This window comes from Marmota flaviventris, chromosome 6, assembly GCF_047511675.1.
Source record: "Marmota flaviventris isolate mMarFla1 chromosome 6, mMarFla1.hap1, whole genome shotgun sequence".
Taxonomy (NCBI): domain Eukaryota; kingdom Metazoa; phylum Chordata; class Mammalia; order Rodentia; family Sciuridae; genus Marmota; species Marmota flaviventris.
The window spans coordinates 149,583,339-150,160,054 of NC_092503.1; the positions used below are offsets into that span (position 1 = coordinate 149,583,339).

The following is a 576,716-nucleotide window of genomic DNA, read 5'->3' on the forward strand; positions in this document are numbered from 1 at the left end:
GCCTTAGGCTCGCACGGGCCCCGCCTGGTTTCCTGTATTTCCGTCCAGCCTCCCAAGGGTCTCTCCTTCTTTGGCATGTGAGAGGCCAGCACTTGGTGCACGCTGGACTTGAAACTGGAGTAATGAGAAGTCAAACCTCTCAAGGATTGGCCTTTACCCTTGGATAAGGCGGTAATGCGCCAAGTCCCCTCTCTAAGGGGATCCTCGGTAATAGCCTAGATGGTGCACAGGTGCACAATTTGGTGGTAGCAATGAGCAGGACTGTACGCCGAGCGGATTGGGAGACGCCCGCGGCCCCCTGGCCTCTCCACCCGGCTCTTGGCTCTTGGTGCGCGGCCAAGGAGTGCGGGGGCGTGGCCACCGGGCGCCGGGCGGGGCGAACCAGCGCGGCCGGGGGCGCGGGGCGGGCGCACTGAAGAGCCGGCTGGCGCGCGGGCCCGCGGGAGCCCGGGCCGCGGCACAGCAGCCCCTTGGCGGCCGTGCCACGCACGCGCCTCGCACCGCCCTTGCCCCTCGCAGGCCGTGGCACTGTCGCCACCTCCGCCGCAGGAAGGAGCCGGCCGCCCTGCCGCGCCAGCACCATGCCCCGCATAGATGCGGACCTCAAGCTCGACTTCAAGGATGTCCTGCTCCGACCTAAGCGGAGCAGCCTCAAGAGCCGATCCGAGGTGGGGTCCGTTTGAAACCTGACCCGGGGCTGAGAATTTGTTTTCTGGGTGCCGCGGGGGAGGTAGTGGAAGGGGTGGCTGCTTTTCTGTGTCGGAGGCTGGGTGCTGCCCACCTTTCCCCCGGGAAAGAGGAGGGCCAGTCGGCGCCCTGCCAGGACTTGGGCTGTCTGTAAGGACAGGGAGAAAGGGGCCCGGTTCGGGCCTAAAATTCTAAATCAGTCCGGTTGGATGGGCAAGGGGAAGTTTGCACTGAAACTGGACCACAGAGGAGCAAAGATCAAGTGGCCAATAGACCTAGAATGGGGGTAGGGAGGCGCACTCCCGGGGAAAAGGAAACGGTGGAGCCCGGTGGAAAGCCAGAGCAAAACAACCGCAGATCCTTGCGATTTTTGGCAGCGTCTCCGCGTGCCGGGAACTGCTGCTGCTGCTTGGTGGACTTTAACAGAGCCGAAAAGCCGGGAGCCCCCGGAAGCAAGTTCACGGTTGACTTTCCGAGTTAAGGTGGCCTTGCCGGGAGCGGAGCTTGGGGACCGGTTCTTGGTGGCGCCGCGCGGTTCTGGACAGCCCGTAGTCCTAGCCCAGCCCCAGCGAGAAGCAGAAAGCGCTTGGGCTGAGGGTGGTAGGGCGAACTGGAAGCCTGGAGCCTTTTGCTTGTTTTGCCTTAATGAGATCAAAGCTTACAGGAGCAGGTGGAGTCAGGCCTGGAAATAGCCAGGGACTGGGGAAAAGGGAGGTCAGACCCTGAAGGACAAAGTAGTTTGAGGGGAAGGCAGAGTCCACAGGAGTAGTTATGAGCCAGGGACCTTGACTTTGCCTGGTCTTCTGGGAGCTGAGAAACGGGAAACCACAGGGTCTGGAAGGCTGGGTCCCAAAGGGTAAAGTGGAGGACGCTGAGCCAGCGTGCCCAGCTTCGTTTCACCAGCTCCGCAAACAAGACCATAAATAAATCCCCTCGGAGAAGAAGAACTCCACTCCAGTGCCCAGGCCTGACTGCAGTGTCGGGTGCTGCCAGCTGAGGGCTTGTTGGGATCTGGACAGCCTCTCGCAGTTCACTTTCCCCAAGTGGCAGCATTGGCCAGCTGGAGCCAGGACAGGACAGGAAGAGGTGGGGGAGGACTGACGGACCCTTATCACCCCAGATTAGATGCCCCTGTGCCTGTCCTTCATCTTGTTCTTTTCAAAGGCACGAAAGAACTGGGCAAACTCTTGGAGCAAAAATAAAGTTTGGAAGACAGCCCTGGGCCTCTGGAAGTAGGAGCTGTAGGCAGTACCTGAGGTCAGACAAGATAAAAGTGGGCATTCTGGGCGGAGTAATGATTTAGCAACCTGCAGTATTCTTTAAGTATTCCAAATTAATTTTGAAGAGAAACTATTTCTAAGAAAAAATACCTTCAAAACAAGGATATATGTGTTCTCTGAACCAGAAAAACACTTTATGAAGGTAAAACATTTCCAAATTTACATAACGGAATGAATTCTTCCAGGGAACAATACAATATGGCATGCAACCCTTGGTTTTGTAATTTGGACTGATTGCTGCTATTAATATACAGTGGCACCTACAGTGAGAAGTCGGTGCCCTTCAGGACTGTTTTCCACGTTTCCAACTTTGTAGGAATTTGCCAGCTACCTGCCCGGAAGCTGCAGTTAACTGGTGTTGCCTTTCTGATTGGTTCTTCCATTGGTTTAGCTTCCCGGGGCAGGAGTTTGCTGCGTGGCTGGCCATTCCCCATGGTCTGACTTTACTTGCCTGAGTGGTGTTGAGGGATTCAATTAGGCCTTTCTAATTCCCTCTTAGTGGTTCTCAATTTGCTTGTTGATGCCTGAAGTTTCATGTGCCAGATACAAACTTTAATTGCACAATCAGAAGCTTACAATGTGTGCACCCTGGTGGAAGTAATACTGTATACAAACTCGAAACTAAATAGCAGATGAAGGATTTTGAGCAGAGAGCAGGTTTGAGTGGATCCCGGAGAGAAAACCTACCTGGTAACAGTATCTGGCTGGGAAAAGAGTATTTTGGCAGTTATCCAGTTTGATCACTGGGGCAGTTTTGCTAAGAACCAGGTCCCAAATGGATCATCAGGGAATGAGCAGGAAGCAGAGAGGGAACCTGATCTCCCCCATAGAAGTTCAGTGCTCCAGCCCAAGACTCACGATGATTTGGGGTCAGCTCTCAGAAGCAACAGGACAGGTAGAGGTGACACAGGTGGCCTTCATGTAGGTGCTACAGCTAGACAGTCATCTGTCGACCAGCCAGCTTTGGTTCAGAGGAAGAAAGTGCCACAGGTTTATGTGGGGACATTTTGGATAATCTTTTCAAAGAGGATGACTTTGTTAAGTCAAGACTTTGCCCTTTCCTGGTACACTGGGGAGTTCACATCCTGTGACTCCAGAGTATTTTCTTCCTGGGGACCCATTCCTGGCTTCGACATCAACCCTGGTCTTGGAGATCAGTAAGAAAAAAATTTAACAATCAAATGCAACCCTAACTTTGAAAGTGTGGCATTGAAGAGAGTTTGTACAGAAAATCACCCCTCTACCCTAAGGTGGAGAAAATACCACTGACATTCATTCTGCTTAAAACTCAGTGGTAAGTGTCACCAGCAGTCCAGTGAGAAGCACCTTCTGTTACTGGTTGGCTCAGGGCAATGAGAGCAAGGCCGAGTGGAGAGGCACTAGGTTGGGAGAGGGTTTTGGTCTAAGCTCTGACCCTATTACCTTTGTATTGGTTTCCTGGGGCTTTTGCATCAAAATACCACAATCTGGGTGACTAAACAAACAAAAATTTATTGTCTCCTGGTTTGGGAGGCTAGAGGTCCCAGGTCAAGGCAATCAAGGGCTCAGAGGGAGAGTGAATTCCGTCCTCTCACTTTCTTGTGTGTTTGACTGGCAGCTTTGGGCATTTCTTGGCATGCAAATACATCATGCCAACCTCTGCCCTCACCTCATCTCTACAATAAGTGTTGTGTGCCCAGGTTCAAATTTCCCTGTTTGTAAGAACATCAGTCATACTAGACTAGGGACCTCGCTAAGTTACCTCATTCTAACTTGACCAGTTGCAAAGACCCTTTCTCTGAGTCAGGTCACATATACAGGTACTGGAGGTTAGGACATCACCCTCTTTTTGGGGAGACACAATTTAGCTTGCAACATCCTCCATATAATTAGAAGGCTCCACGACTTGCTGTTAGTCACAAATGCCTCCGAATCACCTAGGGAGACACTCCCAACATATACACACTGTCTCCAACACAAAGGTTTTGATTTATGACGTTTAGGGTGACCTGGACATGTTCTCAGAAATCATCCTAAAAGGATTCTGCTGTGCACATGGTTGCTGCTGATACCCTTTCTATTTGTGGAACCTGTGCTGGCTGGTGATGTGGCAGCTGTGGGAGGGTCTCTGAGGCTTGAGGGCTCACATCCAGAGGACTGGGCTGGGATCACCAAGTACTGTCTTGCAAAAGGCTGGGGCCGAACCACACCATCACTCTTAGCCCTGAACTGTACCCTATTCTAGAAGACTAGAAGTGAAGGGAAACATTCATTATTTCATGTCTGTCAGGTCACTAGGCCTACAAAGATGAAAGGCAAGCTCCCTGTGCTCAGGTGAGACAGATAATGAACAGTCTAGATAATGAAAGAACAGCTTATCTCACTATCATCCCTAGATTTCGGAAAAGTGTCTCCTGCCCTGGTCCCTACTTGTCCTCTGATGACTCTCCTCACTGGGCAGGGCCTGTGGGCTCTGTGGTTTCTTCTGGGGCTAGGCTCCAAGTTCTCAGACTCCTGGGTATCCCTCCCCAAATGATATGAGCTCGTCCCAAGGCCTGCATGGGCCATCCCCTGCTAGGTGTGCTTTCCCAAGGACCAACTGCTTCAGGGGTGTGTCCCTCCCACCCAGAGTGGCTGAGTGACAATGTGTGCATGTGCACAAAACTTCACCTGCAGAGGTGTCTACACGTGCACATTAAGACTTGAGAAGGGACAGAGTTGTGGGCTGGATGCCCACTCTACTGTGACCTTCCTGGCCCATAGATGTCACTGATTGTGTCAGGGTAAGAGGATTGAGCATATTGTATGCAGCAAATTGTTAGCTTGACCCATGACATTGGATTATTTGGAATGTGATTTGTGGGTCTCTATTTGTACTTTTGAGCCCCCCAAAACAACTCAATAAAGTTGTATTTAGAGAGCAGTAGAAACATGTTTCTCAGGTGAAGGGGGGAATCTGTTATTTTCTGTTCCCTTTCAGATGGGGTTTACAGAGAGGGAATTTACAGGTGCTATATTTGGTACATGGGCCAGCTGTGGCAGATTAAGTGCCAAGTTTTGTTCCTGGGAGGCTGGAATATTTAAAGTATTTATCTCTTATCGAACAACTGGTCTGTTTTGGGTGTGTGTGTGTGTGTGTGTGTGTGTGTGTCTGGGTGAATAAGGCTGGGGAGATAATTTCATCACTCATTTTCAGAATGAAATATTATAAAGAGTCTGCCTTTAGGGGGTTCTAGAGATTGAACCTAGGGTCTATGCATGCCAAGCACTTCTGACCACCGAGTTACACCCCTAGCCCCAAGCATCTGCCTGACCGAGGACTAGAAGTGAAGGGAAACATTCATTGTCGAGGCCAGGGAACCTTCTCTGTGAAGTGCTGGTTGTTTTTTGTTTTGTTTTTGTACCGCTGACAGGTCTTGGTGTGAGAAAAAGCCATTGTGGTCTCAGCCGGATGCAGAGTATAACAGCTCTCCCCATGCCTCTTGGAGGAGTAGAAGAAGAATTTGAGGCCAAGGAATTCTGATTGTTTTAAGCCCCTGAGCCAAAGTGTTACAGAGCCATTAGCAGCACAGAAGGTTGCAGCTAATAGACTCGCTCAGTCATTTTGCAGGATGTCAATAAAACTTGCTTCACCGGTGTAGAACCAAGAGTCATCATGAAGGAAGTAGATAAAGGGACCCGACGCCGCATATGTTCCTGCAATTACAGAGTCTCATTTCCCCTTGTTGACTGTAGTTTAAAGCCAGTGTAATCATATTGATGACATCATTCACCCAGGAAGCCTTCTGGACACGGAGCCCTGGGTGGGAAGCAGGAGGAATGAAAAAACGGAAGCGTCTGAGATGTCCCGCAGGGTTTTCTGACTTGATTCTGCTTGCTGCTTGCGTGAAGTGAAACTTAAATCAGATGAAAAAGAATAAAAGGCTCTAGATAAACACTGGTAGGAAAGGATTATTGGTGGGGTTCTCAGGAAGCTGGAGTCACGTAGGTCTGAATTATTTTAGAAGCATAAGATTCATACTTGGGTCTCTCCTGCCAGTTTGCTCGGGCAAGCACCCACCTCCATTGTGATCCGAATCTCTCAGGGTCCAGCCATGGAAGCCAGAAATGTGGGCTATTTCAAGCAGGGAATTTAGTGCAGGTTCCTAATACAGCTGAGATGCCACATGGGATATTCAGGCACCCCAGAGATGGCAATGGTAAGAAGCTGTTCCTCCCCTAGGGTGAGAGTTGGCAGGAAAGATTGGCTCACTCTGAGAAAGTTGGAACCAGGAGCACCCGGGCCTGAAGGACGCCCAGCCATTCTGGAGAAGTTGCTGAAAAGGGATCTGGAAGAACCACCGGTGTCCCCCGTCTCCACCACTATCCTTTGTTTTTTCTGCAGGCTCCTCCACTGGCCAAACTTGGTCAGAAACAAACTCAGAATGGAACCCATAGTGGGTGACCTTTCTGTGATAAGAGCAGGCCCAGGACCTGCTTTGGGTCATAGATGTCATTGACTCCAGTAGCTTTGTATGAGTCCCTTGATTTGCACACTGCTGCTGCTAGCCCACCCTGCTAGCGGGCTCTCCTGGGTTCCTGACAGCTGATAGTCCTAAAAGCCCACAAGTCAGAGTGACAGTGGATTTGGAGGCCTCCCTCCAGCTGTTTGCAGGTCAAAGGAACAAGTGTTTATATGCATGGACATATGGTGGCAGTGAATGTCCCTCCAGCTCACTCAAAGATGCTCCTAATTACAAAACAGCTGTGGAGGTTGAGAGGCTAAGAGATTATTGGTTGGGAGTTCACTGCAGGGTAGATTTCGAGTGTGGTTCCAGGTGAAAGGTCAGCATTGCAGGGATTATCAAGGGAGGGAGGAAGGTCATCATTGGCAGGGGAGGGCGGAATGGATTTTCTCAGAAGCGGAGTGGTCCTTCTGGTGCTTGAAAGTTGGGAAAGGATATCATGTATGTGGATGCTTAGGGCCAGATGAGCAGGTGGAGAATAGAGGGCAGCAGTTGGGGAGGAGAGGCTGATAGAGGAGCGAAAACTTCTGATTTGGAGCTTCGGCTTTGTGGTAGCCTTCCCAGTGCCTTGTACTGGTGCTTGAGGGTGACCAGGCACCTTTTGAGCTTTTGCAGTTGGATACAACATGTTACTTGGATTCTTCAGGGATTCTCCTTTCTCCAGAACATCTGGAGTCAGAGCCCAAAGAGAATCCAGGGGCTGAGGGTCAGATGCTTCCTTTGTGTTCTTCTCACTTTCCCTGAGCACAGAAATGCTGCACCTCTCCTAAAGAGCACTCACTCGTCGCCCTCTTGGCCCACAGGTGGATCTCGAGCGTACCTTTACATTTCGAAACTCAAAGCAGACGTACAAAGGGATTCCCATCATTGTGGCCAACATGGACACCGTGGGGACATTTGAGATGGCAGTCGTGATGTCACAGGTGAGATGGAAGGTCCTCCCGCCTCTGCGGCTCACAGTATGGTGAGGTTGCTGGACTTGCATTCTTTGGGCTTGGAGTCTATCTACATCCACTTCTGTGAGAATGCCTGGGATAGACTTGGAAATTAGAGATTCACACATAAGTTAGAACATGATAAGTGTCATAGAAGAGGGACATTGCTTTTAAAGTTAGGACCGGGGGACGTGGTCTGCAGTCTAGGCTACATAATGATTAAGCACCACTGGATATAATGTGTCTTAATTATTCTTAATTCACAACTCCACAGTTCAGGTTTATGATGAGAAAACCTAGGCAGAGGGAGGGAGGAGGGGTAGCTTGCTTCGGGGCCTTTAGCCAGGCAGAAAGAGGCAGGACTTAATCCAAACTGACTCTAGAATCCAAGGGGTTTGCCTTTCACTCAAATGACAGCTCTCAGGAGAATCTCAGGGTTCCTTTTGGCCAACTACTCATCTAATTGCCAATATGGAGAATTGGTAGTTTCTTGGCCTTGGGAAAAATAAAGGAAATGCCGTTTGTAGGCAAGACTGGCTCTTGCATGGCTGTGTCTGGCATGCGGAGTCTCTCAGGGCCTTGGTGGGAGACATTTGCCGATATGTATGGGGTGATGTGTCTGTTTCTGTCCATCAAGCCTGCCAAGTGCAAGGGTAAATCCAATTAGTCGACAGAGCTTCTCACGGTGGGCAGCAAGTCTAGCAGCAGGAGGCGCCGGGGACTCATGATTAGGCAGTGATTAGAGTGAAAGGATTCTCAAACAAATTATGAGCTCAAAAAACAGAGCAGGGGGTTGTCCATCTGACTGTATGACCTGTTGTATCCTCTGTCAGTTCTCAGTCCCCAGGGAGCTTTGGGCCAGAGGCTAATAAATTAATTGCTACAAGGATGTGGCATTTTTTTCTCTCCATCTTTCCCTTCTCTGCTGTCATTAGTCACTGCTATTAATGAACGACCTATTAGTGTATAATATGGTTTGGATAAGTGGCCCCCAAAGACGTGCTTTACTAGATGATGTTGGAGCCTTTACAGGGGGTGGGAGGGGGCCCTAGGTGGAGGTCAGTATGTCCTTGGGGGCTTGCCTTAGAAGGGGATTGTGGGATGCAGCCTCTTCCTCATTCCCTTTTGCTCTCTGGCTTGTGATGAGGTAAGTGGTTTTGCTCCTACCATAAGGTGCTGCCTCACCACAGTTCCAAACAGTGGAGCCCATTGTTCGTGGACTGGAACCTCCAACACTGTGAACCCAAATAAACATTTTCTCCTTATAAGTTAACTGTCTCAAGTGTCTTCTCATAGCCACAGAAAGCTAACTAACATAGTGGAAAGATGAAGAGAATCAGGGAATAATAAATTTCTTGGTTAATTCATGTATCAAATTATTATTAGTCCATTAAAAACTTGCTGTGTCCTCCCCATTTTCAGCATGAAAGTTTCCCCATGAATGAGATCACGAAGCTAATAATTACTGTTCAAACTTATTCTGAGAAGGAAATGAAATAATGCCTGCCAAGCACTGGCACATGATAGTAAAGGCTGGGTCGAGAGGCAGAGATTTAGGGTTATACGGTTTGTGTAATTCCCTCCCTTAAGCATGTCAACTGTCCGATGGGTGTAGCTTTTAACAAGAAGCAGTTAGCAAAGAGTGAACACAAGAAAAAGCTGTTACTGGAGTCCCACATCAGAGGGCCTACTCTGAGGACCCCCCAAAATCAGGTCTGGCCACTCACCCCAAAAAACAAACATAAAAAGTCATGGTGAAAAGCAGGAAAGGAACTTTTCATCTCTATGGCCGTATTGAGAAAGCAAAATAGGTCCAGTGTCAGCCTGTCTAGGGGTGTTGACAGAGGCCTGAGGTTTAAGTGAGGAAGGGATCCGGGTAAGAGGGCAGTGTCATGGGGCAGTCTGGGAGAGCCTGAGGTCTGGTTGGTCATTCTTGGTTCTGGTTTTGGGAGGCCCTTATTGCTTGATGGGGGGCAGCCTCCACTCTGAAGGATGTTCATCCATCAGACCCGCAGTCCTGGAAGGAGGCACTTGGTTCTCATGAGACCATTGCTCCTGCTTGGGGTGGGGGTGGGGGGAGACTCATCTGGCTGATTCCCTGCAGAGCCTGCTGTTCCAGGAAGGCACAGGCAAATGGCTGGAGACATCTAGGTGCTGCTCCGGGGGAGAGGGCTCCTGTGGCTGCGCATCCTAATGTCATTGTCACCATCTTGTTTCCTAGCACTCCATGTTTACAGCGGTTCATAAGCATTACACCCTGGAAGAGTGGAAGGTTTTTGCCTCAAAGCACCCGGAATGTCTTCAGGTAAGACTCTGCTAGGGTTTGTCTCCAAGTACCTCTGGGAAGAGAGAGTTGTCAGAAGCCTGTGAATCAGCAGTCAGATGCACTGAGGTGGTGGTTCCCGGCTCTGTGTCACTCCAAGGGCTTGCTGATTCCACCTGCTCTGTGGCACCTTATGCCAGTACTAGGGTTTACCTGCTCTCCCTGGAGAGGTGAAGTGTCTTCTCACCAGCGCCCAGGGAGACCTGTGCTTCGGGCCAGGTGTTTCAGGGTAGACCCAGCCCGTGTAAAACCCTCTATTGCAGCAAGTCGTTTTGGAGTTCAGTGAGCAGTATGCCTGCTGGAACAGCTCTCATCAGATAAGAAGTGCCATTGAGGTCAGGGAAAAGTTGGAACCCTTGTATGGCGCTGGCAGGAACGCGAGACGCTTTGGAAAACGGTCTGGCAGATTCTCAAAAGGTGAAACCTAAGAGTTGCTGCAGGACCTGGCAGTTGTTTCTAGGTGTGGATCTAGCACATGTGAAGACACACACACACACACACAGAAACTTGTTGATGTGTTTTCATAGGAGCATTATTTCTAGTAGCTTCGAAGCAGAAAGAGCCCAAATATCCATCAGTAGCTGGAGGGGTAAACAAATTAGGATGTAGCCACGTGATAGCAGATGGTATTATTCAGCCACAAGAAGGAATAATGGGCTGGTTCATGTGGCCCTGTGGATGAAGCTTGAATGTTTTGCTAAGTCAAAAAGCCAGATGCAAAGTGATTCTGTTAGCATGAATTGTCCAGAATGGGAAATCTGTAAACATAAAATAGATTAGAGGAAGCGGGAGGCAAAGAGGGATGATGGTTAAGAAGTGTGGGAGTTTCTTTTAGGGAATCATGAAAATGTTTTAAAATTGGTTGCCATGAGGCTGGGGTTGCAGCTCAGTGGTGAGTACTTGCCTGGCATGTGTGAGGCCCTGGGTTCGATCCTCAGCACCACATAAAAATAATAAAATAATTGTGTTCATCTATAACTAAAAAAAATAAAGTAAAAAATAATTGGTTGTGGTGAACACACAACTCTGAGTTTGCCAAAAGTCACGGAATTGTGCAGTCTGGGTATGTCCCATCTCAGAAAAGTGTCCAGGAAAAAAAAAAAAAAAGATAATTTTAAAACAACAATAGAAATCCCTAGGGTAGCACTCCTGTCCTTCCTGAACCTACAGGTGGTTTGACTCAGATTCAGCAGGGAGGTCTCTTAGGGTGACAGTTCTCCCTCCCCACAGTCAGCTCATTTGTGATTTGGGATTTGTGATTTGAGGATTTGGGACATTAACTGCCTGGTGTGTGTGTGGGGGGTCTCTCTTTCTGCTGCTGCTCCCACCCTCCTTTAGTTAGGGGTGGGCTTCATTATTGAGAAGGTGGTTTTGGAGAGGAAATCATTTTGATCAACAGCAAGTCCTTCATTTTTTTGCTGAATTGTATTCAAATGAATTAGACCATTGTCCCTGGCTGTGTGTGGGGGACTGGTTCTAGGACCACTCCGCAGACACCAAACTTCTCGAATGCTCAAGTGCTTCCGTATATTTGCATATAAACTAGGCACATCCTCGTGCACACTTGAGATGAGACCAGATGTGCTCGGGCAGTGGCCGCAGACCTGCTTGCACCATTAACCCATCTCTAGATGGCATGCCTGATACAGTGCTCATGCTCTGTAGACAGTTGTTACCTGTATGTTTTCAGAGACTGGAGCCCTGGGCCAGAGGCTTGACTCCAGAGGTCCCAGCAAACCGAGCATGGTCACTTTCCCCAAAAAGCAAAACCAGAAAAGTAAAAGGGAGAGCAGGCAAAGCACTCCCCTCAACTGGGCCACCTTGGGAAGGCACAGTGAGACCCAGCATCTCAGCCTGGGGTCGGTGCTGCCTGCAGCTTCGGGTTTCATTAGGGAGGCGTGAGGTCTGCGCATGGGGTGGTCTCCATCCAGGTGTCAGGTTGATCCGTCTCTACTTCTGGTTCTGCAAGGTGGCTCCCAGGAAGGCCTTCCTTGTGGCTTGAGGGGCAATTTCCACTTGCCATTCAGGGTGTTTGTCCATCACACTGTGATCCTGAAGGGGGCAGTTTAGTTCCCATGAGGTGATTGTCCCTGCCTTCAGGGGAACAGTCCTATGGGGTGAGCTCTTGGAAGTTGTAGGACAATGAGAAGTTCTAGGTGCCACTCCAGGAGTTGGATGCTGTAGAGGCTGACAGTCAAATGTCCCTGAAACTCAGTCTTGGAGGGGGATGAGATAGGCCAGGTAAATGTGAGGCTAGGAAACCTCCTAGTACTGGTTTTTAGGTGAGCCCGGCCACAGTGATTAACATGTCTGTGCGCAGAGCTGGGCAGGGGCCTGACCGCGGGTCGAAGCTAATAAAGAGGACAGGTCACAAAAATGGAGGCAGAGTTGCCAAGCTTTGTCCTATTTCTGTTTCCCATAGGACATCTGCAGGCCCAAGTAAAGTCACTGCGGTTAGCAGAGGCAGCGTCTCTAAGTCCCTCTTCCAGGTTGAGTGTCCCCACTTTGTTCTTGCTGGAAAGTTCCTCCCTCTTACCTGTCGAGTTTCTGTGCCATGATATGTTTGTACGGGTGGCTCCACTGTTTATCGTTCCACACAGGAATCTTGAGAAAATGCAATGAAAGCCAAGGACAATATCTCCTGCATATTTAAGAATCTGTTTACTGGAAAGTTTTAGTGGCTGAGGCCCAGGTTTGAGGATATGTGCAATGCCAAGGTAGAAAAGATGATGATCGAAGTTGAGCTCATTTAGGGGCACAGCTCTCCTCTGTCTCCTGAGCAGACCCGCTGTGATTCGATCAGGTGGAACCTGCCAGGGATGCCTTTTTGTCCCCAGAGAAGCCACCTGGGAGGAGGCAGGGGGGTCTGCTGGGAATGCTCCTGCCCATGCCGACATTCTTGCTTCATCTTGGTACAGCACATGGCTGTGAGTTCGGGCAGTGGACAGAATGATCTGGAAAAGATGAGCAGCATCCTGGAAGCCGTGCCGCAGGTGAAGTTCATCTGCCTGGATGTGGCCAACGGCTATTCCGAACACTTTGTGGAGTTCGTGAAACTGGTCCGGGCCAGGTTTCCCGAGCACACCATCATGGTAAGTACAGTGGGATATTTCAAGGTGAGGAGGCAGAGGGATTCAGTGTGGGGGGGACCTGCGTTCTTGTCATAGCCTCTTATTAAAAGACTAGTTTGGAATCATTAGGAAAAGGAGAGGCAGCTGGGTGTGGTGGTGCACACCTATAATCCCAGCAACTCGAGAGGCTGAGCAGGAGGATCACAAGTTCAAGGCCAGCCTCAGTGACTTAGTGAGGCCCTGTCTCCAAATAAATACAAAGGGCTGAGGATGTGGGCAGTGGTAATATTGCCACCCCTCTGCACACCTCTGCCCCCAAGCCCCCATAAAGGAAAGGTAGCCACCTTGGAAGATCTGGAAACTCACTTTCCACTATAAAAATAAAACCCCACTTTCTTATTTTTGCTAAATATCATTCAGTGTTTCTTATCAGATGAGACCTTTGGAAAAGGGTCTTGCCACCTTCAGCAAAGAGCATGTGTTAAAGTAGGAAACACATAACAGGGTTTCAGCTCAGCAGGGTTGTGTCCTCTGCACTGCACCCCGACTCTGCCGTGAGCACTGGACTCCACAATGGGAACCTCGTGCAACAACTGTGGCCGGCCGATGGGCGTGTTGTTTCATCACATGGGACCCATTTCCTGACTGTCCCCATCACTAGCACCCTCACTAGTTAGAATGCGTATTTGTGACTTCTGGGAATGGTGGATTTGCAGAAAAAAGGAAGTTGAAATCTCTAGAGTTGGGCCTTTGGGAAAATCTGTGTCGTAGTTATTCTTCCTTGGTCTCAATTTCCGCAGTGATTACAGGTCGTCTGCTGGGTGTTTCACCTGCCTTCAGCTTTGTTGGGTTCAGAGCCTGATTTCTCCGCACATTTCATCAGGGCAAGGAAGTTGGGGGGCCCAAATTATTGGTTAATGGAGTTTAGTCTTCTGTGAAGGGACTTCTGAGGATCCTTAAGTCTTTTTATGCTCTTCCAGCTCACCAGGAGAAAGAGGTAAGAACTGAGCTGAGGCTGGCAGCTGGGCCAGGGAGGCGTGGGCAGGAAGTGGCAAAACTCTTCTTACCCTGTGTGACAGCACAGCTCACTTTTAAAATAGTGAAGTGGGTTCAATTCTGTGAAATAATGAGGAGTCTGCTTCTGAGACGGAACTCCTCAGCAGTCCTCTAGGTGAGGGGCCTGGAGAGTCTTTTGTTGTAAGATTTGGTCTTGGACCTGAGATCCTAGGACCTCCCCTGGGTGTCTCTTCATCGCAGCCTTTACGGTAGCCATGACCAACATCCTAAACCAGTAAGTCTGAGCTTCCTTGTCCAAAGTTTCCATGGGTCTGAGCAGCTCCAGCAGAGGCCTTGGGAAGGGGATCATGGGAGCTGCCAGTTGGTACAGGATTTGTGGGTAACCTCCTTGTGACTGGCACCTGAGGTCAGAACCGAGTTGAATGGTAGGGTGCCTGGTGGGACAGTTGCTTGGTGTGTGTGGGGGGGACGGTTCCCTGAAGTGTTCTCTACTGTGTCAAATATGAGGAGTAAGAAAAAGGTGCGTGTTTGTGTGTGGTTTTTTTTTTTTTTTTTTTTCTTTATAAGTACCTGCTGGTTTCAGGAGGTTCATGTCAATCTCCTGTCGTCTTTGTAAGATCTCTGCAAAGACAGAAAGGGTCATCCCACATGTACTACAGATCAGGAATCTTAAACTCTGATTTGTTCTTGGTTTTGAGAATTTTCAGAAAACACATCAACATAAGTCTGAAGGCCATGCCAGCTGCCCGTTGAGGTGTGCTGGACATGCCCCTGTCCTCCTTAACCTTCCCCAGGACAGTTCCCAGCCTCCTGGTCCCCAGGTCACACAGGTTGACCTCTGGGCTGGCAGTGGAAGGCATCGCTCCTGCCCCTGGTCGTGAGGTCCCACTGGGTTTCTGTGTCTACACCCCCCTGTGGTAGCTTTTTCCTGGGACATTTTAAAGAAGGAACTGGAAGTTGACTTCCAGAACAACAGGAGCCCCAGCCTTGCCTGGACCTGGTGGCCCGTAAACGGCATTCATTATGGAACTTCAGTTCTCTAAGCCCTGCCCAGGCTGGCCACAGACCCCACAGGTCTTTGTGGAGGAGGCCTCCTGTTTATTCCTTCCTGAGAGGAGGAGACGGGGCTGCTATTGACCGACTTGTCTGAGGCTCTGTGTCCACTCTGCTCCCTGGCCTCTCCTCTTAGTTGCTCTGGAGACGCAGGGATTCATTAGGACACGGGAAGCCACTCTCTCCATCTCCTGACATCAGGGCCCCAGGTTAGTTTTGAAGCACTAATCAGAAATTACACAGGTGATTTGGTAGCTCCTCTTTATGTCTTCAGTAACTTTATAAGTTGAAATATGAGATTCAGAAGAGCATATAAAACATGGAGGTTTAATAAATGATCATAAAATAAGCACACGTCAGCTCACCTGTACGCAGGAGCCCTTGACTTCCCGCCTCAAGTGAAACACCCATCTCGACTGTGGTCCTCTCTTCCTTCTTTGTGGTTTGCCACTTACTTCTGCAGTCCTAAATGACACTTAGATTTTGCCTGGTTTTGAAACTTAAGTGTTCATCTCTATATCTTTTGAATCTGCTTTTCCTCGATGGTGCATTTGAGATTTCCCAGGGTGTTTTCTCAGCTGCATAGTACTCCATGGTTTCTGGGGCTGAGCTTAATACTCTTGCCCAGCTGCCTCCCTTGCTCTTTTCCTGTCTCTATCCTTTGTAGCTGGTTTCAACACCATTAAAATTACTTATTGGCTCCCCTTAGTCCATTTGGGCCGCTGTGCCCTTATGACCTGGTCGCCTCTCAAAGGTGCCACTTCCCAATATGGGGACTAGGTGTCAAGAGATGAAGTTGAGGAGGACACAGACGTTCAGAGGCAGCACTTCTGCAGTCAGGGTAGGCACAGGAGCTGAGTGGCCTGGGGGCATTGTATGTGTCCAGATCTCTCTATTCCCTCGTGTGAGGGTGCTGGTGGCTGGAGGATGCTGGGGTCCCCCAGGGGATGCTGTTTGTAGGCAGAGCGGCATTTCCCAGCAGGTGCTTGTCAGCAGGGAGTCTACCCAGGGCATATGCTCTGAGGATCACCTCTGGCCGGGAGAGGCTGGGGATTGTGTTGAGAAGGGTGGGGAAGTGAGCCTCGCTTCTCTGCATGGTGGCTCCCCAGACCTCGCTCCTGCTGCTCCAAGAGCTGGCCTTGCTGAGAAGGGAGGTAGGTGACCGCTGCATAGTCCAGAGGGCCTGTGTGCCACCCTTCAGGGACAGAGACCAGGAGCAATGGGACCAGCAGGAAGGAGCGTGGCCAGGCGGGGCAGGGAAAGGGTACTGTGGCCAGTGCAGGGTCTGGGGTTGCTAAGGGGGTGGTGCAGGGTGGACGCAGAGTTCCCACAGCCCTCTGGGTGGCCTCCTACCTGGGGGCCTCTCCATCCAGCACCTGTTGGCTGGCCCTGGAGGTGTTCTGCTTGCCCTTGTTGGTTTCCTCAGCAATGGACAGGAACATTGGCAGAGGTAGGTGTTGGTTGCTGAGCCATTCTTCACCTCCGCTGACCCCTGAAATCTTTGAATCATTCAGAGGCCCCAGCACTCTTGCCCCTGGCTCTTGTGGTTTTGCGCACGTGATTTCCCTGCGGCTTTTGGAGGCACCGTGAGGACTGAGCGCGCATTCACATTCCCCAGGGTTTTGGAGCTGAAAAGTGCTGGGTGGGGTCCTGAGCGTTAATACAAGGCCCAGTAGAAGGCGAACTCAGGAGCACTCCGGCCAGAGCTGGCCACGCCTCTGTGTCATGACCTGGGATGGTCTCACTGCCCGGGTTTTTCTTGCCGTGCCCCTCAGGTGAGCCTTGCCAGAGGTGGGGACTTTTCAGCAGCATCTTTGGCAGAAAAGAGTCCCTGTGTAGGGGCTGGCTGTTGGGAGACTGTAGCAGTGTTAAGGCATGGGCCTGTGGCTTTCAGACAGGACAAAGAACCCCGTTTTCTTGGGTGCGTTCTAGGTACTGTGGGAAGCGGCAGTAACTGGATCAGGCACTTCTTTTGTATTTTCATTATTTGGGTTTGGGTTTGGTGGTGGTGCTGGGGATTGAACATGGGGCCTCACTCCTGCTAAGCTGGTGCTTCACCCCTGAGCCCCAGCCCAGCCCATGTCTATTTTAATACCACCTCTTAGAGTGGGCATGATGCCACTCACTTCTATTGATGTGAAACCTAGTCTCACAGAAGCCAGGGGTTCTGTGAAAGGTGGGCCTGGCTTTCAGGGCCAAGTGACCTGCGATCTTGCAGTTATGCCAGATCACAGCCAAACATGGAGGTACTGCTGTGGGCTCTGGGGAGGGCTTCAGTGCAGATGGCTTGTTGTGGCCTGGGAGACCTAAGGCCACTCCTGTTAGACCAGAGGCCGGCCCAGCCTCGGCATTTATACGCAGGAGCCTGGCTCAGTCAGCTGCCTTCTCTCTCCACCTATCATCATGAGACAGGGCTCAAGCCACATGCCCCACACCTCTACCCAGAGAGGGGGACACTTCCTTGCATGGACCCAGTGGCTTTGCCAGTCAGTGTGTTACAGCTGACAGCACCTCTCAGGCCGTGCTCCCTGGGTTTTCTGGGTTTGTTTTAATATATATATTTTTAGTTATAGATGGACACCATGCCTTTATTTTATTCATCTTTATGGGGTGCTGAGGATGGAACCCAGAGCCTCACACATGCAAGACAAGTGCTCCACCGCTGAGCACCAGGCCCAGCCCATGGGTTTTCTGTTTTCATTCTCTTTCTGGAACCCACTGAAAGCTACCAAGGGCCTCAGAGGTCCAGGGGGTGCGCGTCTCTGGGAAACACATAATCATCTCAGCTCTGTTTTCTCAAGGGTGGCGGTCACCTGGACTGCACAGGCAGCGAGAGCGGTGCTGTGCACAGGGTTGGGAGAGGGCCTGAGGCGGTCCTCACCCCCCTCACCTTGGGGGTGCCCTACTGCTACCTGTAGGCCCAATCCCCTCCCTTTTCTCATTCCCGTGGAAAGGACTTCTCTTGGCACAGGGCGAGCCAGTGCCCAGGGTGGACAATGATGAATTTGGGTGGTGGAAACTTCTGGAGATGAACAACGGCTGCGTTACAGTGTGAATGGATTTAATACTGGCCATATATTGAAAATGGTGAATGTGATCACAGATATCACTCACTCAAACCTCAAAAGTTGTGAGAAGAGTAACATACAGAAATCACTGTCACAGGGAGGGACTGACATTTACGGGGCATTGCTGGGTGCTGTGCTGAGAATCGGACAGGCTTCTTTGTGAACCTTGTAATAACCGCACGTGGGGACGCCGGGCCCCGTTTTATAGCAGGATCGACCGAGACTCAGAGTTGAAGGAACTTGCTCCAAACTACCCAGGAAAAGGGAGATCTGGTGTCCGACCCGGGGGTCTTTTTGGATTGTGTTTGCCATGGGTGGGGGTCTAAAGGGAAGCTGGAAAAATGGGAGCGAGCAGTTTTTGAGTTTTGTTTTTGCACCGAGGATTTTGGTCTCTTTGGGTCACTCGAACGAGATACCACGAACTGGTAGCTTATGGATGTCGTAAGTCTATTCCGCACAGTTCCGGAGGCCGATTTGTGCCTGGCAGGAGCCTGGTTGACAGGCGTGGTCTCGTCACTGTGTCTTCGTGTAGTGGAGGGGTGAGGACTCCTGGGCTCTCTTGTCTTGTATCTACCTGCATGGCTCCATCCCGGAAGGTCTTCCCCATAACCTGATGGCCCCCAAGGCCTTGCCTTCTAGCACCCCCACTTGGGGGGAGGGTTTCAACACGTGAAGTCTGGAGAGAGACAAACTCTCAGACCGCGGCAAGCCTTGTCACCCCGTGTCTTTCCCCTGGTCCTCACACATCTCTGACGCAGAGGAGTGGCTGCTCCATCCAGAGTGGGAGGGAGCCCGGGCACTGCCTGGCCTCCCCGGGCGAGGGGGACCTGGCAGAGCCCCTGTGCCTGCTGCGAGGAGCCCCACAGTGCATCTTCCGTCCTGGCTGCCAGGAGAGGAGCGGCCTGCCGTGCAGCTGCGGGCAGACCCCGGCACCCTGAGTGCTGACGGCCTGTGTCCGCCGTGCCAGGAAGTGTCCCTGCCAAGATAAGGCCAGCTCCTCAATCTCCCTGGCCAGCCCCTCCCCGCTCCGCTGCCTCACACCATGCCCAGACCAGAGGCCAGGGACGTCACCAGAGCCCAACTGCTGTGTCACCATTCTCATTTCTGCTCTGGTCTTGTCCTCTGTTCCCTGGTTTTGCTCTTCTTGATTTCAAATTTGAGTAGACGGCTTTGCCCGTCTGTCCGTACAACCCCCTGGTCCCCTCCTGGTCCCCGGTGTTCGACTGTTATGTTGTGGCTCACACTAGAGGCACTTCATGGTCACTTTGGGGTTTTCCACTTGGCCTCAGTGACTGTGTCCTGACCACAGAGCCACGTGGTGGCTGAGCAGAGGGGACGACACTGTGGAAGCTCTTGGTTACAGAACCAGGGCTGGCCTTCCTCACCTGGGTAAACTCACTGCCCTTACCTGGTGGGACCGGGTCCGTCTATTGTGAGCTGAGTTATTTTGTCTGAAGAAGGAAATAAAATGGTCTGCAGGTGGTACCCCAGGGGGGAAAACAAATCCACGTTGAAAACGCAATGGCGGCCGTTGGAGTTGCTTCCTGGAGGTGTTGTCCTAGTGAGTCACCCAGCGAGGAAGAACAGGAGCTGCACTCTTCTCAGACTCCTGAACACCAGAGTTCAGGCTTTTCCTTGTGCTACAGAAAACAGTTCAACCCCACCCCCAACTCCCCTTAAAAAAAAATATGTGCTTCTAGTATAAAATCCAGACAAGTTTAGAAGGAGAGAATTCATAGAATTCAGAATGTCTCTTCACCCAGGTGGTTGAGCACCTTGGTGTTTTGTTTTGTTTTTTTCATATACACGTACATCTAAAAAATATAAACAAAGTTGAGATCTTGCCTCCCCCTACACTATTTAAGCATTCCTCATGCCATCAAACTGTCTTTAAAAGCATCCCACGGGGCAGGGGTGTGACTCAGTGGGACAGCGCCTGCCTAGCATGAACAAGAGGCCCCGGATTGGATCTCCAGCTCTGTGCCCCAAAACAAAGAAGTCTCAACCATCACGTGAGTGGGCCACTAATTGTTGAACCGTTCCCATTTTGGGGACTGTATTTGCAGTTTTGCACTGTGACACATGATAGTCTTTACAGTTGAACCTCTGTCCTCATTGATGATTTCCTTGGGAGAGGATCTTAAAAGGAGAATTACTAGATCAAAAGATGTGTGCATCTTCCTGTTTCTTCTCTGTGGACAAATTGCTTTTAAGGAAAATTTGGACCCAAACAGACTTTCCTCCAGCAGATCTACTGATGCGTTGACTTGAGCATTCATGCTCACAACTGCCGAGGACCGACGTGAAAAGTAGGACCACGTCGGCATTTTCACTTTGATGATTAGCGGAGTTGAACATTTCCCCGGGTTTTGTTAGCCACTTTTTAAAAATTCCTATTAGTTCGTTCTCGTCCTTGGGTACTTGTGAGGTGTTAGCCTTTCTCCTCTTGTTATGTTGGGGACGGTGCCCCTTCGACGGGATAGTGTATTTTTCTCTGCCCGGTTGGTGTTGGTTGCTGGAGCTGTTGCATGTGTGCATTTCACTTCTACACGGGCAGCTTTTTGTTTTTTCTTTGACGTTTTGCAGGTACTCAAGGGTTCTTTGCAGCTGTCCTTCAACTCTGACCCCCTTCTAGTCCTCCTGTCACCCTCCGTTGTCAGCTGCTGTTTGTAGTTAAGTAGCTTTGTGCCCACCTCACCACCTTCTTCTAGCAACCTTTTCTAGGAAGTGCTAGTCACTTTGTCTAGGTTAAAAAATAAAATCCCCCCCCCCCCCGAGAATCAATTCAGTGAAGAGACCCTTCGGTGTCCGTGTGAGCAGAGGGGACAGGGATGCATTTTGTGAAATAGGCCTTTGTGCAGTCGTAAAAACTCAGCTGGGCATCTTGCCCAGGGTCCTGTGTGCCAGCTGAAGGATCCACAGGGCAAGGAGTTGTAATATAAAGGGCTATTTTTGTGCTCCCGGACTCCTGCAGCGAAAGAACTTGAACTGTTTCCAAACCAGATGCATCCTCCTGGTTGATAGATTCTGCTACTTCCTGGCTTGTGGGTTTATTCTGAGGGCCAAAGCTTCGTGCTCAGTAAACAGAGCACATGCCAATGCTATGTGATCCATAAGGACTGATCTGTCCTTCCATATCCAGAGGGGAACCCCAACCCTAGGGCAAGGACACTCAGGGAATTTCTCAACTATGAGAAGATGGGGAATTTTCCAGTCCTGGCTCTCTGGAGTTCATGGAGATTCTTCAGAGATTTGGCAAACTCTGAAGCATTGTCTCCCCTCCCCCCAGTCTCCCCACCTGGAACCCAGGACCTCATCCATGCAAGTCAAACTACTGAGCTTCAGTCCCAACTCTTTTTTTAAAGTTTATTTTGAGACAGGGTCTCACTCAGCTCAGGTTGGTCTCCGACTTGCGATCCTCCTGCCTCAGCCTCCAGAGTTGCTGGGATCATAGGCGTACACCTCTACACACGGCTTCTCTGAAGTATTCTAGGCACCACAATAAGAATTTCAGTCAGTTTGAATGTGTTTCGTGGCTTATTTTATGTGTTTGGAAGTTTTTGCTTTGTTTATTGCTGACGTGTTTAGAACATTCCTGACCCAGGCACCCTCCAGTCTCTTCTGGTTCTGAATGATCTAGTTCAGGCCCTCCTCCTGCATCAGTGATCCCTGGCCGCTTCTTCAGGAGTGGTTTCCAGGTAATGAAAGGAACCAAAGGAAGACCCTGGCTCCCCAGTTTCAGACTTAAACAGACTCAGGATCCGGGGCCAGTGTTTTCTTTTTCCTTTTGTCCCCCAGTGGCCTGGTGATCACGGGCCACCCCGTGCTCAGGTGTGGGGCTCCTCATTCACCTTCCCCCGGGAGTCCTCACTGTTGTGAGCTGTGTTCCTTCTGTCCCAGGCAGGGAACGTGGTGACAGGAGAGATGGTGGAGGAGCTCATTCTCTCGGGAGCAGATATCATTAAAGTGGGAGTTGGGCCAGGTAAGACCTTGAAGCCCCTGGAGGGTGTCTGTGGGGAGGAACGGGCCTGGGGCTTGGGGGCCCTGGGAATGACCAGATGGGAACACAGGAACAACTCACCCATGGGTTCAAAGCCCATCTCTTCTGGAAGCATCATTGAGCTTCCAGACAGAGCTCCTGAGAAGAGAGGTCCTTGAGTTCATTGTGACGCCTCCAGACGGCGTTGAGAGGAGCAGAGATGAAGTTGGAATATGGTGTCCTGGCTTCAGAGCATCCATGTGGAAGAGAAGATCGCAGAGTTCATTAACAAGCTGAGTGCTCTGAAGAGGAAGGGAGGACGGAGAGGACAGTTAATGGACAAGGATGGCTCATGAGTAGGAATGTTTGAACGTTGCAAATCGGCGTGTGGCTGTGAATCCACATTTGAACGTCACCTGTGACCAGGCACATGTCACGGTTGGCTCCTCACCTGGCAGCCGGCAGGCAAGATTTCGCCCATTTCCCCTTCAGGCCTTCTCTGCTAGGACCACCCGTTGGCATCTTGAACGGAGGAGAGAGGTGGAGGCCTTCGGTCCTTATGCTGGGTGGCGCCGTGGTTTCTTGGGTCCACTGGTGTCTGCCCTCCTGAGTGCCATACTGGAGGCTGAGTCCACTGCTGTGTTGGTGACGTCTTCCCTGTATGTCTGTATTAATCAGATGCTAACATTAGAGAGCAGGAGAGAAGACATACATTTTCATATTGGGACTACAAAAACAGCAAAGATGTTTAAAAGCACCTCCCACCCAAAAGACACCATGATAAAAGGAAGTGGACCATAAGCCAACGAGAGGAGTCTGTGGAGGGTACGGCTGGAGGCCAGGACCCCGGTGGGTTTTGACTTGGCCTGGTGCAGAGGGGAGTGTTCGAGGGACCAGGACATGGAGGAAAAGAGGAACAACAGCCCTGTGGACCCATAAAACACCCGGCCTTAGACCTCACAGGGAGGTCTTCAGTTTGACTATTCCAGTGTCTCAGAGTGTGGTTGCCGTCACGGGGGGCAGTCAACGCTCTGAGCAGGAGGAATGGTATCTCTGGTCTGCCATTATGCTGGCCCCAGAGCACCCCAGATGGACATCCAGGAGCAGCTGCCTGGGTGGCGGAGCAGTGGAGACGGGGACGTGGGTGACACACTCATTCCTGGCCTGTGCATCCTCTCAGTGGCTATTTATAGTGCCCTTATTATGTACCAGGCTCTCTTCTCAGCGTGGGATAGACGGCAGTGTGAATATCCACTGAGTTTACCACCCGGCAGAGGAAAAACAGATCCTCAACGCGCTTGCACAAATAATTATTTAAATGCTGCTGCTTGGAAGAAATCCTGCGGTGAACAAGTTCCCTGGGGCACTGACATTTAAGATGAAGCCTGAAGATGAGAAAGGCTTGCCTGGAGAGGGGGTGGTGCGGAGGGGGGTGTATAGAGAACAGCGGGTACAGAGAATCCCTAAGGGGGGGAGAAACTTGCCCCCTCCGTCAGAGGGACTGAGTCTGGGGTAAGTAGCAGCTAGAGATGAGGTGAGCCAGGAGGGTCGCAGGTGGATCTTGATCTAGCTGATCTGGGTACAGCGTGAAGGGGTGCTCACTTGTTGGGAGGGACATAGGGAAAGGACACCTGTTTCCCAGACCTGACAGAGATCACAGCCTGGACGGGGCTCGATGGTAGGAGAGGTGGGGGAGGAAGGTGGGCAGCAGAGCTGATGTAGGCACCAGACGGAAGCTGACTTAGGGTGGAGGCTGGTTGGGGACTCGGGGCAGTGCAGCTCAGGTGGGAGGTGGACGGCGAGATGGCAAGGGGTCTCATGGAGGCAGAGCTGAGGAGGAGTGAGGGGTACCACTGTCCTGGCCCCCCTTCCTCAGGGGTCCCCTGCAGGTCAGATCCAGGCCAAGCCATTTTTTCCTTGTGCCATCTGACCCAGGTCCCAACCTGCAAGGCGTGTGCTTTTATGTTTCTGTCACAGGTGCGCAGGGACTTCTGAGGCTTGGGGAGGTTAGGAGATTGACAGAGGTTTGGGGTTCAGGGTGCAGAGGCTGTGGGAGGACTCTGGGAAGTCCTTTGAGACAGGAAGGGGTAGGAGGGGGAGTGGACTGGGGGAGGTCGGTGCTCAGCCACACAGGGGAGATCGAGGGGAGGGCGACATCCTGGACATCGGTGGTGACAGTGACAAGGGCCACAGGGCCTGCATGGGCAGGTGGGGTGGTGCATGGCCACCTCTGTTGCACTGGTCAGTCAGCCCCTCCCTCCCAAGCATGCACCCCCTGCAGAGGACAGTCCACCGGTCACTGGGGCAGGGCAGCGGGAAGGTGAGGGGGCGCGTTTCGTTCATGTGCTCTCACGTGTAACGTCTCCTTGGGGTCCCCCCTTCCTCCGCAGGTTCCGTGTGCACCACCCGCACCAAGACCGGGGTGGGCTACCCGCAGCTGAGTGCAGTGATCGAGTGTGCGGACTCCGCCCACGGCCTCAAGGGGCACATCATCTCTGTGAGTCTCTGGCGAGGCTGGGGTTGGGGCTGAAGCCTGTTGGGACTGCAGGGAGGACCCTGACCCTGACCCTGAGGGAGCTGGCTGCCTTACGGGCCCTGTGGTTACATGAGTGACGTTCAGCAGAGACAGGCCTGGCTGCCCGCGTATTCTGCAGTGGCCACCAGCCTGCAGTCACTAAGGAGGTGGCGGGGGGGGGGGGGTGAGATGGGGATCTGCAGGCAGCCTGGAGGACGCAGGGGCGTGTGGTCCTTTGCTAGGGACGTTTTTTAACAAAGTGTCACAGACTCAAACAATGACATTTCATGTCTCCCAGTTCTAGAGGCCAGAAGTTCCCCAGATCAAGGTGTGGACTGAGCACTCAAAGCTCGGTCCTCATCCCGGATGCCCATTTAGTAATGAGGATGCAGTTTTGAGGAAGAGGAAAAAGAAGATTTGTTGCTTTGCAGCAAAGGAGAACCACAGGGTTCTGCTGTCCCAGAGGCTGTGCTTCTGCCCATCAGGGAGAACAGAGGGGCTGGGGATTGAACCCAGGGCCACTCGACCACTGAGCCACCTCCCCAGCCCTGTTTTGTACTTTATTTAGAGACAGGGTCTCACTGAGTTGCTTAGGGCCTTGCTTTTGCTGAGGTTGGCTTTGAACTCAGGATCCTCCTGCCTCAGACTCCCGAGCTGCTGGGAGCTGCTGGGATTCCAGGTGTGCACCTCTCTGAGTGCTTCATACCAGCTGTTCCCTGGTTGTGATTCACTTGTTAATTTGATCTTCTGGTGCCACCCCTGAAGTCTGCCTTACTGGATTCCTGTGGTGGCGGGTGCTCCAAGAGGATGGCTCTGCCTAGGTTGGGAATAAGATAATCCTGTTCTGCCCCCAGGTTAGGGAGGGGGGATAGAAAGCAGAAAAATGGGCCTGAGTGCAGAGCAGCATGGCTGTATTCAAGGCGCCAGGTGGACCACTGTTGACTGTCACTCCACGTCCTTGGCTATCCTTGGCTTCTGGCAGCCCAGCTCCGGTGTCCATGTGGCCTTTTCCCTGGGTGCCTCTGCCCATTCCTTCTTCTTATCAGGAGACTGATCCTTTTGGCCTAGGGACCACCCTGCTCCAAGATGACCTTGACTTCACTAACTGCTCTTCAGTGACCGGGTTCCCAAATAAGGTCACATTCTAGGGGTTAGGATGGCAACGTGACTCTTGAAGGGGACGCAGTTTGACTCCCAACAGGCTACAGCATGCATGGTGTGGGCTTCCGAGAGTGCGTGGTAGGAAGTGCCGAGGGCAGGCTTCAGATGAAGGGGAGGGGAGGGCACTGAGGAGTGTAGGGACTGACTGAAAGACCTCAAAGTCACTCCATCAGAGGAGGGAGCTGGAAGTGGGCAGGACAGGGGGGCAGGAGATGAGCTTCAGGGCCGCTGTGAATGCTGTGGCCTGTTAAGGATTGGGACTTCTCCCAAGGGCGCTGGGGAGCTATTGAAGAGGTCTGAGCAGGAGAGTGCCCAGTGGATCCATGTGTCTTGCAGAAACATCCAACGGGTTGCCTGGGAAGGATGGGAAAGGAACAAGCCGAGAAGAAGGGACAGTGTGCTTCAGGCAGGATTTGATGTGCCTTCCACTAGGGTGGTAGTGGGGCTTGGGAGCCCTCCGCAGAACCAAGGGATGTTCAGGGGAGAATTAAATAAGCCTTGGCAATGGAGCAGCCGCTTGGCAGCTGGTAGAGGAGGGGCCAGCTGCTCCTCAGGATAAGTACTGACGATTACACACACCTGAGTACACAAGGGAAGTGGTTGGGGTTGGTCTAGGGTTCACTTTGGAATGTAGGTTTCAAAGTGCTCAAGGGGCGTCAGGGAGGAGATCCATTAAGGGTTGGGTTCATGGTTGGAGACCCCATCTCAGCTGATCAGAGCCAATAGCTCCTACATCGCGGGAGCCCCGGAAGTGGAAGCATGTGGGAGTGAGAGGTGAAGCCCAAGGTTGCCCTCAGGAGCCTGGGCAGGGACTGAGGAGCAGACCCAGACCAGTGAGGTTGGACCACAGAGCCCCGGGGAGGGTGCCTCCGCAGGATGCTGCCAGTGGCCCCCCTGGGACAGGCGAGAGCAGACTTCAGTGCACATGTGGGAAGGAGGGAGTTGGGGACAGGCATGCAGTATTCCATCAGAAGCTTCTGGAGGGATGGTGCCCCTAAAGGTGGCTAAGGAATAAGTGTGATTTACAGCCTGCCTTTGACTCTCGGGTACCTCGTCCACCTTCACAAGTGACGACCATTCAGCCCCCTGCAGGTAGTTTTGTGAGATGAGATGCTCGGAGCAGGCCAGGGTGTGAGGTCTGGTGGGTGCCGACAGAGCTGTGGCTTTCACTCTTCAGGTGTTTGGCGTGTACTCAGGTGTGCGTGATCGTCTCTTGCTGTCTGTGGGGATTGGTCTCACCCCTGTGGAAGCCACAGCCCATGGATGCCCAAGTCCCTGTGTCGAATTGTGTAGTATTTGCATATAACCTTCACACACCCCACCATAGGCTATCAACCACCTCTGGATGACTGTAGTACCTGGTACAGGTAAATACAATATGAATAGTTGTATTGTTTAGGAACTAATGCCAAAAAAAGTCTGCACATTCAGTACAGATGCAGTTTTTTAAAAATATTTTTCATCTGGGTTTGGTGAAATCCAACAGTATGGAACTCACAGATATGGAAGGCAGGCTGTATATGTTATGTGCCTGTGCATACACATACATATCTTATAGATTGGAAGTGTGGTCTGTTTTTGGTGTTTCTATTACAGTGCTGACTTATGTCGAGTAAATTAAACCTTCAGACCTTTCACTTCTACTGTTGCAAGGCCAACCTCCCACATTAAATCATGGATAAGTGATTTTTTTCTTTTATTATTTATTTTACAGTAGAATGCATTTTTGACATATAGTACACAAACGGAGTACCACTTCTTATTCCTCTGGCTATACATGGTTCAGAGTTACTCCAGTAGTGTAATCATACATGTATGTAGGGTAATAATAATGTCTGTCTCTTTCTACTGTCTTTCCCATCCCCAGAACCCCACCCCCCCTCACTCCCCTCTACACAAACCAAAGTTCCTTCATTCTTCCCTTATCAGCTCACCCCATTATGGATCAGCATCCACTTATCAGAGAAAAAATTCAGCTTTTGTTTTTTTGAGGATTGGCTTATTTCACTTTGCATGATATTCTCTAGTCCCATCAATTTACCTGCAAATGCCATAATTTCATTCTTCTTTAAGGCTAACTAATACTCCATTGTGTATATGCACCACAGTTTCTTTGTCCATTCATCTGTTGAAGGGCACCTAGGTTGGTTCCACAGTTTAACTATTGTGAATTGAGCTGCTATGAACATTGATGTGGCTGCATTACTGTAGTATGCTGATTTTAGGTCCTTTGACTGTAGACCGAGGAGTGGGATAGCTGGGTCAAATGGTGGATCCATTCCAAGTTTTCTGAGGTATCTCCAAACTGCTTTCCATAGTGGTTGCCCCAATTTGCAGTCCCATGATAGGTGATTTTTTAAAAATGAGAAATTATGTGGTCATCTCTGTGGAAGGCTACCTCATTGATTTTGTCTTAGTCTCAGTGCTTGCTGAGGTCTAGGTCTGGCTTTTCATCCTGGTCTCAAGGTGGTATTACTCTGTCAGAACCCCTCTGTGCTTGGGTCTCATTTGAGACTTATCACAGCTCATGAACCCTGCCGGCCCCGCCTCATACCACGTGACTCTCAGCTAAGATGCACGCTAGGATCCAGGCCCTGGGCTCTCAGTGTAGTGTGGGTTGCCTGGGCTCCTTCTACTTCCTCATCCAGTTTCTTCATCTCTCCACCCATTCATCCAGTGAGTATTTATTGAGCACCTACTGGGTGCTAGAAACTAGAATAAATGACCAACATTTTATTGGTGAATACAGAGTTCTAAGGCTTTCCACTCATATTTTTCCCCAGGGAAGATATAGAACTCATTTATTGAACATCTGGTGTGGAAAAGATTGATGTAGACCCCAAGTCTACATCTGCTGAGTCAGGGCACTTGTCATGGAAGCCACCAAGCAGCACTCCCATGCTCCAGTCTGCCAGTGGGTCTCAGATGCTTGCTTCAGTGTCATCTGGGGCTGGCTGCATGAAGACCACCAGAGAACTTTTATAAGGACGTCGCCGGACCCCATCCCAGAGAATTAGGCTCTTTAGTCTTGGACCCCAGAGCCTCATGTGTTGTGAGTTGCAAGTCCCTATTATGTAATCATGCTCACCTTCAAGAGTCTTAATCAGAACCTGGGCCCCATGTCATGTATTCCTCGAATGACCACCATTTCCAAGAGTGGAAGTCCAGTGGATGAAGTCTGACGCTGAGCTTCTTCTGAGACACCACGATTAATGTCTTTCCGGAAACTTCAGGCTTGCTCAGTTCACAGGACAGCTTGAGCAGGTTGGGGTGGGGAGTCCTGCAGGCTCTGTGGGTACCCCAGCCGACTCCCGTGGAAATCACTTGAGCTTCTCTGCACAGCATGACCTAGTGGGTAACTTGCTTCAGTTCTGAGTGTGATGCCCAGACCAGCAGCGTTGGCATCAACTAACGGCTCGTCAGATTTCTTGGGTCCCCCTCTAGGCCTGACCTACTGAGTCAGGCAGTGAGGCCCAAGCATCTGTGTGAACAAGCCCTCTGGGTCATTCTGGTGTGTCCTGAGGTTTGGCTTACTTAGGGGAAACTTGGCCTTGCTGGCCGGATTCTAGGGCCAGCTTTCATGTGCTGATGTCAGTAGGGGGCGCTGATGGCCCAGGCCTGCGGGCCTCCTGCAGTGGGACGGTGACCCTTAGGAGCCTACCTGAGTGCTTCCAAGGTATTCATTTTTCCAGAATTGGTGGGAGAGTTCCTCGATGGGGTTAGGAGTGCAGTTTGTAGCCAGAAGACCAGGAGTGGACCCGGCACTGGCTCCCAGTTGCCACCAGCTGCACACAACCAGGCTCACAGCAGCTGCTGCTCCCACCTGCCTGCTATCACGCAGCCTCGCAGGATGGCTTCTCCCATTTGCCAAGAGTCTGGAACCTGCAGCGAACCCAGCAGATGTTTGGATCCTGTCACTGTGTCCAGTGTCCTTCCAGCTGTCTCCTTTCACACATTCATTGCTGAAAGAGCACATCTGTGCTGTTGCAGTTCCCAGGAAGCCCCACCAGAGGGGGCCAACAGGTGGGGCTGGAGCTGGGTTTCTATTTACTATGGCCGGCGTAGGCTTCAGGGGCCAGAGTGTGGGAAAATTCAAGACACGCCCATGCAGGCAAAGATTCAGGAATGAACAGTTCATTTCTTCTTGTCACACTGTGATTTAGAAAGACCTACTCAACGTCATTAAATCCTTTTTTAAGGCCTTGAAAAGTCCCCCCCAACATGCTCAATCTAGGAAAAGCTAGAAATGTAAATAAACGTTAAAAAATAAGGATCAGAACCCACCCCCCCAAAAAAAAAAAATATCAGAAATGCGGTCATAAGACAGCTGCTGGTTCTAATCTTATGTTTCCATTTTTATAGCTATGTGGCCTTAGGAAAGTCACTCAGTCTTTCTGAGTCTCATATTTGCCCTCACTTAGAAAATGCAGACTTCAGTTTCTGGGGATTGAACCCAGAAGTGCTGAACCACTGAGCCACATCCCCAGCCCGTCCTTCCTTCCTTCCTTCCTTTTTTTTTTTTTATATATATTTTGTGACAGAGTCTCACTAAGTTGCTTTAGAGCCTTGCTCAGTTGCTGAGTCTGGTCTTGAATTTGCAATCTTCCTGCCTCAGCCTCCCCAGCTGCTAGGATTATAGACACGCTCCACCATACCCAGCTTGCTCCCCCTTTTTAAAAACTCTCCAGCAGTTGCACCTCTGTGAAGGTAAATGTGTGTCTTAGATTTCAGAGGGTGCCCTTGCTGCCCCATTCCCTGGGAACATGAAAGGATGCTTTGCTTGGCAGAGGGGCACAGACTGCTTTGTCTTAAGGCTTCATGTCAAGATGGATTGCATGTGATTAACTGCAGACTGGCTCATTTGGGGGCATCTTATAGACGCATACACATAATGGGGGCAGGTGACGCCATAACCGGTTTCCTCTCTGTGGCACAGTATGCAGCCGAGTTGACTGTAGTCTTCTTGGCTCATCCTGGGAAGAGGGGCTGGTTTTTATGCTCCCAGTAATGCAGGACATCTGCATCAGGCCTCATCACTGACCACAGCTGGGGGTTTTCAGGAGCCCCAAGAGATACCCTGTTTCCGAGTCAGAATTTCCGAGACCTATTCTAATGGGAGCATGAGTTTATTTTGTTCATTTGAGGCTATGGTTTGAAACCAGGTGGGGCAGAGCTGGTTTTGAGAAAGCTCTAGAAAGTGAACTGACGGATGAATGGCAGGCAGGTTAAGGTTGTGCCTGTGGCCCTGGAAGCGGTGACAGGTGTCTGGAACCACAGCCCCTGCCTCCCAGGGAGGGCTGGGGCCGGACACCTTGAGTGCAGAGACTGCCTCTGAACTGGTGGTGCCTCTGTGCCCTGTGGCCCTCTGGGGTCAGGGAGGCTACACAGGGAAAAGAGTTGAGGGAAGAGTTGGTGGCACCCTCACACCTCCCTCCCATCAGGTCAGGACTGTGGGGCAGTGACACATGGAGTCGCACTCCAGCTCTCTGAGTGGCAGGCCTAATAAGCCATAGCAGAGCCAGAGTCCCCGAGGCCTGTGTCCTCAGAGCCAGATGCTCCTTGCAAAGTGGTCCATCCCAGTTCTTCATTGATCCTGGTGCCACACTCCTGCAGATTGTCACCCAGGGCAGCACCAAGTGGCCTGTGCTCTGTGTTCTTGGGAGCAGGTGGCCCCTCAGGGGCCTCGGTGTTTCTCCTAGCCCACCCTGACTTTGGACTGTGTCACTGGTGTGCTGTTTCTCCCCTCCTGCCTGGCTGGCTGCCGCTCCAGGGTACTGCTGTCCCCCTTCTCCTCCCCAGACTCACCCAGGCCACACCGGGAGGAGCAGGCAGCAGCCTGGGCCTTTGGGGTCTTCTTTGTTTGTAAGGAAACACAGTGAGCTCTGCTGCATGCTGGGGATTTTGTACCATGTGGTTGGGCTGGAGACAACCCCCAGAGCCCAAGGTAACCGTGTCCCTCTGGGACTAACCAGCCCCACACCTGTGCTCTGTTCGGGCAGAGTGGGTGTGGAGAGTGGATGTTGAATTTTCAGGTAACTGGGATTGGTACCGGAAGGACATGAGAGGCATGAGGTGGCTGCCGAGATAAAGGAACTAACTCCATGTTCTTTCCATAGCTCTTAAAATAATGCAGTCCTTGAACTAAGTAAATCTCGCCTCACACCAGGCACGGAGAGAACAGTGGCTCCTGACGGACAGTGATGGGGGCTGAAGGGGTGGCTGGGGTGCTACCTAAAGGGCTAGCCAGGGGCACCTGAGCCTGGGGGGGGGGAACGCATGGGTATTTGGCAGCTGGGGGAATGGGAGATGTGATTTTTTGGGGAGTCAGCTAGGCCAGAAAGCAACAGTTTGAGTTGTTGGTCCAGGTGCCTGGCTGAGCCCGGGGGTGTGAGCTCCTCATCATCCCGGGGAGGGGCCAGCTCCCACTGATACTCATGTCCTCTCCTGTTCTTTCCTCTGTGAAGGACGGAGGCTGCACCTGTCCAGGAGACGTCGCCAAAGCCTTTGGTAAGGATGGCCTGGTGGGGAGGAGGGAGGTGCTCCGTGCGGCAGGGGGGAACTGGGATGAGGAGGCCGAGGGGAAGTTCTGTGCCTGCCAGTGTTTCCGCTCCCTGCGTTCCTTTCCCAGTTGGCCTAAGTCCTGGCCCGGGTCTGGTTCTGGTCTGTGGCAGAGGAAGCCAGGTGCTCAGGAAATGCATCTGCAGTGACGTTCTGCAAGCCAGGAGTGAGTGACGCCTTGGGCTCTTGATTGAGAATACTCTGGGAACCTGGGCTCTTTTTCTTTTCTGTGGCGCTGAGGATGGAACCCACGTCAGGCACGCGCTCTACCACTGACCACACTCCAAGCCCCAGGCGTGCTCTCTTCACTCCACCTGAACTCCCTGGGAAGGGACAGTCCCAAGTGCACCTTCTCCCTGGAGGCCAAAGCGTCTGCTCCCCGCTAGGGGGCAGCAGTGTCCATTGCAATTGAAGGGATGATGCTGCAGGGCTCTGGCTGTGTCCTGGGTTTTTCCTGAGAAAGCTCTAAGAGGTTGAGCACCCTGAAAGGCAGTGAAACAGGGCCGCGGAGCCCTGTGCTGATGCTGACTACTTAATCTGTGCCAAATGCATTCAGAAGTCAGAGCTGACTGCACAGAGGGGTGGCTCCAACTCAAGTGGGAGCTGTGGGTACCAGCAGGAGGCAGAAGCAGGGCTCCCACACGGCCACTCCTTTCTGATGACAGCCCCCCCAAAATATATGTGTGTGTGTGTAAATCAGGAAAGGTCTTAGGAATTTGTTTTTTGGGCTACCTGGGATTGAACCCAGGATGTTTAACCACTGAGCCACATCTCCAACCTTTTTTAGAGACGGAGTCTGAGTTGTTCAGGGCCTCACTAAGTTGCTGAGGCTGGGTTGAACTTGCAGTCCTCCTGCTTCCGCCTCCCAAGCAGCTGGGATTACAGGTGTGCCCCACGGCACCTGGCTCTGTTTTGTTTTTTAAACAAAAACCCTACTAGCTTGTGACAACAAAGCAGGGTTTGTGGTCTTCATAGCAATTTTGTAGCAACCCAAAGAATGTCACAAAAGTAGAACTTAGTCCCTTTCTCATCACAGCTCTCAGCTGCAGGAGGACTATATAGAGCCCCGACCTCCTCCAGCAGCCGGCATATGGCCCCGAGGTGAATGACCAGGGCAGGGCAGACTGGGCCCTTCACCGACTATGGCCCCCAGGCCTTGCTGTAAGGATCACCAGCCAAGGACATTCTTAGTACCGATGGGCGTTCCATCTCGGGCTCCCTTCGCAGCCCGCCATGTGCTCTCTGCAGAGCCCGAGCTGCACAGACCTCGAGGTGACTGTTGGTCACAAAGGTGCCTTGTAGATACCAGCCCCAGCCCTTCGCCTCGCCCTCTGCTCAGTTCCTTCCCATGTCTTTCCCTCCCCCTTCCTTCCAGGAGCGTGGCTGCCTGTGCAGAAACTGTGTAGCCCGTGGAACTCCAGGGCCTCGCTGGGAACATGCTGGGTGGGAAAAGCTATCAGGGTTTAGAAAATAACTGGGGCCTGCTTCGAGCAGGGCTTCAAGTGGGTCTGCTGTGTTCCTTCCGTAGACTCCTGGGGTGAAGCCATCACGAGGTCTGGCCATACCCGTTACCCTCTGTCCTGTTGAAATCCTGGCAGGACTGGGGAGCCGGCCTTGGGGTTGGGGCCCTGGGGAGATCTGCACAACCACCTGCTGTGTAGACCATGTGTGTCTTGCTGGCTGAGTGCCAGGCCTAGGGCCAGCCCTGAGAGCAGGCCATTCTGTAATAATGCCAAGTGGGACTGAAACCATGCACCCTCCAGGGTCCTCTTAAATGACTCGATGGAAGATGGCAGGGCCACTTTTCAGGCTTGCTTTCTTTTCTCCTGCTGAGGGTTTTGCTTCCTTCTTCTTATTTAATACATCTGTACCCTGCTGTTGTCGTGTCCTGTTCTCAATGCGAACCTCAGTAGGACTTACTCCCAGGAGAAGTTGTACAGTTTACTATTTTAGTCCATTTCCTGTTACTGTAACAAAATACCCAAGGCTGAGTAGTTTATAAGGATAGGAGTTTATTTGGCTCATGGTTCCGGAGGCCTGGATGTCCAAGAATGTGCTTCTTGCTTTACAGGGAGCACCTTCTTGGTAATAGCAAGGGACATCACATGGTGAGAGCAAGTAAGCTGCTAGCTCAGGCCTCTCTTCTTGTAAAGCCATAGATATCATAAAGGGGACCCACCCTCATGACCTCATGTAATCCTAATGCCCTCCCTAAAGGTCCCACCTCTGAATACCTCAACAGATGAAATTGGAGCTTGTTGCCAACACATGAACTTTCGGGGGACACTGTCAAGCCCTGGCACTGAACATTTAATGAAGGGTCCTTTGCATAGTCACCCAGGAACAGGATGAGGAATGGAACTATTTTTATATCTTCCATGTGGTTCATTCTAACTTGTATTTTCTTGATAGCTAGTCATTTTGTGTCTCCCCTGTGCCACACACTGGGGTAAACAGAGCCAACCTCAATAGCTCCGTCTCCTCTGTGGCTGCCCCGGAAATTTCATGTCATTTGGTGACGCATGTGGCATATTATCAACTCGAAGGCTAATGCTCATCCAATAGAGGGACAGGTAGAGTTTTACGGACTCATGCAGGGGGTTTCTCTCCTCTATGCCCAGTCTTCAGTGGAGAGGTACAATCTGCTTTGAGGGCCGCTCCCCATCTCTAAGCACAGAAAACTTCAGGACACCAGGTGCCTGTTGGGGTCATTGTAGAGGAGTTACCTTATTGAGATTAGATGACATGCTTTCTAAGATGGTGCATGATTCTTGATGTCTATTTGCATCTAAGAGAACACCTTCTCTGTTTGGAAGGTGTCAGTCATTAATAACCATCAGTCATGTTCCAGTACATTGGCTACAAACCTTCTGCAGGCTCCGTTTGTTTCTCCCAGTGTCTGTGCCCCCGCAGGGCAGCAGGGGAGGTGGGGAGAAGGTGCACTGGGGAGGAACTTGGACCTCTCTAGAGTCAGGGCTGGGGCCGTAGCTCAGTGGCAGAGCGCTTGGTGAGCATGTGGCCAGTGCTAGGGGGCAGCCGGCTCTTTGCAGAGTTCACCCTCTCTGACCCCCCCCCCTTTCTTCCCCACCTCTGCGTGTAGGAGCTGGAGCAGATTTTGTCATGCTGGGAGGGATGTTCTCTGGCCACACCGAGTGTGCAGGGGAAGTGATCGAGAGGAACGGGCAGAAACTCAAGCTCTTCTACGGGATGAGTTCCGAGACGGCCATGAAGAAGCACGCGGGGGGCGTCGCCGAATACAGGTGGGTCCAGCCCTGGCGCCTCTGGCCAGGCCTCCTGCCTCGCCTCCTGGCCAGCAGATCTGTGTGGGGGGACTCTGGGCAGGGCCTAGAAGGCACCTCTAGCATTTATTTTTTTACAGAGCCCCAACTCCTATCCAGCTGGCATTTGCAGTGCAGAACAGAAGCACCTGAGGCCAGGCTGGATTTTGGGGGGCAAGGGTGAGCAGGGAGCAGCCTGGAGGGGAGGCTGCCTTGGCTTTCCAACAGTGCCTTCACTGTGCTGCTCGCGGCCATCGCTGCCGAGACCGGTTGAGGCTGCAGGAATGGGGCTGGCAGATCTCTGGCTGCCGGGGAGACGGGTGGGGGCCAGGCCGCACCTGAAGAATGCCACCACACTCAGCAGCTCTTGGGCGGGCACAGGCCCTTTGGCTGTGTCACCAGGCAGCCAGCTTGCTCTTGTCTGCTGATATTTTTAAACCCAGGACCCCCAAGGCCCCCTGGCCTTTCATCTCGCTTCCTTCTTAACTGTGCGTTAAGACCCCAACTGCCCAATAGACTGCCTCACCCTCCCACCTGACCCAGCCAGAGCCAGTGACAAGTGACGGGCCAGTGGTCTCGAGGCCTGGGGAGGCATCAGCTGCGAACAGGCGGACGGCCTTTCTCCAGGAAGCCCAGGCTTCGTTCCCTGCGGCCCATGTGGTGGGCAGGAGATTCAGATGCGTCCTGTAAGGTTCCGCCCAACTAGAGGTGGAACTGCGGAACTCCTCCAGGTTCTGGGGCCTGTTCTACCAGAGTTCTGTTCTTTGTAGGGTTCTGGTGGACTGACTTCAATCTCCTCCTCCCAAGCATTTTCCTCTTACGGGGCTGGGGACTCTGTTAGTAGGGGAAGGCAGGTGGGCCAAGAGGAGGAACAGGGGCCCCTAGCTTCTCATGGGAGCTGGGGGAGGAGGTGGCACAGTTGGGTCTCAGTGTGAACCTGGCCCTGCAGCCAAGAAGCTTACTGCTCAACCAGCAGCTGTGGCCACCAGCCTAGGCCTGTGCGGTGTCTGCCCTTTGCCCACATGAAGTGCAGCCGTGTGGCTGAGCAGTTGCAGCTGTTTTGGGGCCCCAGACACGCCATACGCCGTGGATAGGGAAGGCTAGCATTGGCTATGTGCAAGCCCAGGAGCCAGGAGAAAAACCTCCGCTTGGAATTTCAGCAGGGAGCACACATCACAGAAACACCAGGAAGAAGAGTGAAATCTTTGACAAGAAAGAAGGTGCTGAAGGAATTAAATCTTACCCCACAGGAAGCCTGAGTTCTGTAGTTGAACCTGCCTCCGTCCCTTTGCAGTCTGGGGACCACAATCTTGTCACGGAGTGATTCTGACTTTGATGTCGTATTTGATTATAGCACTGCTGTTAATGGACGCTTTGCTGTTCTTTCCCAGTTATTAACCATCCCATCCTCACACTGTCCCCAGGAGGCAGGGCACCTTCATTTTATAGATGAGCAGACCCCAGCATCAACCATGAATGACTTGTAAAATGTGACATTACCAGTTAGTATAGAGGCAGGAACGAGAATCTGAATAATTTCCAGCCAATTCTGAAAGGTCCGGGAAGTGTCTGAAGACAGGGGCAATCACTGCAGGGACGGGATTGCTGAGACCTGAACCACCCTCCTAGATCACGTGGGCTATCAGACTGGAGCTGTGGCATGGGTGACTCTGGTTTCCTGGTTTGGTGACCTAGGCCAGTCCCTAGGCCCGCCCTTCATCCAGCCCATGGTTTCGGTAGCTGGGTGTCACCCCAGGAGAGTCTGGCACGTTCGGCCAATAATCAAATATCCTTTGGAAATTCTGCATAACAAGTTTCTGATCAAGACATGCTGTTTCTCCAGGGAGAATATTTCTTCCATAATAACCACCATGGAAAGTTCTAGAATGCAGGTTAGAATCTGCCTGGCCTCAGAGGAGGGCCAGAGAAGGAGTGAGACTTCCTTCTCAAGATGCCCCTGCAAGGGTGGTGGACTGTTGTCACCATTCTGACTTGTGAAATCAAGCTGAGTTAGGTGGTGACCTCAGGAAGGCAGGGACAAGGGTTCTGGGACAGTTAGGTGTTGCTCACTGCTGGTGCCACTTGCCAGACTTGCTTCTGAATACTCCTCTGAAAACGTCAGCTGTGGGGGCCAAAGCTCTGAAGCCACCTCACTAGGCTGGTTCTTAGCTGGGACCCGCTGTGCCCTGGCAGTAGGTGTGCTGACTTGTAAGAGCACAGGGAGCTGAGCTGGTGGCTGGCTGCCCTGGAGACGGGCTGTCAGGCTGGGCTCTGGCATGGGTGGGGCTTTCCATGTGACCTAGGAGGGCCTGCCTTGTCCGTCTCCATCTCCTCTTCCTGGCTGTCCAACCATAGAGTTGGTGCTTGGTAGAGCAAAGCCCTGGGTTGGTGCAGGAGGCTGTTCCAAGAGGTAACCCGCCAGGTCTTTCCCCCGTGGGCATGTGGGCACTTGGTCATTTGGAAGCTGGTGCATATGGAGAGGTGGTGTTGGTTTCTGTGGGGCAGAGTGCAGGCTGCTGAGAACATCGCCAGGTGGAACCGGGGAGTCTGCAGTGCCAAGTGATGTCAACCAAGACTTCTTCCTGGTGCCCTTGTGGGGGAGGGCTGCATCCCCCTGGCAGTGCCATCCTGGTCTGCTTGGCAGTGATGCAGTGGGGGGCGGGGAGGGCTGCTGAAAGTGCTGCAGCTGGGAACAGTTCTGCATGGGCTTTCCAGGAAAAAGAAACGTCTCCTTTCTCTTCCAGAGCCTCTGAAGGCAAGACGGTGGAAGTGCCTTACAAAGGGGGTGTGGAAAACACTATTCTGGATATTCTTGGGGGACTGAGGTCGACCTGCACCTACGTGGGGGCCGCCAAACTCAAAGAGCTCAGCAGGAGAGCGACGTTCATCCGGGTGACCCAACAGCACAACACCGTGTTCGGTTAATGCAGAGATGGAGTGACATCCCACTGGAAAGGAAGCCCCCGTGCCACCTGCTTCTCCCACCTCTCCCGGCTTCTGGCTGCTCCGAATGGTGGTGTGCTGCGTCCTTCCTCCCCCTCCTGCCTGGAGGCTTTGGGGCTCTCCCTCATGCCTTGGGGCCCAGAAGCAGGGCACCGCTGGGCCAGCAGTCAGATCCCAGCTGCCCAGGGCGCACAGCCTTATTGTTCAATCCAATAACTTGCACCTTTTTTGGAAAAAAAAAATCATTTTAATACAATGCTGTTGAGACTTGATTGAGTGCTGGGGTTTGCATTTGCAGGAGCCACACGGGGGTCCTTGGAGATTTGGGGGCTGCCTACCCAGCCTAGTGAGTGGCACGCTTGGCTATGCCCATACCAGGTACCTTGGGAGGGCTGGGCAGAGCAGAGCTGGAGTCAGAGTAACCAGTACCCCACTCTCCAGCTCTTGGCTGCTGGAGAAGAACGTGAGGTCTGGTCCCCTGCCGGGGCTCACGGGCTTGGCGGTGTCTCGACACCTCCTTCATACTGGCCTTCCAAGGGGCATCTCTGGCTACCTGTTGGAGCTGCTGCCTGGCAGCTGGCCTGAACAGAGGTTTCTTCTTCCTTTTCTCCATCCTTTTTCCTCCCCATCTCAGTCCCAACTTGTCAGGCTGGACCTTCTCAAAGAGGTTATAAATTACTCTGCACATAACCTTTAACATCTGGTCCAGCTTCAAAGAGATGAGCGGGTGGAGTCTTGTTGGAAGAGCAACTGGCTCAGTAGCATCCTCAAAGGCATTGTTCTAAGATGAGAGACTGAGCCCTTCCCTTGCCGTAGCAATTAATACCCAAGGAGGAAGGACCACGTGGTTCTGCCATAGAGGGTTTGGCTGGCTGGTGACAGGGGTCTTGTCTGGACAGAAGGGCCCAGGGGCTCCTGAGGATCGGCAGTTTATACACTCCAGGATGTGACACTTGCTTGTGTTAATGAGGCAGGAGCAGAGTTTCTTTGAAAAGGCAACCACCTCCCTGAGGTCCCTGGAGTAGAGGCGCACTCTGTGCTGCTGAATAAGGATGAGCCCATCAAGCGTCCAAGGCCAGCCACACTGTCACACTGGGAGAATAGAGGCCCCGTTTGTTTTTCAAGGCACGTTTCCAACACCAGAGTAACTTACCCTCTCCCCACCCTGAAGTCCACAGAGCTGCTCTTTACCTGTGGAAACACGAGGGGCTCAGTTTGGGAGAATGTTTGAGGGTCAAGAGGATGTTTCCTGTTGAGCAAAAGGTGGGGCTCGATGGCCCCCCACTCTCCCTTCCCGCCTGTCTGGGTGAAGTGTCAGCCTCCGGCTGTCCCTGTGGGAGGAGCATTTCACACTCAAGTCCGGAACTTTGTTTTAATGAGACTCTTGCAAGATAAGGGAGAGAAGTGAAGAAAAGGAAATCCAAATCCACTAAAAGTTCCTGCCATAGTACAGGGACTTCCTCTAGGACTGTGACCCTCTCCAAACTCCTGCTATTGTGACCCAGTGTCTCCTTTCTCGAGTTCGGCTCTCAGAGTACACTGGTTCCCTGGAGCGGGATGGCCCCGATCCACGCTGCTTTACCATCCTGTGGAAAGACGTGTTCTTCATCCTCACAACCAAAGGCAGGGGCTTGCAATCCAGCTTCTAGGGAAGTAAAGACAGTCATTGCAAAGGGTCATATTGAAGGAGGCACCATAAAAAGAACTGGCATCCCATCCCCCTTAGCAAGTTCATCTCTGTTCCTGGAGGAGCCCCGCCACCTGAGCGCCCCAGAGACCAGGCATCCGTTAGGATGTGGATGGAGGCATAGTGTGCAGTACTGTGGCCACCTGGGGCACAGCCTGTGAGCCTGGCACTCACCTTGGGCTGGACCATGATTCAAATGGTTTCAGGGCCTGACCCATGGCAGCCCTTGAAGCTGTGCTTTGAACCCCTGGGGATATCACAGCCATCGGACTCCAGACCTCTGAGGACCCTTAGCAGCAAAGAAAAGTGAAGCAGGCAAGGTAGCGGTCAGCCAGCTCCAGCTGCCCGGACAGCGGCCCCACTGAAGGGCCGCCCGGCCTGGCCTCCGGCTCCCCCATCACCGCTCGCTCCATGCCAGTTCTTTCCCACTATGACAGTGTCAGGCCCTCGACTCAAGTCCTAAGAGGATAGCTGATGCCCCCCAGCAAACCCAGCAGAGGTGACAGAGGAAGGAGGGTCCCATTCCTCCCGGACCACACCAGGACTCCTGGGTTTCTCTCAAGTTCTCTTCTGCAACATGGAACCACAAGGCTGGACACCTGTCATAGCTGTGTCCACAGGTAGGGTGAGGACCCCTCCCCAATCCACCCCCCCCCCTGAAAGTCTCAGGTCCTTGAGAAACGACTTTAGGCCACATCCTCCCCAGACAACCCTGTGCAAACTTGAGACAGACACGGGGCAGCTCCTCGTACCCAGAGACCCCTCCCCACTGGGCTCCTCAACAATCATTGTGGAGCTGCAGGAAACACAGATGATCTTTCCACCTTTAGACCACTAACTGGGCTACAGCAAAACCGCAGAGAACATATTGATTATGCCATGCGAGCCCAGGAAGCTGCCAGATGTTTACCAACAAAACCTGTGAACAACAGGATTCAGACACAAGCAGGATCTGAACCAACCAGGACATCATGAGTGGATGCCAACCTCTTATCTCAGAACCTCATCTCAAGGGCCTCCTTCCCCAAAATGAGTAGGGAAACCAAGTCTCAGGCTACTCAGCAACACCTCCCCAACTCCGCCGGGGGGGAAGTCATGGGACACTTGGTGGCAGAAGGAAGAACTACCCACAGAAGGCAAAGACTCATTTGCAATTGGCACTGTTATTTTATTAGTACGAGTATACTGAAACAATAAACTTGTACTGGTATACAGACAATTTATTTAAAACAATTTTGTTCAAATTTTGAATCAAACATTGTTTTATTATAATAATGAAATAATTTCTACCTAGAAAACCTGCAAGCACCATCAAAGAAAGGGACCATAAAATTCAATAAACAGACTCGAGTGTATCCTACAAATAGACACACCACGATTAGAAAATAGAATATGAATTCTTCCATTTTTTTAATATTTGTTTTAAAAAAGCTAGTGCAAGTACAATATTTTACACTGGAATTACAGAGAGTATGCACGCATATGGAAAAAGTTCTCCTGTCACAATAAAAGCTCTTAACTATGTATGCACTTAAAATTTTCTTTTCAGTAAGGTGCAAAACATCATTCCTTCCCTAGTTCTTCTCCATACTGGCTGGCTCTTTCTGGTCATGCCCTCGACCCAAGTTTTGGTGTCTATTTTCCCTTGGCCTGTGGGAGGCATACAATTGGAAGTTTGGTGGGTACGAATCCAATGTTTAAACATCCAATGGTACTAATCTCAGAGATGGCTCTGGGGTCAGCACCCCACTGGCTAGAAATGAGGACTCTGTCTTATCCAAAGGCCACCGCAAACACAGGACTCTATGAAAACCTTTCTGTTGACACTAATTGGGTTTACAGTTGAGCAGTGCAGAGTGGGAGGAAGAATCCTGGCCACAAGAGCAATATTCACACACCTGGATGCACAGGTATCAAGTTTAAGATTCACTGACTCAATAATTTACCCCACTCCTGAGCCAGAGAATAACTTAGAGAGTAGGGGGTTTGTGTGAGAACCAGAGAAAAATCTATGCACCCACCCTCTCAGGGATCTTTAAAGACAACAGCTCTAAGCCAGTGTCACCTGGACCTGGTGTTCTGGAGGACACTATGTTTGTCATCTTGCTAAAAATTACTGTAAACAACTCTTCCCACGCAGGCCTTCAGATTGGCCACGGTTAAGGAGACAGGTCACCGACCATCCAAACAGCACACAGACAGACAAACTAAAGAGAAAGAAAATGTGGGTTGGTGAAGTCTCCAATTTATCTGCAGTGGAAGACTGGAGTCCTTTCAGATAAGAAAAGTTATGGGAATTCTTAGAGACTGTTACTGTAGAGATACCACCTATTGTCCAAATGCACTTAATTTTTAATACAGCTGAACCGTTTGTAATGCAAGCCGTGGGGACATGAGAAAGGGAAGCTGTGGGTCCCTCCCACCCTGTACATGTGAATGTCAGCTGTGCAGACAGTTGCACTGAATTATCAGGGACGGGCTGGGATTCTGAAATTTAAGAACTACAGCTGGGTACATTTAATATCCCCACAGCTGTCTAGCCTGATTTGGGGACAGAAACATGAATTCTGAGAAATCCCTCTACATTTGTTTTTGGCCTCTATTAAAGAAAAATCAAAATGAAACTAACAGTAAAATGAGGCATAAATATTAAAATTCATATTTTACCCTCCATTTAAATGTGTGTGTGTGTGTGTGTGTGTGTAAGGGGCAAGAAGGCTAACCTTTATATATATATATATATATATATTTTTTTTTTTTTTTGTCCTCAGAATGAGTCCTGTTTTATTGGTAGCTAGGATCCCTTTTAGAAACACTTCATGTTCAGGAATATATTCTTTGGGTTTATAGGAACAGGAAGTGCTGAACATGTCAAAAACATCATCTCTGAAGAGAAAGTAGTTGCAAGTGGCTTAAAAGAGTTTAGACTAAAAAGGGTGCTCTGAGAAGTACTTTCAGCCAGGAATGAACAGTATTCTCAAATAGCGGTATGCAGAGTTTCTCTCCCTTGGCCGAGGGCTATGTAACAAACACATCACAGGAAGCATAGGTGTCGTTTAAGAGCCTATGACGTAGTAATTCTTTCAGGCCACAACCATACAAATCTGATCATTTAGACATGACAAATTTCTATATACAAAAAAAAAAAGTCCAAACATGTAACTTTCAACCTTTCTCCGCTTTTTCTTCTCCGTTTTTACAAACAAGTATGAAACTCACTGTTTCAACAGATCACATCTTTCAAACACTGAATGAATCATCTCGACATTCATTTTTCTTTTGTGCAATTTTATTAAAAACATTACCTGTACTCCTCAAAGTGAGTGCTTAAATTTTTATTTTTCTTCAGCTTCTCAAATTAGGTGTACATTAAAGGAAAAAAAAAAATTCCCACAAGGTATAGTGCTACAAGAAAAGATCCTATCAGTAAGGTAACATATTTGAAGCGAGGTCATTTATGTAAAAGAAATCTCAGCTCCGGAGTAGAGGTGTGCAAGTTGTTTGGAGTTTCCTTATGAACAGAAATACAACACTGTCCGTGGAAAAGAGAGGAAACCAACCCATCACAATACACCATACGCATGTGCTTTATAAAAAGTATGTTCTCTGTATTTTTATTACTTGATGTGTTCTTAAATTCTCTATTTCAGAAATTCTGGGTTAAAAACACAAAATGTAGAAGCAACGGCCTCCACTCCACTTTAAAAACAACCAAAAAGTGTAATTCTCTTTCATTCACTGAAGAAACTGGATTGGGCCAGGGAGACCTCCGGCCCTGTTTTCACCTGGATTTATCGAGGGTGACTAGGAAATCGGAAATGCCAAGGGTTTCAGGAGAGACCGGGCCAGTTCGTTGAGCGGCTCGTGATTCAGGAAACAGTATCCATGACAACCAGCGCGGCTCAAGAAGCCCGGTTTTCTGTCCCCCGAGCTCTGCTTCCTCACCCATGTCTGAAATAGCATAGCATTAGTGTCTTCAAAAGCATCTCAGATTTTTTTTTTTTTTTTTGTTTCTCTCTATGAAAGAAATAGGTTTCCTTAGTAGTCACAGATGTTAAAAGGGTATTGTCAATTGTTTCCTTAAAAAAAACAAAAACAAAAAGTGAATCCAAAGCTACGACAACAAAAAATAAATTTTGGCAACTTATTTCAGTAAGGTTTCAAACTATGTGCAAAGAGTGGATTTTTATGAATACCAGGAGCCACTGTTCGTCTTGAACATGCAGCATTCTATTGCAGTCTATGCGGGATCTAAGGAGTGATCACACGATGCAGGAAACCCAAACGTTCCTGGAAGTTGCACAGCCCTACTCCAGAGCAGCAAAGTGCCGCTGCTGGACCTCAGTGTTCCACACACACCAGCCCCGTCCCTGAGTAAGAGGTGTGAAAGTTCCGCAGAGTTCCTTTAGGGGAGAGGGAGGGGGGGACCCGACACACTCACCGAACAGAAAACACACAGGGTCACAGTTCACTGAATGGGATCAGCCACCATCACTGCCACAGGGTGGGGGGGGGGAATCATATCATCCCAGACCAGACCAGGTGAACCGGGGAGAACAAAAACTTGACCGACGTCAAAAACCATCCCCAAAGTCCCAATGAAATGCAGTTTGTATTTCTACTTTTTTTTTTTTAAAGGTTTGAGGTAAGTGGTGGCCGTCTCTGTATCCCTCCCTCCCCCTCTGCCCGCCATGTGGCCCAGACAAACTGAAATAATTCCCAAGTTCAACATTCTAAAGGAACAGTCATTTTTATATATTGAGAAATTCCCTATAAAGAGAGGTTCTTGTTTGTTGGTTTCTTATTAATAGTATTATTATTATTTTTTTTTTCTTTTCGCCCTGACTAATTTCTTGGTGATTGTGTTCAGTTGTAAACGTAAAAGGCCTGCTGTTATTTAGTTTAAAAAAATGGAAAACGGGAAAGAAAGAGGAACGAAAGACGACGGCTGTTGGTAAATATTGCCAAGAGGACAGTACAGAGGCACGCGGCTGATCCTCGTACACTGACCGGCACCGAAGAGTTTCTACCCCTGTCATTGTTAGGTTTGCTACACAGAAGCGGTGACAGGCTGCTCCGGACTCGCCTGTCTGCAAACCAGAGGAGGCTCCTGTCTTCTGCGCGTTCTTCCTACTTGAAGAGGAGAGCTGCCACAAGAGCGCAGTGACCAGGTTGGCAGGTGGTCCCCTCCACAGCCACTGGCCGGCACGCTCGGATGGCATGCACGGTGCACCAAGGGCCACCACGCTTGCTGCCCACGCTCAGAGCCAGGGCTCCAGGTCTCAAGGACACAGACCCCCCAGGAGGGGCCCGCCTGTTGGCAGAAATGGCCATGGAAAATGGGCGATTCCAGCCTGCATGGCTCCAGGGTGCGTCTTGGACGTGATCTGCCTCCTTCCTCCATTCCATTCACTATTTCACGGGGTGATGGGGGGACTGAAGCTCTTCCCCCAGACCTCCTTGGCTGGCTCTCTGTGTGACATGGTGACAGACACGAGGGGCTCCTGCAGGCTCCCCGCCCGCCCAAGCACTCAGCACCCATAGCAGGGGGAAGGTGGGAGGGCTCCCCGTTCTGGTTCCTTCCCTCCAGCCCTTCTCTGGCCAGAATGGGGAAGATCCACCAACCGCACAGGGAAAAAAAAGCCAAAAGGAAATGCGCTTTAACTAGAAAGCACACAGGTCAGACTCTGTTGGCACAGAAAGTATTGCACATGCTAAGAGAGCAAGAGAATGCGATGGCAACCCAGGGGAGGACCACGGAATCGCGATGGTGCTCCTATTGCTTCGAACCAAATGTGTTTTTTCCCGTTTTAGTGTTGGTTGAGTGGATGCGGTCAGTTCCATTCGCAAAGCGGGCCGGAAGGTGGGGTGTGTTTTTCTGAGCCCACGTGAGCTGTTGTAAATAGTGGTATGAATGAGAACAAAGTCCATGGGGCAGCCCCGTGTTCCTCTCACCATTCAAGGTTAAAAAAAAAAAAAAAAGAAAACCCAAACCTAATAATTGCAAGTGCCCTGAGCAGAATATATGGAAGATTAAGCAAGTTCTCTGAACAGAAACGTTTAAGAAAAACAGCACTAACTAAGCAGGAGGACTGCGGAGAGCCCACCCAGCTTCGCTAGCATGCTGAGAGGGTAATGAAGTTCAAGACAAGTCAAGGAAGGAGTTTAGCTATTTCTAAACCTATTTAAATGTTTTTGGTACACCCCAGAAACTGGTTTATAAAAATCATTAGTCCTGCTGAGAGTTAAATGTAAATGAATACTAGACAGCTAACCTGTGGGTTGATGTTAGGATTTTTTTTTCTATTAAATTTGTGAAATGGAAGAAGTACTACTTTCACTGGAAAAAGAAAAATCTAATAAGTATTTGTTTAGCTGCAGCCATCCAAGTAAGAACATTGAAAAACTTCTCCCTACTTATAAAACATTTTGTTGTTGTTTTGTAAAGCACATTAGGATGCACTTGAAACCCACAAATGATGATTCAGATCTCTGGGAATGAAAGGTTTAAACTTTATGAAATACCCTTTCTGGGTTTGTACCAAACATTAAATCTTGATTTGATTTCAAATAGAAAAAAAAGTCATTCTGAAAATAACATTAATAACAATAATAAAGTAATTTTTTTTTAAAAAAAAAAACTTGCTCACATATATAAATGTCTTTATGGAAAACTCTCTCAACGAATCTGAAGAAAATTCTCAGAGTTGTCCTGCTAAGACCTGGCTTTTCATGACAGATGTGGTAGAAAGACCAAAATGAATTTTTTGAAAGGAACATAACCTTATAAAATGGCCTAGAGTTTAGGCAGGTTAGAAAGTAATTTTGCTACATTTATTTATGCTCGTTCTGTCCCCCAAACCTTTCCCACAATGTTATTGGATAAAAACTGCAGGAATATCACACAAATTATAAACTCAAGATGTGCAAATCGCAAGGTTCTTTAAAAGTTCATCTTAAAAACACTGGACAAAAATGAGTATTCTTTTCTCCATCCCTTCTCTCTCAGTTTCTCTGCCAAATCTGCATATGCCTTGAATTCCTTCTCCAACATCAAAGTGGCAAGTGCCTCCTGTCAGGTAGTACTTGGTGGTCATTTATGGTCACATACTAGTTCATAATTCACATTCATCCCTTTAAACCACATTGAAACTTTCAGTATCTTGCTCGTGAGCAACTCTGCAGAGTTGAAATGCAGTTACAGTGTTGGGGGGGAAAAAAAAGAAAAGAAAGAAAGCAACTTAGTTTTTTCCTTTTTTTTTTTTCTCTTCCCAAAGAGTTTTAAGTGAGATACAGTACTCATTAAATGACAGACCAAGATGCTTGGTAGTAAAGTGTGAACAGCATTTTAAGTGCTTAGAGATAGTAATATTTGCTCATCTTCCAAATCTCATTCCTCGTACCCCACTGGAATCTGAAAAAAGTGGCACCCGGGTTGTCCATAGTGATGAACTATAAACAGTACTAGAGTTAAAAGACAAAAGATTTTGCAAACTCAACTGGGAGAGCGTCGTTGCTCTCGCTGGAGGGCAGTTTGCAGCCACCTCTTGGGAGCTAAGTCAATGCAATAACCTGATTGGTTGTCCTAACACTGCTCAGAAACCAGCTCCCACCCACCCCGATGGAGCGACCTGAGCAGGGGCTTCCCTGCTCATGGTGACACCCTGGTGACATCACTGCACTTGTAAAGCAGAAATGAAATCCCACGTGTGGCAGTTGCTCTTTTAAAAACAAAATATATATATTTTTATATATATCAGTGCAGTCAGGCCCCATAGGGGGAAATATATATCTATATGATTAAAAGTTGCTTTTATTGTAAAATAGGTTGGAGAGAAAAATGTTCTTTGAAACTGTCAGCTTTCTATCTGCCATCTGATGTCTCCCTAAGATACCCTGAAGCTGGGTTCCTGATGATGATTTTGCACACAGGGAACCCCAGGAGGACACTGCTGGGGACCCCCATTCCCATGCTGACAGTGAGAGGCAGAGGGAGGCAGAGAAAAAGAGACGCCCACTCTCCACCGCCGCACCCGTGCACCCCTACAGGCGTGCACCCCCACAGGCACGCACCCTGCACCCTGGCAGGTCCCTTCCCGTGGAACTCTCTCTTGAAACGAGAGGGAATCGTGCCCATTGGATGCCTCCGTGCCGCTGGAGAAGGCGGACGCTGGTGAAGCCACATTCGTTTCCACCCAGGATGCCTGGAGCCTGGATTGTCACTGCTCTGACCCCCCCTCCACCCGCCTGCTCCCCGACAGACACTCTCAGACAAAGCAAATGCACCAGTCTCCCGTGACACACCTGCTGTAACTCTAGAATGACAAGGTTAGAACAGAAACCTAAAGTAAGAGGATAACATGTAAATACTGTGTTCTTAGCCTACAGTACAGTAATCTGGATACGGATGGTTAGGGAGAGACATTTCCTTCCCCAATCGGCCTCTACTTGCCCAGGTTAGACCGGCCCTCGATGCAGATCTTAACCTCCTGAGGGATGAGAGAGGGCTTGGGAAGAGTCAAAGGTGGCTCCTCTTCTGGCTTCTCCAGTTTGCGGGTCTCCGGAGCTGACCACCTCCTCTTCCTCGTGGCCGTGGGCTTGCTGGGTTCTATTTTGGTGAGGAAGGGCGCTGCAGGCAATCCTATTTTTTCTGGAAACTTCAGTTCACCATTCTCAGAGAGCATCTGGGCACTTCCCTGATTGATTCCATTCTCCTGCTCGGCATACCTGTGTCTACTGCCCGCCAGGCTGTCCGTCTTTGAGTGCTTCAGCAGGACGCTGGCAGGATCCACGGGCTGGCCCTTTTTAACAGAGCCGTTCTTCAGGTTCTTGAGGGTCAGCGAGATGCAGACATCCCCAACAGAGAGTTTGGAACACGGCAAATCAAAGAGCTGGCTGGTTCTCTCTGGGCAGCAGGATGACCAGCCCTGTCCAAACACAAAAAAAGGGTACTCTACCAAAACCTCAACGCTGACCTGCAGAGACAGGGAGAGACAGAGAGAGGGGAGAGGAAGGAATCATGAGAATGATTTGCCGTTTTGGTTAACACATGTGCACTCACAGGCTGAAAAGAAAAAAAAGACTTAGTTTATAAACGATCTTCTCCCCAGAAACACACTACAAATGAGCCTCCTGACCTTCCTTTCAACCCATAAAGATGCTAACTTACCCCATATAGATGCTGGGCAGAGGCCAGTGAGAGACATGTCCAGTGTAAAAAGTCCATTTGGCATTTGAAATGTTTTACTATAGGCTCTCCTCAAACAAGGCATCGACCCCCCGTGACAGAAAATACCCTATGTATGCCCCGAGATGAGCTGGGCTCTGGTAACTCAGGAGCCTGAGCTATAGGGTCCGGAACGTTACCAGCTCACTGGACACAGGTTACCAACATGTGCAACAGGGCCGCATACAGATCCGAGCGACTGCAGGCTCTGTGAAGAACGCACTGTGTTTATCACTGTACCCCAGCCCCTTGAAGGGGACTTTGCATGTGGCTGGAACAAAACAAATATTTACTGGGTAAATGAGTGTGTGCTCTAGAAATTTCAGAATTGTCAGTAAGGGCTTGAATGACTAGGGAAGGGTTTCCCAGGATCCGAAGGTTGGTCAGGGTTTGGAAGGACACCCAAGGGCACAGTCCATCCTTCAGTTCACGCCCTAGGCACCTAGACCAGACCAGTCTGTGTTGGTTTGAAAAGCAAATAACAGAAGCCCAGTATCCCATCCACAGCTGCCCCTTCTCTGTGCCATTGTGTCAGCCACCATGCTAAGGAGACCGCAGGAAGACAGTTCCAGTCCCAAAGGAGATCACAACCAAGTGGGCCCAAGAAACACATGATCAATAACTGCCAATCAGCGTGGTGGTGGTGGGGGGTGACAGAGCTCTGTAGAGTGTGGAGTCACTGAAAGGAGAAAGACACACACCAGTCTAGGAGAAGTGGCGCCTAAGGAAGTTTCACTGGATGAGAAGATGCTGGGCTGAGGTTTACAAAACAGTGAGGGTAGAGACGTGGCAGTGAAGAAGAGAGACCTTGGAGTAGGGCTCTGTGTACAAAGGACATAAGGGGTGTGCAGGGGACAGTGAACCATCCACAGTCTCACTGTTGTCACTGCGTTAGAATGAGATGCACTTCAGATTTTTAACAATTTAATTCTCCTGGGCATTTTATGTCTTCAACTTTATTTTCAAAAGGAGATAAAATGAAATAGTTTAAAAAGCAAATTTTCAATGGTCCTTATGGATGGAGAAGACTAGATAGATGGTTTGAATCAACCTTCCTGCTAAAGACAAAGTTTGGAAAAAAAAATTGCACGCACATGCACACACACACACAATAACCACCACCCCCCTCCAAAAGCCATTTTTTAAATATGGCACTGGACAGAAAATGAGAGTAAAGAATTACTGAGTCAGATCAAGAAATGCTGACAGCCCAGAACCCTGTTTGGGGGCCTGTTTTATACAGTGCAAGGCACAGCAGTTGTGAAACCAAGTGGGCTTCTGATAATCTCAAAAGAAGAGTGGCAGGGAAAGGACTTCAGAAGGGTACCTCAAGGAGAGGGCTCTTGGTAAACTCACTACTGGGTTGTGGCCACAGAGCATCACACCTTAGAAAGAATGATGACCAAGAAGCAGACAGGCCTTTCAAGTCCTAAAGCTCAGATCTGAATCATTTCGGTACCTAAAATTAGATTAAGGTCTTAGAAGATTATTTCTGCAAGTGATTTGACAAATTTTGTAAAAAGTAGGGGATGGGGGGCAGCAAGATCAGATAACATGAAAACCAATAAGGAGAGCAGACAATAAAAAAAATCAGACTCATAGGAGCTTCTGAAATAGAGTCATCAGATATAGACTTTAAAAATGACTATGCTTACAATATTTAAGATTAAAGGTGAGATTGAGGGTGGAGAATTAGAATCTATTTTTAAAAGATCCATGGACATTCTAGAATTCAAACAACACCCCCTCTCCTTAAGAATGCAATTCATTTTAAAATGAAATAGTCAGCTGAAGAGAAGATTAGGGAACTGGATTCTAGTAAGAGCTTTAGAAGAAACTATAGAGAATAAAACGGCTGGGGTTGTGGCTCAGCGGGGTAGAGTGCTCACCTAGCACATGCAAGGCCTTGGGTTTGATCCTCAGCATCACATAAAAAAATAAATAAATAAAATAAAGGCATTGTGTCCAACTAAAAAATAAATTAAAAAACCCACCTAGAATAAAATGCAGAGACAAAAAGATGGTTAATACAGAAAAGAGAGATTCGAGAAGGTCTAATAATAACTTGAATTCTAGGAGTAGGGGAGAGAAAGAATGGGACAGATGTAATACCTGAGATGATGATTAAGAATTTCCAGAAGCAAATGAGAAACAATAGGTCAAGGATTCAAGAAGGATTGACCTCAAAGAAAGAAAAATAAAAAGAAATCCTCACCTAGGTAGGCTGTCATTAAACTAAAGATACATCATCTCCAAAGTCTCCAGAACAAAATAAACGTTACTTCCAAATAAGCAACAATTAAACTCAGTTTATGTCTCAACAAAAATAATGTTATCCAGAAGACTACAAAATACCTTTAAAGTACTAAAGAAAAATTGCCAGTTAGAAATTCTACAAGGAGAGAACAAATCCTTCAAAAATCGAAGCAATATAAATACACTATTTTTTTTTTTTTTTGGCAAACTAAAATAATTCACTGCCAATGAGTCTATACTACAGAAAATACTAAAGAGTATTCTTTAGGTAGGAAAAAACCCTGAATCTGGATAAAAGTTTGTAGATTTGGGGAAGAATGAAGGACAAAGTAAATGGTAGGTGTGTGGGTAAATCAAAATGAATACAAACTTTCTATTGAATTTTATATACATGCATACACACAGAAACAAATAATTGAAATTTAAAAAACTCTCTTAAAAGTAGTCAATTTCCATATAATGTATATGGACTGTGGCTTTAGAAAAGTAGAACTTAATCTTCTTAATCTTCCTTGATAACTCAATCAAAGGTAGTTATAGATACATACACTATTTGTGTTTTTTTTTTTGTTTGTTTGTTTTTTAAGTGTGTGTGTGGCTCTGGGATAGAACCCTGGACCTTGTGCATGCTAAGCACAGGCTCTACCACTGAGTTATATCCTCCTAGATAAACTCTTTGAATGACAGGCTATTAGGTCTACAGCTGTGTTTCTAGAAGAGACAACTGTGGTGAATTTCCATGGAAGTCCTTCTACTATTAACAGGAGCCCATACACATGTGCATGTTATTTGGGAGGGAAATGCATTATTCTGGGCCCTTTTAATCTTGTAAAGATAGTTAAATTCTTTCTAATGTCTACACTTTGCCAAACAATCAGGGGACAAACTTTTTTTTAAAAAGTATTTTGTTTACTGCTCATAATTTATTAGTGAGATAGGTATTGTTATTCCAATTTTATTAATAGTTTCAGAGACATTAAATAACTTGCCTAATGTCATAGCTATTAGCTGATGGAATGGGATTTAATCCCGGTCCTTTGGCCCCCAAACCAACCTTCTTTTTCCTATGCCTCCTGACTTCTATACCCTGTAAATAAAGACATTTCAGAATACCAAAGGGATGACTTAACATTCTCATTACCCCCAACAGCAGTGAATCTGACTTGAAATAAGTAGAATTCAATGATGTGAGCTCACAGGCTTATAGCTACAATTCAAGTCATCCTATGTGTGTGTCTGACAAGGCTGATGTTCAGTTTCAAAACCACATTCATATTGCACATGTACACAAACTGGTTGATTAGCTCTTAACCAAAATGTCTGGTGGTCCCAAAATTTCAATTATCACATTACAGATACTCATCCTGCATTTGCATATGTACATGTGAAACACAGTTACCAGTTACAGTGTCAAAACTTTCCACTGAGTTCAAAGTGGGAAGATCATGCTGGAGGGGACTCCAAATATCCTCTCCCTAACTTCTTAGAGCCACTAATAACATAAGATGTGTAGAAGGAACAAAATCCTATTTCAAATGGGGATTATTTAGCTGCATTTCCAAAACAAAGTTCTCGGGTGTCAATGTCTCCTAATAATCTACTAGACTTACCGTCTGCTCACTTCTACCTAATGTCAGTTGGAGGCAATGGGATATTTTGATGCCAGAGGTCCTATTTCCAAACACGGATGCCTCTTTTTGGCCCTGCACCACTCACTATTGCTTCCTGGTTCTTGGACACACTGCCTCTTTGCTGGCAGACAACCTGACACCTACTGATGCGCAGGTCCTTAAGTGTGTACACCGGCTTATATTTGCTTCTTGGAGCAGCCAGTGCTCATTTTCTAACAATAACATCTACTGTAGACACACAGATAAATCTATATGTTTCACTTGTTACCAAAATATCTATAGACTTAGAGGAAATGTCTCCAGGGCCTTTACAACAGGCTCCATAATTGACTGGCTTAAAAGCTATGATATTGATGTGTATGTTTACCATGAAAGATATTATAATGTTTTGGGGGAATTTTAGAAGTTTTTCTTATTCCCTCCTCATCAAAACTCCAAAGACAGGCCTTAAAATTAAACTCTGCAGTGTGGCCCACAACTAGAACAGTCTACTGAAAAATTCATGAAGGAAACATAATAGGTGGGGGGAGGGAGCAATATTTGAAATGAATTCTAAAAGGAGTCGATATTAATGGAATTTATTTTAACCTTTGTCACGTTGAGCTTGTCTCTGGTCCCTTCTGCTTAAATTCTGGCTTTGCCTCCTGTGTTATCCTGGGAAAGATGTCAGAGGTTATCAGCAGATGAGTTCAGTGGGGTGTGTGCACATCAAGAGCAGAGCAGGATTATTCCAATGACTTGATCATCGAAGGCAGTTTGATTGGATGGCTCAGGAAAACACTGTTTTTCTCCTAGCTAGTCTGAACTATCTAAATAATGTGACTTTTTTTGTCTGAATCTTTGTGAATTGTAAAAAGTATTCCCCCCATCGTTGGTGAAAGTTTTAAAAAATCTGGTGGCACCTAGCTCAAATAAGAACTTACAACAAATCTTATTTTGTAATTAGTCTGTCATATAGACATAAGTATTTTCTTTTTTGGTACTGGGGATTCAACTCAGGAGCACTCAACCACTGAGGCACACCCCCAGCCCTATTTTGTATTTTATTTAGAGATGGGGTCTCACCGAGTTGCTTGGCACCTTGCTAAATTGCCTCAGCCTCCGGAGCCGCTGGGATTACAGGTGTGCGCCACTGTGCCTGGCTAGACATAAGCATTCTTAAAGCTTAATTGGCAGTCTGCTTTCAATGCCAGGGTATCTGGTGAGGTGGGGTGCTGGGAGCCATTAGCCAAGTAGGTATGACAATTTCCTTGCCAGCGTACCCCATGTTGCTGACATGTTGCAGTGACATTGAATGTAGGTGACCTTGCTCAAGGACCAAGGCAGATTAGGGTGTTCCCGGTTTTAAGATAATCGTGTTTAGGGCGTTCCCAGTTTAGGTTCCAGGTTTAAGGTTTAAGATTATTCCTGCTGGGAATAGGGCGTATCCTGCTGCCTGAGTTCCCCTTGAGTTCTCACGGGATTCAGACAGTATATTTTGGAGATAGAAGCCCAGTGGAGGTGGATTTGGGCAGAGAACGTGGATTTCCCCAGAACGTGATTGTAGACGGCTGGTGTGAGTTCGGGAATAAAGAGTTGCTGTTTGAATCTACAAGCTGTGTGGTGGCTCGTGATTGTGTGCCCAGCCAGACTGCGGCATTTGTGCCCAGCCAGACTGTGGCATTTGGCGTCCCGTGCGGGGAACTTCTGAAGCTTAGAGGTAAGTGAAATTTCTCGTCCCTGAGGAAGAGCAAAAGAATGGGTGACCATTTCAAAAAAAACCAGTGCGTTCTTGTTTTGATTTATCTTGTTTTTGTTTCAAGCTGCCTATCCCTAGAAATTTCTCAGGCAAACTGGAAAAAATGGTTGACTCAAGGTTTGAAGTTGTTCGCCTCCGAGCAAGAGAAATTGTTAGAGGAAGGAGGCACCCCAGTGAGACCAAGAACAATTTGGGCATATGTTGATACAATACAAAAATGTAGCCCATGGCTTTTTAAAGACGAGTTATTAAGTATATCAATGGGACCATCATGGTATCCTGTAGAAGGATTTTTCTTCAAGAAAGAGGTGGCTAGTTCTGTTTACTACAATTGTCTAAGATCTTGGTTTTTACAGACATCTGATTAATTTACAAAGGTAAAGTGTTAAAATATCAACCACTAAATATAAAATCAAGTACTCTTACTTATTAAGTTCCATAAGGTAATATATTTAAACATTATGTGTGTTTTCATAAATTGGTAAATGGAAAAATGTTTAATATTGCTTTGGTCTGTGTCTTTGCTAAAACAAGGTTACTAAGTGTTAAGATTCTATCATGTGTAATTTATATACAAAGAGTAGAAAAATTTTCAGTTGGGTTTCAATTATAGTATTATAGTATCATAAAAAACATGAAAGTCTTTCATCTTATTAAAGTGGAGTAATTTGTCTAAATCAGAAATTTTATAAGAGTTGTTTCAAAATGTGAATTTATAAAAAGGGTTAACGGTTAAAAAAGAGATAGAAAAAGATTCAAGATGTGGAAATATATTTTAATATGAAAGGTTAAAGGAGAAAGAAATGTTTCTAGATGAGATAATCTGTGTGGTAAAGTAAAAAGTTGTAAAATACCATTTAAAAAGATTTTGAGGAAACTAGACTTACTTTAAAAGCTTGAGAAAGGAAGAAAAAAGAAAAAGGTATTTGTACATGGCAGATTGAGACAAAGCTTCTCAATGGAGTTTAAAAAAAAAAAAAAAAAGCCTTTGGTTGAAGGGCAGCCATGTAAACTAACATTGAAGCGATTTAAACAAAATCTAAGCCTCGTTTAAAAGAGTGAAGTTGTAGGTGGTGAAAAAGTACATTTAAAAGTACAGTATAGATGATAATTAAAAGGCTTTAAAAGGTTAAATTGAAGGTGGTCGAGATACCTTCATGGCGGAAAAAAGATTGCTTTATTGCATGATTCGAAGCCTAGTTAATCTTAAAGGCATTACTTAAAAAAATGGGAAGATAATAGGATAAAAGATATTTAGATAAAGAAGATTAAAAATTTAAAGTGAAAAACTTTAAAGACAGAAGTACAGAAAGGTAAAAAAAGAGAGAAGATGTAGAAAGATAAAAAAGATATAGGAAGATAGAAAAGATGTAGGAAGACAATAATTTTAAACCCACAAAATAGGAAACAAGAAAACTAAGAGGAAAAAAAAGCAACTAAGGGTAAATATACAAACCTTAAAAAAAAAACAAAACTAAAAGAAATAAGATAGAAAATGGTTGAAAATGTCACATAAAGGTATTTCAGATAGAAAATGCAAAAGGCTAAGACAACTATTAGATACAGACATGTACTTATTAAAGCAAAAAAGAGGGAATTGGAAGGGGGTATATATCCCCCAAAGATAAACTTAAAATAACCCTTTTTACTCTAAACTTTTTAAATTTGGATTCATAAGGACTTAGTGCTGCGGAAAGACATATATATCCAAAAAATGTACATAAGCCTAAAGTACTTTGGAAAGATATTCTAACAGGACAATGGAAACGTCCTGACCCAGTGATTGTCTGGAGTCGGGGGTCTGTTTGTGTTTTTCCACAGGGAGAACAGCAGCCAATTTGGATTCCAGAGAGATTAATTAAAACAATTTCTACAGATCGAAAAGAAGATGATTTGACTCAAATCCATAACAGCTGATATCCAGAACTCCAGCTTGGCCATTCTTACATCTGCGACAGTGATTAACCAGGATGCTTTTTTCAATAGCTATTTTATTATTGCATTTTTCCACATCATAAGGTTCTATTTTTATTTTTTGAGCTCATACAAACCTAGGTTAATGTTTTTCTGATCAGTTTTATTTTTTGACTGTGAGTTTTTAAACATTGCAATGGAGATTTCACCCAGGTAAAGCTACAAGGCCTTTACTATTTTCTTATGTGTTGTACATTTGTGTACACTCGTGTTTTGTGTTGTATGTCTGTATGTGCGTATGTCCATATTTCTTATATGAGGAGCGCTCATGAAAAAATGGATCCGAATTATTATTTTTTTATTCACGTGATTTAAATGGTTTAATTTAAATTAGGTAAACAGCTGTTAAAGATTGTTTTTAAAGGTGGTTAACAGATCTGTTTGTTTACTAGTTTAAATTAGGTAAAAGGCTGTTAAGGATTGTTTTTAAAGTAGGTTAACAGATCTGTTTGTTTACTTTCACCTTTCCTTTTCATTATATTTAATAATTCTTTTCAGGATAATGTCTCTTTAGCATCATTGCCAGAATTCCTATCTCCATCCCAGTGCTGGTGAAAAACTCAACAAGTAATGCTCAATCAAAGAGTCAACTTACTTTGGGAGGAAACGGATTTTGGGAGGAAATGGACATATTGATAGATTCCTCTGCTTTGAACTGCTTGCAGAACTTGCCTGGACTATGTAACTATCGTTTGGTGCAGCGAATTGTGGTAATGCTGGCATATCTTTGCTGATGGTGTCACTAGTGATACAATTTTTATTTCCTTGCCAGCGCACCCCATGTTAATTGTGGTAGTGCTGACATATCTTTGCTGATGGTGTCACCAGTGATGCAATTTTTTCCCAAGGAGCCGTCAATTGGCTTGGTGTCGTGGCATTTCTGTATCCTCCTCCCTTCTGCTAGTGATGGTCTAAAATTTGGGGGCCAATGGCTTATGCTGGACCGGTAGTCAGTGACGGGTATGATCCAATTGCAGTGGTATCAACCTAAGACAGGAGGCTGACGCCTTAAGGTCAGTTTTCCGATGACGGGTAAGAACCATATGTTGAATTGGACAACCTACCAGGCACGGTCCATAAGCCACATTAACCTCACTCCCCCACTGGCACCAAGGCCAAATTTGGGGGCCAACAGAGGTGAGGCAAAAAACCTCACCCCCCCACTGGTGCATAGACCTATCCACAAGTATGGCTGTATGCTGGACCGGTAGTCAGTGACGGGTATGATTCAATTGCAGTGGTATCAACCTAAGACAGGAGGCTGACGCCTAAAGGTCAGTTTTCCGATGACGGGTAAGAACCATATGTTGAATTGGACAACCTACCAGGCACGGTCCTTAAGCCACATTGCTTGTTGTTTAATCAGAAGGGGGGAGATGCTGGGAGCCATTAGCCAAGTAGGTATGACAATTTCCTTGCCAGCGTACCCCATGTTGCTGACATGTTGCAGTGACATTGAATGTAGGTGACCTTGCTCAAGGACCAAGGCAGATTAGGGTGTTCCCGGTTTTAAGATAATCGTGTTTAGGGCGTTCCCAGTTTAGGCTCCAGGTTTAAGGTTTAAGATTATTCCTGCTGGGAATAGGGCGTATCCTGCTGCCTGAGTTCCCCTTGAGTTCTCACGGGATTCAGACAGTATATTTTGGAGATAGAAGCCCAGTGGAGGTGGATTTGGGCAGAGAACGTGGATTTCCCCAGAACGTGATTGTAGACGGCTGGTGTGAGTTCGGGAATAAAGAGTTGCTGTTTGAATCTACAAGCTGTGTGGTGGCTCGTGATTGTGTGCCCAGCCAGACTGCGGCATTTGTGCCCAGCCAGACTGTGGCAGTGGGGATCATTAACAGTTAATGAAGAAATCCCACTACTATTTAGGACACAATTTCTTACCTTCCATGAGGAGACAGATCTATACATGCAAAACAAGTAACTTCATAAGGCTGGGGAGGTAGCTCAGTGGCAGAGCATTTGCCTCGCATGTGTGAGGCTCTGGGTTCAATCCCCAGTACTGCAAAATACCCAGCAACTTCACAAGGGTGTACGTGGGTACTGGCTGTCATCTCATGAGGTCCACTTGGATGTCTACTCAGCAGTTCTACCTTGACCTGATGAAGTAGACCTCCCAACATGCCCTGGAGGGTTCTTCCCCATCTCCACTAATTTTTCAAATTGTTCAGTATCTTCTGCTCTATCATACCACATGCATCCAAATCACTGGCCAATCCTATCGGTTTCTCTTCCAAATACACCATTTGTCACGACCTACCGCCACTCTCCTGCTCAGGCCTGCGTAGGACTTGGTAAAAAAATTTCCAGAACAAGCCCGTCCTCACATGTTGTAGTAAACTGGTCTCTCCTTGCTGGTCCTTCAACTGCCAAGAAACATGCGCCTTCAAGTCCGTGCCCTCTTCCGGGGATCCTTTCGGCCCCCTAAGTCATTGCCCCCCCCCCCCCTTCTTCCCAGGTAGAGCTCCTTCCCTGGCCGCCCACATCATGGAACAACCTTCCCTCCAACCTTAGTTTCCTTATATTTTTCATGATACTTTATTTTTTCAATAGAACTTTTGATGCCTCGTGTTTGTACTTACTCACATGTCTGTTTCCCTCTTCCCCTAGATCCACTGTTCGATCCCCAGAATCAGGATACCATTCAAGTTTGCCTTCCGGATAGAAAATCACTGCAATGGCACAACTGGCCAGCAGAGGGCAATGTTGAGTCAACCAAGAGGCTCCCCCCGCCCCCCCCCCCCCCCCCCCGTCCGTTTTTTCTTCCCCTTTTTAAAAAAAACCAGCCAACACCCCAGCCTTAAGGCCCTCCCTAAGGAAAGGGCTAGTGCCCTCCAGAGGAACGGGAAGGACTGGCTCACCCTGGGTTGAGCCACAGCTGTCTGGCTTAGCGTTTCTCTGCCAGATGCTGCTGCACTCCTGATTTCACAAAATCAAACTCCAGTTACTTCCTGTCCACTCCAGCTCCTTCAGCTGATCATCATTAGTTCATTTTATGTTCTCATCAGGGTGCCAAACGTTTTCCAGGATGGCCTCTGATTAAACGCCAAGGAAAATAAATCAATGGGCTCAGAACCTATTAGGGGACCCCTGGCAGTCGCCACAGAGCATCTTTTCATTCCACAAATACATCCAAACACTTAAAAGTAATCTGCAAGATCAAACGTGAGCGGGTAGAGCCTTTGTCCTTTGTCAGCTCGAAACTCCCCCGCCTTTCGTCTCTGGACACCTTGTGGCTACCACCTCTCATTGTTAGGGGCAGATCTCCTGCCATCCAGCTCCACCCTTTCCCACCCTCCTGGCCCTGTTGGGACCCCTCACCACCGCTCTGAGACACCTGTCCCCCTTCTCCCCTCATCTGCTCCACTAAAATGACCACCTCTAGATAGAGAGGCTGACAATGATATATTCGACATCTTCCTGCCCTGGCTAATGACCGGCTTTTAAGATTGTTTTTAGTTCTTCTATGTGAAAGCTCAATATAATTCCCTTAACTACTTAGTCAATTACTGCATCTAAGCACTATATGCGTATGCACATATTTACGCTGTTTGGGTGTATATTTTACTTAGATGGGTGCTCTGTCTATATACACATATGTACATTTCACCAAAAACAGGATAAAGGAAAACAAGACGTCTGTTGTTTAGATGAGTCTCCTCTTCCTTCGCAAGAATCCCTGTTTTCACAACCGAGAAGGGCATCTGCTTTAAAAAACATTTTTTTTTTGCCACCATCCCAAACATACAAACTCTGCCTGGAGCTGGGAACAATGCAATATCTCAGATGCTGGGTTTAATGAATATGTTTTGCTTTTTTTGTGAAATTACTAGATTGGAAATCCTTAACTTTGTCTACAAGTGAGATTCTGGATCCTGTGTTACCTGTAGAGAGAAGCCAATGTGCTTTTCTTCTTGAACAGTTTGCATGACTCTGTTCTCAACATGAGGGAAACAGAAAAACCTCTTAGCGATGACTAGAGGGGAAAGCAAGAGACCATTTACTTCAATGTTTAAAAATCATTAATAAAATAGTCAAAACTCTTCAGTTCAGTGTAAGAATATCTGTGAGTATTCTATTTAAAACATTCCATCATGTTAACGCCGAGCCTGACTCAGCCTTCAATGGAGCATTGCAGGGTTGCTCAGGAAACCCACCCCCCTGCCCCCCCAGCACAGAGACGCCTCCAAACACAAGTTCCCAACTTCAAGCTGGGGTCTTCTCACACTGTTGCCTGGCTTGCAGAACTTTCCAGTGGGAAGATCCCGTTAAGAGGTTCAGTTCAGGGCTGGCCAGGAAGGACATTATCTACCCAGCAACCACGTCAGCTCTGGCATGGTGGCATGAGGCTCTGCATGGATTGCACATTCCTTCCTGCAAACACTCGTCTCTTAGGGTCTTAAACTGTGTGCCTTAAAGAATGGTGACAAAATACTCAGCCAAAAAAAGATGCACACTGTCTAAGTCACAAAAAGACAAAGAACCAGAAATGCATATTGCTAAGTGCAAGAAGCCAGTCCCAAAACACTGCATCCAAAAATGCTGCAGCCCTATGACACTCCAGAAAAAGGTAAAAAGATTGGTGGCTGCCAGGGGTTTGAGGCAAAGAGTCAGAAAGGGGGAGAACACTTAAAGCTTCGAGGGTTTTTAGGTTGGTGATACTACTCTGAATAATATCGTAACGCTGGCTACAAAATCACAGAATGCTCAACAGACACACCCTAGTCGAAACTGTGGGATTTAGTTAATGATAATGTATCGATACAGGTTCATCAATCGTAACAGACGTGCAGGATTTTAATAATAGAAGACACTGCATTGGGGGAACTCTACTTTCTGTGCAATGTTTCATACACCTAAAGCAGCTTAAAACAATAAAGTCTTAATTTTTTTAGAAAGCTATAAACCATAACGGTCTGTGGCCACATGCCTCAATAATACATAAAAGATCACCCATCTGGGGGCACTTATGTTACACAAAGATTAAAGAAGAGCATTTTTCTCCTTCCTTTTCCTTTTTCTGAGTTGGAATCTTGCTACATTGATTGCCCGGGCTGGTCTCAAACCCTTGGGCTCAAGGGATCCTCCTGCCTCAGCCTCCAGAGTAGCTGGGACTGTAGGTGCATGCCGATATGCCTAACGTGTGTGTGTGTGTGTGTGTGTGTGTGTGTGTGTGTGTGAGAGAGAGAGAGAGAGAGAGAGAGAGATTCTCTTTACAATATTAGAACTGATAGGACTTTTATGACCTTTTATGACTAAGATTGGGGCATAGGCCCAGCATTCAGGGCAGTGACCAAATATCTATTTTTTGATATATTAGGATTTGTTTCCGCCAAGCCCTGCATGATAAATGTTGGCAAGGAGGTTGCCTTGGCTGCTGAGAGAGGACTCTCTGGGCTTATTTGCTGCTCGCATGAGTGCCTTGCTATTTTTAGGCTGCAGCTAATCCATTCAATGCATAACGCTGCCACCATGACTCAGAGCCCCAGCAGTCAAACTAAAAAATAGTGGAATGAAAGCAAAGCCACCGGTAGACGTGGGGTAAGCACATCATTATAACACACTGCAGGAGCGGGCACACACGCCCACACCAGGACAGGCAGGGCAAGAAAATGGCACTGAATATTAAGCAGCCACCAAGGAGGCAAGGGAAGCAGTCACCCCGGCAGGATCCAGGAAGTGAGAGACAGCTCTAATGACACATGGAGCTCTGCGTTTAGGAAATCATCGGCCAAAGAGAAGTGTCAGCCCAGAGTGCTTTACAAATCAATTTTACTACAAGTCCATGGAGCAAATCCCGGGTACTCTTCAGAAAGCAGAACCCAGGGAGCATGAGACAGAGCGGGCAGGGTGTTCATAAGATGGAACTTTGTTTGCCGGCTGGGGCTGTCCTGGGCAGGGGCTCTCCCAGTGGGCACATGGCTAACAATCTCTGCAAAAATGGAACTGGCAAGCCCCTTATATCTGTGCAGTGCTCTTACGGATCCATCCCTGACATCCAAATCATGCTCAGGAAAGCACATCCTGTATGCTCATACAGGATGGCAGGCAGTCCTTCAGCAGGCCTGGCAGAAACGGGAATTCCAGGTCACCTTGGTCATGCATGGAAGGCACTAAGAGGATTCAGGCAGGGAAAAGTACCTTAAGGTATTTGCTGGCAAAGTTCAGACATCTTACTAGGCTTTCAGAGATTGTCTCTCCTTCCATGAACTCTATTCAGAGCACAAGGTTTTATATTTATTTCTCACAAGCAAAACTCTCTATTCAGGGCCAACAGTCCCTGAGTTGAAGCAGGAAAGGGAAACTCATGTTGTAGCGAGTCCCAGTGGAGACAGTTCTGCATATTTTCTCAGCAGCTAACTTGCTTCCTACCTAAGAACATGTTGTAGTGCCCTCGCGGATGCTACAGCCTGGGTGTCCCATCTGGGACTCGCCACAGACAGGTCCTCACATTTGGAGAATACTGAGCAGGTGATATTTGGGAGTGAGGCCCAAGGGAAGCAATCCGTTGTCCCATAGGGCTTTCAAGTATAACCAAGGGATGGCAGGTGGAGCAACTCTGTCCCACCTGTGGTGGCATGTGTCACCTGTCTCCCAGCTGATGGAGGCTCACTGAGTACACACAGTGACAAAGAACACCCGAAGCTCCTTTACTTCTTCCATAGCATCAGGCCAGAGGGACTGTAAACACAAAGATGCCTTGTCTGTGCATGGCAGTAGTGTGCTAGGTACGGTGAAGTCACAGGTACCAGCGACCGGTATGTGAAAACATGGTTCTCCTTTGCTGCCTTGTTAGAGCATCAGCCAGAGATGATGCCAGAGACAACTTTCCACCGGAGCAATTAGGAATTCAGTTCCTTAAAAGTAATAGCCAAGCTGGGCACGGTGGCACATGCCTGTAATCCCAGAGGCTCGAGAGGCTGAGGCAGGAGGATCGTGAGTTCAAAGCCAGCCTCAACAATTTGGAGAGGCCCTAAGTAACTCAGGGAGACGCTGTCTCCAAATAAAATATAAAAGAGGCCTGGGGATATGGCTCAGGGGTTAAGCACCCCTGGGATCAAGCCCCAGTACCAAAAAAAAAAAAAAATAATAGCCACTCGTCATGTGCCACTAGTCCTGGCCCCAAGAGATCATCTTAGTAAGGAATCACTTTCCTTTTGTAGAGATGAGAGCAGGTGCCGCTGGGAGAGGTGGAGCAGCAGGGTCCACACAAACCCCCCGCCTCGCTCCTGGTGCTCTGCCTGCCTCGCCACGCCACAAGCTCTCTCTGGGAAGGACCCTGGTTTTCAGAGCTGGGCATCTTTTCGACTTTCCATTAATGCTTGTGGCTTGGATCACAAAGCCACGTGTCCTGTAGAAAACAGCGTCTTCTTCCACAGCTTCCTGACATTCAATGTGCACATCTGCATTTCCCTGGGGGGGTGTGAGCCAAGTTGAGAAGACCTGGACATCCCTCAGGCCAGGGAGAAAAGCCCTTGGGGGAGATGCAGCCTGTAGCCCTGGGAAGCTCCAGGACGGGGGACATCAGTTCCCTGTCCCTTCCCTTCTCGCCTTTCTGTAACTCTGAAGCTGAACCTGCTCCTCGTGGCAAACACAGCTGGTGGAGTGTTTGAGCTCCGATGACGTCAGCCCGTCTCTGATAGGCTGCTGGAGAAGATGACACAGGGCTGGGCTGGCAGTGCCTGGGCCTTGCACTTTTTTTCCCAAGGCCTGAAGCCAAGCCTTCTCTTTAGCAGACCACAGTTCTCTTGCCTTGCTTTCCAGAATCCCTCTCTGGCATGTAGCATGGGGGCAGCATGGGGGCTGCCCTGCAGACTGTGGATGATCCCTGACAAGCCTACCTGCTGATTTGCACCTTGGCTGTCAGCAAAGAGACTCAGTGATCAGGTCATGGGAAAGAAAAGAAAGCAGAGCTTCGACTTTACATGGAAGGTAGCTTTGTTTTGTTTTGTTTTTTAAATTATAGAAGCATTAATTTTGCAAAGTTCTGAGCAGCAACTACAGATGGTTAGTGAGTTCTGAATAATTATGTCATTGTAAAACAATCTTGATATTTGGCTTTTTTTTTTTTTTTTTTTTTTTAAATCAGAACTTTTGAGAAATCTTTCTTGGGCTTCACCAAAGACTGTCAACCTACAGTGACATCTCAGCATAAAAAAGTATCTCAGGGCCCCTGGTCATTCATGAGCAGTTCTGAAAACATTATGGGAAATGATCTTTATTTGATCTTTTAAAGGTACTCTGAGCAATTCAAACTATTGGTTGGGATATTCAAAGAAAATAAAAAAACAAATCAATCTATCAGTTATTCTGTGGCCATTTTCATCTCACACCTGGAGTGGGCTCTGCCACATTTGAGTGTTTTTAAGTCCTTAGAGAACATATCCAGAGAGGGTGGGCCCCACAGCCAGGGAAGCACCCAGCTGAGGACAAGCCTGTGAACTTGGGCTTGAACCTGCTGCTCATATAAACAGTAGGCTGTGGAACAAATGCACCCTGGAAAGGGCAGAGTGAAGGAGCCCTTGGAAATTCACAGTTAATCACACCCCCAGTGTTTGACATGCCTTGGATTAGGCTGCACCTGACTTTACCACAAGCCCAGGAGGGCACCGGGGACAGTCCTGACTTCTCAGACTATATTAACGAACCCTTTTACTTTCTGATGCTTTGACATCTTAGGGTCTTGTTGGGAGGATCCATCTCTCCTAGGACTAGCTAATTCCTAGAGATGGAAAACAACTCACCTGAGAACGCACCTTTCTTAGGCATACCAATCAATGCAAAGCCCACACTCCCATCACTTCCTATGTCGGTTCAAGGCCCCTGTCTGCCTTCAATAGTCACCACAAGGCTGGCTCCCAGATAACCAGGACAGATCCTATGCCAGAATCCACCAAAATTATTCACACCAACCCACCCTAAGCCTGTTCACCCTGCCTCGCCCATGCCTTCCCATGGGAGTCACAATCAAGGCTCTTGACCATGTTCTCCCCTTGCTCTCTTTGCCTGGAGACACAGGTGCCTCTAGACAATCCCTGCCCCATCTCCATGGATGTGGTGTGTTCCCTTTCTTAGTTAGTATCTGGGAGTGCTAACAAAACGACATTTTCAACAAGTCATCTCCTGGTCTGCCAGCCTTGCCATACCTATATAATATTAAAATCTATATTGTAAAACCTGGATGCTGGAATGGTAGGCAGTGACTTTAGCCTTCAAGGTCCTCTTCCCCCAAAATCAGCCTGTCTTTTTTGATGATTATCACCAGAACCTGAGCCATTCAGTCTTTCTCAATCTGGGTTCCTCATTCCAATCACAGAAAAAACTGGAGTGGTAATTTTTTTTCTTCTTTTTAATTTAAAAATAGCTATTTTATACCTATCGAATCTTTTAAAATCAACTTTGATTTTTGAGATAAGTATAGATTCACATGAAATTCCAAAAACAATGCAGAGAGACCATATCCTCTTAGCCCAGTTTCCCTCAGCCGCAATGTCTCACATAACTGTAGTGTGAGATGGAGTGGCGATCTTCTTAATTGTCCCAAGGACAGCATATAACTAGTCCCATTCTAGATGCATGGAGATTAGTTTGTTACAAAAAGGACCTCTCATGGAAAATTAGGGCTTAAATTGTCTTAACACAGTGGGGATAGGCCAAGTCTAAGGTCTAGGAACTGGGGAGACCCCTTAATCCTGCTTCGCAGAAGCAATTCGGCTGGCGGGGTGATGCCGGCAGTGTGGCAGGGGTCCCTCTACCTGCGGAACCCCGGCGAGCCTTACCTGTGCTCGGTGCTCCCCGACGGCGAACTGTATCACCGCAACGCCTGGGCTGTGGCTCTCCTCGATGCGCTCCACCGTGCTGGAGTCGATCTTGAGGTCGTTGCTGATCTCTGCGCTCTGGATGAAGTCTTCCGTTTTCAAGTCCTCCACCTTCTTGAGCTCTCCGTTGGCCAACTGGATGATGGAGCCTTTCATGAAGTAGGGCGGCAGCGTGGGAGGCGCTGCGGCGGGCGAGGCCACCGACTGCACCACGGGCAGGTGGATCTGGGCCTGCACCATGGCTGGGTAGGCGGCCTGGGTGGCCAGGGCCTCGGGGTTGAAGTTCTCGTTCTTGGCCAGGGCGGTGGTGACGAACGTGTGAGGCACTGCAGCGAACTGGGGCGACGTCGTGACTATGGCAGAGGCTGCCCCAGACGCCTCCATGTCAGTGCTGCCCACGGGGATGAGCAGGGGCTGGGAGCCGGGGATCACCAGGTGCTGGGGCAGGCTGCCGGCGTAGGTGATTGCTTGCTGCTGGCCGCTCAGGTAGCCGATGACCGGGGGTTGAGTCCCCGCGTAGAAGGCGGTGGCTGGCAGCCCAACAGGGAGAGGCTCTGAAGCACTGTGCGTCGTCTGGATGACCGTGTGGGGTGACAGCGCGTAGGACCGGTGGCCGGGCTTCCCTAAGTGCAGGCCGCTTTTGTCGTTGAGGGTGGACGGGGAGGCCTCGCGGTGCGTGGCCTGCTGCACCTCCAGGTCAGCTGCGGGCGTGCTGCTGTTGGGCAGGACCATCACCGAGGCCCGGACCCCCGAGGGATCTCGACTGCTGTAGTCGGCAGGGCTCGGGTGGACCACCACGTGCCTGGACTCGTACGGGTGAGGGACGGCCTTGCTGCCCGCCTTGCCCAGGCCCAGCTCTGCCGAGGACGGAGCCCCGTACCGCCGACTCTTCTCCATCTCCCCGTTCAGGACCTCCTTGGCCTGCATGGCCTGCTGCAGCCTGCTGCTCTCGGCTTTCTTGGTGGACTCCCGGGGAACGAAGTGGCCGCCGGAGTCGGTGTACTGCACCACCACCTGCGAGGGGGGCCCCAGGGTGAGCGTGTGCGGGATCATCGTCTGATGCGGGTGGAGGTGGACGGGGATGGCCGAAGGAGAGGCCGCGCGCCCGCTGCTCTGCGGAGAGCTGGAAATGTGGACGTACTGGTTCTGCTGGGTGGGTGGGGGGGACCCCGGGGTGACGAGCCCCGGAGCCCGGCCGAGGTGCTGCGGAGGCGGCGGCGGCTCAACCTTGTGTCCCGGTGCCTGGCTCAGACTGCCCATGCTGGCCAGCAGGGTGGAATAGGCCTCCAGCTGGGAGCGCTGGGATGGAGTGGTGGCCCCCGCAGCGGAGGCCACTGCACTGGTGACAGGGTTGGCCGATGGGGAGATCAGCTGCGAAGGGATGAAGCCGGCATAGGGCCCGCTGTACTGGGAGGAGCCGATGAACTGGAAGGTGTGCGGAAGGTGGGCGTACTGAACTGGAGACACGGGAGTCCCTGACTGCGGGGGAGGGTACGCCGTGGGCAGCGTGGTGGCTGCGGGGACCGACCTGGGAGCGCTGGGTGGGGAGTAGTCCAGCCCGGTGGACAATGCTTTGTGTAAACCTATTCCCTGTTGTAAACCAAGCTCCACAGAAGTCCCTGTGGGCCCGTGCCTCCCGCCCCCATGGCCTCGGCCACCAGAGTTGCTGGGGAGCCATGCCACGCCCTCTGCCCGGTGGTTGTCGCTGGGCAGGGCGGTGGTGGCCTTGTCCTCGGAGGGCCGGCTGGTGGCGGGGATCTCGCGCTTCTTGGGAGGCAGGCATTCGTTGCTCCGCTCTTGGTTGGATTTCATTTTTCGCCGTCCCCCCTCCACGGTGACCGTTTCACTGTCTGGCTGGCTCTGATTTTAGTCTGATAAACGGAAAGTCACATTTGATTTCTGTAGGGGATCCAGGCTCTTCATGAGGAATCATCTCCCCCTGGGTACACTCGGCCAACAGCAGTTCCGGATTCTGAGAAGAGGAAGAGGGCAGCCAGGGGGGAAAAGGAGAGAGAGAGAGGAAGGGAGGGAGGGGAAGGAAGCAAAAATATCAGCCTTGGGAAAGAAACGTCCCAGCAAGATTAAGACTAAGCCCCTGGACTCCACATGAATTCCAAAAACCTGATCACAGGCTTGCAGCAGGTAAGACACTAGCCACGTTGGTCAGAATGTTCTAGATGAGGCCTGTTAACATACTGAGCTGGTAGAAACTTAAAAGCACATACTTTTTATGGAGTTAACAACTCCCCTAAGTCATTTTCAATACCCTCTTCTCCTCCCTTTTCTTCAAGGGCAGACAGACTATGCATTTCTTTCCCTGGGTGATACAGCAAATGAAGCCCATAGGAAGGACCCACCAGGTGGTCAGCTGGCCCCTGATCCCCCGCAGCCAGGTTCCGGGAAGAGCAGGTTAAAGTGCTGAGTGGTTTTTCCTGGTTATTTCTGAATTCTCACTTGCCAGCGCCAGTACTCTCAAGAATTCACCTGGCTCTAGGTCCAGACAGGATCTATGCCATCCCTAACATATACACCCACTGGCTCAGCAGAAGCAGCCCAAAATAGTTCTGTTCTCTATAACTTTCAAAAGAATTCCCTGTACAGCCACTCATGGTAACAGAAAGCCAAAAGAAATCTGTGAGGCAGGCAAAAAAATGCATTTGATTAGAGTTTCAAAAAAAAAAAACCAAATACAATAATAGGGCTGAGGCATTGAAAGTTTTCTTAATGAGGGTTACGTACTCGCTTCATCCTCGGTGCTCTCTCCCCTTCTAAGCCGTCTTTGAATTTTCTCCTCATGCCACCCCCTCCCTTTCTCCTTGGAAAGGGCAACTCACTAGTAACACGAGAAAGGAGACGTCTTTCCAACAAATCTGACTCCTATGTTCGAACCTGGCCACACAAACAGTGGCCCTGGAGTCTGTTCTTATTGACACATGTCTCAGTCTCTTGGTAACACTGGACTCCAGTTGCCACTACTGTGTGTATAAACCAGTGCCCACTTGGCCTGGTGCATCTTTGGAACCAATATGACACAATGACAAGGAGAAGGTGCCATGGGAGGCTGTAGAGGTAAGCAACAGCCTGTGCTGACATCCCAAGAGCTATGGAGCTGGACTTTGAGAAGCGCACGCCTTTGGGTTCTCCAGACCTTCTTTTCTATGATCAGATTTTTAAAAAATGCAACAAGGCCGCGACCTTCAGCTTTCAACCTTAGCCAGGCTGAAGCAACAGTGAGATCCCAACCTACTGCAGGCAGCACTCTTTCAGCCCCTCCGTACACCACCTGAACCCCCAATCTCTCCTGTCTGGTGTTCAATCCTCCACCCTAACTTGCAATTCTGGGGGGCAATGGTTTAATGACTCTTGCTGGTTGTGCTTCGATAGCAACAGACACCAAGATAAAATGACAAATGACATGACAGAAAGCTCCTCTCCTTGATGACTTTGAGCAATAGAGGAAGAAGGAATTTTAGGAACTTGATGTCACAACATCAAAGGCTATTTCACACGACAAGAGAGGCACTTAAAGACTACGCAACAAAAACTAAAAAGACTTGAAATATTAATGCTCAGGAAGTGAAGAACCATCCTGGCATCCAAGGAGTTTACCCTCCCAACCTGCAGATCCTAAATAACTTCATTCCGTACAGTCTCCCTTAGAAAGAGCACAGCATATAATCTATACCCAGTGCTTACAAATCAATTACGAGGACAGAATAAAATTAAACTATGAAAGTATCAAGAAAGTTGCCCCCTTGAAAAGTATTGATAATGACCTTTTAATAGTGACTCAAAGAGCCACTCTTAAGAAAGGGGACTGGATAAGCACACACAACCCCCCCCCTCCCTTTCTCATGTCTATTAGCAAAGAACACTCATTTCTGAGAACTACTCGGAGAACTGTTCTGGGCGCCCCCTGCTGGTTCCACAGGAGAACAGATCAAAAAAAAAAAAAAAAAAAAAAAACCCACAGGATTTCATTAGAAACGTTCATGCAAGAGTGATATGTCAGAATCTGAAATGAGAACATTTGCATACAGTAGGCCCAGCCAGTAAGGGAATAGGTTAATTAGCTCAAGGCAGCTCTGGGGAAGAAAAAACAGCAGCATAAAAGTCCTTTCAGAGCCAAGTAAAATGTCAAACACATTCAGGAAGAGGCCCATTAGCAATGGAAATGTAAAATGTCAGTACAAGGAATGCACAACGTACCAAACTAGAAAACCCCTCGAAAAGTACTTTTAAGAACCCAGATTTCATAAATTGGGGAAAGAATGCTGACTTGCTTCTCAGAAGCACAGGATTTTATATATATATGGGTTTTTTTTGTTTTTTTTTTTTTTTGAGAGGCTGGTTTCATGGGTCCTAAATGATAACTGGGCTGGACTTCTGCCAATGGACCATGAAGACATATCAGCTTTGACACACAAATTCAGATTTCTTCTTCTTAAACATTACCCATTAATAAACAGTATCTTTTCTAGAGATTGCCAATGATAAGTCAAGGATATATTTAAAAAGAAGTTAGAGTGACCCAGGTTGAACTATATAAATCTCAACTCATCTCCTCCTAAATTTATTAATCTAAAGTATTTTTCAAAAAAAGATACAGGGTCTCACTGATCTGGTCTGAAACTCCTGGGCTCAAGTGATCTTCCTGTCTCAGCCTCCCAAGTAGCTGGGACTACAAGTGTGCACCACCGGACCTGGCCTTCTCCTAAGTTTAGAACTGTTGGCCAGTGCAGCATTGAGGAGCAAGAGCTCTCTAATTCTAGGTTATGTGTCACTTCTCTGTGCACTCTGAGCTGTACTGTGTACATCTTCCGTTGAAAGGGAAACCTGAAGGTAGGAACTGGATCTTTCTGTATTTCCAACGAACCACCAGAGGGCGCCATAGTACACCACCACGGCATTACTGTATTGGGATGAAAGAAGAGGTAATTTATGAATGTGAAAAAGTAGAGTAGTGAGGGAGGGGGGAGGGGGGAGAGGGAAAGATGGTGGGGGGATGGGGAGTAGAGGAGAGGGAGAGAGAGAGAAAGAAAAAAGGAGAATGGGATGTTCACTTTAGGGTCTCTTTCTAGTAGCAGACAAAAGGCCTCTGAGTCCTGAACTCGCAGGGGTCCTGGAGCTAATCTCTGAGTGCACCTGCCAACAACAGGAACATTTCTTTGAAACATAGCCAGCGCCATGGACGCTAAGTTACCAAACCACATGCGAATCACACTGCTTAAACACCATCAGAAAAGGGAAAGCAGAAGGGAAATTAATAGATGAACCAAGACCAATTTATTTAGAGCTTACTACCTATGGTTTGCCTGGCAATCAGTGTTCTGAATACATTCATCTCAAGCACTTGTGGATTTTTAAATGTAGCTTCTACATTTATATTTATTTCATTATCAGTATTTTTAAATTTAGCCCGGTGCTTTTTTTCATTATCAGTACTTTTTAAATTTAGCTCGGTGGTAATTTGCCTTGCTAGTCAAAGTCTTATCCTCAGATCAGCAACACCAGCATCCTGGAGCTCTTTAGAAAGGCAAAAATTATGGCCCCAACCAGAACCTGCACGTTAACAAGATCTCCAGGAGATTCAGAGGGACAGTAAAAAGAAACTCAAGAGTACATTTTCTACTTCTTTTTTTTTTTTTTTTTTTTTTTGATACTGAACTCAGGAGCACTTGACCACTGAGTCACATTCCCAGCCCTATTTTGTATTTTATTTAGAGACAGGGTCTCACTGAGTTGCTTAGGGCCTCACTTTTGCTGAGGCTGGCTTTCAACTCTCGATCCTCCTGCCCCAGCCTTCCAAGCCACTGGGATGACAGGCATGCGCCATACATTTTGTAATTCTGAATTGTTAAGCAATTAAACACTGCTGTCCCCTTTTGAATGGAGCAGGCACAGGGGGCCACACTAGATGCCATGCGTACCCTGGGGCTGACGGAGCCTCCCAGGCTCTTGACCTTGGGATCATCAAACCCAACACAAGTCTACCTAATAACTGCCCCTTTTCTCCTGGTTCCTTAAAAAACTAGAGAGAGACGTGTTTTTCAAAGACTATGATGCATTTTATGGACTCAATCAACTCCAGGAAGAAAAATGGAATTGTTTAACAAGGAAAGCCCATACTTATATCTTTGCCATCATTCCAATTCAAAGATGTTTTCGCTTCTATCATGGATCCAGACGGAGAAGGGAAAGGAAAATGAGAAACTACTGTGCTACAGAAGTGAGGCCCTGTGCCCGCTGACTCCCAGCCTTGTAAACAACTGCTCAGAAGAGAAGAACCCCTAGGCTTTGATGCCTAAAGCCCCAACTAGGCACTCCACGGCTGCGGAATCCACAGAGTGGTCCTGCCTACGAACCCAACCCTGGGTTTCTCAGTTGAAGTGAACCCATGGCTGCTTGCAGGTCCATCCTTGCACAATTAGGAGGAAAAGCAGATGCCCTCATGCCTTCCTGATCTGGAAATCTGGACTCTGAAATGCTACAAAGTCTGCAGCTTTCGGAGGACTGTCAGGACGCCACCTGCAGAGAATTCCACACCTGACCTCACGTGACAGGCTGCAGTCGGAGTGCAGGTGCCACTAAAAATGTCATATAAAATGACCTTCAGGAGATGTGTGTAAGGTGTAGGTGAAACAAATTTCATGTTTCGACTTGGCTCCACCCCCAGGGTATTTCATTATATGTGTGCAAACATTCCAAAAAAAAATCCAGAACCTGGAAAACTTTTGGTCCCAAGCATTTTGGGTAAGGGATACTTGTACTGGAAAATGTGTATGACCCTTGAGAGGCAGAACACCTGAACATAATGCCAGAGGTCACCAGGACAGGGCAAGGGCTCTTGAAGTCCTAATTCACCAATCTCCTTCCAGTTTCATCATCTCACCAGAGGGGAAGATGTATGTAGCACCTTGGCAGAAGGCACCTCATTTTGGTTAATCATTGAAAATAAGCCCAACCCTGGCATCCTGGGAGTATCCAGGGTGGACAAAGGTAGGCTAGATGACAGCCATAATTAGACACCTTATGGTTGACTGGCAGAGCATGCCCCAAAGGAAGTGGATCACACATTCCTTCATCCAATGCTGGGTTTCTAGGAGGTACAGCGGACCTTAATTGTTTTATGTCAGCATGAAGCAAATGGCAGGCTACAACTCTATTTTTAGTTGTGTTCTATTCAACATTTTATTAGTGTTTTGGTTATCATATTTAGAGGTAACAGAAGGCTGGAAGGCATGCTTAATGTGTTGCGGTTAATATTCAAATATATCCTCAGAAGCTGGAAGCAATGGCACAGAACCAAGAAAATTAAGATTAATGAGAATACATACAAGTGCCTACTCTTGGTTTCAATAGCGCAATTAGTCTGGTAGTAGGGGTGGAGCGATCTGGTTTAGGGATGGTTCAAATGAAAAATCTCAGGAATTTTCTATTCCACAATACACTCAATAGCAACTAGCATTTTTGGCAGGATTCTTAAATGGCTGAAGTAATTATAAGTTTCATTTAAAAAACACATGTGCAGGGCGCAGAGGTTCATGCCTGTAATCCCAGAAGATGGGGAGGTTGAGACCACGGGTTCAAAGCCAGCCTTAGCAAAAGCAAGGTGCTAAGCAACTCAGTGAGACCCTGTCTCTAAATCAAATACAAAATAGAGCTGGGGAGGTGGCTCAGTGGTTGAGTACCCCCGAGTTCAATCCCTTGTATCAAGAAAAAAAAAAAAAGACAAAACACATAATGTTCAGAACTAATGAATAAACACTGCAACACTGTGATCATAGATGGCTCTGGTCACATCCTCACTAAACTGCTGACCATGGACACTGGACAATGGGGCGTGTCCAGGGTGGAGTGGCAGGTTGGTGAAGGGTCTGGAGGCAAAGCAGCCTGCTGACAGCTGAGACTGCAGGGAGTCTAAGTACAGAGAGCGTGGCACCATTAGAAAGAGTCAGAGCTGTTAAAAACGGGCAGGCTGCCCAGTGAGGCACGTCCCTGTGCCATGCGGAAGATGGGTATAGATTGTCGGGAGGAATGGGGGGTGTTTGAACGATTTATTCTACATTTTTTCCCCATTACAAATATTTTGAGACTCCATGGATTCCATCCTGTCTCCAGATGGCTTTCTTGGGAGAATGGCCTACTTTCACATTTTCTTCTGTGTCCTCAATGGAAATGGCTTATTGGTTTTATCTTCTGTGTCTGACCTGGAGCCTCCCTGGGCAAGCCCATGTCCAGGAGGGACACTGAAAGGGAGAAAGGTCCCATCCAGGTACACTTGGGGCCAGAAACCAGCGGGGGTGTGGATAGGAGGCTGCATGAGCTGGCACAGCAGGCTGTCTGCAAGCCTCCCCACAGCACGCTTGGTTTTCCACCCTGACTGTACCCCCGAGGTCTTGCTCACCCAAAATCACGGTAAGTGAGAAGAGAAAAAGCAAGAAAGGACATGCACCTTGGAATTCATGCTGGAGAACGGCCACCCAAGTGCCCAGGGACATAAAGAAGGGAGAAATACTGAATATATCTTCATTTCATCATTAATAGTAGCGGATTGATTGAGACGCCTCCCCCACCAAAGTCATGGCCACCTGGAACCTAGGAAGGTGACTTTAAAAGGGTCTTTGCAGATGTAACTAAGGATCTTGAGATGACATCATTCTGGATTATCCAGATGGGTCCTAAATTCAACCACAAGCCTCCTTAGAAGGGCAGAGAAAGATCTGAGTCACGCAGAAGAAATGTCCTTGTGAAGACAGAGGCAGGGACTGGAATTACGCAGTCCTGTCCCAAGCTAAGGACATCCAGAGCCATCAAACTGCAAGAGGCAAGGAAGGCATTTCCCCTGGAGCTCTTGGAGGGAACACAGCCTTGTCAACATCTTGGACTTCCAGAAGCATAAGAGAAAACAAGAGAATAAACTTCTGTTATCTTAACCCTCTGTAGCAGCTTGAAGAAATAAATACAAATGGCTTCTGTTAACTGATAAACTACTATATGGCCGTAACCCTCAACATGCCACTTACTCCTCTAGTTGGGGACACTGAGGCTTGTTCAAGGACAGAATCAGAGGTAGAACTAGCATGGGCCATTTTCTTGCCCTCCACAACACTGATGCAGGGACTACTAGTATGTGGGGGTGCACTATGGTAAGGACAGCTTAGTGGCAAATAATTTTGGGGGGGGGGTTAGAAAAGGAATGGAATTCATAAGTGGGAGAAAAATGTCCAAAGGAACTGTGTCATATAGAGACTAACTGAGAATCACACAGGCTGGGGGGACTCAGGAAGAGAGAACTGGCTCTTTGAATGTCCCAGGCAAGCAAATTGGGGACCCCAGGACCAGCCACCAAGCTCCATGCCACTCACCAAATTGCAATCCAAGTCTCAGCTGTGCAGGGGCCTGGAGGGGGCGCCTCCTGCACAGTGGGGAGCTGAGAACTGTGAGAGCCAAGCTCCTTCTAAACAGGCTCCCCTGCTCAAGTCTGTTCAAGTCTGCACCCCCCAGGCTCCCCACAGTGGGTGGCAGTGGTGCCCACCACGGGGACCTCACAGTGCAGGGAAGGTCTTGCTGGGCCAGTGCTACCAGCATCAGCTAGGAATTCAGCGGGTCAGGGCAAGGCAGGAGAAGAGACCTCACTGCCAACATTGTGGGCACGGTGAAGAGGGTTTTTTTTGGCCTGTATATTTGTAGAATTTTTTGGCAATGAAATTCAATGCAGTGATCAAAAATTTTAAATCCTTCCCAAATAACAGTCTTATTTGGACGCACACTGGCTCAGGGTCCCTTTGCCTCTGGGGCAGAGCTGTCCCTCTGGTCAAGGTCTTGAGGAAGAGGCTGGAGGGGATTCCTCGGGACACTTGCTGCACTGGCTGTGCGTGTCCACTGGACCCCTCTGCTGGGGAGGCTGAACGGCCTCCTCCCCCATCCCTACCTGGGGCTCTATGGTCTGCTGCTACCTCTCGGTGTAATGGGAGGTGGCCTTTATCAAGCTTGGGGCCAATTTTCCTGAGCTTCTGCCATTACTGTTCCCAGTCCACAAGAGGATGGCACTGGGGGTGTTCATAGTGGGTCTTGCCACCTTCAGCACAGGGGGACAGCTGTCCTGTGGGCAGAGTCCAATGCATGGCTTCAGGGCACTCCTACATGAATGCAGGAGGATCGGCTTGGGCCAGCAGGGAGGAGGGCGCGGCCCAGGGGCTGTGTGATCCTAGCTCACAGGGAGACGTGGCTGCAGCATCTGCGTCGCCAGTGTCCTCTGGCGGCCTGCCCACGGTGGAATTCCTGGAAAGGCTCAAGACAGAAAAATAACCATCTGGATCCAGACTGGTCCCAAGGGCACTGTCGAGCAGAGGTTGAGTTGGAGTTTGTAAGAAAAGCTGGAAATGCCCGTCTGTCAAGACCTCTGCTGGCTCCGCACATGAGCAAATAAATACCTCTGTGCTCTCAAGTCAAAAGAGCTTCCTGAGGGCACCCAAATGACGGCTCCTGCACCACTCTGGATGAAGACTGGGAACAGGTCCGGGGAGAGGGAGGGGCCCACCACTCCTGCACTTTGAGATCCTCACCTTGGTCCAGAGTAAACTGTTTAAGGACAGGGAAGGTGGCCCCTGTTGTGGCCTCAGCCCTCAGCCCACTGTGACAAGATGAGAACTGGCCACAGTGGCATAGTTGAAATCAGAGTTGGGAGGGTGGGGACCTGGCACTTTTGATATAAAGTCCTTATCCCTACAGTGACAAATTCATTGCAGAATTTATAAAGCCATTTCTTTCTAGCCAGTGGTACAGTTAGAATATCAATGTAAAATATAATATTATTACTACCATCTGCAACAAGGACCCACGTCTGGTGTGGTGTCGCACATCTGTAATCCCAGCAGCTCTGGAGGCTATGACAGGAGGATCACAAGTTCAAGGTCAGCCTCAGCAATTTAGCAAGGCCCTAAGCAGCTTAAAATAAATAAATAAATAAATACATAAATAAATGAATGAATGAATGAATGAATGGTGGGGGGAGAGAAAAGAAGAGAATGAACCTGCAGAGTTGTTCAAAGGGCAGGCTATGAACTTTATTGGGCTGGGGATGTAGCTCAGTGGTAGGTGCTTGCCTCATATGCATGATGCCCTGACACCACAAAAAGCAAACAAGGGTAGGCTATGGTGTTAGGTAGAGGGCAGGTTCAAATGCAGGCTTTACTGCGATCTACATATGTAATTGTTTCTCTTTTTCCTTTTAATATACTTTTTATTTTACTCAAAATTACATGTGCCCCAGTTTAAGGGGGCGAGTATTTCAACAATGCAGAATCTTGGAATTCACATCTCTGCCTATTAAATGGGGAAGAATTAACACATACAACATCTGGAAATACTGTGCACACTCAATAAACGGTGGCCAACGTCATTACATTCCACCAGTCCACCTCCCGGCTTCCTGGCCATCACCCACCCTTATCTGCTGCCCCTCTCTCCTAGTTCCATGACGACATCAACACACCACCTTCAAACCATCCATTTTCTCAAATCTCTGTGATTTATGAAAAAGAGAACAATGGATGTTTGAGAAATTATTTTCTTTCTTTCTTTGCCTCACAGACTGTATTTGTGACAGTGCCCAACACAGGTCCCCTTTCACACCATAAAGCATGAAAAGCAATTCCTCAAAGAAAATACTCAGAGAAGCCAGCGGCTCAGCTCCAACGCGGCTTATCTTGGAAAGGGTTAAGTGCCAGGCTCCGTGTTCCCCTCTGCCTACTTTTCTACAATACTGTTTAGATGAGTGATTCTCAAAAGGCCCAGTGGGGAGATGCAGACTCTCCTCTCCACGTCCACAGGGAAGGCTTCCAGCCCACTGCTCACACGCCTCCAGGCTTTCCCACACCCCCCAAAGCCAACCACCTGCACCAGCTCAAGGACCTTCTACTGGTCACTGGCGGGTGGCGTTTCTGAGACACTAAATGCACCAAGTTTACCAACAGAGATCCTGAAAAATCTCCCCCAGGTCAGAAACTGCCTTCTGGAATTGAGGCATCCAGCGAGTCGTTGAAAGGATTCACAGTCTCTGAAGCCTTCCGGTGAATCATAAACCAACATGCCACTCCTCCAGGGCCCTTGTCCCTTGGCTTCCCGTCCACTGTGGCTTCGTGGTCTCTGGCTGCTATGATCTGAATGTGTGTCCCAAAGTTCAAGTGCTGGAAATTTAACCCCCATGTGAAGGTGAGAAGCAGCACCTTCAGGAGGTGGTTAGGACATGGGGCTCCCCCGCATGAGTGGGTTCATGCTGCTACCCCAGGGGTGGGCTGGCCGTGGAGCACAAGCTGGCCCCATTCCCCTCTCCTGCAGGAGCATGCTGTCTGGCCGTTCCACCTCTGACTACGGAGGTGGCACAACAAGAAGTCCCTTTAGCTCCCACAGCCCCTCCATCTTGAACTTCCCGGCCTCCAGAACCGTGAGCCAAATGGTCTTCTATTGTTTTCAAATTACCTAGTCTCTATTTTGTTATAGCAGCACAGAATGGATTAAGACACTGTGACATTAAATAGCTTAGCCATCTTCTTCATTGCAAAGGCCACAAGACCTGCTGTGACCAGCCTTCTGCAGGCAGGAAAAGTCACCCATGTTCATTTTAACTGTAGCGATGCTTTACATACAATGGCCAGGGCATGCCCATCCTATTGTAAAGGCAAGAATCCCGAGGCTCAGAGTGTAAATCACTTGCCAAATATTACATGGTTAATGAATGGCAGAAATAAAATAAAAATCTTGGCTCCTCTCCAATAAAATCCTGGGTTTCAGTTGCTTGGCTTGTGCACTGGGATTGCAAATGTATTAGGGAAGAATTTACCCTGACCCAAACAGAGGTCTGGCCATTGTCCTCTGCTACAGGGAAGTGATTGCTAGGTCTCTTGACTCATAGACACGTTTCTTTGCCAGGGGGCTTTGGTCACTGGACCTCTAATGATGGGGGTTTGCATTACCAAAGCCATCAGTTCCAACTTCTGAGGAACAAAGGATTAATGGAATTTTCCTGATATCAGGGAGGGGCTAGGGCCTAAAGGTCAGTCATGAGGACAGAGGGCACTCAAGCTTCAAGAAAAATGCTGGAGTCAGAGGCAAGGGTGGGCACCCCATGGGCTATGTTCTGTGCACATGGCTACACATCATGGCGGGAGGGGGCAATGCTGTCCATAACTCCATCATTGAGTTTCTTAGTGAATTGCAGAGCTTGAGGGTGGTTTGGGGAATACCCTGAACTTGCGATGTTGTCAGAAATGAGAGGGGTCTTGTGGAACTGTCCCAACTTTGTAGTTTTCCCATGAACTCCTCCTTATAGCTGATGCTGATCATAAACTTACAAATATGTCAGACAATACAATAAACAGAATAAACAAGGTCCATGAGGTTCTGGGATAAGAATGCAGCATGAACCAAGGATTTCTCTACATCTGCGCACCCCCCCACACAGTGGCCAGTGAACAGGTACAAGAGCGGAACAGAAACAGTCAGGAGTTCACGTCACTCAGGGCAATGAGGCTGCGGCCAAGCCCCAGAGAAGCCGCTCTGTGCCAAGTGCTTAATGTGTAAGAAGTGCTGGGCGGATCAGTTTTCTGGGTACAGCACTCGAAGCATTGAAGCAATGAGGGCAACCCACCAGGGAACTTGCCACCACCTTCACAGTGGCGGTCCACTGAGCTTCAGGACCAACTACACTGGAAATCTGCCATGGTTACTGGACACTGAACCTCCCAGCAGGTCCAATGGAGGACACGGCTCCAACCCCCTTGGCTCTCCCAACCTTTGAGGACATTCTTCCCAGGAACACAGAGGAAGATGAGTATGTACTTGGGAAATTCCTGGTTTCGATAAATAAAGGGCACAGTTCTGGGCTGAGACAAGAAGCCCTGGAGCCTTATTATTAGGGCCACATGTTCCTCACCTGCAGAATGAGGAATCCAGGCCGGCTGCCCGTCAGACCCACTCAGACCAGCTGAGTCAGAATCCCTGGAGTTGGGGACCTCCACTGGTTGAGAAAAAATTCACCAGGGGATTCTGATGTGCAGTCAGAGGTGAGAATCCCGGCTGCTGGGGTGAACGATCTTGAACTGCCCTTTCAGCTCCCTCACTCCTGAGCAGCAGCCTCAGAGATTTAAAATCCAGCCTCCGATCCTTTCCCTTACCCCTGCCAACACAAAAATAGTGTTTTCACCGCCTTGAACTGCACTTTAAAAATGAATTACATGTCGGCACAGAGACACCAACTTCACACCCATTGGGGTGGCCACTGTGTTCCAAAAGCAGAAATGGAAAATAGCAAGCATCAGTGAGAATGTGAAGACATTGGAACCCTCGTGCACTGCTGAGGATTCAGGATGTCACCACTGTGGATAACCGTTTGGCATGGAATTACTGTGTGACCCAGCCATTCCACTTCTAGGTAATACCTTGAAGAATTGACAGTGGGGACTCAAATGACACTACATAGCACTGTGCAGCAGCATCATTCAAGACAGATGAAAGGCATAGCCACCCACGTGTCCATCAAGACAGGAGGAGATAAGCAAAGTGCGGTGCAATCATACACTGCAATTCAATTCCCTTTCCTTGCAAAGGTTGGAAATTCTGCTACAGGCTGCAACATAGATGGACATTGAAACATTATGCCGAGGAGTCCAAGATGGCAGACACAAAGCACATCACCATCTGATTCCACTTGGATGAGGTGCCTGGGCCAGTCCAATTCATAGAGTAGAGCAGAAGCAGCCAGGGGCTGGGGAGGAGGCTCTGGATGTTAATGGGTACACAGGCTCAGCTTGACATGCGGGATGAGTTTTGGAGAAGGATGGTTAGTGATGTTTGCACACCAACGACAAAATACCATATTGTACGAATGTCACTGAACTGTACACTTAAAAGTGGTTAAAATGATAAATTTTAGGGATGTATATTTTATCACAAAAATTAAATTCCATGTTGTGATTAAAAAAGTTTGAAAACAAATTGAATTTTTTTTTTTTTAATTTCACAGGACCTCGTTCCCGCTCAGTTCCATGAGGAACTCCCCAGATCCCTGGAAGACCTGCCAGATTTAGTCTCCAGCCCATGGCTGGACTTTGGGGATTTAAAACTGTATGATCTTTATGAAATTCACAAAGGGGACTGTGAGTCATCGAAGGTTAAGAAGTGATCCAGGAGCGGCGGCACATGACTGGAGGGTCACTTTGGCAACTCAGCGAGGCTCTAAGCAACTGAGTGAGACCCTTTCTCAAAATATAAAATAACAAGGGCTGGGAGTGTGGCTCAGTGGTCAAGCCCCCTGGGTTCAATCCCAGTACCAAGAGTAATAAAAAGGAAAAGCAGCATGAATTTAACGAAACCCCCAAACTTGATGGCCCTGTCTCCCTCTTCTTCCTTGATTCTATCAACAGGTGATGTCATATCCACCCTCCAAATCAGGACAGCAGATTGTGGCAAAGCCCACCTAGTGATACTTTTGGCTTTGGGGACCTTTGTCAAGCTACCCGACTCTGCCACCAGAACAGATGGGCGGTGCCTGCCCAGCCCTGGCCTCGCTCCTGCAGAGCCTTTGTTTTCCCTCCAGCCTATCAGGGCTCTTTCCATCCACTGCACCTGGGTGGCTACCCGTTTTCTTGGGTGGTACTTAAACTTGTGCATGCATCAGTTGTCTGGAGATTCCTGAGGCTGCTCCTGCTGCTGCCCTGGGGACCACCCTTAGAAGCCCGTTCTATCTATCCCTCGGGATGTCATTTACCTGAGGTTCTCCCCGTTGCCCCACACCCCATGCCCTTCCTGGCACTCTTCTTTATCTTCTTGTAACTGTGGCCTCTGCTACATTCTCAGGTCCCAGCTACTCCATGCCTGTGCCTAGGCCAGGTCCCCTGATGGCACTTCCTCCTAAAACTCACAACCAAGCTGTGGAAGCCACTCTGTCCTTGTTTCCATGTGTCCTCATAATACTGTCAACTCCCTGACTATGGGTCTCGACTGAAGGTCACATTTCCCTGGGACTCCAGGGGTGCTGTCCCTTCTTTCTGGGCACGCTGTTCTTATCCTGTATCCATCGTATTTTGTCTTCCTCAGAAGCTGGACTCAAAAAGCAAAGCGTTTGTGGATTGTTTTCTAGATTGTGAACGTGAGGATAGATGCTGATCAAACACTGAACTCGCAATAGAAGGACACAAAATACTGTGCATTTGCAAAGAATCTGCACGTGGAGATGCCATTTCTAACGCACTTGCACGGGACATTATTAACCCCCAGACTTCCTGTATCACCGTGTGAGGTGGCCCTGAAGATGTGTGCTACCAGGGAAGGTCTCTGAAAATTCACTTCCAGCCATCCAACACTCTTGCCCTCCATCCCAAGGAATTGCTTTTTAACCTTTGTAAATATATACTCCTTCCAGTAAATCCAAAGACAAAAGTTTTATTGAAACCAACCTAAGCCGAGTCCAGAAAGGACAGGGAGACCAGCCATAAAAGTCAACCAGGATAAGAATTCTCCCTGAAATAAATGTTTGTTTTAAAATTCGGGGTATGACTCATGCTCCATGAATGGATGGCTGAGTTCTGACCCTCAGAAGATGAATGGTTCATTTTGAAAAGCCTGTGAACGCAGAACCCACTTTCTACCTCCATTTATTTTGAAGCAAAACTATGCAGTGGAGTCCAGGATGCCCTGATTGTTTCCAGTCACCCCTAAGATGGGCAGTGGGATACTGCCCTACCTGCAGCTGCTTTCCGTTGGAAAACCAAGTCATGACCTCGGCCTCTCCCAGGGCTCACATGCTGCCCAGCATGAAGCTGGCGGAACAGGAAAGGCATTGAATGAGCCGCCAGCAGCCCTGTACCCTGCCTGCCAGGCTGCTCCTCTTCACCCTGGCTGAGCCTCAGGCTTAAGCAGGTCTTCATTCAACAACAACAAACCTACACTCTCCCTGGATGAACGGTAACAGTCTGAACCAGGCACACCGTCTGATCAACTGTATCCAGCAGGAGATGGCAGGCTGATTTATATTCTTTACATTTAAATTTAGGTCCTGGGAAGAAGGCAATCCCCACTATGAGATACTTCTTGGTCACACAATGAAAGGGAAGTTCTAATAAGCCAGTCAAACACCAGCTCTACCTCATCTCTGCATTTAAGACACTTAAATGCACTGGGTGCTCTGGAGCCTGCTGCCGCACATCCAGAAGGTGGCTGACTCTGGGGTCATGCAGGCTCTGGGGCAGGGCTTTGGCTTCCGGCATCTGGCAATTGATGACTTTAGGAAAAAGATATTCAACTTTCAAAGCTTTGATTTCCTCTCCAAGAAAACAGAGATCACAGGAAGTCCCAGCTCCTGGGGGGGGGGGCAGGGGGGTTATGGGAATTGTGTGGGACAGTGTCCAGCTCATAGGCAGTGGCATGGAAACCAAGGCTGCTTCTGGCATCTAACTACTGGTCTCCCCATTACTGTCATGGTGAGGGCAGAGGGCAGAGGGCAGGGTCTAAGTTGCATGAGTTGGAATCCTGGTGCCTTTACATACACCCATGCAAGTTAATGATTCTGTGCCTCAGTTTCCTGGTCTCTAAAGTGGGAATAACACCTGCACTAACCCAATAGGCTTGTAGTAAGTTCCCACATCCCTCGCACCAGTTAGCTCCAGTAAAGATACTGGATGAGACCCTCTCTAATTAGAAGGTTCTCTGCCTCACTCCCTTAATGAGTCCTCTCAAGTCTGGGCAGTTCAGAAAGTTTACTTTCTTCTTCCAATTGTCTTCTAGAAGATCCTCCATGTGAGTACACTGGTGTATTTTTTTTCCTCCTAAACTGGACTAAAGTTTTGTCTGCACAACAAATGATCAATTACATCTACAGTCAAAGATAAAATTTAAATGTGCTTATTTAAATTTGTTTGTTTCATTTGTTGTTTATTCATATGGTATAAATAGAGACTTTTGAACTTATTTAACACAAGAGGACACTGTATACTGCTTAGACACACTCATTACAAATTAAAGCAATCCCTTTCCTCTTTAGAGGAAACTGAATACCAATGACCTAACTCAAATCTCTACACCACCATAAAAAACACTAAAGATGGGCCAGCCATTTTATATATGGCTCTAATAACAAATGAAAGACATCAAATAATGCTGCTGTAAACATCAAATGGCTATGACCTAAATAGTCAATAAAATGTTTAATAGATAAGTGGAAAAGCAAAAAAGTATGTTAGTGCCTGTTCAGGAGGAGGTCAACTTTATTTCTAAGCACTGTGGCCGTGGAAGATACATGCCCTAGCGTTGTGTTACTACAACACAATACCCAGGACAGACTACTGTTGAAGAAGGGAGCTTCATTTCGCTCATAGCTTTGGAGGCTAGAAGTTCAAGATAATTAGGCAGCCCCATTGGTCAGGTGTGAGCCTTATGGCAATAGTGCCACCATGGTGGGAATGCCTATGGCAAGAAGGGATTCCATCCCAAGCAGGAAGCTGGAGGGATCCAGAGGTCAGCTCAGGCTTTTATAACACCTCATCCCAGGAGAGCAGCACTCCTGAGGGCAGGGCCCTCCAGGACCTAAGGTCCTCCCACTAGGCTCCACCTCTTAAAGGCCCACATCATTTCCCAAAAGCACGACCCTGGCAACAAACCTACAACACACAAGCCTGGGCTGCAGAACAGGGCAGCAGTTCACCTCTCTGGGCCTCAGGTTCCTCACTGGTAACACGTGAAGGACAATAACACATTTTTCAAGAAATCCCTGAGGTGGAATGAGAGGTCATCTACCAGAGAGCACGTCTAGCACAAAACAAATCCCAACATGTTCTCTCTCCAGGACTTCAGTCACAAGGCCCAGTTGCCTGTCAGGAATTCCCACTTGGATGCTTCAGTGTCCCCTAATCATCCCTCAGAACAGCACCCAGTCTGGTCCCTGTGTAGGCCAGCAGTCTGCCCCATTTCCCCAGGCCTACAGCCAGAGCGCTATTTTAAATTCTGCCCTATCACTTGAGTTTTTACGCCGATATTCCACTAGTCTGTTGGTCTTTCTTCAGAAAGTTTCAAACTATTGGAACAAGGTCTCCAGTCAGTTCCTTTTCTCCAGCTGGTGTAGCAAAGAATTTGGCTTTCCTCACGGTGAGGTCTGGCCTTTGCTCTCACTTTTGGAGTGATCCATGAGTATCTGATAGGAGTGTCTTTATTTGGGGAATGAGGGACCTTGAGTCACAGCAGGCTACTTAGCCCAAGCCTCAGTGTCATCAGGTTAAAATGGGATCACAGCAGCTACCCTGCAGGGTCAGGATGAAGCTCTAAGGTAATGTATATTAAGCACTTAGGACAGTAACTTAGCACAGAGCATGTATCCCACAGATGGTGGCTAAAAATGCTTCTCATATTCAGTAGGAATTATATAAATGTTCATTTCTTTTTCTTTTGTAATTATGGGAAGGTGAAGGAAATGGTCAGAATATTCCATAAGCATTCTGTCAACATTTTCAGGCTTCGTGTTTTGCTGCCAAGTATTTCCATTTTGGTTTTGCTAGTATTCTTTTGCTAAGAAACCATTTATTTTTACCCGATTGATTTTTTTTTAAGTCTTGCTTCATTCTTGAGTATGTAGGATCAATAATTTTTCCTTATAATGCGATCACAAGCGTGAGAAGGTAAATGAGGCTCTGTGCTTGGGCTCACCTCTGCTAGCATCCCCCAACTCCAGGAAGCAAGCTATAAGTAGGGTACCAGTTCAGGCTACTGTGTTCCTGGTATTTAACAGAGTTTATTTAGGACTGGGAAATGGGAGCTTGATTCCTATAGGGGATAATTTCTTAAAACAGGTTATTTTTTTTTTTCCTAAAATATAAGAAAGAGAAGGTTTCCATTAGACAAACATCTGGATGGTAAGTAGATAGAAGTACCCTTTCAAAATTGAGGTATTTTGTCTGTTACGCTCTCATCTTTTCATAAGGACGTGTTTCCCAAATCAGGGTCTTTCTCTCTTTGATTGTTTGCACCATCCACAGTTTGCCTCCATTTGGCTCTGGCTGGGCCATGGATGGTGGGTGGGTGATAAAGAGTAGCCATAAGGCAGGAACTGAATCAGCTGGTAACATTTCCAATGCAGATGATAAAACAAACCCGTACCAACCACATCCAGTAAAATACACAGCTCCCAATAACACAATGCTCTCAATGGGAGGTACCCCTGGGATCAGCCCAGGAGGCTTACACAAGCCTGGAAGGAGATGCTGAAGATGGGTGGATTTTCTCTATTTCACAGCTGAGCTGAAATTTTGCTCAAGGACAGCGTGGAAGATAATGTTTGAATTAAATCATGGATTTATAAGTTCTCTTACACTAAATGCCAGAATCACAGTCATGTAGTACCTCACAGGGCTGTGCTTTGGGGCCAACAAGTCTCTGGCTGGCTAGAGGTCTTTAAGGCATGGAATGGAACTGAACATAGCCAGGAGCACCCATGGGCCCTGTGCCCAACACAAGTGTGAGGGCGGTTACAGCCAGATGTAGGCAAGTCTAGTGTGGGCATCTAAGGAAATGATCCATGCCGATGGGGGTATCTCCAGGCAGATATCAAGTTCTAGACAGAAAGTGGCAGGAACGTGGAAGGAAAAACAGGATGGGGAACAGTGCTGGGTGGTTGGCGGCTTTAGAAGTCAGTAAAATTTTTATTAGAAGTGACTACAGATTGAGGATCCTTTATCCAAAATGTTGGGACCAGAAATATTTTGATTTTGGAATATGTACACATACATAATATGATATTATGGGGACTGGGGATGGGACCCAAGTCTAAAAGTGATATTCATTTAGGTTTCATACGTATCTTACATACATTGCCTGAAGGTCATCTTATATAATATTTTTAGTGTACCTGCATTTTGTCTGAGACCCATCACATGAAGGCAGCTAGGGGATTTTCTACTTATGGTGTTAAGTTAGCACTAGAAAGTTTCAAGAGTTTGCAGCATTTCAAATTTTGGATTTCCAGATTAGGGATGCTCAATTTGTATGAGCATGCTTGGCCATGAAGCTTGAAACAGTAAAAATATCTTTGTCTATAAAAATGAGTAATTGGAAACTATGATGATAAACTTTGTTCAAGATCACAACTGCACAACCAGAGATTGGAGTGATGATCTACTGGGTGGATTATTAGAAATACGTGTGACATTGTAAAGACACAACTTTCCTGTAGTCTTCCAAGATTCTCTAAGTGTGGGCTGGGACCCAGGAACCTATATTTCTAAAAACTCCTTTGGTAATTCTGATTGGCAGCTGCTGCTACACTAGACCTGTGCATCTTAACCTTGGCAGGATATTAGGGAGATTTTTAAAGATCCCCATTTTTAAATTGAATGAACTCACACAAATGAACTCAATCTCTGGGCAGGGAGTGGGCAGCTGTGGCTCAGAGTCACCATGGCAGACCTTAAGTTCCTACCATTCCTTGAGGGAGGAACCCATTCATGTGTACTCCCCTTCTTCCTGGAACTCAAGAGCAGGGTCTGGCTAGCCTCTCAGTAGGACTTCTACAATAAAGCCAGGTGCACTTGGTTTTAAAAGCCTAAAAAGTTCTGACTGTAGAAAAGCCCCAAAGAAATAGTCACCCCCTGCACCTTATTTACAGGAGATATGTTCTAAGATGTTCCATGGATACTTGAAACCATGGATAAGACCAAACCTTATATGCACATAGTGCCTTTTCCTAAACATATGTACCTATGGTAAAGTGTAGTTTATAAATCAGGGGCAGTAAAAGATTTACTGCTAATAACAGATCAATTATTATTATAAAAACACTGTAAAAAGTTATTTAAAATTTATGAATTATTTCTGGAGCTTTCCACATAATATTTCTAGACCATGGTCGACTGTGGGTAACTAAAACCACAGGAAGCAAAACCAAGGATTACTGCACCGGATTCCAGGCCGAGCTTCCAATGCACTGTGCTTCAAATTTTATTTGTGGCTCACAGAAAATTTGTATTTATTAAACCATGGTTTCCTAGAAAAGACAAGTTCATCTTTTCTTTTTCTTAACTTGTTTAGAGGATATTTAATTTCATATATATATATGATAAACTTGGTTTTTTGTTTTTGTTTTTTTTTTTTTTGAAAAAAAAAATATATCTCCCCGCCCCCAGGGGTCAAGTGACTCAGAGGCTGCATGTAAATCAAGAAGACCAAGAGGCATCTGATGTCCTGTGGGCTATTCCCTGAATTTCTGATGGGAGCAAATAGGAATCTCTATAGTACAGAGCAGAGGGGTGTCACTCAGTGGCCAGCTGCTGGGAGCACAGACATAGCTGGGCACTGGCCCCATCAGCCACATCACTGGGTCCCCTAGCACATTTGAAATTAGCGGACCCAAGTTTCCAGATCCTATAGCACAGACTTCTTTCCTTTTCCTTCCTCTCTGGGTGAAGAGGGATTTTTATTGTGAAGATATCTGGTATGTCTAGCAGAAATGTAACTCGGGAGCACTTGAAGGCCTTGGACTCAGAAGGAAGCTCCCCAGCCATTTCCCTTGGATGCCCCCACCAGTCTGGCCTCCGTTTGCAGAGGGCAGAACCCAGGCCACGATGCTCCCGGACTTGCACTGAAATCAGGGGTGCTCAGCAATGGCAATCCAAGTGCAGGAAGCTGCAGCCATAATTCACTGCTGCCTTTGTTTTCCTCAGTGCCGAGAACTCCTCCTCTAGTGACAGGTGACTCATCTGCCACTTTTCCAGCAGACTCTTCTAAGTTAAGACACACAAAAAGAGCAGTGTTGCCCCTGACAGACAAGCCCCCTCAGGGAGGAGAAGCCTCGCTGCTGGGGAGGGGAGACTCTTTCCCTCTGCATTCTCTTCTCCCGGCTAGGCCTAGCAGCTTGAGAGGCCCTCCCTTGCTGTCTCCTATGACCACCAACACCCCTGGCCCCAACCACCACCTCATAAAAACAGCAGAGGAAGGGCAGACTGTGGGCGTGCTGTTGACCTTGCTCTCCTCCACTGAGCTCTGAGCCTAGCAAATCAAGCAAAGCCCTAGAATTCCTATCTCAGGACACATAAGGCAACCTCCAAGAAGGGTTCTCTTCTCTTCTGTGCCCTGCCACAGTGTGCAAGATACGCCCCGTGCTCCTCACTCAAAAACCGACCAAGTAACTGCACAGATCATAGGTTTTTTTACTCCTTTCCAGTGCATTCTATGACTTAAAGGCTTACAGTAAAAGTTTTCTGACCTAATTTGGCCTGAAGTGGGGGAAGATTCCATTGCTTTCTCACACTGAGTTTCAAAGCACAGGAGAAAGGAGACAGGGCTGTACTTAATTCCGGGCATAATCTCTTTGCTGTTGGCAATGTTCTGGAAATAGTAACGTATTCTGCCCTTCCATGAATAAATTTTTCAGAATCCACAGTCAGGGCCCAAATAATTGTTAGTATTTTCCCCACAGAGTTTTTCAATTTTCCTTGGAAGAGAAGTCGATTAAATGGCAGTACCTCAGTTTCTCACGTTGCAAGCTGCCAAGGAAAATATAAACTGTCCAGAAACTAAAGAACCCTAAGGACAAGTGGGATGATACCAGGAAAACTGTTTGAAATTCTTTAGGGGAAAGCGTACAACTAACCCAGACCACCCAGCGTTATCTGATTTCTTTTTCTTTTTCTTTTTTTTTTTTTAATCCCAGCATACTGACCGCTTATAGAATTCTTTGGGACCAAATTTCTCTCCTAATGGTAGCTCTAAAATGGCAAGCCAATTTTCATATTAGGCATTTGTCCAACATTTTTGGCAAGATGAATCTTGAGCAGAGGTTTTTTTTTTTTTTTACTATTTATTTTTTAGCTGTAGTTGGTTGGACACAATACCTTTATTTTATTATTTTTATGTGCTGCTGAGGATGGAACCCAGGGTCTTGCACGTGCTAGGTGAGCACTCTACCGCTGAGCCACAACCCCAGCCCTTGAGCAAAGTTTTAAAAATAACAAAAGATTCTCAATGGTCTAGATTTGAACAGGGAACATGGGATAAAGCTGTATAGACAGATCTGTGGGGGATGGTAACACAAATGCAATATGGAACATGATATCTGGGTACCATCTTTTTTTTTTTTTTATCCTTTTTACCAGCATTCTTTGATGCTAGCTTCAGCCTAAGGCCAAGAAACCCAAATCTGTATGGAATTTATGCAAATCCTACATCTCTATTTATAGTTATTCCATTTATAAATTGCAGCTTATTTTATAGGTGGTGAAACAGGGGCCCAGAGAGATGATGGGTATCACCGAGGTATAAGCTTGGAAGCATCTTCGTTAAATGCATACTCCGGTCTAGAATTCCACCTACCTCTGAGTTCGCCAGGCTTTCCCGAGCTGAGGGAGGCTGCAGACGAATCCACCCTAGACTCAGGCAACAACGACGGTGAGCACAGAGGAGAGGTACAGAGAGGTGGCATGGCTTGGGGAACCACAGGATCGAGCTGGGTTAGGCTAAGGCCACTGGAGGGAAGATTTCTACACCACCAAGAGGACTTTGGATGACAGAGGAAAAGTAGTCAAGAAGGGGAAGAAAACAAAGACGTCGGCTCTGTTAAATACAGCAGGGAATCTGAGCAAGAACAGAACTAAGAATGGACACCAGAGTAGACCAGTGGTTCTCAATCTCTACTGGTCATCACAAGCGCTGCAGAGCTTGTGAAAGACTCTAGCCCAGCATCAGGGTTGATGACCACTGGCTTAAACTGTCTGGCCACAGATGGCTTCAAAGAGAGCAGTTCCACAGTCCTCATTTCAATGAGAGGAAACTGACGCAGTATGTGACATCTTAAATGTGTTTTCCAGCCCATTTTCTGATGTGTATCCATTTGCACTACTGATTATCTTACATTTACATATGTCGACGGGAAATAATGTGCTTGCATTACACGCTCAGCATCTGAAAACCTCATGCCTGGGATTATGCCTGGGGAGCCTCCCACATCAGCAAGCTAGTGTTTGAACAAACATATGAGCTTTGTGCAACGTCCCCGAGAGCCAGGGAACAGGAGTGTGTTGCAATTTTAGAGAATTAAACCTTTTGGAAAACACAGCACATCCTGTTTGCTTGCTCCTCAACTGCTTTTTAAGACCAGGGCTCATGTGAAAAGTCCTTTAGCCAATCTTGACTGCTCTGATGGCGAGGAAGGAAACCCTATAAGGTAAAGCAAGCTATCATTAGCACAGGCTGCCTTCCCTATCCACGGGTTGCGCATCCTCGGATTCAATCAACTATGGATTAAAAATACATTTTTTTTAAAAAAAATTGTGTCTCTACTGAGCATGGACGGGATCTTTTCTCATTATTCTCTAAATCATACAGTATGAAAACTGCTCACACGGTATTTACAAAGCCATCTAGAGATGATGTAAAGTATACGGGAAGATGTGCATGGGTTCTATGCAAAGACTATGCCATTTTTGTAAGGGGCTTGAATACCTTCAGATTCTGGTTATCTTTGTGGGGCTTTGGAACCAACTCCCCACGGATAACATGGTGTGAAAGCAATGTGATCCAGGAATCTTCTATTTGAGGTGATTCAGGAAAGCACACACACACCTGACTTCTAGCCCTGTCTCCATCAAACCCGAGTCCTCCTCTAAATTCAAAACTGGCATTCCAGGAGAGTCCCATCCATTTATGAAGGAAGAATAATAAGGGAAGAAGTGTGAAGGGGGCAAGTGAGACCTTGACCTATTCTGGAACAACTACTCCCAGGGATGCGGTGGCATGAGCAGCTTTTCAATGTTGTTGCACCTTTAAACATGCACCTCATCTATTTTAGTTAATGGAACGCTCAAGAGTTAACATTTCCAGGACCCAGTGGGAAGCAAGTAGCATAAAGTCAAAGACATGAAGCCCTGGAAAGGTCTGAATGATCTGAGGTGGATGACTTTATATAGGGATATTAAATTCACACCAACAGGGTAATAGTGATTATCATGAAATCAGGAGTTACAGGGGCAAAAAATGGAATAATGATAGAACTGAATGTTTCATTCCCATTCTGTTTTGAGGCAGGCTTCAGGAAGGATATTGTTCCATTTGGTATTCATTATTTTGGTTCGTGCACATGGCTAATTATTTCTACAGTATTACAGATCTTTTTAAAACAAACATGCTTTGCGCATATACACCCACCTTTTAAAATATGCCTTTTATCCCCCTTTCCAGGGCCTTGAGGAAATATCTGATGGATTGTCTCTGGGGCAGCATGCTGGGAGTAAATGTAGGTTATGTGCTAAAAATGTAACTTGCCCCCAAGACTTGTGTACACAAAGCAAAGGACATTGCAGCATTTCGGGTATAAACAAAATGTCTCTCATCTTAATGTGCAGATTCTTTTAATGTCCAGTAATAGATCTTAGTTCCATAGATTAAACTATCCTCTCTTGCCGACTCCTCCTCTGGTGTCCCCCCAGTTATTAGACTCATAACTCAGTGGTCTGGTTTGAATGTCTGATGTGAATCATTCCATTTGATTTTTCTGCAAGGCCAACCCTGTGTGAGGGTCTTGTGAGTCTAAAGGGCCAATGTTTCTGTGGTCTTGGGCAATATGCTACACGAAGACACACTGCATCATGATTGGATGAGTTTGGAAGACTTCCCGTCTTCCATACAGTGATCTAGGAAAGTCCCTGGGTCCCTTTGCTGGATCTGCCTGTAGATGGCCTTAGTGTGCTGGACAAGCCAGCCAGGACAGCCCCAGGGTGCCTCCTCACGCAGATGTTCCACACCTGGTGCCCCGTGTCACTCCTGAGGGCTGTTCCACACGAGGACAGAAATCCATGATCACAGGCACTATTTCTGCCTCCCCTGCAGCAATTGCTCGTGATGATGGACAAACAGGGCATTTGGTCCTCCCGAGAAGGTGGGAGACTGAAGGCCCAGCTCTGAGGATCTGCCTGTAAAAATCTAGAGCTTTCCACCCCCCAAACAAGAAGCTCATTCTACATTTGTAATTTTGAAAAAAGAGGCAGTTATCCATTTCAGATAGGGAGGGTCCAGAGAAGTCACCTGGTGCCTCGTGACAGCACCATCTTCATGCTGTCCCAGTGCCCTCCTGGACCCCACGCTCCCTCTCCCCTCCACCAGAATCCCTGCAAGGCCTTCCAGTCCCTGTCCTGTATCACCTGTCCCTCAGAAAGAAGCCAGGGAGCCACAGTAGTGTGGCTCGTCCTGCCAGTGGCCCCGTGGAGGTGCCGTGTTTGTTTTAAACACAACATGGAGTTGGTTAGAGAAACACTTTTGAAGCCTATGAGGTGAAGCTGGGCTTGAAGCTCATTTTCTTTTCGGAAGGCCATGTGGAAACCTTGCTCTTACACTATAGAAGGTTCTCTATTCATGTGGACATGAAAACTGGCACAGGCTTAAATTATAGCACTTAAGTAATTTTAATTTAATGGAATTACATTAATGTAATTTTCCATCTGCTCGTTTCCAAACCTTTATTGACTGCCTTTATTATGACTGATTACAAGTAACAGAATAAGAACTGATATCTATAAAGCTCTTACTGTGTGCCCCTTCTTCATATGAACAGCTCATGTGTATTAGTCAGCTTTGCATTACTGTAACATAATACCTGAGGTAATTGAAGGTTGATTTTGGCTCACAGTTATGGGCTTCCAGGCCATGGGTGCTTAGCCTCTTTGCTTTTGGGCGTGTGGGAAAGCATGTGGCAGAAGAAGCCTGCTCATCCGTGGCTGGATGTGAAAGAGAGAAAGGGCTGGGACCCTAATATTCCCTCAACACCTTCTAAGAGGTTCTCCCACTTCTGGTTAACACCAAGCTGAGGACAAAGCCTTCAACATATGCAGCATCACTTAATGTTAGCACTACTGTCATTGTTATTGTAGAATCTGATTAAATGAGATGATACACAGATACACAGCTTTGTAAGATATACACAGGTAGCTCCTCTGTAACTATCTCTTTCATCCCCATCCCTCCCCTACCTGCTTTTTGGATCATCTCACTCTGTTATCTCACCCTTTACACAGTTTTTCTATGCATGGTTCCTAGGCATGGGCTGGCTCTTCACAAGTTCAGGAATACAAGTAGAGACACACAGAAAGCAAGATCTCTGAATCTCTGGACTCTACGCCCTCGAGTGCAAGGACAAGGTCCCTTTCTTCCCAATCCTGAGGCCTTGGCACAGTACCTAGGGCACACTTGACAGTGTGTGCTAAACGTTTGCCCCAGGAATTGGCTCCAGGGTGTGCTAAGAGCATCTTGTGATAGGAGGGCCAAGCACTCAGGATCTGCTGACTGGGTTTTTCTGGTCACTCTTCTCCAGAAGGGCACAAAACAAAATCACAGATCGATCCAAGGTTCGGCAAAGAGTAAATAAAGTGTGAGGCGGAATTTGAGCTGTGGTCTAAGTAAACAAAGGCTGATGCTTTTTGACACAAATCGATCCCTTTGCCGTGGTCCAACCGCAGGGGAGAGCAGGGCTTTCTTTGAAGCACTGATGAGTCTCTTCGGGGAGTGCTGGAGTGGGCCAGTACTGCAGGGCTGTCCCACCCTCACCCTTTAGAGCCAGCTGGCTTCCGGTGTGTTCTGTTGTCACCCACTTCCCTCCTCTCATCCAGCCTCTCCCCAGTCTGGATTTGCTTGCTGGAATGACATGGGGTTAGAGGTGCGTCTGTAAGCCTTTCACTTCACCTGGGGGTAAACAGGACGCACCAGCTGGGGTGCTGAGATGAATACCTGACCCAGGATCACTTGCTACACACCACCGGGGCCAGGACCCTGGTGAAATCTTCTCCTCAAGTGACTCGGACATGACATCTTAACCTTAAACTGCCACCCGCTGGGAATCTCTTCGGGCATCCACAGTCAGTGGCTGGAGACACAATTCAGAGGCTAACACAAGGCCTCACGGCACCAGGGGCTGGCTTGCACCTGCTGAGCTCAGCATGCAGAAGTGTCAGGATCTTTGAGTTCATGGGCTGGTGTGAAAGAAAGGCAGCCCCAAAGGATGCCTGAAGACCCCAGGACATTCCAGATACAGGAAACAGTGGCCCTTGGGAAGACGATAAAACCAAAGTCAGAGCTCCCACCCACATCCCTGCATTTACAAAGAATAATCCCCAGGTTGAATTGCCTGAATCTGACCAAGTGTGGGGTGTGCTACTTTTTAATGGGTTTCGTGAAGAACGTCTAGATATTTTGCAGTTGTAAAACTAAGATGTGGTTTCCCTACTGCCAAGGACATCTCTCTCTCCCCCTTGCCAGGGACTCAGGGTTTTGTTTTTTAGCTCTATAGAGAGGTGTAGGCGTAAGCAGGAAATCCACACGCGTAGTTTGTTAAGTAGATTAAACCTTAGCAAACTAAAAAATAACTCATTCATTCCTATTATTCAACAAATGTCTCAGGTGCCATGCACATTATGGTCTCAGGGTATGAGGTATGACGTGCCCTTCTGTCTTGTCCCCTTCACCTGGGGGTCAGGCACAGAGTGCAGGTCCAGCCGGAACATGGTTGTACCTGTTTTCGCAGCACGAAGGGGCAAAGCTAGCAACATGCACAGACGGTGCAAAACACTGGGGCCAATTCAGGTGGGTCACCTGAATTGGCCCCAATGTTTTAAACTATCGTAGAGCAAGAACTACAATGGAACTTCTGGTTTTCAAAGGGTTTCCTCTTCCTTCTGCTTTAAACTATGGAAACATCTTAATGACGTCTGTGGATGGAGCATCTCCAGGCTTGGCCCCATTTCAGTGGGGGAAAAAAAAGTACAATATTACCAAATACTTCTTTTTTTTTTTTTTTTTTTGAGACAGGGCATCTCTGCTGCCCACGTCAGCCAGGAACACACGTGCTCAAGCGAACCTCCTGCCTCAGCTTCCCAAGGGGCTGGGATCCCAGGAAATTTCCACCAGGCTGGGGCTCTCATTTGCTTTACAATTTTAGTCATTTATAGCACAGACTACAAAGAACACATTCAGCGTTGCCAAGTGTTTACACACAGTGTGTGAGAAGACAATGGGAATCCATCTCTCCATCTGGGCCCAGAGGATCGGTAATGGCCCTGTGTTCAGCATGACCTTTTCCTTCTCTTCCCAGCTACAGGAACCCCCTGCTGCACTCTGCATCTGCAGAGAACTGCTCCATCTCCATCTGCATGTTACTCATACCTACCTCCACGCCTGCCTGGGATGGGTCTATTCAGAGCCTCCCAGGTGTAGGATCCCTAGGCTTACTAACATGAAAAACATTTTCTTTTGTGTTTATTTCTTTGTTCTCTTGTGTTTTCACTTTCTCTGACCTCTTCTCAGGGACCATATTTATTTTTGTGGCTAAATCTTGGTCAGACCAATAGCAATATTTAAAGAAACCGTCCCGAATGGCTACCTTTTATTACCTCAGAAGCCTTGCTGATAAATAGAAAAGGGACCTCAAAGACAACTTTTCGGGGCATGCCTGCCTGGGCAGCATGATGCCATCTCCCCCTTCCTGACCCTTGTCCTCCTAGAGGTTGGTCAGGTGTTGGGCAGCTTCCCAGGGATGCCACCAAAGCACACAGAATACCACACTAATTCAGAATGCACCTCCTGGCTAAGTCCTCGCTTCGCCATCCACCGTTGATTGCATCCACCAGCTGACCCCTTTGCTACCCTCAGGAGCAGAAATGAATTGAAAATGTAATAAAAGGGGCCTTTGGATTTTGGATTCTTGGATCAAGAATCTCAGAAACACTTAAAAATATATGTGCATAAAACAAAACAGTCTAAATCCTCCAGTCAACCCACATGCAACACATTCACAAACATCCCTCAGAGATTTTGGCCCACAATAGAAAAGTCTAGTTTCAATTAGCTACTAAAATGAGGAATTTAAAGAAATTAGTTTTTTTTTCCCTTTGTCATTCAAAAGAGGACCCCAAAGATTTGTGATTTTCTCCCTTCGGTATCCTGAGGGAACTTGACTCCCCTGCCTGTCCTAACAGAGCCATGAAGTACAATACAATCATGTTGCAGCTATTAGTAGTCTTTGTGATCTTGCGTAACCTTAACAGGTGTGTAACTGGTGCATCTATACTCGTACCATGGGGTGACCGTCAGGCTGACCGTGGGAGGGACAGGCCAGCTGTAAATGACGGAGTAACTGTGTTTCTATTCACTGCTCCCTGAGGCAAAGATTCTGTTTTTTGACATACACACAAAACCAGTCTGAGGATTCTAACCGAGGCCTGAACATCCAACCACAGGCCTAGACAACAAGCAGACTTGGTGGAGGCTAGAATCTGAGTACGTCGATTTGTTCAAACTCAGCATAAATCCAAGGTTGATTGCATAGAACAAACTTTCCCAGAAATACAGGATCTTGGCTTTTTGATCTCAAAAATCTGTGGATAATCCTTAATTTCCCTCATACACACTCTACTTTTTCTTGGAAGTAGAAACTTTGACTTTGATCTAGCTACAACTGAAAACCCTAAACATCTGTCCTCTCTTGCAGTCAGGTGTGCTGACACTAAATTCAGGCTGACTGAAAGCAAACAAAAATGTGGTATGTTACCTCTTTTAAGTATCCTTCAAAAGATGGCTAGGTCCTTCTTCCTATTTCCTTTCTGGGAAACTGATGTAAAGGCTGGCACTTAAGCAGCCACATTATAAAATGAGAAATACACCAAGAATAGCAGAATAAAAAGATTGCCAACCAGGTCCCCTGAGCTGCCACTACCATCCTGGTCTGCCTTTCAACCTCTTATGTTAAGGAAAATAAATGTCTATTTTAGCATTCATTCATTCAACACAGAAGTGAACCTACTCACAGACCTTAGAGGTCACCCACACTTCTTTTTACAGACAAGGACACTGATGATTAAAGGTCAACTTTGATAAATGTCTCCATCGGGGAAGCAGGGTTGGCAAATTAATTACACTTCTGTTTAATCTTCTGCTTCTAAAGATAGATGATGGAGGTTCTATTTTACATGCCTCTCAGTATCTGCTAAATGAATTTGGCTTTATATTTCACATGTCTGTGAATCTCTGAGCCTCTGAGGTCTTCAATTGGCACATCTAATCCCAAGTCACACATATTCGAGGAATCAGCTATTAGACAATAAAAAATGTAATGAATAGACTCGACAAAATTTTCTTTCCTGCTCCGTTCATTAGCTTCCACATGTCTTCAACGGCCTCTTAGTACAGAAATCTATAAAACTATATTAATTTTCACTGAGGCTTTAGAAAGTGCTAAGTGGAGATTTTCAAATTTGGGCAATGAGTCAGTATCTGGAATGTTAAAAGGTATCTTCGCTTCAGCATGTGTGCAAAATAATCAATAGGCTGTCACCATAAAACACCCGTAGGTGCTTTTACAGAATACTGAAGCACCCTTTGAGACTAATGGATATTATGAAACTGACAAAACTTACTATTAAATCTAATTAATGAGGACAAATAAATGAACTGCCTCTTTCTGGTGCCACATCTGCCCCCTCCCATGAATTCACTCCCACCAATCACTCCTGGTCCTTAGACATGGAGGAAACTGGCCTCCTCTATCCACAGTGCTAGGGTCTGGATCTGGACTGTCTGCAAGAGGCCATGGGTGGAAGCTTGGTCCCCAGCCAGAGGCTCTGCTGGTGTCAGGGAGCTCATCAGCTACGATGGGTGAGCAGGAAAGGGAGACTGAGAGCCACAGGGAGCCTTACCTGATAGACCCCTGGAAAATGGGGGCCTGGTATGTCAAGACCTCCCCCAGCCTTAATGAGGGATGCTCCCTTAAGAAAACTGTTGTTTCAAGATCAGGTCACACTTGGCTACGATCTACATACTGTGGGGTCGGGCTCCAAATTCCTCAATAGGACACCCATAGCACAAAAGTTAATAACTAGAATCAACAAATGGGACTTACTCAAACTAAAAAGTTTTTTCTCAGCAAAAGATACAATAAGAGAGGTAAATAGAGAGCCTACATCCTGGGAACAAATCTTTACTCCTCACACTTCAGATAGAGCCCTAATATCCAGAGTATACAAAGAACTCAAAAAATTAGACAATAAGAGAACAAACAACCCAATCAACAAATGGGCCAAGGACCTGAACAGACACTTCTCAGAGGAGGACATACAATCAATCAACAAGTACATGAAAAAATGCTCACCATCTCTAGCAGTCAGAGAAATGCAAATCAAAACCACCCTAAGATACCATCTCACTCCAGTTAGATTGGCAGCCATTATGAAGTCAAACAACAACAAGTGCTGGCGAGGATGTGGGGAAAAGGGTACACTTGTACATTGCTGGTGGGACTGCAAATTGGTGCAGCCAATTTGGAAAGCAGTATGGAGATTTCTTGGAAATCTGGGAATGGAACCACCATTTGACCCAGCTATTCCCCTTCTCGGTCTATTCCCTAAAGACCTAAAAAGAGCATGCTACAGGGACACTGCTACATCGATGTTCATAGCAGCACAATTCACAATAGCTAGACTGTGGAACCAACCTAGATGCCCTTCAATGGATGAATGGATAAAAAAAATGTGGCATTTATACACAATGGAGTATTACTCTGCATTAAAAAATGACAAAATCATAGAATTTACAGGGAAATGGATGGCATTAGAGCAGATTATGCTAAGTGAAGCTAGCCAATCCCTAAAAAACAAATGCCAAATGTCTTCTTTGATATAAAGAGAGTAACTAAGAACAGAGTAGGGTCGAAGAGCATGAGAAGAAGATTAACATTAAACAGGGATGAGAGGTGGGAGGGAAAGGGAGAGAGAAGGGAAAATGCATGGAAATGGAAGGAGACCCTCAGAGTTATACAAAAGTACATACAAGAGGAAGTGAGGGGAAGGGGAAAAATAATACAAGGGGGACAAACGAATGTCAGTAGAGGGGGCAGAGAGAGAAGAGGGGAGGGGAGGGGAGGGGAGGGGAGGGGGGATAGTAGAGGATAGGAAAGGCAGCAGAATACAACAGACACTAGTATGGCAATATGTAAATCAATGGATGTGTAACTGATGTGATTCTGCAATCTGTATATGGGGTAAAAATGGGAGCTCATAACCCACTTGAATCAAATTGTGAAATATGATATATCAAGAACTATGTAATGTTTTGAACAGTCAACAATAAAAAATTTAAAAAAAAAAAAAAAAAGATCAGGTCACACCCTACTGGGGACCTGCATCCTCCCTTATCACCCAAACTATGTAATGACCCCCAATCACTCCTGCATTCTAAACATCCAGGCCCTCACAAAGAAAGCTTGCTGAGGGCTAATAAGGAAAATGGGACTCAGTTGCCTTAAAAGCTTAGCTCCGTGAGCCCCACACCACGCTGTCTTGGAGGAGGTCCATGTCGCTCCTGTGCTGTCAAAAAGCAAAAGGTGGACCTGAATGGGACTCTGAAAACTTCCCTAGAACCTAGGTTAAACAGGAGGACAGGAGGGGTACACCACCCTTTTCCTCTCCGAGAGGATCCATTCTTTCCCTTGAGATGATCTCCTTTTTCCTTTTCCTTCTAATAAATTCACATCTGAAACTGAGTGACATATCTGAGATCTTTCTGGAGGGATGATCTCAAGAATTGGTGAGAAATGACTGTCATGGCCCCCTTAGGGCTTGAGCCCTATGACACTGGGAGGTGGTGGAACCCTTAGGGAGCGGGGTGTAGTTGGAGGAAGTTAGATCATTGAGGGGCATGCCTTGAAGGGGATATTGGGGCCCCAGCCCTTCTCCCTCTCTTTGCTTCCTGGCCACCATGAGGTGAGAAACTTTACTCCAACATGCGCTCCCCACCATGATGTTCTGTCTTGCCACAGGCCCAAAACCACAGAGCCAAGCAACCCTAGAAAGAAAATATTGAAAGTGTAAACCAAAATAAATCTTTCCTCTTTTAAAGTTGATTTTCTCAGGTAGTTTGACATAGTGATGGAACACCGACTAACACAGTATCTTGAAGTTACCTACGACATCTTCTAAAAACTAATGTTGCTTCCTAATGCTCAACGGGAAAATAATAAAGAAGAGAAGGGCAGCATGCAGTTTTCCCGGTTCCTTCCCCCTTAGTAATACCTCTTTCCACCTATAGGATAAACCCAATGTCCGACCCAAGATTCTTTCTCTCCCCCAGTTATGGAGCCAAAGTTTGGAAGGGCAATGGGCTCTCTGTCAAATACACAGGATGAGGTACAGAGCAACAGAGTCATAGCCTTACACTCTGTGGTCAGTTTTTAACCTATTTGGTGAATGTCCACAAACAGTGCTGACCTCTAGCTTTGCACACAGCCACTCCTTCACTCTTGGCTCCGGGTGAACACTTTGAGATGTTCAGAGATAGGCAAAACAGCCTACATCTTCAACAGTCCCTGCCCCCTCGGAAGTACCTCTGGTAATATCCCACACCTGCTTAATTGTAGTTTATACTTTAAAGAGAAACTTCCCTTCCATTTCATTCCACCAGGATTGAAGCTATGACTTGATATTTTCTGTCTTATAAATTAAAAATGAAAATGTGCTTATATTTGGAAATACTGGAAATTTAAACATAAAGCTGATCAAAATCCCAGAGAACATACCCCATAGCTGTTATAGTTAGATTTACTTCATTAATTTGTATTAATTTTTATTTGCTTTTATTTATACCACAGAAACCTGTCACATCTACTATTTATGTTTTATTTTCTGATTTTTAAAAGTATTTCTTAGTTGTAGATGGACACAATACCTTTATCATATTGTTTTTATGTGGTGCTAAGGATCAAAATTAGTGCCTCACATGTGCTAAGCCACAACAGTAGCACTTTATTTTCTGATTCTGATATATAAAATACAACTAATGCAAATATAAATGTGATATAAAATATATGTAAATATACATATTTTTAAAGTTCACATATGTAACTGCAAAATCATAATAATTTTGAATATGAAATTTTGCGTTCTAATTTCTTAACATTTATTATAATTAGATTTATAGGACAGCGAATCAACTGTTTTTAGGCTATTTAAAAGAAGAATAAAATAAAACAGTAAAGAATGTACACTCCAGTTTCTAACTGTCAATTCCGAAAGCATTTGGCAAGTGGGAAATGATTTTGGCATAAAAGTTGATGGAGCTCAATCAATCAGTTAGCAAAAGCTGATTGAATCTCAAACAGCTAAAATAGTAGCAGCCAGGGCTTGGGGTATGGTGCCCGGCCAGTCAGTGTCCTTGCTGCTGGGACTACATCCTTCAATTTCAGAAATTTGGAAATGTAAAAAACTTCAGAGAAGGCAAGCTGAATTTGCTTTTACACCAATTAGAAAGAATGGTTTATTGAAAAGCAAATGAATGGTGTGTACCATACTCTAAGAATAGCATTTAATTTACTTAAAGGAAGGAATGTTCTAATTGCTCTAAAAATACCCAATTAGAGGCAAATATTTTATTTAAAAACGAGTATCTGTTCAAATACCTATATGTATTAAATATGAGCACATTTATGAGATGCAAATGATGAAGTTACATTTCTTTTGTGCTTTTCTTTAACCAGACTGAACTTTCCCCAATGTGTGAAGAAGTGAAGATTTATTAACACCTTATGACCTTCTCAGATGTTAATATTTCTAATTAATACTAGTCCCACTTCAGCTGGCCAGGTAAGAAGACACACAATGGCAAAAGATTTATAGGAGGACAATTTGCTCTTTAAAAAAATAAAACCAATATTTGAGCTGAATTTTAATGTCTTAATTTAATCCCAATTGTCTAAGGAAACACAAAAATTTGCATATTTCTTTGACTTCTTTACCTATTGGGCCTTGTGATATTGTAAAATTTCTGTAATATAATTACTAACTGATTAAATCCAGGGTGGAGAAGAGTCAACAGGCCAGTTTGCTTATATAATATTGCTGATACATGTTTGTTGTTTTTTTTTTCCAAATCTATTATTTTTATTTTAAATAAAATTAGAAGGAACACTGAAAAAAAAAAAAAAAAAGGAAGTTGAGTATTTCAATGAACTGCAAAGTGACTGTTCCTGGGGAAAAAAAGGTTGGCATGATGCCTGTCCCCTCCCATGCCCCTGGCCTTGCTGGACCCAGAGCCAGGCCAATGGGAAGGAAGGAACAGTCTTATTAGAAGCAGCAGGAGATGGAGAAAGAAAATGAAAAAGAAGTTGAGACAGAACGGGAGAGGTGATCACAGGTGTGATAGGTAATGTAGCCAAGAAGAAATCACAAGCCGAGTTAATTTTCCAACACAGAAATGCAGCACGACTCCATTTTGTTCCACAGATGGACTCCTGTGCTAAAGGCTGGCAAGCACGGCCATTTGTGAAACGCTGGGGGCCCCTGCAGGCAATCAATCCACTTATTTATGGCAGCACTGGTAGCTCGGATGCTTTAAAACGTGGCCATGATAGGGGATGTCAGAACAGGAGCTTTGACGGGCAGATAGGGGACACTGTGGTGGGGTAGGGGAGGGTACACCAAGAGGCGCACGTGGCCGCGCACGTGGGGGCACGCAGGGCCGCGCACGTGGGGGCACGCAGGGCCGCGCACGTGGGGGCACGCAGGGCCGCGCACGTGGGGGCACGCAGGGCCGCGCACGTGGGGGCACGCAGGGCCGCGCACGTGGGGGCACGCAGGGCCGCGCACGTGGGGGCACGCAGGGCCGCGCACGTGGGGGCACGCAGGGCCGCGCACGTGGGGGCACGCAGGGCCGCGCACGTGGGGCTCAGCTACCTCACACTTCAGTGTTGATGGCGTGTCCTGGTCTGTGTTGCCCCAGTGCCTCTCTGTTCAAGGCCCATTCTATTCTTGGAAGTCTGCAATTAATGAATTGTATGTTTACATCTTTTAGGGCTTGACAAATAATTGAAAATTTCTTATTTGCCTTAGTTTCTTCATGCACATCCTTTTGCTTACGTAACTTCCCATCTGCTTCACAGAGAGGGTAATGTGTGGGGTCAACAGACAATTCATGGCAGTTACCACATGAGAGATGAACAGCAAATAGACCTTTTGATCCGTCCACCTCCAGTTCTTGGTAAGGGAATTGAGGCCACTCCAGGGGGCAGTTTGGCTGCTGTGTCTTTGTCAGATGACGGTGTCACACCCAGGTTTGACCTGCTTATACTCTCCTGCCACAATTTCAATTGTCAGTAACAACCTGGCTATAGCTCAACATGTTATATCAATCAATTGTTGAAAATAGGGTTACAGAAGGCCAGGGTGGAAACCTTGTGGTGATCCATTGTAATGACCTTCTAAAATGTAGCAGCCACTCAATAAGCAAATTTTTAGCACCTGTTAATGCTTAGAATTATATCAGACGCTTACTGGAGAGGCAGCAATAAAAAAAAAATACCTTGCCCCTGCTGAACAAGATCTTAGACCAGTTGGGGGGGGGATGTCTCACACATAACAAAACGAGGGAACAAGACCATATTCAGTTAAGTGCAAAATTGCAGAGTACGCTCAATTAGCAGGCTAGATGGTTTATTAGAAATAAAAGTGGCTTAACAACTTTTCTTACCATAAAACCATAGTTCAAGCCTGCTTAAACATCAAATCTGGTTTCCCACAACTGATTAACCTGAAAATGGTTTAGCACAACACTAATCCTTTAATTTAACAATCTATAAATGCCTTACATAACAAGTTCCACAGAGCCCTTGCTTGGATTCATAATGATGAACTGCATCTACCACACAATCCAATGTTCGTTTTAATGAGCACCTCTGGACCTTAATGAAATATCTCAGGTCCAAGTGAGCATCAATTAAAGAGCAAATGTCTCAGAAGGTATAAATGGTGGTGTCTCATCAATGGCAAGCACTCTGGGACCACAGTGGTGAGAGGACACCTGCCAGGCTGGGGAGATTTGCCTGGCAGGGATACCCTCCAGATCAGTGGCTCTCACCTCTGCCTGTCATGCAGCTCAGCTGGGGCTTAGCACGAAAGGAGAATATGCCAGCATGTAAATATTATGGGAATACTACCGAAGCAGCACCACTCAAAGAAGAGTAATAGATCTAAGTAACATATGATACCTGCGAGCCCAGTGATAGTTCTCCAACAACAAGAGGAGGGCATGGTCTTAACCCGAGTCCCTGAAAATGGCTCATTGTGCAGTGGTGCAAGACAGAACCAGCCTGACCCGCTTTGCAGCAGCGGCTAGCCCTGTTAACTTCCCTTCAGAAGAACCGGGCTCGCACTGGTGGAGAAGGGATGCGTGTACACACACATACTCTGCCACCATGGGGAACAGGAGGAGGAAGGCGAGGGCTGGGTAAGACAACACAGTCTCCCCTCACCCTGCAAACAGAATCTAAAGGTGCCCAGGCCCCAACAGCACAGTAGAGGAAGAGCAGATGGGAGGAGGAGGAACCAAAGCTCTGAGATTATCAGGAAGGAAATGGATTATTGCCCAGTCTTGACTTTGCCCATTTCCACGACTGTGCTGCCCTTTAAACAGAAAACTCTTCAAATCCAAGTAGTTAAACTTAGGGAACCATGGCCTCCTTGCTATTTGGAGTGCAAAGCAAACATCTTCAGAAAAATCTTCTCTGAGGAACCAGCTGTGAACTCTGCAATGGCTTATCACCCACGGATGCCACCACACATCCGGAGGCCACCAAATGTCCCTTTACACCAGATGACAAAAATCAGGAAATTAAAAAGGCTCTTCAGTCTTTTTTCTCTTCCCTGATGATCACAGTAGTTTCTGGATATTTGGAGAGAATATTCTGGAACCAGGAGAAAGCTGGGCAGTACCAACTCCTGGCCATTGGCAAATGTGAGCTGGGTCAATTCCATCTCACGATAATGCCTATGTCTTTGCATTTCCTGTTGCCTTCCTGTGAAATTAATTTAAGGGTTCTCTCTACCCTCAATTGGCTGTCCGCACCCACCAAAGTGGCTTTGAGAATCAGAATAGTCTGAGCTATTAGGTTTGGAAGATCTACTCCATATTAAAGAAAGGGCACAGCTCTGTATTGCCGTTTGCTATAATACGAGACAAGACTGAATGGGGAAAGGGTTGGGAGGGGAGCCTGATAGAAACTGACTGTGTTCAATCAGCTATAGATTTTCCAACAGGGCCTTCCTGCAGAAACTTGTGTCCTTGCATGCTACAACCCTGGCCCCTGGTGTTTCCCGCCCCACAGTACAGCTGCCTGCAGGAGCCACACAGTGCAGTAATAGCACACTTATTAGATTTTGTGCATGGTTACATAAGCCCACAAAAGAGGAAAATGTAAATGATTCAAGAAGATATTCTTCATGGGGTTCTCATGAAATCTTTAATATCTCAAAACCTAGGACGAACCCTCCTGGCAAGATACAATCAATTTTCATGCTTCATTAGGAAAAAAGTCCTTTCAGTAATGTTACAGAAATGGCTACAGGCCAAAGAGGAGAAAATTACACTCTGCACTGAGCCAAAACCCCACAGCACTTTGGACTAAATCTTTCTTAGGGCCAAGGGCATATCTGAAATGAGAAGAAACGCTTTTTTAGCATCTGTGGGGATTGCATCTGGACTGGTCTGTGTACCTGCAGAATCACGCCTAATCTGGCAGAACTTATTATCCATCAGTTTAGTGTTTTTATGAATTTGGATGGATGGTACCTTAAAGCAACAGTCACTCCCAAACATAGCAACGGTACAGGGGAAACAAATGACGTGGAGTGTGGAGACCAGAAGGTGCCAGAAGAGAGGAGGAGACTGCAGAGGGGCCACAGACACACTGAGCTTCTTATAGGCAACAGCAGATCATGTCAGCTCTACAGTTTCCTTTCAACTTTAAGACGACAGCTTTTCAAGGCATAGTTTCCCTTCTTAAGAACACAAAAAGGAGTGTCTGAAACACATAATTAACCTTTTTTTATGACATTTGAATAGTTGACAAACAGAATTCCCTTTAAAAATACATTGAATGTTGACTCCAATAATACTTTTTGGTCTCAACTCATCCTTAGAATTGTTCAGCATAAGAGCACTGTCACTTCGTGGTCATATTCATTCAAGGAAGTTTCTATAGAGACACACCTGTTGCCATTCTTGAAGGGTAAGGAGTGCCCAACATCTGCCGGGTCATAGCAATCTAGTTTCAGAACTATTTAATTAGTTTAGTAATTCATTGACATGAGTGCTTCCATCAATTTCCATTATCCTTAAGAATTCTACCAAAAAAGACCTGCAGATTTAATGGAATAAAATCAAAACAAAATGTATTTATCATCATTACCAACAAAGGGTAACAAAGCCTTATTTCTGCCTGCTATGGTCTGTAGGTTTGTTATCCCCTTCTGTGATGGTCTGGATGTGAGGTGTCCCCCCAAATCTCCTGTGTTAACACGGGAATATTCAGAGGTGAAATGGCTCTTCGATTAGCAGAGGTAAACCTCATCAGCCCAACCTAGTTTGAATGGACTGATGGGTGGTAACTCCAGGCAGGTGGGGTGTGGCTGGAGGAGGCGGGTCCCTGGGGCTTGCCCTGGAAGGATGCATCTGTCCTGTGGCCCCGTTCCGTTCCCTTTTTCTCTGCTTCCTGGATGTCATGAGAGAAGCCACTTCCCTCTGCCACACCCTTCAGCCATGATGTCCTGCCTCACCTTGGTCCCCCAAAATGGGCTCAGCTGCCTTTGGACTGAGACCTCTGAACAATGAGCTCCAAATACAATTTAGCTCCTCTTTCAGGTATTTTGGTCTCAGGGATAAAAAGGTGACTAAAATATGCTCCAAAGTTCTTGTGTTGGAATCCTAGTCCTCAAGGTGGCAGAGTTAGAAGGCAGGGTCTTCTGGGAGGAGATTATTTCACAGGGCAGAGCCCTCATGGATGTGCAGAGGCCCCCAGAGCATCCTCACCCCTCCACCATGCAAGGTCACCAGTAGGTGCCCTCTATGAACCAGGAAATGGGCCCTCACCAGACACCAGGTCTTCCAGTTCCTTGATCTTGGACCTCCATGAGAAATAATTTTCTATTGGTTATAAACTACCTGATCTGTAATATTTTGTTTTAGCATCCTGAATGGGTTAAGGCACTCTGAAGCCAAAAGTATGCATAAACTGAAGGAAGGTAAGTTTGAAACTGTTCCACTGGACTGACCAAGGCCATTCTCTAACAGGTCTGGAGAATAAGTCCGCTGGGCGGAGGGGGCACGTGGCCCCTACAGTTTTCACCCTTCCAGTGCAATTCCAGAGGGTAACCCAGGGTGCTGCTCTTCTGACTGGCCAACAGAAGGACCTGCTTTCCTGTGTCAAGAACATACAAAACTTGAGAAGAGCCTCCCCCTTTTTGCTCTCTGATTACTGAGCAGCTACCTAGGTCAGATCACAGGAGTCTCTTCTGGAGAGTGAGGGCTGAGCAGGGGCTCTGAGCATGGTTTCCAGGGACACCAAAGAGTCCCCATAGCATGATGGGGAAATGCTCCCATGGGGATGGCAAGCTTGAGGCCAGCCTGGGCAACTTAGTGAGACCAAAGACAAACGAATGAATGAATGAATACGTATTTAAAAGGGCTCAGGCAGCAGCTCGGTGGAAGAGCCTTTGTCTAGCACACTTGAGTGAGGCCCTGGCTTCCATCCCCAGGACAGTGAAAAAGCAACCCAGGAGAGGTGGCAGAGCAGAGATCCGAGAGCGCAGAGGACAAAAACCCTATCCGTATGCTGGTGTGTGCACATGAGTGTGCAGAGAGGGGTGTGTGGCCAGGAGCACTACAGCACAGAGATCAGGTGTGAACCGAGTCTTCAAAGAGCAGCAGCCACAGAAGACAGGACAGCTTTCTGCTAAGCATGAGAGGTGTGCAAAACAGCAGCAGCCCGAGAGCTCGCAGTATGTGCAGGGAATAGCGAGAGGCTGCCTGTGGCTCCATCAGTTGCTGCTGTGTTTGAACAACACCGTCATCGGACACTACAGCCTGCACGCAGGACCTGGGGAGCGACTGAACTCCATTTGGGAAGTTTAACCTCTAAGCACCTCCTACCTCCTTCATGATGGTGGAGCAATCTTGGGCGCTGCCAGCCCTCCACAGCAGCCATGGGGCTCCCTCTGTGCCTCTCATGCTACTCTGCACTCCTGTGAGTGGCTCAGCCACTTTTCTCCCTCTGCCTACCCAGGAAAACCTCATTCGTCAAACCTTGGGTCAAGTTCTAATTACTGTGCACATTGTGTTTGCCCACTCCTATCTAACACTCAGAACCCCAACTGCCCGTTCCACCCTGCAGGCCTGTCCTATTTAAGAGCTGCTTTCTATCCTCACAACAACAGAACTGAGGTTTATGTATCATCTTTTCATTCACAAAGCATTTCCCAACCATCGCTCCCTTCAATATTGCCCCTCATAATTTTTAAAGAGGACGCCCTTTTCAGGTCAGCAATGGAAGCTCAGATCAGTTAAGAGAAGTTCCCAAGACCACAGAGCATGTAACCTGTAAAGCTTGGATTGGAAGCCAATCTACTGAGTCATGAAATGGGCTCTTTCCATTATACCCCAGGAGCATCGTCCTCCCTAATTATTACGATGCCAATTATTTTGAAAAAGAAATGCAAGCTACATGGAACACTGACTTACCATGTCAATTCTGTCTTAGTGCCCTTCACGACATTTCATAATTGTGCTATGCAAGCACAGAGTAGGGGCTCCTTCATTCAGTCAGTCAACATCCACACACTGAATGCCAGGTAAGTGCCAGCTAGGCAGTGGGCTAGATACTGGGGAAACGGAGATGAGTCAAGTTCAGTGGAAACTTCACGTCTTTCTGGGAGAAAGGCGGCCATTATAATGCAGGGTATAAAAATATCCACAAGATGCTAGAAGCAAAGAGAAGGTTGCAAGTACAGAGGATGCCTCCCGATGGGCTGTCTTTGAATATATCTTCGAGATGAGTCTTGAGAGGATAAATTCAATAAAGAGGAAGGAAGTAAAAACAAGAAAGGAGGAATAAAATGGGGAAATCAGGTGAGCCTGCGTGGAGAGTGCATTTCTGCTTCATGAGGCATGAAGTATGTTCCAATTTGGATATGGGCAGCCCCAACACTCCTTGTCAGTGCAGGAACACTCAGAGGTAAAGTGATTGGATTAGGGGGGCTGTAAGCTCATCAGTCCATCCTAGCATGAGCAAATTGGGTGATGACTGTACGCAGGAGGAGGGGGTCCCTGGGCGTGTGCCCTGGAAGGGTTCATCTTCCAGAGGTCCTTTCCCCTTGCTTGCTCTGCTTCCTGGTTGCCATGAACACAGCAGCACTCCTCTACCACGTCTTTCCACCACGACGATCAGCCTCTCCTTGGGCCCAGAGCAATGGAGTCGCTCGACCATGGGCTGACCCTCTGAAACTGTGAGCTCAAAATAAACTCTCCCTTTTCTGTGTTGTTCTTGTCAGGTATTTTGGTCAAAACAACAAAAGTTGATTAACACAAAGAATTTCTGCTTCCTGTGGATGTGCATTGGTTTGGCTGTAGGATTTTCTTCAAAGGAGTTTCTCAAGACCCTGGGGCGGCCAGGCGCAGCGGCACACACCTATAATCCCAGCAGCTCGGGAGGCTGAGGCAGGCATATTGCAAGTTCAAAGCCAGCTTCAGCAACTTAGTGAGGCCCTAAGTAACTTAGCAAGACCCTGTTTCAAAACAAAAAAATTAAAAAGGGCTAGGGATGTGGCTCAAGAGTTGAGTGCACCTGTCTTCAATCCCTGCTACCAAAAATAAGATGCTGGGGTGGGCAAGTCTGTTACATGGTTCAGGATGCCAGCCAGGTATTCACTGCTGCCTCTTAAGCACCTGTGATCTGCCCAGATAGCACACAGCGTCGACGATACACCAGAAACAACATAACTGGCTCCCTCTTAGAGCCAGGAGAGGGGGCTGAACGCAGGATCCTTTAAGATCCGTGCCCAGGGAGCGGACTCCACTTGTCATCTGTTCAGAAATACTCGAGTGTCTTACACGCCACATGGACTCACAGCACGAATATTAAGTTTAATAGTCATTAAATATCACGATACTGCAGACACTTTGCCCTAGCTTCAGGCCCCTTCAGAGGCTTGGTGATTTAGGATCTAATATCCCTGTGGGACCCCATGTCTGGATTTCTGTTTGGGCTCATTTGGGGAGATAGTAAGGAGCTGACATCCACATGATGTTTTCAAAAGGCTTCTCTACCTGAAATGCCAGACACGCTTCAGATGTCAAACCTACTGTGGGGCCCGGGGGTGACGGATCCCTGTGAGCGTTCCTGGGTGGGTGGAGCAGGCTGTCTGGCTCATTGTCTTTCCCACACACACACATTCAAATGTTCACAGGCTCCTGGGCCATAAATAGCTCTTAAGGGAGTGTGAGATTACATCACATCCTCAGAGGGCCCGATACCTAAAATCAGTGCAGGCTTGATGCTTCCGTCTTCCAAAGGGCACGGCTGAAAGCACAGCTGTTAGACTCATTTTGACCCCCCCAGTCCCAAATGATCCCTTCTGGGGTATTGTTATGGGTTGAATGTGTCCCTCCAAATTTATGTGCTCATATGCTAACCCCTTGGACTGATGAATGGGACCCTATTTGGAAATAGGGTTGTTGCAGATATAATTAGTTAAGAAAAAGTCATCCTGGATCACCATGGGCCCCTAATCCTCTGTGGTTGGTGTCCTTGTGAAATGGAGAAATTAACTGGATGCAGTGGTGTATGCTTGTAATCCCAGCAACTTTGGAGGCTGAGGCAGGAGGATGGCGAGTTCAAAGCCAGCCTCAGCAAAAAAGCGAGGCGCTAAGCCACTCAATGATACCATGTCTCTAAATACAAAATAGGGCTGGGGTTGTGGCTCAGTGGTCAAGTGCCCCGAGTTCAATCCCTGGTACCAAAAAAAAAAAAAAAAAGTGGAGAAATTTGAACTCAGATGTGTCAACGTACATCATGTCAGCCGGAGCTGGGCTGCTACAAACCAAGGAACTACCAGGAGTTAGGAGAGAGGACTGCAAGAGACCCTTGCACAACAACCTCAGAGGAGGCCTGGCCCTGCAACACCTGGTCTCTCATTTCAGCTTCAGAATCGTAAGACACTAAGCTTCTGCGGTTTAAGTCACTGAGTTTGTGATATTTGATGTGGCAAACTTAGAGGCATGTAATGCCACTTTTGTGTGAAGGAATGGCTTCATTTAATGAAATTCAGTTACAATGCAATGATATTGTCATGGTTTCTGTCTTCAATGCTCCCTCCAAGCTCTTGTGTTGAAGGCTTGGTCCCCTGTGCAGACCGCAGTGTTCAGAGGTGGGTCCTTGGGAGGTGACTGAATCCTGAGGGATCTGACCTCACCAATCCACTTATGAATTCATAACTTAATGGGTTGGGGACATATGTTTTGTCATAAGAGCTGTCTCTGCTCTGTGGCCACCAGGAGGTGAGCAGCCTTGCCCCCACCCCATGTGCTCTCTGCCACTGTGCTCTACCTCACCACGGGCCCCGAATCGTGGCGCCAGGCCACCATGGACTCTGACACCACCAGCCAAAATCAATCTCCCCTCCTTGTAAGTCGATTTCCCCGGGTCACAGAGACAAAAAGCCGACTAACAGGTATCAACAGCACTCGGTTTCTCTTGGCATGTACTGTGCCCACTCAACCACACCACAGAACTCCCACGGCGAGGTCAAGACGGCATTGGGCAGCGAGCCGCACGGCTTCACTCCATCGGGTTCTTCCTGGTGAGCATGACCGCACGCTCAGGTATGTGACAACCTCCTGCCCACTTGAGAGGTCCACAGTGGACACCCAGAGTATGAAAATGTGGGACCTGAGGCCCACAGTCATTCTCCACGTGTCTGCACATGGAGATTTAAAACATGGGGTGACACAGAATGGAGGTTTCTCCAAAAACAGATCAAAACAACCCCAATTCAGGCTCCGCTAATTATTAGTAACTTGATCCAATAAGGAACTAAGAATCCCCTTGGAAGTTTTTGCATTTTTAAGAAACAGGATTAACTTAAAAAACACAATAATAATGTGAAGAGGTTAAGGTTACAGCAGGTTGAGAAGACTGAAACAATGTTTAAAAGTCAGGACTGTTTTTAGGCAGGTTTCTCATTTCCCTTGCTCTATGACAATGACAGTGCTGACTGGGTTTCACCATGCCCTGTGTATAAGTCGAGGCTGCTCTCCCATGATCCATGTGTCACGAGAAAAAACAGGAAGAGAAGTGTGCAGTTCTCAGTAAAAGGTTTCCGGGTGGGTGAGTGCAAGGAGGGGGCGGGCGGGTGTGCAGACATATCATCATAGAAGTGGCAGGGGTCTAAGGTCACATATGGTAATACACCAAGACTCCCCGAGTCCTTGTTCCTCCCTTCCCCCAGTGCCCACTTCACATGGGGCTTGCACCTCACCCTCTCCTCCACTGCAGGCCTCCACTCCCGCTGTTCCTCTCAGGTCCTTCCGCAGTGACCACCATATTTCTCTTGAAGGGCAATTTGGTCTAACTTCCGTTTAATAATTTACCTTTCTGACTTTCCAAAATAGCAGGCCAAACAAGCACAGAACTATCCTCCCCGAGGGAGCCGCAAATGTTTATGATTTGCTTTTTTCCATGGCCCATTCCCTATGAATGCAAACAGAGCCAGAAGGACTTGGACTTGGGAATACTTGATCATTCCAGCTTTCTTCTCCTTGAGACCTTTATGAGCAAACAGTCATATTTCCTTCCTTTTTCTTTTCAAATTACAATACTTAGTTTTTCACATAATGGGAGAGGCAGTAGTACACGGTGCTCCTGGAAAATGCTCCATATATTTCCTCCATTACTGATGATAATTAATGTTGGATTTGCACTCAAATAATTTACCACTTATTAAAACGTAATTCTTATTATACAAGTTGCCCACACACACTTTTCTGTTTATTGTCATTAGATCATTCTGCTAATAGCTTTGCCTAGACTATTTATTCCCTTAACATCTAAACACCAGGCACTAAGGTAGTAACCCGCAAAGATGGGTGCTGTTCTTCCTGCCAGATGGATGATGGATGATGGATGGCGACAGAATTTAGTCTGACATGGGGCACTCCTTTGGCTGGTGAAGTAACAGCCAGTAGCTATCACATATAGAACAAATTAACTTGCCATTGACAAAGTTATGAATGCAGTATTAGGTGGGGCACTTCACTTTAAAATCAGAAACTTTGGCCAATAAAAGAGTTATCCATTTAAAGAGAAAAATCTTGAACAACCTTTTTAGTCTGTGAATAGAAAAGTAGCAACGTGCGTTCCAGCCAGTAATGGCCAAATTGTCGTGCCAAGGTTACACGGGGTATGTGACTGTGTTCTCTCTGTGCCCATCTTAAATCCTATTTTGCACATCCAGGCAAGTCAAAGGTCCCAGGCACCTACTGCAATGTATTTAGTGACACTTTGATACCTCTTAAATGGCAGAATTCAAACCCTTCTGTTATCAGAAAGCTGCATCTCTGCCTCTTTCAATACACCTGCCCCTTTCTGACTGTCTCCATGTGGCCATCCTAGGCAAGGCTTTCAAAAACATTCTCCCTTTGATCATTCAGGACATGGACCAATGAAAAAATAGAGAATTGTGATTTAAAAACAGAACATGGGATGAGTCCTCAGAACATTCTCTAAAAATAATATTTGGCCTTCCTTGAAGTGGCATGACCATGAAATATGCCCTGGAACAAATGGCACAAATGACATGGAATATGGGCATGTGCATCTCTTCCCATCCATTCTGTTCAAGTCTGCTTTTTTCATTGCTGCAACCAAAAGACCTGAAAAGAACAATTTTAGAGGAGAAAAAGTTTACTCGGGGGCTCATGGTTTCAGAAATCTTAGTTCAAGGACAACCAGCTCCATTCCTTAGGGCTCCAGGTGAGGCTAAACATCACGGCAGAAGGAAGTGGCTCACATGATGATCAGGAAGCAGAGACACTCCACTCACCAGGTACAAAATATATACCCCAAAGCACACCCCCAGTGACCCACCTCTTCCAGCCACACCTACCTGCCTATAGCAATCACCTAATTAATGCTATCAGTGGATTAACACACTGATTAGGTTAAGGCTCTCATAACCCAATCATTTCACTTCTTAACTCTTTTGCATCATCTCACACATGAGCTATTGGGGGACACCTCCTATTCAGACCATAACACATTCCCACTTGTGTTCTGCCCACGATTTGCTCCAAAAGACATCATTCCATCAATCCTGTTCTCAGGTCAGTTTCCAGTGTGCAGAGACTGTCAAGAGAACAGAGTTAAAAACCCTACATGCCACAGTTCATGAGTGTGACAGACATCGTGGCCCAGTGAGACCTGGAGGAGAAAGTCCTGGTGGGCTTCTTGGAGGTGACAGTAAGGTGGAGTTCAGAAAAACACACAGGAACTGCTATGTAAAACCAGGGAGAGCCCAGCTGTAGAGAGAGGTGGGCACTTGTGCAAAGGCACATGCAGTCACAAAGGAATCTGCCACATTCAGGGAAGTACAAACACGGTGCGTGCCAGGAGGGGAGAAAAGAGGTGAGGAGTGCTCCTTCCACCCAAGACATCTCTTGAAGGTCATGGAGCATCTCTGAAGGGTGAAGCAAGACATCTGTATATTGAAAAGGCCACCCTGGTCACAGACTGGGGGACAGATAGGAAGGAACCAAATACTATAAGCAGAAAGAATCGTGCAATGCCTGTGGCTATCACATGGGAAGAGTCAGTATGCTGGCCACAGAAAGGCTGGGCTCATGGAGGAGCAGGGCTGGGCTGCACCATTTGCATGAAGACTGTAGAAGAAATACCATGAAACTCAGGACTGTCCTTTCTCACTGTGATTCTAGGACAAAGCTGAAAACCTCTGCCATGACACAGGGTCTCTCTGCAGCCCCCTGCACCCAGCAGGTACCAGATACAGGCTAGTTGATATGGCCACTTAGTGGCACAAAAACAACTTCTTCTATCTGAGAACACATTGACCTGTTCCGATTACAGGTTTGGCTCCACTCTGCCTCTGAGAAGGAAGAGAAACTTCTTGTAACTTATTCAAAGATCAAGTGCAAACATCTTTCTGATAAAGTGCTAATCTCACACACATTTTCTGTCCCAATTCAGGGCTGTGGGACATTTATCTGATTATCACCAGTCATTCCCCTGTCCTCTTCTTCACCCTTAAAACTATTTATCTCCAACAAGATGAAGAACTTCCAGGTGGAGACGGAGGCCTGGGCTCTGAAAGCACAATGGTGACCTTCTTACATAGCAGCACATTCTAGTCACCACGACAGTGGTCTGTATTCTGTGTTACTGGTTAGTGTGTGTGTGTGTGTGTGTGTGTGTGTGTGTGTGTTTGGCAAAGAAGCCACAATTTAGAATTTATGCAAAAGTAATTAAGCAAAGGTTGCTCCACCAGGTTTCCATTTATACTCCTTGTTGTTCTGCCCTTCCTGAGATGACATGCCACCTGCTAGGGACGCCATCTAGTCCTCTATATCCACGTCTCCACACTACACTTGGGGCTGCTATAGGGGTCGCTGGGAAGCGCCGGGATCAGAGGGGGCTGAGAACGTTTTAAGACACTTGCAAAGGTGCTAGACGGTCAGCAAAGCTCTGGGTTGAGAACGTAAACATTCCCACTCAGGGAATGTTTAAGTTCTCAACCCCAAACTTTTATACTAAAAGACCTAAGGAGACATTTATGATAAAATGACACAGTGGGGAGACTGTGCTCCCCTAGAGAGTGAAGAGAACCAATGTGAGGACTCCCTTGGCCATTCTGACCACTGCACCGGTCCACTGGGCTGGCACAGAGGACAGACTCCTGGTGAGGGAGACAGGCCTTTTTTTAAGAGTAGGATGGGGTCAGGCACAATGGCGCACGCCTGTAATCCCCAAAGCTCGGGAGGCCGAGGCAGGAGGGTGAGTTCAATGCGAGCCTCAGCAACAGTGAGGTGCTAAGAAACTCAGTGAGACCCTCTCTCTAAATAAAACACAAAATAGGGCTTAGGCTTAGGGTGTGGCTCAGAGGTTGACTGCCCCTGGGTTCAATCCCTGTCTCCCGCCCCCCCCTGCCAAAAAAAAAAAGTATGATGGGAACAAAAATAAAAGAAATGCATTTTAAGATTAAAAAATGCACAGAAAGCAATTAGTACAACTTAGATTGATAATCTAAATGCCTCTAAATATGATTTGAATACACTCCCTTATATCACTTGTACAGATAATCTGTTGGGCTACTCTGTATTTGAAGATGAGAACTATGCCTTAGTCATCATGTATGAGGTGTCTAATAGCAAATGTTTAATAAATGTTTGTTAAACAAATGCATCTGGAGCAGGGATAAAGCAAATCCCTGAATCACAGATTAGAAAGACTAAGAAATCTATGGCAGCCAGTTTGTATGGCACACATCTGTAACCCCAGTGACTGGGGAGGCTGAGGCAGGATGATTCCACGTTCAAGGCCAGCTTCAGCAACTTAGCAAGAACCTATTGCAAAATAAAAAAAATTGAAAGGGCTGGGGATGCAGCTCAGTGGAGAGTAGTTTAATACCAAGTTTAAAAAAAAAAAAAAAAAACAAACTAAAAAGAGCCAATGGTGGTCACGGACCGGGGCTCTAAACTAACCAGGAGAACTCTGCTTGGAGCATGAACATAAAGATGAAGCAGAAGCAAGGTCAAGCAGATCTTTCTCCCCACCTCATTAAGCTGCCACTGCTCTCTGTGGGACCATCAGAAAGCAGGGCTAGAGCCCCTGCGGCAGCACCACAGGAGCCTGTGTGCTGAGTAAAGCAGAGGAGGCTGAGGGACAGGAACCTCTTTCCTGTAGACTCAGGGAGTATGACCTCCCGACTGGCCACTGAGGTGGGGATGGTGTCCCGCTACTTAGGTTCAGAAGTCAAGTTCATGTAATGCTTGCCAGTCACTCTCAACCAAGGTGAGCATTACCCTCCCAGGGCCATCTTGAAAGGAGTGGGGCCACTCTGGATTGTTACAGTAACTTGGAAATACTTCTAGAGCGAGTGGTGGAGTCAGGCCAAGAGTGCCAATGGTGTCGTGTGTGAAGCACAACAGAGTGTGCAGAGCCTGCCTCATCAACAGAATGCTGCAAGTGTCAGGAAACACTTTCTAGAACAGATGGCACTGTCCTAGGTCCTCTTGTATTTAATCCTTTTCTGCATATAAAGCAGCTAATCAAGTTATCAGACATCCTGTCAAGAGTCTTCCGAGGATATCTGCAATAACTTAATAGCCAAAATTTATCGAGCACTCCCTGTACACCAGATCACATAATCCAATACAGAATTAAACCCCAGCCGCCATCATGACGAATTTAGTAGGCACCATCTTTAACTCTCACATGAGTAAACTCAGAGAGGAGAAAGCAACTTATCCAAGAAACCTGCTATTAAGTGGAAGAGCTCACTGAGATGTGAACCTGGGCTTCTCTGACCCCCAAGTCCATAGAGAGAATCATGAAATAATGATCCTGATTTTTATAATGGGCAACACCCAAAGCCAGGTATGCACAAGGAAGCATGAAGATCTCAAGGAGTTGGGGCAGAGCATGGACCGCCAGTGGAGCCCTCTAACCAAAGAGCCTGCAGACAAGGAGAAGGTGGCTGTAGGTCCCCGTGCAATGCTGTCTGCTGCAGACCTGGGGAGAATTCCATGAGCAGCAACAGTGGCGAGCTCGTGAAGTGTACTGACAGCCTCCTTGCCAGGATCTCTGCTACTAATAGAGAATGTTCCTGAGAATAGTGCTTCACATAAAGTTGCTGGAAACCCTCAAGTTGTGCATGGCAGTTCCGTTGTGTAGCAACAACCGTGTCTCCTTCCATAGATGTATGGACTCTCCCATCACCCAAAGGGACCAAAGGGTCCTGCTTTTAAAATATGGATGCCAGAGAAATTCTGCTATTTCAATTAGTTAGTTCGAGTTTCGTATACATCATTTAAAGAAAGTTAGTTGCACATCACCACTGGGAATCTCACAAGCAGTTTTTTTGTGAGCTTATTATAGACCATACAATAAAGGTTTCAGCAGGCTGAGACCCCCTAGAAGTCATGAATTTAACTATGGCCTAGCTAGTGGGATGCTGCATGACCTTCACTAATTCGCTTGAACATTCTACGGCTCTGTGAACCACTAAACTTCTATTTTGAGATTTGCTGTATTCCATGGGATCTATAGCTACTTTATAGGGCTTATTGCAAACTTGAGTGAAATAATTGCTGTATATTCAAGTCAGGTCTTGGATATACAATTGTAAAAAAAATGTATTAGCATCATGATTGTTTTTAACAAACAGAACTAGTGAATTTTTATCCTGATTTTATTCTTCCTGCCTGCCAGACCAATGGCACTCCATTGTCTTACTTACCACCCATAATCCTTTTCTTTTCCTGAGCACTGCATGCATACATTAAGAAGACAATAGCATCCTTTGGTAACAAATATGTGCCAAGTCTCCGCAGTGATGCTGTTCTAGAAGCAACTATGGAGAACTCTAAATAGCAGGCATTACATGCTGCATTTACTGTAGACCCATTTTCCAATTTCATTTGGCTCCCTTCTTCCTTGAGAGCCCCTAATTCTCTCGTCTCCATTAGGCTGCAAAACTCTTGAATGGATGAAGGGAGGCAGCAGTAGTCTCGGTTTCTGCACTGACTGGCAACCCTCTCACTATGAGAACACCACGGCAGACAATAAGCTAGCGAGTGACACACCTTCTGTGCGTTTTCCTTCTGGAGTGACAGAAAACAAAGAAGCCAAGAGAAGAGGGTCAATGGGAGGCATTAACTGAACATTCAGGAGTCCGATGACTCGCGTGGGCAGCGCATTACTGTTTCAAATGAGTGCCACTGGCCCACAGGGCTCACAGTTGGTGGTGTGTGCTGCACCTAACTGCTCAATCTGTTCCTTCCAAGAGCAGGTGTCACTTGTAGCAACATGACTAAACCAGGCTCGGTGCTAAAGAGACCTGTGTGTGCTCACCTTTTGCAAACCCTCTCATCGACTCACGGTGCAAAGCCATGTTCTTGCTGTTCGTTTGCCAAAAATAGATTTCCTTCCTGCAAGGCGTGCATACAGATTATTAATTTGCCTACTCCTCGTTTCACAGATAAGGGCGCTGAAGCTTGCTCCAGGCAATGAAGAACGTATGTGTCTGCCTAATGTGGGCTTCTCAGGCCTTAAATCAGCGGCTTAGCTCCCCACCTGCAGCTTAAGACCATTCTCATCTAGGGCTCTCATCATAAGATTTCACCCAGAGCCAAAACTCCTTTTATTTTTCAGAACTTCTGGCAACGGGAATACTTCTCAGAAGTCTGGTGTACTCATTTCTCTTTCTTCAATATCTGTCACCCTATCACCTTCCTAAGTGCTATAGTTTGGATGTGAGGTGTCCCCAAAAGCTCATGTGTGAGACAATGCAAGAAGGTTTAGAGGAGAAATAATTGGGGTATGAGAGCCCTAACCCAATCAGTGAATCAGTCCTCTGATAGGATTAGCTGGGTGGTAACTGAAGGTGGGTAGGATGTGGCTGTAGGCGGTGGGTCCCTGGAGGTGTGCCTTTGGGATATACATTTTGTACCTGGTAAGTCTCTCTCTCTCTCTCTGCTTTCTAATCATCACCTGAGCAGCTTCCCTCTGCCATACTGTTCTGCGTCATCTGGATCCTCAAGGAATGGAGCTGGCCGTCTATGGACTGAGACTCCTGAAACCGTGAGCCCCCAAATAAACATTTCGTCCTCTACAATGGTTCTTTCCAGACCTTTTAATCACAGCAACTAAACAGCTGACTAAAACACAAACAACCGCTATTCCCCTTTGTGCCCTCCTTGATCGTGGGACTCTACTGGGACCTCTGCTGGTAGTACACATGGAAATTGCTTTCTTCATGGACTGAGCTTTATGGATGCCTTAGGATTTCATGCCTTACCTCTCACTGCCCATCCATGAACTAGAGGCACTCTGGCCTTTTCCGTAGGTTAGAACTTGGATTTGTCTCTTGGTATCTGTTTTCAGTTTTGGTTTCTCTGCCTCCATTTCTACCTTTTTTATCTACAGCAGTAGCAGTGGTCATCCATTCATGAAAAGCAAGATGATATGGACTCAGGGAATGAGACACACACAGACACACACACACACACAAGCAAATACGATGATGAACTGGTGGGAGGTGCAGTAGACAGGAAGCAGAGAGGTGTGAATTTGGATCCTGACTGTCCCCCAAAGATTCACACGCTATGGACTTGGTCAACATCCTGTGGTTGTTGGGAGATGGTGAGACCTTTAGGAAATGGGGTCTAATGGAAGGAAGGTCGGTCACTGGGGCTTGCCCTTGAGGGTGTACCTTGGTGGGACCTTGGCCCCATCCTTCCCTGTGCTTACCAGTTTTCATGAGGCCAACAAGCCTCCTTAGCCACATTCTCCTACCATGATGCACTCTGACACCACAGGCCCAACACAACAAGGCCAAGCAACCTCTTACACCATGAGCCCAAATAAACCTTTCCTCTTTTTACATTGCTTTTTCTCGGGTAATTTTTCACAGTAATGAAAAACTAACCAACTCAAGAATAGATTCTAGGTCTAACCCTACTCCACAGCTGCATCCCAGATATAAAATGGTGCCAATAACAGATGTTCTGTCACTCACCTTCCATGAAGATTGAGCGGAATAAGGGATAACTGTCTCTCAAAAATAAAAGAACACCATCAGAATAAAGTTATCATAGTTATAGATTACTGCCTTTAGAAAGATGCTTCTGTGTGAATTACTGATGATGTATCAGTGGCCACAGCACTACTGCAATTGGGCAGAGTTCCTGGGAGTGACTGCCCATCAGAATTACCATTGTGCCTTTGAGGAAACACATATTCTGACCCATCCCCAATGTCCTATGGAACCTGAATTTTCTGGGTCAATGAATAGAAAATGGTATTTAAAAAAAAAATCTCCCAGAGGATTCCGATCAATTAAGTTTGGGAACTGCTTTAGAAAAATAATAAGTTTCTTAGGGCCGGGGTTGTGGTTCAATGGTGAAGCGCTTGCCTAGCATGCGTGAGGCACTGAGTTTGATCCCTGGCACACCACACAAAAATAAAAACAGATAAAGGTCTTGTGTCTCCCTACAACCAACATATATATATACCTAAAATAAGTTTCTCTTTTGCCTGAAAAATTAAAGGACAAGTATGATTCATAAATTTGTTACTTGTTCCCTCTACAGAAGACATCAGTTTCTCTGCTGGTTTTTAAACACCGACTCTGGAGTCTGACAACTTCACTGAGAGGGTTTAGAGGAAGCAAGCTGGCTTTGGAAGGCACTGGGAGGTTCTGAAAAGACAGAGCAACTCCACAGCTCTACTGTGGCCCCAGGCCTCTCCTCTTTCCTTCTCTGCCCTTCAGGCCCAGCTAGCTACAGAAGTCAGTGCCATTCGAGGCAGCCTGATGCTTCCTCCCTCTGCCTCCGGTGTCAAGCATGTCCTCTACCCAGCACTCCAGGAAGAGCCTCCTAGGATGAAAGCCCAGCCACCAGGTGACAGGGACCACTGACGACACGCAGCGACTCCAGCGGGGGAATTGGGAGGCACAGAAGCCGAGCTGGGGGCAGAAAACTCAAATCCCATAAAGAAAAAAGGAGATTCTTCCCCGAGGTGATCAAGAACATGCTGGAAGGATTGTTTGCTAGGTGGGCAGTAGAAGCAGCAGTAGCCAGCCACTAGCAAAAACCTTGTACCCGTCTTTCCCGATGGCTACTACGGGTTGTTCAATTTGGGGGAAATTCCAAAGTCACCATCAGAGACGTGTCACATAGGGAAGGCTCCTAAGAGCACCATGAGCCCATTCTCCCCAGATGAAGCCTGTGGATACAGAACAGGGCTGTCTTGCAAATCCTCGAGACCTGAGCAAAGCAGCCTCTGCGTATCAGCTAACTGCCAGTCATAACCTGCTGCTAAACAGCCTCACCTTCTCCCGTCTTCCTTAGACTCATGAATACCTCGTGTGCTATTCAAGGTCATTTTGTAATTACTGATTGGTCAGGATTTTTTTTTTTCCCCCCCAAACCAGTTTTGGTTTCTAAAATCACAAGTCGGTGGTTGTCAAAGCGTGGTCCTGGGGCCAGCCACATTGCCGTCAGTAGGAAGTGGGTTATGAAAACAGATGCTCAGGCCCTGCTCCAGACCTACTGAGGCCCCCTATTTGGGTGTGAAGGCCTCTGGGTGATGTCAATATGCTCCGAGTGTGAGTCACTATGGCAAAATATCACATGGTCCCCTTAACATAAACACACCAAAAAGAAACAAGTACTCCCCCCCCCACCAAAACCTTCAAAACTTTCAAAATCATTTTAACTGACTGCATTCATAAGTCAATGTTATTGTGTTTTGCTTCATGACTATTTTCTTAGAACTAGTAATAAGTCACCTGTTTCCCAAAACTACACAGCATATTATTTAGAAGTGATCTGAGAGCAAAATCATGGGGGGTTATTACATTTTTAGATGGATGACTTTACTACCATACTGTCTGCCTACAGATATGTCCACCAAATTCGTAATCTCTGACTAGAATATAAGAACTTATGACACTGGTATTTGAAGTCCTATTCAGTAAAGTAAACTGCACTGTTCTGTTTGCATATGTGACTGAATTATAAAATAGTCTCTCTTTTTTTTTAACAATTAATTTACAACAAAGTGTCATGCATTTTCAAGGTGGGATTCTAACACGGAGCCGTTCCTTTTTCCTATTCTTTGTTCCTGTCCCCCTTTCAAATTGCGCTAGGCCCACACATCATGGGTCTCTGTCCCTGGGTCTCTTCAGACACTTGCAATAAAGGCCGGATCATATCTAGGAGTAAGTTAACCATTCTAAACTACCCAGTGCCTTTGGCTTTTAGACCCTTTGAAGGTCTTGACTATAAAGGCTACTTTAAGAATTATTAATTTTTTTGTCTCTGTTTTTAAGTAGGCTTCTCAAATTCCCTAGTCACAATGTGGTTGACCAGATATCAGTCACCCCTCAGATGCCCTGTGATTATTAGAAGGGACCACAGGTCCCTGTAAGTCCTTTTTCCAAGCATCATGAATGGGCTAAAAATTCAATCCTTTGTTCTCCCACATCCATTCTGTCCTGGACTTTCAGGAGAGCTAAAATAAAAAATAGTCTTCTCTTCTTAGGAATATTTTCTAGAGTGTTCGCTTCATGACCAACAAAGAGAATAAAAGATTCAGTGAAATTCAGGTCTGTTTAGCTCCCCATGATCTTAAAAAGTTGAAATTTATTTCAAATACTCACACCAATAATTAGGCTCAAAAACTAGTATTCAATAATTACTTTGTCAGCCAAAGGGAAACACAGGGACGAAGGTGAAACCAAGAGTACGTGGGGCATCCAAAATCCCCAGAAAGGAAAATGCATTTATGACTGCATTTCTCATGCTGGTTCTTCAGAATGGTCATGAACTTGCTGATTCATGGGATGATTTTGTGCCTTTCAAGAGAAACAGCGGCATTCTGGAGCCAGCTTGTACTGCTCCGTGAGAACTGACTGTTAAATCCGCAAGCCAAATGGCCAACATACCCATTGTTAAATGTCGAATTATACAAATTTAAAATTAATGTTAAAAACTTGTCACTTCCTAATTGTTTGACTATTAGGCACCCAGGTCTTTTTGTACAGTGGGAATACAACACCATAGGCTACCTGTACGTCTTTCCAACCCCTGGTAACATCACAGATTATTTGGAACTGGTCACAGTGAGTGTATTCACATCATAGAAATCAGGAAATGCTATAAATCAGAACATCCACTATCCCTGAGCCAATAGCTAAACTTTGATCAGTACACTGCTGGGTCCATTCCAGCTTTTCTTAAGGAGAATAGCACTAGGGGAGAATGCGAGGGCGTCAAGCCCCTGTGACTACATGTGCAGGCACATCCATATCACCAAACCACATAGCACCAAATCCTGACTGCCTGGAGTTTCCACTTAATCTGCTGCTGATCTGCCATCTCCATTATCTGCTACTAAGATTAGTCTGACTCAGATGTAGTTGTGTGTGTTGGCAAGAACTCAGGCGAAAACAGCATCTTCAAAAAAAAAGTACCACTTGGCATTTGTAGAGTACCACATCCACAGACCTGATGGAGCATGTGATTGAGCTCCTGTGATCACCATTACCTTGAGATTCATTAGTCCCATCCAACAGATGGGGGCTGAAAAGGCAGGCGATCTATCCGAGGCCACATACCTACAGACTGCAGAACCAGGACTTAAACCCAGATGTCCAAGTCCGGAGTGCTTCAATAACTCCCGCCAGAGATTATTGCTTTTCATGCAGTCTGTTTTGAATTTAATTTGTGAATTATTTTCAAAAGATTAACATCTGGGTTCACTTATCTCCTTCCTTCAGTCAGTAGGCAACTTGGATGCACCTACATCTACATTTAGAGACCAACCTGCTCTCCCCTGCTTGCTCCCTTCCTGTCCAATGCAGAAATTGCCTCTACACTGGTGCGATGTGTTAGACAAATCAGACCCTAATACGCTTCCAGCAACTATAGGCACCTGGACAGGTTTAGGAAGTTTTTAAATTTTTCAAACCTAAGAGAAAGACCTAAGGTATGTAATTGACTTAGAAGTAACAGCTAGGTTCTTGCACTTAGCAGTGAAAACAGATATAGAGTGGGCCCTTCACATCCCTGGATCCCACGTGCGTAGATTCTGCTATCAGCAGATTCCAACCAACCACAGAATCGACTCCTTAGGATGATAAAATACTTGAAAAAAACAAAATCTGCACCTGTACTGAATATGTACGGACTTTCATTGTTCCCTAAACAATATGGTGCAGTAATAATTTACATTATATTAGGTATTTTAAGTTATCTAGAGATGATTTAAAGTACACAGGAGGATGTGCATAGGTTATATGCAAAAATCAGGCTACTTTACGAAAGGGATTGAGCATGAAAGGATTTTGGTATCTACAGGGGAAGGGGTCCTGGATCCAACCCAGCACACACATGCAGAGGGATGAAGGTAGGGGCGTGCATGTGTGTATGTGTGTATGTGTGTGTGTGTGTATGTGTGTATCTGTGTGCATGTAAGCATAGTTTTATACACACATAGTTCATGAGGGGGAAAACAAGCTATATACATACACACATATGCAAACTCGCACACACAAACACACACATTGCATGTCTGTCTAGTTTGTTTTCCCTCAAGAAATTATACAGCAAGAGAAAAACATCGCCCTTTATCAGATATGTACACATTTTACCCTTGCAATATGTCTACAATGATTTTATGACTAAATCCTGGGAAAAATGTGAAGAATGCTTGGCCAGATGCGCACTTTTCCAGTAAAAACACAACACTGCTTGTGAACTGTGGCACTTGGAGACGTCTTTTCAACATGAGGTACGTTTTTGTTCTAGCTCGAGACTAAATCCTGTTTGGATAGAAGTTTTCTTTGGCTGGAAGAGAAAGTTTAACCAACTGTAAGTTGTGGGCCCCCCAGGCCCTCTGGCGGGTGTCCATCAGGAGAGGACAAACGAAGTGCTATTCTGTGAAACAGGCCGCAGTCCCAAGACTGCAGCCAGGGTGCAAACCTGGAGGTGTTTTCTGAACACATGAAGCAGAAATAACTAACAACGGGCAGAAAGTAAACGTGCCATCCCCCTCTCGGGAGCTGCGAGACTGTCAACTGGCTGATCTTACAGTTGGAAAGATTTCTGGAGGCTCCGTAACCAAAGCTAAATATGGCACGGAAGGGACGTGCAGACATTCTTAGAGGTCACAAGTGAATTTCTAATACTGTTTCCCAAGATTATAGAGTACAGAGTTTCATTTCATCTCAGAATTGGGGTGAGTGTGCGGTGACAACTTAAAACCATGCTAGGTTCCTCCACCAACAATGTTCTTGGAAAGGAATCCTCCCTGCTGCGCCATTAAAACTGTATGAAATGTAAGTGATGCAAGTTCTGGTCAGAGCAAGGACACCTGAGAGCAATTAGGCTGTCATATCAACAGCAAACACACTCTCAGCATTTCTAAAGACCAATAGCGAAATGCATGGTACATTTTAAAGGCAGTTTTGCCTCACGGTTCTAGAAGACTCAAGGTTGAGGGGGCACTATGGGCATTCACTTACTCATCCTTCTAACCAATGGATTGCTAAACTGGGAGAAATGCCCTTCCCTAAGGGACACTTGGTAATGTCTGGACACATTCTGGGCTGTCACAACTTCAAGGTGTTACCAGCATCTAGTTGGTGGGTACAGATGAGGGATGTTGCTAAACACCCCACATTGCACAGAATGGTCCTCCCCATGCTCAAAAAAAGAGTTGAGTGCCTCCACATGTTGGTATGCCATTTCTGACATTCCCTGCTTTCAAGGGAGACAGCAATGGTTGGCTGCAGCAGAATATTCCCGTGACATTCTAGTTGTCTCCCAGGCTTCCTGGAGGACGTCCTCAACACCCTTCTCTTCCATGACCTACACACTGGCCTCGGAGCGGTCCCTCCCATCACAGGGAGCTCGTGAGTGATGCAGAACCCTGGGTCCCACCTCGACCAGCAGCATCAGAAGGTGCATGTCCCAGGAGCCCAGGCACTGTCAGGCTTCAGGAGCACTGGGCCACTCCCTTCCTTGGGTCCTCCTCCTCGGGTCTGTCCCCCCCTGCGTACTCTGCATTCACTCTTTGCACACTGCCCTCTCATTATGCAGATCCAGTACAAGACCTGTTCTCAAAACGTTCTGTCTCATGAAGGCTCTGTCCTTGTCCCAAAGGCAGCTCATCCCCACACCCCTGGCCAGGGCTCCACGGCTGCTTCCTCTTGTCTCCTCTCACCATATGGCCATGCCCAGACCACATCATCGTGTGCTTCTTCTATTGGTTGCTTCAAGGTACCAGTTTCCAAGCCCTTTTCCGTCTTTATGGACATCCTGGGAATCTGTGCCATGGCGTTCCTACCTGCCATCACCTCAACCCTGGGACTCTTCAGTGGCCATGGGGCTGGATGTCTCTCACGGGGATTCCTGGTTCCTTAACCTGCTTCACATCAGCACCAAGCAGCTTCTCCTGCTGCAGGGCCTTCATTCACTTGTCAATCATCTATGGCGGGTCCCTTTCAATGCCCGACTCTGTGCTCGAGACATTCAGAAGAATGCAGTATTATCCTTGTTCTCAAAGAGCTTAGTGTCTAGAAGAGGGAGGGGAGACTCTTTATTTTGGCAGTAGAAGGAACTTCAGGAATTAAGAGCCAGAGAAAGGCTCAAAGAAGGTCACGGTCTATTTTTTGGCCATTTTTGTTGGCCAGCAATCTAACCCAGTAGTTCCCACATGCTGCTCTGCAAACTGGGGCCCCCATCCATGGAAACAAAGAAAAATAAAGACAACATAGTAAGTCTGCCATAACATTAAATGTCTCCAATTTATTTTGAGAGTCTATTAATCTCACTTTGAGGATGGTAATTAAATGGCCTTTCCTTTTTCAGAGGATTGGAAAAGTTATTTTCAAGTGTCCTTACACTTGAAAGAGTGTAAAGAGTGTACACATATATGTCAGTTCCCCAATAATTTTATTTTTTTTTTTATTTTTAAAGTTGTCTTTGAAATGTGGTATTGGCTCTCCTAGTGTACGTAAGAGGAACCTGCATGGGACAGAGATGATCTGATTGTAATGGAGGCAAATTAGACTTTCTTTGAAGGCACTTTTGCCTGCTCCTCAAATAAGATAGGGATATCACCAACTGTTCTTAGTAAATATGAGGACCACTGGTCAACACCATGAGAGCCCTTAAGTGCACCCAAGCCACCCCTCAGGTACTGCTGTCAAAGAAATAAAATTTGAGAAACTGTCCATCCATACAGGGTTCATAAAGAGGTCTTCAGCCTCTTTTCTAGAGAAAATAGTGCTTAGGACCTTGGGGGCAGTGGCTGAAGTTTCAATGTGACAAGTCAAGGGGTTAACAGCCCTAGGGGGAAGAAAAGCCCTTGAAACCCATGCTATTTTTTTCTAGCATTTTTTTTTTTTTTGAGGTTTGCCTTCCCTTTGGAATGCTCCTGCCCCTTGGCTGGTGCAAATTTGGGGCTGCCTTGGAAAGAGAGGGCTCCTTCCCCCAGTAAGGCCCCATAGTGGGGGTTTAGGCAAGTCCTGCTCTTGGCCTCAGGAAGAGAGCTTACCCCAGGTGGGCTAGGCCTTGGGTTTATCTTTCTCCTTTCTCCTGTTAGGGTGTCTCCATGTTGGGGAGGTGGCGGGAGTGTGAGCGTGGGCCAGGGTGGCAGAGGAGGCTGTGTGTGGTGAAGACCTTAGTGTGGAAGGGCCCAAGGAGCCCCTTAGCTCAGCCTGGGTGCCTGGTTTCCTTGCTCTTTGCAGAGAGACTGTATTGGATCCTCTAGCTCACTGACCCCTGTCTCAATGGCTCCTTGTGGTTTCCCCCTGCTCCAACGTGTATCATGCCTGGTCTTTTTGGGTGGCCTCTGCACTCGGCAGTCCTGCAGGCTCCCATGTCACTATCCCCCAGAAGCACATTATCCACCTCTCACATTCCGCCTCTTCTGTCTCCAAAGCCCTGAAATGTCCAAAACAGAATCCAGCCTTATCTCGGCCTGTATGCAAATCCCAGTACTCCAGTGGCATGCCACTTGTAGAAAAAGAGAACAGAATTACCAGTAAAAATTTAAATGAAATCACAGAAACAAAAAGATAATTTACAAAAATGTCTTTAAAAGTCCAGGCGCTCAACATCCACATTTGTCTGTATCTACATATATGCTGGGCCCACGAACAGATACACTTTCCTTCTGAATAAACAAGTTCATTCTAGAAATCTGATTTTCTAACTCAAATTAAGATTTGAAAGATATTCCCCAAATCCTCTGGGAATCGAAGAAAAAAGGTCAATTTTGTACAGAAAGAAAAATTCTCTGCCGAAGCCCAAAGGTTGCTCAGGATATCTGAGCTCTATCTTCTCATAAAAGTGTTCGATGTGGGGGTAAAGAGGACCTGAAATTAACTGCTAAGGCAGCCCTCCAGACAATGTATCGGTTACCCAGGAAGCTACAGGTACTTCTGTGCACGGGGGCAACATTTCTCTTTACCACGCGTGTGAAACGTGTCATCATTCTTTGGACAGTGGCTACTTCCCCAAGTCAAGCAGGTGCTGAGGACGCTCCGGTACCCTGCCAAGAGTTTCACACTGAGCATGCCGGCAGCAATGGCACGTTTGCTTCTAGGGTACAGCATTGATATTGTCACCAAGTCCTGAAAAGGGGACCGTTCACTACACATGCAGCAAGTCAGATGGTCTAAAGTTTGAACAACAAAAATTATCTTGTGGATTTTGCCTCAACCGGGGAGGATGCCTCCCCTGGTGAGAATATTTTGAGTCTCACATTCAAGAGGAAAATAATCGATTCCACGGTCCAGTTCCCAACCTGAGTGGAACTGAGTATTTTCCCCTCTTTGGGGCCAACAGCTGTACCCCAGGAATCTCCGACTCTCTGCTCTCAGGCTGTAACGTATTCCCAAATCCCAGCTGACCCAAGTGGTTGAAGAAAGTTAGACTCTGCCACGTTGCCGGGTTTTCGCTCCTCACTCTAACACTTGCTGGTCACTGGATCCCCTGAGCCTCAGAATACAGCACACTCAATGGCACTGGTTGCTCCTTCTCTTCTCATTCACCCTGAAGCTGACTTTCACAAAGCAGAGAGGGTGTATGTCAGCCAGCACAATTATATGGTTTTTCTAACTTGTTTGAAAAAATTAAAGACAACTGGCTTATAGCAATTTTCTGGTTAACAAAACGCACACAGCCCATGAGCCAAGAACAACAGACAGGATGGAGAGTACATGAGACATTACTTATGAGCTCCTTCCCCTGCTCCCCCGCAGCGGATCAGGTCCTCAGGCCCGCGAGGCAGCACACCACCCAGGCTGCTTCCCTGCAAGGAGAATCGCTTCCTTGGCCTGGACGCTCTGGATCTGGTTTCTCGGCTTCCTGCTCTCACTGACATTAAGCAGGAGCATAGGTCAGGTCATTTGATGGCAGGACAGCCCTGCTGGGCTCCCGACTGTGGTCCCAGAGGGCAAGGCCATGTGGAAGACGCACCCTAGTGGTGCCAACCTTGACACTGTCTCTGTGCCCCCACACCAAAGGTTACCTTACAGGAAGGTTTCATAGACCCCAACAGACTTCCTCTGGCCACCCAAACGAGGGAGGTAGTTTTCATCCAATCCAAATTCAAACTTGTACAATTAAAAAAAAAAAAAACCTGTTTTTTTTTTTTAAAAACAACACTTTGGATTATATGTAGGCAGTCCTCAGCATCCAGGAAGGATGCTTTAAGGACCTACCCCCTGCCTCAGAAACCCAAATCCATAGATGCCCAAGACCCTTATATAAAATGGTATAGTATCTACACATAAACCACACTTCAAATCCTCATGTGAATGCTGTGTAAGTATTTTCCAAACTGATTTGTTCAGAGAATAATGAGAAAAAAGTCTGTCCATATTCAGAGAAGATGCGATTTAAAATAATTATATTTCAATAGGTGGTTTTGTTGAATTCATGGATGGGAGACCCATAGATACACAACCTTCAGATATGGAGGGTCAGAGTGTACCCATGCATCTACAGTGTGTATATACGTACTATAAATATATAAGTATTATGCACACAATGTATACAATGTGTACACACATATACAGCCAGGAAGATGGGACTTTGGCATAAACCAGAACTCTGTTAATTCCCAAAGGTAGCAGAACAAGTAGCTTTGGACCTGCACCACAGCATTCACCCAAGAACCATGTATAGGCCTTCAGTGCTGCCCTGTATGGCAGCAGGAAGAGGCGCGTCCCAGGACCTGGCTCCCCAGCAGAAATATACCAGGCTCCTTCCATTTCCCGAGCAGCAGGAGCTGTGGAGCACCCTGAGCTGAGTGATTTCCGAGCCACATTCACCATGCCATCTCTGCCACCCCCCAAACTCTCAGGTCCTAGAAGCAGTGCAGACTTTAGGAATGGCTGGTCCCTAGGATATAGTGCCACACATGACATTTCTGGGCTTCACGTACAGTTTTTGAAGCAAGTGTAAAGAAAATTACATACTCTTCTCCCTGCTGTGGCTAAAGGCATTTCTGTGATCATCTTTCAAAAAGCTTAAAATAACTATAGCAACCTAGAGACACTGGAGGGAGCTCTAAACACCCAGCACTAGGGAAAAAAAAATGCTGAAATGATTTACTCTAAAATGGAATAAAAGTTAACTGTTTGGGGGGATAATGTGGTGAATTCTGGCTTTTCCTGGTCAGTGTTTCATCTTTAATACTGATGCAGAACAGCAGATGATTAATGATATCAATGCAAGTGTGTGCATGTCGGGCGAGGGTGGGGGCAGATACACCATCCTTAAATTAAGACTCTAGTCATCTGCAGCTCCCCCATGACCTCATACAAGTATAGCCCTAGCCGGGCGCCCCATGGCACATGTCTGTAACCCCAGCAGCTCAGGAGGCTGAGGCAGGAGCATTGTGAGTTCAAAGCCAGCCTCAGCAACTTCGTGAGGCCCTAAGCAATTAATGGAGACCCTGTTTCTAAATAAAATATATAAAAAGGGCTGGGGATGCGGTTCAGTGGTTAAGTGCCCCTGGGTTCAATCCCTGGTACCTATCCCCTCCCCAACAACAAAAAAAAAGGTACAGCCTGGAAGCCTCTTCTTGCAGAGTTCTTTTAAGCAGAAGGATTTAAAGAGATAGAAACATACCCAAAGGAGGACAGACCTAAGCAAGTCTTGCTCAACTGGGCACCTTTTATTTGCATTTTCCACCTGAAGGTGCTTTGTCCTTTGGAAGGAATCTGCCCTTGCACCCCACCTCTCCTCCCCCAGCCCCCTGTGATAAGAGGGGACCCAGCTCACATCTGTTAACAAGTCCAGATTCTAACCAGGCACTAGCTCTGACCTGATGGCCTTTGAGAGATGGGTAAGGGGACATTTTGACACTACTAGGGATTCTGCCACCCTCCACCTCCTGCTCCCCTTTAAAGGACAAGGTCACTGGAGCAGCACAGACCCTTTAGGTTAGCATTCTCGTGTCATGTTCATGCCGTGTCCCCAGTCCCCAACCCGCACACACAGAAGCACTCTCCAAGCAGGCACTTCCTGTGGTCGGCCAGGGTTCCTTTTCCAGACTGTCCTTCTGCTCCAGGGGTCTGACTGAGAGGGAGGGGCTGCAGGTGCCGGCTGGCAAGAGTGTCCCCCTGACACCTCAAGCCTGAATTTGTATTAATAATCACATCCCTGGTCACCTGTTTCTAACCTATGAAACCTTCTTCTTTCATTCAGCAATATTCACTTAGCACCTAAAACCCTGAAGGCACCAAACATGACCTGGACGGTGTCCTGGTGTTTGGCAACATCTCAGAGACAAGCCTGCTTCGCGTGGCACTCTCAGAATGTCACATGATCTATCAACAAGTATCCACAGTTCAGTGTCTCGCCTTGTTCTGCAAAAGAGTCCGACACAAATGTTTAAGTGTTTTTTGATCAATGCTCCTCAGTATACACAGAAGACTATAGATCTGCTTTGGATTAATAACTACAGCGTGGGCACAAAAAATAGTGTAGGCAACTTTTGATGAGAGAGAGACATCACTACCTTATGAAGTGGTCCGCTCATGCCATATTAAGAAGTCCAAAATCCTAGCTGTGTGCTATAATCCACTGTTAGAGTCTGTAAACAAGTCTGGATGGTGCCTGGCAAAATGCCAGAGGGAGTGGTTTGAGAAGTAACAAAAGCGAGCCATTAAGTGTGGAGATTCCTGATTGGTTGACTGATGTATCTAGTTTATGCTAATTAGATAAGCTGTGTGGAATGTATAAATACTGCTCCTGTCCTGCAATAAACGGCTCCTACTCCTGCTGTATCAACGTACACAAGTTGTTCGTCACCCCCCGGTTATTTTGCCCAGCCAGCCGGGCTGCGGCAATCCACTACAGGGTGAGGGTTAGGAACGATTCTGTATTTAGTATTTTATCCTGGATCCCCTTTACTTAAGCTTTCCAGCCTGTCTCCCTTCAGTTCCACTCAATGGCTGCCCTCATGTCTACTATGAGGTCACATGCCTTGGTCATGGTCATGATCTATGCTATAATTCAAAATGCTCTCAGGGAGCCGGGCACAGAAAGAACACAGACCGGTGGTGCAGGAAGCCATCAAACAATCGGTGTGAAAGCACAAGGTTCATACAAACGCTGGTGCTGGGAGGAAAAAGACCTGGGAAATGAACTATTCAGGTGCTCTTTGGCAGGGAAGCCACCCCAGGTGTCTGGTGGCCGTGGTGTACCATGGCATCCTCCATGACAACACCTGTCCTCTATTCTTATCACGGATGACTGGCAGCACACGGACCTCTGGTCTTGGCTGATGTTAGTGTGTGTCATGTGCAAAGACCAGCTAATGTCCTTAATGGAACACTCAGGTGGTCAGTGTGCGGATGAAGAAATTAAATTTAATGGGAGGTGAAAGAAGAGTGGGGCAACGGGCACGGGTGCTGGACAGGGACTGGAAGGGGATCTGTGCTTCGGTGTTCATGGGGCTTTCACTCTGTCCCCCACTACTTCACAAATGACCATAACTGTCACATGGGAAGGAGCTTTTCCCATGGGTTGGTTTTCAGAATGGAAAGATGCCAACGTGTTTGGGATAGGTTCTCTTTTTTTGCTGACTCAGTTGGTTGTTCAACATGAGGGTATGGAACAACCTTTTTTTTTTTTTTAAAGAGAGAATTTTTTTAATATTTATTTTTTAGTTTTCGGCAGACACAACATCTTTGTTTGTATGTGGTGCTGAGGATCGAACCCGGGCCGCACGCATGCCAGGCGAGCGCGCTACCGCTTGAGCCACATCCCCAGCCCACAACCTATCTTCTTAACACCTGGTCTTCTTTCTGCTTCTTTTCTCTCCCTACAACTTTCCTTCAAACAAAAACAAAAGATGGAAAAAGCTCAACATTTGAAGGAATGAGGAGGTAAACAGAATTTTCTAGATACTTTCCTTCTTCATTCAACCAAAGAGAATACAAGATGTAAATGTTCTTTTCAGGAATCTGAAGTGAACTTTTATAACCTCTATTTTGATCGACTGACAGTCAACCAATAACAGTCCTCTCGAAGGTAGCGCGGAGCTCAGTGGCTCGACCCAACACGCGTTCTACATTCACGGCTGCGCTAGGATTTACGAGTCGCTGCCTCCTTAGAGTCTGTGACATGGAATCAGATTTGTAGAAGTTCACACAGAAGGGGGGGGGGAGATCATCTCTGAGGAAGCTTGGCTCAGAGATAAAGAGGTGCTGGAGTTAAAGAGGAAGCAGTGGTGACAGTTACCCGGCTCCCTTTTAAGGGGCCACACTGTGAACACCACTCTCATCCTAAAACCTCAACTGCAGAGTAGTAAACCAAGTGCATTATTAAAGTGCTTTTTAAAAAACCATCCTCCCCTAAGGCCAGGCCTTTATGACTCAAAATAACATGGAAGGAAGGGATGGAGTGGAATGTGGCTGTGGAACCAAGGCCTGGTGGACGCTGGACAGTGGAGGCTCTTCTCCCAGTGGCACACAGATCACTAGCCAAGGACCCTCTGTTGGCAAGTCTGCCCTAAGGAACATCAGCTCAGTTCCCAGCCTGGAGCTATCGGGCAGGTGGAAACTTCAAGAGGCGGGCCTATGGGGAGGAAGTGAGGTCATGGGTGTGCCCTTGACAGGACATTGGGACCCCTGGCTCCTCCCTTTCCCTCTCTTTTTTGCCTCCTGGCAACTGTGAGGTGAGCAGTTTGTTTCCCCTCCCCCCCATGTCCAAAGGCAATGGGGCCAATCGTGGGATAAAACCAAGAGCCAAAAAAAAAAAAAAAAAAAAACCTTCTTCTTTTCCTGTTGATTATCCCAGGTATTTTGTTAACAGTAACAGAAACCGACCAACACTTAGGCGTGGAAGAGTGCTGGTTGAAAACCATACTTCAGTAGAAGAAGCTGGAACACAGACATGACTGAAACGCCCCAGGGCACAATGCCGTGAGTGGAAGAGTTTGGCTTGAAACTCAGTCAATGCATCATTTCATGACAGGGATACTTTAGCAGAGTTGATCGCCTTGTGAACCTCATAGAGTGTAAGTACCCAAACCAAGCAGCTATGACATCACCACATACTCTTACGGGACCACTTCTTACAGGTGGCTCATGACTGACTGAAACACTGTCATTGCTACAGAATGTACTCTGCCTTCCCAGGCAGTGGCCTCCCCTGGGAGGACTCAGCAGAGCTAGCAGCCCATCTGGAAGGACAGAGCTGCACACATTTGGTGAGTCCCTGCATATCAGGTCTCACCTGGGCAAGTCTGAGTGGCCCGTGAGTTAGACAGGTACGGGTTTGATTGGCGTGGAGGCCCCTGTGATAGGCCTCATGGGAGAAAGAGAAACAGCTGCTGACCGGAAGCCTCCGAGGACTGCCACACAGTATCTGAAGTTCTGAATTCTTTAACCTTCTTCGCTTGCTGACCCTGAGCACAGGGGTCAAGGGCAACTGTCGGGGCTGCCAAATGTGGGACAGAGAAGTAGACAGGAATACCACCTGGGAATACCTACCAACCCAGCACCTTGGGAAGGGAGAGGAGGGTCACAAAGAACGGGAGCTGCTCAGAGAACCTGTGCACTCAGGGGTGGAGGGAACACATTTCCCTGTTGTACGTGGGGGGTAAAGGATCGGCCAGTCAGCAGCCCTCAGGTCATAACAGGACAGAAACAGAACTGATGTGACCTCCCAGAGTGGGCTTGGGAAATCCAAGTTACCGAGGGCCCCTTTCAAACCAGCCATGCTTCTTTAAACAGTGGCGTCACCATCGTAGGTCAGCCACCGAGTTTAGGGCACATATTTTGTCATTTAATTTTCATAATAATCCTATGGCTTTAAATCTTAAGGGAAATAAGGATAATGTGGTTAAATAGCTTGTTCAAATTCTCACAGTAGACAGCTGAAGCAGAACTTGAACCAAGCCATGTCAAATTCTAAAATCGTCTGCCCTGGCACTCAGAGTGACACACAGTTGGTGCTTAATAAATGCTAGTGCCAAATGAATAAACTGGCAAATACAACATACAGGTGTAGTCAATCAAATCATGCATGCGCTTAGCTTCACCCCTAACCTAAACTGGTTAACCATAACCCAATCACCTCATGTAGTAGAAACAATCATAATCAAACAATGACAGAAGATGGATATTTGCTGCTAAGAAGAAAAATACCCTGACTTGTTTGACATTTATTTTCCAAAACTAACTCTGCTTTGCACCGGCATTTACTAATCAGCACACGATGTTTACCCAGAAAAAGGTCACCATGCATCGCAGAATTACCTTTGTTTTTGTTCTCTTCATGCAAAGCACAGTAATAAAAAAAAATTAAAAAGCATGGGAGTTCTAGTTATAAGGACCTAGGTTTCAAATGCAAGACTGACTTGCAGTTCATGTGATTTAAAAAGCTGGTTTATACAGGTCTAAGGTTGTTTCGGGTGATTTTAAAAGCTCTCAAGAGAAAAATAAATTTCCCAGAGATGCAGAATCCAGGTTCCTCTTTGCTTCTCCACCTCACATACGGTGGTCCCTGGTTTTCAAGCAACTCTGTACTAGTTTTTAGAAGTCTCATGAAATTTTACGCCCCCTGCTGGCCTTTGGTGGGAGTTGTCTGGGCTGCCAAGCAGGATGCTGAATGAGAAGGAAAAGCAAGGATTTAATTTGCTCTAAAGCACGCCCTTGGTACTTAAAATGAACCCTTCAAGACTGGGCCTGAATGCTCTCTGGAAGTGAGTGGCGCCTGAAGGCAGGGTAAGGAGACATGGGTGCTAGCACTACCTCAGCCTCTGAATTTCTGTGACCCTGGGCAAGTTGCAGCCACTAGCCGCCTTCTGCACCCCTTATTATTGCCTCCAATTTTAAACTACTGTGAGTCTACCATGCATTTCATTGATGTATCATCCTGGAAGGAATTTATAATTTGGCTGATGACACAAGACCTACTACCACAAGCCAATTAGAGAACAAAACAGGTGCTGAAAAGTCCTTTCTGGAGGAGGAGAAGCGTCAGTTACCTTTGAAGATTTGACCTGATCTACAGAGGTGAGAAGCGGGACTTTCCTCTCCAGGGCTGGCACTGGGATTTCTGACCAACGCTTACCTCATTCCCTCCACCAGACTTTCTCTGGTGATTCAACCAGTGATTTGTCTAAACCTGTCCAAGGATGTTTTCTGATCTATCATTTCTTACTTTATACATAGTTAATACAGAAAAATCCAAATAGGTAAAATAGTTCAGTGATTTGCTTTAGTAAATTACTATTTTCTAAAGTTTTCATCATACTCTTCCTTTAAACTGTGAACCTCCAATGAACCAGGCATATTAGAATCACATAAATTCAGGTCATAAATAACGTCTGTGGAGCAAAGTGGAATCAAATGACGTTTATCAGCATTGCCGCTTTAGAATGAGAAAGGCCAATGCTAAAGAGGTAACACACTTGGAAAATAAAGGCTTAAAGGATGCTTGCTGAAGCTATTAGTCTGCCTTCTTGAAGAAACTGATAAATATTACTGTTGATTATGAATAATATAACTAATTTCCATGTCTTACTGACCCTTAGATGTGACCATCACTATTACTATTACCATGTTACTGAATTAAATCCAGCGATAGAGCTGTAATATATTAGTATGTACTGCATGGAAAAAGGTGGGCCCTATACACAGGTACTGCTCAGTGAGCTCTTCCCATCTTGGGCTTGATGATGCTGCAAACCAGACAGAGTTTCTCTACTGACACTGTAATGTGACTGCTGCTGGCTCAGTGTGGGGAGGGGACCCGAGTTTCCAGTCATTCAATGTCCTGTTGAGCTATAATCTCAGCTTTCCCAAGACTGCCTCAGGAGGAAGTAGTTTTTCTACCCCCTGAAGTCCCCAAGTCACTTGATTCATAAGATATGACACCATAATTTTTCCCTGTGTCTAGGCTGTCCACACGTATGTCTTATCTCCCTCAGAACACTGTCACTTCTTGAGGTTAACTTGAATGTTCCAACTCATTTCCTCATCTTTATCCCTACCTCGCCATCTCTACCCCTGTCTCGCTCAGGGAAGCCACTCAAGAAATATTTATTGAATACATGGAATATAGGTTTGCTAGGGCAAGGCAGGAAAAACGCTGTTGGATCTTGTGGACAAATTCGGAGATGGTATAAGATTAACTAGCAACCAGATTAATACAAATGTCGATTCCCTGAATTGTGAATGTGTATACGAGCCCTGCCAACAGTGGAGAAACAAAAAGCTTTCCCTTTGCTGTGCGTACCCCAAGCAGCCAGTCCCTAGTTTGCACCCCAAAGCTCAAACGTAAGAAATTCAGTTTGGAATAAGTGGGGTCTTCCCAGGGAGAGGCTATTAAGATGGATGCAGTGCTTTTGGCTGCCTCTGCTACATGTCTTCAGGGGTGACCACCAAACCACAACCTGTTCTGCTTTGTCTCAGAAGTTCATAAAGGCACGTAACTAGAAGGCTCCCTCCGCTAGGACTTATACTAAATATTTCCCTTTCCTGAAAAATAAAACAACAAACAAGAATCCACTAAGGAGCAAAACTACATCCAAATATCTACACAGTTCTAGCCACAAGAGCAGTCTCGGGCAGCTTCCAGGGTCTTCCACGTTGACCATGAAAGGAAACTGGACTTCAATGCCACAGACTTCATCAGTGCCACTCAAGGAACCAATGAAACCTCCTAGGACCCCCTCGCCCACAACCTAAGAAATCTGAAGGGTCCACAAAACCCAAATCCAATTCAGTACCATCACAATAAAAGCCCTTTACAGATAAAAAGCCTGATCTTGAGTTCTTTGTCTCCCCTTCCTCCTCCATCCCCTACAGAGTAGTAAATTTCCAATTCCCCAAAGGTCATAAGTTTGGCAATAAAACAAGGCAATCCCAAAGTGTGCACCTGGGGACAGAGCATGTCCTCTCAGTCATGTACGCCTGGGGCTACTGTCTCTCTCCAGAGCTGTAGGTGTCATCAAAGTGGATGAAGGTGGCAGTCGCAGGAACCCCACCCTCTGGGGAGGCTGGAAGAATGCATGCTAGGCAGATGCTCTAAGCTAAATACCTGCTACCAGGTGCTGGGAGGCCCTGAGCCACACATTCTGGCATCACGGTGCTGGCCCTGGGGACTGTCAGGGTAGGAAAGCTCCGTGGTCCTCCACTCTCAGGGTAATGGGGCTTCCGCCCATGACAGTGGGGAGTCGCCCCTACAGAGGCAGGAAGAGAAACAGCTCTTGCTGAGTACTTTTAAAAAAAAAATGTGCCAATCGTTATGTTGCGTGTTTTATATTTAATCTTCCTACCACCCTACAAAGCAGAAATGATTACTTCATTTAAAGGCAAATTGAAGCTCCAAAAAGACTTCTTGAAATGGCAGTAAGTACATTATGGATGCAGGATTCAAACCCAGACCTGTCTGGTTCTTACATGCATGTTCTTACCACATGCTGTAGTGCTTTCCAAAAGGAGATTTTTTTTTCCTTTTTTTGCGGAAGGCGTGGAGATAGGCACAAGTATAATTTGTCCATTTTCTAGAAGATGGAGTGCCAAAACCATGATATGTGTGTGTGTGTGTGTGTGTGTGTGTGCGCGCACGCGCGCGCGCATGCACCCATGCACCCATGCACTCACTGGGAATTGAATCAAAAGTTCAAGGCCAGGCAGGCAAGCACTCTACCACAGAGCCTGTCCCCAGTCCTTCTAGTTGTATTTTGACAAGGTCTTGCTAGATTGCTCAGGCTGACCCAGAACTTGTGCTCTTCAGGCTTCACTATTCCAGTTATTACTAGCATGGGACACCATGCGTGGTTCAGACCCGCCCTTTTTGTTATAGACTTGGGCTGTCACATACATCTTTTTGTGTGTCTGAGATACTGGGGATTGAACCCAGGGCTTCATGCATGCTAGGCAGATGCTCTAAGCTAAATCCCCAGTGCTTTTTAATTTCATCTTATATTGAAACAGAGTCTCACTAAGTTGTTGAGGCAGATCTCAAACTTGGCAATCCTCCAGCCTCAGCCTCCTAAGTAGCTGGGATTGTAGGCACGTACCACCATGCCCAGTTATAACAGACATCTTACTCTTAGTTTGACCCTCTGGTACAGTGGGTTCCTGTAACATGGAGCACAATTTCCAGAAGCCCATCTCACAGTGACCCTGCAGGTAGGAAATGTTCAATGATGGAGGAATGAAGGTGAATCAATGCGTGAAAGAACAGTATATGAATTGTGATAGTAAAAGCAAATGTGACTCCATTTTGTTTTATGACTTCATCCTGTAAAACAACCATGCCAAGGAGAAGGGTCATGACTGGGGCAAGATGTTCTTTTCCTTTTGCTATAGAAACCTTTAAGAACACGGAACTATCTCATGGGGCTTTGTTTCTGTAACTAGGGTAACGGGGCTCTGTTTCTGTAACTGGGGTGATTGGGCTACCTGTGATTGGTTAGGCTGCCCGCCACTTGACTGCACTCTCCCGCTTCTGTAACCTGGCTGGCTTGCATTGGCTGGACCCCCGAACATCCCTTTTGCAGTTTTCAGGCTTATAAGGAGCGCCCGTGCAATTGTTTGGGGTGGATCAGGGGAACAGCTTTATGTTCTGGTCAGTCGCCACCGGTGTGCTTCAATAAAGGCTTGATTCGATTATACGTGAGTGGTCTGGAAGTCAGTTTATGAAACCCCGGGACGAAGCTTTAGCTATAACAAATGAATGAAAGTTAAGACTGACATAACCCACACAGGCCCTGAACCAGCAATGTTGGCCTTTTTCTGTCACTATGATAAAGTATCTGAGGCAATTAATGAACTTATAAAGAGAGGTTTATTTTGGCTGAAGGACTTAGTCCAAGATCAAGTGGCCTCATTATTTTGGAAAACACATCATGGGGGGATCATGTGGTGGAGAAAGCCATTTACATCAAGAGCCAGGAAGCAGAGAGGAAGAGGATCACCCGTTGCCCTTAAAGGACACCCACACAATGACCTAAGGGCCTTTCCATGAGGCCCCACCTTCCAACAGTGCCATTCTGGGGACCAAGTCTTTAATACATGTGTAAACCACACTCCCACACTGGACTGGCAATGCCAGCCTTAAGAAAGGGTGCATGGTAAGGGCTGTGTTTGAACTATGTGACGTGGTGGTTGGGTGTTTGGAGAAAAAGCCTTCAGGTGTGGTGGTGGTCTGGCCTTCCCACCGCCAGCCGCCCACCAAACAATGCCGATTTCCACTAGCTCAGAACTGAACTAGAGCTAAAACTCCCTTTGGAAGGACCCAGTTTAGGGGACCAAATGCAGAAAAGGTGGTTATTTGGGCAAATCAAAGTTACTTTACATTCCTATAACATATTTCTGAAAAATTAAGCAGTCTCAGAGTGGGTTAGGAGAAATCATACATTGTTCCACTTTGAGTTTTGAAAATGAAACCCTGATTGTTTGCAGAAGAGATGCCTAATTTGGGAGAATCTCTTTCTCTAGCCTAAAGCAGCTAATTAAAAAGTGAGGAGGCAGCGATTATATACTTAGAGGCCTCCAACGGCCCCTTCCTCTTCCACAGCACGGGGCTCACACCAGCTCTCACATTAAGTGTCAGACGCTTGGTACTGAAATGGATTTCTGCCCTCCCCCCAGCACTCCCCGTGCAGGGACCCCAGTCCAGTCCCCACTTCCCACGCCCTAGCCTGGGCCATGAAGCAGCATTCCACTGACTGAACTACCCGAGAGCGAGGTCACTCTGCTCACCATCAAGACCGGCCCCATGCGTCTTGGCTTGGTCCCCGCAGCTAGACCGCCTGGCCCTCACTCTCTCCACTCAAAATTCATTTCCAGCCATTACAGGGAAGCTAAAGATAAAACAGCGTCTGCATAAGGAAACTCTAATCCCCAGAGCGTACCGCCCACGACACAAACGAACGCTAGACAGAAGATAACCAAACGTCTAGACTCATTCGAGCCCGTTCCTCGTAGTGCAAACTTGGACTCCAAGTTCATCAGCCAGGCAGCGTCCGGCAACTGGCCTAGACACACACGTGCACAACCGGATGGCTGCAGCCCCAAGAGCATGGGAATTCTGGCTTGGTCTGAGTTTACCTGTCCAAACCTGGGAATGCCTTCATAAGCTGATACCAGCATGCTGAATATATATATCTGAAGCATCTGAAAGAGAAGATGGCCCTTGCCCTTCCTTCTATTCAATATATTAGTGGACTGGAATATTTCCACCTGAGTCTATCCAGCTCTTTAAAATGAATAAGGCTGTACAATTTAAAGAACTCTGGATCTGGGTTCAGCACAATGGCCTCAAAGTATTGCTGAGTGCTTCTAGAGCACACGTCAGCCATAATTAGCCGAGTGTATACACTAGGCGCTCTTGTACCCACAGGTTCTGCATCTACAGGTTCAGCACTCTTGGAGTCACCCGATTCAAAAATATCCTGGGGGAAAAAAATTCCAGAACTTTCAAAAGACAAAGAAATACTTGAATTTGCTGCATACCAAGTACTATGCTGAATCCACAAAAATGAAGTGATGTGTAGACACTATTCTAGGTATTATAAGTAATTTAGAGAAGATTTAAATACATGGGAGAATGTGTGTAGTATATACACACAGTATATCCCTTCCTCACTGGAGTGCCACCAGATTTTGGTCTGAGGGTGGTCCTGCCCTGAGGGTACTGAGGAATGTCACATCTCAGACATCACACTGGGGCCCAGAACATCATTTCCTTTCATTTATATAACAATTCTCTGAGGTATCCATTTTCCTAGCTATGATGTCATACACATTACCTTATACCTTGGATCCTCCACGAGATGCAATAATTTTAAGACAAAAGGGGTTAAATAAAAAGATGGCCAGTTAATTAAATGTCAAGCAGTGATCTAAAGTTGATTATTTTAACATCTAGTCCTAGTTTACCCTGGGAAGATGGGAAACAGTGCTTCATCGATAACAGGAAACAAACAGCAGAGAGTCTTGCCCAGGTCTTGGGTCCCACTAGGCCAGTCTTGGGAAAGAGCTGAGACAGTACCTGTGGCAACTTTAATGTACCCTCTGCCTGCTTGGTGAGGACCCAGGAAATGCCATGCCATTCTCAAATCTCATCTGTTCTTCTATTATCTGGACACTTCTGCTCCAAGGATGGAGCAGAATATGGTTCTGAGAGACCCCTCCCCACCAATAATAAAATTGTCTCAAGGCAGGAAAATGGAGGAAAAATATATAATCTCTTTTTTTCTCTCCCTTCAAAGCAAGTGGGGAGAACTATCCAAGGGAAGGAGAAACTAGGCCAGTACTTAAGTAAACAACATAAACAGGATCATAAGAAAACTCATTTATTCACAATACATCTCTCGGCTTCCTTCACCAACCATCTGGCTCCAGGGTACCAATAACAAACGGTGGCTATCTAGTTTCTGTAAAGTGGTGCTTATGGATTGAAAAAAAATAAATTTAGTCAATAATGTATGTCCATCAGGACTTGAAGATAATACAACTCATTTTCTTAGAAGGACCCCATAATTTAGAATTCATATAAAATGACTTCATCCAAAAAAAGTCCAAATTAGAGAGGTTTTACTAGGTCAATAACACTGCAGAACATTCTAATTTCCCCCCTAGCCCTCTGACCTTTTATAGACAAAGCTTTTGCTATAACCATGAAGCATATGATAGGGCAGGCTACAAAATATAGAATAAAACATAAGATCAATAACATGGTTTATAGGGTTGTTATGGAATCTAATGAGAAAATGCAGGGAAAGCACTCACTATAGCACCTTGTGCATGTTAGCCTCCACAAATGTCAACTGGAATCACTGGCCCTCTTAGTACATCACCTCTGAATAGGAAGATGTTCCCTGCAGAAATCTCCAGGGCCTGTGCTCCCCTATTTTAAATAATTTCAGTACATCTGCTGACCCCTCTGGATCTCACCCCATTTCATTGCATGCTCTCTGTAGTTCCCATCTCTTCCTCCTTGTAGTCTAGCTATGCGTGCACACATCCTGATTCCTCTGGCAGACCTTAAGTTTCTGGAAAGCAGAAATTCTGTTTATTACTGCATGCCCAGTAGATGATGGCTGACAACTTGCATGATGTGGGCTTTTAATTTGTTGAATGAATAAATGGAAATACAAGGGAATAAATAAATAGGATGGAATAAATCCTGGGGCCCAACATGTGCCTATCTTACCAATGCATTGATCTCTGTTCTGTAGTGCTTGGGATCAAACTCAGGGCCTCCCACACACTATGCAAGCACTCCACCACTGAGTTATACCCCCACCCCCACTCCATAAAGCTTCAATCTCTTGTCAACTTTCCCTGAAATGAACAATCAATGTTCCTTTCACAAGTCCCAAATTAATTTTCTAAAATATACTTCAAAGAAAAAACTATTAAATGCTCATCTTGATTGAGTTGTTACTAATAAGTGAATGATCCATACTAGGGTCCCATTCACATAACACATGAATAGGTCATATAACATATCAATAGATAATTATAGATACCAGAGAGAACATTTCTGGGACTTTTTGAAGATTGTTGATCACAGAGGCCAGGCAAACACTCCAAATAATTATAAGCCACAGCTCTCAATGGAAGGCAGAAGAATTTTATTACATGTTTATTTCAACAGGTAGAGAAAGGGAGTCAATTTTTGCTTATGAGCTAATGTTTTATAGTGTATGAATATTACACCTGGCTATCAAACAATTGATGCCATTTAGTCTTGAAGGAGGAATCCAGGACTCTGTACCCCAAAAGACTAACCATAAATTACTAACGTCTCATACAGAAAGGATTTTGCTGTTCCATACAATGGTACTCTGTGCACCAACTAAATAAGTTAACCTGAACTACATGAGCAAGCATATGTTCAGTAGAACACTCTAGTTAAACTCTCTGCCATCCTTTGGCAGAGTGCATCCCTCTAGCCCAAACAAACCACACTGGTTCCCGGTGGCAGCCAGCAGGAGCAGGCCGGCCTGAGGAGGCAGACAAGGACCAGTTCTTGCTGCTGTCTGTGGAGCTTTGAAATGGTAAATCCTCATTATTTGGCCTAGTAGGCCATGATCCAAGGGGATTTTACTCTGGTGCAGAGACATTGGGACCATGGACAGCTCAACTGGGGGTGGGGGCGGCCAGGGGACAGACAGTAATTTTATACCCAACACATGTAACACACACCATTTTGGTGCTGTGGAGGAGTCAGCTCTCAAATATTCAGATGCAATGTCAATGCACTCTTTAAATGCTAGAAAGTCACACTCGAATGCAAGTATGTCAATCCATCCTCACTAAATGATCTGAGCGGAATGGAAATCACAAGCTCCAACCTTGTCTGTAATGTGAGCTGCTGTGCTATCTGCTACCTGTTACTCCTACAGTATGAAGGCAGCTTGAGACATGGTGGAAAGGCCCTCACTGTCTCTGCAGATCAAATGAACAGCCAGTCCTAAGATGACAACTTCCAAAGTAAATGCTGAAATGCATTTACTACCTGTATCACTCTGTTACTGCACAATAGAGTATTGGGAAGGTGGTCATAAAAGTTATGCTGGTATTTTGAGATTGCCTGTGCAAACTGCAGAGACTAACATCCACAATGACCATGTTACTTAGCCTAAGGGATAAAATTTAAAGCCCAACAATCCACATTTCCTTGTACTCTCTAAAGCTGCCTCTCATTTGTATTCACTGTGATGGGGCTTTACAGTCAGATTCGAAGTAATTATTAGAAAGTGAGAAAACAGGACTGTGGGGAGATAACTTTATACTCCAAGTTGTCACTAGACAGAATGACCTATAAAATAACTTTGGAGAACTATTACCTTATGACCGCACATATAAATTCTATTATCAACTTTCTATTTTGAAGATTTAAAAATTTAAATTGCTAAGAGAAAAGACTTGAGAATGTGCACACAAATCCATCTAGTTTTGTATAATTCCTGTGTTGTGTAGCTGATTTTAACCCCACCTGACCCCGATTTGCATGTGGCATATGCACATTTACTGGTTTATGGCATAACACACACTGCTGCTGGCTCTCAGTGTTCTTTTTCATTTGTACATGAATCCATAATGTGCTTGAAGCACATTGAGCAAAAGTACATTAGAACGAAGGGACAGTTTTGGATTTATCAGGTTCATGCAACTCAAGTTGCCAGGGTAGCATTTAAAAACAGTTGGCCTTCCTATTTGAGACTTTTATCTAATATCATGTGAGAAGGCACAAGTTCACATGCATCTGAGATTGAGAGCACTCAAAGTGAAACTAACCCCACATGTCAATCAGTGGCTTTGCTTTAATGGTAGCTAGGTCAGGAGTGGTGGTGCACACGGGTAAACCCAGTGACCTGGGAGGCTGAGGCAGGAGGATCTCAAATTCAAAGCCAGCCTCAGCTACTTAGTGAGGCCTTAAGCAACTTAGTGAGACCCTTTCTCAAAACAAAAAAATGCAAAAGGACCGGGGATGTGGTTCAGTGGTAAGGCGCCCCTTTGTTCAATCCCTAGTACAAACAAACAAAAAACCATTAGCAAGACACAGGAGAAAACAAAAAAGCAAAATCACTTACTGCACCAACCCTGTATTGTCTCCCACCCTGATAAACAATGACTGAACTCTGATAAACAATGACTGAACTATGGAACTTTTAGATAATTGGTTGCCATAGCTCCAGATGAGGAGGTAGAAAGCAATGTATCAGTGCTCAGCCTTTAGGGTTTGAGTCTTTCCTGCTGCTCTGGATGGGCATTTTTCAAAAATATTCTGAATGTAAAAGCTATAGATTGGACACTGGGCTGCCTCCGACTTCCTGAGGTCACATAGAGGCTCAAGAGTGATGGCAAAGATGAGTAGACAGGTGTGCATAGGGGAGTATGCACACATATGCACAAGGATAGGGTAAGCATATACACATATACAAACACTCGGAGGTGTGCACACACATACAGGGCATGAGCGCATATGTGTGCAGGGGTGACTGTGCTCTTAAATGTGCGCTGAGGCTTACATACATGCTAAAGGAGCATACATACAAACGCATGTACAGGCTTGGGGAAGCATGCAGAGGCATGGTGGTGTCATGTACACATGGGTGTGGGGCTGTTCCTGCATGCACACACACGCAGGGGCGGCTGAGCACGCACACGCACGTGTTCCTGCATACCAAGAGGGTAGTAATCAAGACAACTGCCGCTCTGACAAATGAAAATCAACCACAGTCAAGTCCCAAACTGATGATTTTCTGTGGAAATAAAAACGGAAAACAATGGTTGAGCCAAGCTTGACCTTCAAGCCCACTTCACGGCCACTGCACCCGGGCTGCCTCTCACATGCTAATCCCAGTTGCAGAGGAAGCCCTAAGTAGGATGTCCCCTTGGGAAGTGTATCAGGGTGGGCCTTTGCCTTTGTGTGCTGAAGAGGATGGCTAACCCAGGTTCCTTTTCATTCCCAGTCGGAGCAGAGCAGCCCTGGGTAACTGCCAACCCTTATCCTCGAGAAGGCCACACATTTTGAGCTCCTGGAGACAGTTGGGTCGACTCTGCACTGAGAAACATCAGACGCTCAAGTACTCTGGCGACACATTGCACAAATGCTCTTGCCAGCACAGAGTTTCATGGGCTCATGTGGGCGGGCAGGAGCTGCACAGTAAGCGTGGTATGTGACACTGTTTACCCCCAACATGGCCTGCTCTGTCTTCTCCATCTACCATGGGGCCACAACAGCACCCGTCTTCACTCCCCCCCCCTTTAACTTCTGAAACCTTAGCCTTCGGTGGACGGCCACTCCCGAGACACCTGGGATCCCTTCAAGCAAGCTCTGCGCCCTTGCACTTGGCAAGTTGGCCCTTTTTTGGAGTGACTTAGAGAGGGGTTCTGAGTCTCCTAACCATGGAAATGCAGGGACAGAAGTCCATTCTACCTCTGCAGTGAAGTAGTGACCATGGAAAGAGGTTCCACCAGGCGCCAAGCAACTGGAATCCACCCGAAAGGCCTAGGGGTGAATCCTGCCCTCCAGGACGGTCTCCCCAGGTGTGGAAAACTACCCAAAAGAGACCCAGCACCCAGGGGCTCTGCTGCTCAGACAGATGCGCCCTTCAGCTGTTATCTCTGCCGCCTGCATTCTTCTGACCTAGGCCAATGTGGTCTAATTTTAGTTCTTTCACATTTTCACAAGTGAGGGGAAATCAGGAATGTGAAAGGTTTACAACTGAAAACCATTTTCAGTAAGGTGCTTTAAAATATAGTATTATCATGAGATAATTGATTTTGAGTCAGGTAAAGGATTCTGGAGATGGAAGTAAAAAAAAAAATTAATCAATCAATCTATCCATCTAGGTACTGAACCCAGGGGCATTTAACCACTGAGCCACCTCTCCAGTCCCCCCTGCCTTTTTTAAATTTTGAGAGAGTCTTGCTAAGTTGCTGAGGCTGGCTTTGAACTTGTGATCCTGCTGCCTCAGCCTCCTGAGCCACTGGGATTACATGTGTGCACCACCACCCTTGGCCTAAAATTCATTATGAACAAAGGGATAGCCAGTGGGAGAGGGCTGGGTGGAGGGAAAAATCTTTCTAATCACAGGCCAATCTGAAAGTTGTATTTGACTAGTTAACAGACCAGTCTGAAAACCACAGTACTGCCTCTGATCTGTTACTGTCAAACTCTCAACTGTCAGTCTGGAAATTCTTGTCATTTTGCTTCAAGCTATTTTTCACAGCTTTGGTTTGCCCTGTCCTGTCTTTTACTAAGATCTCATCTATCAGCTCATTATTCTAAAGAGGCAAAGGATAGGAAGGGGCATCCTCTTTCCCCTTCAGCCACTCCTCTGTAGCAAAGTCTCCTTAATCACTCAGATGCTCTTCAATCAACCAACCAACCAATCTCCCGAAACTGAATCCTGTGGCATACCAATGACTCGACAACAAGGAATTCTAGTTTCCAACATCCTGGGTACCACAGGCTCAGAGATTCTAAAATGTGATATGTGACCAGCAACCATTTCCTCTATTTGTCAGAGACTTGGGGTTTGCAGTGCTCCCTTGGCACGTGAGGGAATCTGCAGCCACCTGCTGTAATGCTGGCTGCAGGGCTGCTCATCAGTGAGGTAGGGGTGGGTGGGTGTGTGGGTGGGTGTGTGTGTGTGTGTGTGTGGTGGGGGGGCATTTAGGGCGAGCAGGGCCTAACCTAGTCCACAAGTTTGCAAGGGTTGGCCTGGTAGGATGGGGCAGGAGAGGAGACAGGAGACATTCTAAGAGGGACAGAAGTTAAATCAGGAGGTTTCTGAGTAAGTAGAGAGCTTCTCAACTAGGCTGGCCTCTGGTGTCACGCACCTTCAGGCAAGTCCATTCAAGGACACTCAGTGACCATAACAAACAATAGTGTTTTTAGGAGTCCTTTCTGTTAACAGGGTGCATCTGAGCTGCTCGTGCCGATGGCTCTTTGTAAGACTCCATTATAGAAAGTCCTTGTGACTCCGCAAAGTACTTTTACATCCTTGGCCCCGCAGCATCCTGCAGGCAGTCCTGTGAGACAGGATGAGCAGGGGTGGCCACGCAGGGAGAAATAAAGACGCACAGAGGTTACGTGGTTTGTCTGAGGTTGACGGAAAGCAGGTGGCAGAGTGGGGCCTGGGACTCAGTCTTTTGGTTTTCAGGTTTTTTCTTGTCACTATTATTATGCTACCATGCATGACAAGTGGCATCAGAGCCAGGGGTTCGAACAAAGGGAGGAAGGCCTTGGACAGTTTGCGTGCTCATGTACAGAGTAGAGACCACGAGTGTAAGGGCTCAGCAACTTGAACCCTCCACACCTCTCACCTGGAGAATCATGGGGAAAGACAGATTTTCCTGGGGAAACCTCTTGGGAGCCTGATGTGGCCTCTGGTTGTCCTGGGCTGCATTGGCAAAACCTGGGCATTTTATAATTAGCATTTAATCGGCTTACTTCCAGGTTATGCCCAATATATACACTGCCAGGCACACCCAGAGCAGCCCTGCCCCATGACACAGCAGCCACATTACTGGAAGTAGACAAGAATCCTCCATCTTGTCCCCATCTACCCTCCCATTCAGAATGGTGGTGGAAAGGCGGCTTGAGGAGGCTTCTAGAAGATCTTGCTGGTCACAGCTTTGAAGAAGAAGAGGATCAGCTAGGACTTCTGAATGGATGAGGAATCAGGGTGAGGAGGAGGGAGAAGGGTTTGGGGGCAAAGGGAGTGCGAGTGTTCCATGAGTCTCTGGAGTCCCTGAGGTGAGCTGCTGTGCACCTTCAGGAGTCTCAACAGTGCTGGAAGCAGCCCCTGCTAGAGTCGCATCTCCTGATGCCCTTCCAACACCATCTGCTGGCTGAGGGTCTGAGCTGGTGACTTTACTACATCCTGCACCCAGGGCCTCTCATGGCTAACTTTGGATATCCCAGAAGACTTCCATAACATGCCCATAAACTCAGTCACATAAACTCAGTCAACTAAAGACAGAGTGATGTCCTAGCTCTTGCCATTCCCCATCTAAAGTGCCACCAAGTACTAGGTCTCCTAGTTCTTTTCTATTTTGAAGCATACAGGTGCTTGGTTTCAGAGTTCTATGGGATAGAGCAAAAGCAAAAGCAACAAATGCTCTCTCATTCAAGACCCCTCTATACCCCCCAAGTTCACATTCAGGGAAAGGGGTCCTACCTCATCTCATTGCACCAAGCTGTGGCTTGGTGTGGCTCACCCTGCACTTGCGCTCCTCAACCCAGATGCATTGGATTAAAATGCCACCTTGAGGGGCTGGGGCTGAGTGGTAGAGTGCTTGCCTAGCATGTGCAAGGCACTGGGTTTGATTCTCAGAATCAAATATAAATAAGTAAACAAAGGTCCATCAATAGCTAATGAATTTTTTTTTAAAAAAAATGCATAGAATTTGAACCACATCTTGCTCTGGAACACAGAAGTCCTAGTTATGAGTTTAGGGAGTCTAGGCTGCCTAGCACCAAACCACAGAAAACTACCATCTATTCCCCTGATCCTGCAGATTTTTTTGTACCTTTTTTTTTTTTCCAGCCTTAATGAGTTCACCCTGCTACCAACGCAGAAGTACACACCACTGAAACCATGTTATAGATATTAAGGCACATTTTGTTTTACTTTTTACTTTGTAACACAACTTTTTTGAGGACTCAATAATATATTTAACTTTATTTTCAAGGTCAGTTGCCCATCATGCTGTCCCTCTCGACCACAAGCATGGTGGTACCACTGGTCACCATTCTATCTCCTGTAACAGATGGTTCTATTCTGGCACAGACAGAAAGGGTGCACCGCATGGGCACAAGGACGTTAGGATCCAACTCCAAGTGAGCTGATATCAACCCCTGTCTGGGGCAAGCATATGGCACAAGGCAGAATGGAGTAGATCACAAGGAGGGCCTCTGTGGCACATTTGTCCTCAATCCTGCTGCAGACAGAGCCTGGAGTGAGCGCCAGGCCAGGCATTCTCCCACAGCTTCCCTCTGGGAGGGAGATCATTTGGGGAGGAGGGAAATCTGCAAATCTTTTGAGGACAGAAGGCAATATTGCTTTAAAGTTACAAGTAGGGAGCCATTTGGGGAGAAGGAAGTTGATTCTGTCATTCATTTTGACAGGGCTCCTTAGTGGGAAAGGAGGAGAAGGCTGAGGGGAGGGGCTTGTGGGGAGGCTGGGGGAGAGGACAGAAGGTTGAAGCCAGCCAGGCACAGGAGAACGAGAAATTGCAATCAGAGACCTTATGGAAGGGCTGCTGGGGAGCTACTCTGGCCAAGGAAAATGGTGATTGGACCAGTTTTCGGAGGGAAACAGACAGCTCTTGTGCAAGCAGATGGAGGACAAGTCTCTAGGAGGAGGTTGTGTTGTTCATGTGTGAAATGGTCTTAGCCAGAGAGTAAAAGTGCCAAGCCATGTATGTAAGCAGGAGCCACCTGGCCTGCGTGTGGTGGTGAGGCGTGTGCGTGGGGTGTGTGGTGTGGTGTGGGGTGGGGTGTGTGTGTGTGTGTGTGTGTGTGTGCGCGCGCGTGCGCGCGCACAGGCTGGGGAGACACTGGGAGCAAAACCAAGACTGAAAACTCGAGATCCATGAAACCCAGACCTAGGTTTCCCTACCTCCTAGATGCAATTTGTCTCCCAGACCCATAAAATTAAGAAACTAGAAAAAAATTAAGTATAAGGCAAGACGGAGCTAAAAGTGACACAAAGTCACCACTGACAGAGGACCAACCCAGAGGAAGCCATTCTAACCCCCACCCCTCAAGTCCTCTCCCTAGCATGTGGATTCTCCTGCACTGGATGTTACGGGGGAGGAATTCCTGTGGAAGGGCCTGTCCTGGAGAGGTGGCACTCCACAGGGCCACAGCTCTCCGCAGCACAGGGTGACAGCCATCTTCCCCGGAATTCTCAGGGCTCTTTTTACAGAAGGGCGAACTGGCGTTCTTGACCTTGGTGCTATGGTAATTTTTTGACAGGGGCTGAACTAGGCAGTGAGGAATGCTCTCCAGAGGCCAGGGAACCTCCCAGTCTAACAAGGAAAATCTCCAGAAACAGCCAGACACCCGGGGCGGGGGTCAAAATCAGAAGCACCGACATAAAGCCAGGTAGACTTACCAGAGGTTAGCTGGTGGCAACTGGGAAACTGCCCTCCAACTCCTTGCACAAAGGTCAACCACATGCACACACACGCCCACCGTCTCCCTCTCACTTGTGTATACACATGATTTCAGAAACCCTAAGAAAGGGGGTCCACATTTCTGAATTTTCATACTCTCATGCACAGGGTTTGTTGTAAACACATCGGAAGTTTGAGCAGAATGTCAAAGGCCCCCTCTCACAGTGATCTGCCATGACTCCAGTGTCTCAAAGGGCCGTCAGCCCTACAAGTCAGGATGGAAGCAGTCAGGCAGGATTGAACTCCCATTTCTCCATTCAGCTCCTGCGAAACAATACTGTGTACAGATGCGTGCCTTATAATTGGGCTCTGCTAACTGTTTGTCCCCAAAAGAGAAAGCAGATGCAGAAAGATGATTGAAGTGTATTCCACAGGGCTCTGAGGTTGTTTTCAAATACTCTGGTTCTGACACACTTGGAAAATTCCTTACAGATTTTCAATGACTCTAGGTCGATGAGGCTGTTTGTGTGGGGGGGCGGGGGGCACATTGCCGAGTTCTACATTATTTGACTCAAACAAATTTTTACATTGACAAATGCATGATACAGTCTTTAATGTTTACAGAGGGGCCTTTTCTATATGAATAATAAAGTTGCAAGGGATAAAAGCAGGAACAAGACATGGCTCTGTCTGGAACACCAGGACTATTAAATGGCTAATATTTCTTAAGTGCTTACATCATGGTAACATCTTTACATTAATTTAATACTCACAACTGCATGAGGTCATGATTATTCTTAAGCCAAGTGTGCAGATGAGAGCAGCAGACACAGAGGTCAAGGACTTGATCCCACTTCCAGTGCCTGTCATGGCAGAGGGAGATTTGCTCCTAAGTAAACTCCTTCCAGTTAACACTGGACCACTCAGGGCCACCCTGTCCTCTGCTCACACATTTGCACAATCAACTACAGCATCAGGCAAACTGTGCTGTAAGTCATGAAGAAATATCAGTAATAAGGCAATTGGGGAGTTCAAAGGAGAAAGTGGTTAGTGGCTCTGTGGTTGAAGGTTCCAGAAAAGAGGAGGAGTAAGCTGGCCCCTGAAAGATGGGGAGAATTCTGATAGGATGGGCCAGGTGGAAGAGAATGTGGGTCTGAATCACAGGGACTGCTGGAATTACAATGGAATTGGGTTTGACTAGAATGAGGGCATTCAACCCAGAGAGTAGGTGGAGGAGAGGCTAGGGGTGCTGGCAGAGGTCACCAGATGGGTCCCCAAAGTCCAGGTGTTGGAGATTTAATACCTAAGTTCATTTGTAAGTGGTATCTGGAGATGAACTTGGGGAAGTAATTAGGATCACATGAGGTCATGAGAGTAGAACCCCCAAGATGGCTCCAGTGGCTCTTTAGGAAGAGAGACCTGAGCTAGCCAACAGCTATCTGGCTTCACGATGCCTCCATCAGGTGACGATAAAGGTGCCCTTACCAGGTGCCAAGCAAAGGCTAGTGCCAGGCTCTTGGACTTCCTGGCCTCCAAAACCGTAAGCCAAATCAATTTCTGTTCTTTATCAATTAGCTGGTCTCAGGTGTTTTATTATAGCAACAGAAGCTGGCCCAGGATACCTGGCTACCTGTTGCTATACTTGTTCCAGGTGCTGAGGGCCAAGGACATTCTGAGGAGCCACACAGGCTGAGCTATGGTGTGGTCTCTGCCTAAGAACTTTGGATTTAAACTCTTTGCCCTACTGTTTCTTGCCCTTAAGGAGACATCCCTCAGTTCTTTCATATTTTCTTTACTTTATTGACTGTGGCGACCCTACACTTCTCACTGATACTGCAGAATATACAAAGAAATCAAAGTATTTAACAACATGTTTATAGCTCATTCAGCAAAGATAAATAAAATAAAAAATAAAAGCAAAGCTAGCTCTGGAATTTCTCTTATAACAGGTGTGGTGCTTCCACAGATTAGAACCTCCTTTGCTCTGCAGATGAACTGCACGCAGGCATTGGGCAGATGGAGAGATAGGCCACGCAGATCCTTTTCTCAAGAGCAACTGGGGAGAGTGTGGGACCTGGGGCCACACTCAGGTCTGTGAATTCCTAGCTGGAGGCCAATTCTAGCATTTCACAGTTTTGAGTACTCATACCTCCCAAGTTTGCCACGCAGACAAAATCACAACACGTCTCAGAACAAGTAAGACTAAATTTGCCTGGAGTGACGTTATTTTCTGTGATGGCTGTTGAGACTGAGAACAGCATTGAACATGAGAAAGGAAAAAAACTCCTGAAGCTTCCAGGTAAATCACCAGGACCCAACAGTCCCGGTCCTCCAGACCAAGTACTAGAGCAAAACAGATCAGGGGTGGGGAGGGGCACCTGTCCACTGGGACACTTCACGCTGCAAGTCACCAGATCTGCCACACTTCTGATTTGGTCTTGCAGATCTCAGCAACACTGGAATAAAGCTAGATGATCTGTTCAACAATCAAAAAGAAAGGAGGATGGGAAAAATAAAAAAGAAAGAAAAAGAAGGAAAACACGGGTCCTGACCACTGGCTCTCACAGCCCTGCCAGGGTGGCGCAGGAAGCTGACAGCTACTCTGTACTTAGCAAAGGTTCTGTATGTACACCATCTCCAGACGTGTTTTTGAAACAAGGGCTTTGCCTTTTACCACCAATAATTTTTCTTGTTGTATGTTGTTACTTACACAGATGTTCCATAATTTTTTGCATATGGCTCAGCCAAAGAAAGCTTTTCACTTCCATTTTTGGGAAAGTTGCAAGTGCCTGTGTAAGGGCGGGCACGTCTGGTCTTTACATCATTTCTATGGAGACGACAGGGCGGGATGGCCGGTGGGCAGGCGTCCCCGAGGGTGGACACGCACATGTGGAGTGACGGGATCCTCTGCCCCATGTTGCTCACCACATTTGATCTAGCTCCTTCCCGAGTCATTCCTATGAGATGGGGGAGTGGCGAGGACATCCGAGGTCGCTGGTATTTGCTGGGATAACACATTATCAGAAGGCTCTCTAAAGAGGGTTTGAATATTTACAGAAGAAAAAAAGAGGCAGGAGAAATGAGAACACAGTGAAGATTTTTTGGTTTCTGACTTGGCAGTCTTCACAACTGAAAGCAGCCCGGCCCTCTCCCGTTTCCACGACCTGCCCTGGGCCCTGAGCAGCATGCACATATACGGTATGAGCGCTCGGAGGAGGGCTGGTGGATGTCTGGGGAAGAGCGGGTGGGAGCACAGACACTGGAGGGGTGGAGAGATGAACTCCTGCTCGCTGGGCGTGTAGAATGGAGAAATACAACTGGCTGATGGGCACATGGAGGAAGGGCAAAGAAAAAATATACATCTCTTTTATTGCGATTTCACCAATTGAGAGAACATTCTGCTTGGGGGGAGATGTCTGCCAAGGACTTCTAATTCAGTTTGTTCCACCCGTTTTATTTTTAAAACCAAGTGCAGATTTTATTCCTGGAATGTTATGGGATTGGTGTGGGCAGAAACGGGCAAAATTTTTTTTTTTTCCAGAAGCGCTTTAAGTGACAACTTGGGAGAGACCCTTCAGAACTCTCCAAGTATAGGTCAGGGGTGAATTTCATCTCCTTTGCCTCCTGAAGGCTACCTTGATTTTACAAAGGGGAAGCTTGGTTATGATTTTGAAAGCGGGTGAAATAAGGATACCGCCCCTTAGTGATTCACTGCAAGCCAGGAAGTATGAGAATTTGCATATTCTCTCTGGCTTAATCACCACACGTACGTACCCTCATTTATGGGTAAGGAACTAAGCTAGGGGACACTGTTAGAGTGGAGTTCAAATTCCCATCTTGATGATATTAAAATTCTTAGCCGCCCTGCAACTAACTGGGCTTTCCAATGTGTGGAACCTCACACACTAATGATACAATTGATGAAACAAACATATAATTTAGCTATTGGGGCTACTATTATTCTAACGGGATGGGGCAGAGGTGAATTCCTTAGATTGCATTTCTTGTGTGAGACCTCGGAGCAGTCAAAGGTGGCCTGCAAAAGGGGACCAGTTCTGTGGGTTTGAGTTTCAGTGGTGGGCCCCAAGTTATCACGGGTGGCAGAATTGGTGCATATAATAATTGTTATAATAGATGTTACCTATGCACTATGATATTATACATCATAAAATATTATTATATATAAAATATTATATCTCAATCATGATTTTGATGCTGGGCATGCAACCCAAGACCTTGCACATGCTAGAAAGTGCTCCACCACCGAGTCATCCACCCAGCCCTCTGTATTTATTTAGAAATGCCACACTACATCTAAACTTGCTCCACCTACTTTGGCAACACTAAATATAAACAGACTGTCCCTCCTCCTCCTCCTCCTCTCCTCCCAAAGTGCTCACTTCAGAATTCGATTTCCTCTGTCACTATTTACTGCCTCGCTTTGCCCAGTGGTTCTGAGAAACCACATGGAAAATCACAATGTTACCCTTGTTAAATTGACCCTGCAGGGCTCTGCCGCCAGTCCGCACATCATCTCAAGAGGTAAAAAGGCAAGTCACCAGGCTCACGCTGAGAATGTCATCATGAAACCAACAAGGATATGCAAATCCATCTGCTCCACGGCTCATTTGCATAGAGTTTCATTGGTTTTGTAGAACCTCTACACTAAATGTCAATTTCCTTTTCTTTCCTAAAGCTTATTAGCTTCGTGTGATATTTACAGCTTGGAAATCAAACAGATTTAATAGTTAAAATGCTTAAATTGTAGAATTAAAAAGCACATGAGGAAGAGGAAAAAAAAGCAGCTCCAGTGTAGATCAGACATGTAGATTCACTTGTGCTGTTAAAATACGCCTTCCATGTTGGGAAGATGCGGAGAACCCGTGCACGTCTGAGCACACATAAGCAGCGCCGCAAAATTTGCTTAACCTATTTCTTTTATTTTTAATTTTTTTTTGCAACAATCTAGAAAGAGCAGAGAGATTTTCTTATGAGTGAGGAAGGGCTTGAACCTAGTCACTGGGTACACATTTTACTCACAATGAAATCTGAATGGAAGGCTGCCAACCCTTAGGCTGATATTGAAACATTCTGTGATTCTCTACACTTCACCCTCTCAGAAGTAATGTTTTAAGACACTTCTGGTATTTTCAGAGGCACCACACAGTTCTGTCTTTACCTCACAGTTCAGAGTGGATACACAGCAATAATATTTTGCTCAAAAGAAATGCAAAGAAAGTCCTTTACTGCGAAGCTCATTCATCTACAGAATCTATACAATAAACATATGATATGTCTTGTACCAAATCATTTCCCTTTGTGCATAGATTTTGGAACTGGGTAAGAAGAGCGAGTTTAAAGAAAAAATATTTAAATTATAAAATTTATATTTAAATTAAATATTTAAATGCATTCTTTTAATATTTTAACAAATTATTTAAAATATTAAGCATCTCGGTAGTAGACGATACCTTACAGACAACTTTATGGAAGTGCAGAAAGTTTACCATTTCATTCAGCTACTGTACAGAGCACCTACTGCTATTAAACATTAATTAAACAGCTGTGCCAGAGGTGACTGGTGATCCACACCTGCATGCTTCTTTGCTGGGAACTTCAGCACAATTAGTAGATGCACCAAATTTCACCTGGACTGCAGAGAACAGCTGCTCAATTAATTAGAGTTGTTGGCTTTAAGGAAAAAAGCAAAACTGAATGCTCTTAGGAGATTCTGGAGGTGGATTAAAAAACTGAAACCTTCTGCTACCAAGAGGGCATTCCCTCCAGGTGAGGCCCCTCCTTGCCACATGAGGAAGGGGTGAAGCTGGGGTAAAGCATCATTTGAAGGTTTTGAATACTGTTGGGGCCACAGGCACGGTTATGTTGGGACAGATTCCAGCTATACAGCTCATTTCTGCCAAACTCCATCCATCCTGTCTTAAATTCCTCTCTCTGTCTGTGAAGCGACCAGGGGGAAATGACCTGCATGAAGTGACACAAGGCAGAGCAAACATAGGAGAAGGGTCAAAGGCGACGGTGGTGCTGGAGCCAGCCTGGGCTCTCCTGAGGAGCTATTGCCAGAGTCCAGGTGAGCCACTCCCTAGCTCTGTGCCTTTGTTTCTCCAGCTGCTTCAAACAAGGGTCATCACATGACCTTGAACTTTAGAGAATTTTTGGGAAACTGAGCAGCTTACAAAAAGCACCCAGTAAACACGAACGCCAAACTATTATCTCATAATTCAATGTTCCCACATCAGACTGAGACAAGTGAAACCCCAAATTAATTGGAGACCATATGCTACGGGTTACATTTTCCAAAAGCCTTCAAAAATTGGCATTTATGATATTTGTGGGGTTCATCCTTTTCCATGTACAAAAAAACATGTGCACACATCAAAACAGACCCAGTGAAGTCGTGATGATCCAGAGGAAGACTATCCAAGATTCTTACTGTTTCTTTTCCTGCTGCCCATTTTTAGTCTCCCTGGCGATTCCTCCATGATCAGGGAGAGGGGCCGGCATGGGAATCAATCCATTCTTTTCTTCACTCTCACTTCAGTCATCCGTGCTACCTCAGCCTGCACCAGCATCGATTCCCGAGGTGGAGTCATCTTTGTACTCACAGGTGGGTGTGAATGTTTATGTGCATTACTGGGAAATGATGTATTTGCATAGACGACTTTCATCTCTTCCCCTTCTACAACTTTGCTTATTGAATGGAAATTTTTCTAAGGTCTGTTTATTTAGTTCTACATTTTATGGACCTTCCTTTAAAAATTAAGAATACTACATTTTAACCTTTCTTTGTTGGCTGGGGAGTCTTATCAATGACCATTCATTACAGGGCTGCACCACACAACTTTCTGTCTGCTTCTGAGTGATTTTTTTTATCCTCTCTCGTTCTTAGCCTGTCATCTGATACATCTCACTTATTTTTTTTCATTTGACAAAGCAAATGCTTGTGAAGTCCGTAATACACGCCAGGGCCCTGCTGCTGGGAGCTGAGAGGTTGAGTTAGGCGATCGGGCTGTCCCTGGCTCTCACACAGCTTGCACCCTACGTAGGTGAAACTTTGGGCACAGTCATCCCCTTTTATCCATGACCAGACCCTCAGTGGGTGCCTGAAACCATGGATAGGACCAAACCCTAATGTGCTTATATTTTGCTATACATACATACCTACGATAAATTTCAATTTATAAATTTGGCACAGTAAGAAATTAACAATAACTAATATAGAGTAATTGTAATATACTGCAACAAAAGTTATGTGAATGTGGTCTCTCTTGAGGGAGTCAAGACAAATGTCCATATTTTTGGATTGTGGTCAACCATGGGTAATGAAGACAGCAGAAGGCAAGCCATGGCTAGGGGTGCCTCCCGAGTTCTCTTTGGTTCCAGCCCCTAGAAGGGTAGGATTTCTGGTTTTTTTTCCCCCTAAATACATAAATTGCCTCTTCATGGAGCAGGATTTTGCCATAACAAATAAAGCTAGATGGCCGATGGTGTAAGACAAGCTTCTCTATTTTGAAATTCCCTGTCCCTTTAGCACTGCCTGGAGAGGAGGACACTATGTAACTGTAGTCACGCTACTAAGGACGCTAACTTCTCGCTAGACGAAGAGGTGGCCCCTTGGCCAAGGCCTCCTCAGAGGACCAGAGACTAATGTCTGACACCCGCAACGTGAGGGAGGGAAACGGATTCTGCTGAGAGCGAGCGAGCAGAAACAAAAGTTTTACGTTCTCCTTTTTACCATTACAGGTGTGACACAATAGGGCACAGACCCGAGCATGACACAGGTGGTGCCAGCTGCCGAGTCAGGTTTCATGGTTGTGAAGAGGAAAGTAAAGGTGATGTTCAGCTCGTCTCCCTGAAGACTGTCCATCTGAATTAGGAACGGGAAGTCCTTCCTGTGACTCCACTGAAAGATATCAGGACTGTGTCCTTGTTGGAGCACAGCCACGTGAAGATCCACTCATTGGCCTACATCGTATAGTTTATCCAAGACGAGTTTACACTTAAACACCCAGCAAGGGGGATCTCAGAAGAGCACTTATGAAATAGACTGAAATTTAATGATAGATCTTCTTGGGTAGGTGGACTATCAAGGCACTCATAAAATAACAGGGTTGAAAGAATAAAAAGGTGGGTGTTTTGGTACATGAGTCCCTTCAGCCTGGTACATGGAGGGTGCCCAGGTGGTACTGAATAAAGGGAACGGTCTGGAAGAGGAAGGACGAAGCAATTCAGCTGTCATTCTGGAGACTCTCTTGTAAGACTGCAAACAAGTCTAACATCATCATTAACAGACTTTAATACAGAAAGCTTCCAAGAGAGAAACTCCCAAGTCCCCCCTTTATGACCAAATTTCTCAGAGGCTCAGTGGATCTAAATTTAAACTCCACAGGAAACAGGACCCTTTGCCTCAAGGCACTAAAGGTAACACATTTCTATAAGAAGGCCGTCTGCTTAGCCTGTCTCCTTTGGTATCAAGGGTCTTGAATTCAAAAAGGATCAATAAAAAAAAAAAGCACAGAGTTCCTTTTGTGTGCCACTCGCTATTAACAAAGGAGAAAAATGTGTGATTGTCAATGAGAATTTGACAACTCATTTTAACTAATACCAGTTGAATTCCCAGAGCTAGAGACTGACCTGGGGTTGGGGGTGACAAGGGTGTGCAGGTAAGACTAGGGACACCGTTTGTTCAGACCATCAGAACACACACCAGAAAGACCAGGGGGCCTCACCTCAGGGCTACCATTTCCTCAGAGTCCACAGTCCTAACCCAGCCTAAGCTTGATCCACCCTGTGGCTTTTGATGAATTCTCAGCTGTTGGTTTCATACTGCATTAATGTAAGGACTTCATTTCCTACACATTCACTTGAAACGAGCAATTAAACTTTTCTTTGTTGTTTACTTGGGTTTTTTGTTGTTGTTTTTGGTTTTGGTTTTTTTTTTTTTTTTTTGAGATGGTGCCTAGGTTGCCCAGGCTGGTGTCAAAGTCCTGGGTTCGAGTCATCCTCTTGCCTCAGCCTCCAAGCGCGGGGGCTCCAGGAATGTACCATCAAGCGTGGCTCTTGCTACTGTTTAAAGAAGCAAGCAGTGGCTAGTGGTCCTACGCATTTTGTTTTGAAAGGTACTACTTTTCCTGTAATAAAATATTTACTAACAATATATGATCTATGTACATGTATGAAAACACCACAGTGAATCCTATCAGTGTGTACATCCACGAGATGGGGGTCCTATTAGAATAGGATGTAATCCATGCTTGTTTAATTATATCAGAGTGGAACCTACTGTCATCTGTAACTAAAAAGAATCAATACGTGTGTGAGTGTGTATGAGTGTGTATGTGTGTGTGTGAGTGTGTGTGTGTGTGTGTGTGATTGAAACCATTTTTTTTTTTTTAACATCTGGGAGTATTTTAGCTTGGAAGGATTAGAAGGATTGGATATTATTTCAGATAAACATCTTCCCCAACACTATTAAAAAATTGAAGTGGGAATTCAGGGACGATGATGGTGGCGGAGTCAAAGGTGCCGTGGTCTGTCAACCTCATGGAATCCTTGCCTCCTCCTTCCCTGTCCATAAGAATAACGGGGATGACAATAACAAAAAGAGAGAAATGAGAACCCTACAACCAAACACCCACGGACAACACCAGAACTCACAGGGTGGGGACAAAGGACCAGAGGGAAATGCCTTGGGTGGTGACCTAGTCTTTTGGGGCGCTCTCACAGAATGCCCGAGACTGGGTGACTTATAAAGAAGAGATTTATTTCTGACATTTCTGGAATCTGGGACCACTAGAGTCAAAGGCCTCATCCCTGAAGGTCCCTCCTTCCTCTCCAACCACAGCAAGTGGTTTGGAGCCAATCAACCTCCAAACCAATGAAACCAAGCCTCCTTCCACAAGGAGGCTCCCAGGAGGAATTCTAGAATCCAAGTGGAACGCGAAGGTGATAATGCGATCAAAGGGAGGGGAGGGTGAGCACTGGGGGGGGGGAGGCCGAGAAGAAAACATGGGCCTTGCTTTGCCATTCTGTGGGAGTGGGAGGGAAGGAGTTCCAGAGCTCGGAAGCTGGAGAGGATTTTCTGGCCGCCCCTTTGCCCCCGAAAATACAGGAAAACTCATTTCACTTCAGAATGAGTAACCAAACAGACTGTGGTCAAATGGAGGGCGCAGTTATTATGAGAAACACAATCAGCCCAGCTTTCTCACCACAGAGACAGGCCGCAGAGCGAGGGGAACTTTAAGACTTCAAAAGAGCCAAGAGAAAACAGAGGGTAGAAAGAAACACACCAGGATGGGGACACTCAGAAGAGCTGGGACTGAGAAAAGCCACATTTGGGTAGGGAAAGAGACGGGAGGGGGGCGGAGAACAGAATTTGAAGAAAACCAAACCCATTTTAGAAATGGAGACTAAAGAATGAAGGCAAGGGAATGTCTGTGACCAACATCACCCAAGGGGCACCGGAAAACGACGGGAGGGGAGTTTGAAATGTCCAAGAAAATGAAGAAAGAGAAATGTTCAAGACAAGTCTCAGAGAAGACGAGCAGAGGAAATTGAACATGATGTTGAACAGGAGCCTCCGCTGGGTGCGGTAGTGCACTCCCGAAATCCCAGCTCCTCAAGAGGCTGAGGCAGGAGGATCGCAAGCTTGAGGCCCACCTGGGAAACTGAGTGAGACCCCGTTTCTAAATAAATAAGGCAGGTGGTGTAGCTCATTGGAGAGGTCTCTTGCCTAGCATGTATGACGTCCTGGGTTCCCTAGTACCACCCCACCCCATCACACGCACAAAAAGAAACAACACAACAAAATCTTAACACCTTAACTCAAGCATACTTTATAGAAGTAATTTATATATATATATATATATTTGAAACTATATGTCAAACAGACACATCATACACCTAAAAAAAAAGTCATCTGGAAAAAAGAAAAAAATGAAGATCATTTGGGAGTCCAGTCACTTATGAGGGTCAATGACCAAGTCACTTATAAGGGACAGAAATTTAGAGTCATCAGACCTTTCGAGAGCCAGGTTTTCCATGAGAAGTCAACAGAGTGACTCCTAGGAAAGGTAACTAGACCCAGGATTTTATATCCAGCCAAACTGACCTTCAAGTCAAGGACAGTCTGTTATGGATTTGCAAGGCCCAGGGAAGATGGTCCCCAATAGCCTAGGGAGAGGGTCCAGGCCACCAGCACTTTAGGGAGGGCCTAACTGAAAGATGGGGGTGAGAAGTGAACACATAACCACGGTAGACCTAGGACTCAGAGATGAGTGTAACGGGGAGCAGTGCCGTCTGCAGGGGCCACACAGTCTGACGATGTACGGGGATGAACACTGAGGAGAGGGTGGGAATAAAGGACACCACCTTGAATCAGATGACGGAGAGAGGAGGAAAGGAGAGCATTTCTGGAACTTCAATACTGCCCAGCCAATAAACAATAGCCCAGGACAGATGGGGGTGCTCTGTAGTATGTTAAGGAAATAAAATACATGTATCATGTAGAGCAAAAAATACAGCAGCCTACCCAAATAACATCATTGCTTATACTGAAAAAAGGACATGCATAAAAATGGTTACACAAAGAGAAAGAAGAATGGATGAGGCAGGGTTAAAGAATTCAGTGACTTCCTTATTTCTTGGGTTTGATTTTAGGAATATGTATTTTTACAAAATTATTGAACAAGAATAATTTTTCAAAGCTTCCTCTAAAAGTCTCAAACTAAAATTTAAATGTAAACCCAGTACTGGGGGTTGTAGCTCAGTGGTAGCGCATGCATTTAGCAGGCGCTAGGCCCTGGGTTTGATACCCTCACCAAAAAAAAAAAAAAAAAAAAAAAAAAATTCTAGTTACTGTAATAAACAAAGAGAAACTAATATCTGAATTGCAATATATCTGTTTATCTTCAGCTCAGTGAACTAAAAAACAATACAAATCTAAATCTAAACAAATAACTTCAAAAGTTTTCAGTTAGTATAGGTTGGGTTTTTTGTTTTTTTTTTTTAATTTGGAAATTGTGAAGTGTGGATAAAGTAAATGAGTGAATTGTGCTGGTGTGACTGAGAAGTGCTATTTTCAGTTTCAGAGACAAGAAACACTGATAGAAGACAAACAAGGTAGAGAAAAATAAAGATCTCTCCATGAGTGTAAATTCAGGAGGCCTTTTATCTTAAAATACACACACACACACACACACACACACACCACTCTCATCTGCATCTGGAAAGACTAAGACACACTTCCGAGCTTTGCTGAGTTCACTGTGAAAATGCTGAGAAATGATGGCGACCCAGATGAAATGAGTCACCCCTGGCCAGCCTGTGGTCTCCAACACCACTTCTTGCTAAAAGCGATCTTGTCTCTTTGGTAAGGAGCAGATCTCGGTGCTGGGGCAGGAAATGCACAAGACGAGGTCTGGAGCAAGCAAGGGGGCTGTTGCAGACAGTCAGCATTCCACATCCAGGAACCCAGCCGAATAGGCTGCTAGGGCCAGAGTGGGGACCCTCTGAGCATCAGAAGGGCTAACTACTGTCAGGGATGGAAAGACATGAGATATGCTTCCACTCGAGTTCAGACATATTTTTAAAACATTCACTCAAGGATTCTAGGAGCCAGAGAACTGATAGGTTAAAGGGAAAGAATAAAAAATTTTCTCTACTCTTTGCACAGAACCGAATACATTGATGAAACAAATTGTAGTGTTCCTCCTCAAATAAATGATTCTTCCTAGTAAATGGATAAAGGATAATAGACGTACAGTATTACCATTTTGCAACCCCTAACAAATTTATGAATTCAGACAGAAATCTCACTGCACAAGGAAATATCCCCACTATCTCCTGAAGGAAATATACAACACAATACCAACTATGAGGTGGGTGGACAGGATGGGCAAAGTCTGCAATGCTTCCCAAATTCCCCAGCAATTTCCAAGAAATGCAGGGCCATGGGAGCAGCTAACCAACATCACATGGGTGCAATCGTTGAAATCCAGATGGTGGGAAATTCTACCAAATGAGCAAATTTCTCAACATAAAAAAAAAAAATGGCAGTATAAAAAAGATGGAGGTGGTTTGAATAGTGTAAGGAATAAGAGAGATCCTGATTCAAATAAACTATAGGAAAAAAATCCAACATAGAAAAAGTTATAAACCATAGGAAAATATGAACAGTGATAGAAGAATTGATGATACTAAGCAAGTATTGTTATTTTGGGTTTCTTTGGTGTGATGATGAGATTGTGGTTTTGTGTAAGAATCCAAATCATGTACTTTCATTCTAAAACACTTATAGGTACGCTGTTTGAAATTTGCTTCAAAATAATCTGGTTGCAGGGGGTGGATAAAAGAACCATGTTATTATTAGATGCTGGAAGGATAGGGGGTTCGTTTGACCATCTACTTGGATGTGTTTGGTATTTTCTGTAACAAAAAGCTAAAGTTCCTTTGAGAATTCAGCAGTATTTCTCAAACAGTTCCCTACAGCTGTCATTTGAGGTACTTATTAAAATTCATATTCCCCACGTCAGTCTACTTGGGGTTCTTAAAATTAAATGTCTGCCCAACCCAGACTTCTGAATCAGAATTCCTGGGAACAGAGCCGAAAACACCGCACTGTAAATATACTCTGCAGGTGGGTCTGTTCTACATTCGACTTAGTTTTATTTGCATGAAATAAATTATTCCCATTCTCAAAAGGTTTTAAGCAATCAAAGCTAAAATTTGTTTTTCCTGTGAGAAGAAAGCTAGAATAACCTAAAACATCCTGCGTGTGCTATAGCTTCATTTTGATAAAACAGATCCTGTAAGCATCACACATCTATGTGTGAATGGTCCTAAACTCGTGGGAGTAGGGGATCAGACCCTGTAAAACTTGCTAGGTACCTGCACCAGCCTCACGTTTCCTGGATGAAGGTACAGAAGTGTGCCTCTTATGTGGGAACCAAGCTCAGTCACAGAGAAGGTAAGCAAAATCTTAAACAAAGCATGATCCCAAGCCCTTCTATAACATCAGTGCAATAACTATTCCTAGAATTACAGGCACTTTTCCAAAGGAGGTCATCTTATCCCTAACAGAAACCCACTGCTGTCCTCGAGGATGCCAAGAGCCACTGTGAGCCTGTGCAATGACTCAGTTTCTCTGGTTTTAATATAACTTCCAGGATGAAGAACAGTCAAGAAACAGTCATCAACAGCAAAGGCGCTGATAAGGTACAGGGAACCGAGAGGAAGAAACCAGCGCTTAGTAATGAGCTTTACTAAGATTCTAGTTACAGTCTTAGAAGCTTTAAATAGGATTTCTAATTTAATCTTTATTGAAGCATGTAGCTTTTATACTTGTTTAAAAACCCCCCAGAAGATTTGGAGCATCTGCATTTTATTTTTAAATTGGATTTCTCACTATTAACTGTATTTTTTAAAAGCCCTTAATGTTCATATAGTAGGATATCACTTAATGGAGGAGTTGGGGTCTAAAGTTCCCATGTGATGCAGGGTATGGGGTGAATATTATCTTTGTAAGGTAAAATCAGATCCTAGCCAGGCATGGTGGCACATGTCTATAATCCCAGTGACTCAGGAGGCTGTGGCAGGAGGATCACAAGTTGAGTCCAGCCTCAGCAATTTAGTAAGGCTCTAAGCAACTTAGCGAGACCCTGTTCAAAAGATAAAAATAGCTGGGGATATGGCTCAGTGGTTAAGTGCCCCTGGGTTCAATCCCTAGTACAAAAAAAAAAAAAAAAAAAAGAAATCAGATCCTAATACTTTCCCACTCAAACCCTTCAGCAAATCCTACCACACACTTAAAGCAAAACCGAAGCCCGGGTTCTTGTCAAGGCTTGGGCCATGGATGTGACCCCATCTATTACTCCCACTCACCTCCCTCCTCTGCTGTCTGGCGTGCTGACCTCCAGGATCTTTCCCCATCCAGGCACAGCTCTGTTCCCACCTAGGATGCTTCTCTTCCAGTCAATCACAGAGAAACATACCCCCTTCAGCCAGGTCCCTGCTCAGAGACGCCCCTCCTGGCCACCTTATCTCAAAGAGCAATCCAGCCTCCCTTGCCCCCGACTCATCTTTAACGGAACACTGTCTTCAAAGCACGCCTCAGCCCCGTCAGGGCACCATCCGGGGAGACTTGGAGTGAACACCTAGCCTTCTCCACTAGGATGCAGCTGCCTGAAGGCAGGATTGGGTTCCTTGCTCCAACTCCAGCACCTAGAACGTCCTGGCACATAGAAAATACTCAAGCATTCGCTGAAAGAAAAGTGTTTCTGACATGGCCCACCAAGGTCAGTGGACAAGGTTTGGGTTCACACCACCCCATGCAATAATTAGCATAGACGTTGAAATTTGAAAGCCACTGAGCTGGACAAAGCCAGAGGAGGGAAGCCTACCCCAGATATTCACCAGGGTATCCAAGTCACAGAGCCTTCCATGGCCCTAGGGGACAGAAAGTCAAACGTTAGTACTTTTGCTTGCATGAAGGGTTATGGCTTGGATACGAAGTATCCCCCCCAAGCTCCTGGGTCAGTGCAGGAATATGCAGAGGTTCAGCGATTAGGTCAGGAGCACGGAAACCTGGTCTGTCCATCCTAGTTTGAATGGACATGACCATGGCTGGAGCAGGTGGGTCAGTGGGGGTGTGCTCTGGAAGGAGCATCCTTCCTGTAGCCCCTCCCCTTTTCTTTCTGCTTTTGGCGATCAGACTCACCATGCAAGAAGCAGCTCCAAACACTGAGCTGCTCACCCTGGGCCCACAGCCATGGAGTCCACTCCCCATGGACTCAACCTCTGAAACCAGGAGCCCCAAGAAACTTTCCCTCCCTTAGGGTGTTCTCGCAGGGTTATGTTGGTCACAGCAACAAAAAGCTAACACAAATGCTTATCTTAATTCCATTCAATAGTAAAATCTCTTTACTCTTCATTATTTTTTTGTGTGCTTTGTTGTGAAGATTAGTTGAGTTCTTCAGAAATTAGATTCAAGGTCATCTGTTACCGAAATGCTACCTTCTGCCCCAACACGGTGGACTACGGGTAGGCCGTACTGCCAGGTGGGCGTAGAACTCCACGTCTCCCCTGCCACCCAGGCTGCCCCTACTTGATGACCCTTCACTAGACAGGGCAACTATCTTGCCCTCTACTCATTGTCACCACATCACTTTAGGTCTCCACAGTGCACTCACTTGCTGTCGCACAGGTGAGCAGCCTGGTGTCACGTGGCTACATCAGACCACTTTCAATTACTGCCTAAGGCAGGCAGCCTCAGTTCCCGTCACCCATGGATATGGATAGTTAACAGCTTGATGTATGGCATAAAATGGAGTGACAAAATGGAAGGCCTTGCAGAGAACCGTCAAAGGTACCTTGCTCATGTAGCTGCACATCAGCAAAGAAATACAGAGTCCGTGATCAGACTCACCACACAGAATTTTTTCCTTCTGAAATTGAAGAGGAGGAGGAGGCGGGTCCTTAGACTTGAGTTTCTTTCTTTAAGGACACCCGTGAGCATCTCATTAATGTTATAATTTGAGAAGTGTTTTTGTCTCTAATGGAAGATTTAGACTAGAGGAAACTATCATTGGCTCCCCAAATTACAGGCTCACCAATTTAAAAACTGCAAATTCTTGCGTGTTGTTAATGATTTCGACTTTGAAGTAAGCCATTTCTACTCCTTTGTTTTAAGTGAGTAAGTTTTAAATGGATCAATTTAAGTGGGGGAAAAAAACCCCCTCAAAACTACAAGGTAACTATTTTTTAAAAAATAAGATACCTTATTATTATTTGCAACTTTTTATTGCAGGAAACCAGGATTTTTCTCAATGCTGTGCAAAAACATGAAAAAAGGAAATATGTATGTATGTATGAAACAAGACTACAGCTGTCACCCATAACACTGACCTCAAATTTATGTGCTCATCACAAAGCATCGTTGTTCTTGTTTAAGTTGTAAATGTTAGAAGTCAGAATTCTACACTGACATGTAACATCATGCTAACAAAGTTTTCCTTTATTAGTTTTATACATCAGCGTTTCATATAAGATTGTGTTTGAAAAAGGAGTTGATACTAAAAATCTGTAAACCACCATGCAAAGGCAGTGAATCACATTGACGTCTGTGGGTGCTCATTGCTGCGACCACATTATGTCTAAATACAGGAAAGCCAGAAACAAACTCAGTCCCTGAGAACTTTCCTTCACCTGACAGCAAATGTTTGGATACTACTGATGACTTCCTTAACCATCCCCACCACTCCACATTTGGGGGTCAGTGAGCAAAGGCTGGACCCTTCATTGAGGCGACACGTGCTCACAGAGGTGGATATGTTCTGGTGGCATGGAAGGATGGGGTAGAAACAGCTTCATCTGCAGTGATAGCACAGCCCCTCAGGGCAGAAAGGTGCTGTGGCAGAGAGGCCCGAGTTTATTATTCAGAGAGACTTAGTAGTAAACATGAGGGCTTTGGGCCTAACAGGTGACTCTAAGCTGACTCATGTCCATTCCTGGGAGCTTCTTTATCTGCAACAGGGAGACGCCAAGTTTGTTGAGATCCCTTAGTATCTCATTAAAAATGAGCAAACAAAACCCATAAAACTCACCTGGCACCATATTAAGTGCTCGATATGTAGCTTCTTTCCTTCTTGAGATTTTTGCAAGAAAAATGCCTACCAGGCTGCTCTAGCAATAGGGACCAAATTTCAATCTTGGGAATGGTTTTTCCAGGTGAGGGATACAGCCAGCCTCCTCCTGAGCATTCTCAGGACGACTTTCCAGAAATCCAGTCATTTGTCCCCATCCTCTGTGAGCCCCACTTTAGGTTCATCTGTGAACTCCTCTGACTCCAAAGGATCAAATGGTAAGAGAACAAGGGCAAAGAGAAAGGCGGATGCCTCCGAGGGTCAACCCAACGGACAGCAAAAAATGGTCCTGGGAATTAAAATCATGAATCCTTGGGCCCTCAAGAAATTTCCTTTCGTTTAAATTAAAGTCAATCTTTTTTAATCGTTAAATGGGGGCACCTTCTCTTCACATTGAAAAAGAAGGCATTTACCCTTCAGCTGTACAAATTATATAGGATTGAAAATAGTCTAGTTGAAGGAAACATGAAGTTTGTAATTAGAGTTCTCTTCTTTCCCCTTCCCAAGGCGAACAGGAACAAGCTGAGCTGCAACATGGTTGTTTAAAAGGTTAAAAGGTTGTCATCCCCACGTTCTATCTTTAGTCTCTTTGTCTAAGATGCCGATGCTATGTTTCCTCTGTGCCGTCCTCCTGGGCACGGTCTGTCTCTCAGCATCTCTGGGCAGTGCCTTTGGGGACCAGTGTCAGCCACTCCTGGATTCCCTTTCCCTTTCTCCAACTCGCCAGGTTGTAATGTGGCTCGTAAGCAGAATGGGTGTGAACTCCAGCAAGGAGCGGGGGATGCAGGCAGCAGTTAATTGTGGCCACAGAGAGAGGTTCTGGAACTCCACGGAAAAGCAGCAAGAGCCTGGTCAGTCAATTAAGCCCCAGTGTTAAGAGCAGGAGCCTCCGGAAGGCAGGGATCATGCTCCCTCCTCCTGGTGCAGGATGGGCGGCAGGCACTCAGTAAATACTCAGAGATGAGTCAGCAAATGCAGGGGTGAATAGATGATGCTGGATTACCAATACAGCTCAGAATCTGTAACTCCCGGTGAACCACCCCTTAGGAGAAAGTAAACCTTTCTGGGTTTTACAGAGAGCATATGATTAAATTTAGTTGGCAACATGAGGATATTTAGGAGTGCCCATTTTACGTCCCAAGGTTATATATGTATCAGAGGAGAAATTAAGCCCCTCTCCCTAAAAAAAAAAGGCTAGGGATGTAGCTCAGTGGTAGAACACTAGAACACTTGCCTAGCATGCATGAGTCCCTGGGTTTGAGCCCCAGCACCAGAAAAAAACAAAACAAAAAAAACCCAGCAGGATGTCGTTCTTAAAAACTCTTTTGGGAATTGAAACCAGAGCAGACCAAGCAACTTAACTTAATTCAAATGAAAGGCTCACAAAAGGGGACATTGCTGTTTTTCCTCTTTTTACAGGTCTGAGACTTTGGAGACAGTTCTCTCCCCCCAAAAAGGATGGTGTCAAATGTATTTAAAGATCTACAGAAACCTCCCTTTTCAGATCCCCCTTGTCCTCGTGGTCATCATTGTGGTCTCCTCTTGCTACACACACCAAGTGTTACAACAGGGGACAGGTTTACACTTTTGTGATTTCATCCTTCAAAAACGTTAGATGATTAATTCACATTAAAACTCCATTACTGATTCAGAAGTTCAAGGTTTAGAATTTAAAGATTCTGGCAGGACTTAGCCGGCTAAAAGCAGGCTTGAGCTATCTTAAAATAAGAGTTTAGGAATGTTGACCTCATTAAGGCATCCTTAAATTTAGTTATCACCATCCTTTGCAACCAAACCACCTGCTAATTGAAGCCATATAGTCTTTAAAGCCAATCTCTCGTGTTTGGTGTGGATGAAAGTCCTGGAGTGGTAAAGCCAGAAAACTCAAAATATCTAGGTTCAAATTCTGGTCATGGCACACAACACTTATGTAATCTTAAAAGGGCTTTGAATTTTTCTCAGCATCGGTTTCATTATTTATGAAGAGAGGGTAAAAAGAAATAATTGTCTAAGAATGGCTCTGAGGATGACATCAGTGTAAGGCAGTGAATTTTATAAATGGTACGCAAAACATACCACTTTTATCATCATTGTCATCTGTACTTAAAAATGATTTGAATGAGAAAAAATAAGAAAGCACCTACATGGATCCCCAACTTCATAACTGGCACTGTCCACAGACGGTGTGAATGTCACTTTTAGGTCACAACAACTCCATTGTCTACATATAAATTTATGCCTGATGTACAGCAATAAACGATTTCCAAGTCTGGAAAAACTGACGGGGGGTTAAGTAACATGCTCAATTTTATGTTTCAGGAATTAAGTCAATAAATATTTATTGAACACTTATTATGTGCCAGGGACATGCACTGTAGGCAGAGAACAGAGAGCTAAGCAGACATCTCGCTGTCAGACAGTTGACAATGAATGGGATTCTTTTGAATTTCAAATCACTTTCCCCATTCCACATTATGCCAGTGTGTTCCCTGGGCTGCTGTGTGGTCTAAGGCACATGTGACACAGAAAATAATACCTAGGCAGCACCACACCAGCATAAATGATCCAGTCCCCTGCAGGGTCTCCATAGCCTCAGGGGCCACCACTTCTCCAAGGCTGAGGCCATCAATACCTAGATGCATCTGCAATATACTGGTGTGGGAAGCTCTGCTTTATCTATGGAGTAGCTAACGATTCAGAAACTTCCCCAGATTCAGAAATCCATTTTCTTCCATGTTATTTACTATCGCATACATGGTAACGTGTGTAATTTGGATAGACCTTCCATCTCTTATGGCCATAAGTTCAGTGCTTTTAGCAGGTCAGCAAGAGGAGGTTAAACCAACCTTTGTAGTCAGCAGGTAAAAACTAAACAGGCATCATAAGTAACACATTAAAAATATGCTGTTTAATTATAAAATACCAGCAAAACTTAGCAATTAAAAGAAAAGGACCAAGTAACTTCTTAATTTTATAGAAGTTTCCTCTTTTTCCATGGTTTCACTTTCTGAGATTGCAGTTCCCAGGATTCAATCATGGTCCAAAAACACTGAGTGGCAATTCTAGATATAAAGAATCCGTGAGTTTTATGACTTTTTATAGCATCGTGTTGTAATTGGTCTCTGTTGCATTATTATTGTAGTTAATCTCCTACTATACCTAATGTATAAAACAACTTGATCGTAGGTGTGCGTGTATAGGAAGAGTGGATCCCAGGACTTGGGACTCTCCATGGTTCCCTGTCCCTTCTGGGCATCTTGGAACATGTCTCCCATGGAGAAGGGGGGCTGCAGACCACCAGGGCAGATTCAGAAATGGGTCCTAGAGTATTCAGAGGGCTTCTGACTGGAGAGTGGCAGGCAGAGGGAGTGGGAGAGGGTACCAGAGCCCACAGCCATGGGCGTGTGTGGCCACTGATGCGAAGAAGGTGCTCACTGAGCATACGGGGTATGGAGAACACTCTAGAAAACAGAGGGTTGCCAAGAAGGAGAACATCATCAGACCCACAAGGGGAACATCATCAGACCAAGTGGAAGGACCCACGGCGTGGAGCAAAGTACAGCAGCACCAAAAATGAACAGAACGTAAACACCTACTTCACCTCTGGAGGCATAGGATGGCCAATAAGCAGCTGGAACAGAGACCATGCATTGAAAGTCACCCAGGCACTGTCAGTTTAAAACAAGACAGTACTATACACCTATTGAAATGGCCTCAATCCAAAACACTGCCAACACCAAATGCTGGTGAAAGTGGGAGCAGCAGGAACTCTCTCATCACTAGCAGGATGAAGAGAAGAGCACAGCCATACTGGAGAACTCAGGCAGTTTACAACAAACCAAGCATACCCTTACCGCACGATCCAGAAACCATGCTCTTTGGGGAAATCTAATGTCTGCAAAAGATCCTGCACTTTACCCATAATTGCCAAAACCTGGTGAATGGGTATGTCCATACACTGGACACTCTGGTACATCCATACAATGGAATACTATTTAGCCCTAAAAAGAACTGAGCCATCAAGCCATGAAAATACATGGAGGAACCTTACGTGCACACTGCTTGCCACATGAAGGATGCCCGTCTGAAAATTTTGTACACTACAGATTCTAACTTTGTGACATTCTGGAAAAGAAAAATCTATGGAGTCAGTAAAAATATCAGGGGTTTAAGGATTGATAGGGAAGGACGAGTAGGCAGAGAGGTATTTTAGGGTGGTGAAACTATTCTGTATGATACAGTAATGGCAGACACAGGTCACTATAGTATTAACTTCCAAGTAAACTGTGGACTTCCGTTAACATAGCATATCAATATTAGTTCAGCAGTTGTAATAAATGTACCATGCAAGATGTTAACGAAAGGTGACGCTGAGAGTTAGGAGAATAGGGAGAATGGGGGAATTCTCTGTACTTCCCAGTAAATTTTTTTGTAAATTTAAAACCACTGTTAAAAAAAAAATAAAGTCCATTAATTAAAAACAAAAACTGCAAAGTTGTCAGCTGTTTGGGGTTCTGCCCCTCTCCCCCCCCCCCGTCCTGCCAGACATTGGTTAGAGCCACATGGACCTAATCAGGGTACACACCCTAAAGACGACTCCCAGCCAGGGTTGAAGGACAAGGCGGGGAATTGTTTTATGGGCCAAGCTCTGGGGGACACGGTGGTTCCCACAGGGACAAGGGCACAGCTGGGTGCTTTGGGAAGGTGCTCTGCCAAGCACAGTGTTGGAAAGACCAAGAGCACAAGGTGCAGCTTAAGGTAAACGCGGGTGTGTCAGAGAGAGGCCCTGGGGAGGGGTTCAAGATGCGAGGTCACTCCAGACCACGGAAGAATCCAGATGAGTGGAAGGGAAGTGTCCAAACCCTGCTGAGACACGGAGACAGGCAGGTCCCGGTCGTTGGCATTGAGAGTTGGTGAACAGAAGGCCCCAGGCGCGCTCTGGGGAAGTCCCATTCCAGGAAAGGACAGGGTGAACTAGGAAAGTCAGGAGCAGGGTCACTTCTCAAATGTCCCAAGTGTGAGGAGAGAACCTAAGAGGCCAACTGTCTATTAAAGAGGGTCCCTGGGTTTCTTCTCACCCGACCCTGTTCAGGACAGAGCAGGACGTCAGTACAATGGAGACCGGCAGAACAGAGAGGAAAGGCACGGGGGCCACAGGGTGGGTACAAGTGGCAAAGCCAAAGCGCCTCCACTCTTAACAGCCCAGCAGGGGAAAAGCCAGAAGCCACAGAAACATTTAGAGGCCTTTATTTATCAACATGGAAGGTGTTGACACACATTTTTATATGAGAACAGAGGGTTTAAGAAAGCATATGTTTGTAAGTTACATGAATTTGTGTATATGTACATGGAAAATATTCTGGAAGCCAGGTGCAGTGGCACATGCCTGTAATCCCAGTGGCTCGGGAGGCTGAGGCGGGAGGATCACGAGTTTGAAGTCAGCCTCAGCAACTTAGTGAAGCCCTGAGAAACTCAATGAGAACCTATCTCTAAATAAAATAATTTATAAAAGGGCTGGGGATGTGGCTCAGTGGTTAAGCACCCCTGGGTTCAATCCCTGGTACAAAAAAAAAAAAAAAAAGAGTCTGCTCTCATGTGCATGGTGGTGACATGATGGGTAACAATGACCTGGTGGATTGTTCCAATTTCTAGCTAGTATTTCCCCGTTTCCTTCTCCACATAAAAAACTAACTTATTTTTTCAATGAAATAATTAATGCTTCTTCCATCTCATAATCCAAGTTCCCACTAATGTTGAGGACAGACCTGGCCAGTGCCAGGGGGAGCCCATGCCTGCCTTGGATTAGCGTGGAACAGTCGCTCCCTGCAGAAATGGCTTCAGCAGCCACAGCCTGCTTCCTAATGGGGAAAAAAAGGAAGAGAAACTCATAAAATCTAAAGCCACAAAAAGTAATGGCAGGAGCAGGAAGAGACAGTGGCGAAATGCCCGCCTCGGGCAGGAGCAGCCGACCCCCTCGCGTGGCTGGCATCAGCTCGCTCCTTCCCTCGGGAGGAGGTTTCTTGATTAGTCTATTCTAAAAATGGTTATTTAAAAAAATGTTAGCTAAAAATATCATCAGAATGCACAGATATGCAGAAATACCCGTGATGCAGATTATTTATGAAGATAATGTAGCAGCATGACCAAGAATTAGCATGAATCATAGTTACTCTACAACTGAGATGTATTTTCCTTCAACAAACCAGAGAGAGGCCTGATCCAACCCCCACCGTCAGCTTTTAAGGTTTGGATCATTATTTATCCACTGTTGCTCTACATATAGAGGAGGAGGGTGAGGTGGTGGTCCTTGGGGGTGGGCAGGGGCAGTATTAGGAAAACAAATCCCAGAAGCAGCGTTTTAATGACTATCATCTTCCCTAAACTAACCATCTCACCTTGCAATCTGTTTCAGGAAGGTAACTTTAATCAAAAGCCATCTGTTTCTGAATCTTCCTTTCTATTGGCATAAATTCACTGTGGCTCTTTGTCCAGGCAGATGCTCAACAGCAAAACCCTACAGCGTTTAATGCTATTGCACTGAGGTAGGAGTATGAGAAAGACACAAAGAACAACTTGGAACAGGGAGCTTTAAAGTTGATCATCAGTTAACAACGCTCTCCAAACATTGGGCAGGGGGTGCAGCTGAACACCACCTAAAAAGATGAAGAGACTGTCCAGAGAGTCGCTTTGTTTCTGTTTTGTATAAAACACTGATGGGCTCTTAGTAAAGACAGCCTGTTTGCATCAAGTGACCAGTGAATGTTTTATAATATTTTTTACCTACAGGAATAACTGGTGATAACAATAATAAAAAAAAAATCAAATAATTTGTCTCCTATGAGCCTTAATAGCAACATCACTACGAATTCAGGTTAGAGCCTCAAGTACTAATTCAGTTTAGGACTGGTTTGTACTTTAGAAAGGGAAATGTTGTCAAATTGTTATCAGACCGACTGCTGTTTCCAGGGGCACCGCTGCGAGATTAGTGAACGGTCAGTCACCAACCCCAGTAAGCAAGTGATGCTGTCCCTGGGCTACTAGCTGCTAGTGCACACCGAGGTACACAGTCATAAATCAACACCAAGCAGGTTAACCAAGAGAGGCACATGTCACTCTGTTAACGACGTGTGAAGTAAATGCACACATCTATAAAATATCTGCGCCTGGTAACAGAAACACGGAGATTTAGAGGAACCTGAGTTTTCAATGCTGGGTTGAGAACGTTCATTGAATTGTCATCTTTCTTTTGAAAAGAACATAAACGGAGGTGGCTTTTTCTTCTCAATGGAAGCACCTGATGAACGTCTCACGGATGAACGGTTCGAGTTGTCTGCGTGCGGACTTTCATCAGAGCCTGAAAAACCCACACAAATGACAGCAGGGCCCTGCCCTTAAGAAGCTTCTGTTCCAGCAGCAGAAAAAAATATATGTGAATAAATTCAAAACAGTGTGATGTTCGAAATAAAAATTCAAGACTGTCAACGAGGGACAATCTTAACACGGAGCAAGCAGGGAAGGACCAGGAGCAGAGCCAGCCTGGAAGACAGGGTGCTAACAGCTGTGGCCTCTGTCCAGGGCGTATTTGCATTTTAATAGAAATCAAGCTGCTGCTTTGGGTTGCTGTAGGAGAACTGCTACCGTTAGCATTTCTCAGACATCAGGAAGAGGTTGGCAGGGAAGTTACTTCAAATAACACCTAGAGTCGCGACATTAAAAAGGGGTCAGATAAGTCAGGTGTATGACTCCTTCCAGCATCTGCACCTAGCAAAGACAAAAAAGAAAGCTGGCAGAGGGACCCAGGGAGAGATCTGCACACCCATGTTCACAGCAGTATTATTCAACATAACCCAAAGATGGATGCCACCCATATGGCCATTATAGACAAATGGACAAGCAAAATGTGGTCTATCCATACCATGGAATATTACTCAACCTTAAAAAGAAAGGCTATTCTGATATGTGCCGCAACACAGATGAGACTTGAGAACATTGCGCTAAGTGAAATAGGACAGTCACCTAAAAACAAGGACTGTGTGATCCCACTCCTGGGAGGTGTGTAGAATAGTCAAAATTACACAGGTAGGCAAAGTAGAAAGGAGGTCACCAGGGGCTGGCAAGGGCAGGAGGGGGAGGTGCTTCACAAGTCTCGATTGTTTTGCAGGAAGAACGGAGGTCTGCAGGTAGACAGATGAAGGGCAATCCGACATCACGAGTGCGACTAATATTCTAAGCTGTATGCTTAAAACAACAGACAGCCAGGTGCAGTGGCAGATGCCTGTTATCCCAGTGGCTCGGGAGGCTGAGGCAGAAAGATCCCGAGTTCAAAGCCACCCTCAGCAATTTAGTGAGGCCTCATCTCAAAATAAAATATAAAAGAAAAAGGGGGCTGGGATGTGGCTCGGTGGTTAAGCACCTATGCTCAATCCCTAGAACAAAACAAAAAAACCCACGATGGACATAAGTAAAATACACATAACAAAATTTATTGGGAACAAATTTGTCAAAATATAGTTGGTGAACTATGCCGTAACTTCAAAACTCAAGTCAAAGTTACTTGACTTGACACTATTTAGTTTTTTGACATGGAAAGTGACTATTCAGAAGCCAGATGGACAGCATGCCTTGATAGGATAGATAGGGACCTTGCCTAATATGTTGGAAGAAAGATCTCCCCCAGGACAACTGAAATTTTGTCACTTAAATTTCAATTCCATTCCCCCAGCTCTTGCAAAATGAAGCTAACCTTATTAATGTTAGGGTCTTTCCATAAGGCTATGTTTTTCTCCCTAGGCCAATCCAACACACATAGTGGTGTGGGGCATTTGTAAGAGAAAGATTCAAGCAGACAGGGAGAAGAGGGCGACTGGTCACTAGAGGGATGGGCGGGAATGGCTGAAATCAAACTGCCTGCTGTGAACTTCTCCCACCCCACAGATGACCTTTGATACAAGCCCTGCTCTGCTTTCTCATCCCAACACTCTCCCTTTTAACGATAAGACTCCTAGCCATTAAAACCAGTCACGACTCAAAGCTTGAAAAGGATTTTTATCAGAAGATGAACACGTTTCCCACTAAATAATTTCCAACCACGATGGTGTAATTTCATCACAGAAACAAATTTTGAATTTTCAGTTTCATGAGCTGAAATATGTGAATAATTTAAGACCGAGATGGAATAAATAAACATAGATGCCTTAGAGCTTAGCTCCGCACGTCTGAGTTTGCTGTAGTGAGTCAGTAGGTTGGAAGAAATCTAGACGCACCAAAGATGTAACATAGGACAGACGAATTGGATCAGAAGGGCTTTAATGTCCAGATAAACCATAGCCCACAACCATGACTTTTTGCCCATATCAGAGGGGACTGGACGGCCAGCTGACTGCAATACTGTGGTCACTGGAGCTGACCGCCTCCCTGTGGCTGGACAGTCTTTGGTAGAACACATCAGGGGTGTACGCTCAATGCAGAGATCACTCTTCCATGCTCCAAAGAGCCACACACGAGTGAGCAAAGGAGACAGACTGTGGTGTTAGAGCCAGGTAATTTGCACAAAAGGGTGAGACAGAGACCCTAATCTGAATGGGGCAGGCTATCTTCCTTTGGAAGGTACTCAGAGCACTAGACAGTGACTACTTCATCAGCCTCCATGCCGTCTGTCACACCCTAGGATATGGCTGTCCCAACCAAGGAGGTGATCAAACATAGCTGGGGGGGGGGGTGGAGAAAAAAGTCCCACTCTTCCAGACTTAAGTGTATTAAAGTTTCTAAAAGGGTCAACAACAGGAGGTAGTTCTGATCCAGACATGACTTTAGTTCTACAGCTGCGTCTCTTGGGGCTTCGTGTGGGTGCAGGGCTTCAGGGACCGGAGAGCGCAGGTGAGTAAGAGCAGCAGCCGGCAAGACTCGGGGAAGGGAGTCTTCTGCAGGTGGCAGAGTCCGGGCACCTGCGTCCCCACCCTGCTTCCTAAAATAAGAAAACTATTTTTCTCCTCTATACTCCACATACTCTAGAACAGACTGGCTCCATATTTAAAAAGTATTACTTCTGTTAATGCTTGATATGCCACGTCACATAAGGTCATGTGTCTGTTGTGGGTGAGGGAAGACATGGCATTAGGGACGTCTCTAATCACCTCTGATGCTGAGCTCATTCCTTCATCTGGGACTTGTTCCATACTCTCTTCTGGAAGCCAGACCAGATTGAGCTCAGCAAACCATATCTCCCTCGCAGTATAGAATGCAATGACTCAATGTTTATGCAAAGATCCGCTATTAAAGCAAATAAGCAGAATCAGGAATTCCAAAACACGCCGTGTTTTCATTTCCATCTCACATGAGTATGGAGCTCGCCAAATTTGGGCACTTGGAATTATGAGGTCCCCTACCGCACATTTCTTCATCAGGCCTCCACATAATTGTCTAACCAAAGCTCTGATAAAAAAATATCTAAAATGTTTCTCAGCATCAAACAAAGGTCTGTCAGCTCTGGCCATGCCCTGGAGTTTCCAAACCCTCTCCTGTCCTCCAGGATACACCCCATTCAATTAGCAGGGCCTGGTGACCACACTGTAGGCAGAGGGCTGAGCCACCAGCCCCAAACCTATAGAGCAGTTCCTCTGCCCAAGTTTAACAGACGCTCCCATCAGAGCCTGCAAGATGAAGAGCCGATACGGCCATGTGTGTCTCTCAAGGGAGTTTGGTTTTAGAAAAGGCTGTTCAAAGTCTAAGTGGAGAAGATGTGGGAATGCAAGCTCCTCAAGTGGCCCATCTGCCCCCAGAAGATTGTCTGGATTCTTAGCCTCCTTTCTTGTCTCCTTACCCTCTTAGACCTAGGGAAGGCGTTCTTCCAGACAAAGTGCAGGAATTGGATGCCCTCTCCAGCAACCTGTGCCAGCCTGTCTGGACTCTGTTGGGTTTGGTTTTTTTTTTTCCTAACTGGGGATTGAACTCGGGGACACTCGACCACTGAGCCACATTCCCAGTCCTATTTTGTATTTTATTTAGAGACAGGGTCTCACTGAGTTGCTTAGTACCTTGCTGTTGCCGAGGCTGGCTTTGAACTTATGATCCTCCTGCCTCAGCCTCCTGAGCCGCTGGGGTTACAGGCATGGGCCACTACACCTGGCCTTCTCCTTTTTTTTTAATTAAAAAAAAAAATCAGCAAGAAAACATGGCCAGTTATCATCTTCTTAATGCACATTTTGACACCCCTTCCTTTTTTCTCTCTCTAGAGACAGCCCTTGCCGCAGGTGATTTATAGCCCAGGGCTGAAAGTACCCTGATATTCCCACCAACATCATGCAGTTTCAGGCACAACAAACTGGTCCCCAGCTGAACTGGTGAAAACCACAGATCTCACTCTCGGTCACACTAATTTTGTGAATTGAAACTATTTTAGTTTTTTTCTTTTAAAGAGTGAGACTTTGAAAGGTCAAAATTGGAAGTTTATGGGTGAGCACCGGTCAGGGCCCCAGGGGACACCACCTGTTTTGAGGTCAAGAGGAAAGACACATTGGAAGGAGGAGGAGCCTCTTGCTGGTGACTCTGCCTATTTCCAAGGGGACTTTGTTTTCGAGAGTGGCCTTGAACCAGCCCTTGGCAGCACTGGTTAGAATCCACAACGCACAGGAGTCTGAGAGGATCCACGGGAAGGTAATGTCATGAACACGGACAGCCGTGGCCGAGCCCCCCCAACCTGCTCCAAGTTCTCCCCCAGATTCCAATAGGACAGGCTCATGACCTCACCTTCAAGTCTTCTACTGGACCTTTGAGGGCCTCTGACCTCTTATCTGGTCAGGCTGTTTGGAAAGCACTCAGCTCTGAACCGCCCCCCGGTCCTAGCATCTCTGTCTGCTCCTGGCCATCCCTGGGACATCTCTCTGGAAGCTTCCCTAAAAGGTCAAGGCTCACAAGTGCTGTTAGGCTTTTGCCTAACACATTTCTGTGTCACCACATTTCTGTGTCTTATTGGTCATGACAACACCCTGCTTAAAATCCTTCAGCAACTTCTCTCCTGTCTTGCAGATGGACTCCAAACTCCTCAGGAGAGCTGACTGAACGGACACTTGGTGACCCGCCCCTTCTCTTGACATTCATCCCAAGCTCTATTCCAGCCATCCTGAACTACTTCTAGTTTTTCAACGGGCCACGTCCTCTCCCCTCTGAGCTCTGCACAGGTTGTCCTTCACGTGACGGGACCTGGAGATTCCCCACCCCCTCGAATTAGGTCCATTAGGCAATTGGCTGTGGCCAAAGAGAAATCAGCAACTGTCTTGCAAGCAGAGAGCTGAAAAATCACTGTGCCCAGGGGTCTGCCCTACTTCGTGCTCTTGGGGGCCCTGAGACAACAGGGTGATGAAGCTCACACTGGCTGACCAGAGGGCAGGAGACGGTCAGCAGACAGTTACATAATCTTCCCAACAGAAGCTTCCCCATCTCTTGGGCCAACCATCCTTCCAACAGCTGTGAGTGAGGCCATCCTAGATTAGCCAGGCCCAGAGAAGCTGGCCCAGACCACAACAGCCCAGGTGACCCAAGGAATCCTAGGAAATCTGCTCATTGTTTTAAACTGCTAAACATTGGATTGGCTTGTTACACAGTATATGCTAACTGATACGAACTTCCGGTTTTCTACTTAGCACCGACTCATTCTTCAGGTCTGAGGACAAAGGCCGCCCTGATTCCAGAAGATGCCACACACTGGTTTGTATCCATGGCATCCTGTGGGTACCACTGGCAGAAGAGTGGCCGTGAGTAAAGGAGTTGTCTATCTTCCCATCTCTCTGCCCAGGGCTGGGAAGTTCCTTCAGCTGTTGTGGACGCCTGGCCTGCCACCCACGCTCTGTAAATATCTGCTCAAAGAAGACAGAAGGATGCAGATATCCATCTTTGGGATTTTCTTTATTCAACTTCAAAGAATCAGACCAGATACTTTTTACCTGTCTCCACCTAGACAGAGTAACTACCCAACATAGACTGTAATGCTTTTTTTTTTTTTTTTTTTGAGAGTGCAACTCATAGTAATAGCCCGTGGGAATCTCCCTATGCTTTTTATAGATGAGACCATATCTTCCAAATTCACTGTGCCTTTCAGTTTGACTAATATTTAAAAATTCACCTAAAATTCCAAGGTCCTCATCGTGCACATGTGGATATACTGAAACGCATCATCACCTTCGCTATCAGGATGGTTGCGTATGTTGAAGAAGCAGAAGGCCTCGACGCAGAACCACATTCACTGACAGCATAATGTCAATGACAGTTCCTGGAAGCCTATTACACAGGAAACGTCTCCACGGCCGACACCAGCCAGCTTCAACAGTTCGCTGCAGCAACACATCACGGTGCATTTTGTTTTTGAGGAATTTAGCATCATAACAGCATCCTAGCTGCCACAGCTACCAGGGAGCAATCTCTGGGATAAGTGCCCACATCTCACTTCATTCTCTCAACAATCTTTCAGGGCAGATTGTTCACCACTATTTTACAGATAAGGTAAATAAGGCTCAGAGAAGTTGGACAATTTTTCCAACAGCACACAGCTAATGAGCAGCAGGTCTAGAATTTTAATCTAGATGTTATTCCAAAAGCTGCTTATTTGGATTAATATCTTTACATCTGAGGCTGTAAAGTGGTGGGAAAATTATTTTCCTTTGTAAGACAAGGAAATAGAGCCAGAGAGGAAGAAAGTAGCTTGCTCTGCGTCTCATAGGGTAGGGTTGGGGAGAGAGCCTTGGTTTCCATTCTTAGCCCGGTGCCTGTGCTGTGGACAAAGCCCAAGGTGTCCCCATCTTCTGCTTAGTTGTTTTCTTTTATGGGTACCAGGGATTGAACTTGGGGGCACATGACCACTGAGTCACATCCCAGCTCTATATTGTATTTTATTTAGAGACAGGGTCTCACTGAGTTGCTCAGCACCTCATTTTTGTTGAGGTTGGCTTTGAACTTGTGATCCTCCTGCCTCAGCCTCCAGAGCCACTGGGATTTCAGGTGTGTGCCACCACGCCCAGCCTGCTTAGTTATTAATATTTTGATTCATCTCTCCCCCAGACATCTACAATGACTAACTCAGGGAGGAGAGGGAACAGGTTCCCTCTGCTGCAGGTGTGCTCCCAACTATTGGATATTGAGAAACCCAGATTGTGAAAAGCCTGAAGTTCATGAGACCTAACTGGGTGACCACCCACTCTACCCAATTTCCTTAAGGAGGAACCATAAAGCTAGGCACAGTGGTGAATGCCTTTAATCCCAGCAGTTCAGGAGGCTGAGGTCTCCTGAACTGGCCCCATTTCTGCTATTGGGGGTGGTGGTGGCGAGAATTGATCAAGTACATATAGGTGCTGCAGATGCTCAGAACATCCCGCTGCCCCCCCCCACCCCCACGGTGCCCCTCCACTCCATACCCCCAACCACAGTCACTTGCACGTGGCCAAGTCCGGTCATTCAGTGGGGAAAATAACAAATACTGAGACCACAAAACTTATTAATGAAGGGAAAGGCGATATGTATTCCACATCATCTGTGGGTCTCCAATGCTCTGGGGACTTCCCTGCCAAAGGTAATCCTTGTTCCTCATCTCTTGCAAAGATCCACTTTGGGTCTGTCTGTGAAAAACGCCTTGACATCTCCCCGCCAACACAGACGCATCCCCGTGGGGGAATGTCAGCTGGCTCCATTGCCTGGGGACTTCCACAAGGAAGTGGTTATGGGATAAACCCCCAGAGACATTCCATGTCACCTGACTGGACTGCCCCATTTTAGACTAGACCTAGACAGGGCCACCTAGGCTGGGGACATTAAGATGTATTCCTCAATACTTCTATGCTCTTTTGGATCTAAACCAAAAAAGTGGTGGAATTAGTCATTCATTGCCAATTCAGTGCCAATTCAGGGTGGCATCTGGGCAGAAGGAGAGCTTTTAAAAAGCAGCACAAGGTGAGCAGTGTTCGCTCCCATGCTGGGCGCAGGGATCGATGACAGAGCCCAGCAAGAGCGCTCTGGATACACCGGCTGCTTTCAGGTCAGACCTGGAGCCAGGAAGAGGAGCCAAGACCGGCTGCCAGGGCGCTCCCCTTCACCTGCCTTCTCCTGACCTCCGAGACCTCCCCAACGTCGACTCGCACCCCCAGCTCTGAATGCCAGTGGTGATAAGCCAGAACGTCAACCCGATTCACAAGAAAAACACGACAGCATCGAATGTTCTGAGAGCACCCAGCAGCCCGGCCAGGCGTCCCCACATCCCGCGGTGACCATCCCCTGGGGAATCTGTCATTCTCTGTGGGATGCTCTCTGGGCCAGACCAGGTGGCCCGTGATCCTCAGGGACAGCCTCTCCCTGGAGCCTGCCCAGATGAGGGAGATGGAAAATCCTCTTTGAGCAAGGAGACTGCCCTCTCCCCGTGACCCTCTCAAGGCCACCCACTGCCACTCCCTCATTCGCCTTTTGGGAAGTGCCAGCCGTCGGGTTGCTAGGACAACTGGCATCGCGGCTGAGGCCCAGAAATAGATCGTCAGCAGAGCTGGGAACCTGCATTGCAAACTCCAGTGACAGCAATGAGACACCAGTTGGCAGTGAATCTGTCCCTGAAAGGGAGTGACAGAGTAACGTTACCCAGGGGGTGGCTCTGATATAGTATCCTGGGCTAGATGTGGTGTTGGTCACAGAGAAGGGGCCACAAACTAGCTTAAGACAGAGGCTGAGTGACTATGAAATCACGTGAGCCCACAGATAAACTGTGTGTCCATTGGCTGCTGCTTATTAGTCTGGGAGGGGGAGGGAGCAGGTGAGGGGAGGGGGAGCTTTTCCATAAGCAGAACTGTGACAGCCAGAAACAGGTAGAGCAGCACCTGAGATTGCTAAAGGACAAAACATCCATTTGTACAAGCAATAGCTGCCCCCTTTCCACCAATGGCATCCTGCTCCTATATCCCCATTTCTTGGGGAACAAAGAAAAGGTGAAAGAGTCTGGAAAACTAGGGCCTGCCATGGTAGAACAATAATAATCTTGGCACCCGGTTCTCTCTGTGCTGCAGGGTAAGTTCACAACACTTACAACAGGCAGCAACTCACAGGAGCCCCAGGCATTAAGACAACCTAACCCAGTGCTGGATTTGAGCCCTGGAGAAATTTTTTTTTTTTTTTAAATTCTATGCAAGTTACAAAGGCTTAAGAAGAAAAGCAGCAAGATGAAATGGGAAGCCAACCTCGAAAGCGTTTTAGAAGTTCTTTCAGCAAGGGCATTTTTATTTCTAGATGTGCAAGGTAAGGGGTGCCGGTGTTGGAAACTGGCTGAGGTTTGGATGGAAATAGGTAATACCCACAGCCTAGTACCGGTGTTGGGGGTCCAGGAGCAGATCCTGTCAGCACCGCCAGCCAATCCCATCCCAGTGCCAGCCACTCCAGACTAGAAGGAAGACATTTCTTGAGAGCGTGTGTATAAACGTACTGGGAAAGAAGTGGAATTTAAGTGGAATTTAAGTAGAAATGAGTTAAGAGTCCAAACAGCATGAGCACAAGAATTTGCCCGAGTTTCCAAAATGAAAGATTCTGGAAACAGACTGCCATTTATGTCTCATTTACATTTCTGTTCTGGGCAATGCTACTGAAGTGAATTGTTTCAGGTAGGGAAAAAGAATGGTTTAGAAAAACTAGCTTTCGCCAAAATAGTTTTCAAACAGCTGCTACCTCACCTATAAAGTGTTTTGTACTTGTTAGAAATTACTTTTGCTAAATTATGTAATATACTCATTCAGGTGTCTGCAAAAGGTCAACGTAATCCTCAGGACTGAGGGAAGATGCATTAATTCTTTTAAGCAGAGACTCCACTGTGTAGCAATCTGTCACATGGTACCACTGGAAATTTAAAATAAATATAGGTTGAGGGAGTGACTGAGTGATATTTGGTATAAAAATTGATCATTTAAAAAAATTAAAAATCTGGATAGTTTGGCAGGGAGCATACTGGGGGTTGAACCAGGGACACTCAACCACTGAGCCACATCCCCAGCCCTATTTTTTTGTATTTTATTTAGAGACAGAGTCTCACTGAGTTGCTTAGTGCCTCACTGTTGCCGAGGTTGGCTTTGAGCTCATGATCCTCCTGTCTCAGCCTCCTGAGCCGCTGGGATTACAGGTGTGCACCACTGTGCCTGGCAAAAAAGTCTGGATAGTTTTTAAAAACACGAAATTTTCTATTTGTCTCTTTGCACTAGTCCTGAGAATTTATTTCCTGTGAGAACCAATGGGTTCCGTCTCTATGGCTAAACAATGTTTAGTTCCTATTTGTGCCTGATCTTTCCTGCGAAGTCAGCAGAGGAGGAACAAACAACTTTTAGAGGGATGATGAACCTTCCTGATGTGCTCTGGTGCACTAGATGCAAATGTCTGCCCTCGTGACCCTATGACACAGAACAGAGGCACCCGTGAGCTGACCCCAGCACAGGAATTAGCGGCCCTCTCCCTTGAGGGCTTCACACTTCCATTCCAGGAAGAACCACCACCCGCCACCCACCACCCGCCACCATTCCTGCCCTTCCTTCTTGGGAGGGTCCAGTTCCTGATGCTCCACTTGAGAAGTGCAGCCTTTTCATTAAAGGGTCCCAGTTTGGGCTTCAACTTTTACACATGAAGAAATAAAACAATCATAAATTAGGTCCAGGGGCACATGCCTGTCATCCCAGCTACTCAGGAGGCTGAGGCAGGAGGGTCACAAGGTCCAGGCCAGCTGGGCAACTTCACGAGACCCTGTGTCAAAATAAAAAATTAAAAAGGCTGGTGTAGCTCACTGGTAGAGGACCCCTCTTAGTTCGTTTCCTAGTACTGGAAAAAAAATCTGGTTTAATTCTCAGTGTCACAAAAATAAAATTAAAAAAAAAAAAAGAAAATGGAAACTAAAAAGCTGAGGATATCATTCAATGGTAGAGAATCACTAGGTTCAATCCCCAGTACCACACACACAAGTGCAAGAGGATAGAAAGTAATCCTAAAGAAAACAGAGCCCCTGTCCTACAAATCCCCATGTGTGTCTGTCAGTGGTAAAACCACAGAACTTCTGAAGGAAAGAAATTTCCGGTTCGAGGTCTCATGTACCCAGACACAGCAGCAGTCAAATCAAAGACAGTTTTCCGCCTGCGGAGTGGGTTGAAATCCCATCTCTGCAGGAGGCCCGATTTCTGAGCTCAGCAGGCTTTGAAATCATCCCTGAAAACCTGCCTCTGAGGAATCTCACCCGTCACCCCTGCAGTACTCCAGACCCCGCCGCAGGGCACAACCCCCTGCAGCGCTCCTAGGGTTCAACCCCGGGACAGGACACGCAGATGACCCGCCACTGTATCCCCAGTGGCATGGAGCATGCCAGGCACAGGGTCTTTAATAAACGTTACTTACTTACGAGGTGAACTCTAAACCTCAGGGGGACACAGGGACCGTGTGCTGAGAGCTACTCAGCTGCCCCAGGGTGCAGCTCATTTTTGTGCCCACAGAACACAAATGGGTCAGGAGTGCCACGAACTTTCCCTTCCACAACTTTTGGCCATTCTGAGCATTTTCCTTCTACTCCTGGGAGGCTGGGAGGCTGGGGAAGGGGAGGCGGAGGGGAAGGGTGGCCTGGGCTATTCTCCAGGCCGTCTCTGCCCGTCTCCCCAGGACCATCTGCCTCCTGCACACAGGGTCAATCATTCTGAAGTGTGGGTGGGGGATCCCCAAACACACAAAATTCCAGACACCTTTATGCTCACTGTCCTCAAAAGTAACGTGGGATTCTGCCTCACCGAGAAGACTTTGTCAATGTCCCCTCACACACCACCAGACTCGGGTGTCATTTGCACTTGAGTGCTATTTGCTCATCCCGAGTTGTGCCCTGGAGTGGACTGGCACGTCATCCTGACACTTTCTCTAGGGTCTCAGTTCCTGGGTCCATGCAGCACTTGGGGCTCAGCCCCACTTTAGGAATAAACGGGACTATAAACAGTGATGCACTGCTACCATCCTAAGGGACAGACGTGCCACTGTCCACAGAACACCAGGGCAGGCCGCACGCAAACAAGAGACCATGAACCACTCAAGTGGAAACGGGCAGGAAATACACCCAGTGCAGAGCTTTTAAAAAGGTACCAGAAAATCCCCAAACTCTATTGATAGTTCCATAAAACTTTTTTTCTTTTTTAAGCAAATGGCTTCCTCCCCCACATTTCCTTACACACATGACCGAAATTTAGCATCTAATTCACAGGAAAAGAAAGTAGACTGGCCTCTCCCTGCCTACCTCTATCCTTAAGCTGCTACCAGATTCAACTAGTGCTGCTCAGAAAGGGGTTTATGATCCTTTTCCTCATGGCTGGGGCTACCCAGGAGAAGCCTAGGGACACAATAACTCCATCCTTAGACAATCACGCAACAAATATTTACTGAAGGCAGAGCAGGTCCTCAGGGGCCAAAGACTTGCCAGGGAATTAAAAAAATAACAAAACCCCAAAACACACCCTTGCTTTTACAGAGCCTGCTAGTTCGGGAGACTGGTGACTCACATGGCTATATGATATGTAAAGTGCTTAAGAGGAAAAAAAGACCAGGCCAGAGGAAGGGGGAGGGCTGGGGTAAAGGCCACTTTACATAGGCCAGGAAGGTGACCTGAGAAGTCCTACTTCGGGAAACAGACTCTTAGGCAATAAACATAGACCACAGTCTCCTTGGTCATACACTAAATATACCAAAGGTAGAGGCCAATTTAGAAAAGTTATGTTCCAGAGTACCTCCTGGGCAGGGGAAGACTGGCAGCGGCAGAGCACCTGGCCAGCACATGTGAGGCCCTGGGTTCCATCCCTAGCGTGCACGCACATGCGCATACATACACACATGCACACATACATACACAAGTGGTTCAGTTTTCAAAATAACTAATGAGGGAAGATCCTCAATTGCAACAGCCTAAAGTAGATTCTTCAAAAGCTCTCAGGTGAATTCCTCTGAATGGTCATATGGTACCTGAGGGTCTTGTAGAAAGACTTTGATGGACATAGATCTAATAATATTTTATATATATATATATATATATATATATATATATATATATACACACACACACACACACACACACACATATATATACATATACACACACACACACACACATATATTTCTATAAGGCTGGCTGTAGTCAATACATTAACAGCAGTTGTAAATGAAGTTATTTTTTAGGAGTCACAGATGTCAACATGAGGGTGCAGGGTGCCTCAGAGACTGTCACTTTATGCAGATGGGGACAGGCCTCAGTTTCCTCATGTTGCCCAGCATAGAATGGGTCCCCGGGGCCACAGTGAGACCAAGGTTCTAAGCTAAACTACAGCGTCATGCGTGAAACCCAGGCGTTCCGACTCCAGTTCTCACGGCCACTCTCATATAAGACACAGCCTCTTGAGCTGGGTAATTAGGCAGAGTAAGGGTAATGCATGAGCCGTGGTGACCCGCAGGGACACCAGGATGGAGCCGCTCGTTGCAACAGCTGCTGTGAGAATGACACTCATATACCCATGCCCGGTCCACGTGTAAACACAGGTTCTTTGAAAATCACCTGCCTTCCCTATCATAAGTCCACTCCACGGCACAGGCCTCAGGGGACCTGGGACACCAAAACCAGTGTGAAACAGAAACAGTGTTGTAAAAATGGACCAAGATTTGCTAAGAAAACTGGGAACCTCCCTCTCAACACGAGCAATGCAGTTTTGAAGAGAAAGTCAAGTGTAAGGACTTAGAATTTTTTTCCTCTCTCTCAACACACTCCACTTGCAGAAGGATTTTAAAATGACCAAGTCGGCCATGTGGCATCCTAAAGTTTACACTTCAGAGCTTTAAAAACCTCAGTGTCTGAGGTCTGGCATGAATGCTTCATAGTAATGGTTTAAACACACATGCACACACACACACACACACACACACACACACACTATTTGAAACAAACTATCTTGACTATAGTAACTGCACTGCTCATTTAAATGGAGCCTGAGCAGGCTGGGGTGGTGCACGCCTGCAATTCCACTACTTGGGAGGCTGAGGCAGGAGGATCACAAGTTTGAGGCTAGAATGGGCAATTTAGCAAAACCCTGTCTCAAAATAAAAAAAATTAAGAGCTGGGGATGTAGCTCAGTGATAGAACATCCCTGAGTTCAATCCTCAGTATATATGTGTGAAATGGGTAGATCAATATATGAAAAACAGAACCTGAAACCTAGAGCACTATTCCACAAGATATTTGCTTTCCAGGAAAATGACACCTTTTAAATAAATAAATAAATAAATAAATCACCATTCTAACAATTACCTGATTGCAAAGAATTTCTGGTAAAACACCCTAACACCCCAATCCAATAGGAGTACAAATTATTTTTTGATAGGGATAGAAACCGTTGTAGAGAGAGATTTTTCTGGTAAGTAAAGAAGTTCTGCCCCTGATGGGGACTGCAGGCCAAGATGGTGGCTGCTAAATGAACAGGAGTACACAGCAACCTACAGACTCACAGAACACCACTGCTGGGGGGTTAGCGACTTCTTGCCCAAGGTCACTGATGGCAGGACGACCATCTGCCCCTTGGAACCAAGGTGATCATCTCGTGAAACAGACGTACACTAAAACTTCAGCATGTCGACTATGAGGCGTGGGGAAAATTTAGTAACCTCATTTTCATATTGCTATTTAACCCTGAGGAAATATGGATACATATACATATTTTAATACTAATATTTAAAAACCCATGAAATAAAAACATCTAGTGGGAACTTCTCAATGACCATACTTTTACTTCCTGATACGTGCTGCATCCAGCTCTTTTAGGCAACTGAACAATAGGTGATGAACTGAAAAGATATTCTGGTTACATTAAGAAATTAAAAACATATGCACATAATATTAAAAATACACAGATTACAAAAGTATGCATACAAACACACCAAAACCAAGTTGAAATTGGCCCTTCATCTTCTAAAATTTTAAGGTAATATAATTTCCTCTCTGTCAGGGTGTTCACTGACCATCCTGGGTTTCCTGCAGTGGTATTCTTTCCTGCTCAACACTCTGCTAAACATTTTTTTTTTTTTTTTAACAACACAGTCTCACAATGAGTTGAAATCTCCAAAAAGTAGCAACAAAGTAGCAAGTGAGCCCCTTGAAGTTCCTCCTGGGTCATCTCAGCATTACTTAATATTAAAACTTGTCATGAGCCATCAGCTGTCACACAGTACTTATTTACTAATCTCAAAATCTGAAACCCAGTAACTTGATGAAATCCAGGAAATCAACTAATTATGAATAAGAGAAGCACCCAACAGAACTGCTCATCTTTGCACACCTCAAGATGTTCAAAGCCAGAAGGAAAAGAAAAAAAAAAAAAAAAAAAAAAAACACCTCTTCAGGCCAAAACTTCATATGAAACCTAGAATTATGGTTGGTTGGAAATCCTGGTTGCTGCTAAGCCTCGGCCTATTCATCAACCTAAAAGAACTGCCATAACTCAGTCTAAGGAGGCGACTTTGATCCTATCTGGCTGTACCAGTAGGCAGGGCGTTCCCACAATGAAAGAATCATTGTATTCTACTTTTATTCTAGAAGGAGATAACGAGCAGAGCTGCACAGAAACCGAGAGAAAGGCAAGTTCACGACAAATACAAACAGAACCTCCTAAAAAAAAAAAAAAGTCAGCAAAGGAATTAATTGGATGATCACCTAGCCTCCTGCTAATACCCCTTCATCACCCTGGCTCAGCTGCAGCGGTGATTCACAAATCCTCCGCAGGCAGGCCCCTGCAGAGGCTGCTGTCCTTATTAACTTACAACATTCACTGCGCACTGTTCCCAGGGAGCCTTGGCCTGTTCTCCAGCATGGAGCCTCCCCAGGGAAGCTGGAGGTCTCCAAGCTCCGACGTGGTCTTCCTTGTGTTCACAGAGGGATGAGAGACACCTGGCATGGAACAGACCAAAGAGAAACAGGTAAATTCATCATCAAATCACACCTTATCTCAACAAATGAGGTTCGCTGATCCATTAGACTAAATGGGCATTCACCAACAACCCTTTTCCAGTATTCCTAAAATCAAAACCAAAAAAACCAGTATTTTTGTGCTTGCCCCAGGAGACACAAGAAGGCACAGCCATCTTTTTTTTTTTCCCTTCCCCACCCTGTTCCATAAAATTGGAGGCAATTTTGGGAGACTTCACACACAATCCTGCAATCCTGGATGAGATGCAAACTTGCAAAACGTCATCAAAATAAACCCCTTAGGGCTGGGGTGTAGCTCCGTGGTAGAGGGCTTGCCTAGATGCACAGGGAAGGCCCTGGGTTCCATCCCCAGCCCTGCAAAAATAACGACAATCAAAACCCCAAAATAAGTCACTTGATTTTGCTCTCTGCAAACGGGAGCGAGGACTATCCCCTTTTACCATTTCCATACCTCGTTGGGTTTGGGGGACGAACAATAAGATCACTTTCGCAAAGCACTCACAGTTCCTGAGGAGACGGGCTCGAAGGGAGTGCCAAGTGTTATTAGTGGTCACAAGCCTGTTACGGAGCTTGGAGCCAGACTGTAATAGCCAGCTCTGGCCAAGCACCAACAGTCAGCCCTCCCTGAAGCACCCAAATGTGCTGGGTGCCAGGCAGAAGAGAAAGGACAGGCATGGGACAGGAAGCTCAGGGGATGAGAGCATGGGGGGGCAGGGGGCGTGGGGCACACTTATTTGGTACAGACCACAGATTTGCAGTGTTTCACACACTGAATGTTTTCGGGGCTCTGAAATTTTCCAGTTGGCCGTCTGTCTGCCTTCCCACCCCTGCCCTAGGATGACAGTCACACACAGAGGTGGTACACCAAGGCCCGTCTGGAAAAGGAACTGTGCAAGGTTTGTGGCTTTTAATGAAAAGACCTATTCCTAGGCTAATCATGAATATATTTTCTGCACCTGGAGTCCTTGCCCCACCACCCCTCTTTGAGGCGGACTCAGGAACAGCTGCTCCCAGGCCAGTATCAAGCTATTTTGACTTATGTACCCTTGAGAAGCATAGTTGAGGGACAGGAATTTACATTAGTAGCTTCAGGGAGTGATGAAAAACACAGAATTTAAGTGTCACACTAGGATCTGTCTGCTTCTGTATAAATCACCCACAAGCACCAGTCAGGTTTTTCCTTTCAAAGTCATGAATGTGTATTGAACACAGGTGGGAGATGCCATTTAGCATCATGGGTACAAGAAGCCATATTTCCAGGAGGGGGAAAAAAAACAGATCATATACACAAAAGTGAATAATATCCAATCTTAAATTTGGAATTAGTAAAACATTGTCAAGTATATCTCAAAAAAAAAAAAAAAAGAAAATTTGGGACAGAAGGGTTGAAGCAGGGGTCAGCTGTTTGTATAATTAATCATCACTTTTCTAGTGAATCCAAATACCATGTTCTTGCTTATGAATTAACTCATTGGCTGGGCAAACTCTTACTAATAGTGCTATGATGTCTACCAGTTCTATGTTTGTCTGGGGAGCAATAATAATGAACAAAATAGATAAGGACCCTGCCCTTTGGGTCTCCTTGTGACAAGAGATACAGACCTTAAAGAGTTAAAGCATATAGTTTTTACAGTATGCATGAAATACGGAGAACAGGGTGGAGTGCGGTGGTGCACACCTGTGACCCCAGCAACTCGGGAGGCTGAGGCAGCAGATTGAAAGTGTGAGACCAGCTGGCAACTTAGGCCCTATTCCAAAATAAAAAGGGCTGGGGATATAGCTCAGGGGTAGAGTGTCCCTGGGTTCAATCACCTGTAGCATAAAAAACAAACAATGAAGGAAAAATAATCATGACTGACAATCTTAATGGGGCGCTTCGCTTTGGAAGAGGTGCCCAGGAAGCCTCTTAGAAAAGTAAGAGTAAAGCCGGGAAGTCAGATGGGTGGAAGGTGGCCAGATATCGAGTCTCCAGGTAGAGGAAACAGCCTGTGCATACTGGGTCTAACATGGAGATGTCGATTAGTTTGCTGTTCCACTTTGGGTGGGGGGTCATTTCAACTGGGTCTCTGTCAATAAGCAGAGCCGTCTTCAGTACCCTGAAGCAAGAGACAATCCTTCCTTCTGACTGCTGGGCCCTCAGACCAGCAAACACAGGCCATCTCTTCAGGGAAAACACCACTCAAGGCCTGAACTTGATCTGATGGGAAAGAAGAATCCTGTCCCCTAATACACCAAGTCACCCCATCACGCAGAAAGGAAGGGAGCTCTCCTGACACCTGCAGACCACAGCTTGTGGTAGAAAAGCCAATCAAACAGGGACTAAAAACATCACATGTCAACTTAGTGCCTTGCTTTAGGTTCCAAAGTTCTGGCTTCTCCTTGGCTATCAGGATATTTTTATTATTTCTCCCTTGCACTTAAATGGCATTTATACCCATCTGTAACAGTGTCTCTTGATTTAGTACCCCGATTATGTACCCAAGTGAGAAAGCAGCACGATGCAAAGAGAGAAAAAGCAATGGAAAGGCTGTGTTCGTCTGCAGGGTTTTCTTGTCTCTGCTCATTCCCCATCTGGCTCAAGTCCTCCACCAACGAAAAAAAAAAAAATCAGTAATTTGCATTCTTCATCCTACAAAACCGAGGCACCCCAGGCAGGCTCATTCACGTCCTCCCCGTGCATGGAGTCAGCCCGAAACAAATACTCCAAACCTTGAGTCTTTTTCCGTTTAAGCTGCCCAGGGTAAAGTGTAATTTCTCCTCCAAGTTTCTCATGCAAACAAAAATCTTAATACTCCTCCAAGCGCACCAAGTCTAAGAATTCACAGCTTCACTTTGACCTAGCTCGTCTCGACAAACCTTAGCAAACTCAGGAGAGAGCAAGAAAAGCTCTTCTTGCAGCCAAGTTGTCTGATACCTTGCCATCAGACCTGGGAGAGGATGCCAGGCTGACAGTTTCATCCTCGGTGAGGAGGAGGAATGACACAAAGCCAGCTTCTCCGTCCCTCGACTGCCCACGGCACTTACAGTCTCCACCGCATACTGTGACCCAAGGTCCTTTCAATTCAGCGCTCTGTCCTACTGTCTTTTTATACTCCACTGGATTTATTTAAGTCTTGAAGGCTCAAAAAGTTTATAAGCTCCTTGATGAGAGAAACCTCGCCATGCCCTTCTTTCACAAGCTAAGTGTCTGGTGGAAGAGCCTGAATTTAAATCATACCCTCCACACCTAAAGCCTGTTCCAGGACTTAACCCTTCCCGTGAAGGATCCCCTCCTCTATTGCCACAATCAAAGACCTTCTCATCTTCTTTGGTTTCCCGAGGACTCGGAATCCTCATGACACCTCTGGTCCAAATGAAAGCTCTCCACCAACTTGAAAACAACCCCATTGCAACGTCACGTACCTCTTCTCCGTACTTCCAACCCATTCCATTTTGTCATTAGTGGCTTCTGAACAGTTGCCCTCATCTTTCAAGGTTTCTATGCCCCCTGTGCTTCCTGTCATCAGGCATATATGTAGCCTGGATCTCTTGGCTTTTTCAAAGCCCGCTATTAGAGCAACCCCACCCCCCACGTGGAGGAGGGATGGGGGCCCCGGGGGCAATGTTCTCAAAATCAGTATCAGAAACAGCTGAAGTCCTGTTAAAACCGTGGACTATTGGGACCCATCCCTAGAATTTCTAATTCAAAGAGCCTGGGGTGAGGCCAGAGACCTAGCACTTCTAACAAGTTCCCAGGTGGGGCCGGAGCTGCTGATCCAGGACCACCCTTTGGGAAACACCTTCTAAGGGTCTCCATGTCAGCTGCCCAGCCGGACAGTGCCAGTGGATCTTTCGTATATATTTCATGATTGTAAAATGGTTCTATTGATAGAAATGATATCTGTTTATTCCAAAGAGGTGACAAGTGGCCAAAACACCCCCCCACCACCACCACCCACACACACTATAAATAAACACACAGAACCTGGAAAATGTCCTGTGATCCTTCCAACTGGACTTTTTATTCACTCTTCCCCTGCTGCTCCGGGTCCTGTTGGGGTCAACTCTGCTCTCCGTCTCCCCTTCTTTTTTCCTTTCTACTAGAGGCTTCTCAGCCCACATACACACACACTGAGTCACTGCTGTCCCTGAAAGACCTTCTCCATTCCCTGGTAGGTTCCCAAAGAGCTGTCACTTGTCTGCCACTCACCAGCAGGTGAAAGTGCAGTATAAATTCAATGTCCCTCCTATCGCTTTATTTATATATTTATAATTTTTATTTATTTTTTAAGCAAGCTACATTCTCTTTCAAAGGTCAACAGCGCAGCTTCCTGCTGTCTAAATGCGGGGAGTTTTCCTGAGTCCTCATCCTAACCAACTTCTTAGAATATTCCATACAGTTCACCCAAAGCTCCTTCCATTTTCTTTTTTTCTGCAGTTTTGCAGATTAGCATTTTCCCCTGAGAAGCATCTTTCTGAAATGACTGCTCCCCGTTTTCTTTGGTACTTGGGCTTGGATGGACGACCTCATCCCCAGCTCCAAAAATGAGCATGAGCACAGAGCCAGGTTTAGCCAATCAATGCACAGCATCCTTCTGGCCACAACATCTGGCTGTAGGAACAGGCCTGCCCCCGAGGCAGGCCAACCAGAGGCTTCTCTCCGAGGCTGGCACTTTCAGAACAGTGAGGAGGGGAGCAGGACACCTCTAAGCTCCTTTTCCTCCTGGTAAAGAAAACCAGCTTGAGAGTAAATCTCCACAAGAGAGCAAGGCTGGAGACAGAAAGTCAGAGTCCTGATGACAGCGAGCTCCATTACACCCAGTCATGCCAAACGTTAGGCTTATGCCTGGGAATTTTAGTTACGGTGTGATAGACAAGTTCTCAGGCAGTCCCCAAGACCATCCTGTCTCCTAAGACACACTCACATCTCCTCTCAGTTATTCAATAGGACACCAATCTAGGTGCTGTTGCTGGGAAGGGGTTTCGCAGAGAATCATTAAGATTCCAAAGCAATTGATCTTAAAAGACGGGAATGTGGCTTGGTGGGCCAGGTCTAATCGCTACCTGAGATGAGACTGAATGTGAGAGGCCATGCTGGGAGTTGGGTAAGCCACAGGGCAAGGAACTAAGGTGGATTCCAGAAGCTGAAATACAACCCCTAGCTCCAGCCAGTAGCAAAACCAGGCCTCTGTCCAGCAACTACAGATAATTGAATTCTACAAAGAACCACGTGAGCTCACAAAAGGCCCACGAGTTCCAGATGAGCATGCAGCCCAGACAACACTACGGTTTCAGGCCTACGAAACCCAGAACAGAGAAACCAACTAAGCTGAAACCGTGACATAATAAATGGGTGTCGTTTTAAGTCACTATTTATGTAGCAATGGAAACTTTATACGAACGTATTACGATACATTCCAATCTTTTTTTGTTTTGTTTGAATCACTTTAAGTTTCATCCGTCATTTGCAACCAAAATACACTAATGCTTTTAATTTCTCTTAGCTGCTGGCATTCCAGAGCACTTTACATCTGACTGCTGCCCCTCTTCCTCAGGCTTTTGCCCTAAGGTATGTATCTCCCCACGCCCCCTCCACCCCCCCAGCTACAGGCATGGCTCCCTTCTCTTTCTATACTGATTTCCTTCTACAGTATATAGTTCTTAAATCCGTATCCTGCATCTTGACATCTCCTCCAAAAGGCTGTTGGATTTACGCAGTGTAAATTCATTATGTGTGTTTCAAAACTTCCCATCTTTTTTCCATCAAAACCAGTTCCTTGTTAATTTCCAACTCCTGCTAATAGCATGGCTGTCTCCTCTTTCTCCCACAGTCCGTCAGCTGTCAAGTGCTATTAATTCTGCGCCCACTCTGTTCCCACGGCCGCCATGCTAGTTCCGACTCCATTCCCCTCACAGCAGCCTGCAAATTGGTCTTCCTGCCTTCAGTATTCTCTCTCCAAGCCATTTGAGTCATCCCTGTTGGTTTCAAACTTCCTAAAGTAGAGATTATATAATAACAACTGCTCCGTGTCCTCTCTTCATTGTTTCCTACGGCTCACTGGAAATCTTCCAAACTCCGTATCTGATGTTTGAGGCCTTTGGATCTGGCCCCAACATGCTGGTCCAACTGCATTTCCTCCTTCTCCCCTCGTGCAGGCTGAGCCAACCACACAGCCCTTCTCACTTCCTCTGAGAGCCCACATTTCTAAAATGTCACAATTCAAGCCATCCCTCCCAAGATGCTCGACTCCCACTTTCCCATGACTCTTTCCTAGGCTACCACTGCCTCTACCATGATGCTTCTTTTGCATGTGAATCCCCAGAGTTTTCATTCCTTTACCAAAGGGAGTTCATCATCTTGCTCCTTCTCTTGGAGGTAGGTGTCATCTCCCCATGCAAACTCTAGTAAATTCCATGAAGGCAGAATGTATGGCTGTCTTGTGTGGGTGAGTGGGCGTCTCCAAGTGCTTTTGCAACCGGTAACCCCCTGATCGATTCCTGGTTGTGGAATTTTACTTTTGCTTTGACATGTCCTTATTCCCCCCCCACCCCGCCCCGCCCCATGGTTATCAAATGTATGAATTCCCTTTTTGGTGACTTGAAGAAAAGTCATTACATAAGCCGATAAGGAACTTGCTCAGTCAATCAAGGAAATGTTCTGGAGGAGCCTCTTGCTCTAACTCAGGATGAAAGCTGACTCTGGGTATTTTCTTTCTGATGAAGAAAGGGAAGCAGCCTGGCTGAGGGAAACTGCAGAGTTCTGAAGGCTTCCTGGGGGGAGCACTCAGCCCAGCAGGGTGCAGGCTGCTGTCCCCCACCCTGCTCACAGAGGAACATCAGTGGTTGTGCCACTGGGCCAGAAGCTCTTCTGTCCTGGGAAAGACATTTTGCAGTGCAGAGAGTTCCGAGTCAAGTCAGATCTCAGGAAGAAATGGAGGGAGGTCAAGGGCAGGAGGAAGGCCAACACTAAGTGTCTTCTGAACAATCAGGTTTATTCACCAGCTCAGGTGCTCCCCATTCAATCAACAGCCAACAACCCAGGTGAATTATCCATGGTGGTCAAACTTCTTCCAAACTGGCAATTTGTGGATATCTAGGATATACTTGGGACACATTAACTGGTTTGTGTTCAGGAAATAAAAAACTACAATTAATATCTGCCCAAAGAACACATAATCACATAATCAGAGAGATAAATATGTTGAGAAAATTCCTATGATCAAACATTTTTTTAAACAAATTTTACTTCAGAAGTGAATAGCCTCATCTCTGTTATACCCCCAAATCATTCATTCATTCTTTTTTTTTTTTTTTTTTTGTGGTGCTGGGGATTGAACCCAGGGCCTTGTGCATGTGAGACAATGGAATATAACTCACCATTAAAAGAGAATAAAATCATGGCATTTGAAGGTAAATGGATGGAGTGGAGAATATCATGCAAAGTGAAGTTAGCCAATCCCCCAAAACCAAAGGCTGAATGTTCTCTCTGATAAGTGGATGCTGATCCATATTGGGGAGGGGGACTTGGGGAAAATGGAGGAACTTTGATGGGGCAAAGGGGAGGGAGGGGTGGGAAAGGGGGCATGGGGGCAGGAAACATGGTGGAATGAGACGGGCATCATCACCCTAGGTACATGTATGACTGCACATATGGTGCGATGCTACATTTTGTACAATCAGAGAAATGAAAAGTTGAGCTGCAGTTGTGTACAATGAATCAAAATGCATTCTGCTGTCCTATATACCCAAGTAAAATAAAGTTTAGAAAATTTTAATTCATGTTGATCCATGCCACAGCTTCCTATTATTAGCACTGCTTATTACATAAAGGTGAGGCTTTATCCACGCAGACCCACACTGTGCAGGTGTGCGTATCTGTATGCAGGGTCTGTCTCCTTATTGGTCTAGCTCAAGGTTTGCTATAAAACATGATTAAACACCCAGAGAGAAGCATATCTGCATATCAAGAATAACATGCAAGTTGCATAGACAGGTGTGGGATAGCTAACCTGCACTGAATACTTGACAGATGACGTCTCCGGGGAAGTATCTTAAGGACAAGAAGGACGTGCTGACAAGGGATTCCTGGCCTTGTTGGTTTAACTCTCCCTGGGCCCACAGGGATCGCTAAAACCCCACAGTGTGGCCCAGAAATTGAAGAAATCTGATCCAGAAGCCTGGGGACACACTGTAGCCACAGATACCCTTTCTGGTCGCCATGAATCATCACACACATCTGCGTGGAAAGGTCACCGTCAAGTGTGACGACTGCAGACATGCTTGGTAGAAATGGGGAAGACAGGACAGAGCCTGTGTTTCCAGCTTTGGTAATTTCTCAAGCGTTTCTAAGGCGTCGGCGGTGTAAGGTCTGTAAGGACTGGACTCCTTGCCCATGAGTGTCTTTCATTTTCTGCTCTCTTTTTGTGTTTGTTTTTTTTTTGTGTGTGTGTGTGTGTGTGTTTATTTTGTTTATTTATTTATTTTTTTTTACATAGCGAAAGTAGTAAGAATTTTATGAAAAAAGATACTGAAATATTTCCCTCTCATTCACTTTTTGCCCTAATGTTAGGAGTATTTTATTTGGCCCTGATGTCAGGAGTTACTATCGGGCCCGACTTCACCAAGTACCAACTAGGGAATCAGGAGAAAATGGCAAGAGAGAATCCACACAGGCCCCTCCCTCTGTGCTTTTGAACAGACATAAGTAATAATGTACCGAAGGCATGAAAAACACCACATTGGAACTACCCCGTGGAAGCCACAACTTCCTTCTTTCTATATAATATTACTGTGCAAGAGGCTGGCTGCGAGGAAGATCTCAAATCATGCTTTCAAAGTTACAGCACTGTCACCTGACGAAAGGTCATTCAAAGATTGGAAACTAACAAAATCCTTCTCTAAAACTAGAAATCATTGGTAGTTTTAACTATCCAACTTTTGCATAATGTTTTGGCCTTTAGGACTTTCCAGAACAATATTGTCACCTGTTTATAATCTTTTTTTTTTTTTTGTCTACCTGTTTTCTTAAAAGCCAACGTATCCACCATTCCATGCGTTAACCTCCTTGTCCATCCATTCTAGGTAGCTTCCTCCTGGCTTAAATATTACAGCTTTTCTGAGGTGATGCATACAAGACTATTGCCAGACAAAGGCACTATTCAAAACTTCTCTCCTTTTGGAGGGGGCTTAAGAAAATGAATCTAGCTTAAAACCAAGACCTCCATGGTGTCTGCTATGAAAACCAAGTAACAGGAATGCCACTTGGCATGAAATCTGGGGATTACCTGTTGAAACACCAAAGGCAGGTATTCTTTGATGTTGGTTATTTGGTGCCGGGTAAGTGTTAAGAAATGCAATTATCCTTTCTTTCTAGGAAGTGGAGTGGAAGATCTGATAGCACATTTAGAGCAAATATTTACTGTGTGGAGGTCTGGGGGGGCAGATAGGGGAGGGCCCTGCGTTGGAGGGGGTTGTGCCACTTGCTACAATGTTTTAAGCTCAAATAAAAAGAAAGATCAAGTCGAAGTTTCTGTGTATAGGACCCTGCAAGATGCAGCTTCAGTTTGTCTTCACAGTCCAGAAACTCAGTTAAAATATGTGATAATCACATTTTGTTAAAAAACCAAGGGATTTTTTTTTTTTTAATGCACCGGAGCATTCTACAGGTTTCCTACAATTCTTTGAAAAAAATGTGCATTAAACTCTTTAAAATAAGCAACATCTGTTTGCCACCCAGCTCTAGAGCACACATTCTCAATTTATAGCACACCCAGTTTGTATTAGGAAAAAGAACCATGGGGGTCTCCCTCCTCCACCTTCCGGATTTAGGGGCTTATCCTAAATCACTGCTAAGGGGATTCTCACATTTACAACTCCTAACACATCAAAAAGGGAGAAAATCTTTTGCTCCTTAATTGTTTTGTCGAATAAGCTCTCAAAAGTTCATTTTTGTTACCTTTTTCAGGCAAAATAAGAGGCCTTTTACAAAAATTCTATTGCTAAAACAATGGAATTCTCCCGGGAATGACTTCGTTATGGAAATTAAGTGACAGCTTCTTTTATCCAGCCAGGCAGAAAGTGTGCATTTATAAAAGGCGTTCAGAGCACTCAAGTGTTGTGTGTGGGAGGACAGAAAATGCTATTTTTAATTCAGATTGCAGCATTCCTCTCATGCAGGTCTTTCAGTATAATCATAATCATAATAAGACGGATCTAAAAAGAAAGAAAGAAAGAAAAAAGAGATTCCCATTCCTGCTGACCCCAGCAGAAAAAGAAAGGCGGAAAAAAAACAGAAGAAAGAGGAAAGTAGAAATCAGAAGAATGATGGATCCAGCTTCCTGCTGCCCTTCCACCACTCTGTGGCCTCCAAGATCCACCTTCATGGGGATCAGAGCTGACTACCCATTACCCAGAGTGCAAGGCGCTCCAACACTGCTAGTAACAGTGTTTAAGTCGTCTTCTGGCACCAGAACCTGTGACTTCCCTCCGTGTGCCCGAGTTGCCTGTGCCTGCTGGGACGTGGTGTGCAAGTCCTCCATCTGTTTCAAAGACTCAACATTCCTGGGTGATTGCGCCGTGGGGGAGCCCAATGGGTGGAAGAGCCACCCTGGAAACCCAGCATCTAGTTTCAATAACTGGAAAGCCCTCTGGTGAGTGGGAAGCTCCTGAGCTGGTGTTTGGGCAAACAGAACTTTCCAGATCAGGTGTGGAAATGGGTGAGAATGGAAGTGCTGGTAAGGAAGCGAGGACCAGTGTCGATGGCCCTGTGCAAAAGTTTGATATCGTAAGGAAAACAGTGGTGCACAAGGGAGGTGGAATTGCAAAGGGCAGCTGAGGCTGCAAGATGCTCTCGCTGTGGCTAAATGACTGACCTAAGGCCACACGTGTAGCATTAGAGAAGAGATGGAGAATCAGAGGTATTTTTGAAGTGGAGGTAAAATTCAGATGACACTTAGCCAGTTTTCCAGTGTACCACTCAGCCGCAATGCTGGGCAACCATCACCATTATCTAATTCCCCAAGGTCTGCATCATGCCCCCAAGAACGCCAAACCCACTCAACAGTCACTCTCTACTCCCTCTCCTCCCAGACCCTGGCGATGACCGATCTGCTCTCTGTTGCTATAGATTTGGTTATTCTCATACTCCATACAGACAGAATCATGCACCATCTGGATTCTGTAACTGGTTTCTTTCTTTTGGCATTATGTTTTCAAGGCTCACATACTGCTGCATGTCATGGCATCTCCTTCCTATTTTGGCTAAGTAATACTCCACTGTGTGTGCATGCCACGTGCTATTCCTCATTCATTAGTTGACAGACATTGGGTTGGTTCTACTTTTTGGCCATTATGAATAATGCTGCTATGAACATTCATATGCAGGTTTTTGTTTGGAAGCTGTGTTCAGTTCTTTTGGATCCATACCTAAGAGTGCAATGGCCGGATCACTGGCACTTCCACATTTAACCATTTGAGGAACTGCCAAACTGTTTTCCATGGTGGCTGTGTGACATCACATTCCCACCAACAAAGTGGGAATATTCCCATTTCTCCAAATCCTTGCCAGCCCTTGCTGCTTTCTATCCCTCCTTTCTCTTACGATGGCCGTTGTAATGGGTATGAGTCCACTCACTGTGGTTCTGAATTGCATTTCCCTAGACATTAATGACGTTGAGCATCTTTTCATGAACCTCTTGGCCATCTCTGTGTCTTCTTTGCAGAAATGTCTATTCAAGGCCTTTTGCCCATTGTTCAATTGAGTTTTTCATGTTTTTGTATTGAGTAGAAGTTCTTCATGTATTCTGAACCCTTTTCAGATACATGATTTGTAAATATTTTCTCCCATTTGGGGGGTTGTCTTCTGACTTCCTAAATAGTGTTTTTTGATTCATGTTTTTGGAAGTCCAATTTATCTATTTTTTTTCTTTTGCTGCTTATACTTCTGGTGTCCATATCTAAGAATCCATTGCCAAATCCAAGGTCATGAATATTACTCCAAAATTTTCTTCTAAGAGCTTTTATAATTTTAGGTCTTTCAGTTAGTTTATTGATATGTTTTAATTTTTTGCATGTGGTGTGAAGTAAGGGTCTAACTTTCTTCTTTTTTTTTTTTTTTTTTTTGGCGTTGGGGGTGGTGGTTACTGGGGATTGAACTCAGGCCTCATGAATGCTAGGCAAGCATTCTACCACTGAGCTACATTTCAGCCTGGGTCTAACTTTCTTTTTGCATATATACTGTGTTATCTTTTCCAGTTGCTCCAATATAATTTGTTGAGAAGAGATAAGAGAGATTTTGAATATGGAGTGATTTTAGTCCTTTCTCTTTAAAGAATGAACACATTAATTCTTTAAAATATTAATGAATACTTTAAATATTAATAAGCATGTGTATGTATATATAGGTGTGTACATAACAAATTAATTTCTATATATTTGTTATGTATACATGACAAATTAACTTCAACTAGTTAGCTTCTGGTTGTAGCATGACTGACTCTATTCAGCAAAGAGTAACTATCTAAAGGCTTTTTCCTTATCCCACATTTGGAAGATGTAGCAGGTTTTCAAGAACCATGACCCGTCAGAACCATAATCCTGAGCTTTTCACAGAAGCCAACCAACAGTTGGATGGTGCTGCTGTGAGGACTAACTGCCAGACACAGGAGCTTGAAATTACTGGATTTTCTATTCTTAAAGTTCCTTTTGCTTCCCTGTGTGTGTTCCCCTCTAATGAACTGCCCCTGTCCTCAGAATCCACAGACTTCTGCCTTCTTTATCAGCCGTGCACACACCCATTAATATTGGCTCGACTGAGAGGACTTAATTATCTCACTTATGATCAACAGAAATAATACGCTTTTAGTATGATGGTTAAGTCTCTGTTTAAGTGAGAAAGAATGAAATATTGGCTGTAGAGGCCCAGGTTTTGTCTGTTTAGCCAGAACAAGGACTGGAGATGTTCAAATTCCCCTAAAGCATCGGTTCTCAAACTTGGCTGCACACTGTGATTCCCTGGGGATCTTTATAAAATCCTGGTGCTTGGGTTCCACCCACAGAGATCCTCACTTAATTGGTCTGGGGTGCAGCCCAGGCAATGGGATTTTGGAAGCTCCCCAGAGGAGTTAATGTGCCTCCACGGCGTGGAGTTGCTGTCTTAATGTCAGTCATCAGAGGCTGTGGCTTCTCCCTTTCACAAAAGCATCACTTTCTTGTCACCTAACACCACTAGCAGGCAGTTAGAGATGTACATTCTTTGGCTTTTAAAAGTCTTATAATTTCAGATTAAAACCAACAAAACTTGCATTTCCTGTATCGCTTCTCATTTCACTTGCCCAACAGCCCTGTGAAACTAGGTTTATTATTCCCCCATGATAGATGAGGTAACAAACTCTGAGAGACTGATTAAGCAAGAGCACCAGATCACAAAACTTGAAACTGGCAGAAAACGGATTGAGTAAAACTCTTCCAACCCCAAAGCCTGTATCATTTCTGTGGTTTCTCTCCATAATTTCAAAAAGGTCAAACCTTCTCAGCAGGGTCATACAACTTGGTGCCAAGACCTACAAAGAGAGCAGCCACTCCCCATCTTCCAGGGGGCATCTTGTGGAATGGGGCCTAGGGGCAAACAGATGCTCCTCAGCTTATGGTGGGGTCATGTCCCTATACCACCACTGTCAAACAAGTACAAAAATATGTCAAAAAGCATCTAACGACCCCAACCCCTCCTAGCTCAGCAACGTGGCACACTGCAGAGTGGGGTGGATGAGGCTGTGCTCACAGCAGTACCCAGCATCGAGACGGAGGTGGAAGTGCATGCTGCTAGCCTAGGAGAAGATCTCAATTCACAGGGCCAGGGATGTTTCCTATGGAATGTGCAACACCATGGCGACATTGTGAAGTCCAAATATCCTACGTGGAACCTCCAATTTGGAGAACAGGTATATAGTCCTGGAAGAGAATAGTGGGCACCACCCTCGACATTTGCTTTTCTTTCTCTCTGGTGTGTGTGTGTGTGTGTGTGTGTGTGTGTGTGTGTGTCTGAGTGAACACAAGGGAAGTGGACTTTTAAGCATTTATCTGAATTTGGGAAAACAGGGCATGACTCCCGGAATGTACCTGCGTCAAGTTTTCAGAGACGGGCAGGAAGCAGTAACTCCTTCTAGTCTGTGATAAGACCAGCAGGAGGTCATAAGATATCTTTATTGTGGTATAAAATTAACAAATGCCAAGGACCCATTTATTTATGAATCACTCTGGTGCCTCGAGAGGATTACAAAAGCTCAATCAGCAGAAAATGGTATAAGATCAAAGGAAATGAAGCAAAAGTCCCCAATACTTGACTACTCAGGACTCGTAATAGAGAAGGCACCACTTCCACCAATACCATCCCGTCTGCCAAAGCAGAGGGCACACTTCTTTAAGCAACAGTAGAATAGAGTCAGAATTGACAAAAAAAAGTGCTGGGGTTGTGGCTCAGTGGTAGAGTGCTTGTCTAGCAAGTGTGAGGAACTGGGTTCAATTCTCAACACTGCATCCAAATAAATAAAATAAAGGTCCATTCACAACTAAAAAGTATATATATATATATAAAAAGAATTGACAAAACAAACCAGTAATGGTGGAGATGTCAGGAAGCAGAGTTAAGTTGCTTTTTCCTCTTTCAAACTGGCGAACTCAAATGTGTAGTTTTGCATATATATATATATATATATATATATATATATATATATATATATATATATGTACATGCATCTGTGTACACACACACACCACGCACACACGCACACACTCCAGGCTTCAGGGTAAAGCACCTCTCAGCTTGCCATTTTTCCTAGGTCTAACTTCTTTTTTTCTGCGACCAGAGAGGAAGGTGGTGATGTCATCACTTCCAGTTTTACTATACAGCAAAACCGTAAGAAGGCACAGTAGCCTCAGCAGCTGGCAGGAGATAAGGGTTTGCTGGAGGCTTCCCTAAGCCAGTGTCAGAAGTTGGTTAGATAAGAAAAGTTTTTGCAAGTGGGAGTTGTACCTGCTTGTCTCCTAACTGTAGTGAATCTGTCAACATTTTTTTTTTCTAGTATATCAAGACTTTACTCTTCAAAATCCTTCTTGGTGTGCTCTCAATTGCTATACTTTTAAGTTAACTGCTTCTCAAAGAGCTGTTTAAAACCTGACATCTTCAACCACATTTCAGGCTCAGAATATATCTAAATTTGCAAAGTCTCATTGGTTCTTACGAAAGTGCTACTTTAAAAAAATACACTTGACAGCCAATCTCTTGAAAATGATTTGTGCAGAAATTGTGTTCAAATTACTTCATATCAAGACATTTAAGAGAAAATGTGCTTTTCTTTGTAATAGGCTAAAAATAATGATACCCTTTATCTTCAACTGAACATGTACATATGTTGTCTAAGCTGTTGCATTTAAACAAATTGAAAAACAGTAGGGTTCTGGCTATAGTCCATACGGAAACAAAACTTGCACAGAATATCATTTCAAATATTAAGAAAGTACAATTAACTATTATTTTCTACAAAGTTTCAATCCTACATATAAGAATTGGAGTTGTCAACCAGGTCCAAGACATCAAATTATAAAAATTAAAGTCTCAAAAACAGGAAACTAAGAAAAAAGAAAAAATAGTATTGTGGTCCAATTCTACATAAGGAAAAAAAAGAATAAGAGGAAAGTTTTAATGATTTATATTTCTACAGATTTCTTTCAAGTTACTGGCCAATATGCTATTGAATTGACCTCTATGACAACAGCTTGCTAAAATATCCCTAATTGCTTAATATCCCTATCGCTAATTTTACATATCATATATGTATAATAATTCCAACTGAACCTTTCATTGAATGCTTATCTAGGTGAGATCCAGAGGTGGACAGAATGTGCTTATCTCTTTGAATGCAGAATATTGATATTTAATATATGCACTTGTCACCAACTCTTATAATTTTGGATGGTTCCTCATCACCAAAACAGTGATTTGCAATTTTTTTTTAAAGCTAGAACCCAGACTTTAAATAAAAATCTCATACAGAAATCAATTCCATCAAACCAGTAAACAGAAGCTATTTACACCAGCTAACCTGTTGGTTCCCCCACCTCCCCCACATCACGTCTAGCACTTCTGAGGGCAGCCCCGTGGCACTGGGGGCCGCTGAAAAATTCCAAGACTAGTGCAGAATGCAGTCTGACCTCCACAGATCTGAGGACTCTACATTCCTTAATGTGATGTATGGGACCTGCTTTGACTGGCTCCTTTATTTCACAAGCCTACAAGCTTACCACCCCAGCACAACCATGATACATCAGCAATAACAGAGTGCCAACTGTTCCTGGCACAGGCTGCTGCTCCCCAGGGCTTGGTCCACGCTGCCCCTCAACAGCAGTCCCTTTACACCTTCTCCCTGAGTGCCAAGACACAGTCCCCCTGCACAGATGGGTGCGGGCTTAGTTCCAATCTACATTCACATTTGCCCATCACATGGGGTGGTCATCATTGTTCCTAAGACTTTCACCTAAACTAACCTATGCCCCAGGACAGGGGGCATATTGTTTTTATGGCTGTATTCCAGGTTTTGGTACTTAGAATACTATCTGTAGCACAAAACAGGGGCTTCATGAATGTTTTCTGAATGAATGAAGATAGATGGATTGGCAGGTGATATGATTTACATATTTTCATTTAACCAGTGGAAATCCTTTATGTAAGCTGATATTACCTAATTTTAAAAAATTGTGGTAAAACACACGTAACAAAATTTATCATCTTACTCCTTGATAATTTTTTTTTTCCCAGACTGGATATTGAACCCAAGAGTGTTTTCCACTGAGTCTTATCCCAGCCTGTTCATTATTTGGAGACAGGGCCTCGCCAAGTTGCCAAGACTGGCCTTGAACTGTCATTTTCTAGTCTCTGCCTTCCGAGTTGCTGGGACCACAGGTGTGCACCACTGGGCTCACTCATGGGAATCACTTTTAAGTGTGCAGTTCAGTGGCACAAAACACATTCACACTGTTGTGCCACTATCACCGCAGCCATCTCCAGAACTCTTCATTTGTCCAAACAAAAACTCCTGAACATATGCACATACAATATTTTAAAAAAAATACATTCTTAATGAGGTAGTTTAATGATCTGGGGTGTGGATTCCCAGGTTCCTCACTCCCCCCCACCCACACACCTGCTGCATATTCCATACTTTTCACCCAAGAGCATGTTCTTCAGCGAGTGCTATGGTCAATGTGGTTGAGGCATGTGGTCAGTGGAACTCCTGCCTACTAGCTTAGCTACTGGCTAGTCATTTTGGTGGCTCATAATGAGTTTCCCGGATTATCTTTCTAAACCCCAATTGATTCCAATTCCCAGGGACCATTAGGGGTCAGCTCTCACTCCTGGGACTGCTTGGAAAGCAAAAAGGGCAGAGGCTGTATGTACAACGGTCCATCTATAATTCTGATAGAGCCCATATGTGATATCCATGTCATTTGATATTTTAACATTTCAGGCCCTGAAATGAGTTTTATATAGGATGAGTCCATAAATGAGTGGTGACAGTCCTTTTTTCTCCCTAGGAAATGAAACATAAACTCTATTGTGACATCATCAGAGGCCCAGAAACATCAGAGAGAGCTGGGACGTAGATCACATACGTACGGAAGAGTTTTTAACTTAAAATCTTTTCACCTAATGATCACATTTTCAATCTTAGAAGAATACAAAGCAAAGGAGGAAAAGGACCTGAAACAGTGGCAAGTGACTGGTGAAGAGAAAGAGGCAGGTGGCAGATGGGCTGAACCTCGGGCCTGGATCTGATGTAAACTGCTCCCCAAAACCTGTCTCCACTGTCCTCAGTCTCACATTCCCATGTGTAAAATTTGACATGATAAATGAAAATAAAGCCAGGTCGGACTACTCTCTTCCTTCCTGCACCAACATTTAACAGACTCTGATCTTCTTCTGAGGCCCAAGAATGCTCCCTGAGCAAGAGTCCAAACACCTGCTACTCGGCTTTGCTTGGCTGCTTCCAGCTCTGGGTAGGAAGAGCCCACCTCGTCCTGCGCTCAGCTCCTGGGCTTCCACTGTGCAGCCTCAGCTCTTGGTCCACCTTCTACCTGGGACCTTTACTAGCACTTTATGCTTCACAGCAGCTAATTACACCCTCCGAGGAACCTGGGCCTCCGAGCAAGGGGCCAAAGTCAGCCTAAGTCAATCTAAAGTTCTGGCTCCCAGCTCTGGCCAGCCACATCCCCAGACACCCATGAAGAAAAACCTCAGTTCTTACCCATAAGAGCCAACGTGTCAGTAGCCCAAACATCGACCTTCTTGACAGATCAGTCCTCTAGTCACATTTCAGATCCAACCCGCAGCACCATATGCCCAGGCTCACTTTTACCAAGAAATAAGTAAACAACCTGAAGTGTCCCCATGGAATGGGTGGGGAGTCCTGCTCTCAGCGGTGTTTTTGCATATTCTATCTTTAGGTCAGGTTGACAGGCCAAACCTTAAAGAGTTAAGAAGGGAAAGAAAGCACACAGGCTTTATTTGGGAAATTAGATGGGCACTGGAAGCCTCCTGAGACAAAAAGTTAGACATTTCCCCCTTGCAATTTGGAGAGGGGGGATTTGATAGCAACACAAGCCAGACGTGCTAAAAATGCAGACTCTGTCTCTAACAAAACTGTAATTTTGATGATTTACAAGTACCTAAATTTCCGGAAATACTAGACCTGACCCATGGACATCGTTAGGAGGTCCTATCCCAAAAACATGCTTGCAGGAACCAAGTTGAAAGAAACCAAATTAGGGTCTCAATCATATGATGATGAAGAAAATGAGCTACGAGGCTTCCAGTTCTTAAAACTGTAAGTAACTATCATGCTGCTTCACATGCCAGACTCAATAAGTTGTAAAAACCTCTACTTTCTCCTAAAAGCCTCCACAAACTCAAGGAATGGCAAACCAGGGTACCATGAGCAGCACATGGCCCTGTTTTCCCCAGAAGGAATAATCCTTGTTCAGAAATGATTCTTTTTTCGCTTCACCTGGAGGACAGCGCCTCTCCCACAGGCTGAGAGCATCATAGTTCTGGCTGGGACCTACGATAACTCGGCGTCAGGATTTCTCTCCACCGAGTTGCACAGGATTGGAAGATCAGTGGAGCCCTGGAGAGTGAGAACTATTTCTAGGGTGGCACAGAAGTCAGACCTGCTTGCTGGAACTTTGTTTTTAGTTGTTCACATGCTGTGACAGATCATTTGAGGGACACCCCCAGCAGGCACATCATTTTAAGTTCATCATTTCATTAAGCACTGGAACAAATGAAGAAAGAAATTTTAAAGGAAAGTGGTCATCTGGGGGTTCTAATGATTTAGCCCTAGCAGGATTTCATTAAATACTTTTGCATAAGCAAAGCTGATGACCCTTCTGACAGTCCCCTTTAAAAATTTCCTCAAAATAAGCCAGGCATGGCTGCTCAGGCCTGTGATCCCAGTGGCTCAGGAATCTGAGACAGGAGGATAGCAAGTTCAAAGTCAGCCTCAGCGAAAGTGAGGTACTAAGTAAGTCAGTGAGACCCTGTCTCTAAATCAAATAAAAAATAGGGCTGGGGATGTGGCTCAGTGATTGAGTGTCACTGAGTTCAATCCCTGGTATCCCCACCCCCCAAAAAATTTCCCCCAAATAAGACATCCTTATGTAGATCAGGCCACCAAACAATAGTTCAAAAATAGATGATTTGGGCTTTAGTTCTCTTTACTTTACATTTGATGGTAGCTAAGACATTAAATTCTCTAGAAAACATTTAGACCATGAGTTAAAAAATATTAATATCTTGTTCAGAAGAATTAGGAACATTGATGAATTAATGTTGGTAAATCACTTTGCAATTCCCAGGTCCAAGATGTGAAATGAACATTATCAGTCTCTATTTCAGTAATGGGACATTGAAGAACTATGGTCCATTGGGCCTAATTAGAACTCAAAAGCTCATAACTTTGGAGTAAGAGGAACCTTATTATTATGATGATGATGGTGATTTGGTTGTAGCAGTATTCCTTTTACCTAATTTTCTTATATGCTAAGTAAAGGGCATGTCCATGATTGTGGATAACATCATTCAACACCACACTGTAAACTGATACAGATGAAAATAGACCAAAGGTGGATGAACAGATGGATGGATGGATGGATGCATGCCTGGATGGCCGATGGATGGATGGACAAATGGCCAGCCAGAAACCAAATACACACACTCCTCCATGTGGACCCTGCAAGGCTATCAAGTCTACTTTTTCAGAACTCTGTCCTTCACACACAAAGACCACTGCAGAAACAGATCATCCTGCTTTGAGTCCTAGAATATAATGGATTTCAATTACTGAATCAAATTGGGTTAGGTATTTTTGACATGGATTTGTCTAATTTTTGAAGTAATGATATAATATTTGTTGCTCTTCTTACTTTTGTTGCCCAAACAGATAAACATATCTTCTATGATATAGTTTTAAGAAATTCTCTGGGCTGGGGTTGTGGCTCAGAGGTAGAGTGTACGCCTAGCATGTATGAGGCACTGGGTTCGATCCTCAGCACCACATAAAGGAAAATAGAGACATAACTAAATATATATATATTTGGGCTGGGGATATAGCTCAGTTGGTAGAGTGCTTGCCTCACATGCACAAGGCCCTGGGTTCAATCCCCAGTACCACCAAAAAGAAAAGAAAAAAGAAATTCTCTGTACTATAGAAAGGGATTAAAATTAATTAATTAATTAACAGATAAACAGATGGAGAAGAGGCATCACTCATATAGTATCAGAAGGTCAGAAGGAACCTTGAAAGGTTCCTTATGCCTAGGAGAGTCTGAATTTCAAACATGTCAGACAAGTATTTTTCTTACTAAAGATGCATGAGCTAAGGGCTTGGTCACTGCTTTTGTGCTTAAGAACTTTAACTTCATAGCTTTTAGTTTAGTTTAGTTTTTTTTTTTTTTTTTTTTTTTGGTGCTGGGGATTGAACCTTGTGCATGTGAGGCCAGCATTCTACCATCTCAGCTATATTCCCCAGACCCCTGCATAGCTTTTCCTTATACTTAAGTCTCTTATGGCAAGTTTATAATTGACTAGTGCATGCCTGAATAAAAGGTAAGGTAACAGAAGGAACTTTTTGTTCCCCCCAATGCAAGCTTCAGAAAAGGCTGTGTCTCCTTAATTTCTGAGTGTTTATAGAGTTTATCATATTATTTGTTGGTATCCTAAGTATTTTATTTTGATCAACAAAGTACTCCTTACAGAAGGTATATTATCTGAAGACTATCTTGATCAATGCTAATTTTGCATGTTTATAAAAGTCATCTGGTTGCACTTTTTTTAAAAAGAAGAAAACTAATTTACCTAATTGTATATATTATATAATATATAATATATATTAAAGTAGAAAAATATTTCTAAATTGATTTATATATGGTTTCAAACATGTATGTGAGATTATTTTAAGTAGCAAAATGCTTAATCTAAGTCTGCAATCATGTAAATGCTTACAGTCAGTTTGACACAAACACACAAACTCAAAAAGTGAAACTCCCCAAAGAACTCATTGAAAGGACGTGAGATGCCTCATATTTGAACCTGTGTGTCCCAGACCCAGGCTTCTTCTTGAACTGTAGACTGGAAGACTCAACTGCCTACCTGAAATACCCACCAAAAAAAATGTCCTCACCATCTTGTACCCACCAGGCCAGCTACTAGGATAAAAACAGAAAATAACAAGTGTTGTTGAGATGTGGAGAGGAGGGAGCCCTTCTGCATTCCTAGTGGAAATGTAAAAGGGTGCAGTCACCATGGATAAACAAGATGGTAGCCCCTCAGAAAATTAAAAATTAATACAACACTGGTGAAATTGGAGGACATTCCTCTCGTGTGAGGTGCCCAGAATTAGTCAAATTTATTGATACAGAATGTAGAACGGTGGTTGCCAGGGACAGGGGGGAGGGAAGAATGGTCAGTTATTGTTTAATGGGTGAGGAGTTTCAGTTTTGCAAGATGCAAACAGTCGGGACTGGATGCACAACAATATGAATGAACTTAATACTAAACTCCACACCTAAAAGCGGTTAAGATGACTTTTTTTTTTTTTTGGTGCATATTTTTACCTCTATTCAAAAAAATTCTGGTGTGCATCTTTGAAACTGAACAATCCCGACATCCTGTGACAGCACTGTCCTCCCCACCTCTGTATATGGAGCAATAGACTTGACAGCTCAAGCCAGGAACACGGGAATTACCCTGGTTATCACTTCTCTCTTCTTCATCCACGTCAAAAGTCTAACCGTAGAATAAGACTGTATCTGAAACCATCTGCTTCTCTCTGCTGTAAAATGCCACCATTCAAGTCCAAACCACTGGTCAAGCACATGTCTCCCCACTGGCTCCCTTGCTTTTCATGCCATCCTCCAGTGCCCCCCAGTCACCCAGTGTCATGTTTAGATGCTTTACATGATTGCCAAGGAACTTAGGAAAACACGGAGCCTCTTTGTTAAATTCATAGCTGGGCACTCTCTGCTGGTCCTCTGACTTACATCCCGCTCGTCTCCTCCCTCCGGCCACACAGGTTCAAGGGCTTGGAATGTACCAGGTGGTTCATTGGCCTTTGAACAGGCTGCTCCTCTGCCTGGCTGTTCTGTCCACCCCACCTGCTGTGCCCCTCCTCACACTCCATGCCATCTGCCAAGAGGGGCTTTCCTGGTCCCTTCTAAAGCTGACCCTCTCCTCTCTCTCCCTTTGTTTCTCATTACATTTGTCTGTTGATGTGTGGGTTTGCTGTCTCCTCCACTGGACTTCCCAAGCTCCACTTGGGCAATGACTTCTATGCTTGGGACAAATAACTTAAAAATCATCATGTTGGGTAGTAAAATGTGTCATGAAAATGGTGAAGCAGGATAAGGTGGCTGGTAATGCTACTGTCCATCCAATCAAAAGCAGAAAAGTGACCTGGATGAATATGCAAATGTCATTCCTCTTCTTCTCAAAAAGGTTCCACAGCTCATTCTAACTTCCCTACGTGTGGTAATTGTGCTAGCATGCCACCAGCCTTCCAGGACTGAAACCCTGATGTCCCCCTGGATGCCTTCCCATCGTTCTCTCTCCATATCATTTCATTCACTAATTTCCCCATTGCTAATATTAATCATGTCATCTGTCCTATTACTTCTCCATTTGGAATATGACGATACTCCCCACTCTAGTCTCTCGTATAAACACCTGCCAGATTAATCTTCTTAAACTGCAGTTTCAATCAACCTATTTTCTCTTCAAAAACTCTTGTTACTCATGCCTCAGTGCTTCCTGAATTAACTCCAGGGTTTCCATCCTAGACCATCTGAGGCCACAGAGCGCTCCTACTCATCTTCCCAATGCTATCTCCCAATTTTCTCCACCACAGGCAAAGGTGCAGCGCCTTTTTCCCTGAACATAGTTCTTGCTTTCCAGCATCTGTGCCGTTTATCTCATTGGCCCTCAGTGCACCTCCCCATCCCAAAGAGATGCAAACTAAAGCTCAATTCCAAAATCACCTTGTCTGTGGAAATAGTTTCCATTTTTGCAATCAGATGTGACCACCTCTATCTTTAACCCCTAAAATATGTTTTTACTGATTGTACATTTTATCATCTTCTGACTTATGCCATAATTATTTATATATCATTTCAGGCCCCTTTCTAGATCATCCAACTCTTGAGGACACAGAATGTGGTTTCTATCCTTGGCATCACCAAGTACCTAGTTACCCAAAGTGTGGTCCTTGGACCAGCAACATGTCAGGCCCTACTGCACTCCTGCAGAGTCAAAACCTGCATTTTAACAAGATCTCCATGGGATCCTATGTACTTGACCAAGCTCCTGGTAGCCTCTTATTGAACATGTGATTAGCTGAGTGATTGGAAAACAAGAGTATCAATGCTTTCACCATGTAAAACTATAATAAAGCTGTTTAAACAGAAGAATGTTAACTTCATCAACCTTCTGGATAAGGAAGACAAATGTTACCTTGGCCAACCATGTATTAGAGAAGGTTTTAATCTCTTTCTAAAGTTTATTTATGGGTGGGAATCAGCAGATGACCTGCTAACTATTGCCAATGGTACCATTCTCTGACCTTATGAATCAGTTGGCTGTGCAAATTTTACACTTAAGTCTTTTGTTGGGGCTGGGCTGCAGCTCAGTGATAGAACACTTGTCTAGCATGTGTGAGGCCCTGGGTTCCATCCTAAGCACCAAGAAATACAAAAACAAAAGTTTTCTCTCATATTTAGTAAATTTATACAAAAGGATTGATTCTCATCTGATGTGGCCAGAGCACTTCTTTCTTTGTAATAAAGGTTTGTATTCTTTCCTGTGGGGTAAGTAAATGTGGACTTGAGATGGACACACTTTATGGTAAAGCAGGTGTTTAACCAAGTTAGGGACCAGAAGTGGAAGTCATGGGAAGTGCTTCTCAAGAGCACCGTGATGGCCACTAGAGGGCGCTAAACTTGTGAATAACATGATCCTGACTTGACAATTGAAACAAGAGACACGTAGCAACTGCCTCAGTCCCCCACCCTCTTCATACATGGGCAGAGAGTTGTTTGGAATTCTACCTGAACTCTTTTGTATGCTAACACAGTGGACATTCTGGGGAACAGACCTGAGCTGCAGCGTATGGAGGATGGACACAGGACATCTCCTTCAGTGTTCCATGTCCACTGTTCGCATGTCTACAGCTTTCCACCATCCTCCAGCCACAGAAGTATGAAACTTCTGAGACCTTCTCTAGAATGCATGCTAAAGTTCACGGAAATTCAAACTGAGAAGGTGTGCACTACAAAAAGCATATTTCCCTCAGGAAGCAGGATAAACAGAAGTCAGGATGGGGAGAACCGAGGATAATGGCCTCTGGATTCCGAGCAGAATCAGCGGCAAGTGATTGATGGTCAATCCCTGGCCACCTCACCCCCTTAGCGGTTGCCTTGGCAACCAGGTGACTTGCCAGGTAGCTTGGTTTCTTTCTTTACCTAAGCTGATAATGGTGAGACTCTGACCTCGCTCCCCCCCTGCATTCTTCTTACCCAGCTCCCGAATCTTTGGACACACTCCTGGGTTTAATTACAGGCAGGACGCCCTGAGGCCGCCAGGTGCCAACTGGCAGCAGAACACACAGGGCCTCCCTCCCCTTAGCCTCCCTGAGAGGAGGAGATCAGTAGGACTGGAAACCAGTTCCTCAGAAGTTCTGCCACCAGGGCTGATGGGAAAGGTCTTACACATGGATTTTTGTGCCCAGCGCTCCTTCCTCAGAAAGCACCATTGGTTTGAGTGTCCGTAAAGAATTCTGGAAGAAGATGCAATCTTCTCTCACGTTACGGAGCTATGGAATCGATCATGATCGCAGAACCAGGGAACAGGTAAATGTGAAAACAGGCACATCGCCCGGGAGAAAGATGGTACATTTCAAATCACAGACAAACTCCTTGCCTTCTTTACTGTTCCTCCCAATTAGGAACCTGGAGTCCAAGGACGATGTCAGCGGGCTAGTTTTTCAAACACTAAATGAAAACGCCTGGCAGTTCCAAGTTCTAAACATTTAAAAGGCACTCTCTTTGAAGATCCAGACAATTTTAGAATGGAAGCCTTTTTTTTTTCCCTCTCCCTTCCAATATGTCAAAAAAGCAAAAAGAAATAGAAAGGGCTAAGCAAAGTAGATAGCTGGCCCTGTGATCTGCTTTCTCAAAGAGCTCTACCCACAGATTTTTCAAACACCAACAGCAATAAACAGTCATTCCTTCCCTCCTGCGAGTCAGGGTGAGAGCCAAAGCCAGCAACAGCAACAGTACAGCAGAATATGCAGGCGAAGGAAGACCAGGAGCATGGCTAAGACCCTCTCTCTGTCACCCCCACCACCTAACCAGAAGCAAGTGGTGCTTTCTAGGAATCTGTGCGTAGCTGTGATCACATGTTCTTCTTGCACTTTGGGGTTTCTTCTGACCAAATACTACGCAGCAATATGTGGTTGAGAGGCCCCTGGGACTCACCATTGAAACAGACAGCTTTGTAAGCAAAATATCTGCACGTGTGTGTTCTTTTAATGCAACCACATCTCAACGGCTCGGGGGTGTCTGGGGCACGCAGAAGCCCCTTCTATGCCAACACAACTAATCTCACCAGTGAATTTTTCAGCTCCTGAGTTGAGAAGACATATTAAATACCGGGAAACATGTTTATCATCGTTAAACGGCAAACATCCTTTCAAACAAAATCTGACAGGACAGAGACGACTGTTCATGCTAATGGAAAATGATCAAAAGCCTCAAGATTCTTTGGTTAGCTTACTCTGAAGCCTGTTCCTGCTTTAGTTGCTACACAAAGTACATCAAACGATATTGATGTAACTGGAGATTCGAAATGTTTAACGTCTCTAGCACCGGGAGAAACTACACTTGGATATAGAAAAGGGGGTACAGAACATTAAAAGTCGACTTCCACACCCCCTGTGCAATACAATACCTAACGACCTAAAAATAGCCTACCTGTTTAAAAATACACCTCCTCCAGAAAAGAGAGGGGCCTCCCATCATCTTGCTGTTTAAAAGGAAATCACATGCACAAATCAATCTAATGAATGGTACTGGTTTTAGGGCATGTGACAGAGACTGATATAACCAAGAAAGCCATACATCTTCCACTCCAAGAAGGGTGCATGCCTTGCTGGTTTTGAAGAAGGAACAGAGACTTCATGGAGAGCAGAAGCTCAGAATATCACTGAGGGTAGGAATGAGGGTCCAGCCAAGAAGGGCAGCCAGGGCACTGGAGGGTGCGAGATGGGACTCTCCTGTCCCACTTCCTGAACCTCTGCCCTCGTGCCCAGGGGTTCCTGCTTCACAGATCCACACAGACAGCAAAGAGAAGTGGCATGTAGGAGTTCAGCTCTCCCTCGTAGCATCTCCCAGCTCTACCTACATGCAGGGTACAGAGATTGGGGGCTGATGACTCTTTTATTCCAGAGAACCCAGAACTCATTCCGATCCCTTCAAGTTAAGGAGCCGCCTTGCCTGTGAGCTGCATCCAACTTTAACTTCTCTCCTTAGACTCTCTTCTGCCACTACAGACAGGCATCTATGAGGTCACACGACCAGCCCGCCCCAGAAAGCAAACTAGGAAAGCAGTGTGCTCTTCTTCTGTCCCATCAGATGGCATCTTTTCTTTCTCTCAAGTCAAAACTGCTTCCCTTTTGTCAAACCAAAAAGACCCTGTAAGGTGTGAAGTGGCCTCAGAGAACTAAGAAAAAATGAAAAAGGGGTCAACTGCCAAGAATTTTACCAACCAGCAAGAGAAGGCCACTCATTTCCAGAGCCATGGGGCATTGCTTCTGATGGGGGCGCCCCCGGGGATGGCAGTGAGCCCTCTTATCAGCAGCTGAACCCAGCAACCACACTCTGGCTCCACTTTCACGCCCACATTTAAACCATTTTATCTCCACTAGAGGGCCAGGACGGAGAGGAAGTTTCAGCCTGACAGTTTTGCTGCTATTTGAAGATTTGATCTTAAACGTTGGGAGGCAGAGAGCTTGAGGGAAAGACAGAGGAAGAGGTTGGGGTAAGGCACAGCTGCTCCAGAGAGGGGATTTCTGCCCCCCAAGGGTGTCCCCAGAATCTTCCAGAGAAATCTGAGGTCAGAATGATGCTGTTATTATTTCACAAAATACCACACAGCACCTCTCAACGGCCACACAGGCTCTGGAATCCAGTTACATCCCACTCCTTCTCTCCCTATGTTTCCTATATGTTAACAGTCACCCGTGTTGGTCAACTCCTGCTCAGAGGTATCTTCCACACCTGCCCCTTCAGGTAGTTTCAATACCTTATGGATCTCCTGATACCTGCAGCAGCCTCCTGGGCAGGGGCCCTGTCTTGTCTCTTCTACCTCACGGGTCAGGACACAGTTGTAAAGCTAATGTGCTAAGAATCTCCAGGGACTGCCAACCTCCATCCAGGACCCTCCTGACAGCACCACCCCATCCTCTTCAGACAGTGACGGGCAAAGCAGTTCATTGTTCCCTCTACCACCAGGAACAAACTCCACTTCCTAGTCTGAAGATGGGGGGGGGGGAACCTACCTCAGTTCCTCCTACATGCTCAGGAAGTTTCTCTGAGTGAGTGGGCAGAAGCATTTCCCCATACACCAAGCCAGCAATCGATTCTGCCCCAACACTGCTGGGCACCCTCTAATGTAACTCAGTTCCAACACAGTCAACCTAGAGAGAGCCTCGTCAGGTGGTAGTTAGCAATGAGAGTGGAATGCACAGCGAGGTGCAGTTTACTTTAAGTTACTTTTAAAGTTTTCTTTAACTTACTTTTAGAGTCTTCTTTAAACTACTTCCAGGGCAGATGAGTAAATAACTGGTGGCAGATAACCTGGGGGAAAACACTGGTACCCAGACTGAGCAGTGGAAATGAAAGGAGCGAATTGCCGGACTCACTGGGGAAATGCGTCAAGAAAGAAGGGACTAACTCTTGTCAGGGCCCATAAAGGCCAAGATAAAATTGGGAGCTGTGGTCCCAAGGGTCTCCTTCTCTCTCAGAAGGGGAGATTCTTTAGGAGCACAGGTGCAGTAAGGTCACCTGGAGTTTCATTATTAATTCACTAGAATGGTTTGCAGACCTTTATAAAGGTGACGCAGATGAAAAGGTGGCACAGGGTAAGGTCTTCCAGAGGGGACAGGGCTTCTCCAGGAGCACCAGCATTAGGGGAACTCCCTGTGTTTGTTCACCTCTCTAGAAGCTGATCTGAAGTCTGTCCTTTTGGGTTTTGATAGATGCTGAATTACGTAGGCATGAGCGATTCAGTAATGGCTACTGGTGGTCAACTCAACCTTCAGCCCTATACCATGCCTGGAGGTTGGTGAGTGGGGCCAGAGTCCTTACCTACTCATCCTGCCTGGTGATCAGCCCTCATCCTGAAGCTACCTAGGAGCTGCCAGCCACCACTCAGCTCATTAGCATACAACAGATGCATTGCTTTGGAGGTTCCAAAGGTTGCTTGCTGGGAACAGAAGACCAAATCTGTTTCATGAAATGCGTTTGTGGCTGAGACCATGGGTCCTCCTTGCACTCAGGTTTCTCTTCAGCAAATAACACACAGCAAGAGTTGGTTGGGAGGTCCTCAGTGCGTGGTCCGACACATGTGGCAGGATCCCCCACCTCTCTATTCAATATAGTGTCCCCCTTTCTCTCTATGGACTCCCCACTTATTCCACACCTCCAGCTGCAGTGCCTTGCTCAGCATACGCGTGGTCCCCTCTGGAATGCCCTCTCTGCTGATCTGGCGCTGGGTGTTGCCCACCCACCAGGTCCCCAGAAGGTGAGGCAGCAGGTGCAATTGTGAGTTGGCTTGATGCAGGAAGAACAGGCTGCAGTGAGGGATGGGAGCATGGGAGCATCCTGGACAGGGTCACCTTACCATTTTCCATCCACCATGGCTAAACGATGCTAGCTATGTTGTTATTTTTATTAATTCTCTTTTCATTTTAGTGAATATTTTCGAGCTGGGCCTCATTTTTCCAGGTCCAGGCTTCAGAGGCTGCCATGTACCTAGCTGCCATGACTCTCTCAGGGTGAGTGGCAGTGCACTCATGCATGGGCTTGCACAATCTTTCAGCCCACACCTATTCACTGAGCACCTACTGTGTGCTAGGATGCAGCACAGGGTAAGCTATATGAAAGGCTAGATGCAAGGCTTCGAACGCAGCGGGTGGCAAATGTCCCTTCCGGGCCAAAGCTTTGAAGCATTTGATTGCTGGTGCAATCTCCAGTTTTCCTTTCTTCCCCTGTGATCATGAAGGAGGCCTCTAGACGGCTGGATAAGAAGATCAAAGCCGCCTGCATCATGGAGTTATGCACACAGGACAAAAGTCCCGGAGAGACACTGCATTCACAGCAGACGAGGTATGAGAGAGAAATAAACTTCTATTTTGCTAAACCACTGTGAGTTGAGGGTTTATTATTTCTGCCACAAAAAAAAAAAAAAAAAAAAAAAACCTTATCCTATCCTGACTAACACAATAGCTTTCATTTTCTCTATTATCACTGTTAGGCGATGAATTGGTGTATAATAATACCTTATGATAGCTCTTATATTTCCTGCCCATTATTTCGTTTTTTTAATTTAAATTTTTATTTTTGGTGTTGTGGATTGAACCTAGAGGCACTTAATCACTGAACCACATCCCCAGCCTTTTTATTTTTTATTTAGAGACAGGGTCTCGCTAAGTCACTGAGGCTGGCTTTGAACTTGTGATCCTCCTGCCTTGGCCTCCCAAGTCACTGGGATTACAGATGTGCACCACTGCCCTTGGCCTATTTCTTTTAATTTCTTAATGTTACCTGCTTCTCCAAGACAGTAACCTTGACTTTGATTTTCCTCTTCAACTCTCCATCTCATTTCCTTCTTTCCTCTAAATTCTCCCCAAATTCAGTACTAAGCCTTGTTTGTAGTGACTGTTTAACTCACAGCTGATGAATTGATATTTTTCCCCTAGGAAATCATTTCCAACATATAGAGGTTTACTTATTTTCATAACCCAAACACTAATATGTAGGTATGGGTTTGAAGAATTCAACGCAACAGCTACAATCAGGATTAATCATAGGCCAGCTTTGGGATCATGTCTGTCTTATATATGTTGATCCCAATATCTTTGGGCCTATTTAATGTTTCGGTCTGTGCTGCTAGGGTTTTCATTCAATCATTTGCTCATTCACACAGTCAGTCTCTCAGAGAGTAAAAGCTAGGGCATCAAACCAGCGGTGAGACCACGGGCCACTTCATGTCTTTATGTCCCCAGTTCCCCTGCCTGTAAAATGAGAGTTCCAAATGTATCTTTCAGAGTCGTTGTGAGAATTACACAAATCAATATATAGAAGATACTAGAAAGGTATTTTAGATACGGAGATCCAGCGGGACTTGGCATGTTGTGACAAGAATCTAGCATTATTTCTTGAGCATCTACCATACGGCAGATATTAGAGAACCAAGAATGAAGAACAGGTGCTCAGTTCCCAAGGAGCTTATAGCTGAGCAAGGGTGACACGCGTGTAAACCAGTGAGTGAACTGAAGTGTTCCAGAGCCACAGAAGTAGACAGAATGTATAACTGCAGGCTGGGGCTGTAGCTCAGTGGCAGAGCGCTTGCGTAGCATGTGGGAGGCACGGGGCTTGATCCTCAGCGCCGCATAAAAATAAGCAAATAAAATAAAGGCATTCTGTCCACCTACAACTTCAAAAAAAAAAGAATATGCAATTTCATATACACATAAATCCACACCCACATCTACACACTCGCAAGAGCACACTCGTGTGCGCATGCAACTAATAGTAACTTGCGAGTGATACCAAGAAGTGCTCCTTGCACCTGGAGGTCGGCGAGAGCTGACGCCGTCTTACAATAGGTAGAGGTGCTTGCTTGCCAGGTGAGTCGGGGCACAAGAGAGGTCCAGGCAATTAAGGAGCCGAAGCTTCAAACAGCACTTATCCGTTTACTCATCCAACAAATATGTATCCAATGCCTCCTCTGCGCTTGGCACGGTTTTAAACACCTGGGTGCAGTGGTAAAGGAGAATGACGAGGCTTCCACTCCCCCTGAGCTCACCCTGTGATGAGGGAGATGAACACTTAGCCAGTAGGTGGACACATAAACCCAAGAACTATGAAGAAAACAGGGTGGGCAAGATGGCGAGAGCGAGCTGGAAGGTTCTGGTGGACGGGGCGCAGAGGGCAGAGACAGGGCAGGAACACCACTCTGCACCCCTGTCTTCTAAGGGGAAGGTTTTCCTCAACCCTCCTGCTTCTTGCAGGTGTGAAGTGGTTGGGGGCTAAAGCCCAAATGGCCCACGCCTCCCCTTGGTAGAGGTAAGTGACTCTACTGGGTAGAGTTACAAAGGACATGGCCTCCTTCTCCTTTCTTCTTCACACAGAGCCCAGGACTCGGAATTTTCCTGGATACCTGAGGCCTTGGGAGGTGGCTGGCTCCTTTGGCTCTCAACCTTGCTGTAGCTTGGACCAGTCACACAGGGACATCTTGGCTTCCACCTATCTGGTAATTTCTGCCTTATTTCTCAGTTGGTGCAGAACTTGGGAAGGGAGGAGAACTCTTTTAAGATAAAAGTTTTTATAAGATTAAAAACCTTTCCTTCCCCAACAGACCTCAAAACTAAATTAGGAATCACTATCCGAATCTATCAAACCTGTCACCTCAACGAAAACTCCTTCAAATCTCTTCCTTAATAGCTCCAAAGGCACTGCTAGACTGAGAGTCTGGCTCCCAAGGCAAAGTCACTAACAGCAAACACTGGGGTGGCGAGGGAAAAGGACCATCTCAGTCCAGCACAAAATTCGTCGGTGGTTCGTGGTCGGTGGCCACAAAGAGGAAGATGCGGAAATGTCAAGCTCAGATAGTCTTACCACGTGACTTTCTATCTACACGAGAAAAACATGCTAGAGAAAGAATTTCTTGAATCCATCTTTTCCACTTGCGTCACGATTTCCTTGGGAGATGGAGTGAGAATATGATGACATTATCGAGAACAGATATTATGGCGGGATTACTCTCCACGGGGCTCAGTTCTGAGCATGAGAGAAATTACAAAAAGATGCAAAAGAAGATATCAGGGTTCCTGATAGCCAAGGGCTTCCCCCTCCTCTACTTATTAAAGCTTCTCAGAGAGCAACATGGAACAGAAGAGGAAATACGGGACGAGAGTCCAGTGGATGGCCAAGATTTTTTCCAATGTTTCCAGAGTACAGAGGAAAACACATCTGCTGAAATAAGAGCACCTACAACGGTTTCACGAAGCACTTGGTGGATGGAAAGCACAGACACATGTTAAAGCTCCAAGCCCACACCAGCGGGAAACTGCAGTTAGCAACTCTATTTCTGGTAGAAACTCCTGGAAGAAAAGAAATGAGCACTGTGTTCCTCTGTGCAGCCCTTCTGTACCTGGCAGTATACCCTAGGTTAGTCTGTGTCCCGAGTCCCTTAAGCCTGCAGCCTGAGATGAGCACTCTGCCTCCTGGGTCAAGGCCCACCTTCCAGCCAGGAGCTGCTGACCACAGCACACAGGAAATGCTCTCCCTGCTAGGGGGACAGGCAAAGCACAGCCTCCCACCTACTTGTGATTGCAAAGGCAGGGAGAGCCTGCAGCACTCACACGGGCACTGCCTTCTCCCTCCTCAAGCTGCAAGCTGGCTGGAGACCGAGGGAAGTGTTAATAGCAGGGATAGATAGCAACGAAGACAAAGTGCACATTCCCTGAACTATCCCAGGCCCTGCGAGGGGAAAGGCAGAGGAGGAGAAGCTGGAAAATGAAAGGGTACCGGGGCTGTGCTCGTCCTGCTCAGGATACACGGGTTGCCACCGGCATTCTATTTCTTCTCACTGCACAGACATGTTGCTATGGAACCAATACATGCCATTGCCACTTGGCCTCTAGCAAATAAAACCGCAGCGTTGGCAAGGGCCTTCTGCTAGCTTCCCCTTAAAGGGATACCATTGATGGTGAGCACGGTTGGAGCTTAGAAACAAGAGCGGCATTGTTCCCAGGACACAGCCCCACGGCACACCAGGCAACAGAACCCAGTGACTCACATTTTACAAGGTATAGATGCAAGTGGGGACCAGCCTCTGAGCTTCTTTTTAGGGAAGAACAACTCAGGGCTTCAGTTCATGCTTAGTTTCCCCTTGTTTGGTAAAAAGCAAATGCTCTGTAATATTTTCAGTTATAGTTTGATCTGCCCGAGTATCAACAGCAAACTACTCATGACCCCAGTAAGATAGCAAAGCTGCCCCAAGTGGTCCCTGTGAGTCCCATAGGTCCTTCTCTTGTCCCCTCACCATGTCCGTGCTTCAGGCTACCCTCTACCCTTCATTCTTTACTAACAGAACAGTGTGACATGGGCGAGGAATGTGGCATTCCCCCTCTGTCTTCTGGCCCTGACCTTACCCGCCCCTCACTTCTTATTCATCTCTTGATTCTAGACAGCTGTCTAGGTTCTCCTGAGAGCAGCAGATCTCACTGTCCCCTCTTATGCTGTGCTCCACTCTAGGGATACATCTTTTGGGCTTTTCTTGGACAGAAGGGGAAATGGAAGCCCTCAAGTGTGCACTTCTAACAAAAGCCCATTCTTGTGGCTGCAGCATCTGAAACAGAAGAGATCAATATGAAGATGATAAGCAGGTGAACCCTCGGTGAGTCCCATGCTCTAAATCCATTCAGCACATTGGGACATTGGTGGAAACCAGGCTATCTCTGTATGTGGACAAGGAGACACATGAAGGTCCATAATTATGACTCCAGTTAGTGCAGAAGAAAGGCCCATGTTTGTAAAGGAAGTGATGAAGCCAACAAATGTGATGAAGTAATGGACATGGGCTCCTAACACCAGGTTTGGATCAATTCTTTGGTGAGATGAAATGTTTTGCAAATAGGTGCACATTGCACACCAACTTAAATGGCCAGATTCAGAGCCAGATCTGGCCCAGGATTCCTGGAAAGCATCTTTCCCAGATCCAACTGGAGAATCGCATCCTGACACTTCTCTCCATTTTACTGCATGCCTGGGCTCTTGTGTCAAAATCAACATGACTTTCTTTCTTTTCTTAAGGAAGAAACATTTATCATTGACTGAGGGCCAAATTTGTACCATGCTACAACAACCCCACTACCCATTATTCCGCAGCTATAGACAACCCCGAGTAGTGGTGCACAGGTCAGCAGCTGGCCCACACACACCTGCAGCTGTACCCTGGCTCTCAGCTCAGGACCATGTGGTGTTGCAAATGCGGTCCTGTGAAAAGGATGCAAAGGAAAGTATTCCCGCTCCGATGAGGTCTATAACAGACATGTTCTAGGTGCACTGACTCTGCCCTTCCCTCTTGGTAGTAGGGAGACAGGATTACCAGGAAGTCAAACAGTGAAACAGCACCACTCCTGTTATGGTTTAGATGTGAGGTGTCCCCCAAAAGCTCATGTGTGAGACAATGCAAGAAAGCACGGCAGCGAAATGATTGGGTTATGAGAGCCTTAGCCTCATCAGTGCGTTAGTCACTGATATGGATTGACTGGGTGATAAGCAGGTGAGCCCTCAGTGAGTCACCATGTTCTAAATTCCACTCAGCACATCAGGACATTGGTGGAAACCAGGCTAACAAGGAGACACAGGAAGGTCCATAATTATGACATAATTATAACTGTAGGCTACAGGTAGGGTGTGGCTGGAGGAGGTGGGTCACTGGGAGCATGCCCATGGGGTTTATAAGCTGTCCCTGGTGAACAGGGCTGTCTTGGCTTCCTGATGTCCATGTCCTGAGCTGCTGTCCTCTACCTACCCTTCCGCCATGATGTGCTGTCTCCCTCGGGCCCGAGCAATGGAGTCAGCCATCCATGGCCCGAGACCCCTGAAACTGTGAGCCCCCAATACACTTCTCCTCCTCCCCATTGTTCTTGTCAGATCTTTTGGTCCTTTGGTCACAGTGGACGAAAAGGTTGACTAAAACAACTCCTGACCTTTGCCTTAGGGCAACAGAACGTTATCGTTAGTTTATTGGTACTACATTAAGTGGAACTACCCATGTAAATCTATGTCCTCAGAAGGAAGCCGTGGATTCAACAACAGACTGAAGACCCTGCAGACTCGCAGCCTGAAGTCAACACCTCTCTCCTAGTCGGACTCGGCTACTGTCTGCAAAGCCATGAACAAGTGACTGGACGCTCTATGGCCCGCGGAGGCCTCTTCTGTACACAGGGCCTCTGCCAGATGACCCTGAGATCCCATCTACTTGCTCACGTCCTATTCTTTGTTACAGTATTTATGAGACAGCCCAGACCTCTGAACAAAATGGACAGTTCCCCCCCCCCCGCCCCCACTCATGGCCATATCTCTGCACCATTATGAAGGAGAGACCCTTCATCCCTGTGAGCCAGACAAGGTAACAGCAACCACATTAACTGATGACGCATCAGGGGCAAAGCATGGCGACAGCAAAACAAAGTTGCGTGTACAGGGGAAACCCCCCTTTCTAAGGGCCCCGTGATAAGAAGAGGTGAACAGAGTGTCCATCTCGGTTCCCAGTTGGAGAAAACTTCTGGAAAAGGAATGCTATCAAACACTTCTCCTTGGGGCCTGGCAGCATTGGGTAAAAATTTGATGTGAGTTAAAAAAAAAAAGACTATGGTCGACTTACAGGATCACTCACCCTATGGAAACAGCAGGTTGGTTTCTTTTCACCAAGGTATATTTTGGTCTAGTTTCTTTGGAAAACTGGAAGAGAAAAAAAGGATTTAAGACAATGACATTTAGTCCATTTGCTAAGTTGGTGCAAGCCAACAGACAGAGCGCAAGAAATTCTAGCACCCTGTGCTGTGGCACTCGCTGGGTGCACAGTGAACCTCTGGTGTATGTTTGCTTGGCTAACTGTGTCAATCTTAAAACAGAGCTTTAAATCAGTGGATGTGCCGAAAACAATCATGTGCATGATTCATTTACCACAGGGAGTGTGACCTTTATCCCAAGGAGTGCATTTTGTGGTGCCCGGGAAATAATCTTTTAGGGGGTCTCTTTTCAAATCTCTGGTCCTTGCGTGCTCACCAAGGGGCTGACTGAGGAGGTCTTAATAAAGAACCGGAGGACCCCACTTGTTACACTTTGTTCTTCCCCCAGTGGCATGCCCATAAGTCCACTCCCCATGACGGTCTGTAATTAGGATCCTGTGTGAAGGTGGAGTTGGCAGACAAGCACGGAGGTCACGTATCAGCCCAAATGACTTGCCCTGGGAGGCAGCCACGGTGTCTGGGAGACTGACTGGCCAAACCACGTCGGAAAGAACCGAGACATTGTTCATGTGAGATGGAGGAGGCTGAAAGACGGGCAGGTAAGGACTGAGACCAAAGGCTGTCCCAGCTACGCCACACGAGGGACTCGGCTCAAGCGTTAAGGTTGAAAGGTTTCCAGAGACTGCTGTAAAGACACCTCTGCAGGCTGGAGGGATGGGAGTGAGGTGAAGCTGCTCTGCTCCCGAGGTTCCCCTGTGACAGGATCCCACGGCCTCTGCGCCTGCTGTTCCCCCACCTGCCTTTTTCCCAAGAGGAAGAAGATGGCACAGCCATGAAGGTAACATGGAGCGTGTCCTCCTCAGGTGTCCCACTGGCCTGGAGGCTGAGTCTCAGACTCAGTTCCTCAGAACCTGAAAGACATGTCTCAAAGTCCCAGGGAGAAGTGCCAGTGTTCAGGCAACCCCCACGGTCCTGTTCTCCACTGGCCTGGGACAGACGAGGTCCACTAGGAAGAGGTGGCTCCCGCTCCTGAGAAGATGGGGGCTTAAATGTCCACTCACACCAGGGAGACTTTTCATCCGGGTGGCAGACAAGGGGTCCCCAAAAGAATGACCAAGGACCACAAAAGCTGAGTGCGGTCAGGCCCTGCATCAGCACCTCAGCCCTTCACCTGGCTGCGCAGTGCCCTGGACTCAAACTCTGAGTGCTTTCCGCGTATGCATGGGGGCAGGGATGACCCCGGGTTCAAAGATGGGCTTCGTTCTTACATCAGCGCTTGGCAGGTAGGAGAGGCTGACCACTGGGCACCATCGTGCACATCTGTAAAGATGGAGGAGACTCCAGAGAGTCTCATCACCTGATCATTCATCCACTGGGAGTGCCCACACTGTCCTCTCAGTCCTTCCAACCCCCACTCCTCAACTAAACAAGACGAGGGCAAGCAAAAGAAAATTGTTCCCTGATGAACAATTAGGAAATAAAGTTAGGAAAAACCCAAATAACCCAAATCAGCCAAAGTACTACTGACAACCTTGATAGACATTTTCACTTATGTGGCTCCAGGTTCTCCCCTATGACCAAGGACCCAGACGGACAGTGAACATAGACAGAAATAAATTTATTCACAATTTATTTATAACATACTATAAGAGTATTTATATTATTTTGTTGCCTAATAACTTTTTACCTGATGTGTTGAAACCATCTTTTAACCTAATGAATCTATCCACATCATAATCTTTAGGGACCACAAGAGTTTTACTATGAAAGAATGAACCAATAAATATTTATTGGTTGAGTTTACAGAATCTATAAAATACCCATATTTATGGGAAATGACTGCCCACTCCAGTAGCATGTTGTTCTCTTTTTTTCTACATTTTCTTCAAGATTAAAAAAAAAAAGGCAGATTGCCTATATATAATAAGTCTTAACAGCCAAAAATTGTTTTGGTTTGAGTGGGAGTACCTTAAAAGAATACAAGCCAACATATATAGCAAAGGGAGTAAAATTAAAAACACAGCACTCAGTGGGCATCCAAGATATTGAAAAGGGACAGGATTTAAAGATCAGAGATAACAGTAGACACCGGAAGCCCATGCCAAGTAGGAAATCTGAGGTCTCAAGCTGATCAAGCATTCCTGTTTCCACCCCATTCACGGAGGAGTTACTTGATGATACATACACAGAAGGGCAAGCTGAACATTCTAGAGTGGTCAGTGGCCCCAGACATTAAAAAAAAAAAAAAAAAAAAAAAAAAAAACTTCAAATAATGTGGTTTAAATTACCATACATAGAAGATATAAAAAGTTGGAATGTTTGTGAAATGTCAGTATTTCTAGGTGAATTTCCTTCTCAAAGAAAACAGTAGGTTGAGTATAGGCACAGGGGATGGGGTTTGCATGAGTCATGGAATGTCCATGCCCTCAGTTAAGAAAATAGGCTGCGACTCCAATGGTGATCAGTGGCATTTCAGGAAAGCCACCACTTTGGAGGGAGGCTGTGGGAGGGAGTGTGTCCCCACAGCTGTCAGAGGGACACAATTCCTCCTCCACCTACAGGCACAGTAAACCTTTCCTGGGGATCCCCACGCTGTTCCTGCCACAGGCAAGAGGGGGAGGGATGGCAGGGAACAGCAGCTGGAGCAAGCCAGGACACACAGAGGCAGCAGGAAATACCAAGTCAGATACCCACTGGGAAATCCCAGCGGCCACAAGGAGAGAACGTCTGATTTGTGAAGCCAGAAGCCCTAGGAAATGGCAGGTGACATGCTCCCTTACAACCAATGTTCCCTAGGGAAGGAAACTTGGTGTTTCTTCCCTGGCCCAGCTTATTGCAATTTTGAGGGGGAGCAACAATTTGTGGAGGGCTCATTTTGTTTGTTTTGACCACACAAAGAAGGATCAACTTTAGGAGAAAGGACAAAAGACCTTACATTCTAGCCCTGTACAGAGTCTGACAGAGCCTCTTTCTGGCAACTCACAACCAGAGACTCAGTCTATCATGGAATACGATCTGAGCTATGTTTCAACAAATCTCATTGGATCACACAATCCAGGAGCCAGAGAGATGTCTCTAGATCAAACAGGAAGCATAGAGGGATGGAGTTTTTGCTTTGCCAATTCTCTTGTGGTCGCTGCTTTCTCCAGGAGTAAGCAGCAGAGAGTCGGTCTATGTCGTGTGCTATACAGCATCCCTTTTATGCAGTCGAAGCTAAAGTGTACACACCCTTAAATTTGCTTTCAAAGACGCACATGGTATTCATAAGCTTTCAAGTTTGGCAAGGGACAGCCCATGACACTCCTGCAGGGCAAGCATACCCATGAAGAGCTGGAGTTTAGATTCTGACAGCTCCACCCAATTATGTGTCTCTGGTAAATACAGCATATCCAGGAAAATGGTGCTGACACTACCTGTCCCACAGTTATGTGTATTTTCAGATTACTGACTTTTGGAAATTTTCTCTTGACATCTGCTATCGTATGGATCTGGAAATGCCCCAAAGAGATGGTCTTAGGTTGAGCATGTGCCCTTGGAGGGGCCTATGGGACCCCAGCCCTTTCTTCTTTTGTTCCCTGGCCATGAGATGAGCACTTCTGCACCACCACGCACTCCTGCCAGGAAGGGCTGCCTTGCCATAGATTCCCAAAACCTAATGGGTAAAGAGATCATGGACTGGAAATTCCAAAATTGTGAGCCAGAATAAACCTTTTCTCTTTTCAAGTTAGTCGTTTCAGGTGTTTGTTACAGTGACGGCAACCTGACTGATGCACTATTGTTATATCCTCTTGATTAGGCTTCGGATCTCTTAATGACTACCCCTTACTGAGTGCTGATTTCTGCTGACAAATTTTTATCCATTATCTCCAATTCTAACAGAACCTCTGTAAAACAGATTCTATTAGCCCTATTGTATAGAGGGGGAAAATGTGGCTCAAGAAAAGTGCCCCATCCATGTCACATGAGCAGCAAGGGATTGGGGCCGTCAGGGTCATGGCCAAAGAGATGAGCTCCCCAGCAACATGCTCACGGGTTTCCGCTGCCAAGCCTCCAGGCATTCTGTAAAACACACAGAAAGCAAGCACCTGCTCTCACTCAATAGGCAGGTATTCCTTTCTCAGGTAATTTGGGGGACAGGGCGGAGCCAGTGGGGATTCTAGAACAACAGTCACCCACGGCTCTCAGGGGAGAGTCGGGGTTAGCTACCCAGCGGTTGCCAGGCAAGCACTCTCAGGCAGAACTGCAGCCCCAAAGTGCTGACGGTCGCAGCAACAGGAGATGCAGCCTTGGCACGAGGGTCTGACAATTACTTTGCAGCATTCTGATTATGAGCCACAAGCATGCAATCAGCGGCAGAGACGATCCCAAACCATCCCCATCAGCATTTCACTTCAGCTATCAAAGCGCGGAGGATTGAACACAATCTCATCTGACCTAAACGCAACGTTAATAACCCGAACACAAAGAATGGGCAGGAATGTAAATAGGCACCCGACCCCGAGCCTTACTGGGGGCCACGGGTTGTAACAGATGGATTCTATGTTGCTGAACTTTTTTCTTTTACTACCTTGGAGTAAGTAAATATTATTTATGTGTTTCTCATCTCATAGATGTGTCTACAGCACAAGGAATTTACAATCAGTTAAGAGATAAGCAAGCACACAAGCTCCCTAGACTGAGGTACACACATCTACAAGGAGCCCTTTCCATACTCCATGGCAAATTTTGTGGGTCCTCATCTCCCCTGCTAACTGGTGCCCCAGCATTGGTAGCATAGGTTTTATATGGTTTATCTCTACATTCAAGATATGCAGAAGCAGATGGATTTTCATGGGATCAGAAGAGGCAAGACCACTAAGGCTAAGTCCATGGCTAACCTCAAGCTGTCACCTGCCTGTCACAGGGCAATATCTGAATTCCCAAACTTGTCCAAAATTGAAAAAAGGATTGTAATTATATACCAGGAAATTGAGCAGAGATCTTCTCTGAGGGAATACAAGCATATAAAAATAAAAATAAGGAACAATTGGTCTCATATTGACGGAAGAAAATCACTTTCAAAGGGCTTTTGGTAGAGCTGTTTTTAACATTACAGCCTGTATTTTAAGTGGGAGAGAGAACTGTGGAAGCTTTTTTTTTTTTTTTTTTTCCAGGAAAGTAATTAAAAACCACTATAGGCTGTAAAACCAGCTCTGGAAGAGAAATGCATCATTATATTGCAGAAAAATGAAAAAAAAAATAATGAGAGTTCAACTTGCCTTCTCTGGTGGGGAATGGCTACAAAGTTAACACGTCCTATTGGCATACAAAGTTGGAGTTCAGCCGATATTTGAAAACAGTGTATCTTACAAATATCTGGGCGTGTTAGCTTTCTAAGTGATCAAGGGCAGTCAGTGCCAAGGCCACTTTAGACAGGGAGTCTTAAGCATGGTCCTTAAGTGTCTACAACAGCCATGGCTTGGGGAACCTGTTCCGTGAAGAGACAAGTAGCAAACGTTCTAGGTTTTGTGAGCCAGAGTTTCTTCCCCAGCGACTGAATCGGCCACTGCAGATCAGAAGCAGCTACAGGAGATGATATCCGTCCAACTGGTCATGGTGGTGTGCCAATAAATCTGCATTTACAAAAACACACAGGGATGGGATGGGGTCCACTGTCTAGAGTTGGTCAACCCCTGGTGGAGAAGATCTCACACCAGGGAGAAAAGATGGACTCTTAGCGTCCTCCCTTCCCCCAGTGGAGGTCACAGTTTTACTTAGTGAAAAGTCAGATGACAACATCACAGTATCCAACAGCAGCCCGCGGCTCAGCCCTGCGGCATCCACCAGTGAACTTTGCCTTTAATAAGCAGACATGGGGAACTCCTAAAATGCCAGGCAGAGGCTTCCTGAGCAGGGAGCCACTGTGTGTTCATCTCTGCATTACATCACACATGTGCAGAGGCAGCAGGCTGCCCCAGAGAGCTCCAGGTAAGTGCCCAGCAGCATCCTGAAGCAGGGTATCACCTAGGAGAGTAAGAACATGTCCAAGAACAAAGCACAGACAACCCAACTTACAAACTATGCAGTGGATTAGAATCAAGGTTTCTCCACCAAAGACTTATGAATGGCCAATGAGCACACAGAAAGATGCTCCATATCACTAGTCATCAGGCAAATGCAAATCGACACTCCCATGAGATACCACATCTGTTAGGTGGACTCATAAGAAACAAATAAAAAAACAAAAACAAGTGTTGTTGATGAGGATGTGGAGAAATTGGAACTTGTGTGCATTGTAGGTAGAAAGGCAAAATGGTACTCATGCTGTGGAAAATACCACAACAGTTCTTCAAAAAATTACACAATTACCAGATGATTTAGCAATTCCACTTCTGGATATATATCCTCAAAATCACTGCAAACAGGGACTTGAGTTATTTTAATGACACATTCACAGTAACCAAACCATGGAAGAAAGTGACCCTCAATAGAGGGATAAAAGAAATGTGATATATACATACAATGGAATATTACTCTTTCTGTCTTAAAGAAGGAAAGTCTAACACAGGCTACAACATGGATGGACCTCGGGCACATTTCTCTAAGTGAAATAAGCCAGTCAAAAATAGACAAATAGTGTATGAGCCCTCTGACATGAGGTACCCAGAATAGTCAGATTCATGGAAACAGAATGTGGAACGGGGTTGCCCAAGGCCAAGGGAAGCAGAGAATTGGAACTACCACTTAATGGGCATGGAGTCTCGATTTGTAAAGATGAAAAAAGTCCTGGAGATGGAGGTGCTGATGGTTCTGCTACCATGTCAATGTATTTAATGAACTTTATTTTCTCTCTTTTTGGTACTGGGAATTGAATCCAGAGGTACTTAATCACTGAGCCACATCCCCAGCCTTTTTTTTTTTTAATACTTAGAGACAGGGTCTTGCTGAGTTGCTTCAGGCCTTGCTAAATTGCTGAGGCTGAGGCTGGCTTTGAACTTTCGATCCTCCTGCTTCAGCTTCCCACTGGGGTTACAGGCATGTGCCACCCCTGAACTTTACTCTTGAAAGTGGTAAAAACAGAACTTTTATTTTATGTCCATTTGACCAAAAGGAGGAAGAGAAAAAAGTACCCCTGTGATCACTTTGCCTGGAGGGAAGATTTCCACCATTCAACAAGTTTCAAGTTCATCATTCCTGAGAGGATAGGTTTATGGGAGGCAGCTGGGGAACTGCACATTAGTTCAAATGTTCCAGAACATCAGCTGAAATCTGAGAGATTCCACATGTAGGAATTATGTGGACCAAAAAAAAAAAAAAAAAAAAGAGAGAGAGAGAGAATATGAAGCCTCCTACAATTCAGAGTGAATCCACCCATAGGATCTGTGATTGAGCCAGAATAGAAAAAGTACCCCTCAACCGTTCTCTTCTGAGTCTTACAATATCAGAGCTCCAGTTTGACAGTGGATTAGGAGGATAGTCAATGACAGGAATAAAAGTTAGGAAAAATCACTGTATCTGTGGAGGAACATAGGAAAAACCAAGCCAGGTAGAAGAAACCTCTGTTAAAGCCCAGCCATCTTTACTTCAGGAGTGCAGGGCAAACACATTTCCAGTTAGGGGTAGGAAGGACCCTCTTGTTCTCATGTGTGCGTGTCACCACTTTTAGTTGACTCCCTGGAAACATAAGCTTCTCTGAGTCTAGTTCCTTGTAACACTTAACACCACACACCATCACCAGAGGTGACCCCAGTGTCCCAGTTTGTGGCTGACTCTGGTATCACATCACAACAGTCATGCTGATACGACGGCAAGCAGAAGGGTGCTAACACGTGATTCCTCTGCTCGAGGAAACGGATACCATTTTCCTCCCATACTCTTGAAAGGACCAGAAATTCCTTCTAAGCCAGCCCACCTTAAGGAAGGAGGGAAGTCCTGCAGCCATGTGCACATGTCATGGTCAGTTACCTCCAGGTGACAATGGGTTTTCCCATGCTGACAAAACAAGGTGGGAGCCTGGGTCATCATCTAGTGATCTGGATTCTTGAGTCTCCAACTCGTGTGGCCTCATGGCAGGTCTTTAGGACATTGGGAACATGCCCTTGAAGAGGATTGTGGGATCCATGCCTTTTCCTCGCTCTCTTTGCTTCTGGCCAGGAGGTAAGTGGGCTTTGCTCCACCACATATCCCCACCATGATGTGCTGCACTGCTACAGGCCCAAAGCAACAGGGCCACTCGATCATGAACCTGAACTTCCAAAATGTAGCCAAGATAAACCTTTTCTCTTTTAAGTTGATTATCTCTGGTATTTTGTTACAGTAATGGAGAGCTGACTCCCATAGCCAGTGGTGTGCAGGGACATGTTTTGTAACAGCCAGAGATGAGAGAAGTGCACTGATTTATAGCACTTGCTGATTTTCATAGCATAAACTCTCCCACTATGGTCCATTTCAAGCTAGCAACATGATGCCAACCTGCTCCTAAAATTTCTGAAAATTTAAACAAATTGCTCATGAGAGCAGGTGTAAACAGGCTGCACAGCAATACTGACTGGAGCCCATCAAAGCCAGAAAACCCTATTTCATACTAAAATAAACTGGAGAAACTAAACTCCTTCATTATTCTGGCCCCTTCTTATCTACAGATAACTAAAGATACTTCTCCATCTCTCCTTCTAGATTCCTCATCTGCAATAAATTTTGTTAGGGCCAATCTCATTGTGAAGCCTTTCTCACGTGCCCGTTGGTCACCCTAGCCTCTACATGCCCTGAGTATCCTGAGCCCGTTGGTTACAGAGGGCAGGGCTGGCTCCAGGAGGACAGGGCACATCACCAGAGCTCGGAGCACAGCCCTGAGCCTGAGCTGGCCTGAGATGAGTGACCGGTCCAGTGTTCTGAGGGAGCTCACCCAGAACTTGGTTTCTACACCATTCCCAATAAAAGGAACCAGAGGTCCTTGGAGCAGTGGCAGAGTTCAGGATGGGAGTTAGAGAATATTCATGATCAGCAGGAGCAGCTTATAGTGCCAGAAGGTAAGGGAGGCTCAATAATCAGTACCCCACAGTCGTGGGCCACATAAAAGGGCATCAGAGAGAATGTTCCTGATATTCCTGAGAGAATTGCCCATGGCCAAAACAGGAACTGGGGCAACTCAATAAATAACAGTACTGAGTGCAGAATAAAGACTCAGGAGTTCATCCCAATGTCTGTTACTGACTGTATAAATATTGAAAAGGTCCCAAACCTTTGTAGAGAGATTCCCAGACCCCCATGCCAACGCTGCCTTCCCAGCTCCCAGTCCCTAAATGTGGGCTGTGCCCAGTGACTGGCCTCCTAGCACCAGTATAGCACTTTGCAGGAAAGGTGTGTGTGTGTGTGTGTGTGTGAACACATGTGAAAAGACGTGTTCACACACACAGATAAACTCCCTTTAACTCTGATGACTCTGACCGACACTACTCATCTGGGTGGTCAGCTCACCATCAAGGGGCAGGTCACACGGGCAGCCTGGATCCTTGATATGTGTGACATGATAAAAAAGGCAACTTAACAAGTTCAGGGGAACAGACACATCACTCTGTGGAACGGCTCTTGGTTTATGTTTTTCTAAGCATCAGAAAAACATCGGGGAAACCCAAATGGTAGGACATTCCCCAAAACAACTGATCTGTACTCAAAACTGTCAACATCACCAAACACATGCGTGAGAAACTGTCACATTCTAGAGAAGCCGAAGAAGACGTGACAAGTTAGTGTAACGTGGTCCCCTGGATGGGATCCCAGAATAGAAAAAGGACATCAAGTAAAACCTAAAAAAAAAATCTGAGCAAATATGGACTTTAGTTAATAAGTGTGAAATTTTCTGCCTGGTACTCAGGGAAGCAATTTGCATATATTATTTTGCTTAATCCCCACAATACTTTCAAACGGTTTCGTTCCTGTTTTACAGACAAGTACAATGAGGCAAGAAAATACATAACTACTTTGCCTAAGATAATGGGGTTTATAATTGGTGAATTCAAGTTGAAACTTATGTTGAATTGTTCTCAAGGCTTTAGTGGTGTTAACTCATCCTCAAAACCCTGCAAAGAGAACTGCTATTAACACTTTGCAGGAGAAGAAACTGAGGCACAGAGAAGCTGAAGGATTTACCCAGGGATGCACAGCTAGGGGTGGGGCCATGATTTGAGTTCAGAGCACCTGGCTGCAAAGGTCACAGGCGTCCCCTAAATTGTACTTTCCATTAAGCTAATCAGTAACAGCTAATATTTTTCTTTTCTCCTCTGCCAGTCATTTTCATATACTTTGAGGATTATAAAAAGTCTCTCATCTTAGTGGCTTCTGAGGTCATTGAGTTAGGGATAGGACCTGACTGGGAAGGGGCAGGAGGGGATTTTCTGAGCAATCTATCATAATGGATTAAAGTGTGTATAGTTTGTTGTACATAAATTTAACTAAGGACATAAGCTAAAAAACAAATACAGGTTGAATATTCCCCATCCAAAGTGTCTAGAATCCCGAAAGTTTCAGATTTCACATTTTTTTTCAGAGTTAGGAATATGTGTATACATAATGAGATATCTTGGGGATGAAACCCACATCTAAACCCAGATTTCATTTGTTTCCTATACACCTCATGCACAGAGACTAAAGCGCACCTGAATTTGACTGTGACCAGTCACATGGGCAGGTGGGGAATTTTCCACTTGTGGCTTCAGGCTGGTGCTCAAAAGTTTCTGATTTGGAGCATTTCAAATTTTGGATTAGACATATTCAAGCTCTTTATGGATTAATGGTACACATTAACTTGCCATGAAATGCATCAAATAAATAAGATAGACATAGGGCTAGATACACTTTTACTTATCCCAAAAATAGAGTAAAACATTAATTGTACAGTGTAGGTGGTGAGTCTGTGAGTGTTCCCTGTACAACTTTTTCAACTTCTTAGCATGTTTGAAATTTTTCATATTAAAAATGTCAGGGAGGGGCTGTGTGGGTCAGTGGCAGAGCGCTTGTCTAGCAAGTGTGAGGCACTGGGTTCGAAGCTCAACACCACATAAAAAAATAAATAAATAAAATATTGTGTCCATCTACAACTAAAAAAATATGTAAAAAATGTTTTTAAAATGTCAGGGAAAAGGTGTCTCATGATTAAGTTTGTAAGGTCATCACTGAAGGGTTTAAAGATTTATTTATTTGACCCAAATATATATGTAATTTATGGTTTTATTTATTTCATTTACAAATATATAGGCTCCTGATTCTTTCCTCTCAGCCTTTCACAACCCCCACCCCTATCCCAGGCAGAGAAATGAAAAAAAAAAAAAAAAGCATTTTGCCAATGTGTTGGGATTCAGATACTGAGTACAGACAGGAGGCCCGTGTTTATTAATCAGCAAACAGCCATATACCATATAGGATGTGAGCTCTAGACTCTGCATAGGGTTATATTCCACATGGAACCTCCAAACATTTTTGTGGCTTGGATGGATTTCAACACTTGTACTTACCACGATCAAAAACACATCACAGATGTGGCAGTCAATACACATCTAGTTGTCCAGAACATTTATGATACATCTATTTCTTGTATACTTCCCACGAACTTCGTGATTTACTCTACCTTCAGTTCTTACTTGGATCTAGCTATTTTAGGATTTATTTACTGAGAACACACAGTTCTTTTTTTTTTTTTTCCTTTGAGATAGGAGCTAATTCAGTCATTCAGGGCAAATATGCCTCTTCTGATTCAAATATCAGATTTTGTTATCACCTTTTATGTCTTTTATAAAAGTTAAAAATCTGTTCCAGAGCATTTGAAGTGTGCACCGTCCCTGGATTTAGATGCCTGACAAATTCATGAGCCCCATGTTCAACCCGTCTCCAGCCCTTTGCTGCTCTTCTGCCAGGCAGATCAATGGCCACACCAAGTGCCACCGGGTAAACATGTGCCTTCTGCCAACGGGATGCCACCAAGGACAAGAGCCACCTGGCTGACCCTCAGGGACAGGCTCCAGCGCACAAGGAGGTGGACACAAGACGGGATTCTCTCATCAACACGACCACAACACAAGCCAAAATCAGACTCCGGACTTTGGGGGAAAGAATCTCACATCTTGGGATTGACATATGGTGGTGTGGACTCTTACCAGGAAGTCTTGGCCCCACCACAGACAGCTGGAGGGCAGCTTGCCAGGTGACTCCATCTTGTGAAATTAAATTTCTCCTACCTGCCTGCTGGGGACAGGAATTCCCTTTGCCCTTAAGACCTTGGCTCCCCCACAACAGTGAGAGGCTATCACTGGAAAGGGCACCAACTCCAGAGCCAACACCTGGGTTCCGATGACCTTGGACACCTTAAATACCAGTCATGGTCATGAGAGTTAAAGGGTTAATCTACTAAAAAGCACACGATATAAATCATTTTTAAATATTTGCTATTGATTGACTTTATGGTTCTGGGGACTGAATGAGAGGTATGCTTCCCCCCAGTCTCTTTTTTGTCTGTCTGTTTGGTTTTTGGGTAGTGGGGATTTAAGCCAGCAGTGCTTAACTGCTGAGCCACATCCCTAGTCCTTTTTATGTTTTTTATTTTGAGACAGGGTTTCACTAAGTTGATTAGCACCTTGCTAAAGTTGCTGAGGCTGGCCTTGAACTTGCAATCCTCCTGCCCCAGCTTCCCAAGTCGGCTGGGATTATAGGCGTGTACCACCACACCTGGATTTCTCTCTCTTCGAGATAGGGACTTGCTAAATTATAAAGGCTAAGCTACAAACTTGTGATCCTCCTGCCTCAGCCTCCTGAGTAGCTGAGATGACACCCATGTGAGTATCTGCTATTATTGGCAGGCACCAAAACGGCTGATTGGTACCCAACATAACCATTCTAATTCCTTTCCCACACTGCCCTTCACCTGCCACCCACACAAAGTCTGTTCACTGGACTCCTACCTCTCCCAGTGTGGAGGAGGCCAGGCCAGGCCAGCAACAGCAGGGATGGTGACAGAGTTATGAAACTCATCCTCTACACTAAGGTGTCCTCGCAGATCAAATGCACAGCCAACTGTACATTCCACTTCTCCTTTCTAACAGGGGGGTTTGCATGCGGATTTTATCACCATTCTTATTTCCTCTCTTGCATTAGAAATCTTTTCATCTTCACTCTTCCCCACCTCACTGTTGAATTAAAAAAAAAAAAGGAGGAAAGAAAGAAAGCAAAATAGAAAGACAAACCAGAAGGCAGGCAGCTCAGTAGCTCTGAGGCCCGTGCATGTTGCTCTGAACTTCACACTGACAATATTATACACGGTCACGGCAGTTTCACGGAGAATTGGAATCTAATGAGAAAAGATAACAGAGGAGCACAGATCAAGGAACTCTTAAAAATCAGCCCCAAAGTCTCCCCAAGACCTGGGGGAGCCTCCAAGCTTATTCACATAGCCCGCCTGTCACCCAGGGGATGCAACTTGCCTGCAGTCATTTCTTTAAAACCATTAGTCACCCTCACGTTGATTTACCTCTGAACAAGGGCATTCTGTAGCCAGGGATCCACCTAGGTGGCTTTGTCATCTGATCGGCCTCAAGGTCATCAGCTCAGTAACGTGATGAGAATTACCTCACTCACCGGCTCTAGCTCAGTCTATCACGGATCAATAGGGGCCTCGGCAAGACATCAACAAAGCCTCCTCCAGGGAGCTCCCGGCACACATCAGAAACAAATTACACCCTTAAAGGCAGATGACACGTGGAAGACAGGATTCTTTCTGCTAAGCAAAGCCTTTGTTCAGTTCCAGAGGAGTGACGGGCCAACCTGGAAAAAGGGGGTTAGGAAAGAGGGAGACGGAGAACCCACGCAACAGAAACAGCTGCTCTCTGCATCCCTCGCATGTCTTGGGGACTCGCCTGGAAGTACAATGACAAGGGACTGCCATCCCAAAGCCAAGAAACAGGACCGCTGTTTAAGAACTTGCCCTGCAGCACTGATTTCACAACGCACGGGGGAAATGATCAGTAACAAGAAATGCACATTAGAGCAGGCTTACGCTGTCAATCACCACACTGATTCAGTCTTCCCAACCCTCCCGTGGCACAGGTGCAATTTTTAATGCCCACTGTACAGATGGGGACACTGAGGTTCAGCAAGGTGCCTGGAGTCACACCAGGGAGTAGTTGGAGTTGAGATTCAAACCCAAGAGCTGGGCTCTAGATTCATGATATGATCCTGTCCAATCATCAACAGCAACGAGGACACACCATGCTACATTCATGTAGTGTTTTGCAGTTTACCCAACATTTTCACAGGCTTTATCTGTCTTCTTGGAATAACCATTCCACATATTTACTCATGAATTCCTGTCCTGACAGAAGCCTCCATGGAGAGGTGTTCAACACATGTGCATGGAACCCAGGTATATGAATGGCTGACTCCAATTCACCCTCAAATCACTCTATGAGCCAGACTGGGAACATATGATGAAGCTTATTTGCAAATAAGGAAGATGAAGAACCAGGAAGTCACATGACGTGTCTAAGGTCATACTGCTTTGAATATGAGCTCTTCCACTTAATCAGAGTTTTTCAAAATTGTAAATTTTAGAGAAACAAAATCTTTTACATAACTTTTTTTCTTTTCCAAGTACTGGGGATTGAACTCAGGGGCACTTGACCACTGAGACACCTCCCCGGCCTTATTTTGATTTTATTAAGAGACAAGGTCTCACTGAGTTGCTCAGCACCTTGCTGTGGCTGAGGCTGGCTTTGAATTCACCTTCCTCCTGCCTCAACCTCCAGAGCTGCTGGGATTGATTACAGGTGTGCACCACACTGCACCTGGCTTTTACAGAGTTCAAGGAGCAGCTCCTCTGATTGAGAGACAGAGGGCAGCACACAGCCCTAGGGTTTGTGGGGGGAGCCCGTGGGGCTCTGAGAACTCAATTGGAGGCCTGCAACAGCCCCACACAATATCTCCAGGACACCAGACACAAAGCCAATGAGCGGGAGCAGAGCGGAGCCTCACCCAAAGTTGAAGGAAGGTAAGCTGCCCATGCATCTCTTTCTGTTTCTTTCTTTGGAGCTTTTCTGAGTTTTCTCCTTTTCCAGCCCTAAGGATTTTCCCTACTGATCCCTGGAAATGAGACAACCTCTGTGACCTCGGTTTTCATCATCAGCCGGGGCAGAAGTCAGATGTGCTCAGGGGCTTCCCATGCAGGTCCCTAGATCTGGGCAGCATTGGTTAACTCCGGTGCTCTACCAAGGAGCACCCTTCTGGATGGCAGCAACGCAGACAGAAAGCCCTGGGTGTCACAGAACATCAGAGTCGGGGGATCTCCCAGAGCCATCAGCCCAGCCTCCTTGTTTAAATCAGGAAACTGCGTCCCATTCACACGAAATGCCTGGCTCAAAGCTACACGGTGGCATGGGTGACGCTAAGGGTTTCTGACATCCTGCCTCTGAGCATCCAACACTCTAACAAGAGAAATGAGGATGTGAACTTCAAGAAAGAACCAGAGGACGACGTTCTGGGGATGTCAAACGATGCAAGACAGTGAAATGCTCAGGTTGTGACTGAATTCATATGTGCATCTATGTAAAGCCACCTCTTAAGACCCTCTGGGGGGAAAATCCGTCACCTGGAATTACTTGAAGGCTTGTCAAGTGCTTTAAGGGTGGAAAAGGCAAGGTGCAAGAGTGAGAGGCATTAAAAGAAGGGTAACCTTTTACCCACTGCCTGAGCTGCTCTCAGACAACCAGCAGGTGAACAGGGGAGTCACGAGAAGCGCCCGGACCTCAGTGGGGCTCTGCCTCTGCACACAGTCATTAGCATACATGATCTGCATGCACTCCAGATGAGACTGCATCCCACAGCCTATTTATTCATCCCTTAATATAAATCTAAATTGCTCTCTTCAAATAGCAGAGAGCACTGTGCTTCAGTAAGGGAAAGAGAAATGATCACGTTGAAAGACGTGCCGCATTTCCATCTCGTCTCCACCCTGTCACTCGGTCTTGACAGTCTTCACTCGCATGCCTCACTGAGCTTCACTGGCTCGTCCCAGGACTCAGAAATTGCGCGACTGTCTGCAGTTTCTCACCTCAGGCTCTCTCTAGAGGGACCCGTGGGAGCTGTTAACACCCACGACATCCACGGGAGCCACTCCTAAGTCCTGGTCCAGGTGAGCCCCAGTGTGAACACAGCTGCTGGATACAACTCTCAAGTACAAGAAAGCTACTAAAAATGCCACATTGTACATCTGACCTTCAAATTGTGAACCTGGGAAAGCACACTGGGAACTGGACATGTTCCTTTGCAAATAGCAAAGTCATAAATACAGGGTGTCCACAAATGGCCTTTGGGCATGATGGGACAGGAGACCAGAAGGTAAGGGAGAAGAGAAGGGCACAGAATGGGGTACTGGCCACATCTGCTCACCCTGCCTAAGCGAGTCACAGAACTGGTCAGGCCTCTCACACCACCACCCTGTTTCATAGGGGAGGCACCAGGTGGCCCAGAACCACTTTTCTTGATGAAAAATAACTTGTGGCACTTTCCTCCCAAGAAGGAAAACGGATATCATTACCTAGAGGCTTACAGACAAACGCGCTCTTTTGAATTCTTTTCATTGAGGCATGACAAGTTTTTTCCCCTCTTGGTATTCATTTTCATAATAGTAAAAATTTTAAATGAAAGTCCTTTATCAGGAAGTTCCCATGAGACTTCAGAGGAAAGCAAGATAAGAGAAAAAGAATGAATTACCTGTATACTCATCTCCTAAACGTGCCTCAAGTCAGGGTCTGCGTAACGAGCTTTATCTAGTAGTTCTGTTTCCACACGTTCTAACCATCACCGTTTCAGCTATTTTCTTTGAAAAAAATTAAAAAGTCCAAACATGGTCAGAACTTGGAGGAACGCAGATGTCTTCAAGGATCAATATCTCATGCTTTCAGAGCTTTGAGCTCAAGTTTAAGATGGGCACTTCAACATTAACTCCAACCTCTGGGTTTGGGGCTCGGAGCCAGTGGCTTTCCATCAAGTCACTAAAGATGCTGTTTGCAGTGGGACTTCTCCTGGAAATGCTGAAAGGCCTGGTCCCCTCTGTTATCTCTGACCCTAAGGACCCAACAGTCCCTTTCTACTACCAGTCTGAGATATTCACGATGACTAGGGCCACATTAAGATGTTAGAGGATGAGTTTAAAGATTCCAGTCCTGGAGGTGCCACCCTGAGCGAGTCACAGAACTGGTCAGGCCTCAGTTTCTAGGACAGCAAAGGAATGGCGTTACCGGGTGGCTCAGGCCCTTGCCCTCTCCCAGCTCCTTCCTTGCTCCTCGTCCTGCCCTTTACCAGCAGGGCCTGTGAGAGCGAGCGAGCATGAGGAAGCCTGTGCCTTTGACCCCTGAGGAATTTGACAACGGCCTTCCTTGCATTGTTCCCACAGTGACCAGAGCCAGCTGTCCAGGCCAGCTGGCCAAGTGGTGGCACAGGATCACACACAAGTGGACTCACACCCAGCTCCGGCCTCACCGCTCCCTGGACCTTCGTCTGCAGGTCAGCACATGAGGATGAGCCTGGGAGGCTTCCTAACTTACTTCTGGGGGCTTAAGATCTGGAGGGACAGCCAGGAGCATCCGGGACTCCCCTTCGTGAGCTAGAAGGTTCGAGAAGGCTGCAATTCCCTGAATCTGCGCACGGAGCTCTGGGGAGGTTCTCCCAAGCATGCAGGCTGTTAGGATACATGGACAGGAGAACAACTGAATCTGAATGGAGGCAGGATCAGGAGGCCGGTGAGCCAGGACTTGCACACCCAAGGCTCTGAGCAGCCAGCACAGGAGGGCTCCTCTCCCCTGCAGCTTGCCTCAGACAGCCTAATATGGGCGGAGCACTGGAAAGCACTGCCATTATTTTTAGCTTTTCTCAGGGAGGGAGGAGTTTCTGAAAGGACAAAATGGAAAGGAATGTAGGGCAAGGGTGCGTGTGGTTGGGGGTGGGGGGCGTGGAAGGAGGAGAGAAGATGAGGAAAAATGAAGACTTCAGGACCCACCAGCAGCTTCCGGCTCCTTTCCTGAGAGATGACCACAGCTGGACTTCCTGACTTAGAAAGCCACGCCAAGGCCTCCAGGTCCAGATACCTAGAGACAAAGGAGCCCTGGACGGAAGGAAATGACTTTTCTACGAGCTTGGTCGACGTGCACTCCACATGGTGGGATTTTCCAGTGTCCATCCTTGAAACACAGCAGGCAGGGCCTCACACAAAAGCCCTATTGCAAAAGAGTCTGGTCATTCCTGTTTGATTTGAATGCAGTCCTGGTTTTCATAGTCCTTAAAGAAACACTCTCTCTGGACTCAAGAGATCACGAACATTCCAGACGAATGGGGAATGAATGGATTCCTCCTCAATGACCTTCCTACATGAACACAGCCAGTGCAGATTTCCATCTAGCAGTCTCTGGGTAGAATGTCCTGTGGTCTCAGAACATAATGTTTTGAGGGAGGATTTCTTTTTTTGTTTTGTTTTCTTTTTTTTTTTTTTTTCCTTTTGGTAATAGATAGTAAAAAAAAAAAAAAAAAAGTTTCCTTAATGATCTAAAGAAGCCAAGCAAAGCATGTATTCTTCAACTCAGGGGCCTGGTAATGGCTGGAACCACAAGTTCAAATGCCATCTAGTCCATAAGCACCCTCATAAAATCACAAACCACTTCTCCACCAACCTATCTGCCTGTTGGCTTTTAAAGCAAGATTGCAAACCCTCCAAGCCAGCAGCCTTGTGGCGTGGTCGACACAGGCCCGGAGCTAACAGGAACACTAGCATCACTTTCCCAATTCCAAAATAGGACCGAGAGGAGTTTGCGTCGCAGGAGAAGAGTCGTCGTGTTTTGTTTAATGGAACTAAATCCGTGCCCATTTAAATTGTGAGCAGGTGGCACTGGGTAGCAAAGAAAGCCCTGAAAATATTCACATTGAGTGAATGCAGTTGTATGTATAATTAGCCGAGATTTATTTTAAAGTACTCTAATCTTTTGTACTCTTTTCTGCAACTCAAACTGGTAAGGAACAGAGAGCGGCTTTTGAATTTATTATGAAAGCACATCCATCGTATTATCTGTGAAGAAATAAAAAAAACGGGAAGGCGTTGGAAAGTCTCTAATAGTATATATATTAGGATCAGCCTGAAGGGAAGGGTGTGCTGTCTTTCAGAGGCATGAGCTTGCTGCTGCTGGTGAGCACTGTGTAAGCTAAACAATAGCGTCTGGGAGGGGAGGAGATGGGAGGAATCACACTACCCATCTAGAAGCATCCTTTTTTTTTTTTAATGGAAAATTTCAAACATGGGCTAAAGACTCACAAGAAAACACCAGGTAGTCACAGTTCAGCATCAACCATTATCAACCCATGGCTAGTCCTGGGTCTTCAGGCAACCCCTGGACTGTTGCTCAATCCCTGCACATTTTGGTATGAAGCCTGGGATTTTTAAGCTGCCTCATTGTCCTGAGGTTTGAGAAGGCAAATACACTGCTGGCAGACAGCGATGGAAACAGGGCTTTGACCCCTGGTCCTCTTACTTGGGGGCCAGTGTGTTCTCTGCTAAGCCCCATCTCTCTTGCCCTGACCACCTCTCTGTGTTTTGAGCTGAACCCTGAGTTGCAATATTAGAACAGAAATTTTCTGTTACATTGGTTGGAAATCAGGAAGTTTTGACTTTCAATCTCGGTTTTGTCTTTTTTTTTCCCCCTGAACTTTTATTGTCCCAACTTTGAAGTAGGGATATGAAATGGCCAACTCCAAGATACAACAACTTACGTCATAGTAGTTGTAAAAACCGTTGACTTTCAACTTCTAACGGTCACTTTTAATGTGTTTTCATGGAGTTTCGGAAAAGTTGTTAGAAGCCATAAAGCTTAGAAAATTAGATGCTTCTGTGGGGTGAGGTCTCCTACGTTAGTGGTTGGGGACACACGTGAGTATTACGTAACGGTTCCCTCAGAACATTTCCAGGATAAGTTTGTTTTTCACACATAAATTAGAATCAACTATTTTAACAGGCTGAAATGGAAGTTTCTATTCAAAAATATTTCATATAATATAAATTAACATTTCTCAAAGAGGAGGGAGACAGGCCCTTCCCGGGGGTGGGGGGGGGTGGGAAGCTCAGGCCTCGTCCACAGAAACCCAAGGAAGGTGAGAAGAAGGAACGTTCCCGTCAGTATTAGGGGCAAGGATGAGAGCTAGGGAATGAAGACACTTAAGAAGCCTCAGCCTCAATCAAACCCAACTGAACACGAGGCTGTACATGAACTTACCTTCAAAAGCCAAACCACATTGTCATTTTTAGTACACGCTGCCAACAGCAAGCCATGTGTAACCTCACCATAAACCCGCACCAAGGGCCAAGTGGCAGAGGCGCACTGGGTGTGGGGGAATGGCCTGCCCCTGTGCCAGTCTCTGGGGCTGCCTATCGAAGCACCACAAACAGACTGCGTGGCTTCGACAGCAGAAGGTCATCATTTTGCTGTTCTGGAGACTGGAAGTCCATGAGGAGGTGCTGGCAGGGCTGGTCCCCGCTGAGGACTGGGAGCAGAATCAGTTCCAGGCCTCTCCCCAGCCTCTGCTGAGTCCCTCTGCTGAGTCCCTCTGCTCATCTTTGATCCTCCTTGACCCATAGCAGCCTGATTCCAACCCTCGCATAGCTTCCTGGCTGCACCTCTAACTGTGTCCAAATTTCCCCTTTTATGAGGAGGTCAGTCACACTGGGTTGGAACCCACTCCAATGACCTCTTCTTAACTTGACCATCTGCAAAAACTCTATTTCCCAATAAGGTTCATTCACAGGTCCTAGGGGTTAGGACGCCAGTTTATTTTTAGGGGACACAATTTGATGCACAACATGACCTCATCCTCACCTAATTCAGGAATGGTCACCAGGGAGAGCAAAGCCAGCTCCCACGGAAGTATCTTCTGTCCCAGAAAATAAGGCACCACTGCCCTAGGTTGTCTACCACCGCACAGAGGGACACTCAAGAAGAGGCAGGACACACTTATGGACACGCCCTTGCAAACATCACTTGGCTCTCAAATGGTATCAGGGCCCATTTAGGCTGCTTCCCTCACGTACCTGCCCACGCTCAGCTTGGGCCACGTGTCCACATGCACCATAAGAGACAAGTCAAGGGTTCCTGCCCTCCACAGGCTTCTGCCAATTTTATGTCCACCTCCGCATACTCGGCAAGTCTTTGCTCTTCTTTCCTTTATCCCTCATCAATTTGGGGCAAGCGAAGAGACAGCTTGGAAAAGGGAATCAAACTGCATCTTGACCTATTTCTGCGGCTGGCGTCATCATCAGTACACGAGAGAAACCATGATGGTTATTGTGGAATACGCTCGTTGGAAGTTTCAAAAGTGCTTTTCAAGCATTAAAGTTGAAGAATATTCCGCCACCCTAATAGACAGCAACATCATTCTGGATCATTTATAGGAGGCAAAGAGCTCGTTAGTTAGGACCAAAGTATGAACCATCTCTTCAAGGTCTACATTTTTTTACAACACACTCTATGACACAATCTATATTAGATTATTAAGAATAGTTGAAAGTTTTTTCCTGACTATAACCAATATGATAGTAGTGATAAAGCCTTAAGTTCCACATTTAAAAAATATTTTTCAAAATGTCTTAGGTTTAGGTTTATTTATTCACATAAAAACCAGGTGCGTTATTCTTAGCCCCATTTTACAGATGATAAATGACAGCGGAGGTGATGCAACTTGTCTAAATAAACGAGTGAGGTGACAGTGGAGATAGCCTAAGAATCACTGCACCTTAATTCAAAACCCAGCGCTTTTCAGAGAGAATGATTCAACCAACCTCCGTGGTGATATGTAAGTAGAGATAGAAAGTCACATAATATGCATCTGCCACGGCTGGTGCAAAACGGAGCCCTCACCACGAGGGAGGCCAATCCAGATGGCCTGGAGCATCCTCTAGAACACACAGAGAGGGCTATTCCCACCAAGGGCCACAAGACTTGTGACTGGCGGAGTCAGAAAATATATTTTCTAGTTCATTCCAGGCCCCAACACTCCTTCCGGGCTTTCACATCCCACGTTCATGAAAGAAGACTTCTGGAAGGGAGTGGAATCTGAGCTAATTCTAGAAGAATACACAGCTTGAGAGGAGAGGGGTGACGAGCACGTGCACCCCAACGAGGTCAGAAGACTACCCTGATTGGAGGGGCGTGGGTGGGGGTGGCTGTGGGAAAGGAAGCGGCAGCCCAGTTACGGAGGGTGTCAAAGGCCTGGCTGAGTCATTTAACTTGATTCTTAAAAATCAAGTGATCCTCAAGGTCTGGGCAGGGAATGACCCTGTCACACGTGTTCTTTGTCTGCTGATCTGAGATCCACAAGTCCAGCTCTGACCTCCCTTTCCAAGATCGTCTGTTTTTCAGATGCCTGCTGGGCCTGTCGACACGGTCGCCCTGCTGCGCCACTTCCAACAGGGCATGGTACACCTCTCCAGTCCCTTCCAGATCTCATGGCCTGTGACTCAAGCAACAGTTACCAGTGTGAAAATCTGACATTTCTCTTGGGGAGACTAAAAATAAACAAGGAACTGAGAAGTCATGTTGAAGAGGGAGAGCCAAAAGAGCCATGTCTTTGAAAGAAACGAATTGATGTGAGTCATTTCTCTCTGGTTATGCCTGGGGTCTTCAGCCAACCAAGGCCTCTGTGCGTGTATGTAAGACACTGCACGTGCATGCGGTGGGGGTGGATCCTGAGGGTGCTGCTGAAGCATTCCCCAGGGAAACACGGTCTCAATGACGAGCCAGAATGGCTTTCCTGCCATCATAGCTGCTGCTCTGCACCTGGAGAGCCTAGCTCCGGAACACTTCCAGTGCAGAACAAGAATCCTCAGCTGCTAAACATGTTATGCCTTCCGTGCCTCTGGGCTCCCAATAGCTCAAGTTCGTCCCTCTGACCCACTCACCTGAACTCTAACAAGCATGACTGCTTCCCCTCCATGGGCTACACCGTGGGGCTACATATCTCATCCCAAAGACAGGAGAAGAAGAACCTCAAGATACCCTGCAGCAGCGGTAATGTGCTTTGCTATTAAACTTATTTGTCCTCTGTTTCTTCAAAAGGAAGCACATGGTGAAAATCCTTATGTTAGCAGAGGCAACAGAGCAGCACCCTGGGTGTGCTCAACAGGTAGGGAAACACCTCTTTCCTGGACATAGCTGCTGCTGTGGTTTGTTTGTGGTTTGTCCCTTCTGGGTTCATGTCCCCAGTGAAGGCCGTGGGACCTTTAAGAGAAGGGGCCTAGGGAGAGATGGTGAGATTGGCCTCTTCCTGCCCTCAGGCTTCCTGTCTTATGATGGGATCCCTCCCTCTTGCATGGGCTCCTGCCATCTGCAATAGGTACATAATCCAAAGGAGCCCTTGCCAGAATCAGTTGTTTGGACTTTCACATCTAAAACTGTGGGCAAAATGAACTTCTTTTCTTCATAAGTTCCCAGCTGTAGGTATTTTGTTATAGTAACAACAACAACAAAAGGGACCAAGATAGCTTGCAGCAGCAAAACGGTATATATAGGTGGTCACCCTTCCACTCCCTGAATTTTTAAAAGATAAACACTTTTTACAAAACTACCCCCATGCGCCCACTTCCAACATTCACCTTGGCTTTGACAAAACTGATCTCTGCCCCCATACAGCCTTCAATGGAGGAGCTGGGCTTGACTTTGTCGTATGGGAGGTGTCACCTTTTGTGAACCCTGGTTACCTGCTGGATGGTCAACGGCACTCTAAGCTCCCACATCTGTCCAAATTCCCCTTGGGCTCATACTGAATTCTAATCAAGAACGTGGCCTGGCTCCTCCGTCTACAGATGTGGCTGTTCTGTGAACTCCAGATGACAGGACATTAAATCATTACAACAACGGGGAGCCAAATGGCCTGGCCTCCTGAGGACCGTCGGCGGATGACAACGCGGATGTCATGACGTTCAGGTCCCTGCAGAGATACCATTCAGATTTCACTTTCTTTCAGCCCACGGACCTCTAGGATGAACAACTCTGGGCCACTCGTAGCACCAAGACACACAGTAAAGAGAAGGATGGTTTGGATCTGACAAGATGGTTGACAGCCAAGCATACGATCCTCACAGTGTATGACTCCAGGGCTATTTTGACGACTGACTGAAGTTTTATAAAGCTCCATTTTTTTCCTTCGAGGCTACAAACTCTCTTTCACAGCATTATTTCACCCCCCAGGTACAACCTTCTGCTGTTCTTGTTCAGGAAATCTGGATCTGCATGGCAGTCCTGCCCTGCTTCCCAGGTGACAGACTGGTGTCCCTTGGGAAGCTCCCACCACCATCTTTATGTCCCCCTCACCCTGCCGATCCCAATGCTCTGGAACTGGCCAGTCAAGCTCGATCTATTGGACACTAGTCACTGCGATGCAGCCCCTCGGGCGGAGGGACATTTCCATCTCGTCCACCTACTATCTTCAGTACCTAGCACACTCCTTGGCACACAGTAGGCTCTCAAAAGTATTAGTCCACAAATTGATTGAAAATAGAATGTCTGGTTCTGAATAACTGCTGTTCGCTCATCGGGTTCCCCACAGGACGACTGTCTCTTACCCCACGTGGCGCTCACTCAGACTGAAGACTCCAGGTGGCCCTTGGTGGCCGTGGCCTCAGCTGCTGCCGGTGGCCATCCTAACCAGGAATGAGTCGCCATTCCTATCCGAGGCAGTAAGCCTTCCCTGCTCCATGAGAAGCCAAAAGCTCTTACAACCTTTCTCCTTCCAGAGATCCAGGAGGTTTAAAAAAAAACCTTTAACAGGGAAAACTTTAAAGGGGAGCATGGGCAAAGCCACAGCAGGGCGTCAGGCCTGGGAAGAGCTGCCCCTCTGCCCACAGGCCATCTCTGGGGGCTGGGCATCCTCGGAAGCCTGTGTTGGTGATGTGAGAGGCTGGTACATTGTGAGGGAGAAGATTCTGTTCTAACAGATTTTGGAGGGAAACGATCAACTCCACATAAGAAAATTCTACTTAATGGTGACACGGGGGACTCGTGAAGATGGTCCTGGCCAAACGCCAGCTTCCATTCAAGTCGGTCAGCCTTCTCCCTGGGAATCGGCGATGCGCTCAGCTCTGCGCTGGGATTTGTGGAGAATGTGGAAGAGATCATCGCCCTGGTTCAGGCTCATCTCCCTACCAGTGCCTAAGCCCGTCCTGTAGACAGCACTGCTGCATTTCCAAAGTGTGAATGCCACCGTGCCCCCTGCGTGTGTAGCTTCTAGGGGCTCTCCGCCACAGTGACCAGAGTCTCACAGGACACCCAGGTCCGGCTCAATCCCATGCTGGGGAGTGCTCCTGGCCCCAGGACTGAAACTCCTCCTGACCAGGGACACTGCTGCATGTCATCCGTCACAGTTCCTAGGGTCTGACAGGCTCTTTCAAGCCTGCCCCTTCGAAAACGCTGCTCATCTCTGCTTCAAAGCAGGTTCCAAGAACATGCTCACTGACCATAACCTGTCTCACGCACCATCGCTCCGAGGTCCCCATGAGCACTCCCCGGTCCTCGGGGCTGAGGGGATGCTCCATTCCCACAACACTGTGCCACTCGTCCTTCCTTCCCTCTGCCCTGGCTTCCTCTGGTGCATCTCTGATCACTTACTTGCTCCCTAAGAGGCCCCCTGCTGGTATCAGGTGACTTGTGCATAACAACTTTCATAAATGTGTGTATGAAGATCATAAATCACAGGCATCACTTCCAGAGGAGAAACTCAGAAGTTCAGAATAGTTCATTCACTTGATCAAGGTCACACAGCCCAAGAGGCAGAGCCACCTTCTGGCTCCAACGTCCCTGCTTGTTCCTCCTCAACACACTACCCCACCACCCACTGCCATACATGGAACTCAACCCTAAAGAAAATTTGCCTGAGATACCATCCAGAGCTCAGGGACTCCTGAAATTTGGAAGTAATATTCAAGAAAGTTTTGAGACCAGCTGGAGGACCAGAGGTGTGGGTGTCTGACCTCAGCAGGGTGGCCATACCCGTGCGGTCTGTTGGCTTCCAGAGCTTTCTTCTCATTCTTGCCTGCCATTCAGATGACTGTTAGTGTGTCCCAAACCCGACCCATTAGTTCCTGTGATTTATGGAGTCAGCCGAAACTCCTTTTGTTCTCAGCTACAACGCACCAACTCTGTATGGTAGATGTTTCCAACAAGCATCAAAACCTCAATTGTTACTCTCTTTTGTTTTGTTTTCTAGTTCTGCTAATGCAAGGGACAGCCGGTCCTGGTAATGATTATTAGAGTAATGTCAGGTTGTGGGTTAGCACATAAAATACCTCTCCAGTTTAGCTTTCTTTGCAAGAGATCAAAACATTTTTTTTTTAATGGCAACATCAAAAAGAATCAACATGTAAACATGTTTCAATAGCCATTCTTTCTCCCTCCAGTGATTTCTCAATATTTGGAACTCTTTAATAGTCTCCTTTGCTTCCAACTGCTAGAATATTTTCACTATTTTTTCTTAGCTTTTTCTGAGACACTTTATCATATTTACTGACAATTAGTGTTTTGTGCTATTTTTGGAAATGATATTATAAAGGGAAAGGGCTACAAATATTTGGCTTATCGCATGGCTCTCGATTTGGGGAGAGGGTGGGGAGAGTGATGTATGTTTTTATCTCTTTTTTTCAATCTCATTCTCCTTCTTTCTTTTTTTCCTTTTACTTAATCTCTTGGTGCTACTTTTTCTTATAGTTACTTAGTCTTTTCACTTGATTGGCAAAAGAAAAATAGCAGAGATTAAAATGCAATTGCTGCCTGCTTCTTTTATAGCATGGACTTCCCACTCAGAAACTCCTGTCAATGCGGGAAGAAAAATCAGACTACTATTTTATCACTACAGGAGAACTGCATGGCAGGCTTTACCTCTCTGCAAATGATGCTGCCATACCCAGCAGTTCCCAAATGCTCTCCATGCATTATAAAGCACCATCAAAGCCACGTGGACATTCAACATGCTGAACCCCAAAGCAGCCTCACTGTTAATGGGGGAACATGAGAAGATTCCTTTAGAGTCGGGACCCACACAAAGATGTCTAGCATGAACACTCTTACTTAACACTGTTCTGGTGGAGTTAGCCAATTTAATTATGTAAGAGAAAGAAATAGGGACATAAAAATTGAAGAAAGAGGCAATAAAATTATCATTGCTCATTGGTACTCTGACTACAGATCTGTGCAAGTCCAGTTGGCCACTAATAGACACTTCCATGGGGTCATCAAACAAAATTATACACAAAAATCAAGAGCCTTCTTATGACAGCCACTAAGGAGACATCCCCACCTTTTTTTTTTTAAAATAGCAACAACAAAAACAAAATGAAATAAAATACTTAGCCATCAACTTAAGAAGAAATAGGTAAGACCTATGCCAAGAAAACGTCTACACTATTGATAGAGAAGATGTAAACCATTGTTCTATCCAAGGTCTCTCTTGCCCTTGAGAAGGAAGTCCAAATCAAAAGAATAACTCTTCCTAAATTATTCTGTAAACTTGATACAGTGCCAAAAAGTACCTTTAGGAAGGTAATTCTGAAGATCACATGAAAGAATTAAAAAGGACCGGGCAGCCATAACAATGATATAAAAAGAAATAAGGAAAGAACGGCACCGTAGACATCTAAAAATATTATCAAGTTCCAGAAAGTAAAACAGAACACATGCACACAGGAGTAGCTGGCAAGAGCCACAGAGCAGAAGTGGTTTCAAAAGTATACTGCTCTGCGGTACATGAGGATTCTGGCATGGCGTGTCAGGGGGAGAAAGGGGACCTTCAAACCCAGGAAGGCCATCGGGAAGAAATACAGTCAGAATGCTAGTTCATATCCTTCACTAAAATAATTTCCAGAGTGACCAAAGTAAAACACAAAGGTACAAGGAAGAGGGGCCGGGGACATAGCTGAGTGGCAATGTGGGCTGAGCATGCACAAGGCCCTGGGTTCAATCCCCAGCACCACAATAAATAAATAGATAGATAGATAAATAAATGAATAAATAAAAGTTTAAAATAGAAAAAGGAGCCTTGAAATCATCATATCAGGTGAAGCAGAATCATGGAAGACCACATATTGCTTGTTTCTGAATATTTATATGAAATATCCAGAACAGGTGAGCCCAGAGAGAAGGAAAGCAGAGAAGAGGAGAGGAAAGGTAGAAGATGGAGGAAATGGGAATGCCTAGTGGGTACAGGGTTTCCTCTTGGGTGATAAAATGTTGTGCAGTTAGACTGTGGTGATGCTCATACATCCCTGAATATACTTAAAAAAAAAAAAAACCACTAAACTGTACGCACTATAAGGATGAATTTATGGTTTGTAAATATATCTCAAAAAGTCTATTATTTAAATAGTATTAATAAAATATAAGACAATTTTAAAAATGTAATTATCGAGGAGAGAAGTACATCAAAAATTCAAAAGACCAAAAATAAATAAAAATGTCTGACAATATAATTTTTTTAAAGTCCTGCATAAAGGAAACAAAAATTCCAGTGGAAAAACATGTTTAAACCTAAGATAAAAGTACTAATTTTCTTGAGCTACTATGTGCTCCTAAAAGTCAACTGGGAGTAAAAACCAGAACCTGATAGAAAAATGTGTGATGAATATGAATAATACACATTTCTTAGAAGATCGGAATGGCTCTCAGGCATATGAAAATATATCCAACCATTGCTACAATCAAAGGAACCCTTAATAAAACTGCTAGAAGACAGTAGTTCTCACCTCGCACACTGGCAAAGATGGCAAGGTTTGATAACGTCTCTGCAGAGAACAGGCACAAGCAGCACTGGCTGTCTGGCAGTCCCGGAGCCAAACTGGAGGGCAACTTGGCACCGATTACCACCATTAAAACTGCACACTCCTGTGGATCCAACAACTCCCCTTCAGTGGTTTCCCCTCCGGAGATCCTTGCTGACACACAAAGTGCTATTTATAGTTAGTGATTCACTGAAGCATTATTCACAGTCGCAAATGATCAGAAATAACCAAAAAAAAAAAAAAAAAACATTAATGTGACACCAAATATGTTATGGCAAGATCATACTTTGGAATACTATTTAGATGCCCAAAAGAGCAAAAGTGTTCTCTATGTTCTGACAAGAAAGTTTTTTATGTTTTTATTTGTTTTAATTAGTTATACATGACAGTAGAATGCATGTATGCACTTTGATAGATCATACATAGATGGGATATAATTTCTCATTTTCTGAGTGTACATGTTAGAGAATCATATTGCTCATGTAGTCACATATATACATACAGCAATAATGTCTGTTTCACTCTACTATCTTTCCTATCCCCACATCCCCTCTCCTCCCCTCCCTTCACTTCCCTCTGCCTAATCTAAGGTTACTCTATTCTTCCCCAGTGCCCCCCAACCTTATTGTGAATTAGCATCCACATAGTAGAGAAAACTTTCAGCCTTTGGTTTTGAGGGATTGGCTTATTTCTCTTAGCATGATATTCTCCAACTCCATCCATTTACCTGCAAATGCCATAACTCCACTCTTCTTTAAAGCTTAGTAATAGTCCACTGTGTGTGTATATGTGTGTGTGTGTGTGTGTGTGTGTGTGTGTGTGTATATATATATATCATCATGTGTATATATATATATATATATCATATTTTCTTTATCCATTCATCTGCTGAAGGACACTTAGATTGGTTCCATAGTCCAGCTATTGTGAATTGAGCTGCTATAAACATTGATGTGGCTGTGTCACTATTTTTTGTTAAATATAACTATAAAATATCCCTAAACATACCCACAAGAAAATAATAAAGGTGCTTGCCTTTACATGAGATTTTGGGGGACTTAGGAACAGAAATAAGAGAATTTATTTTTCCTTGTAAGTCCCTTGTACTTTGTCCTTTAAGTGATTAAAAACTATATTCATGTTTTTAAAAGATTAAAAAGCAAAAAATAAAAACACAGCAAAGACCTTGAAATATGAATTAAGTATAGTATATGTTCTAATTTGGATAACTGTTATTTTTAATACATTTAAGGAAAAAAATAACAGATTTTCTTTAAGCCATCAAAATTGACCTCCCTAGAGACTGGATGCATAAACATCTCACACTGGGGGTTTTAGTAAGAACACCCCACCAAAGCACACACCCCTCCAACGTGGCCAGACGACCTTCAGGGAGCAGAATTAGCATGCAGTTCCATGTTGCTGAAGCATGGGCAATAATGAGCAAAGTCCGAAAGGTAGATTGTAACCAAATCACAACACTCCCTCAGCACCCAGAAACTACAAATGAATAAGAGAAGTGGGCATGAACACATAGGCAGAACCTGTTGGCTGTTTTTCTGATCTTTTGTTTGTTTCTATACATAACTATTCTTTTAGTGTCATTTTTTTAAAAATTGCAAATAGACTACATAATATGTATGTGTGAGAAAAAATGCAATTAAGGGAATCTCTTGAAATACTAAAAGTATAATAAAGAGCATATTATCAACATTTACACGATTCACGTTGAAATGATGACATCCTAAACCATATCCCTTTTGGAGGACAGATTTAACAATGAAATACTCCCTATCTTTCAGTACTCTGGTGCCAAACGTCCTCCTACCCTACAGGAAAATTAAATGTAGATCTAGTCATTAGCTTGATAAAAGATCTCCTTCCATTTGCTTTTACAACAAAGAATCACAATCAGGTCATAAGTAAATAGGCAAATTATTAATTACATAATTTGAGGTTCAGAACAAAAACTTGTAAAAATTAGTTTGCTAGACAGCGTAGTTATACACACACTCCAACCGAGTGTTGGATACTGTGGCCTTCTGTGAATGAGGCAGACCCTGTTTTTAAGGGTAAGTAGGAAAGTGCAATGGAAGACTTGGAGATGGAGGGAAAGGGGGAACAGTCGGGTGACAAGTTTGAAGAGATGGATGGTCAGCTGCACCGCGGGACAGAAAGCAGCTCAGAGTTCAGGAGTGACACTGCTCAGGAAGCTGCTGGTTTGGCCCACTCAGTGGCCAGTAGAGACACTGGGGAGGAAAGTTTGCAGGGCTTGGGTAACACTGGGCATTTAGCGCTCAAGACTTCAGTGGTAGGGACTATCTGGAGGGAGAGAAGCTAGATGACGTTTGCAAAGCATTTTGAGGTTAAATAAAGAATTGAGAAGTGGCAATGGTTTGAGGGTAACCAGATCAAAGGAAGGCATCCATTCTTTTTTAAAAGAATGGAGAGGAGCACACATTTATAGACTGAAGAAAAAATGTTGGGGTTGAGAGGAACAAAATGAAAAGTCAAGAGGGAGAGGGGAAGGTACCATGGCAACGGAGCTGCAGAGGAGGCTGCGCAGGGAAGGTCAAGAGCACCAGGCCCCTGGCCCCGCAGAGGGGAGGCATCCTGGCTCCTCGCAGGTCAGTGATCACAGGGTGGGACAAGTGTGGCGTCCAAGCCGCGGAGACAAGGGCAGTGGATGCAAGTATTGAGAGAAGAGGAGAGCGGAAGAGTTGCTCCTGGCTCCTCAAGATCTGCAGAAGGAAGGAGGCCTCCACTTCAGGGAGGTGCAGGTGAGGTGTTCGTTTTTGTTATTTTTGCTGCCTGCCTTCTTGCTCAGCTCTGGGGACGGAACCCTCTTGCCCATGACCTGCGCAGATGAGATGAACTGGGTTTAAAAGAGATGGCTTCAACATTAAACTAAAAAAGCAGCAAAAACATCACACAACACAGACATAAGTTTTTCAGATAGAGGGCGGGACGGTGCTGCGACCTTAAGGATCAGTTTCCACGCCGGAGAAAGCACTGGAAAAGAGAGTGTGAGCCCGGAATCCCTTTATTTTATAGTGGGGACATCAGAGGCAGGGATAAGGTTTCAAGGGCAGAGTCTTGCTTCCTGATGTCTCCTGGTCAGCAGATTGACTGACATCTTGTCAAGTCACACCCATCTCAGGTGCTGTGTGGGATCTTAGGCAGAGTGAGAGGGGGAGGCGATCACTCCCTGATAGCAAGCCTGCCATGCCAGGCCTATCCCCGCATTTGGCTACTATGTGCAATAGTCCACACACACAGCTTATGGACAGCTCGTAACTGAACCCAGATTCTTGCACAGGGCAGGCAAGTACTCTACCTCTGAGCTCTGCCCCCACCAAACCTGGGAAGTCTTGAAGAGGTTGGGAAAGTCTGAAATAAATCCCATGGGAAGTGTGGTCCTGAGTCTCCTAGAGAAGAAATAGAAGTGTTGGGAAGCAAAGAGGACCCATCTCTAACCAGAGAGCAAGGATTTGCATCAGGATCTCTGAGTGGCTGTGCACAGGGGTTGGAAGGATTGCAGGACACTGAACTACTAGGAAACACAGTAAAACTTAACAGCCGTGAGACAGCTGGTCAGGGGACAAGGTACCTGAAGGAGGCCAACAGCATCACCAAGGAGCAGAGCTCATGGAGAGGGTGACCAGCAGGCTCCCAGGAAGCCGACTTTGTATTTTATGACTAACTAGAGGGCAACAACTTGAAGGCTCCAAACACAAAGTCATGATAAGGAGGTGGAAACACTAATTTCCTTATTTAACCAGCACAGCTCATACATATATGTTGAAATATCACACGGTACCCTCTAAGTGTGTACAGTTGTTATGTATTAGTCAACTATCTCAAAAAAGTTTAAGGAGACAGAAATGTCACTACACTGATTTGAACGTCCCACCCTGCATCTACATACTGCATTATCACACTGTACTCCATCAACTTGTAGAATCATTAATGAAAAGAGGAAAATAGTGGGGAGCTGTGACCCAAAGAAGTAGAACTGCAGATTTCGAGACTGTAAGATCTGGGAAGGTCTGAGGGATGTTGGTTCCAGTTCACACACAGGCTCCAGGGTGTGGCTGTAATTTGGTGGCTGAGGTGAAGGAGAGATGAGCCCTCTGGTGAGGAAACCGAGCAATGGTTGGGCAGAGAGAAGTCAGTTAAACAGAGCACCGGTCAGCACCAGGGTTGCATGAGGCCCCCTCACTCAGAGCACCACATTCCAGCATCGTTTTTATCAAGAGGGAACACAGATGCCGGCCCCAAGACCAAGGACATGAAGAAGATGGACAGTCTCCATTAGGATGGAGTCTCCATCTCCTAGGATGGAGCATCTCTGCCCTGTGTTCCTGAGTTTTGGTGAGCAAATGGGGGGGGGGATCTCATGAGTAGGAAGAGAATTCTCCGAGAGGTGAACAGATGCGTGGCTTGAGGTAACAATACTGCAAGGGAGGCAAGGGGGAGGAATGTGGTCCAGATCCCAGCCCCTCCCGGCCAGTGACCTCAGGCTGCACCAGCCCCACTCAGCTTCAGCCACAGCATCTGCAGAGGGCTCGCTACGGCACACGCAATGGCTGATGGGAGTATCTGGTGCTCAGTAAAAGTTAGATGACATTGTCACTCTTCCACATTTTCAATTAAAATTTTTTTAAGGAGTGTGAGAAAGTCAAGAAGAAGGAAAAAAAAAAACGTCTTGAAGCAACAAATGTGTAAAATGGAAGGAGAAAGCATTTATGATTTTAATTTATAACTGCTTAAAAGTAGGCTATGCAGAGAAATGAAACTTGGACAGGAAATTTCCTAGTATGATAGTCGAAGAGTAGAAACAACTCAAATGTCTATCAGCTGATGAAGGGGTAGAGACAGAAGGTGGCGTGTGCCTGTGATGGAATCCTATTAATCACATCAAGGATTGAAGTACTGATCTGCCATAACGTGGATGAACCCTGGAAACCCTATGCCACCGTAATAGGATGTCAGTCACAAAAGTCCACATGGTGCGTGGTTCTTTTTATATGAAACGTCTAGAATAAGCAGATCTACCAAGAGGGGCGGCAGATTCGTAGTTGCCAGGAGCAGAAAGCAGAGGATCTGGAGAAAAATGAGAAGAGACTGCTAATGGACATAGGATCTCCTTTAGGGATGATGAAAACATTCTAAAATTCACTGGGACAGTCACACAATTCTGAAAAACACCGCCTTCAAAGGTTCTCAATGCTTCCTGCTTTCCATCCCCTGAGCCCAGAACATTCCTCTACCTGGGTGAGAGGTCTTGATGGTGAGTCTAAGAACTGTGGGATTCCAGCAGGCTCCTTTAGCCCTGAGTATCAGGAGACACAGTCCTTGTCCTCTTCAAACATTCTCAGGGGGACTCCCAGCCAGATCCCTTCTTTTCAGATGCTTCTTTGACTCTTAGCTACTTCAACCTGCTTCTTCATGACCGTAGCAGGTAAAATCTGATCTCTGACCTTCAGAGGCCAAAGCTCTAAAGTGGACAGGTCTCTCCTCCCTGGTTTAAAGTTTAGGAAAGCCCGTGAGGGGCAGCTCTGGGGAACTGGGAGGGCAGGATCCCCGAAAGCAAGGCTCCTCTAAGCTGCCCACCTAATGGGAAATGTCCTTGCCTTTGGGGAGCAAACTGGAAGGAGAGAGTATTGAAAGGTCATTCTCCACGCTCCACCGGATGTTTGATTTATCTGATCAACATGCCAATAACTGCTTAAAAAACAACCTCTAACATCATTACTGGTTCCAGGAAGTGGACCTTCTTCATAAAAATCAGCAGTGTTTTTAAGGGAACATTGACACTAACAATATCAACATGCCAATCCGGTCAATGCAAAAATAATTATAAACACAAGGATAGTAATAATGATTGTAATAATAATAATCCCAGTAGCAATAATTTCCACATGAACCAGAATATTGCTGTTAGCTGACCACACAAAACAAAACAACAAAACAAAAACCCGCCTTTGCTACCGAACATTCCAGGCATTAAATATGAAAACATTTCTCCAAGAATTTCCCGTAAAGAATCTTCATACACAGGGTTAATAAAGACTCCTTCAATGTTAGAGTCTCTTCATAAACGTTCAGCACCGAAGACCCAAAACAAATGATAAAACATCATGTTTTATCGTGGGCAAATGTGGGCAATGGAGTGTCGGCTATAAAATAATTATAAATTATGCAAAAAACTCCCACTGAGGCCAAGGAACTGTCAAGGAACCCCTGCGGGCAGTATCCACGAGAAGTGTCAACGTCATTTGGGGTGTATAATCTACAAATGCATCTGGGCACTACCAGAACTGAGATGGGTGTGACTCTGGACAGCAGAGGAAAGAAGGTCCTCTAAAATAAGAGGGGGGGGGGGGTTCATGACATTGGCAGTGAAGAATGGAATCCCATAAGACTGAAGGTGAACAACAGGAATAAAGCATTTATGTATTTAAGCCCTAGTGGGTCATAAAACAGGAATCCATTAAACTTAATGATTTATATTCCACTCTTAACATTCGTGATTTTGCACCCAGACACAGGGAATACAATGCTCTATTTTGTGCTATGATGGGGTTAAAAAATACAGACAGCAGCATGTTTTTTCATAGGGTCTTCAAAGGGTAGCTAATTAATGCTTTTTGCTGGCATTTACAATTCTGGATCCCCCAAACACGCCCTTGTGGCATCCAAGAAACTTCTAGCTACTTTCATAACGCAGGGTAGTTATGGGAAAATACAAGTTGTCTTTTATATTTTTGGCAGTTAATGCTCAGTAATCACCTAAGAGACTTTCATTATCATGCCTCCCTTTCACATAGTACTCTACAGCTCATAAAGTGCTTTTCTTTTTTTCACAGTCAGTAGAAGCTTTGTGGTTCAACTTCTGCAAGCCCCTTCCAAAGGCTTTTGTTAACGAATGAACATTAAACATAAAAGTGATTTGGAATCCATAAAGCCAATCTGGGGGGAAATGACGGCTGACGTGGGATGGTAGAAAGATCATGACACTGAAATTATTCTGAATAATTCTGAGAGCAAAAACAAACAACATCAAAACATACAGCAAAATTAGAAGAAAACATTTCTTGCATGGGCTGCAGTATTATTCGAAAAACAGAAAGGGAAAGACCATGAAACACAACTGCTCTCCACGAGGTTTTAACTGCATGGGCATCGGAGTTGGAATCTGCAGCTACAATTCAGAACAGCAGCTGACATCAATTTTCCCACTGTAGTACGGGTGCTTGTGTGAGGATGGGGAGGAACAAAGTATTCTTCTTAATATGGAGGCACCTCGTTGTGACAATCTCACTCTGACAAGCTTGCACGGTCCCTGGCATGCTATTTCTACCTCCACACAGAACCAGCACCAGCAACATTTGTGATCACATTGTCAGCTTCTCTGGCAACAAAGGGGGATTTTTACTTGTACATGGAGAGTGAGTTCCATGAATAGGAACATCTCCACCACCAGGGTTCCATGTTTTCACTTTATGATCTGAAGTGGGCAAGAGTATTTCTGCACACATATTACACACAGAGAGTGATTAGAAATAAACAAGGTTTGTAATCCACAATCTGGCTTCATGGACCAAACAACTGATTCATCAGATATGTGTAAAAGCAAACAGAAAATCCATGAATTATGTCTGTGTTGACAAACCATATCTTTTATGTTAACAAGCTATTTTGTGTTGACGTGTTAGTTTTTTTTTCCCTTCTATGTGTGGAACACACACACACACAACAATTAAAAACTTCAGAGTTCTTTAACCTTTACAAACCAACACAGTAATTATATGGCAAGATATCTGACGACAATACTAGAAAAGAATTCCCTCCCCCACTTCCTTTAAATAGTTCTGTTTTTCTACATTTTTTTTCTTTTGCCTGTGCAAAAGATGTTCTTAGCTGTGCATCCTACTAAAGATAAATTGGGAGATAAAATAAAATCACTATTCCGATTCATGAGAGTATTTGAAGCAGCTCCAAGGGAATGTTTCTCCAAACAGAAAGAGAGTATTAAATTTTAAGAGCAAGGCTATCATCAAAATGAAGGCAGAAAAAGTACACATAAGTCAACTTGACAAGCCATATTGATAAAGCACAGATAAACGTTATCTCTGGGTTACATGCCCAGGACAAGCCGTCCTCAAGTTATGAATGAGTTGTGCACAGAAAGTTCATTTGTAAATCAGTTATTTGGAACTCCAAACTCATTTTCTCAGAGGAACCATGTTATAAACAGTGTTTAGTTTTGCAGGAAAGCAAACAAGATCTATCGAACCTGCCACCTATAGCTCTCAAACAAGTTGTCGCAATGCTGGGCAGGTAAGAAAATGAGGAGTAGAAGGGTGAGAAGGTTTTTCCTTCTTACTCAGAAACTTCCAAAGTTTTCTCTGACACCTGCTTGCTTCTCTTCCTATGCTTCTCCCTCTGTCTAAACGTTTCATCTCAGTCCATAAAAAGGGCACCAAAATCGTGGTGTACAATTAACCTTCAACTCCTCTCCCAAACACTGCTTCCCGAGTACAGTCATCTAGCAATCAAAGATGATCAAGGGTTCGATACAGCAAAGGCTTGTTTCAGAGTTTCGACAGCAGGGAGAGTGGGGTGAGCATATATCCAAGCGCTGAGTGCAGAACTCAGGTGAAGAGACATCACAAATAATGAAGACTGGGATAATGTCAGGATTCCCTTGGGACAAGTAATGGTCAACAGGATCAGGACCCAGTTCTTGGAAAGTACAGTCAGAAAAAATAGAAGCAGGTTCCTGACCAAGGGGTATAGATAGAAGGCAGGTTCTCCATCCCAGCCCAGGATGATGGTGGTGTGGCTTCTGTCAGTGGCAGTATTTGGTAGGCTCTTGCCTTTTCATGTGAAGCCACTCAGGACTACTTGCTCTTCTGCCCCTGAAGATAACCTCAGGATCCAGATGGTTTGAGAGGCGAAGAGTCTTGATACATCAACCCAGTGGGTTCGGGCTGTGCCTAGGACATAGGTGTGATATGCAACCCATATTGGAGTCCTCAAGGCCAAAAGCAGGATGAAGGATGAGGTCAGGTCAGGAAGGATCCAGTCCTGGCAGAGGCTGGTGAGTTTCCAGCAAACCAGCTTCCCTGTGCGTCCTACGTGACATCAGGGCTGACACTTCCTAGTAAATCCAGTCAGCTATGTCCCTGAGACTCAGTTCTGCCAATTCCATTAACTAACCTCCATGAGACCATGAGACCTCTGTTCCCCTAACAGCTGGCCAGAGGCAGAGGATTTTCAGGTCTCCCAACAACCTAGGGAAGGATTTAGCTGTCACTGAAAGGGTCCTAGGTCTGGAAATCACTATTACCTAGATGCACCCACTGCCTGGTGGTAGAATACCCCTATTCAACTGTCACATGATCAAAAGGAAACTTTCACTGCCTTGCAGCCTGAGTGTTACTGCAGCTCAGAAACGGGGCCTCGTGTTCACCTACTCTGAAAAGCCCACTTGGCCTATTATCTCCAAACTACTGCCACATTTTACGGTCTTACTGCTTCTACTTTTTATAGATTTTTCTCCTTTTACTGTGGTTGACATATTTAACACTAGAAACCCCTCTCATTCTTTTTAATCTATTTGGAAACTAGAGAATTAGACGGCATTCATTAACCTTACTTTGAATGTCTTTCTGTGTCACTGGGATCTGGGGACCTCAGGGCCACACTTATGGAATAAAAACATGGGATTTCTTCATTGGTCAATTTTCTCCATCCTCAGTGGGCTTTTTTTTTTTTACCCCTATTTCCATATTGCAGAAGTAAATTAGAGTCACATAAATATGTGTTCTGGATAAGAAAACTAGGATCATATCATTTTGATGCTTAAATCCACACTAGTGACAACACTTGCAAGTTGGTTGACAGTAGCTTGCTGGTTCGTTCATCTACCATTCATCCCTTCCACTTACTTTTAACAGGAGAGGGAAAGAGAGACGCAAGAAGGAAAGAAGAGAGTGAAGGGGAGAAAGAAGAAACCATCTGTCACAACCTTCATTTCATTACTGACTTGTTACACAAGTACAATGAAAAAGCCCAATTCAGGCTTTAGCCTAATTTGTGATGTCTCTTCCCCTGTGTTCTGCACCCAGAGCTTGGGTATATCCTCACTCTGCTCTCCCTGAGGTCATGCCTGCTCTCAAAAACTCCTCACTCCCGCTATGACCATTTTCTCTCCTCTCTCATCGCATGCCTGCGTCTCCAGCAAAGTCCACTAGGTAAAACGATGAGTGTTTTCCATGCGGCATCCTGTGAAAAAATAGAACTGACCTCTCTGATGTCCACCAACCATCTCTTGGACAAATGATGGCCTGAGAGGTTTCTCTATTCTTATGGGGCTAGGTGGATGGGTACATCCTAAGGAATCTGCCTGTCTTTAACTGCCAATGTCTATGAGAACAAGTTCAAAAGGGTCCCCTGAGCTCAAGGTGTGATTTCGCTTCTGCCACCAAAATAACAGTAAGAATAATACCAACCACCCCAAAGCCAGACAAGATGCCCCCTGCAGTGGATGTACTGCACTCGCCAGGCGCTCTGAATCAGGAGGGAAAGTGGTGGGTAAGTATGGGTCTGTGGGAAGAAGAAAGTATTTTTATAGAGAACTTTTACATAGGACCACAGACTCCCATTACAATTTTGAAAAATGTTCCCTATGAAAAAAAATACCAAAGTCAATACATTAGTTCTAAAAAAAGTACATAAAAGAGTTTTTATCCTGCCAGTGTTGATGCAGGTGCTTCCACGGGAGGCCCATAAAGGAAGCCTCGGGGCCATTCCGTGGGGTTTGCTGCCATTGCCAATGTCCACTCCACAAAAGATGCGATTCCTTTTTACCGTCCACACAAAACATCAATTCACATTGTACTGCACAATGCTGTGTAACCCACGTTTTAAATGCACCATGGCCAATTCATCGTTCGTGGAAACTTCTCATCATTCAAAAGGTATTTGAAGTTTAAGTTCACATGTAGCCAAGGTTATGGTCAATGCTCCATTCCTGGGCAGAATCTGAACTTCTACAATTTCATATTTGATAATTATCAGGCAACTTCCTGATAATTAGAACATTTAACTAGAGAAGAGGTTAACTTTATATCCAGTTGTCTACTGTCCATAAAATGCTTATTTAGGTTAATGACTGATGGATACCAAAGAAGGTATAAGAACCCCCTTTTCAAGAAACTATAGTTCTAATGTTGGCCGAGAGAGGGATGGAGATCTTCAAAGACCTTCCAAACCTGACTCTGATTATTGTCACCTCTCCAAATGGATGCCTCTAAGTCTTCTAAGACAAACACACCCGCAGTCCGGGCCCTGCCTGGATAGCTGGGCTGCAAACCCATCTGTCCCAAGGGCAACTACAACTGATGGCACAACAGGGTAGAACAGCTGAAGGGGAGGTTTCCAACCTGTTTCAGAGATTCAAGAGAAATATTGTTAGATTTGAGCTCTATGTGGAAATCTGTAAAATAACTGATGAAAACAAGGGAATAAAAATCTATAGAAACCTTTCCTAAATAGAACCGAGGTAAGGACAAGCCCAAGAGAATAGGAGAATAACCAGCCCAACCGACCTGGAAGAGCATGATTGAGGGGTTTGCTCGACGGGAAATATTACGTAAAACAAGAGGAGAAGACCTGGCGCCTGACGATCAGGAGCTCGGTGCTTTAGCACGTGGACTGTTTCTTGTATTTCTTCTTCTACGCCATTCTCTTTATGGCACTTTAACTTCCTGTTTGGTACCTCTGGGACCCTGGGATGGCCATCTGGGCAAAGGTAAGGGAGGACTTGTGGGTTTTTCCAATGCATAATGGTGATTTCATGGGGTTTTAATCTTTGTTTTTGCTCTCTGTGTGTGTGAGCAGAGTCCGGGTAGACCTGACACCTTCATCAAGAGAACGGAAGCATCAACTTGAAAGATAATCTAACACTTCCAGGCTGCTGCTGGGAATCGAGCCGAGAAATGCCCTACTTCTTTTAATGTGGAGGGCAGGAGCTGTGGGTGGGCTTCACCTGACCACCCGTCTATCCATTCAGTCCAGCCCAACCCACGGGCTTCCCGATCCACACTGTGTGTGGCAGACACTGCGTGTACCCGCTTTTTCATTCTCCAGAATCCCCTGTAATACATTATTCTTCCATGTAGGCACTGAAAATATCAGCAGAAGAAATCATTTCCATTGCAGACACCAATGTCACCCGTCTCATAAGCATGACCCAGAAATCATCTTCTACTCCTCCCTCTTCATCTTCCAAATCCATCCGTCACTCCAATCTATGATTCTACTGCTTTAAATGCTTTGGAATGTGTCCTCTCCTCTTTCTTTCCTGCCTCCCTCCCCAAGGGAGTGGGCTCTAGTGATCACTAACTCCCAATTCAGCCACCCCAACTCTCTCCCAGCTCCAGCGGCCAGTGGCAGGCCCCAGGCAGCTGCGCCATGTCCACGGGGAGCCTGTGACTGCTGCGTTCTGTGCTGCTGAGACAGGATGTCCTATAGGTTAGTTGTGGCTTTCAGTATCTTCAACTTAATGATGCCCTTGTTGGGATGTAGTGGTACCCTAAGTCCAGGAGCATCTGTATACACCATCTCACTGGGTCCTTCGCTGAATGAGAATCTGTAGCACAGTGCCACCTGCTCAGACTCCTCTGCTGGGTCCTAGTGATCCTTCAGCCCTGCCTTCCCTAGAGTAGTCCCACCTGCTTTCCTGCTGACCCTCAGCGAAACACCTGCCTCAGCCCACTGGCCCCTGCAGTATGGCCCCTGCAGGTCATCTGCCCTTCCTCTTGCCTTGGTTACTACACCTGGAGTGACCCCTCAGTTGGCTCCACCTCCTCTCAGGGCCCGTCAGGGTTTGCTTCTGTAGGAACCTTGCCCTGATTACCTCTCAATACCCGCTTTGCCCACTGCTCCTAAAGTTGGCCACCCACCACAAACTCTCAGTCATATACTGTCGCAACTGCTTCTTATGCCGTGGTTGTTAGATCCTTGATGTTTTTAAAGATAACTTGGATTTACACTGAACTGCCAAATAATAGCTCCCCCTTCTCCCCTTCCCCCAGACTCCTCTTTGTTAGCATCCGACCTCACCCTCGGACAAAGAGCAAAATGAGAAAATCAGCCTCCGTCAAGATTGCTGACTCAACTACTGAATTTATTAGGATTTCCCCAGTGTTTCCACTCAACACGGTTTTGTTTCCTGTTGCAGGAGCCAACCATGGAGAATGTCACGGGGAATCTGTCGTCATGTTTCTTTTGTCTCCGCCAAATAGGGGACCCTCTCCAGTCCTTTCTGGTCTTTCAAGATGGCACTCTGGAAGAAGAATGGTTGGTTATTTTCTGAAATGTCCTCCCAGACGGGATGGTCTGGTATTTTCTCTTGGTTGGAATGAGAGTCTGCATTATGAGATGCCCTTGGTGTCAAGGGGACAGGCAATTTCAGTGTATGTCCCTGGTGATGTGAACTTAACCTGGTTCATCAGTGAAGCTGGGGTCAGCCAGGACTCTCTACTGCAGGGTCACGGTTTTCCTCTGTGTAGCTACTACATTATTTGGGGAGAGATGCTTCAAAGCTCTGCAAATATCCCATTTCTGCTAAACTTTTGCCCTGCAGTTCTCACCCACTGAATCCACTTGTGCCCCCAGAATTCCTCGACCAGAATTTACTTCCCTGTGGAATTACTACTGTAGAGTCTGGTGATGCATTTCCAGTTCCATTAATTGAAATTTTTCTGTAAGAAAGAGTTGTCCCCTTTCTCCCATTTAATCATTTACTTGATTTTTAAATTTAAAGCAGTATGGATTTTATGGATATTTACTTTATTCTTTGGGGTATCATGCAATATTTATTTCATTACTAGTTGTTCTAAGACTTAGCTAGATTTTATACCACTTCCGAGGAGAAGAGACTCATCTTATTTTTCTTTTTTTCTTTTTTTTTTTAACCAGGGATTGAACCCAGGGATGCTAAACCACTGTACCTTTTTAAAAATTATTATTATTTATTTAGAGGCAGGGTCTCGCTGAGTTGCTAAGTGCCTCACTAATCTGCTGAGGCTGGCTTTGAACTCGTTGGTGATCCTCCTGCCTCAGCCTCCCAGGTTGCTGGGATTACAGGTGCCTACCACCACATCTGGTTTGTCTTCTTTTTCTTGTTTGTTGTTCCTCGTATCCAAGACAACAACAGGCACACAGTGGGAGCTGGAGTCACTCCCCTATTTATTCAATAAAGAAATTACCTTTAGGACCTCGTCTTACGTGCTAGAATTATAACAACTGATAAAGCAATGCCTCCTCTCGGGTGGGAGCACCCTAGTCCGTGGATGTTCCTGGGTTGTGTACAAGTCTCTCTCTTCTCCAAGTATTCAGATAGTACTTTGGAGAAAAGGGAGTAGGATGTTAAGGTAAGAAAGACTTTCTTGAGACCAAACAGTAGTCCATGCCCCTCCTAACTGTACAAAATAAGTGGGCATACAAAACTCCTAGAAACAAAAATTCATTAATAAAATCCATACAATATTTAGAGACAAATACTATCCAGGCACAGGCAGCCCCCGCGTCTTATAAACCAACTCCTACAATCAAACCTGAAGGGCACACATTCTAGGAAGATTTACTGTCACAAACACAGACCCTTTATGTTGTGACTATGTGCTTCTCTAAGAAAATTGGAAACAGCTAAGATTAAAAAGACTCTGAGAAGCCACTTGTCTTAACCCAGTTTTTAAATCCAATTTCATATGTTTTATTTCTTCACAGGGAATAATGAAGAGGAAATAAGAAGCCTCATCAATCAAAGATGGCTCTCTCCATTTCTTGACTTAATTCAATTTTCTTGTACTGTTCCTACTGTATTTTCCAAACAAAGCTGTTCTTTTCTATAGTGATAGTTCAGCCCTGCTGTAGACCTCAGGAATAAGAAACAGACAATGGGGGCCCACTTTCTGCCACAAATTACACTCTGCAACCTTCTTGGTGAAAAGCAAGCAGAGACCGTGAAAACAGACTGTCTCCTCTCAAGAACTTCACACAATAAAGAATCTGTATTCAGACACTTATTGACACTTCAACCTGTTAATATTTAACTCCTACTATTGTTCCAAACCATGAATAAGCAAACCCTCTCCTGCGCACACACGTTACATCACACACTTTAATTATCATGGCAAACGCCAAAAGGAATTTTCCTCTCGCTGTTTTATATCACCCTTTCTAATTAATGTCAACGTGCCTTTTCCATGTTTGAGAGTACACAACACATGCACATATGTGTTGTGTCTGTGGGCGCCCACTCCCATGCACACACACTCACATGAATGCACTCACAAATATGCTCAGATGCATACAGATTCCTCTGTGGGTTAGCCTCCTTTTATAAATACCGCCCCTCCCATCCCTGGCATGCAGCGAGCACACACAAACTGCACATAATCCAGTTGATTTCCTTTCGTTAACTTTTCTAGGAGATTAAGAAGATAAAAAGCTAAGAAAAAAAAAAAGACGAGGAGACACTTTATGGAGTCTGTGATTAAGAGACAGAAGCTAATGAGACAGATGGGCGAATGCATAAAGGGAACTTGGGGGCACCAGCCCACATTTGGTAGAGGCTTCCCCTCCCCCCCCCAAGTCTCCATTCTTCAGCATCTTGCTTAGGCTCCTCTTGTTCCAGCCTCCAGGGAGCCCCTCTCTGCTCAGATCTCCCTAAATGAGGGCTATGAGATGAAGCAAGACAGCATTCCGTTTCTTTAATCTGTCATTGAAGATTTACTCACAAACAATATTTACTATAAAATTATGTAGTTAGTGCTCCACGGAGAGGGCACGGCTCTGTTACAGAGCTCGCCAGAAAATTTTCAGAAAAACTGTATAACATAGAAGAACTTATGGGCCAGAAAAATGAGGTGCAAAAAAAGAAAATAACTCATTGTATTTTTAAAATTTCTACACAATAGATTTTTCCACTACGTGAACTGTCACTTAAGTTATTCTGATAGGTGATCACTGTCCCTAAAAGCTTACTCCATGCTATGACAAATGGCAGCTACACAAAAGAATAATACAGGAGTCTTCAATTCACAAAACATTCTTCAATGCATTATCTCACTTGATTGTTGAAACATCACTGTGAGATACATATATAATTATTGCTATTTTATAGATCAGGAGAAAAAAAAACCCTCAGATTTTAAATGATTTCTCTAAGGTCACACTGCTAATCTAAAATTGCAGATCTGAAACTCAAAGCAAGAACTTCTGATACCAAATCTCTCTCTCTCTCTCTTTTTTTTATTTTACTCCATGAGTTTTATTTAATTTTTCTTGAATTCGTTTTTGGTTCCATTTTATAATAGTTAGCCTATATGAACTCTGCTTGTTATCTAAAGATTTTATGTGCTTCTAAATGAAACCAACTCTTTAATCCCTAAATTTCTTTCTAAAGTTCTCTTTTCTGGTGAAACTAAAAATGCTCATGCTGTTTTATCATCTGCTGCTTTTATTCCCAGGAATCTCCCTTTGAGAGATCTTTTGTCCTATTCTGGGATGATCTGATCATTTGTAACCATGTTCATAAATCTTCCCTTTGCTTTTTAAATTTTTTTTTTAATGTCGTGCACCAGTGGCTTGGTTCTTTGATTCTTTTCCGTTATTCAACACAACCTCCATATGCACTTATTCTAATGTTTATCACATCCATTACAGAATAGCTAAAAAAAAAAAACCTCGATTTATTCAACTGTAGTTATCTGCAAGGTACATTTCTGTTTTCTCTCTCTCTTTTTTTTTTTTTTTCTTTTTCTATGCTAGAGATGGAGCCCAGGCCCTTGCACAAGTTAGGCAAGCATCACCAGCTCCGAGATGCGTTCTTCAATCTTCCTTCCCTAACACTATGATCACCAGGATTCCTGAACTCAACAGAAGGGTTTCCCTCTTTGGTCTCTCAGCTCCTCCTTGCAGAGTCTGTCAAAAGGTGTTTTTCCACACTCCTTTCATTTTAGTTCAGTCTGATGTCAAAAATACTTAGCTAGGATATTGTTCGGTGCAATAGGAAGGGGTGACTTTAAAACAACCGATCCAGTTATGCGCCAACCAGGCTGATAACCTAGACCACGGGGAAGGAGAGAGAGGGAGAAGATCATGAGATGATCACTGAATGGGACATCGGGCAAGTACCCTCTTGCGGGTGTGTGCAGGAGATTCTGGACAAGGGTCACTCTCTCCAAGCAGCAGCATGGACCGGAGCTCGCGGGGCTCAAGTCCACAGTGTCTGAACAGGGGAGCGAGTCAGACTCCGGGGCGGATCGTCTTCCCTTCTTGTTGCCCAACTCCACTCTCCCTGCTGTTTTAATTGGATTATTTTGAAATCTGCTATTTCTGTCTCACTCCTTTTCCCCAAACTGTCATATAAGTGCTGCAGCTTGACTATTACACAGCTGCCAGATTTCACTCCAGAGATGGCTGTGTCTCGGTGCCAAGTGGAAAGATGATCCCTCCCCACCACCCGGAGACTAGTTTAAGGGGTTAAGCATCTGGAAGGGGGTTGCCTTTGTCCCTGAAAGAAGTCTTTTGCTTTGTTTTATGATTTTTTAAAAAAATAAAATCATCATCACTGGGAGAGCAGGTCATTAGTTCCACCTGAGCACGAAGGAGAACACAAACCAAAATGCCACTAAGTGCCTGTGCACCTCAACGCACAGGGAAAACAGAAACAGAGATTGTGGCTTGTCACAGATTCTTCTCTGCCGGGGCTTCCAAGCCTTCCAACATCAAGGATGGGAGATGGCAATTTTTAGAAGAGGCAGAAGCCTTGGAGAGCAGCCTGCTCCTGTTCCAGATGGGGAACTTGGAGGCACAGTGTCACGGAGCCCCTCATTCAAAGCCCTCCTGGTCCTCAAGGCCAAGGACATTCCACTTGAACTTGGGCTTCTCTGCAGACACACTCAGAGGATAATGTCTCTGCCAGGGAGGACGAATGCAGTCCAGCTTCTAAGGCACAGGATACCAAGCACTGCATTTCTCATTTGGTTGTATTTATTTGCTTTGGATACATAAGAGAATTAACACACACACACACACACACACACACGAACCTCAGAGTGCTGAGTGGAAGGAGAAAAGGACACAGTAGAAATAACAGCAGCCAGTGTTTACAGGGCATTAACCACATGCCAGGCCAGGCCAAGATCTGAGGGTTCCTAATTCCCATGGTGGACCGCCTGCCCCCCATTTTAAAGAAAAGAAAAATGAGGGATCCAGAAGGAAGAGCTATCCCTGAGGAAGAAACCAAGGGGACAGATTATAACTGCCAGGTCATAGAAATTATCTTCCCAAATTGGACAAAAACATCCAGTGAAAACCTAAATCAGTATCAATGATGTGCTTCTCATTGAAACTAAGGGCAGGAGGATCCTCCTCAACACTGCTAGGCAGATAATATGTGTTCTTGCTAATTCAAAAAGAAAGGGGGGAAAAAAGCCTCCCAAGATATTCTGTGTATTAGATCCAAATCTGACAACACAATGGTTGTTTCAATAATCAATGAATGGTTCCCTCTTTGAACAGGGACTAAATGAAACCCGTGCTATTGGGGTGATGGGTCTTGAGTTAGGGAGAAAATGGACCACAGGATCTTCATGTCCACAGCTCAATACTATAATAGCAAAGATCCCAGAACTTGGAACATGTGTTTAAATGTCTCAGTTCATTTTGTGAATGTTAAGGGAAAAAAAGAGAGTGATTTGAAAAGAACACTGTCATTCTGATGAAGGGGTATCAGAGTGATGTTTCACCTTCCTTTCATCCTGTTCACACTCTGAACAGTGCTGATTGCCAAGGGTAAAGAACAACTGAATACTGAGGCAGGAGGTGTCCATGGGGTTCTGCTCGAGGGTTCCAATATGGAGAGACAAAATGGTAGGCCTTGATAAGATCATTTCCTAATGTGTTTTACTCGATCAGATAACAAAACATTCTACTTTATCTCATGAAGGTTACTACGACTATGTGAATCTTCCACACTGACACCATAGATCATATTACTTATCAAACTTTTAAAGAATAAAATACCTCATAACGAAGGCCGGTGTATTATTTTAGAAATACGAATGTACTCCGAGATAGTTTAGAAGAGGTATGCCTACATCTAAAACCCTAGGCACTCTTCAGTCTTGGGCCCCACAATTTTCCTTTCATGATAGAAATATCATCAAGTGTCTTAAAATGCCTTCCCCCAAGTTAGCTGAGGATGAACGCTACCTCTAGATTGAAGAAATTATAGAGGAAAAGGAAAGAACATAGTTATGCTGAAAAAAATAGATTTAAGAGAGATCTCTTTAAAATGTTTAAAGGATCTCAAGATGGTTTTCTTAACCATCTTGAAAGAAAAGCGCACTCCAAATCCCTCAATGGGTAAAGGCTGCCCTATGTTCCAGAATGCACTGTGTGTGTGTGTGTGAGTGTGTGCACGTGTGCGCGCGCGTGCATACATGTTCGGCGGCAGGTGGGTTCAGGACTGGGATTCACAATTAAAATGAGCTTGTCAAAGAAAGGAAAAATTCTGGTTTTCCTATGGTAGATGTTTTAGCCCCAGAAGAGAGCAATTGACAGAGAAGAGAGAAAAAGGGCCCATCAAGGATAGGAAACCCAAACCAGAAATGTCGCATTTACCAAAGCCATGCAGAACCCAAAGCAGAGAAGAGAAGCCTCCGAGCAGATACTGTTATTAACTCATTATGTCCCCTTCGTCCCATTTAGGAACACCTAAAACACTTAAACTGAGAGCAGACAGACCACTTAGAGTAACTTTGAAATAAATATTTGTGTAGCGTTCTAGTCTTTTGATAAAAGTAATAGGTGACTGGTTAGTGATCATATTTATTAACATCATTAATGATAATAAATTATATTTAAAAAACCTCTAGATTATGATTTTCAACCAATTTCAATGCACCTGTGTTAATTACATTGAGATATTTGTAGAACTGAAAATTTGGAACTTAATGGGTTCAAAGACCACCACAAGCACCCAGAGATGGATGGAAGAAGGGAAGAACCCCAATCCCACAAACAATGCGGAGAGGAAAGGTACCAATTACTAAAGCAACCATGATGTGGACACTACAGAGAACATCTCCATCTGGAACCCTGAATCTCTTTAAAGTTGATTAAAATTAATTATCCTTGGGTACAAATGGTAGAACTAATTACATAATTAATCTTACTCTAAGGTAAGTTATAGTGGATAAAGTAAGAAAAGAGATATCATAAGAAAATAATGTAAATGCATTCTGGCCAAACCGTCACCTCAATTTATTTGGGAGATAGTTAAAGAAAGAAAGCACAGCAGTCCCCCATTATCTGCAACTTTGCTTCCTGTAGTTTCAGCTACACACAGTTAAATGAAATTTGAAAATATTAAATGGAAAATTCTAGAAATATGGATCCATAAGTTTTAAATTTATAACTTTAAATGCTTAAACAATTTATAAGCTTAAAAATTCCAGAATTAAAGGATTCATAAGCTCTGAGGAGCATGATGAAATCTCTTGCCATCTCACTCTTTCTCATCCAAGACATGAGTTATGCCTTCATCTAGTGTATCCACATTGTATATGCTACCTGCCCATTAGTCACTTAGTAGTCATCTTGATTACCAGACCCATTTTCATAGTATCAAAGTGTTTGTGTTCAGATCCTTATTTTATTCAGTAATAATACCAAAGCACATGTTTTATTATAATATATTGTTATAAATGTTATTGCTCTTAATCTTTTACTGTGCCTAATTTATAAATTAAATTTTACCATAGGCATACATGTATAGAAAGAATATTGTATGTATTCAGAACTAATTACATTTTCAGGTGTCCACCTTGGAACACATGCCCCCAGGTGAGGGGGGACTACTTTATTACCATATACTATGATACAGGCAGGTGACATCTGCTTTTCTGGCATGTTTGCATAGTCATGGAAAGTCAAACAGGTCCACGTCCCGTGTTCTCAGAGATATGCCTTGTCAATGTGATGAGGGATCCATGGCTGGACAGCATTTACTGGCCCCGCAGTTGTGTACTCAAGGGACATTTTCCAGTGGTTCCTCTCCCTGCCTTCTTCACTTCCCAATATGGCGCTGCTCTCAACAATCACAATCTCGCTGTCAGGCCCTGACCCTTCTCTGCGTCTTCTGCTCCATGCCTTCCACATCCACAGGTCTTTCTCCACGGGTTTCTCCAGTTTCTCATTTTAGATGAACCCCATGTTTCCTCTCAGAATGGGAGAATGGAGAAGCTCAGCTGCCTTGTTCACCCAAAGTATGTTTGATAGGTTTGATGGTATCTAAAGCCACTAGGCAGACCGTGTGTCTCCCTTACTCCCCTCTGAATCTCGCTGCCTACCTCTGCCGCAGACAAAGTGGCCCCTACACAAGTGCCGCAATCTGGCTGGGCACAAATCACCAGCCACTGAAGCAGGAACAAACTTTATTTCCGAACTCCCCACTAACGCCATGCAGGCGGCCTTCTCCCGGGACACACCACCCCAACCGGAAATCCCTCCTCCGGAAATCCCTCCTCCCGCACTTCCCCAACCAATGGGAACTCTCCGCGAATCCCCCAGGAGAACTCCAAATTAGCAAGCCAAGGCGGTCAGCAGGGGTCTAATATACAACTTAACATAACCATTATCATCTCAATGGCTTGCTGGCGTCACCTCTCAACCACTCCCGTCTGGCAAAAATGCCATGCGTCATTCTCAGCAAGAAGAATCTGCCATGTGAAGAATGCGACTGAGATCAAAATGTAAAGATGCTCTCTCCATTTCCCACACCCCGCAGTTATGCTTTAACCCTCTCTCAGCAACATCCCAGGGCACCCAAAAGTCCCCAGGAACCCCATGGAATTCAGTTCTCAGTAAAGATTTCTCCTGGCCTTGGTCTTGCAGAGGGCTCTTCTACATTGCTGAAACCACTGCTCACACAATATGCCCAAGTCTGCTGGTCCCCAGATCCGATGCCACAGCAGGGTGAGATCGCCCACCCAGCCTCCCTAGAGAAACTGATTCCGGTAAGGCTTTGAGAATCAACGCGTCTGTGTTTCTGCACAGCAGCCAGCAACCCCCAGCTAGAGAATCGTTTCTCCCTCTCTGTTTGAGTCTCTATTGATTCTGTAGTTGAAGAGGAAGCTAAGTGCTATCCAAATACCACATGCTCCATATGGCCCTGCGAATCCATGCTCCCCAGGCAGCACACCGCCTTCCTACCTACACTCGCGAGGTGCCTCATCCGTGTCTGGCAGAACACGAGGAACTTTTTTCCTGACCTATATTTGCTGACCAATTTGTTGTCTTCTTGCTTCCTGTATAACTTATTAATTGTGTCGAATTAATACATATGTGTGCATAAATACAAATTTATTTTCTTATTCATCCTCATAATCACTTAAAGGAGAACAATTTCTGAACCACTAAAGAGAATCCTTAAGCTAAAATGTCTGGGTTCAGGATTCAGATGATCCTCTTTAACTGAGAAATACCGAGATTTTCAAGTTAGAAAAACAATGAGGCCCGAATCAAGGCAGCATCTATATCTAGTTGCAGTCGAATGAGTGAAAGGCAATGGCTGAGGCCATTCAAGCCACCCCATATTCGTCCCCTTAGTGTCATATAATTCTTTGGCCCTTTTTCCTTCCACCTTTCATGTAGGATTCAGCCAAGGGGTTAAGGGACTCAGAACGCCTCAGTTTTCTTTTGTGTGCTTCAAAAATCATAAAGCATCCATTGCCCGAGAGCTGGAGGTCTTGGAATCTACCTTCTCTGTCATTTATTAGTGACATGGAGCTTACTTAGTAATGAAGGAAAGGATGAGCCACGTAGGGTAGGTCACATATGGTGCCGGAAGACTAGGCTCTCGCTAAGAGGCTCACAGGAGGCCAGGAGCCACCTGTCCCTGGGCACTTGCTGAACCACAGGGATGACACAGCCCTGGGGAGGGAGGTACTGCTCTCACGTGGGCTGATCCTAGGGAGTCCCTGGCCAGGGGACAGGGAAACGAGTGATTTCAGAACCCTGACCAAACATGAAACACTTTGATCAGGCAGTTTCGCCAGGACTGGGATTACTCTACTGATGTAAATCTACTTCACTCACAAGTACATTAAACATTTTCCTGGACGCCCAAAGAGGGTTAAAAGGAGGAGGAAGAAGGGAAGGATAACTTTACAAACCCAGGATTATACTTCAGTTAGTGTCATATTTTGCATTTGGTGATGACCATCTTGATCACTGACTCATATCATTAATGTTCTTTTGATTTAAGATTTTTAATGATTTTTAAACATGTCACGTGTATTTACTTGAAACAACACCCCATGAGATGGGGACTATTCTTATCTAAATTTTACAAATGTAGACTTGCCTAATATCACACATTGAGAAGAAAAGCAGAGCTAGAATTTGAGACCAGGCAGTCTGGACCTACAGCCCGAGACCTACTGGGATCTCCAGCCTCTGCATCCTCAAGGGCTGCCAAAGTTACATTTGGTCCCATCCCATAGTTGCATTTAGCCACATGCACGTACATACAAAATCCTACAAGTATTTTTTAACCAATGAGCACTATAACCTTGGATACACATTTATGAAGGCTTTTCAGTAAATATCTTTTGATTCCTTTTAAGAATTGAAAAAATTGGGCTGGGGATGTGGCTCAAGCGGTAGCGTGCTCGCCTGGCATGCGTGCAGCCCGGGTTCGATCCTCAGCACCACATACAAACAAAGATGTTGTGTCCGCTGAAAACTAAAAAATAAATATTAAAAAATTCTCTCTCTGTCTCTCTCTCCCTCTCTCTTTAAAAAAAAAAAAGAATTGAAAAAACTTTATATTCCACCAGAAAATTATTGCTATCCAGTGATTTCACAATTGTCTAAAAATACTTGGCCAAAAAAAGAACTTAAAATTCCCTGGGGTTCTTCCACTCCTTCTTGATTTAGTATTATTTCTCGAATGTCAAAATCTGGTAAGTTTCAAGTATGCTACTGTCTACAAGGGAAAGGTTCCTTAAAACAGTACAATTTACATATAAATGCCCTCCTACACAAACTTGCACATCTACACACATGCACACACACCCACACACACGGACACACAAGCATACCACTCCTCATGACTGGCAAACTGTTTTCATTTTTCGAATTCGCAGCATTGGAAAATTCTGTGAATACAGATATTCTCATCCATTTCCTCTGGAAATAGAAACGGTGCGATTTTATTGGAAAGTAATTTGGCAACAAGTATCAGAAGTCTTAAAACCTGAAAACTCTTCAATTCAGCAGTTTAGTGATCGGCAATTACCCTAAGGAAGTCATTAATAATAGGAACTAATACAGAGCCATGAGAGCATTTTTGGTAGTCTAAAAGCAAACAAAAATATATATGTACCTGTATGTATATGCATATGTATCTTTCTTTATATGTGTGTGTACATATATACACACATATAATATATATATATAAATATATACATATATATTTCTTTTTTATAAAAAAAGACTATATTCAACTAGAAGGGAGCAACTGGATGAATTTTATTTGTTCGATGTATATGACATAATTATAATACTTTAAAATATTTTCTATTTTGAAATACTATAAAATACTTTATAGAATCACAAAACATATTGCTATGAAAAGATGTTGGTTGTTAACAGGAACAAAGATTAGTTGACGGTCCACAGTGCACTATTCCCTCCCACCATCTGATGGTGCCTCTCGGGCTGAATTTATGAACGCTGCCTTCAGAATCATCCCTTTCTTAGCAGTATCTTGCCATCCTGCCTGACCAGCCATCTCAAAAATATGTAGAAATTGTTTTCTTTCCCACTAAGAAAGTAACCCTTCTATTTTGATAAGTCTCTTTTATCAAAGAGTCAACAGAGGGCGAGAACGTAGACATGCGGAAGTCTTTCTGGTGTGTGTGGCGACACTGCCACACCCATGGCTCTCTGGAGACCTGTGGCTCAGGCTGATGACACAGGGTGCTTACCTGCACTAGGTGCTTTCATCACAATGCAGGACCATGCGCCCCGGCTCCTCCCAGCAGATCTCTTCACACAGATTTTGCTTGAGTAGAAAAGGTGGCAGTAGAGACTCGAGGTAAGAGGCCTGGACCTGAAATCACATGCAACATTCTGGTTGAGTTAGAAGCTCCTGTGGCCACAGTCAGCATTAGCCAAAGTCACAGAAAAGAGCAACACCACGCTGTGTGATCGCCCCATCACACACACACACACACACACACACACACACACACTCAACACGTGCACACGGGTCCAATAAAACAAAACAACTCAGCAAGCAGAGGCACAACTATTCCCCTTCCCCAGGGTAGCAAGTTCTGGCCCAGGGTTGTTTCCTACCCCATCCCCCAACTTTAGGGACATCAGCAGCAAAATGATCCTGTTTCCCCCCTCCTCCCCATCCCACAATTCCAAGAGTTCAGAGAAATAAAGAGGGCCTAGTTATTCATACAGTGTCAGGAACAGGCTCAGATTCTTTCTAGCCCCAAAGTGAGGCCATTTTGGAACACGTGTTCACCACCACCTGGCCTTTCACTTTTTGCCTTTTACTTTAGAATCCCCAGTGCCTCCGCTGATAACCCTGGTAAGGACCGCCATCCGTGATAACCAGAGTCGTCACCAACGCTCACGAGACACTTCTGTGTTCCTGTGTATGCGAAGGGCCTTACACCCTGCAAGGGCTAGTCATGCTCCTACCTCTGCAGTCAACGGGAAAGCTAAGCCTGGGACAGCTCATGGAGGTCAAAGCCAGTGTGTAGGCCGGCGAGGTGCACAGAGCCCTCGCTCACAACTTCAGCACCATCCCATCTCTACACAACTGATCTCACTGTCCACATTTCTGTCCTTATTATAACAAAGTTCAATATCATACTATATCACTGCATTTTCCCCCCAAAGTTGATATGTCACCCAAGTCCTAATATCACTCTTTTTGGATGTGACTGTCTTTTGGTTTTGATTTTCAAGCTCAATTGAACTCAATATGTTTAGATTGCTATTGACAGTGAATGGAGTAATTTCAGCAAATGAAAAAAAAATGTCAAGCAATTCCAAATCTAGATGCCAAAAGATGAAATGAAATCCTAAAATCCAAGTCTTATCTGAGTGGTTAAGTTTCATTAGAAAGAAGACAGGTGATGAAATAAAAAGCCATCTGTGAAACCCTAAATAAAGATAAAAATAAAGGCAGGGATTTATAAATCCTGAGTTTAAAAATACCCCAACATGTTTACCTATTTACAAAGTTAACATACCACAGGTCTTAGATTCATCACAACATGAAACACAGGAGACTATCAAGGAATCAACAGAATCCTTTATGCGTCCTGCAATGGTTGGGATGCACCTTGTCCCACAAGGGATCCCATGTTAGAAGCTTGGCTCCCAGTGTGGCACCATTAAGAGGTAGTGAGACCTTGGTCACTGAGGTCACTGACCTGAAAGGGGATCAAGATTCTCCTGGGACCCTGAGTTGGTTCTTGAGAGAGGGCTGTCATTAAAAAAAAAAGCAAGACCAGCCCCTCCCTCTCTCTGGCTTCCTGTCTGGCCATGTGATCTCTCTCTCCCTCTCATCTGAGCTCCATCCTGGAGCCATCCGCCATGATGTGGCACAGCCAGGTGGGCCCTCACCAGGGTCAGGGCCATGCTGCCTGGACTTTCACACTCCAAAACTGTGAACTCAATAAGCCTTTTTTCCTCATAAAGAATCCAGCCTCACATATTTCATGATAGTAATTGAAACTGGACTAATACAGGTCCCACAATGAGTCCCCTTTTGCATTTGTGTGTAGAGGACTGCCCTCAGGGGCACTCAGCCACATTCCCAGGGTTGTTTAGCGCCTCCTGCCTGAAGCACCACCCCTGAGTCGGGCTTCCTATGGTGGCCCCCACGTCCTGTGCGGTCCAGCCTGTCCTACCTCTGGTCTCCCTACAGATTTTCTGCCTTACTGCAATTCATTAAAAGCACCTTGGTCTTGCAGGCCTCGGGGTCTTCTCAGGTGACTTCCTCCTGTCACCAACTGCCCTGTATTCTTTTCTCTGTGCGCAGTCAGCTGGGTCCTCTTCTCCCATCCCGCCCTCCCTCCTCCTTCCTGCGTCTGGGGTCACTCCCCCTTGCTATGCATCACCTTTGTAACTTCATATTCTACCTGATTCCTCCATTGACGCCTATTCCCATGAATCAGCGCCGTGCATGCTCCCGCTCACTCTCTGCTGCATTCAACACGAGGCTTTGCAGGGTGTGACTCTCCACAGAGTCTCCCGAATGAACAGAGGAAAAGAGGAAGGAGGGAAGGAAGAAGCTGGGGAAAGGAAGGGCGTCCCTATTCAGGATCATTTCATTAGAGTTCCCTGGATGAACGTGCTGAGGACCTTGCAGCGCACAGAGGACCTGCTCATTCCGTTGAGTGGCAGGTGAGGCTCCTTGTGATCCAACCCTGGCCAGCTGGGCCTCCTGCAGAGGCAGGGACACATCCCTGAACCATCCCCACTCCTCATGCCCGTCGTCTCCACATCCTGTCTCCTCCATCCCCTCCACACTCCTCTTCATTCACACACTTGCTCATTCCCCTACTCTCAGGGCTGGGAAAGAGCCCGGTTGCCTTCTGGGAAGCCAAGGCCTCTTCTCTGGGTTTCTACAAGACTTTGTACCTGTCGCTGTTACAGCGATTGTCACAGTTTCCTGTACTCCTCTTTTAAGCAGCTCCATCTCTCCCACTACCTGGGAAGTTCCTCCAAGGCAAGGGAGGCGCCCTGCATCACAGTGTCCCCAGAGGTGCCCACAGCAGCCAGGCATGTAAATTGTCACTAAGTCAGCATTTGTTGAGTGAACAAGAAGAGAAATGATCTACAGAGTCAGGTACCACTTAACCACAGGGAGAGGTTCTGAGACACCACCATGAGACGATTCCATCCTGTGAACGCCACGGAGCACACTCACATAAACCTGGATGGTCTAGCCTGGTACACACCTGGGCTCTGGGGTCTAGGCTATGGCTCCTAGGCTGCAAATCTGTACAGCATGTTACCGTACTGAAGGCTGTAGACAACTGTGACATAATGGCATTTGTGCAACTAAATATGTCTAAATATAGACAAGGTATATTATATATAATTTTACAGGACTCTCTGCATATGTGGCCGACTGCTGATCTAAACACCACTATGTGATGTGTATATATATCCTCACACTCATGTACTCACTTGTAATTGCACTGCTTGTAATCCCAGCTACCCAGGAGGCAGAGGGAGGATCTCAAGTTCAAGGCCAGCCTGGGCAACTTAGAAAGACCCTGTCTCAATATAAGACAAAAAGCGTTGATTGAAGATGTAGTTCAGTGCTCACCTAGCATGTGTGAGGTCCTGGGTTCAATTCCCAGTACCACAAAAAAATTATAAATGTCTCACCGTCTTACCACTAAATGTTTCCTTATTATGCAAAAATAAATTTTACTTGCCAATATTTTTGACAACTTAAATATATATATATATATATATATATATATATATATATATATATATATATATATATATTTAACATGTATAACTATGTATAGTTAATATGTATAACTATATATAGTTATAAAGATAATATATAGTTATATTTTTATAGAGTTAATAAAGACTTTACTGTTGTGAAGCATCATAGTTATAAATTCATCTGCAAATTGGGCATATTAATACATACTTCACAGCATAGACAGGAGAATTAAATAAGTTATATGAGTAAAGTATGTAGTGCAGAGTGTGTAGCATGCTGAAAGCACTTTATAAACATTATCTGTGTAATCATTATCATTATAGCCAGGGCAATCATGCTGAAATTATAATTCATGCTTCAAATTTATCAGTTTTATTTGCCAGCTTTTTTCCGCTAAAACATTAATTAGCATTAGCATCTCTGTACGGCCATAAAAACGGCTAGAGAGGCACTCAGCTAACCAAGGATAAAGGATGGTCTACTTCACTGCGGCCGAAGGACAAATTACTGTGTCCATAATGTGCAATATGTGTGTGAAGGGACAAAGGCATTGACAGAAAAGAAGTATTTCTGCACAAAAGTCATCTATAAAATCAAAGTGATAGAAATAATAAAGTTTGCCATTTAAGAGCTGTAAACATTTGCCTGTAATAATTACAAATATTTACTGTGAATTATTTCTTTTGCTAAAAAAGCAGGAGACATATGCATACATTTCTTTTAATTATTAGACAGCGTAATGTGACTTTATCAATAAATATTAAGAATTGGTCTCATGATTATCCATAAAATGTTTGAATTGATAGCAAACACATTCATTTGTGGTCTATTAGACACTACTCTGATTTAGAATTGCTGAAATTTAGTGAAATAGACTACTCAGAGAGAAAAAAGAAAAACAGGCAAGATCAGTTGGCAATAGTGTTTGGGGAAAACAAATAATGTAAGAGCGGATTGTTTGCAAATGCTACCAGTACATACAGTAGTTGAGAACAAGTGAGTGAGTCATCCTGTATTCTAGGAGGCAAAGTTACAATATTGCCCTGAATCGCTCTTTCGCTTGCAAACTGACCAAGTTTAAATGGAGTATAGTAAAGGATTCTATAAACCATGTGCTATTTGACATATAAGGTACTATCATTATTACACTTTGAGATGTCTGTGATAAATGATGACATCCAGAGTAAGCAAGGTGTTTGGGGGTTTTTTTGTTTGTTTGTTTTGTTTTGTTTTGTTTTGGTACCAGGGATTGAACCCAGGGGTTCTTAACCACATCCCTGGCCTTTTTTATATTTTATTTAGAGACAGGATCTCACCAAGTTGCTTAAAGCCTCGCTAAGTTGCCAAGGCTCGCCTTGAACTTGCGATCCTCTGGACTCAGCCTCCTGAGCCACTGGGATTCCAGGTGGGCACCACCACACTCAGTGCAAGTCAGGTTTCTGATTGGGGTTCGACTCCTTTTTCAGAGATACCAGAGTTATACCAGAAAATGTTATAAAAATGCTAAGTTTCTAACTTCTAATTTTACCAAAAGAATACTAAACTACTTTTAAACTAAATCATAATCCTCTTCACTGGTCACAACTATGAAACAGTTTCACAGAATGTAAACCTATTGCTTCTTTGCAACATAATTAAAGAAGGCAGAAGAGACAAAGTTAGCCCCTAACAGTCCTGCATGAGACAATTCTATTTGAACTCACTTGATTTCATTGTCATGATGCCTTTATGTGTGTCATAAAATCGGGTGACATTTTAGTAAGACAAGGCACAATTCTTTATGCAGGGCTCTCCATCCTTCTCACTTATTTGAGTGACTCTTCTTTTTGGATTCTGGTCAGGAGTCCCTTCCCTCCTGACAGGTTCCACGCACTGTATTTTCTTGATCGTGCCATAATCTCTCTCCCTCTCTAGAATGTGAGCTCCGGAGGGCCCTGACCAGGTCTCTGCATTTTTCCCCCCATCATTCTGCACAGCTCTTTGCACACGCTACGTTCTCAGTCAATATGTTTCCATCTGTCAGTGAACACGGTGCATCGATGCTTGGGAGACTGTGGCAAAAAGGCCACTAATTGCGATTTTAGAGCTAAAGGTTCAAGTGTAAAAAAAACATTTTTCCAGTTTTTTAGTGAAATGAAACTTAGCATTTTCACTTCTAGATGCATCAGCATTACATAAAAGATGTTGAAACTATTTTAGAAAACAGACAGGCAGCACATTTTCCTGTCTGAGAATTTGTCTGAAAATACCCGGTTCTGTAGGGGCCTCTGAGCGCTCTCAAGACAAAGGTTCAGTTGGGTAAGGATTCCACACACTCACTGCACGGAGAGCTAGAGCAAGATGCTGCCTGTGGACCCGAGCACGCCCCACCTGCTCCTATGCACACACTCAGGCCCGAGGCTCGCCCTCCCGCCAACACTGACCCCCTCATTACAGAGGACAATTAATTGCAGCGGAGAAGGCCAGGGCCCAGCAGGACCCCAGTCCTGCTTCCATTTCCCGCTTTTATTGTAATACTTCTTCCCACGTGGACCGAGTTCTCACACAGCTGCCTTGGATTTTTTCAAGATGGAACCCTTGAGCCTGTGACCACCTGCCTGGCTGCGTACCCATGACGTCATCACAAAGGTGCCAACACCTACCTCACTCCAAAGGACACAGGTCACTGAGAAAAAAACAGCAAGAAGCAGAAAGAACGAGGTTCTCATAATAAACCAACCCAGGAGGATGGTCCACATTCAGAAGTATCAGTGACTGCTGGGGCAATAAATGCAGGTTTTCCAAGAGGTCACCAAGCCTCGTTTTACAGATTTTCTTTCATCCGAGATTTTCTAGGCTTTGGGTGGGAAGAACTGTATCTCCCATTCTGTTTATCGAGGTCACTTGGCAGCCTCAATCTGTAAGCAGTCACCCAGCTCTCTGACGGATTTCACTGTGTGATGGCCAGATATTAAGGACTTGGAAAGGGGACTATGACACGTAACAGGTAGAGAACTGGAGCATGAAGGGGAGATTCCCATCTATGCTCTCACTTTCACAAGACCTGCACAGTACAAAATTGGATACCTGTCAAAGAATGCGGGCAGCATACATATAATCCACAAAGCATAAGACTGAAACTAATATCCTTAAGCCTATTATCCTTTTTAAGAACTATGCATTACTAAAATATCCCCCTGCTTCCTCTCCCAAGGTAACTGCTATCCTGAATTTTGCATTTACTGCTTCCTAAAATATATTAGTTCATTTTGCTTGATTTAAAACTTTACAAATAATTCTATCATATGTAGTCTCTTGTAACTAGTTCCCCCCTACACACACACACACACACACACAAACACACACACAATATAGTTCCTCAAATTGAACAATGTTATTTTAGGCGGCTATAGCTTGTTCATTTTTACTACTATATAATATTCCATTGTGTTTGGGATATTTTGTCCTAAATCTGTCTCTGTACTGTAGTGGTAACGTTTGCCCCAAAGCAGCCCCTGTACATAATGAACTGTACCCTAATTTGATGTGTAAATAAATTACAATTTAATCTAAGAGGTACAAACTCTTGTAACCAAGCAACTAAGTCTCAGCCAATCACAACAGTTGAGCTTTGGCCAATTGCAGGGTACCAAATGATCAGACCACTCCACGGGAGGCCAGTGCACTGCAGCCAATCGGGTGGTTTCTGTTGGTTGCTTCCTCTTCCCTGGCTATAAATGTAACCTGGATCTGTGTTGGAGCTGAGCATTCCAAACCATCTTTGTTCTGGAATGCTGCCCAGTTCTAGAACCTTTTTCTTGCTCAAGTACACTTTGTTAAATTTAACTCATCTCGGTTTTTCTTTTCACAGTTTCACAGTGTGAATATATATATTTCCCTCTATTGATGGACTTCAAAAAATTTTCAGCTTCCAGGGTTTTTTTTTCCTTCCCTGTTAGAAACATGCTGTGTCCATTAGAAAAAAATACACATAACCACAAGTTTCCCTGGGGTTCTGCTAGGAATGGGCATATGAATATTCACGGTTATACAACAGTGCTAAACCATTTTCCAAAATGACTTCATCCATCCACACTCCTATTGGCAGTGAACCCCATAATTTTTTAAAACTGATCAATCATTTTAGAATCAAGAAGACCTATTTGAGCTACATCTGGGGTTTTTATTTTATAGGCTAAAGTCATGTATTCCCATAAAGAAATAAACACTCTGTACCTCTCTCTCCCCTACTGGTGAGTTCATGCTTTGGTCTTCACTAAAAGTAACAAATGAATTAGTTCCAAAGACAGGGTTATTTTATCACCTTCAGATGTGACATTCATAATGACTTGGGTTGGACTGAGGGTAAATAATCGGAAGGCTCCACATGGTTTTATTTCTCAGTCATTCAATTCTTAAGGCGGCTATCGTAGGTGACAAAGAATGTCCCAGGACACAGGAGGTTCCCAAGAGCCCAAATGCCCACTTAGAACAAGAAGTCATGCACGATTTTGAAGCAACCCTGAACTATGGAAAATTGAGAGATTTCTTTGTTTCCTTTAATAGTAGCAAGAAACAGAACAGAGAGCTGAAACAGATGAGAGAAAGTCTCAGCTTTTATTTTAGAACCGCAGAATTAAGAACCTTTGTAATTAGCTTTCCAGGTCCAGGCTCAGTGGGACAGGCTGTCCCCTCTCCACCAGACCAAGCTCAGAGCCTAAGGTTCTTGGACCTCTGCTCCTGGCTTCAGGTGTGAGCTCCAGATCAGCACGCTCCTCCACATGTACCTTCAGACTTGGCCGGACCTGAGTGCAGAGCTGGCGAATAACGGGCCCGGGAGAAGCAGAAACGAAAACGAGAATGCAGAGCACCCACCCAACACAGCGCCCTAGCTGTGCACCCTAGCTGACGCGCAGGCTGCTCCGGCGTGGGCTGTTCTACCCTCTCTAACTAACACGTGCAGAGACCAGGACTGTGAACTGCACAGGTGTCGGGGCCATGCTGTCCTTTGGTCCTCTGGTCTCTTCTCTGGCATCAGCTCTACTGAAGGTGAAATGCTCGGCACCCTGTCTTCCGTTCCTTCTGCCTCCTGGTCTCTCCCTGACTGCTCAGCCTCACAGGTGGGGAATGGCTGGAAGGCAGGACGTGACGGGTAAAGGGACCCTGCAAGGCGTTTTCTGGCCCTTCAGACGTGGATGACAAACTGGACGTTGATAGGAAGTAAAATGGGCAAGTGGTGCCATCAGCAGCTGTGGAGTTGCCTATTTGAGATCTTTCGGTGACTTTCAGTGAAGTCACCTCTGATTACATTCTCACACTATTTTAATTAAACAGGGCCCTGTTTTAATCACACTTCTTAGGCTAGTGAGCTGGAACCCAGCCAGGCAGTGTGAAGGGAGCGCGCCTTTCCTCTTGGGCAGGAAGAAGGCTTTAAGACCTTCATTTATTTTCTATTAAAAGCGTGGCTTTAAAAGGCCACCCTAGATGGATATCTAGTGTCCGATGCAGGGCCGCCTGCACATACGATGGGGAAGGATGACCTCAGGTGAAGCTCTGGATTACCAGGCAGCTTTCGAGACAGGCAGAATTATTAAAATCACTGCATTTTAAAGGAGCCCTTTGTAACGCTGATATGTAAAGATCCGATTAAAATACAGTCATTTCCCACAACTACAGAAATCTTTTATTTAAAAATGACTTTGTATTCTGATGTGATGTTAAAAATGTGTCTGGCTTTTTATGCAGCGACTAGACTCTCTTTTCAGGAGAATTGTGGTATTTCATTCTAAGTGCTTAATGAGGGACTAATTAGGCCCCCTCCCTCCCCCTTTAAACTCCGGTGGGAAATGAGGTCAGAACACACTTCCTACCCAGAGCACCTCGCGGAGGTCGCATCCAACACCGCAGCAGTGTTTGTCAAAGGGGAGCCCCGTGCAAGGGCAGGACAGGTCCTTGAAGGAATCTTCAAGGGCTCTGTCGTCCACTGGCCGGCTCGCTGCACAAACAAGCCAGACATTTATTGTAGGATCTTGCAGAAGAGCTGTTGGAAGGAGCTGGACCACCCACCCACATATTCATCGTAGCCTCTTTCCTTCCCTTACCACCTCGGGGAAAGCCTGCCTGCCCCCTGATTGGCTGCCCGTGGCTATTGCACTCACCTGCAGGGTGCAGGACAGACAGCTCCCTGCTCCCACGCCCATCCCACTGAGTCCCAGCACCCAGACAGCAGCGCCACCACTCTGGGACGCCAGCCCGAAGCAGCTCAGTGGCAGCCTGAACTCCTGCGCCTTCCTACTAGATGCAAAGGTGCGCAAATTAGAGGTTATCAACACCTCCAGGGGAAGGAAGGAAATTCCTCTGGGCTTTGTAAGGGAACTTCTTCGTCAGCAGCAAGTGTCTCCAAGGCCTAAGACGTACTTACACGCTCACCCTTGCCCCTCAGCCCTGCCAAGCGTGTGCAGACCGCGCCTTTTTCTGTTCACAATTATGGCAGGGAGGCCCGTCCAGGAAAATGTTGCCTCACATGTTCAAAGAATGCCTCCTGGGTCCTCGACAAGCCACAGGGTGCTCTTTACGACTTCAGGGGAACCATATTCCTAATTGCTAAAGGCGGTGTTGAGAAAGGTTAGAAGGTTCCCAGAAGGGTTTAGCTTTAACTAGGAGCGCAGGCCCCTCTTTCTTTGGCCAGGGATGGTGACAAGTAGTGGCTGCTTTCTAAATGGGCTGAGAGCAGTCCTGGATTAAATAAAAGAAGCTGAGTTAACCTTGAAGAATGATGGTTCCTGCAGCTCTGGAGGCTGAGACAGGAGCATGTGAGTTCAAAGCCAGCCTAAGCAATTCAGAGAGACTCGAACTCTAAATAAAAAATAATAAGGGCTGAGAACATGGCTCAATGGTTAAGCAACCCTGGGTTCAATCCCAGAACAAAAAATTTTAAAAGAAAAAAAAAAAGTTTAATGCATGAAGGGAGCTTGTCACCCGCTATAGGAGCTGGTTATCAGTGTGGCATGGTTTTAACATGAGTTTCACAACTTGCTGTTACCAAAACCTCCCAATTAAATGTTTTGATTTTGTTTAAAGATTCTCTCTCTCTCTCTCTCTCTCTCTCTCTCTCTCTCTCTCTCTCTCTCTCTTTCTCTCTATCCTCTCAATTTCAGAACAATATGCTACTTTGGAAATGGAACATCCAGATATCCAACATAAGTATGTTTTTTGAGAAGAGGATTATTTATTGGCGTGATCCTCAAGTTCAACAGCTATCAAGTGAGACACTGACACCCGCCTCAGAAGGCTGGTACAAAGCTGAAGTTCAGTGACAGGCCACACCCGCAGCAGTCCGGTGGACAGTGGTCTTCCCTCCGTGTCTGCAGGGCAGACTGTGATCTGGCAGCAGGTGTCTGATCTGGCAGAGGAACAAAGAACACCTGAGCCCCACGGCACAGTCTGTCCCACACACGGTGGTGGTCAGCCCTGTCGCAGCACACACGGATGCTACAGGAGGATATTTATTTGCAGCGTTGACCTGTAAGACTAAAAACATAGAAAGTAGCCTCGACCAAGGAGCCACATGACCCTCCTCCCAGGCTCCCCTTGCTTGGTGTCCAGCTGGGGAGCTTGGGGTCCAGGTGCATCCACATAGCTGTACTACAGAGGCACTTGTGAGGGAGGGGAAGCAGGCAAAGGTCTCCCAGCCTGGCGACAGGTGGGCAAGCCGGCAGAAGCAATCAATGCTGCTTGTATCTTGCTGGTGCCCAGACAGAATGCAGTGACAGAGACCTTCATACCGCCTTACCAAGAACAGTCCTATAGGCAACCATGTGGCCAAAGACTGGAGTTCTTTTCTGCCGCACTAGCTCAGCTCCACTCATCTCACTCTGAAAAACTGACCATCACTGCCCCCCAAGGCACGAACCAAGCAATCTCATCACTCAGGCAAATGGGCCACAGACAGGGCCAAATATGGTAGGAGGGGAGAGGCCAACAGCAGGTGATGCAGAAATACATTTTTACACTAAGAAGACATAAGAAATCCAGAAGCCCCCTACTCAGAAAATAAACTCTGCAAAAATTCTTTCTGTCATTGCTGCCCATTAAAAACCAACTGAATGAAACATTACAACTGCTAGAAGAAACCATAGGGTCAGCACTCCATCATATAGGTGCTGGCACCCACTTCCTTAACAAGACCCCCAAAGCACAAGAAATAAAACCGAGAACCAATAAGTGCGATGCCATCGCATTAAAAAGCTTCTGCACAGCAAAGCCAATGATTAAGAGCATGAAGAGAGAACCTGCAGTACGGAAGAAAATCTTGGCCACTTAGTCCTCTTATAGGGGATTAATATCCAGATATCCAAGGAACTTAACACCAAAAAAAAAAAAAACCCAAATAAACCAATCTATAAATGGTCCCAAGAACTAAAGAGAAACTTCTCAAAAGAAGAAACACAAAAGGCCTATAAATATGTGAAAAAAAAATGTTCAACATCTCTTGCAATCAGGGAAATGCAAATGAGAACTACACTAAGATCTCATTTCACTCCAGTCAGGATGGCGATTATCAAGTGTGAACTACAGTACATACTGGCGAGGTTTCTGGAGGGGAAGGAACACTCTTACATTGTTGGTAGGACTGCAGATGAATGCGACCACTCTGGGATCCAGCAAGGAGATTCCTCAAAAAAAACGAGAAATGGAAATACTACATGACCCAGCTATCCCACTCCTGGGTATTTTCCCAAAAGATCGAAAACCAGAAGCTGGGGTTGCAGCTCAGTGGTAGAGCATTGCCTCATATACGTGAGGCACTGGGTTCCATCCTCAGCACCACATAAAAATAAATAAAATAAAGATACTGTGTCCATCTACAACTAAAAAAAAAGTTTTTAAAGATCTAAAATCAGCATATTACAACGACACAGCCACATCAATGTTTATAGCAGCACAATTCACAATAGCTAAATTATGGAATCAATCGAGATGCCCGTCAATAGAGGAATGGATTAAGAAATTGAGATATGCACACACACACACACACACACACAATGAAGTTCTACTCAGCCATACAGAAGAATGAAATTTGCCAGTAAATGAATGGAACTGGAGATTATCATGCTAAGTGAAATTAACCAAATTCAGAAACTCAAAGGTCGAATGTTTTCTCTCATATGTGGAAGCTAGAGTAAAATAAGGGAAAGTAGGATAACATAAAGAACCATTAAAATATAAATTAATAGATGAGCAAAAGGAAACCTAATAGAGTAGAGGAAGGAGAAAGGGAGAGGGGAGGGAAGACAGGAGGGGAAAAGGCGGGAAGACATGAACTGAACTTGCAAACCCACAGCCGTGTATGTGTGGGTTTGCCGGGATGAACCCAACCACGGTGAACAACTACAAAGCTCTAATAAATAAATAAATAAATAAATAAATAAATAAAAGCGTTCACTGTTTTAAAAAATAATAATAATAAAGAGCTGAATGAATGTGAAGAGGGCTATTTTTAAATAACAAATAGTAACTTCCATCACAACTACAGGGAAGATTATTTAGAAACAAGAACATGTCCAGATACCAGGTACCTGGAGCCCCAGTGATGGGCTGGACAGGTATTGGGCATAACTAGCCTGACAGCTTTTACTCACTTTTAGAAAACCTCAAAATGCAGAGCTGGGGAACAGAAACACACATCATATGTGGAAATCTTCAATGTGATAGTCTCGCTTCTTTTTTTATCAGCTGCAGTGCATGATCTATTTAAACAATGAAGATTATTTTCTATTTAAATAATCAAGATAATAGTCTTGGGATCATTCGTACTGATTATCTGTAATAAGTTTTAAAATTCTAGCTGACCTTCCCCACCCATCTCTCTGGTATACTTTTGGGGTATCCCTTTCTTTCTTGTTATGATGAGCTAGGAGCCCAAAGAATGCAGTACAATTTTAATACTTTAATAAAAGTATCATACAATGCCCCCCAATGCCAACGGAAATGATTTTGGAGTATGTACATCATTGATTACACACCATTAACACAGATAATTAAAAGCCAACTATATAATAACATTAAACAGCAAGCCCAACTTTCTGGAAATTTCTTCCTGGTATTAGCTATTCAGAAACACTGGATGTTGAACGCTAATCAAATTCATCTCCTCTTAAGAGCAGTGTATAATAAATGGGTAGCCTAAAAGGAATGCTTTGAACAGAATGCACTACTATTGTCTGATTATTCTAAATTTAAAACTCCAACAAAGGAAAGGATTATTCTTCCTGAGGTTCAAGATTCATGAGGATTTGGTAATGAAATTCCTTTAGGAGAGCAAATAAAAAAAAAATTGCTATCTACAAGCTGCCAGTGTTTTATGCCTGTGTAGTGTTTTAAAATCAAAGTCACTATTCATTCAACAACAAATGTTTGTTTGGAATAAATGAATGAAAGCAATAACCTCAAAATACTTTACAAGTTTAATCACCTATAAGTTTATGAATCAGGCAGTGACTTCAATCATCCCCAAGTGCACAGGTCACGGCGAGCTAAATGTCAATGCTCCCTGAGTGAGCCACAGCCAGGCCTGGAAACTGGAGTCATGTCCTTTGGTTCTTAGAAAATGACCCAGCTGTGACAGCCTGTTGCGGGTGGCAGCTGCCTTCCTGTGCACTCCCAAGATGATCTGGATCGCCTGAGGTCCAGGCCAGGTGAGGTAAGAGGCAGGAAGAACAACAAAGCCAGGCTTGTTCCTGACGTTACACAGGTAGTCAAAAGAGAAAAAAGAAAAACCCCTCCCATCCAAAGGCAGACCTTGAAAATGAAACCCTTGGTATTTACGGATGTTAACAGCTTTACTCTAATGAGGCACATGGAGCAAATTACTCACGCTAGAATCGCTGTTGCACCAATAACAAAAAAAAAAGGTGCCCGCAGGACACTGGGGAAGAGGCAGGCCGGGTGTAAGATGGGGGAGGGGGTGCTTTGAGTTTATTATTCCAATAACACAGTAACACCATCTTCCCCCCCCCCCGCCCCCGACCTTTGAACAGGATGCAAAATGAGAGCCAGGCAGACACTTAAAATCTATTTGTTTCAACCCGGAGGAGAAACACAAGAAGAAGATTTTTTACAAGTGGGATCTATTTGGCAAGTAGAAAATTCTCATGCATTTCAGGGTTTCAAATTGTAAATCTTACAATTTTCAAAATCCATGCCAAAGGACTCGAGGCTTTTGGTATTGCCTCCTACTAAGCTATGCCTGTGGGCTAAGTACCAGCAAAGCATCTGCCCCCTCCCACAGCTACTTCTCTGGTCCTTGTGGAGGGTTCAGAGGGCTGTCATCAGCAGACTCAGAGTTGGTGAAATTTATCCACAGGACCCTTCTGCTTTCTTCCCCTAAGGTGCTGCTCCCCTTAGGCCCCAGGGGGGTTGCTCCTTAATTCTCTGCACCCCTCGCCTGCCAACATTAAGACCAGTACATCATTTCAATACAAGTACACTTCACTCATTGTCCTCCCCCCAATCTGTACTTTAAATCTTTTATTTTATTTTGGTGCTGGGGATCAAACCCAGGGCCTTGTGCATGCAAGGCACGCACTCTGCCAACTGAGCTATATCCCCAGCCCAAAACCTTTTAATTTTTAAAACAAAAGAATCAAAAGATTTACTTTCCTTTAATTCTAGCACCAACCAGCAGCCAACATTCCAACCGGGGAAACAGGATAAGGAAACTAACTCTCCCTACTTTTAAAAGCTTATTTTGCTTCATGTCAAGGCCTGCCAGAAAGACAGAACAGCTTTGAAATCACAGCCTGGGTTCATATTCCACGATGACCACGGGCTGAGTACGTAACTGAGCCTCAGCTATGCATCTATCTATAAAATAGAAATGAGCCTAATGTGAAATAACATGACGTGAGCTTTGCAAGATAATGATCAAAGGCACACAGTAACATTAAAGACACTCTCAGAACACAGTGGTTTCTAAGTGGAGGGGGACAGGGTGGCCTCAAGGTGGACCAGGCCACCTCTGCTATGGGCCAGTGACCCAGAATCAAATCTCTGGGAACTGGCAGAGCCTGATGCTTAGCAGTGGCTGAGATCTTGCAGTCTTGGGTCCTGGAGCCAAGCGCCCCCTACAGGCAGGCCTGAGGTTAGCCCTTTCCCAGGATCCAGTCTTGCCTGAGAGCACATCCCTTCCCAATCCTCCCTGACCCATGCTCCAGGATGCCCCACTTCTGGGGATACAGCACCATTGTCCCTAGACCATCTCCCCTTCCCATACCCTCCATCCTGTCATACAGAAACCTCCAAGAGTCCTACAGCTAAATTTACACTGCCTTGACCCCCAGTGGTCAGAACCTCATAGAAAAGAAATTCCCCTAAGAAAAGACAAGTTTTACGATGAGCAGGTGACCAATATGGGGTGGAGGGGCACCACTCCCTCCGGGCCCATAAATGAAATCAGTTCCCCCAAAGCTAGTCTTGACTCAGGATTCATCCCAAGGTCTGAGATGAATTTTAAAAACCAAACATACTGGCCAGGGTTTCAAGAGGCAAGAGAGAGGCTCACGGAGGTAAATAAGGGAATCACCAGAGGAACAGAACCAGAAAGTTCCCCTGGGTCAGGCCGAAGGCAGGGGATGAGGCTCTGCAGGTGAAGTGGGGCACAGACAGTGCAGGAACTGCCAGACAAAGGTCAAGAGACTACCAGGTAGGGAAGGATGGGGCGGGGCACCTAGGGGCCAGTTCACCAAAGGCATTGCACAGACCTAGGAGGGGCCTCTATGTCCCCAGGGATGGCATGAGGGTCAGGGGCTAAATCCCATCAGTTCCTGGGACTCTATCAGGAATTTCCAAGTCTGCCTCAGGGGACATGATCTCCTCTGTGGGAGTGGGGACCTGGTGGGATGGGCCATGGAAGCTGATTGAACAGATGGAGGGTCTTTTTGTTTTCTCATGGGATATCACCTTGTAAGGGACCTTGAGACAGGTCTTTCCCCAGGTGTGAACACAGAGAGGGACAATGGTGGTAGATACCAGCACTTCTTAAGAAACCCAGATGAGGACTGGGGTGGCCCAGGCTCTGAGCTTATGCTTAGCATGTGCAAGGCCCTGGGTTCCATTTCCAGAATCATGAGTGCGAAACAATAAAGAAAGAGGTAACGGAGGAATAAAGAAAATTATGTGCACCTGAATGTGGAAAGGGGCAGAGAGGGAAGCCCAGCTGTTAGAGGTGGGACCTGGGACATGTATATATTACACGTGTGGATTACATTCCAGATGTGCATAATACATTACATATAATATGAGGAGAAAGTGTTTAAAAAAAACAGACAAGATACAAGCCTCGGGGGGGGGTGGGAGTCAAGGAGCAAGAAACAAAATGTATGTTATTTGTGTAAAAGTCAAACAAATTATAGCCAGTTACATGAAGTGCTCCCACTGAAGCTCAATTACCAGACAGCATGTCATCAACTAAGTGTATCATGAACTCTGTGTCCAAGTAAACTCATTTATGTAAGTTACAGTTTATGACAAGACTAAGTTCTGTCTGTATGTTCAGGCTTCCCGTTTTGTGATGCGTATCATTGAGGAACTTGGGAGCTAGACTGACCCTCAGGAGATTGCATACTCTAACCATTTCCTGTCACAGGTGTAGAAATCAAAAGGGTTGACTTTTCCATAGCCACAAAAAAAAAAAAAAATAGTTTATGCCAAGGCTGGACATCTAACAGAGAGCCCAGGATCCCTGTGTTGCTCCAGCACTATTTTGAAGGTACTGTGAGCTCACACAATCCCCTATCCCTCATTTTGCAAGAACATTTGCTCACAATTCAGAGTTTTTCAAAGAGAAGGTGAAATAGGCAAGATGCTGGGGAGAGGGGTACACTCAAGGATAGAGATGCTAGAGCTCTAGGTTAAGTACCTTTTGGAAAGGAAGGAAGGAAGGAATAGAATCGGTAGGATAATTAATGTGATACAGCTGAAAACCAAAAAATGTAGGTTAATCAGCCAAAGACCCCAGGATGAGCCCAGATATGGCTAGCTACATGGCCTGGGACAAGGTGTAGCAGTTTTTCAATCCCATGTTCCTTTAACCATAATAAATGGCCAGGTTGGTGATACTTATTCAAAGAGTTGTGGGATTAGATGAAGTTACATATGAAGAACACCCTGCACAGCACATAGTTGAGTCAATACCCAATATTTAAGCAAGACTGTCATTTCTTTACTCGTCTCCTTCCCCTGTGCCTCTAAGGAAGCCTCCCCTTGGAGTACACACGACGGGTTCCTGGATGGTGAAAGGTGCTTCCGGTTGCCACATGGGTAACATTGGAAAGCACATCCCGATGCATCATGGTTGTCTTCATGTCTGATTCCCTTGGAAAGTCTAAGTGGAACTTGTCAGAGCCAGGCCTGTTTCTACCTGAAGTGTCAACACACGAAAATGTGCCCATCTGCCACAGGCAACCATGGTCAATTGCTGGAAGCCATCTCCTGCTTTCCAGTGGAATAAGCTGGTAGAAGGCAAAGACATTTTAGGTCAAGGGTATTCTCAAACCACTCCTTCCTGGTCCCTAATGATGGCTCTTGGCTTATTTTTCATGGTCATCCACAAGACAGCCGCTCACAGCCTGTCCTTCTGGCCACCATGAGCCGGTCTGACATGCCCAAGGTCTCGCAGGAGAAAGAAGGGACCAGTGTGTAGACCGAGGCCCCTCAACTGTGATGAGCCAACAGGTTCCACATCTGTCTTCTGATCACACCTCCTCCTTAAGTATAATTAGTCAGTGAAAAGAAAAATGAAAGTCCTACAGGAAAGAAAAGATGAATTTCCATATCATGCAACAAACAGACCTCCTGCTGAAACCACTGTCCAGAATGACCTTCCAGCAGGAGCCACTAACTCTACCTGAAAGCCCAACATTAGTCCAGGTCTGTTCCACACAGGCCGATCAGTGGTGCCCTTGTTCTAGAAGCATCTGTGCCCTGGATGTTCCAGCAAGCAAGCAAATCAGCGCTCTCTCTCTCTCTCTCTCTCTCTCTCTCTCTCTCACACACACACACACACACACACACACACATGCACACACATTCTCTCTCTCTCTCTTTTCTGAATTCCCTTTGTTGACAGTAACTGCAGCTGGACAGGTGAGAAAGGAGAAAATATAAATAAATAAATAAAGCTCCTCTGGGTTCACTAAGCCCAGGACCTACCCTCTGCCTGTGCACACTTGACTTCTATTTTGTTGTTTCTGACCACATTGTGTTTGGATGTGAAGAGAACTGTTTTTTTTTTTTTCCCTTAACTTTTATTCAAAGACATGTGATACTATTGTTCTTTGTTTCCTTAAAATATGTTGGCGTTCTTGCTCTCCCTATAAAGAGAGGGCCTGCACAGATTGCTGAGGCTTCTAGGGTGAAGCAATTATCTGCTGAATAACCAGAACCCAGCTGCAAATGCCATCAGAAAAAGTGCAAAGGGTGAAGCGGGCATCACTTTGAATCATAAACATTATTGCAGGAGCAATGATTGGCGGCTGGCCGCGTGTTCTGTACCTAATTGGACCACACGGCACAACACTCCTGGGGACCATTACAGGGATACAGGTGTAGCTTACAGTATACAAAAGCTGTGCGTCTGACTATCTATGTGTAAACCAAACTTTCATAAGCTACATTATGTGCACAGTGCCCTGGGGGAGTTCATTATTTAAGAGAACTCTCCATTGGTGCTTTATAAATTTCTCTCTCTTCTTTAGGGAAAATCATTAATGTGCACATCAGTATAAAAATAATAAAAAGAGAGTGGGAAGTCTACCCCAAATCTAGAAAATAGAGGAAGGCATCAGGCACTTCTAACATGAAGACATTTTCTAGATAGGCCACAGAGAGCATTACATAAAGGGGTGAACCAGAAATGTGAATTGTGATTCTCCTCCTAGAAAAAGTGGTACTGCATTATGAAGAAAAACTTCCGACAGAGTACAGAGGGGAGGTCACAGCTTCAACCTGGAGGGGTGAGTGCTGCAGGTGAGGACAGGCTCGGGAGCAGGACAGTGTCTGGGCTCTAGATCACCCGCGTTCAGCAGGCACTGAACAGGAGAACCAAGTACAACTGCTGCCATGCCGTGGCTACGGGTGCAATGTGGGCAGTCTCTTTATGAAGCAGGGCTTTGACAGTGGGAGTCATTTATGGCTACATAGGGGGCTTGCAGAGAAGCTAGGGCCAGGGAGAAATTCAGGATTAGGGCATCTTCTCTTGAAAAATGGTTTCACCCACTGCCAAGCAGAAGCCAACCAGAGAAGAGCCCCTACAGAGAGTGCCTAAGGCTCCAGCTCCCTCCCAGTTTGTGGATCAGCAGGCATACACATCTGGCTTTGTGATTTTTAAGAACCAAGCCTACAACTTAAGACTGACAGAAGGAGTCCAATCTTTGCCTGGGCACACAGGGAGCGTCAGAGAACTAATTCCAGGCCAGGCAAACCCTCCTGTCACTCAATGATGAATGAACCCCCAAACAGGCAATGCTGGACAGTGAGGACTTGGTGTCAGGGCAACATAGAGAGTTCGAGAAACAAAGGAGGGAGATCATTTCAAAAGAGATACTCCTGAAAACAGAAATGAGCTTCAGACAAGATGTGATTAGTACTTTAAAGAAAAAGGAGAAGAAGAAAGTCAGAACTCAGAGATGAATGACAAGGAATGAAAATAAAAACAACCTGGCTACATTACAGAAAAACATTTGTATTTTTTTTCAATGATTAATTATCAAAAGTATAATTTAAAACTACATTAAAACCAATGGGGGGGGGGGAAGACAAACACCTAGAAAATCAAATCAGCAATGTAAAGAGTAAACTTAGAAAATGATACCCAAATGCAAAAGAAAAAATGAAAAAAGGTAAAATAATTAGCTAGATGACAATGGATATGGGGACAAATAGAAAGCCCACGTACGGACATGAGTGGTTCATGAAGTGATTGGAACACATACAAAGAAGGAAAACTATTAAAGATACAATGGAAGAAAACTTCTGAGCTGAAGAAATAACTGGACCCCACAACAAAAAGGAAAACAAAAAAAGCTCAATCTGTCCAAGAAAAAAATTAATAAAAATGGACATCCACATATATATACATATAAAAGTTAATCAATTAATGAAGGCAGCCGTCTATTTGCCTCCTGGGGAAACTTTTGAATTTTGAGGTCAAAGAAAGAAAATTATGAGTATCCACTGAGGAAGGGAAAAATCAATACACATCGAACCATATAAGTAAGAAGTAATTGAACATAGTTATAACTCAGGTTATCTAGATAATTCTTATAAGAAAAGTTATATAGTATTTTTAAAAAACCATTAACTCGATCAAAAATACCTATAGGTGTACATTTGCCTTTATAGAAAGAAGAATTCCAAAGGAGAATAAAAATGTGTGAATGTCCTCTCACACAGGGAGGAGGCATGGCCAATACACTTCCTGACCTTGGTTATTCAGAAACACAGGTCATTTTTCATCAAGCTAAAGAAGACAACTAGAAGATGAAACATAATGTATAATGCGACTAGTATTAAAGAATAAAACATCTGACACAAAACAGAAAATGAAGGAAATATCAAGGAATCATAAAAGCAAAAAGAATAAAAAGACGACAAGAACTAGAACAAGTACATCCACATTGAAGACAGGCATTAATTCTCTTTTAAGAAGTAAAAAAAAAAAAATCTCAGATAGAATCATAAATTAAGAATGACCTCATGCTACCTGCATGAAACCCATGAAAATAAAAAGGAAAAAAAATCAGGGCAAAGGAATATCAGGAAACTAAATGCACATTTGAAAGTGGCGAATACAAAGTTAATATAAAATCAGAATTAAATATCTAAAGCATTAAATGGGTGAACTTTTTAATGACAAGGATTACATTCCAAGGAAAGTTAAAAGTTCCAGGAAGGTATAGCATGGAAATATATAAAGGAAAATAAGTAAAGATTTACAGACATGAAATAGTCTTGTTAAAATCTACCCTACTGCTTTTAATACTTGAAAAGTAATCAGATGAAAATTGAATAAGAACCCAGAGAAGTAAGACAAAATAATAAATGTCACTGATCTGATGTCTAGAAAAACCAGATAACTAGACCATGCCATTTTCTGTACAGGGGCTCATTGAACATTAACAAGAACTAATCATGTATTGGAACATTAAGGAAATTTCACTATATCTCAGTATCCTGTGATTCCAATGCAAGAAAGCTTATTAATAAGCAGATGCATAAACAATTCAAATCAACTTGTGCATTTAAAAAATGTTCTTCTAAATAGGTGTAAGGTCTTAAAAGATAATGAATTATACAATTGCAGACTGAGATGATCAAGATAATGAGAACATTATCAAATGTAGGTAACCTGTTGTCAGGGACAAGTGCCTTAAATAGTTTCATCAAGAAAACTTTTAAAAGAAAAAAAATCAATTCAAGAAATTAGAAAAGGGGTAGGGGAGCAATGACACATGCCTGTAATCCCAGCTACTCAGCAGACTGAGGCAGGAGGTCCACAAGTTCAGGGACATGCTGGGCAACTTGGGAAAACAGAGATCCTGTCTCCAAATAATGTGGCTCAGTGGTACATCACTTGCCTAGCATGAATGAGGCCCAAGGTTCCACCCCCAGCACTCTAGGAAACACACACACACACACAATCAATCAATCAATCAATCAATCAATCAATATTAAAAAATAAAATAAACAGGAAATCACAAAAGGCAAGTAAATACAAAAATACTTACAAAAATAAATAGAAATTTTAAATTAAAAGGATTTCAAAAGGTAGTCCTTAAATACATACAAAATAAACTATATTTTCCTCTAGCTCACTGAGTGTTCCAAGGAACAAATAAACCAAATTAAAAATGAGAAATGAGATAAAAACTAGAAATGTTAAAGGTATTTTTGATTTTAAGGAATGTAATATTGATTGCATATTAACAAAATTTAAAATATAAAAATGGCAGGTTTTCTAGAAAAAAAACAAATGTTTTCATATCAATTTAGGAAGTAAAAACTCTGATCAGAAAACAAAAATACAAAAAAAAAATTTCAGAGGGAAGGGATTTCATAATGAAAAAAATCAAAGAAAAAAAAGACCAAAGTCCAATAATTTGGGGGTCAAGTAATTTCAAAGCCTCCAGAATTGCATCATTTCCATGACAATAAATTATATTATAAAATTCATATTATTATTTGATATAACAGAAAAATAATCACTCGCAAAGATGATGCAAAGACATTTTTAAAAGATTCTGTGGGAATGTATATTGAAAATTGGAATAGAATGTTTGCCACAATAAGACATTTACCATAAATCAATAGCCAATATCTTACTAAAAGTTAAAGAGTCAAAAGAGGGTTGAATCAAAAATTAAATTCAGGGGTGGGTGTGTGGTTCAGCACTAGAGCACTTGCCTAGCATGTGCACAGCCCTGGCTTTGATCCCCAGCACTACAAAAATAAAGAAGTGAAAAATAAATTCAGAAATAAAGTCAACTGCACCTGCTCTACCATTATCATTTGATACATCATTGGGGTGTAGAAGAAATAAAAGTAAAAACTGTTAAAATGTAGGAGAAAATATTATCATTATTAAAAATGCTACTATTGCCTATTGAGAATCTTTTGGGGAATTAGGTTAAAGGCTCCAGAATTTAATGAGATTAATAAAATGGCTAGTTATTAGAAGATACGTATGTATGCACACACTTAAAATATGCATATTAATAGTTCCCCTAAAACTCAGCAATAATTGGTGAAAAAATATAAGGGAAATAAACATTGAGTTCACAATTATAACCAACAGTGCAAAATCTCTAAGGAAAAATTAACAAGAACTGCTCAAATCCTGTAAGCACAAACCACACTTTACTGGAAGTGAGACGGTGTAAAGGGATCAAAAGTTGCAATTGTGTATTCAAAGGCTTCGATTCTCTCCAAATTGATAGGTGATCAATTACAATGGAAAATTATTTTGAAGAGATGCTTTTAAATCCAAACAAATTAGTCTTCCATTTCGTATACATGAAAGAATAAATGAATAGCTAAGAAATTTTGGAAAATGTAAATTACATGTGAAAATTTGACTGTGTTAAAAATCATTGAAACTGAAAAATCGAAACTTAAAGTAGAATATAAAGAATGTGAAGCTTAGGTATATACCCAACTTTATAAAAACAGTAGTATCTCCAATCAGAGGGGAAAGAGTATCAACGTAAAGATGTGAGAATAACTGATTAGACTTTTGGCAAAAGTACTGGACTCTCATATCTGAGATCAGATATCAAAATCAGTTCTAAATATAAACTAGGAAATAATAAAGATACTAAAAATTAGAGATAAATATTCATTTGAATGTAGTGAACAGAAGGCTTTTCTGGGTATAAAAGCAAAAAAAATCACTAATGTATTTGTCTATACAAACATTTTGAATATTTGTATGTCAAAGTCATCATGAAAAAAATTCAGAGGAAAATATCAAAGCAGGAAAAATATCTGTAACACCACTGACAGTTAATATTCTTAATACAAAATAAGTACATATAATTATGCATAAAAATATACCTAACAAAATAAGCAAACAGCATGAATAGATTATTTTTTTTAAAATGAAGAAACATAAGGGAAATAGCCAACCTCCCTCAAAACCACACCATAAAAGCAAATGAGAACAAGATATGATTTTTAAGTCAATAAATTGGCAAGGCTGGTGTTAGTTTCTGTTTCATAATCTCAGTGCTCCTCACTGTCCAGCAGGCAGACACACGGACGTTCTTCTCAGGGCCGGTGAGTACTCAAGTAGAGTAATTGAATAACGTGCATCAGGAGTCCTGGGGAGGCCCTCACTGTTCCAGCCAGGGGTTCCCATTCTAGAAATTTATCCAAAGGAAACAACCAGAGATATTCAAAGGAGACAGATAGATGGTCCGGGAAGTCCAGCAGGGCACTGCTAACATTAGTGACACATCTGGAGAATTCAATGCTGGATGAATTGATTGCTCGTGTAAATTATGTAAATCATAAAATAAGATCTTTGTGTATGAAAATTATAAGCATAAATATCCATAAGAGATGTAAAACTTTATGAGCCATAAGATCGTGCACTGTGGGCTGGGAACAGCAGGGCAATGTATTCCCAGCGTTCGGGTCACTGAGAAAAGGCAGTTCACGGACCCAGCCGTCAGCACCAGCCCAGCTGAAAAATCTACAGGATGCAAAAAAAAAAAGTGTTCAGGCTGTCTTGTGTGGTCTGCCCTTCGTTCCTTTTTGTATTCCCGGTTCTTCTAAATGAATATATACCACCTCTGTGACGAGAAAAGCAAGAAGCAACAGGTGGCCGAGGCTCCAGAGACTGCATACTTCCAAATCAGAGGTCTGTTACTTGAAGCTCTGCCACATGGGGTAAATTGCGTAACTTCTCTGAGCCTCAACTTGTTCATCTGCCAAATGGAGCCAATGTCAGTAACTATGTTGTGGGAAGGCTGTGGTGACTGAACTTGACAAAGGAGATAAAGCACTTGGTGCAGGGTCTAGATCATAATAAGAGCCCATTAAATCTGACCATTAATTTTTGCCCTGATCTTGTGATGGCGCTCTCTCTCTCTCTCTCTCTCTCTCTCTCTCTCTCTCTCTCTCTCTGGCTGTTCCTGGAAGAAGCTGGGGAACTACCTGAGGATTTCTAGTCTCCTCCTGGGTGTCAGTTTGGGGCAGCAGAAGATCCTCTGTCTCAGTGATCTAGGATCGAGAAGAAGCTACCAAGAGGGTCAAAGGGTCTGCAGTGGGAGGATTAAGTCCCCTCTTCCGGGAGGACTTACGTAAATGGCTGCATTAGTGATGTGCATACACATAGTAGTATTAGTTAGATCTCCTACAGTGACCCCTTCCACCAAACTTTCCTAGTAGAAGAAACTCGGGGCTTATTTCTTTGCTAGAGGAAAAGTAGAAGTCTCCAGAGGCTGTGGATGAAAGATGTGAGGTGCTGGGTCAGTCTCGCCCCTCCTCTGCACCATTCCCTGACCCCGCCACACACACACCCCCACAGAGGAAGATCCTTAGGCTCCTAGGAGTCCGAGAAGTGTGGGCGACAGTGAGCATGCAGACTCGATGAGATCCTCTGAGTTCCGTCAGTGGTCAATCCATGTCCAAAAGAAATGGCTTTGATAGAGACGCCAACAACCTAAGAGAAGGAGAGGCTTCATCCTCTATGGTTTAGATCCTATAGTACATTGGGGGCGGGAGGGGGGAGACACCACTGAGCTGTGAAAGGAGCCCTAAAGGGGGTTGGGACACCCAGTTCCAGGATGTGCACCCAGCCCACGGACCACGCCCAATGTGCTCCTGCAGTACTCTCAGTGACACAATGAGGCCTGCCTCGGCCCTGTCCAGACCTGAGGTTTTCTTTTAAAGGGTGGTGACCTCAGCTTCTACCATGAGTTTTATTTATTTTTTTTATTTTTAACTTCCAAGCTGGCTCTTGTATCCCAAAACAAACAAAAGAGAATTAACAAGAATAACTGCTTTATAAATGGACAAACGCTTTCCAGGCACCCAGGAGAGGTATTTTGCTTTCCCATTCCATGTTATTTCAGTCTACCTGGCACCGTACAAAGTGACAAATGAGCCAGGCGACAGGGTGGCACCTGTACAGAACCCAAGGTCATTAGATGCCATTAGAAGCAGCATGAGGCCACATGCATTTAGGAGATTACGCGCTCCGCGGGTTACCTGTGAATCCTTCCCATTGAAGCCTCAGCGGCGGCTCTCCCTGCCTGGCCACGGCCTCCCAGCCCAGACAATGGCACTAACCGGGTGTGGGTGTGAGCTGCCCAAGGCTCAAATGAACTAAATCTGAAACGTGGGCAAGTCCTTGCATTGCAAAGCAGAAACGTAATGATCTGTTAGACAGGGACATTCAAAGAGTGGAAGTCACGGCGATTTGATAGACGGTAAAGAAGGAAGGTGCAAACAAGCCACAAAACAAAGCCCACATCAGATGAGCAGCAGGTGAGAGGCAGCAAATTGGAGCAGGGAGGACAATGGGTTCCAGGGGGGGGCACACTGGCTGTGATGCCAGCTCCCACCCCTACCACCTGGGGGAACCTAGGCAACCACGCAACCCGCTGAGCCTCCATGTCTAAAAATCTGTAGAACTGTAACAGCGTTCTGTATCTCAAAGGGTTAATGGGCTAATTCAGCCTTTCAGTCACTTGATGCATCACTCTTGAGCTCCTGCGTGTGACAGCCCAGTTTCAAACACGGAAGACACACGAGGGAGGGGCGCAGGCACGGCCTCCACTCACGTGGACTGCAAACGACTCTCCAATTGGTGAGAGGGGAGAGATCAAGAAATGCAAGAGGAAAATCTAACCAGGTGAAGGGGACGAAAATTGATGGAGATGCTCTTCAGGAGTCATGCAAAGACCCTGAGGTTCCCGAGTCAGGAACACGCTTGCATTAAATGGGCTATTCATAAAGATCTTCTCTCAGAGCTCAGACAGGTAGGTGCTCCTGGCAACGACGGTGATGGCCGTGGTGGTCTCATCAAGTCAACTCCACAAGCCAAGAGAGTCACAGGCATGAGACAGGCACAGCCCACACCGACTGAAGCAACGAAGTGCCAAAATGAAAAGCGAATACAGGAAGGACCGACTAGGCTCTTGACTAATTTTCATTTATTAAAACTTGCAGCCCTATTTTTAGTTACAGCCTTCAATCTACCATCATTCAAGAAAAGCTTCTCTCCAAAAAGATTCTATTTCAGGAATGTAAATTTTTTAAAATCAAGATGTTCCGCTTGCATGATTTCTTTCTTACCTTAGCCACCTCGCGGTTGGCTTGGAGTCTGCCAGTAGTGTGTATGTAGCATCTTAAAGACTCACAATGTGGGGTACCTGGAAATTTCACCTGAGCATTGGAATGGCAGAAATAGCCAGTAGCTTTCACTTCCACATATATTCTTGGAAGAGAGGGATAAGGGTTTTAATCAATGTCCTTCTGGGCCTGCAGCCTTTTCCTAATTATCTCAAGGTGATGTTCTACTTTAGTTGTTTAGAATGTACACGATGGTAAAAATTGTAAAACAGAATCATTCCTACCCAGTTTTTTAGCTTAATATCAGGTTGTTGAAATTTGACTGCATTGTGCTACATAGTTTCGGAGCACTCAATTTCATAATTGTATAATAGTCGATTATTCGATTGCATCATGATTTGTTTATCAATTTGTTTATCACCACTTTCATGAACAGTCAGGTGGTGTGGGTTTAACTGTTTAAAGCATTATTAATATAAGTAAAGCTGTGGTGGACAGCCTACAAGATTCCTGGTACACACCGTCACAGTTTTCCCATGGAAATGCCGAGTTATAGCGCATGTCCACTCCTCCATACTGGACATGCCTGTTTTCCTAAGTGGTTGTACCAATGAGTGTTCTTGCCAGAAGTATATAAACACAAAAATGCCATTTTTCTAACTGAGATCTAAATGTTCTCTTTGCCACTGGGAATCCAGATCTCCAATAAGTCAAGGGACCACTTCCATCTACATTCCATTCAAAAATGGTCTTTGAAAAAAACCTGGCTTTAAGAAATTTCAGTTGTGCTGAACTTCTGACTCATGCACCTTATAACTAACTTTGAAAGCCAACAACGCCATCATGAGAACAACAAAAAATCCTTGCATATTGCTGGCTCCAGGAAGCAAAACGAAGATACTTTATTTAAACAAACATGCTAATGAAAACATTTTGGCTATCTGAATTAATCTGAATCAAACTAAGCACTATCTAGACATTCCCTCTAACCTTTTGTTCTCATTGATTTCATGGCATTTTTATAACTCGACTTGCCAGGCACGGAGAATGTGTGCATTTTTGAGAACAAAGCAAAAGGTATCAAATTTACTCTTTATTCAAAAATGTATCCATTGGAAATATAACAAAAGCCATTGAATTTTACAGTTTTTAAGTTACATCCCAATAAGGCAATTACTAAAAATAGAGCAGCTAAGTGAACTACGCCAGTCACAAAATGACAAATACCATTTGATTCACCTGATATGAGTAGTTAATGGCACAGAGACAGGAAGTGGAATGGTGGCTGCCAGGGATTGGGGGAAGGTAGAGTTCAGAGGGTTTTTTGTTGTTTTTTTTTTGTACTAGGGATTGAACTCAGGAGCACTCAACCACTGAGCCACATTCCCAGCCCTGTTTTGTTTTGCTTTGTTTTTTGTTTTGTTTTGTTTTTCTTAGAGACAGGGTCTCACTGAGTTGCTTAGCTCCTCACTTTTGCTGAGGCTGGCTTGGAACTCGCAATCCTCCTGCCTCAGCCTCCGGAACCACTGGGATTATAGGCAAGTGCCATCATGCCCGGCTTCAAGAGTTGTTACTTAGTGGGTAGGTTTTCAATTTTGCAAAATGCAAAGATTTCTGGAGATGGAGGTGAATGTACTCCATCCCACTGAACTGTACATTTAAAAATGCGTAAGATGGTAACATTTATGGTATTTGTGTTTTACCCAAAAGTAGAAGTAGCTGTACTTTGTTTCAGTATTAAGTCACGTTCAAGCAAACAGCCCTCTCTTCATAAGGTCACATAGATTTCTGCAGCATAGACCAAGCAGTGTACCACTTATTTTATTTTTATAAGCAGTACTGAATTTCAGGGCACAAATGCGATCACAGCATACTGTGGGTGAGAATATAAAAAGTCGTGAAAGTCTAAAGTTACTGCTCACACGGCAACCTTGACACAACGACTCTGCAAAAACAGGGCTTAAATTTAACAGAATATGCCACGATTCACAAAATGCTACTACCATATGCCCAAGGGGACTGAGTCACATTTGCCATTTCACTCTAACTCCTGAATTTTTTGACTTCTGTAGGTTTAGATTCTCATCACACTGTAGCCTCCACCTCTGCGTCTGCCAGGGATCACATAATGCATCTCTTATCATTTGACATTATCTCTACCATGAAATGCTTGTTTTTGAACAGCCTCGGGTTCAGAGGACATTTTTTAAAACGTTAAACAATAAAAACTGTCAACGAGTACTGGAAATGGAAACACAGCCCAGCCTCTCTGGTGACATCTTTATACCTGGAACAACACACCCACTCTCACGTCCATCAACCGCATCTCTCCCTCCTTATGGAGCTCACCTCAATTCACTTCTCTGTGCCTCTGGAAGGAAGGCAGCTGTGGCTGCAGCAGACGCGAAACAGCGAGTACTCCCTGCCCCGTGTGCCAGGGATGGCTGTCATGTACATGCAGCCATCCAGAGGAGGTCAGCCGGGGGACTGCATTTGCAGCGAGTGTCTCCACATTAACCTGTGCGTGCTCCTCCTTGCTGGGCTCCAAGAATCTTTGATGGTCCACGATGTGGGGAACACAGGCCACTCTGCAGGGACTTGGCCTTCGGGATGGCATACCTCATGTTCACAAGGCACTGAGTCGCCAGTGCCACGTGTGACTCATGGTGTTCCTGTTCAGAGGCTTATGATCTTTTCTGGACGGGCGAGGTGTTGACCACGCACAGAGAGCTAGTCAGGGTGGGCAATTTTTCCACCAGCACACCTAATTCAGCAAATATTTACTGAAGACCTACTAAACGTCAGGCATGAAGCCAGACACTGGGGACAAACATGTGACTTAGATAAGGTCCCAGGAGGGAAACAGACGGGGCTCTGTATAGTAACCATGTTATCAGGGAGTCATCAGAACACTACTAGATGGCAAAAATAGCAGATGTCCCCTCTCCAAAAATAATAATAATAATAATACACATAAGTAATCCAGTTACTGAGCGAGCATTCTGGCAATGAAAGAACCTATTTGGAATGAGCATAGTGTTATCTTCTGATGCTGTGCCTTCCGAACTCCAGTTACGGAGCATCCCAGATACATAAGTGTGGCACTATCCCCCGAGAGGCAAAGACCAGCTGTCATAACTCTAAGGAGCCCTTGTGAACATCTGGACACAGGCTGAGCGGCCCACCAAGATGGTCCTGCCACTCCCCTTCCACAGGGTCCTCATGAACCCCTTTTACAATACCTGCCTTCCCTGCGAGCCTGCGACCTACAACAGGCCAGAAATGAGAATCTCGGACGTTTCCCCAGTGCCTAGCACAGAGCCAGGCAGACAGTGAACTTGCTGGCTGCATTTCCAGCAAAATTAACAGCTGAAACCTTACTGAAAGAAGTGGTCACATACAGACTGGGTCACCAGTAACCATCCATAATCAATGAATCAAGTCACTTTACAGATATTGTTCTGAGCTGAATAGTGCCCCATCTCCAAATTCATATGTGGACAGCCTAATTCTCAGTCCCTCAGAATGTGACTGTACAGTCGTCCCCTTTGTATCTGCAGGGGGACTGGTTCCAACCCTGCCCCTGTAGACACTAAAATCTACAGATGTGCACCTCTTTGTTATGAAATGACAGAATTTGCATTTAACCCTCCTGTAGGCTTTACGTCATCTCCAGACTCCTTAGAATGCCTAACACAACGTAAGTGCTCTGTAGGCTGCTGTTGTGCCTATTGTTTGGAGAAGAATGGCGAGGAAAATGAAAGGCCTGTATGTACTGAGTGCAGATGCGCTCTTCCCAAAGGTTTTTGATCCTCAGAGGGTTGACTCTGCAGAATCTGAGATACGGAGGGCCGACCAGAGCTGGAATCAGACCCCAGCCACATGTCACTTGGTAGTGAGGATCCAACATGACTGGTGTCCTGACACAAAGAGGAGACTAGAACACAGACACCCAGGAAAGACCAGGTCAGGACCCAAGGAGAAGATGGCCTTCAAGCCCAGGAGAAAGACCTCAGAAGAAACCAATCCTGCCGATTCTCCATCTCAGACTTCTCACCTCCAGAATCCCAGGAAAACAGTTTTTTCCCATTGAAGCCCCTCCGTCTGTGGTACCTTGTTAGGGCAGCCCTAGCAAACTGACGCTGGCCGCAAGTCCTCACTAAGGACTGAGCTGGCCCCGTAATAAATGATCCTCTTAGAAAGACATGGCTGAGAGCACAAAGGGAGCCGTGTAGCCGTGAGGAGCCCATCTGTCTTCCGGTTCCAGTCTGAGCTCTTGGTCCAGCCATTTTTTACTTCTCTGGTTCTCTTTCCTCCTTTAAATATAAAAGTTTGGATCACAGCAGCTCCAAGTCTCAGGTAACCTAAAACTGCAATTTTTAAAAAATATTGTTTTAGTTGGAGATGGACACAATATCTTGTTTATTTATTTTTATGTGGTGCTGAGGATCGAACCCAGGGCCTCATGTGTCCAAGGCAAGTGCTCTGCCGCTGAGCCACAAGCCCGGCCCCTGGAACTGTATGATTTTATGCAGTGACCTCAGTGTGGCCTTGTAGTACATGACAGAGGTGACATGTGTGGCAGGGGAACTCTCTGCCTTTCCTTAACTACAGTCACTACAGGAGGCTCCGGAGTACTTCCCCTGCCTCTGCAGCCATCCCATGACATCCCCTACCGTCACATCAGGGACAGAGCCCTCCTCTACACATCTCCCACCACTGCACGCCTGCTGCCCCTCAGTTCCGCTGAACCACCCCAGCACGGGGAGAGGCCACCTGGTGGGCCCCAAGTCGAAGGCAGGAGAAGAACAAACAAGCACTATCTGAAGAATGGTTCTACCCTCTGTGTGATTCTAGCATCTTCCCAGAAAAGAGCAGTTTCTCCTGAGCCAAGACGTTAATGAGCCCTGCAAGTAGAAATCACCGCAACAGAACAACAGACACCTTAATTAATTTTTTTCTCCAGCAACATTAGTGCTAATGACTACAAGATCATCAATAGCAGCACAAGTAAAGATAAGGAAACAATTGCACACCCTTGGTGCAAACTCTATGCGCTATGCACTGGACGTCTACTTAGCATCCATGAGTGGGAACTGGCTCTTCCCATGGCTGGAAGCAACTTGCTATGATTTGTATCTGGACTGTCCCCCAAAGTCTGAGAGGAGTCTTGTTCCCCAGATGGTCCTTTTGAGAGGCTGTAGAACCTTTAAGAGGTATAGCCTGAGAGGGAGGTTTCCTGGTCATTGGGGATGTGTCCTAGAGGGAGACCCCAGCCCGGTCCTCTTCCCTCTTTTGTTCTCTGACCATGAGGTGAGCAGTTTTGCTCTGCCACAGTTCTGCCATGATGCGCTGCCTTACCACAGACCCAGAAGCAGTGGAGCCAAACAACCATGGATGAAAAACTCCAAAACTGTGAGCCCAAATAAACCTTCTCTCTTTATAACTTGATCATCTCAGGTTATTTGTTATAGTGATGGAAAGCTGATGAAAATATGACCCAAAATCCCAACATACTGTGGCCTTTGGTTTAGATTTTGTTATCCATAACCTAATGCTCAATTGTACCCTTCTCTAAAACCCATAGTCTTCTTTTTTTGCCCTTATCAGAATCTCTATTTCTTAGAAGCTGCCTCTAGTAGGTTTCCCTTACTGGCAATAAAAAGAGTACTAATGAGGCCAGGCGTGGGGATGTGCACCTGTAATCCAGTGGCTCGGGAGGCTGAGGCAGGAGGATTGTGAGTTCAAAGCCAGCCTCAGCAAAAGTGAGGTGCAAAGCAATTCAGTGAGACCGTCTCTAAACAAAAATACAAAATAGGGTTGGGGATGTGGCTCAGTGGCCGAGTGTCCCCACTCAGTAACTCCACCCACCAAAAAAGAGTACTAATGAGTAAAATCATACCTAAAAAGAGAAATGCAATAAATTCTTAAAAAAATAAAAACCTACATTTGCTTACTTATTGTTTTGCTCCATTATTACTATTACTATTATTATTATTGTTATTATCATAAATTTGTCAATATTGCCCACTTAAGAATCTCTACAACCTTTTCAAGGATAGAGCAGTTTAAAAAGACCCTGACCACTTATTAGATATCCTGAAGGCTAAGATGTGACTGTGTCTGCCATGTCCTTCCTGTCATCTAAGCCGTGTCTGTGTGGACAGAATCACGAGCTAGAAGTGGTCTTAGAATCCTCCCCCCAGGAGTCATCTCCTCAGGTGCCCCTCATGCACATTCGTCAAGCAGTTGGCACCTCTGTGCTTGGTGATGCTCCTGCTACAGGTCCAAGGTAAGCAGGAAAGATCCCCACCTGTGCACAAGGGGAACCAGTCCTGGAAGAGAACACAAGCCCTGTTGCTATGCTGTTGCGAGGTCCAACACAGAGTCAGCCCTACCACGTGATGCTGTATCTCACATCCCCACAGAGACTCAAGGGCCTGAGCGAGTGCACGCCCACGTGGCCCAAATGCGTGTACAGACAGGTGCTGAAGCACTTGGTGGGTTCATCAGCAAGGGGTCCATTGTGGAGAAGCCACGAGAAGCAACCACTCCTATGCCAATGGAGAGAGCAGTGCCCACCAGTTAGAGAGCCTGGTTCTCAAGTACCAGGCTGACCAGGGCGATATCCGCTCAGCGTGAATCTGCAGCCCACAAAACAGGCAACGACCTCTCCTCCCGGTGCCAACTCTGAAGTGATGCATTATTTAAAAAAGAGGTTCTTAGGGAGTAAACAAACATGTTAAGAACTCATAAAACCATAAACACTGGGATATGAAGGGAAGAGACGATGACACTTGTCAGAAGGTATTAAGAAGACATGACAATAAAAGGAATCTGCTCACAGAGAGAATGATTCCAAATACAAAATGGTCAGATTCATACTTAGAAGGGTGGCTATTAATAGAAATAATCTTAGAGAGGTTTCATTATGTAAATGGCTCATATGTCTGCCAGAAATGTACCCAGTAATAATTTGCATTTCTGCTGTAGCAGAAAACTCAAGGATGTCTCTCGCTGGATTAGGAGGGACTCTTTCATGGGTGTATCACAGCTTTTACAATCATGATCCCCAGGACCACCTATGCTCCTGGTGGGCGACAGGAACAGCTCATCAGGCACTTCTGTGTGTCAGGCACTGTGGTGGTCACTTTCCACCACTGGGGCTTGGAAGGATGACACTGAGAGAGCAGAGGCTTAGATCAACCTGCTCAGGTCTCACCCATCACAGGTGATGGAGGCAGGATTCAACTCATGTCTCTCTGACTCCAAGCCCCGCCCTTTCCCACTGCAGCATAGACATGGTGGGCCAAACCCTGTGGTGTCCTAAATACAATGCTTCAGGTGAATGGTGATCTTAGAAATGGTCTAGGAAAAATGGACACTTCCAGTCACCGCATTCACAAACTTCCCTATCTGCCTGCATTCAATGACACTCCTATTTGCCCCAAGTTCCTTGGACATTAGTGTCATACTCTGGTCAGCACTTGATATGGTGAAAGGTAGTAAAATCACACAGGCATCACAAGTTCACATCCTATAACCTTCAAACGTTAAATCATCCTAGTAGAGGTCCCATCTGTCCCAACTCCAACTGGAAGTCACACTGAACACTCCCTTCAGCTCTGAAGTCAATTGGGGACCCACTTTGCCACCTCTCCTCCAGGTCCTTGGTTTCATGACCCTTACTTCTAAAGGACTCCCCCTTCTTCAATTCTTCATGGTTGAAATTAGTGTTCTGAAATCCCCAAGTGAAGGCAAGACTGTCCCCTTAACCACAGGACCTCATTAGAATGTCTGATCCGTAATCATTTTGTCTCAGGTCCCCCACTTTATTTCCCAGTGGGGAAGGCACTGAGTCAGTCTGGCCACCGTAGGAGGTGACCTTGCACGTTCACTGATGGGTCACCCCACTCAGAGCCACCGTGAGGATCACGACGATAACGTAGGCAGTAACCTGATGAGATAGGTCTGTGCTAAGTAACTAGAATTTCCATGGGGTTGGTTGGCAAAAGGCAAATACTGAATCTTTGCGTTCCAGTGTTGTGAGTGCCATGACCCAGAACCACTCTTGCCCCTCGGGAGCCCTGCAATCCAGCACGTGGGACCGAGAGTGAAGGGCCTTGGTGGGGTGGGGGAGGGGCCAAGGGTTGCCCCCCGCCAGAGGTCCCCGCAGGTTCACAGGGCTCCAAAAGGCAGGAAGAGCTTTAAGAAGGCAAATGCCAAAAAACAAGAGTTACCATGCCAGCCCTGGAGTTTCACAAACACCAGCCTCTGCAGAAACTGGAAAAGGAGAAATTGCTAGACAAGGTGAAGCTTAAAGGAAAAGCACATTTTTGTTTAAATGTGAAAAACACTTAAATGTGTAAACACATTTAGTCCTTGCTTTTAGAATATGTTATTGATATGCATTTTGTTATTAATTTTTTTTTTTAAAGAAACAGGCTAACTTGTTTACTTCCTAAGATTCTCCTGGTGGGTGCACTGCCATGAAACTCTTCCAAACAAAGAGGTTATAGACAAAGTAATTCATTAGTTAATTAATTAATTAGACAAACAATCCAGCCATTGACAGGCCTGGAGAAATCACTCCCAACGCTTTGTGTTGTTGTTTTGCTTTTCTTTTCCAGTTTGGAAAGGAAAAGCCCTTGAAATGAACGGGATCGCATTACCCGCTCAATTTCCACATCTGACTCTTTCTCACCAAGCACCCCCAATTCCAGGTCTCCCCAGTTTGCTCCTAGTTCTAGACCATGGTCAAGTCATCTGCAGCCTGGGGCGCCCATGACTGTCTGCCAGCAGACCCTGCTGCCCCTCTTCCCCAGGCACCTGCCTCGCCAGAGTGCTGGGTGTGGCCGCGGGGCAAGCAGATGTAGGGAACAGGCGAACCCCCAAGCTGTCTGGGAGATTGGAGCAAAATATGTCCTGAGTAGCTTCAAGTGATGACAGACCTGAGACTCAGAGCTAATTAACAGGAAGTGGAGCCGAGGCGGCGACAGCTCCAAGCAAGGGTGCGAAGCTCGCGTCACTTGGTGAGGCAACCCAGGGAGCAGGCTCCGCGGGGCAGGACGTGGATGCCTGCGCCTCATTCGCTTTGCAGACTAACACATTTCTGTTAGAAATATGACTTTACACTCCGGTGAGATTTCATAAGGTGTTGACCTGCTACTAATTACAGCAACGCCGGCTCCGCAGCAGCTAACAAAACAGCCCCTCCTGCATTTCACTCTGGTCACCTGGTGCCGCAGCCAGAGGCGCACAGCAGAACACACCTAGGGGCCAGGAGCCGCTGGGCTTCTTTATGCTTAATCCTCGCAAGCGATTATCTCCTGCCTGAAGGGCTCTTTTGTCTTCTTCACACAGTTATGATTCTCTCTTATTACTAAACAGTTTAAACCACTTTCTCCCTTAATCCCATCCAAATTTACCAGTCCTGGCATCAGACAGATTTAGCACTTACCTGGTGCTCATGCGAATTTCTCCAAAGCAGAAAAGTTGATCCTCATGGGTAATCTTGGACAGATCACAGCTTTCTGGGCCTCAGTTTCCTCACTCATACAAGGGGTTAATGAGAAGCCTGTCTCATAGAGTTGACATGAGAACTGAACACTGTGTGTGTGTGTGTGTGTGTGTGTGTGTCATTCAGAGCAAACGAAGTGCTCAGCATGGTAGTTGGGTACACAGCAAGCACTCAGAAAATGCCTATTGCTTTCATTGCCATTGGTATTAATATTATTATCTCGTCACTTGTGTTTACATTTGCATTAGGCTCCGCCATGGGATTATTAAACTCTTGAGACGTGGGGCTATTCTTATACACTGCCCAGAAACTAAGGGTTTGACAGAGGTTCAATGGCGCTGACTAAACAACTAAGTAGCAACTTGGCAAGGGTTCAGACAGTGCGCACTGAAACTCTGCTGCTGATTGCTGATTACAAAAGCTCCCGTGTGCAGTATGAGACCAGGCAAGAGCAGAACACAACTGTATCTGATTCTTTAGGCAGAACAGTGACAAGATAAGTAAATATGTCTGAATCTGCAGAGAGATCATTTCAACGGGGCTTCAGAAGGAGAAAGAAAAATCTACTGTGCCTGGGGGCCTCCAGAAACATCTTGAAGATGAAATGAGAGGAAGGGTGAGCAGTAGGGGGTGGGAAGGTGGGAGAGCCAGCAAAGCCAAGTTCACAGTGCTGGGGAGGCATAGTCCACGCAAAGGAAATACAGCTCCTTGCAGGACATTTCCAAGGTCCGGTCAGTTTTCCCAGAGCTCTACTTTGCCTCTCCCATAAAAGTCCCTTGGCCACTGAGCCTGACACCTGAATTTACCCTGGGGGCATCTCCACCTTGTGTTCCTGACCACCATCTGCTTTACTGCCTGCCACAGGCTGTGTGTCCCTCTTCCTGTTTTCCTGTCCAACGTTAGTCTGATGTCCCTTGTTCCTCAGACGCACAGAATGTCATTGCTTACAGAAAACCTCCAAGGATTATCTAGAGTACTGTCTTCCTCTTGCAAGGGAGGAGACTGAGAGTCCAGAGATCAGTAACCTTCCCAAGGTCACAAAATCCCTGGCCCAGCAGGGAATGAAACCTAGACTGTGTGAGCACCCGCTTCCTTCCAAAGCAATCTAGCCTCCAATTCTGCACCACCCTGCCCGCCTCCCTTTCCTCCTGGCCCTTCATGTGGCTGCTAAGTCAATAAGTCAGTAAGGACAGGATGCCCGGTGGGACAAAATACATGGCCACTCTGCACTCTGCAGTCACCTACATCACGCACAGGGACCTTCTGCCCACACAAGGAAGGAACAAGCTCATCCTCCTTCCGTCTGTGACATCACACCTCCTTGGTTTATTGATTAACGTGGAATTTAAATGCTTCATCAATGGTATCAGGAATTAATTCCATAGACACTACCTGATTCCTTTTTGAAAATGAGTTATATTTTCCCCAGGGTCTTTTCTTCCCAGGTCATAACGATGCTGTTTGTGAGGGAGGCGCTATGGCTTTAACACCAGGTGCGTTTTAAAAAAAAATAACCTGAACTAAATTAGCTTTTACACCAAACAACAGACTAGGAACAATAAAGGAACTCTTTGACAAAGAAAGAAAGAGACCCATTTGGCACACTAAAAATCAACAGCTGTTCTCAAATCAGTTACTGGTAACAAGTGGGTTCTTAGCAGGGAAAATTACCTGAAAATAAGCATGTTGGGCTAGGAAAAAAAAAAAAGTCTCACAAAATAGCCATTAAGATAATTTTTCTTGAGGTGGCATGAGACAAGACAAGCTACATAGTTCATTCATTTTTACTAAACTCTTAAGTGAGTCGGATATACTCCAGGGAAATGGCAAGGCAGGTGGGGGGATTCCCAGGAATATGTGAATCACAACTGTGAGTCATCGGTTTGGAAAATTTAGGACACACTCACTATCAGTTAGGATATTATTATTTGCTAAACGTCCAAGATATACATTTCCTTGTATGCAATTTGCAGAGGGAAGTTGCACCCGACTCTTTCCTATCCTGTAGACTGGCCGTTTTGTGAAGTTTCAAGTACTAGTAGGAGAGAATTAATGTATTTGATTAACATGGGCCTAGGCACAGCTTATACACGTGCATCGTTCATAGTGGGTTCAGTCTACGGGTCCTCGGGCTTGATCTGGGTAGAGGAATGAGTTGGGGGAAATTAAAAAAAAAAACAATTCACAAAATTAGCAACAGAAAATTAGGCACAGGGTCTGAAGCTCTTCAGACAGCACCAGCTTCAAGATCAGCCTGCCTGGTCCATGATGTGTCCACAGTCCTGCATTGACGCCTGTACATGGCCAGACCTGGACATTTCATTCCTGTTTTCTTCACCAACAACATATTAGGAGCCCATTAGTACTCAGGTTAGCTGAGTTTAAATAGAAATCTTTACATATTATTTTTCAGATGAGCTGTGACAGGAATTCTAGGACGTGGCTTTATCACCTTGCCAGAAAAACCTGTGGGCCACTGTCATGAACTTGGAAGCCATGCGTAGTTTGTGGAAACCCATCTGCGGGTTCCTGAGAGAAGACCCCAGATCAGCACCACGGTGCAACTGAAGTCAGAGGCTGCAACGAAATGCAGAAGCAGCGGTGAGGGAACGGCACCCCGAAACCTGTCAAAGTGAAGGGACAGGCCCTCTCCAACAGGGCGTCCTGCGCCTGCACCCCATACAGTGAATCCCACGTGGGGAGAGTGCCCAGGACATCTTCACTGGGACTCCGGAAAGGAGAAGAAAGAAAAACTCCACGCACCTCAAATTCAAAACAATCCCTTCTATCTTCTGCCAGAAGAAAATGATGTGTGTTCAAGAAGATGGGAGAATCTGAGGCCTTAAGACTGTGAAAAGTCATGACTGACCCATTAGCGCTCAGGAAGTAGCTCAGACCTCCTGAGCTTGCTTTCTTGGGGGTTTTGGAGCTCTGGGTTCCTGTGAAGTGCCGTTTCAACCATCAGCAGCCCTTGCTATCATAGAAATCTGAAAATAACACATTCACTCTGACACGCCAACTCACTACTTTTAATTGTGACTCATTAAAGATGTAAATAGAAGAGGAATTATGTTCACCTCTACTACAGTTCTTTGGCTGTGGTAAAATTACAATCCTTCTGCTTCTGTGCAGAAGGGAAGACTTCTGCTTTGAATAACATCCCAAGTGCAGGGCTAGGATTCTCTCATTTTCCAACAATAGGCACTGCATGCCACCGCCTGTTGTTGGGCAGAAGCAGGTAGACAGAAGGATCAATTTTAAAACGAACAGGAAGAAGAGTAAATTTACATCATTCCAAAGATGGTATCTGCAAAATTCTGAAGTCTTCCTGGTGGGTGTTACAGAAATGAGAGGCTGCTGGAGGAAATTCTGCAAAAAAAATTCAGACCAAATTACGCCCAGAGAGGAACATGAAGGCTATCAGATGTAGTTTGATCTTTTGTTTGACAAATATTATTTTGTCTTGTTATTTTATGAACGAGGAAAAAAAAAACCGGTCTTCTCTTTATCTATATTCTAACAGAGTACAGTTTCTTAAATTAGAATGAGAATTATACCTTATCAGTAATTGTCAATACAATAAAGTATTGATGACCAACAATTACACATTTGAAATGCTGCATCAAAAACTAAGAACCAAATACAAAAAGACAAATATTCTGTGACTCTGAGCAATATATAAAATAGACAAACTCAGAGAGAAAGGGCTGGGAGGGAGGAATAAGGGGTTAATATCCAATGGGTACTGAGCTTCTCTTGGGGATGATGAGAAAGTTCTAGAAGTGGATAGTAGGTAATGGATGCACAACTATACGAATGTAAATAATGCCACTGAATTGCTCATACATCTATCATGAAATGTATACACACACAGGCATACAGTTGGCCCTCCGCATCCATAGGTTCTACGTCTACACCGTCCACCCACAGCAGATAGAACATATGGGAGAAAAATGTGCACCTGTACTGAAAAAAAATGTGCACATGTACCAAGTTTTTTTTTTTTTACCAGTATTCCCTAAACAATATGGATAACAACTATTTACGCAGGGTTGGCATTGTATTAGGCACTAGCCCTGAGCTAGAGGTGACATAAATCGGACACCATTTTATGTAAGGGACTTGAGATTGAAGGAATTACGATTTCCTTGGAGGGGTCCTGGAACCAATGTCCCACAGATACCAAGGGACAACTATATATACCCCAGTTTGACTTATAAATATATATTTTGAAGGTCTGTATTAAGGACATTTTCCAAATGGGGTGTCTGACTGCTGGGTCCCTGAGACTGAGTGCTTTTGGTTCATTGACCCTCCCAAAAGGATGAAAGCAATACCAGGCAAGGCCAGGGATGACACTAATGTGGCCATTCCCCATGTCCATACCTGCAGAGCTGGCACAGCTGCAGGTGAGCAAAGCCTCTGAAAATTGACACCAGCAAGGGGGCCAAATATTTCCCACTCCTGACTCACATGCAGTAAGTGGATTTGATAGTTTAGAGAATCTTACAGCAGATCAATGTCACAGGGCAGATTAACTACTCCAAAATTTGTCAAGTTAATAAATACAGATTTGGGAAGAATTTACATAATGCATGTCAGTGGCCTCCCTGGCCATGACCTTTGATAGCTGGAATTGAACTTCCCCTTTCATGAAATGTCATTCCAAATTCCAGGCAGCCCTTGGAAGCAAATGCTGTTTGGCTGTTGCTAGGTGCCTTTTAGTACTATAATAAACTTGGGCTCAATCCGAAGCGAAGTGCTTGCCTTAAACACCTAGGGCTCCTGCTTATGGACTCACTCTCCAATTCTGTTTACTGTGAAGGGCAAGTTCACTTTGCAGGCCCGCCCACCTCAGGATGCTGGGCTCCAAGGAGTGGCTAATGTGATGGGCTTCTCCAAATGGCCACCTGCCAGCAGAGTCATTTAGCAGAATGCTGGTCCTGGGGACAGCTGAAAATGATTTCTTTCCCATCAACCTCTGCACAGTAGATTAGGTCCTTGTGGGGCTTTAGTTTCCTTGAAAGCAACAGGGTGCTTGCTTAGCAAAGTGGACTTGAGTCAGCGGAAGGAACAACCCGCGGAGACTGGGAAACAGCAGTGCTTCAGTAGAGGTGTGGGGATGGCAGAGTACACGCTGGGGGCCAGATGTTCCTCTTCCTCCTCCTCCTCCTCCTCCTCCTCCTCCCCCTCCTCCTCTTCCTCCTCCTCCTCTTCCTCCTCCTCCTCCTCCTCCTCCTCCTCCTCCTCCTCCTCTTCCTCCTCCTCCTCCTCCTCTTCCTCCTCCTCCTCTTCCTCCTCCTCCTCCTCCTCCTCTTCTTCAGTGTTGGGGATGGAACCCATGACCTCATGCATGCTAGAAAATAACTCCACCACCAAGCCATGCCCCCAACCCAGAGGTCGGGGATGGAATCCTTGCTAGGTCATATTCATCAATCCCAATCATCTGTTCCATTATAATAACACAATTTAAAGGTAAAAGTTACACTTTAAGATGCCTTGTGAGGACAAAGGAGATGAAACAGGTAGAAGCTAAAAAGAATTTCTTAATAAATTAATTGGTTAATTTCCCTTTCAAAAAGGAAAATGTACAAGAGCGTTTCCAAAGTTATGTTGAAGAAGCTTTGAAATCTGACTCCACCGGGATTTATGAAGTATCCACCATGCCCACAGACCAGAGGATGGTCTTAGGAGAACCCAGAGGAGAGCAGAATGTATCTCTAACTCCAGGGAACTTACACCAAGCAGGGAAATCAATCACCCTTCCTGATCATAATCTTCTCCCATACCAAAACCTGTGCAGGCTTTCTACCATCTAAAAAAAAAAAAAATCCCAACCCTTGCTACAGAATTAACTCAATTGCTTTTCTGCAACATAGGGACAGCTATATTACAGAGGACTGTGATTGAGTAAATTTATGTAAGGTACCAGCTACAGAATCTGGTGCATAGAAGTCACTCAATTAATGGCTTGCATTAATCATTCTCATTTCAGTAGGCCCTGCATATCTGTGGGTTCTGTGTCTACAGTTTCCCTCAATCATGAATCAAAACATATTGGTAGACAGCCAGGTGTGGCGGTGCCCACCAATAATCCCAGAAACTCAGGAAGCTGAGGCAAGAAGATCGCAAGTTCAAAGCCAGCCTCAGCAACTTAGCAAGGTACCAAGCAACTTAGCGAGACCCTGTCTCAAATGAAAATAAAAAGGACTGAGGATGTGGCTCAGTGGCTAAATGCCTCTGGGTTCAATTCCTGGTACAAAAATGTGTGTGTGTGTGTGTGTGTGGTGTATAGACAGAGAAACTTGTCTGTTCTGAACATGAACACCATATTTTCTTGTCACCATACTCTTTAAAAAATGCAGTATATCAACTCTTTGCATTGTGTTACGTATTATAAGTAACCTAGAGACACTTAAGGTATACAGGAGGATACACAGATTAAATGCAAACAGGATGCACCTGCAGATTTTGGGGTCCAGGGGGAACTCGTGTTTCAGGAACCAAGTCACCCAGGATACAAAGGACAACTGCAATATTGAATCGACCTATCTTTCCTCCACATTTCTCATTATTCCACCTCCACTTTGCACAGGCCCCAAACTGGTCCACAGCTTTCTTCAAACACACCCTCCCCTCTCCCCTCTCCACGTGTCACAGCCTGCACCCTCCTATTTAGAAGGCCTTGCTTCTCTGTCCAGATGGACCCCGGCCACTCTTCAGGGTCCAGCTGTGCTCCAACAAGACCTGCGCCCTCCTTCATCTGACCACAGAGCTCCCTCTTCGTGTTCCTACAGCTCTGCTGGTCTTCGTCACTGAGCTCACTGACACGTTTCACCTTCCCTGACTGAGTATGAATTCATCAGCTGAGTTTAAGGAAGGCCCTAGGAATAAAACAAATGCTGGAAAATTTCTCCCAAGTAATGAACTGAACACCTTGAAAATGGTGTTGATGATAATGGCTCTCCTTGTTGGAAAGTCTTATGTGAACTAACTCAGGTACTTTCTCCAACTCTGGCAGGTACTGTCTTATTTTTTCCTGTTTCCAGGGTGGATAACCTGAGACCCAAGGAGGTTAAACAATTTGGTCGGCATTACACAGCTATTTGGTGGTAGATTTCTATTCAAACTCAGGAAGTTGGCCTCAGGAACCTTTGCTATTCCTGTAATCCCAGCAGCTCAGGAGGCTGAGGCAGGAGGATCCCGAGTTCAAAGCCAGCCTCAGCAAAAGCAAGGTGCTAAGCAACTCACTGAAACTCTCTGAATACAAAATAGGTCTGGGGATGTGGCTCAGTTGTTGGGTTCAATTCCCCAACTCCAACTCCCCCAAAAAATAACCCATGCTTTTAAACTTGACATTAAATTGCTGCCCAACAGCATAATGCCTGTTTTTTAAAAAATGTGTTTTTAAAAAAATCTGCACTGGTTATAATCAGGACTGTATTTTAAAACTTTGGGGATTGAATATACACATGGTAACTAAGTTAATAACAATGTATTACACACTTGAGTTACTACCAGACAATCTTAATTGTTCTCACTACCAACAATACAAAAAGCTAACTGTGAGGTGATGAATGTGTTAATTGATTGCAATAAACATTTCACAACACAAATATGCATGTGTGCATGCACGCCACCTTGTACACTTTAAGTATACACAATTTTATTTGTCCATTATACCTCAATAAAACTGAAAAATTTAAGTCTGGGATCCGTTATGGTACTGTGTTCTGTACATAGGCAATTGCAATTGGAAAAAGCAGCCTACTCGTTTTCCTAATCGAAGCTACTCTTGCTCATGAATCCCTTTATTTTATTGTTGTCATTATTATTTGGGTGCTGAGATGGAACTCAGGGCCTTGCACATACTGGGCATGGGCTACAACTGCTGCGCGCAGACACTTCTGCCTGTTCTAACCAACAAACACTCTCAGATAGGCTCCAGCCACAGCATCACCACACCAACTGTGGAGACAGTCTGCAGAGGGCACTTCAAGATAAGCACCTTCTATACTGGGAAACACTGAAGCTGTAATGAAAACTGCAGTATCTGTTTCCTTCCTGAGGTTTTGTCACTAGGCATTTAGGATGCTTCCGAGTACCATCTCTCATGAATGCAAGACGACATGCAGAGCCTCCTGGCGATGATCAGCAGTGGTAGCTGGACCAGCGTGCAGCCCACGGAGCAGGCACCAGGGAAAACTACAGGTAAACTGGAGTCTGCACTTTCACCTCAGCCTCGGCCACTGTGAGTTTCCCCACTCATCTACCAGCTGGAGGGGTGGACTTTTAATGGAACCCAAGGCTCAGGACAGGAAAGCAAGAAATTCCATTAAGGTTGTTCACTGTGCAAAACAGGCAAGGGTCAACTTATAGAGTGATGTGTTTTTTAAATCTTTCTAAGTCACAATCAATACATGTTGCTGACTAATGTCTTAAATTATCCAATGACTCTTCAACTTTTGTCAGGAGTTTATATGCAAAAAAAAAAAAAACCCTCAAGGTTGGGTAATGGTATCATGCAAAAAAAAAAAAAAAAAGTGGCAAATCTCAAACTAAAATTCTCTATTTCAACTTGCTGATGCAAATTAAAGAATGAATAGAAAAAAAAGTATGTTATATATGTACACATGTTTACATTGTATACTACAAATAATATATGCCATTAAACAACCTGCCCCTAATACCAAAATATTATCCGTTCTTATTTACAAGTGTGAGGATAATTTTTTTTAAAGGCGTTTTTGACATGTGATATTAGAAAACGTCCTATTCTTCCTTTTGAAAAGGAACCTTTGAAGAACCAAAATCAGTTTGGGAGAGGATTTTTCATTTATTTAAGCCAAGTTTTTTTCTTTCTTTTTTGGTATTTTAGCCAAATAGAATTCTTAGAAATGAAAAAATAGTAACAAGCATATTCCTAGAGCAGAATAGCCTTTCAGAATTGAAAATGTTACATCAATCCTTTAATGTTATCCAGTCTTGACTTTTTAAATTTCTCTTAGAAAAAAAAAACAACCCACGTCTTCACATAACATCGCCAGCCCTGCGTGTGTCATTAATTTGTATTTCTGATTTGATGTACATGATTACACATGACACAAAACAGCTGAAAAAAGCAATTTCTAGCAACTTCACAAATAGGGCTGCAAAGAAGCCAAAATACCTCCTTTTGATGTTAAAATTTTCTACCGCCCAAGATTTACTTGGATAGCTTAGTTTAAATGAGATGATGCTGTATCTAACTACCTTCATAAACACTGTTTCTCTGAAACAGTAATTAGTACTGAAGTTTTCTGGAAAAAAATAATTGAGTACCTTACCTTGAAAGGTATTAAGAAATTTACAGATTTCTTCTTACTTTCTGTAAATATTTATTAAGCCAGAATATGTGTGGGAATGGACTTAATATGTGAAATACAAGGTCTAAAATAAACCCAATCTCTGTCCTGGTAAACAATCCACAGAGATAGCTACATAAAAAAGCACTGCAGTAGCATACTGATAATACCAAAATGGGGGGAGTTCAATGAGGCCTCAGTGGATGGAGTTCCCAGGTTGAAATAAAAACATGGAGAAATTCACGGTCCTTAAATGACACAGTATGTTTGAAGTCCAGGTTTTACCTTATAGGGGATGGAAAGCTAACAAATCCTTTTAATTTTTCCTTTCACCTCATCATATGGCTTCATCACTACGGGAAATACCAAAGAAGTATTTTTTGGAAAAGTACAAGCCACTGTAATACTAAAAAAAAAACCCTTCATTTCTGTTTTACTTATTTCTAGTCTTTGTGGATGGGCATATGCTTCATCATGATTCTATAAACATTTTACATTTAACATTCTATGACAAACATTTTTCCATGCCTCCGTGTGCTACCAAGGGATTTTTTTTTTTCAATGTATGTGTGTATGTATGTATTTATTTATTTTAGTACTGGGGATTTAACCTTGGGGCAATTCACCACTGAAGCCAGGAAGGTTTCTAAGTGTGAGAGACTGAATCAGACGCTTTCTTTGAAAAGATAATTCTCGATATAGAAGAAGTGGACTGTTGGAAGAAAAGACGGAGGTCAAGAACATCCCTTGGGAAGTTGCAGCCATGGTCCAGGTTGGTGATGCTGAGGCCCCAAAAGCACAAGGGCAAGAGCACAGAAGAGCAGGCTGCCTGGGAGGGGCCAAGAGGAACAGCTCTGGCACATTCAAGGGATGAAGCCCGCCAAGAGGACAGTGTCCAGCCTCCAGGACCGCGCGGGTTGGTATCCTCATTCGGTAAACAAGGAGCCCATAAAGGGAAACAAGGTCATTTCAAGTTTAGGTTTGGATTCCCACTCCCCATCGGAGCCATCTGGGAGGAAGCTGGAAGTAACCGGGTTTGGACTCTGCAGAGGCAGTTAGTCAAGAGGGCAGGATCCGTGGAGAGCAGGGACCAGGACCACTCAAGGTCAGGAGGCCTCCAGGAGGAGCGTGCAGAGTAACAGCCCCAGGACACCGCTTCCCCTGTGGTCTCCCAGTGTGCCAATGTGGCAGTTTAATCCTCATTTCTTTTGCTGCACAGGAAAGACCTCCCTTCAAAGCCCTCAGACAGCCACTAAGGAAGAGGACCTACCAAGTAAATCAGCATTGGTTCCCATGGTGCCTGCTGTCAGAAATCCATTGCATTTCCTGACCGGGTGTGGTTTGACTCAGCTCCACCAAACCGCACTGCTTCTCTGAAGGACTCGTGCGATTATTAGCCTGTGATAGCATCAGCTAGAAGAGCGAGTTCTAACACATTGAACAGAAGGCATTTTGGGTACTGCTGTACAGAACATTGGCTTAGGTACACGGGGAACCAAACTAAGCCAGAGGACTGCAGGAGCTTTCTAGACACGGTCTGCCGTGCAGCTCCTGAGTGGCCTGGCTCCTTTCCTGCTTGCCTCTGCCCTCTTACAGCAGTGCCCTGGACTTAGGTGGCAGTTTGGAAATCCTGCAGATCTCAAGGCTACCTCCTGGAAAATGATGCATCATTTCTAACCAGACAAATGTTCTTGTAGAACCAATTTTTTCTCTTTTCCCACCCACAAGGAAATACGGTTTCTTATAAAAAAAAAAAAAAAATCCCATGCATCGCTATAGACCTCCAGATCAGAAATGCCAACATCTGGCATTTAGCTAAAATCCTGAACATTATATTTCTTTAATTTTTGTCCTTGATTATTCCTCCAACTGAGGCTTCAACAAAGGCTCAAAGACACTTCTGCAGACAACTATACATTTGTCTTCTGTAGCTGACAACCTGTGTGATTCCCTTCTGCCACAAAAACAACTACCAACCCCACCCACTAGAAAAAAGAAGCTACACAGGAAGAAAATCCCATGAGGGTCTCTGTGCGGCTAATATTAAAAGGCCCCAGTACTTAGCACTGCTTTTGGGAATACATGCTCTTTTTTCCCTTCACTTAACTGAGAATATGAGAAGAATCTACCCAAGTTATACCTTTCCACTTCCCAAACTCCTCAAGTCAAAACACCCTGGGGGGTGTAGCTCAGCGGTAGAGCGCTTGTGTAAAACGTGCAAAGCCCTGGGTTCATCCCCACCACCAAAAAAAAAAAAGAAACTGAATAGAGATCTGGGACAATGAACTTTGACACTGTGTTTGAACATGCCTTTTCACACAAACTAAACCCAGGATCAACACAATTTCTCCGAGTAAAACTGTAACTAAGTAATACTCAAAGAAAAAAAAAAAGAAGGTTGTAAAAAATGTTAATGCACTTGTCAGTTGTGATATTATGAAATATGAATTTGGTCTCTATCACCAGTTCCTGGCACACAACTCTTAAAACCCTTGGAATCGCCAAAGTGAGTTTTGAACGCTGGTTGACTGTCAGTTGACAGCTGGCTGTTCCCTCCATAACTTCAAGATAGGGGGTGGTCCCTGGAGAGACAAAGGCAGTAGGATTAGAAGGTTGGGGGCTTTATTCCATCCCCCACAGCCTCCTGGGAGGTGGAGGGGCTGAAGATTGAGCTGGTCAACAGTGACAAAAGATTTCATCATTTATGCCTACCTAATGGAGCCTCCATAAATACCCAAAAGAGTAGCTTGGAGAACTTTTGGAGAGCTGAACAAGAAAAGGGTCCCAAAGGGTAACCCTCCTGGAGAAGGTGCAGAACTCCATTCCTTGCCCTTCTCCCTCACCCTACACATCTCTTCGTCTGTTTATCTGTGTCCTTTATATATTCTTTATAATATTCTTCATAATGCATCAGCAAACGTATGTGAAGTGTTTCCCTGAATTCCATGAGCCGCTCTCAAATTAACTCAGAGCCAGGGAGGAGGTTGTAGGAACGCCAATATGTAAGTAGTCAGTCAGAATCACAAGCCAACAAGCTTGGGCTTGCAACTGGCATTGGAAGTGGAAGGCAGGGTTATAGGACTGAGCCCTGTACCTGGGGTACCTGACATGATCCCCAGGTGGACAGTGTCATAACTGGATGGAATTAGAGGATGCACATCTGGGGTCCAGAGGAGAATGGTTTGCTTTGCTTGGGGTGTGTGTGTGTGTGTGTGCTCACGTGTGTGTGCGTGTGTGTGCGCACGCATGTGTGTGTGTGTGTGTGTGTGTGTGTGCGCGTGCATGAGTTGGTAGAGGAGAATCCCCAAACATGTGCTTACAGAAGTGTTCTATGTTGTGAGATAGCAGCAGCAATTGAGTTTGTTTTTTTACTAGATCGACTCAGTCGGTTACTGTAGAGGGTGATATGTATCCTGATGACCTCCCTTGTTCCTTGAAAGGCTGGAGAGGCCTCTGAAGATCATTCTGTTTGGTTTTCCACTTGAACTTACTGTCAGATCCCCCTGGGATGAACCACCAGCAAGGGCATTTAGGAGTTGCACCAGAAGCAGCCCCACCCTGCAAATCTCTTCTGGGTCATCCAAGGCCAGGCTTGTCCTTGCAGAGACAGAAGGAGGAGGGACGAGGGGCTCCAGTCACCAGTGCGGTCTCTTAACATTGAATGCAAATCCTGAACCGATCACGCCTTTGTGGGCGCTTTGATGTGCTGTCCACTGCCGCTTAATTTCTTCCCCTCAACAACAGGATTGCTCTTCTGCCTCCAAAACTGACAACCTGCGAGTCCTCACAGCTGAAAGAAATGCCATTCAGAATAAGCGGCCAAGGGCGGCAGGTGTGGCTTTGGAGCCAAGCAAGAAGCTTCTAGTTTACCAGAGTGCTGTTCCCTTCCTCAGATCTTTCTGGCATCCTGTGGCTCCCGTCCAGCTCCCTAGAGAGATTTTCCACCTCTACCAGATCTGGTCACATGCTACTGTCATGATAAGGAACAGAGTCAGTGGTTGCAAAGTTTCTCAAAGAGCCCCTGACCTCTTGGAGAATGCTTTACACATTTCGACAAAACCAGGTTTCTAAAAGTTCAAAGAACATGCTGACTTCCCACCCCTAAAAGGTTAGGGAACCAAAGAGTAAATGCCACCCTCTTGGTTTGATGCTACTTAAATCAGCAAGCAATTATTTCCATGTGCCCAGCCCTGGACCCTTTGCTGTGGGTGAGGAGGGCCAAGAAGAAGATGCAGAATGAGCCTCAGTTGTCTCAAACCTCAGCTTGCAAGAGTTACTTGGGCTGAGTTTCTGGGTTCTCCATCCCCCAAAAGTGTGATTCACCAAATCTGGTGTAGCTGAGTCTGCAGCTTTTATGACCACATCCAGCTGCTTCAGATACAGGAGATCCTGACCCTAGATCCGCCACCCTCTTGAGAAACACTGGTCTGTGACCGGCTTCTTTTTCTGGAGCCATGTGCAGCCCAGACAAGGAGATGGCAAACCCCCCCAAAGCCAAGGTGTGACAAAGCTTTTTTGTACAATGCAGCTTCTAAACGTTATGGATGTGCCCAAAGAGGAATCAGTTAGCGAAGTGCTGAGGACTTGGGGGAGACCTGGGAATGAGAGCCGGGTTTCCTGGTGGCAGGACGTGGATGCAGAGAGCCCGAGCAATCGTGCTAACCCAACCTCCTGAATCACCATGAGAAGGTGGCCACAGTGTGCGGTGTAACTAGGGGTGAAGACCTGGCTGGGGAATCACCAGCCAACAGGTCCAACAGGGGCTTCATGTGACCATGATAGGAAGGGTGCTCTCACCAGGAGGCTCTTAAAACTGGCATTTCCAGATAACACTGCGTTTGCATTTTCACTCTACTGCATTCATGTGGTTTCTTGCACTTCATAATTTAACATTTGTAACGGGGGGGGGGGGGGGAAACGCTGTTACGAAACCCAAATAATGCACCACTCTGAGGCAGACAGCCAGCTGCTAACAAGAGTGACAGCTGAACATCACTGAAAGTGGTATTCACAGCTCCGCTTCTTGGTAAGAAAGAAAAATACTAAATTCCGTTCCATGTGAGAAATATTTGGGGCTCCCAGGGCGAAAGCACTGGCAGATAAGGATCAGTGACCTGTGGCAGCAAGCACAGAGGAGGAGGGGGTTAGGTCCTCTGTGGAAAAAGAAGAGACACTGATTCGAAAGGCGCCCATACGCAGATCTGTATTGGCATGGAGTCGTCGTGAAAGATGGTGTCACATTTTCTTTAAGGTTGCAAGGCAATACATTATTAACCACACGTTCTGCAAAGTCCTGCTTCACCGAAAGAATGACTCTCAAAATGGGTGCCAGGGGGGAGAAGGGACACCCCCCAGCTGCCACACTGGCTGGTACTGCATGCCTCCTGCAGATGCTGACTTGCCACAGGCCCTCGGGAAATACAGTTGGGCAAGAATCAAAGGATATAATTATTTAATTGATTACACTAGAGGGCACTGAATTTTAAATTTGCAAGATTTTGGAGCTCAATGAGACACAAACTAGCACTTTTACAGGTGAGTCATTCCGAGGCCAAGAGTGAGCTCCCCTGGGTCTCCAGGTTAGGTGAGGATAAACTGGACTTCCATTTGAGGACTCAGATGCCAAGAAGCATCGTGGATGAAGCTGATACAAGATCCTTGGAAGTCCACATTATTTGGGTGGATAGTTTGGAATTCTTTTAATCATTTACTTATAGTTTGGAGTATTTGAGCTTCAAACCCAGACCAATATTATCATTCAGGGGATCACATTTAGCAAGGAGTTCCTCAATAAACAGATAGTAGGAATGGGCCCTACAGCACAGCAGCAGGGCTACAGTTGGCAATAATTTATTATATATCTTATAAAGAACTAGAGAAGACAAAGAAATGATAAATGGTTAAGCAGATGGAAATGCTAATTACCTGATTTGATCATTACACGTATATACAAGTATTGAATTATCACTCTGCAGCCCATTAAAAAAACATTACTCAATAAGCATTTGTTGAACAAGACCTGGAAACTCCCAATGACTCCCACCTTGCCCATCCCAAAACTTGATTACAGGCTAACTTGATTCCACCATCAGATGGAATCTATTTCCTCTTTGGTGAAAGATTAGTCAATCCCTTATGCTCTCAGTTACAATAGAATATATGTAAGATGTAGCTGGTCTGTTGTTGTTGTTTGGATTTTTTTTATTTTTAATTTTTTGTCTTTTTTTTTTTAAACACAAATGTATTCTCCTCAGTTCATACATCAAGTGGATTTCAGAAACAAGCACACTAGATTTATTCGGTTGCTCTTGACTTTCAGTGACTAGAACAACATCATCTCAAATGGCTCATTACTGGGGTGCTACAGAGACAGCTAGGCCCTTGAAGAAGATGTCTTGCACACCAAAAAAACACAGCCAGGTGAAATTTAAAGCTAATAAACATCAAGCCCTCCTGACAACTCACCGAAAACCATGCGTGTTTCCAGATTCTTCGTGCAGACTGAAGCCCGCTCTGTCTTGCCCGTGATCCGCGGCAGCACTACTTTTGGGTCTTCCAGACAATTTCTTTCCTTATGCCCCAGGACGCTGCAATGAAACAAAACAAAACATGGAGTCAGAATGAAAATGCCACTTCAAGCAGTTAGTGGATAGTCAGGGGAAATCCCTGGCCTTTCTCAAATGTCTATCTCCTGACCTCAAACAGCATGCTAATGACCAGAACGAAGCTTTCGCACATCTTATCTACATACAGTGCCCTAAAATACTGGAGGTGGGGGTCAGGGAGGAAGAAGGAAGGAAAGCACAGCCCCACGCTGCGGGAGACGGTGCCTCCTCAAACGAGGAGCCCCACCAGCGGGAAAGGGCTGCCAAACTGCAGATCTACAGACTGAAGGAAGGAAATAAAGGATTCATGACGTTTAAATGATTTAAGGCGCTGATGTGTAGGTTTCAAGAGCAGAGTAGAGAAAGTTTTGTTTGAGGTGAAAATTCATCTGATTCTGCTCATCGGAGACTCAGACTGGCTGAGCAAATATTTTTAAAATAAAGGGCTGCCAGGATCCAATCAACAAGAGTATGAGACAGAGGACATTTCCATTTTGCACTACAAAGAGGTCACGGATGGGCTTCTCTTAGTCTGCCTCTTGATGAACTTGGGGAAGACCTTCTCCAGGCGGGAAATAGCTGCTCCCTGGCACACTGAGCGTGAAATGAAGGGTAAGATATGCATGCCTCCCGCCCCACTCAAGCAGCTGAGGAAGCCTACACATCAGATCCGCGGGCGACAGGGTCACTCTGAAAAGGTCCTTTCTGCTTTGGCAGCTTTCAAGGCTCACTGGTCACAGTCTGTGGTTCCAGTGTCTTCCAATGCTCAGTCAAATCCACCCTACTGTTTGTTTTTTGACAATGGCCATTTGAGAGGCTGGAAACAGTCTTCCAAAGATGCCTGTATCCCTTCTTAGCCTTTTATAAGCTCTTCCCCCATTTTCTTTTAAAAAGCCCAGTGGAAGGCTGTCACCCAGCGACCAGGATCTGGTGGCCACATTATACTTGTAACTCGGAACTCTGTAAAATGCTCCGAAGGTCCTGGGGCCATCACCATAGATCACATCAAGTGACCCACTTTACGAGGGAGGCTGTGCTGGCCTGTCTCACTAGGTTGCTGTGTGGACAACTGACTTTTCCAGAGCCTTCTGAAGCTCTTACTTTAGGGAACAGTCAATGATTCTTCCAAGGACTCTGGGGTAGTCATGTACCTCTGGTTAAATTGACGTGGACACTTAAATCTTTGGAGAAGACTGCCTCTGCCTCTTGGTTAATGTTTAAACAAGGGGATTAAGTTCAATGTCACAGAAATTTCAGTCTAGCTGGAGGAGCAACTGCCTGGAAATGGCAGAGTCTTTTTTTATTTTCCTGATGCTATCAATACTCACCGAAAGTGGGGTTGTGCGGATTTTATTAGTTTTCTGAACAGTTTTCATGAAGTGTAACTCAGCTCCCACTCAAATGTGTAACAGTAACATATTGATTCAGATCAACATAAGCCAGGAAGTTCAAAGTATGACAAACTGTCTTTAGCTTACCGGCTTGGTAAAAACAGAATTTGGAAGGAAGAGGAGGATTTTAGTAATAAGCTCATTGCAAGTTATTGGCTGGTATCAATCTTTTTTACTTTTTTAACTAAAAATAGCTTGTTGCATTCCATATGTGTCACCAACTTTCTATCTTGGGAGGGGTCTTTGCCATCTAATTAAACCTCTGCAAATGAATCTGATGGCCATCTAGCTCTTAAAATCACAGCAAGGTAAAAGGTACAAGGCTCTGGGTCAATCATTCAGGCTCATTTTGACTTAGTAGCCACGAAACCATATAACATGATATAATATGGCTTTAAAACAGAAAGTTCACCAGTAGCCAAATGCTTCTTTATGGTAGTCTCTTTTTCTGTTTTGTTTCTGCCCTCAAGAAAGAAATTCAATTCTGGATTACATTCCCATCACCTGTCTTGGAGTAAACTCTATCTGGGAGGCACAGAATTGTTCCATTGTTACCTCCAGGCTTTAATAGCCAGTGCAGGGCTTCTACTGTTCATAGAGAAGAAAAAGAAGGAGTCTTCCAAGTGACAATAATTTACATTTTTACTTATCTCTCTAGATACAGCATCAGAAGTGATTCATTTTGCGACTTACAGCAGACCCTCAATTACACATAACACAAGTAGGAGATGACTTATATCCAAAGAAAACCACTGAAAATTCTACACCCCCTCCTTTTAAGCAAGAATTTCAATATGGCAGCCCTAGGAGTGTGGCCCAGGGGTTGAGTGGGTGCTGATAGCATGTTTGGAGCTTGGGTTCAAACCCCAACAACCCCCACCCCAGGAATAAGATTTTTCTCTTCGGTGCTGGGAATTGGACCCAGAGCCTTGCACATGCTAGGCAAGCTGTCCACCACTGAGCGGCACGCCAGACCTATAAGAAAAGGACTTCCATATGCATCTTTCCTTCAGCAAACTCTACCAGTGCTGCTGCTGACCGGCACAACTGACTAAAGGGAGTGCATACTCATCGCCTCCCCATTCCTTCATGCCAGCTGATGATAGAGATGAGACCAGAAATCCAGAAAAGAGAAAAAGAAAGCCCAGGGTCTTGAACACCCAGAGAGAGGAGAGCTCATAGGAAAATTGGCCATATAAACAAGGATTTCATTCTGGAGGGTATCCTGACAGTGGTTTCAGATTCAATAAGCATTGAGGTGCTAATTTCCTAGACATTTATAAGCAGCAAATCAAAATACACCCAAATAAGCCAAAAACAGTAGCCCCAGGAGCTGCGAGATGTATTTTTCACTCTTACTTTGGCAGATAACTGAATTTTTCAACTTAGGTCACAGCCTCCTAAGTAGAATTAATTCCTAATTTATCAAATAAATGGACTTAAGGAAATATTTTTTATAATTAATTCCCAATTTATACTTCAAGTTGTTTTTACACATATCAGATATTTAAAAGCCAAATCAGATCTCTACAAACACAAACATTTTTTTATTTGCTCTGTATGCTAAATCCAACAATCTGATACAGATTTCATAGGAAAAGACAATCAGTTCATGGTAAAATATCCCCTCTTTGGGAAAGGGCATTCTACCCAGTAAATGCTGCTGGAAAAATCAGCTCTTCCTTTAAAACTAGATCCCTACTTTACACCATTTAGAAAATATATTCTAGATCTATAACTAAAAATACAAATATATTTATATACATACATCATAATATACATTTATATACACTTACTTATAATACATACATACAATATAATTCACTTGCATATATTACACATATATATTTTACACCATAAAATAAATTTGATAAGCATAAAAAGTCCTTGTAGGCAGGCTTTTTTCAAGATGTTGATGGTTACTTTAAAGCAAGAAGACACAGAGAATTATTTCGAATGGCGTGGTATCATGATCTGACTTATATTTTCAGGACCATTTGATCTGTGGTGTGAAGAATAGACTCTAAGTGGGCAAAGTCAAAAACAGAGCCAGGTGATGTACTGCAGAAATCCAAGTGAGAGACTCTGCCCACAGGCAAATATGGTGAACCTGGAGGTCAAGTCATTTTTGGAACTGGGGACTGGGGTGGTAGCTCAGTGGTAGAGCACTCACCTAGCATGTGTGAGGCATTGGGTTCGAGTCTCAGCACTGCATATAAGTAAATAAATTTTTTTAAAAAAATTTAAAGGTGGGAACCTAAAGGAAACTTGAAGACCAAGTCGACAAGCTGCCCAAGAGGAAGAAAGGAGCCAAGGAACCCTCCAGGCTCTGACTCCATCATGTCTAAGAACAGAGCTGCCACTCAGAAAGATGGAAAGGGCTGGAGAAGCAGGTGTCCAAGAGACAGGTGAATGGATAAATTTGGAACCTGTGGCCACAAATAGGTAGAGGATATAATGACAGCCCAAGTTTCCATCACAGGGAGCCTCCAGAGGGTCCCCAACCGTCCCACCTTGGTGTTATGTCTTTGTGAAGCCCTCTCCCATCGACAGTGGACTGAACTCACTTCAGTGGACGCACTTCCAGGGAAGAGTGGGTGAGACTAATGGAGCGCCACTTCCAGGACCGGGTGGCAAGAGGCCTGCGGGTTCCACCTTGGTGTTTCTCTCCTGAATCGCTTACCCAGGGAGGCCGACCACTAGGTTGCATGGGAGACCTGTGGAGGGGCCCGTGTGACCTGCAGCTGCAGCCTGTGACACCTGTGTGACTGAGCCTGGAAGCGCCCCGCCCAGGCTGCAGGCTCACAGCTTACTACCATGTCACATAAGGCTGGCAGCCAGAGACAGCCGGCTGAGGTGTGTGGCCGACTCCCACTCTCAGAAGCTGAGAGAGAATAAATATTTGCTGTTTCAAGCCACTAAGTTCTGGAGTGACTTGTTACATATCAGTAGATAACTAGTAGAGTTGCGAGGGGAAGGCCACTCTCAGGCAGCATTTGTGGTTGGAGAACTGAGTCACAAGCAAGTTAAACCACCTGCCCAGCACCACACACTTGCAGGGAGGTGGGGATCAGACTCAGCCACCCAACTCCAGAGCCTTGGCTCTTAGTCACCAGGGACCACCACTCCCCTGGGGAATGTCCCTCCAACTAGGATGTGTACATTAGAGCCTGTCTCTCCCCTGCAGAGAGCTGACATCACAGGTCACCCTAGCAGTGGACCATGTGCTCCTTCATATCAATACAGTTCACATATCAACACAGCTCTTCTACCCCGGACATCCAAACCCACCGTCATTCAGACTTAATTGCCAAAGGAGACAGAAAGGCAGCCTCTTGCTTTAGTTAGGATAACCTTACTCAGTCTGTTTAATCGGGTTAACTATTAGAAAATGTCCAACACAGTCGGAACATGCTCTACAGATTAAATGTCCTTCTTTGCATGCAAAAGTTATTCCTTAAACCACAGTATTATAGCCAGACATGGTGGTGCACACCTATAATCCCAGTGATTTCAGAGGCTGAGGCAGGGGGATTGCACGTTTGAGGCTAGTCTCAGCAACTTAGCAAGCCACTGTATAAGCAACAACAACAACAACACTGTAGTATTCTCCCCTTATCTGCAGGGGATACATTTCAAGAACTACAGTGTTTGCCCCAAACTGTGCATAGTCTTGGAGCCATATGTATACTTCACTTCTTCTTATACATATATACCTATGGTAAAGTTTAATTTATATGTACATATAACTTACATAGGTGTGTATATAAAAAATAATAAAGTAGAACAATTATAACAGTAGTCTAGAATAGAAGTTATTTAAGTTTGTGAATTATTTATTTTTGGAATGTTTGTTGACAGAGTAACTAAAACTGTGGGAAGCAAAGTCGTGGAGACGCAGGGACTACCATGCTCAATGGTAAGGAAAAGAACAAGACACTTAATAAGTTGGTCACAATAATTTGCATGTGGATTTTTCAGAATAATGAGGGGAAATCAACTGAGGGCTGGTGACAGAAAGTGGCTAAGACAGCAGATAATATTCAGTATTTCCGTAAGGAACTGGCAAGACCAAAATAACAAAAACACAGAAAAACAAACAAAAACCAAAGCCTTTGAATTATGTAAAACACAGTGACTCTTGTCCATTTAATTATTACAACAAGTTAACATGTTTCTGTTCTTTTTCTGACACAGACATGAGATGCAGAGAGTAGAAGCCATTATCTCTGCACTTCTGCCTCAACACAAATTTAGAATGGCATTTGTCACAAGGAAACTGGCACTGGTTAACGACAGTATTATTCTTATTACATTATTATTCTTATTCTTAGCACGGTCGTGTCCACGTGCAACAGCTGGGAACATGCTTTTGATCCACACTGGTGGAACTCAACTTGGGCATCCATGGGTCCTACACCTGGGATTCAACCAACCAAGGATCAAAAATATTCAGGGGAAAAACTGCACCTGTATTGAACATGTACATACTTTTTCCCCCCTGTCTTTGCTTCCTAAACAACCCAGTGTAACACTAAGTACAAAGGCTTTACATTGTCTTAGGTATCTGAGTAGCTCCATTTTATAAAACAGACTGAAGCATCTAAGATTTTAGTGTCCTCGGGGGTCCTGGAACCAATCCCCCACAGATACTGAGGAAAGAATGTACTTCTCTTATGTTTCAACTGTTAGCATCGTATCCACAGTCAGTGGAAACTAGGAAACTGGGGAAAAAAAAGAATCATGAAAAAAAAAATAACAAAACCTACAGCCATTTATAACCTTAGTTGCCAAAAGCAACTGTTTTATAGAAGCACGTGATGCATCACCAAATGTACTTCTGCTCATTTTAAAACACCAAACAGTGGTAGCAGCTCAACAAGCGGACTGCTACCACTTAACCTACAATTTGGACAATTCGTGTAAGGATGAAATTACTTTGTCTTATGACATAAGGAGCAGATGCTACTAATTAACACACAAAAATGTCTAAAACAGAGTTTTAAAAACATATGAGTTTGAAAACACAAGTAGAAACAGCTTCAAAGAGTATAAGCAAAACAGTATAATATGATGGTGCACCAGGGCTTCTTTTTTTTTTTTTAGCACAGGCAATCAAATAAATCAACTGGCAAACTTCCACGGGTCATCCTCTAAAGAAAGTATGGACTTACACAGGAAAGTACCTGATAAATCTTGCTTTATTTTTTAAAAATGGGGAGAAAGCATATGTCTGTAAACTAGCCAGAGCGCTCAGCGGGATGTCATATTCCACTGTGAAACATTATGCTACATAGAAAATAAAAGGAGGGTTTCAGGATGGGAATAAATTTGGGGAACATTCTTTGAGGGACTTTAATACATTCATATATACTGCAAATCTCTAAAAGGAGAGAAAGCAGGCATCTTGGCCCAAAATATATTTGACCACAGGACACTTTTTCCAGAAGGCCATCGATAGTTGTTGACCAGAAAAAAACCTTAATAGGGAATGCCTTAACTAGGGGTCCTCAAACTTTTATCTCAAGTCCTCTTTATACTCCTAAAACTAATTGGGCACCCCAAAGAGCTTTAAATTAGCTAGATTAAATTTAATAATATTTATTGCATGAGTCATTACAACTGAGAATTTTAAAACATTTGTAAATTTTTTGTTTGTGGGTGTGTGCGATGGGTATCAAGTCCAAGTCTCTCAGGCATGCTAAGCATATACTCTACCACTGAGTTCTACTCCCAGCCCCTGATAATACATTTAACCCCAAAATTAACATGTCCATTGAACGTTACATAAAATGATGTCTTTATGGAAAAATAACTATTTTTCAGAACAAAAAAATCGGTGAGAACAGTGACACTGGATGAAGTTTTGGCAAATATCTTTAACATCGGCCTTAACAGAAAACGGTTAAATTTTCACGTGTGCCTCTGAATTCACTTTACTGTGGTTATGTTGTTTGGTTGAAGAATGCAAAGAAAACCTGGCCTCCATTTTCATGAATTGTGGACACTCTTCTTGTGTATCAGACTCAAGGTGGAATTGATAACCTGGAAACTGAAACACACCAATAAATTCTTTGAAGTGTTTTATATGAAAATTCCTTGGTCTATCTTGTACTTTGAATGGATCTATGATCGTGCATGATTTTGCAACATAATTCACTAGTCATTTGGAAATAAGTAGTTTACTGAATTACATAGGTCTTCCCAAAATTAAAACATTTCATTATATGATGTCATCACACCTCATAGAGCCTCTGGAAAAAACTCAGCTTCATGACAATGAAGCAGATAAATAATGTCTGTCTTAGTATTACTATAAAAATAGTTGGGGTCTTGCAAGAGGGGGCAGGAGGAAAGCATCAGCCATGATAGGATCCCACCAGGTGATAATCTATGAGACATGCTCCTCTTTTCTCTAGCAAACGCTTTATCCCAACCTAGACCTTAACAATCCAGCAAGGATTTGTTGTATTGGAAAATAGTCAACTTCTTAAGTCCTCTGCAAGAGACTCAGAAAGAACTTTTCCAAGAGATCAATCCCTGAAGTAACATCGTAATTAGAAGCCCCTGCCTATTTATTAACAAGTTACCCAGAGAACTACTCAACAAAACCGAGTATTTTGGGGTGTCATGTACACATGCAATAATAGTCATAGCCAGGCCTCGAGCGTGACATCCTCAAAATATATTACATCCTTTTAGACTTACCAACTCTCCTAGGTGGTGGGCATTTTATTCCCACTTTTTGATAAGTTAAGAAATGAAGGCACTAAACAATGCAAAGTCAATGAGCTAGATAAAAAAGTGACAGATCAAGGACATGACACCAAGCATTCTCTCAGGCCTCACTGTTACATCCTTCTCAATTAATAGTTCCTAAACTTCAGTCGTCTGGAATCTTCCTCTGGCCGTTATTCCAAGACCCTGAACTATCTTCTTCATTTTCTTGTTTCAAAGAGAGGAGCTGCTTCATGAATCGGCCCAGAGCCCATCCTCAGATATGCAGAGAGCAGAAAGTTCCCTCACCTCCTCTGAGCAGACTGGTTATCCATGGAAAGAGCAATCTCGTTCAAAAGCCACGTGTGCCCGATGCTGTGAGGTTCAACCTTTTGCTTCTTAACAGGTCACTGGGCTAGAACACTGATAACGACGCTCGGTAAACACAACTCAAGGCACCCTCCCATTGCTCCCCTGGAAGGCATATTTATGAAACAAGACCAACAAAAATGCCAGTCACCCCTAAGGCACTACGGGAAGGCAGGAGGTGGCATTACCCTTTCCAAGTGTTTTTTTTTTTTTTTTTTTTGGTACCAGGGATTGAACTCAGGGGGACTCCACCACTGAGCCTCATCCGCAGCCCTATTTTGTATTTTATTTAGAAACAGAGTCTCACTGAGTTGCTAACCACCTCACTGTTGCTGAGGCTGGCTTTGAACTCATGATCCTCCTGTCTCAGCCTCCCCAGCCGCTGGGATTACAGGCATGAGTCACCGCACCCAGTGTTTCTACCGAGTTATACTCCCAGCCCCTTTGATGCCAGGCTGACTAAAACAGTGCTTTCTAACCTTTCGCTCTTCCATGCCTTGCCCATCATTTCTCTCATCTCAGACAGCTTTCCTTCTGCTAGCCCAGAGCCAATAAGACATACCAAGTACTTTCTAGATTATTCTTAATCATTGTTCAGTGCCAGGCTCCAGACATGGGTCCTTCCCGGACTACTCCATCTCTCCCCCACCTCCCTCACCCTATCCACACAGGCTCTCCTGCACACCCTCTGCCTGGGTGTTGTGTTGCCTCCTTTGTGAGAGTCCTGTGTCTCTCGATGGTTCTTAAGACCTTCCAGAGGATCCCTCACAGCACTTCACGCAGCAATGAACACAAAATGTCACGCAGGCTCCCGTCTTCCTCTAATTGGTTGAGGACAACAGAACATAGCGTGGGGGTGAGTGTGGCTCGGGTGGAGCACACGCTTACCATGTACAAGGCCCTGGGTTCCACCCCAGGGAAGGAGGAGGAAGAGGAGGAGGAGGAGGAAGAGGAGGAGGAGGAGAGGAACATATGCATGTTTTTTTTTATGTCGACTTTATTTTTATACATCTTTCCCTTCAGCCCTAATTAAGCACGATTAGCAGTGTAACTCATCCAGAGGCTTCAGATATTACTAAAGAGAAGCGCAGTCTCCATAGCACAGCCAAAGGCGTCTACGGAGAAGTTCCACGCGGGGCTGTTTCTGACATCCTCAGGGAGGGGACTTAGTTCTGTCCTAATGTGAACTGATGTGAGAAGAGAGAGGGACAGCTTATGAACTTGTGGCAACAAAGGATAGACTGGGGGTAGGCCCATCCATCTACTCTCATCACACCTCTGTGCGGGTTAAGGAGACCACTCTAAAGGCTCACGATCCCATGACCATCACCAACTCTAACTGGAATGGTGGATTCCATGTGGAAGCTCCTTCCCTGGATTGACACACTCATGCCAAATTTCTGCCTTCTTTTAAAACCTAACATCCTGAACTTACCCCCTGCCTTTTTTTTTTTTTTTTTTGCATACATCATTCTTGGTGGAAATTTTCAACCACCACAAAGGTGGGGGAAAGGGCGTGGCATACTTTTGACTTCTTAGTCATATTTCCTGAAGTTGCCATTTTAGTGTATTTAAAATATTTACTTATGGCAACATTTAAGTAATTATAGTTTGTGAAACACTCTTCTCTTTTTCCGTCTCCGTAGACCCCTCCGAGTGCTGTACCACAGAGAGTTTTCTGAATCACCGTCACCGATCTGCAGAGGGCTGATGTACTTATTTGGTGAAACACCAAACTCTTCCCATTGCTCTGGAAATCCAAAGGGAGCCATCTTAAGTCAGCAAAACTTAACTAAATTGCCTTCCACATTACACACTTGCTTCGGCTCGAGGCTTGCACTGTTTTGGTCAGCCTTGCATCAATGTGACCAAAATATCCAACAAGAATAACCTAGAGGAGGTCGGGTTTATTTGAGGCTCGTGGTTTCAGAGGTCTTAGCCCACAGAGGGCTGACTCCATTGCTTGGGGCCCGAGGTGAGGTAGAACATCATGGGGGGAAAGGACCAGAGGAGGAGAGTTGCTCTGCTCAAGGCAGTGTCAGGAAGCAGAGAATGAGGGAGAGACGGGGGAATCTGGGAGGGAGGGGCCATAGGGAAGATGTCCCCAGTGACCGCCTTCTCCAGCACGCCCCACCTGCCTACAGTCACCATGCAGTCCATTCAAACTAGGAAGGACTGGTTACCTGTGACTCTCCCAATCCAGTCATTTCACTTCTGAACATTTGTGCATTAACACAGGAACTAGGGGGAGACACCTTTTGTCTGAACCATAACACTGTCCCTCTGCCTCCCTTCATGTCTACAGCAATGCAATATGTCCCCACCCCATGCTTATTTCGAGCACCTGACACCCCAGGCCAGACCAGCCAAACCTAGGGTGCCACTGGTTATCATCCTTAACCAAAAAGGGGTCAGCTAAAATTAGTGAAGCAATGGCGGGGGTGAGATGGGTTCCTGGGTCTCAGTCCACTAGGTCTGCTCTTGGTATTGGGACATCGCTAGCTATCCAACTCTGGCAACACCAGGATCAACCTTCTCTCTATTCTGCCAGGTGAACCTGTACCTAAACCCACCAGTTCTACTTCCCAGCTCCACCACCCAGAGCTTGCCTCCTGTCTGCCTGCTGGCGCTCCTGGCTTGGCTTGCCCTCCCCCATGCCTCCCACCCAGAAGTCCAGCTGCTCACATGGTCTGCCAATCAGCTCTCCAGAATGCCCCAGAGTGGGTGCTGGAAAACACAGACACAATCCCTCATGAATTGTTTCCCCTCCTCTCTGGTGTCCTTTCCATGGTTTCAGTTACTCACACTCATCTGGGATCCTAAAAGATTGTGTGGAAAATTCCAGAAACAAACAATTCCAAAGGTTTGAATGGCATGCCGTTCTGGGCAGTGGGATGAGATCTCGTGCTGCCGCACTCCGTGCAAAGAGCAAGAGCAGAGACTCTGGCAATCTGGAAATGCCAGGGAGGAACCTGGAAGCAGCAAATGCGTGGAAGTTCTCAACTCCAGCAAGGAAAGAAAAGAAATCCTACACTGAGCTTGCTACGGTTCTACGGTACAGGGAGACAATCCTCAGAGACCATGCCTGCAGAACTTTGATTATAACATATTATTATAACTGTTCTATTTTACTGGTAGTTATTACTGGTAATATCTTATTGTGCTTGATTTTTTAAATTAAACTCTATCACAGGCATTGATGCCGATGGAAAAAAGCATAGGCTATATGGGATTTGGTATTACCCACAATTCCAGGCATCCCCTGGGGATCTCGGGCAGCATCCCCTGCAGATAAGGGGGCCTGCTGCATTCCCCAAACTGAAAACCACAGGTAGCAACGGTAGGCTATTTAACTGCCACTGACGAGGAAGGGATTATGTGAAAAGTCTGTTCATCAACTAGTTTTTGCTCTCTCTACCCCCTCCCTTCCTGTTGCCAATGGACAAGAAATAAGAGCTCTGGATAAAACAGACGAGAGTATAGGAAGAAAGGACCAAGAGCCAACATGCCATTCAGATTTCTTTTTTGGGTCAGTTTTTTATCTTTTTATTTTGGCACCTGAGATTGAACCACATTCCCAGCACTTTTTATTTTTTATTTTGAGACAGGGTCTCACTAAGTTGCTTAGGGCCTTGCTAAGTTGCTGAGGCCGGCCTTGAACTTGCGATACTCCTGCCTCGGGCTCCCAAGCTGCTGGGATTACAGGCATGTACCACCACACCCAGCTTGGGTCAGTTTTTTAAAAAACTCATTTTGACTTTTAATCATTACAAATGATCCTAGAAGCATGTCCTGCTAGGTGCTGCCAAGTGGTATTGATATATTTCATTACTTCTTGAAAGGCCACATATTTAAAACACTACTAAAAGTCAAGCTAAAGAAAATGAAATGATTTGGGATATCTCTGAGGCAGTTACAAAAACAGAAACAAATGTTATTTTTAAGCTCTGCCTCACTGTAAACTGACAAGATATGAATATGAATTTCATGGAGTAATGTGTAATAACTGCTTCTGCTCATCACAACCACATGCCAACAACTCAATTTTGTATTTCGTTTTGAAGTTACATGTGGAACATGTAATCTAGATTACAAACCATCCTCATTAAAGTAAATTTACTCTGGCTAATTTTTGATAGCATGACATCATTAAGATGAAAAAAAGCTTAGTGAATAACTATTTTCAAATTGGCTTCTATAAAATTTGCTGCTAAGTTATACCTTTCTGATGACACAGTGGTCTGCATGTCAGGTCACCAACTCACTTGGGAATACAGGCTTTGTAAATCTAGGCACTTGTCAGCAGTAAGAAGAATCCAGTATGGATCATGCCCTCGAGAAGTTCACACTGCATCCAGGAAGAGAATTTGTACACAAATGGCACAATTTCCTGGTAATGCAGTATAAGAGAGGTACTTCCAAAGCTGTGGAACTTCAGAAGAGGAAATCATGTTCTGAAGGAAAGAGTATCTAGAAAGTTCTATACAGAAAGGAGGCCCTAGGGACTAGGTGGATGGGAGTTCTGAACTCTTGAGTTTCTACTCCTAAAATGAAATCAATCCATTTGTTTCTAGAATTAACATTTATTGAGTAACTACTCTATTGTAAAATTCATAAATGGTATCACTAAGCTTCCAAACAAACCTGTAATGATAGCCTGGTTATAACTGATCAAAAAGGAAACCAGAGCATATATTAACATTCCCTAGAGTCATTAGTTCCTGCTGAACATTAGTAAGCACAAATCCTGTTTATATCAACATAAGAGTTAATCACATAGAGAAGATGGCACTCTTAATAAGAATACACAAGGGTCAACATCATTATATATTTGGAATATGAATATGGCTGAATATAAGTGATTGATATGTATATATATATTGATATATATATTACAATGCAAATAAAACAAGAAGGTCAAGAACTTAAGTATGTATTCATTTAACCTCTGACATCAGTATGACACAATGTGATTTCATTTTAAAACCAAACTATTAAAATGCAGCTTTGTTTTAAAATAATTATTCGCCTTTCTACAGCAACACGCTCAAATGTGCTTCAGGAACCTTCTGTGTTAGCTGCATGGCAGGAGGCTGCTCATGAAGAAGGAGCTCCCAGAGGCTGGGGGCGTGGCTCAGTGGTAGAGCAGGGGTTTAACCTGGGCAAAGCCTGAAAGCCTGGGATCAGGCCCCAGCCCCACCCCAAGCTGCGTACTCAGGCTCTTGGGGCCCAGAAATCTGGATGTTCAACCCGCAGCCCGTTCACCCCCAGAGAAGGACTCAGCTGCACCTTCAAGTTTTAAAGCCCCGGGTCTAGTGTTTCTCTCCACTTGGTTCCCTCTGGATTCTCTCTTTCCGAAATGGGTCTTCGCCAACTTGAACAATTACATTTCAACATCCTCCAAATGTTTTCTGCGTCACACTATGTTAACTAGAAAAAAAAAAAAATGCTGCGTCTCAAACACTGAAATGATTCCACGGGAAGGAAGCTGGTTTTCGATCCATTTTTATAGCCCTCCCCCTTTTCTACATCTAGCTCAAGACAGCACAAGGGGGCTCTGATGAGGGCCTAGGGTCTGCGGTGGGCAGACTCAGGTACCCCTAAAAGGTCCACATCTGAATCCCCAGAACCTACAAATGGCTTCCCTGGCAGGAGGGATTTCACAGACGTGACTGCACTCAAAGACCTTGCAATGGAGAGGTCATTCTGGAATATTCTGTAACCACGAGGGTGCTGAAAAGTGTCAGAGGGAGACTGACAATGGAGGACAGGCACCGAGGAAGAGGCCGTTGCTGGCTTCGAAGCTGGAAGAAGGGCCAGGAGCTAAGGAGTACAAGTGGCCTTCAGGAACCTGGGAAGGCAAGGACAGGGACCCTTCCCCAGAGCCCCAGAGCTCTGCTGGGACCTTGACTTCAGGTGCTGAGATCTCTGTTGGCTTCCTGACCTGCAGAACCAAGAGACGACGCGTTGTCCTATTTTAAGCCACCAAGTTTGTGATGCAGGTGCTTCGAAGAAAATAAGCTACTCAGGTCACCTGTAACACAAAGGCTATGACCCAGCAACCCACACACTACAAACAGGATATGGCCCAAACAGTTCGTTTTCAAGCCACTCCGCCACCTCTTCTGCATCTCCTTTCTATCCTGTTCTCCCTAAGGGGTCCTACAGTTTATCTTCCACCTTCCACCAAGGTTTATCATCTTGGAAATGAGAAAAAGGGGCAGGCTGACGGACGGGTTTCTCAACTTCAGCACTACTGACACTTGGAGGCAGATCATTCTTGGTTTTGGAGGACTGTCCTGGACACTGAAGGGGATTTTGCCACAGTTCTGGCCTCTGCTCATTAGAGGCCTCTCAGTTGTCTCAACCAAAAATTCCCCTGGGCTTTGCAAAATGTCCTGGGGGTGGGGGTGTACCACGGGCAAAATGGATCTGGCTGAGATCCACTGGTATAAGGCATCTACCAGTTCACTGGACAGTCTCTCCACCAGTCCCCTCCCACAGAAGGCTGAGTACCCCTTACCTGGAGTGCTTGGGACCACAAGAGTTTCAGACATCCAAGTTTTTCAGATTTTTGGAATATTTGTGCATAAATAACAAGATATTGTGGGTGGGGGGAGTGAAACCCAAGTCTAAAGACAAAACTCAAGTAGGTTTCATTCACACCTTTCACAGGTCATCACCTGAAGTTTGTTTTGCACAACCGTTTTAATAACTTTCTTCATGAAGCAAAGTTTTGTGGTGTGGAATTTTTCACCTGTGGAGGTATGTTGGTGCTCCAAAAGTGTCCAACTTGGGAGCATTACAGATATTTGGATGAGAGATGCTCAAAAAAAAAAAAAAAAAAAAAAAAAAAAAATATATATATATATATATATATATATATATATATATATATATATATACACACACAAATAAAAATACACACACACATTCTCTCTCTCCTCTCTCTCTCTCTCTCTCTCTCTCTCTCTAAGTTGCAGCTGGCCTCATGCAAATGAGTTTCCCAAGAATTCGTCTGTTTGGCATTTCAAAACAGCTCTAAGTCAGATGCAGACACAGCCATTTTTTACTGGCCCACTACACTTATTCCCAGCCACAGGCAACCATGACTGCTCCACAGTGGCCCTGGGACCACCCTGTCAAGGAGCCCAGAGGCCAGTGCCTGCTATGTGACTGTTATCCAGAGCCCTCTTCAGCTCTCTTGCAATTCCATTACCTGGATGTCGTTAATAAAAATCCTTGAGTCAGAAGGTTCAGTGCAGTGCAGACCAAGCAGCCCGATGACTGACTGGAAGCCTGGCTCTGGTGACAGAACAGATGTTTTGGAATCAGATCCTGAGAAATGGCCACTGTCCTGGAAATCAGCGTGGCTGAAGAAACAGATAATTTCCTCCACCAGTTCTCTCCAAGAAAATGACTTAAAGATGTTAAAAGATCCTGTTTGGGGTAGTTCTGAATTTTGCTCAGACTTTCAATTTCAATTTCAAAATGACAAAGCAGGAAAGCAGTCATATGGAAATGTTGCCTCCTGTTTTTACTGAAGTCTTCAACCAATGACAGTTTCCAAGGTGGGAGGCTAAGCTCGCAGGCGCACAGTGGGTCCAGCGGAAGGCTCCAGTCCCAAGGTGCTCTGCTGTCTCTGGATGGAGATGCTGGTGACCCTGCAGAATGTGCTTCCAGGAATGTTAGCATAGACATCCTGGCAACTCTGGAAACCAATGGCTTTCTAACAGAACTTCACTGTGACCTTTAGAGATTAACCCTCAGGCAACCACAGCCATATGAATCAGTGCTGAGACTCCAAGTGCATTTTCTCTCAAAGGCCCTTCTCCAATTGCACCCTAATTTCATAAAATCTGAAAAGAATACCACATGACTCTGAAGCACTAAGGGCCAAGGTCCCCAACCCAACAAGCTCATCAGGACTTCTCTCTTTCCTTCCTTCAGACATTCTACAATGACAATGAGAGAAGATGGAGCTTTTATGGAGTGATATTGACCTTATGGCAGTCAACATACAGTACTGAGGAGGAGGCTGAGGCGGGAGGATCATGAGGCTGAGGCCAGCTTCAGCAATTTAGTGGGGCTCTAAAGCAACTTCATGAGACCCTATCTCAAAATAAAAATAAAAAGGGCCAAGGATGTGGCTCAGTGGTAAAGTGCCCCTGGGTTCAATCTGTGGTACCAAAAATAAAAAAAAAAAAGAAAGAAACTTTTTCAGGGAGAGGTAGGGATGAATCTTATATATATTTAAAACTGGCACATAAGGCATTGCCAGGGAGAAGATGGTAAGGGAGAGAGTGGAGAGAAAGAAACAGGGGCATCATTACATGTCTACTACCTGCAAAAACACCTGCAAACTCAAGTGTTACATTCTGAATGACAGCGTCAAAGCAGTGACACCTTGAAGCCTGTGTCTCCAACCTGGCCTCATTCCTCACCAGAGTGATGTCCTGGCATTCTACAAGTAAGTGTGGGTGAGTCTACACTTTGGTGAGAATTTCTAAAAGATGTTTTACCAACTTTCATTGCCCCCTTTATACAACTGGTTACAAAGAGTCATGCAATGCCCCTAAATGCACTGACTAGAGGTTTAAAAGGGCTGAGGATGTGGCTTTGAATATCTTCTATCTACAACATTTCACCTGGACAGTTAGCTCAGGTATACAACATACCTGTAGAATACACATAAAACCATGTATTCAAATAATGTACTAAGTAGCACCTTACTTCAAAATCCATAACTGCCAGCATTTGAAAACCAACTCTTGCTGCTTTTCACACTAATTTTGTAAGCCCTTGTAGCTGACAGAGAAATTGAAACATTTTATTTCTTCATTTGCATTTGCCAGGTACCTATTTTATGCTAGGCCCAGAGGATTGCATGTGAATAAAATATGGTTCCTGCACTCTGCATCTAGAGGTAGGTAGAATAGATCGATAGGCGCATGCCTGGGCCATAAAAGAGGGAAACCATAGGAGAAGCAGAAAAGAGATTTTTTTTTCTATAAAAAGAACATACAATTGGGTTTCAAATCTCGTTTCCAAACTCAAAAAGTATATTTGTGGTCGTGGTGAGTCAATCTCGGTATGATTGTTCCTGGCTGGAAACGTCTCTCTACCAACTACAAAACTGGTCTCGTCTCTGGAATGTTCAGCTCGGAGAGGAAGTTCAACGCCAACAGCAATCACCGATTTCCTCCTGTCCCACAGATTAGACATATCTTCATGCTCATTTTCTCCCACATTCTCTGCATCCTCCACAATATTTTGTATCCTTTTAGATCTGAGTGTTTATCTCAATTTGCTATTTCATTTTCACTTCCTAGTTAACATTGAAAAAAAATATATAACAATGAATAATGTCTGAGTGGCCACAGTAAGCAAAGGACCACAGGAGATGTAAAAAAAGGAACAAGAGGTTGTCCTTGCCCTTCAAGGATCTTTCCAACCTTATCAGGGAGAAAAACGTGTAAACAACATGGTGTGAATCCAGGGGAATGCAGGGGAGGGCTGAGCCTGACAAGCCAGGAGCCCCAGCAGGCAGAGTGCTCTGAGCTGCACACAGGCCTCAATTATGTGTGCTGCGGGAGGGGCGTCTTCTAGTTTTACATTCCCCGCCCCAGAATGAGAGTTACTGAAAATCCCACCTGGATCAGCACACAGGGAGGCACCTAAAGCTCAGCCACTTTACAATTAATTAATTTAAATTATGTAAATACGACAGCAGAATGCCTTTTGATTCATTGTACGCAATTGCAACACAAATTTACGTTTCTCTGGTTGTACACAATGTAGTGTCACACCCTATGTGCAGTCATACATGTGCTTAGCGTAATGATGTCCATCTCATTCCACCATCTTTCCTGCCCCCATGCACCCTCCCTCCCCTCCTTCCCCTTTGCCCCATCAAAGTTCCTCCATTTTTCCTATGCCTCTCCCCTTCCCATTATGGATCAGCATCTACTTATCAGAGAGAACATTTGGCCTTTGGTTTGGAGGGATTGGTTTTCTTTGCTTTGCATGATATTCTCCAATTCCATCGATTTACCTGCAAAAATCTTGGCATGGAACCACCATTTTACCCAGCTATCCTACTCCTCGGTCTGTATCCAAATGACTTAAAATCAGCATACTGTAGTAACGCAGCCACATCAATGTACATAACAGCTCCATTCACAATAGCTAAACTGTGAAAGCAACCCAGATGCCCTTCAATAGATGAATGGATGAAGAAACTGTGGTATATATACACAATGGAATATTACTAAGCATTAAAAGAGAATAAAATCATGGCCACCTTATCCTTTAAAGCCAAATATGCCACTATGTTATATTTTTAATACACGGATGAAAGTGTATTTTTTCCACCCCGATTATTTTCTGTGTTCATCCTTAGGTCTGGGTTGATTTTTAGTAGTTTCTCCCACAAAGAATAGGAATGCAAAAACCTGTGTGCGCGAAGAGTTGTTTGCAAATCCTATGTATCTTACCCATTCCACTTGGGCCTCGTTTCACTCACAGCCATGAAGGGCTGATCCATTTGTGTTAGAGTCTGCCAAAGGCCACTCTTCTTTTGTGAGTCACATATGAACACTGGTCCTTTCAAGAAACTATCTCCTTTCAAGGCGGCTAAACGTTCACCTGCATTTGTTTTTCACTAGGTGACTAATTCTGAACGTAAGCAAAAGACCGTTGATCAGATTCAGATACAATTGTTCACAACTTTCTGTGACTGCTCTTAATTCATTCGGCTTATGTCGGTCACCACACCCTATTTTCTGTATTGACGGTGCACTTTAAATTGCCTGTGAAATTTTTTAAAATGATGAGGTTGTCTGAAAAGTGCAGGGTGCACTTGAATGAGATTGTTTCCTTGCAACTTTTTCAGTGGCTGTCTGCCTACGCAGACCTGCTGCTCCAGCCAAAGAGCTTTTCCTTCATTCAGGTGTGATCATTTCAGATGCAGCTCTTTGATCACTTAATGTTAATAGGAAACAAATTTTTTCATATTGAACTGAATTATTTTAATTTTGCCAGTCAGGAGTGGGAGAAGTCAAGTTGATGGATCCATACCATGGGTTCCAAAGCAAGTTGGTTTATAGTACTATGGCAGAGACACAAACAAAATGGGCACAATGCCAACATTTAAATTACTTTCAGGATTTTTGCTAACATTCTCATTTGTTCATAATCTCTTGGGCATCTAGTTTAATTTCTTTTGATTTCAAGAAAACATACATGTCTCTATCAATATTGAAGTCCTAACCAAATACTGAATATCTCTGGTTATTTAGGTGAATCTTATTTCAAATTCTGACTACAATGCCATACACTCTACTATGCCAATCATTTTCATTTTCATTTTCATTCTCTTTTATTGGTTTTTGAAGCCAAAATGCTACTTTCTTCTTTACAGATGGCTGGATGCACCGTGCTTACGGGGGAACCTGGCTGCTTTGGCGGGTGCACTTTCCCAGCTAAAAATGGGAAACCAAAGACAGAAAGTTGAGTGGAAGCCTGGGGTGGGAAATTCAGATAGATCTTTCTAGAACACTTTGAACACTTCTTATGAATTAATTTTTCTAAGAGATCTGAATTTTAACACACTAGTCATTTTCTGATTTGAACATAGGTAGGTACCACTGCTTTAATTTCATACACACAAAAAAAATGAGGATGTTATGCTACCAAAAGAAAAGGAGAAGAGGAAAGAAAAGGAAGGGAAGGAAGGTGGATGGATGGATGGATGGATGGATGGATGGATGGATGGATGGAAAGCAGGAAAAGAAAAGAGGAGAGAGAGGGGGAAACACTGAAGAGTCAGTTATTATGTGGGAGCTTAAGTTCAGAAGCTTGACAAAAGTCAAATACTGTCCAAATTAACTTGGAAAATTCCTTTGATTTGCTCATAAAATGCTGTAACATGATTCTGTGTACAGAGCTCTTTACAGCAACCCTCAGGTACAGTGAAGTCTGAGAACCACTAAGCTAGACTACTGGGAAGGACTCAGTGGGCGCCCACATGTAAATGTACCATTTCTCCATTAAGTGAAGCCCCGGAACCCCAGGGAAACAGGAGGATTCGATAAAGAATGGCAAAGTGCATCTGGCAAGGGTTTTTGTTGTTTGTTGCAGTTCCATGGTAACGAACGCTCAGCTTCTCTCTCTTTTTGATTTTTAAGTGCTAGGGCTTGAACCTGGGGCCTCATGCATGCCAGACAAGTGCTCTACCCTCAAGCTGTAACCCCCACCCCAACATTAAAGCTTCTTTAAAACATTAATTTACCAAATAATATAATTCAAGGATTATAGCACCCATCTTGAATTATAATGTTGTAGTGACTAAGAGTAACTTTTAAAATATTTCCTTTGAAAAAGAAAACATTTAAAAAGAAACATTTAATCTAGTTGCTGTATTATCTGTCTTAAAAAAAAAAAAAGTACAGCAAATAAACATCAAAAAATTTCCAAGGCCACCCTTTTCTTAGTTATCCTAGGTTTGGAATACTTTGCCCCTTGTCTCCCACATCCAATTTGGACAATAAATATCTGAATCTGTAAAATTTAAGGAAGTATGAGGAGGCCACCGCCCTGTTGGTGGCTCTGGATCCTGGCCTTTCCAGTGAGAGTGGACCACAACCGGACCAGGGGAGGGTCAGACTGCAGAGCTGCAGTCTGGGACGAGCTAGCTGATTACCTAGGAAGCACCCAATGCTTCCAGGGGCCCCCAAAACATCTGGCCCTGAACCTGTCCTTCTGCTCCTGCCTTTTGTTGGTTTCCCTCCCTAATCCATGAAGTTCTGGGTTCCAAAATAAATTCTTATCCATTGTTTGTTCAGCTTCTTCTGCTGAATCCTGCAAGCCTCTTGGAGGAATAAGAAACTAAGTAGCACAGACTTGACCATGAGCAGTTCATTCATCAGATCCTTCCAGGAAAGTAGGACCCAGAGCAGCTCCGGGGTTGGGCTGGAGGGGGGAAGGGAGGTGCCACCAGAGACAGGGAATGAGGGACAAGTTCCAAAACACTCGGAAAGCCGATGACCATCCTGCACTCCAGTGGTTTAAAACTTAAAGTGAAATGGCTGAAATGGATGGAGGCCATTCACCATTATTCATAAGGAAGCCTGTTGGCCATGCAATTCTTAAATAGCCAGACAGAAGCCTAAGTATTACCATGAATGTGGGACATGGAATGTGCCCAAGGACTTCCCCCCCTTTACTACTGAACCAGCGTGTGCCTAAAGAAACAATCCATGTCGTTAGTTTAGAAAGCACAACATTCCATCATTCGTCTTATTTTTAGGAATGGTTGGAGTTATTACACGAGCGAGAAGCTAGCTTCCAGAGATTGGGCGGTTTCATCAAAAAAATTAAATTATGGCTGAGCTGAGAGATGGACAATTGTGTCAAAGCGAAGTCTGTGTGGGAGGGCTGGAGAATTCAGGGGCGAGCTAACAAATTCCCAAGGAAAGGAGACATGACAGTGGGGACCCAGTTTCTCCTCACTGGACAGTGTGCCCCAGACACACAGGTCCGTTTCTGTTACGCTTCATCTCTCATCACATTCGGCCTCTGTGCCTCTCAGGTGGACACTGTGGAAGGATTGGTGCCACCGAGGATAAAACAAGAATCTGTGTCAATCAACAATACCTCTGAAGTCAGCCAGGCAGTCTGCCTCAGACTCCACTGAAATCCTATCCCCAAGAAACCAGGACGCAGGACCACAGCCTCGATGAAGCCTGCAGTATAGGGTGACGCCACAGCGTCACGTGAGGGCCACCTCTCCAAACGGTCACAGTCCGTATTTAGAGGAAAGGAAAGAAGTGGTAACATGCACATTAGGGAATACCAGGGAGGAGCCAATTAGGACGACAGCTTGGCTCTCCTGCCTCATGCATATGAAAAAGGGATTCGCCATCAATGAGCAAGAGCGCCCGGGATTTGTGGGAACACTAGCTTTGACACATCAAAGACGCTGCTGCACACCTCCGTCTTTTTTATTCCCATTAGCTCACCCTTGTCTGGATGAAAAGAGCTCAGTGAATCAATCGCTTCTGTTGAACTGTTTATGTATTTTTCAAGTCCTGATTAGACCATTAGTCACTGAGCATACTGCACAGTAAACTAGAGTAGCTGCAATTACGCAACGTCCCAAGAACATACAGAGAGCATTTACGGTGAGGCCATGGTGCCAGCAAAATGTGCAATGGAGATTATTTGTCAGCATTTTTAAGAACCCGTGCATTTAAATGCCAAGGGAAATATATGCAGACACAGACGTTGGTGGGGGAAGATGCACGATGAAAGTACCAGCATCTACTCCTCCAGATAGAGGACAGCCCCTGTAAAGGAAAGTTACCCTGTGCAACAAATAACGCCCCATGCTCCAGATGTCGCCTCTTGCCTTCACTGTAATTTCTGCAAGAGCCTTGATATGAGGCAGCAATCAAAGGTAAAGAGTCAGAACTGAAGTCTCACTCGGTCTTGGTTAGCAGCTGTTCTCTTCCAGAACGCCCCCATTCCTGTCCACATCTGCATCTGAGCACAGTCTGACATGAATAATTTCCCTTCTCCTTTCTGTTCTTCTCATTTTTCATCTCCCCGGACCAGAAAAACCATACAATTTGAGGATTTCCTATCCAAAATAGTAAAAAAAAAAATCAATAGAGGAAAAAAGAAAGGAAGGTGTGAACGCGGCATGGTTTCCTTCTTCAAGACCCTGAGACCTGGAGACCCGTTCACACACACTGTCCGTGACAAACCGATGACAGCCAAGCAGAGGTTTTTCCAAGAAACTTTGCAAGGAGTCAGCTTCTCAAAACCTCCCGGCAGGGAAATGAGAAATGAGGGACCACGAGGAAGGGATCAAAGTCTCCACAGTTACTGTCCAAGCAATAACATAAGCAAAAACCTCCTTACAAGTGCTTTATAGTATTTTTCATGGCACGAGTGTTGCTTTTCGGTCTGTTAATCCTCACTTCCTTACTTCTATTCATATGCTTGATATGTATTTATTTGTGGAGTTATATATTTTAGCTGAACTTGAAATGACAGTTATTTTTAAGAGGCTGCCAACATGGTCAGAGGAACCTCAGAAACCTGGCTCACAGTTGCTCTGGCACAAAAAGCCTTGACAGCCAAAACCAACCAGAAAGTTGATGAGATCCAGGTTTCCAAATAGTCATGAAAAGGGAGCTTTTGCTTTCTTCCATCTGGCCATTTCGAGAAAATAAAAAAAAGAAAGGATCCTTTGCCAAAGAGGACTTCTTTTGTAATACAACCAACCACTTCCTTCATGTATTCAGAGTGCAAACCCGAGTGGTCCGCGTGTCAGACTGGCTTAAAGCAAGATGCAGCTTTGCTCCCCTGGGGCTAGGACAAGGTTTGGAAGAGAGAGATGGTGCCCGGTGGACCGGCACACAGAGCCATCCCACACATCTGCTTTCTAAATGAACAGCCCTCAGCTTCTCCACTGACAGTCTTCCAAAACTAATTGTGGCTGTGCGGATAAAGAGGGCAGCTTCTCAGCTCTGGTGCCTGTCAGGTAATCTCAACTTCCCACCTCTGTTAACTACGCTGCGGGAACCTTTGGCACGGATCCTCCTTCATCATCCTAAGGCGGAGGTGTGCAGAAGAAAAGTTTCTTGTTTCTCATCAGAGAGCTGAAGACCTGGGTCCTTTGTCTTCTACATTGTGTAGATTACATTCAAGGGGTCTGAAGGTATCTCAGAGTGTTTTTGACAGATGCTTGGATTTAGGCTGGGCACAAACAAACCTTTCACACGAGTCCTTAAAGACAGACAGTGTTCTGTCTGAATTTCTGAACCCTATTCTAGTGCAAACATGCTTGGCAACCGGAGCCAGAGGGCTGACCAGAGTTTTCTTCTTGGCAAACAGCTCAGCTGCCACCATGGATATTACCACTTCAGGATCCCTGAGACTTTCCTGTCCTCTTCTGCTCTTGTCTCCTTTCCCCAGATGCTATCTGTGCCCAAGCTGCAGGGACGGAGGCTGTGCCTGTGAGTGCCAGGGAGCTGTCAGCACCTCCATGGTGGCATGGCACAGGGCTCAGGGTTCTCCTCCTAGCCCCTCCTCTGGTCTGGCAGGACAACAGAAAATGGCCACTTTTTCATCCTTTCCCTGGTGTTCAGAGACAGGCCCCAGGACTGACCGATCCAGCCAAGGACCACAGCGTGAAAGTGCAGGAACCTCTGTCATCCCCCACATCACAGGGACTGCCATGCTTACCTCCCTGGCTTCTTCAAAGGGGACCTAGGAGAGAGGAATGACATTTGGCGACTCTCATCCCTATTCCTCAGGAAAGACCTTAGACTTGTCTGACCTGGAGCAAGCAGCAGCCCTAGGAGATGATCAAACCCAAAAGTCTGCTCTCGTTTTAAACTTTTCCTCATCGGGTTTCTTATGGGATAACCCATTTCTCTCTGGATTGCTTCTTGCTGGTGAAGGACTACATTTTCTAGAGATTTCTTGAAACTTGAGAGCCAGAAGCGATCTTCAAGACTGTCTGATTCCGTGGGCCTGTGAAATGAAACTGCCAAACAGCCATCACAATGCAGGATGAGTATCCTTTATCCAAAATGCTTGACATGAAGAAGTGGTTTAGATTTTAATTTTTTTTTTTGAGATTTTGATATATTTGCACATACATAAGGAGATACCTTGTGTGGGAGACCCAAGTCTAAATATACAATTCATTTATGCTTCACATACACCTTATACACATAGCCCTAAGATCATTTTATACAACATTTTTAGTGCACTCATGTGTGGAGTGGTGTCATGTCAATGCTTCTGAAGTTTCAGATTTTGGTGCATTTCAGATTTCTGATTTTAGGGATGCTCAAGTTGTGCACATGCCAGTTCTCATCTCCACCCTGGCTAACACAGTAGAAGCCTGTTGGGAGACCAAGAGCCTCCAGGGGTTTCTGAAGTCACATTAGAAAACCACCAAGAGAACCCAAATTCCTCATTTTCCTAAGACCCAAAGAAGTTAGGCTGTTTACCAAAGGCTACCCAGCAGTTAATGGCAAGCCTGAAACTTCGACAGTTCTCAGTGCGTCAGACCAGGGACACTCTTTACCTAGACCATCTAACATTTGGTAAAACCCTAATCGTTTAGCCTCTGCTAATAGAGATAATATATTCTTAATGAATATATAACTTAATTTCCTTGAATGTATTATGTAACCTGTAAATTTTAAGGATCTTATTAGCAAGTTAAATGCCTCCTTTCTTAAATTAGGAGTGCTTTTTTTTTTTTTTAAGAATCAGTGATTCTTTATTAATTCACCTTAAGAGTCTAAAAGTGAAAGAGACATAATGGGACTCAAGTTAGAAGCTCATTGAATGACATTTTCCTTCAAAAATCCAAGGAAATGGTCAATGATATAACATATTTGTTAATTTCTACAACTAGTGCACATGCGCACACACAAATACCCCTAAACATCTGGTTGTTATGCTAGGCAAATCTGTACTCTATAAAGTTTTTCCAAGAATTGCACCCCATTTGATCACTGGTGCCTCGTATATGAATTAGCTTATAATGCATATATATTATATATGCATATATATGCAGCGTATATAGTAGCTTATAATGCAGACTGATAGTAAAGTAAGGAAACTGCAGCTTGCTAAACAAAATTACCCTGACTCTCCACCCCACTCCCACCCCCACCGCCGCCCCCGTTGTTCAGAATGAGTGGGAGGTGGGACAATGGGTTTTCCCTTTCTGGTGAGGAACAAGGGAATGACTAACTAGTGAGGGCACCTTAAGGGGTTCCCCCACCCACAGAACAGGAGGCACCTTGCACATTTTGAAAGAACACACGATATTGCTATAGCACCCATCACGCGCCCGCCCTCTCTCTCTCTCTCTCACAAACACACACACACACACACACACACACACACACACAACCACACACAATGTGCTTCTTATATAAAAATCCAGCAAGACTCCCTGTTGGAATCTGAACAGAATACTATCTACTATTTTTTCTAACCAACATGGCATATCAGGGAGCACTAGTAGATTAAATCTAATATATACAGCTAACATAAAATGTTTACAGGTAATAATAAAATAAGGTAAAAATCTACACTGTAAATAGGGAATAGAGGAACCAGTCCTTACTCAAATCTTTAAATGTAGAAGCTGAAACAGTCTCTTCAGTATTTCCAAGTTCTTAAAATACAATTTCAAAAAGTAAAGATATTTTATATTTTGATAAATTCTTTAAAAAACAGGAAGTATTGACTTTAGCTCTACCAGAATATTTATTTTTAAATCTCTGTTGTACAAACCAACTCTTAAAACTGGACTATTTCCAGGGACCAAATATTTTAATATGCGATTAATGTGACTGTATACATTTTAAAAACATATTCCTGATAATTAAGAGAATGTCTTACTTCAGAATTTCCTCCACTGAAATTTCTGAACTTTTGAAAACACTCCTCCATACATGGATGTAAATTCACAAATATACAAATTAAGAAAAACAACTACTCAATTGACATTGATTTTTAGTTTTTGATACTGTATCTTACAGGGCAGGATGGCACAGGCAATACCATTTTCAGTGATACTTTGTTACACTGATTATCTTTAATCATCAAAAACCATACAGTACAGTCTAAAACTTAGAAACCATCAGACTCTGAGACATACAATGTATCTCTCTGAGCTTTCAACTCCAATAGAGAAAGATACTGAGGTCACATCTGCAGAGTTTGAAAAGATAGCCATTTCAAATCTGGTCATGCACTGATTTAGTGAATTCTCCTAGCAGTAGATCTCCTAATTAAGACCAATAAAAAGGCATCCATGTTATATTCCAACCCACAACCAAAATTTCTGGTTGTGTAATTATTTACCTTGTGGGGTAAAACAAGCAATATACAGACTTCACAAGGATTATGGCTTTAAGAGAAATTGATTGAATAGGATTGAAGTCAGGGGTTCTATATCATCGAGTTATGTTACCAGCTCCATTATTATTATTATTATTATTATTATTATTATTATTATTATTTCTTTTGAGACATAGTCTGGCTAAGTCGCTGAGGCTGGCCCCAAACTTGCAATCCTCCTGCCTTATCCTCCTGAGTTGCTGGGATTACAGGAAAAAAAAGATATCTATACAGAAAGAATTACTTAGGACACATGGACTTCCCTGAAATAAAACTCTATGGCTGCTATAGCCACTCAATATTAGACTCCAGGCTAGAATCAGAAAAGATTAAATAATATATACATATGAGAAGCCAATTTTTCCACTAATAGTAAACAGGAAATCATGAGAGCAATTCAAGGCAAGGTGTTCGTTGTTGTTGTTATTGTTAAGTCCTCCCAAACTTAAATACAACCTCTCCAGATCTTTTTTGAAAACACAATATTTAAAGATACAATTGAAGTCAGTCAAGTAAATGAGAAACTTCCTATCTGACCCAGATTATGTTTCCAAGTCCCACAAACTTTCAGCATATTTACAAAATTATTTAACTTTGTAAAGTATTTCAATAAATAATGTCGTCTTTCAAAATGGACATGGGGCTGTAATTCCATCCAGTTTCTACGATGACACTACACACCTTGGGTGGAATTACAGTCTTAATGTGAACAATCAGAACTCACTACTCCCTATGCTGGGAGACTCTAAGATGAACTTAACCTCTAGAATAATAAGCACCAAGCCACTGGCATGTAATTACAACCAGGAAGCCCAGCTGTCTACCAGCTAACAGATGAGAAACGTTCAGTCAAATACCCCATCTCAACTTATCATGGCAAACTTGCTTAATATACCTGAAAAAGCTCCTCCTCTCCAAAATCTCCTACTTTTATGATTGAGAAAATGTCCACAAGGATCTATCTCATTGATATATTGATCAGGTGATCAGTTGTATGCTGCCAGTAAAGGTTTGAGATCTTCAAATACCCACCTACACGCATCTAAAACTTAACTCTGAAAAGTATATTCAAAATTAGGATAAAAAATCATGCTCAAGAGCCCTGTGAAATTACTGGCATTTCTTTTAATTCTTTAGGGCTAGTCTGACATTTATAGCATGAAACAAAGCAAGTTTGCTTGTGTGTATAAGAGGAAAAAAATAAAGATTTATCTAGAGAGATTAAATTCAAGGTTGTTATAGAAAAATGAACTCTGAAACAGTCTCAGAATTTCCCTGGGAAAACAAAAGACAATGACACTATGAATCAGCGTTTTTCTACAAGCAGCCTGAAATAAAAGCAGCAACACACACACACACACACACACACACACACACACACACACACCCCACAAATACCACAAGGAATGAAGACAAAAATGTGATACAAATTGAATCTATATAATTGTCTTTAGACCACACATGGCTTCCAAAATCTTATCATGCCTTTATCATACTTAACTTCATTTGGTACTTACAGAGGTCCCCAGAGCTCTGTAAGAGCATAACTGTTGCCCTAGCAACCAAGATCAAACACACACACACACACACTCACTCTCTCTCCCTCTTCCTGTCTCTGTGTGTGTGTGTGTCTCCCCACCATAAATCCTCACCAAATGAACTATCAGGCCTGGAGGAACCGTGCTTCCCCAGGGCCCCTCAACACCATCAAGTCTCTGCAGCACTCAAAGGTTCTGGGGCAAACCCAGGAAAACTGAGTTCTTCAGGAGACCTCGCGATGACCTCGCCACTGAGTTCCTCTGTAGCCAAGAGTTGAGAAGTGACTACTGACATGAGCTCTGTAGTTTATTTTCAAGCTGCAGGGATTGGGGTGTACCGTGTCATAGTGGTTACCTGAAGTGAAAATGAAGCAGACAGCAGGCAGAAATGACAACAGCAACGTTGGTGGCTCTCCATGACTGCTAGCCCTGGCCTCTGCCAGCTTTCCTTGAAACCTCCAGCTAAGCACACAGAAAAGGACTAATGCAATGTCTGTCTGGGGTCCATTTCTCCCTCTGATTTGAGAAAACACACAAAGTAAAGAAAGAAAGAATTCTTGAAATAGCTCTGAGGTCACAGAAAGAAAAAAAAATAGAGAGAGGGTCTAAAGCTCAACTCCAGAACCCAGCTGTACCACAATCCCAGCTGGATTAAACAGCGCAAGGCTCCCCAGCTGAGGGTCTCCGTCCCCATGGCGCCCGACTCCCCACCTCGGCCCTCTGCACAGAGCACCGACGACATTCAGGAATGGCTAAGCTGGCGCCTGCTGGCTCTGCAGGCTGGAGGATCTCCATGAGTTGTAACATCCTGTGGGTGGACTGTGGGCAGCCTGGCGCAGAGGAGCACGGCAAACCCAGAGTACAAGGGTAACAGCGGATAGAGGGGACTCTTCACGTGTCCCACTCACCACAGAACAGGCTGGTGATATCCAGTCTATTTTCTTCCTGCCTTTATTTTTTTTTAAGTGTGTCTATCTACAAAGCAATGCCATTCAAAAATCACCAATATACTCTTTTGCAAAATCAAGTTTAATATCTTGAGAGTCCCACGTCTGATATCCCTGCCAACCACTGAGAGCTGGTTAGACATCCCTGTCCTTTGTCCAGGTGGTTCCATAGGAAGGAAGAAGGGAGACAGATGTCCTTGGAGAGAAGTGTCTGTAAGTGTATGTATGTGTGTACTGCGTATTTTGTGTGTGTATGCATGTGCATATTGTGTATATGTATGTGCATTATGTGTGTGTTATCCGTGTGTTTATGTGTACATTGAATGTGTCCACGTGTGCACTGTGTGTGCATGTGTGTACTCCAATATACCACCTTTCCTACACATAGCTGGAATTTCCTATCTGGCATGTCCCACAGCAAGACAATACTTACTCTTTAGGACAGAGCTGGTGATTCAGCTGTGTGTATTTATGGGCTCTCATGTGACATCTTGATATATGTATGTACTATGAAATGATTATACCAGCTAATTAACTTATCCATCACCTACATACTTATTTTTTATAGTGAGAACATTTAAAGGTTATTTTCTTAGTAATTTTGAAACATAAGTACATTTTTATAAACCATGGTTAATAACAATGCTAATCACACTATGCAATAGATCTTGAAAACTTACTCCTTGTAACTGTAACTGTGTTCCTTTTGAACACAGTTGAAGATGGATTTTGTTGGCAATTTTTTTTTTGGGGGGAGGGTATACCAGGGATTGAACTCAGGGACACTTGGCCACTGAGCCACATCCCCAGCCCTATTTTGTATTTTATTTAGAGACAGGGTTTCACTGAGTTGCTTAGTGCCTCGCTTTTGCTGAGGCTGACTTTGAACTTGAGATCCTCCTGCCTCAGACTCCTGAGCCATGATTACAGACGTGTGCCAACAGGCCTAGCCTGACAATGAATATTTTTTGATAAATTCCTCATTTGTTTCTTTATTGGGAGCTTTTATCCACCATAGGAGAAGCAGATGAAATAAAGAAACAAACAAAAAAAATGGAACTTTTCAGGATTCCTAAGGGAACACTGAGGAATCCAGTGTTTGCATCTTTGGGTGCTGTTGTGCTCTGGGTGACTTCAGCAGGCAGGAGGGGTGACAGGAGCCGGACAGGCCCTTCAGCACTCAGCCACCAGCAGCTGGACTTCCTCTTTCTCTCCGGCCCAATGTTCTTCTTTCTCCACTTAGAAACTGAGCTCACGTGGGCTCTGAATTCCCATTACCAAGGGACTGACCTCAAGGGTCTCCCGAAGGCTGTACTGCTCCCCTGGTGTAGGTCCTCCTTCCTGGCAGGTGGCTGACCTCTTGGTGGGCTTAGAGCAACAGCAGACCCCAACACACTGATGTAGCAAACCAAGGCGAAAGGTAAATGGAAAATCTATTCCCAGGCTCACTGGAAAAATCATTTCCATTTATTGTGAAAATACACTCAAGTTTTCAGGAACATATGAATCACAGAGCTGTCGTGTTGGCAGGGACCTTAGAAAGTCACACTATTTCAACTTCTACTAATAATGAGAACCTGCAGCTAGGGGGGAGAGCGACAGCCAGGGGGCTCCTGACGGCATAAACCCAGCCAGTGCCGCCGGGGGCATGCCCTGACCACCCAGCGGGGGACATTCTCGGGCGGCCCCTTCAGAAGGGGCTGGTGCCCATCAAACCCAACTGCACCTCTGTCCCTGGACCACCTGAGCACATTTCAGGAAAGGCCTGGGACATGTGACTAAGTTCTGAAAACTGCGAATGAGACAGGGGAAAGGGGGAGAAAAGAGCGAGGTCAGAAGGGCGTCAATAGCCACATCTTGCAGGGCCTGTGCACATGCGTGGGACTTTCCTTCTATTTACATGTGGGTTTATTTTGTGGTGCCACACGTGCCAGGCAAAAGCTGCATCACTGAGCTCCACCCAGACCTCTACGTGGCACTTCAGTGTGCAGTGGAATAACGCAGTGGCACACGCAGTCTGTATGAACAGGATGGTTTTCTGATCAGATTTCATGCTGGTGTCACGGAAAAGTCCCTTTGGGACCAGGACCCTGGTCAGTGCCTATTCCTTTATCCCTCTATCACTCAGCAGCCAGTAGCAAAGCTCCCCGAGATCAGGAACTTTGTTTTACTCACTACTACATTCCCCAAATCTAAAAGAATACATGGAACAAACTAAGTTGTTTTTTCTTCTTCTTCTTCTTTTTTTTTTTTTTTTTTTTTTTTAGGAAGGGGGTACTGGAAATTGAACTCAGGCACACTCAACCACCGAGCCACATCCCCAGCCCTATTTTTGTATTTTATTTAGAGACAGGGTCTCACTGAGTTGATTAGCGCCTCACTGTTGCTGAGGCTGGCTTTGAACTCATGATCCTCCTGCCTCAGCCTCCCGTGCCACTGAGATTACAGGTGTGTACCACCACGCCTGGCCTAAATAGATTTTACTGAAAGACTAAATAACAACTCCTACAAGGAATGAAGAAGCAGTACATATAGTTTACAAGTAAATTTGCAGTGTTATGATTTTTCTATAAGGCAAAAAAGGAAAAAAATAATAATAATCCTAACTCAAAAGGTAGGGTTTTAGGAAGGTAATTAGATCACAAGGGTGAAGCCCTCATAAATGCGATTAGTGCCCATGTAAGTGTCCCCGGAGCACGGCTCCCCCCGCCCCGCCCGCCCCATGTAAGGACATAGTGAGAAGGTACTATCAATGAACCGCAGAGTGAGTCCTCACCAGACACCAGATGAGCCAGTGCCTTGATCTTAGACTGCCAGCCTACAGAACGGGGAGAAGTCAATTGCATTTTTAAAGCTACCCAGCAGCTTAACGGACTGAGACTGTATAGCCTCCAATGAGCTCTATGTAGTTTATGACTGTGGTTTATGACTGGTCTGTTTATATCCACTGAAATCAGCATTCCTCCTTGCACTTTTCAATTCAAACCTCTATTTTAGCACCTACGTAACAGTCACAAATTAATTTTATGGCTAATACTTTGGACGACTGCTTTGGGTTCTTAGATAATTCGCTAGCTGCCTAATGAAATAAATTTATAAGTTGAGTACAGGTAGGGATAATAATATTAACAAATGTAATTATGAGATTTTCCTATTTTAAAGATTCAAGAAAGATAATTACATCTAATTAATACAGGTACACTCATACAATAGGTACAAACGCCTAGCTGTTGAAAAAAAAAATTATTATGGTTTTGGCCATTGTAAATGCATAGTAAGAATAGCAATAATAATAATAATAATAGAAGCTACTTTAAAGGCCGAAGGTTATGGAAAAGCAGTGTGTTAGGTACTTCACATATGGCTCATCTTATGAGAACATTAGATGTTCTATATTTTCATTTTAGAGACGAGGACACTTAAGTTCAGGGGATAAGAAATGACCCTGACACCTCAACGTGGCAGATACGGGCTTGAAACCTCAGTCAGCATGACTGTGGGCCTCTCGGACAAGCAGAGAGCTTCACAGAAAGCCCACTATCTAGCAGCTCAGCTTCCACAGGGTGTACACTGAGTGGCCCTAAGCCCTGGGGCCTCTTGCGGGGGAGCACTGGCTTTGCATCCTGAGCACCTGGGCTTAGAGCCACACCCCATCACTCACCTCTTCTCCCTTCAGTGTCCTCGGGTCTAAAGATAAAATTGTGAAAGTACCCAAAGAATGGGTGACTGCCCAATCACAGGGCCACTGCAAGGATTAAACAAGTCCATTATGGATAAGGCACAGAGAACACAGTGGACATGAGTCAGTGCTGAGCATCCTTCAGAACACTGTAAGAACACTGAAATCACAGCCCAGTGGCTTTGCCATGTATACACCATGATTTCAGGACAAGTGACCCAAGCTTCCTAGGCTCTGTTTTCTTCATTTGCACAAATGGGACACCCACTGCCTTCCCCCTCCCCAGGACCATCATAAGAAACAAATAACAGGAGACTAGATATGTGGGGGGTACTTCCCAGACTAAAAAGTGCCAAGTACCACCATGAACATGTGAATTACCATCACCCACCCCCAGCCTTTGCAAACTACAGAGGTGACCTTGGCTCACTCTCTCCCACCTGAGACTTTAACCTTGGGCATCAGTCCCAGAGCCCTCACTGAACTCCCAGTAATAACAGAACCAATGTCTGGTCACCCAGGACTCTACCAAATGGAACTCCATTAACCACCTCCTCCTGCACACCCGCGGTGAGCAGGTAATTGATGCTCATCATGACCCTACGGCACTCCAAGACTCTCCAGTGCCTTCAGGGGAAGATTAAATTATGTTCAGTCTAGTTTATGGTGGAAAGCATTTAATTATACTCAGTCTTTGAAAAAGTGTGACCTAGGAAAAGCAGGGACTGAGTGACAGGCCAGAAGTCTTTCCTTACTGTCCCATCCTCGGTGACCTTTGTTAGTCAACAGTAAAAAATACAGCCCACCCTAGGGTAGGAGACCCAGGACTCCAACTCGCAAATTATACAAGTCATAGAATTCTGCCCAGTATAATCTTTAAAGACCACTAATAGGCAGAAATATTGAGAAAGCTGAAAGTCAGAAACATTGAAAAATTTAAACTGTGTAAAATCATATACGGTTCAAATACACTTTTGCTGATAATGAATTTAAAAATTTGATGAACATAAACACATCACACACTCTCTTATTATCAACACTTTAAAAGTATAAAAACAGAAGAGTAAGTTCATATTATGTCCTTCAGAGTGAAAAAGTTAGGCTTTGTTTATTAAGTAATTTCTGCTCCTTGTTTTAGAGAAAGTATGTATATGGTAGAGAGGAACATATTATATAAAATAAAAGGCTATCCTGTGTTAGGGTTGCCAAAGTACGGCTATTTATCCTTGTTTAAATTATTTCAGTGCTCTTGAATAATCTTTTTTCCAATTAAAAATCAGGAAAAAAAAATTTGAGTCCTAGATTTAGGAGAAAAAGGATCTCTATCATCAATTAGAATCTTCTCTTCAATTCCCAGCCACCCTCTGGAGAATTCCCAGCAAGAGGTCCTCGGCCCCCGCTTGAACATCTTGAGTGATGGAAGTTCCATCAGCAAATCCATCAGCTTTTCTGATTTCAGTTGGTCCTGATTGCTAGAACATTCTTCCCCAAGCAAAGTCTTCCTATGAGCCTCCCGTCTGCTCTTGGCTCTGCGTTGGGCTCTCTGGACCCCACATCAGTAAGGGATTTCATATCCCATTAAGCTCTGGGCTGGTCACATTCACCTGATTACATTACAACCTGCTTCTACCCACAGTTTTCACTGTTCTTCTAGAAAACACGACGACTGATCTTCATAACCACCTCCCACTGGCCGAAGGCGGGGCTGATGGCTGAATGAAGACTATAGTGGTCATGGTCCCAGGGCCGTGGTGGAGACGACGGAAACTAGGCTTTCTTGGGACCTACTATGATATATCTTCTTTCTGTGAGAAATATATTCTGAGTTTCAAAGGTCAGGCCTATTATAAACCACTGTCTCTACTTTGGGGGGAAAGTATTTTTCATAAAAATTAAGGTAGAATTTGTCACTGTCTTTTTCTCAGACTTATGAGCCAGGCAAGTGTTTGGGTGTGTGCATGATAATTCCCCAGCTCCTTCTCCCTCCAAGGAAGGAAGCAAAGGTGGCAGAGTGGAGCAAACCCACGCTGTCCAGATGACCACCTCTCCTCTGCTTCCTGGAATAACAGGAGCAGAGGAGCAATGCCACCGATTTCTCTAGGTTGCAGGCCTCTATCTCCCAGGCACCACTTAAGTACCACATAAGCCTGCGAGGCACGGGGATCAACTCCAGAGCCCTGGGCCCAGCCCGGGACTGAGATGGCTTCTCACCTGGGCTCCACCTAACAAATGGAGACCTTCCCTCCTACTGTGGTAAACACTGATTCGTTGTGCATGGTTTAATCAGAAAAGTGACTGTATTTATTTTCATTATCCTAACAATGCCCATTTGGGCTGCTAAATTTAAACATGTCGTGCATACTGACGGCCCTCACCCTCTCTATTCCCATCCTCCCCTCAGCCCCCACCACTCACAACAGGGCCATGATGCCTCAGGCCAAGTGGGCAGGTAAGGAGAGCAGGGATCCGAGCTGATGGACAGAACTCCGCCTCCCCACTGCATCTACTTGACGACGGAGCGAGCTCCCCTTCGGTTTACAGAGACAGGCGAATGTAAAAAGGGCTACAAGACGCGCAACCAAGGAAGAGTGGGCACAAGGAGGCCAAGAATCACGGGCTTCTGAAGCACCGTGACTCCTCCACGTCAGAGTCACTACTTCCTGGTGACAGCAGGTCACTCCGCTGGCTCCATTAGGGAGGTGGAAACTTTATACCACTCTGTACAATGGTTTCTGCCCCAAAAATGTTCAGTGATTTTTTTTTCCCTGTTAACCAGGTCAGCACTTGATGCATTTCAATATGAGAAAAGACGCTATCTGAAAGCAGCTGACCCCAAGAGTATTTGAAATTACATATTGAAATCTTTACTAGAGAAATATGGAAGTGAGACCAAATGTGAACCGGCGACGAGGAACTCTCAAGCACCGTGGTGTTTCATTCCCTTTTGTGGAGAGGGACAGATGAAAGCAAGACATTCCTGACTCTCTGACCCATTGGGCAGGGGTCCTGCTGTCATAGAGACCCCAACTTTGGGGGGTGGGGGGGGGCTGAGAGGATTCCTTTCCAAGAATGGGGAGTGAAAAGCGCTTCTGACCCTAGAAGCTAAGAGAAGACTGGGATGTGTTTCATACAGTGTTTTACCTCTTTTCTCTTTCTCTCTCTCTCTCTCTCTCTCTCTCTCTCTCTCTCTCTCTCTCTCACACACACTATGTCCTGGCTACAGGCACCCGAAGAATGGTAAGAGTTTTCAGGAAGTTCTGCTAAGACCTGCCCACTCTCTAAAACACCACACTCCCCCTAGAGCAGCCCTAGCACCACTACACTGAGATGGAGGCACCACAGTGGAGCAGGCAGCGTGGTGTTGGTGGGACCAGACACCCACCGGTGCATGCTTGGTGGCTTTCAGTGACACCCCAGGCATCACTTACGTCTTCTCTGAGCTGTGAATGGGTGACATTCCTGAGCACATGATTGACATTCTTACGGAGCATACTATCAAGTATTAAGGACTCAAAACTTCTAAGTACAAGGAAGTGCATCCTCACCAGCCTGTACTTTTAAAATATCTGTTCACTCTTTTGCCCTTGGACTTGTCTAAGCTCCTGGGGGCCTTCCCTCCCTTCAGATCCTGGTCATGGGGCTGCCACTTAGAACCCTTCTCAAAACAGCCCTCTTCCATTCCTTTTTTGTTTGTTAGTTTGTCTGTCTTTTGTCTAAACAGTTCTTCAGAGTTTTTCTTAGCATCTTTCTACTTAATTTCTATTTCGAGCTAAGGCTGATTTTTTTTTTTCCCTTTCACTGAAATTCTTTTTTTCTGTGTTTATTGTCCCCATGGTTTATTCCCTCCCCCCAAATCTCACAGAAAAGGGAAAACACTCTCTGGGTTCGCCCTCAAACATCTTCTCACTTGACGCTGTTCTCTCTAGCTAAAGGGCCAACCCAGCTTCCCAAAAGGACCAAGCATTTTCTTTCTTCCAAACAGCATAAACACTTCTTCCAACAAAGGCAAACACAGATTAAGCAACGTTAAATAAGTCTCTTTGCAACATCTAAATACAAATAAATAACCAAGTCTGGGTAACCCATATGTATATGGATACTGTTCTCACCCATAAATAGCCACACCACCCTCTGTCCCTTCCTAGGAAGAGACCCCACCCCCCATCCCCCCACCCTCACCCCCACCCCCCCACAAGGCCTGCCTCAAGCACAGGGAAGCCTCAACCAAGGAGCAGAGTGAGGTCCCTTCCTGGAGCTGCACTGAGATGCCCTTCTCCACATCTGTCACTCACAATGCTTCTCCAGGGCTGGGAGCACTGGGAGCTACTATGGGCCCACTCCACTCACCCCTTCCAGAGGCCCAGCAAGAGTCCATACCCCTGAGAAAACAGGACAGAAAAGAAAGAAAAAGAAAAAGAGTAGCAACTAGTTCCACCACTCGGTGGCTGACTTTTCATCTGCATTGCAAATCAGCAGTGCTGCCTATGCCGAAGCCCCCAGGAGTCTAAACACATCGCTCTGTCACTGGTGACTGCTGCTGAAGGACTCCACTGGCATGACCTTGCCAGCAGGAGGGGAGGTGGAGGGAATTCTCCTTGAGCTGCCCACACCAGCCACCCCCAACCCTCTGCTCTTACTCCCACTACCTGCCAGGTACTTCTTCCTGGTTCCAAGCTTACCCTGAACAGGACAGTGGACTTTTCTTCAACAAATAAGGCTTTTTGCCAAGTGGATTAAAATGCCCAAATAGTTGGGTGCCGTGGTACACGCCCGTAATCCCAGCGACTCAGGAGGCTGAGGCGGGAGGATTGCAAGTTCAAAGCCAGCCTCAGCAATTTAGCAAGGCCCTAAGCAACTCAGTGAGACCCTGTTTCAAAATAAATAAATAAAAAGGCCTGGGTATGTGGTTCAGTGGTAAAATGTCCCTGGGCTCAATCCTTGGTATAAAACAAAAACAAAAACAAAAAAGCACCCAGATAGCTATGGGAGCGCCACAATCAATAAACACGCTTCAACACAGGTATGTGTTGATGTGTGTGGGTGAACACATCCATATAGCTAAAGAGACACTTTCCATGTCCTATGGTAAAATTTAGGAAGTTTTTGTTCTTGAGGCATCAGAATGAGTAAACTGAAATACTAAACTGACAAGGCAAACTGATTTTTAAAATAATCTCAACAGTGAAAAGGTTGCTAATTGAAACTAAAAAAAAAAAAAATGTATCCAATGAAGAAAAAGCATTAAATCAGGAGTCTGGAAAGCTGGCTCTTAACATCAGCCATCAAACAAGCTGTGTGTTGTAGGGTTGGTCACTAGGCTTCCCTGTGCCCAGATTTCTCATCTGTAAAATTAGAATATTAGGATAGATTAAGGCCCTCTAAGCTATAAAATTCCTGACCATCCTTCTAATTAAAATAAAACAAATAAATTGTGTGCAATACTGCCTGCTTTTTCAGCCAAGATGATTTTTTTAAAAAAAAGAAGATCTTTAATATAACAAGAAAGCACGTTTTAAATTTTTATATTCAGAAAATAATTTTTAACATTTAACATGTAGATCACAAACTTTGTCCCAAAGTTAACAGCTGCTCTTTCCCTTCCAGAAAAAGTCCTGGTTTTTTTTGTTTTTTGTTGTTCGATGTTCAACTTGCCACTAGAGAAGAGATCTTCTGTGCTCGGAGGAGAAGTTCTTGTGTATTTGCTGATGTGTCGTGCTCCAGGGTTCAGCCACTCTACAGCAGAAATGAGCTTCTCTGTTACGATTAAACCTCATTTTGAAAACCAACAAATAACAGCTCAGGAAGAAGCCAGCACAACCTCGCTGTCCTCCTCTGAAACAGTTGAAAACTTCAGGCGCGTCCCAGCATCTGTGACCGCATCCACTCGGTGCTGTACACATCGAGTAACTCTCTCCCTGTCGTTTACTATTGAAATGACCGAAATAAAAACAGAAGAGGAGCAGGGCGCACAGGGAGCGCAGGCGCGGTAGGGAAGGAGGAACCACACTGCTGTGTCAAGTCAGAGGCAGATCCCCAGCCAGTTTCAGGGACAGCTAAAGTCAGGAGCTGCTGTACCCCACGTGCTCCTTCCTGGTTTTACCTTTGACTCATCAGGGAGGCCTGAACACTGTTTGTGGGTCATAGTAAAAGAGCTCAGCAGCACAATGTGACTCCCAGAGAGAAGGAAGCCAGACCACAGGGCAGGAGACAGCAGGGCAGATACAGGAGGGTGATAAGAAGAAAAAGAGGCGCTTGTTTCTAGCAGCACAGGACCGCCCCGGCTTCCTCAGACTTCTCCAAATGAAATGTCAAGACTCATGATTTGGAATAAGAATCACTTTGTCCCTTAGAAGAAAAACATTCAAAATTCAGTGCTAGTGATGGGCCACTGTCCTGAACCAAAGAGATTTCACCCCCCAAAAAAATATATGCATTTCCCTGTAGGAAACAACACGGTACAGAGTTTAAAAAAAAATAAAAATTCTTAATCCGCTCAGGATGAAACACACTACTTAAAATAACCGGAATGACACCTCGAATGATCTGCTGAATGAAAAGCAAAGCTATTCCGAGTCACAAAATAAACTATTATTAAGCCACAGAAGCTTCCTCTGTATTCTCACTCTCCTTTTCAATGACATTTTTATGAAACACATGTGGTAGGCAGTTCATGCTTTTCAAAAGCAGAAAGAAAAAAGAAAAAAAAAACCCTCAAATAATGCTTCCCTCACACCAAATTCTGGGGTCTTCCAGGGTTTGCCCCCCCCTATCGCTCCTTGCTGGTCACACTGGCACTTTGGGGGTTCTTTGGGGCATGATGCTCAAACCCTTGAAGAAGCTGCTGGCAGAGATTGGGGTGGTTTTCTGGGTCCAGGGTGCAGGAGAGACAAGAATGCACCCCTTGTCCCGCAAGGTTGTCCTGTTCCCCCTGAGGGCACCTCTGGCTGGGCTCTGGCCCCCTCCCTTTGTCCATTCCTACTTGTGGGTGACAGCAGCATTGAGGGAAGGATTGAGTTTAATAACCTGACCAGGAGGTCACAGAAGTCCTGGGAGCACAGCTAAATTCTGGCCTCTTCCAGAGCAGCCCCCACCTAGTCCTGCTCCTCTGACCGGCGCCGCAGTTGATGGCCCCGACACAAACAACATACCCCAGCCCCCCCGCAGGCCCTAGCATCCCAGCCACCACAGATCTCCAATGGTCAGGAGGAGTGGGAAAGGCTCTGTGATGGGAATTCAGGAGCTGGCAGAGGACAGGAGGGGACAGTGCAGAGGACAAGCTGTTTTTGAGGTTGGGAGTTTTCACCTCATTTCCAAGTAGAAAACCATCTTAAGGAGGAAAAGAACTTGGCCAGAACCTCAGCTTGGGAAAACGACTACCACCTTTCAACTTTGGTCTGACTACCATCAGCCAAGCCAACGGGTGGGGTGGGGGAGGGACAGAAACAGCAACACCCCGGCTATGGGGATGGCCAAACAGAGGCAAGGCTTGGTGGGAACGTCAGCCTCAGGGTCACAAGGGATGCGCTCCAGGAAGGCCACGTGTGTTGTGATTTTCTTGTTGAAAACAAATTCCTATTTGAAGAGGCCACTAAAAAAAAAAAAAAAAAAAAAAAAAAATCCAGACACAGAAACTACACAAAGAAAAAAAGATTATCCTAAAAATAAACCACGGATGAATTTTTTATAATGCATTTTGAAACTCACTACAGAGGGGCCCAGGGAGTGGGGCTCAGGAGATGGAGCGCCCGGACATTGGCCACTGTCCAGCCAAGCAGGCCCCGGTCCCTTTTGGCCATTGGTTCCTTCATCTAAAGGAGAGGAGGGTTAGGGTGGAATGACCCATCTATAAATTCCCCTTCAACTCTAAAACTGTCCGCATGACTCTTTGAATAGTATTTAACTAGGTTTGAACAAAATCATATAAACAGGATAAAAGACATAGAAACTAAGATCTTAATTGTAACACTGGCCATGCTGGGCTGTGGGGTCAAAAGTAATACTCCCTTTTCTTATTCAGTTTGGGAAACTGTACCTACGATGACCAGTCTACCTGTGGGGTGGAAATGGCAGCTGTTCAATGTTGTCAATGCCTTTTTAACGTCACTGAAATGCACTCTCAAAAATGGTTACGAATGGCAATTTACCACCATAAAAAAAAAAATCTATATAAAAGAGGGGAAAAAAACTGTCACGGAGAACACGCTGTACGAATGTTCTGGAGGTGGGCACTGAGTTAAAAATAAAAAACACGGAATTTACTTTTCATTTCCGATCTACTTTAATTTGGTCTCCAGAGTCCACTGATTAGAGTTTCCACATCGCCCGGGCCCAGGAGGAGTGGCGACGTGCTATTTCACCCCACAGTTCCTGAACCAGCCCTTACCTCTCTCTTCCCTTCCCCACAAAAACTGGCAGTCATTCTCCAGAGTCATCAAGTGCTACAAATCCCTCCTAAGAGCTGCGGTGCAGTGCTCCCTCTATGAATCGGTACAGATCAAAATCACAAATGCTTACCTGCCTAGGGACTGCAGTAATTTGAGGTGTTGCTTCTTTTTAAAGAATAAAAAGGAGATGCTCTGAGCTGATGAAAGGAAATGTCCTTTCAACACGTCTCCTCTCTAGCACTTGAAACTCTTACCCACAAGAGGTACTTCCCACACTCTGTGAGGCAATTTCTGCACTTTTTACTTTTCCTTTGAAGTCGCAATGCAATGCGATTCCACACCTGGGGTGAAATGATTCCTTACAGCAACGCTTCGGAGGACGCCCCAGTCAGGGGCTGCCTGAATGCGAGGCTGCACCCAAGGGTACTGTAATCCCCGCATCACGGCCAAGGTAATCAAATTTTTCTTGACAACCTTTACAAGAAATCTCAAAGCTACACACACACACACACACACACACACAGGCTTAGTCATATCCAAACTGCTGCACAAATATATACCTAAGAACTTCTCCGCCCTGCAATCGAAGCACTCCAGTGAACTCGATGAGGGGGAGGGAGACCGTGCAGAAAATCAAGAGAGTTCATCTCAGCCCTATTGGCAATTTGTAAGCCATCTAAACTCCCGGGCCTCACCTCTGTCATCTGGATATATAGAGACCAGGCACAGCAGTCCTAAGGTCCCTTCTAGCTGGCTCATTCTTGGTTCTGTGATAGATCATGGTGTGACTGTCTGCAAGCCATGATGCAGCCCAGACAGAGGCGGTGAGCCACGCTGAGATGAGGGAGTCAAGGGGAGGCAGGTCCCGGAGGTCAAGCATTGAAATCAGTGGCGCTGGGTTCCGATCTACCTATGGCAATTAATAATAGCCCTCCTGGTTTCCCACACTATCCTCTAAAGAAAGATATTCAAGGAGGCCAGGTCCTCAGTGAGCTAACTCAACAGGCATAGACCAAAACTGAGCCACAGAGCAGAGTAAAATCGAGTCACCGAAACAGCTGGCCTAATCCTTCCAGTGGACAAGAAAGCTGCAGTGGCCTCTCCTGAGATCCAGATGGCTCGGTAGAGGTACACACTGTCACCTGCCCCTGGAGGCCTGCTCGGTGCTCTCTGGGATCCCCACCACAGTGGCTAGTGCCAGCTGTCCAATCAGTTGACCAAGGCAGAAACCCTTCCCTCTCCTTCACTTCCAATGTGTAATTACTATGGAGTCCTCTAGATCCTTCCTGCTGACACCTCTCCAGTCTTTTTGATTCTGTCACTCCCAGTGCCACTGCAAGCTCTGAGAGCAAGGGCCCTGCCAGCACTGAAGCACGAGGCTGGCATGCAGCAGGTGCTCCGCGGCTGCTGAATACACAATCCTCTGTCACCTGGATTTCTAGAGCCATTTCCTCTCTGGTCTCCTGTCCAACACCTGGTCCCTTGTCCCACCAAATGCAAAGCACTAGAAAAATGAGATTTCAGAAACACACACCTCAATTTTCACACGTCTGTTTAAAATCCTTCCGTGGGTCCGCACTGAATGTCAGATAAAATCCAGTCACTTGGTTTGCCACAGGAGGGCCCGTAGGATCTGCCCCACTGCAGTGGTACCTGACCAGACTTGGTCCCTCAACCCGTTCATGTGCCACCCTGTACTTTTTAATGTCATTTTTGCACACAGTCTGGATGACTTTGCACATGCTCGTCTGAACTCCTCTTTCTGCAAAGCTTAGTTGGAAGGACATGCATTCTGAAAGGTTTTCCTGATGCCCCTCCTCCACGGTCAGTCTGATGGAGATGCCCCATCCCTGCGGTTCCATAACATGCTTGTGTCCTAAGAGAGAAACCAGTTGAATCAGTTGCTGTTCCTACTGCTAGAGATGACCAGATCCCGCCTGCACTTCATCCTCAGTCCTGAGAGCAGAATTTGGCATACACTAGATATTCAAGAGATCTCTGTTGAACTAATGAAGAACAAAGAAATGGATCAAAAGGATTATGAATTGTACTCAAGATTGAATAAACCTGTTAGTGCCAGAACTGAGGCAAGACCTGAGACCGCCTAAGTTCCTCCAATGGGTCCTCTTCCTCTAATCCAGGTTGTAAATGCCACTCCAGGTCCTCTTTCTTCTCAGCTGATGGCTTCTGCTGGCAGAGTGCCTATGGCCTCACTAACCTCTCCAGTCTCCATCCCCTTCCAGCCCTAGGCTCCTACATTCAATTCTCTGTCATCTAGATGTTCTACTCGTGACTGTAATTCAAGATGACAAGAAGTGAAACAATTAGGTCTTTTCTGCTCCACCCCCACCCCCACCCCCACCCCATCCAGTCACACACCTGGGATTCTTTCTCCCAGGCCCCCTACAGGTAGCATCCCCACCCCCAATCGGTCACCTGAAACAGAAATGTGGAAGTTAGTATCCAACTTCTCAAAATTACTGGTTCTATGCTATGTGTTTTTCATGTTTTATTTTATTTAGTCTTGCCAACAAAACCCTGAAGAGAAGTCATTTAACTGGGATTTGGACAGAAAGAGAATAGGTTAAAAAAGAAAGTTAAAAAAAAAAAAAAAGGGAAACCTATACGTTATATATCTGCTGTTCATGCTTAGTGCCGTCGATGTCCTTCTCTCAGACTCCTCAAATTCAAACGCCGAAGCTGGCTCATCATCCCATCAGTCCCTCGGCTCCTACTGCCACTGTTTCTACTCGGACCTTCCTAAAGCCACCTGTAATCTGGCAACAGACCCCTAGATGGTCTCTCTGTCTCCAGTGTCACCCCAACCAAGCCTGGCTTCCACGCTGCCTGAAGAATGAACTTTATAAAAGTACAAGTCGCATCCAATTCCCAAACAAGGCGGGGAAGACTCACTGCTGGAGGTCGCCACAGCTCAGCAAAGCCCCTGAACTCCCGCAGGCCTCCTGGGAAGGAGCTCCAAGGGAAGAAGGAGGTTAAGCTTCTGCAGGGGGAGAAGAGACTGCGGCAGGAGAGGGCAGAGAACCACAGACTTATGGATAAGTCCTAGACACAGAAGAGGAAGCCAGGCTCATATCTAAGTTTATGTTATGATGATACACGGAAAAAAATTAAGAGTGTTTTTAAGGCCAGCCAAGGAAAATGTAGTCTATGCAAAGGAAGGAAGGAAAGGATTAAAAACAGCAAAGAGAAGTAGCAAACAGAAAATATTAATAAGGCTGAAATGTTTTAATAAAAATAGTTTTAATAGTATAAGTGGGTATCAAGTTATGACTAAATAACAAACTAGTCATAAATCAAAACTTTATATAGCCAGGCATGGTGGCACTTGCCTATAATCTCAGCAACTCAGGAGGCTGAGGCATGAGGAGGATTCATGAGTTCAAAACCAGCCTCAGCAAAACTGAGGCACTAAGCAACTCGGTGAGACCCTGTCTCTAAATAAAATACAAAATAGGGCTGGGGATGTGGCTCAGTGGTTGAGTGCCCCTGAGTTCAATCCCTGTTACCCCCCTCAAAAAAAAAAAAAAAAACAGCTATATGCATGCAACATGTGGTAGAAAAAGTATACAATGACATTGAAGATAAGAGATCGAAGAAGGAAGACATACATGAAAATAAAATTTAAAAAAAAAAAAACAAGAGACAGGATAGCACAGTGAAAATTAAGAGAGAAAAAAAGAAATGTGAGGTAAAACGTATTATAAATGACCATGAGGGAGGGACATTCCACACTGGCAAAAGCAGCAATCAGGAAAGAAGATTTTATAATCATAAATATATGCACCTAACCAAATGGCCTAAAAACATTTAAAGCAGCAATTGCAGAGAAAAATCAGATAAATCAAAAATGTAATTAGCAATCAAGAAAAAAAAAAGGAAAGCTTAAAAAATTCTCCATATGTCTGGGAATTAAAACATTGACTACAAAACAACTCCTCAAGGAAATGAAATGAGAATTACAAAATGCTGAGTTAAGAAACAATACAAGTGTTATAAATCAAAATTTGTGCCATGCTTCTAAAGCATGAGGGTTTGCTGCAAGACCATAGCTAAACTTTGAACAAGGCAAGGCTGTTGTAGCCATGTCAAAATCAGGGAACTTGCAGACAAAGAGAGGTTAAGGACCATTTCATAAGCATTAAAGGGTGCATTCATCAGGAAGATCCCTCAGTCTTAAATGTGTACGGACTTAATAACAGAAAAGAAGAAAATTTTCAAATCAATAATCTAAAAAAAGGAGAACAGACTAAGCTTCAAGTAAGAGCAAGGAAGGAAATAATAAAGATAAGAATAGAAATCAATGAAACAGAAACCAACAGTCAATCTACTGAAAATCTCAAGAAAATGGGTTCGCACCTAGCAAGATCAAACAGAAACGTCAGACATGGAATAAATTACCAACCTCAGAGATGCGAAGGGGTCATCACTAGAGACCCTACAGACACTTGACAGATACTAAGGAAATGTTATACACACTCTTATGACAATAAATTCAACAATGTAGGTGAAATGACATTTTTCTTGAAAACATTATGACTGACTAAAACACAACCAAGAATAAACAAAAGGTGTAGATAATCTGCTATCTATTAAGTAATTGAATTCATTATCTAAATCCTTGGCTCAGGGGTGATACAATGGTTTGTATCTTGATTATAGTGGTAGTTATGCAATTCTGGATATGGGTTAAACCCAGACCTGTACACCAGAAGGATATTGTACCATGTGATAAGTTCTAGAAAATTAAACTGGAAATACTCTTAGAATCTTCGCACAAAGAAAATTCTAGGCCCAAGTGGCTTCACCGTTGGATTTCTTTCCTTTCTTTCTTCTTTCCTCCCGTCCTCCTTTTTCTTTCTTGGCACTGCTGGGGATTAAACTCTGGTCCTTGGGCACAGTATACATGCACTCTACTACAGAACTACATCCCCATCCCTAATTATTTTTAAAAGAAAAATGAGACCAATTTTACACAAATTTATTCAGGAAACAGTGAAAACAGAAATACTCCATCCACAGATTTTATAAAACCAGTATAACACCAACACCAAAACCTAGAAGATACTATTTAAGAAAACTTCATCAAATATTCTCAGTGGATATAGTCATGAAAATATTTAACAAAATGTTAGCAAATCAATGTCATCAACAGGTTAAAAAAGATATCAATAATCTGTTCTCTTTTTTTAATTCATGATTTCTACTATGGTAAAATGTACACAACAAAATTTACCATCGTAACCGTTGTTAGGGTGCAGTTCAGTGGGATTAAATATGCTCATAATGTTCTGCAGCCATCACCACCATCCATCTCCAGAGCAAAACTGAAACTCTGTACCTCCATTAAATCACAACTCCCCATCCCCACTCACCCCAACCTAGGGCAAATACCAATTCTACCTTCTGTATCTGGGATTTTCACTACCTCCTAGAAGTGGAATCATAAAACATTTGTCTCAGCAATGACATCCTCAAGGTCCATCCATGCTACAACCTATTAGAATATCATTCCTTTTTAGAGATGACTAAAATTCCATTGTATGTGCATATCACATTTGCTTGTTTTTCCATCCCGTGATAGACAATTGTGTTGTTGAATGTTTTAGCTACTACAAACAACACTGTCGGAACACAAGTGTAGAAATATTTCTTTAAGACCTTGCTTTCACTTCTTTAGGGAATATTCTCAGAAGCAGAATTTCTGACTCACAGGGTCATGCTGTTTTTAAGGTTTTGAGGAACTGCCATACTGATTTCCACAGCGGCTGTACCACTTACATTCCTACCAAGAGTGCTTGAGTATTCCAGTTTCTCTGCATCTTTGCTAACACTTGTTCTGTTCTGGTTTTTAACAATGGCCATCCTAATCAGTGTGAGGTTACCCTAGGAACTCAAGATTGGTTTAATATTTAAAATCAATCACTGTAACTCACCACATGAAGGAGAAAAATCATACGACATCACATAGTAAAAAAGACTACACAAAATTTTACACCCACTTCTGATGAAAGCAAACCCAAAACCTCTCTTCAACATTTTACTGAAGGTGCGGTAAGGAAAGAAAACAAAATAGCATAAAGTTTGGACTGGAATAAGTAAAAATGTCGCAGACAACATGATTTATTATTTAAAAAAACTATAAGGAATTAATCAAAAATACCCAAGCTGATATGTGAATGTATCAGCCTACAAGATACCAGGTCAACACATTAAAAGCAACTGTAATCCTTTATACAAACATTAAATAAGCTAAAAATGAGAATCTTAAAAGAAAATATTTATTACAGTATTAAAAAAAAAACACAAAACAACCAAATTTTACAAAAGATATGTAAGTCCTCTGCATTAAAAGAGAGAAACTAAGAGAGAGAGAGCACATATTTTGTATTGGAAATCTCAATATCATTAATTCACCAACTTTTTTTATAATTCAATGCAATCCCAACAAACTTCTAATAGGCTTTAAAAAAATTCTAAATCAATTCTAAATTTATATGGAATTCCAAAGAAACTAGAACACATAAACAATCTTAGGGGGAAAAAAAAAGAAGTTAGAAAACTCACTCTATCTGATATCAAGAGGTGCCATAAAATTATTTAAAGCCAGGCACGGTGACACCGCAGCAACTGGGGAGGCTGAGGCAGGAAAACCAAAAGTTCAAAGCCAGCCTCAGCAAAATTGAGGTGCTAAGCAACTCAGTGAGACTCTGTCTCTAAATAAAATACAAAATAGGGCTGGGGAGGTGGTTCAGTGGTCGAGTGCCCCTGAGTTCAATCCCCTGTCCCTCCCAGATAGAGAGATAGATAAAAAAGACTGGGGATGTGACTCAGTGGTTTAGCACCCCTGAATCCAATCCCTGGTACAAAAGAAAAAAAGAATAACAACAAACATGGGTGAGGATATGGAATAACTGAAACTTGCATACATACATAGTGAGGACACAAAATGCTACACTTTAGAAACTGGCAATTTCTTACAAAGATACATACTTACCCTGTGGCCCAGCAGTTCCATTCCAAAGTAAAAATAAAAATAAATGTCCACCCAAAACACTAGAGCATATAGCTGCTTTCTTCACAACAGTCAAAACAAGGAAAATAATCCAAGTGTGTGCAAACAACTAGAGTCTATACACCCCATGGAATGCTGGCTAGCATATTTCTTAAAAAGCAATGAACTGTGGATACATGAAACAATGGGGATGAATCTTGAAAATGTGTTAAGCCAAAGAAGCAGGTACAAACACTTACACAACATGCTGGGTACAGGGGCGTGCACCTATCATTCCAGGATCACAAGTTTGAGGTCAGCCTCAGCAACTTATGGAGACCCTGATTCAACATTAAAAAAGAAAGAAAGGGAGGGAGGGAGGGCAGGCAGGCAGGCTGGGGTTGTAGCTAAGTGATAAAGCATCCCAGTACAAAAAAAAAAAAAAAAGTACCTAACAAATAATTCCATTTGCATGAAATTCAAGAATTCATCTTTGAAGAGAAAGCTCATCTATGGTGAAAGAAATCAGGGCTGTGGTTAATCATGGGGAGGCAGGAACTGTACAGGAATCAGACCCAAAGATTCCCTTTGGGGTGATGGACATGCACTATATCTGGATTAGGTGCTGGCTGTACACTAGGTATGTACTTATCAAAACTCACTGAACTGAAGCCTTACATACATTCACAGTATGCAATTTCTCCCTGGAGAGAAATGAATGTATTCATGGACAGAAACCTGTAGGTTCTGCCTGAAAATAAATTCTACTCTGTGCAAAGCAACAGTTAACACGCTTGAATGAAAAAAGGCTAGGTAAGGGAGAAGGCATGAGAGAAAAGCCCTAGGTAGAGGAGAATGGTAACCGGGAACAGCGAGAAGAGAAATAGAGAAGACTGAGTCAGAAAGGTACAAGACATGCAGGAAGACATGAGCATTAGGAAATAGAAAACAACAGACCTAAAATCATGTTTGCAAATAATCTAGCATGTTTCACCCCCAAAAGATTCAAAGGCAGTTTTATTTGGAAAATGTCCTTTGCCTCAACACCCCTGTTAATCAAATTGTAAACAAGGAGAGGGGAATTCAGTGATGGTGTGATGCCAAACACATCCCTTAGATTTTGTGCTTTTAATCAACCACCTTCAATCCAGCGCCCTTCTGGAACTAATGTCCTGCCTGTGGCAATAAACACCACCAATAAACATCACCAATAAAATCAGAAAGAAATTGCAATTTGCCATTTATATGTTTATATACACACATGCCAGGAGAATGCACAGTTATTCATTCCCTTAGTACGTGAAGGAAAGTCTCTGGTCACAAGTCACTGTGAGGGAGCATCCTAGTTCACTGAAACCCAATCTGGCCTCAGGAGCCAGAGAACTCTCTCCTCCCTCCAGCTGAATTACTGAGACAGGCAGAAGATGACTCACACGTACAGTGATAAAGCAATTAATGCCAACCCTCCCTCCCTTAATCATCCCCTCCAGTGAAAGAAAATCACACAGCAGCATTAACCCAGCTAGGAGGAACAGATACCACGAGAGCAAATTAAACTTGACCACACAATGGAGCAGCGAGGGAAGAGGAGGGTTCCTGTCCAAACCGAGTCTGGAGAGCAACTGCTCCGTGAGTTTCGGTCGGATTGCACTCATCAGTGCTGCTTCCCTATTTCAATTTACAAACGTCGGGTTTACAGAAATAGCTCTCCAAGACATTCCTATAAAATGAGCTTACTCACTGCATTTTTAAAAAGGCGAACAGAGGCAAGGAGGAGCACCATTGGTCTCTGGTGCACAGATGCGTGTGCACACGCTGATGCTGTGTGATAACCACTCTTCAGCATCCACAGGCTGCTTCTGTGTGAGCTGCTCAATTGAGAGTCACATCTTGTTCCTCCTGGCCCAGGTGCGAAGAGGGAACCAAACATGCAGGAGAGGGAAAGGATGTCAGGGAACATCTATTCAATGGTGTGTTTGTGTGTGTGAGTAAAGTTCAACTGCATGCTTGTTCATCCTACGGAGTTCTTCCACCTGCCTGCTACCCATCCTTCCAGGGTGGTCCCCGGCCCCGGCAAAATTAGTATCCTGGAGGAATCTGCTAGAAATGGATATTCTCAGGCCCCACCCAGACCTATTAAGTCACAGATGCCAAGGACAAGTCCTCCAAGTGACTCTGCCACATGCTCAGGATGTTTCAGAATACCATATGTCTCAGGTGCATGGGGTGGACAAAGAATTACCATTCAGTTGCCTTGGTTTCCCAGAACTGGGGTCCAGAGAGCTTGTATCACTTGACCATAAGCACAGGAGTGGAGACAGCCTTAAAAACAGCTGTGCCAGGACCATGTTGTATAACCCGTCCAGGATGGATTTCCAAAGGAACTGCATCGCGTCAACTACAAACCCAGTAATGTGCCTGAGAGCAGACCCCCACATCCTGATTTCAGGAAGGATGTTCTTGCTGCCTCCAGGTGAGAGCCCATCACTTCTGCAGCATCTGCCCAGGCGCACACCCACCTGGGTGAAAATCAGTGGAGGGATATGTCACAGCTTTAGCCCAGACTCTAATTTAACATTGAAAAATTTAATAATATGCAATGGCTCTTGACCAGCCCCCATCAGCATGAAGGAGGGCTACTCTTGTTCCTCACTCCACCCACCCTGGTGAGCCAGCCCCCTAAGAAGGGCACCTGCTGACCAAAAGAAAACATGGCTGGGGAGCAACACTACCACCAGTGTTTGCACAGCAGCTCCCCTAACAGGTGAGGAGGGAGAATCCCCTGAAGCTTTTCCAACCCACTCCCTTCTGCGGTTGTTTTCCTTAGTGTTAACACTGTTTAAAAATAGACAGGAGCTGAGGGTGTAGCTCAGTGGTAGACTGCTTGCCTGGCAAGTGCAAGGTCCTGGGTTTGATCCCCAGGACTGCAAAATATATATATGTACATATATATAATGTGTGTATATATATATATATATATGTGTGTGTGTGTGTGTGTGTGTGTGTGTGTGTGTGTGTGTGTATATATATATATATATATATATATATATATATATATATTCATTTTTAAAAATACAGAAATAATAAAAAAGGAAACGGAAATATCCTAGCTTACACTTACCATTTATCCTGTCTTTTTCAATGTACAGATACATGAATATTTAATAAGATGCACATATTACATAATTTTTAAAAATTTGGGATATGTCACATTGTCTTGTATATAATTCTCTGAAAGCTCTATTACGGGTGTGAGCTAAACCTCAGAGCTATGCTATACCATAATGAAAGAATTATATCATATTTAGGTGGTAACTCATCTTCACCCATTTCAGAGGGATTATTAATTCATTATATTAATTTTTAAAAAATGTACCCTGGGTGCATTTTATCTAGATTAATTTGAGGAATTACAAACCATGGAATTTGTTAGATAATTCATGAACTGAGTGCCAGAAAGTCACAGAAGCAGGTTCCACCAAACCCTACATGCTGCCTTGTCTGATACTTTGAGCAGGAGCAGAAGGTGGATTCTGTCGTTTACAAGATCATTACCTAAAATCCCCTCTCTTTTTCTCCACCCTCATCCAGACCCCATCACCATTATCTGGACAACAACAAGCTGCACAGCTCTCCCTTTTGAATTCATTTTCCTCACTGGGCCAGCTCAAGGATGCATCTGCATATACCACTCCCAGAAAACGTGGTAAAATTGGCTTGTATTACTGAGACCCTAAGCTCCCGTGCTACATGTTCGTCATAAACTGTTGTCTTTTTGCAACAATCTTAAGAGGAAAATGCAATTCTTTCACTATTAGAGATAAAGATTCTTATGCTTAGAGACCTTAAATAACTTGCTCAAATTCACACAGCTAGTAGAATTTGGAAGCAGCTTGACTCTGGGACCTATAACATTTGTTAACTCGGGGGGAAAAAATCTCATGACTACTGCCATCCACAGTAACAGTTCCTAACATTTTTACTTGAAATGAAAAATGTTGTAGACTTTCAATGTTTTATCCTTCATATCTGTTGATCAGGAAGATAGAAAATGATCAAAAAGATACTGTTAATTTTGTAATGCTTTAAATGGATTTGGGGTTGATGGATGACATCAAATACATGTATCTGGCCACATACATGCATTTGAATGAAAAAATGCATTTGAATAGGAAAAATCCTATTGCTGTTATTGGAATTGATGACTAGATCTGGAGACAAAGCTCAGTGTGCACGTGGACATTTGGGTCTTCTCTCATAAGAACTAACTCTGGAATCTACAGAATGTAAGCTAAGGTCCATACTTCTTCACAGGAAATAGCACGCACTTCACAATCTGGCTCCAAACCACTTCTCCAACTGTACTTCCTGTCATCCCCTCACCACATACCCTGTGCCCTACTGCTAGTTGGGGTAGACAAATATTCCCAAACGATGAGGCACCATGCCCACTCACAACTAGAGGGCCTCAGCCACCTCTGCTGCCTGCTCGCTCTACCTGAAAAACTCTACCCCAGAGACAGAGCTCAACATCTCCAACTCTGTGGGGGCCATTCTTCCCCACACCCCCTTCTTTCACGTGATCACAGCCCCTTACATGTGGCTCTAGGAGGACATCAAACATGTTGCCAGTAAGAGAATGTGCAGATCTGCAGACTCCTCTCATCCTCATTTCCTGAGAGCAAGGGCAGAGCTTGTTCGTCACATCCCTGACCTTTATCCCCATTCCCAATATGCAGTACGTGCCGTCTGTGAGATTAATAAATGCGTATCAATGCCAAGCTGGCTAGTGATCTGACCTGGGGAAGTCGGTTTGGAAAACAGCTCCTGCCACTATAAGAAGCTTTGTTTCAGTATGGTATCACGGCTGCTCATCTGTGATCCAGAGCACCCACATATTCCTCAGCCAAGAGTAGGAGACAGATACTTAAGGAATTGCAAGATCTGAGCTTAGGTCCTAGCTTTGCCACTCACCAGCCCTGTGACTTTGGGCAAGTCACATTTGTTGACTCAGTCAGGGCAGGTAGAGGACTTCTGATGGCTCCCTGCTGCAATCCCACGGCTTGCAAAGGTTAAGATGAGGCTGACAAAGGACCACACGGTAAACAACCTGGGCTTTGTTGGCCTATGGACTGTTTCACAACTACTCAAATCAATTCTACCACTGTGGTGTGAGAGCAACTATGGACACTGGACAGATGAGTGTGGCTATGTTCCAATAAAACTTTATTTACAGCTGGCCACGGTGGTGCACATACCTGTAATCCCAGTGGCTCGGGAGGCTGAAGCAGAAGGGATCACAAGTTCAAAGTCAGCCTTAGCAACGGGAAGGCGCTAAGCAATTCAGTGAGACCCTGTCTCTAAATAAAATGTGAAATAGGGCTGGGTGGCTCAGTGGTCAAGTGCCCCTAAATTCAATCCCTAGTACCACCCCCCCCAAAAAAAAACAAGAACAACAACAACAAAATAACCTTTATTTATAGCAGCAGATGAAATACATTCCTATATTTAAGAAAAGACTTTATCCTCAAAAGGAGGCCTGGGATGGCTCAGCCAGGGACCTACACAAGAGACACTAAAACCAGGCTACTGAGGGGAAGAGGGTGGTTTACCTGGAAAGACCACTCCTGCGAGATGACTGCAGGGGGTTATAACCAATGACTGAAATAGTTATTCCTCTTCCTGCTGGAAAAACCATCCCTCTCCTGAGAGCAGAGCAGCAGCCCACGTCAGTGTGGTGCTACCGAGCAGTCGATTCTCCCCCTCCCTGGGTTTGATTCTTTACTCACCAAGCGACCACCTGACTCCACATAGGTATGCTCACAGAACACGGGCCCTGCCACTATTATTAAAACCTTCAGCCAAAGAGCTGCAATTACTCAAAGCAAATCAATAAAGTAGCTTCCAATTAAGATTTCCATTCCCATGTAGCTTAGCACAGAGGGGGAGCACGTATGTGCTCATCACGTGGACCTGAGGCTCTGTTAGCGATGTTTTCCACTATGAATTAACAGGCAGGCATGATAGTGTCAACTATCTCACACAGCTCTCTGAGTCAGCACGGCCAGCCCTGAGCACAGACCTGAAGCCATCTCCGGTCTCCAAAGCAAGGGCTGCGGGTGACAGACGTGTGTGCGTGCAGCCAATCCTCCCCGATGGCATGACCTATCTCTTCTAGCCTGGGCACTTTCAGCTGATTTCCACATTGTCTTAGGACATTGAAGCCAGGAGCTTGAGGCTTCAGGACAATGTTTGTTTGCCTCCTTGTGCATGTATGGGAGGGAAACTGGCACCAGATTTAATTGAGTAATCCCCAAACCAGAGCAAAGTAAATAAGAGCCAATACCCATAGTACCAATTAGGGACTGGTAGAGTTGCCATCACAAACTGCAGTAAATGGTTTTGATATTCAAAAAAAAAAAAACTGAATCATAGTGAAGGGTCAATGGTGTCCCCACTGCCTCCCCCCCAAAAAAATGCCAGCTCTTTTGCACTATTGAGCTGAAACACAACGGCTCAGTATAGAAGTCAGAAAACTTTTAGCCACAAAAACAGGGCAATGAATGGTGCCTATTAATAATATGCTTGGGGTAAAATAAGAGTGCATCCGAAGGTCAGTGCCTGCTTCTCTAAGCCATGCCAGGATTTGCAAGACCAAATACCCCCAGACCAAGAAAGGAAAACAAGACTGACCACAAAGGAACAAGAATACGAAGCACCTCTTTTCCCGTTAACAGTGACCTGATGTGTCTCTCTCCCTGGTTTCCAGAACTTCTAACCTACGGGTCACGCTCAGACCCACAGAAGAACTGGGCGAGTAATGAGCCACTGGTTCCCAGAGAGAAGGCCTACTTTCACGATGGCAATGCATTTCACTGGAAATATTGTGTTCAGTTGCACAATCCAGCTAGATATTAAATATGATATGCTCTTTGGTAAATTATCAAAATGTAAACCAACAGCTACAGCGGAGACCATTGAACTGCCAAGAATGCTAACACTGTGATTTTAGTGAGAACATCTTTCCCTGCTGTGAAGTCCTCAGCTAGGCTCATCCTTGACTGTGATATGCTCACAGATGTGAGCAAAGAGGATCACATACTTCCTACAGGTTTTTTCATTTGGAATTTCTACACAAGATTATCACTAAGTGAAAATATATAACATGACAAAATTGTCATTTTCAAGTGCTTTTTACCCACCATAATTTCGGGGTGGCTTTGTATCTCTACTGGACTTTTGGGAGGACTCTGAATTTGTTTCTCATAATATTAGCACAACACTGTGCATACAATAAACATTTCAATAAACATTTGTTAAATAACTGATCTTCACAGTATCAATCCCAATTAAAAGAAATTGGGCCTTGCAAGTGATTTAGAACAGGCAAAATACTATATAACAAAGTTTAATCTTCTATAGGTCTCTATCTTCTGGTATAGAAAGAAAACTGTTTATTTCTACACCAAAAATTTTCCAAAGCAGAGTGTATGCACCTCTTTTTTGTTTTGTTTTGTTTGAACCCGGGGTTGCTCTACCACTGAGCTATATCCCAAACCTTTTTTTTTTTTATCTTATTTTGAGACAAGGTCTAGGTTTCCCAGGCTGGCCTCAATCTTGCAATCTTCCTGCCTCGGTTTTCCAAGTAGCTAGGATCACAGGCATGTATTGCCACGCTTGGCAACACACATGTTTTTCTATCCTCTCAAAGCAAGGGAAAAAAGAGCAACTTTACTTGATTTGTACAAATTGATAGATCACCTTTGAAACTCATGCTAAACAGCTAAACGTGGCAGCAGACTGTCAAAAACTGTCAAGTGAAATAATTATTGATTGGTGCATAAAAATTAAAAATGAATGTAGGTTAATAAATGAAAACGGCTTGAAAAAAGACATATAATCTAAAACTAGAAAAATCAGACAGTGAATCTGCCAATCAGGCCTGTCGGGTTTAGAATGAAAGATTAAAAAGAAGCCAATAATGATAATGAAATAAAAATGAACCACACAATGGCCCTCATGACAGCCCCTGATTGCTGAGTTAGGCACTCCTGGTGGCCTGCATTCCACCAGTCCTCTCTTTTTTCAGGGCCTGACGTCAATATCACGACATAGGAGTGCAATTCAAACTGGTGGACATCCGCTCAGTGTGCTTCTTCCTAATGGAGGACTGATCATGGTCTTCACCCCATGGAAACCCCAGAACTATCCTCTGGCCAATCTCCCTCTCTCATAGAAGAGGGTGTCCAGTCCTGTGACTTTGTAACCATCATAGATTGACAACACTCAAGTTCATGCATCCATTGATCCAAAGCTCCATACATGCAAATGGTAGTAACTTTTCCAACAAAATAGTTCTTCACAGAGATATAGCGAGCACAATGACAAACAGCCCAGTCAAGATGTCCTTATCAAACACATTTTGCAAACTGTGAATGTTGTGCAGGTGTATAAGGATGGGAGATTTGAGGATGAACACCTCCTCACTTCTACACAACCCCTGTTCTGCAAGTCTCTTCATTTAAATGCAAACTGGAACTCACCTCTCTGAAGAAGCCATTAGCCTTCACTCAATCATTCACATTTTCCCAAATGCTCCTCACTGCTCTCCTGCTGAGCAACTTCTAATACAGATAAAACTCAGGAGCTGCTACCTGCAAGGTAACAGCATCTACTTATCTCAAAACATGGATGCTACAAGCCTTCAGACATTATTTTTTCATTATTCCAAAATAAATAAACTATGTTGGGGTCTTATTGTTTTGTTTTGTTTTTGTACTGAGAATTGAACCCAGGGGTGCTGAACCACTGAGCCATATCCCCAACCCTTTTTTTTTTATATTTTATTTAGACAGGAGGTCTTGCTGAGTTGCTCAGGCTGTCCCTGAACTCATGGTTCTCCTCTCTCAGCCTCCGGAGCTGCTGGGATTACAGGTATGTGCCACTGCACCCAAGAGGAACTGTGTTTTAAACATGGACCAGGTATGTCTGCAATGTCCACTTAACATCATTTATAATGTGGCCACAGTGTGGTCATTTTAATTGATTAAGAGGGGGAGCTAATGGCTCATTTTCTGTAACTCAGCTTTCATTAATATCATCTCTGATTGGGTTTTCTCAGATGTCCCCATCTCTGGATGCTAAGTTAGTGATTCTTAGACTGCTTGAGAGACACAGAATTCTTTGAGGTTCTGACATTAGTCAACAGCCTTCTCCACAGAAGAAATGTCTATGCATAGAGTATCATGCTAGGGAGCCTTGGGACATTCTGGAAAAGTTCAGTGACCCAAAAGGAATTCCCAACCACCTTCTAAGAGCATTGGCCCAAGAGCCCACTCCCCATAGGCTCCTCCCCCAGCCCACACGGAGAGGAGGGGCACTGGGCTTCCTCACTCACTGGGCAGCACCCCTGGGCCTTCCCCCTCCCACCCTGTCTCGCAGGGGGTGACTGAACACCAGCAATAGGAGGTATGTTTATTAGCCTGACTCCCAACTCTGAGGAAGAGCCCAAATTTCAGCAAATGGGAATGATTCCAAATTGTACAAGAAAATGAAATGTTTATAGTTTTACTAAAATGTCCTGTTGTCTGAAATTCAAAATGCATTGGTATGCTTGGTGTGTGTGTAGTTACAAAGAAAAAATATATTTAAATAGATGAAAGTCAATGAAAAGGGCTTACTGATAATAGTCTAATTACAAAGGAGGAATTTTTCTCTTTTTGTTCAATAAAATGGATTCTGTACATGAAACCACCTAACTATTGCTTTTGTTGGCTATGTGTATGGTAGTGCTGAACCCATAGTAAATTATTTAAAAACTCTAAAATAATGGGAAGAATTTGAAAGCATAGAAGGAAAATATGTCAATCTATAAAACCCGAGTCATGACAGTAACCAAACCTGACTCTCTATCAGCTTTACCAAACACTACTCATATTTCCTGTGATAAAAACTCAGGTTTTTATTACTCAGTTCTTTAGTAAGTTTATGCATCTAACTTGATAGAGGTGAAACATGATTGGCTGCTCTTCTCACCCTGAACACACAGCGTTAGCAACTGTGGTCCAAAATATGTTATTTTAAGACAGGCAGGCAGACAGACATGCATCTGTGTCTCATACACACACACACACATACACACACATACACACACACAAACTATGTAAGAATTTTATCCCCCAAAAGGTACCAGGCATTTTTACCTAAAAACTTTCTTATCCTGCATAAAACAGTCTTTTCTGTTGGTATGCTACACTGAAAATACTGAAGGCTATGTTCTTATAAACATTTATGCAGACTTCTTAGAAAGAAGAGAGAATTAAAAAAGAAAGAAAGAAAGAAAAAAGAGAGAATTCTGCTAAGGATTAAAAGCCACTATCACGATTTACAAATTATCTCAACTAAAAATTCTAAAGTTTGAATTATTTTATTTTTCAGTGGGGGAAATTGTTCCTTCCAAGATACAGTGCCATACTATGTTATCTTTAAGAGGCTGGGTATACCACTTCTGGGGACATTTATATCTTATTTGAAAAATAATTTTTGTGATCTCTTAAAAATAACCTATCCTTGTACAATTGAAATAAATACAATTACCCATCATCAGTTTGTATGGAACTTACTATAAATCAACTACAAAAAATAAGCTATAATTAGAATGTAATCCTAAAAAGAGGACAAAGAGATAAAACTCAAGTACAATCTTCCACAGATAAAATAAAATCGTGCTATGCATCACCCCTTTAGTTAAACCTTTTATTTATGAATCTAGCAAATCTTCCTGCGTAGGCTAAATTTCTTTAAGCTTTTCTGGACAAATTCCCTACATTCAACAGAGTAAGTTCCAATGTTTAGTCACAGAAGAGGCTCTGGAGCATTAAGATAATTACACAATTTGAACTTCTAAGTATATATATTTTTAAAATTAATAACACAGTGTACTTCCTTGCTTAGAAGGAAATTTAAATTACAAAGAATTTGACTTTTCAAAATTCCTGAACCCCAAAGCCATTAAAAAATAGCCATGGAAAAGAAATATAACCCATGAGCCAAGTAGCTTCACTAAATATTTATCACAGTATAACATTGCTGCATTCTGAAAGTTTCTGGCTCTCCTGCAATTTCACGTTCAGGTCCATTTTTACTCCACTGTGTTTCAGCAGAAAGCTTAAAGCATGTTGATTCTAGTACAAATCATAAAAGAGCCTGGGAGGAAAGTTCAAAGTAACCTCAAAGCATGATGACTTCATGTTCAAAAGATCTTTCTCATGTTAATAACACTTAAATCTTTGCCTCTGTCTGACTCAACAAGCCTCAGACTAAAGTTCTGCCCCATCAGGTCTTCCAGCCAGGTGAAGCGAGTCCTCCATTGTCCTAGGCAGAGCACACGGCCTTCGCCTGCAGTGGGGCAGTCTGTCAAACATGGACAAACCCCATGAGAAACTAAAACAGGCGAGGAGGAGGAAGAAATTCCCAGCCCCAATTCCTCAATAGGAACCCAGAGAAAATTCGTGAAATCTCAGAGACAGTACTCTGGATGTCTTTTTGATTAGTAGGAATTCCAAAGCCAAGGCTTCAGATGTCGGGTTCTTTTCTAGCATGTTCAGCAAGGAAGGAATTCATTCCAGTGTTTGTCCCTGGGAGATGCACTACACCATCCACCCCAGGATCTAAATACACAAACAGAGAAAGCAGCCCACGAAGAGGGTGCCGACTATATACAATCTTGCTCTGATCTGAAAATTCTAACCAGACCATGGCCTGGTCACAGTCCCTGTCCTCAGTTTCACCAGAGAAAGACAGGAAGCAGAGAAGTCCAGACCAACGTGTGTCTTCCAAAGAAATACGACATCTTATTTTCATGTCAAACCTGTTGATGAAATTGTGGTCCATGTAAGGACAGGCAGGTTAGCTGACTACCAATAGCTGTTAATCAGGTTTTGAAGAATGAAGGTGGCTGAACACTTGGACAAAAAGATCCCTTGGGAAATTACCTTGGGGCGGGGGGGGGGGGGGACACAAACATTCATTTCTTTGTTCTTTAAAGGGCACCTCTCCTTGGATCTGCTGGACACGGGACTCCTCTAGAGCCTTCTTAAGTATGAGAGCTGAGTTTTCTGTTTATTCAGGCTGCCAAGCTGCTATTTACTACCCCACTCCTGCATGTTTTCATTCCAGGGAGTGTGATTGTTAATTTGTTATTTCGAGTTTCCTAAGGAGTCAAAACATCCAGGGAGAAGCTTGAACTACACACAGCAATAAAGGCTAGAAAATGCCTCAACAACATGGAAATGACTCACTGCTGAAGAGATGGAGGCTTAAGGAACACTCTCCCATTCAAGTTAGGGTGAATGTGTTCAGAGGAACGGAAAAAAAAAAAAAAAACAGTCAATCCAATTTTCACATCAGAAACCAAATTTTGAAAATCATCTTCTTTGAAATAGTTTTTAACTCTCCCTTTCTGGAACCTGCAAGGTCAAGCATTACTGGTACCCATGTGCTTATCTGGCCAGTACCTACTTCTCCATTCTCTTCTCAGATGGTATTTATGCTCGGATAAGGGAATCAGCCTCAAACAGGGTGACTACATTTATTCCAACATTTCTTGCATCATCTAAAAACGGGGGAGGCATTAAGTAAGTCTAACCATTTATAAAAGAAGACTCTCAGTAAGTACAGATCTTTTTAACTGGTTCAGAGTCAAGGACACAAGAAGCACCTGCATGTACAGGAATGATATGTAAACACTTGCTAAACAGAAGCAGCTGAAGTTCCCTTTCCTATAGTAACCCACATATATTTTCCTTCAAATGAAACAGAATTCGATCACCATATTAAGATGAAACCCTGCGAAAGAGCTTCCTTCATCTGGGAATGTTAAATAGTTAGGGGGTTCCCAGCTCTGCCCACTAAGGTGAGGCGATTCTAATACAAACCTTCGTGGACTGGTAAGCTAAAACACTTAGGTCCAAGCCCTCCTTGAGGATGATGCCAATTATCATCTTTAAATGCAAATTAGTGAGACCTCCTGAACCTGATTATGTATGACACAGAATAACTTCTTAACAGGTCCTACCGCAGGTGGGTCTCCCATGAGTTCAAGCCACATACAGCGAAATTAGACACCGAACATGCTCCCTCCTTGAACTAGACAAGTATTATAAAAGCAATTTTTTTTCTAGAAAGTAATAACTGAAAAAAAAAAATAGTGACTATTACCAAAAAATCCTTTTCAATGAATTCTCGGCTCTGACGGTATAGTATGTTCAAAAATGGTGTAAACCTAAATAAGTGGCCAGATCTATTTTCTGTCCCCCAAGAAATTAAGGTAATTAAGTAAATTAAATCAGTAAATTCAAAACCTTTCGTAATTTAAAAACATTTTTCAACTATAAGTAAATACAATACAATGAGATGCATTAAATGTGATAAAAGAGCAATTATTGGGGGATTTATATATAGTTATTAGGGGAAAGGAATAAACACAAAATAATTCCAAATTGGCATTTCATGCTCAAAATACCATCCACTATCTCTTTCAATTTTCTTAATATTTTACACACACACACACAAACACACACACACACACACTCAGTAAACAGGGTTCAAACAAGAAATCTAATATAAGAAGCAATTATAAATCACATTTTAATAAATTGAGTTTTAAATCTCTTAATTACTTACAGAACATTTTGAAAATGATCAATAAATTACTTAATGGATAGACTAGGAGAGCTTATATAATTATATATTAGATAATTCTATATCAATATGTTATACATAATATAATACATGCAAGGCATCAATCCCGGGGCATTGTACATGTTAAGCACACACTCTCCTATTGAGCCACACCCCAGTCCCACAAACAGAGATAACTTCCCCAATCCTAGATCTCCCTTCTTACCCACCCACAACTGCCAGCACCCATATGCCTGGAATCTTGCCCTAAATACTTTCCATACACTGGAAAATGCCAATGGAGATTAATACCACAATAATAGTAGGTAGAGTGTCAAAAGCACTTACTGTGTGCCTGCACCCTTCTAAGAGTCTTATAGAGGTTGACCTATTTAGTCCTTATGTTGGTTGCCATCTCCTCCGGGAGGAAGGCACTGGCATGCACAAGTGGTGGGGCTGGGTCTTGAACCACAGCCCTGGTACAAGGGGACTTGGCCAAGCAGCAGGTGGTGGGGCTGGGCCTTGAACCACAGCCCTGGTACACTCTGCCAGGGCAGACACAGTGCAAACCCCAGACACCAGCAGCACCTTCAGAACAGCATGGCACCCTCTTTCCCACTACCCCGTTTTGACAATTTTCAGTTCTTTTGACTATGTAATCCTAAAGGCTGTTAAGGATCCTTTTTAAATTTTGTTTTTTTAAAATGTTTAATTGACATGGTTATTTTACATATTTATGGAATACAGAGGTCTTTTCTCATCATGTAACTGCTGAGGATTCTTAAGGTGCTGTCCCAACCCCAGGGCAGCTTCCAAAAGAGCTGACCCACAAGGAGGGTTCTTTGAGAACCGGGTGATCCCAATACCAGGGACTGCTGAGAAATCCTGGGACAAACCCGGCCACCGTGTGATAACAGCCTCTCTGGCAGCTAAGAATGGATTTTAAAAACATCCTCCTTTCTGTACAAAGTATCTGGTCACATAGTTTGTTATCAGCAGCACCAGGATTCAAAATTGTGACCTCTGTCTTTTCTCTCGCGTGCCCTATTCTCCCAAGGTATATATTTATGTGTCTTGCAAAGCAGCCAAATGGAAACTTCCAAAGGAGCCTCCTGTGGGCCTAGCAGTGAATGAATAACGGCTGGATTGAGAAAGCAAAGAGAAAGTGAGTCATAGATATTGCGTTAAATATATAAGCTTTCTCTGGCTTTCTTTGAAATGTTTTCTAATCTAAACTCGGAGTTGTTGGCTTTGTATTTACTGCAGCTGGGACTCTGGAGCCAAGCTCCAAATACCATTCAAAGCCTGTATTCTTTTGCTCAAATTTTAAGCACTGCAATCAATGTGCAGTACCTATGTAGGTCCTTTTGACAACAATGCAATTGAAATGAGGCAATAAGTGAAATGACTTAACCAGAGAGAAGTGGTTTAGCCCCATGTTGCAACCTAGCTAACCCTCAGGGAGGTCTCAGCGTGGGGGGACCTACCAGCAACTGGTTTATCAAGACCTCACAGCCCCACACTGTTGGTGTGGAGTTTGACTACCACTAACCAAAAAGTTCCTCCTTTCAACTATCAGAAGCAATGGGCACATTTCATCTTCTCCTATGGATTCTGGCCCTCCCAACTGAGCCCTGACATATTCGAGAAGGAAAAAGAGCTTTGAACATAAATCACACAGGGTATCTATCTGGCACACGGTAGCAAAGGCATAAATATTGTTGAACTTCCTCCCATCCTCCCCAATGAGTGAAAAACCCCTTGGATCATCTCAAAGACTGAACAAGGCTAAAAAGATACTTTTTCAATGAGTAACTTAGAATTCCTTTTGCAAAATGAAATTCAGTGTCTGCATATGGAATGTAATTTGTTAGTGCTTGATTATAATTTAAATTGTGAAATTATAAATAAAAATCCCTTTACAGGTAGAATTTCTAGAAAATGTATGAACACACATTGTCTAAAGTTAAAAAGTAAATCAATGAATATATAGAAAAGACATAATATAAACATTTATATTATAAACATAATGTAAATTTTTATATTATATAAATGTAATATAATATAATATTTATGCACATATGAATACTTATATATATTTAAATTCTACAAACTGCAGTGAGATCACGCCTGCCTTAGGAGCCATGGGAGCCAGGACCCGTCACCATCAGCTCCTCCCATGAGCACATGAGAAAGGCATTCTCAGCCACAGCTCCTTCCTAATAAAACTTTCCTTCAAGTTCTCCCTTTGTTGTGAACTTCAGTCACTGCCTTCCCACTGGCTGTACACAACCTCACATATCTTTCAAAAGCTAATTGAAGCATAGAGAAGTTAAACATGATTTATTCAAGGTCAAATCTGGAGTCACTGGAAAAGCCATAAATACAGCCGTGCCTCTTCTCAGTGTTCTGGATGCCGGGCCAACCTGCAGGGCCAAGTTTTGACTTTTGATTGTTGTTTTCAAAATTTTCCTGGGGTATTTAAAAACAGCTCATGTGGACAAGACAGAGGGAAGACGTTTTTAACAAATTTTTATTAACACTGCACAATTCCACATTCCTGGACGTAGCACAGGTGCCAATTAGTTTTTAACATATGCATTTAAAGTTCCCTTAAAGGCAACTGGATGCCTGACTCAGACACCTATGAATGGAAAGGGGTTCAGTAGCCCACACTACACCTTATTTTTTTCCTATTAAGTGCAACTGAATCACAATGCATAGTAAGCAGTTTGTGCCAAAAGAAACGTTCTGCGTGGCCCAGCTGCACAGAACTGCCCTAGACCCCATTCTAAGACCCACATGAACAGTGTCAGGGGAGGTGAAAAGAGGACCAGTTCAAGAAGCGTTCGGGGTAAAGAACACCAGAAGTGCTGAGCTCCACTGAGAAATGAGGGCGCCAGAATTGTTTAAAAAAAAAAAAAATTCACAAGCATGTGCAGATTAGACAGATAACAAGAGGGATTTTTTTTTTCTTTCTTTCTTATAAAAACAGAGGTCATTCCTCTTGCTTTCAGGAGGACCTTGAAAAACCACCCAGAACAGCCAAGTGTTGCAGAGCTTTGAGGGCCTGGCGAAGACAGCAGGAGAAACCTAATCCCAGCGTCCTCTGTACTTTGCTTTCTGTCCCACACTCAAAGACTACCTGGTTAAACCAAGGGACATTTATTTTTCTGGTATCTCCATATCATGAAATCGTGTTGGCTGTTTTCTTCTCTGCCTCTGTCTCCCATCTACCCTCCACCCCACCTACACTGGCATATTCTCTGTGGTCAAAGAATCTGTTTCGGTATTAGTGTTCAATATACCAAATGTCAAGTAAACACTCGACACATTTCCTGTGCTATTTAAAGCATCCTAAGCAATTATTTGCTCTAAAGTATTAAACTGTAAATTTTCGTAGCTGGCGCCAATTCCTATAGCAATAGCTGTCACAGAACAGCACTCAGAATTCTCAAATGCAGGTTTTAAATCAGCAACACTCTTGGGGCTACATTTGCCAAGGTTTTCCTAGTTTCCATATTTTTATGGCATGTTTTTGAGACAACGGACAAACCGCAACAAAGTGTCATATGCAGCTCTTTTTATTCCCTGCTGGAAGCTTAATAGGCACACTGCTTCAACATCAATTCCTCTCTAAGCAGAAAGACAAGAGGCAGAAGATAAAAATAGACACATACTCACACTTCAACCTCTCTGTGATACTACTTACTATTACAGGCCCAAATCACAAAAACATCACTGCATTTGATAAACTCCAGATCACAGAGCCAGCTCACCAAAGGGTCCCCCAACACCGGCTCTAGGAAGGGCACGGGCTATATTTGCACATAGGAATACATACAGCACTAGAAAATACTAGCAACCAAGGCACACACGTGTGAATGTGGATGTTTAAATGACTCCACATATATCCATACACATAAGACTTTAAGTGCTTTTATGTTTAAATAGATCCGGTTCTCCTCCATCTTTTACAATCCATATATATTTTCATAATTATGTGGAAGTAATATAAAATAGTCCTAACTTCCAAATAGCTAAGACTATTAAATTGCCTCCTTCTACTACAGACTAATGCGGTCCTTGGAAAGACTTTCATACAACAGTACAATTTGCAACCAAAACAAACCAAAAAAAAAAAAAAAGCCTCTTTACTTATTAGAAAATTTAAAAAGCAGTGAATTATTTGAATATATTTTCCAACCGATGAAAGAATGCTATTATTCCTGCCAGGCCAGAATGCTTTTTGATTTTCACACACACCGCCAGGTATTACTACTTGCTGAAAGACTGCATTAAAATATTAAGGACAACAAGGTTATATCATCTTAACAGGTTCCATTCAGTGGCGTTCGATTGTGTTACCCAATGCTGTCGCATTGGTTATGAGAATACACTGTGTCCTTAAGTCACACTACTTAAAACCGTGTCTACAGAACTAATTCTGGTGGATCATGACCTGCCAAGCTTGTGAGAGGTCTATCAGCACCATAACAGAAAATCATATTTTATTTGAAACAGGATGTGTCTGTCCCCTTGAGTGAGGCAAAATCCCTGTGGCCTCACCAAGAACTCCCTGCACCAGCAGCCTCACAGCACCTTAACCACCAAGCCACATCCCCAGCCCTTTTTATTTTGAATTTAGAGACAGGGTCTCACTAAGTTGTTTAGGGCCTTACTAAGTTGCTGAAGCTGGCTTTGAACTTGCAATCTTCCTGTCTCAGCCTCCCAAGCTTCTGGGATTACAGACCTGTGCCACCACACCCAGTATCTTTTAAAAGCATATCTTCTTTGTATCTCCTCCACCTCCCCCCCAACCCTTGGTGACAAAAAACAGCGAAGAGGTCAGAAAGATGACAAAATAGGGAGAAGAGAGGAGAAAAAGAAAGGGAATGTATATATTGATCTGGTTAGCATGCACTTTTGTTAAAGATGTTCTTAAATATAATTTTTCTAGTGGTTATGCGCACATACGCCCATATACGTGGTATTGGGAATTGAACCCAGGGGTGCTTTACCATTAAGCTACATGCCCAGCCCTTTTTATTTGATTTTATTTTGAGACAAGGTCCATAAGCTGCCCAGGCTGGCCTAGAACCTGTGATCTTCCGCCTCAGCCTCCTCCTGTGGCCCTGGGGTTCTAAGGTGAAAAGAAGAGTGACAGATCAAGGGAGGGCTACACAGGGACATTCAGTTTGTGGTCATTCAAAACTCTGGGTGGAGAATTAAGGAAATGTTCACTGAATCTTTATTCTCCATAACTCACATTTATTTTGTGAGTCTGCTTTTGTATACATACTCAATGTTTTTTAATTCAATATTTAGTAAAAACAGTTTTTGAAAACAATAGGGTAAGTCTTACAATGACACCAGGCGGTCAGTTCATAAAGAGCCTGGGGGCTGAGGTTAAAATGTCAAGATGAGTCATAGGCCCAGCCCTTCCTGGCTCTGTGACCTTGGGCAAACTGCTAACCCAGTTACCTTATCTGTGAAGTGGAGATAATGACCAGCGATCTCAGCTTACTGTGAGGATTAAGTGATTAGTACAATGACCCACACATCTTAAATCCTCAGCAAGCCAGCCACCATCATTACTGAGAGTACAATTCTAGGCACTATGACCTTTCTTAAGCATGTATGCTGTATACCTTGTGTTTTCAACCACAAATCGGGTAAGTAAATACTTATTGGCAATGATCTATTCACAAAAACATCAACCATTAAATTCTGCATTTTTTTTTTTAAGGGAAACACCAGAAGTCAATGTCTAGAAGATGCTCGAATGGATAGAAGAGTTCCATGAGAACTATGTTCTTTGGGAAATCTAACAGTTCCACGGGAAAATGTGAAGAACTTGAGCCCTCAAGTGTCCTTTCTGGGGAATCACGTTGATACAGGTAATGTCAGCTTGTCTTGGAAAAGACAGAATTTGTCTAAGAGCAGAATTCTGTCTTGGGATGGATGGCAAACACCATCCAGCAGTAACCTAAACAAAAACATGTATCATCTACTCTTATGTGATCCAGAGCTCACAGAATATACATTAACTCCTAACATCATCCACTGACAGAGAGTAACAATGAGCACTTATCTCTTGTTAAAATGTGTCCTTCAAATAACACAGGAAAGGAAGTCGCAGATGAGTTTGTTTGAAGCCATGAGCCACAAGTTATTCAACTCTCTGGTTCCCTCTAGCACACTAGCCTCCTCCCACATGGCAGGCTTACAAGAAATGAATAGGGCTGCGTGTAAGAGGAGGAAGTTGGACCGAGAGATGTTTGGGGCCCTCCTGATTTTAAATTTCATGAATGACAAACCGCCTAGCTAACCAAGCTAACGGTAATAGGAATTCACTGAGACATTAACAATGAAATTGATTGAAGCCATTCCTCCTTCCTTAATTTCCATGAATGTGAGCATGGTCAATCTACAGCTCTTGATTTCAGTGCTTAATTCTATTATTAGAGCATTAAGAATAGGCCTACCCTCTAAATCTCAGGAAACATAAAGAAACTGACAACCCGGAGAAACAGATACGTTTCAGAGCCAGAGGAATCAAAGTAAGACATTTCTTTTTCCTTCCCTGCCTCCCCTCCACCCCCATTAATAATTCCTAATCTCTCTTCAGTGTATTTATTGGGCATTAGTTATTATTTAATAGAACAGTTCTCCTGGGAGAGAGAAACCAACCTAAAATAAGCATTTTCCAAGGATAAGAAGAGATCACTGTAACAGAGAAAATACCAGAAGGCATAATCTTTCTATAGCATAACAATTTGAATCTTATAAAACAAAAAACATATTTTAAAGTCATATCCCAACTGTAAAACTGGCCAAAGTGAATAGATTTTATGAGATACTGATCACTGCTAAGAAAAAAAAAATCCAAGTTGAAGAATAGAATTCCTCTCCAACCAGTGACTCACAATCTGAATCTGATGTATATTCTAGGCATAAATCCCCTCTCCAGGGAGCAGAAACTCCGAACCTGCCACATTCCAAGTTGGAAAGATTTATCAGTATTCCGTGTCTATTAAGAACAGCTCCTGAAAGCCATTAGCAAAGGTAAGTTGTAAGTGCAGAATCAAAAGACAGAAAGACTTCAACATCACATCATGTCTCTTTTATTTTCTAATGAAACACAGGCCAAGAGGAAAACTTCCAGCTCATGACAACAGCAAGAGCAAAATCGTTGCTCCTTACAGAAACTGGCAAATAAAGAATACACAAAACACCTGGAGATGCCTTCCTGTTTCCTGGCCAGAGACTATTTAAAAATAAGAGTAGCTAACAGTCAAATCTTCAGAGCCATGAATTACACGCAGACACACAGACCTCCTCACACAAGAGAGCAAGCCTGATGCTATTTAAACATCATGAGATATTTTCCTAACCAGGCACAGATGGATGTACGGACTTCTCTGCCAACCGCCGGGTTCAGAAAATTCCCTCTATTTTTAATGATTTGGTTCAGAGGACCCGTTTGTGATTAACTTCTGTGTTGGAGGGCTAAGCAAGCAAGGTTCCTGACCCAGAGCGAAGAACACAGAGAGAAGCTTAATTATTTTTAAAACAGCTAGTGTAATATTATAGAGCATGTGTAGGGACAACTCATTTGTCAAAGACCCACTGGTCGCTGTTACAGTTGGAAGTTGTACAGTGGAGCAGGGGAACAGAAAAACCCAACAGAGGTTTAGTAATTACTGCGAGGTCGAAATGAAGTTCTTCATGACAACTAGATTTTCCTCCTCGGGAAATAACAATGGAAGGAGAGGTGGAGGAAGAAATCAATAGTGTGGTCAAGACTGGTCCCAGCACCAGGAGTTTCAGTTTTGAGCAGGAGCCACGGTGAATGGATGCCAACAGCTTCAGCACAGGAAATGGACTCGGATGCAAGGAGAAGTTGGTCAGGAAACTCAAACCATAGCTTCAGAGTCACACGCTGGAATTGCTGAGCAAGATGAAATCCCAGAAGGAGGACAGAGAGAGAAACGATGGCCCAGCCCTGAGAGGTAAGAAGAATGAGCAGAATGGAACCTTCCTACATTTTTATGAGCTGGGAACCCTTATTTTTAAGTAGTTTCCAAGTAAGAAAACAATAAACTCAAGTCATGAATTATTATAAACAAGAAAGGAAATGAAACACAGGCACACAGAAGCTTGAAGGCAGAACAGCGATACAACCTAGCAGACCTTTATTCCCAGAGAAGCTTTCTCTTGATTGGCAACCGTAGAATGTTAAGATATTCTGCATTTAAGTCCTTAATGGCATTTGGGGAAACTCAGAGTCTACAGAACCACAGGCCACCGAGAGCCAAAATTTCAGGAGTTAATAGTCAATGCTAAATATGACACTTGCTATAGTCCAGGATCAGTGCCAGGATGATTTGGGAGATTTAAAACACGCAAAAAAAAAAAAAAAAAAGCACCTATTTTTTCTTCCAGAGGTTCAGAATGGAGAAACCGAATCACAATACCCCTTGCAGGGGGCCTTAATTCTGAAGTTCAGCTCCTTGAACCATGAAGGCTGGCCACTGGCTCTTGGCTGGGTTGGTTGACATGGCAAGACCCTTAGAAGGACATTCATATTTGTGGATAATTAAGAAATTTCAGTAATTGGAAGCAATTCTAGAAGCCATCGTGAGAAGAAGAAAAAAGATAATCTGTTCCAGAGAGACCAAAATAAAGTTGAATATATATCATGTATATATGGATATATATATGGATATATAATTTTTTCCTCTTCTATTATGCAAATAGGTGAATTATGTGTATGGGTGTGTGTTGGCAAAAGACTAGAATATTTTTTTAAAGAACTCGTTTTTAAAAAGCACATCTACAACTCCCAGTATTTATAGCTGCAAATGGCTTCATATTCCCCACCTGGTATTACTGCAGGCTCTGGCCATGGCTTAGAAATGTTTATATTTCATTTAGAAATGTTTCTATTTGCTGTAACACTTGCCACCGTAATGGGATCTGACCTGTGTCTTTGTCAATAAAACAATCCTAGAAGATATGTAAACAGGAATTCAATTTTCTTTAAGTCCAAAAATTCAAAAATATGGTTGTCAGAACAAGGGTTGCTTTCTGTGGACTCCTCTAGTTAAATGAAAGCCATTCAACTTGAATCAATTGCTGTCTCCTTTCTCCAATACACAGCAGATTTATATTTCAGAAGGTTTTTGACAGAGAACAAAATGTTACTGAAATATCTCCTCCATTCCTTTTGGTCCTACATAACATTCCACGGCTGCACTCCCAACAAGGGGCATAGATTTGTCAGCTTCTGTTTCTACTTGTTCTATTCTAGTTTGTCTCTGTTGCAAATTTTCTGTTTTGACCCTTTCCTGACAAAACATGAATATATATACACCTTTTGGTTGTCTTACAACTTGCAATGAAGGAAAACAAAACTTTGCATTTTTTATTCTGTACCACCTTTAAGCACCCATAACTTTTTAAAATAAGCCCTGCTATTTAAATCAGCAATAGAACACTTTTTTTAAAAATGTCTGCTTATGTAAACACGAGAAATCCGGGGAGAGAATGCTTCCAATCCAACAATCCACACATTCCTACACAAAACCAATCACTGGCATATTTAAAAGCTTGATCTGTGGGGAGAGACAGGCTGGAACTAGCAGGAACAAGCCTGTGCAAGGTGAATTTATCCTCCACTCCCTCTACTGCAGGTCACCTCAGGATATGGCCCTGGGTAACCGCCAAGATGGAAAGAATGGATGGATGCCTTGTTTCTAGTGGACTGGTGCAGAGACTCCCCAAGAGCTCAAGAAGGAAGCATGCTCTGCCGGTGGCAAGCGCAGGGTGGCTGTAAGCTGATCAAGCAGCACATGTAACAGCAGCTTCCTGGCCATTAATGACTAAGCCTGCACCAGCACAGAACCGGTCCAAAACAGGCTTCTGACCAGGAGACAGCTAAAGCACTGGCTCTCAGGGACGAGGTCCAAAAGGAGGTCTCGGAAGCTGGGTGTCATCCACTAGGGTAGCCCAGAATAAATGGTGATACAGTTTGCCTCCTGGAAAATTCATTAAGATTTGGAACAGCAAAGACACCAAATCCAAAGGGCTTCCAACGAAGATCTTAGGGCAAGAAGAGATGTCCACCAGCACTTTTGGTCTGGGACCTGTTAGAGAGAAACATCCTTAGCTACTCCATTGCCAAACAAAACTCCCCGCTGGGCTGACTGTCCTTGATGGCTGGGAGCAAGCTATAAGAGATGGAGAGGGAATGCCTAAGAGAGAGAGAGGGGGAGACAGAGAGATTGCCTTGGTCTCCTTTGCAACATTGCTCATGAGGATTTCAGGTAAGCCTGGCTTCTTCGGTCAACACCAAAAGTGAATCAGAGGCCAACTATTTCTGCAACTAACAGCATGGTCACCAGGCAGCCGATTACTTCTGCAAAGAAGGAAGAGGCTTCTCAACAGTTCTAGACTCTGGTATCAAGGGCTGAACAGTGTTTTCCCAAGATGAACCACTCAATGTGGAAGAGCAGTAGATACTTAACTATCAGGGCAGCCATTCGTGTTCTCTGCAGATGTGAATGCTCTGCGCTGCTCCCCTGCTGCCCAGAGGTTGGAAGGCTGGCTCCCAGCTTGAGCTTCCTCTGCCCACCACTTCCCTAACATCCAGCAGGAAGGCAGGGAGGACGGACAGATAGGGAACTGACCTGACTATCTTCCCACCCTCAACTGGCAAGGACTTCTCCGAGAAGATGGCATCTGATTTCAAGACTCCATATGCAAGATCAATTTAGTTCCCTGACATTTCTGACCTTGCTGACATGGGTGCATTAAAGGAAATAAAGCTCTAAGGAGTGCAACCTTAAAGGTACAGTGGCTGCGAAAGGAGACTCACTCTCCACCCACCCTTCACATTTAGTTGTAAGCACTCCAAACCCATCTAACATCCAAACTTATAATGAAATGTGTCCAGGGTAACCATGAATGGCTTACACCAAGGGGCTGGACCCTTGTATTTCTTCATCTTTCCAGGCCAAGATGAAAATTGCCCTTTTGAGCCAATTTGAAAAAAACAAAGACAAGGTTTTTGTTTGTTTTCTCTTTATGAATCCAGAGATATCCGCTGGAGACATTCCTGGAGTATGTGGAATGTCCAGGAGATGGGAAAGAGCGATAAATGACCAGTCAGAAAGCCAGGGTGACAGTACTGATGATCTAGCCACTGGGACCTAGTAACTCAGTCTCAGAACTCCTAGGTTCTATTTTCTCTTAGAAAACGAGGCTACGCCCTACGCACAGAGTCTCTATGACTATCCACTGAAACGATCTGGCAGGCACTTGAATTCTGAGAGGTGCTATTATCAGTCGAGGCGGGCCCATGGCACACTAGTCACTGCACATCCTCTAGATGACTGTGGTGTTTAAGGCTGTAGTTACTAAATCAGAGGCTCAGGCTGCAAAACGCAATCACGAGACAAGGGTAGTTTTGACTAGTCCTCTAAGAGAAACAGGAAACAGAGGGCTTTCATCCCAGTGGAGTCTTTGAAGACCCTGGACATTTAAAATGGGAAAGTTAAAAAAAAAAAAAATTTTTTTTCTTTTCTTTTTCTTTTTTTTTTTTTTTAACAGAATCATTTCCTGAGACTTCAGGGCCAAGAGTTGACTTCAGTGCACCACTTAGAGAAAGAAACTTTGAGATTAGTCAGGTCACCAAATGTTCTCTGCCCAGCAGGATAGCAAACAGCCAGTGTTTGTTCATTTCCATAGATTAATGGCCCTCTCTCCAGGGTTCAAAGACATGTGAAGTGTGAATTCCAGAGTCTTGTCCGGGGAGGGCCCTGAAACTACTGGTAAGACCCCGATTCAAGGTTACGTGCAGAAACCTATTTTTCTTCCTTTCAGTGTTGCTTATTGCTCATGTGTGCCTATGCTAATCTCTAGGATGATTGAAATAGATCTACAGTTTCTGGGAGGGAAAAAAAAAAACCCGTATCCTCCTCCTTTTATATCTGTTTATTCAGACTGTTAAAATAGTACTGTTCGTGGATGATGCCGAGATGGGAAAAAAAATACAACTTGTTCTTTCTGAAGAGTAGAGAAAGGTACAAAGGGTTAGAGAGACTTAAATAGAACAGGGAAGACAAATTAAAACACCAAAATTTGGGCTTAGAGGCTATCACCATATGTCCTTCAAACGCAATGGAAAGCCAGGTTTTAGGGAAGGAGGATTTTAAATAAACAAACAGAACATCTTTGCCAGTGTCATATAGTCATAGACTTGTCTCATATACCTATGACGATTCAGAAACAGAAAAAAGAAGCCAAACTAAACTGCTATCTTCTGGAAAGTATCAGACCAGGCACCAGGAGGCAGCATCCAAGGGAAACGCTCTGTGGTCATGTCCCACGTAAAGGGTTTCTCCCCAGGAGTTCCAGGGTGGGGTTGTAGGGACCCAGGAGGCTACAGGGGTGAGGCAGAGATGGAGCCTGGGAAAGGGGAAGAGAAATCCAAACAAAATTCACGCCACCTCCTTTCGTCCTGCCACTTGGAACCTTCCAGAGCACAGGGAGGTAGAGAGGACCGTCGGGCACTTCCCCCTGGATGCTGCAGCCAAGGAGGGAACAGGGCCTCGGTTTCTTCATGTCCCACTCCCGTTTCCACACCTGCTGAACCTCCAACAGGGTCCGACTTATGGTCCCTCACACGAGCCACCACAACTGGACACCCCTTACCTGCCCAAGGTGTCCTCCAATGGGAAAACTCCCACACAAACCCACACCAGACAGAGAGGTGGCTGGTCAGTCCCATTCCCTATGGGCAGTGTCATGCAGAGCAGAGGTTTGGGTCCCCTACCCCTTTCCTAGGGTTCCCTTTCCCATGTGGTACTTCACCCACACCTCAGCAGCCTAGTTCAGAACCCTTCCTTTCTTCCAGACAATGTGACCTTATGGTATAATTATCTCCCCAGGAACTTTCTCCTGAGTGGAAGAGTAGGGTCTCGGGAGAACTTCAGGAGACGGCTCAAGGTCAGAGAACAGATTTTAGAAATGAAAACCTCAAATTCATTCATTCATCCAACATGGTAAGCTGGGCTTCTAAGAATCATCACACAACCGAAATTCAACAGGATTTTTTTCAATAAGAAGATAGTTTTAGACCATCAAAAACAAAGGCATTTTTTTCCCTGCATTGAATTTCAACAATAGCAGTGTCTCTGTGGTCATGTGTGTAGTATGATAAAGCTCTAAACCGAGCAAATGCAGCATTCCATTGCAGAGAGCCTTTGTTCCACAGAATTCATCCCTGGGCCTCTCTTTACCTGAGCCCAGCTTTTTCAACATTTCCATCACTTTTATCACACACTGTCATGGTGCATGAAGCCAGTCCAACAAACATGTCATTTCTCATTCCTCCATGGTGGTCCACTAGACCCCACAGGGATCTCAGGCCACAACTGCGTAAGTCATAGGCAATATCATTAGAGGGGCTCCCATTGAATCTGTAAGCCGAGATTTTGCATGCAAGGGAAATGCCCATATTTATTGCAGTGTGACTGTAAACCAAACGCTGACAAGAGCAGCAACGGGGAAGAGACCCTCCTATCACTGAGCTGGGAAAAGGCTTCATAAAGAAGTTACGGGAGGGGACAATGGGGACCATGGGAGTCTGGAACTGACTGCAAGTAAGAGAGCCCAAGGAGGGGACTCTAAGCTGAGACTTAAGAACCAAGGAGAGGAAGGGGACATGGCACATCTAAAAGCTGGACACAAGAGAATAGGGCACTTCACAGAAGAAATAATGACGGAGGTGGAGTGGATATAGGGCAATGCACATGACAGGGCTGGAGCGATTAGCAAAGTCCCCCACAACAGGGAGCCAGGTTAAGGTCTGGGCCATAAAACACCAGGACAGGAAGTAGGGAGGACCCAGGTGGAAACGTATTTCTGATATTCAGAAATGTTCATTCTGGCTTCAGAGAGGGGAAGGGGTTGAACCAGGACAGGGCTACCTACAGAGAGACCATGGAAGAGGCAGGTACCCCACATGCCAAGCCACCCTGCCTGGCTCAGCCACTAGCCCAAGTTAAGACTCTCAAGCCAGACTTCCCCCAAACTTGATGCCCACGAAAGGGCTCCCAACCTCCTGCCCAATAGCCCTCTCCAGGGATGCGCTGCACCAGGGTGGGGAGTGGGGTTGTATCACCCTGCATCACCCTCTTTGATCCAACATGGATGGAAATCAAAGCCAAGCAGCTTGTCCCTCCGCAGGGCCCCCCTGTGGGGAGCGGGACTGTGTGAAGAAGTGAAGTCTCCCACCCAGGGTCCTTGGAGTGAAGGCTGACATCAAGGCTTTGAAATTCACGCCCAACATTACAGACTTCTCCCAGGTGCAGGAGGCTGCCATACACTGTTCCCTGGGCAGGACTCCCTAGGATACAGGGACCCGTAGTAGAGGGCAGAGAACCCCAGCGTTGGACAGAGGAGATGTGACAGCCAGGGAGCTGGCTCAGGGGGGTAAGGGTCAAAGAGTGAAGAGCAGGTGGGAGGAGAAGGAAAAGGGGGCCCTTGGGAATAGAGACAGAAGGATTCCCAGGAGATCTGTTCTCAGCAAAGCCAACCTGCTAGGCCACCTGGTAAAGAACCTGGAGATGTCCTTCTACTCCTTCCTTCCAGGTTGGCCCAGCATACAATCACAAGAAAAGAGAGATCCCTCACCTAAAAACCTGAACTTTCATCCAACAAAAAGTTTTATTGAAAACTTAAAAAAGAAAAACGGACCACAAAAATAGCAGCAGCAAATACAACTTTACAAAAAGATTAATATCTAGAACACATAAAGAGCTCAATATACATAGATTAGAAAACATCAAGACTCTCATTTGCTAATTGTGAAGAGGACAATTAGTAAATAAACAGAGATGCAAATGTTCTATCTCTGAAAGGGATCAAAGGAATGCAAATCTCAAAACCAAGGAGTGTATTAAATTAGCCACACCAAAAAAAAAAAAAAAAAATGATAAATCCTACAATTAATCAGGTTGAAGCAAGACACGTTTCTGTATCATTAGTAACAATGTAAATTGGTAGAGGCCTTTCAGAAAGCAATTCAGAGCAAACTCCTCTAACTCAGGAATACAGCATTCTGCTGTCAGCTCACCCTACATAACACCTGGGCGAACCCACCCGCAGCCTTGGAACAGTAAGCAGTAAATCAAATGCCAAAACAACGCGGAACTGAAGGCAGAACAACTTGATAGAATCTTTGAAGAGATCGTTTGAATGTCAAACATATTAGTTTAGGTGGCAAATGAAAATGTTTATGGGAAGTGGGAAAAAAGCAAAACTGAAAGATAAAAGAAAAAAAAAAGATATGTTTCAAATTGTCAAGAACTATAAGACAACCAAGTAAGGTGAGCAAGACTTATGGACCGGATTGGAGGACTCAAAGGGAACTTTCGTTCTGGTTGGCTTCCCTTGGTCATTATAAAGTTTGGGGAATAAATGTTAGACATTAGTATTTCTATCAATCCCGGGGTGGGAAGCACCCTTTTCTGTGAAGTAGATGGACTTGCGGAGGCCATCATATCCTGATCCTTTCCAGGGCTGAAAGGTGCATCTGGGATCCAAACCCTGGCGCCATGAGCAGCTACTCTCATGCTACCAACAGGGTTCCATCCTTTGTTTTTGCTGGGTTTCCTCCCAGCCCTCAAATGCTGTGGCTTCTCCTTGCATCCTGTAAGTGCACTTGTTTTCATTGTTAGAGAGGTCCCACCCTCTGTGACACCCACACTGAGCACACATGTCATCATTCCAACCATCCTGTAAGACAGGTGTCATCACCCTCCTTTAACAGATGAGGAAACTGAGGACCGCAGATTCCAGAAACATGACCAAGGCCAATTCCAAACATGACCAGAGCTGGATTTCAAGCCCCAGTCCCTCTGATTTCAAACCCTTCACTTTTCCTCACCATTAAATACTGGCTATGCCCCTTCTCTACCTATGAAACAAAGTAAGACGACCAAACAACACAAGACAAAAGAACTCTCAAATGTCACCTCTTCTGTTTGCACTAGCTGCCTGAAGAAACTATTAATAATTACAATGAATCAAGAGGCATCAGTAAAGCTGCTTATAAATTAACCAAAAAGACAGATAACACTGCACACACTAATTGGAAAAGTTGATGCAGAAGAGAAAAGGTATTACCCAGAGACGAAAACCTGCACCTGCAGGTAAAACCAAATGACATCGAAAGGATTTCTACTTACAAATTAAAAGCAGAATATGGCCCTTGATACTACTGCATGGAAGAACTGAGCTTCTGCACGGCTCTTGCAAAAAAATAATTCCACAATTAGCTGAAAGATTCTTTCCAGTTACGACGCATTCCACCTCCAAAAATAGCTGTTGTTTGGGGCAGGGCAGAGAGAAGAGTAAGAAGAGGCAGAGGAAGTATTTAGGTATGAAACTAATAGAGATGAGCTGATAAACGATTTTAGGCACCACTTACGACTTACTCTCTAAATAATGACACAATAAGAGCTAAAGTATAAAGTCTAATTAACTACAAAACCTCACAAAGTCAAACAAGAGCAAAAGATGTTTGACAGAAGCCAAGGTCTTGGGGGGAGCAGAGAGGAAAATTCACAATAAAAATCTATTCAAGGAACTGTAAAATGTCACAGGCAGAAGGAGCCTGAGAGATTCTTTCTTGCAACCTCCGTATTTTCTGCAGATGGGAAACTGAGGCTCAGCAAGGTCAGAGGTCCCACCCTAAGTGGGACCTGGGCTGTAAACTGTCGTCAACTGCTTTCTTCTCAACCACACTCTCTCGGCACCAGAGTGGAGAGCTACTCCATTTCGAATCATATTTTTAAAAGAGCATTTAACATTCTCGAAAGATTAAATTCCTTTTTAATAATTTTCCAATGCACGGGGGTACATGTCTGGAAAGAGGCCTGCTTTTGATTCCCCTTGGAAAACTGTACACTGCTCTGTGTTGAACCCAGTACTGAGTGAAATATTAACAGGCCACATAATGGTCCCAGTGTTTCTTTGGGAAAGCTTCAACAGAATTCCAGAAACTCGTCCCCCAGGCCGACGGTGGTGTTTCTGGAGCCCACGGTAAACTCCATCCTCTGCTCAACAAGCCCATCACTGTTAAGTAACTCATCAGAAAATAAAGAGGGAATTACCAAGGGGGAATTGCCAAGCAATTAGTTCTCTGAAGCAGATGACACACAACTGTTGTAGGGAGGAGCTTCCCGGCTAGTCATATGTCAGAGTCAGAGTCTACTAATCTGTAAATAAAAATTCATCACATATGATTACAGCTGTGATGTCGACTGGAGCTGCCAGGCAATCGCACGGGAGCGAATCTCAAGGCCTCTTCAATTCCCAGTGTCTGTGAAGGGAGAGGCTCTGCAGGTAAATATGAAAAAAAAAGAAAAAACCCGAAAAGCAACAACAGCGAAATTGACATCAGAAAGTCAATCCGGGGTTCCTTGAGCTGGTTGAGGAACGTGACCTTTCTTCCTCCGGACATGAATTGGCTAAGATCTCTTCACTGGTCCAGGGAAGGGGAGAAAATGAGGCACTCGCAGAGGCAGGCAGGGGGGATGGGCGATCTGAGCTTCCCGGGCCACCCCACTGCAGCCTGAGCTCCCTCCTCCTCTCGGAGCCTGCAGTGAGGGCCACACCACCACCCAGCACGGCACACGGGGGAGAGAAAGAGATCGTGTCTGCCAAATCTTGCGCGCTGAGCGGTGACCCAGAGAAGCTCTTTTAAAAGTCAAAAGTTCATCGTCTCCCTGGGACTCTGGATGCCAAGCAACATCTGGAGCCAACTTAAGCCAATCCTCTGAAACAGATAAGCATATTGCCTGTGTCATCGTTTTCTCCAATTAATAATTACTGGAAGTGCGTAGGAATCTCAGGGAGGAATGAGGAAGAGGGAAAGAAATGGAGGAGACTCTACAAGACAGCCTGTATCCGAAAGCCTGTGGGTGACTCTGGGTGGACAGGCAGGCAGGCCTAGAAGTGGGAAGCTCCTGGCCCAGGAACCCTTCCCCGAGCCTCACCTCTGAGAGCACACTAGACCTGGGTTACGCTTCTCTAAATCTTACTCCTGGCATGCCCTGCCTTGTGTATCTGCCCGTAAGCTTCTTATAGACAGGCTCAGAGCTTGGGAGATAATCTATAGCCAAAATCAAGAGGGAAACTGGGATCCGAGCATGACCATAATCACTTAACTCCTGGGCCAACATGGGCAAGTTACTTACCCTCTCTGTGCTAGTTTTCTCATCTATGAAATGAGGATTACCAGAGTGCCTATAAGAAAGGGCCACAGTGACAATTCTGTGGGTTACTATTCAGAGTGATAATCGTGAACAACTGATCATCTCTGCATTCTCTTTCATGCCTTCCTGGTGTATCCTGTCTCACACAGTAAAACTGTTTTCCCCATCCCTCTCACTTCTGTCCGAATCCTCCTCTCTGAAGAAAGTTAGGTAAATCACTGCCTTGACTCTAAGCATCAGCAGATAGTACAGAAACCCACCTTAATAACTCAGGCCAAAAAAAAAAAAATCTTAGCTAACCCTCAAGTTGGCCCTAACTACACGAACACAGACTGCTCCCTAGCACCCATGGAACCAGATCCTTCCCCTCCCCTATGAGCCATGAAATCTTAGACTAGCTTTCTCCCCAGAACTAAGGCTCACCCATTCTGTATTTCCTTACCTTCTACAAAATATAAATTAAAAGCCACACACTGTTCAAAGAGCCATGTCTAGAAGTTTGGTGTCTCTACCTCCCTCCCCTCTTTATAATATATATATATATACTTTTTTTAAAAGTCTGCAGAAAGCCTCTGGTAAGCCCTCTAATGTTCCAAAACATACCCATATTAATGGGATTTATCAAAGTACCGTAAACGAATTGCCACAAACGAACAATTGCTACCGAGTCAAGCAGACAGCACAATGTCATTTACGCACATCACAGGAGATGAGTGAACCCACAGTGCAAGAAGATCAAAGGAAACCCTGGGACTGTTGTCTCTACGTACAGGGCACCACTGAAAATCTTCTTCATGAAACTGTTTAGGGGGAAATAGAAGAATCATTTGTTTAAATGAAAACTCCCGCGTGTGCTGAATTTCAAAAGCTGCGCGCATTTTCATACACTCACATATTAGACGCAGCTGAAATTACATCCAGTTCCTATTTTTTTGAATAGGAACTGGATGTAATTTACAGGAATAAAGGTCTTGCTGAGATTTCATTGAGTGGCAGTTCAGCTCTTGGTTTCCAAGGTGCCCAAGCTTTGGGGGGAGGGAGGGAATCCCCATTATGCACCCACACAGCATCCGGGTTCCTCCACCTCACCCTCTTCACCCCAGGTCCTGAAGAGGAGGCTCAGGTAGGCTGTGCCCTCCAATTTCCCAGCCAGCCACCCTTCCCTCCACGCATCCTAGGCCACCGTCTGTCAGCCCTGAAATGCAGTCCTCTCCCGCCTTGGGTCTAGCTCTTTGCCAGACACAGGAACTCAAAGCCCAATTTCCAAGATCACTTTTATGCCAATGACTCCTCCAAATTGACTGCAACCATTTTATTCCCACCCTCCCTACCGTCTGCCTGACTCCAGAATAGATAGAGGCCAGCACCTGTGTTTCCACCAGGGTGGCCTGGTCAGTAACATACTGAGCACTTGCTGGTGACATCCCAGCCACTTAGATGGCTGTCCTTGGGCTCCATCCATCACCTCCCACACCAATGCAATCCAGCCCCCAGAGATCGGCTCCAGTGGCCCTCCTCTGCAGCCCTCCCTGGTCCCTCTTCTGAATTCCTCCCCTGTTAGACGTCCCCAGAAAGTGCAAGCCACCGGCTTCTGCCTTGTGTTCGATATTTCAGAACATTCCTTCTTTCCCCTGCCTGACCATGAAGATGATAACCTCCTTCCGGCAGCTCTTACTCATTTCCATTTCTACAGCACCGTGAAGTCATTTAAAAAACACACACACACACAATATGAATAAATGAATGAATCATTTCTTTACATAGATAGTAACTGTGAACTAGTTAGGTCATAACTTGCTATAGCTATATCATATTTATAAAAATGACTAGAACCAGAAATAATTGTAATCCAGGCTTTCATTTAAAAAAAAAGAAAAAACTTAATGAACATAACTGAGTACAACATGAATGATACCGTTCCCCTGCCCACATTTAGTCATCTGTCACAAGGACTGTAATGAGGCCATTATTTATGCCAAATGTTTAGATAATGTGTATAAGCTTCCTTTAAATGCAATCACAGAAAATGTCAGCTGCTAAAAATTCAAGGTGACTTTGCACTATTTTGTCAGCAATACAATATGAGTATTCATAAGACGGACTTGCTTATTAGACTAGAAACACGTGAGTCTCTTCTCCAAGAGCTGCACGTGACCCAAAGGTAGGAATTCTTGCTGGTTTCTTCACAATAAAATTCTTGAGATACTTTTTTATGACCAGCAACTCTCTTTATAAATACCACAGGTTAAAAAAATCATTGCATATTTATACACCCTATATGCAACTGAGCCAGATTCCCCCAAAACTGCAATGTGAGGATTTTCCTCCTGGCATCTAACTGCTAAATGGGGACCCCACGGAGCAAGAAATCAACAGGAAGGCACCCACCCTTCCCATTAGCTGACACCTGTAGCCCTTAAGAAGCTTATCCCTGCAGTTACTCTACATTATTCTCTTTCCATTTAAAGAGCACCTCTCTAATCCACAGCCCATAAAACGTAATAAACCTAGTTCCATAATTCACAAGAATACAATGTTGGTGACAGCTCCCTCTCTCCTCCCTCTTGTCCCCCAGAGGACTCTGCCAGCTCCCCTTTTTGAGGCTTAGTGCTTATGTCACTCAGGGCTTTGTTTTCACTCAGACCACAAATAACCATTTATGCCCACAATTCATCAGTTCATCTTATAACAAAAAAAAAATCGTAATTAAAGAAAAAGCAAAAACATGCATATACATCCTACCACAGTAAGGGAGTGGTGAAATCCAGAATTTACAATTTAGAAAAAAAATAGAAGGCACACTGGCTTTGCAGAGTTGCAAATGTCGACAGGGTTGGTCCAAAGACCAAGGTCTAGGTATATTTACCTGTTCCTAGTCATGTATGGTCTGAAAAAACAAGCCCAGTACAAGCACCCTGCCCAGAGACAAGTTACCTGCTCACAGTGGAGGCTGATGTTAACAGTCCCGAGCCACTGTTAACAGGCCAAGCACCACTCCACCCACAGTACATCCATCATTTCCTCCATCCTCCTGACAGCCCTGTGTGCCGTCTGCATCTTACTCACAAGGAAACTGAGGTATGGGAAGGATGCAGGACTGGTCGAGGTCAGAGAAGTGCCTCCCACTTTTAAGCCCAGATGGGCTACTTTCAGAGCTCTGGGCTCTGAGAGGCCATGGAATTCATAAGTAACTTAACTGATTTTAAGTGTAGAGAAGGAGAAATGGGGTGAATCGTTCTCAAAATGAACATTCTTGAAAAGCAAATACCCACCTCTGGGCAAATGTGAGGTTTGGTAAAAGAAGACAGTGCTTCTCACCAACTAAGGAAACAGACCGTTCCCAAACCCATGCAGCATCAACACCTGGAAGAGTAATGAGTTCAGGGAACCAGCAGGGAACATTTTGAGTCAGGAGTTCCAGGGTGGAGCCCCAACTTCTCCCTACGTGATTCTGCTGCCTACCCAGGCTTGGGAACCTCTGATTTAGCCTATTTCCACAGATTCCAACAGGACTGCTCCCAAGGCAAATAGAAATTGATCTCCTATTTTCTATTTCACAATCTCTCTGGGTTGCGTACACCTCTGTTGGCCATCTCCTGTTACCCCATGTCCCAGCTAGCTCTGGATTTCATTCATGGCCATACCCTCTAGTTTTCTCCTTAACGAGAACCATGAGTCATCAGCCCTCACATAACACCCTGTGCTACATGAACCTCCAAGCCAAAAGAATTTACTGTATGTGAGGAAATCAGGAAGTTGTAAAATCCAAACAGACACAAAGAAATTCAAGATGCAAAAAATACTAGTTGCCAATGATCAAGCAACCAGTTCTGGTTTTCCCCTACGTCCGGATTCTAATACAACCAAAACCTAAAATGTGAAAACTGACACTGAAGATATCTGATAGCATAACATGCTTAATTGTCTTCAGGAAAAGTGACAATTAAAATGGTCAGGCTCAAGTCCCAAACGGCAGCAATCTATGGTCACAAAGTCAAATGCAGACTTCTTCAGGAACCAAATTATTTAAACCAAACAGAAGCCTTAATCCAAATGTATATATAAAAAAAATCAGAGCAATTTCTCAATTTCCCACACAGTATAGGTTGCAAAGAAAATGACATTCAACATTCTACCCTCCGATGGAAAACAAGGAGCTCCGCACAACTCTCACCTGACATGCGATGTACTTCCCTGTGGTGGCAGTGGGGGACGAGATTGCTGTGTAAGGAGGACAGACGGATCTGCAGCTTGAATGGACCACCCTGGTGACTCGGTGCACGATGCTCCTGCAAGGGTCCAGGAAGCACAGGAGAGAAGATCCAAAATGAAAAAAACAGAATAAACTGCTTTTAAAAAGAAGTCCATCTTAGGGGTCTACGCACTGAAATACGAATTTTAAGAACATCGGATTTTGCAATTTGTTTTACGACCATTACACAGACACCAGCCAGCTCAAAAAGCAGATCTGGTTTCATACCCCAAGGCTCAGAGGGAAGCCAACACACAGAAAGGTCATCCCTTCAGTCGAATTAGAAGCATGGTCTCCCCAGTTGAGCCGTCCACTGTCACTGTTTTCTTCAACGATTCTAGACAAACATCTGATAAACACATGCTGATACCCACGAGGACTATCAGCTGGAAATGAACATGGACTAAATAGTAATCGAGCCAAAGCCTAATTTTAATGTGGCATATATTATCTGTCAACAGGCAACTTGAGAAAGGATCATGGAAGAACTTAGCTGGTAGCATACGAGTCCAGTGGGTTACAGAAAAGTAGAAGACGAAGAAGAGCATTTTAACATGTGCACACGTTCCCCACTAGACTTTCCACCCCAAATCACTTAATGATTGAATGTATGTCTATGTCATTTTCACTTTGCCACAATACCTCACACACGGTCAGGTAAAAATTACCACTATATGATGCAAGAGTGAATGGTGTGAATGGGTGGATGAGAGAAGAAATGGATGTTCCATATACCTTTCCCTCAGGGAGCTTGGTGCCTGTAGTAGTTTTGGGGAAGTAAAGACCTATGCGTAAAAAATGGAAGAAGTTGAGGGCTTGATCTATTAACATACAATTTATCCCTACCCATTAAAATTATATTTTTAAATACTGGTGATACCCAATTATCCACATTAGAGACAAAGAACCAGTAGCCCAGCTTGATAAAATAATCCCCAAACTAGGAAACCCTGAGCTGATTTACAGTCTTTGATTGCTGGAGCTGATCCGCACATTTGTTTAGGCTGATTTTAAATTTAGTTTGGGTTTCCTAAGCTCACGCCAGGGAACAGTAGGAAGGAGAAGGCCCAGAATTACACTGGGTGTCAGAAAGAAACTATTCTGGAGCTATGAATTTGATCTCTAATGTGAATAATCTGTAAACAGGTAAGTGAGCCAATTATCCTTGGGTACATGGCAACACATCTCAGTAGTCATGATTATTTTCATCCATACACACTCGCTATTTTTAAGAGCACAGCCCAGCTGGAAAGGAAAATAACTTCTATTTCTTTCCAGCACTTTTCAAAGCAATGAATAGTAGCCAAAGTATTCTTCCTTCTAACTAATCCATTCACCAAGCATTTATTTAAGCATCTATTGTATGCCTGGGACTGCCATGCAAAAGAACTTTTGTAGCCTGTGGCTTCACCATGTGAAATCTGTGTATAAAGAAGGAGGAAAAGTTGATGTCGACTCTAGTGTCCTTTAAATCCTTGGAAGCCACAGTCCCTCCACCAAGAAGTCTGTGGAGTTACAAACAGTGGCCAAGTCAAACAGAAGTTCACAAAACTCTCTTGAATCTTAGTGCTTCCTGAAAGCGGAGAGGGAAGTCTTGATTTTACCTGGTAACATCTAAAACGTGCTTCACAAGACTTTGGTAATCATTTTGCAACAAGCTGTAGGTGCCATGGATTTGCAGGGAGTGGGGAGTGCTGGGTGAGCTCACAGTTGGGAGAGTGTTTGCTCGTCTATCGACGTGTGTGCACACAATTCTATTTACCTATCACCTGGCAGATAAGATTTTATGGAGTCCAAATTACAGTCCCCTCCCATTCTGCTGAAATGCAGAGAACAGTCAAATGTGATGCAAATGCCGTAAAATATTAATTTACTCTCACATTGGTCCACCTGCTTATTTCAAAAGGATCTGTGTTGCTACAAGAGTTGGGGTAACACAGAGAGCTGATGTAACTTGTTATAGTCCATCAGAGGGAAGAAACAGGAATAAACACAGGGTGAATTCGTTGCCAAATCACACTAACAGTATACAAGAAACAATAACCTAGAGGATGTTTTATATGATGATATGCAATAAAAGTGGAATATTTACTATTGCAAAAGCACAGTGGAGCATAAAATACAACACTATTCATAGTGGAAGATGACCAAGAAAGGTGGCCCCAATAATACAGACATGGTGGGCTATACAGACCAGGAGATAATGTGGGAGACAGGGCCCAAGCTAAGGGCACAATAAAGGTAACTTTGTTTTACACAGTGACAGAAATGCACATTCTCTTTGGAAGGTCAGAGCATAAGAGCTTAGAGGTTTAGCCAATATGGCAGTTGTCACTCAAAACTTCTGCTTCCTAACTCCCTCCATAAAGAGCACCTTTGACAAAGGAGTTCATCTTAGCTTACACCAAAACAGTCAGGGGGATCCCTGCCCTGTGCAGTCACAAACTCTGATTACACTGCAATGAGTATTCTGAAGAGGAGTTTTTAGGTAGGATACAATTTTTGCTTATTTTATGGCAATTAGCGTTGTTTTTATTACTTCACAAATGGGACGCATTAAAAGTGATAGAAAAATCAATGAAACATTTCTGTTAACATCAAATATATCCAATAAAGTATAATGCTTGTTGCTTTTTTGTTTGTAATAGTTTGAAACATGTTTTAGTACATGTGGGGTAGTGGTAATATGCAGTATAAATATTTATAGTACATCAGTCTGAAAGATTCAGATTTATGAGGATTATTAAATATGTTGCTAACTGATAAAGACCAAATAGAATTATATAATATGAATATAATTATTAAAGAAGGAAAAAAATTAAAAGTTTCTACAAAAACATATGGTTTACCTTACACAATACTCTTTTCCTTCTGTAAATTTTAAGCATTGATATTTTTAAAAACCTCAATCTAATTACAGCTTTCAGCCAACATTTTAAAAAATTATAAAACTAGCACCCTATATATTCATAATTATATTATAGCTTTTTAAAGAAAATTCAAGAATAAATATTTTCTATTAAACTAAATTAAGTGAAACTAAAATGTGAACACGGTCCTTGATGACTCGAAGAGTCATATCTTAAAAACAAAAGAAGTGTGACATGTAAGTCCCGGAACAGAAATCACTACTTCTCTTGGCATTTCTACAACTTATTGTTTTCAATGCATTTTTAAAAATAAGAAGGGACTGATTCTGACTTACCTTGGAAGTATGACCAGAATCTTCATTCTGGTCATACTTCAAAGTATTTTAGCTACACTGATCTAAATGTTTCACAGAAGCCAAACTATTACATTACTTTGAAAATGTAAAGCAATGCGCATCAAATAATCTCTTTTTCCCTAAAAAAGACAGTCTGTCTTGCTGCACTGTGTCGCTTTACCTAAGCAGACAGTTAAGCTTTTCAGAGTCTAAACTACATTTTCTTTCAGATAACTATGGCTTAAAGAATTCACAACCACTCCTGCATTCACCTACTTCCATGAGTTTCAGGGTTTTAGTAAAACACAGTTATTGACTAACTTCTAATGGGAAACAAAGTGAGCTGGCTGTTAACAATGTGTTAGTCATCAGAAACTGTCATTCAAGGTATGTGCAGAAGCAAAATCCACTTGACATTTCAGAATGGGAAAAAAAAGAAAGAAAGAAAGAAAGGCACCACATTACTCAGAAAGAATGTGCGTCCTTGAACTCTATAATGACAACAGAAACAGGAGCCATAGAAATGCTTACTAATTTTTTAATAATCTCTTAAAGCTGGCCTTTCCCAGGACTCCCAGACAACTTAAGGTATGTTGAAACTTATGGCTATCCTCAGACATTTGACATATAACCTACGAGCTAAAGAGATTTTCTTTAATCTTTCTCTAAAAGGCAATTTAGAGGCCTGATGCCTAGTGATAACATTTCTAAAAAACTGCTACTTCTGTTTACCAAACCCCTTTAAAACGAAATCTAGAGAGAAAAATATGGTCTTACCCAGTTCTCAATCGAAAGCAAACATTTCTCATATTTTTTAGCATGAATTTGTTTGTGTACTGAAAAACGACAAGTACACGTTTTATGGCAAGTAGAGCAATTTTCTGCATGCTGCGAAATAGAATCCAGGACCTCTAAGGCATTGTGTAACACTTAAACTGTGCCTTATTTTGTATCCTCACTTCTCCTGTATTTACCTCCCAGAAATAATAGCTCATTTTAACCACAGCAGAGCTTCATCTGACCAGTCATAGTGAATTTACCAGCCACATAAACTCATTAACCAGTAGAAACTCATAAACCCCCTGTGAGGAGAGTTGAGTAGCTCTCAGTTCTGGGAGAAGGGCGGGAGGGTATGATTTACCACTTTAGCTAGGCAGCCATAAAACTGTAAATGGACTAGCAGGGTCACCATTAAATCATCACACTATTATTCTCAATTATTGTTTCTTTCAAATATTACGGTTATTAAAATATTCCTCCTTATTTGGGCTGCCCGAACAGCACAGAGCTTCAACAACTAATGCCACTTTTCTGTTTTTTTTTCCATATTATTATTTTTCTTGGTTTAGCAGTCTTTAAAAGGGGGTGACCTAATGCAAAGACCAGAATTCTGCTCATTAAATTATATCCAAAAATAGAGTGCAAGTTGTTTATGTGTAAAAGCACCACACATTATCAGTCAACCGGCTGTAGGCTTCTATTGTCTTTCTCTCAACTGAGAAAATAATTATTTTTAAATTACTATTAAGGTTCACAGCCAACAAATCCAAAGGAAGAATGAATACATTCAGCCTGCCTGCTTACTGTCGGTACCACTTTTTTAATAATGGCTATAAAATTTTAAGATGTAACAAGAGGGATACACTTATTCCAAATATGTTACATCCCCCAAATAAAACCTTTAGAAAGCCAGCCAGCACTATAGGCATCTGGGTTCCAAAGGATGGGTGTTCTTCACACTTGAAAGGGTTAAGGGCCTGGAAGGCCCAAGGCACTAGACTGCAAAAGAAATGTTGCTTTAGTAAGCTCTGAAAGGTTTCTAACAAGTACCAAATACTTGTTGATCTGTTCACAATAAACACCAGCAGGATTGTCAGGCTCCTTTCACTGTCTGGGGAGATGCATTTACATACTGTACCCAGTAAGAACAGCTTGTTGGTATCCTTCATAAAAGTTGAGTAGAAGCCTCATTCAGTGTCTGCCGTCCGAATGACTGAAAGAAGATGCAATTGAAATAGTGAAGTCTCTCATCTGGCTTGGGCAGCATAAATGCTGTGCATAAAACACTTGGAGTAGTTCAGGCAAACCCACCTGAATGGACTAGGAACACTGTCTGTTGCCATGGCAGCCTGATCTAATTACATGAGTGATCAGGGCTGGAGTAAGTGCAGGGAAAACCTACACCACTGACACCTACCTGCATGATGAGAAAGGCAGGCAGAAGGTTCAGGGGAGCCCTTCAACCTCTGCTTTATGTGGAAGGTGGCATTCAAGCCCATTTATTTGCAGAGCTGCTAAAATATTGACTGATGCATGCACAGTTAGAGGACAGTCAGAGGAGATTAAATGCCACTGCATTAGCAGTAATGTGCAATCCCTTTCCAAGAGTTCCTGTGTTGGATTTTCTCTTCCACCTCTCCCTTGGCTTCCCCAGGCATAGCTTCATTCCAAAAACAAACAAACAAACAAACAAAAAACTTAGGTATAAAACTCCCTTTACCCTCAAATAAACCAGAGGGTGGGTTTAACAGGGTCTTCTAAGAACTGCAAGTCCTTTCAGAAACCCAAACACAAGTGACTTAGCTAACATTGTTGAAAAAGTAACCCATTCTGCCTAAAAATAACCAGCAAGTAACTACCCACTGCTGTGTGCAATATATAACGATGATGTTTAAATATTAAGAACAGACTGCATTATAAAACACAAATGTCATTGAGATGTGACTACTAGATTGCCAAGGGAGAACTTATTTGCATACACACATTCCCATGCATGCACGACAGGATGTGAACGGAGAATGCCACTCTAAGGCATTAGTTTTTATTCTGTGGGTGTAATAGGGTCTTCTAATTTTGCTAATTGTATCCTGTGGATCTCTCAGGGAAGCTAAGAATCTCTTCGGGGACAGAACCAGTTTGGAGGAGTCCCTACTGCACAACATACGGTAAACAAAATAAAAATAGCTTGCCGTTCTTGTTAGCCACATCGCGCATTATATAACCGGCTTCCGACTGGCTTTTTTTTTCCCCCCCTCCGCCCTTACTACTCTTCAGTAATTTCCCAATCTTCCCAAGTATTTATATTACCCTCTTATCTGTAGGATTATATACCGAGAAAGCAAAACAAAACAGCAGCCACGGGATCGAACCGAACCCCACGGTCTTAGAAACTGATTTTCTGTTTTGTTTTGTTGTTTTCTGGCAGTCTTGATCCCCACCCTCCTTCCACCCCCCATTAAGGTTCTTGCTCAACCACCCTAGAAAACCTGAATTGTTTCATCGCTTCCAGTCAGCCCCCTACGTGGTCTGCAATAAAATGAAAGCACAAGCCACAGAGTTTAAGAAGGCGGCCTGAGGGCGGGGGGGGGGGGGGGGCTAAAGAGGAGATCGAGGCGCTGCACTGTCCAAGTGGCCACCGAGGGACCCCTCCACGTCGCGATGGCCCTCGCCCCCCGCCCCGGCGCGCGCGCGCGCACACACACACACACACACACGCGCACACACACGCGCACTCACTCACACACTCACGCCGCGCTCAGACACCGCCTCACCTCTCGCTCCGCCCGTCCGGCCCGGGTCCCTGCCCCCTGCGGGACCGGCCTGCGCGCTCGGCTGGAACCACGTAGGAGGCGGCGGCGGCGGCGGGAGTGGCGGAGTCTCCGGCTGGCCCGGAGAGAAGGAGCAGCGGGGCTCCAGGGCGCATCCCAATCCCCGCAGCGCCTCCTCCTCCGCCGCCGCCTCCTCCTTCCCCTCCTCCTGGCTTCATTCACCCTTCCAGTCGCCGCGCAGCCGTTCACTCCCGGTGAGGGCAGCGCCTGCCGCGGCTCCTCTGCTCCTGCCTCGGGCGCTGGCGGGGGCGCCGGCCCGGGCTGGGGCGCTCGCGGGCTCCCAGCTCCGGGCGGCGGCGGCGGCTGCACATGATCAGGAAGCGGCAGCACCAACAGGGCGGCGGTGGCGGCGGTGGCGGCGGCAGCCAGGGCCGCCACTGCCCCTCCTGCCGCGCTCGGGCACCCGCACACCCCTTCCCCCCGCGCGGCTGCCCCTCTGTGTCCCAAGCCTGGCATCACCGAGCGCAAAGTCCCGGTCGGATTGCCGGCTCAGTCCCCTCGGCTGCCGAAAACCCGGGGAGGCCGGCCTCCGCGCAAAGACCCCGGCCCGGGGCGCCGGGGCCAGGTGACCACCGGCAGGGAAGTCCAGCCCTCCCCGAGTCCCAGTGGCTCTCACCGCCCCCACCGGGGAGGGGGAACGCGAAGGGGACAGCGCGACCCCCGGCCGCCGCCGCCTCCCCCTGCGCCACCGGGAGGGAGGAGGACATGGCTCTCCGCGCTCGCGGCCGGACCGGCAGTCGCCGGAGCGGGGCGCAGCCGCCGCTCTCCTGTCCGCGCCCCCCGCCCGGGCGCGCCCCCTCGCCCGACGGGCGCCCACCCAGGCCTTGGCAGCCCCCCTGCTGGCCGTCCCTGCTCCCAGAGTGGGGCATCGGCCCGGGAGGCTGGAGCCGGGGACTGTTGTATGTACACACACACACACACACACACACACACACAACACGACGCGTCGGTTTCCTTCGCTCCTCTTCCAGCTGTTTTCCGTGCAGCCGATTGGGATTTGGGGTTTGTTTGCTGGTTGTTGCTTTTGCCCCTCTCGGGAGAGCGGGGTGGGGGGTGATTTTAATCTAAATAAGGGGAGAGGGGGAGGGGTAGAGAAAGAATCAGAGGAGGAAAAAAAAATAGCCACTTACTGTAAAGTGTAAATAGATCTGGGGTTGCGTGGGGAAGGGGGGACAGAGGGAGAGAAACAATGTCTTGCGGCTGCTGTCGCTCTGGCGGCTGCTCCACGGGGCTTGTTTTGGATCCCCCTGCAGTGAAACAGGTCCTGTACGGCTCCGCCACTGTAGTAGAAATGATGTCTGCGGTATACTCTGCTCTCTCCTCCTCCTCCTCCCCCTCCTCCCGCTCCCCTCCCCTCCCTCCTCCCTGCGCCCGCCCTCCCTCCCTCGCGCTCTCTCGCGCTCGCTCGCTCGCTCGCTCCAGTATGTAAATGTGTAATAGAAGCCAAATATGGAGCAGTTGGCTGCCGCCGCCGCAGCTCAAGGATCCGACTTCATGGGGGGGGGGGGTGGGGGCACCCTCTGGCAGGCGGCCCGGCGAGCCGCACAGAGCACGGCGAGCGCACGGCGCGGCGGCCGGCCCGCGCCCTTAACCCTTCGCTGCGCGCGGCCCCGGGAGGCGGACCCCGGGGAGGCCGGCGCCGGTTCCAGAGCCGCTGGGGAGCCGGGAGCGGGAGGGGAGACCCGACCCGAGGAGACGCTCCTTCCAGGTTTGAGAAAGGGGCGGGGAGCTGGGGAGATGAGGTAATTTGAGCGGTGACCGGTGCTCACGCGCCTCCCAGGTGCCTGCACCTAGTTGGAGGGGACCAAGTGACAGCGGGTGCAACTCAGGCAAACTGGGGGACTCCCCCAATGGGTGTCAGCCTTCAGCTCCGAGCCAGTGAAATACCCAAGGGGGAGGGGAAGACGGCTAATTCTAATCCCAACGCGCCCTAGCTCCCGGGCGTTCTCAGAAGCGTCTAAGCGGGCTTACTCTGATCGTCAGCTGGAAGTTAACCCTCAAACCGGCGTGGCTTCGGCTTTGGGGAATCCAGACCTCGGGTCCGCGGTGATTGCTTTAGAGTGCAACTCGGGAAACTTTTAAGGGTCCCCCACCCCCGATTGCACACGCATCCTCACCTTTCCTGCCTGTGAAAGCTGGTGACCTCCCGGCTCTCCTTCTTTCTTTCTGCAGGTCGGAAAATCTGCTTTGGGCATTGAACTACTGGGCTTGACGACTCGCGCGCTCCTCTCGCAGCTAATTCGGGATCATTAATTTAATCCGAAGTGAGGTAACCGGTGTAAGAGATAGAGAAAGTAAACCGAGCATTAAATGGCAGTTTTCGTGAATCCACGCAGAACTTCTCTGGCCTCAACTGCTAAATGTGGTCCATAACTCCCCCCCCACCCCGCCCCCTGTGTCAGTCCAACCGCCTAGGCGTGAGCTGCAATCCTCTTTGGAATGCACCTTGCCAACAGGTGTGGCACCTGGAGGAAAAGAGGACACATCCCTACTAGGGTCGCTCAGTGTGGCATTCTCTTTGCTGCAGATAGTTCTGGAAGGCCAGTAGGTGTCAGGGCAGCATTTGACCTCCTCCAGGTGCTTAGAACCAAGCGTCTAGAAACCTGATCCCTCCGTTTCTCTCGGGAAGCCGCCACTATTGACTGTAAGCTGTATTGGAGAGACCTTTTGGCTGAGTCTGCTTATGACCTAACAGTTAGTCACCAACTGAAGCAGGATACAGAATCACTAAGAGAAATGTGTCAGCTTTTAAACAACTCTGTAGTGTTATGAGCCAACGCGCTTCAGAAATAAAAATAAGCATACTAACGAGGAAGGTGTAGAACCCCGGAAATGTTGCTTCTCACATTTTGGAACGCCATGCACATATACATGGCTACTTCAATAGAACTACTACTGCTGGCTCTCCCTCGTTTCTACAACTTTCTTAATTAAAAAAAAAAAAATCAGTGATTGTTAGGTTTAAACCTCGGGTTGTGCTAAAATGACATTGTTGGTCTCATTACAGCCTCTAGTGGACGGTTAACATCAGTTTCCTGTAAAGGCTCTGCCTGGTTTTGTTTTCGTTGACTTGCTTTATCAAGGTGAAGGTTAATAGTTCAGAACAAAACCGGGTAATACACCACCACCCCCCTCCTTGGGCTTTGCCACTTCTGAAAGGAATAGAAGCTTGTTGACTCAGCATAGAAGAGGTATGGGTTGTGCAGCAGGTATTATTATTATTGCCGGCCTGTGAATAAACAGAGCTTCTGCTATTCGTTTGAGTTTCAGACAGCTTTCATAAAAAAAAACCCTCAAATTCATCTAAAATATTTTTATAACAGAAAATATTGGTTGCCATGTTTTTGGCTTCTCTGAGATGTTTTTATTCCAACTCATAATCTGCAAACTGTCCAATCCACCTCCACTCTATTTTTAGACATCTTACATTTAGAGAATTTTCAGGGGAATAAAAGCTAATATTGTAATTATTACATTGGCACACGCAGTTAATTTATGTTATTTTAACAACCTTAAACATATTAAAACACATAATTCAGATTAGAGTTAGTCAATTAATTTAAATGTTCCTTCAAGGAAGCCAAATATGTATATTACCCAAACAGTAACAACAATTAATAAGAATTATGACATTTGCTTTCTTAGCCATTAAGATTAAAGCCATAAACTGTCATTAAAATCTATAACTATTTCTTACTGTGAGAAGAAAGATTATCTTACCATGTAGTAAGACAGTCTTCTCAGAAACCTGACCTTAAGTACATACTAGGATAAACCAGCCTTTGAAAGGAAAGGAAATTGGGGGATGAGGTCTTTGGGGCCTTCCTCCTCCCTGTGTTTTAGATGGCTTAAACAACATGGAAAATAATTTTAATCCCTTTTATCTATTTTGTGAATATCTACTTTTGAAGGTTTAAAAGGGGCCAACAAGTATGTATTAGAATATATTATTTTATGTTACACACTTACTTTTTAACAGGCAGTACTCAGATTAGCAGCTGGGGCACCAATATCTGAAAGATTTTTTAGATTTTCAGAATTAAGGGTTCCCCCCACCAGGCCTGTGAAATCAGAATCTACCTTTCAGCCAGCCTCCCAAGGGAATTCTGCAGAAGAACATTGGCTTATACTACAGGGCTCTGTCTAGATTAATTTGGCCATAGATGCATAACTTACTTCTTCTATTTTTCCCCTTTTTTATTAATTAATTTTTAAAATTAAGTTTTCTTATTTTTAAAAAAATCACATTAGTCAAATCATTGCAACCAACTGGGGGTGAAAGAAAAAAAATGTACTGAACAGGTTCAGACTTTTTTTTTTCCTTGTCATTAATCCCTGAACAAGACAGTGTAACCATTATTACATTGCATTGACATTGTGTCCGGTATTATAAATAATCCAGAGATGATCTGTAGTCATAGAAGGACATGCTAAGGTTGCATATAAGTACTGTGTGATTTTATATTAGAGACTTGAACATCCCAGAATTCAGGAATTGAAGAGGGGTCCTGGAACCCATCCTCCCAGCCAAGGGATGACTATATATGCTTTGTAGAAATAGGACGGTATTCCAAAAGGGCCCTGATTCATGCACATGTACACATCATCATTGCCAAAGGAAACTGCCAAGTAGCTTGCTGGGGTCTTGAACAGGAACATTTTTTTTCACAGCAGCAGAGGGAGCACAAGAGTTCTCAATGAAACCAGGCCCTTTTCAAATCGCTACAGATTTTAAATTGTAGTGTATGTTTTCATGGAAGGTAGCATGTTATGCAGTTCAAAACAAAGCAAAATAAAACAAAACAAACAAGCAAATTCAAATAGCTTACCAGTTTATAACAACTAAATAATCGAACAGATTGTAAGTTAAATAAAATAAAGATATTAAGAGTTTTAGGCTTGAATTCTTAAAAGGACCTCAAAAGTCATGTTTAGAAAAGATACCTTAGCTTTTCTCTAGTCAAAAATTAAAAATAAGGCAACTCTAAGAAGAGTGTATCTGGAAATGGAGTCAGTCCCCCCAACACTGCATTAGATAAATTAAACAGAAGCCAAACATGGGGGTGAAAGTTTGTGCACTTTTCACAAACTTTAGGGCATTTGTTCTTAATGCTTACAGTAGTGAGAATTTATGTTTCAATTGTATTTATGTAGCATTTTACACTTTTTACAGCTCTTCCTTATTGCATCTTTAAAACTTCATGGAGGTGGAGAAGACACATATTACAATCCAGGCCTCAAAAAAAGTATGGGTTCAGATTCTGCTTTCCTAACATGGAGTCATTGAGTTGTTCCAATAATCCCAAGGTGTTTGCAAGTGGAGGGAATCATAAAGGGTAAAGATTCCCCAACATGCTTCATCTTTTTACCATTGACAAAGCATATTAGGGGATCTTTAGCCTCTAACATGCTTTAAAAGTTCCTATATAGTAGATATTTAATAACTATTTCAATGAGATTAAGAATATAAATGATGTCTTAAATTGCTTTTTTATGTATTTATCATTCCTTTATCATCAGTTACTTATTGCATATCAACAGTAAGTAGGCCTGAGATCACAACATTAAATAAGATATCTTAACTTGCAAGGAGTACAAAGAAGAAAAAAAAAATCTAATCTTTTAAAAAAATGTTAATTTTTACCATGGTGAAACACAAAAATCAAAGTTGATTGATGCATTGCTTTTCAGGATCGGATCAAACAGAGTTCCAAATATGAGAATTAAATACTAGCATCATCAAAAATTTGGGAGGCAGCAGGCAATGGTCTAACTCTTGAGCAAGATTTGACTTACAAGCTAATGCTAACATTTCAAATTTGTAAGACAAACAAAATGTGAAGATAAAAATGTGCATTTTTATCTGAATGCCCCCTCTATCAAAAAACAAATCACATAAATTACAGTGGCAAACATTTATTTATTTTTATCATTTAAAAATTGTTAAAACGAATTTCCTCCCACACTTTGGGATCCATTTGCCAAGTTTCTGCCTGGAGCAATTTGTTATGGCAGTGTAATGAATCCCGGAAAGTTTGAATTTTTAGTGGAAAGACTGGCAGAACTTTCACTCTTCTATTAGAAGGAGGGTGTAATCTAATGTGTGTCAATTGAAAACCTGAGCAAACCATAGTGTGCTTGCAAAACAAATACTCTTTCCTTAGACTACATTTCCAATAAACCTAGGGAGACCAGAAAAGTAAAACAAACTAAAAAGAAAAGTGAAAAACCATTCACACAATAGACTCTGAGCTCAGCTGGCCACACCCAGGCTCAAGTCCCTGGGCTCCACATACATCCAGGCCCAATACTGTCTCATGCATGTTTCTGAATCATCTTTCTTGACCCTCGACCAAACTGTAGAAGAAGGGCTTCCTGGTCATAAAAATGACATCACCAATAGTCAAGAGTGGAAAGAAAGTCTTTGCATTCCAACATCTGCCAACAGCTTATTTTGATTTAACAGTACACACATTCAGCTATTTCAGACAACACCCTGTCAGCAATGTAAAACAGAAACAGGTAGTTCAATCTACATCTGCACTGTCCAATGGTCCAGTGTGGCCCTTGAACACCTGAAATATGGTTAGTCCAAATTGAGATGCACTGTAAATATGAAATATGCCTCAAATTTTAAAGACTTGGAGAGACACAGAGACACATACGTGTATATATACACATAATATCTCAATTTTTATATTGATTGTTGAAATGAAACTATTCAGCATATGTTAGAATTAATAAAACATATTGTTAAAATTCATCTTACCTGTTTCTTTGAACCTTTATGAATGTGGCTCCTATAAAATTTAACACCATGCATACGGAATAATTGTGTATTTTTTTTTTCTTTTCAAGTGCTGGGGATCAAACCCAGGGCCTCATGGATGCTAGGCAAATACTCTACCACTGAGCTATACCATGAGTCCCTGTATATATTTCTTTTCTTACGTTTTTATTGCTGCATTATAATTATGCATAATCATGAGATTCATTGTGCCATATTCATACATGTACATAATTTGATCAATCTCGTCCCATTCTTCTGCTCTACTGATTTCCCTTCTGCTATTATTTTTTAATCAGTGCCTTATAATTATATATAAAAGTGGAATTCATTGTGGTATGTTCATGTATAATTCTAACGGACAGCACTGGTATAGATAATGGGTCTGAGGAGACACAGGAATTAGCTCTAAATATCCATAGTTGAAGACTTTAGAATCCTAGCATGGCTCTCTGCAGTAGTGCATAGATAACTTAGTTATTTTTTCTACTTTCCTGTGCACCAATAACCTGTGTAATGTGGTGCTTATCTCCCCTTATAACAATCACTGAAGGTTCACTGTGGGTAAATGCACAATCTATCCATTGGGGGATGGGGGATGGGCTCATAAAAATAGAACAAAAATTTTCAAGCTCATCTGTGGCTCAGTCTTTATGAGAGGGCTCAGGTACTTTGAACCCCTGGGAGGCAGATGCAAAACCTATCTGTTTTAGGAAGCCCAAGCATTCTAGCATTATAGCTGGCTTGGCTGCTTGTGGCTAAATGGTTTGGGGCTGATACCTTCTAGTGACAGATGGCTTTGGACATTGATAATGAAAATTATATAATTCGCTGCTTAACTAGAAAATGCATCCAGGCCATTAAAAGGAAATCTATTTTATTTTCCCTTTTTTTTAAAAAGAATGTATAATTTATTTAGTACAATGGGATTCTTTGAAAGGAAATGAGTTGATTTTTTACCATTATTTATTTTGCAAGCAAGATCTAGATAAATTTTCATCATGAATCTCTAACCAAGATTGAATATCAGGCCGTGGCCTATAAAATATCATAATTTATGACCTTAATCATCTAAAGAATACAGTTCTTCCTACACGAAAACCAACCACACTTTAAGCTTTAGAATGGGAGAGTTGAACTTTGCTACTGGCCAGGAGCATTTGAAAATCTATATAAAGCATTTCATTAACAACTTGGCATTTTGTTTCCTCAAAAGAAATACATTTCGTAAATTAAAATCAAAGCCAAAAGCCACCATTGTTTGAACTTAAGGTAGTGGTGGTTGATGGGCTGTATATGCACTAAGTATTGGGCGCCTCCAAGAGAGAATCATGGGCAACAACAGAGTACAGAAATAAACACTAAATCTTCATTCAAGGCGGGAAGCAACATTCTACATGGTTCTAACTTCATGACGTGGAAATAGAGGGCTGTAAGCTCTCTTTGCTACTTTATTTTTCTTAAGTAAATATTAGCCATGAGAAGCTGATCCAAATGAAGGTCAGAGTTTAAGAACATCATTTTACGAGGAATTTACTAAGTTTGCCCCAAAGAGGAAGAGTTGGAGAAAAATGCCTGGGTAAACTTTGCCTTTTTGACATGAATAACTAGAGTTCCCAGGAAAGTGCCCATGTTAGGATTTCAGGGCGGAGCCACAGGCAGTCTGGTATTTGCAGAACCTTCCCATCAGGTCTCCACAAAGTTTAACTGCAGGGAGGATTGGGAAGCTCTCACGGCTGAGGACCAAAGATACTGATTTTGCTTTGCTTTTGCAGCACAGACATGAAACGCTAGCTACTGCCACAGATGCCTTCTGCCAGAGCAGAATAATAGTACTCACACTTAAACTGTAAATGACAAACGACCCCTTTTTAAGTACAAAATGAATGCACAGAATGGAGGACCCTGTCAGCTGGAATGCCAGTAAATCAAGTAGAAGAAGACAAATCACTCCCTCACGCCACTCCAGCCAAATTTTTATTCTGCAAACTGTACTGTCACGGGAGAGTTTTCCTTCTTGGTCAGATATTAAGAGAAATTAGTACACTGTCATTGTAATAAATACACAAGGCATGGATGTGTGGACTCTGACAGGCAATCAGATCAAGCGATCTGTTTCCCACCCCTACCCCAGCTCTGGCTTAAAAGCTGGAGCTTAAATACCAATAGTAGGAGCATGTGACCCCATGACTCCCAGGGGCAGCTTTTCCTGCAGTCAATTTCATAACTGCATGGCTCCGCCCCTCTGCTCAGCACTTCCTTTCTCCTCCGCTACCCTCTCCCCCACCCCAGCAATGAATCACCATGCCTTTAAAGAGACTGAGATGACCCAGCCTGAACTCTGCTGGCATCCTGTAGGTTCTTATGCCAAAAAAAAAAAAAAGGGAGTTGTTCTGTGACAGAAGCCTCGCCAGACCCTGGTGCAGGCTCAGAGGCAACAGGCTTGGGTGCTTCTCTGGGCAGATCAGCAAGGAGTTAATTTTCCTAGATCATGGTGATGATTCAGAATTGCATATCTCAGTTCATGATCAGGTTTTTAAGAACCCAGTTTGGCCCTTTGTGCAGAAAGGAATATATCAGAGAAAAAAATGTTGGCAGATCTCCGTATGCAATCAGGGCAGAGGAATTTATACCACATTCAGCCCTTTGATTTCTCCAGAACTGGCCGAGGGTGGGGTTTCCATATTTGTGCTTTGGCAAATGTGTCCAATAATTAACTCCTCCAGATATACGCTCCTGGAGTGATTGGGTGCTTATTTGTGCACTTATTAAACCAGAGACATTTTTGCCCCTTCATTTTCTAATAGGACATCTGAGCCATGCAGATTCAGTGGAAAGTGTGGGCCTTAAAGACTTGATGCCCTCCTTAAAGAGGTAAAGGTTGTCCGCCCCCCCCCCCCACCCCGGCTTTGCATGTCCTTCTTTCTCTACACTTGGAAAGCCCTGTCTTTTTCTTCTCTCCCTCACCCAGTCTTTACATGGAGATTTTACCCTCAGACTTTAGATCCGGCTCAGGCACCAACACTTCTGTGAAGTCTTTCTTGATGATCACAAGAGTCTGTGGTTCTGCCCAATGTGTGAGTCAGAGAAGTGCTATTTTCTTATTCTTTTTATTTATACAATATTTTTTTAAAACCTCTCACTGAGAAAAAAAAACTGAGGGCCATAAGCACAGATGGAGAGAGTCTCCTGAGTGAGCGTCTCTTATCTGAATACTTCCCGTTACTCCCAAACCCATTCGACCTTGGCTTACAATGCCAGCAGGCGAGTTGAATTGAGTCTGCCAAGTAGGTGCATGGAAGTCCTATCCCCAGTATTTGGGAACGCGACTTTCTTTGGGAGTGTGGTTTTTGGAGATTTAACTTTATTAAGAGAGATCTTCTTGTTTTCAGGTGGATCCTAAGTCTAGTATGTCTTTGTAAGGAGACACCAAAACAGAGGAGGCACAGGCAAGGGGCCACGTGAAGTTACTGTAGTTACATGGCCAACAGATACCAGAAGCTGGGAGAGGAAGGAAGACTTCTTCTCTGGGTCCTTCAGAGAGAGAGACCCTAATGACACCTCAATTTCAGACTTCTGACCTCCAGAACAAGGCGAGAGTAAATTTCTTTTTCTTTAAGTCACCCTGCTTGTGAGCATTTGTTATAATGGCCCTAGAAAATGAAAATACTCTCCTAATGAGACCCATGATTATAGATCTGCTGCAATTTTTCTTTCTTCTCTACTTACCTAGGGAGCCGTACCTCTTGGCTCTTTGGATACGCATAGGTCATCTGTTCTGAGTGTGGATTTGGTCTTGCCCCCATGACAATATCAGGAAACAAAAGACCCACTGGAATAGGAGAGCTATGTGGAGAGTTCTAGAGTTGCGTCCCCATCATTCCAGAAACAACGTCTGGCTCTGGCCCCAGACACAGAGGCTACTGGAAGAGGTCTGAGAGAGCTCAAGTACGCTTCTGGGCGGGCAGCAGGCCAGGCCCCAGCTCAAAGGTCTCCGGTGGGCCTCTGCAGCTCCCTCTGCTGGGCGCCAGGTCGCACAGCAGCTCTCCCCCTCAGAAGCCCTGTGGCAGTGTGTGGAGTCAAGGGGAAGAGGCTGTTTGGCGCCCGGCAAGTGCAACCAAGAAACTGTCTGCCTTTAAAAAAAATATATATATATATATATGTGTGTGTGTGTGTGTGTGTGTGTGTGTGTGTGTGTGTGTGTGTGTGTATTCATTTGAGCAGATCTCATTCGTGCATTCAGGATAGAGGAATTTAAACGACATTCAGCCCTTTGATTTCTCCAGATCTGGCCAAGGGCGGGTTTTCACCTTTGTGCTCAGGAAAACCAGGGTCTTGTCTGATTCTTGTGTTTCAAAAAACAACTGCAAGCTCGCTTGTCTCAGAGGTTCTCCCCAGCGGGCAGAAGGCGGCCTTCCACTCAAGCCCAGAATCCCCACGGATCCCTTCTGTTGGAGTCTCCATGAGGCGCTCCCCAGAGCTTTCCCATACGCATCTCATGAAGGTCAACTCTGTCCTTCCAAGTGTTCAGGCCAAAACTCCTTGGGGCCATCACGACTCCTCTCCCTCAGACCCCACATCCAGTCTGCCCAACAATCCAGTCGGTTCCGTCTTTAAAGTACATCTGGGTTCTGGCCATTCCTCACCACCTTCCTCCATAGGGATTGTGGCCATGACCTCTTAAACTGTCTCTCTGTGGTCACCCTCACCTGTCTATTGTATGCATCAAGTGATGGACAGCCCTGCTCAGAACCTTCCCCCAGGCTGTACTTGCAGTTGAGTCAAAGCCCTTCTCTGGTCCACCATGCCTCACATGGCCAGCACACCTTTCAGCCTTAGGAACTCTCTGGGGCTCCCACACCTCCGGCCTCACTGTGCCCTTTGCTGGTGTTAAACAAGCCAGGTGCTCTCTTGCTTCAGGACCTTTCTCCTGTTTCTTCTTCTAGGAATGCTTTTCCCTTAGACATCCACATGGGTCTCTCCTTCACTATTCCCAGTCTTTCTTCTAAGCAGTAAACTCTCAGTGAGACCTGCTGTGACCACTTACTTAAAACTGTACCCTCTGACTCTGCTGATCCACCTTGCCCTGCTCATTTATTCCAGAAATGTACTACCTTGTAATATTCAATGCCATGTACCTTTTTTGTGGTTGGTTGTTTCTTGTCAGGAAGGATTTTTGTCAGCATCAATCATCTAGGAAAGTTCTTAGCACATGATAGACACTCGCTAACTAGCCATTGACTATGAAATGAATCAATGAATGAATCAGTAATATTTTTCTAGGGCCTACTATGTGCAAAGCCTGATCAGCCTGCACACAATGATCAACTCACTAGAAGCTGATTCAAAGCAAATCCACCTTGTCCAAGCCTTGACACATATCCTATTCACTTGTTCTTTGACCTAATCATATTGGATATGACTCTTAAAGCTAAGAATGAGTGAGGTCTCACATCAAGGCTCAAATTTATAAGGGCCTTTTTAAAAAGCAAAATTCAAAACCAGAATCCAAGACAGTATATGAGGCTCACAGTAAGTTTTGAGAAAAACAGAAAGTAGCTCAACTTTAGTTTCTAAGAATGATAGTTTGTAACAGCTACTACTCACCAAGCCCTGATTCTGTGCCCTGCATTGTGGTACAATATTTGCAGCTGTCATTTCACCACTTTGCAGTGGTGTAACCCAATGATACAGGGAGGTAGACGTCATGATTCCCATTTCTTAGTGGATGAAACCGAGACTTGTAGTGAAGAGCCCTGCTCAAGGTTCAAAGTCACCCAGAAGTAGTTTAACAGCCTAGAAGTTTTAACAAGTCATTGCCTGAATGAACTAGGACAGTGAGGGTCCTAACCCCAAGGACCAATTTTAGTCTATCAATCTCTGTATTTTAGGTTCCATTTTCAAGTGAATAATACATGTATCTCAAAAATTAAAGCAGTTCTCACTGAGGATTAAATATTCCTCCAGATCCACCTAAGTGGTTTCCCAAATAACAAAACTCTGTTCCAGGTTATGATCTTTAGCCGAGCTAGCTACATCCCAGATCTTTTTATTTTCATTTCAGGACAGGGTCTTTTAAGTTGCTGAGGGTCTCCTTCAGATGCCAAGGCTGACCTTGAACTTGTGATCCTCCTGCTGCAGCCTCCTGAGTCCCTGGGAATCCAGGCTCATCACCACACCTGGCTTTCTAAGACTCTTCCCGAGTAGAAAAATGGCCTCTCGTCTGGAGCGTCCCCCTGTAATAAGGACTAGCAGGTTATAAAGGGCCAACGTGAATTCCCAAGACTAATTTAAGGACTTAATTCCTTTTCATTAGGCTTTGCTCTTCTTCTGTCTTTCTTCATCTTTTCTCATCCCCAAACTTCCTGAGTCTTCTGGTACTAGAACCCAAATATAGGACCCAAAAAGTCATCTGGCCACATCAAAGTCCAAAACCCTAGAAGCTTTTCACAGACTCCTCCATATATGTAAGGGAAAATGATCCTAGGGCTGAAATAGCTCCAGAGTTCAACAGTTTGGGAAATTTGTAGGTGGCGGAGAGGAAAAAAAAAAAGCAAGCCCTACATTCCCAGAGATGTGAAGAGAACAGAGCTCTCTGAAGTTGGAAGGAAGTGAGAAGACCCTATTTGTGGCTGCAGGAGAGGAAAAGAAAAGAGCCCCGCAAGGAAACTACCAACAGATGGTAAATACATTTTTAATTCTTCTGTCATACTGTGTGGACTTGGGCACATTTGTCCTGCTGTGTGAGGCTCCCGAAATAGCTAGCAATGGAATTGCAGAACAGTTCTGCTGCAATTTGAGATTGAGGAAATCATGCTCGCTGACAAAACAGGAAGGGTTCATAGTAGGATGGACTGGATCTGCTCCCGGGCTGTGGCGACTCTGGGTGCCAGCTGCTAGCAGTCTGGGTGCAGGGAAATTCTCTCGTGTCAGGTGTCACTGGTGATGTTTTGAAACAGACTTTTGGAAATTGTCCTCCAAGCTCCAGTGACAATTATTAAATGTCGACACTATCTCTATGAGAACTCTAAAGGTCAAAGGGACTCATGTCCATTTATTTCGGAGTCCCTAGTCCCCTGGGGATCATCACAAAACACAGGTGGCAGCCCAAAACTCTTATGGACTCTTCCTCAGAATTTAAGTTTGGGTAAAAATGTTCCCAGAGAATATTGTAGGAATTCCAACAGCAGAAAAAGGAGCAAATATGATCACAGACTGCTCAGCAAGGAGCTTTCAGAAGTAGGATGCACGCAGCACTAATTGACTCTATTGGATTAGGTAGGTGACCGGAGACTGTTACCAGGAATGTGTTAGGCTCCCCTTCACAATGCCAGCTCCCACTACATCAAGAAAAGAGGAAAAGTGTTGACAATTCTCATTGGATACAGAATATCGAAGTGACAGAGGCCTGCTACTTCATCACAGTTTGGAAATACAACTTTTACTGTCCTGTATTATTAGAGCCAGAAGCATCCTTAGAAAGTCTATTTCAATTTCTCTTAGACAAGAATCTGGGCTAAAGAGTTGCAAGAAATTGGCAAAGATCAAGCAATTAGTTAGTGGCAAATTCAGTTCCTGGAACCCAAGACATCTCTCCATTCTGTGTTTGTTCTCCAGCATCATGGGTGGTGAACACTGATGTGATACCCCAACTCCAATTGGAGGCAACCTTGGTCATGGCTGCCCTTGTACCTGGGCTCATATAACACAGATGATGGAGTCTCTGGCTGGCCTGGGGCTGTCTGGGAAATTGGTTGACATTCTTTATAGGTTAGGTTGCAAGATGAATTGTATTTGTTAATGTCTGTCCTAAACTCCTGTGAGTTGTGTCTGGGATTTATATTGGTACTATGCTATTTGGCACAGTTAGGTCCTCATTTCATGAAATAGCTGAAGATTGGTCATTTGGAATGGAAAGACACTGACAGAAGAGAACCAGGAGCCTGACATCATTTCTTCCCACCCAGGGCCTCCTGGTCTAGAAACTTCTCCTGGCCTCTTTTGAAAGTAAGGGTAGGTGGGAAGAAAAGGCAACGGTGCCTTTTTAGTAAAAGAATAACAAAAACACTTCAGTTCTGCTCTATTGATGGAATCTTGATTTCACAAGGTTAAAGTGTCTACAAGATGAGGGCTGGGGTTGTGGCTCAGTGGTAGAGCACTCGCTTAGTACACGTGAGGCACTGGGTTCTATTCTCAGCACCACATAAATATAAAAAAGTGATTAAAGGTATTGTGTCTATCAACAACTAAAAAAAAAATTTTAAGTTTCTACAAGATGAAATGTTTCTTGTTCAAAGTGACTTACACATTCATAGACCATTTTCCCAATGGGTACCCATGTATCTCATTAATAAAACTCTTCTCAACCAGCTATTTTAAAAATGTTCTTCTCTCCTGGTTTCTAGAAAGTTAATCATTAAGCTCCTCATAGCTAGTTTAGCAATAAGGTCTGCTAAATTTTGTAATTCTATTAAGCATTGTGAATTGTGACGTGTCATTTTTTGCAAATGACGTCCGCAATATTTTTCTTTTGCTTCTGCAGTGGAAAAGTTTACCTCTGTGGTTCCGCATGACATTATTTGTTTTGAGAATCAATTTGATCATTCTGAATGCTCTTGGTAAATGTCTTGGCTATTGCCATGGTCTTGTTGCAGATTTGGGGAGAATGATCTTAGTGAGTTATTTTCAGCAAAGCAGTGATGAAGGCACACTTTAGCTTATCTCATTCCTGTGATCCAAATTTGATTATCTAGCTAATATCACTGGGGACAATTGAAGATTTAATAATTACAGCTCAAGGCCTTGGGGGAAAAAAAGAAAGGAAGAAATTATGTTTGCCCCATAGTCACACACAGTCCTTCAGAGTGACCATCTGAGAGCCTGTTTGGCTGCTTTAAAAAAATGTAGATTGATATCAAGATTCCATTTTAAGAGTTCAAATTCAGTTGACAGTCTGTTTGAAATGGAAACAAAAGTGAGATATACACAGTTGTTTTGTGTAGAAGGGCTGAACATTGCTTATCTGGAAGAGTAAAAAGCAAAAGACTGAATTTATTTTCCTTCTGGAGGATGATTTTAGGATCTTCTCTCCCACAAGGACCTGCCATGATTCTTGCTCATGATGTGCTGTTTCATTCTGTGCCAACACAGTTGAAGCCATTCCTGCTTCTAGCCAAGGGCTCTTCCTGTGGCCAGATGCCAGTTGTACCCTTAGATTCCCATGAGCTCAGAAACAAAACAGCTTCCCAGTGAAGTGCAATGTTGACTCTGTTTTACATACCTGTGTGGCACCTGAGGGTGATACTGTTAGGCATTTTAGGTAGACAAGGAGAGAGAGAAAATTCATTATCACTGGGAGACGACTCCAAGTGGAGCCACCATACAGGAAGTCAGAGGGCAGCCTGGGGATGCTGCACGCATGTGCTCTCCACAGCCGCTCTGACCTCTGCACACAGTATCCACGTGCTAGGCTAGGGACGAAAAGATACAAATGGCTACACAGAGGAACAGTGCATTCCAGGAGTTAAAGAAGTGTGGAGTGGCTCAGTTCCCTGAAGCCAGTGTTTCTTCCTTGTGACAAGAGAAAGAGATGAACACATTACTGTATCCACAACAGCTTGGATGAATCCCACCATGTAGGGTAGCACAAAGGAGACAACCATAGCACAATGCTGCATTATTGCATTGGTACGAAGTTCGAAAGCATACCAAATGATCATGCTACCAATGAGTGCAACAGTTTTCCTCTGATGAAGGGAGAGAGGATTGTGATTGAAAGGCTTCTAGGGTGCTAGAAAGTTCTATCTTGACCTGGGTGGTGGTCACAGTGGTGTTCACTATGTGATAATATGGGACGCCTTCTCCTTGTGGTGGGCAACTTTTCTGCAGGAATGATTCACTTCAATTAGGAAGTTTAAAAACAATGCCCCTAATAGGCGAGATGATTTTTTTTAAAAGGTTAAAATAGCATTTTGCCCTATCAAAGCCAATGGATATTTATTGTACAGAAAAAAATGCAAAATTCAAAGAAACTCAAGTAAAAGAAAAAAAATGACATGAGATCCCCTAGCAGGGCCACAGACACTGTCCTGTTCGTGACAGGGACTGTGCACTCCCATTGCTGGTCATGGTTAACTGCTCTATCTACTCAAGTCCAACATACATATGTACATCCATATGGCCCAGATCTCCACCCCTGGGGATATCGCCGATAGAAATGTATGCTGTGAGCACCCGAAGAATAGCACTCTGTTCCTAATAGCCCCGATCTGAAAATAACAAAATGTCCATCAAAAGTAGAGTAGATAAATAAAGTGTCACGCATCCAGCCTTGGAACACCATACAGCACTGGGCATGCAAGGGCCACAGTTCTCTCGGCCGCATGGACCAATCTCAGAAGCCTTATGGTCACAGTTAGGAGGAAGGACCCAAAACTACATGCTCCCATGAAAGTTTAGAAAGCAAGAAAAATAAAATACCGATCAATACATTCTTGGGTGGAAAAACTACAAAGGAAAGGTTAGCATAAGAGGGCAGTGGTGACCTAGTGAGACGAGTGTGGCTGTGGGTGGGAAGGGGTGTTGGTTCTGGGCCAGGCTGTATTTCCTCTCTTGTTTATGTGAATGTTCACTTTATTACGATGTGTTAACTTGTACTTTCTATGTCATGCACTTTCCCAAAAGTATATTTCACAACAAAAAGAATATAAAAAAAAAAAATCACATGAAACCCAATTACTGAGAGAGAGTGATTTGAACGCATTGGTGTGTGTATAACTGCCAACCTTCTTTAATGCCGTCTACTTATTCTGTCCACATTGCTTTGTGGTCCCCTTTAATTTTTTAATTTTTTCTTAATGATATATCTTCCCAGAAGACTCCCTCTTTGGTGTTTTTTTTCCATTTTGATTTAATTTTAACTAAAAGTAAATATCATACAAGCTTTATGCCTCTCTGGAAGCCTAAACCCTTGGAGTGGCTTTCAGGAAATTAGGTTGCTTTAGTCTAAGCTACATTGATTCATAAACCAATCTACAGGATTTTGCCGTAGCTCATGGGAGACTTTCCCTTCTCTGTTAATAATGCGGCTGCTTCAAAAGGAAAAAAGAGAGAAAGAAAGAAAGAAAACACTTTTCATCTCTTCAGAGTGCTCTATTTTCACAAGGAAAGGCCAGACAGACAGGGAAAAGGTCAGCAGGGTGTGGCCTGGTTGGGGGGGGCGGGTTGAGGCCGGGGAGGAGATCAGCCTAAAACTGACTGCACCCATGCCCTGCCAAGCTCAAGCCGAGCTGACCCAGCCAGTACCAGGAAGCAGATCTTCACACTGATCTGGGGATTATTTTTTAAACCCCACAGTAATTCCAATACTTTTTCTTGCCTCTGAGTTGGCAGCAGGGTGCTTCCCTCTGCCTGGAAAACCCTTCCTGTCCCCTCCTCTGAGCAACCAAGCCTACATGGTGACCCCACAAGAGCTCAGGACACCTGCTTCTTCACCCAGCGCAGCACGGTCACCCTGTTCTGAGGCCAACTAGTGTCCTTTCCACAAATGCTCTCCTCCTCTGTGAGCTCTGGGCAGGGAGGCCTGGGTCCGTGAGGCCTGGGCCTGTCTCTGCTGTCTTTCCAGACATCGGGGCATGTGCCACTCAGTACATATATTGGGTGGAAGAATGAAGACTAGAAAGTGAGACGAGGCTTGGTGGAGAGGATTGAAACCATTATCCCAGCCCCTTGATCTGGAGAGCACAATGGCTTCTGGTAGCCCAGATGTTCCCACGTGGCTTGGTGCAAAATTTAAAAATGCACAATGGCACTGTTTCCAACAGTGTCTAATAATAGCAGTTTGGTGGCAGAGCGCCTGGCTAGCATGTGTGGGACACTGGGTTTGATCCTTAGCACCCTATAAAAATTAAAAAAAAATAATAGCAGTTTGAATTCATAGTGTAGTTGACATTCCATTAAACAGCTTCACATATCTCCTAACAATAAGTCATCGGATATAATGATAGGATGTTTCTGTCACCATGGCTTGAATATGTCCCCCAAGGTTCACATGTTGGAAACTTAATCCCCAAATTCATTTGTTGGTGGTATCTGGGGGCAATACTTAGGCAATATTTGGGCAATAATTCAGACTAGATGAGGTCATCGTGATAGGGTCTCCGTCATTGTATTGGTGGTGCTATAAGAAGAGGAAGAGGGACCTAAGCTGACACCCTCCCCCATGATAAGACACGGCTTTCATGAAGGTTTTCACCAGACGCTGTGTCTTGACCTTGGACTTCTCAGCCTTTAGAACTTTAAGAAATACATTTCCTTAAAAATCACCCCATTTCCAGTATTCTCTCCTGGCAATGCAAAACGGACCAGGACAGGTCATTTTGTAGATTGCAAACCTGTCCAAGAAAGATTAAGTAACCGGTCCTACCTTAGTTTTCAGTGTTAGCCAGGATTGTGGCCCCTTAGATTCTGGAAAGGGAAATGCATAGAGGGAGCACTACCCACAGATGTACTTTTAAGGTACGAGGGATATTAAATCAATATGTGCCACCACACGCACCTGTAATCCCAGGGGCTCCAGAGGGGAGGCAGAGGACCACAAGTTCAAAATCAGCCTCAACAACTTAGTGAGGCCCTAAGCAACTTTGCGAGACTGTCTCAAAACAAACAAAAAATAAGTTAAAAAGGGCTGGGTATGTGGCTCAGTAGTAAGTGCCCCTGGGTTCAATTTCTGGAACAAATGTGTGTGTGTGTGTGTGTGTGTCCATTCTGACTTATCCTCAGTAGATATTTCTGAACCACTGGAGTCTGTTAAGAAGGATAGATAAAAAGTCACACGTTCGTAACACCCTTTACGAGGTAACAACAGACACACTCCTCTGGAGTAACTGTGTCTATCAAACAGAAAAGCATTTTCTTGTGTGTTGATGATATGGTTTGAATGTGTCCCCCAAAATTCATGTCTTGAAGACTTAATTCCCAGACTCATACAGTCATGGTATTTGGAGGTGGGATCTTTGGAAAGTGATTAGGGTTAGGGGAAGTCAGGAGAAAAGGGTTTCTATGTTGGCATCAGTGGCTTTAAAAGAAGGAAGATCTCACCCAGTACACTTGTTCTGTTTCTTCCACCGTGTTCTGATGCAGTGGGAGGCTCTCCCTAGATGCAGCACCATGCTTTTGGACTTCCTAGCCTCCAGAACCATGAGCTAAACACACCTCACTTCTTTATCAGTTACCCAGTCTGTGGTATTCTGTGATGGCAACAGAAAACAGGCAAAGTCAACTGTCAATGGGGGAATGTTTTGGGGTTTTGCTTTCTTACCCCGTCTACTCTCTGAACATAAGCTCTTTCTTGTTGGTCGTCCTGCAGAATAAGTGCGGGAGGACAAACGGGATGGAGGAGGAGGAAAAGAAAATAAGACGGTCAAATATGACAATGGTGTGGTTGGACAGGTGGGATGGGGTGGGCCAAGCCAACCATGGCAAGTGGTGATTCTTTGAGTCAGCTACTCCAGAAACCAGAAACATCTGCACCCTCAGGGATCCTGTTAGGAATTCAGAGTCTGGACCTCAGCTCAGTCCTCCCCATCAGAATCTGCATTAGAACAAGACCTCAGACACTTTACAAGCATGTTGCAGCAGGCCAGGCTCTTAGTGGCCCCCCAGCAGTCTGAGCCAGATTTGCTCAGTGTCATCAGCCTTGGCCCTATTAATAGAGAGAACTGGTTTGGTTGCCTAGAGACCTGGAAATCTGATTGCTCCAGATTGACTCCGAGTTTCAGTGTTCTCTTAATGCTTTAGCCAAAGCCTTGTGATTCCCAGGCTGCCTCAGTTTCTCTGTGGAGCATTTCAGTTCTCTGCAGGGATTGGATCCTTGCCCTAGACCCCACCTCCCTTGGCTTGGGTCCTGATTCTCTGTCAAACTCTTGAGCTGCCCCCCTTCCCTTGGAAGGCAGGATGTGATTTCCTCCTCCTTCGCAGCTCCTGGCAAGGGGCCTGCTGACACCGGACTGACTGCTTGGAAGGAGGCCTGATTCTGAGGGCTCTCCTGGACTTCTGCCCGGACTGTGCTCTGCTGGTGGACTGGACTCATGCAGATATCCCGATCGCCTGGATGGATCCCAGTGGGTCGTGCCTTTCAGCCGCCGCTCACTGGCCTGCCTGGCTGCATCAGGGGGACGGCCAGCTTCTGCAGACAGGTTTGTCCCTCCTGTCCCACTGCATATTGGCTTCCTCCCCTGTCCCACTAGCCTGAGTTGCACTGGTCCCAGCTGCTCTGTACCCAAAATGTCTCCTACCCGAGAGGGAGAGGCCAGCAGAGGCCAGGGAAAGCCGGCCACTGTTCCTCCGCTTTCTCAACTCCAGGGATTCCAGAGCCTCTTTCTGTGTGACCTTGAAATCACAAAGACTGGACTTAGAGCTCTTCAGAAAGAAGACAGTCCAGAATCCTAGATGGTACAAACAGGCTGAATGGTTTTGCATATCTGCTTACTTCTTGGGTTTCTTTTTCCAAAGAGAAAAACTTTCTGTTGCCTGATTTATTTCGCCATAATAGGCCATTCTGCATAGAAGCTCAATAATTTCTCTGGTTACATACAACCACTTCACTTAGACTGTTGATACTTTACCTCCTGCCATGCTCCATTTATGGTAGTTCATAAATTATACGGAGGGTGGCACATCTGCTCCTGTGTTTTAAGCCAGCACCAAATGTCATGAAGTTCAACCAGGTTGGCTGTCAGCTAGGGAGGCCAATTTTTAAATGACTATTACTCCCCATTAATTAGTAATAAAGCACTCTTTAAGACACTTGTGTCATTTCTATTCCTAAGAACTTTTCTTATGATGATTTGGGGTGGGGGGAAAGAGGAGAAAGAAAACAGTAGTGTGGCAGCACCCCAGTGGTGAAGTAATGGTGCGGGTGTTGCTTCCATTATTTACATACATAACACTTTCCACAAGAATCCAAATGTCTTACTAAAGAACATACAATGCAAATTGCAATAAAGATGCGGTAACACAGTATGATATGAAGAAAACAATTACCCAAAGGAAAATTCAAAACTGGCATAAATTGTTTAGAAAGAATGGATAAATATATCCATTGACTCAATTTGCACGTACAAAGGTATGCACAGGGCAGCATCCGCCACATTCAGAAAAGAAGTACAGCTGGCCTCTGCATCTGTGGGATCCACATTCATGGATGCAACCAACTGTGGATGGAAAAATTCAGGAAAAAATCAATTGTGGGGGCTGGGGTTGTAGCTCAGTGGTAGAGTGCTGGCCTAACATGAGTGAGGCCCGGAGTTCGATCCCCAGCACTGCATAAAACAAAATAAACAAAATAAAAGTATTGTGTTCATCTATAGCTAAATTTTTTTAATCGTATCTGTACTGAACAGGCACAGATGTATTTTCTTGTCATCATTCCTTCAACAATACAGTAAAACAACTATTTGCATAGCATTTATGTTGTATTAAGTATTACAGATAATCCAGAGATGATTTAAGGTGTTTGGGAGGATGTGCATGGGTTATATGCAAATAGTACATCATTTTATTTAAGACACTTGAGCATCTTTGGATTTGGTATCAGTAGAGATCTTGGCATCAATCTCCTGCAGACACTGAGGAAGGACTGTCGTATGCAAGATGAAGGTAAAAGATGATAACAAAAATAAGTGTAAAATCACTTGAATGGGAAATACATGCTATTTAATGAAGTCACTCTATTATTTAACATTGCATGATAATCTCATTGGATTAGTAGAGATGAATATATATGTTTATTATTCACATATATGTATATTTCCAAAAGGTACTCTGTGGTGAGCAAAATCAAAGATTCCCAGGAAGAAGTACTCAAGACTAGAAGGAATAAATGGAGAGGAAATACAACATGTATTATCATTAACTATTCATGCCTCACTTTTATAGTGCATCTTTCCTCAGGTCCAAATTTTCTCAAGATTGACTTCAGTTGATAAATTATGAAGAAGCTGCATTAGAAGTTTGTGTAAAAGGCCCAGTTTTTGAGAGATATCATGAAGGTTCTCCTTAAGTTGCTTTCGTTTTATGTCTGCTGTTATGTCATCATTTGAGCAGGCCTCCAACCAGCCACTCCAACTTTTGGAAGAAAAACAAACAAACAAAATAATCCCAATGCAGGGAGGGAGTCATGAGAGTCTCCCAGGAGAATTTGCAAAAGTACTTTAGAAGCTTAAAGATGGATAATTCTATAGGATTTTGTGTCCTATGGAGGCTAGTACAACATTAATGTATGCAGTAGTTCTAGTCTAGCCACTCAAAATTGTGTCATCTGTCTCTTTTGTGTCTCTTTTGTTTCACAAGCCATGTGGCAAAATCAAGTAGGAGACAACCCCTCTGAGGACTCAGCTTTGAGAAAAGAACTGGCTCCCTCATTGCTAGGGTAGCTCTCACAAGCTGCTTATTCAACCATTTGTACCTTTCCTTTGTCATAGTTCTCCACAAGTGACTATTGCTATCCGTGCTCCCCAATGAAACCCAGATGCAACCACTGCCATAGACCTTTCCAAAACTAAAGTTATCCCTCTATCTTTTAAAACATTGTTTCTTGGGGAGAAGGGCATGCAACATCATATTTGCCTTGATAGTGAACCTTTCTACCAAAATTATTATGTTATCTGTAGAGGATTTAATACTCTCCTACTTTCCCTGCCACCCAAAGAATCATGTCCACTTGAAACCTGTGAATATGACCTTATTTGGAAATAGGGACTTTGCAGATGATGTAATCAAGGCAAGATGAGGTCATACTGGATTAGGGTGAGACCTAACTCCAATATCCCACATCCTTCCAAGGCCATGTAGAGACAAAGGCACATGGAGAAGCCGGCCACGAGAAGACAGGGTCAGAAATCAGAGTGATACAGCTTCAAGCCAAGGAATTCAAGGATATCCAGCAGCTGCCAAAAGCTAGGAGAGAGCCTCATGTCATGGACTGAAGTTTTTGTGTCCTCCTCCCCAAGTTTATTGTTGAAATTCTAATGCCCAGTCCCCAAAGTGATGGCATTAGGAGAAGGGGCCTTTGGAGATGATTTGGTTGTGAGACTGGAGCTCTTGTGAATAGGAGTTGTGCCCTTCTAAGGAGAGACCCAGGAGAGCTGGTCATGTCAGCATACAAGATAATGGCTATCTGCAAAACAGAAAGAGGGCCCTCATCAAATACTGGATTTTTCAGAGCTTTGACCTCAGACTTCCCAACCTTCAGAATATAAGAAATAAATATGTGTGGTTTAAGCCATCCAGTCTATAGTGTTGTTACAGCAGCGCTACCTCACTGAGGCAGCTGGGGACAGATTCTACCTCAGAGCTCTGGAGTGGGTGTAGTCCTGCCAACTCCTTGATTTCAGACCCCTGGTCTCCAGAACTTGAGAGAATAATAATCTGTTGTCTTAAGCCTTCTAGTTTGTGGTATTTTGTTATAGCAGCCCTAGGAAACTAATACATTGCCCAATATACAGATTTTTTTGGGGGGGGAAAGTACTTTAAATTGCATAGAGACTTCACGTTAGTTTTCCTGAGATCATGAACCTTGAGAAGTTGTGACATACTTGTCATAGTGACATGGCAAAGTGTATACCAAAGCTGTAATGATCAGTGGGTCATTCTAGCACCACCAGAGAGGTACACCATAAAAGTGAACACTTCATGGATAGGCAGAGTTGATATTGTTGAAATGGCCACACTACCAAAGCAATTTACTGATTCAAAACACCAATGACTTCTTCACAGAACTTAAAGAAACAGTCTTGAAATACATTTGGAAAAATAAAAGACACAGGAGAGCAAAAGCAATTATAAGTCAATGAAGCCACGCTGAAGGCCTCACAAAACCTGACTTCAAATTATACCGCAAATCTAGAGTAACAAACGCTGCACGGTACTGGCGTAAAAACAGACATGTAGACACATGGTACAGAACAGAAGACATGGGGACAAACACACGTATCTAGAGTCTTTGATCTTTGATAAGGTGACAAAAACATACATTGGAGAAAACAATTGTGCTGGGACAACTGGTTATCCACGTGTTGAAAAATGAAACAACACCCTTACCCTTACCCTGCACAAAAATCAGCTCAAAGTAGATCAAAGACTCTGGTATTAAACCAGAAACTGTGCAAACTCCTAGAAGAAAATGAGGGTCAACTCTCCAGCTTTTAGGCCCAGGCAACAACTTTCTCAATGGGTCCCCTAAAGCTCAGGAAATAATGCTAAGGGTTAATAAATGGAATGGCATCAATTTAAAAGGCTTCTGCACAGCAAAGGAAGCAATAAGAATGTGAAGAGAGAACCTACAGAATGAGAGCTACTCTTCTGACAAAAGATTAAGATCTAGAATATAGGCCTGGGGCTGTGGCTCAGCAGTAGAGCGCTCGCCGCCGTGAGGTGCTGGGTTCAATCCTCAGCACCACATAAAATAGATACTGTGTTCAACAACAACTAAAAAGAAGAAGAAGATCTAGAGTATATGAACTACTCAATAAACTTAACACTCAAAAAAAGTGAATACCCCGATTAATAAATTGACTAAACATACAAATTAACTAAACATACACTTATCAAAAGAAAAAATACCAATGGCCAACAAATATACTAAAAAATGTTCAACATCATTAACAATTAGGGAAATGCAAATCAAAACTACACTGAGATTTAATCTCACTCCAGTCAGAATGGCAGCCATCAAGAATACAAACAGTATGGAGAGGGTGTGGAGAAAAAGGAACACTTTTACACTGTTGGTGGGACAGAAAGTTAGTACAACCACTATGGAAGTCAATGTGGGGGTTCCTCAAAAGACCAGTCATGGAAATGCCTTATGACCCAGCTGTACCACTTGTCGGCATTTAGCCTAAAAACATGAAAGTCAGCATACTACAGTGATACAAGTCTGCCCCTGTTGACAGCAGCACAATTCATGAGAGCCAAACTAGGGGACCAACCTAGGTGTCCATCAACAGATGAGCGGATAAAGAAAAATGTGGAATATATAAATATATACAATGGAGTTTTATCCAGTCATAAAGAAAAATGAAATTGTGGCATTTGCAGGAAAATGGATGGTTCTAGAAACCATTATGTTAAGTGACATAACCAAGCTCACAAGGTCAAGAGTCATATGTTTTCTCTATATGTGGAAACTAGAGAGGAGAAAAAGAAAAGAAAGGGGGTGGGGACTTCATGAAAACTGAAGGGAGATCAGTGGAGGAAAGAATTAAAAGAAACAGAGGACAGGGATCGGTGAGACGCAGGGAAGTTGTTATTATTTAACCCCCTTACAGAAATAAAAAACACATTCAAACATGGAAACTGGAGATAAGAGGAGAGGGTTACTGTATGGGGCAGTAAGTGTTGGGTATTTCTCCACCCACTTCTAGAGGGTATTTGGAGCAAAGAGAGGGTAAGGGGTGTCTTTGGATCAGACGTGGGCCATCTGAAGTGAGTGAACAGAACTTAACAGAGAGAAGCTGGAGGTGATGCCAGATTCTTGGAGGCTGAGGAAGGAGCATCAGCCACATGAAGGTGTATTTGTCCCTCCAAAGGGAAGTGCAGGCGAAAGATGTCCTGTCCCCAGGAGTCTCCAAAGAACTCATACAACATGATGAGAGGCCAGTTTGAATGCCAGTTACGCTAGATCTTCACAGGAGTGCCAGGCATAGGATTGGTCCTACTCCCCTATCCTGGATTTTCCAGTGTCCCAGGGACATGTGATGTGACCTTCAGAAAGTGGAGGGAAAGAGAAGACCCCACAGGCTGCTCCCTCTACCCAATGCAGGAGGCGGAGCTTCAATACCAAACTTTACTGTTACAGAAAGCTAGCCATTTCAGTTTCTGCCATTTTTGTTTGGAGATCTTATTAGCTAGAAGTGACCAGAAGGATGAAATTTGCTGTAAATTTCATTTAAGAGCAGAGCAAGAGTGAAGTCCATAGAATACATTTGAAGTGTTGCTTTATGATGGATTGCATCCGCTGAGTCACACTTGTTCAATGGAAGAGTTACATAACCATTCTTAAATGTAGCTGAATCGTCCCCTTCTTAGTGCCTTCTCTATATTTTCCCTCTACAGAATCACTGAACTTTGGGAAATTGTGGGTCAAATTGTCCTTCCAGAGAATTGTTTAAATGCACTGTTCATCAGCACTTATGAACTAGCTAAAATGAAAAGAATCATATGCTTGGTATACATTAGGTAATAAATGTTTGATAAATAAACAAATGAATGGGCAGTGAAGAGAAATGCTTATTATCTAGGCTGTTTATAAACCTACACTACACTCAATTCTTTTTCTGTTAGACTACGAACTAATTAAATTTTGTGACTTCTGAGAAATTCCCAACAGACATTTATGCTTTCCTTACATGGAATTATACAACCCTAGCATCATAAGAAAACTTTGGAGGTGATGCAGTCCAATCCTTTGACTTTATAGATGATGACCCAGAGCAGCTCAATAATTTTATTAAGATCACCTTTTTTATTTTTATTTTTCCCAGCAGAGCCAATAATAGAACTGGAAACAGAGGCACATCTCATTGCTGGTGGCCCTGTCTGGTTTCTAGGCTTGTTGATGGCTTGCCTTTGAGTGACGGCTCATGTTCTCATTGTTAGTTTTCTCACTGATAATGGAGAAGCTGCAGCGGATCACCTTCACTTAGTACACAAACATGAGGTGTATATCAGTGCTCAGCCCTGCACTGTTTACGTGGAATAGAGTGAGGAGCTAGGACCAGCTGCTGCCTTTGAGGAGTTTATGGCTAAGTGGGGGAGACAAGGAAAACCAATGTCAACAGGGTGGACTAAGTGATGTGATAGATGTTTGAACGTGGAGACATTCAGAAAAGACACCTGGTCCAGTCTTAAAGCCCTAGAAGACTTGTCAGAGGAGGCCATGTCTCAGTGGAGCCCTGAGAATGAAGAACAAGTATCAGGCAATTTCTGTTCACCAAATTCTATGTGCTAAACTATGGAAGTACTACTGAGTGTACCAAGGGGAGGGAAGAGAGACTGGGCCAGAGAGACAAGCAGGGGTCCAAATGTGAAGGGAGTTTGATGATGTCTTGGGGCACGCAGACTTAATATAGTCAATCAGAATATGCAATATGCAATTGACTTGAAATCAATCAGGAATAGCTGAAGTCTCTTTCACAAGAGAACAACAAGACCTGATTCATACCTCGTTTATCTCCATCTAGCCGTAGTATGGATAATGTTTTGATAGGGATAATAGGCAAAGAGATCATCTGGCAAAATATCAACATATATTGTATTTTGATGAGGTCACAAGGATATGACCCTCATGAGGGGAGAAGAAACACCAGGGAGCTTACCTCTTCATCCCTCTCGACGTACAAGGACATGGCAAGAAGGTGGCTATCTACACGCCAGGAAGAGAACCCTTACCAGAAACCAACCTTCTGGCACCTTGATCTTGCACTTCTATTGTCCAGATTGTGAGAGAATAAATTCTCATTGTTTCAGACATCTCGTACATGGTACTTTGCTATGCTAGTCCACGCTGACCAAGACCCAATGAAAGCAGAATAAAGGATGCAGAGATCTATTTGATCCCGGGAAGAATAGGCGATTGAGGAGCTAAGGTTTGCGCGAGTGTCCAGTTGAATTATTAAGTGACACTATGCAAACCATAGACTATCATGATCTAAGAATATCTGAATAAAGGAAGACAATCTTAAGAAATAGCAGTAGGTGGATGACAGAGATGTTGGAATTACTTGGCAAAGATTTTAAAGCATGAAAAGAAAACCCACTTCAAACTTATTTTTAAAAATGCTTGAAAAATAGAAAATCTCAGCAGAGAATAAGAAGATACAGAGAGAATAAAATATAAAGACACCATAACCAAAGTAAAAAGCTCCATGGATGAGCTAAAGAGTAGAGTAGAGGGTACCGAGGGAAGAACCTGTAAACTGGAAATCAGCTTACCCATCTAAACAACAGACAGAAAATACACCGGAAAACAAATCAAGACAGAGTCTTAGGGACGTGAGGGACTGTAACCGAAGATCTAACATTCATGTTGTCAGAATGTCTCTGGAGGAGAAAGGGGGCGAGGCTAAAAAAAATTCTTGAAAAATTAATGGCTGAAAACTTCCCAAATTTGGCAAAAAAAATATAAGCCCATAGTCTAAGGAAGCTGAGCAAACTCAAGCAGATAAACTCAAAGAGATTTCACTCAAGGCGTGTGACAGTCAAAAGTTGATAACTCAAGATAGAAAAAAAATTCTTGAAGGCAATGAAAGAGAAATGACACCTAACCTATAGGGGGGAAACAATTTGTATGACAGTGTATTTCTAATGAGGAACGCTGTAGCACAATATTTGTTAAAGTGTTGGAAAAAATGAGAATTTTGTATCTAACGGAAATATCTCTCAGGCATGAGGGCAAAATCAAGATGTTCTCAGATGAAAGAAAATGAAAAGAACTTCTCACCATCAGACCAACCCTAAAAATTAGCTAAAGGGAGTTCTCTGAACATCAGAAGGAAGACAGAGCCTGGTAAGCAAAAATATGGATTTAAGTATAGAGGAGATTCCTTCTCCTCTTGTGTTTTCTAGACTACATTTCACCACAAAAGCAAAAAATGAACACTGTCTGATATGGATCTAAATATACATAGAGGAAATAACAATGATATTTTTTCAATGGGAAATTAAGGAGATATAAAGGGAGATTTTCCATCTATTGTAATTGAACTGGTAAAACCAGTGCACCAATAGCTTGTGATAAGATAGTAGAACTTGGAGCATACACTATAAAAGCTATGCATAGTGATATTTTCCAGACCACTATCAGTGAATGAAAATGGAATTCTAAAAGAGTGTTCAGTGACTATCAGGAAGGCAGGAAACAGAAAACAAGAAATAAAGAAAATGATGGGGGTAAGCAAAACAAAAAAGATGGACTGACTTAAACCCCAGTTCTTAAAACCTCAGTCCTAAGTAATTCTGGGATCAGAGAGGAGATCTCAAAAGAAATTAATACATTGAACTGAATGAAAGTTAGAAATACAACAGCAAAATGATGGGATGAAGATAAAGCAGTACCCAGAGGTACAGTTATAGTACTAAATGCACAATTAGAAAAGGTGATGCTACGGTTGCAATGTATCCCTACAGAATTCCTGTTTTGGAACCTTATTTCCCAAATTTGGATGATGGTGTATTTGGAAGTGGAGCCTTGTAGAGGTAGTTAGGAGTGAATGGGGTTATGAGGGTAGGATCCCCATGATGGCATACTGTCTGTATGAGAAGAGAAGAAAGAACCAAGCAAGCAGCTGGCTCTGATTTGCTGTGGGATATGGCATGAGATGAGGCAGAAAGAGGTCCCTTGCCAGATGCTGAGCAGATGCTGAGCAGATGCTGGTGCCAAGCTCTTGGGCTTTTGAACCTCCAGAACCATAAGTCAAAAAAGTTTCCATTTCTTCACAAATTACTCCACTGAGGTGTTTCATCACATAAAATGCACTGAGACAAGGAGAAAGTCCTCAATCAATCACCTAAGAGCCCGTCTGGACTTAGCAGACAAGGAAGAGCAAAATAAATCCAGAGCAAACAGGAAGATGGAAATAATGAAAATAAGAAGAAAAACCTTTTCAGTGAAACTGAAAACAGGGACAGAATAGAGAAAATCAATATGCAAACGTAGTTCTTCAAAAGGATCAGTAAAATCAATGAAACCGACAAACTTTTAGCATTACTAATAAAGAAAAAAGGAGAGAAGACACAGATGACCAATATCAGAAATAAAATAGAAGATGTCACTATATACCCTGCTGACGTCAAAAGATAGCATGGTAACACTATGGAAAACTGTACCCACATAAATTAGACAATGGAGATGAAATGGATCTATTCCTCAAAAACAGGAGCTACCACAACTGACTCAATACAAATCACATAATATGATTTAGCCCTATTATTACCTTTAAGGAAATTGAATTTCTAATTTCAGAATCCCTACAAAGAAATCTCCTGGCCCAGATGATTTCACTGGAATATTCTACCAAAAATTTAAAGAAGAATTAAGAAAAATTCGACACGATTTCTTACAGAAAACAGAAGAGGAAAAGTCACTTCCCAATTCCTTGATGAAGCTAGCATTTTTCTCCCTACCAGTACAAAGGCAACATTAAATAAGAAAATCAGAGACCAATATTCTGTGTGAATATAGATGCAAAATATTTAACAGAACACTATCAATCAAACTCAGCACTGTATAAAATGAATTGTGCAGCTCGACTAAGTGAGGTTAGGGCCAGGAATGGAAGCCTACTTCAGTATTTGAAAATCAATCAATGTGACCCACCTTGTTAACAGGTCAGAGAGCCTAAAGAAAGCACCTAAATGTGCTTGATTGATTTTTGCCAACAGTGCAAAGGTGACCTGATGGAGGAAAAGACAGCTTTTCACCAAATAGTGCTGGAGAACAGGACATTTACAGCTAGAAAATTTGACCCTTAACATCTTGCAACCGTGAACTCAAAATGGATCACAGACTTAAATATAAATATATGCCTTTTGGGAAAGCAATAGATTTTTGAATCTAAGACTGGCTAGGTTTATTTAAAAAAAAAAAAAACACCTGGACTTGATACCAAATGCATAATTCATTAGAGGATGAATGGATAAATTGGACTTTGGTCAAAAATTTAAAATTTTGCCTGTGAAAGATCCTATTGGGAATATGTAAAAACAAACTACAGAGCATGACAAAATATGTGCAAACCGCCTATCCAGCAAAGGACCTAGAACATATAAAGAATTCTGCAAACTGAACACAGTTAGAAAATGGACAAAAGACACGAGGAGACATTTTACCATAGAGAATACACAGATTGCAAAGTATACGTTCAGCATTATTAGCCATCAGGGGGATGCGAACTAAAATCTCAAAGTGGCACCATACACATACCTACCAGAAAGACCAGACTCAGGTAAGGACAGTGGTAACACCAAATGCTGCCCAGGATATAGAGAAATTGGATCACGTAAAATGCTGGTAAGAACATAAGCCCAAATGGTACTGCCCCTCTAGAAAAGAGTTTGTAGTCGCTTAAAAAAATTACACAGCTACCCTGATGTTACACTCTTGAACATTCATTCCAGAGAAATAGAAATTCGTGTTCACACAAAAATTGGCACCTGAATGTTTATAGTACTTTCTTTGTAGTATCCCCAAACTGAAAATAACCTAGTTGTCCTCTCTTTAAATCTTTTTCTGATATTTCACTTTGTTATTTTTAATTTGTTCCCATTAGGTATAGGTTACAGTAGAATGCATTTTGACACATTGTACATAAATAGAACACAACTTCTCCTTTCTCTGGCTGTACATGGTGCTGGGTCACACCAATAGTGTACATAGGGTAATAATGTTCATCTCTTTCCACTGTCCTTCCCATCCCTGCTCCCCATCCCCTCTCCTCACGCCGTTCTGCACAATCCAAAGTTCCTTCATTCTTCCCTACCTTCCCCGTATTATAAGCATCTGCTTATCAGAGAAAATATTTGGCCTTTGGTTTGGGGGTTTGGCTTATTTTGCTTACCATGATATTCTCCAGCTCCATCCATTTACCTGCAAATGCCACAATTTCATTCTTCTTTAGGGCTGAGTAATATTCCATTCTGTCTAGGTACCACATTTTCTTTATCCATTCGTGTATCGAAGGGCATCTAGGTTGGTTCCATAGTTTAGCTATTGTGAGTTGAGCTGCTGTAACATGTAGACCAATGGTACAGAATAGAAGACAAAGAGACAAATCCACGTAAATGTGGTTATCTCATACTTGACAGAGGCACCAAAAATACACATTGGAGAAAAGCTAGCCTATTCAACAAATGGTGCTGGGAAAACTGGAAATCCATATGTAGCAAAGTGAAATTAAACCTCTATGTCTCACCTTGCAGAAAAAATTAACTCAAAGTGGGTCAAAGAGTTAGGCACTAGAACAGAGACCCTGCACCTAATATAAGAAAAACTTAGGCCCAAATCTTCATCATGTCAGCTAAGGCCTGACTTTTAACAAGACTCCTAAAGCACAAGAAATAAAATCAAGAATCAATAAATGGGATGTATTTAAACTAAAAAAGCTTCTTCTCAGCAAAGGAAACAATAATGTGAAGAGAGAGCCTACAGAATGGGAGAAAATCTTTACCATATATTGCTGCAGCCCAACTGGCTGGGCAAAATAACCGGCGGGGGGGGGGGGGGTGGGCTGACGAGCAACTTGTGTAGATTGATACAGCAGGAGTGGGAGCCGTTTATTGTAGGACAACAGAGGTATTTAAACATTCCACACAGCTTATCTAATTAACATAAACTCAATACAGCAGTCAACCAATAAGGAATCTCCACACTTAATGGCTCGCTGGGGTTACTTCACAAACCACTCCCTCTGGCAAAATGCCAGGCGCCATCCTGACTTGTTTACAGACCCTAACAATATATTCCTTAGATAGAGCAGAAATCTCCAGGGTATATAAGGAATTCCAAGAAACTTAACCCCCCCCAAAAAATAACCCAATCAATAAATGGGCTAAAGAACTGAACAGACACTTCACAAAAGAAGAAATACAACTGATCAACAAACATATGAAAAAATGTTCAGCATCTCAAGCAATTAGAGAAATGCAAATTGAAACTACTCCAAGATTTCATCTCACTCCAATCAGAAGGGCAATTATCAAGAATATAAGCAATAATACGTGTTCACGAGGATGTGGGGAAAAGGCACACTCATACATTGCTGGTGGGACTGCAAATTGGTGCAACCACTATGGAAAGCAGTATGGAGATTCCTCAGAGAACTTGGAATGGAACCACCATTTGACCCAGCCATCCCACTCCTCGTTTTATACCCAAAGGACTTAAAATCAGCATCCTACAGTGACATAGCCTAGTTGTCTTTTAACAAATGAGTTTAAATGAACTGTGGCACATTCTTACCATGGAATACTATCAGCAATAATAACAAAAAACCTACAGGTTGAGCATTCCTGCTCCAAAAAACTAAAATCTGACATGCTCCAAAATCCAAAACTTGTCGAGTGTCGACATGACACCACATGGAGCAAATTCCACACCATGAAACCTTATTTCTTGAAGAAAATTATTTAAAATAGTGTGTAACATTACCTTTTAGTCTACATTTATACGTTGTGCATAAAACACAAATGAATTTCATGTTTAGACTTGGGTCCCATCCCCAAGATATCTTATTATGGTTGTGCAAATATTCTCAAATCCAAAATCTGAGACACATCTGGACCCAGGCATTGCAGATAGGGATGCTTGTCCTGAAGAGGCACCACTTCAGACAGGAGTTTGGAGAGCTACGCTGAAGTTAAAAAGCTACACTCAAAAGGTGACACCGTATAAGATTTCATTCATAAAGCATATTTAAAATCATAGAAATGAGAACAGATTGGCGTTTGCTACAGAAAGTGGGGGTTGGAGGTGGGCAAGAAGTCGATGTGGCCAGCAAAGCCCACCACAAGGGATCCTTGCAGTGATGAAGATATTGTCTATCCTGAGGGTAACAAGGTCGATCTCCTAGGTGTGACAGTTAGTGTACTATTGTTTTGAATAGTGAGGGATCAGATATCCTAAAGATACAGGGATGATCAGTGAAGGAGAAGGAGATGGAGAAAGGGAGGAAGAGCAGGAAAGGGGCACATGGGGCTCTCGGTGGTGTTTCTCACTCTTGCCTGTGAATCTACAATTTTCTCAGAGTCAAAAAAAGTTCAATTTAAAAGCAAAGCTTAGGTGGTAGGTAGATAAGCCCAGCATATGCTAAGATGCCTGCAGACTTGGGGTTTATCCATTATGGTTTCTCCACCAATTCCAAGCTGTCCAAAGAGGATGACCACGGAGCCCAAGGACCAGGTTCTTTTAACTGTCTGTATTCCCTATGCTATCTGATGTCTCTAAGTGCCCCAGGTGTGGGAGGAAGAGGCCCTCCTGGCGAGAGCTTTCAAGACTGAGGACAAATATACTCCAAGCCCAAATATACTCCAAATGGCCCGATGGGACGCCCTGCAGCCTCACAGAGCACAGATGTGCAGGGCAGCCCAGTCATTGTTATTCAAGTGTTAGACTTACACACAGTAGGTGGACACATGGACAAAATCCTACCTGCATGGGGTTGATTTCCTTCATTTCAGTCCCTGGTTACCCCTTTTCCTCCTCTCCTCCCTCACCCCATCCTCCTTCCTCTACTGATCTCCTTTGTACTTGTTTATCTATTTTTGATTGATAATAGATACACATACATAAAGGCGGAATTCACTGCACAGAGCATGATTTTGTTAGTTTCACCCTGCATTTCCTCCCCTTTCCTGCTCTTCCTCCCTTTCTCCATCTCCTTCTCCTTCACTGATTGCCCCTGTATCTCTAGGATATCTGATCCCTCACCTTCCCCTCCCCCCACCTTTTTTTGCTCTAGCTTCCACAGGAGAGAAAATATCCGACCTTTGATTTTCTGAGTTTTATTTCACTCTGCATGGTGGTCTCTAGCTCCACCCATTCACCAGCAAATGCCATAATCTCATTCTTCCTTAGGCCGAGCGAGACTCCAATGTGTGGATGCACCACATTTTCTGAATCCATTCATCTGTTGATGATGCCTGCTCTGGTTCCATAGTGTGGCTATTGTGTGGATTCTGGAGTGGCCCAGTTTTACCGGTTCAGTCCCAGAAGAGGTCCATCCACGTCCTGAGAGACTTTTCTCTTGGCCATGAGACCCCTACACCCTCCACACGACCAACTGCTCACCCGTAGGCTGAGGCAGTCCACGCGGGCAGGGAGTTGAACCTTGAACCCACAGTGTTTGGACACCCAGGGACATCACCAGAAGGAGGAGCCTTGTGAGCTGAGAAGTCTAGGTTGTCCCTCTGGCCCAGTGGATGGCAAAGGTGACTGAGAGGTCACTTACAAACAATAAAGAGCTTCCTTCACTTTGCACACCTTGGTGAAGGGAGTGGACAGTCGCTGCCCCTCCTAACTACACCTGCTGTCGTCCATCTCTCGGTGTCCAACTGCCCTCCCTGCAGTGCTACCATCAGAAGGAAGACACCCTCAACTGGCGTCTCCACCACCTCAGATACGAACGCTTGAGTAGGTCGAGCCCCAGTTTTATTATTTGCCAAATAACATAAGAATCTGGATTTCTTCCAGGTCTTATAATTTGTGACGTTATGGAAAGAGCTTATCTTCCAGTGTGGCCTTGCAAAACCGTAACTGTAGCAAGTTAAAAATAAAAGGTTATTGGGCTGGGGATGTGGCTCAAGTGGTAGCGCGCTCGCCTAGCATGTGTGAGCCACTGGGTTCGATTCTCAGCATCACATAAATGTAAAGATATTGTGTCCACCTAAAAATAAATAAATAAATATTTAAAAAATAAAATAAAAGGTTATTGATCATAATTCATCCTGAAAGGGGCCCAAAACTCTTCATTTAAGAAAATAATATTTGAATCATTTTGGTGGGAAAATAGGCTCTGATCTACAGAATAAAGGAAGAATGCAGCATAAAAAATTAGAGGAATATATGTGTTTAAGAAAATGAGGAGGATTAGATATCAACCCTCATTTTGGTCCTCTCCCCAAGAAGAGAAGCAGAAGAGGCACAGCATTAGAAATGGAGATCTAAGCCAGGTGTGGTGGCTCATGCCTGTAATCCCAGCAGCTGGGGAGACTGAGGCAGGAAGATTATGAATTCAAAGCCAGCCTTAGCAACTTAGCAAGGCCTTAAGCAACTCAGCGAGACCCTGTCTCTAAATAAGATATAAAAAAAGGGCTGGGGATGTGGCTTAGTGCTTAAGCACCCCTGGATTCAATCCCCAGGGGATTGACTAAGTAACATGGTGGGATGCTCAGAGGATTTTTTAAAACAGCAATGGCTCAAGTTCAATTTTAGGACATGCACATCACTAGCTGTAACCTCTCTCTCCACCACCTTCACTCATAACTGCATCTCAGTCTGTGTGGTTTTTAGTGAAAACTAAGAAAAGAGGTGAGGTCTCAGTGAAAGGAATAAACAAAAAGTGAAAGATGCAGGGGGGAGTAGAGGAGACGTATTTGTCAACTTCTCATTACTGTATCAAAGTATCAGAGACAGGTTAACTTTATAAAGAAAAGAGATTTATTTTGCTCATGGTTTTGCAGGCCGCAAGTTTCAGACTAGGTGGCCCCATTGATTTGGCCTCTGGTGAAGGCCTAACAGTAGATGGCATCATGGTGGGACTGCATGTGAGACCGAGAGATCACATCTGCCAATAGGAAGCCAAAGGATAACTCAGGGGTCAGGCACATCAAATGCGCTCAGGTAACACCCAGGGGCCTCTTTAATCTCTTCCAAGAGCAGTTTCCCTAATGACCTATTTTCCTCCCATTAGGCCCCACCTCTTAAAGGTGCGCAGCCATTCTACGGACAGAGCTCCCAACACATCATCTCTAGGGACACTCACATTGTATCCAGACCATAGCAGGAGGGCATTGTCTTTTCCAAGTGTAGGAGTTCAGGCCAGGTTTACCTGGGTCTCATTGGGGGGGGGGGACAGCCCAGCCACCACACCTGTGTTCCTTTTACCATCTTCTCTGTGAGACCTCTGCAGAGTTTCTCAAATGGGGATCCACCCACTGCACCACATTCTTACCCACTTTTCTAAGACACTTACCCTACTTGGCCCCAATTTGTACTTCTTTGCATTTCTGCCTTACATAGCATACCAAGTCACACACTCTTTAGAAACTCCGGTCTTGTCCTGCCAAACATTGTAAATGTACAATGGTAATTTATTAAATGACGTTTAATAAATTCTCCTCTATTCTCCTTGTAGCTGAGATGAGTCATACTGTTGATACACAGCAAATAATAAGGACAATGAATGTGAACATCAGGAGCATTTCTTATTTCCAAAGAAATTTCTGGAGTGCTTGCAAGGAGGAAATCATAAATATGTGCTTGGGGTTGGGCAGGGGAGTGAGGCTTAGGCACTGGTTCTTTCACCACATTTCAATTGACAAAGATCCACATGGAATCCACTTTCATCCCCCATATAAAATTGTACAGCTGTTCCAGAGAAAACTGTATGAGCAAACTTTAACCTCATGACTTCTATTATTTTGGAATAAAAGGCTTAAAGCATAATGTGGGCTTTTTTTAGATGCAAAGTTCCATGTGAGTAGCGTGTTGTTAATTTCATGTTAATGCCGGGCGCCAGCAGAACCTGGCACAGAATCTAAAGGAGGAAATCACCATCCTGCAGCTCTGCTATCTGGTGACCAAGCTCCAGCTGATTTGAATTCTCTCCAGATGAAATGAGCATCCCTGCCCACAAAGATGCAGCGTAGATCTCAGCACATAGCAATCATGAAAGTAAAAAGAGATAATTCTCTGCAAAATCATGCTGTCTTCCCAGCAAATATGAAGTTCATACTGCACATTAATTGATATTTCTGCCCTGTTCCCAGCCTCTCTTGGTGAATGAGACCTAAAATGTTGACATGTTTTTCATTAAATGCAAATGCCCCAGAGTGAGGTGTTCTGAGATGTTATTCTTATTTGCATCTGTAAATAGTTGATAAAACTATATGATCTGCTTCCTCACAAACTTCCCTGTGTAGGAGACCAGAAAGCCAAATCCAAGCACAACCTTGTCCCCAAATATGTTCCAAGTGTGTTCTATTTCTTCAGAAGGTTTCATGAAATGTGCACACCAGATATTAGACTAGAATCATTTTCGTCCTGATCACAGACTTCTATCTGAATGGAAGTATACCAATAGAGTTGATGTCACGTTCCTTTCTGGATCCTGTTCTTGTCCAATCACTTCAATCTCTGTTGGCAATTATTATCATTATTTTTGTTCCATGTCTGTCTTTATTTTATTTATTTATTTCATGTGGTGCTGAGGATGGAACCCAGTGCCTCACAGGTGCTAGGCAAGTGCTCTCCCACCGAGCCCCCACATCTGTCTTTATTCTATTGCTCTTGCTACCACCTCATTCAGTGCGGTTCTTTAAATAGAGGGAGTGGAGGACAGAGAGGGATGGGGACTGGGGACCTGGGGTAACTGAACGTGTCACTGTACCTGGGCAACAGAAGGCTACAGCAGGTCCCTTGCAAACCTCCAGCCTGTTGCTCAACATTTTGAAAAACTTCCAGACCGAGGGAAGGTAGAGTTTTAGCAGCAGCAGCCGGTGGCGTCTTCATCAGGGAGAGCGCAGGTGCATGATGTGACACACGCTCACAGGCTCTGGCTTGTGCAGGGGTCCAAACTTTCAGCTCCCCCCTTCTTCCCTTTCTCTTTGCATTCATCCCTCTTGTGGTTAAGCTAGGGAAAGCTCAGCCCAGCTCTGCTTAACAGAAACCCAAGCTTCAGGGTGGGAGGGAGAGGGAAGACATGGCACCCCGTGAATGGCGGAAAGAGGCTTCTTCCTCCTTGCTTCGATGTCCTCCTTTAGGGCTGCCCCACTCTTTTTGTTATTTTTTAAAAAAACTTTATTTGCTCTTTTTGGTTATACATGACAGTAGAAGGTATTTTGACACAGTATACCTGCATGGAGTGTAACTTCCCCTTCTTGTGGTTGTATGTGACGTGGAGTTACACAGGTCGGGTATTCATAAGAACGTAGGAAAGTTATGTCTGATTCATTCCACTGTCTTCCTTATTCCCATCCCTGATCCCTTCCCGTCATTCCCCTTTGTCTAATCCAATGAACGTCTATTCTTCTCTCCACCTCCCTTATTGTGAGTCAGCATCCACATATCAGAGAGAACATTTGATCTTTGGTTTTTTGAGGATTGGCTTATTTCACTGAGCAACGATGGTCTCCAGTTCCATCCATTTATCCATAAATGCCATAATTTCATTCTTCTTTATGTCTGAGTAATATTCCACTGTGCATATGCACCACATTTTCATTGTCCACTCATCTGTTGAAGAGCATCCCCCACTCTTTTTGAGTGACACACTGCACAGCATGACATTCTCCTGGATGTTCAGTCATGAATGATGAGAGGCAACTTCCCAAAGCCAGCCACAGTTCCCTTGGCTTGTAAAATTAAAAGAGAAGACACCTTGATTCTTGTGGGGGAAAAAACATGAGCACTTCTACCCAACCATACTACCTTCTCCGTCCTCTCTGGCTCAGCTCCCTGAGGAGCCCTGTCTGTGGCCCCTCTCTGTCCTCCATGGGGGGCTCTTGTCTCTTGAATAAGTTAGCTGGTTTCTCAGAACTTTACTCCTTCCTCCAAAAGCCCCTTCTCATCCTAGAACTTGGTCTTCTCCCTCATCTCTTGGCCCCCGGAGGAGGCTGGGTCTTTTTTGCCTGGTGGCTTTAAGTCTTGGACACAAAAGCCTTCATTCAGCTTTTTAAATGAAAACCTGCTGCCAGGGGGAGGCTCCTGTGAATGATCTGCGGATGCAAATGACCAGCTCCTCTGCGGCCTCTGTTCTTACATCTGTGAGCCAGGCATCTGCAAGGAGCTGGACTGAAGAAAGGGAGGATGGTTTGCCAAAGATGACGTAAGGATCCGGGCTGGCCCATGTGGAGCATCCTGGAACCGCTGTGTGTTGAACTCATGATCTAATTCTACAGCGTCCAGCGCTCTTCTCATTTCCCCCAGGCAATCCTTCCACCAAGCCAGCAGCGGGAGAGGGTCAGCAGCCAGCAACACTGCGTATGGCACACAGGAGATGCTATACCCTTCCCAGAAAGTGAAAAAAATTTGCTCGTATTCCCGGATCTTAAAGCACATTTCTGCCAACGTTTACCGCTGTGCTACCAACTGAATTTGTGTGAAAAATCATGCACAGCATTTCAGGACGGTGATTCCATATTTAACATCTTGCTAGGTCTTTCAGGAAAGTGTCTCTAGCCCTCAGTGGATGGGTGATACTCTGCAGGCCAAGGCCCGAAGGAGGCCAGAAGGCTGGGGTAGTTATGCCAGTGGCGGATTGCACAGGAACCTTGAGCAATGGAGAGAACTCCCCAGGTTGGGAAAATGCATGGGAACAAAATATCCTTACAGCTTTGAAAAATCCAAATTAACAAGAAGAGAGGCACGTAGAGCAGTAGCTCAGATGTTATATGTCTATCATCTAAATGGATCTTTCCAATAAATATTGAATATTCCATTTTACGTTCAAATATGAATTCAAGTCTCCCTCTTCTTTCCCACTTGATAATCACCCAAACCAATCAGCAAATTACCGCACTGCAAATATCCTGAAATAAAAGCTGATAAATCATCTCCTACTCTTTACCTGCCTGGACAAACAGATCCTTCTTCCCCTTAGGAAGAGTCTTACCAAGATGGTAAATGCTGGGAATTTGCTTATTCTAGATTCAGAGCTGCTGGTTTGGGAAGATATCACGTTTACATTCAGATACTGTCCCTGCATTTGAAGATGGCACACTTTTTAAATGCACAGTCCTGAAGGAAGGAGGAAGAAGAGATTACCTGGGTTCATGGCTTACAGAGGGGGATCATGTCATTCCCATAATTTCTGCCCCTCCCCTCCTCCTCTCTTCCCTCTTGGGCTTTTAAAGCCAAGGCACGGGTGGGGGCCAGGCTTAGATGAGGTGGCACTGGAAGCCAGGGGACAGGCCTCAGGAGGAGGAGGCGGCGGCTCTCGGGGTCAGCTCAAAGTCTTCCCACTCTTCTTTGCCCTGACCTGCAGCTGAGACTCAGCCTGCAACCTCTGCTCATTACTACCTCAGCCGGATGCAGCCGAGAGCTGGCCGAGTGCTCTCAGATTGGCTGCCTTCCTCTGACTTAACAGCCGGCCCAGCAAATCAATAGCCTTTACTCCGAGAGCATAAAGATGAATTGTAACAGCCAGGGCCCTGGGTGTGTGTGTGTATGGGGGGGACGTGAAGAAAAAAAAAAGAGCAACCAACACCCAAACAAGACCACGCACACAGCTTTGGCAGGGACCCCTGAGAGAGCCTGCTCCCTTCTGCCGGGAGCCCTCTGGGCGGGCCTGTCTGTACCCCAACTCCTTGGCACTCCGCCACGTTCATGCCATTTTCAAAGTAGGTCATTCTAAGTCATCTCAGCAGAGGACAGACAGGCTGTCAGCACCAGTTAACTGAGCCTGGGAGGCTCCCAGAACTTGCAGGGGAAGAACCGTAGTGCAGGGGCTGCCTGGCTACCTGCCCCTGCCCTCCTCAGACCCACCTAAGCAGATCCTCTGCTGTTGACAATTGGTCAGGGGGCGTGCTGTCCTGGACAAGACTCCCACAGGACTCAAACGATGAATGAAAAATTCGCCTCTCAGAAGGATGATGTCATCTTTATTCAGCTTTTTGGTCTCTGTGTTCAGAGAATTCATTGTGATTTATGAGGCGTGCGGTGTTTCTCTAAGAAGCCATGCTGGTACCCTCTCCCCAGGAGAACGCAAGTCCAAACACAGAGCTGCATGCAGATTTGTCCCAAATAATACAGTGGGGAATGTGCATGTAAAACGAATGCAGGGATCTCTAAAAACACATCTCCTAAACTCACATGACTCACACACATTCCAATAAAAAAGGAAACTCCACACTCTCTTGATCAAGGACATGCAAAGACACATGTCACATAAGTGCTTGCAAAGTACCGATTGTCTTTCAACATTAGTACCTTCAGGTATCACTTGGAAGTCACGTTTGGGTTACGGTTCCTTTCAGCCTCTGAGGCCCTCTCTCTCCTCTTCTGGCAGAACCTACTCACCTTGGCTGACTCCTCTTAAATTCTTCCTCTTCAGGAAACCTTCCCTGGCTCCTGATTCTCGGTGATTATCTCTCTCCAGCCAGAACCCCTGCAGCAATAAAAGTAACCCAGATATCACACACCTAGGAATAGCTTCTGTATGATGTGGCCAGTCTCTAATTGTTTACTGCACCATAAATCCTGGAAAGCTGGTACTTCAAGAGTACAGCCCAAGTACTTAGCCCGACCTATTGCTTTAAGGATGATGGGGGGAAACGAAGGGGAGGGGGGAAGGAAGAAAAGTGAACATTTATTGAGTGCCTAGCAGGTAGGTATGAGCTACTGCACCAAGCCTTCTATTGATTTTTCCTTTTTTCATTTAAAACTCATAACAGCTCTACAGAGGAAGATTTGCTTTCCACCATTTTAGAGATAAAGAAACAGAGGCTTAGAACAGTTACATAATTCACCCCAAACCAAACAGCCAATAGCAGAGGAAACAAGATTGAAGAACAGCTCTCTGATCCCCGCTCTTTCTACTAACCCCTGACTCCCAATCTCGGCTGTTCAGCTTTTTACATTTGCAAAAGCCTGGCTGGGCCTTGCCCCTGAAGATTTGGGTTCCGATTTCTAAGCTCCCAGAGATGAGGATGCGCTTATTACATCCAGTGCAGTTGTGCCAGCAATGCCTTCCTGTATAGCTGTCTGTAAATATTTCCCTAAATGAATAAATGAATTGGGTTGACCGGGAGCAGCTTCTTGGCCGGGCTGGGTGTTGGAATCCCCTTTGCAGGCCGTGAAGCCAGGCCTCTGCCCCAGCCCTGCCTCCTGCCAGCTCGGCTGGGGCTGCTTCCCCGGCTTCCAGTTTTCACCCCCCCCTCCGACCCCAACCCCAGGCAATTCACACGTGCATCCCAGGCTCCAAACCGTTGGTCCAGAGTGAGGTCACAGCATCTGCAGATTGTTAAAAGCTCCACAGGTGATTTTGATCGGCAGCCAGGCCTGGGAACTACCGCCCACACACCCTGCAGCCTCTCTCTGGGTTTCATAAATGGGAAAGCATTACTTTCTAAAAATAATTCTGTCAACAAGCAGGGGAGTGCTTCCATGCACAGCAGCCTGCCTGCCCGTTCCGGGGACACTTTATAGGAAGAAACAATGGGACCTGCTGTCACTGATCTCTAATCTGCAGCGGGTTCAGTGCTAACTTGTGCTTTGATTTTTGTCTGTGTCATGGGCTACTTGGAGAATGATGGATGAAAGGAGCAGATCAGGATCTTGTTTTGCTGCTGGGAAAAAACAAAAAACAAAACAAAACAGAATAGATATTTTGCCTACTGAGCTGAGACCTGACTCTGAGCGGCCATGAGCTTCAGTGATATATTGGTTAGGAATGTTCATGAGCTAATGGGCAATTTCATTTATGGGCACATGAGGGAGGGTAGGGGAGAAAACTATAAAAAGACAGGCTCTTTGTAAATTCTGAGGAATGGGCAAGAAGAGGGGAAAAAAAAAACAAGCCTGTGTATGAGCAGCACACATTTAGTCACGCCTCTGATGACCTGAAAAATCAAGGAAAATTACATGCCACGGGCTTATGTGTTGGTAGCTTTAAATGTTCTCCAAAGTGCATTATCCAGAATGTATCAGAAAACAATTTAATATTAGGCAGGCAGACTCTGATTGCTTTGTGTAATAAGCCCAACCCAAAACTGATGCATTAAACATTTCTGTAAAAGTCATGTTGCCATTACATAATTATTATGAGCACATAAACAGCAGCCCCTGTTAGGAGTCAGGAATGGGAATGCTTTCAAGAGCAAATTATTTTAAACTTAGGGAAAATTTTTTATATGCACCATGAAATTTGTACGCAATTAAATAATAGGTGACATTTACCAAGCATTTAACTCTGTACCAGGCAGTCTTTGACACGCTTTTCGTGTACTCACATTTAATCTTCACAACACAGAGATGAATTAGGTGTTATTATTGTACTCTCCTTTTACAGATAAGAAAAGGGAGACACAGAGGGGCTAAAGAACTTGCCTGGGGACACACAGCTAGAAAGTAGAAATAGGTGCAAATTTTAGACAGGGTGAATTCATAGTTCACGGTTTTAACCAGTACACACAAGAAATAATCTGTTCTCAATGTTGATGCTGTGCTGTTTGAAGCAATTGCATCTTTTTTATTTCATGTGACCCTGACATATGGTAATTGGAGAAAACAGACTTCCAGAGGGACAAACAACCTTCGCTCCATTTCAAGTTCGATTCCACGCCCCCTCCCACAGTTTCCACTACTAAACACAACTTCCTACATACTTCTCTCAGAGTCCAGAACAACAAATATGTCAGTCATCAGTTCTGTGTAAGGCACCACGCAGGATCAGAAAATGAGCAAAACCAGCCTTTGTCTAAGAGTCTTTTTCCTTGAGACGCAGGCAGATCTTGGCATTCCATTAAAACCCTGCTGGGAGTTTTCCTTGGAGTACCAAATACCCCAACCCTGACAAGCTGGGCAGGATTTGGCCCCTCCCAGTCCAAGTGCCTCCTCTGTCTCCTCCAGGGGCTGAGTGTGGGCCTCACTGGGCCTCCTTTGGAGTCCCCATTGCTTCCGAAGTCCAGGTAGGGGTGGGGTTCTCCCTGTGCGCGGCTCCCACCTGTCACATGCACCTTCCTGAAGTCTGTTTTCTCCATTTAAACGTCATCTGTCCTTTGGTCGTTTGTGGGACCCTGGCAGATCCCCATTAGAATTCGATGGGCTCAAAAGGGAGAGAAAAGTTTTCCAGACAAACACAAAGAGAATGAAATAATCCCAAACTCCCCTGGAATATTTCCATCCAAATTTCTAGGCATTCAGCTGGAAATTAAAAGCATATTTGAAGAACAAATTGATACCAAGTCCTGTTCTATCACATTAGGTGGCCCTACCACATCCCAGCTCCTACTGTGAGGTCAAATGGGGATGTCACCATTGGTACAGCTGAGATACTGCTGCAGATGCCGGAGGAGATGGTCAGCCGTGGACAACGTCTTCTGACTTTTAGCAGCACCTTGTGTTTCTCAGCAGACAGAAACCCAGCTGCTCCCCTATACAGACTGGAAGAGGGGTGGGAGGGAAAGGGAGAAGGAAGGGGAATAGCAAGGATGGTGGACGGTCATCATGATACAAGATACATGTATGAAGATGTGAATTTGGTGTCAACATGCCTTATGTACAAACAGAGATATGATAAATTGTGGTATAAATGTGTAGTAAGAATTGTAATGCAAAAAAAAAAAAGAGAGCACATGTATAATGGCATAATTTGGTGTGAACATACTTTATATACAGAGTTATGAAAATTGTGCTGTAAATGGATAATAATTATACACTATTGTCATGTATGTAAAAAATAAATAAATAAAAAAATAGTAATATTAGTTCACAAGAAAAAAAAAAAAGAACAAAACAGATAAACTCTCTTTTGGCTTCAAACACCAGAAATCGATTCTTTCACAGTTCTGGAGTAAGGAATCAGAAACCAAGGCCTTGGCGGGGTCATACTCCCTCAGAAGCCCCAGGAAGAAGTAATTCCTTCTGAGCCACAACCCCAGCCCACCCACCCACCCCCCTTTTTTTTTCTTTTTTAATTTTTATTTTGAGATAGGGTCTCGCTGTGTTGCTTAGGATCTTGCTAAGTTTCTGAGTCTGGCTTTGAACTTGTGATCCTCCTGCCTCAGCCTCGTGAGCCACTGGGATTACAGTCGTGTGCTCCAGGTGGGGTTGTGGCTGGGTAGGAAGCAGAATGAACCCCTCCCAGGTGTGAAATGGTGACAGGTGGGATTTCGTACTTTTTCTTTGAGGAAGAAGGTCAGGGGATGTCCCCCTTCGGCTGGACTGGAATAGCTGAGTGCTCTGGGGCAGGTGCATGCTGTCACCAATTCTGCTTCATGGACGCTTTAGTCGGGTAGGATGGTGCCGTGATGCTGAGAGAGCCGACTCTTCTGGCTGTGTGGGGGAGACTGATGAGGGTCTGAAGGCACAAGCCATGTTTGGTCCTGCTTCCGATGCACTTCCAGAAGGTCTGGGTTCTTTCTCAGCCAGGAAGATCCAATAACTGTGGTCCCTCGGTGTGCCCTCCCCCACAGAGCTCTGCCTGCTGTACTGGCCGTGGTGAGGGTGGTGACGTTGGGCTCCTGGTCTCCTGCATCTTCAGAGTGACTATGTCCTTGGCTCACTTCATTTATTCTTCTCTAATACTACTACTACTACTACTTCTTCTTCTTCTTTTTAATGTCAATCTGAGTTTCTCATCTTTATCATTTTGTCTTCTTTCTGAAAAATTTCTTTCAACATTTCTTTCAAGGCAGGTCTACTTAGGACAGATTTCCTCAATTTTTGTTCATCTGTGAAAGTCTGATTTCCTCCTCATTTTTGAAGGATCACTTCACTGCATGAAGCACTCTGGGTTGGCGGGACATACACTCGGCAGTTAATGTCACTCTGTGCTTCCCTGGCTTCTAAAGAAAAGAACAAGTCATTCTTGTCCTTGTTCCTCTGTAGATAATAGCTTTTCCTTTGGCTTCTTTCAAGGTCTTCTCTTTGTCTTTGGTGTTCTGAAGTTTCAACGGGATGTGTCCATGTGTAGATTTGTCAGTGTGTGTCTTGCTTGGTGTTTTCTGTAACTCCTGGGCCTGTGGTGTGTTGTCTGTTATGGATTTTGGCAAATTCTCAGCCATTATTGCTGACTACAGGCATTTCATGTGTGCCTTTCTTCTGTCCAGCGTTCCCTTCACATGTACATATATTATACCGTTCTGCAGTTCTTGAGTATTCTGTTCTGCTTCATTTTTTCCCCTTCTCTTTGCATTTCAGCTTTGGAGATATTTACTGATGTATCTCCAAGATGACTATCTTCCCACAGCCATGTCCCGTTGGCCAGTGTGTCCGTCAAAGGCATTCTTCATTTCTGTTAGGGTGTTTTTGATTTCTAGCCTTTCCTTTTGCTTCACTTTTAAAGTTTCCATTTCTCTGTTTGCATGATCTTCTTCCCTGGTCTACTTTTTCCATATGGACGCTTAGCATATTAATCAGGGTTATTCTTCAACTTCTAGTCTGATCCTTTTAAATCTCTGTCATATCAGAGTCTGGTTCTAATGCTTGCCTTGTCTTGGCTGAAAGAGAAGCATGATGAATAAAAGGAATCAAGACAGTGAAGCCTTTGGTGCAAGGGTCTCTGTTCATCTGGCTGGGATGAGGCTGCATCTGCTCTTTGCTGCACCTGCAGCATGAGAGGCTACAGTGTCTTCTGGTTTCTTTGTTTTTGACTCCTCCATTGTCATCAAATTTTTTTCTAGAATCTCCTTAAATAGTGTGTGAGGCCTGAGGTGTTTCTTTTTTGTTGTTGTTTTGTTTTGTTTTTAGCATATTCAGCTTTTCTCTCTCCTGAGGACAGGAATGAAGACTTTCAAATCCTTCACAGGTTGCACTGAGATTGGGAGTCCAAATATAGCTTTTAAAATCTATCTTAGAAAATCTGAAAATTTCATTAAATTATTAAGGTGAGAAATAGAAACCACCAGACATTCCTCTACCAAGAAATAATCCCTGTTAAACTGGGGGTCCATATTTTTTCTATGTCTGAATGTATATGCATGTACACTATGTATGAAATCATTTTAATCTAATAGAATTGTGCTAGGCTATATACATCTTTATTATCTTATTCATCCACAAAAAGTGTCATATACTTCTCCATGCCAGCAATAGTTCTTACAATAATCATTTATTAATTGAAAATAGTGTAAAATATTTGGTCATGTGCACATGTAGTTATTTATTTTGCTCATTTAATTGTAGGTAGTAATTAAGGCAGGGAGTCTGGAAGTGGACTCTCTGACTCAACCCTGCTCTTTTACTTACCAGCTATCTGAACTAGGGCTTCTCCTTTAACTTCTCTATGGCTCAGTTTCCTTGTCTGTTAAATAAGGACACTCAATGTTTCATTGTTTTAAGGATTAAGAAGGAAATTAAAAATTAAGAAAGCACACAGGGCAAACACTTATTCACTCATTTATTACATTAAGTTGGCAAAATTAATTTTAAAATAATGTCATTGTGAATTGTGCTTGGGTATAAAATCACAAACTCTTGAATTCTACAGCTGTGCATCTGTTCTGTGGTGATTTTCTTGGGGACAGGGGGATGAAATTTGTGTACAAAGCTGACTTGTCAGCATTGGTTACTTCTCATTTTACGATATAAGGATAATAGCGACACTAACTGCAGTAGTAATTGGGCCATATCTTCTGTCTTTGGAAAAACTCAGTCCTGAAGGTTTGCTAAGCAGAAGATGTCAGAGACCTGAGGGTTCCTGCTTTCTGCTGGGACTCATAAATAGTGGGGTGGGAAAAGCTTCCCAGACTTTGGCAGTTGAGAGGCTAACCCAGAGATCAAACTCACCCTGTGCTACCGTTCAATCATTCCACTCTCATGTGACTAATGAACATGAAAAAAATTAAGCTAAACTCAAAAAAACGCAAAACCCCAAACAAAAAACACACGTACAAATCAAACAAATCTCAATATAAGCAATAACTTTAAATTCTTAAAGCCACTTCTTAACAGTTCATGGTTTCTTTGGGTGACTTTAACTTTCTTATCATCAACTTCTCACTGCTGTGTAAAGTCTATAGATTCTAAAATTCCTTTTGTTGGTAGTTTTTATTTATCGGGCCGCTGTACTGCAGGAGGCTCGGTGAAGTCCACTCACTCATAAGCACTGCTTTTTGGTCATCAGTGGTCAGAAACATTGAGAAGCCTCCCATCCACTGGGTCTTACTGGTTCTCACTAAAAACATCCCAGTCTGTTTTCATGGATCCCACGTCTAATTAGTTGCCAAAACCTGTGGGGTTTTCTGCCTCTGGGAAATTTCCTCAACCCATCCCTCCTGCTGCCTGACACAGGCCATGGTCATTTGCTGCTGGTCTGTTGTGAAAGTCCCCACTGGCCTTGAGGATTTCCCTAATCAAAACTCTCCCCACAATACTTTGGCCTTGTGGGAATACGAATCTGATCATGGAAGTCACAGGATCAAAGATGAATCCCAAATTTCAAGTTATGGTTTATTTCGAGTTTTGCTTCACAGCATCATCCAAGACCCATTCCCTTCCCCATTCACATTTCCAGTCTCATCTTGGGGCATCGCCTTCCCAGACCACGCTGCCCATCTCCAGCCCCACCATCATGACTACTTCCTCCTCCGAGGCCCGTCCTGACGTCACTTCCCCTGGGAAGCCTACTTCCCCTCGTCCATTCTAGGCACCATCTTCTTCCCTTTCTTGGTGGGCTTCATGTCAGGTAACCCTTCATCATCAGGTTACAAAGCAGCAGTTTGTGTCTGTGTCTCCTGCAGGGTCTGGGCCCTGAGGACCAGGGACACCGCCCTCATCTTCCTGACTCCCCTTCATCCTCCTCCAAACCCAGGTAAAGAGTGTGAACTCGACTAGTGCTTTGAAAACAGGAGCCGGGTTGGAGATGCTGTGTCTTCTTGAAGGTAATCGCTGAACTAATTTTGGAATTTAATGTTTGTTGTTCTTTCTGTCGTCATATTATATACTTCTGGCAGTCTGGGGGATTGGAAATCGTGTTTTGTCAGGGTGCGAAGCCATCTAGCTGCCACAAGGTGCTCTTATGGCCTATAAATGGCAATTCTTTCCAGGGAGGCTATAGATAGACCCATTAAAGAAAGTAAATGCTGAGTTGAAGGGCCTCTAGGGGCCGCTGGCTCCGTTCTCTCATTTTACAGATGAGGAAACTGAGACCTATAGAGGTTAATGGTCTTGGCCAAAAAGAGCGGAAGAAGAAAACAGAATGAAGATCTTCCAATTAAGAACACTTTTCATTAAATCCGAGCTTCAGAAAATAAAAGCTGTGATTAAAACCTCCGCCCGTTCAGTCCTTCTCCCAGGTAGCTGCACTCAGGAGCTCTATCCCTCGTGAATTTGTGGCTGCTGTTGCTAACTTCTGCTGGAATACTCTGGCCCGTAGATATTCAGATGAAAATGGATCTCGTTGTCTTACCACGCGTCATCCGGAGGATTCTGGTAACCCAGGAGGTTGGAGGAAGGTGTCCCCTGAGCTTGGAACTATCGGCTCAATCGCCATGAGAAGCCACACAGATTGATGAGGCCAACAGTAGGCCAACTGCATGAGGCTGGGTTGAAGTCCACTCACGCATAAGCACCTCAGGAAATCGGGAAAACCATGAAGACCATGGCTATCATGTCACCGGCGTGTGACCGGAACACAATTTCACCAAGTGGATAGATTGTATTATACCAAAAGGGATGTCATTAAAAGTGTAAATTTGAGACTGTTTGTGTCTATCCTTGTATTATTCAAGGGCGGGGACACTTGACCTGAGATTCATGCGTGGCACGGTCACTAGAACATTGCACTTTGTGGTAGTGTAGGATTGGCTCTTGAAGTAGAAAAGATGTCAAAAGGCCATCCAGCTACGCCTTCCTGTTCTGATTCTTTGCTTCCCAGACAACCTTTTGGTTCCAAATGGGCTTTTCTGATATTAAGAAGGGGGTGCATCGATGATAAGATTTAAGTTTTCTGCTACAAAAAAAGAAACGGCTCCAAATACCAGCTATGACCTTGACATTATGCTCATGGGCATCAGTTTCTTTTGAGGTTGGTTAATGTCAAGCAGATCTTCTAATTCTTTTTCTTTTTCTTTCTTTTTTTTTAGAGAGAGAGAGACAGAAAGAATTTTTTTTAATATTTAGTTTTTAGCGGACACAACATCTTTGTTTGTATGTGGTGCTGAGGATCGAACCCGGGCCGCACGCATGCCAGGCGAGCGCGCTACCTCTTGAGCCACATCCCCAGCCCCAGATCTTCTAATTCTGAATACACTGGAAGAAAGCAAATGTCTGGACCTACAAACTTGAAGACCAGACCTTGCAAAGTCTTGATGGCTGCAGGACACTGCCACCAACCGAGTAGGCGGTAGTTAGCTTTGGTCTCTTTTCCTAAACTTCAGCTCTGGGTTAGTACTCCAAGTTAAAAGGAATTATTCAAAATGATAATAAAGGGATCTGCTTCTAATTAATGAATCTTAATGAGAAATTTATACATTCTGCTGCTTTTTTTCCCTTCCACGGACCCACATTTGAAGTGGCTTTCTAGCATATTAGGAATGGGTTGCAGGTGTCCCAAGAATACAAGTCTCCCTGGCTGTGAATGGAGCAGGAGAGAACTGGGTGCTTTGAACCAGTCTCTCAGCTCGGCATCCAGGCTTCCCACAGTCCTTGTACGGGTGTCCCCTCTACTGTGCTGTGACAGGCTGAGAAGCACAGGTCACCAATTTTAACTCTCAAGAGAAGGAGGAACACAAGCCGCCCACAGTGAGTCACCTGGCCGTAGCATTCCCAGAGGGAACTGGGCAGATGATACAATTTTCCCCAGAATTCCCATTGGCCAGAGGCCTGAAACCCCAGGCTGGGCCCTTCTGCGCCCCCCGTGGCTGTAGTATCTGTGTTAAACTTAGTTTTCCAGCATCATTAATTAAACCACTACTCCCAGGGAAGGAAAAGCTATAGGAGCCAAGTCATATTTTTCCTACCAGGAAACACAGATCTGGGAGTCTCGCAACTTTGAAAAAGAGCTTGTGGTATGTCTCATGCCAAGAGAGACTGGGCAGGTTTGAATCTCAGCACATGGACTCAAGACCACTAGATAAAAACCATTTAACGCAGGATTCTCTGGTGCCATTTTCTGTGTTTTTTTTCTTTTATGTTGTTTTTTTCCAAAATAGAGTCAATGAATGAATGAGCGAGTGAATGAACGAATGAATAAATAAATGGGAATCTCCCGGGTATTAAAATGCCCTGCAAATTCCACCGTGTTTTTATTAGACAGAATAAATATCTGGGGATGAAGTATTCAGGTTTGTTCCAACAGTGACATTTGACGGGAGGATGGCCACCAAAAGTCAGACTGCAGAAAATTCTCCTCCAAACAGGGTTCACTTTAAAAAAAAATTTTTTTTTTTTTAGCCCTTCCTAAACATAGCTCAATGAGGTGGATTTCCAGGAGCCTGTAGTGAAGTTAGAACCATGTAACCCAACATCAGTCATTGGAAAATGAAGGGGTCCCTTTGCTCTTTAGGGGGTTTTCTTTCGTTACTTCTGGTTTGGATTAGAGGTCACCATTATCTATCTACGCTAAACATTGTAAGTATTTTTATTTTATATGCAGTTTTACAAATGTGTGGTATGTTATGTGTAGCACAGAATCACAGCGATGAATACGAATATAAATAACATCAAGGCTAAATGTCTCTTCAACCATCACTATTTTAGCTCACTAGAAACTTTCTGTTTGCACATGAATAACCTTATCTTCAAATAATCCAAAGGGCATACTCAGTAATTATATATATAACACATTATATATAATCAATTTATATATAATATAATTTATAATCAATAATTACATATAACTTATATAAAAATATATGTTATATTCATAAGTGAGGCATCCTGGAAAGACTACCAATCTTTTTCATCAATATTTTTACCACTGTTCTAGGCACAAAGATGCAGGATTGCAGAAAATCCAAGGGAAAAAAATAAGGAAGGGAAAGCTCTCAAGTTGTATAAAAGGGTGTGCAGTTGACAGAGGAGGGACCCTTCGAAGCAGAAACTTGTGTCACAGGGCGTGGTGGTACACACCTTTAATCCCAGCAGCTTGGGAGACTGAGGCAGGAGGATCTCAAGTTCAAGGCCAGCCTCAGCAATTTAGTGAGACCCTGTATCAAAATAAAAAATTAGAAGGGCTGTGGATAAGGTGCAGTGGTTAAGCACACCTGGGTTAATCCCCAGTAACAAAAACAAACAAACAAACAAACAAACAAACCCCCCCCCAAAACAGAAGAAAACGAAGTTGCATCAAAGGGATTCCTTCATTTTCCAATGACTGATGTTGGGTTATTTCAATTCCATGAGCATGCATGTTACAAAGGCACTCTGTACACCATGACAGGGAAAGTACTTCTAAAACTAAAACAAACAAGGCTCACTTTATCGAACACCTGTTAAGTGCCAGGCACTGCACTAAGGGCTTTGATGATTCGACTCCTGCCTCCTCGCAGTACCTGCTAGCACACTAGGCTGTCCATGTCTGTGGCAGCAGATTCCCCTAATCGCAGATTAAAAATTCTTAAAAATATTGCATCTGTAGTGAACAGGTCCAGATGGATGCTCTTTCTTGCTATTAATCTCCAAACAGTACCGTACTGTGTCCATAGCCCCTGCGTAGTATTAGGTGTTATGATCCAGGAACGACCTATGGAATCCAGGTGGCTGTGCATAGATCACCTGAAATATCACACCATCTTCATAAGGGACTTGGGCATCGATGGGTTGGGGATCCCTGGTGGATCCAACCCCCCTCGGATTTTGTACTGTTATTCACATGTAAAGATGGTGCTCCGGCTCAGACATTTCAGGTCTTTCCTGCCTTCCTGAAGCCTGGGGATCCCACCCCAGCCCTCGATCTCGGCTCCTGGGCTGCGGAGGCTGCTGTGAAGAAACATCAGGCACCTTTGCACCCGCCTCGGTCTCCTCTACCCTGTGACTCTGTGCGCCTGGCGCTTGGCACAGCCACGGGGTGAAAAAGTCGAGCTAATCTTTAACTTAACTTTTTTCCCCTACTCTTCTCGAACGTGCCAGACAATAAAAGCAGACTGTGACCTTTTCTGTTAAAACAAAGTAAAAGGTAAAGCGATGACGCGGTCATCCAAGGCAGCCAGCTGTCAGGTTGTCAGCACGTGGGGTGCCCTCCGCGTCTGCCGGGCCTTCTCTGTGCGTCTTTCTCTTCCTTGTGGTTTGCGCTTTCTGGAAAAGCTGCTCCTAACCTACTCGTGCAGCGCTTGGTGGGAGCCCGAGTTCTGAAATATCCCTGTTCTAGCAGCCGATTTGGAATCTGGGAGGGAGTTTGTTCTTGGTGTTCTCCTGTCCATATCGGTTGGACCAAAGGGAGATCCATCTGGAACCCAGTTAGAGTCCTTCCAGATGGTACGTTCCCTTCCAGATGGCAGCTTAATAGGAGGGAAAGGAATCAGGGGAGGCAGGCATCCTGGTGCTGGGGGAGGCCCTGTGACCTTATTTCTTCCAGGACTCTCGAGGACACAGGATGCTCTGGTGTGCCGTCGATTTTCACAGGAAAATCGTCCTCTCCCTGAAGAGGACACCCTCACCCCTCTCCCACTGCAATCGGGGGCCTTGGGAGAGATGCTGTTATTTATAGCCAAATACTGATCATCCACCACCGCGTGCTGCCTGAGCTGGCTGCTAGCTGCTGCTTTTAGAAGTTTGGATGAACTGAAAGGCACCATCAAGCTCCACAAGGAATCCAGGAGCCTTTGCTCTCCAAGTGCCACCTGCTGGATACAGGCTCGTTTGGATGTGGCTGATCCTGTGAAGTGGAAGGCTCTCAGCAAACTTCAGCTGCTCCCCATTTAACTTAAAAAAAAAAAATGATTATTTCCACTTACGAGATGAGTGGCCTAATCAACGTCACAGACTCCCGGGAGGCACAATGTGGTGGGCTCTCCTTTGAACAGAGGATAGACCCTGGATGTTTGGCACTTGGGCTTGGCTCCTAAACAAGCCGTTTCAGACAGAACACACACTTCCTAGTTGCTGTACCCTTGTAAATGTCCTTGGCCCCAGACTTTTCAACACCTGCCTTTGTGTGGCCTGGAAACTTCCATTCATTAAACCCAGAAACAAATACTCATTCAGTCATTCACTCGTTTTATTGAGGGTCTACTATGTGCCAGGTCCTGAGTTTGGCACTAAAGACACAGAATGAAGACGGTGAGTGAGGTGTTGGTGGGGCCTGAGTCATGGAGCTATGTCCTTTCTTCTCCACCGCACACCCCCGGGCAGGGTGGAGTTTGAACCTCTGCCCTGAGCTTGCACCCTACAATCTCCAGTGATGTCAACACACGGGTTATCTAAGGGCAACTCTAATCAACAAGCTATGTACACATGCTCACAGCCCACTGGCTGTCAACCCAGGAACCCCAGGAACGAAAGGTCTGGACCTCGACTAAAGTTCCCAGAGGCTGGATCCATAGACAGGCCAGTAGGTCATTCTACTTTATTTGTTTTTCCTCCCGGCCAGTTTGATCATGGGTCCTCCCTCATGGCTGAGATGCCAACTGCCCCATGGACAGGGTGGAGGGTAGCTGTGAGAGGTCACTGAGTGCTCACCAACCCTGGTGCCTCCAAAGGCCACAGCCCAGAGCGTGCCCGTGAACTTTGCCGTTCAGGGTCCCACAGCCCTTAGCAGTGCAGGTTGCATAAGCTGAAATAAAAATGGTGGTGATTTAGACAGGACTGAAGTTTATATTTGCAATATCTATGGAGATCGCGTTTGCTGAGCCAATTAAAGGAATTTCTGTCTTCTTTGCGTATCCAGCTCAAAACAAAACAATACCCCCAAGACTGGGAACCAGAGATTGTAGATGGATGTGTGCATTAATTAGGAGAACACAGCGTTTTCACGAGGACCCCGGGACTCCACCCACACCTACTCAGGTAGATGCAACTGCAGATCATTTTTATCTGTTTCCAAGCCAATATGTCACAGAAGCATTGGGCCATTTTAGGTCTACTCTTTGCATCTTAAAGGGCTGGATCTGGTGGACTGATGTAACAGTCTGGCTCTTTACTAATTCAGATGGGTCCTACCCCTGGCTCTGAGGCCATCATTCTGAAATTGATGAGACTGTGCTGTAGTGGTGGAGAATTGGAGAGTTAGAAGGTGTTTTGAGGTCATTTAGCCTCTGGGCAGGGCTGTTCCTACAGCTATTTTAGACCTCTGGTGGCAGATCCAGTCATTCTGCTATCTGTATAATCATACCTATTAAGCGATGCCACCCTACATCAATTATGTTTTATTTCTGCCAAGCACTTGAGCCCTCATTTGAATTACACCCTCCACAGCCCTAACGTGATTATTGCCTGCTCTCAAATGAGGAGAGCGGGGCCCAGGGAGGACCTGGTTGGCTTGTGCCTCTGCAGCTACTTGTGGTCAGCTGGGAAGGGAATTCTGACAGGGCCGCTCTCCTCCTGGTGGTAACTGCCGGCTCCTGTGTGCCCAGAGGGTTTAATCGCCAGCCTCCAGAAGATGCCCTGCTTCCAAAGGATTCAGAACCTGCCACCTGCTGCAGACATGGAATCCACCAGGTAGGAGAGGAGCAAGAGAAGAAAGGGAGATGGAGGTGGGAGGAAGCAGGAAGCACCTCCTTCTGGAACCTTCCATTCCCACAGCATGGCATCCTGCTTCACTGCTTCACCACAGCTGCCCAGCACCACCATTTCAACGGGAGCTACTACTGGTCTAGAAGGAACGCAGCCAAGTCTTGCTGGGTGCTTGTGAAATGGGCAACAGCTCCTCCTCACGTCCACCCTGGGGTCCCTGATGTCACTCTGCACAACTGATAGAGAAAGAACACAAAGCAGAAAGAGGGAAAATCCCCCGCTGCAGCTCACATGGCCCATGTCCCTCTCCCAGCTCACGGCCAGTGCATAAATTATCTCTCCAAGGGCCCGGAGCAATGTGGCCAAAGATCCAAGAGTCTCATTCCTCAGTCAGGTACCTGAGGTCCCCAACTAGTCTTCCTTCCCTCCTTCTCCCATCTCTCTCTCTCTTTCTCCTTTTTGTGGTACTGGGGGTGGAACCCAGGGGTGCTCTACTACTGATCTACATCCCAACCTTTTTAATTTTTTTCAAATTTTGAGAGAGGGTCTTGCTAAGCTGCCCAGGCTAGTCCCCAAATTGCAATCCTCCTGCCTCAGTTTTCCAAGTTGCTGGGATCACAAGTGGACACCACCAAGCCCAGCTGCCTTATCACTTTTTTACACAACTGAGTTCATGACGGGCAATCAGATAAAGCTGTACAAATGTCATCTCTGTGGACTCTTGGAGTCTCTGTCACTGCTTTTAGTTTTTAATCTTTGTTTTGTTTGGGACGTGACACGTGTTTGCCCAGGCTGCCTGGAGTCTTGGATGGACATGGTGTCTCATTCCCAGGACCTCTTTTGTTGACAGGGCTTGGTACTGTGTCTGAACAGGCATGCCAAGGCCAATGTTAAGAGACCTGTCCCTCTTGAGTTTTTTTTTTTTCATTTATTTAAAAATAATTATAAAAATAATTATAATGTGGGGACCAACCTGGTGCTTTACGCTAGATGATGGGTTTGGTCTCTCTTTCACGGAGCTACATCCCCAGGGATCTAGGACAGGGGATAGCAGTCTGTAGCCATGGACCAAATCTAGCTGCTGCCAAATCTAGCTGCTCCCTGTTTTTGTCAATAAAGTTTAATTGGAACCCGGCCACACTCATCCATTTCCTTATTACCTCTGGCAGCGGAGCTGGGTAATCGCTCCAGAGATCATACGGTCTCCAAAGTCTAAAATATCTGGTCCCTTCACAGAAAAAGTTGGACAGCCCCTGTCCTGGGATCCAACTGATGTTTTTAAATGTGGAAATCTTTCTTTCAGATAGAACACTTATTCATTCCCAAATGGGTCAACCACGATGGTTCTTTAATGAAGTAACAGCAACATTTACCCAGTGTTAGCAAACACTGCCCGTGCATTAATTCTGGTACTTCTCACAATAGCATGTGCAGTGAGTGTTATTATAACAATAACCCCATTGTACCACATTATTTAATTAATTCATTTACTCTGGGTACTGGGGATCGAACCCAGGGCCTGTCACATGCTAAGCACATGCTCTACCACTGAGCTCCGACCCCAGCTCCTGTTAGCCCCATTCTGCAGCTGAGGCCTGGTAACGGACCCAGCCAGGTGCCCGGCTAGCAGCCCTGGCCACCTGCACATCCTCCTCTCCACTCCTCTAGATTTGAATAGGTGGCAGGGGGGTGGGGCTGTGCCCCAGCAGATGAGAAAACTGGAGGAAAGTCCACGCCAGGCAGAGATGGCCTCGTGACTGCTGGGTCTACATCTAACCCTGAGAAAGCCTCGGAGGACGAATCTCCCTCCTGCGTTCTCAGACTGCTGACTGAGAGGGGTGGAGAGGCAGCCCTCACCCCAAGCTGCCCTGTAATTAAAGTGCTTCTCAGCTGTGAGTGTGTCTAACAGCTCTGCTGATGTCAATCAGCGCAAGATGCTTTGAAACTCAATGGACGAAAAAAAAAATCATCTATTGATTTCATCAAAAAGAGGAAATAACGAGGAAGTAGATGCCCCTCTTTATAGTGACTCCTGAGTGACTTCACTGGGGATTCCCAAGCCCCTCACAGTGCACTCTTCCTTTGCTTCTGACACCCAAGTTCCTCCCTCCCACCCCCGAATATCCATCCCCCATCACCCCAATGAGTTCTAAGAACGTGGAGGCCTCCTGCGGGCTCTTGAACCCTAACACTAGGACCACAAGAATCATACCCGGGTAGCTCCTGCATCCCCGAGGGGAAGGGGAAGCAGGCAGAGAAGGTACGCCTCTTCCCAGAGACAAACTCCAGGTCACTCCATCTTTCCAGTGAACGTCCCCTTCGCTGACCACACTCTGGGCAGAGTTGCTTATGCCTGAGGATCTTTCCTGGGTCTCCCCTGAGCAGGAGCAATTGGAAAATGAGACGTTCCGCTGGTAGATGAGGAAACGAGAAGCACCCACAGGGCCTTTGCCTGTCCCAGGGGTTTACCCTGCCAAAGCTCCCAGTGCCATCTCTACACGTGGGTATCTGCACCCACCACCCCTTGACCCGAGGCCCTGGACTGCAAATGCCCACAGCGAGGTTCCTAGGAACTTTTCCTCCTTTCAGCCGATGTTCCTGGTGTCACCTTGACAGAACCATCAGAAGAGCACACAGTCCCTAAGCCACACACGGGTGACAGGAAGCCCAGGGAGCAGCTTCAGGCCTGACAAGCTCTTCACTCCGTACAGTTCTGCACAGCGGCGCTCACGGCTCTGCGAGAGCTGGGGAGGCCTCCGTCTTCATGTGCAGCGCTCCCCGTGGATTCGGGAGCATTTAAATAGCCTGTCTCTATAGAATTAGCTAGACAGCCCGCGCTGGAGCAGCTAGGAGATAATTATGTCTCCCGTAAAACGAAGTTCTGCTCTAGGGAGGGACTGTGCCAGGTATATTTTTTCTTTTCTTCCCATCTTGGCCATCCCATGCCAACACACATTCCAAACCACCCTTTTGTTCCTGTTTCTCTCCTTCATAAAATGAATTTATTTTCTCCGAGCTCGTTAGTAGCATTCATGTTAAAAGTATAGATTTCAATTTGCCCAAGAAATTTATTTGGGACATACTTCGAGGCTCATGTATAGCCTCTTGGCACAACGGTTCGCAGAACATCATAATCTTGTCATCTGCTTTCCTTTTTCCTCTCTCTCTTTTTTTTTTTGGCTCAAAATAATGGAATTAACAGGTAGAAAAGATTCAAGTTTTCTAGTTTAAATTTGTGCCAAATGGATTCAAAGTTAACATATTTTTGAAAGGGTTATCTACTTTAAATCTCAAACAGCTTTTTGCAAATGTGTAGCCCTGTTTCTGATCCCAGGTATCCTGTCAGTCTTTGCAAAGAAAAGAAACAAAGGAACAGGAAGATAAGAAAAGAGAAGAGGAGGGGAAAAGAATTATAAGGTAAATTTAATCTATGTCCTGTAGGCAGTGTTTTTAAGTTATTAGGCATTTTAATCAGTCCCAGAACAACCAAAGGAAAAAAACATTATTTAAAAGAAATATTTGGGCCACCCCACCATTATATCTTCTGGTATCATACCTGGTATACAGGGCTCCCATGTGAGGTTGTTCAGTTTGAGCACTGCACAACTCCAAGGGCACCATTCTTATAATGCGTGCCTATGGACCTAACAACTGACATTTTTTTTCCTTGGCATTGAACCTTCTATCTGTGTCTTCCCTCCCTATCCACTGGGCCTTTTGGTAGCCATTCTATATCCAACTATGTCACAGTCCAGTTCTGAAATTTCACCCACCCATCCCACTCTTCCGCTAGGCTTGCCCCATTCTAAAGTTGGAACATGGCAACCTGCTCTGCTCCCGGTGGTGTCTAGTGACTTCTCAGTGCCGCCCCAGTTCCCAGCTGTGACTCTGCTTCCTGGGCCACCCAGGGGCTTATTCTTATGCTTTTACTTCCAACCCCACCGCTGCCTGCAGAAGCCAGGGTTTCCCCTCTTCCCAGGTCTGGGTGGAAACAGGGAGGGAGCGCCTAGAATTCCCCCCACTTAGAAGGTAGAGAAGGGGGCAAGGGGCAAGAAGAGGGAGCACTGAGGTTAACTCCCCCCAAAACCTGGGCCTGTCCCATCTGATCCTCCTCATCCCACGCTGGTCCTGACTCCTCACGAGCTTCCTCTTGGAGCCTGCCGACAGCTGGGGTCTTCTTTGAAACAAAAGTGTTTGAATTGGTCCTTTGATCCCCTCTGAGGGGATCCTGGGAAATGCGTTCCCGGCACTGGGGAGAGATCCGAGTGCTGCAATGTCTCGTGTACTCGCTAAATGTATTCCCCGGCCACCTCTGGACACCACTCCATCTCGCAGAGTGGCCTCTGGTTGCTCTTCATGCCAGTCTCTCCTGCTCTTTTCCCCCTAGGCTTCCTCTCTCTCTCTCTCTCTCTCTCTCTTCAAGCAACAAGGGATCGTTCCCTCTGCAGCTGAGGTGCCCTGGAGAAAACATCTCACTCAGTTCTTTGCGTGGAGTGAAGGAGGTGGTTGGTTTCATCTCCATTTTGCAGAAGAAGGAACGAGAGTCCAGACAAGGAGAAACCGGCTTCAGGTCACACAAACTGGAAGAAATCCCGAGCCAGTGGCCTGGGTCACGGCTGCAGACTAGGACCATCTGGGGACCAGCCATTCAGAGCCGTGGGAGCAAACCCTCCGAGGCCTCTTGCTCCAGCCACACGTCCACATGGCGTTCCCCAGGGGGAGTGAGGGAGACAGACTTCGGGGCTCCCCAGAGTTTCACATGCAGCAGGCCTGGGTGGCGCCAAAGAGTCTGTGTCCCAGTCGCGGGGATCTGATGCTCTCATGTGGTGGTCCATGAGAACCCAGGTGGTGGGAGACACCTTTCTGGAAGGGTGAGATAGCCAACAAGAGAGCCTGGCCCACTTCAAAGTGCTGCCACCATTCCCTGGTTAGTGGCCAGTGGCCAGTGTTGAGAACCTCACGCTTTCCCATGAGTTGAGGAAGGAGGAGTGCTGACAAGTAGGGTTCTCAGTCCTTCTTGGCCTCTTCCTCTTGGCCTTGGGTCTTAGTACCACCCTTCATCTTCCCCTCTTGACCTTGGGCTCTGCCATGCTATGACCTCTAAGTCACTGAGTATTCCAAGATGGGGTCTGTCTGATCCTCAAAACCTTTCCCTGGGCTGTGTGCCATTCTGACCAAATCCAGCCGACGCCTGCCTTCGCTGGGGTCCCCATGACTGGGTCTGCAAGGGGCAGGGAGGCCTGTCTCAACCTCTGCACGGCTTCATTGCTGCTTCTTCCCCTGCACCAATTGTTGAAATCATTTGCCGGCCAGGTGTGAGGCGTTCTGGCTTCCTTTCCCCTTCGTCCCCAGGGGGACCAGCCTAAGAAACCTATTTCTCTTCCAATAACCACAGTCCTTCTGGTTCACTAGCTAGATTTCAGATTTGGCCTGAGAGGCGTCTTTTCCCACTTCATTTAGGAGCAGAGCTGACTCATATACCTCATTCATTCAGCAAACATCTACTGAGCACCTGATATGTAACTACCGCTATGCGAGGTTTAAAGATAAAGTGATGAATATCACCCGTGTCCTTCCCTCAAGGTGTAGCAGGGCTTGTAATAAAAATCCCTGTTAGGTCCTCCTCTGAGAAGTGTCTGTTCAGGTCCTTGGCCCATTTGTTGATTGGGTTGTTTGTTCTCTTATTGTCTAATTTTTTGAGTTCTTTGTATACTCTGGATATTAGGGCTCTATCTGAAGTGTGAGGAGTAAAGATTTGTTCCCAGGGTGTAGGCTCCCTATTTACCTCTCTTATTGTTTCTTTTGCTGAGAAAAAACTTTTTAGTTTGAGTAAGTCCCATTTGTTGATTCTAGTTATCAACTTTTGTGCTATGGGTGTCCTATTGAGGAATTTGGAGCCCGACCCCACAGTATGTAGATCGTAGCCAACTTTTTCTTCTATCAGACGGCGTGTCTCTGATTTGATATCAAGCTCCTTGATCCATTTTGAATTAACTTTTGTGCATGGCGAGAGAAAGGGATTCAGTTTCATTTTGTTGAATATGGATTTCCAGTTTTCCCAGCACCATTTGTTGAAGATGCTATCCTTCCTCCATTGCATGCTTTTAGCCCCTTTATCAAATATAAGATAGTTGTAGTTTTGTGGATTGGTTTCTGTGTCCTCTATTCTGTACCATTGGTCCACCTGCCTGTTTTGGTACCAGTACCATGCTGTTTTTGTTACTATTGCTCTGTAGTATAGTTTGAAGTCTGGTATAGCTATACCGCCTGATTCACACTTCCTGCTTAGCATTGTTTTTGCTATTCTGGGTCTTTTATTTTTCCATATGAATTTCATGATTGCTTTCTCTATTTCTACAAGAAATGCCGTTGGGATTTTGATTGGCATTGCATTAAACCTATAGAGAACTTTTGGTAATATCGCCATTTTGATGATGTTAGTTCTGCCTATCCATGAACAGGGTATATTTTTCCATCTTCTAAGATCTTCTTCTATTTCTCTCTTTAGGGTTCTGTAGCTTTCATTGTATAAGTCTTCTCAGAGGAGGACATACAATCAATCAACAAGTACATGAAAAAATGCTCACCATCTCTAGCAGTCAGAGAAATGCAAATCAAAACCACCCTAAGATACCATCTCACTCCAGTAAGATTGGCAGCCATTATGAAGTCAAACAACAACAAGTGCTGGCGAGGATGCGGGGAAAAGGGTACACTTGTACATTGCTGGTGGGACTGCAAATTGGTGCAGCCAATTTGGAAAGCAGTATGGAGATTTCTTGGAAAGCTGGGAATGGAGCCACCATTTGACCCAGCTATTCCTCTTCTCGGTCTAGTCCCTAAAGACCTAAAAAGAGCATGCTACAGGGATACTGCTACATCGATGTTCATAGCAGCACAATTCACAATAGCAAGACTGTGGAACCAACCTAGATGCCCTTCAGTAGATGAATGGATAAAAAAAAAATGTGGCATTTATACACAATGGAGTATTACTCTGCATTAAAAAATGACAAAATCATAGAATTTGCAGGGAAATGGATGGCATTAGAGCAGATTATGCTAAGTGAAGCTAGCCAATCCCTAAAAAACAAATGCCAAATGTCTTCTTTGATATAAGGAGAGTAACTAAGAACAGAGTCGGGTCAAAGAGCATGAGAAGAAGATTAACATTAAACAGGGATGAGAGGTGGGAGGGAAAGGGAGAGAGAAGGGAAATTGCATGGAAATGGAAGGAGACCCTCAGAGTTATACAAAAGTACATACAAGAGGAAGTGAGGGGAAAGGGAAAAATAATACAAGGGGGACAAATGAATGACAGTAGAGGGGGCAGAGAGAGAAGAGGGGAGGGGAGGGGAGGGGAGGGGGGATAGTAGAGGATAGGAAAGGCAGCAGAACACAACAGACACTAGTATGGCAATATGTAAATCAATGGATGTGTAACTGATGTGATTCTGCAATCTGTATATGGGGTAAAAATGGGAGTTCATAACCCACTTGAATCAAAGTGTGAAATATGATATATCAAGAACTATGTAATGTTTTGAACAGCCAACAATAAAAAATTAAAAAAAAAAAATCCCTGTTAGGGTCTGTAAACAAGTCTGGATGGTGCCTGGCAAAATGCCAGAGGGAGTGGTTTGAGAAGTAACAAAAGCGAGCCATTAAGTGTGGAGATTCCTTATTGGTTGACTGATGTATCTAGTTTATGTTAATTAGATAAGCTGTGTGGAATGTATATATACCCCTCCTGTCCTACAATAAAAGGCTCCCACTCCTGCTGTATCAATCTACGCAAGTTCCTTGTCACCCCTCGGTTATTTTGCTGCAGCCGGACTGCGGTAGATGGTGGCCCGTTACGGGGAGCCCCGGGACACTCGGGGGTAAGTTGACAAGAAAAAGCTGCCGGTCCGTAGATAGGACGGGAGCAAATCTGCTCATCCCTAGGCAGATAGGGCGAGAGGAAAAATGGCCATTTTGAGAAAATGGAGAAGATTGATACAGTATGTTTGTGTCTTGTTTTGTCTCAGTGTATTGTATTGTCTTTGTGATGAAAATATGGAAGGGGTGTTAGGTAAATTACTAAGGGAAGAAGGCACCCCAGTGGAACCAAGAATAGTTAGGGCATGTGTTGATAAGAGCCCAGGAACTCTAGTCAGAAAGAAAAAGAAAGTTCAGAGGAGGAAGGATTATCAGGAAAAAAGTTGCAGCAAAAGGCTATTACTGAATACTTTTCGTTACCGGAGGGTGCATAAATCGGAGCGGCGGCTGCCAGGAGCACGCTAGCCGGTCATGGCACAGCAAGGGCTTTCCAAGCGGCGGCAGCCGGCTCTTCCCCGCCCCCCACTGGGGAGCAGGACACCACTGCTGGGAGCCCAAATCTAGACCTGACCTGGAGGCACAGTCTCCCAGGCTCTTGCTCCCTGTGCTGGGAAGCAGTTTGAGCCCTGGATTCTCCCCAGGGCCATCTGGGGCTGCCCAGGATGCTGCAGGTGGAAGACGGCCGGGTCCCTGAAGTTTGATCCTTTCCAAGGCCAGTAAGCTAATGAGTAATGAGCACCATTAAGGCTTATTTCAAATGTAAAAATCCTTGAGATAATGTACTAAATTGTTCAGAAGGTTGTTTTCTTAGTGCCTGCTGGAATACTACAGGATTTTCTTTAGCCATCTGGAGTTCCTGCCTTCGTCCCAGTGCCGGTGAAGACGAAGGTGGAAGAATTTCCAGTGTTGCTGAAAACCGGAGGAAACTTCGGCTGAGAACCGGATGAGACTTCGGAGCTGTTGCTGTTTCTGCTGCTACAGCTTAGGCTAGCTGCCTGCAGAACTTACCTGGACTGTGATTTACCTGGACTGTGAGTTAATCTATTGAGACACTGCTTTATCTGGACTGAGACAACAAACTGTAATCTACAACAAATTGTAACTTGGTATCTTTGCTAACGGTATCATTACTGGTATAATTTTTTCAAGGGCTTCTTGTATGGAGCCATCAAGTGGCTTGGTATTGTGGCATTTTGTATCCTCCCCTTCTGCTTATAGCAGATTATTTATGGTGTTTGTGTAAAAACCACTATGGTCGTTATTTAAATCAAACAAAAGGGGGAAATGTTAGGGTCTGTAAACAAGTCTGGATGGCGCCTGGCATTTTGCCAGAGGGAGTGGTTTGTGAAGTAACGCCAGCAAGCCATTAAGTGTGGAGATTCCTTATTGGTTGACTGATGTATCTAGTTTATGCTAATTAGATAAGCTGTGTGGAATGTATATATATACCCTTCCTGTCCTACAATAAACAGCTCCCTCTCCTGTTGTATCAATCTACGCAAGTTCCTCGTCACCACCCCCCCCCACCCCCCACCCCGGGTTATTTTGCTGCAGCCGGACTGCGGCAAATCCCAGTTCCATGAGACAGATGCAAAAACAGAATTGGGGGCCAGATGTGGGGAAATGGTATCAGGATGGGAGTGGATTCAACTCTGAGCTCCTCCAGCCCCGTTTCCCTGGGACTCGGACGAACAGGCTTCTTCTATTCATTGCTGCCTGGCCACACAACACTGATTGATAGATTGGATGATCAAAAATACAAGAGGGCAAAGGTTATTCTCTCCTAGCAGGTGCCGGGCAGGGCACTGGGACTCCACTTGTTGGAAGGGGTCCAAATAACACAGGATTCAAGTAGGTGCAGGGGTTTCAGATAGTGAGTGAGATGAGTGGAGGGACCCCGAGGTCAAGTGGCTCATCCACAGAGCTGGAGAGGGGACAACAGGTGACATGCGAGCTTCTCTAGCCAGGGAGCCCAGCAGTGGAGGGCTGCGTTCCCTGTGACTCTGCAGAGCACCCATCCCCACTGGGGGCTCCACCCTTAGGCCTGTTTGGGGGCTGCCCATTTTCTGAGGCCCCTGGAATGAGAAAACAGAGGGAGCCCCAGGAACCGCGAGGTTGGCCAAGCTGAGATGACCCTCAGGGTGACCCTGGGCATCTCAGAAGAGGGCACTGGCATGAAAAGTGGCCTGGTCAGTTAGAGGGGATGTTAGAAACAAAATCCAGCCCTTTACGGGATCACTCTGGAAGGAATTCCAAGTACCCAAGACGGAGGGAAAAACCAGCTGCTCAAACACTCCTGGAAAACAGAGTCGAATTCCCAGAGGCGTGCACACCTGTGCAGAGATGGGAGCGACCTGCAAACAATCCTCCCGCAGTCCTGACAGCGCAGTCCCATTCTGGGGCACGAGGCCCTTCGCTATATATTGCTGATGTTATTAAGTAAAATTTTGGTGGGTTCAATCTTTCGGCAATATTATTCATGCATAAAATCCAGAATCTTTCTTGAATGTCTCACTTTGCTCTTATTTTCTCAAAGAATACTCAATCCTTCTGAGCTCCTGGATGAACACCTAACCATGGGTTCTCAACCATGCCTCTCCCCCACCCATCCTCTCCTCACAATAGGCCTTTTGTGATCTGTACAACTCACACAGACCAAAAAAAAAAATGTTTCCTGTTCTGTACCCCACTGTCTCAGATCGCTGCTCTTTGCACATGTGATGTCAGTGATCAAGCATTGATTGCAACATAAGTCAAGGCTTTTGGGAGCAAATACCTTATTCCAGGAGAATGTTTCTAAGGTCCTGATAAGTAGTTAGAGAGGGACTTCTGAGCTTAGGAGGTTTTCTAGTATTTCTAATACCCCACCTAGTAGCACTACCACTTGGATAGGAGATGTATTAGTCAGTTTTCTATGACTATAACAACTACCAGAGATAATCAACTTATGAAGCAAAAGGGTCTATTTTCCCTCACAGTTTTGGAAGTCCATGATTGGCTGGTCCCCACAACTCTGGGCCTGTGACGAGGCAGAGAGAATGCATGGTAGAGCAAAGCCACTTACTTTATAGCTAGGAAGTAAAAGAAAAGGGGACCAGAGTCCCACATCCTTTTCCACGGCATGCCCTCAAAAATCTAAAGACCTTCCACTTTGCCCCACCACCTTCCAATATCACCACCCTGGGCCTAAGCACATGGCATATGACCTCCAAGAGACACTTAGGATCCCAACTTCAGCACGAGGTTAGCAAATTCTAAGTCCACATGTGTTCCACCTCCTCTAAGCAGCACCATGAAAGAGGTTCAGAAAAGAGCAATGATACTAGACCTCAGTCTTGGAAAAATAATTGAGGAGAAAAAGTTAAACTAAATGGAACTCCTCTGGGTGGAGAGAGATTGTCAGGGAAGATTAATAATGGTTTAAAGTATGTATGGTGCAGCAGCTGTCTAAAGAAATAAAATGTGAGCTGCACACACTTTAAGTTTTCTAGAAGCCACAGTGAGCAAAGCAGAAAGAAATGGGTGAAATTAATTTTAATAATACAACTTATTTAGTACAACATCTCTGATTTTTTAAATTTATTCTAATTTGTTATATATGACAGCAGAATGGATTTCAATTCATATTATACACATAGAGCACGATTTTTTCATATCCCTCTTACACAACATAGAGTCACAGCATTCATGTCTTCCTACATGTACTCAAGGTAATGATGTCCATCTCATTCCACTGCCTTTCCTACCCCCATACCCCCTCCCTTCCCTTTGCCCTATCTAAAGTTCCTCCATTCCTCCCATGTCCCCCACCTTCGCCATTATGAGTCAGCATCCTCATATCAAAGAAAACATTACGCATTTGGTTTTTTGGGATTGGCTTACTTAGCGTTATATTCTCCAACTCCATCCATTTACTTGCAAAGGCCATAATTTTATTCTCTTTAATGCTGAATAATATTCCATTGTGTATATATACCAAGGTTTCCCTATCCATTCATCTAATGAAGGGCAGCTAGGTTGGTTCCACAGTGTAGCTATTGTGAATTGTGCTGCTATAAACATTGGTGTGGCTGTGTCCCTGTAGTGTGCTGGTTTTAAGTCCTTTGGGTATAGACCAAGGAGCGGGATAGCTGGGTCAAATGGTAGTTCCATTGCCGGCTTTCCAAGGAATCTCCATACTGCTTTCCATATTGGCTGCACCAATTTGCAGTCCCACCAACAATGTATGAGAGTACCTTTTCCCCCACATCCTCACCAACACTTCTGTTTTGTCTTCATAATAGCTGCCATTCTGACTGGAGTGAGATGGAATCTTAGAGTAGTTTTGATTTGCATTTCTCTAATTGCTAGAGATGATGAACATTTTTTCATATATTTGTTGATTGATTGTATACTCTCTTCTGAGAAGTGTCTGTTCAGTTCCTTGGCCCATTTATTGATCGCATTATTTGGGGTTTTTTTGGTGTTAAGTTTTTTGAGTTCTTTATAGAACCTAGAGATTAATGTTCTATCTGATGTGCATGTGGTAAAACTTTGCTCCCATTCTGTAGGCGCTCTCTACTTTACCTTCTTTTCCTCTTTTTTTTTTTTTTTAATTTAGGTCTGTACTAAATCTTAGGTGCCCTGTGAACATGTTCTGCCTTCTGTGCATTTCCATTTGGACGTACACATGTCCAGGCCTCAGCCGTCACCTGTGGCTGGGAGCCCCTGTGAAGGGCAGGGAGGCGGAGCCCTGGGATGTGAAGGGCCTAAGTGACTGCTCTGAGCCCCTGTGAGGAGGAAACAAGGAGGAATTCAAGTTGGGCTGCTGAAGACAGCTGGAGAAAAATAGTGCAGCTGCAGTCTTACCCCTCAGACGTCTGACTTGGGCTGAGCTTGGACCTGGCCATCAGTATTATCACAAAGCTCCCGGCGGAGTCTGGAGTGCAGGGCTGAGGACCATCATGGGCCAGGGGAAGAATTTCCAAGCGAGAGTGCTTGCTCAGGAACATGGCAGCTTTAGGAAGGTCTTATCTAATCTCTGGAGTCCAAGTCTAAGAAGAAGGCAAGTTTTCCAGGAGGGGAGGGCCAGCCTTGGGTGCCACGTCTTGGGACAGATGGATGATATTGTTGCTTCTTGTTTACTTCCTCAAGCTTCCCCCTCCCCCTTTCTTTTTCAACCTAGAAGAGATTTCCAAACTCCTTTCAGGTGGGCTGAACTTGGGAGCCCACACTGAGGTCCCCCGTGGCCCCACCCAGGTGCCTTTGCACCGTGAGGTGCCTCTGGGTGCGCAGGCCCCCACCTTGATTGCCACTTGCCGCCGTCTCTTCAATTCCCCGTTGGCCATCCTCCTTTGCATTTTTCTGAGACAGCTCTGGGTGTGATCGGTGACCCACATTTGCAGAGCTCTCCCACTGTCACGAGTTCTGGGGACATGGAGGACGACGAGTTAACATTTGGAGATGGGAGGGCCTGCTCGACTCAACAGTCAGAGCAGCTTCGGGGAGGTCGTGTCCGGGTTCCGCTGTGTTTGACAAAACCTGTGTGTGGTTGGGGTGTCAGCGTCATCGCGTGGTGACATGCGAGGACAGGGAATGCGAGCCCCGGGAGGGGGCCGGGCCGCCAAAGCTCCTTTTGCCAGGAGAGGGTGACAGCTTTCTCGCTCACACACCTAGACTTTTCGGTGCCTCTGCACACAACAGTGAATCATCCTCTTTCACTCGCTCTTGTTTCTAAAAGTGGGTCACACTTCTGTGCTTGCCTTTCTGTTCCCGGGGAATGTCGTCTTCGGGCTTCTATATTCTTGCTTCGTGGTTTGGCTGAAAGAGAATAAAAGAGACCCCGAGACAGCCTCGAAGGTCACAGCAAGAGCAGGCTGGAGTTGGTCGTGAGCTCCTCCAGGATCACACAGCTGCTTTGTAGGGGACCAGGCTGGTTCCAGAATGGCTTATTATTTAGCATATTATTTCCTGATTCTAGTAGGTCTGTTAACCAAGATCCTTCTCTAAACTCCTAAAAAATAAATAAATAATATAGATCACCCCAAACCCACAGTAATTACTGTTTGGGGTCCCTTTCCGAGGGTCCCAGAGGAGGTGTTTACAGCGGATGAACGCTGGAACCCCGGAACAGAGCAAATTGGTCTCACAGGCAGTGGGTGACAGCCTTTCTGAATACAGCTGCTTTCTTCATTAGAAACCTAAAAATAGCTCTGATCACTGCAGGCTGGCTTTACTTTAAGCCTTCTGCCACTTCCACTCGTGTGTTTCATTCAGGGTTTCTGCATGTCTAGGGCACCGAGATGCTATTTCAGACGAGCAGAGCAGCGCGTTCAAGAAATATTTCTTTCCCCTCCCCCCGGGCTGGCTCCAGATATCCACAAATGTCCAACACCTTGGCACATGGGGGGGACTCTCCAAAATCTTCCAGCATTCTTGCTGTCCCCATCTGCTTCACCCTTTTTTGGGAAGAAAAAAAAAAGACTTCATCCACATAGCTAGCGAGAATCTAGTTATTAGCACCCTCACCCATGAATTGTTGATTGGGGGGTGTACGGAGGACTCGAAAAATATTGAGTACAGCTACCCTTTTCAGCTCACCCAGGATTTTACTAGGTCCTCCACTAGGACTTAATTGAGGAAACACATACACACACACACACTTCCTGTAGCTGCCTCTGTCTGTGGCCACTGTCAAAGCCAGTAGTTTCCTTTGGAGGTGTAACAGTGTTAGGATACCCACTGGAGGTGGGGGGGCGGTGGTCCCCAGGTAAATGTGTTGGTGGATGGAGACTCTGGGAGAACGTTTGCTTCGTCTCTGCCCCGCCCTCCCGAGCTAGCCCCTCAGGTGAAACTGGTTTGTAGTCTACCTGGGGGTGGCACCGTAATCCTAGCAAGGTGGGATCCTTGTGTAGTTCATGGCAGCCCGACATCAGTGTCCTTGCCACCTTTAGCATCCAGAGTGCTGAGGAAATGGAACATAAATGAGGCCAAGACTGAGGGAAGAACAAAAGAAATCAACCTGCTGCCTAATACCGTCCACTTAGCAAAGGTGCTCTCATGAAACACACGGACGGACCCATAATAGGCACCGTTTATAATTAAAATGTGAAAAGTAAGCCTCAACCCAGAATTCAACCACACGGCATGTACGCTGGTATATATAAAAGTACGATTTTAATGGCTTTAATAGGACTGAAAATCCTAAAGATGAGAGCTAATGTTGCTATGGAAACTTTTGCATGTCTGACTGTAGAACTCCTAGTTTAAATTTGCAAACTTAGTATCACATTCGCTTTTTTAACATTGGATTTCTGGTTGGTCTTTTCAGAAGATAAAAGGAGAAAAAACAGTATGTCATACTATGCTCCTTGTTACCCTCGTAGCCAAAGGAGAGGGAGCGCTGTGACATATATATGCACACACACATACGTGTATGTACACACACACACACATAAATATGTCTACTCCTTTCCCTGAATAAGGAAAGCTCCATGAGGAACTTACATAAGGGCTATGCAGGGTGAAGATTTGGTAGCCGAGTATAATTAACTCAGTTCCAAAATTTTCAAAATGTGAATGATTTCTTTTCCTCATAGCATTAGAAGTCCAAAGAGGAACCGATAGCTGGGGGTGTTGGGGGTGGGATTCAGGTACTCAAAGCCCTTTGAGAGCCAGAGGACACAGCACTCAGAGTGGGGTGAGTCCACAGCCCTGCACACACTCTGCCACCATGTACCGTGGTACCTTTGAAATTGGGTCCTAGGTAGCAGCCAGGCAAGAATGCCATTTAAGCCATTGCAGCTGTCATCATTCAGGAGGCTGAGCGTCCCTGTCCCCACCCCCTCTCCACCCCTCCTTCCTCACTCCCAGCCCAGCTCAGCCAGGGCTCATGGGCAGAAGGTCTGGCAAACTACAAGCTTCCTGGGCTTTGCACTTGGTGGTCTTGGATGTCAGCATAGCTCCACCTTGAGCACATTATTGAACTTCTTTGAGCTTCTGTATTCTCATTAAAAGGAGATAATGCTCCTGCCACCTGGATGCTGGAAGAGATGCGCGTGCAAACTGCAGAGTACTTTACCAGAAATCTAGTAGTTGTTCCCTCAGTTGAAAATGTCTGTTGTCAGAGCCTTTGGGGGCATGAAGGGGCAAACTGGATCATGCCGTGTCTCCTAAGGCCTTGCGAGATGACAAACTCCTCTCCTCTCGCCCCCACTACGATATGTTTGGGTTGTTTTTACTTAAATTCTGCACATCTGCTTACTCTGACCCTCAATTACCTGTGCTGAGATGCCCATCTCCCCGCCGCCTGCTCAGTGGCTGGCATAAGACGTGCAACAATAGATACTTGTTGGATGCAGGGGTGAGAGGCACAAGGAATTCTGCAGGGCCTCTATTTGAAATGTTTACTGCAAATTGAGTGCAAAGTTAGATGCAGGGCTTAGCAAGAGGCCCTGCATGAGTAGTCCTCTGAAGCCTAAACTTAAGCTTTGGAGTAAATCTACCTTTGTCAGAGGAAGTGAACATGATCCTGAGTGAATCCTAATGAGTGGCAATCTGCCTATCCCGTGACCTTGAACTGTGCTGCCACCCAGTTTCAGTCCTATGACAATTTAGCTTAGATCTGCTCCTGGAGGTGCAGGCTGACAGATGTAAGAAACCATTAGACCCACAAGGTGCATCTGGGCAGTGTGGGATGGATGGCCACGAGGCTGTAGCAGGCCATAGGGAAGACCCCGGGTCTGGCTTTTATCAGAGGTCTGTGCATTGGTCTGCCAGATCTGCTGTCACTCAATATCACAGTCTGGGTAGCTTAAAGAACATCATTTATTTCTCAGAGTTTCTGAAGCAGGCAAGTTCAAGGCCAAGATGCTGGCCCATGCGGTGTCTGGGGGTCCCCTGGCCTATGGAAGCTTGCCATCTTTCTTCTGGGTGCACAAAGGGAGCATGATCTCTTTCTCCCTTTTCTTTTAATGCCACCTGCCCTATTGGATTAGGGTCCTACCTATCCTTATGACCTCATTTAACCTTAACTACTTCCTAACAACCCTGTCTCCAAATGCAGCTTCACTGGGCTCAGGGTTTCTGTGTATGAATTTGGGGTGGGGGGCACCACACTTCAGTTCACAGACGCTAGAAGGCCTAGGATTGACTTCTGCACTAGTTCATCCGGGCCCCACCCCCTCAGGCACTCTTGGAGGATACAGGGTGCTGTGGTTTGAATGTTTTCCCCAAATTTCATGTCTTGGAATTTTAATCTTCAGATTTTTATGTTGACAATATTTGGAGGTGGAGCTGTGAGAGGTGGTTAGGATCAGCTGAGGTCTCCATGGGTGAGACCCCAGGATGGCTTTATAAGAGAAAGAGAGACCCAGCAAGCACACTTGCTCTGTCTCGGCAGATGACACCCTCCCTTATGTTAAGAAGCAGCCAGAAGGCCCTCACCAGATGCTGAGCAGATGCTGGCACCCTGCTCTTGAACTTAACAGCCTCCAGGCCTATGAGCAAATAAACTTCTACTCTTTATAAATTACCCAGTCTCAGGTATTTTATTATAATCACAGAAAATGGACGAACACACGGGGATCGTTTTAGAGCCAGATAGGGCACAATAATTACCTCAAGGAAGTGGAACCACAGAAAAGCCCCGGGCTGCCTGGTGCTGAGTGGCAGGTACATCGCAGGGAAATGAGTCGCTCTGCCCAAGACAGATTCACTTCCTTCAGCTTCTTGCTCCTGCTCATTCATGTTTTGCTGTCTCCCTCCAGTTGCAATGGTACAGTCAGATGCGGTGGGTCCTGGTCTTTTAATGACGCTTAACTGCTTTAGATCTTCGCAGAATGAAAGGTTCCTTATGGACAAGGAACCGAAAGCAGAGAGGGCAGAATAGATCCGGGAGGGGTGTTGGTGGGAGGGAAGGGTCACCTCGGTGTAGGACAAGGGCTAGACTCTGTTGCACCAGGGCTAAGGGAAAGTGCTAGTACAGAGCAAGGAATAGCCTGTCAGATAGCTCCTGCAGCAATTTTCTTATCTGTTAAAAAAAAAATGCTAGAGTGGAAACTCCCTGGGGGCCCCCAGTCTCTAAGGTTCAGTACCTCCGTACCTTTTCCTCCCTTATCTTACAGGGAAATGACGTTGATAAATAAAGCTCTTTATGTGCCTTGTAAGAAAATCATTATGTAAATTCAAAGTATTGCTCAAATTAATTCTAATGAGGTTCAGGGGGAAAAACAAGTAACAACCCAAACTCTTTAATAAAGTGTTCTAAAAAGAAAAAAAAAAGAATTATCGCCCACTTCTGCACTTCCTGCTTTTGGCAGGGACTAGAAGTGGAAATCTGAAAACACTGTGAGACAGTCTGTTCTCATGGTATTTCTAGCTGAGAACAGGAAGGAGGGGGAACCTCGTAAGAGTGAGAGAGGCTGTTTTGCAGTGATGAGCAGGCCAAGGAAGTTTCGCTGGGCAGTCGAGCTTGACGGCACCTCTCAAAGTTTTACCTTGATTTGGTCCGCGGGGCAGATGTTGCTAGAAGCACCAAAACAATCATCAGGAAGACAATAAATCATCCCACTCATTCTCACTCCCGACTGGCTAACTCTCTGCCGCTGGGAGTCAGGTGCCAGAGACCCAAGCCAAAGCAACCCTGCCCTTCTGCAGTTTATGCCAAAGTTGGGAAAGATAAGGCATCTATTCTGGAAAAATAATTGCAATTTAAAGCAACATGTGCTGAATGCTAAATGAGCCAGGCAGACGATGGGGGAAGGCGCCGTCCACCCGTGGCTCGCAAGGTGGCGTCTGTTCTCTGCCTCACCACCGTGTTCTTAGGGCCCATCGCTGGAACGTTCTGCACCTTCGCGCAAAGCTCGTTTCTTGATTCCTTTAACTCTTTTGCCCATCTCCAGTCACAACAGACTTCCCCATGTGTGATGCCAATGACTCATGAGGCTGAATCATGTTAACAATAAGCGTGGAATGATTAATGCCTATCGATTGGCTGGACATACTGGAACCAGAAAAATCCCAAGTCTAGACTAAGTTGCATCGTCCCTAGTGACGTGCCAGAGGGGGTTATGTGCAGGTGTTGCAGGGAAGATCTTGGTTGCCAGGACTCCAGTTAGATCACACGCATCTCCCAAGGTGTGTGTCGATGGCGACTTCACATCCCAAGCCTATCAAGTGCTCAGGTGGAGGTCAGCATCACCCTCTCTTTCCCCCTGCTCCCCTGTAAAGGAAAACGGGAATCCCAGGGATGAGGGCAGTTCCTTCATGAATCAAGAGAAACGCTTTCCTGGAGGAAGATAGAAAAGAGTTGATTTTTCCCTTTGAGATGGTGTGATGATCCAAAGTATGTTCCGAACAATGGATCCACAATGGACAGCGCTTTATTGAAACAATTACTGTTACCACGTTTAATCTACTGTTCATTTAAGTCTGGGCAGCATGCTTGTAGGGCGGATAGTAAAATACTAAATGCACTGTCAATTAAGACAGCTGTAGTTGGAGCCTTCACGTTGAGTAAGCTATGATGTTTGAACCTCGGTGACTACTTTGTGCACCAGACCAGATGAGAGAAGGGAGGGAAGTGTTTTGTGTGGGCATAGACTTCAGGATTTGTCTGGGTTACTGTTTTCTGGATCTTTGAGAAAGTTTAGGGTTGCTTCATGACTTTTTATTGTTGGAGCTATGAATATAAACAAGACCCAGACAGCCATCGGTGGAGCATGTTTGTGTCAGGGGGTACAGCAAACAGACATCACATGGTCCAGCAAGGATTAGAGGACACTGGGGGAGGGGTCTCTGCAGAGGGGGAACCAAGTGTGTACCATGTGCACCATGTTCCGGATCAGAGTACCCATACCAGGTAACTGCTTTTAGAATAGCATAATTAAAAAAAACAAACAAAAAAAAAAAAAAAAACACATGTTCATTGTAGGAACTGTATACAATAGAGAAGGGCTCAGAGATGAAAATAAAAGTCATCCCTAATGTCACTAGTGATATCCACTGTTAAAACATTGCTCTGTATCATTACAGAACATTTTCTATGCATCCCTAGGTATTTAAAATCAACAGCAGAACACCAGTTCACAGTCATCTTTCTGTATCTGTAACCTCAGATCAAAAATGAGGGTAGGGGCTGGGGATATAGCTCAGTTGTTAGAGTGCTTACCTCACAGCCACAAGGCCCTGGGTTCAATCCCAGCACTACCAAAAAAATAAGAAACAAACAAAAAAAATTGGGGGGAAAATTGTGTTGATACTGAGCATGTTCAGGTTTTTTTTCTTGTCATTATTCCCTCAACAATATAGTATAAAAAGTATTTGCATAAGCCTTTACAACACTCTGTTAAGCAGAGCAATCTAGAGACAGTTTAAAGCACAGGAGACATGTGCATGGCCTCTGTGCGTGTACTATGCCATTTCACATAGAGAACTTGCGCATCCATGGCTTTTGTATCTTCAGGGGTCTTGGAATCAGTATCCCGTGGTTACCAGGAATGATTGTGAACTGTTTTGCAAACGGTCCTTTTCATTTAACAATATGCTGTGAAATATGCTGTGATTATTTCCCCACACAATTGGATGTCCTTCTATGCTGTGATTTTTAATGGCTTTATAATGTATTGTCCTATGGCTACACCACACTTTATTTATTCAGTCTCCTACAGTAGGACATTAGGATTGTTTTCAGTGTTTCACTAATACAAAAAAAAAAAGCATGATGAGCATCTTTGTAGATAAATATTTGTGAATCTTGCTGATTATTTCCCTAGGATGAGTTCCTAGAAATGAAACTGCCAGATGAGAGGTATGGATATCCAAGCCCAGCAGTATGGCAGATAGTGAAGTTACAAAGCAGGCAAGATGAGAACTGCATCTGTCTACGTCAGTGATGCTTGTGTTTCTGTTTTAGGGAAACTTTTATATTGTGTGAACCTTGATCCTAGAGATAAAAATATTAACTGCTCTGGGTCTGGAAGTAGAAAGTCTTCCTGGATTTTGGCCACCATTTTTTCAACCCTGACAAACTTCAAAAGTGGCTAATACAACTAGATCTGCCTGTCTTTGAAATACACAAACAGAACCTTACTTGCCTTGAATTTGTTGCCTTTCAATTCCTTATTATTTTATTACTTCAGGGTCAACATTTCAATTTGTGCTGATCTATGATCAGACTTAAGAGTGAGTTTGATAACGCAGCATTCCCCTCTTATTTTATGGTTTTGTTTCTATAGTTTCAGTTACTCCTGGTCATCTGCAGTCATAAAATATTAAATGGAAAATTCCAGAAATAAAGAATTTGTAAGTTTTAAATTGTACATTGTTCTGAGTAGCCTGATGAAACCATGTATCATCCTGCTTCATCCTGCATGGTACAGCCAGTGTATCTACCCTGTATATACTGCCTGCTTGGTAGAAAAGCAGTAGTCTTCTTGATTATCAAGATAAGCTGTCACAGTATCACAGTTCTTGTATGCAAGTAACCCTTATTTTACCTAATGATGGCCCCCAAACCCACAGTGGTGACATTGGCAATTTGGATATGCCAAACAGAAGCTGTAAAGTGCTTCCATTATGTGAAAACTGAGTTCTTCATTTAATAAGGAAAGAAAAATATCATATGTGAGTACAGTACAATAAGACATTTTAAGACAGAAGAGAGACTACATGCAAATAATTTTTATTGTAGTAAATTATTGTAATTGTTCTATTTTATTACTAGTTATTGTTAATCCTTTACCATGGGTTTGTATGTATAGCAAAAAAACACAGTGTATATAGGGATTGGTACTATTTGTGTATTTCACATATCCATTGGGGGTTTGGAAAGCATCTCACGTGGGTAAGAGGGGATTACTGTGTGTCCATGGTGTCAAAAGTATTTTTTATCTATATGCAAGGTATATTTCTTTTAAAAAGTAGGTTATGACGTCCACTAGAGCGGTCCATGTTGGTGGCCATATTTAGGGTGAAAATGTTCCTTGACTGACTGCTGAGGACATTGGTATTTTCCTTGATACACTGGAAGATTTGCATCTGAAATAAGGTGGCCATGTTGCCTCATTCATTATGGAAAAGGTAAGGTCTGCTTTCAAGGTGGTCAGTTTAGGAGATCCTTGAGCATTCTGTATTTGCAGCTGAGGGCCACGGCACACTCATCTGGCCGTCATTTGCTTGTTTGCGCTCCATGTCCCTTCCACAGGGGCCTGTTGGGTGCCCATTCTGGACCTGGACCATGGCCCAGGCAATGCTTTGAAAGTGCCTGGTTTGGAGGGCGGGGGGCAGATGAGCAGAAGAGTTTTGGTGATCAGTGTAGTAAGATGAGGACAAGGGTCAAATGTTCTGTCCCATCTCTTTCTCTCCTACTTCTTGAGTCTTCCATCCCTGTCCCTACCCCACCCCTGTATCTCCAGGGAGGGCCTGGGGTGGGCCATAAAATTTGGGCTGACAGATTCTGGGCTGCACACACTGGGGCAGGCGCCCTGGCCCTGACCCAGAGCTGCCCCTGATGGAGTGGAGCCAGGTCCAGAGAACAAATGCAGGCCACCTACCATCTGCTGAAATGTATAGCAGTTGTAAGTCAAGTTAATAAGTTGTTGACTAAACTATAGCTTCAGAAGGATAAAATAGAAAAAAAAATGTGTGTAAAGCTATGGTTTTTATGTGATTGAAAGTTGGAAGACTATCAAGCAATTGAATTTAATTATCGTTCCTATGTGGTGTTCTGTTGAGCTGGCAGAGTTTGGATAAGTCAGAAGGGATACATACATGTTCCCCGGAAAACAGCGATGGCCTCTGGGAATTAGGACCAGTGGCACGAAGAAGGGTCTCTTACTCCTTGGTTTGACGTTTTAAAAAAGAATGAGATGAATGATGGGTAATTTTTTTTTTTGTTTTTCTCTGCTTTCCTCTGTTTTTCAGGTTTCTAAAATAATCACATGTTGCTGAAGCAATTTCAAAGGGAGGGAAAAAAAGAAAAAGAAAGACAAGAAACCCATTCTAGGATGAAAAGTGTACCATGAAGTTGAAAGAGGGTGTGTTTCAATTTTTAGCCCTATGTGATTATCTCCCCGAAAGCTTAGGAATTGACTAAAGTTAACCCCAGAATACTAATCTGCTGAAATGTATAGCAGTTGTAAGTCAAGTTCTTCTTGTAAGTTCTTACTTGTAAGTCTGTTCTTCAAGAGGTCATAAAGGGAAAAATCTGTATTTTAAAAAGAGCATTACCGCCACTGAACCTATTACCTGACCTTTTCAGATACATTATTTTTATAAATATTCAAATATTTATTTCTCAGTGACCTCACACACTTCAGAATCTGGATTATTTCTGTGGCATTTATTTAGTGATTTCAGCTTTTCCAAGTGCTTTGTTTCAATTCTCATCCTTGCAGGGACCAGGTGAGGAAGGAAGATGTTCTTCTCCAGGTAAAAGAAAATGAGGCTTAAAAAAGCTGAGATGGGGCCCGCTGGGGTCCCAAAGGGTTCCTGGGGGAAAAGGACCAGAGCGAAGGTCTCTGGTTATTAATAAGTTTACAAAATGAGTTTTCTGGAATTCCACTTAGAAAATTTTGTAAATATCCCTACTGGTTTCTTTTTTTTGTTTTCATTTTTATGAAATGTCTCTGAAAAAGGCAGCTGAAGTTTCTCTGTGAGCCACTGAAGGATACACAGGACCCTCTTCAGAGATGCCCAACTGTCCTATAACTAATTCCACAGATGAAGATCTTGCAGAAAGTGCTAATTAGTGCTAAGTGCCTTTCCAGATGCCTTCCAGGCTAATGTCCAGGAATGCACCAAGTGGGGAAGGAAATCACAAGAACTTTCCCCCCAGGACTCCACGGATTCTCTGAAGATCACGGACGATGCGACTATTTTACTCAGCACTTTAAAATATGCCTAAGTTCTATGTTGGTCTTATTGTAAGAAAAGCAGCATTCCATTTACTTAATCAATTTCTTCAATGGGTTCTGTCTTGTAGTGGTCAACATTTTACCCAGGTTCTAGAAAAAAATACACTTTTTAAAGGTAAGCTGATTTTTGTACCATTTATTTTTATAAATGAGTTTTTAGCTTTCAGAGTATTATGGGTTAAAATGTTGATCACTCAACTTATAGTTTGTTCATTGTGATTTTAGTGAGATCCATAAAGAGTAAAAGTAAAAAAAAACCCTCCTACCTGCTATACTACACACACTTAAGACAAAAGTAAAAAATAACTGAGGCTGTTGACCATGGCAAAAAAAAAAAGAAAGAAATATATATATATATATATATATATATATATATATATATGGAGAAATATATGAAAAAACAAAAATCTCTATGCCTAATTTGTCTTAAACCTTACACAATGTCCCCATGTATTGAAACATCACATGCATGGTACCCCGCTAATATATACAATTTTTAATGTTTTCATGTATAGGTTAAAATAAATTTAAATTTTTTAAGAACACTAAAACCTTATGTGGTTTTATTTTATTTAATGCCAAAATCTGCATGAAAATCTGGAACTTCATGTAAAAGACGATTAAAACAAAGCAAAACAAGCAAACAAAAATAAGTCCTTTTATTTTCCCAGAATATGCAAATGAATCATGAAGTCCCCAAGGAATAGGACCAGCGTTCTGCTTGGCTTGGAAGAAGCTTGGGTTCCACCCAGCCTCAGATCCATCTCTGGGCTCCTCGGTGGTCAACACAGGAGGGCAGTTTAGAGATTCAGCCTTGTGTGGGCATCTGGCTTTCATCATTCCATGGACAACCTCGTGTTTTTTTTTTCTTGGTACCAGGGATGGAGCCCAAGGTCAGTCCTGGCGTAGCCACGGGCCTGGGACAACCTGTGTGCTTGCAAGCGTCCCTGGTCCCCTGCTGTCACTCGAAGCCCAAACCCTCAAGTTCCTCTGGCACTGCTGAGAGAGGGTTTGTAACCCTCTCTCTTGGTCTGTGGTTTTAAGATTGCTGTTGAGTCATAAGGAAGACAAAAGCAGAACAAATAACCAAAATGTCAGAAAGAGAAGAAAGTGAGCCAATAGGAAGCAGCTCTTTGTGGAGGTACAGTAGGAGGTCCAAGGAAGGTAGCGCAAGCTCTGAGGCTTTCCCTGCACTCTGGGGTCTCCTTTCAGGGCCAGAGTCACCTGAAGCAGGTCCCCGAGGTGAGTGGCATATTCCTCCAGCATGCAGATGTTCCCCCGCCTTTGTCTGCACTGCTTGGCAAGAGGAAGGGCTTCTGCGTTACTACCTGCAAAGAGCCAGCGTTCCATCCACGTGTTAATGTCCTGCGTGGCAGCCCCAGGCTGGGGCACAGATGGGGCACTTGGAGGAAGAGTAAGAAAAAGGACAGGGAGGATCTAGAGATGCGCAGGGCCTTGCCACCCTGCTCATGTACCTTAACACTGTCTCCCTGACCTTCCTCGCCAGCATGGGTGCTCCCAGATGGAGGCTTTCCAGGATACACCCGCCTCCTCTGCTTGTCTAGGTCCGAAGATGAGCAGCAGCTTCACGGCCGCACAATGAGCATGGCCGCTGACAGATGGGAGATGAAGAATTCTAAAGCACAGACATCAACCCTCTTTCTCCTCGGGCACAATTCTACAGTTCCGTGGACAAATACAATTTCTCCCTTCCCATTCATCTTACTCTTATTTTTAGCATGTTGACAGACTAATATAATTAACCTGTCCCATTGGAGAAATGAGCAGGCTCCTCATGGCCCCAGCACAGGAAGGCCTGCTTTCCCCATTCTCTGATTTCATGCCAGCTTCAACCACGGTAGCAAAATAATTATAGTAAAAAGCCGCCAGCAGATCTTAGCATTTGCCGAGCAGGGTCATGATTGAACTAAAACCGTTCAGGAGCATCAGAAGGTCAGCTTCCTACTGCCTTAACATTTGTGTGACACTGGGGAGATACTAATGCATCTGTTATTTTAACTGGGCACTGGCCATTCAGAAAGCTAAACGCAGCTGTATCTAAGCCTTTTAAAGTTTTCTTAGCCATTGACTCATGTTTTACCCTCTCCGCTGATGGCAACCTGACTCTTAGCCAAGCAAACAATACACTAAGAGCATCCACAAAATCGGTCCCTCTCATTTTTATAGTTGAGGAATATAGTTAACAAAATCTATAAATTTCTTTGGACATAAATCCCTAAGCACTGCATTTCAGCTGTTTAAAAATCTAATGGTGTCAGGAACAGGCTATAAACCTAAGCAGAATTATTTGGGCATAACAGATACAGTTTGCCCGGAGATTTAAACTTGATTACAGCTCATAACTGTCAGCAAATACCACAAAGTCTTATTCCCTTAATCAGAAAAATCTGAATTTCAGGTGTTGAAGTTTATTGGGGAACGGATCCATCTGCCAGGATTGCTTTGCGAAATACGTACAGATGTCTCATTCCTTTGTCCCTGTGTTCTGGAATTTCCAGGAAGCTGATTCCCCACCTTACCTGGGAGGCTATGAGTACCCTGGCAGCAGCCTAGGCTACCGGGGGTGGGGGGGGTGCACCACGGTGGCTTTGTGGGAGGAGCCTTAGGAGAAATCGCCCCCAGATTGCTTCGTCTCAGCTCTACCCACAAAGACATGGTGTGCTGAACAGTGAAGAAAAACGGATCGCATAAAGTAATTGGCAGATGCCCCAGAACTTGACCTCCACCTAGAATTTCCTAATGACGTATTGTAGTAGGATAAGCCAGACCGAGAAATATCCCAGTTATTAGTATGAGTCCCAATCTAATTTTAAATTCTGAATCTTTTTGAACTGTGCAGTGTACATCAGGCAGAATAGAGGATGAGCATTGCCTGTGAGGAGACTCGTTATAATTTGTTATGTAAATGAATCGTGCATTCCTACCAGCAGCTCACAGCTGTGAGGAAGGAAGACTCCCATCCCTGTCTTCAAGGAGCGCTCAGACTAGTGAGGAAGAAGAGGTGATTCTAAAGCATTCTTTGACAGAAAAAAGCAAACCAGGATACTGTAGCATCAGACCAGAAGGATGCCTGATTCCAGTGTGCAGAAACCGGGAAGACTTCCAGGGGAAATGTATGAAGTCAGATCCTGCAGGGGATATAAGAGTTGGTTAGGAGGGAAGTTGGTGGAGAGAAGAACATTCCAGGTAGAGCAAAGCCCAGGCTTAGAGATCAGTGTGGTGCAACTCAGGGAAGCCAGGCACAGCCACCAGGGCCTTGCAAAGTCACATTGTGAGATTTGGGCATTGTCCTAAGAGCAATGGATGTCACTGAAGGGGTTAAGCAGAGCGGTGATATGATCACATCTGGTTTTCATTTTTTAAATCATTCTCAACTTGGAGGTTATTTCCTGTTGATGCTACCTACCCTTTTGCAAATGATGACTGTAACTGGATGTGTTATTGTCTTTTTACAATGTAAAAGTATAATATTAATATTTTCCATAAGAGCATATCATCATCATGATGCATACAAACCAGTGCTACTACGACTAACAATAATAATTAAAAAATCACATTCACCGAGGCTGGATGTGATGGTGCAAGCCTGTAATCCCAGTGGCTCAGGAGGCTGAGGCCGGAGGATCGCAAGTTTAAAGCCAGCCTCAGTAAAAGTGAGGCACTAAGCAACACAGTGAGATCCTGTCTCTAAATAAAATACAAAATAGGGCTGGGGACGTGGCTCAGTGGTTGAGTGCCCCTGAGCTCAATCCCTGGTATCCCCCACAACAAAAAAAAAAATTAAAAATTAACATTCATTTTGAGTTTACTGGGTGCCAAAAATCCTCTTAAGCTTTTTAAAAATTATCTAATTAAATCCCTAATTAAATTTAACCTCTAATTAAATAACTTTTATAAATCAGATAATTAAACCCCTACTCCTGCTCCCACTTTATGGATGAGGAAACTGAGGACTAAAAAATAAGTAATTGCTTAGGTCATATAGGGAAGAAAGGGCAGGGTGGAAATTACAGCACTGGTGACCACTGTTTAGACTCCCCTTCTGCTGCATGCCCTCCATTCCTTCCAAAAGGAAAAAAGCAATGAGCACATCAAAAATCTATCAAATTAGTTGGAAAGTAATTTTCACCAGGATGATTGATTTATTTTCCTAAAACTTTGTCCTCATCACTCAGGCCGTTAGAGAAGGCATGTCAGGGGCCCAGCAGGACTGTCTGTGTGTATGTGGAAATAGTGGGTCGGTTTAGTCCCTAGCCAAATGAGTATCTGCCATTTTGTGATACAGTAGTTTAAGGAATTTCGCATTCAACTGAGGAGTAATGATAATAAAAGACTTTGCGATTTTGGAATAGCTTCATCTTAATGAAAAGAAACTTGTGGAAAAGGTGAATCCAACTACTAACAAGACTTACAAGATGAGCTTCCGTCGAGGATGGGCGAGTGTGAAGCACAGAGTAAAATAATGAATTTTCCAACACTGTTGGATTGGTGGCAGGGTCTGGATAATTTGGCTAGAGGTGTATGTGACTCATGTTAACAATCCCACAAGCGTATGGGACTTTATCCTAGCTGAGCAACTGTAATTGCTTCTCCAGTGTGTGCTTCCTGCCTTAATTATATTTTACTAGTGCACATCCCCATTTGGAAAAGTGTATGTCCCCGCCCCCCCCCCCATCTCACGCCTGGTGGTGGGTGAGAGGAAGCTAATATTGCATAGTCATTAATTACCTGCTTACCTGAGCTGACATCTCCAAACCCATACAGAGAGCTCATAGCTTTGTGTTCCAGAATAGTTCCATCCAAGTAAATGAATATGACTGTTGACATACTAAATAAAAGGGTTGACTCACTCCTTACCCTGGAACCAATGCTGTATTCTTAGATGGTGTCACCTTACAGAGCTCCGGTGTCCTTAAAAAGAATCTGCCCCTTCTTGAACTCCTGTGAACTTCTACATCCTGTCCCTCTGAAATCTAGAACCCTGCTAAAAGGTAATGATTAAACCCAGAGGCTGTTCTGTGGGGATAGGAAGGAAGCATGATGGAACTGGATTGGGCAGGAGGGGGAGGTGAAGTCATACTTAGCTGACTGGCTGTGCCTGTGGAGCCTGCCCACTGCAGCCCTGGTAGGGGGTGGTCCTGCTGAGCGGGTAGCTTGGCCCCTCTTTGTACGACAGCCCTGTCTCTCCCCTCTTCAGCTCTGGTTGGAGCATAGGCCACAAATACATTGCTAACATTTAAGTGCATCTGTTGCAGAGAGAGAGAAGCACAGAGGAGGACACTGGGGGAATTTCAAACCAAATTTCAGGACTGAGCTCATAAAAGCATGTACCATCTGTGGATTTTGCTCAGATGCATCACTATAAGGGGGGTGGGGGTGGCGACGGGGAAGGGAGAAAGGAGGAAAAGATTTGCGTAGTAACTGGATTTCAAACTGAAGTCACCCCCAGATCAGTTTGCCGGTGGCATTGGGACCAGGCAGGAACCCAAGTATCCTCACACTGAAGGGTCTGTCCAGTGGGGGATTTGATCAGTAACTGAATTCCTGGGCTCTGGGTCCAAATGCAGTCTGCACTCCCGCCTCCTGTCTTCACTGGCTCTCTGCAAACCTTCCAGACTTTGTATCTTCCTTCCTGCTGCTTTGACACAGCTTGGAGACTGAGCTCAGAGGAGCTCTCTCGCTCTCCTCATCCCTGTGCAAACCCCCCCCCAAAACAAAACAAAACCCCAGATCATTTTTTTTTTCTGAGAAGCACTTTACATTTCTATAGCTCAGGAAAAGGGAAGTTCCTTCAGAATCCCTTTATAGATGATCGCTCTCATTGTCTAGCAAGCTCTTCATTGTTTGTGATTTTTCATTTCCCTCCATGGTTCAGGGCACTTTGAAAAAAAAAATTCTATTCAGCACTTTTCCACTCATAATTCAAGAAAAAAGAGTCACACACTATAATAAGGATAATTAGCTCCGACTGCAAATAATAAGCTTGGCATCACAGAGGCCCTTCCGTGCACACAGTATCCATTTATCGTTTTGTGTACTCTCTGTCAAGGCTAATTACTACTCCTGTAATTACTAACCTGTTGAAAGAACAAAGGAGCATGCAATGCTGTCCTTAAATAAATAATGCTGTTTCTTCCCATATCATCTCAATAAAACTCTTCCAGAACAGAATCTGTCCTCATCATCGCACAGCGAACCACTGCCGCTGTTTGTCTTCCAAAATGGGATGAGCTATGCTAAGAATGATTTTCGGCGCGTACACATGGGAGGGGGGTTTGAATTTCTCTCATTTAGACTCTTGTAAAATAAAGATAGCTGCGGGCGATGATCTCATGTTTAATAAGGCTCAACATTTCGCCGCACGTTTCCTCTTCATTAATCTGTTACCCTTGGCTCAGTGTGGGAGCAGGCGCTGTGTAAATGACCATATGCTTCCCTGTTAATGTGTCTTAATCCAGACCAGCAGACACTTGTCGTCCCCCTCAGAGGAGAGATCTGCTGATTATGCCAAGGCGACATGGAGAAAGTAAATAGAGCTCTCTCTCTTTCCTAGGGTCGATGTACCCTGTGAAGGATTAAAGCAGGTTCCAATGGCCATCGGTTTCTTTCCTCATTCATCTGTCTGTCCCTCCTGGTGCAGATTCTGAGTTTTCTTTTCTGCACATGCTCTGGAGAGCTGCTCTCTACCAGGAAACAATTCTGGATCTTTTGGACCCCAAGAGGGCTGGGGATTCTGGCTTTTCAAGACGATACAGGCTGTCGTGTCAACCACCAGCATTCTTCTAAATAGCACTTTGGGACCTCAGCAGTGGCAGGTTTACACACAGAAGAGTGTTCACACCAGACACAGTGAGATGCATTTGTTCTTTGACCCAAGTGTTTCATCTCTTCTCAAGAGATAAAAATGAGAAATGTTTTTAAGGAGATTGCTGAGTCATTGTTATTAATCTGTAGAGTTATCGAGAACAAGGAAGTTTCAAAAATAGGTGTCTTTCTGATTTTCTGAAAGGGAATAAAAGTGAATTCTGGCCATGATGTTAAAAAGGATTACTTAAAAGAAGAGGCAGTGTTTTGAGGATGCTCCATACTGATTTCCACAGTGTAATTGTAAAATGTACCAATTTACATTCACAAAAAACAGTGCATAAGAATCCTCCCCACCCCTATTCTTGCCAGCATTGACTATTATTTGTATTCTTGATGATTTCCATTCTGACTGGGGAGAAATAGAATCTCAATGTAGTTTTGATTTGCGTTTTCCTGATGGCTAGAGGTGTTGAACATTTCATATGACCCAGCTATACCACTCCTCTGTATTTATTTGAAAAAATCAAGGTCAGCATACTTTCGAGAGACAAGCATTCCCATATTTATCACAGCACAATTCACAATAGCCAAGTTAGGGAACCAGCCTAGGTATCCATCAACAGATGAATGGATAAAGAAAATGTGGTACATGCACACAATGGAGTTTTATTCAGCCATAAAGAAGCATGAAATTAAGTCATTTGCTGGAAAATGGATGAAATTAGAAAATATCATGTTAATAAGTCAGACTCATAGATATGTGCTATATAACATGCATGTATGAAATACCACAGGGTTACCCATCATTCTGTGTAATTAATATGCACAATAAAAAATACAAGGCAGTGGTTCACTAAAAACAAGTCACGTCAAATGCCATTGGTGTCTTTTTAGTGACAATGTAACCAAGCTTATAGACAAGAAAATAAGCCAGACTCCTGGACCTCATATTTTAGCCTATATTTTGACCTCCATTAACAATATCACAAAACCACTCTTGTAGAGAAGTGGACAACTTAATAGGCCTTATTATCAGTTATTAACTAGGGATGTTAGAGAGAAAAAAAATGGGAAATGAAGAATTAATTAGATACTATATCTATGAGAAACAATAAAAATAGATTCTTTTTTCCAGAAAAAAGTTTTATTTAAATAAATATGTACATAATCATTCTATGAAAAGGGTGATTATACTTCTGAATGAACACAACGAGTAGCCCTTGAACCACACTGGGAAAAGGACCTGGACTGCAGGACTGACAGAGACCTGGATTCCAGCTCAAGCATCATAGCTCTCCAGAGAAGCAACGGGTAGCCTCAGGAAGTTCAGAGAATGCCCCATTACTGCACAAGTCATCAAGGGTAAGGACCAGATGGGTAATTGACTAAGATGACCTTTGCAGTGGGCGCTTAACAGCAGAACAGAATTTTATAGTTTACAGAATCTTCACATCCTTGCCCTAAATTCCTTCCAAGCAAGCTTAAGCCTGAGGCTATGTCTCAGTCTCAGAAACAGTTCTAGAAGGAGTTGGGCACAGGGAACAGGACTCCTGGGTAGGAATCACAAAAGGAACGGAGCACTGCTTTCTGGATGAAGACCATGTTGGGGGGCTCCAGAGTCATCTGGAAAAGATCTTGTTGAATGAGGAGGTGGAGGAACAGCCAAAGACCTCATCAGAAGCAAAGTCTGAGGCGGATTCTGGTTGACACACAGCTAGTGGAATGAAGGAGTGGGCAGAAGCCCACTTTTTGATTGGACAAGGAAAGAACTCATGTCCTTGTTTTTTCAGAAGAGGAACGTGGGACCCAGAGAGATATTCATATTTTCCTTCTTTCGTTAGGAGACAGAAGACTTGTGTAATCGTACACAGATAGCAGATGGATAGGTATCATAGCTCAATGCAGTTTACCACCCTGGCATACTCTATAATCCCTTTTTTCTTTCCCTGATTTCTATAATTTAGATAATTGCAAGGCTTCATGGATCTCCCCATTGATTCACGTATATACCCACCTGTTTTAGACCTCTTTCTCACTGCTGAGACCAAAAGACCTGAAAGAACAATTTTAACAATGAAAGTTTATTTGGGGTCTGATTCTTCCAGAGAGTCTAGTCCATAGATGGCTGACTCCATTCCTCAGGGTCTGAGGTAAGCGTATGGTAGAGGAACGTGGCTCAGGACATGACACCAGGAAGCAGAGAGAGACTCCACTCTCCAGAGGCAAAATATGTACCCAATGACCCACCTCCTCCAGCCATATCTACCTGCCTATATTTACCACCCAATTGATCCCAGCAGTGGGTTAATGCACTGAGTAGGTTAAGGCTCTCATAATCCAATCACTTCACCTCTATACTTTCTTGCATTGTTTCACCCATGAGCTTTTGGGGCACACCTCATATGGAAACCATAACACTACCTATCTGCTATGTTTTTGAGGTCGAGTTCATCATATTACTAATTATTTTTTTAATGTGTTTAGTTATACATGGACACAATATCTTTATTTTGTTTATTTATTATTTTTTATGTGGTGCTGAGGATCGTACCCAGTGCCTCACACATGCTAGGCAAGCGCTCTACCGCTGAGCCACAACCCCAGCCCCATATTACTAATTATTGTTAACTCACTTGCAAAATCATACTAAATGGACATTCATTTGCCCCTGTTTAAAATTACACACTGAACAATATTGTCCAGGGCTCTGAGAGGTCGGACATTGCAACTACTCATTAGAAAACTCATGGCTGTCAGTCTAAAAGTAAGATGATGAGTTTGTTATGGTTTGAATATGGGGTACCCCCCCACCGAAAAGTTCCTGTGTCAATGCAGGAATATCCAAAGTTGCAATGATCAGATTGTGAGAGCTGTAACCTAACTAGTCCACCCTTGTTGGAATGGACTAACTGGTAACTGAAGGTAGATGGGGTGTGGCTGGAGAAGGTGGGTACTGGGGGTGTGTCCTGGAAGAGTTCAACTTCTCTACAGTACTTTCCCCTTTTACTCTCGACTTCCTGTGCCATGAGTGAGCAGCTTCCCTCCACCATACCCTTCCGCCATGATGCTCTACCTTGGGCGCGGAGCAATGGAGTCAGCCCACCATGGACCAAACCTTTGAAACCACGATCCAGAATGAACTTGTCCTCCTTTAAGCTGTTCTTCTCAAGTATTTAAGTCTCAGCTACAAAAAGCTGACAGGATTCTCTATTGTCTGGAGTCAGAGCCCAAAGTGGAGGGTGGGTCCAAATGGTTAGGAATGCTCTGGCTTACCAAGTCACCCGGGCACTATTATTTTGGAAAGAAAACTCCCCCTCACTATGTTTATATCTTTAAAAGCAAACAATTTGCTGAATCATTTATTGGGATCCATCGAGTTTTATTAAGAAACCACTACTTACCCTTTTAAAGTTGTTTTTTAAACCAGTAAAGATATAGCCACATATAATAGGTTAAATAAAAAGTTGTGAATATGTAAAGAGGGATAACTCTTTGAATATTCACGTAAACAACTTGAAGGAAAAAACAAAATCCTCTTTGTGATAGTTAAAACTTATGTCTTTGAATTTAAAATCACTGTTCACAGGCCACTGTGCTTTCTGTAATATGAGTCTCAGTCTCACAAAGACTGTTGAGGTTAATGTTGATTTAGGAGAGTGAGGACAGAAATTTTTTTGCAGAGTTTTCTTCTCACCTTAGTTGAACATTATCATGAACTGCCAGAGGGCAATGAGACTCACAAGGAGAGGGTCAAGTCTTCATTCCTGGGACCTTTGTTGAGATTGTTTTGTGGGGAGTGGGGAATTCTTGGAAGACTCTTGTTTAATTCATCACCTAAGTAATAGTGTAGCTAATTATGTAGCGAGGGTGGTAATTCTGTGTTCTTATGGCAGTAGGTGGAATTCCCTTGTTCATCTTCTTCATCATGCCTCTAAACTTCTCTCTTCCCATTGATCCTTGTTCAACAGATACGCCCCATCTCAATTCCCGGCTCACTCAAATAGATGTTCCCAAATTGTCACAAATCACACTGAGTTGATCTAATCTATGAAAGTACCTCCTTGTTATTTTATCCTATGCATTGTGAGAGATTTAAAAATTTATTAGATGTGGTTGTCATCTCATTAGGAAGATGGTGGTCGTGTCAAAATGGAGCCCACAGGATAGCCACACAATGCAATGCCAGATGTGGTAGATGTCTGCCACTTGGTGCAGACCTCAGGAGCTACATACGTCCAGAAAAAGAGACTTTTAGGCTTAGTGAGAAAAGCCTGCTCAAAAACGAGAAGTGGGTTGAGCAAGTCGTGGTGGCTAGAGTAATACAGAAGGTGTTGCTCTTTGGAACCACTGAATCTTCTGAAAGCTGTTGTGTTGAAGGATTGGTCTCCAAAGCAGCAGTGTTCAGAGGTGGATTTGGGGAGCTGATTGGATCCTAAGGGCTCTGGCCTTATGAATGGATTAATCCGTTTATGGCTTCATAGCATAATGGATTATTAGAAGGTGGTGGAAATTTTAGGAAGTGGGATTTATTTTCTTCTCTCAATGAGGCTATTAGAGGTCATAATTTGTTCCTGGCCTCCTCTTCCAATCTCTCTCCTTCTCCTCCTCCTCCAACTCCTCCTCCTCCTCCTCCTCCTCCTCCACCTCCTCCTTCTCTCTCCCCCACCCCCTCTCCTTCCTGGCCTCCATGAGGTGAGCATCTTGCTCCGCTGTGCCCTCCCTTCCAAGATATTCTGCCTTTCTACAGTGCCACAACAATGGAACCAAGTAACCATGCCCTGGAACCTCTGAAACTAGGAGCCAAAATAAATATTTCCTTCTTTTAAGTTGTTGATGTCAGGTATTTTGTTGCAGTAATGAAAAACTGACTAACACAGAAGGCAAGGCCCTGAGACTATGCCTGAGTGGCGTGTACACAAGTCGTACCCAAATGTGACAGTGCAGTTGCAGGGTGACTCAGACACCTGCTTAGTTTACATGTATGTCCTCAACAGTTTTGTTGCTCATCTGTGCTCAGGGGACCTAAATGGACGCATTTGTATAGTATTGTGCTAGAATTATAGTTGGATTCAAATGCGAAGTCAGATCTAGTTGGCAAGGTAGGACCCTTAATGGGAATGTTAACAAGGAGCTTTACTGGAAACAGTTGAGCTGTCAGGAGCACCACAAAGTCAGAAATCTGAACAAAGATGAGGAGATAAAACTTGGCATGTAAACTGGAAGTAGTTTGCTCAGGACATCAGCAATCACATAGACACGACATGCTGGGCCTGGGGTCACTTCAAAACAGAGTCGCCTCCTCCCGCAGCTTATTTATGGACTTCATACCAGACTAGAACCAAGGAGGAACTCTATGGGCAAGACTGGGAGTGAGTGAACCACCATGGAGAGGAAGCTCAGTGGGCCCCCTGTGCCTATGGATTCTGCATCCATGGATTCCACCAACCACCGACGGTAAATGCTTGGGAAAGAAATATTGTGTCCATACTGAACATGTACAGAAATTTTTCCTTGTCCTTATTCTCTAAACAATACAGTATAGTGCCTGTTTGTACAGCATTACCTTGTGTTGGTTATTATATCTCTGGATGGTTGGAAGGACGCAGGAAGGGAGGCCTAGGTTAGATGCGAACACTATGCCGTAGTTAGGGCTGCAGCATCTGTGGATTGTGACAGGGCTCTGTGATCAATTTCCCACGTGTATCCAGGGACAACTGTGACTAGATCACAACACAGTAAAGTGCATGAGGCAAAAATTAGGGCTAGCCTTCATGCTCAACATGCTTACAGGGGTCTCGCATAGTGCATAGTGTGCATGGCTCAACTTCAGAGAGTATAGCAAGAAAATACATGAAATATTGTGTTTGGAAAATTGATTTTGGGGAGAAGTGGTCATCTTGGTCCTGAGGTATGGCACCTAGAGCTCCCCTGGAGTGCTGGGGCTTGACCCAGCCCACTCCTAGGAACCCAGGGCCTGCCGGGACTTCCAGGTCAGCTTTTCCCACGTGGCTACCCCTCGCACTTCTCAGTGCAGACAAACCTATGACTGTCAATGAAAGTGCTCATGTAAGACCTTTAAAAACCAAGACCTGCATGTTCTTCATGAAAATGTAAGAATCCCTGACATTTAGGGTAACAGAAGGAGTTGCTCTGATATTCTTTGCTAAATTTACAAGATTTGGCTGAAACCCCAAGCGTCTGTCCTATTGCAGTGAGTATTAGTCACTGTCTAAAAGCTTCAGCTTACTGTACTCTGGTGTGTGAGTGTGTTAAATGCCATGAACTCTGTACCCTGTGGGCAGATAAATCACCCAGGAGTTTTTTCAAGGAGTTTTTGTTTTTGTTTTTTAAACTATTGACTACATGGAATAATTTAACTGATCTGAGACCTAGATGTTCAAAACCTTTGTAAGAAGAGAAGGCTAACAGGAGAGAATCAGTGTCCATTGGAGTGAGAAAGGTCTTTTGAAGATTATCTATTGTAGAGTTCTCAAAACATTTCCCCACTAATTCTAAGGGATAATAACATATTACCAGGAGAAAAGTTCTGAGATCAAAAAATTTGGGGACAGCAAGTTAAGCTGGACTTCAATACACTACTATGCATTAAGAATCAAGAGAGTCATCAGCTTATATCACTAAAACCTTTTTTTCTTTTTTTCATTTCCTAGATGCAGTGTTCTGATAAAGGCTGATTTTTTTTCCCCAGAAAAGAACACAAGACTAAAAGAGAGAATTATTTCACTGAATGATGGACCACCATGGTGGCATGGTAGTGCTTAGAAAATAGAGGAAAGAATGGTGGCCTAAAGCAATTGATGCTGCAGATTTGAGGTCTGACAGTGAGGCATGGGGATCATGTGAAGGAGGTGAACACAGACCAGGCTGGATTGGTACGTGTCTCCTATTGGGCCACACACAGCTCTTGGGCAAGGCCAAGGCCTTTAGCCCGCAGAGAAGCACTATCCGCCATCTTCCTATTGACTCATGCTCATGGACTGAGTAAATTTTCAGTGGGAGTGTGTGGTCCACCAGTTAAACAAGAACGTTAATAATGAGCACTTCTGTTGCTTTATCAATCTTCTGGGAAATGCATGACACAGTGTATATTACTAATACATTTTTGCTTTTTTGTCTTTAAATTTAGACTAGAATATTTTTCTAAGCATATTGGGAAAAACACTGTTAGAGAGAACCTTCACTTTCCATTAATAATTTTAGGAAGAAAAGTTTATAGTGGGATTTGTGACCCACAGATCCCTAAATGTTACATAAATAATTCAGGAAACTGCAAAATGATCTTATGTAAAGTCATTTCACAATGTGCATGTTTAATTAGCACCTACTAATCTAACAGATGCATGTGAAATTTTTTAGGGTGACATGTACTGTTCTGAACAATACGATATCAGCTTAGGGTGCCAAGGGCATGCAACATAACCTGTTTTTAATTGAGCAATTTATCACCCAACAAAATAAGAGACAGCTTGTGTTTTATATGTTTCCGTAGTACATCATTATCCAACAATAAATGCAAAAATAAACTACCAAAAAAACAAACTTTAAATAGGAAAAAAAAATTTAAAGGCACAGATTCCTTTGGATTTAGCTGTCTAAAAATTTTATATGAAAAGTAAGAAACATATTGATTCCATGCTGGTTATTTTTAAAGCAAAACTTTAGTGCTTTCCTTTTAGCCTGATCACATTATTTTCAATCTATCATAAAAAAACTACCTCTGAAGGCTAGCCAGAGCAGTTTTAAAGCTATGACCCTCAAATTCAGAATTTATTTTGGTTTTCTAAAAATGCGAAGTGGAAGCTTTCTTCTAGTTGAAGTAAGAGGTTCTTACGCACACACACACACACACACACACACACACACACACACACAGTCAAAGGAATAACTGGAAAAATCCTATGGTAAAAAATAGCCAAAGATGAATGTCAGTCAGGATCCTCTAGAAGGTCAAGGTTTGAGATACCCTGTGATCTCGGAGCGAGAGGTTGATCAATCATTCTTGGGCAACAACCCTCACATTTATGATTAAGTGAATGTCAAGGAAGTCTTCAAGAGGGGAAAAACGCCCACACTTTTGCAGCTTGAGAGATTTGGAAAGGTCAAAGGGCAGACTTCCTGTTTGCCTGGAGCCCATCCCCGGCTGTGGCATGGCTGTGACTTTCTGTGTGTAACTGACCTTCGTGTCTTTCTGATTTTGGAGACAGCTGTGTCCCCTCTGTGTCTCAGTAACTGCCTCTTCCTCTTGCCCCAAATCCCCACCTCTCAACTTGACTTCTGTCATCTTAGGTCCCTGCTGAATGGCCCAGGGTCTCAGTCTGGCAGCGTAGGGGCAGGCCTCTGCCACAACCTTATTGCTGGGTTAAAAGGTAGGAAAGATTCTGCATGTTGCTCGCACCTGTATGAACTATGGATTCTGAAGTCAACAAGGAATTGGTTTGTTCCTTTCTCAAGCAAAATTTGGGAAACATCTTGGGTGCTCACTGTATTCAAGGTGCTGCGTGAGGTGCTCCCCCTGACTGAGGCCTACCATTGGGGAGGTGACGGTCAGAAGGAGAATGTTCTAGAGGACGAGGATAATGAGGAAGGAGCTGGGATGAGGACGCACAGGTGTGACTGCTCCCTGCTGAGCCAGCCTGCACCTCTGAAGGTAATCAGGCGCATGGATCCTGGGCTAATTGGAGAAGACCGTGTCACTGACATTTTCTAGTTGCCTTCATGAGTACAGATCTTATACAATAAAAATTATTTACTTATGCCTGTCTGATGGCACAGAGGACTTAAAGGGCCATAGGTGGAGAATCTGAAATTTTGTCCATGTTTATGTGAATGTATGTTAAAAGCAAAAGTCCAATCATTTAAAGGAATGTAGTGATGAACTGTTTAGTAAACTAAAAAATACTTCTGAAATGACAATATTAGCTTCATAAGTTCTCTGACTTAAAAGATCATATTTGTGCATGTTTGATTCTCCAACAGTATGATACACCCATGCAGATTTCATAGAAAAATCCTAGCACTGGCTTGAAATGTTGTTTTCATCTTGAGTTCCATGTAAACTTTAGATACTGCTTTCATTTATTTTATGTCACCTGTTTTGCCTTTCTTCTTCTTACAATGTAAGTCTCTACATAAACTGCCTTAAATCCTTTCTATAACTGGATGGGACATTAATTAACAAATTAACTGCACACTATCCCTCTGGGATGCACCACACCCTTCTGTTAGAATGCTGGACCCAGTCCAGAGGCAAAACAACCCAATCAGTTACATGGAACTATTAAAAACATTCCCTAGCTGGGCACCAGTAAGGCTCTGTTAGGTTTATAATTTATTAGCAACCACTTTTTGTTAGAGAACAAGACCTTCTGTGGCCCTAAAAAAAAATCAGGGCACACATTTTTTTGCTCTTGAAGGTGCAATTAACATGTTCTGTTGGAAGGGTGTCTCTGACATAACTTTTGCATATGAATAAGAAAAGAAAAACAATCTAGACTGCCAGCTCTTTAGCCTCCTTGAACATCAGAGGCCGAGAAAACAACATTTTCAAACCTTCTATGTATCAACAGAATAAAATATTTTGAAGACACACTAGTCACATATGGTTATCCCAGAATATCACCATCCATGAATATGGGTGTTATTGTTTTTTTGTTCTGCAAGAAAGCTTCACACACTCTTTCACAGATATGCCAAGTATAGCTTGATTCATAATAGATTCATAATAGATGCTGAGAGATGAACACATGAACTGCCTGCAAAGTAGTTACCCATGTTTTCTTTGCTATTGACAAAGCTAGCGGCATTTTCTTAGCCTGGGAGTGAGAGTTGAGAAATATAACTGCTGGTCTGGAAAGCTTAGGAGAGGAGTAGGAAACTAGTGTGGCTGTGGATGAAGTGACTTTGCTAGGTTTTTGTTGTTGTTGTTGTTATTTTATTTTTATCTCAGTCATCCTTCAATAAAAGTCATCTTTCAATATCGGATTCCAGGACTCACTGAGGATGTTCCAGTGGCTTATAAAATGATGTGGAATTGGTGTATGACCACCCTCCCTGGACCTTAAAAAAATCTCCAGATGACTTATAATATGTAATACAATGTAGATACTATGTAAGTAGTCGCCCTACTGTATTGTTTAGGGAATAATAAGAAGGAAAAAAAAGTCTGTACCTTTTAGTTCAATTTTTTCCCCAAAATATTTCCCAGCCACAGGTGGTTGAGTCTGTGAGAATAGAACCTGTGGATGTGGAGGGCCAGCTGTGCCTTTATTCCCCACTGAATTGTGAATGATAAAGTCGAAGTCACTTGCAAAATCTTTTGATCTACTTGAAGTATGGTAGGAGATAAAATAACTATTTTCAGATAAATGTTATATATATATTTTTTCTTTTATAATGCAGAAAACTCAAGGAAAACCGGAATTCCATTTCCTTCCCTGTCTTTGACTAGCTGGATGTCAGTTGACCCTGGACTTGAAGCTGTTCATTTGGTTCAACATTTATTGATATGCTCAAGATGTGTTCTGAATGGAGGATACATATCCTAGAGCTCCAATTCTCTTTGAACTTGGAGTCACTAGACTATCAGAAGGAGAATAGAGGTATTCAAAAACAGAAAACAGAAACTAACCACCATGGAAGTTTAGAAGTCTTACCTGATCTGTCTTGTGAGGTCTTTCCGAGCTCAGAGATTCTACAAACACCTTGTCCCAATAAGAAGGTGCTTTTGCTCTTTCTGACTCGGGTGTGTCTTCAGAAATAAGGTTCAGAAGAACTAGCACTGGTTTTCCAAGGTAGGTCAGGGAGTCGGGCTGGGAACTGTGGCTTACCATCAAGGCGAGAAGTTCTCGGGAGCAAGGAGTCCAAGATGGCAAAGCACCCCCGTGTGGGTTAGCTTGGGGTGCATAATTCAGAGCAGGAGAGGCAGATGAATAGAGCAGAGGAGACACAGTTGATGTGGGAGGAAATATGTTTTAACCAGATTTTTCATGGCGGTAACCAAGATTTCTGACCAGAACAACTTTGAAGAGGAAACATTTATGTGAGGCTCCTGGGTTCAGAGGTCTCAGTTCATAGATGGAAGACTCCATTGCTCTGGGCCCAAGATGAAGTAGCACATCGTGGGAGATGGGTCTAAGCAGGAAAGCTACGCTGCTCATGGTGGTGTCAGGAAAGGGAGGAGGGGGAAGGGGCTGCTGCAGGAAGTACAACTCTTTCAGGGGACACCCTGAAAATGACCCATGTCCTCCAGCCACAGTCCATCTGCCTGCAGTGACCCTCCAGTCCATTCAAACTAGGGTGGACTAACTAGGTTACAGCTTGTACAATCCTGTCATGTCACCTCTGAATATTTCTGCAGAAACCCAGCAGCTTTGGGGGAACACCTCATATTCAAACCGTAAGAGGGGTCATTAAAAATAAATAGGCTTTTAGACTCACTCTGGGATGAGATTCATGGCCATGGCTATTGCCTTAAGGAAAGGAAGAAGCAAAGAGCCATAATTCTGGGTCAAATGCAGTAGACCCTCCATATCCACCAGTTCCAAATCTGAGGATTCAACCAACTGTGGATTAAGAAACTTTGGGGAAAAAATGTATCTGTACAGAAGAGGTACTGACATCTTTTTCTTGTAATTATTCCTCAACGGTATGGTTTAACAACCATTCACATAGAATCTACATTGCATTAGGTATTACAAGTCATCTAGAGATGACTAAAGTGCACATAGGTTACATGCAAACACTATGTCTCTTTATATAAGACTTGAACATTCTTGGGGTTTGCTATGAAGTGGAGATCCTGGAGCCAATCCCCCATCACAATAAGAAGGTGGAGCTAGAATCAAGGGAGAAAACTGGCTATAAAAACAGAAACAAATTGCAAAGGTGATGTGATGCTAAACACCAGGCTGTTAGCCAGAAAATTTAAGTCTCTCTGCCCAAGCAGTGATTGTCCTTGGACAGTGAAGATGGGGCAGTGCCTGGGGGTGAGGTGGAAGGGGGTGGAGAACAGGGCTATGACAGGAGGAGGAATTCAGAGCGATCAGGTCAAGGCAACTGTTCATGCACTAGACTTCCTCAGGTATAACAAAGCCTCTCTTCTCGGTGGGTGGCCATTCACCCTGGGTGGATGGCAACAGGGCGCCCTACATTATGTGGGAGTTGGATCTCTGAAGTTCTTTCCAATTCTGACCTCCTGTGTTTGAATGCACTGGATTCTTGCTCCATGAACATTCATGCCATGCTGAGGGCCACTCTTCTGATAAGGTAAATATTCTCCCTGTGTATGTACGGTGGCTTTTGAGATAGTTTCTTCAGTATTCATACGATGCCTCTGCCATTGTTTGGCATACTGAACTGCACCTCCAGGGCTGAACCCTGATCCATCTAAGCTAATCATGGTAAATCCACTCTAATCACCAGTGTGGATTGTGGACCCAGACTTAGGTCAATCAATGCATTCTATTTACCTGATGGGGTCATTGATCAGGAATGGTTTCATGATCCAGTTCAACCAATAACATAAAAGGGAACTTGTTGGGGCTGGGGTTGTGGCTCAGAGATAGAGCGCTCTCCTGTGCAGCTGTGAGGCACTGGGTTCGATCCTCAGCACCACATAAAAATAAAGATATTGTGTCCACCTATAACTAAAGAATAAATGTTAAAATAAGGGAACTTGTTAAGGATGCAGGTAAGTTTCCTTGCCCTTAGCACAGGGGCTCATTCTTCCCCTCTATGGACCTTGTGGAGTGCAGATGGTAGGACTGGTAACATTGTAGCATTTCTCTGTCAGCTGGAGAATGAAGTACTTGGAAGAGAACAGAGCCAGGGGATCACAAGGAGACAGAGTAGGAGCTAAAGGAAGTTATGTGTAATACCTGACCTGGCCCTAGACTTCCATTTATGTGAGCAATAAACTTCTCTATTGTTTAAGCCAGTTGACTTAGATTCTCTGTCACTTGCAATCTAAAGCAGCTTATCTGCTATAGTACCCTAAGGATTGTGAAGTTGAACACGTGGGGTACATATCATCATTAGCAAGCCAGTCTACTCATCACATCTGATCACAGACCATTCTAAACACAGGACCAAGTCATTAAGGGAGACTTAGTCTAATAATATTGAACTCACTGCAGTTTCGAGGCAATGTGGCCTAGAGGGGTGGACCACACTTGGCTTCCAGCTCTGCGACTTACTACCTGACTATCCCTGGGAAATCCACCTGGCCTCTTTGGGGTTTGAATGACATCGTGTGTGCGTTCTCTCCAGCTCTACAATCTCATGAACGATCCAACTCAACAGTACTGGGGAGAGCCATTGTCCTTGACACCAGCAATAGAACATGGAGATATGGATCCTGCTGCCGTGGATTCCAATCTGAGTTAGCTCTACTCGACCAGCACAGCTCACCTGACGGATGGTCAAGAGAGTGGTGCTGACTGAGTAGACTAGTCCCGATGGATGTACTCGGGACCTGGCTAAGACGTTCGGATTTCTTGGTCTGAATCAACGAAGTCCAGGGAGAAATGTGATAGACATGGAGGAAGTAAACACAGACAAGTTGTTTGCCTTTTTTCCCTTAAAAACAACTCTTGAAGCCCAAAATAGGAGAGTGCAGGATAAACAGAAAGGAATTTTAACTTTTTTCTCCGTGAGAATCTGAGGACTGAGGAACTTTTGTGACCTTACGATTGGCTTCAGCTTAAAATGAGGGCTTCTAGATCTTTGCTATGGGCTTTCTGGAGAGAAATTCCTAACCTCTCTGCTTTGTGCCTTCTCTGTAGATGATAAGCAGACAAGGAGACTGTGGACACTGGCTTCATCTCCCTGCATCCCCAAAGGATGCCTTGGGCTGTGAGGACTCTGAGTGCCAGAGTGTCCTTAGCCAGTTCCCAGAGGGCTTCTACAGTTGCTAAGGACTGCGTAGAGACTCTCCCATGAGTAATGGTTCTGACCAGGAGGCCTGGGCAGCTTCCAGATGGAGAGATGCTCATAGTTCTTGCCTCTTCTGGCCACATCAAAGATTGCCCATGGGACAAAGCCAGATTTGGGAGGAAGAATGCAAACTTTGAAATTAAACAGATTTATATTTGAATTCTTTACCCACTCCATGATTTGGGGCAAATTATTTCTCTTCTTTCAGCTCCAATTTCCATACCAATAAATTGGGAAGGACACCTCATGCCATGGTGAGTACAGTTGGCCCTCCTTGGGCCACATCCGTGAATTCTGCATCTATGGATCCAATCATCCACTGAAAATATTTGAAAAAATTTTCTTTTGTACTGAACATGTACAGACTATTTTCATGTTGTTATTTCCTAAACAATGCAGTAAAACAAACTGTTTACCTAGCTTTGACATTGCATTAGGTATCATAAGGAATCCAAAGATGCTTGAAAGTCTACAGGAGGGTCCGTGCCATCCATATGCCTACAGTACACCATTTTATAAAAATGGAGCACCCTGGGATTTTGGTGCTCGTCAGAGTGTTCCTGAATACTGAGGGATGGCTGTGCTCACTTGGTAGCATATATAAAACATCCAGAAAGTGCCCAGGGCTAAGAAAATGCTGGAGAAGCTCAGCCTGCCTACTTGCTTTCCATAATCCCCTATCACGGGCTCACTGGAGACCACTGTCCACCATCGGAGTCACTGGCCATCTCCCTCAGAGCAAGGTCCCTAATGAGTGCCTTTGTAGCCATGCTGACATCACCTGCTACTTTTAAGAACTAGGTCCTCTGAAGAACGCAGGACAAGGTTCTGAGAGCTGCGTTTGGAGAGTCTGGTAAGTGGCTCCTGGTGCCTCCCCCTCCCCCCCTCCTCTGCCCTTTTTCTTCTTCCTCTTCCTTTTCTTTATTTTTTCTTCTGATCCTCGTGCACTGAGAAACTCTTTTTCAAATATTTTTCATAAAGCCTTTCTCTCAAAGCAGAAATCACTTCTGAGGATCCGCCATAACTCAGCGACAAACCCTACCTGCAGTCTGACGGAAAGCCATCTTGACCGGGGCCAGGATTGCATGGGGAAGGCCAAGTTTACAGAAACAGCTTTCTTCAAACACAAAATACGGTTTTAAAATACTTAGCTTGATTCATTGAAGACAAAATTACACTATGTTACTAAGAAACTATAGAATATTTTAAGGACCATCCGAGCCTTTGAGTTTAAAAGTAGAGAGTCATCTTTTTTTCCTCACAATTTCTTTAATTAAGAGAGGACATTGAGTATCACTTTGTGACAGTAATGACAAAGCTCATGTTTTTTTTTTTTTTATTCATCAGAAGTACATTATATGACCAGAGTGTGTTAGACTCTCCACCTTCTGCTACAAAGACATAAAGATAAACCAGAAGTGGATACTATTGTTAAGGAGTTTCAAAGCAAAAGGTTTTAAAATAAAGCAGTCTTTCTTGGAGCATTGGTGTTCCGTCAGGCATTTTGGAAACCTTTCCAGTGAATAAGACATTGGACTGATCATTGTGTTATTTGGCTCACCGAAAGTCTATAACCTGTGGGAGCTTCCGTCTTTCCATATTTAAAGTGGGAACAGAGTAGAGAGTTGTTGAGTGGAGATCTCAGCATAAAATTGACGTGATCCTACTGAGAAAGAAAAAGCACTTCTGCTGTTCTTTAATGACCCCAAAGAATGTATTTCTTCTGCAGGAGCATTATCCTCAGCACTTGTGACCAGGTGGAATGGAGAAACCCTTCCTGGTGCTTTCTGGAAAAGAAAGATCCTGTAACTCAGGACTGAGAGTGGACAGGCTGGCAGAACTTAAGGTAGAAATTCTGGAAGGAAAACCAAGTCAAAAGAAAAAAGGAAATATTAAAATACTGGATTTACCCGTGGAGAGATATTGCTTTAATAGATGGAAAGCACCGTGAGAACTGTCCACTGGCTGTAAAGGTCCCGGATGGAGGACAGAAACTATCCCAACCCATGACTTCACCACTAGGAAAAGAGATTTAGAGGGAGTGAGGAAGGTCTTTGAGTCAATTTCACTCTTCCCACATGGAGGTCAGCCATCCTCAGTTCTGTAATCTGTTAAGGATTTCATGCCCCACAGGGCATGGATGCCAATCGATTCCAGCACCCTACCCTCTCAGTGCACATGCTCCCTGACTCAGATTTCCCATCCTCCCCCTTCTGTTCTCTTATCATTATGCCCCTCTCCCTTCCTCTGCCTCATTATGTCCAAAACAGAGGGAACGAAATGATGGGCTCTATTTGCCCTGCCTCCATTGCTTTCTGTAGTGTGCTGTCCAGACTACTGTGCCACCAGGTTTTCATTTGCTAAATGCACCAGAAAGACAGCAGAATATTATATATATATATATATATATATATATATATATATATATATATATATATATATATAATTGTTTTGCAATAAAACGACAATTTGCTAGTGCAATAGTAAAACAAAACCATGTTTTAGATGGAAAAAAAATATTATACAAAGCTACAATTACTTATGGTCTATCAAACCCAGAAATTTCAAAAGAGGTAAGGGTGACTAGTCAGCTCCAACTCAGGAGTGCTGAGGGCAAGGAGGAGGAAGTGAGTAAGGCAGTTGGGTGGAGGAAATGAACGGGGCCCCAGGAAACTGGAGCTCAGTGATGTGGGCGCCACTGTGGACAACCTCAGACGCTCTGCCTCCATCTCTTACCCACCTACTGGTCATAAGGAAATTAATCACAGCATTTCTGCAAATGTTTGCTTCAGCCTCGACGGCCAGACACATGGCATTATGGTGGCCTTCTTCCTCACCTCTCTCCAGTGTCTCTGACAGCCTTCTAAAGATGCTCAGTCAAGGTCACATTGAAACACAGGTGTTTGGGAATCTGCTCTTCTGCTGACTCATCCAAACTCAAGGCAGGTCCCCTCGGCCCCAAACATGCCTGCTTAGAATTTTCAGGGAACAAACCTCTGAAATAGGGGTGCTCATGCTCTCAGAGGGTACTGATGGTCTTTAGGAGCTATTGTACCTGGGGGCCTAGGATAAACCTGATGGTGTTTTTCTTGTCAATGGTACTCAAACGTTTGGCAGACAGAATGTTTTTATTCTAATACAAACACAAAACATGTGAGAGTGTGTGCATGAGTGTGTGTGCATGCGTGCATGTGTGTGTCTGTGACAAAAGTTTTGCAACAGTTTTTAAGAAACTTCAAAAAATTTCATGCTTGCCTCAAGCTCTGACCTCAGACCTCAAGAGGTATTTGCTAGAGTTAGGATCTTAAATGTCCCCCAAAGGCCTAAGGGTTGAAAGTCCTGTGGGTTTTGTCGCCAGCATGTTTCTCTATTGGAAGAGGGGGAAACCCTTAGGAGGTGAGCCTAGTGGAAGGAAGATAGGTCATTGAGGCTGTGCCTTTAGAGAGGAGGATATTGGGACTTTGCTCCTTCTCAGCTGCTATGAGGTGATCAGGCCTCTTCTGCACGCACTTTACCATGATGTACTGTGCTGCCACAGGCCCAAGGCAATGGGGTCAAGCAACCAAGACCGAAATCTCTGAAACCACGAGCCCAAAAATTCTTTACACCTTTTAAACTAATCATCAACTCAGGTATTTTGTCCTAGTAACAGAAAACTAACAAAGTAATATTTCATTCCTCTTTGTCATTATAGGATAATTCAGAAGAAATATTTTTAAAGCCACTTCCCTAAAAAATGTAATTTCCTTTTCTCAACTATTTGGCCACTCTGTTATAGCTTCCAAGACCTAACTCATCCGCAAATTAACAAGGAGAGAATCATTGCTAAGTAGTTTTAATTTTTGACCCCAAGAAGAATGGAAAAGAGAGATAAAAGACAATGAAAGGATGGTGAATGCTAAGAATCAGAATTCACATCATTAGAGGGAATAAAATTACATGTTCATTTCTCCGGGAAGATCCTTTCAGGTGGAGGCTGACATTTTCCAATTCTGGTTGATGGAATTATCTTGTCATATTTAAAACTTCATAGAAAACACTGCAGTGAGTCGAAGACAGAGGAGGGGTGATGGGGAGACTCGGATTCCCCTGATTTATCTGTTCTTTGTTTTGGTCCTTAACTGGGTCACTGTATTGGCAGGGGGCCTTCAGCTCCAAACTGTGTCTTTTCAGTTTCCCATCATTTTCATTGAAGAAATAACTTACCTCCTTAATGAGGGCTCCCCACAACCTGCTGTCTGGAAGATGTCTCAGTTAGAAATGGGCCATCCTCAGAAAGAACCTGAAGGTGGGTGGGGTGTGGAGGGAGGACCACGTGAAAGGAGGTCACATCTCACTGGCAAAAACCAAAATCCCAGTGTTCATGGAGATGAGTTGTCTCTTAGAATCCTTCTTTGCTACCTGACAAGTGTCATCCTGCCAGTCCTGGTCACTGTCACATGGAGACCAGCAAAGCCACTATTTATTTCCTTCGTTTACACCAGAGACATTTATACATTGGCACGTACACTAAAGACTCTGGGTGAATTTTTCTTTTCAGAAAGTGCGTTGGGTTGAGGGTAACCCAAGCGTAACTAGATAATAGAAAGGGTAGTAACGGATGGAGACCCAGGTTATTGTGGAACTCCAGAGACGGCTGCAGGCCGAGCTGGCAGTCATCACGGCAGGTGCACTGAGATGTGGCTTCCCAGAGGAGATGGTGGCTGAGAACGATCTGACTCCTGGCCATTTCTTCAGGGCCATCTCCTTTCACTAGTGCCTTGGTCACTGGGCTCAGGCACCTTGCTCTTTCACATGGCGTGTTCTTGCCTGGCTCAGGGCCCTACTCTGGTCCCCTCTGCCGGGGGGGCCTTGCTGGGGCTCCCCTGGCTTCGTCTCACCCTGACCCTGCTCAGTTAGCCTGCCTGGACAGTCTTTCCCGCCCTCACCCTGTGACTGTTAGGGCACGTGAAGCCATAGTGCACCATGGCTTAAGTGCAATGAGGCCTGTTTGTCACTCATGGGGCAGTCTGGGGTGGCTGTTCCTGTATGGTGAATGGATGTCTTGACACCAGGGTTCAAGTCCCCATCTATGGCTTTGCCAACCCCTTGGGTTTCACTGCTGCCTACACCCAGCAGCAGAAAGGAGGGACCACGGCCATGTGTGAAGACCCCTAAGCCACCCCTCCCACTCACAGTCCAATGGCTGGGGTGGACATACGGGGATGCAAAAGGACACCGGGAGATGTGGTCTAGCCATGTGGAAGAAGAGGAAGGGGACCTTTGAGGACCTGCTAGTGGATTTGTTTGAGCTCTTCCACCCACCCTGCCCTGCCCATCGACATCACTTCTTCCTACTGAGTGCTTTCATGACACTGGTCCCAGAGCTGCCATCACCTTGTCTGTTGACTTCCTTTCTTGTTGCATTGGCTTTCTCCACCAGAAGGTCAGTGATATTTAGATGGAGGCCTTGCCCACTTAGTTCAACGCTGCATCCCTGTTCCTAATAGAGTATCTCATGCCCTGCAGACAGTCAGTAAACAATTATTGATTGAATGAAATTGTTGATAGGATGAATGAGCAAGGTCTTAACGGATATGTAGAGAGGAAAATGGGGAATTGTGGGCTCACGTGTGTGTAGAAGGACCTTCGAGGCAGAGGGGAACTTAGTGATGACATGGAGATGGGAGACAGCACCACGTGGGCAGAGAATTACCAACCTGGATAGCAAGGGTGGAGTGTGGGGTGGTCGTTAATAGTGGTACAGAGGTAAAGGAAGGAGCCAAACTTTGCTCCTTCATTCCTCAAGAACTTTTCAGTTTCATAATTTCCATATTTTATAAGGCTTGGGAAGTTCCTCCCCTCTTTCCTTTTTCTTTTTTTCACACATAGAAGTTTATTTGCTTCATATCAGAGGTTGAAAGTTCAAGATCAAAGCATGGCGGGTGGTTTCTTCTCCAAGCATCAACAGGAAGAGTTTTTCCAGGGATCTCTCCTTACCTTGCAGGTGGCCCTTCTCGTCCCTTCCAATGGCAGTCTCTGGTCTCTGTTCTCTCTCACTTTTCTTTTCTTTCTTTCTTTCTTTTTTTTTTTTTTTTTTCTTCGGTGCTGAGGGCAAGCACTCTTGCTGGGCGAGGCATCCAGCACTGAGCTACACGCCCAGCCATCTTTCAAGAGGTTCCTCTTTCCTGTAGCAGACTCCACGGAGCGACCTCCGTGCCTTGACGCAGCAACTTTACTCCCTCAATCTTCCTCCCTCCCTTGCTCCTGTGAATGACCAACTCCCTCTCCATCGCTCCGTTTCTCCATCCCTTCACCTGGTGTGTGCCCTTCTTTTTCACCAGGTGCTTCACGGGCTCTAGTTAAATTTCATGGCTTCTATACAACTCTCTCCAATCACTGCAGCCCACAGCGATTGCTCCCTCTTCTGAATTTCTCTTATATCTTTGAATGTTTAATGAATGATGAGGCACATAATCATACTCTCCTTTGTTGGTTTTATTATTTGCACGGCAGTCTGCCTCACTGACAGTATCTTACCCCCTGTTGCACGGGGACTTAGGCGTCTTAGCCTTCTGATCCGACATCATTCATTCATCCATTTAGCAAAATGTGCTGTGTCCCTGACGGCACAGGACCAGAGGCGCAGTCTGCTCTGCCCCACGCCCCGCGGTACTGCCACCAGGGACACATGCTGCAGATGCAAAGTGAATACGAGAGTCATTCTTGAGACATGCAGCCCCGTGGCAGAGACAGGTGACTGTGGAAGGGACAGCTCCAGAAGTAGAATATGTGCCAGTGGATAAGAGCCTCCAGTGGTTAAGAGCCTCCAGTGGTTAAGAGCCTCCAGTGGTTAAGAGCCTCCAGTGGTTAAGAGCCACCAGTGGTTAAGAGCCTCCAGTGGTTAAGAGCCTCCAGTGGTTAAGAGCCACCAGTGGGCCAGGCATCCACTGGCGGCTCCTGATGACTCTCACCTAGTCCTGAAGGGAATTGCTGTGAATTCTAGGTAATGATCTCACATCACAGAAGTATTGTTTTAAAGCTTTCAAGAAAACAAGACAAAACAAAAAAAGCCCCAAACTCTAAAATTTCAGTTAAGTTGGTGGAAGAGGGCATTGCCACTGAATGTGATATCTATTGGTCTCTAGCCAGGAAGAGAAACTCCCGACGTGGGTTTGAAGTCACAGGAAACAGGCTGTTGGCTGCTGGGAGGCCTCAGCCTCTGGATGGGCAGAGGGGATGGCTGAGGACATTTCCGGTCCTGCTGAATTATGCGAGGGGCCTGGGCTCTGAAGGGAGGCAGAATTGGCGATGGCAGCCTTTCACTTCTCCTTTCCCAGCCTGGCTCTGCAGCGCTGTGATCATTGCCAGTTTTGATGTATTGTGCTTTCTGAAGGAGAGAGGAGGGAGCTCAGATGGGAAGAGAACCCTGGGGAGCCCTAAGGGGCTGGGAAGTTCTGGTCCCTCTGTAGAGGCATCTTGAAGCTGCACTCAGTGTCTCAGTGGGTATCCCACATTCCTTTATACTCAGGCTATATAGAGGCCTCTCTCTCTGGCTTACATTCTCTCCTTGAAGGACAAGCAGCTGGACAACCCCAGTGGGCCACGGGGGCAAAGGGAGGCGCATGCAGCCGAATATAGGATGTTTGTTCCTTCAGTTTCTTTGCAAGAGCAAGAGCCAGGAGGTGTCTGGGTGAGTGGATTCCACCTTCATTTTGTAAGATATTTCTTCTCCTCGATGGGGCCTTTGGCAAACCGAAAATGTCTCCACCCTGGCATTATTTTTACCTCCTTACCTTACTAAACCCACTCATGGGTAGACTCAAAGAGGTGACTAGAGGTGAAAAGAGAGAAATGCAAGGGCTTATGTAATCCCTGAGTTGGGGATTTAGCGCTGACATTGTCAACCATCTGTCTTGGTATTTATTTGTGAACTTATCAATTTATTTAGCTTAGCCTTCTCCTTTTATCAGCCCTGGGTCTTCTATCTCGGCCGAGTCTCACTAACTCAATTCGTGGCCAACACTCGTGGCCCTCACTGTACACACGTAGAGAGACGGTGAGACGGTGAATATTCCAGGTGCTCCTCCTGTGTTACCCAGATCGGGGCCACACAGCTTGTTCTGAGCAAAGGCCTGGAAATGAAAGTGGGAGATGGAACTTGTGGAAGAAGGTTGCTGGGGGCTCGGGGGGGTCTTCTACCACATGCTTTCACTGGAAGATCTGTGCTCCAGATGATGGAGCTTCAAGAGGAAATTGCATCATATTTTCTCTAAGCAATGAGCCTTTATGATATTCCGTCTCTGAGATAGGGGGATTTGTGTGTTGCTGCAGTTAACATTAATTACCCTAATAAACCCCATAAGCGGAAGCAGTATTCTCAGCTTTTATGTCTTTCAAAGCTCAATTTAAAATACTACTTTTTGGAAGCACATTTAAAGAACTTGAAAAACTTAAAACCAGCCATCAATCATCGCTACGCAGCCACAGCAGCAGAATAATTATGTCTTGCAACATCTAAAAACTTATCCAGTTATTCCACTTCTCTTTGAATGTTGCTCCACTATAATTCTTATTTGAAAAGGATCGTTTTCTGACTGGTCAGAACCTTCTAGAGAATTCTGGGGAAAGTTTTGCATGATTTAGGAAACATGTAATTAAAAAAAAAAATTGTAGCTAATTCTGTAAAGGTTCTAGCCAATCGCATGACCTGCCCAGTTCTGCATTTCTCTAGCAGGCATCCCTACAAAACTGTATATTTTAGTTTAGATAAGGATCCCGCACGTGGCACTGTTTGTGACATTCTAGTGTGTTAGTCGGCTTTGCTTCACAGTGACCAGCAGATGAGACAAGAGCGACTTGTCTCATGGTTTGAGAGGTTCAGTCCATAGCTGAATGACTCCATTGCTCTGGGCCCAAGGAGAGGCAGCACATCATGGCAGAAGGGCATGGCCCAAGAGTGTTCTGGGCTTACCGCAGCCAGGAAGCAGATAGAGATAGAGAGAGAGGACACAGGGACAATGGATCTGTCCATTTCTGATAGATGGCAGGCCCCCAGTTACAGCCTCCCTGCCCACAGTTACCACCCAGTTAATCCAGTCAGGGAGATTAGTCTGCTGATCAGGTTATAACTCTCCTAATTGCATCAGTTCACCTTTGAGCATTCCTGTATTGTTTCACACATGAGCTTTTGGGAGACATCTCATATCTAAATCATAGCACCCAGTGTGCTGCTAATCTATAGTGAAATCCACATTCACATGAGGCTCTGATTGCAGTCTTACTGGCCTCTCAAATCTCCCTACTCTTGGGCTCAGACTCACACCTGACTCAGAAGACCAGGCTTTCATTGCTACTACTCTCCCCCTAATTATTCCCCATGTGTCCTCTCTGGGGTTGACAGCCTTTCTCCTTCTTGTCCCTTTACATTCCTATCATTTCTCTTCCTCTGCAACATGCCAATTTCTACCGATATTTTAAGATCTAGCTCAAGCATCCCCTTTTCTACAAAGCTTTTCCCAATCCCTCATCAACTCCCAGAGCATTCTGTGCCCATTTCTAACATAGAAAGTATCCAAGATATTTATGGATATGAGCAATCCCCACCACTGTCAATTTTAGGCCATTTTCATCACCTTACAAAGAAGCTACTTACCCTTTAACTATCATTCTCCTTCTACTCCAATTCCATCCCTCCAGCTCTAATCTACTTCCTGTCTCTGTAACATTTGCCTGCTCTGAACATTTCATATAACACAGTAAAATATGTTGTGAACAGTCTTTCACTTAACAATATTTTCCAAGATTCATCTATCTTATAATATCTATCAGTATTTCATTCTTTTTTATTGCTCAATAATATTCCATTGTATGGATATACCATGTTCTGTTTATCCATTCAAAAGTTTTAACTTTTGGGATGTTATATATAATGTTGCCATATATATTCTTGTATAGGTTTTTTGTGTTGACATACACTTTCAGTTCTGTTGGGTTTATACAAAGGAGAGGAGTTGCTGGATCTTACAGTAAGTCTACGTGTGACTACTGGAGAACCATCAGACTTTTTTCCAAAGTGGCTGGACCATCAGGAGTAGTAGTTTCTCCATATTCTTCTTACCACTTTTTACCATCTAACTTTTGGATGCTAGCCATCATAATGGAGGGGCATCTCTTTCTGATCTTGATTTGCCTTTCTCTGATGACTAATGATATCAAGCATCTTTTCATGAGCTTTTTGTATATCTTCTTTGGGAAAACATCTATCCAGATAAGTTGCCCACTTTTAATTGAGTTGACTTTTATTATTGAGTTGTAAGAGTTCTTTTAAAAATTCAATATAACAGTTCGTTATGAGTTACATGATTTGCAAATATTTTCTCCCACAGTGTGTGTTGTCTTTTCACTTTCTTGATACTGTCTTATGAAGTGTGAAAGTTTTGAATTTTTTTGAAATACAATTTATCTATTTTTTTCTTTTGTTCCTTTGCTGTTGGTACCACATCTAAGAACCCAATGCCAACACTTACCACTATGTATTCTTCTAAGAGTTTTAGTTTTAGTTCTTACATTAAGTATCTTTTTCTATTTTTAGTTAATTTTTATATATGGTGTGAAGTAGGGAGTCTGACTTTTTTATTTTATTTTTTATATGAATATTCAATTGTACCAGCACCATTTACTGAAAAACTATATTTTCCTCCTTGAATTGTCCTGATATCCTTGTTGAAAACCAGGTGACCACAAGCATGAGAATTTGACTCTACTCTTAATTCTATGCTACCCGGTCCTCTCTTTCACCAGCACCATACTCTTGATTACTGTTGCTTTGCAGTATGTTTGAAATCAGGAACTGTGAGTTTTCCAACTTTGTGATTATTTTTCCAACTTTGTTATATACATTGGATGATTTCTTTTAAATTTATTGAGGTGTGTTTTATGACCCAGAATTTGGTCTAGCTTGGTGATAGACCAAGATATTCAGATCCACATGAGCTTAAGAAGAATGTGCCCTCTGCTCTTGTTGGATGAAGTAATCTATAAGTGTTTCTATTATAACCAGTTGGTTGTTGGTGCTGTTGTGGCCTGACTAATGGATCTGTCCATTTCTCATAGATGGGTGTTGAAGTCTTCTCTTCTAATAGTGGATTCACTTACTTTCCCCGCAATCCTATTAGTTTTTGCCTTATATATTTTGACTCTCTGTTAAATACAAAATAAATTAAGAAATTTTATGTCTTTTTGAAAAATTGACTTCTTTATTATTGCAAATTCCTCTCCTCTAACCCTGCTAATTTTCTTTCCTTTGAAGTCTTATCTGTCTGAAGTTGATATAGCTACTCTAACTTTGTTATGATTAGTGTTAGAATTATGTATCTTTTTCTATCTCTTTACTTCTAATTGAACTGTATCATATTTCAAGTGGATTTCTTGCATTTGGGTTTTTTCATTCAATCTGATCATTTTTGTGTTTTAATTGGTGCGTTTAGATGACTCTTTTTAAAGTGATCATTGACTTAGTTGGATTAATATCTGCCATATGTGTTAGTTTTCTATTTGTTGTACTTTTTTCTTTTCGTATTCTTCTACTCTTTTTCTGTTTTTTTTTTTTTTGTGACTATAGTTGAGTATTTTATATGGTTCTGTTTTATCTTTTTTGGTTTTTCTTCATTATCAATTATACTTTTCAAAAATTTGAAATGCTTGACCTAGGATTCACAATATATTTACAACCAACCTAAGTCTGCTTTTGAATAACACTCTGCCAGCTCAGAGGTAGACCTAGTACCTCGTCATAGCAAAATACTTCCTCCCTCCTATCCCTTGACCTTCCTTTCATTTATACATAAGTCATAATCTTTAAATACAATACTGCTATTATTATTTTGAACAAACTGTCACCTCTTGGACCAATTGAGAAAAAGGAAAGTTTTGATTTTACTCTTTTTCCTTTTCTAACATTATTCCTTCTTGGTGTAGACCTGAGTTTCTGACTTATAATTTCCCTTCTCCCAAAGGAGAACGTCTTTGAAGATTGCTGTCAAGACATAACTCCCTCAAATCTGTTTGTCAAAGTATTTCTTCTTCACTTTTGAAGAATCATTTGTAGGATGCATATTTCTAGGTTTGTAAGAGTTTTCTCTCAAATACTTTATTTCACTTTACTTTCTTCTTGCTTGCATGGTTTCTTGGGGCCCATAAGATCTAATTCTCATATTTGCTACACTATGGATATTTTTTTCTCTTCTGGTTTCATTTAAGATTTTTTCTCTCTTTGACTCTCTACAGTCTGACAGTGATATTTCTAGCTATCATATTTTTGGCATCTGTCCTGACCTTTCTGGGTCTGCAGTTTGGTGTCTGACATTAATTTGGAAGAAATTCTCAGTTACTATTGCTTCAAGTATTTTTTTCCATTCCCCTCTCTCTCTGCCTTTTCTTTCTAAGATTCCTATTATGCATTGGTTGGACCTTTTGTAGTTGTGCCACAGTTCTTGGATGTTCTGTTTTGTTCTTTCATGCATCTTTTTTCTCTTTGCTTTCCAGTTTGGGAAGTTTCTATTGACATATCCTTGAGCTCAGAGAATCTTTCCTCAGCTGTGCACTGTCTAATAATGCAAGATCTAATAGCATCTTCAGGTCTGTTAGAGTGTCTTTGATCTCTAGTGTTTTTGATCCTCCCTTGTAATACCCGTCTCTCTTCTTACCTGCTTAGCTCCTGCATGTTGTTTAGTTTTTCCATTGGAGCCTTTAGCATATTAACCATAGTTGTTTTTAATTCTCACACTGATCATCCAGCATCCCTGCCATACCAAGATCTGGATCTGATGCTTTCTCCAGTTTCTTACATTATTTTTTCCCTTTTTATATGGCCTTGTAACTTTTTATTGAAAGTCAAACATGTCTGCTAGGTGACAGGAACTCTGGTAAGTAGGCCTTTAATTGTGTGGTGAGATGCTGAGAGAATGGGAAGCACATGATAGTCCTGTGATCAGGTCTCAAAGTTTTGACTAGCCTGTGCCCCAAGCCTGTAACTTCAGAAGCGCTACGCAGCCGTCCCCATGCCCTCGGATGACACTGGGTGATTAGAATTGGGTATTTCCTTTCCCTAAGATGTACAGCTGGAGTTCAATTTTCTCTCCCTGCAGCTCAGTTAGGTTCTGATAAAATCCAAACAAGTTGGCGCTGGTAAAATGGATTGTCTTGAAGGTAGACCTTGTTAAGAAGAACAGATTCTCTGTCGCGTTCCGAAATGATTAAATGATTATTTTCACCTCTGTCTGCTGGAAGCATAAGAGGATTTTCTCCAACATGCACTGCAAGAACCTGGTAGAGCTTTTGAAGGTAAAATTCACAACCCAGATGCGGGGCTTTCCTTTTAACTGAGCTCCCTGGAGGAAATTCTTTTAAAACGGAGCCTCTAGAAGATTGTTTAGTTTTTTTCTAACTCAGTACTGGTACCGGTGGAATTTCTACTTGTAGGTTTCTGCCCCAGTATGCTTTGATTCTCTGAATCCACCTGTCTCTCTCTCCAGTACCTCTCCCTGTGACCTCCCTTCTGCCAGGTCTGGGGAGGATTGCTGATTTTTCAGTTTGTTGAACATTTGGCTTGTTTTTAGGACACAGAGATGACTTCAATGCTGGACTAGAAAGCAGTTCTTTTGAGCATTTTTATCATGAAAAGATGCTGCATTTTGTGAAATTTTTCTTTCTTTTTTTTCAATTTATCCAGACAATCATGTGGTTTTTGGTTTCTTAATGTGGAACATTACCTTAGTTGGTTTTTGGATATAAAAACCAACCTTGCATTCCTGGGATGAATCTTGCTTAGCTATGGTGCGTAACTCTTTTCATATGCTGTTGGATTTGGTTTTCCAGTATTTGGTTGAGCCTATACTCCTAAGATATACTGGTCTGCAGTTTTCTTTTCTTGTGATGTCTTTGTCTGGTTTGGGTAATGCTATCCTCATAGAATGAGTTGAGACCTATTCCCTCTTCTTTTTTTTGGGAAGTATTCATGCTGAATTGGTATTAATTCTTCTTTAAATATTTGTAGAATGTATCAGTGAAAATATCTGGGTCTGGGCTTTTCTTTGTGGGTAGATTATTTTTTCCTTGATTCAATTTATATAATCTTTCTAGGAATTTGTCCATTTGGTGAAGTTGTATAATTTATCATCACACAATTGCTCATAGCAATCCTTTATAATCTTTTCATTCTTTAGCATTGGTGTGTGTGTGTGTGTGTGTGTGTGTGTGTCTGTAGATAGATAGATAAATAGATAACTTCTGATTCTGGCAATTTGTCTTCTCTCTTTCTTCTTATTCAATCTAATTATAGATTCTTCAATCCTATTTCCCTTTCCAAGACTGTGCTTTTGTTTTTATTGATTTTCTCTATAGTTTTTCTATTTTCTGTTTTATCAGTTTCTGCTTTAATCTGTATTACTTCCTTCTTTCTGCTTGCTCGAGGTTTAATTTTTCTCTTTGGTTTTTCTAGTGTCTTAAGGTGGGAGGTTGGAGTATTGATATGTTTCTAATTATTGTAAGCATTTATAGTTATAGTTGTATTATTGTAACCTCAAGTTTAATACTTTGTGCTTCATTTTCATTTGTCTCGAGGCACATTTTAATTCACCTTTTGAGTTTTTCTTTGACCCATTTATTATGAAGGACTGTGTTTCTTAATTTTCACATATTTGGGAATGTTTTCTTTCTGTTACTGAATTCTCATTTCATTTCCTTGTGATTGAACTGATGTTTTGTGGCCTAATATGAGGTTTATATTTTACATTGTTCCACACGCACTTGAGAAAAATATATATTCTGCTGTTTTGGGCGTGGAACATTCTGTGTATGTGTTAGGTCTGGTTGGTTTATAGCGTGACCAAATCTTGCATTTGCTTATTAATCTTTTGCTTTTATTATATCCATATTGCAAGTCCATTATTGGGATTTCCAGACATTGTAGAATTGTATGTATTTTTCTTAAATTCTCTAAATCTTTGCTCTATGTTTGGGGATCTGTTGTGAGGTACATAAGTATTTTATCTTGTTGATAGATTGACTCTTTGCCAATACATATCCCCCTTCTTTATCTCTTATAATAGTTTTTGACTTAGAATCTATTTTTTTTTCTGATATAATAGTATAGCCAGCTCAATTCTCTTTTGGTTACTATTTACACAGAATGTTTTTTCCTACCCTTCACTTTCAATCTATTTGTATTTTTTTTAACTTAAAATGTGTTTTCCGTACACCGCATGAAGTTGGGTCCTGTAATTCTATCCTGTGTGACAATCTCTGCCTTTGAATTGTATTCCTTAATTCACCCACATTAATTATTATTGTGTGCCCTTTAACTTTTTGCTTTCTTTACTTCTCATATCATTTTTGTTTCTCTACTCCTCTTTACTGCTTCCTTTTGTCTTAAGTGAATATTTTCCAGGGTAGCATTTTGACTTCACTGATGGTTTTCTCACTCCATGAGTTATTTCCTTGGGATTGCTCTTAGGCTTACTATATACCCCTTCACTTATCAAACTAAGCTTCAGATACATGCTAACTAAATTCCAGTGGGATATAGAAATATTACTCCTATTTAGCTCTATTTCCTTTCCCCACCCTTGTGGTATTATAATTGCATGTATTGCCTCTATAAATGTTACAATTCCAATAACGCATTTGTTATAACGATTGCTTTACGTAATTCTATACACTTTAAAGAAGAAAATAAAAGTTAACAATTATGTAGTTATGCATTTTTAAATATTAGCCTTCTGATTTCTGATTTCTGATTCTCTCCCTTTGTTCTATAGACTCAAGTTGCCATCTGGAGTCACTTCCTAAGCCCAGTTGTAGCCTTGCTCCCACTCACATCTCTTTCTTATTTTTCTGTTATTGGCAAAGATATTACATTTCTATAAGTTGTAGAACCAACAATATATTATCTACATACTGTTTTATAAAATTGCTTTTAAAATCAGTGCAGAGAAGAGAGGAGAGGAAATTTGCATTTATACTGTTTTTATAATTACATCATTGACTTTACTGGTGCTTCCTCTTTGTATGGATTCAGATTATCATCTGGGGTCACAGGCTTTTAGCTTGAAGAATCTCCTTTATTATTTTTCTTTTGTGTTAAATGCGAAACTTCCTTGAATCTCTTGTCTTCTGACAAACAATTCTCTCAGTGTTTGTTTATCCAGCAATTTCTTTATTTCACATTCATTTTTGAAGGGGAACTTTTTTCCTGAATGTAGTATTCTTGGTTCACAAGCTTTTTCTTTGGTTTCTTTGAAGCTATTATCTCACACTTTCTATTTTTATAGTTTATGATAAATTCAGTCTGTCATTGATCTTACTGATTGATGTTCTTTGTAATTGATAAATCACTTTTCTCTGAAGCTTTCAAGATTCCCCCCCATCTTAGGTTTTCTGCATTTTTACTATAATGTATCTGGCCTACTTTGTGTTTGCAAAGAGTTCATTGAGTTTCCTGAGTGTGTATGAAAATGTTTCCCACTACATTTTGGAAATTTGAGGCCATTATTTATTCAGATCCTTCCCATTATGCCCATGTTGGTATATTTTGTGATTTCCCTTATTTCTTCAAGGTTCTATCCATTTTACCCCCTCTCTATTCTTTGAATTGCATCAATCTTTTGAAATCTATTTTCTATAGATCTGCCAATCTATTTTCAATTTTGATTGAAATTAATTCCTCCTTCTGACAGTTCAAATCTACCATGAAGCCTCTCTAGTGAATTTTTTATCTCAATGTTATTCTTTCCAGCTCCATAATTTCTGTTTGGTTCTTTTTTATAGCTTTACCGACTTCTTTTATAATGGCTACTTTAAAGTCTTTGTTAAATGCAACATACTGTTGTTCTCAAAGGCATTTTGTTACCTGCTCTTCCCCCCCCCCATGCATGCTTCATATTTTCTTGTTTCTTTGAATGTGTCATAATTTTTCATTGGGAAACTGGACATTTTAGATAATACATTGTAGCAAGACTTGATATTGCTCTCCCATCTGCCTAGGCCTGTTATTGCTTATTTGTTTGGTGATGGTTGTGTCATTTTAGTGAATTCTAGTTTTATCTCCTAAAGTCAAGCTTCTGGTGATGTTTTTCATGGAGGACAGCTTTGTCTAGGCCTGCAGTTACTCTGAGATGACTGTGGTTTTGGCAGAGTAGCCAGGCTATCTTTAACTATCTTTTTCCTTAACTATACTCCACTATTAAACACCTAAAATTTTGAGTAGACTTCAAGGGCTCCCCCAGTTACCTTTTGGACTTCATTCTCATGTTAATAAAGTCAGTTCTTTAGGCAGATATTTGGAGCTCTCTACTTTATAGCCTGCTTCTCTATTTGGCCAAAATATCTGAAATGAAGATCTGGGGCTAGAAGTGGGGACAATGGTGTTCTTCTTTCTGAGGGATCTCTTAGAAGAGAGCTGAGCGTGTTGTGAACAGAGGACTGAGCCTAAGGTCTTCCCGGTTTGACGCTCCTGTCGTAGACCTATCACTGTGTGAGCTGGAGCAAGAGTGACAAGGGCCCCCGTCTAACAAGCAGCACTGGACCTAGCAGAGAGCCTGCATCCCACGAGTGTGGGCTGAGTAGAAGTGGGGGGTCTCTTGGCTGCACTAAACCCATGTCAGCCTCAACAACAGGTAGGTGGAGACATGGTGAGCAATGTCAGCTGGGAGGGGAGGGCACCCTGAGTTCCTGACTGTACTTGTTTGGAGCATGGTTTCCATGTCCCTGAGGTTGGATGGGAGAAGGGGGCCAGTGGATATTGTCTTGATACCACAGATTTATGGTTCTTATTCAGTTTTAGTAGCTTTTCCTAAATGCTTCTTTCTTTTCTCTATTCCCTTAGAAGCATTTCTGGAGACTTTATGTATTTATTTGTTTGTTTATTTATTTTGCAGATTTAACACACACGCATTTATTATCACTATTTTCTGAAACCCCATTAAAATGACCATAAAGCAGTTTTCTTTTAAGGACATATATTTTTTCCCCTAAATCACATTTCCTTTTTTATTTCTTTTAAAAAAATTTGTTCTAATTTGTTATACATGACAGTAGAATGTAATTTGACATATTATACATATACGGAGTATGACTTCTCATTCTTCTGGTTGTACATGATGTAGAATTATATTGGTCTTGTCATCATCTATGCACATAAGATAGTAATGCCCAATTCATTGTCCCATCTTTCCTATTTTCATCCCCCTCCCTTCCCTTATTCCCCTTTGTCTAATCCAAAGTACTTCTATTCTTTCCTAGCTTGGTACCCTCCCCCCCCCCACCCCCACCCCCCGCCTTATGAATTAGCATGGATACTTTACACAGTTGATTTGTTTCTAAAATTAGGTTTAACCAGTTGTACTGGGTAGTGGTTCTGCAGAGGTCCCCAGGCTTTCATGCCACAGGTGGAACCCACTTCATTCACCTTGATGTCCTTGACACTTAGCCCAGAATTTGGCACAGAGCAGCCACTAATAACGTAAATGAACAAATGGATGTGTGGATGAGAGGGGGTTTATTTCAAGTGTTAACCTATCTGTGCTCAGAAATTTTGTCAAATATTCTGGATGGGTAGTGAGGGCTTCAGTGGACTGAGGAGAGCAGATTGCCCTCTTACTGTGGCCAGGCGTCATTCAGTCCGTGAAGGCCCGAACAGAACACAAAGCCCAACCCTCCTGTGAGTGAGAGGAGCTCCTCTGGCCCTATAGTTTTCAAGCTGAGACATCATTCTGGACTCAAATGGAAACATGACCGCTTCCTGGGGACCCGAGCCTTCCAGCCTTCAGACTGGAGCTGCCCGACTGGCTCTCCTGCCTCTCAGGCCTTTGGGTCCACTCTCCCTGGTGTCCCTCTGGCTCACAGTTGACCTTGGGATTTATCAGCCTCCATAATTGCTTGGGTCAATTTCTTATAATAAGTGTCTTTAAATGTGTCTACCAGCAAAACAGAAGCAAGATGTCCTGATGGCACTGTTTCTCTGGGGAACCCTGAGCTATATAGGAAGGAACCCACAGAATTAACAATGCAGGCGTGAATGGGATTTCAAGACACAGCAGCACCAAAGTAGCACAGTGACTGTGTGCATCGTCTATGTGTACGGCATTTGTCCTTTGACTCGTTAAATTGGGATATTTAAGTGTTTTCTATTCTTTCTAAAAAGAACCTCTTTCAAATCAACTTTTCCTTCAATAGCCAAATAAAATCAGTGACAATCATTCACTGTTCTTTATTCCAAGTGTTACTTTCAAGCATGATAAATTTTAAAAATATAAATAGTAGAGATGAGTGTTTGTGGAAAACACATACTTTGTTCCTAAACCTGACTTCTTGCAAATAAAACCAGTTCTGTTTTAAAAATAATCTTCCTCAAATCTTTGGAGAAATCACAAGAAAATGGCAGTCAAGATAGTGGCATTTTTTTTTTATTATGTGCCTTAGTAAATGAAAGTCTCAGCTGAATAATTTCTCGTCAGCATTAGCATGCTCGCCCCTCTCTCTCTTTCTATTTTGTATTACATTCACACAGACCCTATTATCTGATCCTACAGAGATCTTGTTTAGAGTACACAAAACTCCCCTGGAGGGTTTTCCATTTAAAGAAAAGGAAAAAAGAAAAGCAAAAGCAGATCAACAGTACCCTGGTGCAATGCTCCAGAAAGATGTGAAGCCTACAATTGATTTTCTTTGTGGGAGATGTGTGGTATTCATCTGCTCACCAGCTTCAGTTCAAACTCAGCAGTAAGGCTAAGCCAAGAACGAGAACCGGCTTCTCAGAACATCGGGGAAACAACAGCCTTGGCTCGACCATCTATTTTTTGCCCAGTTTAAACACTGAAGGGCTGAGGAAGAGAACTGACAACATTTGAAACATGAAGCTGATTCAATGTTTCTGTGTTGCCACAATTAAGCATCTCAGAGGCATATGGCTGCCTTTCAGTTCAAACCCAATCGTCCGCTCTGACAGGTCACAGACAAAACCCAGGATAATAACATTCTATCTTGATTGCAGGATCCAGACACACCAGTCTGGTGTGGATCATAAAAGAAAACAACAAACTCGAGTGCTGATTTAATTTTCCTTCTCCTCAAATATTGAGTTCATATTGAAACCAAGCGTACCAAGTGTGAATTTGGTTAAGGATAGCACCTCTTCGGGTTACATGAAATCTGCCCAAGTTATACCAGGTAACTGTAAAGTCTGAACATGTTCATTTCTTTTTCTATAAATTCATATTGTAACTTGGACATTTTCTTAAACAGGATAGATGAAGAGACTATCTAGGTAATTTCAAAATTTAAAAAAAAATGTATGACTTTTATGTATCCAGAAACTTGAGGAATGATGTAGATTATTTTGACTAGTAGTCTCAATTATTTTGACACAGCCTCAATTTGCTTAAGCATATCCTGTACTCTTTTTTTTCTTCTTGTGCTGTTATCATTAAAAGTTATCAATTATACTGTTTTCCCACTTCCATTCAAGTTATAGTGAGCCCAGAGAACTTTCCCCTGGAGCTGAGGGTTAAAGAGTTATAGATATAATTTCTTCCCATTGCCCAGACTGGGCCAGCATTCTGTACCCTTCCTGAGGATATAGAAGCTTGGAAGACATGCCAATCAAGTACCCACTTTCAATTTCTGGCTGGTTATTCTGCCCTAAACTCGTATCTATTCTCTAATAGTATTCCTCAAATTAAAATCTTGAGCACCCTGTGGTAGGCTAAATAATGATCCCAAAGATGTCTACATCCTATACCTTTACACCTTGCAATACACACCTTACATCTTGCATTATCCAGATGGGTCAAATACAATCCCAAGGGTCCCTATGAGAGGGAAATGAGGGGATAAGAGAGAAAAAAAACATAATGATGAAAGAAGAGGTTGGAATAGTGTAGGTCTGTGATTTCAGAAAATTAAGAAGGTTCTAGAAGCTAGAATAAGCAAGGAAGCAATCCTCCCCTAGAGCTTCCAGTAGCAAGACAGCCCTACTGAATCATTTTAGGCTTCTGACTTTCAAAACCATAAGGTATTTGCCATAACTTGCTGCAGAAGCAATAGGAAACTCAAACATACTCCTTCCCCATTTCAGCCCTATAGAAAGATCAAGCATAATACTTGCTCCTTGATGTCTTTGATTCTTGAGAGAAAATCTCTTAAATTGGTTTAGAATGGAAACCAGTCTTATAAAATTGTATTTACAATTAGTATCATATACAGTTTTTTTTTTCTGGACAAGAATCCATAGATTTCATGAGAACAGCAAAGTCATGTATGACTCAAAATTGGAGCTGTTAGTCTCAATTGGGCATTCCCAAGCTGTGGGTGGGGTAAAAGAAAAAGTTCGAGGAGAGTGTTTAAAGTACTCAGTCCTTCATAAGTGGTCCTTCCCCCAAACCTAAGGAGGAGGCTGGGGGAGGCTGCTGTAAAATGGCGATCCTGTGTCCTTCAGTGCTGCTCTTGTTTGCTGTATATGCCACGCCTAGCCCTTAAAAGGGAGCCATGGTACCTGTGATTTTACTGAGCCTGGGGCTGGTGATTTGGCTGTACCATCACTGCTGTATGAACACGGTGGCACGGGTGATGGTGGTAGTGTGAACAGAATCGTCCCTATGGACTCATGCATGTGATCCTGAGTTGTGTCTTAACCCCTGGAGTTTAAGGATGTCTCTGCGATGTGTAGTCTTTTTCTATGGCTCTCACAATGTGGTCAGAAGAACAAGGGTCTCCTCTCTAGCCCTCAAATGTGCTATTACAAATGTCCTCTCATGCACAAAGCCTCACTGATCTAGAGTCAAGGCATTGTATGAAGAAGATTCTCTTGGCTGTCAATGTAAAATGAAGTGGAGGTGAAGCTTTGAGTCTTATCACTTAGTATTGTGATCTTGGCCATAATAAGTGTGACCTTGTTTTACTGTGACTCTTGGATGCCTACAAAGACAGTCACTGCTAACTTCACACCCTGGGCTGCTTTAAGTAGCAACATGGGGAGAAACTACTGTCTTGATTGCAGAAGACAGCATCCCCCCAAAAGTCTTATTGTTACTCCATGTTTAATAAATGCCCACTGAGCTCTGGACAATGCCCAAGACCCATTGGTGATGGCGGCCCACACACATGTGTGTGCCAAGGCGAATTGGCAAGTGCTGCTGTGACACTCTTCTCCGACCATCGCGGACGGCATTCTTCGGAAACAAAGAGTGTCAGCAGCAACCCAGCTGTAGCTTTCTCCCAAGAAAGCTGTAAAAGAGGCTGAATGCATTCTGTTTGCTTAGCAGATTATGAAAGAAACCATAACAATGACTGAAAGTGCATATGAAGACATTACGGTTGCCAAGGACTTCCACATCCACTCTACGCCACTGATTCCTGCCATTGTTTTAGGTACTCGGAGCAGATATTGCGACCCTCCCTATGCTCCCAGAGGTCAAGGGACTTTCACAATGGGAATAAGTAAATGGCAGATCCAGGAACAGAATCTGACTACTATGACGCTCAGCCGTCCACCCCAGCAAGTCACGAGGCCCATTCCCAGCAAGGAAGCCTCCAAGCTGCAATGGGGAAACCTGGCATTTTAATTCTTTCTTTCACAGGGACGAGAGACCCCAGGGAATCGCCCTTTCCATTGTCTTTTCCATCGATAAAAAGTTTACTCAACACAATCTTTATGTATAGATCCATAGCTCCTGAGGTTTGGGAATGCAGAAGGCAACTAGGTAAATGCTCAGTTGAACAGAATTAAAATTCTTTTTGGCTGTAAAGATCCTGGAGAAAAAAAATGGCAACACTTTCTAAAATAGAGTTTGCCTTTAGGCATTAATTTGATTTAAACATTTAGAATCAACTTTAACTTTATATATATATATATATATATATATATATATATAGAGAGAGAGAGAGAGAGAGAGAGAGAGAGAGAAGAGGAGAGAGTGTGTGTGTAAAAGCTCCCAGTTCCCTAGAGCACCATAGAATAAATGAATAAACATATGGACTTTTCTCTTACACCTACTCCACAAGTCTGAGTATTGAGGATTTATATAGTTGGAGACTATGTGGTGTAAATATGTATAAATTTATATTGTGTTAATTTATGGCATGCCGTGCAGAAGGCTGTTTGCGAGTTGCAGTGTACTCTTCCCACGTTCCTGCTGAAATATTCATCTCCGGGTTCCTTCCCCATGTTTCCCTTTGTCCCCCCACAGATGTTTGGGCAGCTTGTCTTCAGGGGAGCGGATGTGCCCTGGAAATACGCCTGCTGAACGCAACTCAGGTGAAGATCGGCCGTCTCCATCAGGAAGCCACGGACGAGGTCCCCTTCTCCCCCCACCTGGCTGCCTTGGCTAGGAAGGCCACTGCTCCCGAGCAGCCGCACCCTTGGCAGTGCGGCTCCCTGGCCTGCATGTCCTCAAGGTCCCAAGAGCAATTCTGATGGGATGAGCATGAGACCATTATGTGCTCAGCAGTCCCCCCATCTACAGGCATATGTTCCAAGACCCTAGGGGATGCCTGAAGCCACCTACACCCTGTCCCCTACGCACCCCTTGTTTTCTCCTATACCGTGGGAAAGTTCAGTTTGTGGGTCAGGCACAGTAAGAGATCAATAACAATGAGAATAAAATGAAACAATTGAGGGCATACACTGTAACAAAAAATACTGTAACAACTATGAGCTGTTTCTTTGTGGAATTTTCCATTTAATAATTTCAGGCCATGATTGACCAAGGTTAACTGAAACCACAGGAGGTGAAATGGCATAAGGCAGGACTGTTGTTGAAAGGAAAAAAAGAAACCTGTGCATCAAAACCGCTCTGTGGCTCTTTGCCAAGAAAGCTGAGTTTACCCAACACAGTTCCCCTCTCAGGTAAGTTATTCGTGGCTGTGAAGGATGGCTGTGGGTGAGGGACGCGGTGCTCGCCGGCCACGTTCCACTTGGCCTGCCTTCTCACCAGTCTGCGTTGTTCAGTGCCCACAGTGACCGATCTGAGCTGATCAATGTCTTCTCTCCTGATCCTCCCACAGGGTGGTGTGCTAATGGCCCGTGGGGTGATGGAGAAGGGGAAGGGCAGCGGAGCTCCTGACCAACTAAACAGACCCTGTGTGATCCCAAGGTGGCTGGAGACACCCCGGGGTGTGAGCCATCCCAGTACTTTGCTTCCACAGACAATATCTGTTTCTCCAAAGTGAGGGAAAATTAATGGGGAAGTATTTTTAGATTGTTGACTTCTGGTCTACTCGTAGGATGGCACTGCATATGCAATTTGAGAAGAGACCAATTGAGGCACTACTGGAATCATCTCCCATGTTGATCACGTAAGAATTTTGGGACAGGGCATGTATGCATGCAGGGTTTCTGAGCAGTATAAGTCCACTAGTCCTCACCCTGACCCAATAATGCTAACTAACATTGCTTAGTTCAGATGAACAGTGCTTTAACATTTTGAAAAAAAAAAATCAGTAAATACTTTGCCACATCAATTTTTCCCAACTGTCTAGTAAGTTTCAAACTTTTTTCTTTCTTTCTTTCTTTTTTTTTTTTTTTTTGGAGAGGGGGGCTGAGGATTGAAGCCAGGGGCACTTAACCACTCAGCCACATCCCTAGCACTTTCAAATTTTTTTGAGACAGGGTCTCGCTTAGTTGCTTAGGACCTCGCTAAGTTGCTGAGGCTGGCCTTGAACTTGCCATCCTCCTGCCTCAGCCTCCCTAGTCACTGGGATTACAGGCGTGCACTACAGCACCTTGCAGGTTCAAACTTTTTGACAAGGAGGACATTATTAGTCATCTTGGAAGATCACATATCTGGAAAATCAAAACCTGGTCATTTTTTCCCAAGATATTGGTGCTGAGCAGATGCACCTGACCATTGAGTTGGGTGAAAGACCTACATCTAAAATATTTCTTGAAATCTAAGTTTTTTCCACTTTCCTGCCCCATTTCCTCATTGTCTTGACCTTTTCTGGATTTTATTATTCCACATCAGTCACCCCCAGGGAGCAGGCAGATTCCCGTATTTGACTGGAAAAGACTCCACACGGAGGAGTAATAAGAAGGAAAGCAAGATAAACGCCCCCTAAATGTGGTTGGGTGGATTTGGGTCTAACAGTTGTTTAAAGACAGGGTAGAGTTTAAGTAGGGAGAGGTCATAGAAAGATTGTAAGAAATCATAAACATCTGCAAAAAATTTGTAATTGACAATCTTTCCAAGCAGATTCCTGACAATCCTCTCAGGAAGACAGGACATTACCGTTACTATACCATCGCTACTTTTTTAGGTAGTTGAAGCTCAGAGAGGGTGTGATTTTGCTAGTCTGGGCAGCCAGTCATTGATAAAACTAGGTCTCTAACTAAGTAGCCAGAAAGTGGTGCTTTTAGAAGTTTGAGGAACGGTTGGTTGAATATAGAATGTCTTCAAAGGAGGGGAACATTTTGATGCTATTGCAGAAACCCATGCAGTGTTTTTTTTTTTTTTTTTTTAAGTTAGAAATCTAAATGCAAATATCAGCTCCGAGGGCCGTGATGTGAATCATTGCTATTCTCCTCATGATGGAAGCAAAGGGGTGGTCTCTGGATCTAAGAACAGGTTACATGCCTGCCCGTGTCTTTCTCTTCCCCTGACAGATATATGAGTAATTGACTTCATTTACCAAACAGGCGGAGCACAACGTAAAATTATGCTACTCATCTGAACTGAAAAATATTCTCTATTTTCCAGAATAGTCTCAGAGTGCCATGTGTGAGAGAACACGACAGAATAGAAACTGATTATGCAAAATGTGCGAGAGAGAACTGCAGCTCTCGGTGACATGTGGCAGCCTTGTGGGGAAGGCAGAGCCGTGGCACTCTGGATGCTGTCTCTGACGAGCATGTGTCACTGAATGGCAGGAGAGGGCTAAACACGTGTGTGTCTGCACAGAGTCCTCCGAGGCCTTCAGGTGTGGCACACACAGCCCCCAGGCATTCCAAGAGGCCACAGACACAGAGGCAAGGAGGGACGTGCATTCATTTCTTTCTCCTGGTTTGACGTTTTGTCCCAGAGTCCTTACCCTGGGCTTGGTAGACCCTTCCAGAGATCCGAATGCTCTTTGAGAACCCCTCCCACTCAATGCAAACGTTGCAAAAGCTTTTAAGAGGATGGAAAGGGTTCCATGATTGGATAGAGGAGAGTGGGGAAATGAGGGAGAGAAAGCTTTTAGTACTCAGAGTTGCAGACAGCACGAAATCAAATCCGTGTTCTGAAGATACTGAGGCTCACTTTGCCTAGTGAAGCTGGTACACTCAGGAGCTATCCCGAGCACTGGGTCGCTGCTTCCCAGGTTCCTACTGGACTGGAGGTCAGAATCTTCTACTTGGTACCAGACATCAAGTTTCTTCCACGGATGGGCTTCAGCTTCCTTCCCTCCCAGAACCAACTACCTGCAGGTCTCAGGCTTCACCTAGCTTCGGTAGCCAGCGCCCAATGCCACCTTCCCTGTAGTTTTTAGTAAAGGACCACCTATTTTCCTGGATGTTTTCCAGTGGTAGTGGACACACATATAGACACACTGTGCAGCCATGGAGTTCAGAAATTAAGGTAGATTTTTGCATAAACACATTTGAACTTACGTACAATACATCAGACTTTGCTTTATGGTAACCTAATTTTTTTTTAAGTTTATCTATAGATGTCTTTAATTTAGACACATGTGAGTGTATACAGAAGCCTGCAGCCATATGTCATCAGGAGAGGCTTAAAGAAACATGGAAAGAACTCTACACGTGGAGGTCTAATAACAATTATGGCTCTGAAGAATGTATAGCGAGAAAATGGTGTAGGTCAGAGGTCAGGCTGGTGACTCAAGCATAGGTGTCAGATTCCCTGCATCTTCATCCAATGGGAAATGAGCAGCTGAGTGTCCAAAGAAGTGTGTCAGGTTAGAGGGACTCCCACTGGCCAGACCTGGGAAAATCTACACGAAAACAGTTAAGCACAGTCATGAGTTGTAAACCACCAAAGAAACAGGAAATTGTGCATCCACGCTGACAATAAATATGTACATAAATAATTCAAAGGGAGGAGAGGGCTCTTGCTTAGAGTCGAGAGCTAGAGGCCAACGGGCAAACATTGGAAAATAGTCATTTTGTAAGCATCGTGGCAACAATCAAAGCAGGCAAGACACATACAGCATGCTAAATCTCATATTTTTTATGGTCTCGAAAGTGTGTGTGTGTGTGTGTGTGTGTGTGAAGGAAAGTTTTCTGAAACACAGAAACTCTTCCCTGAATGTTGGCTGACGGCAGTGAGAAGCGGGATGGCCATACTGGGCCTGAAGAAAAATTGGGTCGGCCCCAGATTGCTTCTTCATAATCTTAAAATATAGTAGATATTGGAAGCAACTTCCACAGGATTTTGAGAGGACGGTGATTCATGCATTCTATATCAAGCCAAATCATTGTTCTGAGAAGGGAACAGAAAGATATTTTAGGCTAGGCAATGACTTAGAAAATATACAATTCATATATTCTTTTTGACAACTACTCTAGGTAACGGAGTGATTAACCAAAGCAAAGCAGTCAATAACTTAGAAATGCTGGTATAAAATTACTAAAAGTGAGTCTTAAAATCAGTTAAATGAGAGTTATTCTAAATAATATTTATAAGTTACTTTTTAAGAAATGGAATGCAAAATGTCATTGACATTTCCTAAAAGAGAAAATGCTTGGTAAGAAACACTCATGATATTAATAAGAATTTAAAGCTGGAAAATGACATATAAATTGCTTATAGACTCATATAAATTTGGGTTGGAGGGCAAAAAATGGGTGGATGTGATGTGAATCAGAGAAGTGACAACTCACTTCAGTGGCTTTAACTGGTTTAATGAAGACAGTTTCTTGCAACCTTGGCACAGTGTTTTGTGGGGAAAACTTGGGCACAGTGTTTTGCGTTATCACGCATGCTGGGGTTGGTGACAGCAGGTAGCTATGACCTCTCCTAGGGCTGAAGAGGTTAGGGAAGGAAGAGGTTTCTGGAACCTACACTCAGGTGGAGCCACCCCAAAAGCAGTAGAAGAGGTTTCTCCCTGCAGGAGAAGGACTCGGCACTGCCAACCAAGGCCCTGCAGGAAGAGACCCAGGGATACAGACTCACTGGGCTTCCTTCCCCACACCCTCCATTTCCTACCTCCATCTCCTGAGCCTCCTACTGAGGCTCCAAAGACAAGGGAAGCGAGGTCAGTCTGGGCCTTCAGGCTAAGTAGAGAAAGGTAGAAAAAGGTCAGAAAAAGTTAGAAAAGGAAGAAGAGGATATTTAGCACAGACACAATAGGTACTTTCATGTATTCATGTCTACATAAACATAGGTGCAAAAATTTAAATATCAATACAACATTTTTCCAATGGTTTTCTATAGGATAGTTTTTTATTAAAGGAAGGATGGAAATGTCATCCATGACACCCAAGAAAAAGTTCATATTAACTTTCTGAATTGTGACTCTTGAAAGCAGACTACACTGACAGGAAAAAGGGTTATGATTTTGTTTTAAACCTTCTACACCTAAACCTAACAGAACTAAGCCTGATGGATCAGTTTTACTTCATGTGTGGGGCCTGCAATAGAAACCCACAATACAGAGGAGGTGAAAGCCCAAATCACCTCCTCCAGCTGCCCCACAGTGGTGAGAAAATAAGGCAGCCAGGGGTGGGAGAAATAGCAGGTCAGAAATGTGTTCTTATGTCCACGCCCAGCTTTCAGTGTGGGATGCTATGTCAGACGGGTTAGGGAAAACAATAAAGTAGGTTACCTTGGTCCACCTCCCTATTGGGACTGTGAAAGGTGACCAGTCACTGTGCCTGAAACAAGCCAAGGTTGGGGGGCACATGAAACTAAACTTGGTTGCAGATGAAGAGTCTTAGTGTAGCTCCACAGGTGTTCCCAGGTTATGGAGAGAATGAAGAATTTCCAGCGTGGTCTGTGGAGAGATGCCAAGGGTAGCCATGAGCGCTCTCGACACAGGCTTTGGTGCGCTTGCCTCTACTTGATGCAGATGGCTGAGGGTGGAGAAAGAGTAGGAACACAGAACACAGGGTTTCCTTGGGCCCAAGAGAACTGGGGTCAAGCCCAGTCAGCAGGAAGAGTACCATTTCTCCCTAAGCACACCACTTCAGCTCCAGCAGAATAATAAGGAACAGGATACTGGAGTCCATTCACTCGCTCTGGTGAGTAACCAGGAAGAATCCATGGGTTATTTAATTCATACTCAATCTTTCCTTTGCAGCTACAGGGACAGGAAAGATACACCACTGCCCACAAACTCAGATACCATCTTGCAGAGGAATTGAAGGGACACAGTGACCAACTCTTCCAGTTAGTCTGGAACTGAATGGTTTCTCAGGATTCAGGATTTTTAGTATGGAAACTGGGATATTTTTGACAAACCAGTGTCAGTTGGTCACCTCTAAGGGAATGGCAGAACTCTGAAAGACTAGATACTACTTATTCATTCAGGCAGAGACTGGGCTACTTTAAGAAACATTTATACTAATGCACTGGAATGATTCATCCAATTTGGGCTAAAATTTAGTCTCTGATCCTCCCTTTCTCCCACGGCTCTTCAGCACCGTGAGATCAGAGCAATTATAGACCACTTTCATTACACACATGAATGTAGTGAGAGATATCAAGCAAATGAAAAACCATCATCACAAAATTAAATAAGTAGCACAACACAAAACGTAGTAGAGCTTCGGCTGCTTCTCATGAAGAGTAACTGGTGCAGAATTTGTCCTCCCACTCTGACAAATAGAAAACCACATAGATACAGTCATCCACTGGAATTCACAGGGGATTGGTTCCAAGTCCCCCTTCAGATACCCAGAGGCAAGGATGCTGAAGTCCCTTTTATAAAATGGCACAGTGTTTCCATAGAACCTATGCATATCCTCCCATACACTTAAATCTCTAGTGTACTTAGAATGCCTAATACAGTGAAAATGTTCCTTAAGAGGTTGACATTCTATGTGGCTTGAGACAAGAGTCTGAATACTTTCAGTACCAATGTAATTTTTAAAAAATATTTTTGAACTGTGACTGGTTGAACCGGTGGTGACTGAACCCGCAATCATGGAGAGCCAACTACACATGAAACGATAGTTTTCAGACATTGGACAACAGGGAGTGCAAAACTGTGATCTTTAGAACAGGTAAAAAATGAGTCCTGTGACTCCTAAAGCTTATTACCTGGAGGCGGTTTCCTAGCAACAGCCCAGGCAGGGGAAACCTAAACACAACCCGGCAATCGTGTTGAGCCAAGAAAGCCAGAGATTGGAGCTCCCAGAGAATAAGGCAGCTAAGGTTTATGGGACAGATGCTGGAGAGAGAGAGAGAGAGAGAGAGAGAGATGTGCAGAAAGTTTCTCTCAACATTTTGGCAGGAAAAGTTGGGGAAAGAATCACTGGAAATGACAAAACTCTGTAGCTCACCTAAGACTGGAAAGAGGTCACATGCTCACCTGTCAGAGGAGAGAGATGTAATAAATGGGCATCGGGGAGAGAGCTCAGAAAGGGCTCCACTAGTCGTGGGGCTCAATTAGTCCTAGGCGAATGGCTTCTCTGGCTTTGTCCTGGCACAGGTGAAAAGCAAAGCTTTGGAAGGGTCGAACCAAGCTGAACTTACTTAACTGCATGCCAGAACCAAGCCCCGCAGTGAATGAATGCAATACAATGTAAAGTTCACCATGCCCAGTACCCAATAAAAATACCAAGAAACATGAAACGTTGCAGGGAAACATGCCCATGAACTGAAAAAAAATACACAATAGAAATAAACCAAGGAATAACAGAGATGTTGGGATTAGCAGAAAGAGACTTTCAAGGAGGTACTATAAATCTTACAAATAAGGTCAAGGGGCTTAAGGACATTATGAGGAGAGACATAAATGAAGGATTAGAAATAACTAAATGAAACGTTTAGAAACGGAAAAAAAAACACATTTGAAAAATATAATATACAGGATTTTTAGCACATTGGACATGGCAGTAAATCTGGAAACCCACCAGTAAGGGAAACGCCTCAAAGGTTTTATTTGTTTGTTGTTTTGTTTTGTTTTTAAATATAAATCTGAAAAAGTAAAAGCATCAATAACCTGTAGGAAATTTTGAAAATTTGGCATATGTGTAATTAAGTCTCAGAGGAGGGAAATGAAAGAAGGAATAGGAGAACATAAGTTGTCCTTGATTTAGAGGGAGGTTACAACACAATAAACACCATTGTAAGATGAAAATATCATAAGTCAAAAATGCATTTAATCCACCCAACCTCCTGAACACCATAGCTTCTCTGCACAGCACACGGAGCACCAGTGGCTTCTCCTTGGGAACTCACTGCTGACTGCGAGTTCTGCTCCTGCTGCCCAGCATCACAATAAGGGTTCATATTGCCTATCACTGGCCTGAAAGAAGGTCTAAATTTAAAATTTGTAGTTTCTGCCTATTGCTTTTGCCCCATTGTAAGCTGAAAAATCATAAGTCAAACCACCATAAACTGGGGACTCTCTGTATTTTAAGAAATGTTAGCCAAAATTTTTCCAAACTAGATGAAAAGTTAAACTCACGGATCACAAAAGTTCAAGTAGAGGAAAGATGAAGAAAACTGCACCCAGGTGAACGAAGCTTCAGACCAGTCATAGAAAGAAAACCCTAAAAGCGGCCAGAAGAAGAAAAGACCCAATCTAGAGAGAAGAATAAAGATGACAGCAGATTCAAGGTGGATAATAATGCAAGGTGGAGGAGACAGGAGCGCCATCTTTTAAGGAGTAAAGAAAAACTGCCAACTCAGAATTCTGCGCTCTGCAAAATAGCTTTCAGAAATGAGGGCAAAATAAAGATTTTTTGAAGAAAAACAAAAGATAAGAGATTTCATTGCCAGGAGAACTTCACTGTAAGATTTTTAAAGAAAGTAATTTAGGAAAAAAGGAAAATAAGATGGAAATTTGGATCTTATACAAAAAATGAAGGAATGAAGAAAGCCAGAAATAATAAATGTGTGGGTGAGTATAAATGACAACATTGTATCATTTTAAAATCTCTCTAGAAGATGATTTTTAAAGCAAAATTAATATATGTGAACAAGTCCAATGTCTGACTATTTTAGTATGATGGACAGGAGAAATTAAATGAAATATACTATTGTGGGACTTTGAAATTATACATGAAGGGGTATATTTTTTGAAAATATAGTGTGATAAGTTAAAAACATATACACTTTGGAGTAAGCACTATAAACACAGCAAGGAGGGTAGCAATGGTAAAGATAAGATGGATTCCTGAAAAATATTTGATTCAAAATAAGGCAGGAAAAAGAAAAAAAGTAACCCAAAACATATGGGACAGAAAATGCATAGCAAGATAATAGATTTAAACCAATAATACAAAAATTTCATCGAATCTAAATGGTTTAAACACTCTAATTAAAAGGAAGATGTTGTCAAACTAGAACACAAAGTGAGACCCAACTACATGTTATACCCAAGAAATTAATTTTAAGTAAAAATAGTGGAATGAGATGGACATCATTCACCTAGGTACAGGTATGATTGCACGAATGGTGTGACTCTACTTCATGCACAACCAGAAAAGTGAAAAATTCTGCTCCATTTGTGTACAATGAATTGAAGAGCTCTCTACTGTCGCGTATAACTAATTAGAACTGATAAATAAATAGATATAAAAATAAAATAATTGTATTGGGGTGAAATGAGCCAGGCAAAGAAAATGGAGTATATATTATGTATATAAAATTTTAGCAAATGCAGTCTAATGTGTAATGAAACCAAATTCATGGTTGCCCAGGGTGAAAGGGGAGAGAGAAATGACAATGGGGCCCAATGACACTTTTGAAGGTGAAGGATATTTCATGGTCTTGGTTGTGGTGATGGTTTCTTGAGACTGTATGTATGTGTCAAAATCTGTCCGACTGTACACATTTGATACGTCATTGTGCGTTATCAATTGTACTTCAATGAATGTTTTTAAAAGAAGCCTTGATTTGCTCAGAATGTCATTTAAATACAATAAAAGTGCCTGCACATACAAAAAAGAAAGAAAGAAAAATGAAAGAAAGAAAGAAAATGGTTCTATTTCTTTAGTAATAAGTGCCACAAGTGAGCTTCACTTTACATGTAGATTCCATCATTGTCATTGCTGTCCTCCGAGAGGTGGGACTCCACAACAAGTAGAAACTCATTTTAGGGACTAGTTGGTTACAAATTACTAACTCACCCAAACCAGCTCCAGCTCAGAATGATGTCTCCCAGAAAGGCATAAAGTGGCTCATGAAATGGCTGAGCCCCTTGGAAGATCAGAGTTAGACTGTCAGGACACAGACTCTCTCTGAGTCTGAGTCTTTATGCCCAGATAGTCTCCACCCTCATTCCCAGATCAACTTTCTGAGCATCTGAACACAGGCTGAAGCACAAATAGACAGTTCCATCTTTGTCTTGCCTCGGAGGTTAGGCATTAAATGTAGACCAACTAAGTACCTTTGAATCTCAGTTCCTAATTCTTGTGAGAGAGTATCTGATTGGTTAACCCTGTTCCATTCAAGTGGGGCCAGGAGTGGAAGAAACAAGACGTGGGGTCCCTTACTACTTGGAAGTCTCTGTATCCTCAGACTATACCAGATGGGAGGGGGGGATCAACAGCTCTTTAGGAAGGAAGTATGGGGCTGTAAAACCCCAACAGTGTACAGTGCAGATACTCCTTGATTTATGATGGGTTACATCCCAATAAACACATTATAAATCTAAAGCATTTTAAGTTTAAAAAAATGCACCCGGTGCACCTGGCTTACTGAACATCACAATTTAGCAAGGCAGCACACCATACAATTAAATCCTCTGTGGCCAAATTCCAGGTGTTTGCTCTTTATGACCCCATGGCTGACAGGAGCTACAGCTTGCCGCCACAGCAGAGCATCGAGAGAAAGGATTACATTGCGTATCACTAGCTCAGGGAAAAACCCAAGTTCAAATTTTGAAGTACAGATTCTACTGAAAAAAAAAAAAAATATATATATATATATATATGAAACTTTTGCACCACAGTAAAGCAAAAAAATTCGTTAAGATGAACCATTGTAAGTTGGTGACCATCAGTATAGGCCTTCTACACCTTGGAAGGAGAAAAACGTGAGCTTTCCCTTCCAATGAGAGTTAACACTACCCAGACCTGGTCCACACTGAAGGACAAGTTGCTGAAGTTACCTCCTATTCATAGTCTTGGATTTAATTCCTGCCTCTCCTCTCACTCCATGTCACAGGAGAGTTCTAGTTGGGATGACATCCTCCATCCCACACTTCCTGTGGCCGAGTCAGTTACCTGCTCACACAAACGCTTGTGTTCTTTTCTGTGTATAATTGTGGCTGCCCAACCAAGGCCCACGTTTTCCAGCCTCCTTGGATTTGGATGCATCCATGTGGCTGCATTCTCCATGATGAAGTCTGAGCAGGCTGGGTCAACTAGAACCTCTCCTGTAACACTCTGCCTGCTCTTCTCCCATCACTTGCTGGTTCCCGAGGACTCTGACACCCTACCAGATGGAAGAAGCAGGATATGAAAGGAGCCTGTGTCCCTGAATCACCCCTGGAGAAAATCTTCCCACTTCTAGGAAAAGAATCCTTATTGGACTGTTAAGTGAAGTAGAAATAAGCTCTCCTATTGAGGGAAGTCACTGCCACCATACAATTTGCCAATAGCTATAACTACTTGGAAGTATTTCAACAAGGAACAGATCCAGAGAATTGTTAGAACTCTCTGTCTCCACCTAATGCTACACGTGAAATCCATTTCTGCTGGACTCTATAAACCACAGACGAGGCAGATGCTGTATTTATAGTTTGCTCAGCCCAGTGAGGGTTAACGGGCTCTGATACTTCTGCTTAGAGAAAACACAAAGCTCAAGAAAGAAGTTGCCCCTGGTTTCCCCTTTCATCAGAAAAATTACCACAGTGGTGATCTTACATTGCAAGGGACAGGGAGGATGTCTGTGGAAGTTTGCTTAGGGGCTTAAAAATTCCTAAATTTGTAACCAAGTCATTCATTTGTTATATAATAAATAATCTGAGTGAGGCAAAAGATGAACCAAAATAATTTCTTCTCGATACAGTAACTGCGAATGCCCCTGTGACCTGCAAGGTTGAACAATAAAGAAGGTATACTCTGATTCATGTGTTCATAGGTGAGGATTTGAAAACTGAAAACTTATATTGGCAGACCTCAGAAAGGGAAAGGATAGCTCGCCACAGAATTTCTGGGTAATTTCACATGCTGTAATCAATTTAAAAGGAGCCTGCCGTATAATAGGTAGGAAATGGGTTGGAAAGAGACGAGGGGCAGGACCTTCGTAGCAAGGAGAGAAGAATCCAAAGGCAACACTCTCTGTGCCACCCAAGGGACAGTGTAGTTCCAGATAGTGCTCAGCATATAAATGGGTTATGCTGCAAGGTTCACTGTCATTTATTCATGATTTTCATCCATTTAATAAATGCTTATGGTGCCTTATGTACCAAGAAGGTTATAGCTTTGGCAATAAAATGACAAAAAGGGAAAGGTCTTGCTTATGGGGCAAGTCTGCTATCTTGGATAGATAAGCAAATAATTGTGGGTCTGAGAAATGCCATTAAGAAATATATAAAAGTTAGTGGTTTGGAACCAAGAGTGTATTTTATATGATTAAATAATGTATTAAAAGTGACTGGAATATAAAGCCTATTTAATTCATAATGTAACTAAAACACAGTTTTTAAAAAAGGATTAGTTCAGTCACATCTTATTGTCTTTCATCTTACTCTAGTTTCCACAAAGGATTGAGTGGGCAGTCCTGAGCGTGAGGAACCTGTTTCCATTCTACAGTTAAGGACAACAAAACTTTACACATCAGTTGCTTTTAGTATTTCCACACTGGGGAATTCCATTTTATTAAATGGATTCTCCAAAGGCTCTGCTTCCCATGCAACTCCAAGTCTTCACTCAAGCAAGGGAGGTGGGGTCCTGGACCAGTGGAGTGGTGTCTGGGGGCAGCCTTGGAAGTGGGTCTACAGTGCTGCCAAGCCCAGGTATCTGAACTCCTGCATCCTCCCTGCAGGCTCAGGGAAGGAGAAGACAGTCACGAGCAACTGTGTCCGTCAGCTTCCAGCAGAAAACAGATGGCACCTTCAAGTGGGATTTTGAGCAACTTTATTGAAGGGACTATTTACAGACACGTGGATGGAGCTGCAAGAACCAGCAAGGACACTGAGGCACCCAGAGAGTGACAACAGCTGTTGTCATCTCTAGGTCTGGAGGCGTGTATTAGTCAGGGGTCCCCAGAGAAGCAGAATAGGTATTACATTCGTGAGCTGTTCCATCATCAGGATTAAAGAAAAATGCAGTGCTAGGGTATCTTGATGAAGCAACCTTACCATCCACACCACCTGGCCCGTGTTACGGCCAATGTCCTTGAACTAGTTCCTCTAAAACACTCCAAAAGCTGATCAGCATCTAGATCATAGCCTACATTATGAAGCTATTAGCATTAACCTTTTAAGTTAGAGATTGAGGGTACAAATCTTCCCAAAATGAAATGCCACACCTAGATTCATCAACATGATTTCTACTATTATATCTATCATCCTTGTATTATTTATTCTATCTCAATCAAAAATTTTAACTTATACCTAGCCACTCAGCCCATCATGAAAAGTATAGAAATATTAAAATATGAAACCCTTTGAGAAAAAAAAATGAATGAAAATCGATTTGCCTCTTTTATTAACCCCATAATAATAGGATTACCGGTTATTATTTTAATTATTTCACTCCCTAATATTTTATTTCCAGCTCCCAAATATCTAATTAATAACTGCCTAATATCTTATCAACAATGATTAATTAAGCTTATACTAAAATGAATGATAACAACACATAACATAAAAGGGTGAAACTGATCCTTAATATTAATTTTACTAATTATATTTATTGGATCAACAAACCTTCTTTCGCACTCATATATGAAGTGTCCTTCAAAAGCTCCTATATTAATGCAGGAATGTTCAGAGCCAAAAGTGATTAAATTATGAAAGCTGTGACCTAATCAGTAGATTAATCCATGATGGATTAGTTATGTGAATGGACTAACTGGGTGGTAACTGCAGGCAGGTGGGGTCTGGCAGGAGGAAGTGAGTCACTGGAGGGTGTGACTTTGGAGTTTATATTTGTTCCTCTTCCTTCCCCCTCTGCTTCCTGGATGCCATGAGCTGACCAGCTTTCCTCAGGCACGTCCTTCCGCCATGATGTTCTGTCTCTCCTCAGGTCCAGAGCAATGGGGTTGGCCAACCATGGACGAATCTCTGAAACTTTCCTCCTCTACGTTGTTCTTGTCAGGTATTTTAGTCACAAGGATGAAAACCTGACCAACACATAAACCTATAACTCAACTGTCACTAAATGTAGGCATAGCTATTCCATTATAGCTGAAATGGTGATCACTGGATTCCGTTGTGAAGCTAAAGCATCATTGGCTCATTTCCTACCCCAAGCAACACCTATTCTTCTACTTCCAATGTTAATTAATTATCAAAATTATTAGTCTTTTTTATCCAACCAATAGCCTTAGCCATTCAATTAACAGCTAACATTATAGCAGGACACTTACTTACCTACTTAATTGGAAAAGCAACATTGGGTTTCCCATCAATTAGCCCCTAACTGCTCTAATTACATTACTATCTGAATGTTATTAACAATTCTTAATGTGCTATAATACTGATGCAGGCTTATATGTTTATGAGTTAGCCTGTACTTCCATGATAATACTTAGTGACCCACCAAACCCTTGCCTGTCATATGGTAAACCCAAGCCCATGACCACATAATGGGTAATATGAGCACTTCTATTAATATCTGGTTTTGTGATATGAATTCACTTTAATTCAGTGACTCTGATATTTCTGGACTTGATAAATAACTTATTAACAATAAATCAATGTGCTGTGATGTAGTGGCTCTGAACATTCCTGCATTGACATAGGAGCTTTTGAAGGACACTTTATTCCAAGGTCACCACCCATCAATTGTCCAGAAAGGATTATGTTATGGAATAAGTCTATTTATCATATCTGAAGTCTTCTTTTTGCAGGATTACATACACATACAGATACATATGTACATATTATATATACCACAAATAGTTGGTTCATGTGATTATGGAGGTTGAGAAATCCCAAAATGTGCAGTACGCAAGAGAGTCACTGGTGTAAGACTGAGTTCCAAAGCAGAACACTGATGTCCCAGCCCAACAGTCAGACCAGAGGAGCTCTTTCTTACTTGGCCTCTGTGTTCTGCACAGGGCTTCAGGGGATGGATGAGGCCCACCTACATGGCGGAGGGCAATCTGCTTGACCCAGTCGACTGATTCAACTGGTAATCCCACTCAGAAAGACCCTCGCAGACACATTCAGAATAATATTTGGCCAAATGTCAGGCGTCCTGTGGCCTCATCAAATTGACATAAACTTAATCATTGCAAGGGGTGAGGACACACAAAGTTACCAGAGAATCTTGTGGTGGGTCTCGAGACAGGATCTGTCGTTGTGAGGGACACAGCTGCTGTCAGGACAGCTCCTGGGTAGGGAAGAAGAGGGGAGAACGCCCCGTCCTGCTCACTCCCTGGCCCTGCCATCAGCCAACCCAGCAAGAATCTAGTGGACCTCGGGGCCTGAGTGAAGCAGTTACAGGGCCAGGAGGAGTCAACTTTCTGGGCTTGTAACAGGGAGATAAAAGAGGAAAGTATATTGGGGTGAGGGCAAATAAAGACAGCCCACCACGGCAATGCCAGAGATATTCTGGAAGTACTTAGAAAATGGAACCCTGGGGGAAAAAAAAAAACACTGTCACAGCTGGGGTCATGCATGAGGGGTGACCAGAGTCATTTTAGTCTCAAAATTAAACAAACATTAAGCATTAAACAAAAGTGAAACCTGCTTTATACCCCATAAATACTATTTTGGGCATACCAAGTACATATGAATGCATTAATAGTAGGAGATCTGTACTTGTGCATAGTATTTTTGCATATATACACACATACACACACACACATACATATATATATATATATGATATATATCTCATCTCTTCTTTGATGCTGCAAGCTATCGTAGGGCAAAGATTGTCTTAGAATTCAATAGTGCCTTGAACGTGGTGGATATTCTATAAACATGTGCTGGAGAACCATTTCAACCTCTTTTTATAATCTAATAGGAATGGATAAAATGCAATGTAAAAACAAAAACAACAATAAAATCTTTTAAGTGTCAAATGGAATCAGCCTAGAGATTAACTGTGGGTAGGAAGGATGGAATTAAATTGCTTAAGATGGCTTAGAACTCATTCATTCAGCAAACATTTATGGAGTAGCTATGATGTGTCAGACACTGTGTTAGACTTTCAAGATACAGAGATGGTGATAAACACACGAAGTGCTCATGAACTACTTAGTATCTATGGCCTGCAAGTAGCCAACTGCCTCAAAGCTGATTGGAGAAGCCTTATAGAGGTCTGAACAGCTGAGCCAGTTACAGGTTGCTGCAACCCATTTGTTTAGGGATTGAGAAACAGCCTTCTTTTTGCTTTGAAGGATGCTCAGCCTCAATGCAGATTTATTCCTTGGCAGAACTTGAGGTTTCTGTGACACCGACACAATGCTACAGATCATGATCGCAAACTTAAATCAATCTATATGCTATACCACTTTCTCAAAACTACTCCTGAACCTGGGGCCGGTGATTGAGCAGTCCTTGAAATTGAAGAGTACAGGTAAGAAGAGTAGTCACAGGACACTTAGACTTTCTTTAGCAATGTCAAATGCCACCACAGCCTGTGGGGAAGCATCTTTACATCTGCAGACAGAACAGTGTTCCCATCCACCCAACAATTTCAGCTGGCTTTCCCTTCTGGACCTTGAAAATTGAAAAGCCTGCCTTTACTTGAGTGGACTTTTTCAGAGCAAAACAGCCCTGTCTTCCAACTTCCTTTTCTAGAAACCTGTGTTCCTTCCATAATGCTGGGGAAAGTGGATCGAGTCTCCTGCTGTTCAAGTCAAATAGCAATTCTTTCATGTTGCTCTGTTATAAATGCTGCTCAGGCATTTTGAGTCAAAACTGTGAAATATCCCTTCTTGCCTTCCCATTATCCATTCTATTACTAGATTTAAGACTTGAGAATAATCCCATATGTGACCTTGGTTAGAAGGTTCTTTTTTTAACCAGGACAAAAACCAGTTGAGCAATTTCTTCACGTAGGGTGTGCCAGTAGCTGAACATCCCACATACTTTTTTTTAAAAGAGCACTATTATTTGATCTCAAAATATTCTATAACAGGATAGAATATATATTTTTTAAGAATTTAACTTCATGCCATTTTATCATGAACTCTGAGACATATTAGAATTAACTGAACTAATGTCAATCAAAATTTTGTCTTGAGTACTGTCAATCTAAATGTAAAATATATCCGTTATTTAAAATACAATCACTAGTGATATTTTTAATTAACTTGATGATCTTCTCATTAATGCTCTTCTGGTTTAAGAATGATAATAATGGAGATGACAGTTCTTCCTTCTCTATTTTCAGATTTCAAACTAATATAGTTTATTTTATAAGGTATTTATTTAGGAATGTATATATTATAAACTTTTTGAATTGAGGAATATTTTTAAACATAACAATATTTTTATGTTTCTCAACCCACCTCAAATACAATAACTCACAAATGATAAATACTTCATAAATATTTGTGAAATTCAGTAAATAAGACTTTTTTGAAACATAATGTGTAATAATAGGAATAAAATATTCAATGGAAGACTTGGAAGGTAAATTTGAGAAATGCTCTCAGAAAGTATTATTAAAAAGACAAAAATTAAAAAGAATAAATAAAAAAGACAAAAATATGTAAAATGGAAGAGAAAAATTAAGAGTTATAAATAGATTTTAAAAAGCTCTAAAAGGAGAAAAACTAGAAGGATATTATCAAATAAATTATACAAGAAAAATTTCAAGTACTGAAAACTACTCATTTTACACATTGAAATGGTCCATTGAAGACTAAAACAAATGAGAGAAAACAACTCACATCAAAATAATTCACAAAGCAATTGTGAAATTTCAGAAGCAGAAAAATGGGTAAACTTTTAACTCCTAAGTAAAGAAGATCAAAGACTAATGATCTGTAATCACCTGAAGCTGGGTTTTTGAACAGCAGATGTGAAAGCTAGAAAACAAGAAAATGATGTTTAAAAACATTCTGAGTAGAGATTGTTAGTTCAATCCAGAATTCTACATTATGAACCTATCATGAAGTTACTAGAATAAAATAAAGATATTTGGAAACAAATACGTTCTCAAAAATCCCTAATGTGTACGGATCTTTCATCACAAAGTAGAGAGGATATGTCCTGCCCAAGTATGTGAGTAAAAGAATCTAAGGTAAGACTGTGGGCCCAAGCCACAGAAGATCAGCATAGAATCAGGGACATTGTCATGATAAAGGGAAGGCCAGGGTGGAAGTTACACAGCAGGCCCAGAGGCCCCAACTTCAGATTTAACCAGGAGGGTCTAGGGTTCCAGGAAATACTCATGAGGAAAAAAAAAAGTGGATGCCCCATGCTAAGGTGATTTATTTTATATCACTATATTTATTTTATGTACTATTTTGTTTACTTTTTATTGAAATTATAAGTGATCTTTAAAAAGTTGGAAGACATAACATCAATGTTGAAAGAGCAACTGTATTTCTCTCTACAGGAACAGACAATAAAATTAAAGAAAATAGATTTTATATATATATTTGAATATAAAATCTGTTATGTAGAAATACATTTAACAAAACACCTATACGGAGAATATTTAAAACATTATTCTTTAAATAAGAACTTTAAAAATTGAAATTTACAATGTTCATGGGTGAGAAAGCTGTATGTTGTAAAATTTTCTTTGATCTAGAAAGCAATACAATGCCAATTAAAGTTCTAAAGACTATGTTTTCCCCACAATTTTTTAGACACTGTCTTTTTCTGTGTAAAATTTAACATAATAATTGTTGTGGTTTGGATATGAAGTGTTTCTCAAAAGCTCCTGTGCTAAAACAATGCTAATTTGACACACAAATAAATCAGTACCAGGAGCAGGGTCATTATTATGACTAACCTGGCCACATGGTTCAGAAGACTTTGGAGCTGGATTGTGAGAGAAGTTTGGGAAAGCTTGGAGATGGAAAAACTTTAAATTTTTGTAGGCAGAGCTTAATGGGTGATTCTGGTAAAATTTCAGAGGACCAGAATGTTGATAGAAATGCAAATGGTAAAGATCATGCTCATAAGGTTTCAGAGAGAAACAGGACTCTCTTGCGGATTGGACTGAATGCCACCCCTATTATATTCTGGCAAAGAATTAGCCTACATTTTGAGCATGTCCTGAGACTTTTTGTGAGGCTAAATTTAAAGGTGATGGACTAATTAATCTGGTGGAGGGAATTTCAAGGCAGCACAGCATTCAATCAGTAGCATGGGTTTTATTTTAAATATTTATTTTTTAATTATAGTTGGACACAATACCTTTATTTTATTTATTTATTTTTATGTGGTACTGAGGATTGATCCCAGGGCCTCACAAGTGCTAGGCAAGTGTTCTGCCACTGAGCCACCACCCTAGCCCTCAGTGGCAAGGATTTTGCTGGCAGCTTTTAACCAGGTTTATTGTGAGAATCTGGAGCAGAAAGCAGACAAGGGGGATTTCAAAATCTTTTGATTTGTAAACCTGGGGCCAAGGAAGGTGAAGTTGTTGGAGATATTATAGCCATTAAGGAAATGTTAAGTACTTTGCAAAGAGTCACTAGGAAAGATGATTTGAGGGCATCTCAGGAATTTGCAAGACCACACCAACGGAAGGCTCCACGGTAAGGAACGGGAAAATTTCTTTGAGAAGAGATTGAGGGGCACCCTGCTCACACAAGGATGCCTAGGGAGTTGTTTCAGCATATGGAGTAATGCAGGCACTAAGAGGCACCTGCACCCCTGATCCCCAGGCTCAGCTACTGTGCAGGCTGCTTGTTGGCTTTGGTATCATTCTTGCGGTGTTGGTTCAGCAGAAATGCAGGATGCTAGAGTTAGGGGTTCGTGAATGCTTGCACCGAGATTTCAAAGGAAGGCCTGGGAGGCCAGGCAAAGGGTAGCAGGATTGGTGGAATCCCTGTAGGCTTCCCTTGAGAGGGTGATGTGGGATTCTGTGAAGGCGATGCCTAAGCTGAAAAGGAGACCAGGAATCAAGGGATTCACGTAACATGGACTGTCTCCTGAGAAAAGCTGCTTGCTGCAGAGAGAGCCAGGGTAAAGGAAAGCCCGTGTGCACTGCAACCGGCAAGACTAAAGGGGTGGGACTGCCTCTGCCCTCTGGGGACACAGCTCACCACCATGCTATACACAGAGTTGTAGAACCTGTATGCCCAGATGGTTTGCAGTCTTGTCTGGGGTCTATCCCTTTTTTCTATGCTGTCATTCCTCTCTTTTGGAATGCACCATTATATATTGGACATAAGTAACTTGTTTTGATCTTTACAAGGGCTTATAGCCAAGAGTTTGCCTTGAGTCTCAAATGAGAATTTGGACTTCAACTTTTGGACAATGCTGAAATTATTTAGATCGTAGAGTTTCTTAGACATGAACTAAATGCATTTTGCATTGTGAGAGGAACATAAGCTTTGAGAGACCATGGGTAGAGTGCTATGGTTTAGATATGTGGTATCCCTCAAAAACTCCTGTGTTAATGTAAGAGTATTTAGAGGTGAAATTATTGGATTATAATGGCTAATCAACTCATCCTAGTTTGAATGGACTGGGAGGTAAGGTGTGAAAGGAGGAGGGGGATCACTGGGGCGTGCCCTGGAAGGGTTCATCTTCCCTACACTGCTCCCCCTCACTCTCTGCCTCCTGGGCACCATGAGTGGAGCAGCCTCCTTGCACCGGGCCCCTCTCCCCTGATGTTCTGCCTCACCTTGGACCCAGGTAATGAACTAAGCTTCTGAAACCAGGATCCAAAATAAACTTGTCCTACTTGCAGTTGCTCTCCTTAGGTCATGTGTTGGTCGTCTTCTCAATGCCAAGTTGACTAACTCAGAAGTCAAATGACTTAAATAACCACGACAAGGGCCAAGCATAATGAAATTCTTAGAGAAAAGGCGAGTCCTTCATCTTCTAAATATCCACATGTAAGAAACTATCATATTGGTGTAATGCTCGTGAAACAAACAGCCTGTAAATAGGCCACACCCATATGGACACTTGATTTATGTCAGAAAGACAAGATAGAGCAATGAGGAAGGAGAGTCTTTGAAAAATGGTTCCAATGCGATATTAATGGTACAGAGTTGGACCCATATCTCCCACTTTACACCAATGTCAATGCCAGAAAAAGGGTAGATCTAAAAATAAAAGGAAACAGTATTATCTTTTAATATGATGGTATAGATTGGAAAATGTTTTAAACCATAAGATAGGATAGGATAGGAAAATGTTTTAGAAAGTAAACTAGATGTCCAAAAATAATTAATAAAGGAAAAATTTGATAAATATATTAAAATGAACTTCTATTCACTAAAATACACAATAAAGATAAGGAAAAGAAGAGCTACTGAATACGAAATGTTATTTATAATGGATAGTTTGTCTCTAGAATATATAAAGATCTTATTTAATCAATATGAAGAAGACATGAACCTCAGTAGAAAAATAGGCAAGATCCTTGAAAGTATGCTTCACAAAAGAGGAAACACATAGCCAAAAACCATGAAAATGCGTTTAACCTCATTAGAGAAATGCAAATTAAGTCCATAATGCAATTCTTCCATGCATCTGGGAGACTGGCAAAATTAAAAAGCCTGATAAGACCAAGTACTAAAAATGATATGGAGCAGGTCTAATTCTTTTTCACTATTGGGAGATAGTAGTCTGGAAGTATTAACCTACTTTGGTGCAGGCATTTGGAAAGTATTTTGGCAATATCTAGCGAAACTGAAGATATTCTCTGACCAAATTACTTCTGGGTTCAATCTCCTTGAAAAAATTGTGAAACCTATATCTTAGGATATGTGCATAATACCATTCATAATCCTGTTTCTCATATTGTCCCAAGCAACTTGAATGTCCATTGTA

The 576,716-nt window shown here is 44.5% G+C and overlaps 2 protein-coding genes and 1 non-coding gene across 14 annotated transcripts; 2 read left to right on the forward strand and 1 right to left on the reverse strand.

Annotated features, from left to right (window-relative positions):
* The first annotated feature begins 405 nt into the window (after positions 1–405).
* On the forward strand, positions 406–38,624 carry Gmpr (guanosine monophosphate reductase). Of its 3 annotated transcripts, XM_027948204.3 has the most exons (11): positions 406–668; positions 7,255–7,374; positions 9,608–9,691; positions 12,628–12,801; positions 21,819–21,900; positions 24,288–24,394; positions 32,038–32,080; positions 32,202–32,297; positions 35,232–35,391; positions 35,511–35,589; positions 38,154–38,243. In XM_027948204.3, exons 1-10 carry the CDS (start codon positions 582–584, stop codon positions 35,560–35,562), a joined length of 1,005 nt encoding a protein of 334 aa, XP_027804005.3. In that variant the 5' UTR covers positions 406–581; the 3' UTR covers positions 35,563–35,589; positions 38,154–38,243. The 3 variants fall into 3 exon arrangements, with proteins under 3 accessions (XP_027804005.3, XP_027804003.2, XP_027804004.2); XM_027948202.3 differs by lacking the exon at positions 35,511–35,589 and having other exon boundaries at positions 410–668; positions 38,154–38,624; XM_027948203.3 differs by lacking the exons at positions 32,202–32,297; positions 35,511–35,589 and having other exon boundaries at positions 413–668; positions 38,154–38,624.
* Positions 38,625–41,186: 2,562 nt separating this feature from the next.
* On the reverse strand, positions 41,187–431,461 carry Atxn1 (ataxin 1). Of its 10 annotated transcripts, XM_071613707.1 has the most exons (10): positions 431,284–431,461; positions 423,263–423,377; positions 353,836–353,921; positions 351,906–352,046; positions 338,000–338,121; positions 285,324–285,448; positions 194,919–195,045; positions 66,647–68,657; positions 48,492–49,014; positions 41,187–47,218 (listed from the first exon to the last, which is right to left on the reverse strand). In XM_071613707.1, the coding sequence occupies exons 8-10, from the start codon at positions 68,495–68,497 to the stop codon at positions 47,133–47,135; spliced, it is 2,460 nt and encodes an 819-aa protein (XP_071469808.1). In that variant the 5' UTR covers positions 68,498–68,657; positions 194,919–195,045; positions 285,324–285,448; positions 338,000–338,121; positions 351,906–352,046; positions 353,836–353,921; positions 423,263–423,377; positions 431,284–431,461; the 3' UTR covers positions 41,187–47,132. The 10 variants fall into 10 exon arrangements, with proteins under 10 accessions (XP_071469808.1, XP_071469806.1, XP_071469807.1 ...); XM_071613705.1 differs by lacking the exons at positions 351,906–352,046; positions 353,836–353,921 and adding an exon at positions 231,350–231,414; XM_071613706.1 differs by lacking the exons at positions 351,906–352,046; positions 353,836–353,921 and adding an exon at positions 231,338–231,414.
* Positions 215,713–215,785, forward strand: Trnav-cac (transfer RNA valine (anticodon CAC)). The gene has a single exon. It is a non-coding gene; the product is annotated as a tRNA-Val (tRNA).
* Positions 431,462–576,716: the final 145,255 nt, after the last annotated feature.

Coding starts and splice junctions, on each gene's coding strand:
- Gmpr (XM_027948202.3), top strand. CDS start 582: ATGCCCCGCATAGATGCGGACCTCAAGCTCGACTTCAAGGATGTCCTG. Junction 7,375..9,607: donor TGGCAGTCGTGATGTCACAG/GTGAGATGGAAG, acceptor CTTGTTTCCTAG/CACTCCATGTTTACAGCGGT. Junction 24,395..32,037: donor TCAAGGGGCACATCATCTCT/GTGAGTCTCTGG, acceptor TCCTCTGTGAAG/GACGGAGGCTGCACCTGTCC.
- Atxn1 (XM_071613712.1), bottom strand. CDS start 68,497: ATGAAATCCAACCAAGAGCGGAGCAACGAATGCCTGCCTCCCAAGAAG. Junction 49,015..66,646: donor TCGGGGAGCACCGAGCACAG/GTAAGGCTCGCC, acceptor CTGTCTCTGCAG/GTCAGCGTTGAGGTTTTGGT. Junction 47,219..48,491: donor CGAGGGCCGGTCTAACCTGG/GCAAGTAGAGGC, acceptor TCAACTCTGCAG/AGTTGCTCACGAGCAAGATA.